Source organism: Plecotus auritus (genome assembly GCF_963455305.1).
Source record: "Plecotus auritus genome assembly, chromosome: 4".
Taxonomy (NCBI): domain Eukaryota; kingdom Metazoa; phylum Chordata; class Mammalia; order Chiroptera; family Vespertilionidae; genus Plecotus; species Plecotus auritus.
The window spans coordinates 5,630,551-6,157,331 of record NC_137775.1 but is presented as its reverse complement, the minus strand read 5'-3'; the positions used below and the strand labels follow the sequence as shown (position 1 = coordinate 6,157,331).

The window sequence follows — 526,781 nt, the reverse complement described above, 5'->3', positions numbered from 1 at the left end:
TGTTGCTGTTGCGCACAGCGCTTACCGTGTGGAACGCAGAGCGACGCCAGCGGCTGCGCAGTGGCCAGCCTGCGAGCGCCTGGGCGCCCTGGAGCCGTGCTCAGTGCAGTTCACATGGAGCAAGATGGATGCTGTGAACGGAAGACAGTTCACACCGAGCAGCCCTCTCATGGGCAGTTCCCTCCTCTCTCTCTTTCCGTCTCTTCCTTCCTCCCCCAGCGCTGAGGAGGAGCCGGCCATGAGGCTGCTGCTTTAGCTGCCTGAGGCGCAGTCAACATGCTCACAGGTGCAGTGAATATGCGAAGAGCTGAAGGAAGCAATTGTCTATGAAAGATAACCTCCTAACAGGCAGCTTCATCACAGCCGGGCCGGCCGCCCCCGCTCCGGAGTCACGCACATTCTCCTGCTCCCACCGCTCCCGGCCTGGGGTGCTGGGCTCTGTACAGACATCGTGCATGGGGAGGATGGGGCCCGGAGCGCAGCTGGGCCTGAGACTCACAGGTGCTTCATATGTGTCCTCAGATCCCCCAGATGTCACTGAGGGACAGAAGCTTGGCGGGGAGGGGTGGGGGGCAGGGTTCTGACAGAAGATCCTAAGTAAGACCTTACTGAACAATGACAAGGAGCGGCCACGTGGAACAGTTTTAAGAACGCAGGTGAGATCTTCCGTCACCATACTCTATGACCCCCTTTGCCCTATACAACCCCTCACCCCCTTCCTCTGGTAACCACTGTTGTCTGTGTCTGTGAGTTTTTGTTTGTTTTCTTGTTTGTTCATCTGATGCTTTCAGTTTTATATCCCACACTAGAGGCCCAGTGCACAAAATTCGTGCACAGGGGGCGGGGGGTGTCCCTCAGCCTGGCCTGCGCCCTCTCGCAATCCGGGACCCCTTGGGTAGGGTCCCTAGGCCTGGATGGCGATCAGGGCCTATGGGGGCTTTCCTTCCCCCAGCTGCCAGCAGCTGGCCCTGCCCCCGCCGCTGCCACTGCTTGCCATCTGTGTGGCACTTCCTCCCCACCCCCACCACCGGTCGCCTCCCTCTGTGGGTGACAGGAGTGGGGTGCGATCGCTTGGCTGGCTTGGGCCTCCCTCTGCGGGGCGGTCACTGCTGGCCCCGCACACCCACCACAGCATCGCTGGCCAGTGGCCTGGGCCTCCCTCTGTGGAGCGATCGATCATGGGGCTCCACGACCGATTGCCCAGCAGACGGAGACCCCACCCACCCCGGCCAGGGCTCCATGATCGATCGTCGCGCAGAGGGTGGCCTGGGTCCCTCTCTTTGGGGCGATCACAGAGTCCCACCCCCACCCCCCAATCAATCACCCTGCCAGCCGGTGGCCTGGGCCTCCCTCTGCGGGGCGATTGATCGTGGAGCCCCCACATTGATCACCCCACAGAGGGTAGCCTGGGCCTCCTTCTGCAGGGCAATCGTGGGGTGATGGCAGGGCACCCCGACCAATCGCGTCGCACCTGCCTTGGCTGGCCTGGCGCCAGTGCGTGTCATAGTGTGGTCGTCCAGAAGCTTGTCCGATGGTCGTTCTGCTGTTCAGTCATTCGGTCGATTTGCATAGTACGCTTTTATTATTATAGATATGAGTGAAATCACATGGTCCTTCACTTTTTCTGTCTCACTTATTTCGCTTAGCATGATATTCTGAAGGTCCACCCATGGTGTTGCACATGGTAGTATTTCATCTTTCCTTCAGGCTGAGTAGTATTCCATTAGTACCTATGTACCATGTCTTCTTTATCCAATCACCTCTCAGAAGACACTTCAGTTGTTTCCATGTCTTAGCCACCATGAACATTCGCAAATAAATGTTTTCAAACTTGGGGGGAAGATACCCAGAAGAAGGGTCACTGGGTCATGTGGTAACTCTATTCTTAATTTTTTGAGGAGCATCCATACTGTTTTCCATAGTGGCTGTACCAGTTTACCTTCCCACCGAACTGTGGGTGGTGGGCACACAATGCAATACACAATGTGTCATAGAATTGTACACATGAAGCCTACATAATCTTATTAACCATTCACCCCGATAAGTTTAATTTAAAAACAAAGAACACAGATGAGAATTGGTTTGGGATGAAGATGAGATCTTAGCAGTGGGACCCATACAGCAGTCTATCAGCCAGGTAAGCCATTTCATTGGGCCTGTCAGCACCCCTCAAAGGCCCTACGACAGTCCTATCCAGGGAAGCTTGGACAGACTGCTTCTCGACAATGTCCCTTCTCTGTAGGGTTAGACTACCAAGTGAGGAACGTTTTCTCTACCAGGGGTTACTGACCCAGAATCAGAAGGAAAGAGTCAAGGACATCATTAATAAAATACAACATGGCCCGGCCAGTGTGGCTCAGTAGTTGAACGTTGACCCACGAACCAGGAGGTCACTGTTCAATTCCTGTCTGGGCACATGCCCAAGTGGTGGGCTAGATCCCCAGTAGGGGGCATGCAGGAGGCAGCCGATGGATGATTCTCATCATTGATGTTTCTCTCTCTCTCACACTCTCTCTCTCCCCCTCTCTCCCTTTCCCTTCCTCTCTGAAATCAATAAAAACAAATTAAACACACACAACATGGTTCAATTCTTTCATGGGCCATATATGGAGAGCAAATCAAATGGAAGAAAAAATAAGAAGGAAATAAGGAGGCAGAGAGTTGGGGGCAAACATGAGGGAGTGGAAAATAAAGCAACTGACACTCTGCGTCTCCTCTATGTGTCTGTGTCTGTGTCTCTATCTGTGTGTCTGTGTCTCTCTCTCTCTCTCTCTCAGAAATGTGCCAAAACAACCACATGACTGGTGCAAAAGTCACATAGATACAGACAACAATAGTCTGAAAGACACAGACATTAAGATACACAGAGAAAATCTTCAACTTGAACTTCTGCCCTTTAAAGACTGAGGCAGAGGGACTATCATTTAAAAAAAAAAAAGAGAGAGAGAGAAAGGTTAAAGTCAGCTGTATATTTTTGGATGTAGCACAATTCATGATATCATCCCTTGGTACTTACTACATGTTCTGGCTGAAATGGAGCTAAGAACACCCTGTCCCTTCCACACGGGTCATTAATGGTCGGGGAGAAGCAATGGAACAGGAACGAGACTGCATGTACAGTTTATGGCCTATATTTTCCAGTCTTTCTTACAATTATCCTTTTTAACTTTCTGGAGAAGCAGAGAGTCTAATCCATGACTTATTTCCTTGGCCTTTAACCTCGTTGCTCACTTCACTAAGGCCCACCGATAGGGCTTTTTTTTCTGGATCCCTCCCCTCAAAAGGCTTCACAAAGAATCCGACACTCCCACCTCTAGTACCAGTACGCCCAGCCACAGTTGGTCCACATCCAAATACTGTATTGGATTAAGCATTAAGAACACAAAGACCTAGGATGATACTGTTATATTGCTTAACCCAGTGCTACCCAGTAAATACCGCCTGTCTGCTTCTTCATTCTAGCTTGTAGCTTTCATCCTCAGTGTCATCTCATGGTCCAGAATGGCTGCTGGCCCTCCAGCCATCATGTCCACTTGGAAAGGCTAAAAGGGACCTCTCACAGCTGAGTCGGCTCCTTTAGTCGCCTACCCGGGAGTCCTTACAACTTTATACATGTACTTTATAAATGTATGCACCTTAAGTTTCTTAAACAAATGGTTTTCTATGTCCTTTACATGTGTAACTATAAAATCATTTGTTTAATAAACTTAACTGCTTTTATAAATAACAAAATGATTGCATTTTCTTTTGGGGGAATTTTGCAATTTTATATACCAATTTAATTTTAAATAAATAAAATGGTTATAACTTGAGAGTTTATAAAATACATCTTGTTTTGACAATTAAGTAGACATTTAAAGATTATCTAGACAAAAGCATTTCCCAAGTTGTGCTTTACAGAATGACTCACTAAAAGAAAATGTCACTTAAAACAATAAAGGATATTTTCTTTGGTCAAGCACACTTGGAACATACTGGGTTAAAAACAATAAAATTGATTTATTTGCCTCAAGACTCCTCAGTGAGTGCTCTATGCAGGCATACTTAAACTCACCAAAAAGAGGTATAAGAAGGAGGATTTTCCAAGGTTATTTGCCAATGGGAGCCTTTTTGGTAAAATATTTTGAGGAACCAGCATACTAAGAAACACACTTTAGGAAAATGCCACCAGAAAGTTATACAAAGTCTCCAAATAATTGACAATTTAAAAAAAAATATGTGCATATATGTTATATATACAAATTTCAAGTGATATACTGCTCTATGTCTTGACTGTGTTTTATTGAAATCACTATTTCATCGTGACATCTACATATTATTACTCCAATCATACACAACAACAACAGTTCCAGAGCGCATTCCGAAGTCAAACATAAATAACTAATTGGGGGAGTGAGGGGTTCGATTCTCATAACACAGTCATTTGTGTACAGCTGAGTGACAATAATATGATTTTGTACTTTATTTAACAAATCATTTTTCTCTAGCCTAAATGACGTTATAAAACAGGGGTTCAGTGCTGACATGTGAGAAACAACAGTGACAATTCTATTTCTCGCTACATGAGGGAATAAACAACCTGAAACCTTCACACTTAAAAAAAAAAAAAAAGCTTTCAAATGCAGATGAACTATAACAAAAAAATCCTGTCGATGCATAGAGGGACATATGATACAGCCGAGGCACTTTTGACGGGCTAGAAATGCACTGCGAATTAAAAATCAGAAAGTTAAGGTCATCAGAGCAGGAGTTGCTCTAGCCAAACCACAAGGCTTGGGTTGCTATGACTCACAGACACAGACAATGAGACCCCTGAATGAAGCGACACTTTCAAACGACCACATTCTCAATGAAAGGACTACGTTCTCAATGAAAGGACAAATTGGGAAGGGAAAATACCCATCCACTGGCCCAGAGAAACATCAAGAGAGCTTTTAATTACTGACCTGAGCTTTGGCTGGAAAAACACTATCCTGAGAATTTGCAACAATGAACCTGCTCTCACTCCAGTTTTTGGCTTAAATTTACAGGTTCACATGGTCCAGAAACCTTCACGCCAAGAAATAAAGATAAAAATGTTTCCAAAATGCTAATATCCTTAAGGTGTCTGGCAGAAGCAAACTCAAAACTACTCTGATGGATGAATTCCAAACTCAGGCCACAGGGAAATTCACAAAGATAACCCTGTCAAAGACATGTGCATAACCTAGGATTTAAAGATACATGAGAAAATAAGCCACTATGGGTGAAAAGATCAACACACACACACACACACACACACACACACACACACACGAAAGAGCCAGCATAATTAATCCCCTGAGAACTTCAGATGATGGAACAATTAGTAGGGACTCTATGAATGGGTATATTTAAAATCATTACTCCTAAAAGGGGGGAGCAAAGACATAACAACAAGAAACTCTTTAAAAAACAACACCAAAACAGACATTTGAAAACTATTGAAATCAAGTTTCTGGAAATGAAAAATAATGTCATTCTAATTTAAAACTCAATGGTTAGATGAGTTAGCAGATTAGACACAGCTGAAGAAGGGAAATGGTGAAATGGAAGGTATTTCTTTGAAAATTACCAGAATGAATCTGAGAGATAAAGAAATGGAAAATATTTTCATTTGAGAAACAATGAGGATAAATGAGAATATTCAACAAATTGCTAAAAGAAGATTCAGAGAGCCCGGCCGGTGTGGCTCAGTGGTTGAGCTTTGACCCATGAACCAGAAGGGCACATGCCCGGGTTGCGGGCTCAGTCCCCAGTGTGGGGCATGCAGGAGGCAGCCCATCGTGATTCTATCTCATCACTGATGTTTCTATCTCTCTCTCCCTCTCCCTTTATCTCTGAAATCAATAAAAATAAAATAAAAGGTTCAGAGAAAGACAATGCAAAGGTGAAGAGGCACTATTTCCAAAACTAAAAAAAATGGGAATTCTATAACTCAGAAATAATTTCAAATAGCAAACACAATAAATAAAAGTAAATCTACATTTAACACATTGTAGAGAAAAACTGCAAAATACTAAAGACAAAATATCATATAAAGCATGGAGAAAACACTGATGCCTACAAAGAAACAGCAATTAAGTTGACAACAGACTTCTCACCTGCAATAATAGAATCCAGAAAACTGGCAAAAATTCTCAAAGTGTCAAAAGAAAAAATGTTTCTCTCTCTCTCTCTCTTTCTCTTTCTCTCTCTCTCTCTCCTTCTCTCTCTAAAAATCAATTAAAAAACATTTTTAAAAATAGAAATGATATAGATCTTCATAGAAGGATGCAGACAAAGGATAGAAAACAACAGTTCCCAACAATCAACACACATATACCTGAATCTTCAAATTAGAAAATATACATTATTTTCAAATACACACAAAAATACATTTGTTTAATCACGGTAATGTATAATTGTTATGGACTACATGTTTATGCCACCCTACCCCACCCCCAAATTCATATGTTGAAACCCTAACTCCCAATGTAATCGATTTGGAGGTAAGGCCTATGTAATCGATTTGGAGGTAAGGCCTTTGGGAGGTGATTGGATTTAAATGAGGTCATGAGGATGGGACCCCTGTGTTGGGATTAGTGTCCTTGTAAGAAGAGAAAGAGACCAGGGATTTTTCCCTCCCCGCATGTAGACATCCACTAAGAGGGCAGCCATAAACCAGGGAGAGCTGTCACTGGCTTTTGGATTTCTGGCCTCCAGAACAGAGAAACCAATGTTTGTTGTTTAAGCCACGAGGCTCTGGTATTTGTTGCAGCAGCCGAAGATGGCCAGGACAGTAATACACTAAGACATCACTGTGTTGGGATTTCAAGGGGCTCTTCTCACTCTAAAAAGCACTGGTCAGCCTTTTACCAGAAGCATCATTCTGGTCAGGAGACCCAGTGAGAGGCAAGCCATGAGCATGCTGGAGACACTACCGCAAAGGAATAAAGGACGCTTAAACGTTTAAGAAAGTGAGCACTTAAATCCAAACCAGTGGCCGGGAGCTTCCCCGGCTTTTTGTGAAAGGGGCTACGAAGAGCACTTACTTACACTTTAGAAAGAGCTCCCAGTCTATGCTCAAGGGTACGCTCAAGGACGATTGTCACTGAAGCAGCTCAAGTGAAAGGGAGGAGAATTTAAAGGGCACAGAAATGTCTCTCAGAAGCCAAGAGGACGTGTATGGTTGTTGATTCACCGTGTCCTTGGGAACCAGGCCTGTCTCTCCGCCTCTCGGGGCCACACGGCCTTTCATCCACTTCCAGCCTGCTGGCCTGCTCCATCCCCTCTCCCTGCAGACCAGCCTCCCGGGCATCAGCCTGCCAGGGGCCCAGGACAGCCACTCCAGACCGAAGTCCACGTGGCCTGCGCACTGGCAGCGGCCTCTCCCATGTTCGGACTCGCCAATTATAGGAAAAGAGCCAAGCCATCCCAGACCTAGGTCCCCGGACAGCATGGAGCCGGGAGCCTACTCCCCCTGCCCCATCACCCCAGGCCAGGAGCAGCGCGGTGCCCGTGGCACTTGGCCATCAGAGCAGAAGGGCCGTGGGCTGAGGCGCTGTAACAGAACCGCCCTGGACACGGAGCAGCGGTGGGTGGCTGTACCCCGTTTCCAACAAGAAAAGAAGACTGTCATTTGCAAGCGGAGACATTCAGGTTGATAAATAAGAACTTACCTGCTGGAGAAACTGTGACCTCGTGGATATTCATTCAACACGTGTTGATGAAACACGTCGCCGGGCGCGGCTGATGCCAAGGCACAGGCTCTGCCCGCGCAGAACGCGGGTGTCACGGAGCGGTTACTGGGTAAAGCTGTGTGCCTGGCTTGTCCAGCACATGAACAGGGCCCTCTGGAGCTCTCCATACACCTGGGCCCAGCGCTCGGCTCTTCCCGAAGGCCCCGTGGGAAGGACGCCCAGCCTTGCTCGCGGGCAACTCCACGCCTTGGCTTCGTTTCCTGTTACCTCTGGGCATGCCTGCGTCGCCTTAGGAAATCCCGTGCAGAAAGGCAGCTAGAAAGGAGTCAGCACGTGGGTTCTGATGTTTGTTTTAACCGAGTTCTGGTCCCTTCTGGTCTCGTGGAGAGTTCAGGTACCTCTCCCCGCGTGGAGGCCCAGGGTTGAGAAGCAGGCCAGCAGCAGCAGTCCGGGACGGCGGGTCCACCTGCTCGCAGACACGGTGCTGCCGCCTACACGCAGCCCTCCGAGGACACGCAAGCACATCAGTCCCAACGCCCTGCTGCATGGCCACAGGGGAACACAATTCTGTTCCCAGGGGGAGAAGGTGGGGGAGCGGGGAGATTGAAGTCCGCAAGGGGACGGAACCCAAGCACAGAGAGAGTGACCAGAATCCTGGACTCCTAATTCCCAGCCTCTTGTGGGAAACAGACACCTCCCCCACACACACACCCCACAACAGTGGGAGCGCTCAGGCGCCACCCCAGAATCACCTGTTTCCAATTAGGCCTGTTGGTGCGATGCGTTACTGATTAAGGACAGAGGGAAGAACAGAACCAGGAGAGAGCAGCGGAAATTAATTTCTTCTTCTCGCTGGGGCCTGGAGGGCGCTGGGCCCATCCTGCGGGGACCCCCGCGATGGCAGGCGCGCGCCTCTGGTCCCTGCTCCACCGCAAAGTCAGGCAGGCTGCCTGCCTGGGGGCATCTCTGGACAGCACTAGCCAGAACCTGGCTCGCTGGGGCCTTGGGTATCGGTCCGGAAACCCCTCCAAGTGGCTTTTTGGCATGGCCTGTCTTTGATTGGCTGAGAGGCGTTAAGGGAGCTCCGGGCGAAGGGAGCCAAAGGTTAATAGGAATTCACTGGGCCTTGGGGGAATCAGCCGGCTGGCGTGGAAACCGGATCCCACCAAGCCCCCGCTGGCCCCCTTCCAGAGAGGTCTGGTTACCAAGAGCAGCAGGAGGCAGCCTTCTGACTCGCTGCTCTACCAGCCAGGCCTGCCTGGGGCCCAGGGCAGCGATGAGCGACCCTGAGCAGGGGCCTGGCTGAAGTGCCACTGGCTCTGCCGTGAGCAGGGCCCGCCTCAGGCTGGCAGTTTGGACTATGACTTTGTTTCTACTGTTCTGTTCCTAGACCTTGGCATTAGGAGGGGTTTCCCCCAAAATAAATGGATCAAACTTTTTTTAAAAAATATATTTTTATTCATTTTAGAGAGAGAGGAAGGGAGAGGGATAGATAGAAGCATCGATGAGAGAGACACATTGATCATGCCGCCTGCACGCCCCACACTGGGGATCAAGCCTGCAACCCTGGCATGTGTCCCTGAGTGGGAATTGAACCAGGGACCCCTTAGTTCATGGGTCAATGATCAGCCACTGAGCCACACCAGCTGGGCTAAATGGATCAAACCTTTGCAGCATTACATCCAATGAAGTCCATGTCCAATCTCATTTCCCCGCTAGGAACACCTCATCTGTGTCCCGCCAACTGCCTTTCAATGCAGAAGAATTAGTCAAAATGCCTGAGACTCTTCCATAGCATGGCCCACCATACGCTGCACCTTTATTAGCTGTGGGGCCTTGGGAAAGTTACCTAATTTATGTAAGCCTCTTTCCCCATCTGTAATGTAAGAATGATAGCAACTACCCACCACGTGGCTGTAAAGAGTAAATGAGAAAACGACACCATGTGGTAACCACCCCGGAAATAATTATTTCAAACAAAAACTCATCAACAGATGCTTAAATTAGTGGCTCGGAGTATAAGAGACGGGATACGTACACAGTCTCGGAGAATCCCCCCAGGAGCTACTTATTAAATACAACGTCAGAAATAGTAACTTTGCAGAGAGGAAGCAGGCAGACACCCCTACTTCAGGGACCACAGGCTGTGGCAGCATCGGTAACGAGACGAAGCCACATCACATGCCGCCTCCTGATGGACCGACTGAGAAGAAAACAGCAGCACAACCACCTGCCAGGTTATCTGACCCGCGTCTAATCACGTGGAAACAAAGTCTAATGGAGAGATCATCTGCAAAATAACTGTCCTGGGTTCTTCCAAAATGTCAGTTATGTAGTGGGCAGAGCAATGTCCCTCACCACCCCCGAATACCTGGGACCTGTGATATGTTACCTTGCATGGCAAAAGGGTCTTTCTAGATGTGGAGATTAGCCTGGGTTGTCTGCCTGGGCCCAACCTGATCACATGAGACCCTAATGTAGAGACCTGCCCTTTCCAGTTGTGGTCAGAGATGTGATGAAGACAGAAGCACCGGAGAGATGCGACCATTGGAAGGGGACTCAGCCCCGCTGGCCATCGCTGGCTCTGAAGATGGAAGAGGGCCCCATGCCAAGGAATGCAGATGGCAAGGAGGGAGAACAGGAAAGCTGCTGGACAGCAGAACCCCATATGAGAGACCACTGCCCTAGAAGACCAGAAAAAGCCAAGTCCCAAGATAACAGCGGTGCAAGGTGAGAACCAGTGAGAGTTGCCCTGCAGACACCAATTCAAGGGTCCTCAAACTACGGCCCGCGGGCCACATGCGGCCCGCCGAGGACACTTATCCGGCCCGCCGGGTGCCGCTGCCTGTCCTGCTTAGTAGCCGACTCGTCCCGGGCCCGCAGTGCGCATAGGAATTTGTTCATAGTTTTTTTTTTTTAACTATAGTCCGGCCCTCCAACGGTCTGAGGGACAGTGAAATGGCCCCCTGTTTAAAAAGTTTGAGGACCCCTGCCTTAAATCTTAGTAAAGGCTCAGCAGTTGACAACTCCAGAGATCTCTAGAACTGGGGGGGGAAGGGGGGGAAGGAGACGTGGCCGAAGTCCAGAGGCCTGGATAACGTGAGAAGCAGTGAGAGCCCTGGATCCCTCCCCAGTCAGTACAAACCAGCAGCAGCGCCTCGCCTATGCTGGTGGCGCACGAGAGGCATGTTCTCTGGAGAAGCAAACAGAGTCTGAATTGGAGGTTGAGCAGCACAGCTGAGGACACAGGGACTAAGTGAGCATTTACCAGCTCAATGTTGCAAGCCGGGAAGGCCAGCCCTCTTCCCCGACTCAACCCCAGAAATCTGAAGCCAGACCTCTATTCTCCAGGCAACAGACGAGCATCTTTCTCCCTGAGGAGTCTGACCAGCCCAAGGGGAAAGATCTAGACTCTGATTCCAGGTTCCCTAACAAACAGCCTAGAATGAAGCTCAAAAGTGACAAGCGCCACCCTTACTTTTAATCATGATCAGACAAGCTCTAGGACAATAAGACGTGCAAGGAAAGTCTTCTATGCAGAAGATAGACACCAAAATAAACAGGAGGCAGAGCAAACCAAAGGCAGGGAGAGAAAACTTTTAAAAATATAACTATTCATATACCCAGAGAAATAAGAAAAAAATATTGCATCCAAGACATAAGAATAGGTTTCTTTTTTCTAAGGAGAGAGAGAAAAAATAAAATTATTCAAAATTAAAATTATGACAGCAAGCAATAGCTTCAAAAGGGGTAAGATACTTAGAAATGTAACTTTTATTTGTTATAGAATACTTAGGAGACAAAGATTTGTACACTGAAATCTACAAAACACTGATCAAAGATATTTAAAAAGACAAGGTAATGGAAAGACATCCCATGTTCATGGATTGAAAGATTTAAAAGTGCTCAGGTGTACACATAGTAAGATGTGCATCTACCCAAAATGATGTACGGATTCAATGCAATCTCCATCAAAACCCCAACAGTGTGTGTTCGTTTGTTGTTTCAGAAACAGAAACACCTATCCTAAAATTCACATGGAATCTCAAGGGGCCCAGAATAACCAAACAACCTTTAAAAAAGAACAAAGTTGGGGAATTCACACTTCCTAATTTCAAAACGTACGACACAGTCACAATAATTAAAACAGTACTCACAGAGCGCAGTGCCCTCGGCCATCCCGGATCTGTCTCCAGCTTCAACAGTGTTTGGACAGAACAGACCCAGGGACGCCCCTTCTTCCAGCCTCTGGCCACCCTCCTGCGTCTTATCCAGTCCCCACCTTCAGAACCACCTCAGCCGTCCTCTGAGACCAGCCAACACACCAGGTTGCTTTTTTCTACCGTAACTCCTTATTGCCGAGCAACCACGAGCTCCCAAATTCGTCAGCATTATTCCACTGAGGTGGAGGCGGCGGTCATCCGCCTGGCCAGCCTGCCCCTGCGGGCCTCCCACACCCACCTCTCTGGGCTTCTATTTCCACCGCCAAGATGTGGCTCTCGAGGGCAGGGCCCCTTCTTCCCCGAGTTGAGGGCGCCCCACGTCTCTTAAAGATGCAAAACCAGCGGGTGGCCGAGTTCTCTTCCAGGACACGCTGACGCCTCCCAAGATGAGTGGGCAAAACTCAGGGCGCCATGGAGACGGCCCTGGCCTTGGAGAGGAACCTGACCCAGGCCCTTGGGAGCTGCAGGCCCTCATCTCTGGGACTTCCTGGAGACCACTTCCGGGGTGAGGAGGTGAAACTCATCAAGGAGATGGGTGACACCTGACTCACCTCCGCAGGCTGCGGGCCCCCAGGCTGGGCTGGGCGAGGATCTCTTCGAAAGGCTCCCCCTCAAGCACGACCAGGAGCCTGTGGAGCCCAGAGGCCTTTGCGGGGCCCCTCTGCCTTCCCCTGGAGTCTGGCTTTTGCCTGAGCCTCTCCCCGAAACCACTGGCCATTCTTTTGACCACCCTGGAGCCCTCTCCCATGCATTGGACCAAATGAAAACAATAAAGATTTTTGCAGGAAAAAACACACAGTACTCATAGAGGCATAAGGACAAATACAGAGAACAATGGAATAGGAGAGAGCCCTGAAATAAACCCTCACTATAAAGTCACTTGATTTTTAATAAGGGTGCCAAGACCAGTCCATGGGGAAAAAACAGTTTTACCAACAAATGGGAACGTGTACTTGTAAATCTCTTACCAGTATTGGAGCTGTACTATGTATCATTCCTGATTTCTGTTTTGGGGCGTTTTGTTTTTATTTTTTTAATCCACACCCATGGGCATGCTTAGAAAGCGGAAGGGGAGAGAGAGAGAGAAACATCAATAAGCTGCCTTCCACATGTTCAGGGCCAACCTGGGTGTAGGCCAGGGGTGGGCAAACTTTTTGACTCGAGGGCCACAATGGGTTCTTAAACTGGACCGGAGGGCAGGAACAAAAGCATGGATGGAGTGTTTGTGTGAACTAATATAAATTCAAAGTAACCATCATTACATAAAAGGGTACGGTCTTTTTTTTTTTTATTTCAATAGTTTTATTCATTTCAAACATTTTAACAAGAAGAATGTAAACACTAATTATTATAATTTGAAACTTCAAAAAATGGAGGAATCATAGCACAATAACATACCTTATATTGAAGATGGCAAAGGCAAAATAAAATTGCCTAACAAAGGAAAGGTACAAAAGCCTTTCAAATTAAACTTAAATATAATAAAATAATTTAAAACTAAAACAAATAGAAAAGAACAAAACGTGTAAACAGTAAATTAAACATTTTCTTTAGTGCAACTTCCAAATTATGCCCGGGATGTAGATGTAGATGGCAATGTAGACTGGGTTGAAAGGTTTTTGGTCTGTAAAACATCAACTTCAGTGGGAACAGTGTTGTTGGTCTCCTTTTTAGCTAATGCTCTGATACTGTGCTCTCTAGGGGCGTGTCTCCCTACATCACCACGATAACATGTCTACGCATTCCCAGGGTGATGTCGGGGGACGCGTCCGCGGGCATTACAAGGAGCCTCTGGAAGATTGAGAGGTTGTTCCTTCTACTGAATGGGGATATAAATCCGCCCACTCAGAAGAAGGAGCTGCGGCCTTGTTTCCCGACGTTGCCATGTTAACACTGCTGCTGGTGAAGGACGGAGGGGAGAGCAAGAGAACCCTCCGCTCTTTCGGCTCCGCGGGCCGGATAGAACAGCCGAACGGGCCGGATCCGGCCCGCGGGCCGTAGTTTGCCCACGGCTGGTGTAGGCCCTGAACAGGAATCGAACCGGCAACCTTTCGGTGGACAGGATGACGCTCGACCAACTGAGCCACCTTGGCTGGTTTCTGTTTTAAGATAAATGAAAAGGGAGGGGTTTTGCCCTCCCCTTCCAGACAAGGGACTGAATATTTGCATTTTGCATCCCCCTTTCCAATGCTCAGCACTCCAAAAGTGTTTGTGATACACTCTGATTATTTCTGGAAATATGGACTGACTATAAACCATCTCAGGCAATACATTCAGATAAATATACTGCAGTCTCTTCGCTGTGAAAGATCAGTTATAATCGATTTGTTCAACAATTCCCATCCCATCACAATTAAAAAATAAAAAGATTTTACATGACTAATGAGCTAATCTGCTCCACTGGGTCATAATCTCTATTTTAAAGTGTCTATATTCACAAATGCAGGGCACACTGAATTTGGTGATGTAATTGTTACTGACTTTCTGGTAATTAATGGGAATTTTTCAAATTGTCTGAGTCTCTATTTAAATGATTTATATCATGGACCTTCAGAGTTGCTGTAACAATCTATCACGTAGTAATGAAGTAACTTAGGTGTGTTTGTTACCACCTTATAGGGAATATGGCAGGTTGGAGGTGATAAAACTTTTTTTTCTCTCCTGGCTTCCTTAGCGTTCTAGCATTCTGTGATTGGAATAAATAGGACACATCTTAACACATGAGACATTTGTAGTTCGAAGCCACTGATATTTTATTTGGGGCGCTGGCCAGTCCCTTGTGATTTATGACATTGTTTCATTACAAATTGCTGTTAGGACAACCATTGCTCACCCATGAGGTGTTGTGCGTTTACTCATACATTTTCAGGAATGAGACAGCGTGTGTGCCAGGAATGATAGAATACTGTTTACTTTTCCTTCCTCCAACTCCCTTTAAAATAAAATAAGAAGTGTTTTGGAAATGGGGGTTTGGGAGCAGCTTGAGAAAAAGGGAGTAGTCCAAGCAAGCAGGTGTGTGTCTTCGGTGTGTGCCAATGCAGAGAGATCCATGACTCCGCTTAACTTTGAATAAAGAGGAGGAGCAACATCTGTCTCATCTCTCTATCAATATGGCAGGACATCTACAGTGATAAAGCAGTCAATGGAGAAATCTAGGCTCCTCCGAACCTTATTCATATTTGTCATTCCCTAAGTCTACTGAGTTCGGTGGCTGGCACATGGTAGTTGCTCAATAAACGCAGAATTTTAGTTCCTCTTACGTAAGAGTTTAAGTTGTGAAATATACATTTGAAAAATGTCCAAGAAATCTTTATTTGTAGGATACATATGCAATAGGCAGGTCTTTTGCAATTACAAGATATTTGTAATATGCTTTAAGGTTTTGAGCATCATATTTTGCATTCTTGATCTTTTAATTATCTTTCACGTTTTTCAACATAGTAAATAGGCAAAATGATGATTTTTTAATTTTTTAATATCTTTTTTAATTAATTAAATAAATCTTAATTGTTCAGATTATTACAATTGTTCCTCTTTTTCCCCCCATAGCTCCCCTCCACCTGGTTCCCACCCCACCCTCTGCCCTTACACACCCCCCCCCGCACTGTCCTCATCCATAGGTGTATGATTTTTGTCCAGTCTCTTCCTGCACCCCCCGCACCCCTTTCCCCCCGAGAATTGTCAGTCCACTCCCTTTCTATGCCCCTGATTCTATTATATTCACCAGTTTATTCTGTTCATCAGATTTTTTTATTCACTTGATTTTTAGATTCACTTGTTGATAGATATGTATTTGATGTTCATAATTTTTGTCTTTACCTTTTTCTTCTTCTTCCTCTTCTTAAAGAATACCTTTCAGCATTTCATATAATACTGGTTTGGTGGTGATGAACTCCTTTAGCTTTTTCTTATCTGTGGAGCTCTTTATCTGCCCTTCAGTTCTGAATGATAGCTTTGCTGGGTAGAGTAATCTTGGTTGTAGGTTCTTGCTATTCATCACTTTGAATATTTCTTGCCACTCCTGTCTGGCCTGCATAGTTTCTGTTGAGAAATCAGCTGACAGTCATATGGGTGCTCCCTTGTAGGTAACTAACTGTTTTTCTCTTGCTGCTTTTAATATTCTCTCTTTGTCTTTTGCTCTTGGCATTTTAATTATGATGTGTCTTGGTGTGGTCCTCTTTGGATTCCTTTTGTTTGGGGTTCTCTGCGCTTCCTGGACTTATAAGTCTATTTATTTCATCAGATGGGGGAATTTTTGGTCATTATTTCTTCAAATAGGTTTTCAGTATCTTGCTCTCTCTCTTCTTCTGGCACCCCCATAATTCAGATGTTGGTACGCTTGAAGTTGTCCCAGAGGCTCCTTACTCTATCTTCATATTTTTGGATTCTTTTTTCTTTTTGCTTTTCCAGTTGAGTGTTTTTTGCTTCTTTGTATTTCAAATCTTTGACTTGATTCTTGCAATCCTCTAGTCTGCTGTTAGATCTCTGTATAATATTTTTTATTTCAGTCAGTGTATGCTTAATTTCTAGTTGGTCCTTTTTCATATCCTCAAGGGTCTCGCTAAATTTATCAGCCTTTTCTAGAAAATTCTTGAAAAACCTTATAACTGTGGTTTTGAACTCTATATCCAGTTGTTTGCTTTCCTCCATTTCTTTCATTTGTGACCTGTTTCTTTGTCTCCGCATTTTGGCTGCTTCCCTGAGTTGATAGAGTGGCTTTGTGTGCTAGGTGTCCTATAGGGCCCAGTGGCTCAGCCCCCCCAGTTACCTGAGGTGGCACTCTTGGTGCACCCCTTTGTGGGCTGTGTGCACAGTCTTGTTGTAGTTAAGCCTTGATTATTGTTGGTATCACTGGGAGGAATTGACCTCCAGGCCAATTGGCTGTGAGGATCAGCTGTGTCTATGCTGGGAGAACTTCTGTGCTGGAGACACCCTTATGAAACAAGATTTGCAAAAGCCTCTTTGCTCAGCTTGGATGGAGCGGAGTCTCAGGGCGGAGCAGACAGCCTTGGCTTCCTGTCAGCCCTGCCCTAATAGGCCCCTGTGTCTCAGTGTCCCGTGGTAATTACTGCAAGCACCTCTGAGAGAAAGCTGCCCTTGAGTTCCGCCCGCTGCCAAACAGTCCAGTTTCTCCCCGAATGAGTCTGGGTCCCCAGAGTCTTGCCCAGAACTGGAGTTCAGTGCAATCGGGAGCTTTTGTCTCCATCCAGCTTGAGAAAGCCAGCCGCGTACTCAGCCACCTGCTCTCTCCGCGCACATGCGCCTCAGTACCTCTGCCCTCCACAGTTCCTCTGAGTCTCAGTGTGCTTTTCTCTTTCCTGACAGTCCAGTTTCACCCCGTATGAGTCTGGGTCTCCAAAGTCTCTCCCGGAACTGGAGTTCAGCACAGTCGGGAGCTTTTGTCTCCCTCCCGCTTGAGAAAGCCAGCCACGCACTCAGCCACCAGTCCTCTCCACATGCACGTCTCAGTACCTCTGCCTCCTGCAGCTCCTCTGAGTCTCAGTGTGCTTTTCTCTTTCCTTCTAGTTGTATAATTTCCACTCAGCCAGCCTTCCTGTGGTTCTGGACGGTGTCTGTTTTGTCTTTTAGTTGTAGTTTTGATATTGTTGTGCGAGGCAGCAGTTTAGGTGTTTACCTATGCCGCCATCTTGGTTTCTCTCAATGATTTTTTTATGTGACTCATTTTGAGAGAACACAAAGGAAATAATCTTTATAAAACACAGACCTCCCGCCTCAGCCTACCTTACTGCTTGGGACTCTCCCCGCTGGTCCTGGGAGGTTTGCTCCTGGCAGTAAGCATGGCTGTTCAGCTCTAACTTTTGTCTCTAAGTCGTGCCTAATTCCTGTACATGAGGAATGGAAAACAAGTTTCCACATCGACTCACTCTGACATCTTGCCTGCAGTCCATCCCAGTGCACTTCATTTTATTTTCCAGTTATGGTGGACATTCAATATTACATTAGTTTCCGTTGCACAGCATCGTGGCTAGACATTTAAATAACTTACAGAGTGATCCCCCCAATGGGTCTAGTGCCCACCTGGCACCACCAATGCATTTTGTAATTATTGTATTGTTGTATTTGGGATTCTTACAAATAGGCTTACTCTTATAAAAATTGGGAAATGTAAATAAACATAAAAATAAAAATAAACATATTATTCTACCTCAGTGGTCGGCAAACTCATTAGTCAACAGACCCAAATATCAACAGTACAACAATTGAAATTTCTCTTGAGAGCCAAATTTTTTAAACTTAAACTTCTTCTAACGCCACTTCTTCAAAATAGACTCACCCAGGCCGTGGTCTTTTGTGGAAGAGCCACACTCAAGGGGCCAAAGAGCCACATGTGGCTCCCGAGCCGCAGTTTGCCAACCACGGTTCTATCAGTTTATGAAATTTAAAATCTTATTATAAACTAGAGGCCTGGGGCACGAATTCGTGCACCTGCGGGATCAGGCTGAAACCGGCTCTCTGACATCCCCCAAGTGGTCCCGGATTGCGAGAGGGTGCAGGCCAGGCCAGGGGACCCCCATCAGTGCACAATTGGGGCCAGGGAGGAATGCAGGAGGTTGGCCAGCCGGGGAGGGACCGCAGGAGGACTCCAAGGCATGTCCGGCCCGTCCCACTCAGTCCAAATCAGCCAGACCCCAGCAGCAAGCTAACCTACTGGTCAGAGTGTCTGCCCCCTGGAGTCAGTGCATGTCATAGCAAGTGGTTGAGTGGCCTTAGCATATCATTAGCATATTATACTTTGATTGGTTGAACAGATGACCAGACGACTGGACACTTAGCATATTAGGCTTTTATTATGTAAAATTGCCTTTTTCAATTTAATATATTATGAACACTTTCCCGTGTGTGTGTGTGTATAATGTTTATAAAGCATTTAAATATATCTTTATTAAATATGTAAGATATATAAATGGGTCATATATACCATAGAGATATACCATAATTTCCCTACTTCCATATTATGTATATTTTGTCATTTTTAATTTGTAGCTATTATACATAATGTTACATCTTAAATATTTCAAATTTCCTTAGAATAAAGTCTTAGAAATAGGATTGTTGAGATAAAAGATACGAACATTTTTAAAATATATATACATATTGCCAAACACTCTCCCAACAAATGTTCATCCTCTCAAACTGAGTGTAATACTGTTTTAAACTTGCCAATTTGATAGATTAAAAAAAAAAAAACGACTCGGTGTTCTTTTATATTTCTTTGATACTCATAAGTTTGAACATTTTTCATGTTAATTAGCCATTTGTCTTTCCTTCTTGTGCATTTTAAGTAAAATTTTATTTACTCACAACTTTGCAAAAACAGTTATTTCACAAAGCAAATCAAAATGCGTGGTTGTGCACAGTAAGTGTGTAACGCAGCCTCCGAAGAGTCCAGGCGGATGTGTGCTTTAGAGGGGATCGCTCCTGTGCGAGTTGAGATGGCACGTCACTGCACTGCGGGTCCAAAATATACCCAGCTCAGCCTTTAGGCAACTCACAGCCAACGGTGGAGGCGTGGGGAGAAGCCATGTACATAAACACAAGCGGACAGACTTTATATAGATGTCGATATCTATATTTATGTCACTATAGACATACATACTTATATGTGTGCATATTTATGTACAAATAGTTCATATATATAATTAACCACAGCTGTGGATGATTTTTATATGTAAACTTCAATATAATTATATATTTCCATAACCTCTAGTCATGTGAAAATTTGTTTTGAAATCCATTAAAAATTACAATTAATATGCCCCTATGAAAATTTTACTGGCCACCACGTTCTCATAAACCACAGATCAAACCTAAGACATAACTTACTGTGAGCGGAAGAGAAACGCTATGGGGTGGATTTAAAAGTCACCATTTCATACTCGCAATGATAAAGCAACAGGCATTCACTAGTATTTGTGGGAACTGAAATGCTAGAGCTTTCAGGGACGTTAGTAGGGGGGGATGAGTCCGACGGTGGGTCGACTTTGAGCGGTGTGGAGAGACGTAGCACTCTTCCGAGGAGAGGAGCGAGAAAGGCCTTATGTTGGAAGGGACAGTAGAGGGTGAGGGTTATGTGTAAGGGCTTGGGAGACCCTAGGTTCAAATCCTGACTCTGCCACACACAGGGCACGGCCTGGCGCACAGTACTAGGGCAGTGATCGCCCCGCAGAGTGCCTTTCAGGATCTAGGAGCACGTGTGCATAAAGCAACTCTCACAATGTCCCGCCTGCGGTAGGTGCTCAGTGGCTGTAGCTCTCGTTATGGTTGCAACGGGAATGCCTGGTGCCCCGGAGGCTGGACACAGAGGCGCCGTGTGGAACACGGCAGGGCGGTGTGGAGCAGCTGAGCGCGGTCCTGGCACAGGAGGGCCATGGGAGGTGGGGCCAAGGCTCGAGGTCACACAGAGCTTTAGCGTGGCCTGGTGGCAGTGAGTCCCTCCAAGTTCCATAGGGCCTGGCAGGATGACAACAAATCGAGAGACTCTCCTGCGGCTGTCATCACGCAGCAGCTGGGCAGTGTGCTACTGCGTATGGAGAAGCCCCTGGCACGCGCAGGGCTGTGACCTCGCAGGGGAAGCTGGACGCGAGGGCTCAGCTCCAGGGTGGTGGGGACCAGGACCTGGGTGCTGAGGCCCCGTCAGGGGTGGGGAAAGAGATGGAGCGTCTCTCAGCAAAAGCACGTTAGCCAGCTCTGTTTTCATAGTCCTCACCCCAAGCTCCTGTGAAAATGGAAGTAAGCATACAGCTCTTCTCGTCACTTCCTCCAGCCCCGGAGTCCGGATTACAGAAACCCGCTGCCTTCGCTGACCTTCACGGAGGTGCCGCTGACCTTGGGGCTGTGGCATCTGGGGCTGCTGCGGGTCCTAATAGCCGGGCCTCGCCTGCGTTTTCCTTGTTTTCCTCCAAACTTGCCTTTTTGCTGCTGCGCTGGGCCTGTCAGTCTCGGGACTAATGGGTTGTGATGGGGTGTCAGGGGCAGTCAACAGCGCCGGGGAAAGGGTGAGGGTGCGGGTGGGCGTCCCTGCTGGCAGGGCCACGAGCGGAAGCAGAGGGCCTTCGTTTGTGGAGAAATAGACAAGACACTGGGCTGGGTTTTGCTTTTAAGGTATCGATTTGTGTCCTTTGATGACTGTTCTCTCCCCCGCCTTACACGTGCCTGTCAGAGGCGCCTGTCCCCGTTGTTTAATGACAGCCGTGCGGTGCCGGGAAAGCTGGCGTTCGTGTTGCGGATTGTAGCTTTTTGTTGCAGGAAGAGAAAGCAAGCTGGGCAAACGTCAGCCGAAACGGGGGCATGAAGGAAGGAAAGGCTGTGAAATGGCTGGGCCACCTCAGGAAGTCGGCCTGTTTTAGGACACAGTCCTGTGGGCCCCAGTGCTGTGTGACCGGAGAGTGGCATTGCAGTGAGACTCGGTGGAGCCCTGTGACACCACCGGCGTCAGATGCACGAATCATATCTGCTTCGTAGGCTGTGTCCTCCAAGTCCTGTGTCAGGGCACGCGGGTGGGAAATGACGTGATCACCAATCGAGGGTGATGTTCCCTGTGGTCGCACAGCACTTCCCAAGCGAGGCTCTGTTGTCCTTGTTTATGTGAATTATGTTTACGCCAAAGTGGATCCCGAGTGGACATGTGACGGGTGGACTTGGCCCAGCACATGAGTCCCTGAGAAGTTCTGTGTGAGTCAGAGTCACCTGCTTTGTTCCCTTTGTAAACCCAGTTCTCCATGTCTCGTGTTTTCTTAAAGGAAAGTCCATCTGTATTGCTTTCTTTCTTTCTTTCTTTCTTTCTTTCTTTCTTTCTTTCTTTCTTTTTTTTTTTTAATGTATTTTTATTGATTTCAGAGAGGAAGGGAAAGGGAGAAAGAGATAAAAAAAAAAATCAATGATGAGAGAGGATCATTGATGGACTGCCTCCTGCACGCCCCCCACTGGGGATGGAGCCTACAACTTGGGCACGTGCCCTGACTGGGAATCGAACCGTGATCCCCTGATTCACAGGTAGACGCTCAACCACCGAGCCACACCAGCTGAGCTGCTCTTTCTTTTCAAAATTGAAAATGTTAGTTACAAGGAAAAATGTGGACAGAGAGCATCTAAAGTTGTAGCGAAATGAAAAGAAAGTTGGCTCATCCATATCCCTGCCCAGGTGGACTGCGTTTGCTTCCTTCACCAACTCCAGCCCCATCGTTACTTTCAACCTCAGCCTTTCTGGATGATGGGTTTTTAATAAGCAGAGAAAATTACACAGTTGAACCTTTAAAAAAATCATCTTCCAGGAAGATGAAGTAGACATACTTTTCCTATTCCTCCCTCTAATTACAACTAAAAATCCTAGACAACAGTATATACATAATTTTAGTAAGTATATATTTATGATTAACACATTTCTATAGCAAAAATATATTTATGTTTCTATTATTGATATCTAAATTTGCATTCATTATATTTGTATTGATCCATTTATTATTTTGTATATTATTTATGGTCATTGTATAGTGTATGGTGCTCCAGGCCTGTCCTGGATCCCCCGTGCTCAGAGTTCTGGTCTACCTTCACAACAGAGCATCCTGAGGGGCAATTCTGTGTCTTTGGCAGAAGAAAACCTTTCTGCTCAGGGTCCGAGCTGCAAACAGATCCCATTGCCCCAACTGCACATCCACATCTCTAGCTCAGCGTTTCGTGTATTCTGATGCAACATCTTCCCTGGTTGCAGGAGTCCATTTTAGGCATATCGTTGTGCAGTCCATAAAAGCTCAAAAAATATTGAGTGAACAAATATCTATTGGCACTGCAGGCCAAGCTGACCTGAAAGGACACACACACACACACACACACACACACACCCTGCAAACACATGAAAATGCTGAATAAACTTGTTTTCTAACACATAGCTGAACTCGAAAGCAAGGACAGGGAATCCCAAGATGTCAGAATTGAAGAACAATTCAAAAAGAAAGGGGTGAGTGGGAGCTGAAGTCAAACAGATGGCAAGGGCATTGTAAATAGCTATAGGCTGGCAGACTGGGGGCTCGTGTTTTAATGCCAACACGGGGACAGGAGACAAAACCTTGGGCCCATGCAAGGCAGGGGGAAGAAGCAAAGCTCCCGTAGGAAACTGGGAGCCATGGAGCTCTGCCTGGACTGTGACACTGAATTTGGACACTCAGCGCATGGGCTTGAACATTAAGCAAGGAAGACTGCCATCGGTTTGGGGCAACCGGTAGACAAAGTTACCTATAAGAGGTTGGAATCAGAATGCCTCCTGTACAAGTCTGCGCTACCCCAGCTCAGAAATTAATACAAACACGGGTACAGCGATTCCTCTTCCTGGTATTTATCCTAAAGAACGAGAAACAGGGTCCCAAAGAGATATTTGCATGCCCATATTCACAGAAGCATTATTCACAATAGCCAGAAGGTAGAAGCAACCCAAATGTTCAAAAATAGATAAGTGGGTAAACAAATGTGATATACAAGTACGAGAAATATTATTCAGCCTTACAAAGGCTGGAAAGTCTGACACATGTTCCAATAGGGATGACCCTGGAGCAGGGGTGGGCAACCTTTTTGACTCGAGGGCCTCAATGGGTTCTTACACTGGACTGGAGGGCCGGAACAAAAGCATGGATGGAGTGTTTGTGTGAACTAATATAAATTCAAAGGAAACATCATTACATAAAAGGGTACGGTCTTTTTTTTTTTATTTCAATAGTTTTATTCATTTCAAACATTTTAACAAGAAGAATGTAAACACTAATTATTATAATTTGAAACTTCAAAAAATGGAGGCATCATAGCACAATAACATACCTTATGTTGAAGATGGCAAAGGCAAAATAAAATTGCCTAACAAAGGAAAGGTACAAAAGCCTTTCAAATTAAACTTAAATATAATAAAATAATTTAAAACTAAAACAAATAGAAAAGAACAAAACGTGTAAACAGTAAATTAAACATTTTCTTTAGTGCAACTTCCAAATTATGCCCGGGACGTAGATGTAGATGGCAATATAGACTGGGTTGAAAGGTTTTTGGTCTTTAAAATATCAACTTCAGTGGGAACAGTGTTGTTGGTCTCCTTTGTAGCTAATACTCTGATACTGTGCTCTCCAGGGGCGTGTCTCCCTACATCACCACGATAACGTGTCTACGCATTCCCAGGGTGATGTCGGGGGACCGTCTGCGGGCATTACAAGGAGCCTCTGGAAGATTGAGAGGTTGTTCCTTCTACTGAATGGGCGGATATAAATCTGCCCACTCAGAAGAAGGAGCTGTGGCCGTGTTTCCCGACGTTGCCATGTTAACACTGCTGCTGGTGAAGGAGCGGAGGGGAGAGCAAGAGAACCCTCCGCTCTTTCGGCTCCGCGGGCCGGATAGAACAGCCAAACGGGCCGGATCCGGCCCGCGGGCCGTAGTTTGCCCACGGCTGCCCTAGAGGATATTATGCTAAGTGAAATAAGCCAGCCACAAAAAGACAAATACTGTGTGACTCCACTCATATGAGTCACCTTGAGTGCTCAGACTCATAGAGACAGAAAGTAGAGTGGGGTTACCAGAAGCTAAGAAGAGGGGGAAATGGGGAGTCATTGTTTAATGGACGTAGAGTTTCAGTTTTGCAAGATGAGAAAGTTCTGGGGATTGGTCATACAAGATTATGAATGGACTTAACACACCTGAACTATAGACTTGGTTATATTGGCAACTTTTATGTTATGGGTATCTTTCCACCATTAAAAATTGACAAAAAGAACTGGTACAGAACTGCTGAAACCTCTTAGGCCCCTCCAGCGCAATGGAAAACAGGACTATCTAATTGAGAGCACAGTCAGGAGCCCGTGTCACCCCAGGGAACAATCTGCCGAAGATGAGCTCACACGCAAAGATGACAAACACGGGAACCACAGCACCGTGGCATAGTGAGCAGAGGCAGCAAAGAGATACAGACAATGGAAGAATCTAAGGGCCGAAACCGGTTTGGCTCAGTGGATAGAGCGTCGGCCTGCGGACTGAAAGGTCCCAGGTTCGATTCCGGTCAAGGGCATGTACCTTGGTTGCGGGCATGTCCCCAGTAGGGGGTGTGCAGGAGGCAGCTGATCGATGTTTCTCTCTCATCGATGTTTCTAACTCTCTATCCCTCTCCCTTCCTCTCTGTAAAAAATCAATAAAATATATTTAAAAAAAAAAAAAAGAATCTAAGGGAATGTAAAGCAAATATTCCTGCCAGAGATATAAAAGATTATCTATAAACCATAATGAAAGAACAGCGTTGGGGAAGAGGAGAGGAAGAGGTAACATTAAAAAAAACAACAACATACAAGTAGGAATATTCTAGAAAAGAACAAATATTCTGTCATTATCATTTTCTAAAAGGAAATTATTACATGAATTAAACATCCTTCTGATTGATACTGTTACTGAACCCAGAGCAAGGAAGAAAAGTAACATGTTTATTTGGACCTGAACCTTTAACCAACCAACTGCATGATTGATGAGCCCTGAGGCAATACCCATTCTACAGCCCAACAAAATGACACAGGCACCCTCATGTTCATTCTCAAAGAGTCAGACTTTGGATCGGGCACCCTTCGAAGCCCCGAAGACACAGCCCTGAGTACAGGGTCTTTCCTCTTCTGGGCCTTGCAGTCTCACAGTTTGTTGGCTAGATGACAATAAAGAGGCATAAACATAATAATTTCAGACATTTTGACAAGTATACTGAGAACTTTCATACTGAACAATAGCATAGAGTGTAAGGGGGCTGTCAGCGGGCCCACCTTAGGTTGAGTGTTCAGAAAAGGCCTCCCTAAAAAGGAGGCGTTTAAGCTGAGCGTGGGTAAGAAGGCACCAACCACGCCGACATCTGAGGGAAGAGCCAGCCAAGGACGAGAAGAAGCAAGGACAAAGGCTCTGAGACAAGAGAGGAGAAACGCCCTTGAGTGATTGTTAACAGACATAGGAAGAAAGAAAGGCTAATGTGTTTCCCACCCAACACAGTGAATAAGATGCCATGGAATAGATCCCCCCAGTAACATGCACTGCCAGATCACTGCTGGTTCCTTTAAGTTCAAGACGTAACTGAGTTCTGGATACGGAGTGTTTGGGAGGTTCAAAGCCAGGCCCTGAGTCCCAGCCAGCACTATGCTGGAAGCAGTGACATAGAAATAGTCTCTCAGAAGTCCATGGGTGACTTCCACACTTCATGTTGCCCCTGTCTGAGTGAACAAATGAATTAAGGGCCTTCTCTATGCTATGGGACCTCTCCAGCTCCATCCACTTTCTAAGGCAAAGGCGGCAACGTTTTTCTGGAAAGGGCCAGAGGGTAAACAGCTTAGACTCTGAAGATCGCACCGTCTCTGTTGCAATAGCTCAACTCTGCCATCGTGGCGACAGTGGCCAAAGATAACACAAGAACGAATAAGATAACACCAGAACGAATAAGATAACATGAGAACGAATGAGTGTGGCTGTGGCCTAAAATCATAGTGTTTATAGAAACAGCCAGTAGTTTGCCAACCCCTGTTTTACAACAACGATCTCCAAAATGGATCGAATCCAAGATGAGCCTTGGGGTATGGAAGACAGTGTCAGGATTTTTGTTTATGTTTTTGATCACGGAAAAAAAAGAGAAATTAAATCATTTATTCATATTTAACACAGAGGTTGACATTGATGCTCTCATTCAATCCGATGACAGAGCGTAAGGGTTCACAGATGTATGGAAGGAACAGCGATGGACAAAGGGGTGTCCCCCAAGGCAGCAGTGGTGACAGTGGGTCCTCACTCGTCCCTTCCTTTTCAGGATGTTGCAATACATTACAGCTCAGTATCACACTCACATTACAGGCAAGTGGCTTAAAAGAGTGCAACAAAGAATCCTTAGATCGAAGACAATACCATTAAGAAAAGCACAAATAAGTCAGATGAAAATGGTAGAACCAACTCCTGGTGTGAACATTTGTTAGTCACACGAAAGACAAAAACGATGAGAAGTTCATCGTATCTGAAAAGCAGTCCACAAACTATTCCATTCTGAATTAGTTATCTGTTGCTGTGTAACAAATCATCCCGAAATGTAGCGCTATAAAACAATAATGCACAGTTAGCATCTCACACCGTCTCTGTTGGGTGCAGCTTATCTGGGCAAATCTGAGATTATGAATTAAAATAGAGTCTCACTCTGTATTTTCGGTCATCATTTGTCAGGGCATCTATCTCGTGGTTAGTAAGCGGTATCAAAATATACTCACCAGCTTGACTGCCTTAGGAGAAGTCTTGGAAGATGATGGGGTTTTGAGGGGAAGTAAAAGTGAAAACCACAGCGCATGGCAAGCCTTGAGCCTGTTCTTGAGAATGAACACAATATTTAAAATCAAGGACAAAATCCTCTTTTGAAAACCAGCAAAACGTGATCTATATAAAGATTAAAGCAATGAATACCTGAGAAAAGTACCTAGGGAAGATTTTAAAGGGGAAAAACGCTTATCCTTTTCTGAGAAAAATTAAGTGTCATATCTTAAAAGAAGGGGAATCTAGAGATTTTATAGAAGGGAGAGAGGGAGGGAAAGAGAGACATCATGAATATCTACCACCATTGGCTGCCAGCTACTTACTCCAAAATAGTTCACTTTCATCTCCCTTTGCTGCTCCCTTTCACTGGAACTTCCTTTTTACAGAAGCAAAGATCATGAAAACAAGCACGCCATGATCTTTTGCCAGCTGGGCCGTCCGCTGTGGGAGCTGAAGCCAACCCCTAGATCTAGACACCCAGAGCCCTGCTCTTTCCTAGCTGGACCCTGTGGGCTGGTGCAGAGTGTCCCAATCGAATTGTTCCCCAGGGGCCAGCCTACCACAGCCTGGACCTACCCACACTCATCGTATACGTGTTCATATTGTACATCGGGCCATAAGTCATGTAAATTCCATGTTAGCACCCAGATGTCCACATAATTGAAAGGTGACTTAGATACGTCATTATTATTAAGAACTGTGGTCTAAGCCCAGCCTGCTAGGCTCGGTGGGCGAGGGTAGACCTATGAACAAGGAGGTCATGGTTCAATTCCCAGGTGGGGCACATGCCCAGGTTACCAGCTCAATCCCCAGTGGGGGGCATGCAGGAGGCAGTCCATCAGTGATTCTCTCTCATCATTGATGTTTCTCTCTCTCCCTCTCCCTTCCTCTCTGAAGTCAATAAAAATCTATTTTTTAAAAAAATTTAAAGAATTATGGTCTAAGCCATAAGCAACATCTACCACTTATTAAGACCTTGGTTTTTGTTGTTGTTAATTTTTTTCCATTACAGCTTATATTCAATAATATTTTGTATTAGTTTCCCATGTACAGCTTAGTGGTTAGGCAATCATATACTTTACAAATTGTTCCCCCTGATATTTTCAGTAGCCACCTGGCACCAGGCGGAGAGTAAGCCCTTGTTTTGAGCCACATACTCTGCATCCATGATTCTCAGACTTTATGTCATTTTATCCACACAGCAATCCTAGGGGTAGATATGCCTAATATTCCCCATTTTACAGAAAAGGGAAAACCGAAACTTAAGTAATTTCCCACAGGCCCAATCAGTGGCAGATACAGAATTTGACTCCCCAGACCCCCCTCTCAAACTCTGTGCCAGGAGTTCTCACACTCTGAGGTGTATAAGAATCACACGAAATACTGCTTCCAAGGCAGATCCCTGGCCCCACCCCAAAGATTCTGACTCAGCAGACCTGCAGTGTGCCCTAGAAATCTCCTTTTTCATAAAACATCCCAGATGATGCTAATTTGAGTCGTTAGTAGCTTTCTGGGACACACACTGTACTGTGTTTTAAGACGTCTCTTAAATTGGTATCTACTCTAACCAAATAAATGGAACTATATCTCAGATTTTCAAGGTTAGATTATAGCCATCCTGTCCGATGTTATGAATAAGACAGACTATACACAACACATGCACACATTCAAAGTTACAAAACTGAAAAGCCGGAGGTTATGTTTGCATCACAGAACTATTCTTCAGTTTACAAAAACTTCTCTGCACTAAGTCCTCTTACAGCTGACACTTCCCACGCAAGGTGTCACTCAGCACTGCCCATAAATCAAACAAAACTGTTTGGCTGCTAAAACTGGGCCAGGGAGTGGGGGGACACTAATGGAAAAACCCTTAGGGAGTGAAGGTCATTTGAACTATTTTAGTTTTGTCTCCCATATACTTTTCTTTAAAAAAAAAAAAAAAAATATATATATATATATATATATATATATATATATATATATATATATATATATATTTTATTGATTTTTACAGAGAGGAAGGGAGAGGGATAGAGAGTTAGAAACATCGATGAGAGAGGAACATCGATCAGCTGCCTCCTGCACACCCCCCCACTGGGGATGTGCCTGCAACCAAGGTACATGCCCTTGACCGGAATCGAACCTGGGACCCTTCAGTCCGCAGGCTGACGCTCTATCCACTGAGCCAAACCAGTTAGGGCCCATAAACTTTTCTTAAAGACCTGGTGCTTGTGCCACTAACCAGCTCTTGAGGGAGAGTTGAGAACAAAGCGAATAAACAAGTACCAAACAATTAATAGAGAAAACACTCAGAAAGAACCCCTAGCATCACATTTGACAACATGATCTTTCCTGAGGCGTTCTTGCTGGTGATTTTATATTGCACTGTGTGGCACAGTCATACCTCCTACTGGGACAGTGGTCCTAGCTCCTGTGACAGGACTAGGTATGTCTTCTTGTCATGGTCGGAGTTGGAAAAAGCATCGAGACTTCCAGGGACGCTGCCATCTGGGTAAGGCTGTGAACAACTGGCCTCGCTCCTTGCACCACGATTCTATGCACAACATTTCAATCATCCACTTTTCAGAAACACATTTATTATGTAAGACAAGCGGCCCATTGCACAAAGAGATTCGTGCAATAGGCCTTTCTTCCCTTGGCTTCCAGCACCAGTTTTCCTACGGCATCCGGGACCCAGGCCTTCCCTCTGGCCAGAGTCTGCCGCCTTCGTCTTCGCTGCTTCGCTGCAGACTTGGAGTCTGCAGTCTTCGTCTTCGCTGTGGCCAGAGTGCCGCTCCTGTGGATTCCCCCCCACCCCCGCCCGCTCCCTCTCATAGCAGATGTCCTGCCCCGCCCGGCCACTCCACATCTGGAGCAGCTGGGCCGCCGCCATCTTTGTCCTTCTAATTTGCATATTCCCTCCTGATTGGCTGGTGGGCGTAGCGGCAGTACGGTCAATTTACATGTTTGTTTATTATTAGGTAAGAAAGATAGTATGTGAAAGAAAGCACTTCTCTTATTGTTAATTAAAATTGTTACTCTCGTAGTTCTCTTCCTACTGCAGAGCAGCAACGAGGAGGCCCAGGAAGGCCCGGCCTGAGAGTAGGGCGAGCAGTCCTGCAGAACAGATCACAGGCTTCGGGCAGCTTGTGTCCACCTCTCTCTGCAGACAAGGCCAGCTCTCAGCAGGGAAAGGGCAGGGAGGGGAGGAGCCTAGGGGCAGGCTGCTAACAGCCAGACCTCGGCTCCCAGCGGAAGGTGGACTGAATGAATGGAAAGGAACTCCAGTGATGAATCAATGCAGATTCTGGTTGGAAGTTAAGAAACTGAGCCTCACTCCTGGATAGAGCCAGCTTGACCACCAAGTGTGTGTCAAGCAAGACAGTCAGTTCAAGGAAATGGCTCAGGAATGAGGAGTGGACCTGGAGTGAAAGCAGGCACTCACCTCCAAGAGGGCCAAGGCAGCGCATGGAGAAAGCCCGCCATGACCTCCTCCAGGGGCCCAGAGACGGGCGCTGCCCGAGAACGGCCCACTGCTGCCCACCCACTGGACGTTCAGTTTCTCCAAGGCCCTGTCCACCAACTCACCTTCAGTGCCACCAACCGCCTCGTCCTGGGAACGGTCTCCACACGTGGACAGAGGTGGCTGGTCTGCCCTCCCCTCCCATATGGGCTATTACAGATCTGCCCTCATCTTTCATCCCAGACCGACAGGTCCGCAAAGATGGCCATTTAGATGTCTTGACTGATTAAGCCCACAGGTCGGAGCCCACATTCTCATCTCGGAACACCTGGCAAGCAACCTACCTGTAGAGGGAAACTGCCACAGAACCGTCTGAGCGCAGGAGGCTGAGGGGATGCGAATGCAGGTTGGGTCAAATGGGAGTTGGGACAAAAGGGGGAGGAGGCTTTCCTGAGGAACATCAGCCTGGGTTGGCAAATGATGAGGGAAAGCTTGGCCAGCGTAGCTCAGTGGTTGAGCATCGACCTATGAACCAGGAGGTCACGGTTTGATTCCTGGTCAGGGCACATGCCCGGGTTGTGGGTGCGATCCCCTGTGGGGAGCATGCAGGAGGCAGCTGATCAATGATTCTCTCTCATCGTTGATGTTTCTTTCTCTCTCTCCCTCTCCCTTCCTCTCTAAAATCAATTTTTTTAAAAAAAATTTTTTAAGATGAGGGACAGGTGTTTGGAGCAAGGTTCTGGAGGGAGAAAGGAGATGAGGGAGGCTGCCCCACTCCCAGGCTGCCGGGGGTTACACTTCCGCTGAGCAGCTCAGATAGCATGACCAGGTAACAGTGAGTATATTAAACTGTGTTGGAGAAAATATTTGGAAGTTCTACGCACATGTGCCAGTTTCACCTTTATTTCACTAGTGTTGTAGTGTTCATGACTACTGTAATTCCTCACTTAAAGTAAGAATGGCTAAGTGGGAGCGGGGCAGGGGACTAGGTGGAAAAGTTGAAGGTATTAAAAAGTACAAATTGGCAGTTATAAAAATAGTCACATGGATGTAAAGTACAGCATAGAAAATATATCCAGCCCTTAGCTGGTTTGGCTCAGTGGACAGAGCGTCAGCCTGCAAACTGAAGGGTCCCAGGTTCGATTCCAGTCAAGGTCACATGCCTGGGTTGTGGGCTTGATTCCCAGTAGGGGGCGTGCAGGAGGCAGCCATTCAATGATTCTCATCATTGATGTCTCTATCTCTCTCTCCCTCTCCCTTCCTCTCTGAAATCAATAAAAATATATTTTTTTTAAAAAAGAAAATATAGCCAATAATATTTTAACAACTGTATGGTTACAGACGGGTGATTTATCAGGGCGATCACTTAAATTATATAAAAATCTAATCACTTTGTTATACGCCTGAAACTAATATAATATTGTACATCAACTGTAATTGAAAAATTAAATTAATTTTTTTAACTTTTAAAATAAATGAATTGATTAAATTAAAAGAATAGGTAACACTTGCTGAACACTTTCCATGAACTGTGCTATGTATGATTCACATACATCATTTCATTTCGTTCTCGCATCAGTCTAGCAAGGCGGGCACTGCCATCTCTCTTTGGCAGCCAAGGAAGCTGAGACTGAGAAAAGGAAAGTAATTTGCTTTTAAATAAAAGAATGAGCGGCAGTCTGGAGCCATCCTGCAGAGCCGAGCAGGTCCAGGGTGCCAGTGGCCACCAGCGGGGGCAGCCCTGATATAAAGCATCGTGCAAATGGTACATATCAAAATGCCGCCCAAATCGCTGAGCTAAACTTACACCAGGCTCAGGGTAGCTATTCAAGAAAGCAGGTGTTTAAACATTTTAGAAAGCTTGCTGTTTAAGATGAGGAACACAAACGACCTGTGGGTGCTAGAGCAGTACAGCTCAGTGGGCAGGAAAACGGGGTTCGCCTCCCGATGATGCCCGATAGATGAAGGGCCGCCACCTTAGTGATAGCAGTCGGGGAGCAGCCCCGAGGCGATTAATAGCATCAGTCCGGCTGCCCTGGCTGGACAGGCGGGTGCGGGACAGAGGGGAGAAGTGGAGAAGCATTGGGGGAGTCGTCTACGAAAGAGCTTCAGAGAGATGTGGGCCACGCGGGCCCATCCCACCCCTGCCCACCACCCTCACCGATGGCTCAGAGTGTGATGATGCTTCCAGGTGATGTATTTATTTCTCACAACGAGCACGTGGCTATTCTCTTCTCGTTGTGCACCCCCTGCCTCTGGGTTCGGCCGTGCCGCGGCACTGGCAGCGTTAGAGAATAAATAAGGGCTGCAGCCTTGTGCGCAGGACAAGGCTACAGTGAAAGCAGGCGATTTTCCTTGTCTGCGGTATTGATGCTGTGCAGCAGAAAGCCAATAAGTGCGTGACCTTGTTCCACACAGAGCGCGTTCCTCTAACGGGCTTTTCCTCCCAGGCAGCAAGTCTGCACGGGGCGGGAGAACAGAATGAATTTTCCTTTGAAAAAAATGTATAAGAAGGTACTTGTTTTTTTCCAGCTTTTTTTTTTTTTTCCCTCTTGCCTTTTATTTTTTCCGACTCATAAAATGTACTTGTGGAAGCGTATTCCTTTTTGCACATAATGATATTAGCAAAGTCATTTTGCTGAACGGTCTGCCTCCCCGAGCCCCTGGCTTGGTTCAATCTGGTGCTGGAAATGGACCCCGACTCGAGATTCACACCAATTCAGATTCTTATCAGTTGCATTAGGTACCATATTTCTTGCCTGTATTCCTATCTGACCGCTTGACTCTATTGGACACATGGGTATATGTGGATGGACAGAAAGACAGATAATGAGATGCTACAGGTCAATAACTACTTTCAAGCCAATGCCATAATTAAGAAAGCCTGCATTTGATTTTCTTGCTCCTGCATCACTCTTGTTTGGGGTTGTGCCAAGTCAAGACTGATTTATGCCACTGCACACCATGAATAGAGCTTTTGAAGTAGAGAAGTGTAGCCACAAACGCTGTGTTTAATTTACTTGCATATTAATAGGTGCTTAGCTGGCGTGCAACTGCATCACACAGGAGCGAGCATCTCAGCTTGCTCTTCTGACTTGCAGACACCGACTATGTGCCAGTCACTGTGCTAGTGCAGGGCTTCAAAGATGGATAAAAAAGAAAAAGGAAGGGGGAAAAAGAACCCGTAACTGAAAGGGCCGTGCCACACAATGAGGGGTAATGAACACCATTTTTTTATATATATATTTTATTGACTTTTTTACAGAGAGGAAGGGAGAGGGATAGAGAGTCAGAAACATCGATGAGAGAGAGACATCGATCAGCTGCCTCCTGCACACCCCCCACCGGGGATGTGCCCACAACCAAGGTACATGCCCTTGACCGGAATCGAACCTGGGACCCTTCAGTCCGCAGGCCGACGCTCTATCCACTGAGCCACACCGGTCAGGGCGAACACCCTTTTTGAAAACTGTTGGAACGCCCTGTTATGCTTCACACCGAAAACCACCCTTCTCTCCCTCCACCCATGAATCAGTCAAGAACAAAAGGAAATGATTCTGAATATTTTTCCTTTCTTTCCAAGCACCTTGGGAAAAGCCAGGCATGGAGCCAAAAAAGGAGGGTGGTTTGACTCAGGAAAAACACCACCCTGTTTGGCTTTGATGAAAACAAGAAAGAAAGAAGTCACCGCATGGTGGGTAGGGGCTCGAGGGGTGGAGATGGGAAAGGCGTGTGTGTGTGTGGCGAAGCGCCGTGGGCAAGACAGCAGATCTAATCACACGCAGTCCGCACGTGGACGTCCCAGCCTCTGGGAGAAGGAACTCTTACATCGGCTGGGTTCCTAAGTTTTTCTTCTTCTATTCGGCAGAGGCTATCCAGCCTGACAATGCATACGATAGTCCTCGCAGCCTCCCCGTCCTCCAGAAAAAGAAGACGACTCTTCGCTAAGACAAGCCATTAATTCCAAATTAATTCCAAGCTAATAAAATGCTCTTATCTCCATCACGCAGGTGAGGTGTGGTGTGAATATCCATGAGGCTCCACGCATAGAAGCAGCCAGGGATTGTCACTGTGGTCCTCCCTTTCTAGGACCACAGGAACTGAGTCTGGGCTTGGGGAAACAAGAATGCTAAGCTTAAAAAAATAATAATGCTAAGATAAATTATCCCCTCATCTTCCCTCTCCCCTCCTCCCCATCTCCCTGCCTTTGTTTCCCGGGCGGGGCGAGGCTGATGGTACCCTGATAAACCCACAGTAGGAATAAGCTGCAGCTCTCGCCCTCTAGAGGGCGCTGTGTACTCCGGACTCGGGAGACCTCCCCAAGGTCACCTGCGCGGGTCTGCTCACATCATGTTTTAGAAAGTCTAAGCGTTGAACAGGCCTGGACAGGCCGGGGTGGGAGAGGGAGCTGGGAGAGGAGGCAGGCCTGGCGCCCACAGAGGCGCAGGGAGGAGAGGCCTCTCCCAGGGAGTGCTTCCGGTGGCTGAAGATGATTGTGCTGCCCTGAGTGATGGAAAACAACAGAACAGAAACCGAGGAAAACAAGCGAGCCGGAGAGGGACACCCTGAACCATTAAACACAGTCCTGCTCCAGGCGAATGCTGGGTAATGTAAGGCCACACAAGAGGTGCCAAATCCACCAGGAAACTTTTTTGCTAGACCCCAAATGGATGCGTTTTAAAACGAAATCCAGATTGAACTGCTTCCCAAGTCTCCCTTGATGGTTCCCAGATAATCTGACAGCATGTCCCTGTGGCATAGGTGCTGTCACAACCCACTTGCCGATGAGGAGACAAAGACACAGGTGAAAACTGACCCCAGGTAACCCCGCCAGCACCATCAGGGCTGGTATACACCCCTGATCCGGCCCCAGGGACCACCCACCTGACTGCTGTGTTCAATGACTCCTAAACACCCCACCCCTAAAAATAGGCCAGAAAGGGAGGGTGGGGGGCAATGGGGGAATAAGGACACATATGTAATACCTTAATCAATAAAGAAATTTTTAAAAAATAAAATAAAATAAATGAAAATAGGCTGGAAAGCCTGGCTGGTGTTGCTCAGTGGATTGAGCGACGTCCTATGTACCCAAGAGGCCCTGGGTTCGATTCCCGGTCAAGGCACATGCCCAGGTTGCAGGCTTGATCCCCAGTAGGAGGAAGCCCATCAATGTGTCTCTCATCGATGTTTCTCTCTCTCTCTCCCTCTCCCTTTCTCATTATCTAAGAATCAATAGGAACATATTTTAAAAAATAAAAATAGGAACAGTTGGAAAAACTGAGCCTTCTAAACCGAAATACTAGAGTCCAGCTTGTTTGAACTCCATCAACGCTGCCAGGTGGTAGAGTGAAGACATAAACAGGTGTCTGTCTATCCTTTCTTATTTAGCAAATGCCAAGGAGTAGGGAATATAGAAAGGGAGTTAGGCTTGTGTGAAAACCTAGTGAAACTTCCGTTAGAAAAATAAACTATGGAAGTTAAGGCTAGGAAATCAATCTCCTAAAATTGCACTAAGACCCAACATTCAGGATATTTTAGGGCTTTTTGAACCAATTCGAGCCCCTCCCGTTAGATTTATGTGCTCCCCACTTTACTTTAGCTCCTTCATTTCTGCCATCTTCACCTCAACAGTTCAATAACTATATCTCTCCTCTTTTGTTTTTCTTCTGTTTTAACACCAAAAAAATGTTATTCCTCCTTTCCAAAACTGAACCGCCTGCCTTGTCGAATACCTGGACTCGACAATTACCCCTCCTGTACTTTTGTCCCACTCTCTGCCTCTTCCCCTCTGCCCACAACCCCGTGCTACTCTCTCATCCTTATAAATACAACAAATGCAAGTATAAAAAATGCAAAACCTCCCTTTTCCCCAGGCGCCTCTTTCTAACAAGGTTTACAAAACTTGCTCGGCCCTGAGAGTCACCTGGGCCCTTGTTTATTATTCCCAGGCACTTTCCCCTAGATATGGGCTTGGCAGGCGTGAGACAAGGTGTGGGAATCAGTGTGATGGGGCAAGTTTGGGAAACACTCCCCTTCAATTCTCTCTTCTGTCTCTGCAGATGCTAAACACGCAGGCTGTGATCGCCCCTGCTTCCTCACCTCCCACGCACTCTCCAGCACACAGCAATGCTCTCACCCTAACGCTCTGCACTCCTCTGGGTATTTTGCAATGCAACAGCATAGCCAAGTTGAACTACAAGTCTCAGGATTTCCTAACCTGATGGGTCCAGGTGAGGGCTGGCCACTCAGAGAAATCTGCATGAGATTCCCAGGGCAGGCGTGAAACAGCAGGCTTATGTTCTGATGGAGGTTGATGGAGGGCCCAGGACCTGGTGGCTCCTGTGTTGGCACGGGGCGTACATGGACCCACAGCTCCTGCTCCTTAAACTTCTCTGAATCCTGGGCCAAGCACGTATGTAGCTCCATGGAAAAGGACCTGACCTGTGTCATCAAGGCTGGAGGTGGTGAGAGACAGGTGCAGGTTACGGTTGGTCCTTGTAGGTAAAGTTTGTCTTCACGGTTCCCGTTTGTCCTCAATTCCCCCGCTCAGATCCAATTGTTCTTCCCAATTTGTGGCCCCCACCAGACACAGAGGCAACAGCCTTCCATAGGTTTCTCCAAACAGTCCAGTTGTCCTGAGAATTCCCACATGCATGCCTCGCCCAGAGCTCCTGCTTCTCTGATGGTAGAACCCCATTTGAGGCAGACATTGGTGCTCGAAGTGGTTCCAGGGAATAGGACCTTAAAGATGGGTTGTTTGACTTGAGACTGATTTATGTAGAATTGATTCTCTGATCTGGTTAGACTGAAAGGCAGTAATGGCCCTATCACCATAGCTACGGGGATACCGGTAGCCTGTGACATGCAATGGCAAAATATTCACTGAAGTGTCTTCTGTAACACCTGCACTCGGGTGTCTAGAAAACAAGGCTTTGTGTGACCACCTAGTTGCTGCTACAATGGATTTGAGTGAAAATAACGAGTATAATGGCCCTGGCTGGTCTTGGTTGGGCATCATCCCGGGCACGGAAAGGTTGCTGGTTCGATTACCGGTTGGGGCACATGCCCAGATTGTGGGCTTGATCTCAGGTAGGAAGCATGCAGGAGGCACCCAATTAATGTTTCGTTTTCACATCAATGTTTTTCTCTCTCTCCCTCTCCCCTTCTCTCTCTCTAAATCAATTTAGAAAATCTTTAGAAAAAAGTATAATGTAGACTGCTTTTGAGAGTACCAAAAAATTGAGCAAAACAAAATGATGAGTTTGGGACTCTCATTCATTTCAGGTCTGAAGAAAGGACCACTACGTTCCTAGGACTGCCCTAAAGGAACATTGGTTTCCTGTGGTCAAGATTTCAGGGGCGGGGAGGAGAAGTGGGGGGCACATCCAGTCCTAAGGATTGCTGAATCACAAAGCAAATTAAATTCGCAACCTGGTCTTATGGTAAAACCAGGACATTATTATATATATTTTACCACAATAAAAAAATTTAAATAACAAAAAAAAAAAACACAACTTAATCAAATAGGTCTCTCTTCAAACTATGATTCTCAAAGTTTTTGAACTGGAGGAATCTTTTAACATTACAAGTTTCTCCCCTCACTATCCTGCCAACACACACATAGAAACACACATGATGGTGGTTGTATTTTTGGTGTCATTTGAAAGAGAAAATAAATAAGGAAAGGTAATATCAAAAAGAAAAGCAAACCAGGGCATTAACTGGGACCTGAAAACTTGACATAGTTTCTGCCAAACCCTTTTTGTCAGGGGAAGGGTTCCTCCTCGCCTGCGTTCTCTCCTAGTGCCTCCTGTGGCCCAGGATCGGCAGTGGTCTCCGCAGAGAGCGGGTTCTCCCGCGACCTCCCCGTACGCCTCTCACTGCTTCTAGACCCATGACCAGACAAGTCCTGGCAGACGTCAGGAGCTAAGGAACAAAGGTGACCTGGGGAAAGGCGCCAGACGTGCCAAGAAAACTGGGTGTTGGAGCAGATGGAAGGAGTATACCGGATGGAGCCAAAGGTGTTGATAGGGGTGTGCTGAGCAGGGATGCTGGATTCAATGTGTTAACTGGAGCAGTTGGAATTGGCTCTAACAGTTTGCATCTCCATTTCCTAAAACATAGACATAAAAGTAGCCTATACTGCCCTAGCCAGTTTGACTCAATGGATAGAGCGTTGGCCTGCGGACTAAAAGGTCCCAGGTTCGATTCCGGCCAAGGGCACATGCCCGGGTTGTGGGCATATCCCCAGTAGGGGGCGTGCAGGAGGCAACCGATCGATGATTCCCTCTCATCATTGATGTTTCTATCTTTCTCTCCCTCTCCCTTCCTCTCTGAGATCAATAAAGAAATATATTTAAAAAAAAAAAAAAGTAGCCTCTACTGAATGAAGTTGAAATGGCAGAACTTCCTTGAGAAACTTTAAAGGAAGATATCCAGCGGCTGAGGGGATCCGAATTATGGAATGGACTCATGGTACAAGGCCTGCTCTCCCCTCCCTAACTGTGCCTGCCCGGGGTCCAGCCTCGCCTAGTCAAGGCTGTCAGAAGCGAATTTCTGCGGGGAGCCCTGGCATCCTTGGAGAGGGGGAGCCCCGGCATCCTTGGAGAGGGGGAGCCCCGGCATCCTTGGAGAGGGGGAGCCCCGGCATCCTTGGAGAGGGGGAGCCCCGGCATCCTTGGAGAGGGGGAGCCCCGGCATCCTTGGAGAGGGGGAGCCCCGGCATCCTTGGAGAGGGGGAGCCCTGGCATCCTTGAAGAGCAGCGTGAGGCCTCTTCTCTTCAGGCCGGGAATGACCCTGCGAGTAGCTACCATCGAACTGGACTACCAAGTTCACTGGGGATAAGGGGTTCTGGGGGGGGGGGGGGCAGGGGCCTTAATTGCAGAGACAAGGGCAGCCAGGTGACCATCATGAGCAGCAGAGCTAAAGCAGTAATCACAATGCTTTGAACCAGGGTCCTCAAACTTTTTAAACAGGGGGCCAGTTTCCTGTCCCTCAGACCGTTGGAGGGCCGGACTATAGTTTAAAAAAAACACTATGAACAAATTCCTATGCGCACTGCGGGCCCGGGATGAGTCGGCTGCTAAGCAGGACAGGCAGCGGCACCCGGCGGGCCGGATACATGTCCTCGACGGGCCGCATGTGGCCCGCAGGCCGTAGTTTGAGGACCCCTGCATGAACCATCAAAATCTTTGGTGTTGACTCTTGGCCTTGGTATCCCTAGAACCGAAGTAGGTGTGTGACCTGCTGGATCTGGCGACAAGGAGTCTGGCTTGAATCATCACAATCGAAAGCATCTTCCCCTCAACCATTCCCTGGATTTGAGCTAGTTCGCCCACCCAGAGCCCCTTGAAGGAGGGTAGGCCGGTTCCCCTTGAGAAAGGTCCCAGCTACACAGCGAATAATTAACTGATACGTCTCCCGAAAGTCTGCGGTGACTGCTCATGGCCAAAATACTTGACTGTGGACTACCAAAGGCTTGACACCACGGACCACCTGCCCCTTGAAACGTCCAGTCTTTGGTCCAGAGCAGTTACTTCTGCTGCTTCTGCGGCAACTCGGACCCTCTTTCCCAGGTTCTTCTTTCTAACCCCTGAATGGACCCATCCATACATTTCTGTCCTGGTCCTTTTTCTCCTCTCATTTCCTAAAACTCTCGCTTCCTTGTCCTGTAGACAGAGATTCTAAACTCCCCTCCTCAGGCCCAACTTTTACGCTGTGCATTATCCCTGTGTTTCCGTTAGCTAAACATCAAATACCTGGATGTTCTATTGCCTCTTCAAAATCACCCTGTATCTGCTATGGACTGAATGTTTGTGTCCCCCCCAAAATTAATATGTTAAAGCCCTGACCTCCAGAACTGAGAAAGAAGTTTCTGTTATTTATAAGCCACCTAGTCCAAGATACTTTGTTATTGCAGTCCAACCTGACTAAGACAATACCGTATTTCTTTGTTCCTCTACCAGTAATGCCATAATCTTCCCAACCAATCAGATTTGGAATATCAGGCATCTTTGACTCTACCTCTCTCCTCTCTTCCCACATCTAATCTAAAGTACTAGCAATGTTATTTGCACAGTCTCCCCTGCCATTACTAAAAATGCAACTGGAGCTCAAATCCATGTTCTCTCTGGAGGACTGTCACAGCCTTGCAGTGGGCTATAAGCTCTACGAGAACGGAAATGCTGTCTCCTAGAATTGTCCTTTAGAAACAGCAATCACCTTCCCTAACCGTCCCCCTTAACTTCACAGGGAATACACAACTATGAAATTGTAGTTTTGTGCTCTCTGGGCCTGGTCAGATACTTAGGCAGGGCATTCTTTCCCCAATAATGACATCTACCAGCAGAAACAGAATGATATGCATTTATTCTCTCCTGTCCTGCTCACTGCTTTTGATTCTCACCTCCCCCACAACCCCCATGACATCTAAATCAGCCACTGCCCTCTCCCCATGCTTAGCACAGCATAAAGTAAAAGCTTGACAAATGCCTCTTGAAATGACTCCCCCGCCCCCAGAAACTACCTCTTATGTATCTTTCCCACGCTCAGTATCCTCCAGGTGGCCTACAATATCGATGGTGCTAACCACTGACCACAGCTCTCTCCGAGGGCAGCTGCCTTCCGTGGGGTTTACCAGTCCCTTCCCACAGCGCAGCCAAGGGACCAGGCGCTGCAAAACGGAATTTTGACAGCGAGAAGGAAGATGGTCAGCCCCACATCTGGCTTCGGGGCAGAGCCACCCCAGGTGTCCCTGAGCTCGAGAACACCGGAGTCCTTCCCGGCCCCTGGGTTCAGCCTTCCACGTTGCCCGTCACCCGGGGTCCGTATTGTTTTTAACCATCCTTGACTGGGTGGGAGGGGTCTGTTGGGGTTTCAGTTGTCCTAAGTGGCAGTGACAGCTGGTTCTTCCACGATGTGGATGTCTGAGAGGAGCAGGTTGGTAGCGAAGGTGTATTGTCCATTCCTTTTTCCCGGCACGCTGGAGAACACCCAGCAGAACACAGAAGCCTGGGGTTTTCGGATGCAATGGCCCGCCTCCACGGAAAGGCCTCTTGCGAAGGGGAGAAAGCGCCCCAGGCTGACAGTACTGGGCCACCCCGGGCAGCACAAGTCAAGACAGCGGGCTCTGAACCAAGGCTTTCCCCAGAAAGCCAAAGCCAGGACAATCCCCGGGGGGGACCCTGCAGCGTCAGTCATTTCCAGCCCCTTCTTGGTGGTCCATCGGAGGGCTCTGCATCGTGAATCGGTGGTCTCCATGACACGCGGGTCCCTAGGGCACACACCTCTGCACCCTAAACCCCCAGTCTTGCCATCAGCCCGGCAGGCCCCTTCCACTTCTCTGGTGCAGCCCTTGGTCTGCAGCGAGGCCGTAATTATCCAGCCTACATTCATTTAATTCACCGCCGAATCAGGCCAACTGAAAATTGTCAACCCGGAGACATTCTTTGCAGCTTCTCTGAAGGGTTTCTGAAGGGAATAGCAGCCTGTCACTTTTAGACAAGTCGCTTGATTTCGCTGGGCCTGGGTTTCCTCATGAATAAAGCGAGGGGGGTACATAAGGTTGGTGGCTTTAACCCTGACTGCGTTTTAGAATCATCTGGGGGCCTTGTAAACTAACCCCGGGGCCTGGGCCTCTCCTTCCCAGACCAATTAAGTTAGAATCTGGGGGGAGGGGCAGAGGCCAAAGCCCTAGTGTTTTTTAAAAGCTCCCCCAGGGATCATAAGGTGCAGGAGACATTGGGGAACAACCCCCAGAATGGACCACCCCTCGGATAACTTTAGCGCCAGCCTCAGGTTACTCTGCAGGGCCCCCACGTGGGGCCTGAGCCGAGGTTACCGTTGAGTGACTGGGTGTTGAGATCTCTGACAATGGAGCGAAGGAGGTGGGGCGGGGGGGCACGAGATTAACTCACCGGTGATGTCTTATTGTCCACAGTGAAAAGTGCAGTCAGAGGAAATGGCCTCCTCAGACCTCATGTGTCCGTGGCGAAGACAGGATCGGGGGTCTTCGGGATTTTGCCTGGGCCGTTCATCTGCCAAGCAATGGCCAGAAAAGACAGTCATCGACCTACTGTGTGAGGCAGCCGGCCTTTCACAAGGCGCCCCACACCCTCTCTGCAAAGACTGACGCGCCCAACCTTCATGCCCTGCAGGAAATCCCACCTCTCAGATCCGCTCCTTCCCTCCTTCCTCCCAGTCACCGGCCAACACGTCGTTGTGAAGCGCCCAGCCCACTAGCTCGCTCAGGCGTTCCCGGCCCCACGGATGTGTCCGGAACCGAAGCAGGCAGAGAGGAGAGCAGGGCGAGGCTGGTGATTGCTGCTCAGGGGAGCAGCAGGGGTCAAGGTCAAACAGTAAGAGGTTCAGGCTAGCCTCGTGGACGAGGTGAAATCTACACAGAAAGGTGAACGACGTCCTCTTTCTTCTCAGTCCTGCCCTGCACACTGGTCCCCCAGAGCTAGACATGGCCTTGGACGGTGATTGGCCGTTTCCTGGGTTAGTCACTTCCTCTATTAGAGTCTCGGGTTCTGCTCAGCAGTGAGCTCATAGTAGGCACTGAGGCAGGACTCGGACTGAAAGGACTGTTCTGTCCTACTGTCTGCTGTACAATGCCTTCCTCTCTCATGCACACACCCCCAGGTTTGTGGTCAAATGGGCTTCATTTCATAGTCACAGCATTTCGAATGGAAGTGGCCTTACAGATCATCCCAAACCCCTATCTTACAGGCGGGAGCCGGTGGCCTGCAGGTCTGAGACTCTCCCACGTGGGCAGGGCAGACCCCAGAGGTCGCGCTGCAGCCGAGTGAGCTGTCACTGCCACTTAGGAGCTCACGGGCTGCAGCACTGGCAGGGCCACCCTCACCCCTCGGTGCCTGCGGGTACAGGGGCTGCACGGTGTCCCCACAGCACCGGAGCTCCTGTCCAATCCCCTTCAAAGCCAGCCACCGGCCGAGTGCACCTTTGGAGCAGTTTTCCGTGTGGCGTTTCTCCGCGAGCAGCCTGCCTGCACCTTGCTTCTCTCTCCAGAGCGAGGCCGTAGCCATCGCTGGAAAAGAGCGCGGGTTCATAATGAAACGGAACACCACCACAGTCTTGTCCGCCTTCGCTGACCCACGTCCTCTCCGGTAAGCACAACGCCACACACTCCTTTCGTGATCGTTCAAGCTGCGAGGTAGACACCCAACAAAGCTAGAGCCAAAACAGTCCTTTCTGAGCGCGTTTCGAGCTTGAAAGATACTTCCACTTAAAAGCCACGTGGTGTTCCTGTGAACACCAAATCTGCTTCCTGCCTTGCGCCCTACCTTGTTTGGGAGGAAAAAAGATTTTTTTTTTTCATTTTCCAAATTAAAAAATACATCATATTGTTTTTCCAAAACAACGCCGGGTCTTCTCGGAGGCCGACAGGAGGAGCCACGCGGTGGTTTAGACAGCAATGACCTAAGGCTCGGTCGGCGCCAGAGCCGTTCTTGGAATGAGCACACCGCTGGGGATCAGGCACCACGTTTTTAATTCAGATAATAGGGGCGCTTGGCCGGGGCAGCTTCTGCCACGTCTGGGTGACCTGGCTCCGCAATCACGACCTCTGAGACCACAACCTCCTTCTTAAGATGAGTGAGGTCTTGGGGTCTGTCCTCGGCACCATCCCCGCGTGTAGCCCTAAAAAAGACAAGGTTTCTGTGTCTGCCGGCTGCCAGAGGCTTATAATAGAACATCAAATAATAGCTAGGCAGGGAAATAGGCCGGGGCCTGAAGTCTCATCCCCTGGAGGGAGAAACCGTGATATTGTCAAGTGGTGAGAAAAATAAAAAACCGACAATGTTACCAACAAGAAAGCTGACCGAACGGCAGACTCTGTTATACTTTGTTGTCCTTGGCGTTCCAAGATAATGCGCCCGGCAGTGACTGTGGTCTGAGCCTTAGGATGTGGCTTAAATACCAACGGGGAACTCGGGAGTCTTCTCCGTGTTGCATACAGTGCTCCGCGGCTCGCTGCTGCCTCGGCAGCCTTTGCTCCTGGGCCGCTCAGAGGCACAGGTAACCCAAGCCTTTGGGCGCCCCTGCCTTCCTGCCCACGAGGGAAGCGTGGCTCATGGCCGTGGTTCAACAGAAGCGATGCTACAAATAGGTTAGGGAAGCCACGCTGGCCTCGCCCCCTGCCCTGGTTAACCAGGAAATGGGAGCCCGGTAACGATGGGAAAGGGCGTTGAGTGAGAGCAGGGACCATGCATCCAGGCCTGCAGGCGGGCCGCAAGGCAACGCTGGGATTCAGAGATGTCACCCCACCACGGCCGCACTTTTCAAGCCCCCCCCCCCCCCCCCCCGGCAGAGGAGGGCCCTGCACCGTCTGATTAACTTCTCACAGCTATCACGCCTCAGAGGGTTACAGCCTTCACTTACAGGTGAGGAGGACTCTGAGGTTCAGAACAGCTATTTGTCAAGAGTCAAAAAGTTACGAAGGAGTTCCAGTTTCCCGCCGGCACCTAAAGAGCTTAGAGCCACCACTCTGTTCTAATCAGAAACGAAACATTTCATTCTTTGGTCGACTTCTCTCTCTTCCCGGATTAAAAAAATAAACATAAGCGTTAATAAGCACATTCCACGTTGTGCCCTGGCCAAGTTCATCAGTTCATTAGGCACGTTTTCTATCTTCCAGGTTACCGTGGCATCAGTTGCCTTTGACCCAACATGGGTCTCCCCTTTCCAAACTCCAGCTTCTGCGAACAAACTGCTCGCTGCCCTTTCCTCCTCCACCTGCCGCCCATCCCAAAGCCAGCGCCATGTTTCAGATCTTCGCCATCAGTGTACCCACTCCCAGATACCAGTTTCTGTAACGGTTACTTATTACTGCACAGCAAAGCACTCCTAAATGGAATGGCTTGGAACAGCCACGCTATATTCCTTCTTGTGCCTTTGTGGCTGGATGGAGGGGTCCTGCTGCTGGTCCCTCCTGGGCTTTGATCAGCTGGCACGTTGGGGGAGTCACCTGGGCCTTTATCACCAGAAGGTCTTCCATCCGGGCTTATTCTCAGCATGGTAGTCTCCGCGTTACCAGAGGGCAAAAGTGGAGGCTTTAGAGCCTGGCCGGCGTGATTGAGCGTCGATCTATGAACCAGGAGGTCATGGTTCGATTCCTGGTCAGGGGACAGGCCCTAGTTGTGGGCTCATTTCCCAGTAGGGGGCATGCCAGAGGCAGCTGATTAATGATTCTCTCTCATCATTGATGTTTTTATCTCTCTCTCTCTCTCTCTCTCTCTCCCCCTCTCCCTTCCTCTCTGAAATCAATAAAAATATATTTTAAAACGTGGAAGCTTTAGAGCCACTAGAAGCCACCCAATGTCACTTCAGTCATATTGTATTGGTCAAATCAAGTCACAAGACAACAAATGGAAAAAAATGTACTCACCCTCCTGATTAAAGGTGCAAAAGTACATAAATATAGGAAAGTGTAATTCATTGGGAGGGAGGCATTATGGTAATCACCTACCACAAAATATATATATATATTTATGTATGGAAAAATGTTTTTTTTTACATTTGAATTTGAAATCATGATATCTGCTTTACTAGTTTATTTCAATAAATGTAGTTGAGTCATAATACTTTATGATAGTCAGCTAGTGAATGGCCTGTAGTATATTTGGCAAAAGTAATGAATTCTTAGTGATTCAAGATTTGCCTTGAGCTCCCTGCTATAAAATGTTTCCTGTGAAGTAAAATGATATTGCTAAGGAATTTTTGTGGAAATTAGAGGGTTTATGGATTAGCAAAGTGAGAATTAATGAGGTTCCTCTGTCTTTACTGCAACCTAAGAACTGCAATACCTATAAAGAAATTAGTTCTAAGAGCGAAGGCCTTTTTAAAATCATTTTGGCAAAGATGACATCATATTGAAAGCGGAAAGCTGTAAAAGCCTAAATTTTGCCATTATGGAAATTATTTTTATTGCAACGCATAATTTTTATTAATTAAATTTTCACAGGGATAACCTGGCAATAAAATTATTTTTAATCTGAAAGTATGTCTATAATCTTACTGTGTAATACATTTTTTACAAAGGTTTAGGACAATGTAAGCTATAGTTTCTTTTTTTTTTTTTAAATATATTTTATTGATTTTTTACAGAGAGGAAGGAAGAAGGATAGAGAGTCAGAAACATCGATGAGAGAGAAACATCGATCAGCTGCCCCCTGCACACCCCCCACCGGGGACGTGCCCACAACCAAGTCACATGCCCTTGACCGGAATCAAACCCGGGACCCCTCAGTCCGCAGGCCGACGCTCCATCCACTGAGCCAAACCGGTCCTGGCTGTAAGCTATAGTTTCTGATCTTTAGTTCTCAGAGTCAGTTTTACTATTAAAAATTAAGAAAATTTTATGCCTGTATAAAATATAATTTCTTGGATATATGAGATAAAAATCTTATTTTTATTTATCTTCAAAAAATGTGTAAAATAACACATTTAGCTAATAACAAAGTTGTGCTGACAAATATTGAATAAGGTTGTTTTGGCTGGTAGACATGTAATTCTACATATAGAAGGAAGATTCACTCAAATTAGATGAGACAGGACCTCATGGCTTAATTTATAGTACAATGATGCCATCCTAATTATTCAATAGTCTTTATCAGGCTAAAAGTTTTGACCCCAAAGATGATGACTTCAAACACATTGATAGCACCAGCTTCAGAATAAATTACACATTCATACAAAATCAAAAAATCTATGTGCAGAACACTTAAATGTATTTAAAAACATTCTGCAATTCATCTTATAACTTCCTTCTCCAGCACCATTTCAAGTCTGATAACCACTCTGCCAAAAAGCTTAAAATTCACAATGATTATGTGCGGTACCTAGAGTAGTCAAATCCCTGGAGACAGAGCAGAACGGGCTATTCCAGGGGCGGAGGAAGGAGAGAGCAGGGAGTTCTTGGGATGGATGGTGGTGATCATTGCACAACACACATCTCAGAATGTGTGTAGGTATAAAAGAAAGAAACTAATATTATAGACCATAACCAACATCAACAGTGACACTGAGGTACAATAACCATATGGAAGGAAAAAAACACTTTTCCAAAATGGCAGCTACGACCGGTAATTCAGATGAAACTCTGCTTAAGCGAGACCATCACATTCAAGAGAAGCCATTGTTGAGAGACATGAGTGAAAGTGGGCACGTTTAGTCTGAAAAAAATAGCTTGTAGTTAACAGGTGACTGAATGGTTTAAATTTTTTCTTAATGTCAGGACTAGCTTACACATTTCCATGTCCAGGTGTCTTTATAGACCCAGGGAAACATTAGTAACCTCCACAAAACATCTCAAATAGTTGTGATTCCAGCCGCCCTTGTACACGCATTTCCCCAGCCCCTGCCATCACCTGGCTCGCTCCCAGTCATTTTTCCAGGTCAGGCACTCTGAGCCTCCCCGCCTCGCTATCCCCTGATTGCTGCTCTCGGAGGGTGCAAAACACTCATGTCTCCCTCTCAGCATTTATTTGATTAAGACCTACGGGTCTTTCCAACAAGCCTGGAAGCTGCTGGAAGGCTATAATTGTGTGTTGCTCTGTTGTAACCCAGACCTTATTATGGTGTTTGGCCCACAGTAGACAGATAATGCAGATGTGTTGAATGAATGAATGAATGAATAAATGAATGAATGAAATGAATGGTACACACTTTTCAAGCTTATGAAAAGGGCCACAGTTCAAGAGCCAGGCTCAGTCCCCCAAGATCATCTGATGGGAAGCATGACCAGCCACTGCGGAGGGGATCCAAACCAAGCCAGCCAGCAGCAAGGAGATGGGATGCAACATTGGCCAGCACCTTTAAGAAGATACTACACTTCCCAACTGGTGCGTTCCAGAAAGCGATTTCCATTCCATCTTGTGGTAACCCACATTCAGAACACAATTTCTGAAGGATCTGTGAAGAACCGTGAAGAGTAGCAGCTGACCCGTTTGTTCTGAAAAATGTCTGTCACAGAACTCACTTGCTGTGTGTATGTATGCACACATTTATCAACCAGATCAAAAATCCTTTTTTGAAAAATCGATTTCAACTTTTATGATCAATGTAAGAAAGAAAAAAAAAACACATTTGCAATACATATTAAGCAGTAGTTATTTGTGAGCCTCAATTGATGCCCCACCTTCACCTCCCCACCCTTCCCTGATACCCTCCTCAGGTACAATTCCCACGGTGGAGAGAAGCCTCCGGCGACCACTGTAGCCCTGGGAAGTGAAGCAAACGGTAGATGCAGCAGGTTCCGGAGAAAAGGGGGCCATGTGCAAGCTGTTCCTTCCACATGAAAACCATTGTGTACTCTCAACCAACGACGAAGGGGCACTGACTGTACTGCACGTGGGAAGATGTAGAGTCACTATTACAAATACTAAATCAATAAAGATACTGGATCTGCTCAGGTTCGTGGCTCCTAACCTGGGAGAAATGTGCCCTCCTGAAATCTAACATTTTGAAAATCCCGGGAAAGGTAGAACTCTACCAGAAAGAAACGGAAGAAGAAAAATAATAATCCCTATGAGCAAAGGGCAGCTCAGAGCCTAGAGAGCTTTCCCCCCTCCCAAGTGCATGTTATAGGAAATAAACGATATCTGCATTTAACAACAACAGCATTGCTACGCCAGGACCTAGACGACACAAATGGCTTCTCCTTCTTGGAAAAAGCATCTGCATCTCCTCTTCCCGGTTGGAGTCTAAGCCCTGGGAAAAGGGCTTACAGAATGCTGTGCCTTTGTATTGCCGGCACCCAGCAAAGTAGCCTTCAGGGATAAGGGATAACATGGTATTGGGGGATGAAGAATGAGCCAGGGGCATGAGGAAGACACTGCCAAACAGCTAGCTTATTTCATTTATGTGTTTGTTTTTTTTCCAACTAACAGGTTTAGTACCTACTATAAAATTAAGAAATGGATAAAGTTAGCATTTGATCATTTTACTTATTTATTATTTATTATCTCTCCCGATACTGTGGATTGATTGAGCTCCGTGAGCCGCTTCTGGCTTAAAGTCTTGCGTGCAATTAGTCAGCCAGCAGCTGAGGCTGGACTCATCAGAAGGTTCAAAAGAACGGGATGTCCAGGAAGGCGAACGCAGTTGGCTGGCACTTGATGTTATCTGTTGGCGGGAGCTCGTGGCTGGGAGCTCACAGCTGAGAGCAATTGAGTGTTTTCAGGTTGTACACTACAGGTGATCTTCTTAAAGAACCCAGCTGGAGCCCTGGCTGGGTGGCTCAATTGGTTGCAGGGGTCCTCAAACTTTTTAAACAGGGAGGGCCAGTTCACTGTCCCTCAGACCGTTGGAGGGCCGGACTATAGTTTAAAAAAAAAACAACTATGAACAAATTCCTATGCGCACTGCGGGCCCGGGATGAGTCGGCTGCTAAGCAGGACAGGCAGCGGCACCTGGCGGGCTGGATAAATGTCCTCGGCGGGCCACATGTGGCCCGCGGGCCGTAGTTTGAGGACGCCTGGTAGAGCCTCGTCCCACACCCCAAAAAAAGGTTGCGGGTTCATTCCCATCAGGGCACATACCTAGGTTGCTGGTTCGTTCCCAGGTCTGGCACAAATGGGAGGCAACGGATCCATGTTTCTCTCTCACATCAAAGTTTCTCTCTCTCTCTCTCTCTCTCTCTCTCTCTCTCTCTCTCTCTCTCTCTCTCTCTCTCTCTCTCTCTCTCCCATCAGTAAACATATCCTTGGGTGAGGATAAACTTTTGTTTAAAAAGAGTTCAGCTGGATCCTGAGTGTGTCCCAAGAGGGGGCATTCTAAGAGACCCAGGTATAGAAGCAGCAAGATCCTTGTAATTTGCCTGGAAAAGCACAGCATCGCTTCAGCTGCAGCCCACACTCAAGGCACCACTACAGAGAGTGTGAAAAAAAGGAGGCCTGGCTCCTGGGTGGGGGCACCTTTGGAGAAGGAAAAAAAGTCTAAATATCCCCAACATTACACAGTGTGCTTTACAGACAGCATTTCATTCACAAACGCCCCATAGGTAAGGGTAAGCATCTTCAAAAGGCTATGGAAAGAAAGGTTCCACCAGGTCCTTATCTGACTCCCCTCATGATAATGGACTTAGTTAAATATGTAACCATTTAAATGCTAGCGATTCCTCGGAAAGGCCCTGCAGACAAGGGTGTATGCGTTTTTACGTCAGAGTGGGTTGAAAAGGCCTTTGCGCCTTTCCCAGTGCTGTTGGTAGATAACCCTACCAGCCATAGAACTCTCAACCGTTTTTATCACCTTGTTGATAACTTTCCCTACCCACAGGGCAATAACTTTCCACTCCGACCCCAATCAACATGCTATCACTCTGTTAACTCCCCACCCTACCCTCTCACTCTCACAGGTATCACATTGTTTCTTATGGCACAGTTTTTTTGAAAGCTTCAGCTCATTTAAGTCTGTGATTTCTTTCAAAGCTCTAAGTTTAATTTTTGATTTAAAAAAAAAGCAAGTACACGTTTCGTTCTCGAGTGTTAAAAGCCTGAGCATTTAGTTTGAAGAACTGGAGTCACAGTGCACCTCATTGTGCCTGCTATGCAGCCCGGCTGTTTTGTATAATGCATGAGTGAGCCCCAACTAGAAATAGGAATGCATTTTCCCTAAGTATTTATTGCGTTGTTCTGAGCATACAGCTTTAAATTTGCCCGCTGTAGCTTGAAGCTTTACACAAACTGTTGGTTTGCTGACTGCCTCTCTGGCAATAACACACACCGAAAATAGATTGCTAAGGGATTTTTTTCCTCTCTCTCTCTCTCTCTCTCTCTCTCTCTCTCTCTCCTTTTCCTCCTTTTATTTTTAAACCAGTCGTGAACATTTTATTCATCTTGTGGCATTTTTAATCAACACGTATTTCCTTCCAGGACCTATGATCCTCTATTGATTCCCATTAAAATGCTTTTCTTTTCTGTGCCCCCTCTGCTGATCGAATTTCAGATCAGCCACGGGATATGCAACTAACCTTCCGGCACTGCTGAACCCAGCCGAGCGAGGGTGATCAAAAGGCCTGATGCATGCATTAAACATTCCCAGCCCGCCTGGCTGCGGCTCTAATGGAACAGATCTCTTCGCATGGCAATTTTTCCCCTTTTTTGTCTTTACCCCCACCTCCCAAAAATGTTTTTTGCCTTTGATCGCTAGAGGAGGGGAGAGAACATGAGAACAAAAGAGACCTATCTTTTTCCCCGGGGCTGACGTCAGTTTGATTTTACTGACAACTATTCGAAGCGTGTGCAGCAGTTGGAAGCGGCCCCTCGCCGCCCCCGCCCCCCACAACTTCTACTTTGGGGAGAAAACAAGACTTTCAGCGGCTCCCGAGACGCGCCCTGAAAATGGCCCGCTCGCGCCAAGCGCGATGCCCTCCCGCCCGCTTGGCAAAGGGCATCCGAGGCTTGTTTGTGCGGCGCGATCGTTACTGGGGCGGAAAACACGCGGCGGGGGAGGAGCGGGCGCTGGCGCGGGCCGGGCGGGGAAAGCCAAGAACGTTCCTTCCCGGCCGCGGGGACGGGACGCGGGCGGGGGAGGCGGACTCCGCTGGCGCGGGGCGCGCGGGGTCCGGACCCGGCGGCTGCGGGCGGGGCGGCGGCGCGACCGTGTGGGGCGCGCGGAGCCGGGGAGGGGGACCCGCCACACACACACACCCCCGGGCGCGCGTGCGCGGCCCCCACGCCCCGGGCTCGGCGGCTTCGGCGGCGCCGGCTCCCGGCTCAGCGAGCGTGGCGACGGGCGGCCCGTAAAACCCGGGCCGGAGCCGGGCGCGGACGGGGTCGGGGCGGCGCGAAGAGCTGGAGCGGCCCGCGGGCTCCGAGGGCGCGGCCCGCGCCGGGATCTCGCATGCGGCCTGCGGCGAGGTGTGCGGGTACCAGGCCCGTGTGAGATGCCCGTCGGGCCTCGAAAGAAGTGCGCCAGTGAGGGCGCAGCCTGTCCTGCCGCTGCCAGGAACCTGTAGATCTTGAACCGACCTCCACCATTTCTGGAAAAGTCATATTTTCCAGACTTTCGTGAAATAGTCAGGACTTCTAAATCTGGAGGGGATTGTGCCTCATTTCAGGGGAGAAGAGAGATGGGAAAAGTGGTCTGGCTCCGGGAAATGCGGGTGATGGGTTTGGACCTGTGCCTGGTGCCCCCCATCCCTCCCTCCCCCTGAGCACACACACCTGAGACACGTGTTCGGGACGCGGGTGGGTGCCCACTCTCCAAAAAGTACACATTCCGGCACATTCCGCCCGGATCCAAAGGTGAATTTAAAAATGGATCTGACCTCAGGATCCTGACTTCTATAAAGGGAAGCATGCATCAAATAAAAGTCAGCCACTCCCGGCCAGCCTGTTGTCTGCGTGGCGCGTGGCGCCTCCCACCTACCTGCATTTCAGCATTTGTCACACTGGACTGAAGTGAGGTGTTCCTTTCTTTCTCCTCTGGGGCTGGAGAGTCCTAGAGAGTGGCTACCAAGGCTGTCCTTTGAATCTGCCCCTGCGCTTCCCAGTACACCATAGGCGCTGAATAAATGTTTTCCTAGCGCATGGTGGAGGTAATAGTAAAGTGCTGTGAGGCACTTGGAAAGACAATTAATTTCGGCTGAGGAAAGGGATCAGAGCAGGCTTCCTGAGAGCCGGCATTTCAGCTGGATCCTGGAGGCAGCCCTAGATGACGGTAAAGGCCACTCCAGGTCAAGAGAACAACGTGAGCAAAGGAGGGAACGTGCAACAGGTGGGAACTGGTGGGCCTGAGATCGGGATACTTGGGGGCATAGAAAAGGTTGGTGGGAGGCAGAGGTGGAAGGTGGTGAATGTCTGGCCATAGAGGTAACAGCCAGGAAATGCTCAAAACCATTTTATTTAATGCAAATATATATATATATATAAAAGGTGAATAAGCAAAGTGTCCCCTCAGGAATTCACCCAGGAGACCAGGAGTTTGATCGCTTGCTATGACATGTGCTGACCACTAGGGGGTGGCACGGAACAAAGGAAGGCCCTGATCGGCCCTGATCACTGGCCAGGCCTAGGGACCCTACTCATGCACGAATTTTGTGCACCGGGCCTCTAGTATAAAATAAGCAAGGAATATGAAATGGATATACCAAAAAAGTCAAAAGAAAAAAATAAGGGGAGCCGTTTACCAGGGAATTTCAGAAAACTTATATGAAACTGAAAAGAAATGCCCAGGAAAACCCCTGGCTTGTGACTCTGGGAACATAAACATGTTAATAGCATTTGGTGGAGGAAAAGGAAAGAAAAGAGGGGACAGTGGAACTAATGTTTTAATTAAAGGCCTTTGACCATTACAGTGTTTCTCATCTGTGAAGAATGAATGAGTTATAAAAAAACAGGAAAAGATATTAGACTTCATTATCAAGAAAGAAATGGAACTCGAAACGAGAAAACAGTGATACACTGGAAACAAGATAAATGTTCATCATTAAGGGATTCAAACTAAACAGTCCCACAATTAATAAAATATTATGCAGCCATTAAAAATGAAGTATATTTATTGGAAAGATGTTCACATGCATTGTTATGTGAAGAAGCAAATTACAAGTCAACATGTCTGGAAGGACCTGTCTGGAAGGACCTGTCTGGAATGTTAGCAGTTCTCTCTAGATGTTTTGATTATTAGTCATTTTTTACTTTCTACTTCAAACCTGTGAGTATTGTCTGAATTTTAACCATGAGTAATTATTACCTCTTTCATTAGAAAATTAATAAACACATCCTCTATAATAATAAAAGCATAATATGCTAATTAGACCAGACAGCCGAACAACCTTCCGGATGTCATTCCAGACTTCCTTCTGGACGAAGTCATGGTGGTGGGGGCTGAGGCAGAGGCAGTTAGGGATGATCAAGCAGGCAGGCGAGCGGGGAGGGGTGATCAGTCAGGCAGGCAGAGTGGTTAGGGGTGATCAGGCAGGCGAGTGGTTAGGAGCCAGTGGTCCTGGATAGCGAGAGAGATCCCTGTGAGATCGGGCCTAAACCGGCAGTTGGACCTCCCCCGAGGGGTCCTGGATTGTGAGAGGGTGCAGGCCAAGCTGAGGGACACCCCCCCACTTCCCATGCACAAATTTCATGCACCAGGCCTCTAGTGTGTAATAAAAGACTAATATGAAAATCGACCAAACAGCCGAATGACCAGTCACTATGACACGCACTGACCACCAGGGGGCAGATGTTCAATGCAGGAGCTGCCCCCTGGTGGTCAGTGCGCTCCCACAGGGGGAGCACCGCTCAGCCAGAAGCCGGGCTCACGGTTGGCAAGTGCAGCAGCAATGGCAGGAGCCTCTCCCGCCTCCGCTGCAGGCGAGTGGTAAGGAACTAGGGGTCCTGGACTGCAAGAGGGCGCAGGCCAGGCTGAGGGTCCCTCCCCCAACCCCACCCACAGTGCACAATTTTCATGCACCAGGCCTCTAGTGTGGCCATAAAAACCGATGTAGGGGACATCGCAAAGCTTCTGTAGGCTAGAAGTCCAAAGTCAAGGTGTGGGCAGAGTTGGTTCCTTCTGAGGCTGTGCAGGAAGGGTCTGTTCCTTGGGCTTGTACATGGCCATCTTCTCTCACTGTCCTCACATCCTCTTTCCTCTCTCTGTGCATGTCTGTCCCTCTGTCCAAATTTCCCCTTTTCAAAAGGCCAAACAGCCGAATGACCAGGCACTATGATTTCAAAAAATACATGGTCTTCTAACCACAATGAGATACATAGTGGATGAGGATATGCCCTAATGACCTCATCTTAACTATCATACCTACAATGACATCATTTTCAAATAAGGCCACATTTTAGGGTCTTGGGGGTTAAGACTTCAATATTTGAATTTGGAGGGGCTTTAATTTGACCCATAACAGATTGGTAACAAATCCTTTGCAAGTCAGGTGGTTTCCAATACCTTGCTTTCAACGAAATTGATGGAAGAAAGAAATAGTGTTGTTGTCAGCTGATAGATCATTAAAACTAATATTTGACAATGGATTATCATGTGATTTGGGGCCCGAAAGTCGGGAGGAGTTCCAAAAATGGAAGGACATTTTTATAACAAGACTCTTTTCATTCCCATCTTCCTATTTATCAGAGCAAGGATTTTTCATCTCTAAAAAATGGAAAACAGAAATAGAATGGATGCTAAACACTTAGTCATTGTAGCCATAAGTAATATTTATCCACAATAATATAATGCTTGGAAAAGGGACAGCATCATCTATCGTATTAAGAAATGTAAGTGTCCAATAATACTTTCCTTTTTGTGTTAGTATTTATCAAAACAGTCTAATCATTCAGGTTGTTTCAATCAATTGTGCAACACTAGTAATGATAACTCGATCCAGAAAACACTTAAAGTCTAGGGTCACAGGAATTTGTAAGTGTATAAATTTCTATTTTTATACATATGCTTGATAAATAAAAGTATGACGGGATGCTCGGTAAAAGATGTTCACTCATAAATAACATATTAGCATAAATTCTGAAGGGGAAGTAGATGGAAATAAAATTTCAAAGAGAAAACAAAAAATATACAAATTTTGCTTGCTACGGATGAGCTTGTTTGTATATTTCTTAAATGGATGATGGTGAGTAACAAACTGTTACAGGATTTAGATGCCATTTGTATACATTTAAAATAGTGATGCAACAGTTTTAGTTTAAAATGTCAATATTTACAATATGCTAGCAATTATATTTTGCAATAAGATATTTAAACTTATGATAAAATTATAAATGTCAACTTTTAAGTGTGCAAAGAAAAGCACAGGTTTCTAAAGTATTTAGGGTCCTTGAGCAGAACCGTAAAGACTGATTCAGGATACGGTGCCAAAGTCTGTACTGCTCTTCAGGTGTCTGGATGTCTAAGGGGATATTCAGTGTTTGGGCAGCTCGCTGTCCACCCAAGGCAAACATCTGAGCTTGAGGCTTAGCCTAGTGTTGTCACTGTTTCCACCTGCAGAAGGCATCATGGGATTGGGTGCACACTGGCAATCTTGGATTCCTTTCTGAGATGCAGGGTGGCATAAAAAAATACATGGTCTTCTAACCACAGTGAGATACCACTTCTCACCCATTCGGATGTCTATTATCCAAAGAAAAGAAAAGGAATAAAGGAAAGAAAAGAAGTGTTGGCAAGGATGTGGAGAAACTGGAACCCTGTGCAATGCTGTCTGGAATGTAAAACGGTGCAACTACTGTGGAAAATGGAATGAAAATTTCTAAAAAAAATAAAAATAGAACTATGGATTATCATGTGATTTGGGGTCCAAAAGTCGGAAGGAGTTCCAAAAATGGAAGGACATTTTTATTACAAGACCCTTTTCATTCCCATCTTCCTATTTATCAGAGCAAGGATTTTTCATCTCTAAAAAATGGAAAACAGAAATAGAATGGATGCTAAACACTTAGTCATTGTAGCCATAAGTAATATTTATCCACAATAACATAAGATCCAACAATTCCACTTCTGGGTATATACCCCAAGTAATTAAAAAAAAAAAATGGGGATTCAGACATTTTTACAGAAATGTTCATAGAACAGCCAAATGGTGGCTATTATGCCCATCAACAGAACAAATAAACAAAATGTAGAATGTTCACGCAACGGAGTAGTATTCAATCTTAAAAAAGAAGGGGCCCTGGTCAAAGGGCTCAGCTGGTTGGAGCATGATCCCATACACCAAAAAGGTTGCAGGTTTGACTCCTGGTCCGGGCACATACCTAGGCTGCAGATTTGATTCCAAGTTGGGGAGCATATGGAAGATGTTTCTCTCTCATCTCTCCCTCTCCCCCTTCCTCTCCAAAAAATCAATAAACATATCCTCTGGTGAGGATTTTTTTAAGGAAATTCTGACACATGCTACAACATGGATGTACCTTGAAGACATTATGGTCAGTGAAATAAGCCAGACACAAAAAAGCCAAATACTGTATGGTTCTACTTATATGGGGTCCCTAGAGAAGTGAAATCCATAGAGACAGAAATCAGAAAGGGGGGTGCCAGGGGCTGGAGGGAGAGAGGAATGGGAGTTACTGTTTAACATTATTATTATGTTTAATGTTAATAGTATTCTTGTATTATGTTATTGTTTAATGGGTACAGAGCTTCAGTTTCGCAGATGGAAGATGTTCTAGAGATGGGTGGTGGTGATGGTTATACAACAATATGAATGTTATTAATGCTCCTGAACTGTACACTTAAAACGGCTAAAATGATACATTTTATGGTGTGTATATTTTACATTTTTTACATACATGGTCTTTGGACTCAGATATGCTAGTAAGTGACCTTGAACAGTTTGCTTAAATTCCCCGAGTCTCAGAAAGGAGCTAAAAATGCTTAACGTGGAGGCTTGTTGTGAGACTTGAACACAAGCAGATGGGTCGTGGGAGCTGGAGTGTACACCCAGATCCTCTCTTCAGGGCTGAGGTGTCACAGCCCAGCTGCTGCGCTGTTGACTGCTGGTGGCCCATGGCCAGCCCCAAGGGAGCTGCCTCGCCCAGCTTTGCCACCCCTCCCTCTCAGGAGACACCGACGGGTTGATGCCAGCTTACAAGGTCCAGCCTTTGCCTCGACTGGGAAAACTCGGAAGGGTCATCCCAACGCCATGGCCCACAGCAGGGTCAGTTCAGGAGACGCCCCTCTGCCCCCTCCAGTTGGCTTGTCTCCCGTCTGACAGCCAGAGAGCAAGTCTCCGGCATACGGCTGTCCGTCTCAGAGTGCCCCCAGGAGGCGCTCCCCAGCTCCCCGTTTCCCCGGGAGCTTCCCACTGTCCTCAGAATGAAGCCTGACATGCTTCCCATCTCCCCCAAGGCCCTCCAGGGCTCAGTCATTTGTCCGGCTAGGCTTCTGCCCCCTCCTCCTCCCGCATCCCATCCCAGCCACACTGGGCCTTGAGCAGACCACCCTCATCTCACCGTGGACACCAGTCCCCCCAGGTCACAGCTTCAGAGGGGCATCCCCTCCATGCACCCGGATCTCCCATGCCTTTACACCCTGCTTTGCTGTTCTTCACAGCACTTGTCATTGACATGATGTTAGACACTTGTCTACAAGCACTAGGACGTGGGCTCCCCGGAGGCAGGGCTGTCTGTCCCTGTGGCCTCTGGTATTCCCAGAAACTAGGATGCCTGGCACATCAGAGGCACTCAAGAAACGTTCGTGGAAGGAACTCACGATGGTGTACACCGAGCACATCACAGTGCGTGGCGGGTAAGTCAGCGGCTCAACAGGCGGCACCTATTATTATTTCATTGTATTTCCTATCTGTCCGGCTCAGACAGGGGGTGTCAGACAGGGTCCTTCTTTTGTACACCCTTTATAGTGCCGGGCACAAAATCACTCACTCAATGAATACTGTTTAATTGGATCTGACTTGTTCTAAAGCCAATGTGAGGGAGAACTGATTGTTTTTGTCCAAGCTGGCTGGCTGGTTCTACTTTATTCGAATGGCCAAGATTCTATCACATCGCGTCAGGTCTCTATTAAAATTAATTACGATCAGACTCCATTCATCACATCCCGGGGCGAGAAGACAGGCTTCCCGGGAGAGGCATCCTGGCCACTCTCGGCGACGGAGGGTGACTCTGAGGTCCTGTGTGACATTTCTTCACTCTGATCATCAAACAGTGTCAATATTATGCAACAATCTTTTAGAAACTACTAAAGGGGAGGTGACAGATGTGATCTCTGCCCCCAAATCACTTAAAATCCAAACTTGCTGAGCAGAAGAGAGAAGCGAGGCCGCGCTATTTTCCACCTGTTCCCTCCCCTGTTCTCATCGCCCTGGGCAACTTCCCCCTCTGCCCCGCTCCCCTCGAGGCTTGACAGGGACACCCCACCCGGCATCCCTCGGGATTTGACACCTCACGTTCTGGGCTGCATGATGACGGCGCATTTTATGAACTATATGGCACGTGCCATCACCTGCTTTGCCGTGTCCCGGGAGCAGCGAATACATATGTAGAATTTAAGAGCCACTTCCTGACCATGCAGTTATCATGTGTCTGCACAGGGAACGAGCCTTCAGAACGCTACGTGGAAATGGTGACCATTCTTCGCTCCCCTTCCCTTTGCAGATGCAAGAGACCTAAGGGAAGCGGCGTCCTCACAGCTGGGAGTCCACGCCCAGCGAGGGCAGCATGGCAACCGCTGTGTGCCAGGGTCCCCCCTGGGACCCCACATTCATTTAGTAACTTGATCCACACAGCTTCGAGGTAGGTGTTATTATTCTCCATTTACAGATGGGGAAAGAGAGAGATTAAGGCTTGGTCGTTGGGTCACCCCAATGGGAAGCAGTAAACAGAGATCTGAACTAAACGTTCTCTGATTCCAGAGTGTCTTCTAAGACTGGGCACCCCTGGGCTGGTTACTTACTTGCGTGCGCCCAAGCTGGGTTATCCTTCTTAATAGCCCCCATTCTACCCTGGATCTTATTAAAAACAAAAACAAAAGAACTACAAAAGGTCCTATCAGATTAAAAATATTATAAAGCTACAAAAATCAAAACAGAGCAGTGAGCCCTGGCCAGTGGTTCTCAGTGGTCAGAGCATAGGCCCAGGCAACAGAGGGTGGTGGGTTTGATTCCCTGTCAAGGGCACATACCTGGGTTGAGTTTGCCCTCCACCCCTAGTCCTGGTGCACTCAAGAGGCAAGCAGTGCCAAAAACCGGTTTGGCTCAGTGGATAGAGCGTCAGCCTGCGGACTGAAGAGTCCCAGGTTCGATTCCGGTCAAGGGCATGTAGCTTGGTTGCGGGCACATCCCCAGTGGGAGGTGTGCAGGAGGCAGCTGATCGATGTTTCTCTCTCATCGATGTTTCTGACTATCTATCACTCTTCCTTCCTCTCTGTAAAAAAATCAATAAAATATATTTAAAAAAAAAAAAAAAAGGCAAGCAGTCAATGTGTCTCTCTCACATCGATGTTCTCTCTCTCTCTCTCTCTCTCTCTCTCTCTCTCTCTCTCTCTCTCTCTCCCGCCCTGCCCCGCCCTCCCTTCCAGTCTCTGCAAAGCAATGGGAAAAATATCCTCCAGTGAGGAGTAACAAAACAAACAAACAAATAAACAAAAAAATAGAGCAGTGAGCAGTGAAACAATAGAGCTTAGAAATCAGTGTAGGTATATAATAAAGGAAGCATTTCCAATCATTTCGATAAATGGATTACTCTATAAATGGTACTGGGAAACCTGGTTGGTAAAGCAAGTAGGAGGAGCCCAATAAGTGAGTGCAAATTCTACATTGTGCTAGTAAATGAGATGGTACATGCTGTCCAGCTCCCACAGTGACTGCTGGGAAGAGATTCAGGGTAACTTTTTAGTTCTGGATTTTTAAGTCTCTGGTCTACATAGAACTCTGGTCTTAACTTCTCACAGTCTCTTACAATACTTTGGATTTACAAAGTGTTTTCACTACCCCGTGGTGCAGGGCCGGTTCTGTGTTCCCGCTCTCTATGTAAGGACACTGACGCTCAGGGAGGTTAAGTTCACAGCTGGCATGCTTTGTGAAACTTAAACACGGGCTTCCTGATTCCTTGTGTAACTCTTTCTGTTGGACTCTATATATAGCCTCTCCCCACGCCTGCCCTCGCATTCACACCCACACAATTCAAACAATGGGAAAGAAATAACATCACTACATTAACACAATAACTATGTTAATTTCTCTGTATCCCTGGCCAGCCTTTGTCCATAGCAAACTTACTTTACATAATTGCAATCATAGTTTAATTACAATTTAGTGGCCCATTTTCCACTTAGCACTGTAAGTCCCCAATGCTTTTTATACTTTTGTAGCAAATGAGTGATGTGCATCCTTACTGTCTTATCCTCTTCCTTAAAGTCATCCATGTAAATCTCCATCTCTAATCCAATTGCTTTTAAATGAATTTCTTTCACACGAGCAAGTGCATGCAATTGTGTTCCTCTTTTCAGGCAGCCGGTTACCTCCCCTCCCCCTCCAAGAAATCTCCTGTCTTTTCCCCAATCCATGGGTAACTTCTCGGGGGTGAACATGCAAGAGCTCTTCTGCAGACCTTTGCCCCCGTGTAAGCAGCAGAAGGGGGCGTCTGGGGCCCCTCAGAGCTTAGCACCATTGCATTCCTGTTGAGGATGCACTTCCCACTCTGCTTTTACCTGTGGCTTCCCAATTTAGCTTCCCCAGGACAGTCAGCACTAAAACCACGATTCACCCCCATGGTTTCCTCCCTGGCCAGGGAGAAATTGCAAACTGAACATTTTCATCACCTTTTTGTATGCAGTATGATTCATGGACAACAGACTCTGCTTAGATTATTGAATAAGTCATTGTTTTCAATCATCCACACCATGTTTAAAAAGAGAGATGTTTTCCATACTAACTGTTCCACTCTATTTCAGGAGATGAGAATGGCCTCATGGAAACATACCCGGACTTGACTGGCCTCTGTGTGGAAACAAGGATATAAAGAGAGACATGGACAAGATACATTTGTGGTCAGTGCCTGTCCGGAATGCTCCATAGGTCAAGGTCAGTCTACTTACCCTAAGGAGTTAGGAGGCCTTAAAAAGGCAGTATTCAAATGGGCTGTGTCAACGAACACCTCGTGGACGTCTGTGCACAGCTGCCAGAGGTCTGAAGGTGGTACACCGTCCCTGCCCTCAACATGGTGATTCTCTACACCAAGTTGTCTGGCAGGCAAACACTGGCAACATCTGCCAAAAGAGGGTGACATAATAAGAGGGTTGTCATATTTTTTTAGTTTTATTTTTCAATTACAGTTTACATTCAATGTTATTGTGTATTAGTTTCAGGTGTACAGCTTAGTGGTTAGACCAGGGGTGGGCAAACCTTTTGACTCGAGGGCCACAATGGGTTCTTAAACTGGACCGGAGGGCCGGAACAAAAGCATGGATGGAGTGTTTGTGTGAACTAATATAAATTCAAAGTAAAGGAGCGGAGGGGAGAGCAAGAGAACCGGATAGAACAGCTGGATCCGGCCTGCGGGCCGTAGTTTGCCCAAGGCTGGGTTAGACAATCATATACTTTACAAAGTGTTCCCCCCGATATTTCCAGTACCCACGTGGCACCACCCATAGTTATTACAGTATTATTGACTATACCCCCTATGCTGTACTGTACATCACTGTGACTATTCTGTGACTACCAATCTGTACTTCTTAATCCCTTCACCCTTTTCACCTAATTCCTCAAGCCCCCTCCCCTCTGGCAACAACCAGTCTGTTCTCTGAGTCTGTTTCAAATTTGTTTGTTCGTTTATTTTGTTGTTTAGAATCCATATATAAGTGAAGTGATATGGTAACTGTCTTTCTCTGACTGACTTATTTTACTTAGCATAATAGGGGGTTGTAATATTTTTGTGAAAGGTGGTGAAGTTCTTTTACTTAATTAAAAGAGAAAATAAAGCTACACAATGGCAATAATAATAACTGGGAAAGATGCTATTATGATTTGGTTTTGTTTTCAGACATCTATATATATAAAAGCCTAAGCAATCAGCCGACCAGCCAGTAGCTATGATGCACAATAACCACCAGGGGCAGATGCTCAAGGCAGGAGCTGCCGAGCTGCAGTGACTTGGCAGCTGCAGTTCTCGGGTGACGCACCCAGAACCAGAGAGGAGGGAGCCCGATTCCAGGGTGCGTCACCCGAGAACCACCCTCTCGCAATCTGGGACCCCTCAGGGGATGTCAGAGAGCAGGTTTCAGCACGATCCCCGCAGGCCAGGCTGAGGGACCCCACCGGTGCACGAATCCGTGCACCAGGCCTCTAGTCTAATTATAAAACATTTGTGCAAGGGAAGAGCAAGAATCAGGCTTTTTCCTAAGAACTTACTTTATCAACAATGCAGCTCTTTTCTTTCTCACCATTAAGGAGCCTTTCCTGGGCAAAGAAGCCCTCATTCCATGTTGGGAGCAAAGAAGGAAAATTTATGACTTAGTACATCCCATTTTGATTGTAACGTTTCATGACTCAGCGAAGATGGTTAGAAATGGCCGAGCATGTTTGCATGTTATGCTTTGGTGAGGCACGGGAATAGCCAATACTGAGAGTTACAGTAGCTGCGATTCAGTGGGGAAAGAGCAGCCTCGGCCTGAGAAAAATGTGGCACTATAGTAACAAGCCAAATCGCTGGCATTGTCAGTCGCTGTGGTTTCACTTTATTGATTGTCTCCCGTGAAACATGAGGCTCTTTATTTGGATCATTTGTATAGGTGTCGTATTGGGTTAATTGTAAAGCAATTGGATTTAATAATAATATAACGGTGTATCATGTACATTAATTCCTAGAATTGTGAGGTGTGAATTGCAGTTGATCATGAGATGCTATGAGATGAGCAAATCCCAGGCTAATCGTGCAAATTTAAGCTGCCCAGGGTGAGCTTTAACTTACATGTCAGTTTGGATTGTTATTGCAAACACTTTATAGGCCTGGATCATGATTGGTTATAAACGGGATGCCCTTGAACTTGAATGTTTTAAAAAGCATAGCTTTATGCTGAGTTAACAGCATGCCATTCATATCAGTACCAATGTAAACACAGAGGATGAAGGCTTTCTGTGGGCCATGCTTTCTTGCAGGTTTTCATAGTTGTTAAGTTTATTTCCCTCTTAGCGAGGCCAGTCTGGCTCTGTTAGCCCACTGAGTGAGGAACGCAAGAATGGTTCTCAAAATTGATAGAAATTCCCTAAAAAGCAAGGATGTGTACTAATGACCAAGTTCATTATTTCCTAACAACTGAATATATATATATATATATATATATATATATATGCATATTATATATTTGCATAATTATTTTTATATTTAAAATTGGTGGATATTTTTCACTTTTCCAGTTGAAGGATAATTCTTTCCAAGAAGAGAGGGAAATAGATTTTATGAGGAAATTTCATATGCATATGATAAAGAAAAACTAAATAAAAAATTCAAGACAAATATTAATAGGAAAATTAAGAGTCTGGGGGAAAGAAAAAAAAGGATGAGGCAGAGGAGGAAGAGAATGAGAAAAGGATAAGTTATAAAATGAGAAGATTGAGTAACATGGTAAAAATTGTCTGGCACAATATAGGCACTCAATAAATGTTCTGATCAATGACTGGTTAGCCAAGCTTAAAGACGAAGTTATAAAGTAATGCATCAAAATATACTGCTTAGACTGCTGTCTTTGGTACTTCTAAGTAAAAGCAACAAATATTCTTTTCTTTAGGCCAAACCTTGCTATGTGAATTCACTCTAATTGTTATCACCGGTTACTAGTATGTTTCCTCTGTCGATCATTTTAACTGGCACAATTGCTACAGCATATTCTCAACATCACTGAGCTTCATGGTCAACTTGGAGAGGTCACTGGGAGAATCCCTGACTTCCACAATTCATCCAGGTCCAGAATACAAAATCACCCACCTAAACCAAACGCTTCTCACCTCCCTTCTGCTCTGACGAGGCTGACTTTCTCACCAACTCAAAGAGAACGGGGGGGGGGGGGGGGGGGGGCGGGGGAGGGCAAGGAGGAACTAAATGAAAAACAAAACCAAATGCACTCAGTAAGCGTGTTTACCTAGAAGATATTAGCAATGGTTGTTGCTTCGCCCCAGGCCCATCTTTTATGAGCACACGCGCAGGGAAAAGAACATGCAGAGCACAGAGAGAGGGTAGCATCTGCAGCCAGAGAGGCCTCGGAGGAAACCGACCTGATGACACTTGGATCACAGACTGGCAGCCTCCAGAACTGTAAGAAAATAAATTTTGGTTGTTTAAGCCAAAACAAAACAAAACAAAGAGTGACTGTCAAGGCTGCTCAGAACTAAAAAAGATGAGGACCCAAAAATCTCCATTGTGTTTAGCCACATGAAGATCACCGGAGACCTTTGACAAAGCTGGTTGTTACCAGAATGAAGAGGAAGAAAGCCGGCTCGTGGACCACACACAGCCCTCCGGTGTCCCTGCGGGCCGTCACCCAAGGACAAGAATGGGGCAAGGTCCGGGTGCCCCATGCATGGCATCACCACCACTCAACCTTGCATTCAAGTCCCGATGACAGAGCTTGCTCAGCTCACTGACATTCCCCCATGTCTGCACAGTAGCATGTCCTGCCCCCCTTTCTCCACCCTCTGTAGAGGTTAAGAAAAACATTATAGCTCCCAACCATGATAAAACCATTATTTAACATCATTTTATGGGTACTTAGGAAAACAGGATTAACTACAGATGCCACAATTTTGTTATAAAACTAAACAAACTCAAAAAGTTTATCCACATTAAGTTAATTTAACTAAAAGAAAGTACCCAAAACCACATGCAATGTAAGAAAAAAATAAAACTTTCCACTGAATAATATATACACTGAGTGGCCAGATTATTATGATCTCTGAACACATAATAATCTGGCCACTCAGTGTATATCCTATATAATAAAAGGCTAATATGCAAATTGTCCCATCGACCAGGAGTTCGACCAGCAGGCAAGCCAACCAACCGCCCATGTCCCCTCCCCCTGGCCAGGCTGGCCGGACCCCACCCATGCACGAATTCATGCACTGGGCCTCTAAAATATATATATACTGAGTGGCCAGATTATTATGCATTCAGAGATTATAATAATCTGGCCACTCAGTATATATATATATACTTTTAAATTAGTTTTATAGGGGTTGGGAGGATAAAGAAAGAATCCTTGCTTATTTCTCCTAATTTCTAATTCAGATTGCTCTTACAAATATTGTGACTACATATTTCTAGCTTATTCATTTATAAAATAATCCAGTTTGTTTTGGCTTTTTACAGAATTCCTTGTCATATAAACCACTGTTTTGACCTGTCTCTCAGGCCTGGTCATTTCTTTCTCACCCATTTCTGCCACCTCATACTTCCGGTCTCTGCACCCGACTCCCAACTCATTTTGCATAAGCACCTGCCTGCCAGAATCCTATTCCTAAAATCCTGTTTTAATCATTTCTCTGCCCTTTCAGAAACTTACAATGCCCCCTCTAGTTTCCATCACGTGAAATATTAAGTTCCCTACTTAGAACACAGGACTTGCTACAATCTATTCCCGTTCAACTCATTCAGTTGTTGTAACTACTCCCCAAAGGACAACTTCCCCTTCCCTCAGGCTAGCATCAGAACCAGCACCCACACTTCTATCTGCCCCCTCCCCTTATGCTTTGATACCCACTCAGAAATGGCCTCCACAAGTCCCTTCACATGACCGCATGTCACCCACCTTTCAAGGCCCAGGAGGGAAAATCTGCATGTAGCAGTTGCTTTCTTCTGTAAGAAATTTGCCAATAAAAAAACAACTAATTTAACGGAAAGTGTACCAGGCCATGCTCCCTAAATGAATTACCATCTCAGGATAGCCTTTGAGGTAGGCGACATTTTGCAGATAGTGACACTAAGGATTAAGTTCATCAATGGAAAGCACCTTGCACAGTGCCTACCCATAAATAAAAAGGATGAGATCCATGTTGACTGTCCTTGTGCTAACTAGGACTCAGTGGTTCTCCCAGGTCACACAAAAGTATGTAAAAGAGTTGGGATTCGAACGCTGGCTTTTCGTTTGCCAGAAGCAGTAATGCTGTTTGCACTCTGCTACCTTGCCCAGCTTCCTCAACGACTGCCGTCAACATTGATTTCTCCCGTCTGAATTCCTTAGCAGCTGGCGTGTCTGTGCCACTCTGTTTTGCACTCGATGGCTACCTTACCTGGACTTTTACTTTTTCTTCAGGGTATGTCTCATCTCAGCTTGGCCAAGCGTAAAGACTAGTGGCGTGTTGATAAATGTTTAGCAACCAGCTCTCAAGGTGGACAGGGGTTGATTCATAATGTTTGTTGATTTCACTGGTATATACTCCTGCCATGGTCAATTTCAAAATGCCAAAGCAAAGTCAACTAACTCATAGAATTGTTACAATTTCAATAATCAGCTCTTTAGAGTTGATGCAGGCTGCCTGCGACACGCCCCTGGTACTAAGGATTAGACTTCATCCTGTATTCTCTCGTGAAGCATGTAGTGCCAAGGATAGTGCTAAGCAAATAGGATGCATGACCATGTATCTGGAGCTTCTGGTTCAAGGTTGCAAATGCGTATAAACATTTACTTAGCCGACTTCCTCAAACCCCATTGAAATCATGGTACACAAAAACTAACGCTTCCATAATACCTGTAGTGCTGAAACAAGAAAGGATGCCGACACTGACCAGGAACTTTGACAAATTTATGAAAGAGAAGAAAGCAGGTGGACGCCTGTTGATGGAGAAGCCAAAGGAAATCACAAACTGGAACACTGGTGAGGGCTGCCATGGAGATAGGAGCCACTCTTCCCAGGGAGACTCTAAGCTCAGCAGGTATGGAGAGCTTAAGTGGACAGTGGAGCAAATAATCAGGGAAATTCATTAAAGGCTAAGGAATATCTGAGCCAGTCTGTCCCCGCCCTCTTCTACAGATTTTGAACATCGTGTCCCTAGCTACAGGTCTCAGAACTGCTTTCTAAATCAAGTGCAATCTTTCTCTGAGCGGGGGGGACCCCCACTGTGGATATTTGGGGCTGGAGAAATAAAACAGAGCCTGTACAAATGCTGAACTTCCAGATGCACGCAGAAGGGGAAATGGGGCACCTTCAGTCGCCCCACCAAAGTCTACTCTGTTCACAACTGTAGGTACTCAGTATCTGTTCAGTGAATGAACAAACGAACCTTATAGCTTTGGGGCAAATAAATGACTCTTTAGGCAACGTGACAGCCTAAGCCAGTGGTCGGCAAACTCATTAGTCAACAGAGCCAAATATCAACAGGACGACGATTGAAATTTCTTTTGAGAGCCGAAAACCGACTTCTGCACATGGGCCACGAAGTTTCAATCGCACTGTGCGTGCGCGCCCGCACGTGGTATTTTGTGGAAGAGCCACGCTCAAGGGGCCAAAGAACCGCATGTGGCTCGTGAGCCGCAGTTTGCCGACCACTGGGCTAGGGATTTCTGGGAAAGTTTGGCTTTTCTGATCTGGGGGCCATCTCTTCCTCCTGGTTGCTTCCTTCTCTCTCTCCTACCGGGACAGTGGCTGTGAGGCTGGAAGAATAGCCAAATTGCCTCCATGGAGCAGGCAGAAGGATGAAAGCCACTGCTGAACGATGGAGGGGCGGGGAGACCCAGGGAGCTTGAGGAAAAGGCCATAGATGACAGTGTTTCTTCCCTGCTCTGCCTCCATCCAACATTTTCGTTATGTAAGAAGAACAAAACCACTACAGTAAGGTTTGGTTGCATCCCTAGGTGATACGTGACATGTCTGGGAACTTGAATGGAAGAAAAACACCTTTAAGAGATGGAAACCCCAAGCCTGAGATACATGTGTATGTGGAGTCTGAATTTATGCTGCCTGCTTGACTTAAAAATCCTAAGTTGAGATATTTAATTAAATAAAAAGTCAAGCTCAGACTCTAGTTCTAGTAGTAAAAACAAACACTCACCCCTTGGGAACACTTTTACATCTCTTAGGAAAAAATTACAGGGTCCATGAAGGAATAAACTATGGTGAGGTGAGTCAACAGATATAGCAGAAGGAAGAATCAGCATTCAGAGAACTGCATATCAAAGAGGACACAAAGGATATAAGCACAATCATAGAAACCATAATAAAAAAATATATAAAAACAATACAAGAAGCAAATTTGAAGAAGAATCAAATTGAATCTCTATCAATGGAAAACACAGGCACTGAAATTAAAAATGCAATGAACAGGGTAATGAATAAATAAGACAAAAGTGAAGAAAGAATATACAAACCAGAAGATAGATCAGAAGAAATTTCTCAGAATGCAGGACAGAGTAACTATGAAATTGTACTTAAGTGCTATGGGAAATAGATCAAGAAATTTCAAAATATACATCAAGTAGAATTCCAGACAGAACAAAGAATAGAAAATTGGGGAGGAGAAGATATTTAAGAAAATAACACCCGATTTTTCCATAACTACAGTAAAATCCAAGTCTTCAGGTTTTGGGGGCATGCAAATGCCCTAGCAGTAGTCAAAGGACAGTGGGATATAATTACATCTCTTCCAACTCAAGCTGGCCATGGGTACAATATCAGTAGGAAAATTTGCTCATGTTTTTTATTGTTAAGTTCATGGCAACTAAAAATATAATCCCTGCTCTTTTGCCTTTTCTCAAAGTGATGACAAAGATTGCTACCTGGATACCAAGACCACCAGCCATGACATCCTGGGCCAGTCCCGAAGACCTTTCATTGGCCCCAAGAATCCTGTGAGGACTACCAGTTCATATGGTCTCTACCACTCCAGCCAGAGGGGCAATTTGGAAATGTCATTCCCCCCCCCCCCATTTTCTCTCTCTCTCTCTTTTTTAATCCTCAGCTGAGGATGTGTTTTTATTGATTTTAGAGAGAGAGGAAGGAAGAGTAAGAGAAAGAGAGAGAGAGAAACATCAATGTGAGAGAAATATCGATTGGTTGACTCCTGTACATGACCCTACCAGGATCGAACCTGCAACCTAGGTATGTGCCCTGACCAGGAATGGAACCCAAAAACTTTTGGTGTACAGGACGATGCTTCAACCAACTGAGCCAGCTGATCAGAGCCCAATTCTCTTTTTTTAAATGGAGGTATAATTTACATATTCTAAAATGCACATATTTTAAATATGCAATTCTATTATTGTTGATGAACCTATACACCCATCCCAATTAAGGTACAATGTAAAGTCATTTTTAAAGGAAACATTATCTGGATGGACTCAATAGCAATAAAACGCAATAGCTTCTATTTCCAAATCTTACATTTGCAATCTTCGAAATAGCATCCAAGACTTGGCGATAATGAGAGACAGTGTAGGAAATAGTACATTTTACCCCATCTCTAAGAATAGTTCTATTTTCCATAGTAATTTAGATAAGAAACAGAAAATGCTATAAATCACTGCAAAGTGATTTGTACTTTAAAGTACATATCTTAACATTGGTGTGCTGAAAAGTGATTAATCACACTTTATTTTCCTCTCAAATTTTCCCATACTGCCACAGGAATAAGCTGATACACCTTATCTTCTGTCCTATCTGAAACATCTGAATTGACAGCCTAGGCCAACTTCCATCCTAGCCACGGGGCACATGGCTACAAATAGTTCTCTTCAAGTCAAAGGAAAATAACAAATACAAGAACACCCACTCTGAAGTTCCTTTATTTTGGCTTAAACCTCCCTGAACAGGCTCTTTTCAAGTCTTTGGAGCATTATTAAATGATCTGCTATTGATTTCCCGTGCTCAGCGCTGGTGAAATGGAGAGACTTGAAGACTAATGACTGAAGGCCACTCACTGTCTAAAGCGCAGGTACAAAGGCAGAAGGGGCACTTGGAGCTCATTCCTACAACCATCCTCGACACTGAAATTTCAACACCGGGAAATAGGACAGGAAAGGAAACAGGGCACAGAATTCAACTCACCTCTCTCACCTAAATGTAGTCCGCTGCTATTTCTGTTACCTATCTGGGGCCATTTTATAAACATTGGTATATTTTGCTATTCAGCATGAAGCTGTATGCTTACTTTCTACCTTTGAAATCCAAATGTCCAGATAATCACTTTTAGGAAAGCATTCTCTATTTTCAGCTTCATTCTCCATGGGCCATTTATTTGCAATCCGGAGCCTTGAGTAACTAGAGGTTACAGGAAGAATCTGCCCTACCAGTTTCTACCTTAAAAAGAAAAACTTTCAAGACAAACAAACCAATTTTTTAAATGGGTAAAAGAGAAAAACAAGTATTTCCCTAAGCGGATGGGGGTGGGAGAATGGTCTCATAAATTCAACCTCATAGATAATCAGGAAAATGCAAATTAAAAACAAGACACCATTTCACATCCCATCAGATTAGCAAAATTTTGTAGTCTGACAATATTTTTTAACAAGAATATTTTCTTATCATTAAACTCAATTTTGTTTCATACCCAAACTATCTACACTGTGGGGGGGGGGGATAAAACATATGCCCCTTTCACCTTAGAAGCATATATATTTTAAAAAGGGGTATAAAGAAAGGCATTGACTCTGTAAAAAGTAGTCATCACTCTATTCTTTCAGCTTATTCTAAATTTAGGGGGAAATCTATGGCTCAGAAAACCCCTGGTGACTAAGCCGGCTTCCAGCCTTGGCATGGCCAGCCGTCCCAATCCTGGCTGACTCTGCCAGGAGGCAGAATTACACATTTGCACATGGTTAAACAGTTTCGTCACTGAAGTAGATTTAAACTAGCTTTAAAAGAAGGAAAAGAAAATATTCGATGCATTCCACATGTTCCCCGAAGTATATTGTACCGTCAAGTCATGCTGCATTGTGCATTCCTCAGAACTCCAAAACACTACTTAAATGGTGCACATAAATCACTGCATCCCTGGTGAAATATAGCTGTCTCCTACAGGAGAAATAAGGGGTGACGCCTGGGGTGAGGACCCCTCCCTGCTCAGCAAGAATCCACGGCAATTTGAAGGGACCCACACTGTCTTGAGGCTGGAAAGTTTGCGGGGTTCTCTTCCTTTCTGCTACCCATCCACCACAATCTTTGGGTTAAAAGCTCTTGTTTCAAAAACTGGTGAATTCTGCCTTCTGACCACACGATCCATGTCAGCAGTTCCAGCGTGTGTGAACTGTAGGATCTCAAGGGTGGAAAGCATCATCAAAAAGGATCAGTGAAGAGAGCAACTCAGAGTGAAGCTGGAAGAGGTTGCAGAACCCAGAGATTAATAGATTTACATGGGGGGTGAATAAGCTCCTAGCAAAATGACTCTTTTTTTACCTAAGAATTCACCTTGGGACGCATGAAACTCACAGACGCGACTTGATTGACAACAAAGCTGTTGACACATCACAAACAGTGGGGTAGCCAGAACCTGGGCCTGCGTTCTAGACGCTTCCTCTGGAAAGGAGCCGGCCCCGAGGCGGAGGGGCGGGGCCTGGGAAGGGAAGGGGCGGGCCGCGAGGAGAGGGGCGGGGCCTGGGACGGGAAGGGGCGGGCCGCGAGGGATGGGCGGGGCCTGGGAAGGGCTGGGCCGGGCCGCGAGGGAAGGGGCGGGGCCTTGGAAGGGAAGGGGCGGGCCGCGAGGGAGGGCCGGGGCCTGGGAAGGGGCGGGGCCTAGGGAGGCGGGACCCCGCGCGGGCACCTCCGCGCTCCCGCCCGCCCGGGAGAGGCCGGGAGGAGTGAAACCGGTTCTGGGGGCCTTCAGAGGATTTGGCGGAGCAGGGCGGGGCGATACTCGGAACGGGCCTGTCGCAAACACCCGCATCTGCCCCGGCCGGTCCCAGGGCCTCCATACTGTGCACTGTCTGCATTGCCAACCTAGGACCTCTGAGGAACTAGGTAATTTCCCAGCCCCGCCTCCAACACACACATACACACACACACACACACACACACACACATACACACACACACACACACACACACACACCCAGAAACGCTCACACACATACCCAGACACGCTCACACACACATACACACACACATACCCAGACACACACACACACACACACACACACAGACACGCTCACACACACACACACACACACACACACACACACACACTCTCGCAGAGACACCTCAGTAGGAATTGCTAATAGTTGCCCCTTCTTCCTGAGGAAAGTACTCGGAGGGCGAGGAGAGGGGGCCGCTGGGAACGCCTGGAAGCTTGCACTTCCAGGGCAGGAGCGAGAAGGCCTCCCCTTTGGCTAGGCCAAACATCGCTCCTTCCTGTGGGGCCTGGCTTTCTCCATAACGAGAGGGGCCGCATTTAACGTGAACTATCGCTAAATTGCTTTCTATGGAATAACAGTGGATTCTTAATTTCAGAACTAAATTCATCACCTATTGTGGCAGGGCACCGTGCTAGGCACTTCCGCAGAGGGGAACCCGCTGCTCCTGGCACAGCGGAATGGCTTGCTGTGGATGTCTGCCCCGCAAGGAGTGGAAAAGGGCGCAGCAGGCCATGCTAGGCGGAGAGTCATGCAGACCAGCGGTTGCGCGGCGATTTCCACCCCGAGCTTCAGCGCTCTGTGCGTTAGCAGTGACCTCACCCCCGACCTAAGACAGCCGGCCCTCCACCCTCCACATCTGAGGGTGCCTCATCCGAGGATTCGACCTACCTCGGATTGAAAATGCTTTGGGGGAAAGACATGTTAGGCTGTTGCTGACATGTAGTTTGGCTGTGTCTGTACTCAACGTGTACAGGCTTTTTACTTATGGTCATGATTCCCTAAACAATACAGCATAGCAACTAGTTAATAGTATTTACCATTGTGTTAGGTATTCTTATAGGTAGTCTAGACATGAGTTAAAGTCCAGATTATGTGCAACTGCTACGCTTTTTATATAAGGGACTTGAGCGTCCTCGGATTTTGCTATCCAAGGGGCCTGCAGCCAACCCCCCCAAGGATACCGAGGGTCCACTGTATTTTTCCTACAAGCCATTTTCATTTCCTTTTCCTGTCCTTCTCCCTCTTCTTTCTGCCCCCTGCTCCAGCAAGTTATTCTAGACTCTGGAAAGCTGAAGAGGAGAGGATTAAAGCATTGTGAGCAGGGGAAATCCTACCAATCAGAAGAGGACAAGGGCAAGGCCCAGACTTCTCCTCCCGCCAAGGTAATAAATATGGTAGGAGAACCAGCTAGGTCGGGTCTGGACACGCTTTTCTGCTCGGCAGCTCACAGACTTTTTTTTTTTTTTTCTTCACTTTAACTTCAGTGATCTTTGGTGCCCCTGAAGGTAAATAACACACCTGAATCATAAAGCTGCAGATGCGTTGAGTTCAAAGTTTTATTTTCTACTTTTAAAGCCCTCCATAAATTACGGCCAAGGGAGTTTGGAACCCAGCCTCCTGCCCTGGCGTTCCTCTGGGATTATTAAGGTTGGCTAAGCAAGCTGCTCTTGAGAAACCAGGTGTAACAAGACCTGGGTGGAGGGATTCCGGGGTTGTTTGTGGAACTTTCTCCACCTCTGTGCCAGAGTCTCTCTGGGGCAACCCCGCAAGGTGGCTGCTTCCAGAGCTACTGGTGAGAACCTGCCTTTGTTATGCAAGTCGCAGAGCACCAAGTGTCCCAGCCTCCTATTCCCAGCTAGCACAGGAAGGAGGAAAGGGGTCAGTAGGAATTGTGGGCAGTAGGCTTAGGATACCTCTCCACTCTCTCCACCCCCTTAGCTCCACCCCATCACCTTCAGAAGCCCAGCTAGCTCATAATGAGACAGGTAAGGCTTCAGAGCTCTGCCACCAACTTCAACAGGGTCATTAGGATTAAAGTGATAGAGTCAAATTTAACTTTCTGCACAAATCTAAGTTGATCCAAAGAAAGCAATTAATTCTTTTTGTTCTCTGTTTCCCCTATCCTTATGTGGAATCATATTTTGTCCCAGCTCTCTTAATTTTTTTTTTTCATTTCCAAAAAAATAGTTGTTTCTTTTGAAGACTCTTAAAAATTTCAGTGTCAGGATGGTCAGCAATTCCTGGTTTATCTCTGAGCCTGTCTACTGAAAATCTGCTTCTGTAGCAACTACCAGGCTTTTGAATCCGGCTGCAAAGATGCCATTTGGTAGTTTTCCAGGTTCTGTTGTTTCCCCAGGGAGAATTCAGAGATCCTGGGACATGTATGGATGTTGAGACGGGAAGGGGACTTAGAGCAACAGAAGGAAGGTAGCTTACAGTGGCTTCACTTCAAAACCCTGGGATGGCCCCACAACCACACCAAAACCCTGTTCTGGAAGGACTGCCCACTCAAATCAGGTTCCCCACAGCAACAACAAAAGTGGGTGGGAGTGAGAACTGTGGCAGGCTCAGCCCCCGCTGGAATGAGCCTGTTGAGTTGATTAATGCCGGCCTTTTCATTAGAGTGGAACTTGGAAAAAACAGGCTGGATCCTGCAGGAAGAAAAAAAGAGAAAGTGAGCCACTTATAAAGGAAATCTTTCTCATCCTGCTTTGTGTGGTGAGCAAAACCTACTGGAAGTCAGACCCAAGAGATACACAAGCCCAAATTGATGAGGGTATCATGCTGTCAGCTCCATGGGGTTGGAAAGAGCTGAGAAATGACTCCATTCCATTTGACTCTCCTGGACATTCTGCAATGATCTTCATGGTGACATCAGCTGCCTCTCCGCCTGCTGTGATTTACTGGTGGGTGTTCTGCATAGGAAAGGATCCCTTTATACTTTCTTCCAATATAGCGGTCATTTTTATAACATTTTATCTCAGTGGTCCCCAAAGCATTTTATGGAGGAATCTAAATCCATTATTATGGGGGAAATGCAGACATTTAAGGGACTGAAATGAGAAAATCCTTTGGCTGAAATAATCTATCCTTTATTTCACAAAGTCACTCAGTATCATAGAACCTGTCTGGGTGGTAAATAGATTCAAAGTCCTGGGGGAAATGACCCAAAGATTATATTGTGTTTTTACTATCTTGTTATGCTCTCTGAGTGAATTTAGAAAGTCAATGATATTCGAAGCAGGGTAGTCTTTTACTTACAAATCAACATTGACATGTGTCCTTAAAACATAAAATTAAAAACCAACTCTTAATTCCTTACATTATGGAACAAAAAGGAATTTGTTCTTACCAGCAGACCAAAAGGGCCATTCATAGAGTAAGAGATAGATGAATTGGACTGAAGGGGAAGTATGGGGGATTAATCTAAGTTACTGATTGTTTCTTTTCTCAAAAATCTTCCTGGCAAAGATTAAATTGCACCAAATATCAATCAATTTTATGATAATAAGACTATCAAACTTGTTTCATTACAACTGTCTAAACATGGTTTTCCCATTTAGCAGCCTATCCATCCAGAGTTCTGATTATGCTATAACTTAGGAGAACCCTTGAATCAAAATATTAATATTTGTACAGTGATTACAGTAGTTGATGATTTGTACAGGGACTCTAAAATTAAATATAGTATGTCATTTATAGCCTCAGAAAAGACTACAAATGGAAAATTATTTTCTAACCTTTGTTTCTTTGCTGGAAAAACTTGTAAGATGACATATTTGAAGTAGTATTATAATAACAAAATACTTCTTTAAAGTGATCTATTTAAGCAAAATCTTTTACATTATATAGTGCAGTGCCTTTCAGATTTATTTATCCAAGGAATCTTTTCCAAACAAAATATTAAATAGAAGCCAAATAAATAAAACAGGTAAAAAGCAAGGTGCTAAGGAGACAGGGGAGGAATGGATTTCATTCTTTGAATCCTCACAAGGGCCACTAAAGTACCTTTGAGGAACATGGGGTTTTAGGAAGTGTGAAGACTTACTAAAAAGAAAATAAAAGGCACTATTTGAGATGACATTCCTTGCAACTGTATGTATATATGTGTTTGTGAAATATCATTCAATTAATATCTGCTTCCTATCTTGATCATTTTTGTTCTGAAGCTGTAACTTTTGTGGCATTTTATGATAGCACAGATGGATTCTGTGTCTATGAGTTTCAAATTCTACAGTTTTTTTTTTTATTCTAACAGTTCAGCAAAGGCCAGAGGGCATGTTAGGTCAAAATACGTGTGACCTCAATGAATTATTCAGATAAATATTTCTATATTGTAGAATAACAGCAACATCTCACGAAATGATTTTCAAATTATGATTAGGACCTTAGTGAATATGTCATCCAAAAACCAGATTTTTTTTTTTTTCAGTTGAGAACACAGAGGTCCTAGAAGTTGAGGAACTTCCCCAAGATTACAGGGGTGCATTCCAGAACACAATTCTCATGTCCCCAAGTCCCATGCTTTTTCCAGTACTTTATGTATCACATCGCATAAATTAACATGAAATTCTTACAACTTGAGAGTATCAAAATTAACTATTGACTGAAATCAGTTCAATATTTCTGCGTTTCTTTAGACTAACCCAGTCTGGTTCACATTTCAGTCATAGTCAAGACACACGGCTTGTGTTAGATCAGAGATCTTGGAAGCATCCTTAAGCAACACATGTCCCTGCAAAAGGATGGCCGGAGGTCATACAGGGAGACACAGAATACTAAGCACAAAGAGCCATCCTGCCTTCTTTGGGAAGCGGCGATCGCATCAGCATATCAGGAGACAACTTTGCGACTGTGAGGCTGAGATGGGAAAGCTGACGCTCAGTGTAGAGGGTCTGATCTCCATCCACCTCTGAGAACTCCTTTCTTTCACACCTAATTCTGTGAGCAGGTTAGCCCAGAGCATTCAGTCTGGGGCTGGGTGCAGAGGCCTGCCAGTTTGGCCTGTCTTCATATAAGTTATCAAAATAAGGGAAGTTCCTGTGATTTTTAACTGGGTTTCAGTGTATTTGTGCATATGCAACATGCATTTTCAAATTACATAATTGGACACTTTATAAGTCACATTTCTTTAAACATGTCATTCTCTGTTTCAGGCTAAGTTGGAGTTGTTTGTTTAAGGTCCTTTTGAGCTTTCAAGAGAAATAATAGAGAAGGCTTTGCTATGAACCAAATTAATACACTAGTTTCCATTTTGGGGTTTTTGGCAGCTTTGTTTGGGGGAATACAAGCTTCTTAATGTTAGCTGCTGCGTGCTTCATCTATATAATGATATTACATGCATTTCAATGTTTGTAAATGCATGTATTAGAGTGAGCAACCACAGCCGGCTTCAGTGAGGCACGCAGACAAAGAGTGAGTCTGCAGGTGAGGTTGCTCAGCCCAGTCCATCGACAGTGACCTGTAACAAGTCTCCAGTTGGGAGATTCATACTAAACAACTTACATGTTGTTTAGTGTAGTTTGGCAAATGGGAGATAATTGTCTTTGTAAAAGCATCAGGGGTACATGGGGCGATGCTAATGCTTGTCATCCACTTTATTACATTATCCAGGGTGGCTGTGATTTTTAAATTAAATGCTCTATATAGTATTTAAGGTTTCCTCAGAACAAAGCTAAAAGGAAAAACAGAAGTGCTTATTACTTATTACATAATACCTGCTCACCCTACCTCACAAGATTGGTATGAACAACAAATACGTTTGAAAATTGTAAGGGACGTGAAAAACTGTGAAGTATTATTCACATTTGCTGACATCGACACATGTTTGAAGTACATTTCAGCATTGAAAAGTTCAGGTGACTACCTTGACCCATTCCTATGAAAGTATGTGACACTGTTTTTTTCTTTAACAGCTTTATTAAAGTACTAGAGGCCCGATGCACGAAATTTGTGCAAGGGGCTCGGCCCTTGGAGCCACGGTGGCTTGCCTCGGCCCTCACAGCCCTGGCTTCATCCGGAAGGTTGTTCAGCTGTCCGGTCTAATTAACGGATTACACTTTTATTATTATAGACTAGAGGCCCCATACACGAAATTAGTGCATGGGGCGGGTGGGGTCCCCTCAGCCCGGCCTGCAGCCTCTCCAATCCGGGACCCCTCGGGGGATGTCCTACTACCAGTTTAGACCTGATCCCACAGGGATCCCTCTCGCAATCCGGGACCACTGGCTCCTAACCGCTCACCTGCCTGCGTGCCTGATTGCCCCTAACCACTCTGCCTGCCTGCCTCATCACCCCTAACCACTCACCTGCCTGCCTGATTGCCCCTGACCGCCTCTGCTTGCCTTCCTGATCGCCCCTAACCCCTCTGCCTGCCTGCCTGATTGCCCCTAACCACTCTGCCTGCCTGCCTGATCGTCCCTAACCACTCTGCCTGCCTGCCTGATCGTCCCTAACCACTCTGCCTGCCTGCCTGATTGCCCCTAACCACTCTGCCTGCCTGCCTCATCACCCCTAACCACTCACCTGCCTGCCTGATTGTCCCTGACCGCCTCTGCTTGCCTTCCTGATCGCCCCTAACCCCTCTGCCTGCCTGCCTGATTGCCCCTAACCACTCTGCCTGCCTGCCTGCTCACCCCTAACCACTCTGCCTGCCTGCCTGATCGTCCCTAACCACTCTGCCTGCCTGCCTGATCGTCCCTAACCACTCTGCATACCTGCCTGATCACCCCTAACCGCCTCTGCCTCGGCCCCTGCCGCTGAGGCTTCGTCTGGAAGGACATTTGGAATGACGTTCGGAAGGTCATTCGGCTGTCTGGTCTAATTAGCATATTATGCTTTTATTATTATAGATAATTTACATACCATAAAATCCACTCATTGTAAGTATACATCTTACTGATTTTTAGTAAACGTATACAGTTGTGCAGCCATCACTAGAATGCAGTTTTAGAACATTTTCATAACCCCCTAAAGTTCCCTCACACCCATTTTCAGTTAGTTAATCCCTTTTCTTGCCCCCAGCCCCAAGGAATCATTGATGTGCTTACTGTCTCTATAAAATTGCCTTTTAGGCTATTATGAATAATGCTGTTTTGAACATTCATATACATATCTTTGTTTGGATATATGTTTTCATTTCTCTTGAGTAGATTCCTAGGAGTGACTTGTTGGGTTTATGATAAGTTTATGTTTAACTTTTTAGGAGAATGCAAATCTGTCAGAGTGGCTATATCATTTTATATGTCCATCAGCAACATATGAGGATTCTTGTTTCTCCATATCCTGGCCAATACTAATCTAAAGGAAAAGAAGCCAGTCCCCCTGATTAAATGGTTAGATGTTGCATGTTTTAAAAAATTCTTGTGGCACACAGGTTGAAAATCACTGTTCTATACTGTTATTTAATTTTTAGTGTGAATATATTTTTTCTCCAAACTTGATTTTTAAAAAATTTTATTGAGGTATAATTGACATGTAACATGAGTTTCTGATGTACAGTGTAATAATTTTATGGTTGTATATATATTGCAAAACAATCACCACAATAATTCTAGTTAACATCTAGCACCACACATAGTTACATGTGTGTGTGATAGATGTTACGTTTTTTTGTATGTGTGATTAAAACTTTTAAGATCCACTCCCTTAGTAACTTTCAAATATGCACCAAAGTATTATTATCTATGCAATCAGGCCATGACTATTTATTTTATACCTGGAAGTTTGTATTTTTTGACCCTTTCACTCATTTCACCTACTCCCACCTCCATCCCCTGCCTCTGGCAACCACTAATATGTTATCTATATCCATGAACTCCTTTTTTTTCTTTTCCTTTTTAGATTTCACATGTGAGATCATAAAATATTTGTCTTCCTCTGTCTGACTTATTTTACTTAACATAATGCCCTTAAGGGCCATCCATATTGTCACAAATGGCAAGATTTCCTTCTTTTTATAGCTGAATAATATTCCATTGTGTGTGTGTGTATATATATATATATATATATATATATATATATACACACACACACACATATATATGCCACATCTTCTTTATGCATTTATCCATGGATGGACACTTGCTCTAAACTTGAATTTTAAACTCCCTCAAGGGGCAAGTCCTTTTAGTTTATTGATTTTTTTTTTTTTTTACATTACCAGGCCTAGCAAAGTACTCTGAAAATAATGCATCCTAAATAAATATATGTTGCATACTTGATAAAAATTTTACTGCTTTTATGTAAATATTTTCAGCACACCTGATATCATAATTTAGTAAGTCACATTGAATTTTGTACATAAGAGATTTCAGTTTTAAAACCATTTCAAAAGGGAGTGCTTCAGAGTATAAACTTGGACAAATAAATTTAATGATCAGAGAAAAGTGACTCTGAGAATAAATTAATATTTTATGGTAACTAATATGTTTAAATAAATTCAAATTTTTAGACTTTTTTTTTCTGCAAATGTCCCTGAGTGCCTTAACGAAATAGTAAAACCATAGTTAATCACAAATGAATAATGCTCTCAAGTGTATCCATGAGTAAGGAGAAAGCAAACGAATACTTCACCCATCATCAGGACTCTAGACTCAAAAGATTTCAAATTATAAATATAAATTTATATTATGTGGAAGCCTGAATGTAAAACAAAAACAACTTTCCCTATAACTAGTAAATAACAGGGGAAAAGAAAAAAACTTTTGAGCCTTGCCTGGAAGGGTGCCAAAGATATACACTTGAGAATATTTTAAGGTAATTAGCATTTTTGTCTCTGTGTCAGTAAAAATAGGCCTTTGGCTGCTACTAATTTTCTTTGGGTTAGTGAGACCATTGTATGAATGAAGGACTGTTAAAGGCCATTTATATTGTGCAAACAGAGGCACAAATTAGAGAGGGCATGTTAATAAGGAGAGGGGGCTTATGAGTGCTCAATTATGAGCCCAGAACCTGTTTCTATTTTAAGGGGATAGAAAACACATCAATCTTGCTTTTAGAATATTTTCAATTAAAATGAACAGCTCATGGCATACTAAGAACCAGCGAAGGCTGCGGCCATGTGGGTCTTGAATAATTCTTACATACCGTCTTAGAATCAACACTGATATACATATAATGGGCTGAAATATAATTTGAGATCCCAGAAGACCAAGGTCCCTGAGCTGCATAAGAAATTCTAAAGGAAAAGAAATATAAAACTGGACCATCTGTTTCACTTTCCAGCATGCAACCTTTAGACTATTTGGAGGAGGGTGCCGCTTTAAATCTGAATAGGGATGAAATACAGTATATATATTCGCAACATATCATGAACTTTCTCTCTCCTAAGCATAATCAATAGCAGTCTCAAGCCTAGTTCGCATGTTAAAAACAAAGCACAGTGTTAGCTGCACAGAGCATTCACTTCTCCCCACGCGGATACAATAGTGAGTAGATTCCTCTCCGGCCCCAGGCAGCGCCTCCTGGGTTGAGCAAAGGGAGGCATCCACTCTGCATAGGCGAGTGTTTGGGGAATCTCATTATCGTTTACATACACAACTCTCTGCATAAGCCTAGTTTGCCCCTCCTTTAGCCAGTACTTCCAATTGCCTAATGCCATGTTTTTTTTTTATATGTGCTTATGAAAACATTTCAAGATATCGTCCCCCAAGCTACCTTTCCCCCTATGTGAAATGGCTGTTATAGAATTATAGCTAACCAAGTTGCCAATGTTCACAGAATGTTCTTAAAGTGGAAAAGCACTAAATAAAACAGTGAAGGGTAGCAGGCATGAATGTGTTTGGTCTCAAGATAGAGAAACCAATACTTCCAATGCTATTCAATAAGCCCAGTGCTGAACTTCTCAAACCATGATTGTATTGGATTTTGACTTTTTTTTTTTTTTTTTCAGGTGGTGCTAGTCCCCGCTCTTGAAACCTTTGTAACTATTAAGGCTGAAGTGCCATTTAAAGAAAAAAGAAGGCAAAGAAATGAGCTATGAGACGCCATGGTGAGTCGTTTGTCAATGTATCCTTTCTTGAGTGTGTTGGGAAGCAGGCTTCAGGGTGCTGGGATCATAGGCTTTATTTTGAATTTGTCTGTTATAACCTGAAAGCTTTCTTCAAGGGAGATACATAGGGTTCGTGTCTATATACAAAGTCTGTTGCTATGGAAAGGTTTGTACTTAACCATATTACAGTGTTCTGTTAGGAGCAGGAAACCTGGGGTATCAGTTCATCTCTTTCCAAAAGCCACATGTTTTGTGGGATAAAAGAAATAAAAAAAACATGTACAGCACATATTTCTGCCATTAGAGAACAATTCTAAAGGCCTTTTTTACATTGTATGTATCAAGAAACTATTCTAGATTCTAAGATCCATAGTAGCTTCTTACTATAGAAGTTAGTTATAATGTAACTAGAATTCATGCATTGGGAGGGGGGTCCCCTCAGCCCAGCCTGCAACCTCTCCAATCCGGGACATCCCTCTCACAATCCAGGACTCCTGACTCCTAACCGCTCACCTGCCTGCCTGCCTGATCGCCCCTAACTGCCCCACCCCCGCCTGCCTGATCGCCCCTAACTGCCCCCCCTGCCAGCCTGATCACCCCTAACTGCCTCTGCCTGCTGGCCTGATCACCTGTAACTGGCCCCCCTGCCAGCCTGGTCACCCCTAACTGCCCCCCCCCCCCGATCACCCCTAACAGCCTCTGCCTGCCGGCCTGATCGCCCCTAACTGCCCCTCCTGCCAGCCTGGTCACCCCTAACTACCCCCGCTGCCGGCTTGTCGCCCCCAACTGCCCCCCCTGCTGGCCTGATCACCTCTAACTGACCCCCTGCCAGCCTGGTCACCCCAACTGCCCCATGCTGCCAGCCTGGTTGCCCCTCACTGTACCCCTTGCCGGCCTGGTCGCCCCACACAGCCTGCTGTTCGGTTGTCTGGTCGCCCTCACTGCCCCCCACTGCCGGCCTGACCACCCCTAACTGCCCCCCCTGCCAGCATGGTCACTCCCACCTGCCCCCCACTGCTGGCCTGATCACCTCTAACTGACCCCCTGCCAGCCTGGTCACCCCAACTGCCCCCCACTGCCGGCCTGATCACCCCTAACTGCCCCCCCCCCCCGCCAGCATGGTCACTCCCACCTGCCCCCCACTGCTGGCCTGGTTGCCCCTAACTGCCCACCCCCATGCCAGCCTGGTCACCCCATGCAACCTGCTGTTCGGTTGTTGCGTGAGGGCATCCCAACCAATTTGCATATTATTCTTTTATTAATATAGATAGATGTCAATTACTCGCAGTATATTATCTAAGCTCCTCTGGTATTTCCACCTCTAAATTCACTTCCATGTTGCATTTCTCATTCCCACCCAAATATCTGCTGTTGGCTCCACAAGAGAGCTTTCCTTTTAGCATGTGCTCTGTTCTTGGTGAGCAATTCTACACAGTAAGATTGTACTGTGAATGTTTGCTGTTGACACGTTCTCTGAAAAGGAAGGGTCGAGGCTGCCCAAATATTAAAACCTGGGCTGTTCTAGAAAAATTCAACAATTGCTCAAACAACCCAAAATTTGTAAGTTTTCCCATTTTTCCTTACATCAACATTGGCAAAGTATAGCTTGTCTCATTTTAAAACGGTAATATATCGTACGGTGCTAACACCTACCCTTGTAGGAAAACACGTGGGTTCTGAGTGCAGACTCACAAGTCCTGGGTGGGGGGTCTAGATTTGCCATTTGCAGCTTGTGCCGTCTTGGGCAGGCCTCTTACCCTCTCTGTGCCTGTTTGCCCATCTGTTAACATTGGAATAGGAGTCGTACCTATTTCAAAGGGTTGAACTGGGAATTCAATGAGACAGTTCTGGTACAGTACTTAGAATAGTGCCTGGCACCAAGCAGGGATGCAGTAAGTGTTGGTTCCTTACATTGTTGGTCTTCCTGCGGTTTTTAATCTTGCCTTTTTCCATGACTATGCAGCTACTTCTTCTAACTCATAAGAATTTTAAATGGTAGAATCTGGGGCAATGTGACTGGACGTTTGAAAAACAGGTGGGGTTGGATGACTTTCCTGTGTCCCACAAATAACCCCATTAAAAAAGAGCTTTGCCCTGGCTGGCTGGCTCAATTGGTTGGAGCATCATCCTGTGCACCAAAGGGTTGCAGATTCAATTCCTGGTCAGGGAACATACCTGGGTCGTGGGTTCAGTCCCCGTCGAAGTGCATTAGGGAAGGCAACCAATTAATCTCTCTCTCCCTCTCCCCCTCTCTCTAGAAAATCAATTTTTAAAAATGAGTTTTCCCGTACCTGTGAGGACAGCTTTGCCTTTCAATATAATAACTAGGATTCTCTCTTTGTCCATTGTCCTGCTGAAAACTCCTTTTTGGTTCTAGATAATATAAATGTAAAAAGCGTTTGTCTGGATGTATATGTGTTACCTATGTCAACATTTCTGTTTCCTTTATTAACAATCCTTGTATGTTATTAAATGTAGACAGAGGTTTAAAATAACTGATCGTTTATCCCAACATATGCAAAACTTTATCAGTATTGCAAGTATAAAAAATGGAGACATATAGAGAAAGACAAAGAGCTCATTTTGCACATAATCCAAACGGATGCCTGAGGTTTCAGCCCAGACCTGGAATTCATTGTCAGTACTTGGCATTGATCCACAGCCAGGGAAACCACTATTAGTAGGCCTGTTTTCTTTACTCAGAGCCTAATTTGGGACTGTCAAGTCAATTTGACTACAATTGAATGACATTTTTGTTCTTTAAATGTTTGTTTTTCACATTTCATTTATATACTCTCTCTAGTAAGGTCAAATTCCTCTGTAAGTATTATCTAATTTATTCTCATAACTTCTCTTTGAGATAGGGAGCATTTGTCTTTATTATTAGCATCTGGTGTAGGAAGATTCACATTTACTTTGTTGGGAATCACCAGGAATAAATCTCATGTAGACACTAATGGAAAATATAATAGGAGATAAATATAGGTATATCTGTAAATGAAGTTATTTTCCCACCTTTGAAATCTGTTGACTAAAAAGATAAAAAATGGAACAACTTATGATGATTGAATAGTAATAAAAAGCAGCATTTAATCTAAATCTCTCCCTCTCATGATTACAGCATGCTAAATATTACTCAATACGAGAGAGTCTGCTGATGAGCTATGTAAATGTTTTCCGATAAAATTAAATAGATTAGAATTGGAAAGAGAATGTTAATATTTCTAAGGCTTTTAAAGAGTCTCCTCTAAACATGTTTCCAAAAAACACGATTGAAGCCTCTGTCACCGCGTCACCAGTACGAGCATGGTGAGCACCATTGTTCCCATGCAGATAGAATGGGCAGAGGCAGCCATCATGTTCGAGAAGTTCCTGTCATCTGCGATCCTGTATTGTTAATTCTCTTCGTGTATTTTGCCTGCTGCTTTGTTTTGGTTGTCAAAGTTTGTTACTGAAACAAGACTAAGATCATCCTACTCTGACAGTCGCAGATTGAGTTGGCATGACGCACCATGAGGTGCGTCTAATTGCTGTTAATATTGGAAGGATGGATAATCCTATTAAGAAGAAGAACAGTTATCAAAAAATAAATAGGTGGAGGCAAGTCTAGATTACATGAAAGAAGGACAGCTTGATGAGGGGAAACCCATTAACCTGAAAGGAAACAGCTCTTTGCTTCCAATTTAGCAGTTGTGAGCAAGACTGCATTCATACTAAATTGAAATGGAAACAATTTTTCTGATTCATTTGTAAACTTAAATATTAGGTTTTCTTATATGTGGGAAAAGAGACCCTACTGTGATTCCTAATTGTGAGTAGAATATCAAAATGCCATGTTAGGTTTATGGGAAAACCTTTGTCTTGCTCCTGAGGTTTTATTAATGAGTCAAAAGAGGTGCCTCTCTATTAGGTGGAGAGCACAATACTCTACACCAGTGCCTCTCAAACTCGATGAGTATAGGCATCACTTGGCGATCTTGATAAACTGCAGCTTAAATTTGGTAGTTTTGGGGTGGAACCAACATGCTATACTGGAGAAGCCCCCAAGAGATGCCCATCCTGCTGGTTCAGCACAATTCTTGGAGAAGGCAGGCTTCAGGCAAATATTTTACAAAGAAATCTGTACAAATGCAGCGTGACTTGCTTTGCCATCATTCCAGGAAATTAAATGGCATTGGGATAACAATACCCAAACCACTTGCTTTGCAAATGGGAATGAAAAGAATGAACCAATTTAAAGTTTCAAGGACTCTTTTAAGGACAACTTGAATTATGGGTAAGGTTGAAGCTGTAATGGAACAGTCTGGAAAGGCAGAAGGTCTCTTGGTTCCCATTGGAGGTTGGTTCATAGTTTCCTTCAATCCCTCCCTTCCTTTGGTCATAGTTATTAGATGGCTATTAGAAAAAATGGAAATATTCTTTGTATACAATAGACTTTACTGCTTGAATTCATGTTGCCTTAGAAAGAGAGAGCATTATGCTTCTCCTCCTTCATGGGGGGGTAGGACACAATTCAGTCCATAGCAGTACATTAAAGGCTAATGAAGATATTAATAACTTTGGAATTATAATATAAGCACAAAAATGCAGACTTTTTCTTGTTTTTCAACTATAATTATATATATTTTTAATATTTGTTGTCTCTTAATCAGTGTTGTATATTACACTGATATCAAGTCAGGAAATAAGGTCCCTAATGATAGTTTCATCACATTGTTGAAGGTTGTTTATTCTAAAATTAATTTATTCTCCTATCCACAGTATAACTTTAAAAAATAATTATGATGAATTTACTGACTACTAACTCATATAACCCTACTCTAACAGAGACAAATTTACTTTTAGCATGTTAGGGGGAAAATCTACACCTTCTGATACACACAAGTGAACATGATGGACAAATATGATATGGAAAGATTCCCTTTTGCCCAGCTGGCATGTCTCAGTGGTTGAGCATTGATCTGAACCAGAACCAGAAGGCCACAGTTTGATTCCTGATCAGGGTACATGCCTGGGTTGCAGGCTTGATCCCCAGTGTTGGGCATGCAGGAGGCAGCCAATCAATTCTCTCTCATCATTAATGTTTCTATCGCTCTATCCCTCTACTGCAAATATCTACTGCAAATTTCTGGGAGTGATGAACAAAATTAAATTACAAACTCTCCAGATATCAGAAACAAAGCAAGAAACCAAAGCCAAAACAATAAGTACAAGCTAACGCTACAAGAACCTCTGGGGATGAGGATGGACTGGAAAAGGCAGAAGGACAGATGAGTCCTTAGACTCACTTAGCAGAGGAACTGAAGCCAGTCCCCTGCAGAAAGCCTAGCCCCTCAGAAGGAGAACTAGAAAAACTTCACTCATTGGCCTGTGGAAGGAGCAAGGATGTTTGCCGAGTCCTGGAAAGGGTACAGGCCAGGGAAGGGACATCATCCTAGAGAATCTGACACCAGCGTAGGCCATCTATTGAGATGTCTGAACTTATATTATTTGCTTAGAAAGCTAACCCTAAGTCCATTTTCTTGGAATGCACTCTCTAAGCCAGCAATTTTCAACTGGTGTGCCACAAGAATTTTTACAACATTCAGTACCTGACTTTTTAGTTGGGGGCACTGACCTCTTTTCGCTTAGATTGTCAAATAAAAAAATGACAACAGCCAACACAACTATAACTGTCCAGTGTGAATGAATCGAAATTCTATCTTTTGTTGGTCAGATCGGCAAAAAGTATATTCTTGATGTGGCTCAGAATTTTAGCAATTAGTTTATGTGTGTCATGAGATGAAAAGATTTAAAAATTGCTACTCTAAGCCAATAAATTAACATAAAAATAGGTCAAGAACCTTGAAACCCTAGGAATCTGATAGAATTAAATGCAAAAGCACTCTGTGAGATTACTTTCACAGCCTAGGGGTCAGAAGCTGTAACAGTCCACTAGGACTGCCATGACAAAATACCACAGCTGGGGTGGCTTAAGTAATGGAATTTGTCTTCTCACAGTTCTGGAGACTGAAAGTCCAAGATCAAGGTATTGACAGTTGTTTTCTCTTCTCTCCTTGATTTGCAGATGGCCTTCTTGATGCCTCTTCACATGGCCTTTTCTCTATGTGCATGCATCTTTGGTGTTTCTTCTACTTCTCATAAGGACACTAATCATATTGGATTAGGGCCCCACCCTTATATCCTCATTTACATTAGTTACTTTTTTATGTTTTTTTAAAAATGATTTCAGAGAGGAATGAAGAGAGAGAGAGAGAGAGAGAGAGAAACATCAATGATGAGAGAGAATCATTGATGAGCTGCCTCCTGCATGCCCCACACTGGAGATTGAGCCTACAATCTGGGCATGTGTCCTCACTGGGAATCAACCATTACCTCTTGGTTAATAGGTTGATGCTCAACCACTGAGCCATGCGGCTGGGCTGTTAGTTATTTCTTTAAAAACCCTATGTACAAATAAATTACATTAGGGGGTTAGAGCTTCAGCATATACATTTTGGAGGAGAGGGGACACAATTCAGTCCATCTCAAAAGGCTCTCTCTGAAAAACAACTGAACCCTCTGAAGATGAATTCACAACAACAGTAAGAAGATGTTATAAACTACCATAATGGAGAGGCATCAGAGGAAAAATTAAGAGAATTAGCACCAGAACAACTACAAAAAACCAAACAAAATAAAAAACTCTCTATAATAAATAAAGTGAATGAAGAGATTTTAAAGGATGGAAAAAATAATGAAACAATAACATACCATGGAAATAAAGAATAGGCAAATTTGAAAAGAAGCAAATGAAAGGTATAGAAATGAAAATGATGCTCACTAAAATCTCTCTGGATAGGTTAAATAGCATTTTAGACACATCCAAAGAGAAAATTAGCCAACAAGGAGATGTATATGAGGAAATCACCTAGAATGAAGAAAAGAGAGAAAGAGATGAAAGAGATGAAAGAGTGGTTCAGAGATGTAGAAGATAGAATAAGTAAAAACATCTTTAGAATGTATGACAAGGTGTTAATTTCCTTAATACCCAAATGTTTTTACATATCAATAAAAAGGTAAACAAGTGGATTTAAAAATAATAAACAGTTTGTTTGCACGGGTGGGTGAGGGAGAATCTGATAAGCATATACAAAGTCCAAGTTCAATTATAAGTGAAGAAATGAAACCTTCTAAAATGGAAAAGTGACTTTTCCTCTTTCATATTGCCATGCATGGAACTATTTGTGGGTGTGGGAACTGTGCAGTCTTGGGCTCCATCAGGAACAGTGTAAACTGAGACAACCCTTTTAGAGAACAGTTTGGCAGGGTGTATTAAGCTTTAACCTATAAATGTTACTTTTAAATTTAAATACATCCTTTGATCTTCCAATTCCATTTAGAAATTTATCCTATAGTGTTTTTACATGCATGAATAAGAATAATCATTGCCACATTATTTGTAAACTAGAGGCCTGGTGCATGAAATTTGTGCACAGGCCCGGTGCACGATATTCGTGCATGGGGAGGGGTCCCCTCAGCCCAACCTGCACCCTCTCCAATCCAGGACCCCTCGGGGGAGGTCCAACTTCCGGTTTAGGCCCAATCCCGGGGATCAGGCCTAAACCGGCAGTTGGATATCCCTCTCACAATCCTGGACCGCTGGCTCCTAATCACTCACTTGCCTGCCTGCCTAGTTGCCCCTAACTGCCCCCTATTGCTGGCCAGGTCACCCCAAGTGACCCCTCCCTGCTGGCCTGGTCACTTCTAACTGTACCCCCTGCCAGCCTGGTCTCCCCTTACTGCCACCCCCCACCGCCAATCTGGTTGCCCCTAACTGCCCCCCCCGCCAGCCTGGTTACCCCCAACTGCCCCCCCCACCGGCCTAGTTGCCCAAAACTGCCCCCCCTGCTAGCCTAATCGCCCAAAACTGCCCCCCCTGCTGGCCTGATTGCCCCTAACTGGCCCCCTCTGCCAGCCTGGTCACCCCCAACTGCCCCCCCTGCCAGCCTGGTTGCCCCCAACTGCTCCCCCTGCTGGCCTGGTTGCCCCCAACTGTCCCCCCTGCCTGCCTGGTCGCCCCACACAGCCTGTTGTTCAGTCATTTGGTCGTCCCTCACTAACTCCCCTGCTGGCCTGGCCACCCCACGCAGCCTGCTTGTTCAGTTGTTTGATCGTCCCTCACTAACCCCCCTGCTGGCCTGGTTGTAGGCAGCCATCTTGTGAGGGCGTGAGCATTAATTTGCATATTACCACTTTATTATATAGGATAGCCAACAACCAGCCGAAGGCCCATCCATTAGGATTGTGTTCTCCTACATGTTATGGCACATCTGTGCATGCATGTAGATGTTTGAATGAAGGAAATAGAGCTATATGTGCTGCCAGAAAGAACTCCAAGATAAGTAGCTTTTTGCAAAAAAACAAACACAAAACCAAGTTGGAGAACATGTGTAATCCATTTATCTAAAATAAACTAACATTTTATGTATATGCTTTGGAAAAACCTCTGGAAAGTAGGTGAGAAGTACTTTTGCTTTGTACATTCTTCTGGACCATTTACTTTCTTTTTTGTTTGTTTGTTTTGTTGTTGTTCTGCTTTATTTCTTTGTTTGTTGCCATGAGCACATATTATTCTTATAAAAACATGTAGCTAATTGTGAAAGCCATTTTTATCTATATTAAATATTTCATTGGGAACCACAACATATAGACTTTTTCAACAACAGGAACAAGGCAAGGCATATCATCAGTCCCTTCTCTTTTCTCCCTTCTGCAGCCCTGGTCTCTTTCAATAGTTCACTAAAGAGATAAGGTGCCCCTGAGGTCAGAGGAGATGCTCAGGGACATAGGCACACCAGGTCTGAGGGAAAGTGGGCTTGAAAGACAAAAATTAAATGTTATACAGCATGGTGACTATCCTATCTAATAAAAGGGTAATATGCAAATTGACTGTCACTCCAACACACAAGATGGCTGCCCCCATGTGGACACAAGATAGCCAGCAGGGGAGGGCAGTTGGGAGGGATCAGGCCAGCAGGGGAGGGCAGTTGGGGGCAATTAAGCCTGCAGGGGAGGGCAGTTAGGGGTGACCAGGCTGGCAGATGAGGGAAGTTGGGGGTGACCGGGCCTGCAGGGAAGGAAAGTTGGGGGGGACCCAGACCTGCAGGGGAGGGCAGTTAGGGGCAATCAGGTTGGCAGGGAGCAGTTAGGCATCAATCAGGCTGGCAGGGGAGTGGTTAGGGGGTGATCAGGCTGGCAGGCAGAAGCGGTTAGGGGCAATCAGGAAGGCAGGCAGGCAAGCATTTGGGAGCCAGCAGTCCTGGATTGTGAGAGGGATCCCAGATTGGAGAGGGTGCAGGCTGGGCAGAGAGACACCCCCCGCCCCACCCCGTCCATGAATTTCATATGCCAGGCCTCTAGTGGTTAATAATACTGCACTGCATATTTGAAAGTTGTTAAGAGATTAGATCTAAAAGGTCTCATCACAAGAGAAAATAATTTTTTGTAACTATGTGTGGTGATGGATGTTATCATGGTGATCATTTTGCAATGTATACAAATATTGAATCATTATGTTTATGTCTGAAATTAATATAATGCTATATGTCAATTACACTTCAGTTTAAGAATTTTTGAAGTGCTTTTGCAAAAAACCTGTGCTTATATGCAGCACTTTGTCATCTCGCATTCTGTCTCACTTAGCAGCTATTAATTCTGAGTAAGGGAAAGTGGAGGGGAATTAAAGACACAAATGAAGTGAATATTTTGAAAATCACTTTGTAGGAAATGTCCAATTCCACATGACTCTTCCAGTGCTAAATAGCAGCAACAGCCAGACACAAAAGTATTTTGCTTCACATCATTAGACATCAGTTATATGTTGAAAACATGTATTCATGCTATAGGAAGAGTGGCTTTTGCAGACCTCACAGTGCTTACAAATACATATTTCAGTGAGATTTTTCCGTGATTGGACTCAATGCATTGAAAAAACAAACAAGAAGAGAAACAGGTTGTTCCAATAGCTGTTTTACTTATTCCTCTAACTTTCCTATTTGATCGTTTTCTTGCAAACTCCTTTGTAGGTTAAAGTTTCTTTTAGTAGCAGTGCCTTGGTCGAAGCTGCTTTTCAATAAGAAGGAGGGATTAAACTGCCCTCTTCCTAATTGCTTTCTGAAGCCCTCCCTTCTTCCTAATCTCACTGTAGTTTCTTAAGAAATGAGGCACTTACATATCCCAAGGGGTTCAATGGAGATTTCTGCTGCAGAGGGTAAAGTAGGGGGTTTGCTGCATTAATCATTGAATAACATCAATCACACATCCAGTTGGGCAGTTAAATTTCTGTTGAACAAAGTACAGAAGTACCTGGGGAATGTCTCCCTCTTTGTAAGTGGTGTCATTAGACATCTGTCGTGAAGGCCTTGGGAAAATAGATTTGGGCCTGCAAACAAAGTCATTTTAACACTGACACAATGCTAGGCACATAATGAGTAATATTCTGTAAAAATTATTGAGTGAAAATATTTCCAAAATAAATTATTTCACCAATTCCCCAAACAAATTGTTAATTATCTTTTATCCAAACTTGTGTGCTCACTGCAGCAAGAATTGTATTCCTTAAGCATTATTTTGATTTTTCATACTCATTTTCAGAAACAGCAATAGGTTCAAACTTTTGCTCACATAAAATCTGTATTGCTGATCCATGTTGAAAGGTTTTCCAATAATTGGTTCCCTTCTCCCTAATTTCTCTTTTTAAAAATTATTATACATTCATATTGTCTTTGCTAGCCTAGAACACATGTGATCCTGCCTCAGAATTTGCTTTTTATATCCAAATGCTACTTCTGCCCCATACAGTGCTCCCTCCCTCTCCTTTACCATTCCAGATCAGTCCCCTCTGCTCTTACTGCCATTTGTCAATCCAGCCAGTGTGCAGAATGTAAGCACAGAGAGTGTATTTACAGTAATAACGTATGGAGTTTTATTCCTGTTTTGCACAACTCTGTGCCAATTCAATGAAGTCTTAATTACCTTTAGTGGAATATAAGTATATTGGAGGCAAAGGCCTTTACAACGTTCTCATGCTTACCAAAATGATTAACATTAACAGGATGCTTCATGACATAGTTTCAAGGGTATGATAACATCTCAGAAAAAGATCAAAGTGACTTCATTTAAAAAATATATATATATCGTATTGATGGGTCATATCAATATATTGTGTCATAATGAAAAAGTGTCAAATATTTGCAAATAAATATAAAATTATAATGAAATTCAAATAAAATTTCCAATATTATAGATGTATTTTTTTATTATTTTGCTGTAATATTAAGAAAAAAGATTTTAAAATTCTTTTTTTTTAAATTCTTTATTGTTGAGAGTATTAAAAGATTTTAAAATTCATCTCTCTCTCTCCTCCCTCCCTCCCTTTCACTCTCTCAAAAAATCAATTGAAAAAATATCATTGGGTGAGGATGAACAAAATATAAATAAGTAACTAACTAAATAAATAAAAATGAAAATGACCCATGTACATGAGGATAATTCAGTTTTTCCTAGAAATAGAATTTTGTATCAGGGGATAGAAGATGGCTTATTCAATAAAAGTTGAAATATTTGATTAACTATTTAGAAAAAGAATTTGGATCCCTACCATATAACAAAAGAAATACTAGATAGATTAACAATTTCAAAGTAACTCAAAGGAAAAAAAAACAACATATAAAAGTATTGGTGGGACTCCAACTAAAATAATTTTGATGGAGAAACCAAGATGGCGGCATAGGTAAACACCTAAACTGCTCCCTCGCACAACAATTTCAAAACTACAACTAAAAGACAAAACGAACACCATCCAGAACCACAGGAAGGCTGGCTGAGTGGAAATTATACAACTAGAAGGAAAGAGAAAAGCACACTGAGACTCAGAGCAGCTGCAGGAGGCAGAGATACTGAGACGTGTGCGCGGAGAGGTCTGGCAACTGAGTGCGCGGCTGGCTTTCTCAAGTGTGAGGGAGACAAAAGCTCCCGACTGCGCTGAACTCCAGTTCCAGGAGAGACTCTTGGGACCCACACTTATACGGGGTGAAAATGGACTGTCAGGAAAGAGAAAAGCACACTGAGACTCAGAGGAACTCCGGGAGGCAGAGGTACCGAGGCATGTGCGGAGAGGGCGGGCAACTGAATATGTGGCTGGCTTTCTCAAGAGGGAGGGAGACAAAAGCTCCTGACTGCACTGAACTCTAGTTCCGGACGAGACTCTGGGGACCCAGACTCATTCAGGGAGAAACTGGACTGTCTGGCAGTGGGCGGAACTCGAGGGCAGCTTTCTCTCAGAGGTGCTTGCAGCAATTACCACGGGACACTGAGACACAGGGGCCTATTAGGGAAGGGCTGACGGGAAACCAATGCTGTCTGCTCCGCCCTGAGACTCCGGCCCATCCCAGCTGAGCACAGAGGCTTTTGCAAGTCTTCTCCCATAAGGGTGTCTCCAGCACAGAAGTTCTCCCAGCATAGACACAGCTGATCCTCACAGCCAGTTGGCCTGGAGGTCAGTTCCTCCCAGTGATACCAACAACAATCAAGGCTTAACTACAACAAGACTCTGCACACAGCCCACAAAGGGGTGCACCAAGAGTGTCCACCTTAGGTAACTGGGGAGGCTGAGCCACTGGGCCCTATAGGACACCTAGCACACAAAGCCACTCTGTCAACTCAGGGAAGCAGCCAAATGCGGAGACAAAGAAACAGGTCACAAATGAAAGAAATGGAGGAAAGCAAACAACTGGATATAGAGTTCAAAATAACGGTTATAAGGTTTTTCAAGAATTTTCTAGAAAAGGCTGATAAATTTAGTGAGACCCTTGAGGATATGAAAAAGGACCAACCAGAAATTAAGCATACACTGACTGAAATAAAAAAATAATATACAGAGATCTAACAGCAGACTAGAGGATTGCAAAAATCAAGTCAAAGATTTGAAATACAAAGAAACAAAAAACACTCAATGGGAAAAGCAAAAAGCAAAAAGAATCCAAAAATATGAAGATAGAGTAAGGAGCCTCTGGGACAACTTCAAGCGTACCAACATCCGAATTATGGGGGTGCCAGAAGAAGAAAGAAAGCAAGATACTGAAAACCTATTTGAAGAAATAAGGACAGAAAACTTCCCCTACCTGGTGAAAGAAATAGACTTACAAGTCCAGGAAGCACAGAGAACCCCAAACAAAAGGAATCCAAAGAGGACCACACCAAGATACATCATAATTAAAATGCCAAGAGCAAAAGACAAAGAGAGAATATTAAAAGCAGCAAGAGAAAAACAGTTAGTTACCTACAAGGGAGCACCCATACGACTGTCAGCTGATTTCTCAACAGAAACTATGCAGGCCAGACGGGAGTGGCAAGAAATATTCAAAGTGATGAATAGCAAGAACCTACAACCAAGATTACTCTACCCAGCAAAGCTATCATTCAGAATTGAAGGGCAGATAAAGAGCTTCACAGATAAGAAAAAGCTAAAGGCGTTCATCACCTCCAAACCAGTATTATATGAAATGCTGAAAGGTATTCTTTAAGAAGAGGAAGAAGAAGAAAAAGGTAAAGATAAAAATTATGAACAACAAATACATATCTATCAACAAGTGAATCTAAAAATCAAGTGAATAAAAAATCTGATGAACAGAATAAACTGATGAATATAATAGAATCAGGGGCATAGAAAGGGAGTGGATTGACAATTCTCGGGGAGGGGGGGGAAAGGGTGTGGGAGGTGCGGGAAGTGACTGGACAAAAATCATACACCTATGGATGAGGACAGTGGGGGGGGGGTAAGGGCAGAGGGTGGGGTGGGAACCAGGTGGAGGGGAGCTATGGGGGAAAAAAGAGGAACAACTGTAATAATCTGAACAATAAAGATTTATTTAAAAAATAAATAAAATTAAAAATAAAATAAAAAATAAAAGTATTGGTGGATATTTAGGCAAATATTTCTATAATCTATAAGAAGAGAGGGATTTCTAAAAAAATACCAGAGACAGAAAATAAAGAGGAAGGAAAATCCTGATAAAGTTTAAAAATTCTGCATAAAATACCATAAACTAAAGAAAATATTTATAATATGTAAGGGAAAGAGTTACATATTTAATATGTAAAGAGTCTTTTAAAAGTCAATTAGGAAAAGAATGCCTTGATAGGCAAATGAGCAAGGAACTTTTAAAAAGCCACATAAAAAATAATAAGCACAAATGGCAAAATAAGAAAATATAAAATATTTAACCACCCTAGTAATCAAAAGACTACCTGACTGGCAAAGAATGGAAAGAATGATACCTAGTCTGGTAATAGATACGGGAAAATGGAGCATTTTTATACACTTCTGGTGGAAACGTAATGGAGTGAAATTTGGCAATACATCTCAAAAACTATTAAAAGGATATATTCCATGACTTATACATATCTTTAGAACATGTAGGAAAATATATGCATAAAAGAATGGTTATAACAGCTAATCATTATGGCAAAATATTTGGCAAACGTGTTATTCAGGAAAATGCCAAATACTAATAGCTTAAAGGAGTTAGAAATTTATTTTCCTACCATGTAATAAAGTCCTGAGATAAGCAATCCATAGCTAATATTGCAACTTCATGGTCAATAGTGACCCAGGTTCCTTCTATTTTGTGTCTGCAACCTCTTCAACATGAAGATTTTAGCTTGTGGTCTGAGATAGTTATTTATACTCTGGCCAGCAGGAAGATATGAAGAAGAAAGCATGGTTCTTCTTTTTAAAGATAGTTCCTGGAAGTTAAACATAACATTTCAGTTTGTCACATGGCCACACCTGACTACAAAAGGAACTGGGAAATAAGCCTTTATTCCAAACAGCACCTGCATAGCTAAAAATAAGGAGTCTTGTTACTAAGGAAAAGGAAAGAAGGAATATTAGGGGCAACCTGCAGTTTCTGCCACAGAACCAAAATGTTGACTCATGAATGATTCAGCAGCAAATAAATCATGGTACATTCAGATGATGAAATACTATACAATTGGTAAAATGTTGATAAGGATCTATAATCTTCTATATATACTAGTATAAAAGCCTAAGCGACCGTTAGGACCGAATGACCGGAACGACCGGTGGACCAGTTACTATGACGCGCACTGACCACCAGGGGGCAGACGCTCAACGCAGGAGCTGCCCCTTGGTGGTCAGTGCACTCCCACAGAGGGAGCTCCACTCAGCTGACTGAAGGGAGCCAGACATGCTAGCCTCTCCTGCCTCCGTGGCAGGCACAGCAGGGCCGGGATGAGTGGCCGCCTGCCGCTTCGCGCACTACTACATCCCTAGGGGGATGTCGGACTGCCAGTTTTGGCCTGAAACCGGCAGTCCAACATCCCCCAAGGGGTCCTGGATTGCATGAGGGCGCAGGCCAGGCTGAGGGACCCCACTAGTGCATGGATATGTGCACCAGACCTCTAGTTATTAACATAAAAGAAGATGCACAATCTACTGTTAAATGACAAAAGCAGTTCAGGGAATTATGTATAGTATGATTCTATCATGTCTTATTTATCTATCTAGTTGCCTTTTCATCTATCTATCTTAAAGTGCTTTTTAGTTTCTAAAATGATAGAATTTCTAAGTTATCTTGTTGGTTTTTAAATTTCTGACTATATTGCATTGGTATTTGTTGTGATGGGTAGTGGTTACCCTCTAGTAATGATCTGTTTTCTCTAATTCTTGGGGACAGGATTCTGTATATATCCATTGAATAAGCTTATTAATTGTGTTGTTCATTATTTGTAGGCTTTCTATTTCAGTTTCTGAGAGATATGTGTTAAAAATGCCCATCATTATTGGGGGTTATAATAATTCTATTAGTATATACAGTATATATCATTATTTGTTTTATATATTTTCCAACCTATATTTTTGGATACATGGCAGCTCAGGATTATTATATTTTCTTGGTAATTGTTCTTTTTATCATTAAATAATGGTCATTTTAACCCTATTACTATTGCCCTAAATTCTATTTCTTCTAATTAATATTGCCTTTCTATCTTTGTTTAGTCTTTGCCTAGAATATTTCCTACTGTAATTTTATTTCAGATTTGGGGGTTCATTGCCATTTATGCTTGCAAAAGGCATACAGATAGAATTTGTATTTCTATTCAGATAATCTCTATTTTTTAACAGGTAAATTTAATGTTTACATTTATTAGGATTGCTGATAGTTGGATTTATTTCTACCATTTTATTTTATGTTTTTTATTTACCATGTTTTTTTTCTGCTTCCTGTTGGATTGATTTTGCCCTCCCCGCACATACAGTGTTTTGGAAGATGTATATTCTCTTTCTTTCTTTTTTTTTTTTTAATTAAGGTATTATATGTGTACATATCTTACCATTGCCCCCCCCACCCCACTCCCATACATGCCCTCACCCCCCAATGTTTTGCATCCGTTGGTTACTCTTATATGCATGCATATTGTATATTCTCTTTCTTTGAGAGGTCATTCTTACGTTTTGAACATGCCACACAACTTAAGAAAGACTGAGGTAATCAGTAGCTCTGTTCTCTCTGCCCCTGCATTATCTAGTTTATTAGTTTCCCCTGTTTTTTTAAATCTCCCCAAATTATTTCCCCTGTTTTTTAAACCCTCCCTTTATTATTAGGGTTGTAGATTATCCCATACATAGCACCTCTCTTTCTCTCTGGAATTCAGAACCAATACAGAGAAAGAAGCGGGCAGAGAGTCAGGAATAAGAGATTGGAAATAAAAATATAATATTAGCTTTCTTTCATGTAGAGTTGATTGGAGACAGTAATTTTAGATCTGTGGCCAGATGGGCTTCCTGATACTTTGTTCATGAATTAGATGGACTTAGCCCCGATGCACAGTGAGGCAACAGCAGGTCTCCCTAATAAGGCTGGTTGCTCACCACCTGGACATAGACAGACCAGAACATTCCTTCCCTGGGGACAGGCAGAGCTGAAGGAGAGAGAATAGCAGGGGCTGAGAGAAGGTGAGAGTGTTTTATAGTATCCCCGCTTTCTCCTTTCTGTGGACATATGAGTGGGAACTAACTGTTCCTCTAACCACTATTACTATTATTGCTGTTTTGTTAATGTTGTTTTCTATAGTCCCTGCTAGAGGTGAATTTACCATGTACCTACGTTTTAGCTTCAGGGCCTTAACTTACTGGACCCTCCAAGGCTCTGAAACCAGGAGGGAAGCAGCAGCCCCGGAGAGTTAGAAGAATGGAGTCCTGCTAGCCTGGAGCTCGTACTTCTTTCTCCATGGTGGTCTTGGGGCTGTGGGGGAGGGGATGGGTATTGGGCATGGAGCCTCAGCGTCTTCCCCACAGACAAGAACCTGACTTGAGACACTGTTCCTCTCTCCACCTGAGAGCCACGTGACTTGGCACACTCCACGGCTGAGAACTGCCCTGGCAAGGTAGGGGTGGGAGGGATACGGGGTGTGGTGAAACCCAGCGACCTTGATCAGCTTGCTGTGACAGTGAGATCAAAGGGCTGGAGTTATCTGAAGACTCCCCCCAATGCCAATAACAAATGTGAAGCTAAAATAAACTTTTCTAAACTATGGCTGATTTTATTTTAAAAGAACAAAGTTTGACCAACCGTGTTAGAAGACTAATTTATCTTTTTACTTGTTCATATAGGATGATATTTAAAAGTCATTTTCACATCAGGAGGTGAGCAAAGAGTATGTGGGCAAAAAAATGTAGGCAATAAAATGTGTTCTAGAGGAGGTGAAATTATAATGAAAATACTTAAAAGAGTGTATTTATATTCCTGAATTCTATGAGGTTTTGTAGCATTTAGCTACAATTTAAAATTTTAACTTGTTGTGATTTCTATTCCTATTCGAAGGAAATGTAAACTTCTGTACCTCATTTTCTATTACTACTTTTCTTAGAACGGGGTTTCCCAAATTATTAGAACTTTATGTCCCACAAAACATAATCCACCCCATTTTGTTTGTTTGTTTGTTTTTTGTTTGGTTTTACAAAATTGTTTGCAAATTTCTTGGCTTACTTCTGCCCTTTTCTTCCACATCTGTTTGCAGGGTCCATTTTTCTTCTTAATCAAGTACATCTTTCAGTCGTTCTTCCAGTGAAGGTCTGTTAATGGTAAATTCTGGGGTCAGAGGTTAGCCCTCCCTCTTAAAGGAAACTTAGCTGGGTAAAAAATTCTATTGGGGATTTTTTTTTTCCCTTTCAGCAGTGAGAGTTGTTATTTCACTTCTGGAGTTTGTCTTGTTGCAGAGAAATGGACTTTTTCCTTTGAGGATGATTGGTCTGGTCTCCCTGTCTTTTCTCTCTGTCTTTTGTGCTCTGTAGTTTCACGCTCATCTACCTAGGTTTGAATTTGTTTTTATTTAACCTTCAAGGACCGAGGTGTACTACAAGCTGAAGACTGATGTCCTTTATCAGTTCTGGGAAAGTGTCCTTCTTTAGCATTCTATCTTTTAAATGGCTTTAAAGGAGTTCTGAGCAGATACAAAATAATACCTTAAAATATATATGTAAAGTATAAGGAATAACGGGAAAAACACAAAAAAGAAAACTAGTATAACACTTAAATACTCACCAATGAGTATAGGAAAAGAACAAGAAGGCCAGCACCATTACTTTTACTTTCCCCTGTACGCTCCCTGCCAATAAACCCACCTATTTCCTTTCCCTTCAGAGGCTACTGTTATCCTAACCTTACTATTTTATCATTCTTCAGTAGTTTCACAAAGTACATATATGGAAATGCATGTTTTAAATGTTGTATCAGTGAACCCAAGGCCAGCTCTTCTCTTCATGTGAAGTTCATACCCCAACTCCCATTCTTTAGGTGCTGGTTCTACCAGCCCAGCTTCCAGCTGTAGCTACCATAGCCTTGCCCTTTCCACCTTCTTGGCTGAATTATCTACTTTTGAAAACATGATATGTTTGTGTATTGTAATTTATTTTATTATATTTTACCCAAAATATCTATTTGTTTATTGCAGGATGTGAGAGGATTCCCCCATGTTGCTAGAACCAGATGTTATAGAAACAGTCTTGATTTACACCCAAATATAGATCTACACTTAAATAAATATTCTCCATAGAGTGGGATTACAGATTATTTTAATTTTCTATCAAAGCCTTACTTTAATTGTTTAGACTTTATACAATTAATGTATAATACTTTTATTATTGGAAAATATTATAAAATAATTTTAATTTTGAAAAGAAAGCTTAATGAAAACTGGGTTAGGGTATCACATTGCCATGTAGTTGAGAAATTATGTAATTCTCCATGGTCTGTATCAAGCAGAGGAAGAGGGCACATAAAGTTCCCAATTATTGCCAAAACCGGTTTGGCTCAGTGGATAGAGCGTCGGCCTGCGGACTCAAGGGTCCCAGGTTCGATTCCGGTCAGGGGCATGTACTGTGGTTGCGGGCACATCCCCAGTGGGGAGTGTGCAGGAGGCAGCTGATCGATGTTTCTCTCTCATCGATGTTTCTAGCTCTCTATCCCTCTCCCTTCCTCTCTGTAAAATATCAATAAAATATATTTAAAAAAAAAAAAAGTTCCCAATTATTTTATATTTCAGTTTAGAATGCTTCATAGTGAAACGTCACCAGTTTAGACTAAATTAGGAAAATGAATCTAAGTCTAAAGGATGGACATTTCTAATGCCTTTTTAAAATTTCTTCAGGTAAAAAAAATAAAATAAAATAAAATAAAATTTCTTCAGGTAAATGCAATAAGTGGAATAGCAAGTGGTGTCAATTAGGAAGGTCCTATCCCATATAATAAAAGGGTAATATGCAAATTGACCCTAAGGGCGGAACAACCAGAACGACTGCTCAACCAGTCACTATGAGGCGCACTGACCACTTCTCAGTCTTCCCACCGTCCCCCCCCCCCCCCCCCCCCCCCCCCGCCAGCAGGCTCCGATCACCCAACGGCGAACGGAGAACCAGGGGTGGGTGGCAGTGGGAGGGCGGAGCCGGCTGCCGGGGAAGATAGCCCTGATCACAGGCCAGGCCTAGGGACTGTATCCAAGAACGTGTGCCGGGCCTCTAGTGTTGTATAATAAACAGATTACATTAGTTTTATGCTTCTAAATAGAAAAATATTTCCTATTCCCATCTATACTCCTCAATCCTTGTATTTACTAGTTACTATTAAATTCAAATATACTTGAATTTGAGTTTGTTGGATTGGTAACTTTTAAAATGTCAATGGTCTCAATTACTAATGATATTTGTTTGTTTCTGGGTCTATCTGGGGGTATGCTGCATCTTGGGGTGTGAGAGCATATACATGTGTTTAAGGGAGACTATTGGGTGTGTGTGGAGGGGAGTGTGTGCCTCATGATTTTAATTCCCCTTTACTCTTTCAATGAATATGTTTACTTTTAGCCTTGTTCCAATTCAAATGATCATTAACTCTAAGAATTTTTTTAAAAATATATTTTATTGATATTTTACAGAGAGGAAGGGAGAGGGATAGAGAGTTAGAAACATCGATGAGAGAGAAACATCGATCAGCTGCCTCCTGCACACCTCCTACTGGAGATGTGCCCGCAACCAAGGTACATGCCCTTGACCGGAATCGAACCCGGGACCCTTCAGTCCGCAGGCCGACGCTCTATCCACTGAGCCAAACCGGTTTTGGCTGATCATTAACTCTAAATTATTGAGATTCAAATAATGTTTTTCTTTAATTGATTTGCCAGTATATATGTACTAAAAATTTTAAATTTGAGGGTTTTATAAAATCCTATTCTAAAGTAGAAGGAAAATAGAAAATATTCCCCACAAATATAGTATCAAAACATTACCCAGCATATTATCTGAACAGTTCCCTTATGACCGTGTTTCCTTCAGCAAGCCTTCACAGTACATTTTATTAACACAAATTCTGTATAGAACAAAAGACTGCCCATATAACAAAATGTGTAAGACAGTTTCTCACAATGAACTATAAACATCTTTTATAGATGTAACAGTTTTCCTAAGACCTTAGAAGAATTTAAAGTTTGTCTTATAGAAAAAAAGAAAGAAGGAAGAACAAAAGGAAGAAGGGGAGAGAATAAGGAAGGGAAGAAAAAAAACACACTAATAAAGCCTTGCCAAATACATTCCTGCCAATATATTTCTACCAATAATTTGGAATAGTATTTCCTATTCCAAATTATTGGTAGTCCTGAACTAGGAGAAGTAAGGACATGGTTCATACATTGTGGTTTGGGGGAGCATGAAAGGGTAGCCACAGTGGACCAGAACAGCCTGGCAGCATCTGACCCTGGAATGTGACCCATCCATTGATTGAGTTGGGCAGAAATTACCGAACCAAATTCAGTCGGGGAAGCAGGGAGAAGTGCAGCCTCACTTAGGATCAGGAGAGCATGGCCACTGGCCACAGGACATCCCTAAGATGTGGATTAGCTGGAGACCCCACCCCACCACCATTTAGAGTCAGACCTACCTGTGTCCAGTCCCAGAATCTCTTTACTGCTTGCATGTGTTTAAGCAGATCGCTTTACTTTATGTTCTTTCAGGATCCTCCTATCCATCCTATCCATACACCTACCTCCTAGGATCTCCGTGAAGATCAATTGCGATGAGGCATGTAGAGCCCTTTGCACCAGGTCCTGTCACTCATTCACTGTGGGCTGTCACTGTTTTTATAGTTACTCTAGCACTGGCACTTGTCTTGCAATAATATGGTTCTATCAGGTGATCTTCTGAAATCTCCACCCAAGTCCTGACATAAGAGGGTTTCGGGACTTTAGGGCTACTCAGGAAGTGTTCGAGGAATCCAGATATTTCAGTCACATTGGTACCGTGCTCTGGGGAAGGGGACATTGCCCATTATCACTGTGACTGGTTGCAGAGGTCATTCATTCAGTCATTCATTCAACAAATGTTGATGCAGGACCAGGTCCTACGTTAGGCCCTGGATATACAAAAATGTGGGGTCACTTCCTGGAGCATTCAGTCTAGGTGTGGAGACAAGAACGCTCACAAAGATTTATAATATATATAATATAATATAATATAATATAATATAATATAATATAATATAATAATATAATATAATATAATATAATATAATCCTATCTAATAAAATAGTAATATGCAAATTGACTGTCACTCTAAGACACAAGATGGCCGCCCCTATGTGGTCAAAGATGGCTGCCTCCATGTGGACACAAGATGGCCTGCAGGAGAGGGCAGTTGTGGGCAGTTAGGGGTGACCAGGCCAGCAGAGGAGAGCAGTTGGGGGGGACCCAGGCCTGCAGTGGAGAGCAGTTGGGGGGACCAGGCCTGCAGGGGAGGGCAGTTGGGGGGGACCCAGGACTCCAGGGGAGGGCAGTTGGGGAGGGACTAGGCCTGCAGGGGAGGACAGTTTGGGGGGACCAGGCCTGCAGGGGAAGGTAGTTGGGCGGGGGGACCAAGCCTGCAGGGAAGGGCAGTTGGGGGGGACCAGGCCTGCAGGGGAGGGCAGTTGTTGGTGATCAGACCAGCAGGGAGGGCGGTTAGGGGTGACCAGGCCTGCAGAGGAGGGCAGTTGGGGGAGACCAGGTTTGCAGGGGAGGACAGTTGGGGGGGGGGGACCAGACGTGCAGGGGAGGGCAGTTGGGGGGACCAGGCCTGCAGGGGAGGACAGTTGGGGGAGGATCAGGCCTGCAGGGGAGGGCAGTTGGGGGTGACCAGGCTGGCAAGGGAGGGCAGTTAGGGGCAATCAGGCTGGCCGGGGATCAGTTAGGCGTCCATCAGGCTGGCAGGGGAGTGGTTAGGGCAGCCGTGGGCAAACTACGGCCCGCGGGCCGAATCCGGCCCGTTCGGCTGTTCTATCCGGCCTGCGGAGCCGAAAGAGCGGAGGGTTCTCTTGCTCTCCCCTCCGCTCCTTCACCAGCAGCAGTGTTAACATGGCAACGTCGGGAAACACGGCCGCAGCTCCTTCTTCTGAGTGGGCGGATTTATATCTGCCCATTCAGTAGAAGGAACAACCTCTCAATCTTCCAGAGGCTCCTTGTAATGCCCGCGGACGCGTCCCCTGACATCACCCTGGGAATGCGTAGACACGTTATTGTGGTGATGTAGGGAGACACGCCCCTGGAGAGCACAGTATCAGAGCATTAGCTAAAAAGGAGACCAACAACACTGTTCCCACTGAAGTTGATGTTTTAAAGACCAAAAACCTTTCAACCCAGTCTACATTGCCATCTATATCTACGTCCCGGGCATAATTTGGAAGTTGCACTAAAGAAAATGTTTAATTTACTGTTTACATGTTTTGTTCTCTTCTATTTGTTTTAGTTTTAAATTATTTTATTATATTTAAGTTTAATTTGAAAGGCTTTTGTACCTTTCCTTTGATAGGCAATTTTATTTTGCCTTTGCCATCTTCAATATAAGGTATGTTATTGTGCTATGATTCCTCCATTTTTTGAAGTTTCAAATTATAATAATTAGTGTTTATATTCTTCTTGTTAAAATGTTTGAAATGAATAAAACTATTGAAATAAAAAAAAAAGACCGTACCCTTTTATGTAATGATGTTTACTTTGAATTTATATTAGTTCACACAAACACTCCATCCATGCTTTTGTTCCGGCCCTCCGGTCCAGTTTAAGAACCCATTGTGGCCCTCGAGTCAAAAAGTTTGCCCACCCCTGGGTTAGGGGGTGATCAGGCTGGCAGGCAGAAGCGGTTAGGGGCAATCAGGTAGAGGCAGGCAAGCAGTTGGGAGCCAGCAGTCCTGGATTGTGAGAGGGATGTCCAACCGCCCATTTAGGCCTGATCCTGGTGGGCCTAAACGGGCGGTCAGACATCCCTCAAAAAGTCCCAGATTGGAGAGGGGGCAGGCTGGGCTGAGGGACACCCCCTTCCCCGCTCCCCCCCCCCCCCCCCCCCCCCGTGCACCGGGCCTCTAGTATAATATATAATAATATAATATAATATAATATAATATAATATAATATAATTAATATAATATAGGCTAAAATAGTGCTGTCCAGTGCTGGCTGGGTAGCTCAGTTGGTTAGAGTGTGTTCCATTCACCAAGGTTGCTGGTTGAAACCTCGGTCAGGCCACATACAAAAATCAACCAATGAATGCATAAGTAAGTAGAACAACAAATCAGTGTGGGTTGTTTTTTTTTTAATTCTTTGTCCTCTCCTTTCCTCTCTAATACCAATAAGTAAGAAGTGAAATAAAATAGTGCTGTCCACAAGTTGGTTCATAGCTCAGGGTTGCCAGTTCCACTGGGATTGTGGGAACTGTGAGCAGGAGGGCTTTACAAAGGGAGTGCGGGTTGGGCTGAACTTGGAAAGCTTTAGATCAGGCGGTGGGAAAGAGCATAGAAAGTAGCCAGTGTGAAGGCACAGAGCTACGAGATGGGGCCGGGCAAAGACTTAGAAATGGGATTCATTCGGGACCACATCCCAGAGCAGGCAAGTAGTGAGCTGGGCAGAGCAGGAAGTGGTTGGGCAGTTAGGGAATGAAGTGTGCAAAGGCACAGAGAGAGCAGGCGAAAGTGTATCAGGGCACAGAGGACCCCATCTGGAGCAAGGCAGGGCGGCGCTGGGCTGTGTAGGTGGCCACAGGGAAGTGGGCCCTGAAGGAAAAGAAACAGGAGCACTCAGCATTGGGAGGTGATGGCAAGGAGGTAAACAGACTAGTGAAGGGGAAGGAGAGAGAGGAGAAGAAGCTTTGGGCTAGAATGGTCTCAGGGAAGTCAGAGGAAGAGAAAAATAATTTTGAAACTTAAAGAGCCATCAGAGTAGCCACCACCTGGTTCATTTGCCTCCTCTTATTGATAAGGAAGTTGAAGTTGTCACCAGTATCTGCTTCTTTCAGGTTAAAGATTCTGTCATATGTCCTTGAAGCTCCTCTTCCACTCACAACCCCGAGTCTTCATTCTTTCTTGACATTCAGAAGAACGTAGATGATCAAAATAGACCTCCCACTCAGCTTTCATAAGCAGGAATAGAATGAAAACCACAGAACACCATGCCTCAGATTGCAACATACGTATTTCCTAAAGATCAGAGTAGAGGAAAGACAAGAGGGTTCTCCTAGAAAGAAGAAGTTCATTAGAAACCCTGGATAAAACTTTTCCAGTGGCCAGGCGAGGTTAGAAATCAGAGTAAGGCAGGGATTATAAAATAAAACGGAGGCAGATGGATCAGCTGTCCAGGGAATTTATCCATGGAAGGACAGCAGGAAAGGTTATTCTAACGTTATAACCTGAACCTAACATTTTTATGACTTCCATGAAATGTCTCCCATTAGTAAGATGGTCTAGCCTAGTTAATGATAAATGTGTCAATGGGTAAATTATAATAAGCAACATTGTTTCTCCAGACCAGTAATGTTTCTTTATAGTAACAGTGTGTCTATCTCTAGAAGTCTTTGTTTTTCTTATCCTTCCATCATTTCCTCTTCTTCTTCTTCTTCCCCTCCAGTTGTCATTGCAGCCAAAGGGACTCACATGGCCTCATGAGCAGGGATGGGAGGAGGGCAGGGGGGTACAGGGGTTTCCAGAGGCCAGCAGTTCCCCTCCCTTCTCCCTTCCTTCCAGCCTTAGTATCAGTGTTCTTCTGTTATATAGAAGGTACATTATGACCTCCAAAGTAAACATGGTCCATGCCATCCACTGTCCTATCTGGGCCCAGGATCATGGGGTGAACCTGGGCTGGAACAGCACCCCCAGAATGCACATCCCTTGGGCCAGTGCCTTGCTTGATCTACCAAGGGTCCACTGTAACACAGCAATGACAAATCCTGGGATCTCAGATACCAGGAACTGGGTTGAGGATCCCAAGCCTGAACTATTAGAATGGAAAGAAAAAACTTTTCTTTTTCTTTAAAATATATTTTTATTGGAGAAACCAAGATGGCGGCATAGGTAAACACCTGAACTTGCCACCTTGCACAACAACTTCAAAACTACAACTAAAAGATAAAACAGACATCATCCAGAACCACAGGAAGGCTGGCTGAGTGGAAATCCTACAACTAGAAGGAAAGAGAAAAGCACACTGAGACTCAGAGGAGGTGCGGAAGGCAGAGGTACCGAGGCGCGCACGTGGAAAGGGCTGGCAACTGAGTACGCGGCTGGCTTTTTCAAGCCGGAGGGAGACACAAGCTCCCGACTTCTCTGAACTCTAGTTCCGGGCAAGACTCTGGGGACCCAGACTCATATGGGGAGAAACTGGACTGTCTGGCAGCGGGCAGAACTCGAGAGTGGCTTTCTCTCAGAGGTGCTTGCAGCAATTACCGAGGGACAATGAGACCCGGGGCCTCTTAGGGCAGGGCTGACGGGAAGCCATTGCTGTTTGCTCTGTCCTGAGACTCTGCCCCATCCAAGCTGTGCGCAGAGGCTTTTGCATATGAATGGCCTGATCCTCTGTAATCTAAACTTACCTATCAAACTGCAGCTGTGTCAGAGAGACCCAGAACATCCAAAAGAAGGCCCAAGGCCCCACAGCAGCTTGCATTGCTTCATAGCTGGGCCTCATCTGGGCACCTCCACACCCCAAACAAAGAAGAGGAATCTGCAGATCTCTCCGTAGCTCCTGCTGGGTGGCCTCAGGCAGAGGCTAAATTAGCACCTCCTTGGAGATCCAAGGGCCAGTGTACCCAGGGGTCAGAGTAGGACCATCCAGATTACAACTCCTCAGATCCATAAGGGACACACTTAGGGGGCAGACTCAGTGAGCACCAAAGCCCCACTGAAGCAAGTCTTGCCTCATAAGGGTGTCTCCAGAATAGTTCTCCCATCATAGACACAGCTGATCCTCACAGCCAATTGGCCTAGAGGTCAATTCCTCCCAGTGATACCAACAACAATCAAGGCTTAACTACAACAAGACTGTGCCCACAGCCCATAAAGGGGTGCACCAAGAGTGTCCACCTCAGGTAACTGGGGAGGCTGAGCCACTGGGCCCTATAGGACACCTAGCACACAAAGCCACTCTATCAACTCAGGGAAGCAGCCAAAATGCGGAGACAAAGAAACAGGTCACAAATGAAAGAAATGGAGGAAAGCAAACAACTGGATATAGAGTTCAAAATAACGGTTATAAGGTTTTTCAAGAATTTTCTAGAAAAGGCCAATAAATTTAGTGAGACCCTCGAGGATATGAAAAAGGACCAACCAGAAATTAAGCATACACTGACTGAAATAAAAGAAATAATATACAGAGATCCAACAGCAGACTAGAGGATCACAAGAATTAAGTGAAAGATTTGAAATACAAAGAAGCAAAAAACACCCAACTGGAACAGAAAAAAGAATACAAAAATATGAAGATAGTGTAAGGAGCCTCTGGGGCAACTTCAAGCGTACCAACATCCGAATTATGGGGGTGCCAGAAGAAGAGAGAGAGCAAGATACTGAAAACCTATTTGAAGAAATAATGACCCAAAACTTCCCCCACCTGGTGAAAGAAATAGACTTACAAGTCCAGGAAGCCCACAGAACCCCAAACAAAAGGAATCCAAAGAGGACCACACCAAGACACATCATAATTAAAATGCCAAGAGCAAAAGACAAAGAGAGAATATTAAAAGCAGCAAGAGAAAAACAGTTAGTTACCTACAAGGGAGCACCCAACGACTGTCAGCTGATTTCTCAACAGAAACTATGCAGGCCAGACGGGAGTGGCAAGAAATATTCAAAGTGATGAATAGCAAGAACCTACAACCAAGATTACTCTACCCAGCAAAGCTATCATTCAGAATTGAAGGGCAGATAAAGAGCTTCACAGATAAGAAAAAGCTAAAGGAGTTCATCACCTCCAAACCAGTATTATATGAAATGCTGAAAGGTATTCTTTAAGAAGAGGAAGAAGAAGAAAAAGGTAAAGATAAAAATTATGAACAACAAATACATATCTATCAACAAGTGAATCTAAAAATCAAGTGAATAAAAAATCTGATGAACAGAATAAACTGGTGAATATAATAGAATCAGGGGCATAGAAAGGGAGTGGACTGACAATTCTTAGGGGGAAAGGGGTGTGGGGGGGTGCAGGAAGAGACTGGACAAAAATCATACACCTATGGATGAGGACAGTGGTGGGGGGTAAGGGCATGGGGTGGGGTGGGATGGGAACCAGGTGGAGGGGAGCTATGGGAGGGGGGAAAAAGAGGAACAACTGTAATAATCTGAACAATAAAGATTTAAAAAAAAAATAAAATATATCTAGTATTTGTGTATGCTGAGAGGTGCATGTTAGATAAATATCTACTCCAGATGATCAATTGGCAAATATTTATCGAGCACCCATTTTCTTAATCAGACTTTGGGCCAGACACAGCTGGTAGCCAGGGCGTGGGGATCACAGCTGCTCTGGTGCACAGTTCAGGCAGAGCGCCGGCTCCCACTGTACCTGGGCAAGGCGTGTTGGCTTCGTTACTATCTGGACTTGGTTCATGAGAGAAAGAAACTTCTCTACATATTTTTTGCCTTGTTCTGTCTAAGAATTTCCCCCCTCTTTTTTTAAAATATATTTTTATTGATTTTAGAGAGGAAGGGAGAGGGAGAGAGAGAAACATCAGATGAAAGAGAATCATTGATCAGCTATCTTTGCATGCCCCATGCTGGGGAATCCAGCCGTGACCTCCCGGTTCATAGGTCAACCACTGACCTACACTGGCTGGCAAGAAAAATCTTTTCAATATTTAGGTAGGTGTTCCTTTTCATACTTTCCCCCCTTAAAATGTAGGGCTGTTTCCGAGGGGATAATGTGCAGGAAATGGAACTTGTCCCCAGCATCGCAGCTGCCAGCTCACTGCAGTCTCCCGGCTTCAACTCATCTCTGTGTACTCATCCTCACCTTCACTCCTCTGCTTCCGCCTCAAAGCAGGCCTTCAGGACCGGATCCGAAGTACTGTATTCACAATAGGGTGTAAATGACTGATAAAAGCTTATGGTATTACTTGTTAGAAGCATATTTGTATTTCAACAGGGCTCAAAGCCTTTAGAGAAAGGAATAAATCCTTAAATCTCTAATGGAGAACTTTTAATTAGGTAGCAGGAGAAATATTTGGGGTTGAGTGGAGTACACCTGGTTTTCCTGAAATCACAGGACAGACACCTATTTATAAATTAAAACACACACACACACACACACACCTCACCTGTCTAATCCCAGGCAGTATGTTAAATGCTTTACATATGCTCTCTCATTTAATTCTTATCCCCCCTCTCCTGCCCACTCATGCAGGATCGATATTTAGTATTGCACATACATCCTGCTACACAAACAAGTTAAGAAAATTGCCCAGATGTGCACTGCCTGGAAATGTGGATCTGGATGTGACTCCCAACCTCTGCCCATCAGGAAGCCTGGGAGGTAGGAGGTAGCCCCTGTCATGTGGTGGGAAGCAGCATGGGCCTGCCTTCTGGGTTGCTTCGCTAAGAAACGTATAGAGCTTAAAAATCCTTTCTCCTAAGTCATCTTTAAAAGCCCCTTAATCATCTCTGTTTCTCTTCGAGCTCCCCAGCGTGTGTATGCCATCCTCATAATGAGGTGCCCCAAATGGAACACAGTGGCCTGGTCTATTTTCATTTTTCAGCCTATGCAGGATATAAAAAATAAACAGCATATGGTGAAAAGTTAATGAGATTTTAAAAAATAAGTTCACTTAAAATAATCCACGGGCTTTCCTACATGTGTTCTTGGTCTGGTTTCAAAAACCACAGGAGCTTTGACTGTGCTTCAGAAAAGGGGAGTATTTGCATGGTTTCTGTTGGGGTCAGTGGGAAACCAATTGCATACAATCGGCTCTGACAGTCACGTCGTTTATAAACAAGGGCCACGCTAACCTAGTACAGAGCAGACGTGCTGTGGTGTGTCCTAGCATTGGAAGTGTTCAAAGCGACCCGGCAACTCTCCCCAGCTGCAAATCTCAGGCACACACAGTGCTCCTTAGCCAACAAGCGTAAGGAAGTGTTACCTAAAGAGGAAGATGGGAAAATCCAGCAGCTGCCCTCTGAACATAGATAGGAACTTGTTCCCATAATAGGTAGGACCCACCTTTTAAGAAAAAATTCCTACACCTTTGAAGCCAGTAAAAGAAGTTAAAAATGCAGTCTTTATCTGAAATGAGGAGCCATAAAAAGTTATTGTTGCTTAAGCTATGTGAGTTCTCTGCATTGAAAGAAACAATTTAAAAATTCACAGTAAATCATTTATTTGCAAGGTTGTGTTTAGCCACAAGGTTCTGTCCACAATTAAGTGCTAAAAGCCCCCTGCTGGGCCCAGGGCAGTTCTGAGCCTCAAGGAGGATGGAGGATGGAAGAGAAAGGAAGATGGGCTTTGTCCTTAGGCATGGCTGATCCAGGGAGTGAGCGAGTGAGCGAGTGAGTGGGGAAGGTCCTCAGTGACAGAGGGAATGGTACCATCACTTTCCTGTGCCAGGCACTGTGCTCACAGCTCTGCCGGGGTTACTTCATTTAACCCTCAGAAGCCCAGTGATGTAGGAAATGTGCAGGAGGAAACGCAGGCCCGAGAGGTTACGGAGCACTCAGAGAATTGTTGCAAGAATTAGGTGAGAAAACATACGCACGATATCAGTAAGGCTTAGATTTTGTTTCCTGCTAAAAAAAAGGGGGGGTGGGGGAGCCGGGCTAGCAAGGCTCAGTGGTTGAGCACCCTATGAACCAGGAGGTCACGGTTCGATTCCCAGTCACGGTCAGGGCACGTGCCCAGGTTATGGGCTTGATGCCCAGTGTGGGGATGTGCAGAAGGCAGCCTATCAATGATTCTCTCTCATCGTGGATGTTTCTATCTCTCTCTCCCTCTCCCTTCCTCTCTGAAGTCAATAAAAACATCTTTAAAAAAAGAGGGGGGAAATTCTTAGACAGAACAAGGCAAAAAATATATAGAGAATTTATTTCTCTCTCTCATGAACCAAGTCCAGATAGTGACTAAGCCAGCACTGCAGCTCCCCTTAAACACAGGGACACGCCCACCCCCAAGGATCCAGGAAATATAGGTGCTTTGTACAGGTGGTCATGTGCCCCTTAGAAATTAGGGCTTTTATTACTAAAGGTGAGGAGAACATATTTGGGGTAGCAGCTTGCTTCTCTACCACATGTGTGCGAAGTGCTGGGCACAGGATGAACACAATAAATGTCAGGTAATGATAGTCAGAAAACTCCAAGCGGCTTCCCTGTGGCTTGGTTTATCGCTTAAATGCAATGACTTGTGCCTGAGGTTTCCCCTTTTCCAGACTCCGTCCCGTCCTCCCGAGTAGGGAGCTGAGTGAGAAGCAGGGCGTGTGAGGCGCTCCACTCTGGGACATGGGCCCCGGGCGCTTCTCCTTCCTCCTGCACGGCCCAGCTGGCTGGCCCTTGGGGCTGCACCTGTGGAAAGGTGGCTGGCAGCCAAGTTGATGACACCACGGGGGACTCTGCCCTGGCCTGGGCGTCTCCCTGGGAGGCTTCCGCTTTCTTCCCAGGCAAATGATGGCTCTGCACGCGGCAAATGGGAAGGGGCGAGCCACACTGCCTAGTTTCAGGGGCAAGCAGACACACCGGGCAGAGGCGTCCTTCAGATCAGTGACAACAGGCACGCCACCCCTGGCGCTGTGCAAACAGGGAATGGGGGCTCGTGGTGAGCCAGGAGTTGGTTGTCCTGACTCAGTTGGGTTTCTTTGTTTCAAAGAGTTTTCCATGATGAACAAAAACAGATCCAGAGACAGAGAAACATCAATCAGAACGTCAAACCTCAGAGAAGGTAGGGGAGGGTGGGGGTAAGGGGGAGAGATTAACCAAAGGACTTGCATGCATATCTGAATCAATGGACACAGACAACAGGGGGGTGGGGGCATGAATGGGGGTGTGGGGGGTAATGGGGGAATAAGGACATATATGTATTACCTTAATCAATAAAGAAATTTAAAAAAGGAAGAGTTTTCCATGGAGCATCTCAGTCTCTCAAATCCCTGGCTAAGAGAAGGCTCTCAGCCACAATATGTGCCGTCTACGGATTTGAGTGGTTGCCCTCAGCTCTTTAAAACATCTCAGCAAGCTGTCTTCAGGTCTGAGGTTCTATTGTGAGCAGACTTGGCTTATCAGAGCAGCGTGGGTGGGAGGAGCGGTAGAGAAAACTGTGGCTGGGTGGATGGGTGGGCAGGATGCTAGAGAGAAAAGCTGGAGTTTCCTGCGGCTTCATACACTGATTTGGGCCAGAAAAGGTGAGGAGGAAAGGGAAGTGAGGAGAAGACCTTGGTCCTTCCATGTCCTCACCCCCATGTCTAATCTATGACCAAATCCTTTGATGTTATTTCCCTGCCATGTCTCCCATGGAGGCCACTGCAAGCATGCACTGTGCTTTGTGCGAATTAGAAAAAGACACCCCACCTACCAGCGGACTCAGCCCTGTGTCAGGACTCAGTGAGTGCTGAGTAAGGTGCTGGCCCCCACTCGTCTCCTGGGACAGGAGCCTTAAGTCTTGGCAGTCTCTTTGGAGTCAGTGTACTTACCTCCATCCCTGGGGTCCCCCTACCCCCAATCCCTGCCATCATCTCCCTGCTCTCACTTGGACTATGCTCCATCGTGGCAGGTAACAGGGAGAGCCATTTACAGAGAGCCTCAAAGTGGGACTTCGGTGTGGCTGCCCAGTTAGGTTATACATTTAGTCCTAGAGATACAATGGCTAGATGAATAGATGTTCCTCGTGTTATTTGTTTTTAAACTTGTGATCTAATAACAGGCCACACAGCCTGCAGGCCACTATGAATTAATTACAATAAATCGTATTCTGTGAAAAGCGCGCTTGCATTGTATTATTGAGGCAGAATACATTAGGTTTAAAAAATGTAAACATTAAAATACTTTTTATGACCCTCTTTTATTATTTCTTAATATCATAATATACTGGGAGCCGCAATAAATGAAGGCGGCCAGGCCTCCTTGGCCCGGGGCCTGAGCCCAGACTCCTGGGACCTGATCCCCATTCAACTCCTGCTGCTCTGGCTCCTCCTCTTCCCAGCAGCCCCGGTGACAACCCAGATCCCACTGTGGCAGCCCCCTGCCTAAACGCTGGCTGCTTTGCACTGCTCTTGGGATACAAGCCCCCGTTGACCCCACAGCCATTCCAGGCCATCGGCCCCACTCTGCTCCCCAGCCCCACGGGCCTCCGCTGTCTGGGATCCCCGTTCCCTGATTGGATTCTCCTCACTTTTCCATTTTTAACCCAACCCGCATTTCCTCAGGGAAGCCTGCCCTCAGGCCCAGGGAGGTCAGCTTCTCGTTCTCTCCCTCCTAGAACTGGGATCTTCCCTCAGAACAGGTTATCTCTGTGCAGTTAGGTCTCACATTTCTTTTTTTTTTTTTTTTTTTTTTTAATATATTTTATTGAGATTTCACAGAGAGGAAGGGAGAGGGATAGAGAGCTAGAAACATCGATGAGAGAGAAACATCGATCAGCTGCCTCCTGCACACCTCCCACTGAGGATGTGCCTGCAACCAAGGTACATGCCCTTACCGGAATCGAACCCGGGACCTTTCAGTCCGCAGGCCGACGCTCTTTCCACTGAGCCAAACCGGTTTCGGCAAGGTCTCACATTTCTTAGTGGACCTTCTGATTAATGTCTGGCAGGCTCAGTGGGTGCAGTAAGATAATTTTTATTTGTCACTGTTGTCGCCATAGAGCCTAGAAGGGGCCAGGATGAATGAATGGGAAGGTCACCTTCCCAGCTGCTCCTGTGGGCTGTGCTTTGGAGGGGAACCTTTTACACATGTGGTCCTTGAAACAGCAGGTCACCAGCACCACAGAGAGGAGTGTGGCTCCAGAGGAGACATTCCAGGGTCAGAGATGCCAGGGACAGCCCAACATATGTTAGTCCCCACAGTAACAGGTCACTCGTGGAAATGCCCTTTAAGTTAGAGGGAAAAGACGATGCTTACCAACTTGAGCATTTTGAGGAGAATGCATTGATAAGCAAATTTCTCAACGAAGCTGTCCTTTTGTGTAAGAAAAGCATATACTAAGTCCTTTGACCCTCATCAGAACAATTCAATGGCTGTCAATAATATACCGGTAAAGGTGCCCATGGGTTCTCTAGTCTAAATGAACTAGAGACAAAGCAATGGATTATAAGCGGGGTGAAATGAAAATCATGAATGGAAGCCAGTAATGCACATGGGTTACTCTTATTTGGAATGTATTGTGCTTGATATTTTGGAAGTTTTATGTAGTATGAAGCAATTTATCACATATGAAAAATACCCAGAAGACCCTCAAGTCACTGAAATCCTTCCAGAAAGTTGAGGTGACTGGCCCTCCAAGTGACTTCCCTTTGTATTCTTGTTATATAGGACCTCAAATATGTTTACTTTCCATATATCTATATTTTTGAGGAACTAGACTGGTTATCTATAAGGTCTCTGTATCCAAGCAGCAGGTTATCAGTGATAGAAGCCATATCCATAATTACATGACATAATTCTAGGAGAAAATATTGAAATGCACTAATAGGTACTCAGTCAGTGATTTTGATGATGGCAGAATGGGTGATGACAATACTGGAAATAAAATGAGAGATGCCATTGAACACACATTTGTCTAAAAGTTATAGAAAATTTCTAAACGAGGCTGTAATACAAACTTATTACACTCCATTCAAAATGTGGACAGTCTAGTAGTATAAGATAAAAAGTGCAGCCCTAACCGGTTTGACTCAGTGGATAGAGCGTCGGCCTGCGGACTCAAGGGTCCCAGGTTCGATTCCGGTCAAGGGCATGTACCTGGGTTGCGGGCGCATCCCCGGTGGGGGGCGTGCAGGAGGCAGCTGATCGGTTTCTCTCTCTCATCGATGTTTCTAACTCTCTATCCCTCTCTCTTCCTCTCTGTAAAAAATCAATAAAATATATATTAAAAAAAAAGATAAAAAGTGCAATTTCTAATATGTAATAAGGTATCCCTTCATTGATGTCACTGGAATTGCTATGTTTTTAGGGTCTTTGGAGAGAAATTGTAATAGTCTAATGTTGAATTGACTTAAGGTTCTGAAAGTCTAGTTCCAATGGTGTTAGGTTCCCAGTGTCAAGGTTGAGGAGATGAGGGCTCGGTGCCCCAATGGCAGCCAACAGGCCCATGGGAACGATGTTGGGTGGGAAGTCGGAGCTGCTTGCTCACTGTTCAAGCCCTCCATGATGTTTCAGGGAAGCCAGACTGTTTTAGGACCAACGTAATGTTTACCTTTTTTATTCTTAAAAAAGTAATTTTAGATAAAATTGTTGAATCTACAAAGTAGATTCTGGATAAATTTGTTGAATGCATCAGTGTAGTTTCCCCCCATCAAGGTTTATTATCCCCACTATAATATTCTTCTCAAGTACAATAGTGCTATTTATTGATCATCAGAGTCCCCAATTCATTCAAATTATTTGTCTCGATTTTAAAAAATCCTAATTGTTTTGCATCCTAAACGTATGGACCACTGTTAATGTATATAGTTGTTTTAAATCAAATGGTATATCCCGTATTTACTCAGTTATTCACCGCTAACGTCTAAATCGGGGAAGTGAAAAGGACAATTGTTTAGCGCTCTTTAAAGTCCCTGACCAGGATCAGTAGGGAAATCCCATTAGCTCCATTCATCGCATTTCTCATAAATCTAAAAGGAAAGCAAGTATCCAAAGCCTTCTTCTTTAGTAGTTCTTATTTGTAAAACCTTGACAGGGCTTAATTCTAAATTGCTTCCAAATTATGTAAAGAATACTGAGAAATATGATGGGTAGTGAATCGTGATAGTTTCAGTTACTGAATAAATAACCAGAACACTGAAAGGGGACTAATCTGAAAGCAAACAGTCTGATGGGCTCCGACGAGGCAAAAAGAACTGTGGCATTCTTAAACCACCATCTGGCTCAGTCCTCTGAGTGGGCAAGTCGGACAGTCTTTTATTCAGCACCCTGAAACGTATTCACAGGAGCTGTATTTGAATATTAATTTTTCATATTGTTAAAAACACACACACGCAACCAAGCTATTTTTGTAGCCAAAAAGGAATGTTTAACAAAATAATCCTCTGGCTAAGCACGAGGGCACGGGGCAACCTGTGGGTGGGAGTCCGTTGTGCGCGTGTGGCCGTTGGGCCGCGTCCAGGCTTCCACCTCTGCGGCTTCTTTGTGGCCAGAGCAACTTATTAAAGTTGTCATCACGGTTTGAGATTTAGGCAAGAGGTGTAAAAATAAGGAATTCATTAGGAAAAACGAACGCAGTGATTTCTACTACCTTTTCATCAGCAAAGAAAATAATGTAGAATTGCCATATAGGGTAATGGGCCTGGCAAGTGACAGTAGAATTTGCAGTTCACACTGCGTTTTTGGGGAAATGTGGATGGGTTTCTTCCCTTTCCGACAGACCCCTGACAATTGCCATTTTGTTGATCAAGTCTCGGATTTTTTAAATGAAACTCTCAGAGGCCTTAATTTTGTTTTCCGAGGTGTGTTTGAAAAGTGTCAGTTGAGTAGATAGAAGCCAAGCCCACTGCTTATCTCCAGCAAGATGCTTTTAAAAAGGTATTTTAGCACTCTCTGGGTGAAAAGACAAAACCAAGTCGTGCTGGCTTTGTGTAGTGCTTCTCCTACAGACTGCAGTGCCTTCTGTCTGCTTTAGGGTGTGGCATCTGCCATTGGGGAGGAGAAACTGGCATGTGTCGCCTTTTATAGCAGACTGATTGCATTGTGCTTGGGGCCTCTATTCCCCGGGCCTGTTGGTTCCAGTCTTCTAGATGACTTGCTGAAGCAAACAGAATTAAAAAAGATTTTGACTTACATACCCCCCCCCCCTTTTATTTTAAACTTTCATGACTTTTCATGAAATAATATTTTAAAGAAATGTGCCAGAGCTGAACTTGGTGACTCCATTTTCCGTTTTAGAATTAGTTATAAAGATATGCCAGAAATATGGCTACCCTTGTATGAACTGACTTTGATGTATTTTATCAGTTTGAAAAAAATATACCTTTTTGATTGTATGTATATATTTAGTTTGACTATAAATGTCTAAAAGCATAAATATGTAATTGATTTTAGAATATATGCATATACACACATAAACAAGAGACATATATTTATATTTGCATGTGAAAACTTAACAAATTCAACTTATGTGATATAATGCATATAATTAGTATGCACTGTATTTGAAGATATAAAGGGAGAAAATCCAGAAGAAAAATGTCAAAAAGGCACAGTAACAAAGATGTAGTATTCTCTTGGCAAAAACTGATGAATGATTTGGTATGAATTCATCTTACAGTTGTTATTCTCTCTTACACAGGATGATATAACCAGTTTTCCAATTGTTTGCATAGAATTGCAATTTGTTGTTTCTACACTCTATAATAACCCTTGGGTATGCACGTGACTCCCCTCCCCCCTACTCAGTCCCCCCGTTTTTCCCATCTATCCTTTTCTATTGACACTTGGTCAAGCAAACAAATATAACCACTGCGCTTGAAATAAACTGAAATAGTCTTTATGAAAAGCTGGAGAATGAAATTATTTTACAAAACTCCCTTCTACCAAAATCATATATATATTATTTCAGCTAGTGTGACCTCTTGAAAGCTCTGGTTTCCAATGCGTTCTATCCATGAAAACTTAGTCCACACTAGTTGCAAGGGAGCCATTGCTTAGGCTAAGGAGGCTTTTTGAAGATATTCAAGGTGTTACTTGGTAATAAATGAACAATAAACACACTTAAAATACCGTAAAGTGGTAAAACAATACAGTATTGTTTAAAGAACAAAGCACGAAACATTTCTACTCTAGGATTAGATATGATCGATTTATATTATTATTGATCTTATGTTTATTAAATGTAACATGTTTTAAATTACTTAGAAATGAACTCATCTCAAGAAGGTTAATTGTGAATAGTAACCTCTGAAATATGGTGAAAGGTGTCATACAGATTTATAAAGGTATGAGATGGGCCGAAGCAGTCACTATTTCTGGCACCGATAGTTAGTTACATTCCCATGTGCAAGTCGTTTGGGTCACAACACACTCTTCTTACTGGAGGAGGCTTTCCTTTCAGAGAGGACAGACGAGTGTAAGAAAGACGCTCCTTAGGAATACTATTTCCAGTTTCCACTGATAACCCTATATATATACATAAGGTGCCTTAAACGTAGTTACATTAACAACATCTTTGGGGCAGGTACTCAAGTTGTGCACAGGGTACAGTGCTCCTCAGCTGTGGCTAACCTTCACTTAAACTCCTAATTTTGCAGTTTGAAGAAGTTGTGGGAATTACGCTGATGGCCCGAAATCAAGGCAGCGAGGCAAGAGGCACCATTCTGAAAGGTTACATAACTCCTGGGAGAGGCAGTGCTTTCGCACAGATTGCTCAAATATTTTCTTTCTCCGCCGGCTTCTCATAACCTTTGAGGACAACAGACAACTTTGTTCCCCGGCCCTTCTCCCTCTTTTGTCTGCTCGTCAGACTCGTTTTCCACCTTTGTACCGTTCCCTTTAGACGGGAAAACAAACACGCGAACGCTCGGTTGGCAAGGAGACGGAGGCACGAGGGGAAAGTGCAGGCTCGGGCCGCCCCACGCCGCCGCTCCGGGCGCCCGCGAGTCCCCGGCCGGGCCGCGGGTGTCTGCGGGGCTGCGGCGGGCCGCCGAGTCCAGTCCGCGTTTTGCGAGTGCAGCGGGGGCTCAGAGCCGGGGATAATAGTGCTCGCTCGCTCGCTCTGCTCCTCGCACGCCGCGCTGGGCCGAGCGGCTCAGCCAGTCGCCTATTTACCCATATCCGGGCGAGAGAGGAAAAAAGTTTCATTTAAACCCGAACTCAAACTTTCACCATGAAATCCCACAGCGGGAGCGGGCCCAGACCGTAAGGCGTGACTCCCGGTCCGGCTCCGGCGGGGCCCGGGGAGGGGGAGGGGGCTCGCCGATCCCCGTCGGGGCGTGTGGATGCGCACAGGAGGGGCCGCGGACTAAAAAGTGGGGTTTATTGTCTCCCCCCGCCCCCCGCCCGGCTCGCCACGCCGCGGCGATCATGGCCGCGCGGGCAGCAGCGGCAGCGTCGCGGGCGAGCAGTGGCGAGCGGCGTGCGCCCCCCGGGCGGCGGCCGTCGCCCGGGGCCCGGGACCCGGAGGCGGGGGCGCGCGGCGCGGCGGCGGCCCCGGGACCCACGCTGGGGGGCGGCGACGGCGGCCTGAACAGTGTGCACCCCCACCCCCTGCGCCCCTGTCTCGAACTGAACATGGCCCTTAGCGCGAGCGCGGCCGCCAGCACTAACAGCGCCCAGAGCGGCGGGTCCGAGGCGGCTCTCGCGGAGGGTGGAAGCGCCGCCGCGCCGTCCTCCGCCTCCTCCTCCTCCTCTTCCTCCTCGGCGGGCCCGGGCTCGGCCATGGAGTCGGGGCTGCTCCCCAACCACAAACTGAAAGCCGTTGGCGAAGCCCCCGCCGCGCCCCACCAGCAGCACCACCACCATGCCCACCGCCACCACCATGCCCACCACCTCCACCGCCACCACGCACTACAGCAGCCGCTGAGCCCGTTCCAGCCGCCGCCGCCGCAGCAGCAGCCCATTGCCAACAACGGCCTCGGCGGCGCGGCTCAGCCCGGCCCCGACATGGAGCCGCCGCAACATGGAGGCGCCAAGGACAGTGCCGCGGGCGGCCAGGCCGACCCGGGCCCGCCTCTGCCGGGCCAGCCGGGCGACGAGGACGACGCGCCGCCCAAGATGGGGGAGCCGGCGGGCGGCCGCTACGAGCACCCGGGCCTGGGCACCCTGAGCGCGCCGCAGCCGCCAGGGGCCGTGCCCGGGGGCGGCCCGGAGTTCAGTCATTACTACGGTGGCGCTGGCCCTGCGAGCGGCGGCCGCGCCGGGCCCGGCTTTGATCAACATGGCGGACAACAAAGCACCGCGCTGGGGGTGATGCACGCCGCTCCGGCCGCCGCCGCCCCCGGCGGCATGGACCCCCTGCACAACTCCCACGAAGGGTACCCCAACAGCCAGTACAACCATTATCCGGGCTACGGCCGACCCGGCGCGGGCGGCGGCGGCAGCGGAGGAGGAGGAGGAGGAGGAGGAGGAGGAGGTGGTGGAGGAGGTGGAGGAGGAGGAGGAGGCAACGCAGGAGGAGGAGGAGGAGGAGGAGCGGGAGCGGGAGCTGTGGCGGCGGCGGCCGCGGCGGCGGCAGCAGCAGCAGGAGGCGGCGGCGGCGGCTATGGGGGCTCGTCCTCGGGGTACGGGGTGCTGAACTCCCCCCGGCAGCAGGGCGGCGGCATGATGATGGGCCCCGGCGGCGGCGGGGCCGCGAGCCTCAGCAAGGCGGCCGCCGGCGCGGCGGCGGGGGGCTTCCAGCGCTTCGCCGGGCAGAACCAGCACCCGTCGGGGGCCACCCCGACCCTCAACCAGCTGCTCACCTCGCCCAGCCCCATGATGAGGAGCTACGGCGGCGGCTACCCCGACTACAGCAGCCCCAGCGCGCCGCCGCCGCCGGCGCAGCCCCAGTCCCAGGCGGCGGGGGCGGGCGGCCAGCAGGCGGCCGCGGGCATGGGCTTGGGCAAGGACATGGGCGCCCAGTACGCCGCTGCCAGCCCGGCCTGGGCGGCCGCGCAACAAAGGAGCCACCCGGCGATGAGCCCGGGCACCCCCGGCCCCGGCATGGGCAGATCCCAGGTAACCCCCGCGCCGCCGGGCCTGCTTCCGCCGCGGGGCCTCGGCGCGCGCCCCAGCCCTAGTTTCTTTCTTTCCGCGTACTTTTCTGCGTCTCGGGCGGGGGAGGCGGGGGCCCGGCGCCCAAAGCCATTTTAAGTCGCGGCTGCCGCCCGGCGGGGCCGGGGCGCGCCGGGGCCGGGTGCGCGGCCCGGGGGCCTGGCGAGGGTCTGGCCGAGGCCGGCCCGGCGCGGACACCGCCGGCGCCGCGCTCCCCGCCGCCACCCCGCCCCAGGCCGAGCCGCGCGCCGAGCCGGGACTGCGCCGCCTGGCCGCCGGGTGGGCGCCGGGGACGGGCGTGCGGCTTTTGTAACGAAATCGGGACGGACTGGACGGGAATATCGACCCCGTCTCCTCGGTTAGCGCCAACAATGAGCTTTCCCGGGGGAAGGAATGAGGAACTTTGTCCCACCTCCGGCCGCACCACGTTCCCTCTTCGCTCCCAAGGTGAAGGGGAAAAGACGTGAGCTTTGTGGCAGCCGGGTGTGCTTTTCGCAGTTCTGCCCAGCCATTCGGAGGTACTCGATGCGGGCTTTGAGCTGGAACGTTTGGTAGCAAAAATAGCACCCAAGTGTACAACGGTGAGGAGGTAAAAGATTCTAAAATATATCGATTCATTCCTGAGAATCGCCAGGAAATCCATTATTTGGCTTACGGGCCGCTTGAAAGGAGTCACCTTCAACAGATAAGCTGTTTTAAAGGAACGCATTCGGGTGCATTGAACTTACTTTGATCGTGGATTAGGCATACATTTTATTTAGCAAGTCCAGGAAAATAGCCGACCAGTGAAAATTGATCCTTTTGGGTCGGGTTTATTTGGATTTTTCTTAATTTGCTGTCATCCAAGTCCTACAGCGTCATTAGGAAGTGTCCTGCTGGCTTGCTTTTTCTTGCTCGTAGGCTGAGCCTAAGGACTGACTCGATCTCCTTTGCAAGGTTTGGAATTTGAATTGTGGAGGTAAACTGGCTGTAATAGTCTCCAGACAGCTGCCTCTGAGTTGACATCTAATCTGCCATCTGATTGGCTCCCCTCTCACCATTGGGCATTTAGCACTGCTGATGTAAATAGAAGTGCTGAGCAGTACAGTCACAAAAATTCTTGCCACAAATAATAACCGAGCTCTGTTACAAGCAGATGTAAGGTTGAATGTTATTTAAAGCTTAAATTATTATGAATCACATTTTTAATAAGAGGATTAAATACATAAAATACTATGCTGGTGTCCAGCGTGGGGCATTTATAACCTTCAGATCTGTGACAGTCCTAACACAGACGTTGCGTGTATCACAGTCTTTAATTGTAGGGTGAAGATATGGCAGTTGAAGAATAATTAAACCAAGGATTTTACCAATTTTTGGATTTGTTAAGCTTTTATAAAAGTGCCCTTTACAGAGCAAACTATGAGAAATATTTGAGTTATGCCCACACATTTTAATGTAAAAATTGAAAGTTAGGCTATTAAAAATTTCAAGTTTCTGTTATACAATATCTTTTAGTGAAATTTAATTAGCATAGCAAGATTAAAGTTATATTTATAATAATTTGTGTTTGTAACAATTCTGCTTTGAGGTGTTTGTAGATGAGATGTTTTAGTTAGAATTGACATTTATAAAACATGAAGTGGGAACAACATAGGATATTTGCAGATAATTAGTTAAAAGGGAAAAGTGGACATTTTTGTGAAATACTAAAAGTCATTTTATATTCACTTATTTGGAGAATACAGAAGTGCTCCAAGAACCTTTCCTTTCTCCCTTGATTATTTTGTTAGGTTGGGTGATGTGAGCCTTATTTGAACTGCTTACACAATGAATTAGGGGAACTAGATTGCATGCAAGTTGTGTTAGGTGTGTTTCTTCCAAATAATTTTTCATTCATAGGCCTTTTAATGTTATGAAAGCCATTAAAATGTTAGTCTATTACAAAGCAATAACAGTGGTTGTAATATATATTTTCACTCAGCTCATTTATTTAGGAAGTTGTATTTTAATAATAATCATATCTTAGAGGAGAGACTTGTCTGAGTGATTGAAAGACTGAATTTAACTGATACTCATGTCCACTGCTTTCAAACCTATACTTAGTGGGGTTTTACTTTTAATGATAATATATTTTCCATTCTTGATAGAAAACTTGGCGACTTCAGTTTTTATTTTTGAATCGCACAGGTAAAAACAGAGAGAAACCTTGTGAAAATAAGCCCACGTAATTAACTTACAAAAGATTTGCTTCGTCAGTTTGCTTTTAAAGGGACAGTTTAAAATTCACATCTTTTGTAGACTAGAAATGAAAGGATGATAGAGGCAGATGCAAGTTCGTGTTACTTTAGAGTATTACCTCCTAATGGCACCAGTCATTTTAAGTATTTTGTTTTCTTGGAATGAGAGTGAATCCATTATGTCCTCAGTGTGACCCTTGGGAATAGCTTTTTTATTTTTGAGGGGGAAGACAAATGACAGGCATATGACCTAGATTCACAGATTTCTTTTAGGTACCTTACCGGATAACATGTGGAATGTGTCTTCTTTATATTTTTCTTTTTGGAATGGTAGTATCACTTAGTATTTGCTGTGGTAAATGACTAAGAAACAGTCATTTGTCCAAAACATTAAATTGCTACATAACTATAGGTCATAAAATGCTATTAAATCACATTAAATGATGAAATTTTCTTGTGGCTTTTAACACATTTAGTTTCGTTTTTGATTTTAGGAAACGGTTTATATTGGGTGGCAAATGTTTTTGTAATTAGGAACAAAACATGCATATATTGTAGGAGGAAGCACTTTTTAAAAAGTGAAATAAGCCATTTTATGATACAGTTTTGGGTTTTTGTGAGAGAAAGTATTCAGATAGAGCAGTTTCAGGAGGAATATTGAGACTTGCTCATATAACTGAGATTTTATAATGCCTACATTTATACTGAATTCCAGTAATGCTATTTTAACTTTAGTTTTATAGATTATAACACAATGTAATAAAAAACCTTATCATTAAAAGGAAAGTGATTAGCTGGCTTACAAAGCAGGAAGTTAAAGGCTGGTTCCTGATTACCTTAAAATTTGTATGATACGTTACAGCTAGCATAACCATCACTCCCCACTTCCCCTACCCCCAGTGAAATCTTACCCTATCTGATATTTTAAATCTTGTAAAAAAATTTTGTGGCCTAGATTTCTGTATTTGCCGGCTGGCTGCTCTATCATCAGAAGATGTGGAATTAGCATCTGGGGTTCATAGAAAAGGCCTATTATGTAAGAAACAAAGAAAATATAATGAAAATGTCTACAGTTTTCTGTTTTCCTAGGTTCTATGGGATGAAATTATGCATGGCTTAAAATTGTTTTCATTGGAGAGCCTGTTTTCTGTGTACTTACTTTTGACAGTTCTTTTTTTAATGGCAGCTGCTCTTTTAAGACAGCTATCACTTAAATTTACATTCATATTAACACAAAATCAATAAGTATATTCCAGGAGGAAGCAACATAGTCTTACCTTAGGTCTGTAATGAGGACCTTTAATACCTCTTTTTTCTTTGGTTTTGTTTTTTATCTATATTTAGGAATGAATTTTTGGCAAGGCTTTATATACTTGTTTCATTTTTCCCCGTGTCATATAGTATCAGGGGTGTGTATCTAGCCCTAAGCAGCACGTTCCTTCATTAGAAATGAGAATACTGTTTCTACTTTGGTATAAAAATAGCATTGATTCTGGTTTGAGAACTGCTCTTAAAAATGTAAGACAGTGTAGAGGAAGACTCTTAATATAAACTCATTTGGTAATTTATTAGGCACAGACATGTTTTAAAAGATAGGTGTAATAGAATGGGGCTGTGTTTTCAGTTCTGTTTCTTATTAATGGTCTTTATTACTTTATAATTTGGGGCAGGGTGTATCTAACAAAATGACTTTTGATCTAATGGGAACTTACTTATTTCTCTAGGATAAATACCAGCATGACAGGCAAACTGAAAAGATGATTATTTCATTTATTTAACCCTGCCCTCTCCTAGGAAGAAAGGGGTTTGATTTTACATTTGTTGGGGCCTCTGACATTTTGCTACTTATTTTGAAGACTGATTTGGAGATATCAATTTCAGATGTATTAGTATAGGAAACTGTGTTAGCTTTTTGCCCAGTGTCCTAAATATAGAGGCTCTTCTCACTATACTAGACTGACACCCGTTCTGTGTGCTTTGATCCATGTTTGTGGAAAAGGAACTAATATTTCACTTGTGTCGCTTTCATTTTGGACTGTGTGTAGATTTGTAAATTTGAGGCTTATATTTATGTTTGAAAGAACTGTCGTGTGTTACTTAAAGCAATGGATTTATGGAGGCGCAAAATGAATATTAAACTCATTCCATTAATTGTTTTTGCAGTATTTAGATTTTGAAAATGGCTGTTACAAAATGTTTATGACATTTTAAAATGCTGTTTATACTTAAGGGGCCACATCCATGTTCTAGGCCTTTTTGGAATTGGGTAGTTTTTGGTAGCTTGCCTTTTAAGAGGGCGTCCTTCCTGTATCAGCAGATTTGTGCAGGTTCTCTGTGGCTATGTAAAGTAGAACCGCACACTTGCTGTGCATGCCTGCTGGAGGCTGAGTAGTCCCAAGTCCTCGTTCCCTGTGGTGTGGAAAACTCATCCACCAAGGAAAAAAATATATATATATATATATTTATGTGACATAAATGTACAGCTGTTTATTCAGAGTTGCTTTTTCCAGTTCGGAGGCTATTTATATAAGTCTAAGTGGCCCTCTTTGATTTGAGTGATTGAATGAATTAATTTTGATCTAAAAACCTAGTATACTTTCGTGACTTTTTCTTTTAGAAATTTGATGAAAAAAAGATTTAGGTACCATTGCCTTGATATCATTAAATATTCACTTATATTGCTTTATGCTAACATTAGAATGAATGGAATCATTGAAATATGTACATGTATTAAGTAGTTTTAACACTTCACATCAATTGAGTAAATGAGTGAATTTATTTATCAAAGTAAAATATATGTTTCCACAGTAAGTTTTCAGTAAACATGTGCTATTTTCAAAATCTAACTAGGAGTAATTCTAAGAAAACTTATTTCCTTAGATTTACTTATTTGAATAAGAGCCAACAGGCTGTTTTCAAACCCACTTCTGAGTGGATCAGTGTCACGAATATTAGAAGGCTGCTGAGTTTGACAGATGAACTAATGATTCTCATTTGTTTCTTGAGATATTTATTGCTAGGAAAGAGCCTAACACCCTAAAATCTTCAACATACCTGGTTTACCAGGACGGCTAGATGGCAGCAGCATCTGCGCATCAGTCCCAGCGGGCCAGTCCTCTTGAATTGAACGGGGTTGGCCTCTGCTGACCATCTTCTGTACCATGTGCTTCTCCGTGTCTGCAGTGGGCCTTGAAAGATGAAACTTGAGAGCCACACCGAAGTCACTCCTTATTCTGTGACTCTGGAAGGGAAGCCATACATGATGAAATCAGAAGAAAAGCCTAGACCACATTAAAAAAAAGGGGGGGGATGCCCTGGCTGGTTTGGCTCAGTGGATAGAGTGTTGGCCTGTGGACTGAAGAGTCCCAGGTTCGATTCCAGTCAAAGGCATGTACCTTGGTTGCGGGCACATCCCCAGTAGGAGGTGTGCAGGAGGCAGCTGACCGATGTTTCTCTCTCATCGATGTTTCTAACTCTACCCCTCTCCCTTCCTCTCTGTAAAAAATCAATAAAATATATTTTAAAAAAGGGGCGATGCTACAAAATTATATTCATGTATTTTTTTATTGTAATATATACACAACAAAATTCACCGTTTTGATCATTTTTAGGTGTCCAATTCAGTGGCATTAAGTATATTTACATTGTTTTGCAGCCATCACTCCATCCATTTCCAGAACTTGTTCATCTTCCCAAATTAAAATAAAAAATATTTTTTCTTTTCTTCATGTCAAACTTTAAAACTATTAGTTATTGCCCGGCCAGCGTGGCTCAGTGGTTGAGCGTCGACCTATGAACCTGGGGGTCATGGTTCTATTCCTGGTCAGGGCATATGCCCAGGTTGCTGGCTCGATCCCCAGTGGGGGGCGTGCAGGAGGCAGCTGGTCAGTTATTCTCTCTCATCATCATTGATGTTTCTATCTCTCTCCCCCTTCCTCTCTGAATTCAATAAAAAAATATATATATATAAAAACATAACAAAAAAACCTGTTACTAATGCGGATTGTAAGTAAGCAAAATAATCTTATTTTTATAACTATTAATCTTGACACTTCATAGTTTATTAGTAAATTCTTCCTCAAATGCTCCTTAGGAATGTTAATGGTGGTTTTTGTTTGTTTGTTTTTAGTCTGTTACTTCCTCCTAATTCTAACATTGGGGTAATTGACCCAGATTTTGCCTTTTTGGAAATGTTTGTTGTGTAGGTTAGTATCTTCATTGTCAGTTATGTGTCATTAAAAGTTTGTTGATAGAAACCTGGGACTTTGTTAAATAATAGGGAATGGAAATGAACTGTTACCACGATCATTTTTCCCTTTACTTATTTCTCTCATCTTTTGCATTTTTAGCCTCTTTTTAAAATTATTGGTTTTATCCTTCTACTATTACTGAAAGTCATTTACAATGATAATTATTTTCTATTTGTGTTTTAAGTCCTGGGGCATCCCACCACCTCCAACCTAGAGCAAACAACCAATCCACGTGATGCTATGTCCATTGTCATGCTCCTCTGAGCCCCAGATTTGTGCTTCCCCCTCATGTTTCTCATTTCTAGTTCTCTGTGAAACTGCAGAAATTCTTGGTATGTGGAAAAATTCCTAAATTAAGAGGATCGGCCTTTTAATTATATTTTAGAAGCAGCTGCAAAGGATGCTTCTTAGAGTCTGAGTAATCTTTCTTGTGAATAGGCTTTTTTGTGTGTGGAAGGTATTGGAGTTGTATTTTAGCTGCTAGTGATGCTGACGTATAGTTGCATCTTTCTATGATCAGTTATGTACTTTAACACCGGGTTCCTCAGAGGGCACAGACAAAATCAACCGTGATTTAAGTGCTTGTATTGGGCAGCAACAATGACTTCTTAAGGTGTAAACATCTAGTATTTGTGTATGCTGAGAGGTGCATGTTAGATAAATATCTACTCCAGATGATCAATTGGCAAATATTTATCGAGCACCCATTTTCTTAATCAGACTTTGGGCCAGACACAGCTGGTAGCCAGGGCGTGGGGATCACAGCTGCTCTGGTGCACAGTTCAGGCAGAGCGCCGGCTCCCACTGTACCTGGGCAAGGCGTGTTGGCATCACTGGCTTAGAACTGGCTTATTTAAACAAAGTGCAAACAGCAACCATGCGGGTCAGCAGGCTGTTGGCCTGGTTTTTTTTGGGGCGGGGCAGAGGATTCTGGCAAAACAAATCATTGTAGATTGTTGTGATATAGCTGATATGAACGAGTGACTCTTCCATTTCTACCAATCAATTACTGGCTTTATGCCAGGGCAAAATATGGATCCACTACAGAGAGTAATAACCAAAAAAAGGACAATATAATCACTGTGAAATTTATATAGCATGGTCCCTTTTCTTTATCTGTTTTCTACATGACATGGGCCCTTGGAAAAACAGGTGAAACAGTCTGCTCAGATTTAGAAGATACTTAGATTGCTGGAGTGCTTTTGCTAACTGTTTGGACAATGTGTGCTGGCTGAGGGAGGAGTGAGCTCAGCCCCTGCTCCTGGGCCCCGAAATAAGCCTTTCCGAAGGCGAGGCGGTGAGGATTGGTGGAGGCCGCTCCAGGATTCTTAGCTTCTCCAGTTTCTTTCTCAGAAGAGCATCTTAGAAGCTAAAGTGCTAACTACTCCATAGCCTTATTTTGAAAAGATTGTTAAAATTATAAAATTTGTCTAGAATTTAGCATCCAATTTCTGATATTTTAAGAAGCGAATTTTAAACATTCAGTGACCATATATTTATACAGGGTGAGGCAAAAGTAAGTTTACAGTTGTGAGTACGCAAAACAAGTTTATTATTGTATTATTTTCCATATGAACAACTCTAAACCTACTTTTGCCCCACTTGTATATATCAAACTATAAACCCTTTTTAATATCCTTTAAATTTTGTGCTTCCAGTTTGTATTTTTTATAATAAATTCACTTTACCCACTGAATTATAAATGACCTTGGAAATAGAAATATAAAACATTGCTACTGTACTGCTGAGCAAGTATCTTTCTGAAGAAGCAGGCATATTGCTGAGGGAACTGGTATGTTTGTTGTATATTAATTTATTCTGTCATTATGAGGAGTGATGAGAGAATACGAATATATATTGCAGGGCCTCTGATGGAAAGGAAAGACGGTGGGCTTGGAGTGGGTCAGGTTTTGATTCATTTGTCGGCTTGAGCACCCATTTTCTCTGAGACAGGGCAGGGGCTCAGTTTCCTGTCCGGAGTGTTGCCCGCCGGGCAGGGTTAACATGGAGGTCATTGCTGGAAGTCCTGTGGCACCTGTCCTGGCACCTCTTCTTTCTCACCTTCCTTCCCATTGGAGCATGAGGGCTCCTGGGTGCTGTCCTCCACCTGGCCCTGCCCCACTCCAGGGTGTGGCGGAAGACAAGTCCCCGCCTCCATCAGTCAGGTGACCCCTAGTCCCTCCCAGCTGCAACGTTCTGGGTGGTTTTGAATTTAAAAAATAGTGCGTAATCAGCTATGCACCACTGAACAGCTTATTAAACTGCTCCAGCTCCCAGCCACGTTCAGTGACTAGAAACAGACCTGTGCAGTGCACAGACTGTGAATTCCACTGTCATTTCCCTCGCGAAATACAGTTTTGTACTGAACGGGACTCCGGTAAGCAGTGACATGCATTGTTTTGGTTTACCAATAGAGACCATGGTGATGTCATTGGAACAAACTGTTGCCTCATTTACTACTCCATCCTTAATATTAATTCGTAAATTCTGTTCTCTGGCCAAGAATCATTCCTTTCTTATACTTCTTAGACTTTCGCACTTTCATGATCTGCAAAAATGACTGGCTTTTCACGGGAAGTACTTCCTGCAAAGGAACCAAGTTTCAAAAACGTAAAACTAGGCTTTTTTGAGATTCTGGGTGGTGGACTTGAGCTCTCTCATTAGTTGCTTGTGTATCTGCTTCACTTCACTGAATATAAGACTCAGATTTGGTCCTTAGCAAGAGTATAATTTAATAGGGCTGCTCTCAAATAGTCAAACAGGGAATGTCAAATCTGCGAATGCCAGGGGCCTGCCTCAAATATGTAGAGAACAGCTTTTCTTTTTTCTTTTTTATGCTGAGATTTACACAAGTATCAGGGACCAAATTCAGTTCTCTTCTGAACAGATACTGCTGAGCACCACCTGGAGCTTAGATACACAGTAAATACCCCACCGACCCATAATTTCCCGTGAGTTACCGTGGACGCCTGGTGTTTAAGTGGAAATGGCAATGAATGGCTACACTATGGTTCTGCGGCTCGGTGCAGAAAGACTGTATCCCTCCAAGTGCATCATTTAAGAACTCTTGGAAGAGTAGTTAATGATGTGCCCAAACTGAAAATTTCCTGATAGTGCATGATATATTTCCATGTCAGTGTCAAGGAATCTGTTCTGTCAGTGTTTCCCTATTTTATGTGGAAGGCCAGTGCACTTGGAGATTGTTCTTAGGTGCTGTGACATTGATGAGAAAGTGGTCTTAATTTGGGTTTTGTTTTTCTGCTGAAAAATGGCTTAGAGTATCATTGGCGTGATGGAATTAACGTTCAGTTCACTTCACTTCACCGGATTGAACAGCTGTGTGTCAGGGCTTTGGGACTACAGCTTTGTGTCATCGTTGGGAGCGGGGGCATCAGACAGATGTTCGTGGAGATGGCACCGCTCTGGTGGAGGATGGCACCCTCGGTGACGAGGGCCTGGACCCTGAGGAATTGGTAACGCAGTGACTAAGGACAAGAGAACATGCTATACAATTCAGCATGAACAGTTTGAGTGGGAGTTTTGATTTTAGAGGGACACCTCCCAGAGACTAGGTTGGGGTGGGGGGGGGGAGGGGTGGGAGTCGGAAGTCTGTTTGCTAATCAGCTCTCATCAGCTCAGACCTGGTTGAGGCGCTGCCCACCAGGTGAAGAGGGGTGGTAGCTGCAGCTGGGCCGAGGCCCAAGCTTAAGGCTTGCAGGTTAGAACCTGTGTGACCTCGGGCAAGTGTGTAGTTCCCTAATTTCCAAAGGGATAGGAAGGAGTACTTGATTCATACAGTTGTGAGAAGTGGACTTTATAAAGTACTGATGGGACGTTTTCTTACAGCTACAAAGGGCTACTTTCTCACGAATCGGGAATTAAAATGGCTGGGTGAGGTTCTGTATTAGTTAATTGAACAGCCTATTAGTCTCTCTTCTCAGAAGAAGTATGTTAATACTTGAAGCTTATTTCTAATCTAGATGGTTCAGTTTTGTAATTGCCCGATATGTCTTTACCTTGTGAGTATTTAGGAAGAGTGAGTTATAGAGCAGCTGATCACATCTCTAAAATGTCTTCTGTAATTGTCCAATTTTTTCTAGTCATCTGTTTTTAACGGGTAAGGAACTATTCAGAAGATCAATAATTGGAACATTGAATTCACAGCTATGAACAAACATGGTGGCCTTGGTGTAGGGGCACAGCACCCGATAAAAAGCTATCCTGAGATATTCACACAGTGTTCAGCCTTTGTTGTTCATTGTTATCATAGAGGAATGTTCTCAGACTACTGAGTGGATATTAGTGATTAAAGTAAATAGGATAGTTTGTGGGATTTTTTATTTTACTTACTATTTCATTTAACTAGAAATATGGATTGAGCAACTCTGGCCTCATAAGCAATCTAAATTGTGAGCTGAAGGGGATTGGTGGTACAACTTTCCAGGTTTGAAGTGGATCTTTTGCTTCTAATTATTTTTTTCATACATTAAACAAGTAGTTTATTATTGAAAGTTAACAACTGTTAAAAGTTGTAGCTACGTTTGTTGTAATTTTGCTGGATTTAAAAAGCTCCCCTCCCGCCCTGTCAGTTGGAGTAGGGAAGGCAGGCAGAGCTGTGCTTTGTCACAGGCGTGGCCTCACCTGGTGTCCGTTACGTTACGTGGGCCAGAACTTGTCCTTCCTTCTGCATTGGGAGACGCTTGAGTGCTTTACAGCAGCTTTACAGGAATCTATAATTATTTAGTGAAAATAGGGCGCAAAAAGCAATTTTGTGTTTTGTCTTTTATTGTGCATTAAGTCCTGTAATTTCCCATATTGTCATACTGATAATGAGGTGAGAGATTAGAATGCAGGAAGAAGGTGAATTTTATTTAAGACTGCTATGTGTATTTGGATAACTTTAAGAGAATGTTGCTCTTTAGTCTAAATACCCTAACCTGGTCGAAGTAGTTTTTGGTTCATCGAAAAACTAATACAACAAAGTTGTAATCAGCCCTTAAGAATCTGAATAGGCAAGTCACAGACTGGGTGGACATATTTACAGTATGTATATTTTACAGAGAACTTGCATACAGAATATACAGGAACACCAACTAACCAAAAATAAGCAGAACCATCCAGTGTTTTAAGCGTGCCAAGGACTTAGATATTTCACAAAAGCAGATATAGGGATGGAGAAATAGCACATGAAAAGATGCACAGCGTCAGAGTAATGGTAATCAGTCCTCAGCGAGCGACCACTGCAGCCACAGTCCGGCTGGAATAGAAAGGACCGACAGCAAATGTAGGTAAGCACATGAGAAACTGGACCTCCTGTGTTGCTGGAGAACGGTTTGATAGTTTCTTCTGCAGTTAAACATATATCTATCCATTGATTCTGCAAACCCATTCATAGGAGTTTACGGAAGAGAAATAGGAACTTCATAAAAAGACTGACAAGAATCTTCTCAGCGTTATATTTATAACCCAAGCGTGGCAGTAACCCTAATGACCATCAATTAAAACATGGATAAACAAACAAACAAAACAAGGAAAAGAAGTTGTAATCAGATGTTAAGATATTTGAGCCAACTGGCTGTCAATATGTTGAAGTTGTATTCTCAGTGCATCTAGAAATTCCATATAAATGCATTTTAAGAGGCGGGAGGTGTACCAGCATGGCCAGACTGGTAAAGCGGAAATCTGGATTTGATTTGCATGTCTTTTAGGGACTGGCGAAGTTTCACACATGAAATAAACTGGGTAGTGTGTGGGACATCACATGATCAAAATATTTTCCCCCTTGCCGCTGCCAGAAGCTATCTATGGCTTTTCAACAGTCTTACTTGTTGGGCATCATGCCAAGAGGTTTAAGACAACCCCTTACGTGAGCTGCCCCATTCTTAACCTCTCTGACTGAAGTGCCGTGACCTTCACATATGTAGATTAGCCATGTGCTCTGTGAATTGAAACTTGCTGCCTCAGGAAGAAAGGGTTTTTCTTTTATTCCTCTGGGAATTTGACAGCCATTCATCCCTGACCTGGGCAGAGGTAATGCAAGGAAATTGGATTCACATGGCACGCGGACAGATAACACAGGGAGGCAGGCAAGCTTTCTGCCTTGTCGAGGACGAATATTCTGTGGGGTGGATAATGTGCTGATGTGAAGAAGCTGAAAAAAGCCAGAGAGGGAGAAATGCAGGAGTTTTGGAACAATGGCTTTTAAAGAGGAAATTGTTGTTATGGGCATTCCTAATTAGTTGTGACTCCTTTTCCTTTCCAACCTAAGTTTTTTAAATCGTTTTTGAATTTTTGTTTATTAACACTACTTGATAAGGAAATAATTTTAGTATTGTGGGCAGGCTGGGCTAAAGTAGATTTAGTTTAGAAGAGCCATTCACAAGCAAGTCATCAGAAAGTTGGAGGGATGAATGGTACCACCTGTCCCCGGGAGAGTCTCCCTGTGCCGTGTGAAACGAACTGATTTTTAAGAGAGAGCTTTACTCAGGTGTGCGCGCTCTTTCTTGGTTTCATCGTGATTAATAAAAGTAATTAACGAATAGTGGGTGTTCGGGTTTTTATTAGACAAAACCGGTTTTAAAGAATGTTTATCTTTGTTAGTAAACATACTTGAAATTAAAGTAAAATTCAGTGTAAATAACAGTCATGACACTTGGTTAGACTGAAATGACAGTATTCAGGAGGAAATTCTCATCATCAAGAAGAATGGGCCTGAGGTGGTTCTTTAACTGGTTTCTTAGCAAAAGGGGGGCATAGGTAGGGCAGGTGGAAATTGATGAGAGCGTTTGTGTGCCTTTCAGAGCTGGGCCTTGCTGTGCACCGCAGGACGTGTGAAATGTTAGGGGCAGAGCATCAGGTACGGGCTCTGCGGGGAGGGGTTGGAGGTACCCGGCTCTTTCACAGGGCACAAAAGAGGACCTCTGACGGGAATGTGCAGAATGGGAAGCAAAATTACCCCTTGACTTGGGGACACTTGTTTCTTTTCTACGTGAGGGCTGATAAAAACAGTGGGAAAAATATTGGATCATGATTATGGAGAACGTGTGGGCTTCCAGATTTCTGTTCACATGACAGACATAGGAGTAATAGTGTAGAGATGGCAGGACTGATATTTCACCAGCATCTTTATGTGCAATTGGGAGGATGGAGTGACAAGTTGGCCCCAAAATTAAGTTAATGCAAGGGTGGAGGTGGGGGTGTGGCCACAGCTGAGAAGACAGTGGTTCTGCATTTGGAGGAGGAGCAAGCACGCACAGGAATCAAGTGGAGTCGAGTCCCCGTGGAGAAGTGCTGAGGGAGCCTGCCGGGTGCAGAGGGGGCAGGAAAAGTGTCAAGGTGGAGGTGAGTCAGCCGCAGACTCTGAGTGATTGGCTTTAAAGGGTGGCCTATGTAAGATGTGGGACTGCCTGAGGTTGGCCTTCCATTCTAGTCAGATGTGATTGGCACAGTTCTTATAAACACGTTGCTTCCTTCCCATTCTTGGCCTCTCAAATAGAGAAATGCAGGTTCAGAGGAAGATTTTTAGAAGATCCTCAACTATTGTGATACTAGAGGCCCGGTGCACAAAATTCGTGCACTCGGGAGAGGGATCCTTCAGCCTGGCCTGTGCCCTCTCGCCGTCCTGGAGCCCTGTGATTGATCACCCTGCAGAGGGAGGCTCCGCCCACCACTGCTGGCCAGGTAGCTTGGGCCTCCCCCTTTGGGGTGATCGTGGGGCAATGGCGGGGCCCCCCGACCAATCGCATCACACCCGCCTTGGTGGTGGCAGTCAGTGCTGGGTCGCCGAGGGATCGAGAGGTCAGCAGTTCAGCCCGCTCGCCAGTCCCTGCCCACCGGAGCCCGCTGAGTGCACATCCTGGCGTTCGGTTGTCCGTTCAGTCGTTTTGGACGTTATGGACCCTGGCTCTTTCTATATTAGGGTAATAAAAGCAAGAACAGTGATAATAGCTCCTGTTATTGAACATCGACTATGTTTGCCAGGCACATTGCATGAATTTCTTTTAAGGGTGTATCATTATTTTTTAAAATTAATTCACTAATTGCATCTTTATTGAGGTAACATTGGTTAATAACATTAAATATATTTCAAGTAGACAACATGATGTGTTTGATATCTGTATACTCTGTTGTGTGCTCACCACCATCCGTTACCATATATGTTTGACCCTTTTATCCATTTTGCCCTCCCACGTTCCCTTCCCCTCTGGTAACCACCATTCTGATGTCTGCATCTATGAGTTTGTTTTGTTTCCTACCTTTTTGTTTTATATTCCACATATGAATGAAGTCCTATAGTGTTTGTCCTTTTCTGTATGACTTACTTAACTTAGCATAATACTCTCAAGACCATCTGTGTTGTTGCCAATGGCAATGTGGCATCTTTTTATGGCTGAGTAGTATTCCATTGCATGTATACCACATCTTTATCCATTCTTCCACCGATGGACACTGAGGCTGTGTCCATGTCTTGGCTGCTGTAAATAATGCTGCAATGACCATCTGGTCACATATGTCTTTTTGAGTTAGTGTTTTCATATTCTTCAAAATCTGTGCTCCCAGGGTATGAAGGTGGCTATTGGATTTTTCTGATAGTGTCACTGAACATTAATTTATATCTGCCTGCTAGGGGAAACTGTCCCACAGCCTGGGTCATCAGTTTGAGCTGAGTCATAAAGGGAGGCTGTGAAATAGTCTGTTGTTTAAAGAGGAGCATAGATTCTCTTCAGTCTGGGTTAGTTAAGTGTGGCTGAGACTGAAGGTAATGGGTTGGGGAGGTGGTGGACCAACATCTACAGCAGTGTCTATAGCACATAGTATGTACTTAATAAATAGCTTTGGATGAGAAAATGGACACTAGACAGTGTCTTAAGGTCACTGGTGTTAGAAGTCCAAGGAAGTATGACGAGAGAATAGGGAAGGGAAGGCAGGTGACAATTAGGGATCAGAAGATTGGAGAGAAGGGAGTGTACAGGGAGCTGGAAGAGCGAATTGAAACCGACAAAATAAAATTTAATGGTCATTGTGTGCCCGGAGTGAATGTGGTGGTGAAAGTTGTAAGACAGCCCCCCAAATTAGCATACCTTAAAATAATCAAGATATTAAATGCGTAGTTAAAAGAAGAAATGTAAGGCAGAAAAATCCTCCAGTTTGGCAAGGTCATCTCGGGATGTATTGTCATGGCTTTTTGTCTTTGCTGTTGCCATGGGGCCATTCTGGGGCCTGGTGCAGTGGTGTTGGAAGCCAGGAAAAGCACTCGAGCCCTGGACCCAGTCAGATGCTGCGTTTTGCTTTGTTTCTTTCTTACCTGAGGAATGTCTAGGCTGGCCAGGCTGAGGGGTATTGGGATAGTCCCAAGACCCTTTTAGACTTCCTCTTCCTAATTACGTCTAAAGGTAAGGTACAATACTGGGAGATTTCCCTTTTATGCCCCTAACTATCCCTCTGTTAAAATTTGTCAATAGAACCAAATCTAACAGCTCTAAAAAAAATCCACCTGGCTCATAACCTTGTCTTCGATAAGCGACGTAAGTCCAATTCCACTTACCCAGTCCTGCCGAGTGTGTGAGCAGCAGGCAAGATCAGCAGCCAAGGCCGGCTCTAGGTCTGGTTCCTGGGTTTTCGACGTGTGTTTTCTTTACCTCCTGCTCGCTCCTGAATTTGAGGCCGAGAATATTTCCCAGTGACTTTAGCTCCATCATGCTTTTTTTAGCTTGGAATTAAATGAAGGCTTTCCTCTCTCATTTCCTATTTAATAAAAATAAGCTGAATTGCTTTATTACTTATAATAACATATCACTACTAGAGTAATCATGGGTTTATAGTTTGTGCAGTGATGCTGACTACACCTAACCCATCCGAGCAAATGAACGAGCTCTGTTGTAAGAAGCGCAGGCGGAAAAACAAAACACGACTGGCAACCTGTTTTTTATAGACCGTTGCCCTGTGTCCCGAAAATTCTTTTCTCTGAGACTGGACCTTTAAGTGTGTTTGGTTCTTTAAACTTCTGAAGGGAGTGGGAGTCTGGTGTCTTAGCAGCCACGTTTTTATTTCACTCCTCATGATAAAAGGTATCATTTGCCTGGAAAGCTAACGGCTTCTACCTGTGTTTCTGCTTTCAGAGGATGTCTTAGTGAAGTATCATTCCTCTAGTGCTGTGGTTTTCAGCAGTGCACTCTGAACGCTCTGCAGCCGCTCTCAGAGCCCCAGGAAAATCGCTGGCACGATGCTCGTGAACTAACTCTGTTGGAGAAGCATAAAGCCGTTCCCCCCGTTCAGCATAGATGGTAGTGATTTGGTTTTCCAGGGTAACGTTCCTTTTTGTCATGTTGTATAAGTGCAGCGTGGAGAAGTTAGCCGAGCGGCTGTGGGGCAGCAGACGAGAAGTGGGGGCTCGGAGAAGCAGACGGTTCTGCCAAGCCACAGGGCGGAAACTAGCTGTGCTAGCCAGCACCCATGACCTTGAGGGGAGTCGGATGAGAAGCCAGCCAAGCCTTCCATGCCCTGTGTCTGTGAGCGCCGTGGACACCACGCTGTAGGAGAAACACCGAGCATAGTAAACGGGACATGTCGAGGGAAGCCTTCCGTCCCCCAGAAGCCCTGGGAGAGAGGAGTGGGAAGGCAGGGTTAGGGGAAGGTGGCAGACCCAAGCTCATGGCCAACAACGAATTGCCAGATACTGAGTTACTTCATGTATATCCTTGACTCATTCGAAAAAGAGCTATTCAGCACCTACCTTGTGACAGATAAAATGAATACGACGCAGCCCCTACTTCCACAAGGCTTACCTTTCAGTGAGATTTGATCCCAGAGACAGCAGAGCCGCCCGTCCCCATGGGGCAGTCAGTACCTTCACAGTAGGAATGGAAGGAATTGAACACTTTCACGTATTGGTTTTGTAGTAATGAGACTGAAGATGAACGTGTAACAAAACCAGCATGTGAAGGAACTACCACGGTTGTTGCTACAGGCGTACAAATAAATGCTCGGCCCGTACCTCTGTCCCAGGACGGTGGTCAGACAGAGCACTGTCACTGTCCATGGTTGACACGGCTGCCAGGGGCAGTGCTGCCGCCTTTGTGTCCTTCACGCTGAGCGAAGAGCTGCAAACGCCGTTCTCAGCTGACCCCGCCGGGAGAAGTCACATGGCATTGCAAGTCTTTGAAGGTGTTCAGCTGCTTTTCAGTCATCCTGCATGATTAGTAACAGACATGCTGGGGTTGAGATGTGTCCACAGCTGAAGGGAGGTACTCGCAGGCATAGGCAACGGGGATCTGGAGCGGAGGAGGGAGAATTGGGCCCAGAGTATAAATGTGGGTCCTCAGCATGAGGGGGCCTCATGGGTGTGCCTTTGGGGGCACTGACATTTAAGGAATGAAACAGGAGCCAGCTGGAGAGCCGGGAAAGGAGCCGGGAATGGGGGAGAGTGCCACAGGAGCCCAGAGGACCGAAGTCTCTGGGAGAGAGGCTGAGCTGTGGTGAGCACTGAAGACCTCCCACAGGAGGAGCGTCTTGGTTCTTGCCCACCGGTGATCTTCAGGAGAGCCGAGGACGGGCGAGCTGCAGTGGCTGAACGTGAAGAGCAAATTAGAAAGAGGCTTTGACACGGTTGGAAGAAGAGCGGGCTTTTTGTTTAAAATTTTTTTATTTAATTGAAAAGGGGAAGAGAACGTGTGCTGTGCTGAGTGCTCCCATAATGTCAGTAGACTGTTTTTCCTCCGCCAGGGGGTCAAGAGCCCTGGTTGGGGATGGGAGGCACCTTGCCCTTCCTTGTGTAGGAAATAAGGCGAGCCCCTCCGTTCCGGGGTCCTGACAGAGCACAAGCACACTGGGAGCCAGGCAGCAGCAAGTGTCTTTCCCCCTGCAGGAGGCTGTGCACAAGATGACTTGTTTATTCTCACACTGTGGCCCAGTGCCTGATGCAGGGTCAGCCGCAGGCGGGACACGGCTCCCTGCGGGCGGCACGTGGGGTCGGGGTGCTCGGTCCCCCGGGTGGTCTGAGGAACCGCCGGGCACAGGCTTCCACGGAGGCGTGGAGGAGGCCCCGGAGCCACAGGAGTCACGTTCCCTCCAAAGCCCGAGCTGCCCTTTCCGTCGTTACGGGCGAGTCCGGTGGGTGTGTGGGCCGAGGGCAGGCTATTTGCAGACGCACAGAAGGTGAGTTTGTGGCCAGCAGACCACCGTGTACCGGGCGCTCGGCCGCCTCTGGGAACTTGCCTGGCGTGAAGCAGGGAGCCCGCGGGGCCGAGGGAGGCGGCATGTCGTCCGAGAGGGTCTCAGAGCAGAGGTGATTGTGTTTAGGAATCGGCTTCGGTCCCTGCCATTTCGGCGCCGATCATCGTAGGCCAAGGCCGCGGTCAGCAGAGCGGAAGGCGTCCCCCGTCTCCCGCGGTCCCGCAGACACCTGCCGGAGCTGGCATTCGGATTGGCCACCGAGAACGTGGCAGTGCTCAAAGCTGCTTTACGTGCACAAGGTCTTCTCTGGTGTTAAAGTCGGTACCTAGCACAGGCCTGTGTTTGCTACCGTGTAGTTATAATGAAATCAGTCTTTTTTAAAAAAAACGTATTGATATTTTATAGAGAGGAAGGGAGAGGGAGAGGGAGAGGGAGCTAGAAACATCGATGAGAGAGAAACATCGATCAGCTGCCTCCTGCACACCTCCCACTGGGGATGTGCCCACAACTAAGGTACATGCCCTTGACCGGAATCGAACCCGGGACCCTTCAGTCCGCAGGCCGATGCTCTATCCACTGAGCCAAACCGGTCAGGGCTGAAATCATCCTTTAAATTCAGTTCGTATATACATCCCCTTTCAAGTATTACAGATTATGGGTTAGATTTCTTCATGGTACCTGCAATCTCAAAGGGAAGTCACTTTTTTTTCTATTGTACCTAATACTACGTATTGAGTAATTAGTAATAGAGCGCACTTTATTGAAGAGTTACTAGGTGTCAAGCACTGTGCTAGGAACCATGTATGATTATCTGTGACGTGGCACTGTGCTAGGAACCATGTATGGTTATCTGTGACGTGGCACTGTGCTAGGAACCATGTATGGTTATCTGTGACGTGGCACTGTGCTAGGAACCATGTATGATTATCTGTGACGTGGCACTGTGCTAGGAACCATGTATGGTTATCTGTGACGTGGCACTGTGCTAGAAACCATGTATGGTTATCTGTGACAAAGGCACTGGGCTAGGAACCATGTATGGTTATCTGTGACGTGGCACTGTGCTAGGAACCATGTATGATTATCTGTGACGTGGCACTGTGCTAGGAACCATGTATGGTTATCTGTGACGTGGCACTGTGCTAGGGACCATGTATGGTTATCTGTGACGTGGCACTGTGCTAGGAACCATGTATGGTTATCTGTGACGTGGCACTGTGCTAGGAACCATGTATGATTATCTGTGACGTGGCACTGTGCTAGGAACCATGTATGGTTATCTGTGACGTGGCACTGTGCTAGGGACCATGTATGGTTATCTGTGACGTGGCACTGTGCTAGGGACCATGTATGATTATCTGTGACGTGGCACTGTGCTAGGAACCATGTATGATTATCTGTGACAAAGGCACTGTGCTAGGGACCATGTATGGTTATCTGTGACGTGGCACTGTGCTAGGAACCATGTATGATTATCTGTGACGTGGCACTGTGCTAGGAACCATGTATGGTTATCTGTGATGTGGCACTGTGCTAGGAACCATGTATGGTTATCTGTGACGTGGCACTGGGCTAGGAACCATGTATGATTATCTGTGACAAAGGCACTGGGCTAGGAACCATGTATGATTATCTGTGACAAAGGCACTGTGCTAGGAACCATGTATGATTATCTGTGACGTGGCACTGTGCTAGGAACCATGTATGGTTATCTGTGACGTGGCACTGTGCTAGGGACCATGTATGGTTATCTGTGACGTGGCACTGTGCTAGGAACCATGTATGGTTATCTGTGACGTGGCACTGTGCTAGGAACCATGTATGATTATCTGTGACGTGGCACTGTGCTAGGAACCATGTATGGTTATCTGTGACGTGGCACTGTGCTAGGGACCATGTATGGTTATCTGTGACGTGGCACTGTGCTAGGGACCATGTATGATTATCTGTGACGTGGCACTGTGCTAGGAACCATGTATGATTATCTGTGACAAAGGCACTGTGCTAGGGACCATGTATGGTTATCTGTGACGTGGCACTGTGCTAGGAACCATGTATGATTATCTGTGACGTGGCACTGTGCTAGGAACCATGTATGGTTATCTGTGATGTGGCACTGTGCTAGGAACCATGTATGGTTATCTGTGACGTGGCACTGGGCTAGGAACCATGTATGATTATCTGTGACAAAGGCACTGGGCTAGGAACCATGTATGATTATCTGTGACAAAGGCACTGTGCTAGGAACCATGTATGATTATCTGTGACGTGGCACTGTGCTAGGAACCATGTATGGTTATCTGTGACAAAGGCACTGTGCTAGGAACCATGTATGATTATCTGTGACGTGGCACTGTGCTAGGAACCATGTATGGTTATCTGTGACAAAGGCACTGTGCTAGGAACCATGTATGATTATCTGTGACGTGGCACTGGGCTAGGAACCATGTATGATTATCTGTGACAAAGGCACTGGGCTAGGAACCATGTATGGTTATCTGTGACGTGGCACTGTGCTAGGAACCATGTATGGTTATCTGTGACGTGGCACTGTGCTAGGAACCATGTATGATTATCTGTGACGTGGCACTGTGCTAGGAACCATGTATGATTATCTGTGACGTGGCACTGTGCTAGGAACCATGTATGGTTATCTGTGACGTGGCACTGTGCTAGGAACCATGTATGGTTATCTGTGACGTGGCACTGTGCTAGGAACCATGTATGGTTATCTGTGACGTGGCACTGTGCTAGGAACCATGTATGATTATCTGTGACGTGGCACTGTGCTAGGAACCATGTATGATTATCTGTGACAAAGGCACTGGGCTAGGAACCATGTATGATTATCTGTGATGTGGCACTGTGCTAGGAACCATGTATGGTTATCTGTGACGTGGCACTGTGCTAGGAACCATGTATGGTTATCTGTGACAAAGGCACTGTGCTAGGAACCATGTATGGTTATCTGTGACAAAGGCACTGTGCTAGGAACCATGTATGATTATCTGTGACGTGGCACTGTGCTAGGAACCATGTATGATTATCTGTGACAAAGACACTGTGCTAGGAACCATGTATGGTTATCTGTGACAAAGGCACTGTGCTAGGAACCATGTATGATTAACTGTGACGTGGCACTGTGCTAGGAACCATGTATGATGATCTGTGACGTGGCACTGTGCTAGGAACCATGTATAATTATCTGTGACGTGGCACTGTGCTAGGAACCATGTATGGTTATCTGTGACGTGGCACTGTGCTAGGAACCATGTATGATTATCTGTGACGTGGCACCGTCTAGATCAGCCTGAAGCGCTTATCCAGGAGGCACCGTGGGCAGGAGGTGGACCCAGACCTTCTGACTGTGCTGCCTTCTCAGACGTGGCACTGTTTTCCTTCTCAGCAGTGGCTGGCCTGTGGAGTGAGACGAGTGGTCTGAATTTATATTGTGGGAGCTGTCATTATAATAGCACTTTTTTCTTGCATTCACATCATTTGATACTCTACGAGGATATTGGAAAAATTGATGAAGAAAAATATCCTTTTCCCACCCACCTAGGGTATATCATTTAGAGAGAGAGAGAGAAAGAGAGAGAGAGAGAGAGAGAGAGAGCGAGAGCCCCACATGGCAGGTGGTTCAACCCCAGGCCACACACAGGTGAGACCAGAGGAGTAATTTCCTTCGTCCCCGTGTCCTAGGAGACGTGGTGCTGAGGTGGCCACTGGGCCTCCCTCTTGCCCCGTGGCAAACATTGTCATCGTACATGTTCCGTCAGCCCCACCAGTTAGGAAGCAGATTTGGACTAAGCGTATTATTCCTTTGTTGATGAGAATGTGAAGGGGGTCTTCGTACTTGGTTTAGTTTTCATGAATGTTCCCTCTTCCTAAGGAGAAAACTCAGCATCAGGACACGGTGTGACTGAAAGGTCTCCCTCCAGCAGAAAGCCGTCTGGAATTGCTCTGTCCACTACGGTAGCCACTAGCCACATGCAGCTACTTAAATGAAAATTAATTAGAATTAAATCAAGTGAAGAGTCCGGTCCCGCAGTTGTCCTCGCCACGTTGTGAGTGCTTTTAAAAGCCCACGTGCAGCCCCGAAGAGAAGCTCCCATCACTGCAGCATGCTCTCAGCCCGCGCTGCTCTGGAGACCCCTTGTGTCTTGGAGATGGAAAACAATTGGACGTGATCACCGTGCACTGCGCCAGGAAGCACAGAACGTGGGCCACTGGACGCTTGGACGCTGCAAATAATGTGGGATCTTGAGTAATCATTATTTTGAAACTATCTTTGCTGTCAACAGTATAAATGTATTGTGGTGATCCAAAATGTAAAAGTAATAGGAGAAAACAGTAAAATAATATAAGAAACTAGAGGCCTGGTGCACGAAATTCTTCACCGGGAGGGGGGCCCCTCAGCCCGGCCTGCGCCCTCTCGCAGTCTGGGACCCCTCAGGCGGACATCCCTCTCGCAGTCCAGGACCCCTTGCTCCTTACCACCTGCCTGCTCGCTGCTCCTTACCGCTCAGCTCGCTGCTCCTTAGCACTGCCGCGGAGGCGGGAGAGCGCCACTACCACTGCGCTCGCCAGCCGTGAGCCCCGCTCCCTGTGGGAGCGCACTCACCACCAGGGGGCAGCTTCTGCACTGAGTATCTGCCCCCTGGTGGTCCGTGCGCATCATAGCGACCGGTCGTTCTGGTTGTTCCACCATGAAGGTCGCTTAGGCTTTTATTATATAGACTAGAGGCCTGATGCATGAGAATTCGTGCAAGAGTAGGCCTTCCTTCCCCTGGCTGCTGGCACTGGCTTCCCTCTGGCACCTGGGACCCGGGCTGCCAGCACCAGCTTCCCTCCAGCACCCGGGACCTGGGCTGCTTCCCTCCTCCGGCTGCCTGCAGGCACCCGGGACCCCGGCTAGCTTCCCTCCGGCTCCGGCTTCATCAGGAAGGAAGTCCGGAAGATGTCCGGTCTAATTAGCATATTACCCTTTTATATTATAGGTTATTTACTTCTGTTTGTGGGAGTGTCTGTCCAGGCCCCTGCCTCGTTTAGCACAGAGAGTAGGGGTCTGTGGTGTCCACGTTTTTAACAGGAGAGAAAACGTTGCTGCCATTGGGAGCACACTGGAAGTCTGGGTCCCTTGGTTTTATTTTACACCCATGAAGGACTGGAAGGCTGGTTCGCACCTTGGTCTTTCTGCAGCATTTGAAGGAAAGTGCTGATTTCCATCCGTGTCAGCCTGAACTTAAACCAGTGGCCTGGTAGTTGGAATAGGTTATGCATTTTGCTGTTGGAAAAAATCAAATTGCTTTCTCAAGGTTGACTAAAATGTTTTAACTCTTCATAGCAAATGAGGCGTGAAACAAATTGTCAAAAGGATGGAGACAAAATTATTGCAGTAACGAGTGTTTAACTGGCTGGTGACGTTCTGGCGGAGGTGTGAGCCGAGCAGATAACTGTGTGGAGCGGCACCTTTCTCCTCTCCCTCCCCACCCCCCGCTTGGCTTCACTGGAGGCCCAGGTCTGCGGCAGACACGGCTGCCCTCTGCATGGGTCAGATTATAGTTAGTGCTGCTAGGAGGAACAATTAATACCACAGCCCATGGATCGGAAAACAAACGTTCTGCTTGCTGTCATTTTACTTCACATCATCATTAGGTGAAGCAGAGATCCATTGTGAGTGTTCCTGTAAGCAGGATTACGTGTAAAGTGTGTCCGTGGGTCTTCTGCTCATTCACTTCGTACCCTTCTGTGCTGAATAATGCCCTTTTTAGGATTTTAGGATTTGGTTGTTTGAATAATAATGCTTGAACTGAACGATAATGAAGTGTTTCAATCATGGGCTTTTTACTTCTAAATTATCAAACGTGAGTTTAAGGAATGGCCAGAGGTTTCATAGGCGGCACTTGGTAGTTTTGGCTCCTCCTCCTTCACTTTCCACTTTGAAGCTTCTCTTCGGCTTTGTAGAATTTATTAAGAAATAGCAAGGAGAAGGTTATAGTTTTCTAGCCCACTGGGCCTTTTAATTTCAAACCCAGATCCTAAAAGTGGCTCAAATAGAGGTTCCCTACGGAGTGTGAGGGGAGAAGTTTTAAATAAATAGAAGGAGGGTGCATTGGCCTTGTTTTCCTGTGATTCAGTTTAAGTTATTTCTCACATTTAAGTATTTTGAGCATCTTATAAACCAAGGAATATATGAATGTATGTGTACATAGAAGTTCATGGTTATGTGCCACATGTGTATGTATGTATGTGTGTACATATCTGTAGTAATAAAACTGTAATATGCTAATTAGACCAGACAGCCGGACGACCTTCTGGACGAGGCCGGGGCTGCAAGGGCCGAGGCAAGCGGCTGCGAGGGCCGAGCCCCTTGCATGAACTTTGTGCATCGGGCCTCTAGTTTAAAATAACAAGAATGGAAAATAGAAAAAATCATAATCTTATCACAGTAATACAGCTGAATCTACTTTTGCATCTTTGCATCTACTACTTGTTTGTGATGGGTGTGTGAGTATGACCACTTTTTTCGTCCTTTTCTTACTTAGCGCTACAGTGATAGGTATATGCAAGGCATATACTAAATTGATTATACAGCTTCCTAGCAACCATGTTTCCTTTTTACTGGACTCACTTATTGGAACTGACTCCAGTATGCTGAGATGATTGAGTTTTTGGCGTGTGATTTTGTGCATTTATTAAGCCTCTCAATGAAGATTTAAGAGCCAGCATTTTATTTATGGACTGCAGTCCACTTTTATAAGCTTATGTAATAGAAATGCATGTATAGTTCCTGTGAGTTTTCACATATACAGAAGTGATGGGACTTGCAAAGGTTGCTGCTTTCCTTTATAAGAGGGAACCAAAATATTTTCCTTTACCTTCCTTTTGATTTCCTCTCATCTTTGAGCTCTCTGTCTGCCTATCTATCAGTCATCTTCATCCCTTTGTGTGCGTATCTGTCTCATACTTACCTGGACTTAGCTTTGCATTCGTTCTTGCATTTATTTATGATTCCCTGCCCCCAACCCTTCAAGTGAATTCCTTTGCTGTCACTGTGATGCTCTTCCTTGCTTTCATTTTGTCCTTTTCTTTTTTTGTGTTTTCTTTTCTTGATCCAGTTCTTCCTGTCCCTCAGCTGCTCACATTGAATGGATCAGTTTATAAGCTTCAGAGTCCATAACTTGCCTGGAGTGGGCACTCACACAAACTTTTTCCTGTGTATCGTTACATTTCATTAATGTGTATTAAATATTTGGCCCCTTTAGTCTAATATCCCTGGAATTTTCCCCTCCTAAAACTAAATTTAAAGAGTAGACAGTATTAGTACTTGCCAGTATTCATGAAGAGACATGTAGTTAGATCAAGAGTTTAACAAATGCAAGCATCTTGCTAAAGTTCTGTACTTTACTCACTGACCTCTGACTCTTTAACCAATAATTGCTTATTATAACTGTGTATTTGTTTGCTTATATCACTCAGCTGGAACAAACCTTCCTCAGCTTACCCAGTCTTTGTTAGATGCTTTTTCTGGGGTGTGAGCTTGGCTTATTGGATTTGAATCTTAAGGCAGATTTAGCATAAACCCTGGCCCCTCACCTCCTCTGGCTGGGCAGGGTGCGTAGTGGGGGAGGGAGCAGACGGACTGTCTAGTAAGGTAGGTATTCAGTGTGGGTCTGCAGCTCTGCCATTGGTTACTTGTGAAAGGGAGGTGATAGAAGTAGCGTTGGTTGTTTCAAGCAGTAAATGAGGTCGTGTATATGAAGCATGTAGAGTGTGTTTTCTCAGTGCTGGCTGTGATTGTCACCATTGCCATTACTGAGGTACCAGGCTTTCACTTTATCTGGGGCAGGTATTGCTTTGCCTATGGGAATACTCTCTGCTCTTAGAGCTCCACCCAGAAAAAAATTTCTTCTGCCCAAAGCCACCTTATGGAAGAAAAGAAGGTTATATACATTTGGCAACTTTGAAACCTTGTGATGTGATTAGAAAGCTCGTTGCTAATGTATATCATGGCAACGTCGCCCCCATTACATTCACTAAATCAGGTTCAGTGCTTGCCCCCGGATCTTAGCCATGCACCTTGCTGAGCGTCTGGGTCCTTCTCAGTCAAGGGGGGATTTCGTGGGGGCACACTGTGTAGGTCTTCCCGGAGTGGTGAACTCACACTGCCGCCTCAACACCCCCTTACAGCACTGAAGACACACGGGCGTCCGGGCGTCCAGGCGTCCAGGCGTCCAGGCGTCGTGGTTCCTCAGGTGGGGACGCTGCGCCTGGCGTGCCGCACGCTCTGGAAGAACAGGCCGTGTGGCTTTCGTGCTGTCATGGGAGCGGGCCTGCGGGCGTCCCCCCTCCATGTGTCCTTTCGTCTAAGCCACGATTCGCACCAACAGCCCACGTGAAAACACATCACACATTCTTCTGCATCACACTTCCAACCAAAGTTTAAATGTGGGTTATTTGATTTTACTCAAACAGCAACTTTGCAGATAGTTTAATAATTTCCAAAGTGCTGTTCTTCCTAGTCCGCATGATACTCTCGTTTGGTCAATGCTCCTGTTTTACCAGTATATATGCAGAAGCTGGAGCTGGAGCAGCGTGACTTGGATAAGCGTACAACTTGGGTTCCGACTGGGTGTTAGGCCCCAGATCTGAGCTTCTGTACGGCACACTGCCTCTGAGGTGTGAATGGTATTCTTCAGCTGACAGAGGTGTCAGGCATTTAGATCAGCGGCAGCAAACTGTTCCTGTAAAGGGCCCGGTAGTTCATGCTTTAGGTTTTATGGGCACGGTCTTTGTTTCAGCGGCTCACTCTGCTAAAGTGGCCGCAGACGGTCTGTGAATGAAGGGAGGCTGTGTGCCCACAACACCGTGGACACCTACATTTGACTTTCACATGATTTTACATGTTGTGAAATCATCTTCTTTTGACCCTCCCGCCCCCAAACGATTCTTTAAAAATATGAAGCGTTCTTAGCAGACTGGCTCTGCCCAGGCGGGTGGGGGTAGGTTAGGCCTGCGGGCTGTAAAGTGCCGGCCCCGGCTTAGACCACAATGTGGACAGGATACACTCCATTTCAGGTTCCCTCCAGAGCTTGCACCGCCCGCCCCTTAGCAGCCTGATTTACACAGCTCTGTTCTCGGGGAGCTCATCTCCAGGGGCAGCGCCGAGCCAGCTGGGCTGGGAGGATCTCGGGTCTGTGGGCTGAGACAGGTCCGGAGGGAGTCAGTGGATCGACCAAGGTTGGAAATCCCATAAGCAGTAGAGCTTGCACATGTTAAACCAGGCGACTTGGTTCTCTGTCCAGTGATCTATTTTACTTTTTGTTGGCTACTGTCATTTATTTTTTTTCTGTCATTTAATTGCATTTCTTTGTGTTCTGGGAACTCTTGTCAATTCCTTAATTTTTTTCTCCAGAGTTAGGAGTTTTATTCTGAAGATTTAAAAACAATTACAGTAGTGTAATACCTGTTCTCATATAATATTCAAACACTGGAAAAACATGTACATTGAATATTTAAATTCCCCTTTATCTCTGCCACTTTCCAGAAGTACTGGTATATACTCTTAAATGTATTTTTCTAACCTGTTTTTTTTTTCTTTAAAAATACAGTAAATGAACATAATCAGTTATGTAAACATCCATGTGTAAGATCATACTATCCATGGTCTTCGGCTGGCCTTTTTCCCTGCTGAACACATTTTCCTTCTTTTGGACACATTCCAGGGGTCCTGGCTTTTCCCCTCTGTGTGTGTGGGGAGAGGAGAGGTTCTCTTGTTGTTGTCTCAGCAGTCACTGACCAATGAAAAAGAAAGAATTGTTTCTCCTGTGGCCTGCTGAGTCACTTCGGAAAGTTGTCTCCTGAGGCAGGTGGTCAGGAGCATTTGCTGAAGGATGGGACAGGGTCTTCAGGCCCCAGCTCCACACCACTTCCTTGTCCGACACCCACAGTCTGTGTCAGTGTGTGCTGTAATGGCAAAGTTCTTGCGAGGAGCTTATAAAAATGAGCCGCTTCACCTCTGAGATGTGTTACCTTTGATGCTGTTAACCCTATTGTATCCCAGAGCAGAGGGAGACATTTTAAAGTAATTGAATTAGTAATTGAAATTTCAGTCATTGAGAGAAGATGAGCGCATTTCCTATCTGGAAGTTGGAAGGCATCAGCTGGACCCTCCCCAAGTTATTTTCATTGTATCTAGTTAGCTCAGGAATAAGAATGAGAACAGGAAGGACATGTAGAGGCATAATGCAGATCTTCAGCTGTTGAAGGTTCTCCTTTTTTAGGTGTGGTACTAAGTAGACATCCTACAAATGTAGGCTGTAACTTTGCAATTACAGTCTCTTGAAAGAAGGGACCCTTCATTGTGTTCTTGGCAGTCTGTCACGTGGTGGTCTTGTGAGTGTGGGCTCCAGCCGACACTGACTGTGAACCAGAACAACCCTGGTGCTTCTGTCAGTACTTACAATACTGTCATGGTCTTCATGACACAGATTTCCTTGGAATCATACCATTTTCTCCCTCATTCTATTTTATACCTACTTTTCTCAGTTTGAATTGAAATTAAAAAAAATATATTTTAAGTACACTGTCTCCATAGTTAAAGAACTCTTTTTATAGTCTCTATGCAAATATGAAACTAAACATATCTATATTGTTGGTTAATCAGGATTTATTTATAAGTCATACAGATTTATTTGTTGATCTGGTTTTAAAATAAAAATGATTATGCTGCTCTCTTCTCTTGTTTTTGCTTGATGAAAAGAAAGAAACTTTAAAAAAATTAGCAAACATTTAAAGGCACTAAGATCCATGATTATAAACAGTGTTAAGGATTTTTATTTCATTGGACTTTGGGGAGAAATATCTTAAATTTGTACATGTGAGTTTGTTTTATCTGTTTGACTGAAGTTAAACTCACATGGCTGAGAAATCTCTGAAACTCCTTTTTAGAGATTCATTGGATCTCCTTTGCTCAGTTGATACGCTACTATTCTTTAAAAAGTAAAACACCAGTAACCTCATCTAGGGAAGCATCGCATCTTATTTCTGGCCGCCGCTGCCTTGCTTCCTGTGCGTGGAGCTGGCGCCTGGGGGCTCAGTGTGTGCCGGCTCCAGCCACCCCGAGCCTAATCCGTGCCTGACCTCCTGACTGCTCCCAAGCGGCACGTGAGACCCACGGTGCGCCTTTCGGCCTTGGCTTCGTATGCTTTGGGAATGATGAGTCATTTAATACACAGGATGTTATAATGCGGGTATTGATATCTTACTGATCCAGAAACCAGTGTTTCTAAATGAAGCTGCCTTTCTTTTTGAAAAGAAAATTTACAGTTGTGAAATTTTAGCCCTATTTTAATTTTGAAATCTAGATGAAATGCAATCCCTGGAGTGCTCTTCCACTGTTGCGGTATAATCTCTTCATATGATACCTGATTTAGTTGGAAACAAATTAGTAACTAACTATGCATGCTTAAAGGAAGCAATTTAATAAGCAGGATTTTAGAGAAACCTAATCAGAATTGTAAAATGATGTTGCAAATCAATTGCATTATACAGAATTACTAGGTTAGATGTAGCTTTTAGATAAGTGTGGGTAAACCTGAGGCTTCTGCACTGCCATTGTCAAATGCGTTGACAAATTTGCCTTTCTCACTTAAAAGAAAAAGAGGGGAGGTGGGCTACCGTTTCCCTTAAGTGCATTGGTTCATTCAAAAATGATTTAAAAACAGCCTTTTCAAGTCTCTTGGGCTGAGGCCAAGCTGACAGTGGAGCTGGCCCCAGCTGTGACAGGGTCTCTCTGAGTTCTGCACGCTGGCCAAGGGCAGCTTTCAGGATGGGCAGTGTGTGCTGAGTGGTCAGGTAGCATGAAAAGGGCAGGAGATGCAGCCCTGCACCCGAGGGTTTAGGTCATCAGTGGAAACCCATGGGCTGATGGTCAAGGGACAGGATTTAGGAGTGAGGTGAGGACTGGCCGGTGACACAGGGTTGACTCATGGACCTTTGGCTGCCTTTGCGTGGGTGGTATAGGCAATGAGAAGTAAGCAACTCCTATTTTAAGTCATTTCTATTCCTTGTTAGTGCATATGCATGTACTATCGAATAGTTGCCTTTAGTTTAACCACCTGTTTTATGTTCCGTTTACACACATTTTATTATATTGGTATCATTACTTCTGTTTTTTTCAGTTAGAATTCAGATGGACTGTCATATTGATTTATTTATACTAGGTGTACCAGTTAATAATAGCGGATTTTGTAATCAAAGAAAACACAATAATTTCAAGAGAAACATCAAAAGTGCTTTTTATTCAAAGTAATGACCATCGCTAGCTACACATTTCCCCCATCTTTCAGGTAATTTGTGGATACCGTCCCAGTAGAACTTTTCTTGTTTTGAGGCAAACCATTCAAAGACCCAATTTTCCACTTCTTCGTACGTTTTGAAGTGCTGCTCAGAAAGTGCATGTGCCATCGATAGGAACAAGTGGTCATCTGAAGGAGCAAGGTCTGGTGAATACCACGGGTGGGTTAATACTTCCCAGGCAAGATCTTTTAACGTGTCTTTAACTGGTTTTGAAGTGTGTGATGGTGCATCATCATGAAGCAAAATTACTTTGCCGTGTCTTCTGGTACATTCTGGTCGTTTCACGATCAAAGCGTGGTTCAAATTGATTATTTGTTGTTGGTAGCCATCAGTATTAACGGTTTCACCTGGTTTTAGAAGCTCATAATACACCACACCTTCCTGATCCCACCAAATGCAGAGCATTGTCTTCTTTCTGAAGGGATTTGGCCTTGCAGTTGATGTTGATGGTTGACCTGGATCAACCCATGATTTTGTGCATTTGGAATTCTCAAAATAAATCCACTTTTCATCGCCAGTCACAATTCGATGCAAAAAAGACTTTCTTTCATGCAGTTGAAGCAACATTCTACTGAAGACTTTTCGGTTTTCCATTTGTCTTTCGTTCAGTTGATGTGGCACCCATTTTCCTTCCTTTAAAATCTTTCCCACTGCTTGTAAAAGATCGGAAATTGTTTGCTAGCAACGTTGAATCTTTCTGCAAGTTCTTTTTGAGTTTGACATGCATCTTCATCCAATAATGCTTGTAATTGTTGGTCTTCAAACTTTTTCGGTTGACCTGGACATCTTTGTCTTTCACATCAAAATCATCACTTTTTAAAGCATTTAAACCAGCATTCACAGGTATCTTGAGATGGAGCATGTTCATCATAAGCTTCCTGAAGTATTCAGCAGCACTTTTCTTCAAAATAAAATAATGAATTAAAACTTTCCGCAAATGCTCTTTTTTTTGGCACAAAATTTGACATTTTTAAGTGTAAAAATATCTATGATGTTAACACCCTCAGAAAATTTGACATATGAAGTCAATATAACAAAATAGCATACATATCAAATTGCATATATATCAACATATGTGTAACTCCATTTATTGAAAAAATCTGCATTATTAACTGGTTCACCTAGTATTATACTAGAGTCCCGGTGCACGAATTCGTGCACAGGTGGGATCCCTTGGCCTGGCTGGCGATTGGGGCTGATTGGCCGAGGGGAGGGACCATGGAAGGTTGGCTGGTCCCAGGAGGTTGGCTGTGGGAGCGCACTGGCCACCAGGGGGCAGCTCCTGTGTTGAGTGTCTCTCCCCTGGTGGTCGGTGCGCATCATAGTGACCAGTTGACCGGTCGTTCGGTCATTCGGTCACTTAGGCTTTTATATATATATTGTGCTGGGTTCTGGTATAAACATTGAGTACCCACCGGAAAACTATTCTGTCTTAAAGATGAGGAAATTGAGGCCTAGAGAAGTGGACTCACTTTTCATCACGGGTCCTCTGGTGGGGGACGAGGATGGGAGTCCTGCCTGGTCCATCTCTGTTACCGCATGAGGGCTGTTTCCCTGAATCTTTGCAACCAGTCTCTCTGTTCAACTTGGCCTCTGCGGTGGGGGAGACGAATAAACAGCAAAGTGCAACCAAACCTTCTAAATATTGTAATAGAGGGTTCTTCAAATGTCTCTGAGGCCACAGAAGAGACAGTTTTTATTCTGATGATTCAAGACAATCTTGACAGGGAAGGTGATTCTAGAGCAGGGGTGGGCAAACTTTTTGACTCGAGGGCCACAATGGGTTCTTAAACTGGACCTGAGGGCCGGAACAAAAGCATGGATGGAGTGTTTGTGTGAACTAATATACATTCAAAGTAAAGGAGCGGAGGGGAGAGCAAGAGAACCGGATAGAACAGCCGGATCCGGCCCGCGGGCCGTAGTTTGCCCACGGCTGTTCTCGAGCCAGGGTAGGAGGATGAGCAGGCGCTGGCTTGGAAATGGGAAAGCAAAGAGCCCCCAGTCACTTTGCGGGGTGTGTGTCCAGGCTGCCCATCAGGGAAAACACTGGCACACCAGCACCAATATTTTGAACAGCGGCAGGTCCCCCGTGGGAGAAGGTTCGGAGCAGCACTCTAACGTGCGTGCGAGTGGAGGACCTGTGTGAAAGCATATTAATTACTAAGCTGTGGATTAGTTTTCTTTTGCTGCATTGCAAATTAAGGGGCTTAAAACAACACACAGTTACTGTCTCAGAGTTTCTGTGGGTCAGGAGTCCAGGCACATCCTACCTGTGTCCTCTGCTCCTGCCAGAGGCTGTTGTCAGGGAGTCCGCTGGGCGGCAGTCTCTGGGGGCTCGACTGGGAATAGTTCCCCAGCTGGTGCCAAACCTCATTCCCTGTGGCTGTAGAATTCATAGCAGCTTGCTTCTTCAGTGTCCTCCCACTCACTCTTATATCCCGCCCCCACTCCCCCACTCACGCACCCCCCCACACACACAGGCCAGGGCGGGGGTGGGGGGGTGGGACTCCCTTCTGAAAAACGCCTGAATTTTCTTTTAAAGGACACACCTGATTGTGTCAGCCCCCTCCTGGATACTGTTTTGATTTTCTCAAAGTCAGCTGATTAGGGACCGTAATTACATCTGCAGAATTTCTTCACCTTTGCTCTGTTCACTGGTCAGATGGAAGCCACAGGTCTTGCCCATACTCAAGAGGAGGGGATTACACAAAGGCGTGGATGCCAGGGAGTGGGGCCCCGTGGAGGCCTCTGGGAACGCAGCCTCCCCCAGGTGGTATGTTAGGGAGCAGCCAGAGGGCAGCGGTTTCTCATAGCCTCTACCCAGGCTGCCGTGACAAAATACCACAGACCGGGCTTCAACAGCAGGGATTTATTTCCTACAGACCCGGAGCTCCGAGTTCCAGGACCCAGGCACCAGTAATGCAGGTTTCAGTCCGAGGCACCTTCTCTTGGCTTGCACCTTGGCTGTGTGTTGACATGACTAGTTTGGGTATGCGGGGTGGGAGGCGGGGAGAATACGAGAACACATAGCCTGGCCTCCCATCTTCTTACAGGGACACCCATGCTAACAAGTTAGGGCCCACCCTTCTAACCCCATTTGACCTTGAATACCAAGCTATGGACCCTCTCTCCAAATACAGCCACACGAGGACTCACCAGAAGAATTTTGCAGGAACACAATTCAGGTTAAAAGAGTCTTCCATTCACAGTCTGTTCATATCAAGAGAGAAGAATTGGAGTGGCTTGGAGGGAAATTTAACGGAAGTTGCTGTAGACTTCTCCAAAGAGCACCATTCAGACCTGAGAAAATCCTGACTCCATCATACTGAAGTGTGACTTTGGATGAGTTATCTATTCTTAGAGATAAGTTTCTTCAAGATGAGTTTCTAAAAATGGTGGTTTGCAGGATTTTTGTAGGATGGTGGTGTCATTTATAAAGCACCTTGCACACCATATGCACTGATTAAGTGGTGGCTGTTATTCTATTTGTGGCTTGATACTTCTGTACATCTTTATCTTTTGTTATCCACATTAAGTGATAAATTTCCCATGAATTCTTTCATTTCTTCCAACCAAACGTTATTACCCTCAGCTGGACTCTATAGGACTTGATTTTCCTCTGCCCTGTAGCACTGGCAGTTATTTATCCCTGAATTATTTAAATACATCTCCTATTTCCTCTGTTGTAGTACATATTTCTTAAAGTCAAGGGCCATCTTACACATCTACCTCCCTTTCATGGCCCTGCATCCCTTGCAACCCCGGCTTCATCCGGAACATTGTCCTGTCTAATTAGCATATTACGCTTTTATTATTATAGATTTCTTCACAACTCTTCAGAGTTCAGATATACCCTCCAAAAGACCAGGTTCCTACTCACCACCTTCCTTGAATAACCAGAAGCTTGCCTTTTAAATGCTAATTCTTAACAATTGCGATTATTTTATCAAGCTCTACTTTTTAAAAAAAAATATATTTTCATTGATTCCAGAGAGGAAAGGAGAGGGAGAGATAGAAACATCAATGGTGAGAGAGAATCATTGATTGGCTGCCTCCTGCATGCCCCCTACTGGGGATCGAGCCCTCAACCCAGGCATGTGCCCTTGACCGGAATCCAACCCAGGACCCTTCAGTCCGCAGGCTGAAGCTCTGTCTACTGAGCCTAACCGGCTAGGCCAGTGGTCGGCAAACTCATTAGTCAACAGAGCCAAATATCAACAATACAATGATTGAAATTTCTTTTGAGAGCCAAATTTTTTAAACTTAAACTTCTTCTAACGCCACTTCTTCAAAATAGACTCACCCAGGCCGTGGTATTTTGAGGAAGAGCCACACTCAAGGGACCAAAGAGCCCCATGTGGCTCGCAAGCCGCAGTTTGCCGACCGCGGGGCTAGGGCATCAAGCCCTGCTTTTACATGGTGTATTATAAAGACAATATTTCCCCCTTTTCCAAATAGAAAATTACCCCGAATATGCATTTTCACTTGCCCCCTCACGCCAGCCCCCATTCCTGTGCATGTAGCTCCCAGCATTTTCACCTCGGAGAATGACTGCCCTAACCTTTTCTGACATCCCGCAGAACCCTCATAGGTGGTAGTGATGCCAGCACTAAATGCTTCAGTGACCACTCCACCCCCTTTGCACGTATGTAAGAGAGTATCTGTCTCCCCTTTATTTGATTCTTTTGTAATGAAAGGTGTTAAATTGATCTACATTTGAATTTGTGAACCCTGTTTTCCGAAACAGTTACAGTGTGCGCAGCCTAAGAAGTGATCCTAGGCATGAATTATGCTTTCATAATGCCTTTCTTTCCAGAACTCGAAGCACTCTGTAGATATTAGCTTGTCGACACTAAGGGCTCCCTGTCCCTGGGAGCCAAGTGAAACCGAGACCATTGCTGTTTTTCTGCAGGGGAGGACCACGTGGCCAGGAGGTCAGGTGGGGCCTGCCCGCCAGAGCCCCCAGGCTGTGTGTGCTGCATAGACGTCCCTTTATGTTCACGAGCCATGAATTTGTCATGCTGGCCTGCAGTGTGGGAGTGGGTACAGTGTCCCAATTAGCTCTCTTACTAAGCTAGCAAACAAAACACCTTTGGTCACAAGATAATGGAGCGAATTTATGAGGTGATCTTTCTTTTTAAAGGAATTCTGTGGCTGTACATAGGAATCAAAATTTAGTGTACTCAAAGGAGGTAAATTACATCTGGTCTCCAGAGGAGGCCTCTTTTAAATCAAAGTGACCCATTTAGAAGCGGCCTTATTTGGAATTGGATTGCATTGAATAGGGATTGTTTTAAATGAGTCCCCCTCTACCCTGTGGAATTATTTTATGCCTTTGAAACGACTGGCTTTGTGTGGTCAGCCCTGCTTTATGGAATGCTGAGGACGTGGGCGATGGGACTGTGAGCTTCCAGGAGCAAGAAGTAGGGGCTCTTGCAGGGTGGGCCTTCTTTCTGAAAAAGCAAATTGATGGCAAAGGAAACGAGAGCCTTTGGCTTCCTGATGCTGATGTGGGCCCGGCTGAAAAGGCCCCGTTGAAAATGTGAGGATATGGGTAATGAGGCCTCACTTCTAAACGATACTTGGTGGTAACTTAGGAACGTTTCCTCCTTACTCTCTTGTTCAGGGTTCATCTTACCCCCCCCCCTTTTTTTTAAAAAAAACAAAACAGCAACAACACAGAAATTGCTTTTTAGCCTAATTTTTATTAATTTATGGTGATGACAAATTTTCAGGTGAAGACCCATCTATTAGACCAGACTATTAAATATTAAAATGTAAGCAATGAATTAAATATAGAAGTGAGGGTATGTAACAATAACAGATACTAAAATATTTTTGAAAGATGGAATGAATGTATGCTATGTGTGTGTTGGTATGCTTACAATGCCTGTATTTTGGTATCAGTCGTAAACTAAATGACTGATCTTTCTTTATCTCGGTATCAGTTCTCAAGACAATAGCTTAACATTGAACTCCAGTGGTGAATCCATGCTTTTACTTTCTAGTTATTATTTTAATAGAGTAAAAATAACTCATGCCCTGAACCCAAAATTTGTACAATAATTTAGCAGAAGAGCGTTGATACAGAGTGTAGTTAGCATGAAACAGTTTCAACTTTCAGGCTGAAGGGGATAATGTAACTTCTTGGTCCCCCCCTTCTCCCTGCACCCGTTTTTAAAATAGCAGTGCTTTACATACTGTCAGAATTCCATGTTGTGACACCCTACTCAGAAGTTATGACAGCAGGGTAATGACAGCCACTGCCTCCTAAGAATCAATCAGGCAATTAATTTTGTAAATGAAATGCTGATTATACAAAGCTTCACATGAGAGGCCCAGTGATTAAAATCAATTTAACAAATTGTTTCAGGTGGGACTTGATTAATCATTTGCCTTAAATGTTGAGGATCTATGACCAGCATACCTTATTGTTACTCTTACTACTATCTAGCTATATATAAAAATCCCTGTTCCTCTTACTACTCAACTACATAAAAAAATCTACAGGTAAGCTAAGCACCTGCCCTCTCACAGTACCTGGGATAGAAGCCATGTGCACGTGTACGCATGTACTTGCGCCCTCACTCGCTCTCTCTCTCACTCGTACTTCACTCTGGTTGTCTAACTAGATAGACCTAGCTAACAGTGAAAATGGAATGCGTTATTACACTTCTATATTATCCTAGTTTATGTATTCCTGTGTTCTACTTAAAACAAAAAATAAAAATCTGTCCAGACAGTTTAGGGCACAAGCAAGTGAAACAGGTGTTTTTTTCTATGAAGCACGGTTTAGTCTTTTCTTACGCTAGCTAACGTGTATTGTGTATCTTACAGAGTGGCACTGCTTTATAGACATTTCCGTTCTTGATTACAGGAATGGCTGTGCACATTGTGTGGGAAATGGTGTTTTAAGACGACCAGCAATGGTGATAGTAGAGCAGGGGAATAAAAGCCGCCTGTTTGGAGCATTCGAATGTGGACCCAGGAGAAGCTGCACTTGGAGTAGGAGACGCAGCTGGATGTCTTTCTCAGTCACAAACCAAGCCTTTATTACTGCCCGCTGCAGGCCAGACTCGGGGCCAGGCTTCATAGTTTATTACTTACAATGGACACATCTAGGATGGCATACAATATTACTTACGGGAGGATGGCTGGAGAGATAAGGGTGAGGGTGCATTTGCGTTTCTTTGATTGATTTATTTTATTAATGCAATAATAGCAGTAATTGTCCACTGTGTATGATAAGTTGGGGCGAGAAGGAGAATTAGGATGAGGAAGACACCATTCAAGCCCTTATGCAGCTCGCTGATGCGGGAGCCCAACATAAGCAGAGGTGCAGGTGGTTATGGTAAACGTTTACTGTCCATCCACTGAGAGGCACAGTGTATGTGGACGTTCTGAGAAGGCAGACCGTTGCTGGCAGTTTGTGGGGTTAGGAAGAATTGTTCCAGTTCAGAGGTAGCCAAAGGTATTTGGGTGCAAGGGCATTCCCAGAGAGGGCGATCAGATGCTTTAGTGCATCAGCACCGAGGTGTGCAAGAGAGCTGTCAGGTTCAGTGTGGGCTAAGACTGGACAGGTGGCAGGAGGTCACCTTAAAATTGAGCCTTGATTGTTTGAACGTTGAACATGTGGGTTTTGAAGTCTTTAGATACTTTCAAAACCCTCTTTCTAACTTTTGTTTTTTAAATCTTTATCGTTGAAAGCATTACATATGTCTGTCCTCCCCTCCCCCCCCCTTCAAGCCCGCCCCTGCCCCAGCCTCCCCCTAACTTTTGACCTTCAGGGCAGTGTATTGATAAGGTTTCTGGGAAAAGAATGAGGCAGAAAGGAGAAATATCTCTAAAGGTCCACGTTGTTTTGCTTCTTACCATGGCAGTTGGTAGTTTTGGCAGGGAGGAGGGATCATTCTAGAATGCCAGAACAGGAAGGGACTTTAAGAGTTCATCTCTTAATTCCTCACTTTACGTGTGAGGAAGTGTGAAGCTCAGAGGAGTGAAATTGCCCAGTAGAAATAATCTCTAACACTTAATTGATCACTTGCTGTCGAGCTAGGCCCTGTTCTGAGTGCTGTGTGCCTCCTGTGCTATTTAATATTTGATCCTGTAACGATGCTGTGAGGCCCGTGCTGTTACAGCCTCCCTGGTCAGAGGTGGACGCTGCAGCGCAGAGAATTTACGTGGGGTGCTCAAGATCACACAGGAGTGGGGAGCCATGTGCTGGCCGGCAGGTTTACCTCGGGAGTCTGCACTTGACCCCGTCTCCTGTACGGAGGCTTCTCGGTCCTGTGGTTGGGGGGAGGGTTGGGCTTCGCCTGCCGCAGCAAGCACTGAAACTGCTCGTGAGGTGGTGGTCGCTGACCGCTTTCTTCTCCGCCTGAAGCTCTGTTAACCACGGTTGTGGAATAATTTCAGTTTTTATTTGTACTGAGATTTAAAAATCCCGGATGTGTTTTCATTTGAGTAGTTGCTGTCCTTATTTTAAACCGGAGAGTCTGACAGCCAGCTGCCCCCTGCCTTCGCCCTGCCCTTGGGGTGCTTCCCGGAACAGGTCTGCTGAGCCCTGTGAGGGCAGAGGAGGGAGTGGGGCCACTCGCCAAAGTGGCAGTTGTAAAAGCCTTTTTTTTTTTTTTTGAAACTTACACAAATCAGGGAGAGTTCTGGATTAACAGATGGCCCATTTCACATCTTTAAGGGCTGGTTTGAGATCTTTTAAAAAGCCTGGGCCAGGAGACTCAGTACATTCTGGGGTTGAGGGGGATAACCGGAAAAGGTGATTAGAGAGAAAGGGTTTCCACCAGGGCAGGGTTTTAACTCTGAAAGTCTTTTTTGTTTGTTTGCTTGTTTTAAATTAAAATATTTTTGTGTGGAATGGAAGCTTCCTAAGAATATTTTAAAAATCTCCTTAGAAATATATATTCAGTGTGTTTTGCCAGCATCAGTGCTTTTAGGGACATTGCAGCCCCTCCCTCCCCCCTCCCTCCCTCCCCCTCCCCCCCTACCCAGTTACACCTTGTCACATGCCCTTGGGTTCTCCCTCTGTGCTCTCTCCTAGGTTCCCCCACTGCCCTCCCCGCACCGCCAGCCCCTTAGGTTTTAAGCCGGAGGACCCCCCCCCCCCCACTGCACAGGGTCTGGGTGGCTCTCAGTCAGAAGGAGCTGCAGACCCCCTTGCAAAAGGGATTATTTTGTCTTTGTCTTTCCTTTTTGTCTGTTTTTAGCTTTTATTTTGAAATAATTATAAAATTTATAGCAAAGCTGTAATAGTACAGAGCAATCCCATGTAACTTTTACTTTGATACATCAGTGTTCACCACTTTGCCATGTTGTTTATCCACCTTCCCACCCACCGATCCGTCTGCAGTGCGTTGTCTTAGAGCCACTGCGAGGAGGTTGCGTACATCCTGCTGCCTTGCTCGGGTGTGTTTCCTGGGAACGTGGTCCCGCCTCCGAACCCGAGTGTTACTGTGGGGTAGGGTGTTTCCCTTCGCTGCAGCCCATGTTCCCTCTGTGTCCACGGTCCCTGTAGCATCTGCATAGCCATCGCGGCTTGAACAGTCACATGACAGTAAGAGTCAATACATGCTGTTACCGAATGATGGCTCTGGTCAAGTGGATCCGTAATAGGGTTGTGAGTCTGAAGAGCGTTTTTCACGAGGGGCCCGGAGCCTGTATGTTGGCATGTCAGGCACTCTGTCCAGAGATAGGTAGGCAGTTGGTGACATTTGTAACATTTTTATAGACATTTTCTTTAACAACTTAAAAGTAGGTAATTTAAAAAAAAGTAATAGCTTTGAGGAGGGTGAAGGCAGTCATGGAGTTTGCTGGGAAATGGGTGACTTCTGTTCGTCTTTAGGTACCACTGTGATATGTCTTCGGGATGGTTTATTCTTGCAAATCACCAGCCAGCTTTAGAACGATTGTGTTTTTGAGGGAGTATTGTCTTCCCTGGAAAGATGGGAACACTGAGGCTGGAGCACGGAATAAGTTACCCACAGTTCTGGCCCGTGGGAAGCAGGACACATAGGAACCCTGCTCTCCCCGCTGCCACCTTATTCCCTTCCCTCCATGGTGCTAGAGAGCACATTGGTTTCCGCTTGTTCGCAAAGTCTGGCCTTGGTAGTGGCTGCCTGGAACCCACAGGTGAAGGGCCCCGAGCCTTCCTGGGCTGGGGAAGAGGAACGCCAGGACGGGTTAGCGGTGTCTGCCCGCTGCGCAGCGGGGAGCGGTGGAGGGTATGGAGCCTCCTGATTGTTCTGGGCTGTACCTCATGCAGTAACAGCAGTGAAGTGTGTCCCTGCTGAAGCCGTCACGTGCCGAGAACCTGACTGTCTGCCGTGTGTGACAGCTCTGCAGTGACACAGGTGTTCTTGCTGCACAGGTGACCTAGGAGATGCAGAGACGCTGGCGGGACTTGCCCTGCTAAAGTGGTGGGAGTGAAATTTGACATCTTCTCACAGAACTTCTTTTCTTGACTTGAATCTGTAACTATATGGGAAATATACCATATTATTTCTCTTAAGTAAGAGTCTGCTACTAGGTTTTCAGCACATGAATGGCACGATATTGTTTACTTAGAGATGTAAATTTTAGAAATTGTTAAAGCTGTGATAATAGCTTTACAGTTTTTTGGTGGCAAGAATAACATCCGAGGGAAGGTAGAAATGCATTCCATTACTATTTTGATATTGCTTTTAAACCATATATATATATATATATACACACATACACACACACACACACACACACACACACTTTGGTGTGTTCGTAAAGTTATTTCATTTGCCAAATTAAATTTCAAAGTATAGTTGTCAGACAGTAATTTACTCACTGAAAGGACATACAAGCTGCTGCACTTGGGAGATTAGGCAAGTAATAGTTTTTGCCACTTTATAAAAATCAGCCCAAACCTGGCGAACCAGAACAGCTTCATTTTCTGGACTTACTCTGTGGTACTTAGAAGAGGGCTACAAATGGGTTTAATTTTGTCTTCTCCATCTCACTGTTGCTATTCTGGGGTACAGGCTAGTTGGGGAGAGAGACACAGCAAGTGTCACAAACAAATACTCGCGTGGACTGTGATGAGTGCTGACGCAGAAGCACAGCCCTTTCCGAGGGGACCGGCCTCGCCGCGTTAGGGGGGCGGGCGGCTCTGAGGACGGGGTGTTAGCCCGAGTTCTGCAGGAGAGCAGAGCTCCTTCTACTTGCGGAGAAGGCCCGGTGGGGGAAGGACATGGTTTTCCTAGAGCACCCCCCCCCCCCCCCAGAGGCCAGTGTGGTGGGAGGGGAGGTTTCCTGTGGATGGCAGGTTTCCAATGAAGACTTTCCTCCAAGAATGCTGACTGGCTGGCTGTGGTGGGGAGAGGAGAATGAGTCAGGATGCATCTTGCGTTCTAACCTGCCCATCTAGATGCGGGGTGGTGTCTCTTACTGGAATCGGATCCCCTGGGCATCCAGGCAGGAGTGTTTGGTGACAGTTGGGTACAGAGCTCTGGGGCTCGGAGAAACCAACCATGGGAGACACATTTGGGGGACGCAGGCACGAGGTGGTATTGGAAGCTGTGGCTTATGTGAACTTGTGAAAAGTGAAACTTGGTGTGCAGTGTGCGATCCTTTATCTCTGGTACCTATTGGCCATCAAGAGGCCCATTGTCGTGAGTGCCCATGGCAGGCATGTGCTGTACTAAGAGCCAGTACGAAGACGGCAAGGCGCAGCACCCAGCCTTCATCACAGTGTGCTGGGAGCCCAGGCAATAAGGAGAGTCAATTACCGAGTGGTTTTGGCTCTGACTTCAGTTCGCTGATTTGTTAAGAGGGAAAAAAGATAGGAAACTCTTCCTGTGGGATAAACCCTGTGGCACCTCATCCAGCCCCCAGCCGCACAGGAGGTGGACACGACGGCACTCTGTTGAATGTGAGCCCAGTTTATGTAGCTCGTGAGGAGTACAGGCAGGATTCACACCCCAGTGTGTCTGGCTCTAACCCCCCTGCCTTTCTCTTACATATTTTGCCTTGAATTCTAAGTGTTTTCTTAAGCTTTGGGCTATTTATCCTAAATAATAAAAGCCTACTATGCAAATTTCCCCTCTGGGGTTTGTTCAACCGGGAGTTCGACTGCTCACTATGACGTGTGCTGACCACCAGGGGGCGGTGCAGAACATGGCGGGCATCGGCGACGTGGTGCCGGCAGAGGGTGGCAGTGGAGGTACTGCCGGCCCCGATGGGCCCTGACTAGAGTGGGACCGTGGCGGGATGGTGGAGCAGGTGAATGGGCAGTGCCAGGCCAAGGCGGGTGCGAGTGGGGGCCTGATCGCCCTGCCAGTTGCCTCACAGATGGTGACCAGTGACAGCAGTAGGGGGTGGGGCTGCCGCCTGGCTCCCAGACACTGAGGGAGCCAGATGGGGGATCAGTGGCCCTGCAGGCAGGCGGGATGGTGGAGCAGGTGAGGGGGCAGTGCCAGGCCACAGTAGGGTGCCAGCTGGGGTTGCAGGGCTGCAAGGCTGGGGGGGGGGGCGTGAGCTGGGGCCCGATCCCCGCAGGCCACCCCGAGGGACCCCGCCCATGCATGAATTCGTGCACCAGGCCTCTAGTTTTATACATTAGAAAAGATGGAGGAATTTGAAGTGTCAAGGGATTGTCGCCCAGAGACAGACGTGGATTTGTGATTGCATAACGAGCTGAGTCAGTGAGTCGGAGGAGCGCTGGTCAGCGGAAAGGATGTCAAGACAGGGAGTACAGTTAATATGTTAGATGGCAGGCTGGAGTGGTGACCATAAATAAGCAAAATGAGAATAAGCAGAGAGAAAGACCAACTTCTGCAACTTGAGTCAGCTAGCGAGCTGTATAGCAGGAGATGGGGAAGTGGGAATTAAGCAGCTGATGGGGTGGATCAGGAGTGTAGTGGGGCTGCATCACACTAGAAAATGTGGGATCTGGAAAAAGGGAAGCAAGTTGCTCCCCATAATACCTTTTGAGTTACGGGGCCTGAGAATTGACATGTTTTGCTCAGAAAAGGGAAATAGATATAGCTATCTTCAAATATTTGTAAAAGGACCAAAGTAAAACCAGTGGATGTAAATTACAAGGAACAGATTTCGGTTATATACAAGGAAATAATGCATAACATTCATGGTACAGACAGTTTCAGGGTATTCATACATACATCATGTATGGAGGGTCTTTTCCGTTCCAAGAAGCATGTTTCATTGCTGAACCCTTTATCAGGTGTTTTTAAGAATCGGGATGAAGTGAAAATGTATTAAAGTGCTTTAGAAATGCATGCCAGATGTTAGTCAATATTTGACAGTGCAGGGCAGGAGTCTTTGGATGGCTTTCTAGAAAGTCTCTGACACTGTATGATAAATTTGGGATGTACATATATCATGAATGCATTTTTTGAGTATCCCTAAGAATTAAGAATCACAGCTTCTGATTGTTACTTTTTATTGGTAGTTTGTGGCAGTTCCTTTATCCATTATACATGTAACAACATTGTAACAACATGTTAATTTTTTATGGCTAATCTTAATTCTGAAAAATAAAAATCACATGATATTTTAGAGTACCGATAAAATTTAAAGTGTAGTTAGGAAAAAATATTGTTTGTTCTACTGTTCAGTGATAATGTATATGTGAAAAATAAACACACTTTTAGATACTCACAAAAATAATGTTTCTCATCCCCTGCCCTCTTCCTTCAAATTTATTGCGTGGTTCTCCAAATACATATATGTTCTCTGTAACTTACGTAAGGCCAAGCCAAAAACACCGACCGTGGGCCCCACCTGGGTAGCTCAGTGGGTTGGAGCATCATCCGATGTGCTGAGGTTGCAGGCTCCATCTCCCGTCAGGGCACATACAAGAAGCAACCAATCAGTGTGTGTAAATAAGTGCAGCAACGGATCAGCGTTCCCTCCCCCTCCCCCTCCCCCCTCTCTCCCTCTCCTCCCCTCCCACCTCCCTTTCTCTTTCTCTCTAAAACAAACAAACAAATAAAAATATTGCCAAGGGTTCTCTTCCAAGTCAGTCTGTGGGTATTCTGGCCTCTCCCTCCCCTCCCCCACGTTGCGAATGGCATCTTGGTGCGAGGGCACCAATAATTTGGTAGTTCTTAGAGCCAACAATAAAACAGCCTTTTCTCTTTTTTTCTAATATATTAGACTTTCTCTTACTGACCTTCTCCTGCCATTGTAGAATGTGGCTAATAGTTCTGTAGTGACAAATGAGAGTATGCTGATAACCACATTTGTAATTCTGATGTTTTAGTTCAAGTCTCAATAAACAGGCACAGTTTTGTTATCGGTACAAGCAGAAAACAAAGCGGTTTTAGGTGCTGGGTTGCATTTTTCCTCCCTCCGCCTCATGGCTGTGCACGGACGCACGTTACAGGAGGGGGACCAGGCCGAGTCAGGAGGCGGGGCTCTGGTGCCAGCGCCGCCCAGGTCCGCACGCTGGGCGTGTCCCGGCTCCCAGCCTCCGAGAGCCATCTGGGGTGGGGAGCGTCTTTGGTAACTGGGTCTGTGGTAGGGCCGACAGTGGAAACTGAGAATCTTGGTGCTTCTTGTTGAGGAGGAATATGCACTCTTTATCAGAGGAGGCAAGAGTCACTGGTGCCCTGTTCCTATTTTTGACTTAAACTGATTCTAATGACATTAGAAGAGCTTGACTAGGACTGCTGGAGTTTGTATTGTCACTGACTCGACATGTGTCTTCTGCATGTGTGTGCCGAGTTGATGCAGACATTGGTTAGTGATGTTTACTTTTATATTTGAGAACGTTTTACCTTATGTGATCAGTCGTCATTCCTTGCGTGAATCGCCACAGCCATTTAAGCCCTTGGCGCTGTGTGCTGAGACATGGAAAATGCGAAGCATGGGTATTGCCATTGAGTCTGCTTGGGAGGTAGGAAATAATACATGAAAAGTGGAGAAATAGCGCCTGGATTAAATAACAATACCAGGCAACTCAGGTCTGCTGCAAGCAGCGTGGGGGCATTTCCGGGCAGGTCCATTGTGGCGTTCCTGGGTGGGCGAGGGGGAAGTTCTGTGGCTTGAACCCAGACTGACTGAGCGTGGTTTTAGGCGGAGAGGAGATCGGGGGCAGCCTTAGGAGGACCGGCAGCTCCTCTCTCCGTGTTGGTGGTGCACGTGGAGGGTGGCGCAGGCCTGGAGGAGGACAGAGGCGGGACAGCTGGGTCCCATCCGCCCCACCCCACAGAGGCCATAGCAGTGTTTGCAGCATGCCTGGGAAAAACCAGAGGCATTTCGGAGTTATATTTAGCATCACAGCAAAGTAAACATCGATTGCTTCACGATATGACAGCACTACATACAGGTCACTGTGGCTGCCTCTGATCATTATCAGTCTGGTTTTCACATGGCTGTAACTCATGCACATCACTCGCAAACATCCGCCGTGGTTTTCTGTGTACTTTTCCATGTCTTCGTGTATTCCCCTATGCTGACATGTTAGGGCTCGGGCACATGCTCTGTAGCCATTGAATACTGGGGAGTTTCAGTTTCCTTCTTGGAACCGTTAGAAAGTGGCTCAGAGACCCTTTATAGTCCTTACTAATTGAATTTTCACAATGATTGTTAGGTAGGTATTACTTCTCCCATTCATTGGGTGAGAAAACTGAGAAATAAGCAGTGTGTGCAGGGTAGTAGGTGGTGGGGTAAGGGTGTGGACACATCCACTCTGGATGCAAAGCCCATGCTTTTCCAAACCAAGACCACGCGGTCTGCCTTCAGAATTAGAATTCATGTAGCTGTGGACAGGTTTGGGTAAGTTGCATCCCTGCCCCACTCGAGAGACTATTAGGGTTGGAACAGATATAATTCTTCAAGCTTTTGTTTAAAGCTTATTGACCTGTTATCCTCCAGAAAGACTTTTACCTACTGGTTCAAATACTCATTTACTCGCATTGGGTTTCATGAATTTTGTCATTTTATAGGTATGAAATATTACTTCACAAGTTCTCTTTAATGCTAAGAGAGAACATTTTCCCAAATAACGACTCAGGGAAAGTTTCTTTCTCAGCTCTTGCTCAGTAGATACATGCGATTGTAGATCAGACCATGCGATGGACCTGCTTTCTGTGGGTTTTTGTAACGCCTTGTCTTCAGCGTATGCTCTAAGGCAGTGGTCGGCAAACTGCGGCTCGCGAGCCACATGCGGCTCTTTGGCCCCTTGAGTGTGGCTCTTCCACAAAATACCACGGCCTGGGCGAGTCTATTTTGAAGAAGTGGCATTAGAAGAAGTTTAAGTTTAAAAAAATTTGGCTCTCAAAAGAAATTTCAATTATTGTACTATTGATATTTGGCTCTGTTGACTAATGAGTTTGCCGACCACTGCTCTAAGGAGTCGGGCTGAAAAGATTGTGAAATAGTATACGCATAAAGAAACTACTAACAAACTATCTCCTTAACTCAATATTTTGGAGTAAATACAGTTATATAGATATCGTTATTATAAAAACATGTGTAGGCATACTCCAAAGGAGTGGTAATGAAGGAGTATTTAAGTATAAAAAGCATCAAGTTTAGCTAAAGTATACTAAAATGGAATTGTTTTTTTTAACTTGAATAATCTTTGAAAGGTTAGCTGGATTCTCAGGCTAGCCTCTGAAAACCTTTTAACCTAGAATACAGCCTAACTGTGCTACCTGATATGTCTAGAATCTATATTCCAGTCCGTACTTGGAAAGTCTACATTGTACTCCTTATCTAATAGACCCAGGGCTGGGGAACCTGAGGCTTTCGGAGGCTGGAGGCAGCAGTGGCAGCTTCCGAAGGGAGATCCAGGAAAGGGTGTGTGCGTGTGTGTGAGATCTATAATCAATAACTTGTACATACATGTGTGTGATGTATATAACCTATAACTCATGTGTGTGTGTGAGATGTGTAACTCATGCATACATGTGTGTGGGTGTGTGTTATATGTATAACTCATACAGGCATGTGTGATATGTATAACCTATAGTCATGTTAAGTGCTCTTTGAAAATGGGTGATTTGTATTGTAGCCTTCAAAGTACTTGTTTTTGTTTTTGTTTTTGTTTTTTACATAATTGAAGCTTGGGTTACTGCAGTTGTAGAATGATATCTGGAAAGGAAAACCATGTATGGAATAATATGTTGAGAAGTATTTGAGGACATTCTTGATGTGGGCGATCTCTCTGATACAATGTAAATTGTGAGAAATGAAAATGTTCTGGAATATATCAGCAGAAGGGCAGATGATAGAAATAGAAAACCGTTTTGGGCTAGATGTGAATATGAGGAGCGACTTGGCCTTTATGTTTTTTGGAAAAGTCTTAGGTTTGGTTTGGTCTTTGGTTTCTTTCGGAGATACTTGTAAAAGGCAAGGTTGAGACCCGGCAGTAGCACATCTTCCGTGTTAGAAATAGCAGGAGTACCAGCGGGATGGATTTGGATTGTGGGTGAACGTTTAATAATAGGCCAAAGAAGAGCAGGTTAAAATGCAGTAATTTGCACTGGATAAGTATCTGTTTTCACGTCTGAAGTCTCACTGAAAGGCAGCTGATGCATTTGGAGAGGTGCAGATAATCTGTGTATTTCATGCTTCCGATTTTGAGAAATCTCAGGGTGCAAATTAGTTGAATTTTAAGTAGGACTGTGAGAGTTTGTGGCAGTGATGGAACAGATCTTACAAAAACAGTTTTAGTCACTGATAAGATGAATTTGCTGCACTGTTATCTATAGCATTAAAATGTAGACATTCTAATCATTTTCCAATTAAAATTTCTGCTTTACCTATGCCAGTTTCGGTTGTGTACTGTTTAAAGCGAAGTAAACAGACCTTCCCTATGGCCTGGGCACTCCAGACTGAATGTGAAGACGGGGCTGCCGCAGGGCCCGTAGTGGGAATGTGGCCTTGAATCAGATGGATGGAGCCTCTGTAGGCCGTTCACTCACTGCAGATTCTGAAGCACCAGCTCAGCCTTGATTTTCACACTTCCATCTAAAGTTTTATTTTACCTTTTGCAACAAAGTGTGGAAAATAATTACATTTTGCTGTTTTAGGCATAAATTCTAACTAATTTAAATCATTCTGGCGAAACTTAATTCTTAGTCCTTCTGTTTTAGTTTTATTACAACATATCTATCAAAATATGTGTTTATGTTGAATTATGAAGTCAGCACACGTGTAACATCAGAGTATTGTTTGAGCAATTTCTGTCATTGTTATGTGCACAGTTTTTCTTGACGGGTAAAGGTAACACAGCTAGAACGCCATGAAACTGAGTTTTGAGAACTATTTGGCCTGCACATATTTCATTCAGGTTGATCAGTTCCTGGCAAGTTCCCGTGAGTCCCTCAGGACCGAGCGCAGGTGTTTCTTCTCGGAAGGCTTGGCGGTCTCCTTGCCCAGGGCCTCGCGTGCCCAGTCAGGACGTCCCTGCGTGCGCGGCTTTGTGATCTCCGTCCAGCCCCTCTCGTGTAGGGACTGCCTCGCTTCTCAGCCTCTGACACTCCTTTCTATGCCTCCAGTGTCTGGCACAGTGCAGTTCCTGAGTGGTGCATGGATTGTTCAAGTCATTAGAATGAACACCTGGGTAACCCTAAGAAGGATGAAGGGCAAACATGGATGCAGCCTTGGGTGGGGCGTCGGTGGGAGGCAGGCCTGGCAGCTTCCTCAACTTGGGTTTGGGGTGTGTGGTCCTGACTCCCCTTTCTTGCCTCCCATTCGTGCCTCAGTTCACAGTCTTTCAGTTTCTGCCCTCACCTCTGTGATGAGACTGCCCTTGCCACGGTCAGCAATGGCCTCCTAGTCAGCGGGACAACAAAAGCTTTAGCCCTCCCCTGGTGGACACCTGGGCCGCATTTGCCACGCCTGTTCTGTTGCTACACATGACTCCCTTCTCTTGCTCTCTAGAATTCTGACTATTCTTTTGGTCTCTCTGTCGGCTTCGGCCTCCCTCCCCCCTCTCCCTTAATTGGTGATATTTTCTAGAATTTTGACCTCCACCTATTTTTCTGTTTTCATATATTCTTCCTGGATAAAATTCTTGTTTCACATGATTCCTGTCAATTAATTCAGCTAGTATTTATTGAGCATTTACTATGTGCCAAGTGCACTGTCTGACTTCTGTCCTGGAGATGTAATAGTGAGTAAAACAAAAAGGTCGCTGCCCTCCAGGACCATATGTCCTCTGTATGCAGAGTTCCCGCGTTATTATCGCAGGCCAGGCCTGACCACCAGTGGAAACCATTGTGTGTCTTCCTTCTGGGTCTTTCTCCTGGGTTTCCAGTGGGAACCTCACATTTAATCTGGAATCCCGAAGGGCCCCACCTCCCGGGAGTGTTGGTCTGCTTCTGCCCCGCGTGCTGTCCCCGACGGTGTCTCAGCGTCTCTGAAGCCCCCTTGCTCCTGGCTTCCACCACGCAGTCTCCGAGGTGCGCTGTGCTCCGGGCCTGTCACTTGAATCTGGGCTTGTTTCTTCCGCTGCTGCTACCAGTTCAGGACCTCAGCTCACCTGCTGCTGTGGCCACCACCCTGGCTCCAGCCATGCCCAAGATCCGCCTTCTGAGAGGCAGATCTGACTGTAGCTCTGTTTATCCCCAAGTACAATCTAAAGCCTTTAAAATAACATATAAGGCTCACCTTGTATGTACTGGCTTCTGCCTGCTTCAGCTTCTCCGCAAATTCCTGCTTCATTTGGGTCTAAACTGCTTGTTCCTCACGCACACCAGGTAGCTCCTCTCCCCTGAGCCCCTGCTTCGTGCTGTGTCTCTGCTTTGTGGTATTCTACGCCCTGCCCCTCCCCACCGTGAACCTGGGTTTCCCCTGTTCTCCTGCTAATCCTCAAACCTTCCTGAGCGTTTCCATGAACTCAGTGTGAACATGGAGTCTGGCCCGCAGTAGGGAGCAGTATAGGGTTTGGGAAGGAAGGCGTGACCGGCCTGTTGGGTGAACGCTGCAGGCCCTGTGGCATTGTGGGGAGGGACTTCCCCACCCCTGCCTGGCTCCTTTGAGGCTCTGGGATCTGAAAGCCCAGGCTGAGGCTCTGGTTCTGGCTCTCCCGCATGGCCTTGGCCCCGAGGCCCTTGGCTGAGTCACCAAGACAAGAATAAATCGCAGAGTCTAGTTTTGAACTGGTTATGTTTGGTACGATGCTGACTTGCATAGGAAGGTGGCTTGTGACTCATAGTCCTGGTGCTGGTTCATGCACACTAGTGATCGCTGAACATTTTACCCTAGACATTCTGTATTATTTAAAATCCTTTCACTTTCTAATGAGCACTCAGATGCATTAATGTTTGATAAGGACTTGCAGACTCCGGTCTAAAATAGAGAGTTCTAAGAATACTTTGAAGTCAGAGAGTGTTCCTAACCACGCAGTAGGCCTTGCCTTTATTACCAGTAAGCTAAGAGGAGCTGGGTGAGACGGACTCCCACACGCATGGGTGAGACGTAGTCCCACACGCATGGGTGAGACGTAGTCCCACACGCGTGGGTGAGACGTAGTCCCACACGCGTGGGTGAGACGTAGTCCCACACGCGTGGGTGAGACGTAGTCCCACACGCGTGGGTGAGACGGACTCCCACACGCGTGGGTGAGACGTAGTCCCACACGCGTGGGTGAGACGTAGTCCCACACGCGTGGGTGAGACGGACTCCCACACGCAGAACAGGGTTTCAGATGCACACGTCTCCCTCTGCCCAGGATGCACAAGGTCTTCCCTTAGTTTACTTCAGGCTCCTCTTAGTAGTTAAAACCTTCCAAAAGGTAGAAACGTAGAACGTCTTGTGTCCATGGAGGTGTTTTCCTTCGTGCTTTTCTGGGCTTTCATTTGTCAGGTCATTGTTTTTAATATTTTTTGAAGGGTAGTTGTGATTTTAATGTATGTGTCATCATGACAAACTTTCTGCCTTTGTAACAAATAATGACTTAGTACAGTGGTCAGCAAACTGCGACTCGCGAGCCACATGCGGCTCGCGAGCCGCGGTTTGCCGCTCTGTTGACCAATGAGATTGCCGAGCACTGCCTCAGTAAGCTTACTTCTTCCCTTACTCTTTCACAGGGCAGCCCGATGGATCCCATGGTGATGAAGAGGCCTCAGTTGTATGGGATGGGCAGTAACCCTCATTCTCAGCCTCAGCAGAGCAGCCCTTACCCTGGAGGGTCCTACGGCCCCCCCGGCCCGCAGCGGTACCCTATCGGCATCCAGGGGCGGACCCCAGGGGCCATGGGAGGAATGCAGTATCCACAGCAGCAGGTTTGTGCCTCTCGTTCCTCCCCCACCCCTCCTCTCATTGGCGTAGGTCTGTCTTGTCTTTACTGTCCACCTAAGGTTGGTATTGGGAAAATTAGGGGGCATGTCACTGAGTTTCTGCTCTCTTCAATTTTCATAGTTTTTTTTTTTTTTTCAATAATCACAGGTACAACACCCCCCTCCCCCATTTCTTTTAAAGAAGGAAGAGTGAGCTTCTTAGAACACAGTTTGATAGAAGGCCAGTGTTGCCAGCTGTCTTTGAAAGATGTACCCTGTCATCATTTTGCAGCAAATTATATAGATCTTAGCCCTGAAGTGAACTTGGCTTTCCAACATTTCTGGTGTCAGACTGTCAGAGTTTGAGCTGTGACTAGACTTCCTAAGGCGAAGTTTTAAGTTATTTAAAGGTCTTTCTCATGAAGATAGCATCAACTTAAAAAATTTTTTTTTAGTCTCCCAAAAAGTTATTTTACTTTTATGTCTTTTGTACCTTTAGAAACAGGCTTCTGTATTTCATATAAGAGGATTTGATGTGTATCTGTTCTTTTAGATTTTCATGGGTTTTTTGTTTTTTACTTCAAACAAACAAAAAAGACTTTTCCCGTTCTCAGGACCCAGTATTTTTCTCTAGAATCAAACAGTTGGAGTTGCCTTAAGTGACCATGTGCCTGATAGCAGTAGTGACCCCCATCTCCTGGACGCTGGCCGTGAGCCCTGTATGTTGCCCGAGGAAGCAGGAATTCTGGGAAGGGTGAGTTAGACTTGGCAGGGGAGCTCGTCACTAGGAACACCAGAAAGGCTGATTATAAGCCCCCACTCGGTGCCGTTAGCCCCGGGGGGCTTCAGGCTGCAGCCTCCACAGAGGGGTTTCCGTGGCGCTGCCACAGCCCACTCCAGGGCTTCCTAGCCCTTCTCTCAGGGGGTGCTTCCTGACGTTTGACCAGAAACCTTTGTGGAAATAACACATTGGCTGGCACTTGTGTTCTCTCCAAAGTGGATTGGAGATTGTACATCCTGCTGCATGTGCCGCATTGAAAGTTCCGTCCAGGTGCCCCTGAGCCTTTTCTCTCAGAGGCAGAGTGTCTTTCCTCTCTGCCTCGGCTCCTCCACAAAGGGCCATGCCCTTCCTTCCTGCGGTTGTAGGGGGAGACAAGCAGCTCCGCCTTGGAGTCCCGCTCTGCTTCCTTGCACGCCTCTGTCGCCGCCTCTGTCACCTCGGAAGCTCTCACCCTGCTGGTTCAAGATGGGAGTCTAGCAGGCAGTTGCATACTTAATTGTACTCTCCGTTTCCAACATCACTCCTTTCTCCCAGCAATATCTTACTATCTAGAGTACACATCTTTAATTGAGGCTGCTAATTGTGAGAGGGAGATCATTTGTAAAGGACTGAAAAGTGAGGCGGGAGGAGAAGGCCAATCCAGCTGGCTGCTGGAGCCCCAATTCTGCCCTGGCGACTGGGCGCTGGCAGTTCCATGTGATGCCCTGGCCGCAGGGAGCGGAGAGGCCGAAAGCTAGTAAGAAGCAGCAGGACCTTCAACAAAAAATTCTAAAAAAAAAGCAGCAGCAGGACCGTGGAGGGGGCGATGCTGGTCCCTCCTGCTTCTGCACCTTTCTCCCCGCTGCTTTCCTGACGTGAAGCTGGAAAGTCCTTTGGAAAGGGCTGTTCCTGGCAAGCTGCTGGCTGCTCCTTTATCTCTTTCTCTGAATGAGTTCCAGGCTTCTTAGACGTGTTTGCCATTGGCTTAGTCTGTAGTACCAAAGTGGGAATCGAACAATTGGGGAAGGTGTGTGAAGAATAATTACCTAGGAACATGCTTAGCTCACATATTACAGGTACATAGAGTAGCCTCAGTGTTCTTAGATTTTTGTTTTATTTAATCCCTGTGGCTCTTATGTACTTGTGAAATCCAGTAACGATTGGGTTTATTGGAAGGGCCAATTTAATGAAGATTACCTACCAAGTATTTTAGCAAATGTTTAATTAAGATTTTAGGTTAGGTATTTTACTGCTAACCAATAGCAATGCCTGATTCTAAACACAGATCGTTCTGATGGTGAAAGGGAAGTAAGGTATCTGGTGGGAAACAATGCTTTGGCTGGAAAATGGCAAACTTTCCTATTGAGTTCATCAGGATGGAGGGCTCTAAAACCCTTTATTGCTTTTCATCTTTTCATTAGTTGTGATACATCCTTGAAATAACCTATCTTGTTTTGAAACCTAAAAGGCTAAATTAAACATAACTGAATGCCTTTTTGAATGTGTGTAACGTTTTGAAGGGGACACACAGCTTCTATCATACATAGTAAGTTCATGTGGTCAGTTAGGTGTAGGTTTTGAAATGGGGAAAAAGTGAAGGTTTTGGTAAAGGTTATTAGAACACATTATTTTGTTAGCGTTAGTTTGTGTTCGTTGGTGAGGAGTTTTCAGTGAATTGCTCTGTTTGGGTACTTACGAACTTGCCCCCAAAGTCCTGGCACAGTCATTGCCGCTGGTCTTATGTGTCTTCTCCTTGTATTGATGTAATTGGCTGAGCCTTGTTGTAGTCATGGTTGCTAGTGTTGTTCAGGAAACAAGCTGAAAGATAATGATGACGTGGAGTTTTTAGTGCGTGGGCATCGTCACCTAGCCATGACTTTGCTTTGGGTGGCCTCCAGAGCTTTCTGTGTTTGGTTTGTGAACCTCTAATGAGCTGAATCCCGTTCACTTAATATTGCTCATATATTTATGCAAAGGATCAAAATGCAGGAATTCAAGTTTGTAAATTGAGTGGCCCACTTACTTACCAGCTGAGTGGTAAGTTGTCTTTGGCTCAGGGGTCACAGTTTGATTCCTGGCTGGCATTCCACCTCTGTGACAGGAATTTTTAATGAGTATTCTGTTAGAAAGAACAGCCATGCTTCTAGGAGATTGAACATGGGTAGTATCACTGCTTGCTTTTCGTCTCTGAGGGTCAGGAGGAGCTGGCCACTCAGTGTGTGATTTTAGTATTAACCTGGCAAGTCTTGATTTGTATGGTGATAATTTTATTTTTGAAATAAACTCATGACTGGGTCTTTGAAGCATGACTTGATAATGGTACATCATTTTGGTGTTTATTAACTGGAACTAGATTTGTGGTCTTTCACTTGCTGATTCTCCCACATCATCAGGCAAATACATGACTAAACAGATTAGTTTTGCACGGTGCCCTGAAAACTTGCCTACTTGGGTTTTTATTGAGCTGCGAGGGGAAATGAATTTTCTGTGCCTCTGTGGGGAACGTCCTGCCTCCAGCTCCTGGAATTCAAACCTGGGATGGTTAACAGAAAGGAATCCACTGGCTGATTGTCTCTCAGACAGGCTGCACAGAGCATGTGTAACCTTTAAGGAGACATGTACTAGGTCCTGACTCTTTCGGAGGTATTCACTTCCTTAAAAAAACGTAGATAGCAGAATACCTTTTCCTGGATCAGGGACAGGAGTGAACAAATGTTTGTTTCATTTTCCTTGTCCTTTGTGATCGTAAACGTATACGTAGGCCTGTGTGGCTTGCTTGAAAAAGATTTTTCATAGAAACGAAATAGCGCCCAGGAGAAATAGGTACAGAAACAAAGGTGTATTTATTTGTGCCAGGCAGATTATGTCATCTGAGGTTTTTCTTGAGTTATCAGGGGTTATTGAGTCGACATTTTAACTGTCCTTACCTTGTTGCCGATGTTTGTATAATCTGATGCCTGTTGGCATTACAAAACCAGGGAAAGGAATGAGGGTAAGGTGAGAGATAAGTTCATGAGTGCTTTTATAATGGAAAATGATGACTTTTTTAGTTTTTAAAAACACACCTGTATTGTGAAGACCTTTACAACTGTAAGACCATGGAATATAATCATTATTTTGAGAGATAGTCTGGCAAAATGAAATAGAAATTACTTATTTTTGTTTTAAAATAAAATGGAATTAAAATGAGTTTCTTTAAAAAAAAACTTAAAAAATGAATAGGCATTTAAATTTGTGTCTTTAATTTATTTTCTGCACCCTTTGGATATGTCTGTTTTGCTATGTGTATTTTGTGTAAAATATTTATTTTAGAACATAAGCATTTTATTTGGTGCCATCTTAACAGCCAAAACACTTCTTCCAATGCAAATATTTATTTGGGCAGCAGATGTTTCTAAAGGAGACAAACATTACAATTGTTTGGCTAAAATAAATGCGTTTTTTTTTTTTTGAGGTTATTAAAGCCTAGCAGGTTATAGGATTCCCATCTGTGTTACTTTCATAATTAAAATTATATATATGTTTTGATATTGTTTGAACAATGTGTCTGAAAAGTAAGATGAATGGGGAGGGGAAGACTGGTTAGATGTAAAAATTCTGAAGTCTTTTGACATGAAATGTTTGTGTAGACCAGGGGTGGGCAAACTTTTTGACTCGAGGGCCACCATGGGTTCTTAAACTGGACCGGAGGGCCGGAACAAAAGCATGGATGGAGTGTTTGTGTGAACTAATATAAATTCAAAGTAAAGGAGCGGAGGGGAGAGCAAGAGAACCCTCCGCTCTTTCGGCTCCACGGGCCGGATAGAACAGCCAAACGGGCCGGATCTGGCCCGCGGGCCGTAGTTTGCCCACGGCTGGTGTAGACTCATTCTCTGAATCTCCAAAGTGAATTTAGTAGCCAGGGTCTAATTTTCGTTTTCTCTAACAAGAGCTTTGGACTTCCTGTTTTTAAGGAGCATGATTGAGTGTGATAGGATGAGCCAGGAAGGCTTGACAACATAACGAGAGGAATGGGCACCTCCTGTCCGTTTCACATTCAGATTTAATTTTTTGATAGTTTATATTAAAGATATCCACCGGTATGCACACGCACACAGCATAAAACAGCATATTTGTGACAGTGGTATTGTGGTGTAATGAAATTATCTGTGTATGTATATAGATAATATATTAAACATGTACTTTACCTGCGTAAGGATGTACAGGCACATAATAGATAAATAAAATGCAGGTAAACATGTTGGCCGGTAAAAGAGTGTGCTGTGAGATTTTGCTCACTGTTAACTCAGTGTTTTTACATACGCATGTTCCCTGCTGCGAGACTCAGAGCCGAGCTCTTTGCTTGTGCCCCTGAAATGTTTGGAGTCCTTTCAGCAGACGCAGATTTTTATGAATAATGGCCTTTTGTTAGCCGCATCTTGTCTTGATTTCCTCAGTTGTTCTTCATCAGTGAACATGAAGGTATTTACAGTTTACCAACAAAGTACATTCACACCTCACATTTCTGCTTCCAAGTACATAGCAGATGCTACTGTCTTCGATGCCAAAGTCCCTGTAGATGGAGTTTTGTACCAGGAGAATATTTGTGAAAAGATTTGTAGATATGGTAATTTTTATTTGCTCCTTAAAATTTAAATTTCTGGAATACTTAACTGGTTTTATTTACTTTTTATATTGTAGTTGGATTTAAACATTTTGAAGCATTCAATGTGACTTCTTTTGTAGAGTGGTAGGTAATAAAGGAGATCACATTTCAAGTTAAATTTATAAAGTCTAAAATCTTTATCCTTTTCCCTAAAAATTAGAAAAAGACCAGGTTTTATACTTGAAATCAGCTTACTGAGAAAATGTGAGATGATTTTTCTTTTAGTTTGAAAAGCTACTTTTATATCAGGAAGTTTACATATATTTTTAATCCTCACCCAAGGAAATTTTTCCCATTGATTTCTATAGTTGGAAAGGAGGGAGAAGGGGCAGAGAGAGAGAAACATTGATATGAGAGAGACACATCAATCGGTTGCCTCCCGTATGCACACTGACCAGGGTGGGGTACCTGCAACTGAGGTCCGTGCCCTTAATCCGGGAATTGCACCCGAGACCCTTCGATCCATAGGCCGATGCTCTAACCATCGAGCCAAACAAGCCAGAGCTACTTTTTATCTGAACATTTACATTGTTGTAGGTATTCTAGATTATATTCAGTGTATAGTGCTTATTCTCTGCTGGTAGCTTATACTAGTGCTCTTTTTTTATTTACTTATGAATTCTATGTATTTTACATATATAGACTTGCAATCTAAAATGTCTGCTAAGCTTTTCTGTTATTTTTATTTTTGAGATGTAAATCCCAAGTATGTTTTAGTATGAAATGATTTACTTGAGTATATTTTAAGTAAAATTGGTTTATTTGCTTTCACCAAAGAAAAAAGTATATTTATGTTAACATTTAAACAATTAAAGTAAAGCTAACAGTTTATATCAATAAAAAAACCATCCATATTCCTTTAATGCTCCTTTAACAAAACCCCCAAAGTCCCAGAAGTTAAATTGAAAGTTCAAGTGACAAAATGGTGTATCTTAGGTCAGTGGTTGTCAAGCTTTGCTGAATGTTATGGCGCTTTAAAAACTCCAGGATGGATAGTCATTAACAAGGCATCTGCATGTAAATGCCTCCCTCTGTCTTCCTGTGAGCCCACAGGTGACTGCCCTGTGCATCTGGGTTAACAACCAGGGGTCAGATAGGCCAATAAGTAAGGACGAGAGCAGCTTCCTAACCAGCAGGTTCCTAACCAGCCTTCACTGGCTGGCAGCTCCTGCTGGGCCCGCCCCAGTGGGCCAGAAACTCACCTCTGCCCTAAAGGGATGAAATGTGCCCAGAACCAGGAGTTGGGACACTTTAGTCCTTGCCAATGAATGCTTAATCTGTGTGCGAGAGTGGAAAAATCTGGATCTCCCTGGGCTCATCTGCAGCTGAGGGAAATTGACTACAAGGTCTCCTCGCTTGGATTTTCCCCTTTAAAATAATAGGAAGTTAATGTTTCTTCATTTCAGTTTTAACTTTTTGTTTTGTTAATCCTCACCCAAGGATATTTCTTTCATTGACTTTTTTTCAGAGAGACTGGGAGGGAGGGGGAGTGGAACGAGAGAGAGGAAGAGAGATATGAGAGACACACATTGATTGGGGAGAGAGACGGGGCGGGGCGGGGGAGATAGAGAGAAAAATTGATTGGTTGCCCTGCACTCAGGGCATCGAATCTGCAACCCAGGCACTCACCCCTGGCCGGGAATGGAACCGGCGACCCTTTGGGGCACTGGCCACGGAGCCCCGCCAGCCAGGGCTCCAGCTCAGCTTTGGATTTTGGTCTTCCAGGCCGCAGGGACTTGGTTTTGCCCTGCGGTGGTCCATCTAGAACAGTGCCTGGCACTTCACAGACGTTTTCAAACAAGTGAAGGAAGAACTGGCAGACTCGCAGATGGCCAGTGACCTCGGCGCCCACGCAGAAAGGCCCGCGTTTTAGTGGCGGACCTGCCACCTGTGCTGGCTGAGGGGGCCTCCTCCACTGCTGTCACAGTGTCCGGTTGAACTCAGGTGGCGCTGGCTCCTCCTCTGATCTGCTAGGAGCTGCTGACAGCCACTTGGCCGTACTCCTAACCCTGCGTTTAGATTCCTAAGGAATTTCTGGTGAGAGACTGGGCTTGCATAGTTCACCTGTGTAGGGCTGTGTGTAGGGTTAGGGGCCTGTGATCCTTCTCTGATACTAACCCCATTGAATAGCTGGGGACAGCTGCCACTTTACTTCATGGCTGGTCCTCTGAATGCTCTCCTATTGGGTGTAATACCCTAAGCAGGGAGGTGAGCAACGTTTCTAGACCATAGCTGGATCAGATTTGGTGTGAGGGTGATACGAATTCAGATCTTCGTCCTAATCCTGGTCCTTTGACGGTGCTCACTGAGGTTAGGAAAATGGTTAGGACGCCAGTTATAGAAAACAGATGTTTTTCCGGTAGGAATTCACTGCTTTAGGAGAGAATGCCTTCCCGGTGGAACAGAGCTCTGCCGTGGGTGGGGGGAGGGGCTGTGAAATGGGCCCATGGCCTCTGTGGTGTGGACATGTATTATATCCACACTTACACTGGAGTTGTGTAAAGGCTGGTGGTTATTTGTGGAAAATCAGCCTCAAACATGACATTTTAGTTCTCTGTGAGTGAAGTTGGTAAGTTTAACCCACTCTTCTCAGCAGAGACTTTTCACTGCTTTATGGGGCACAAGCACCTCTGGAGCTTAGCTGTCAGCAGGGGTGGTATAGAGCAGGCTCACGCGGGGCACTGCCTTCCTGTACTGTGCGCTTGTTTCCGAGTGGAGGGTCATGGAAGTGCACCTAGGGGGAGAGAAATGAGCTTTAGATTGAGTGAGAAGGAATTATTCCTACGTGTTTAGTCCAGTTGAAGTTATATGGTAGATCAGTCATTTTTACTTTTAAGGAACCACAGGAATTCGGTGCCTCGGCTCAGATGTTGCCTCCTGCTCCTCCTCGTCGTCGTCATTGTCACCATCTTCCAGGGCCATTTTCTTATTTGTGAACTGTGAGAGGTCAGCAGGCGATGATAATAACAGTTGTGGTGCCAGGTACTATACCAGGCACTTTTACATGAATGTTCTCGATCCTTGCCACACTTCGGTTTGAAACAGATCCTCATTTTATGAATAATAATAATTGCTTATTGAGGGCTTATTCTGTGTCAGGCACTCTCTTCCTTTACAGGGACTGACTGGTCCTCACGCTGGCTCTGAAGTAGGTGTTAGGATCCTTAATTTGTAGACGAGGGAACTGAGGCCAGGGAGGTGAATCAGGTCAATCAGAGCGAAGATTTCAGGTCCATGGCTCGCGCCATCACTAAGCTCAGGATTCTGGTAGAACTGGAATGCTTCTCATCACTGAGACTGGAATTCACTTGAGTTTTTGAAGAATAAGACGGATTGTAATTAAGGTGGCCTCCTTTTGACATGGCACATTAGCTTCATGGGAAGTCCTTGGTGACCTTTACCAAGTTGAAAATTGAGTGTTACTTACTATGCCTGTCGCACTTAGGATCAGAGCAGTTGTTTTTACCGAGGTGAATTCATATAAGAGAATTAACCATTTCCAAGTATGCAACTCAGTGACATGTAGTACATCCACAGCATTGTGCAGCCACCTCCTCTATCTCGTCCTGAAACATTTCACCGCCCCCATGAGAGCCCATCCCCAGGAAGCACTCACTTCCTATTTCCTCCTTCCCAGCCCCTGGCAACCATTCATCTGCTTTTTTCTCTCTGTATGGATTTATCTATTTTGGATATTTCATATAACTGGAAGCATATAATATATGACCTTTTGTGTCTGTCTTCTTTCAGTTAACATAGTGTTTTTAAGCATGTACCAGTGGGCCCACTTTCCTTTTTTTGGCTAATTATTCCATTACTAGAGGCCCGGTGCATGAAATTTGTGCACGGGGGTGTGGGTCCCTCAGCCCAGCCTGCACCCTCTCCAATCTGGGACCCCTTGAGGGATGTCCGACTGCTCGTTTAGGCCCGATCCAAAACGGGCAGTCAGAAATTCCTCTCACAATCCAGGACTGCTGGCTCCCAACTGCTCGCCTTCCTGCCTTCCTGATTGCCCCTAACCGCTTCTGCCTGCCAGCCTGATCACCCCCTAACCACTCCCCTGCCAGCCTGATCGATGCCTAACTGCTCCCCTGCCAGCCCGATTGCCCCTAACTGCCCTTCCCTGCTGGCCTGATCACCTCTAACTGCCCTCCCCTGCCAGCCCGGTTGCCCCCAACTTCCCTCCTCTGCTGACCTGGTCACCCCTAACTGCCCTCCCCCTGCTGGCCATCTTGTGTGTTGGAGTGACAGTCAATTTGCATATTACTCTTTTATTAGATAGGATATGGATAGATCACGTTTTGTGTGTCCATTCATCTGTTGATGGACATTGGGGTTGTTTCCACTTTTTAGCTAATGTGGATGGTACTGTTATCAACATTTGTATACAGTTTGTTCAAATGCCTGTATTCAGTTCTTTTGGGTATATACCAGGAGTGGAATTGCTAAGTCACATGTAATTCTGTGTTTCACTCTTTAAGGAACTGCCAAACTGTTTTCCACAGCTGATGTACATTTGATACTAGAATCATAGGATTTTAACTCTGGTCTGGTATTACTGAGATTCTGCTCAGTGCCAGGACGTCCTGCTAAACCCATTACATGTGTCATCTCGTGTAATTCCCACCACATCACTGCCAGTGGGAAGACAGAGTAGTTAGGGAGCTTGCCAAGGTCCCCCAAGCAGGAGTAGAGAATTGTGTTCTTCCTTCAGGTGAGTGTTAAGGACCACCCAGCCCAGCGTTTCTCAGGGTGCCTCTTGGCCCGCTGTTGGGCAGGATCCTTAACTAACACTGAATCACAGAGCAAGGATTCCAACACAGCACATCCCTCCACCCTCTTGTCACCTTCTGAAGCACGGGCCTCAGCCTGAGAGCCTCGGGCAGGCATGTGTCCCAGTTACCTGTAATCATGCTTATTGCGTCAGAGAAGTTGCTCCCGTGTTCTCTTCGGTATGGCAGGTAATACTGATTTCCTATGTGTAGTAGTAAATACGAAGTTTTCTTTTCACATAACATTACCTGAAAGTGATGCACTTTAAAGAAAACCATACTGTAAGCTGAGTTTCCTCACTTCTAGTCTAACTCGGCACACATACCTTGAATGTCTGCCATGCGCTCTCCACTGCGCTAGTCACTGGGGATACGGAGATGACAATAACCAGGTCTTTGTTGCCAGGATGCTCTGCAAATAGACAAGGTGAGTGTATGCAGTGAGTCCAGGTATTGATGTTCACCCTGGTGCTAAGGCAACGCCGAGGGACCTTTTCCTAGGTGGGGCAGGAAGGGGAAAGTGAGGGAGGTGTTAGACTATATGGTGAATGCAGGCAGATTCTGATTATAGCTGCTCCCTACTGAATTTTAAAAATTGGTATTTTAGGTTTATATAAGTACCATTTATCTATTTTGGATATTTCATATAACTGGAAGCATATAATATATGACCTTTTGTGTCTGTCTTCTTTCACTTAACATAGTGTTTTTAAGCATGTACCAGTGGGCCCACTTTCCTTTTTTTGGCTGACTATTCCATTACTAGAGGCCTGGTGCACGAAATTTGTGCACGGAGGTGTGCGTTCCTCAGCCCAGCCTGCACCCTCTCTAATCTGGGACCCCTTGAGGGATGTCCGACTGCTCATTTTGATTTGATTTGTTGTTGTTTTGGATTATTGACTTGAGAGAATGTTATTGAGATCCTAATGGTTTATCACTGTAGGAAGCTCCAGGTGCACTCATGGAATTGCATGGGCGACAGTGTGCTGTTGATGTGCAGGGCGCACTCTGGGGGCAGCCACGGGTGGAATAGTGACCTTAGACCTGGTCTTGGAGCAGGAGAGTCCTGGGTCCGAGAGAAGAAAGTGGGGTGCTTTTCAGTTCAAGTAGACTTTAAAGGTTTTTTGGGGGTGAATTTTACAGAAGTGTTCCCATTTGAAGTTTGCACAAGCATAGAATCTAACTTTTCTTTTTCTTCCTGCTTCTCCCAATTTTCCTTTCATCTTTGCCCATTGTAGTGCTTTGATGGTCAGTTCAGAAAGCAGCAGGGCTCCTGCTTGAAGACTGGCTGATCTTACTTGATTCTTAAGAGGAGAAACTGTCTCTCCATAGCTGGGCTTCCAGAGTGGGAAAAAGTTACTAGTCCAGGGCGGGCAGAGATGGTGTGTGTGTAAACGTTGTTTTAATGAGTAGACCTTTTAAACATGGCCTATGATTTCTGTTAATCTTATTTCCTTCCACCTCAGAGATTATGCAAAGCTGTGCTCATACAATTATACCACCTCCATGGCAGTTACATTTACACCTAAAGCATGAATATTTGCCTTTGTAGTCTGCATGGCTCATGCATTTTGCTTTTGGAAATAGGAACCTGCCAGAAATCTAAAGTGATGTTCAGGAAATATAATCAACACTCTGGACTTGATTCCTGTGTGTTTAGGTGAATGACGATATGGGAATGTGTATAAAGAAGTTAAATTTTGAATAAAAATTTAAACTTTATTTTCTCCTTAAATGAGCTTACTAGTTGTCTTTTATGTTTTTCTCTGACCTCTGCTTTTATAAATAGTAATATAAAATGCTGCACCTCTTACCACTTTTTCTGATTATTGGCAGTTTTATCTGTTATCATTGCCCCTGACAACATATTTCAGGGCATCTTTTCTTGTTATATAAAGTTGCATACATTTGCTACACATCTTTGAAAATTCAAAACAAAAAGGTAATAGAGTTCTTGCTTCTGTTAATCAGATCTCCTAAATTCACTGTAGGTAAGATTTTCTCTTCCTTCATGGTTTTCCTCCTTCCATTATTTCATTTTTGAAGCATTTTTGTTAGTATTCATTACATTGTTCTTACATTAATGGCTAATGTAAGACTGGCATTATATGATTATTACAAATTAGTTATCTGGAGCCACACATGAATCAAGTCAAATGATTTCTCTTAAAGGTGAAGAGGTGAAGGCTGACTTATCCTATATAATAAAAGGGTAATATGCAAATTGACCCTAACGGTGGAATGACCGGTTGCTATGATGTGCACTGACCACCAGGGGGCAGACGCTCAATGCGGAGCTGCCCTCGGTGGTCACTGCACTCCCATAGAAGGAGCTCCATTCAGCCACAAGCCAGGCTGACAGCTGTGAGCACAGAGGCAGTGGTGGAGCCTCTCCTGCCTCCTCGGCAGCGCTAAGGATGTCCGACTGCGGCTTAGGCCCGCTCCCGAGGGCAGGTGGACATCCCCCGAGGGCTCCCGGGCTGCCAGAGGGATGTCTGACTGCCAGCTTAGGCCCCATCCCCCAGGGAGCACCGGGCCTCTAGTTCTAATTCTAATGAGAAAGGAAGCTTGCAAATTCTAGTGAACTTGCTGTTTGGAAAACTGAATGTGAATTTATGTTTTCATTGCGTTGTCAAGTATGAATGCTTAAACCCCCCTACAGGCAATGTATGATTGTAACATCCAGCAAAGTAACCAGAGGGTCATGTTTAAAAGGACACCCGTGTCTCTGTTAACAAACTTTCCCTGTCATTGCTGTTCCACTTGCTTAGTTCGGTTCTGGTGCTTGGACCCCCTGGTCCGTCTGGCCCAACAGTATCTTTTTATGAGTTTTTATCTTATTTATTCTGAAGGGTCCTCCTTTTTTTATTTTTTATTTTTTTCCCAATGATTTTACTTTTGGTATTTATTTTCATTGTTTATGTAATTAAATTTATTACATGTAGAGTTTGGTATTTATTTTCATTGTTTATGTAATTAAATTTATTACATGTAGATTTTGATTTATGGGTAGAAAGTTCTTTCTCATACCAGTACTTAAGGAATTTTCCTTTTTTTTTTCATTTAGTACCTTTACAGTTTCTTTTTTTAATTAATTTCTTTATTGATTAAGGTGTCACATATTTGTCCTCATTCCCCCATTCCTATCCCAAACCCCTCCCCACGCATGCCCCCACCCCCCTGTTGTCCATGACCACTGGTTAGGCTTATATGCATGCATACAAGTCCTTTGGTTGATCTCTCCCCCTTACCCACACCCTCCCCTACCTTCCCTCTGAGGTTTGACAGTCTCTATGCTTCCCTGTCCCCGGGTCTGTTTTTGTTCATCAGTTTATGATGTTCATTATTTCCCCTAGATGAGTGAGATCATGTGATACTAGAAATACACTTATAAGAACCGAAAATGAGACAAGCAATAATGGTTATGCTGAGAGGCAAATGAATCAGTCTGTAGTGAGTTTCTTTCTGGGTCAACACTTTTGAGTCCCAATTTCAATGTCAAACAGTTCCTTATGTGTACATGTCAGCAATGATATTTCAGTTCTGAATGGTGGACAAAAGGTGGTAATGCAGGTCCGACCCTCTCTGGTTTGGTCCTGGGCAACCTGCCTTGACGCACAGCTGCTGACTGCTAGTATGGCAAGGCGTCGTCAGCATCTTCCATCTCTGGACTGTTTCTCTTCTGTCTTCATGGCTGGAGCAGTCCTGTCAATTCCTCTCTGTTTCAGGAATCCACATGGTCTTGGAGTTGTTTTCTGAAAATATACAAAACATATTCTCCACCAAAAGTTAATAAAGGAATCTTTTCTATAAATTTGACTTGGGATCCCCTTTCATTTTTTGCCCAGTTGATTTTCCTTTGGCTTGTTTTGACACCATGTGTGTTTTTCATGGGTGTCTTGTGCTGCCGAGCGGTGAACCTTTGGAGGTAGAGGTCCCAGGGTCCGCGGGTCTGCAGCTGGGGTAGCAGGATTTTGGCTGGAGTGGCTGCTGGGTCGCGGGGCAGTTCCAAGGCCTGTCTGGTTGGTGGTGTTGATGAGTTCCTAAAAAAGGCCGTTCTCCCCTTCAAGATGGCGTGGGCTCCGTGCTGGAGTCGCGCCGTCCTGGGAGTGCCCGCAGCAGTGGTAGTCTCTCCTTGTCAAGGAGAGCCTGTCTGCCAGCCCCTGCTGCTCCTGCGAGATGTAACTTTCCCTCACTCACTCACACACACACCACACACATCCACACACTCTCCTTTCATACCCTCACTCACTCACTTCCTCTCCCTCGCCTCCGTCCTGCCAGCCGCCATCTTTCTCAAAGTCCTTTTTTATTTAAAAAAAATATATATTTTATTGATTTTTTAAAGAGAGGAAGGGAGAGGGATAGAGAGTTAAAAACGTCGATGAGAGAGAAACATCGATCAGCTGCCTCCCACACACCTCCTACTGGGGATGTGCCCACAACCAAGGTACGTGCCCTTGACTGGAATCAAACCCAGGACCCTTCAGTCCGCGGACTGACGCTCTATCCACTGAGCCAAACCGGTTTCGGCGGGTCCTCCTCCTTTCTCTCTAAGACTGTGTGCTGTGAGGTAGTGTCTGACACGTGGTGGTGTGGACCCTTGGCTGCAGGGAGGGCCTGCAGTGGGGCCTCACCCAGCACACAGGCCTTGCCCTCCCGAGGCTCGCAGGCCGCTGTAGGAGATACATGCTTTGAAAGGTTACAGAAAGCTTCCTCAACGCTGTGTGTGCACAGTTTAAAAAATAGTATGACAAGGCTTCTTGTGGAAATTACAAAGTCCCACAACCTTTCCTCGCCCGTGAGCTCTGTCTCCTGGAGGCATCCGTTCTCATCTCTGACGGGTTTACTCTGGTGCTCACATCCATATTTCTAAGTGACATGATTATGTGGCTCATTTTCGTTTTTCAGATTTGGGCTATCTCCCCCAGTATGTGGAAGGTAACCCTTTTATTCTGCCCAGCCCCACAGTTCCCTTTCCCTCTCATGTCCTGTTAGATCAGACATTAAGGTTAAGCCAACATCCAGTGTTCACATTAGTAGGACGGTGTGGAATAACTGTAGTTGAGACGTGAACTGTGACTATATCTCTTTAATGTAGAACTTTATGTTATTCTAGAGTTGATAATTGCCTCATTGTTTTACTTTGGAAAAAAAAAGATTACCGGTTCATCCTCGTCCTCTGATACGACCGGACAGTTCCTCTCAATGGTGAAACCCTTCCCTTCCCAGACTCCGGTGAACCCGTCATGTTCGCAATGCCCGTCATCCTCTCAGCAGCCTTTCTGTGCCCGGTAAAATGCCCACCTTTGAAAGCTCTGCCTCCACAATTTGGAATTTGGAACTCAAACTCGCTCGTGCTCAGATGCATTCCGGTGATTTTGGTGCTTCATGAGACCCACCAGGGCAGGTTTGGACTGGAATGAAGCATGTGCCATGTTGCTTGTTCCCACATTTCTGTGGCTTTCAGCAGCAGCGGTGTCCCTCCGTGGGCAGAATTGGAACTCCATGCCTCGTTCTCCCCTCCGTGCTGTTCCTCTTGTGACCTGCTGCGCACGCGGTAAAACTTGCCTCACCCTTCCATTGTCCCTGGGACCACTTCTGTGTTTCTGGGTTTCGTCATTTGTGGGGCCCGTTCTCCAGTAACTTCTTAGGAAGGGTGAGGAAAAGTTCCCTGCGTGCCAGAAAGGTGCCATGTTTACCATCACACTTGTGTGATTGTTTGACTGAGTATAGAAATTGAGAAATAATTTTTCCCCCCAGAAGCTTTTGTCCCATTGCTCTCTAAGCTCAAGTGATTCTGTTGAGAAGTCCGGTATCTCATCCTTCATATGTCACCCAGTTTTCCTTTCTGGTGACTTAGAGGCTTTTGATTTCTCTGACTTCTAAAATGTTGATGAGCCTTGGAGTTGATATTTTTCTCTTCATTTTGCTGGTCTCATTCAGTGTGGAATTCAATTCTGGAAATTTTTTGGAGGGGAGGGGTATCATTTTTGGATAATGTCCTCACCTAGATTTTCTTTGTTCTTACTCTCTTGAATTCTTATTAGTTGGATGTTAGAAATCTCTTTGGTAGGTAGTTTGTTTTCCAGCCGTTCTGGTGAATTTTTGCTTTCTGTTTTCATAGTATTGCTTTTCACAAACCTGTTTTTATTTGCTAAATTCTCTTTGTTTATGCCATCGTGTTCTTACTGCACCATCTTACTACTTCATGGCGACAGCAGTTCATCTCCTTGGACAGCATCTTAGCGTCTTTGTTTGCGAAGGCGGCTCTGTGGTCCTTGGCCCGTGCTTCCTTCGAGTCCTCTCTCCTCGCCCTCTGCCTCCTGTTGGAGGCCAGCTTGACATGTCTGGTGGCCACTGGTTTCCGTGGACGTAACAGCGAGGTGCGTGTGAGCACAAAGCAGAGAACTGTGCACTTGGGTACAGGTGGGTCTGGGTGATGGGGAGGGAATCAGGCCATTTTGTTTGAGGACCCTCAAAAGTTGTTTTTTACACTCAGCCCTCCTCCCCAGTTAACTCGTCCAGAAGGAAACGGGGTCATCTGGAGGCTGAATGTGAGTGTCTGTATATTTATTTCTACTTCCACGTAATCCTGTCTTTTCCTTGGATTTCTGTCTGCTGCCAGCCTCGCCCCAGGGAAATCCTTTTGACTTCTGACAGGCTTGGGGTGAGGGTTAGGAAGGGGCTCTGAACCACTCCTACGGATATTTCACCCACCCCCTGCCACCCTCTCATTCCTGAGTCTTTGGGGTGCTGAGCTTTAATTATCTGGCTTCTGATCCTCTCACTTAGAGAACAAATTAAAACTTTAATTATCACTTGTCTGTCAGCTATTTTCCTTCCAAAATTTTTGGACTTTTTATCTACTACCATCTCATCTTATGTTTTCTTTGTCCTTGTGGGTTTATACTTTAAAAATAATTTCATTACTATTTTTAAAATGCTCTTTATTATTATTTTATTGTGGTTCTATGTGGGAGTAGAAATAAACCTGGGCATTTCATCTGAAATGTAGACTGGAAATCACCAAGACATCTTTCATAAAGCAGAATTTCTAACCCACCTGTGGCTGCTTACACGGTTTTCTGTGTGTTTCCCTGGTAATACACGCGGCTTCCGTGGCGCAGGGCGTTTGTGGACTAAGAATAAACCTCGGGTACATGGAGTGCCCTCAGGTAGGCAGGGAGCGGCCTGAGGAGGCTGAGGCGGGCTGGCCTTTGTTTAGATGAGCCAGGCACAGGCCCCTGGAACTCAGGAAGTGAGCGCAGGGCAAGTGATCGCCCAGCTGAGTTTAGGGTGGGGAAGGGGAGGATGGTCCAAAGGGAGGCGGCCAGTGAGGTTCCCTTGCCATCCAGAGGAGGGTCAGCGCCCAGTGAGGGACCTGAGAGGAGAGCCTAGTCCAGGGGAAGATACGGAGGAAGAACTGTGGGAGGTGATTGCAGGTGAGAGCAGACATCGCAGTGACACTGGGTCAGAGGTGACCCCGCTGTTTTAAACTGTAAGGCTACGCTGAATGGGAATCCGTTCTGAGGAAAGTACTAATACAAATCTCCGAGCGGATAATCCTTTTCTGGTTGCCTGTTGCTTTTTAGGGTAATAAAAGGGCAAGTTAAGTAAAATAGTTTAAGCTTATATGTAGTCAGAAAAGAAACTTCTGACTGCCCAGACCAGAGGCACACACCACCCCCCCCCCCCCCCCCCCCCCGCACCTGGGAACCACCCTGAAAGCCTGTGAATGGGGGAGAGCTGGGCCGCGGCCCCGCCCACCTGCCTCCACTGCCTCACGTCACAGCTGTTTCAGAAGTGACAGCTTCGAGGAGCGGACGCAGAGCCTCCGGTGCTCCAGAGATGAAAGGCTGTTCAGTTCAGGCAGACACTGTGCTGATGTCTGTGTTTACATGTAATTTCTAATAACAAGGGATGAAACTGAAAGAACTTTCTCATTAATACTTATTTACCCAGAAAATTACACTCACCACAGGAGCATGGTCCTCGAGCACTTAGCATTCACTTGTGATCTTGCTGTATTTGAGTTTTGTCCGAGGGAAGGAGCAGCCTCCTGGTGTCTGTGTGTGTGGCCCGGTGCCAAGACCAGTGTGAAACAAGAACAGCAGCAGCAAACGGAGTCATTGTAACAAAAGTCAAGTTGGTAGCCATATGTGTCAGAAATAAAAGGAGTCCAGTTTGTTTGGCCAGTGTTTAGTGTTCGCATGGCTGTTTATGTAACGATACATATGGTCTTTTAAAGGGATCTGTATTCTTTCGCAATTAGATATCTGCCCACTTTCGTTGGCTTTCACAAATGTTATCTTTTTATGTCTCCATCACTGTGAAGACACCGATTGGTAATTAGGATCCGTCAGGAAAAAACCTTCTATGGAGATCACCATCCTGGCTGAGCTATTCATCCCTGAACATTTTGGTGCCCTGGTGCTGGCCTCATCCTCAGGCCCCTTCAGTTAAAAATACCGGGTGTGTGGTCTTGCCAGCTGGCCAGAGGCCAGGCTTTTTATAGCCTCATCTGGCCTGGGAATGGAGCTTAGCTCCAGGGGAGGCAGGACCGGCCCCCTGGGCAGGGTCTCCGCTGGCTGGGGAGGCCCCGCTGCCTGTGTCTTAGCTCTGTTATCCTAAATAAAACACAAGTGTAATCTGACGCCAAACCCTCTCTGATATCTTTTGGTAAGATGTTCGTTAAATGAAGCAAGGAGGCAACTTGAAGTCAATTTTCCCATTATTTTTGAAGCCTGTTAGGCCATCTGCTAGGGAGAAACTTTACTAAGTACATACACTTTAATTAATGGAGCACCAGTTCCTAGAGGAACATGTTTATTAAATGCCAGAACTTGCGGACATTTAGTCTCAGTTTTTGGTCTTCTGTGTCCGGTGGCATTTTTCTTAAATTATGTCCAGAGTTTCTCTGGCATTATGCATGCTACTTGTTATTCTAAAATGTTGCTTAGTATCTTCTGAAGGTTTCATTTATTTCCATAATTCTTCCCCCTCCTCTCCTAACAGTACCTAGAAAACCATTCTTACCCCTTTTCTCTCTGTAGTCTTTCTTGGATGCTGTTTGATACACTAAAACCATAGGGTTCAAGCAATTAAACCGTGGGCACATTGCTTTGTTTGGTTATTAAACACTGGCAAGGGATTTGGTGACATGAGGAATGAATGGTGTTACAGAATTTTCATTCAAAGTAATTTTCAGGCCATACCCTTTTGTCTCAAGGTGTGTGACCCAGTGTTTAGACTTAAAAATATTAAATAGCGGGAATGTTACCTAATTCATAGAAGCTTCTGCATTTCTGTAGGTTAGAAGAGCCAACATTTAAACACCTCTTTTTGTAAACTCTTATGTCTTTATGTATTTTTCTGTCCTGAAAAGCAGATAATCAAATTAATTTTCTCCCTCCTCTTTTGCCACTTGATGGGTGGAGAAAAAGACAAATATTTGCGTGAGTTTTGGGAAGGGGAAGGTTCTTTGTCTTGTTTTTTAAAGCTCTTAAGGAGTGTAGTTGGTAAGCCAATTGTCACTTGTGAGGACCCCGAGGACGGGAAAGCGTGTCATGAGCTCTGACACTGATGATCGAAGGACAGTTACTCACTTTCTGGCCGATTAAACATGCGCGAGAGCACCTCTCTGACTCAGGGTTTGCGGAGACATCACTGCTGTCTTTTTTGTAACACTCCTGTGGATGTCCTGCACAGTGGTACCTGTCAGAACTGGAAGGATCCTTTCACAGGTGCTTTTGAACAGGCAGCACTAGACACGTAGTAGCACCTGGCTACTCAGCACAGGGCTGCCTCCCACTAGGAGGGATGTTGTGCTGACCTGTGTTCTAAGCCGAGGGGCACAGAACTGGACCAGTATTAGTACACACTGCATGCTCTGTGCACAATCACCGCTCCTGTTGTGAATCGTCACTTCTTCTGAAAAGAGAGAAGGTGGCACCCAGTGGTGGGCAGTCGGAGGCTGCTGGACAGTTTAGGGTTAGATTGCAGACCTTTTTTACTGCCCAGTATGAACTTCTATATTTTGATTATAGCAGACCTGGTGACTTCGGATTAAATCAGTGTTTACTCGGGACTAAATTCTCACAAGAAACCGCATAAATATTTTTCTTTTACAGGAACTGTTTCTAAAATGTAAGTGGCTTTTGTAAATTCATTTTGTGAATTTCTAATTTTGTAGGATGGGGAATGCATAAAAACAACCCTATTTTTACTGTCCTTTGTATTCATATCTTCAAGGGGGTTAGTAGGGCAAATGAATAAGGACCATTTACGGATCTCATTGTTGAACATGGTATTGTTTTTTTAAATAAGTGAAGTCCGCATAGCTTTGAATGGATCTGCTTTATTTCTAGGGAAATGATGAACTTCACATTTTGAGAGGGAATGGCAGAGTAATTTACTTTTTTTTATTTTTGTTTTTTCCCCCATGATTGCAAAGTACTATTGTAAAAGATGTAAAATTTTTTTGAAATGCTTAATGCAGAAAGTAAAAGACTAAAAGTCCTCTGAAATCTCATTCAGCGATAACATCTGGTATATGTACTTCTAAATAAAGTTTTAAAATGCTGTAACATTACACATATTCTTTTCAACTTGCTTTTTTTGCTTACCATGTCTTAGCCATTTTCTACATGTTTCCATTATCCATATTAGATAATGATGCATAGTATTGCTTTGTGTGCATATATTGTCATTTATTTAATCAAATGTCTGATTCAGACCCATTTGGGTTGGTTCCAATATTTAACTGTGACAAATAATGTTGCAAAGAATGTTCTCTTACACTTTTATCTTTGTGAAGGTATTTCTTCAAGATAAATTCCTAGAAGTAAAATGGAGGGTCAAAGAGTCAGGGTCCCTTTTCCGGGAATAGAAGGAAAACAATAAGATCCCAAAAGGTCAACTTGGGCTGGTCTTGTGCTTTTTAAAAAGTATTTAAAAAATGGGCTCTAGGTAAACTACAGTTTGAGTAGGGAAATCTCTCAGGATTAATTTTGGTTTGGAAATGGAATTTTTTGTCATTTAACTTTCTATGATTTGTAGTTAAAACGTGAAATAAGTCTTACAATTTTTAAATTTTGCTTGCATTTTATAATAGGTGATTAATAACATGAGGAAGTCTATTTGGTTTGAACATTATTTCTTCCTATTTTATGATCTGTACTGTATACTATAATGTTAGGAAACTTCTTTGAGCTTATTCTTTGTCTTTAGTTCTTTTTTATTTTGTAGTCAAAATCATGTCCAAATTAAAGTCTAGAAGTAGATAAATGACCATTGGTCAGAAATTTCTTAAACACTGTTCTGTGCAGAGTGCTACATGAAGTGTGAGGAAGTTTCTGCCCTCAGCAGCTGGGGTCTGATTGGAGTTTCAAGACATACATGCCTCGAAGGGTGAAAAGCAATGGGAGGCAGCGTAGGGTGAATCTAACTGCACTAACCCCTCACACTGAACCTCAGGTAGAGCCATTGTTAATAGCCAGAGTGACTGCTCATTGTAATTAGTATTGATTGTATCCTGAACTTTCACCAGCGTTATCCTTTGAAGGAGCATGGCAGATAAGGAGTTTTCCGCAGTTGTTGCAACTGTTCTTCTTTTATTTTATATTTCTGTTAATCCTCACCTGAGGATAAGTTTTCCATTGATTTTTAGAGAGAGTGGAAAGGAGGGGAGGGGAGGGAGCGACAGACACACAGACAGACAGACACACATAGATTGGTCGCCTCCCACATGCGCCTCAACCGGCGCCTGGATGGAACCTGCAACCCAGGTATGTGCCTGGGGTTGAGACAAGATTCTTTTTGCTTATGGTTCAGTTTTTGTACATTGTTTATTTCTTCCTTCCCCCATCTAATTGGGGAGCAGAGGAAGAGAGGTTTACCAAATACACTCAGGCTTGAACCCCCAAACCTCCTTTATGCCCCGGGAATTGAACCAAAGACTCTCCATACACTGGGTGACACTCTCACCACTGGGCCACCAGCAGGCCTCTTCTGTCTCACAGTTGGGAGCTCAGTAGGCGTGTTTGAAAGCCACTGACCTGGTTGAAGATGCTGGACTTACCCCTTTGAAGCCAAATGGAATTAAAAAATTAAAAAGGAAAATGGCTTAATTTTTTTCTGACTAAATGATAGGTGGTTTTTGTTAATTGTCCAGGTAATGTAAAATGTGTAAAGACATAAAAATTTCTCCATAAGCCTTCTACCCAGAGAGAGCAACTGGCTAACAAGGTGTTCCAGGAATGTCTAGAACTTGGCATAGTAGGTTGTACCGGTTAATAATGGCGGATTTTGTAATCAAAGAAAACACGATAATTTCAAGAGAAACATCAAAAGTGCTTTATTCAAAGTAATGTCCATCGCTAGCTACACATTTCCCTCATTTTTCAGGAAATTTGTGGATACCGTCCCAATAGAACTTTTCTTGTTTTGAGGCAAACCATTCAGAGACCCAATTTTCCACTTCTTCGTACGTTTTGAAGTGCTGCTCAGAAAGTGCGTGTGCCATCGATCGGAACAAGTGGTAATCTGAAGGAGCAAGGTCTGGTGAATGCGGCGGGTGGGTTAATACTTCCCAGGCAAGATCTTTTAACGTGTCTTTAACTGGTTTTGAAGTGTGTGATGGTGTGTCATTGTGAAGCAAAATTACTTTGCCGTGTCTTCTGGCACATTCTGGTCATTTCACAATCAAAGCGTGCTTCAAATTGATTATTTGTTGTTGGTAGAATCAGTATTAATTCACCTGGTTTTAGAAGCTCATAACACACCACACCTTCCTGATCCCACCAAACGCAGAGCATTGTCTTCTTTCTGAAGGGATTTGGCCTTGCAGTCGATGTTGATGGTTGACCTGGATCAACCCATGATTTTGTGCATTTGGGATTCTCAAAATAAATCCACTTTTCATCGCCAGTCACAATTCGATGCAGAAAATACTTTCTTTCATGCTGTTGAAGCAACATTCTACTGAAGACTTTTCGGTTTTCCATTTGTCTTTCGTTCAGTTGACGTGGCACCCATTTTCCTTCCTTTAAAATCTTTCCCATTGCTTTTAAACGATCGGAAATTGTTTGCCGAGCAACGTTGAATCTTTCTGCAAGTTGTTTTTGAGTTTGACACACATCTTCATCCAATAATGCTTGTAATTGTTGGTCTTCAAACTTCGGTTGACCTGGACGTTCTTTGTCTTTCACATCGAAATCATCACTTTTAAAGCATTTAAACCAGTGTTCACAAGTATCTTGATATGGAGCATGTTCACCATAAGCTTCCCGAAATATACGATAATTTTTTCTTCAAAAATAAAGTACTGAATTAAAACTTCCTGCAAATGCTCTTTTTTTTGGCACGAAATTTGACATATGAAGTTTTGAAGCTTGCTGTCAATACAACAAAATAGCATACGTATCAGATCGCATATATATCACCATATGTGTAACTCCATCTATTGAAAAAAATCCGCATTATTAACCAGTACACCTAGTATTTGCTCCAGCAATATCTGCTAACAGCACGGGACGCTCTTGTGTATGAGCTCTGCGTGGCCACGTTTTTGATCACACGTGGGAGTGGACGCTCCGGCCCTCTGATGCTCCGCTGCACATGGGATGGCTGGTTCCCTGCGCACTCTGTGCCAGAGCCCAGCAGGAGGGGCGCCCCCAGGCCTTCACGGGCCTGCAACGGGGGTGCCACCCTCTGTTCTCCAGAGCCATCCAGTCAGCAAGGGTTCAGCTTGTTCCTTGTTATTTTACAGCTTTTATTTTCTCGTTTGCTTTGGACCTTCCCATAGTTAATGATGTATTTAAGAAATAACGAAGAGTGTCTTTTTTTGAAGAGGAATGGTTTTTGGAAGGGACTTCCTTCTCTCTTTCTGACAATGAATTAGATTCCTTCTGAAGGCTCTGCAGCTAGGTTATTGCAGGGTTTGCCTCCCCTAAGCTGGAACTGTCCAACTGTTCTGCTGTTTCAGACCTGGCCTCGCTTTCCCCTCCAAGCTCTGGAGGTAATTTATAGCTGTAGGGTGTCAGGAGTGGGTTTGAATTGGGCCTGCACAACGTAACGTGGAATTTTGCAGAGATTGTTAAAATTACTACTTCACCATTCAAATGACTAAGTACAGTAAACTTCGGACTCCGTTAATTTATTTGCGTATTTATTGACTGAGTGCTTCATGCGGAACACTAAAATAGTGAAAAAGCCCAGCACATGTGCAGCGCTGGTTTGGCGTTTTAAAAAATCACAGGCTTGCGTACCGCCAGCTAAATGGTCTTTAGCAAAATTGGCAGTGAATGGATCCCTAGGGGCTCCGAATCAGTTCTTCTTTGTAGAGGTGTTGCTATCTCTTAGTGTCCAGTTGGCCTAGCAGAGGGACACTTCTTTAGTTGTGTAAATTCTTGTTTTTACAGATTTTCTTCCTAATTGGGGAAGTTACATTTCTACTCTTTTACCTCCGGCATAAGCATGTAGGGACTTTGAATCAGAATATTTTGTTCAATTTGCAGTAGCCTTCATAAATTTAGTTGTTCTGTGTTTAAATGGCTTTTAGCTTAAAAAAAATTTAAAAGGCAGTGATTGGATTTCATTAATACAATGTTTTCATAAAAATAGTCCCCTAAGACTATGACTCTTTTTCCAACCAGAAGGATGTAATTTTCATCCCTGTGAACCAAAAACTTTACCGTTAGCAGATGTTTTCCAACACTTGACCACAAGGAAGCTTGTCTCGACTAACTCAGGATTATACATAAGATTAAACTATGATTTAATTACAACAATTGACTCTCTGGCTCTATTAATAGCTAATGACTTATACTTTCCTGGCCTGTGAGCTATGCTTTACTGTGTTTTAGTGCTTTTAGGTATAATCATTAGTGTTCCCAGAGACAAGATTCTTTCTTTTCACTTATGGTTCAGTTTTTATACTTCTTCCTCCCCCATTTAACTGGGGGAGCAGAGGAAGAGAGGTTTACCAAATACACTCAGGCTTGAAACCCACACCTCCTCTGTGCCTTCCTGCGCGCACTGTGGAATGCATTAGAACCCTGTTAATGCGGATAGAAGGGTGATGCCCAGAAACTTAGGATGTTACTGTGAGGAATGTACTGTATGTGCATCGTTTCCGCTTAGGCAGTCTGTTTAACTGCTGGCCTTACCAGGACTGTGGTATAGGGCGGTACTTTATAATCTCAGAGTCTAAGGACTGGATTAGTGTTAGAACGTGAGGATTCCAGGCTTAGCTCTGTGCTTTAAGTCTTCGTTACCGCCTTGTGGCTGTAGTCCTTAAGTCCGCCTGTATTGAATGTGTGGTGAGACTAGATGGAAGTCTGTGTGGAAGCGATTTGAAATACTTGGCTCCATTCTGTAAGACAGTCTTGTCCTTCTTACATTCAGAGTCCTAGGACTGTCCTAAGGATGGACTTCATTTCCAGCCTGGGCATGAGAATGGGTCCTAATGGTACATCCCTAGGTTGGTCACTTTAGGGCCCGGGCTTCCGTTCTGGAAAGCCTTGGTCTGCCTTTGAGCCAGCATGTGGGTGGGGTAGGAGCCTGCTGGAAGCGGCGTCCTTTCCTGAGGCAGGGGTGGGGATGTCACTCCCCTTGCTCCTGATTTGCCAGCACAGTTGCCCTGCCTCCCGGCCTAGATGCTCCCTCCTGTGTGCTCCTCCTGTGTGCTCCCTCCTGTGTGTTCCCTCCTGTATGTTCCCTCCTGTGTGCTCCCTCCTGTGTGTTCCCTCCTGTGTGCTCCTCCTGTGTGCTCCATCCTGTGTGCTCCCTCCTGTATGCTCCATCCTGTGTGCTCCCTCCTGTGTGTTCCCTCCTGTGTGCTCCCTCCTGTGTGTTCCCTCCTGTGTGCTCCCTCCCGGTCTAGATGCTCCCTCCTGTGTGCTCCCTCCTGTGTGCTCCCTCCCGGCCTAGATGCTCCCTCCTGTGTGCTCCTCCTGTGTGCTCCCTCCCGGCCTAGATGTTCCCTCCTGTGTGCTCCTCCTGTGTGCTCCTCCTGTGTGTTCCCTCCTGTGTGCTCCTCCTGTGTGCTCCCTCCTGTGTGTTCCCTCCTGTGTGCTCCCTCCTGGCCTAGGTGCTCCCTCCTGTGTGCTCCCTCCTGTGTGCTCCCTCCTGTGTGCTCCCTCTCTGTGTGCTCCTCCTGTGTGCTCCCTCCTGTGTGCTCTCTCCCGGCCTAGATGCTCCCTCCTGTGTGCTCCCTCCCGGCCTAGATGGTCCCTTCTGTGTGCTCCCTCCCGGCCTAGATGGTCCCTCCTGTGTGCTCCCTCCTGTATGCTCCCTCCTGTGTGCTCCCTCCCGGCCTAGATGCTCCCTCCTGTGTGCTCCCTCCCGGCCTAGATGGTCCCTCCTGTGTGCTCCCTCCCGATGCTCCCTCCTGTGTGCTCCCTCCCGGCCTAGATGCTCCCTCCTGTGTGCTCCCTCCTGTGTGCTCCCTCCTGTGTGCTCCCTCCTGTGTGCTCCCTCCCAGCCTAGATGCTCCCATCTGTGTGCTCCCTCCCGAGCTCCCTCCTGGCCTAGATGCTCCCTCCTGTGTGCTCCCTCCTGTGTGCTCCCTCCTGTGTGCTCCCTCCTGGCCTAGATGCTCCCTCCTGTGTGCTCCCTCCTGTGTGCTCCTCCTGTGTGCTCCCTCCTGTGTGCTCCCTCCCGGTGCTCTCAAGCTCAGCCTTCACCTCCCACAGGTGGTCCCGCACCCGTGAGAAGACCTGATAGTGTTACCTGCCCCTTTAAGGTTAAATGAGATGGTATTTGTAAAGAATTTACCAGTTGAGCTCACTGAAAACTATGTGTTACTATTATTATTGTCATTTTTTGGTAAAAACGTTATGAGTGTTTTCACAAAACCTATGGTTCTTTAGTGAGTTGTGAATGGGGACAGTAACCCTTTTCTCTTACAAATCAAAGCTAGCTCATTTCTCCTCCCCCTTTTTTGGCTAACGAGTGAACACAGTTGCCATGATGAGCTGAAATGCACCTGAAAACTGTTCTTGTCTTTGGGCTGGGTTGATGATTGATGTTTATTTGGGGAATTTTTATGGAATTCAGAAAATTAAGGATTTTTACCAGCCTTACTTGAGGCAATTTAGAGGCGAGGCCCCTTTGGGGGGTGGTAGGCGGGGTTGAGATTGTCTGGTTCCTTCCTTCAGGCTTGTTAAACAGCCCCTTCAGATCCAAGGCAGGCATTCGGGGCAGTCCCCCCACCTGCCAGCATTGTCTCAGGATGGAGGAAATGCTCTGTTCTATTCTAGAATGGTCTGTTCTGGACTGTTCTATTCCTTGGGCTTTAGGTCTTATTGATGTAAATGATTGAGGACCCCCAACCCCCAACCCCCCCATGATAGTTCTGGTGGAATTGTCTCAGACTCTGGAAATCAGCCAGGGAGCCATGATCTGGTTGTGTTTGAGAGAGTTGGGCACAGATGAAACAGTGAAAGGTTTGGGAAGGTTTTGTTAAATTGAGAGTTCATATCTTTTGCAAAAATGTTACAGCACATTAACTGCCATAATTACCATAAATAATTAAAACAAAAATATGATCAGAATAATTGAACAGAATGTGTTAGGTGGTGACTTCAGCTGCTGTTTCTTTCCTTGCTTTGTCCTGTTAACTTCTAGTGAACGCTACCGTTTTTGTCCACTTGGGCCTTCTGATAGGCTTTTGTGATAAACTAGCTCAGGGTGGCTGCTTCTCTTATGGACTGGAATATGTATGTGTTAAAGGCAGAATCCAGGTTGTAATTACGCCACCAGTGTCGGCTGTCAGCGTAATTTAACACCCAGGGATGAATGAACCTAGATCAGAGAGATTGGGAATAATGCCCAATTTTGGAAGAAGAAGCTTGTAATAATACCAAAATTATGAAGAATTAGTCCTCTGGCTGGGTGGGTCAGTTGGTTGGAGCTTTGACCCGTGCACCAAAAGGGTTACTGGTTCGATTCCTGGTCAGGCCACATGACTGACCGAGTTGCAGGTTCAATCCCTAGTTGTACTGGAGGCAACTGATCAGTGTTTCTCACATCTCTTCCTCTCTCTCTCTTGCCCCCCTCCCCCCCTCCCTCTCCCTCCCTCCCTCCCTCTCTCTCTCTTCCTTTCTAAAATCAGTCTACATGTCCTTGGGTGAGGATTAAGAAAAAAAAAGAGCGATACGTTTTTAGGGGATATGGGTGATACTTTAAAAGCAATTTAGTGAGCAAATTTATCTTTGATTTTTAAAAGCTGGGAATTTAACCAGAATTTACACTGAGAATGAACTCTAGCCACAAAAATATTATTGTATGGAGTGCATACAAGTTTACATTCTGTAGGACTGTCTGTTGTGGAGCGTGCTGGTTAAAACAGAAGCATGTGATTGTTACACAAAATGGAGCAGACCCGTCTCTTCACTTTCGTGTGTTTCACATGTTGTCCCGGTTTAACTGGTATTTATTCCACCAATGAATAGTCATTTTATTAAGCAACATGTTTACTTTTATTTTTAATTTCATGTTTTGACAAAATGTTACTTATTTTAGACAGTATTTCTTATGAAGTTATAAAATATATTAATAATCAAGCCAAGCAGTAAATAGCTCTATGAAAACTGGTTAAAACAATGAGATCATTAAAACAGTCCATCATTTTGATGGGAGCCCTAAATCTGGGATGTGTGTGTGTGCTGTTTACATTCCCACATTAGAGATGGGAATATATAATCTATTGGTTTATGTAGGAGAAATTAACTCTGGAATATAGGAACCAGCTGGTTACTCTTAAGCATGGGATCCTCAGAGATGCTTATAGCACTTTTATGAAAAAGACAGTTGTTGAAACTATGCTTCTGTATATGTAGAAGCCTAAACGACTGGCCGACCGTTCGACCAGCTGACTGGTAGCTATGATGCGCACTGACCACCAGGGGGTAGACGCTCAACGCAGGACTGGAAACCACAGGCATGAAAACATGGAACAGACTGATGAATCTCAGAGGGAAGGGGGAAGGGGGAGAGCGGGAAGAGATTAACCAAAGACCTTGTATGCATACTAGAGGCCTGGTGCACAGATCGGCACCAGTGGGCCCCTCAGCCTGGCCTGCGCCCTCTCGCAATCCGGGACCCCTCGGGGGATGTTGGAGAGCTGGTTTTGGCCCAATCCCCGCAGGCCAGGCCGAGGGACCTCATCTGCTGGAAGGATCCCGCTCACTCCGCAGATTCCCTTCGAGCCATGGCCAGGGAGGGACCACAGCCAGGGAGGGACCGTGCGAGGTTGGCTCCAGGGTGTGTCCTGCCCATCTCGCCTAGTCCCGCCCCACTGGCCACCTTCTAATTAATTTCACTGTGCATGAACCTGTGCGCTGGGGCACTAGTGTGAAAATAACGACCATAGTGGCTTGTTCTCTAGTATCAGGTTTATAAGGAAAACTTGTGCTTTTGTTACCTGTTATTGTCATGCGTTGTAATGATGACTGTTCATGTAAAATGGTTGTAGATAGTCATAAGATAGTGGCTCCTGGAGTCCTTCTGGGCCTCGGTTTCTTTATAGCGTTTTATGGGGATTAACTGTGTTTTTAGGTGTTGAGCTCTTAGAACAGGTCCCGGCACAGGTGAACACTCGGTGTGTGTTGCCTGATGTTCACCCACATGAACTTACTCACATGCCACACAGAAAGACGTGTGTAAGCTTAAACAACGGCATTCACTATGTGAACGCATAGACCCATCTCTGCGTGTGTATCTGATGGTTATAACACACTGAATGATGACATAATGTGGTCACACTCCCCCACTGTGTACACATGCTGGTTTTAGCATGTTATGTACATGGACTCGTTAGACTTCGTAACAGTTCTGTGAGGGACATGCTGCTGTGTGTGGTTTCACAGGTGACACAGGCACAGAGATGAGTAGCCCTCCCCGCTGCTGGTGGTGAAGCTGGAACGGAGTCCAGGCAGCGCGGCGTCCGCCTCAACCGCGAGCCTGAGCCGTGTGTCTCCCTCGCCTCCTAGGCACACTGGGTCTTGTTCTGACGAGGCGCTCATGTTGGCTGCCTCCTACAGCTGCGTGTGCGTGATGCATGTGTCATAGATATCATTGCCCATTTATTGCATCGTGTGTGTTCTTATGAAAATCATGTCAGCTTTGAAAAATGCTTAGGTCTGAGAACCCCCATTGCTTAAAAACACATTGGTTTACTTAATTGTAAAATGTGTCAATCATTTTGTTGAAACTAAAGCATAAATGTAAGGGGAAGAAACTTGGGGGAAAGCTGGAAAAACGTCCATGTGGTATCTGAACTAAGGTTAGGGTGGGCCTCTGACGTCACCGATGCCCTCCAGGTGGGAAGGCCCTGAAAGCCTGCGGTGAAGTGAAGGGATGGTGACCTGTGGTGACCTAACGGAACGCATTCCTGCCCCGGGCTGCTGGAAGTGTCGCAACAACTAGGACATCAGCTCAGCAAGATTTGTATGGTTCGCTAAGTGCTTTTAAGTCACTACTTTCCCCGGAACCCTAGAGTCCTGCGAAAGAGTGCCGGGAGTGTTACCATTTCCCAGGGAGGAAGTCGAGGCTTGGGTTAAGTGACGTCCCAGAGTTCAAGGTTTTCAAGTGTCAAAAGCTGAACCTAGGTTTTCTGAGGACAAAACCATCTCTCGCTGTTACCCACTATTTCAGGAGAGCGGGAACCCTCCTCCCCTCCCCACGTAGAGGCTGCATGTCGCCCTGTGGAGCTTAAATGCCAGGCATAAGCTGCTTGAAATTAAAGGACAGGTGGCCCAGTGGGTAGAAGCAGGGGCCCTGGGGTGGCCTTGGCCTGGCCCCAGACTGCTGGTGTGCGGGTTTCGCCAGGCCCTCCTGCTCGGGGCCCTGTTGTTGGTTTGCCTGTGTGCGCTGTCCATGTGAAGGAGGTCTTTTTCTTGAAATTTCTGCTGGAACTGGAGATTCCAGGTGGAGCTAGAGCTGGGAGAGGGGCTCGAAAGCCAGCACAAAGGCTCTGGTCACCGGTTCTGGACCTGCTTCCATCCCCAGGAGTCCCGTTGTGGTTTGGCTCGAAGAGAAAGAGGCAGAGCCCTCGTTCCTTGACCGGAGGCAGAGGCAGTTTTGCATTTAAAATCTAAATGGACCAGTGACTCATGCATGCCTTTCTGGTATCCTTTATCATGTGCGGGAGCAGCACAGGTGCCGATGCCATCGGACTGCCACCTGGTGCCCGGGTTTGGGCCATGAAGGGGGCTTGAGAGCAGGGAGGCGGGCTTCCTTCAGAGTTACTGCTCATGGTTGGGAGACATACATAATGTTTAGATTTTAATGTGTTTTTTCTTAAACATCCCAGTGTTTACTGGCATGCTGAGTACCAGTGTGGAAAGGAAACTGTTCAATATTTACTGTATAATGTATACACCAGCATTGCAGAGGAAGCCATGTGTACGGCAGCTTCTCCGTGTTTAACTGACACTGAAGCTTTTCTAGATTAAAGACCGTCGGTTGCCGAGCATGTGGCTTTTTGCATGTGCGGTTATTTCCTCCTCACGGCGCCGCCCGTCCAGCCTGGTCTCAGTGTGCCTGGAACTCACCATCTGCTCCCTGCAGCACGGGGAGGGCACGGAAGACCAAGGTGGAAAGCTGTCGCTTCTAATATTCTCATTCAAACTTTCACACTCTTCTTGTCCAGTTACATAATCGCATGCAGCGGGAGTTGTTTCAGCCATTGGGTCTTACCCTAATTTTTAAAGGCTGGGGAAGGACACAGGGAAATACTCTAATTTTAAGAGTTGGGGCACAGTACTGTTGTAAATTTGAGAATCTGATAAACCATGAAATAATTGAGAGTTTAACCTCCCAGCTCAGTAAGTTAGTGGCTAAGTCCATTACATAAGTGAGATGAATCTGAAAAACACCACCTATACATGTGGATACATTTTCTTATGTAGAATTTGCTCTTACAAAATTTTAATGTTATATTCTCAAATTTCATTTTCTGAAGTTTGTCTAGCATAGATTTAATGATTGAATAGTTCTTTACAATCTTACTGGATGTTCAGAATTTATTATAGATAATATCGGAAGGATTTTGGATTGCTTACATAATTTATTTTTTAATGTCTTTTCTTTTTAATCTTAAAAATTGATCTATTTTGGTTTTGATTAGAATGAGTGGCCACAATAGGATTTGGAAATGAAACATGACAGAAACCTGTTAGTGTGAACTGCCAGTAATTCTAATGGTCAGGAATAAGAAGACCATTAAAAAGTGGGATTTATGCCAGTGAAAAGGTAGTAAGATAAAATGATAGTATCCCTGCAGTCCAGAGCCGTAAATTTGATCTTCCTGCAAGTTAATTATCTGGCATCCACACCAAGCTGAAGACAGTAGTTTTACCCTTTCATTTACTTGGGGTTGATTGTAAGAGAAGAAAAGAATTTCACCTATTTGGGGTTGGCAAAAGGGTGGTTCTGACTTCCATTTAATGGAGTCTTCAGTAATTCCCACAAAAGTTATTTAGTTAAAATGTCATTAATTGATTTTTGAGGAACAGCATCCTGTACTTTTCATAATTAAACGGAGAACTTAAAACAGAAAGCTCCTCCCTCCCTCCCTCCCTCCCTCCCTCCCTCCCTCCCTTCCTAACTTCCATTTTCTAGCCTATGACAATCAGTATCTTTAGAAAAAATATTTGGTCCATTCATACCCTCCCTCTTCCTTTTGTGCCAGGGTATTTGCCTTTCATGCAACTAACATTTTATTAGTTCTTTAAAATAACAAAGACTTGTTTTGGAAAAAGATACATATCTTTAGGCCCTTGGAGAACAGTTGGAAAGCCAGAGAGCACGTGTGTCAATGATGTTTTGTGGTGTGGTGACTAGTAGAATAGAGCTATAGACGGGAGCAGTGGGCATTGCAGGTGAGGGGTACTGAGGCTACGAAAGGTAGAGTGGGACGTGTCGGTAACACCTGAACTGGGTTTTAGTGAGGGAATAACAGGAGTGTGTTGTTATGTGTGTGTCTCATATTCTAGTGGAAACAGCATATCCAATGCTTTATAACCTAAACTTGTATGTTGATGAAGAGGATTCTGATTCTTACAGGGCTGAAGGTGTTGGAGAATGTGATAGAAGTTTGGATTGGTCATAAGGGCAGAGCCCTCCTGAATGGGATTGGCGCCCTAATAAAAAAGCACCCTTGCCCCTCTATCACGTGAGCGCAGGGCGAGAAAACTGTGAACCAGGAGGCGGGCTCCCACCAGTTTCCAGGTCTGCTGGTGTCGTCCAGTCCAGAACTGTTTATGGCATTTCTGTTGCCGCCTGAAGGGACGACAATGTAGATAGCTTTAAATCCAGACAGAAGGGAAACCAGGTAGGGCCTGGAGGTTGACTGTATTGGGGTAAGGGAGGTGCAGGATGGGAGAGGAAGAGGGTCCAGATTTCCCGATTTGAACTGGAAGAGATTTTAGGTCCATTAACCAAGAGTCTGGATATAGGAGAGGCACGTTTTGAGAAGGACCCTGAGTTTGATTTCGGATATGTTGGGTATACTTGAGGACAGTAGAGAGAGTATTTTGTATTTTTTTTTCTTTAAGAATTTTAAACCTACTTCATTCTCATAAATTTTCTTGTGAAATATAGAATAACTAGAGGTCCAGTGCACGAATTCATGCACAGGTGGGGTCCCTCGGGATGACCTATGGAGATCGGGCCCCAGCTCACACCCCCAGCCTTGCAGCCCTGCAGCCCCACCTGGCACCCCACCTTGGCCTGGCGCCGTCCCCTCACCTGCTCCCCATCCCACCTGCTGGGCCATTGATTGGGCCCAGGCCCCTCAGTGCCTCGGCCCGGGCGGCGGCCCTGCCCCCTGCTGCTGCTGCCGGTTGCCACCTGTGGGGCGATCAGGCCCCTGCTCACATCTGCCTTGGCCTGGCGCCGTCCGCTCACCTGCTCCACTATCCCGCCACGGTCCTGCTCTCGTTGGGGCCCATCGGGGCCGACAGCACCTCCATTGCCCCCCACTGCCAGTGCCGTGTGGCCGAAGCCTGCCATGTTCCACGCCGTCCCCTGGTGGTCAGCATGTCATAGTGAGCGATTGAGCCCGAGGGTACAATTTTTATATTAGGCTTTTATTGTATAGGATTGTCTTTTACAGATGGAAGTAGAACCTAGGTTTATGAATACCCCAGTTCTGTATTCTAATTATATAGTGTAATTGCCAAACAGGTTTTCAATTATTGAATGGGTAAGTGAATTATTCTGATCTCCATGTTGCTGCACACAGCTCCTGGGCACTTTGGTTGAGCCCTGGGTTCTTCTTCCTAAAAGGATGCATGGGGCGTGCAGAGGTGAGAGGAGATTCTGTAACTCTTAGTTCCTTTCTGGCTCGAACATTTGGTATTTCTAGACTTCCAGTGCCATCATCTTGACATCGTCCTTTGAAGTAAAATAGTGTTCAACTCTTAACAGATGATTTGTTTTCTTTCCTTTTTGTCTTCAAGTAGAGAAGGGAAAAGTTATGTCTGTAGAACACAGTAGGCTAGAAATGGCTTGTGAAAACTAGTTCTATATTTTCTTAAAATTAATCTTCTCCCTCCTAGCAAAGCCTCATGTACTTAAAATAATGAATGGGCTGCAGGGTATACTGGGAATTGTAGTTTTCCACTTCTTTGTGTTGTGAAGATTAATAATCTCGCAGCCCTCTGAGGGAGATAGGGAGAGGACCCTCTCTGACACCTTACCTCCGCTTTTGGAAGTGTGCTTTGAGCAGAGAGCATACCCTCACTGCCCCCCTTGGGCTTTAGCTTGACTCTAAGTAATGGTAATATGTAAAGTGTGGCTTTCAAAAACTGTAATTCTTTTCTGCTAGTGTCCTTAATCTTTTCTGTTAGCCTAGTTTTACAGAAGTTTCTGTTTGTGTCAAGGTTATAGCTGTGAATGGTTTATAATGTCAATGTTTTTACAAGATCTGCCCTCGGAAGCCGGAGTCACTGCCCCCTTCCCCCAGGGCAGCCTCTCTGGCCTCCTTCCTCGCTGGTCCTCCAGGTGCCTCTGTGTGTGACTTGCGTTGCTGGTTTAGGCTTGACTGTTGGTTTCCCTGGAAGATGATGATTTCATTCTCTTTCTCGGCCTGTCCTCCTCCCCAGCATGAACCCTTCATACCTGCTCGGCCTCCCACTATACATTTGTTGTGATTTTTGATTTGTTGTGTTTACATTATTGAGGCTGGGGAAATTCTCTTTAGACATGAGCCATGTACTGAACTGCTGTTTTCTTTTCCCATGCAGCTCGTTGTTTTTCTTGAAGTTACTAATTGCTTTTTCTGTAATATTGGACATGTACTTATTACTCACTGCATTTTAGATTTACCAGTTACAATTTTTGTTGTTGTTGTTAATCTTCACCTGAGGACATTTCTTCCATTGCTTTCCAGAGAGGGTGGAAGGGGGGTAGGGAGGGAAGATGAGAGGGTGGGAGGGAGAGAAAGAAACAGATGTGAGAGAGACACATCTGTTGGTTGCCTCCTGCACACACTGAACAGGGCCAGGGATTGAACTCTCACCCAGGTACGTGCCCTTGACCGGGAATCAAACCTGCAACCCCCGGGTGCCAGGCTGATACTCTTAGCCATTGAGCACACTGGCCAGGGCTAATGTTTTGTTGTAAGTCGTTTAGATCCAACAGAGTATTATAAATTTCACCCTCTAGAGCAGGGGCGGGGAACTTGTTTTCTGCCAAGGGCCATGTGGATATTTATAACATCATTTGTGGGCCATACAAAATTATCAACTTAAAATTTAGCCTAAATTTAGCCTGCTATCTTTGGTCAAACATTTAATTAAACTCACCCCTAATGCCTTCAAAATTTTTAAAAAATCAAATTTTGGGGTAGCATTGGTTAATAACATTATGTAAATTTTAGGGCCTTCAGAATTTCAGAGCAGCTGCTGTCATTCAGTTGTTGCTGTCCTGAGGTCTGAAGCCATTCCTCCTGCTCCCCATCCTTTGCCTGTGACCGCTCCAGGCGCTCTCCACACTCCGTAATGTCTGCAGGACCTTCTTTCCCCAGCGCCTTCAGCTTCGTCCAGGTCCCCGTCTACCCAACCCCCGTGGAAAACCTCTTGCATTCAGTCTTTGATGTCCCAGCCCCTCAGCTTTGCTCTCTCTTTTTCTAGAACTCTCATCTGATGCTGCACTTACTGGACTTCTGACTTTATCTTTTCTGTTTTCTCTGTCATTTTCTTCCCATTTTGGGAAGAGTTCTTCATTCTGTTACATTTGTAATTTCCAAGCCTCTTTCAAGTCCACTCAGATCCCTCCTTCCCTTCTCCCCATGCCCTCTGTTCTTTCTTCTCCTTCCTCTGTTTTCCTTTTCTTCATTCTTCTTTCTTTATTTTAACAGAATTCTGTTTATGTTTCAGGGTGGATTATTTTCTTTTACCTCTTTGAGATATTAATGATTTGCATCATTTCACTGTTTTCTAATGTGTCTTTTTCTGCTTTTTTTGGTCTCTGTTTTCATGTTGAAGGCTATCCTCCGAGCAGCAAATAATCCTATATAATAAAAGCCTAATATGCAAATCTCCGAACATCGGAATGACCAGTCGCTATGACATGCACTGAACACCAGAGGGCAGATGCTCAACACAGAAGCTGCTCTCAGCCTGCAGGCTCTAGCCAGCCAAGGCGGGTGCCAGCGGGGGGCCCCCCCAATCGCCCCACCGGTTGCCCTGCAGAGGGAAGTGACTGGCAGCGGCAGGAGGGTGGGGCCGGCAAGTGGGCAGCACCAGGCCAGCCAAGGCATGTGCCAGCGGGGGGGCCCCACGATCGTCCCGCCAGTCGCCCCACAGATCGGCCCTGATCACCTGCCAGGCCTAGGGACCCTACCGGTGCACGAATTTCGTGCACTGGGCCTCTAGTCTTCTATAAAAAGACAGATGAAGGAAACCCCGATGCAGTGCGTTGCTGTGCTAGTGGTGACCCAGCATTCGCTTTCTTGTGGGGCATTGCTGCTGCGTTTCCAGCTCGTGACCGGCCCTGCAGTCACTGGCCCTTCATAGGCACGCAGGTTACGGGTCACTTTACCATGTAGCCCTGTGTGAGAACACTGGTAGGTGGTGAGTGGCTGCCTATGTCAATATGGAGCTGGAGCCGTGAATGAATATCTGATTTATTACTAGGATCAGCTTTCCACAGGGTCTTCACTGTTTGATGGGCTGTTTGGATACATTGTAACTTAAAAACAGGTACTCAATCACTCTTCTTTTTCCCTGGGGGAAATGGTGTTTCTTTAGTCTTTATCACAGAAGCACCCGGTGCTTCTGCTTCTATTGAATCACTTAACACTAGGAAAATAAGCTGATGAAGAAATGACTTTAGAAAACAAATGTTGAAAGGCTTTAAGACAAAACAAAACGGATCTTCATATGGAAACTATTAAGAACTGTAAATGGTGTCTCTTTAGAACTAGTCTTTAAAGACAGTTTTTATCAGCTTTTAAATGTGGTATTTTCTGATTTATTATTGTAAAATGGAAACATCTTGAAGAGGAATTCAGCAAAATTATTATGAAAGGTGAAAGTGTAGTGATTATTGAGATATCTCGTTTTACTTTGGGTATCTAATTTTAAGTGGTTGAGGGAAGAGATTGATGGTTTAGAAAACATTTCTGATTTAAAAATGAATTTCATCTTTCTCCTTGAATGTGTTAAATTATATCTGTTACCAGATATAATTTACCTTGAAACTTTTGACTTCATTTTAAGGGATATACTGTGTATGTACTGCATATTTATTTTTTTTTCAAAAGGAATGTAAAGATTTGGAAATCTGCACTCAAATTTCTACCAGAAATGGTCAAATTCTCAATTTTAACAAGGTTAGCTAGCCCTGGCTGGGTGGCTCAGTTGGTTGGAGTATCGTCTCGTACACCCAAAGGTTGCGGGTTTGATTCCCAACCAGGGCACATGCCTAGGTTGCAGGTTCCATCCCTGGTTGGGATATGTACAGGAGGCAACCAGTTGATGTTTGTCTCTCTCTCAAGGACAAACAAATTAAATCAGATTAGCCATCTTTCCTAATGAAAATTCATGCAAAGACAAACTAAAAAATATTTTTTGTGTCTCATGGGCTGTCTTTTTTGTTTGTTTGTTTTGTTATATTCATTTATCTTCCCTTGCCTCAGCTTCTGAATGAATATAAAAAGTGAATAGTATTTACTTATTTGAAATTTGTACTTACATTTTTGGGTGAAAAATCACTATCATTTAAAGATACACATTGAGTACAACTGTCATAAATATTAATGACATTTTATACTCAAATTAGTAAATTTCAGAGCTGTTAGTCTGCAGAAATTTGATTTATCTGACAGTAGAGAATTAAGGCAGGAAAGTGTCAGTGGCAATATTGACTCCTCTAAGGGGTCGGGACATATAGACTCAATTTTTTGCTGTTTTTTTCTCACTAATGTAGTAGGCTTGCAGGCATGCACGAAGCCACCATTACAGATGTCAGGTAATATGTGAAGAGATAGATTTGTCTAGAGTGAGCTATAAAGTGAATTTCTTTATATCAAATTTTATGTGCCCATTGAGATTTCTTTTTAAAAAACATGTTCCTGTGGGGGAAAATTGGTTCTGAGAACTAGTAGTAAAATCATAGTTAAGAACTTCAGACATCTGTTGAAAATGCTTATTTAAATATCTTCTCCAATAATGTTTTAATATTCCTAGTAACAAGATGGAGTGGCTGATAATTACAGATATGACTGACTTCCTTGGCGAATGTTCCCCCAGCGGGGGCAGTGGGTGTGGACGGGGAGGCCACCTAGTCAGGCTGTTCTGCCATTTGGGGTCATCTTCCTGCTGGTCTGGGGTCAGACCCTGCTTCTCCTGTCACTCCTTCCTGCCCTCGTCACACCCTGGATTGCAGTGTCTGAAGAAGTTGGAAAGCCAGTGGCTGCCATGCCCACTCCTGGCCTTGCCTTGTTCATGGAAATGATGGTCCTGTGTTCCGTTGGGTGACAGTGGGGCAGGCTGCAGAGCTCCTATTTCGCTGGGGATTTCGGTAGATCTTTCCCCTCTGTCTCCTAGCTGGATACAGTCATAGTGTGGTAGCAGCCCCTGTTCTGAGCCCCGTCCTTGTTTGTGTTCCGAGGTGGGACTCCGGCATTCTGGTAGCTTTTTATAGATAGACCCTGCCTGGTCATGAACGAAATGCATCGAGCCTTGTGCCGGAGGCCAGAGATGCCTGGAAATGCCCCACCCCAGGACTGAGGCTGTGTTCTCCGTTTAACAAATTACCTGGGTTAAATTTCACTCGTGGTCTTTCACATATCAATAGTTTTAAAAGTTCTGTGGTTTAGTGGCAGAGTATTGAAGAGCTTGCTTTGAATTAAGTCCTGTCAAAGGCTGAATCATGGGGTAACTTAGAACTTCCGGTGGAAAATGTGGATTCTGGGTTTTGCTGGGGAAACAGTACTTTTAAGCAGTACTTACAATGGTGGCATATATCCCCATAAACAGGGAAAAGAGCTGCTAAGTATATTGTGTTTGAACATTATATGTCTAATATTTTCAAAAATTGTCACATTGTTTTCTAGACCTAATCTGAGATAGAATATTTTATTAAACCTATCAAGACTATCTTGCAACATTATTTAATGATTCTCTATTCAAAGTTTGCCTAATAACAGCTAACACACAGCCATCATAGAGTCTGAACCTATTTTATGTTTGTGATTTTCAGTCTAGTCTTGTGATATCTAGAACCTTTGGATTTCCTAGCATTATGCCTGAAAGACCATTAATGGCGATCTCCTTAATCTTTAAGCTTTGTAACTAGAACCTGATATTTTTTCTCCCCTGTCATTACCTGGAAGGAGAAGGACTGTCCATTGATGAAGACCCACAGATAGGTCTGAAACTCAGACCACTTTCATAGTTTCCTCTTTGCTGTGCAGCCTGGCTTCCTTTGTGCACACCATGTAGCTCCATCCGCGGTGCAGGAAACTAACTTAGGGCAGCACGACTCAGTCATCGCGTGCATTTACCAGCACCTGGCTGGCACCGTGCCTGGCATGCAGGTGCTGAATAAATGTTAGTGAAGGCAGTGAGGATGTTGAAGGAACCCCCCCGAGTGGTCTGGACAAAATAAGAAACTGTCCGCGATAGAATGGAAATCAGGTCCCTTGGGCAGCCCCCTTGCACATTATGTGGGGTGCAGTGGAGAAAGCCTGGCTCAGATGGGACGCTAAGACTTCTTAGGGTGGTTAAGTGGTTCAAGGTCACGTGATTAAGTGATAGAGCCAAGACAGAATCCTGATCTAACGCCAACACTATTCTTAATTACTGTTTTACCCTACTTTTGTGATTTTTTTAAAGTGTCATGGAAGGACGTACTCTGGTCTGAGAATATCTTTTTCTTCTTACATGCTCTTACCTGCTCGTAGTAAGTGGGACACTGATCGCAGGGACAGCCAGCATTTTCTGTCACTCATGGCTGTGACGAGACCTGAGCTGGGAGCGTCACCGCGCAGTGCAGCCAGCGTCTCCTGAGGTAATGCCGGTACCTGCCAGGCCGCGGGGGGCTGGCTCTTTGTGAGTTCCTGGGACAGTCACGGCTTTTCCCTCCTCGAGGGGCCACGGTGCTCTTTTCCTGATGGCTGCTTGGTGTCTGAAAGGCTTATGTACACTTGAAAACTTAGTTCTTTCTTTCAGTTTTAAATTTAGATATAGTAACTGAATGCATGCGTATATAGTACCATACGAAGACATGTAATACTGAAGTCCTGTATGGGGGGGGGAGTACAGTCTGTGGAATAACATGAACCTGATTTAAGCAATAGCTGCTTCTCAAGGTGAGTGATCTTGAGCAAGCTACTTAAATAGTCTGTGTAATTTCCTCCTTATTAAAAGAGGGTCGTGATTACTGAGTGAGATTTCATGTGTAAGAGCAGGTAGCCTAGGATGCGGTACTAAGAATTAATAAGTGTCCCCACATTTCATTCTTTCTTGGAATCATGGCTGATCTGATTAACCCGCCATTTCCTGGTATGTCTTGTTTTATGGCTTGATAAGCATTCATTGGGAATTTCCATTCAGCAGGACCGAGCCTTCTAGGTATTTAGGAACAAACGAGTCCACATAAGGCCCCCTCCCAGCTGCCACTGCCATGCTGTTGGCTGTTCTGAGCCCGCTGGTGTGATTATCCTTCACATTCTCCTGTTTTTTGGCTCTTGGTTTTTCCACGAGCTGTTTCTTGCCTGGAACTCCCACCCATCTACCCATTCTTACTGTGTGATGGACGGCTCCGAGTCTGCTCTGCTGAGCCAAGCCTTCCTTGGTCCTTCCTTCCCACTCCACCCATCTTTCCCCAACTCTAGGCTGAGCTCCAGTGGCAGTGACCCCTTATATGCGGACTCTTATTTTATTCCTTCCCCACCACCCCAGCTTCATTGAGGAATAGTTGACAAGTACTATTGTGTACATTTAAAGTGTTCTCTCTGGTGGTTTGATACACATATACATTATGGAAAGAGTACCAAGATCAAGATAACGAATACATCCTTTGCCTGACATAGTTAACTTTTTTTGTGTGGAGAGAAGGTGTACAATCTACTCTCAGCAACTGTGAGTACGCAATACAGTGTTATTAACTACAGCCACTAGGGCTCAGAACTTCCTCTTAAACTGAAAGGTTGTACCTTTTGTACATCTCACCAACCCCTGGCAACCACCATTCCATTCTGTTTCTATGGAATTGGCTTTTTGCTTTCTTTTTAGAGTCCACATGTAAGTCAGATCTTGCATTTAAATCTTTAATCCATTTCAAGTTATTTTTTGTATATGGTATAAGATGTGGGTCACTTTCACTCTTTTGCATGTGGCTGTTGTGTTATTGCCCTTGTCAAAAGTTTGTTGACCCTATATGCATGAGTTTGTTTTGGGGCTCTCTGTTCTGTTTATGTGCCTGTTTTAATGCCAGAACCTTGCTGCTTGGATTACTGTGGCTTTGTAATATAGTTTGAAATCAGGAAGTGTGATGCCTCCAGTTTTCCTCTTTCTCAAGATTGCTTTGGCTATTTGGGGTCTTCTGTGGTTCCATACACATTTTAAGATAGTTTTTTTCTGTTTCTATGACAATGCCATTGGAATGTTCTTCCCCTGTTGGACTCTAAGCACATTAGAAGCCAGGGAGCGTGGCTTTTCATGTCTTTGTCCCTGACACGTGTGCAGTGCCTGACAAAAGGAGGCCCCCAGGGGACACGTGTTGAATAAATGGAGCTGGGGCACAAATTCTGGGGTTCATTTAGAACAACCTGAAGATTAATGATGGGAAAATTCTGAGGTAGGTTAGGCCACTTATATAGAGTTCTCTGTCACTACAGTTGTGTGATGGTTCAGCTCAAGTTGCTGACATATTTTGTAACTTGTAACTAGTTTTCTTTTTGTTCTTGTGAGGAAATTACCATACTTTGAGAAGAGGTTAACTAATTCTAATCTGTTATCTTAAACTTAAAAATTTAGCCATGAATATTTTTGTGAATCAGTATAAAAATTGAGACCAGTTTTGAAAGGGAGAGCCAGTAGTTTCCAGTGGAGATGTAGAACTGTCCACGGGAAACCGCGATCCACCTGCTGTGCTGTCAGCTGTGTCCTTACAGTTTGCAGGTTAGAGCTGCAATAAATGGTGTGGATCATTGAGCAAATGCGGTGGAATCGTGTACAGTGCGCCACTGTAATGCTTTAGGCACGTGGAGGGCTTTTCTTCACTTAGATGTTTGCCTGAGTGTGTCCGGAGGGGTGAGCCTGGTCTGCAGTCCCCGTGTCTGTACAGCCCCTCGTGGATAGTCCTGGGCATTTGGTTAGCTTTAGCTGTCACGTTGGGCCTGGTCCCTGGACCTCCGTCTCCAGCCCCGGCCCGTCTGCCAGCTCCAGGCTTGCCCGTTCACCTGTCTGCTAAGGAGTTTCTCTAGCCGCCTCAGAAGCAGCTACTTCTCCGTCTGATTTGCCCATTTCTCGTAACAAAGCCATGGTATCCCCAGTCCCGTGGGGCAGTGCCAAAGACTCATACTTGATTTTGCCCTTGTTTCCCGAGTTGGTTAAGGCCTCACGTTTATGTCGTCTTCATGCATTCGAGTAGGGGCACTGGCCTCAGGTATTCCGGATTTCCCGTGACACTTACTTACTTATGAGGTGCGTGCTCGGACATGACTGAGCTGGGCAGCCGTGGCCTCCTGTCTGGAAGGTGAGGATGACGCTCTCTCCCTCATCAGGTTGTTGAGAGGGTGAAACAGCGAGGCTCAGGCCTTGCCTCTGGGTCTAGTGACCAGCGTACAGCAGCCTTCAGCTTGGGATTCCATCTCCACCGCCTGTCACTTGCTGGGAAGGGACTTCTTAGAGACCTCTAACACCCGGCTCAGTGCCATGTCCCCGAGCACGGGACTGCCCATCCCCTCACCCCCTGCACACCAACCCTCCTCTTACCTGTGCCCACGCTTGTCATGGTGCCATTAGTTCTGGTTTGGGAGTTCTGATCTCTTAGCCAATGTTGTCTCTGTCTGTTGAACGTCTGGCGACTCCTCAGAGCTCAACTTCACTCTCCTTCGTGGAGCTCGTCTCTGTTCTGGAATGTGGCTCTCGTGGAGCTCGTCATGGTCACAGCCTGGTGACTGTTGACAGTGATTGGAGTACCATCCTTTGCTCCTAGGTTTGTACAAGCTGCAGCCACACCTTGACCTCGTCACTGTGTGCAAAGTAGAATAGCCTCCTTGTAGTAACCGATGAGTTAAATGTTTGAATTTAATTGACATAGGACATCTCCTTTCACCTAAAACGCACAGTGTACTTTGAAAGCGCATCTTCCAGTGGCCTGTTTGAGCAGATGGATCAAGCGCAGTGACTAGGTAAATATTTGAGACTAACAACCACTTCGTTACCGTTTCCTCGTCCCTCATTAAATTGGCAGCGAGTGCCATTGCCTGCAGTACGTTATGTAGCAGAAACCCCTCATGTAGAAGGAAGGACTGCTTTCGGTTCTTAGGGAGTGATAGGAGTATGTACTGGATGGTCAGGTTTCCCACTTTGCAAATTGTTAATTGAGTGCCACAGCTTTCTTCTGTCCACGTCCATCTTTCAGTCTAGTTAGCGACATCTTTATTTCGTTCCCTAGGAAAGTATAGAACTGTTTGCCATTTATTCAAAAATTTTTTTTTTTAAATATATTTTATTGATATTTTACAGAGAGGAAGGGAGAGGGATAGAGAGTTAGAAACATCGATGAGAGAGAAACATCCATCAGCTGCCTCCTGCACACCCCCCACCGGGGATGTGCCCGCAACCAAGGCACATGCCCCTGATCGGAATCGAGCCTGGGACCCTTGAGTCCGCAGGCCGACGCTCTATCCACTGAGCCAAACCGGTTAGGGCCCATTTATTCAAAATTAATTGCACTCATGGTACTCAATGAGAAAATGCTTTTGTTGTTCTTATTTCACATGAGGCTGTGTTTTAATGTGAGAATAATGGAACCTTAAAACTGTTACAGTCTTTCTCCCACTGACTTCTCCTCCCAAAGTTAAGATGCCAGACTCTGCCCAAATTTAAACAGTACCATGCTTTTGCCAGTGAGTGATCGTTTAAAATGCGTTCTTTAGGAAGACAAAGTCACAAAGAAAGCTGTAGTTATTGAGACTGTTTTCTTTTTCTTAGTAGAAGGAAGGCTAACTGCCCTGTTCTGTTGTTGAATGTCGTGGAGATTTACTGCAGCTCTCTTGGTGACTATAAGGGTGCTACATCTTGGCTAACAAAGGTGGTAAATGTGATGGAAACCTTCTATGTTGTACATTTCTGTGAATAACATGTTTATGTAACATGCTAAATACTTCTGTTGAAAAAATTGCTTTCCTGAAAGGAGTTTGAAAATTCCTTTCTAGATTTTTACTGTTACTGAAGTTCACTGTTAAATATTCCGAATTCTCTGCATATTTTAAAATCATACTTTACAAAATTAATCTGCACACGGCTCTCCTCTTTGGAAGTCAGGTCTCTGAAAAGACTGGGCGTCGTGTCTCTCGGTAACACCGTTGCTTTCCTCACTGTGCCTGGCAGCCACCAGGAAGTTAGCTGGACAGTTAGCCAGGCCCCGCATTTCCATCCGGTAGCCCTGATGTGCCCACGCAGGCGAAGCGCGTGCACAGGCCGGTGCGTGCGCATTTCCGTTTATGAGCTGATAGGGGTGGCGGTTTGACCGCACCATGCCCTTGCCCTGTGGACCTCACGTTGAGTCGGGCGAGCCTTACGGTCTCAGGCCTGGCCTGCCACCTCTAGGTGTCCTATGTAGCCTCTGCTGTTCCACGTTGGTCCAGTGACTGCCCTGGACTGCAGCCTCGTCAGCTTGAGACAGATTTCTGATCACCAGCTGGGCATCTCCACCCGGACATGTCCCTGGAAACTCAGTTCTGAGTATCCCATTGGCTTGTCTCTCCCCCCGTCCATCCTTTGCCCCATAAAATCATGGCACTGCTCTGCCACTTAAGTCATCCATGTGGAAGCCATCCTTGTTCCTCCCTCATCCAGCTGAGCACCCATTCCAGCAGATCATGTCACGCCTTCCGTTCTCACTCTTCATGACTCCCAAATGGTGCAGGACCAGTTATAGCTTAGTCATTCCTTCACACGCAGCGTGCAGAGTAAACTTGTGAGGGTAAACTGTGAGTCTAATAGGCTACTCTCCTGCATGCAGTTCATTGGTGGATCCTGTTAAAGTAAAATCCAAACTTGTTATCCTGACGGCGTGGCCCTCTGAATGGACCCCTGTCTCCTCTCCAGCCTTGGCTCCTGCCAGCCCTCCCTCTGGCTGTGCGTCGGTTTATCAAAACGCTTGCCGTGTGAGAACACGCCAGGCAGAGTTCCTCCATCCATGGTCACACTGTCTGTCCCGTCTGAAACCCCCCATTCCGCTCTGCCCTCCCTTTTTGCTTCAGATGTTACTTCCTGTGTGAAATCTTCCTTGCCCCCTGGCCCCATCTGCATTTGGTCACCGCGCACTTTGATGAATGCTCTCTCTGTATTAACATTCTTAGTTGACATTGAACGTACCCACTTCCGAACTGGTGATCCTCACTTGGTACGCTGGAACGGGCTGCCTCTGAAATCTCGTTCCGCATGGCCTGTGGGCCTGCTCACGTAACCGTGTTCACGCTTGACTTTTGGTTGGTGACCTCAGATGTTCTGAGGACTTGGTTCCTGTCTTGCGCTTGTGCTGTAGACTGGATGGGGTGACTGTCCCTGGTCATGTGTATCCGGGCACTTGTGCATCGTGCTGCCTTCAGTTTTTGCCCTGCTGTGCTGCACACGTTGAAGTTCTACTGTAGTTTCCCCGCTTATCTTCCCCACCGTTCCAGAGCTGCTTGTAGCAGCCAGAATTCTTAGTTGTAAACATGAAAACCAAGTCTGGCCACTCCAAGCAGAGGTGGAAGGAGAGACAGGCTGTTGAGAAGCTCACAGAAGGGCCAGGAAGGCTGAAGAATGGGGCCAGCAAGCAGGGCAGGCCCAAGGGAGACCACCTGTGAGGAGGGTGCCAACACCAGGCCACGAGGACAGAGAAGGCATCTATTGCCACTTGGTATGCGATGCCACAGCTTGTCCTCCATCAGTACCCTGCTGGGATCCGCCAACACGCACGTGGGACACTCACCTGACGACTGGCACTGCCAGGCAGTATTCCTCCTGTCCTTGTTTCTCTGTGTTACTGATTGGGTCCAAGGCCATGTGTGTACGTTCGAGTGGTTGATCCTGGGTCACCTGGCAATACCCTCCTTGCTAGTGAGTGTCTGGCACTTTTGACATCTCTTTAGGAGGCAGAGTTGGCCTCTGTAATTCTGACACTAATTACAACATGTATGTGTTTTTCCCACACCACCAAGCAATTCTCTGGAGGGTGTCCTACAGTCTAAGTCCAGTCTTCCAACTATCTCCCTGGACGTAGGCTCAGATCGCAAAGTCCTACAGGGTAGCCGCTCTCCCCCACTTCAGAGGCCATCCCAGGCCAGGCTGTCACTTGTGCTTCTGACCAATGGCTGTAGATCCAGTTTCCAGCGCCCCTTCCTTTGGTTCAGTTAATTTGCTGGAGCAGCTCAGAGAACTGAGAAGCACTTCACTTAACAAGTCACCCGTTTGTTACACAAGAATAGAACTCAGGGACAACCTGTGGGGGAGAGGCATGTGGTGGGGTATGGGGGAGGGGTGGGGAGCTTGGGTGCCCTCTGAGCCTGTCTCTCTCCCCGAATCTCCATGTTCACAACCTGCAATCTGTGAACCCTGTCCTTTTGGGTTTTTAAGGAGGCTTCATACATAGGCTCGACTGATAAAATAATCGGCCACTGATTCAATCTGCTGCCCCTCTGCCCTCCTGAGGTTGGGGTGGGGATGTGGGTGGGACTGAAAGTTCCAACCCTCTAATCACACAGTTGGTTCTCCTGGCTCCCAGCCTCCATCCTTCCAGGAGTTCTGGAAGTTCCTCATTCACATGACTAAAGACACCTTGATGGCTCTCAGGACTTAGGAATTCCCTGGGTTTAGGAGCTATGGGACTCCCCCCCCCCCCCCACCCCCACACACACCTTATTATAAATCACCATATCACAGCCTCCCTTCAGACTCATAGGGTGAGGAATTACTCACATCCTGAGGGAGTGCATGGCCTGGCAGCCAGAGGGCGGACGGACGGGTGTTCAACAGGTGTTCGCAGGCTGCTGGGCCGCTCACTGCACGCGCTTAGGAAGTTCTTACGGGTGAGATGAGTGTTATTGTCCTGCGATTATTTACACAGAGGTTGACCATGTAGGCTGTTTACACAACAGCTTCTCAGTCAGTGAGGTGGAAGGAGCATTGTAACACCATTTATATGGGGCGGGGGGGGGGGGGGGCGGTTAAGGAAGCTGATGGGCAAGGAGGGCGTGCAGCGGATCAGGACAGAGCTGGAGCTTGGCCCAGCACCTCGGACTCCAGCGTCCACGCAGCGTGTCCCCGTGGTGCCAGTGTGCAAGCACCGTGCCCTGGTGCCGCGAGGGCCCGGAAAGGTGCTTTCACCATGGGCACACTCCCACTCCCACGGAACCTAGTTCAAGGGCAGAGCTGCACACCAGCGATCTGGTTCTGCGAGCGCTAATTTGGCATTTTGTATTCTTCTTCTGTCTACTCGGGTGGTTTAATGCTGTAACATCTCTCTGGTTGACTGAAGCCATATGTCATTCAGATGGAACCTGTACCGGGGCATTGGCCTGACACTCACTCAGCTGTGGAGTACAGCAAGAAAAATTAGGAAAATGCCACGTGTTCATTAGACCAGTGGAATGTGCAAGCACTCTGTGGCTGTGCCGGCCTCTGCACTCGGCACACGGGAGCACAGTAGACCAGGCCTGCGAGCTTTCCCCTCTGGACATGGAGAAGCCAGACACGAGCCCTTTAAGAGAGTCTATCAGTGGGAGATCCGTTTTGGGAATTATCTGCCTCCAAACAAGCCGTATAAGAGGTGCTCTAGTTGATTATTTTTCTTATCAGATTAAACACAAACTCTTAAGAGCATTAGGTAGTTTTTCTGTTCTAAGGACAGGTTTTGTATTTTACAAGGTATATCAACTCTTGCAGTTAAAATATAAACATGATGTACATATGTAGGTATGTATATCCATGTAGAGGTGTGTGTTAAACAGTGTTTCCTCTCTTCAGACTAGTGGTACATCTTGTGGGAACATAGAGTCAGCTCTTCATGATGGGAGGAAAAGAAATAAAACAGCAGCGGTATAAAAATCTCAGACTCGGCAGCAGCAGGTAGCAAACTCATGTGGAGACACCGCCCATTACGTGGGAGTCTGGGATCTCTGCTGGCGCCGGGCCTTGTGGGAGTTAGTTCTGGGAGCCCAGTACCCCCTTGCTGCTGTATTTGAGCTGCGAACTCCGAGGTGTGTGTGTGTGGGGGGGGGGGGGTGGTGGTGGTGGTGTTAAGAGTGCAGGTAAATGTTACCGAGAGGAGGGGAGAACCCGAGGACGAGGCTGCGAGTTAGAGAGTTGGAACAGATGAAGTGATGGTGTAGAGGTACATTTTCTGGGGGAGACATCCGAAAGTGTGGAATGACCCAGGTGTCCTCGGTCCAGTGACGGTGTGGGAGGCAGGGGCTCACTGCAGAGCATTGGCAGGGTGTCTGGAAGTGGGTAAGTGGTCCAAGTGTCAAAGGCAATGCTTTGTGTAGATTAGTAACTTACAATTAAAGTGTATTGTGTGAGGTTTGCGTACTAGTAAAAGCATTGATGACTTTCGGTGGATGGCAGTTACTGAGTTTGTGTTATTTTAGAAAATACTGGTTAATTCTGCATAGTGCAAAGCTTCACGTTGACAAAAGGGTGTGCAGTCCTTTTCTCAGCTTTCTAATGCAGAGAGAGGAGGCAAAGCGAAGGTTAGACGGGTGTCTGTGCCGGTCTATGGCTTGATCGAGGTCCGCAGGATTTCACGTTAGTCACCTGTGTGTACAGCTCAGAGTGTGCAGACCTGGGCCTGCAGGACTTCCCGTGGCTCTGCCTGCTGGCTTGTGCCACCTCCAGCCCCCCACTTCCCCCACCTTCTTTCTGGGGCTGTGAGGTCTGGAACAGCCTGTCTGCGGGCCGCTCTTCTGACCTCAGCAGGCGTCCTGTTACTTAGCACCAGGGCAAACCTCAAGTGGCCTGTCTGGACCCCGAGTGAGGTCTGGGATGTGGTATTTGAAATTTTGGACGTACCAGGTTGGAAATTCATGATATGCCAGAAAAAACTTGAAGCCATTGGATAACTTTTAGTTGTTCTATTTTTAAAAAATATGCTTTTTATTGATTTCACAGAGGGAGAAGGAGAGAGAGACAGAAACATCAGTGATGAGAGAGAATCCTTGATCGGCTGCCTCCCGCACGCTCCACACTGGGGGATCGAATCTGCAACCTGAGCGTGTGCCCTCAGCAGGAATGGAACCGCGCCCTCCTGGTTCATAGGTTGATGCTCAGCCACTGAGCCACACCAGCCAGGCTGGTTGGTTTATTACTTTTTAAAACAAGTGTGTATGCATAATACACACGTGCACACACAGTGTCACCTATAAACACACTCAGCTTCTTTCCCTTCATGTCTGCACATACGGTGTATAGGTGCAGTTTTGTATCTCTCACCGTTCAGGGAGACTAAGGACTGCATGGGGTCTTGGACCTCAGCATGTGACTTCTTCCTTCACCCGTTATTGGAGCTAGTCTAAGTGGTACGCGCTGGGGTGTGCTTGACATTTGTTCCTGTTGATTAAAGGGAAGCAGGGATAGCAATAATTCCAAACGGTAGGTACTGCGTAAAAATTACCGTATGGAGGCAACCAATCAATGTCTCTCACGTTAATGTCCCTCCCTCCCTCCCTCCCTCCCTCCCTCCCTCCCTCCCTCCCATTCTGTAAAAATCAATGGGGAAAAATACCCTTGGGTGAGGATTAACAAAAAATAAAAAATAAATAAAAACCTATTACCGCATGGTTTTGGAACGCACTGTTTGATTTCAGGGGGGAGAAAGCTGTTGGGTTACTATGAATAGTAATAATAGGGAGGCATCCTGACGGTGTGGGGTACGGGGGAAAGGTCTATAATTCTTCCACAGACAATTCACAGTTGATATTTGAGAATTATCTATAATGCATTAACTTGGGTGGTAACTTACATATTTGCCTTTTAAAATAAAATGTACTAATTTATACAGAGTCAACCATTCATACAGCCAATATTTTTTTAAGCATCTGCTCTGTGTGTAGCATGGCCTTGGGGATTAGTCAAGAGTCTGCTCGCTCCTTCCCTCACATTGTACGGAACCGCTCACCCCTCATTCCCTCTCTGTGTTCCTGTCTCCCCAGCCTGGGTTTCTGTTGCTCAGCACCAAGTCCCCCTGCCAGTGGACGCCAGTCCCCCCTCCAGGCCACGGTCCAGAGTTTTGGGCCTGAACAGCATTTCCTAGTGTCCTGGGGTCTCCCCCACCTCTTCCCAGGGACTTGGCTGCTGCCTTCTGCTCTTCTCCTCTGTTCCTACTCAGAACCTCCCTGTTTATGCTGAGTTGTAAACATGTGTTATCTCTGTCTTCTGCTTGTAAGCTGCTTATGTACAGGATTTGTCTTTTTCATATTTGTATATTCCACGGGGCCTTGGATGATTCTGTTGACATTTTATTGCTCAATAAAATGTTGAATCAATACATGTGATACGATGGAAAATGCAGAGAACTTTGAAATCCACTTGGGAAGACAAAGCGTACATACAGATACCAACTATTATAAGGGAGCCTTGCCACGCGTTCTCTTTCAATTCTGGGGCCATTTGAGTCAGAAGACGGCGGTCTAGCACTGATTCTGTCACTAGTTGGCCACACTCCAGACATGTTAAGGCTCTTCCCTGTGAAAGGAGACTCGTCCTGCTACTCGGCATGGGATTGTCAGGGAGTTAGTTACACGAGATCATCTGAACGAAAGTAGTGTGGGAAGTTGTAGAGTGCTGTGTAAGGTGGAGTGTTGCTGTTGTCATCAGTGTTATTTTGGGGGGTGGCTGATATCAGTGGACATTTTTTGTAATGAGGTCTGTCCGGTAGTTACTGTATAAATCACTTGGGAGAGGAGTCAGATGGCAAGCCCGGTGCTGTAGGCTGTGGCATCGGGGCTTCATGTTGTGGTCCCTGGTAGCGAACAGAGATTCTGATAGAAGAGCACAAGGGCAGCCCGAGGCAGGGCCCTGAACTCAGGAGCATAATTCCGTGTTTTCTAAGGATGCCAGCTGCATCAACACAGCTGCCTCAGTTTCTTCGGTGCCGGTGCCGGCTGGGTGGGGCGTTTGTGGGACACGCAGGCTCCCTGTCCTTACAGCACCTTACCCAGTGCCTCTTGCCTACTGTGGTCTCTCTCATACGCATTCAACTTCCCCATTATACAGGGCGAAGCATGTATCCACACTCTAACAGCTGACAGCTCAATGGATGGGTCTTTCTTTTCAGCCAGACTAAGCTTTGAATAAAGGAAGTTTGAAAATGCAGTTTGAAGTACAAACACTGCCTTTATAATTATTCAAAGTGTGTATACTAGTACATTTCTTTTGGACATGGTGTCCCCCGCCCCTCCCATGTATACACACTTTAACACCTGATAACTCACTTAATTTTTACTCCTTTTCAGGTTTAACTAATTTGAAATAATGAAGCCAGACTAAGCGTTGAACAAGGAAAATTTATTCACTACACTTTTTATGGGGATACACAAAAGAGAGAGTTTATGGTACAAAACAAGCAACAGTTGATGAATTGAGGGCACACAAACACCAAATGAAATGATTCTTGATTTTGCGGTTCCACTGCTTCGAGTTTTCTAGCAGCGCCTGACCCAGAACGGTCATCAGTTTGAAAATGGGCGTTGACAAAAAAAATTACTCATTTCTGTAGATGCTTTTAGATTTTGAAAAGGAACTGTATGTTAATAGACACTGCCTTTATAATCATTCAGAGTGCATATACATTTTTTTGGTACACCTTACATGTTAACTATCTTTGTTCTTAGCATCGTTGCAAATTTCAGGCAGAAGTAATAACTGTTTTCCAAGTATTTCTCCCAGAGATATTATTTGCCTGAATATTCATATAAACCTTGCAAAGCACTCACTCTTGGGGAACCTCAGAATTACCCCAGGGGCATGGTGTCAGGGTTCTCGGTTAGCGTCCTCAGATATGGTGCCTTCTCCCTGTGATGTGTCACTTTTCTTCTTTGGGATCTGTGCAGAAAACCCAAAGAAGTCATGATCATTCCTCTTCACTCTTTTTTGGCTTGTTTTTCAAATTATTATTTTATTATTGAATTTATTGGGGTGGCATTGGTTAATGAAATTCTATGGGTTTCAGGTGTACGATTCTATAACACATCATCTGTATATTTATTATGTGTTCACCACCCCAAGTCAAGTCTCTCTCCATCACCATTTCTACCCCCTAGCTCTTTTACCTCCCCACCCCACTTCCACACCAGGTCATTCCTAAGACTCCGTGCAGTGTCCCTTCCTCCGGGAGCTGTCCCCCGTCCTCCCTCGATACCCCTACACTCCCCAAGCCGCCCACGGCTGCTCCGCAGGGCCAGGCCTGCAGACCCCACCGCTCAGCAGTGAGTGAGTGAATGGACGAATGAGTCAGTGTGTGTGACCCCCCCACTGGCCTGCCTGGAAGCGCACCCACACGGGCCTGGCACGCACGTCCCAGCGTGGCTCCGTGACCCTGGACAAGGCCCTCCCTGTCCCACTAGCCGGACCGGACTCGGGGAGCCGGGGCCCTGACCTGGGCCTTGCCTGTCAGCGGGCAGAGGGCTGCAGGGCTTCGGGGTGGCCCCTGCTCTTCTGGATGTGGGGTCAGAGCCGGGGCTGGGACCAGGCACCCTGTTGGACAGCCCCAGTGTGGGAGGTGCTCGGATGGAGACGTGCAGAGATGGGAAGCAGGCGACACTGGTCATGGTGGGTGGACCTGTACCCTGGCCTCATGGGGGTGGGGGGTGTGGGTGAGGGCAACGCCTTCTGCTTCCCACAGCACCCACCTGCGCACGCCAGGGCTGGGCGGCTGTGAGCAGAGCCCAGGGCTGCAGGCCCCTGTGGGCACTTCAGGAGGTGACTGGGGGCGTCACCCACTCCCCACAGGCTGCAGGGCCCCAGGAGCTGCTCACTGGCGTAGGCAGGAGGGCCAGCGCTGGGCTGGGTGGGCTTCCCCTGTTGGGGCTCAGGACCTCTTCACTCTTTTTATGTTAAAATTTACCCCCATCTCATTTTCCTACTTTGTCTGCTCTGGAACTCCTTCCCAGACTTTTCATCTCTTTCTCCAGCTGTGAGGTCGGCGTGCACCATCTCTGGCCCGTGCTCCTTGCTCCCCTTAGCACGCACTCGTTCTGAGTCCCAGCTCAGGACCGTGACCGAGCTGACCAGCTTCGCTCTGCCCTCTCTCGCTGCGGCTCCTGTTGCCTTGCAGGAGCTGCTGTCTCCTCTCCGCGGGGCAGGGAGCTCAGGAGGTTCCTCCCTGCTCTGTGGGCTTTGCCTCTCAGGTGGCAGTTGTGTGCTGGTGGCCTGCCCAGTGGTGGCTCTTCTGGCCGTGCCAGTGTGTATCAGTGGCACCTGTAGGTCAGGGCTGGAGTCGGGGAACCAATATCCATGGACACGAATTTATTCTGGTACAGTATCATTCAAAACAGTCTTCTCTGAGATTCTCTGAAAAAAAAAGTCAAGCTCATACGTAGTGTTTTAAAACTGTTCATTGTGATTCACTTATTAGTGGGGCCACGAAAGCAATGCATTAGGTTACAGGCAGGCATTTTTAAAAAGGGAAAGAATTAGAGCATAAAATATGAAAGCATCACATGTGGTAAGGGTGTCATGTGCTCAGGGATGAGCTATAAAACATAATTCGTCTTTTGATTTGGAGTCAAAACATCTGGAAGCCTTGCCCCGATTAACCTTCAGGATTTTTAAGTTCCTTTGATTCTCTTCTCTACCCTCTTTTCCTTCTAAGGGAAATTTAAGGAATTGGTATTTTATTTTTATTTTTTTGTAGTTGAGATAAAGTAGAATTAGAATATGGTCTGATTGCAGGAAAGCCGACTAATTTCCCAGCGGCAGGGCAGGTTTCCTGGGTTCCCATCAGCTGCTGTCGGGCGTGGCCACCTGAGGCTCCTCTGTGGAGGGGCAGTTCCTAGAGGGGGATTAGAACTTGTTGGGATGGGGTGCCCACACCCGAACAGTTGGTTTGTCCCGGACATGCGGGTGGTCAGAGGCTGCTAAGGAGATGGCTGTGATTTTTGGGTTGATTAGGCTCCCACCAGCGTGGGGAGTGGAGGACAGTGGAAGGAGGTTTCCGGAACCAGATGACCAGCTGGTGTTGCTAACCCTTTTCTCTGGCAGGTTGACGTAGCTGTGGGTTTGAAGTGATTGTTGAGTGTAGCATCTCTGGTTAGAAAGGTGACCATTCTTCACCAGTTCCTCCTACAATTCCTCATACCTTGTCTTGAGCCGGTCCACCAGTCTTCCAAGCCACATTTTTGAAGGAAAACTGAATATGTCAAAGGAAACCATGCCCTTCTCCCCAAAATATATTGGGGGTTTGTGAGAGTGAAAATCATTTTGGCATGCTGTCTGAAACCTGGCTTTTTCATTTTAATGGTGTGTAAGAGATTGTTTTCTTTATAGTTAAAGTAAAATAAAAATATGGTCTGATTAGAAATCTTTTGACCCAATTATCCTTATTTGTCATTGGACTGGAGGACTGTACCTTAGAACAATTACTTTAAACCCCTTCACATTCTAGCAAAACCATTAAATGACTTCCGTATTTCCCCAAAGTCTACTGACTTACCTGCCCAGGTGCTTCGAATAGACAATCTGAGATTAATCTGTGGTGAAGTATAGTTTTGGGGGGAGTAACTCCGATCTTAGGCTTTTCTCATGAGTAGGTTAGAACGCCCAGGTTTGCTGAGTTGTTACTATAGAAGAGACATAGGAAGAAGTGAGCATTTGGTGAACATTCCACGTTAAGTAAACCTTCCTCTGCCTGCCCTCAGGTGTCTTTCTGTTAATAATTTTCAAAGTCAACATCCTGTATTTTTTCCTGACCAATCTTTTGGGGATACTTGGCACATGTTCCATCTGATGAAATAAGAAAAAAATTGCAGATCTTCTTTCTCAAGGGGAATAATTAAATCATTTTCTCTTTTTTATACAAGCGTTTGCTTTAAGATATATTTATATTTCAAGGACTTTGATATTTTTTTCAAAGCATCATTTCCTCATACTGCCTCAGCCTCCTAATGGAACTCCTCTTTAGGCTGGCTGTTACCCAATAGCACAAGTTTACCCTGTAGGTTAAGTTTATGTGCTAAACGACTCAAAAGGAAGAGACTCTCTGCCTGCTTTCACGTTGAGTGTCTGCGTTGGTAGAGATTTCGCATCCTAATGCTTTCCAAATTAATCTGAACCACCTAGGTTTTAAAATTTCGGTTTTTAAAACTTCAAAACCATTGTGTACCTCTTTCCTTTGTAGCCTTGTCTTCTTGACTCTCCGGTCTCCCTGTTCAACACCTTCCCACTCCGGCGGCTTCTCCTATGCTCCCGGGCCCAGCCCTTGTCTGTTGTGACACCACTGTCTTCGAGGACAGAGCAAGGTCTCCACAGCTTCCTCCCTCTCCCTGTCCCAGTCCAGTGTCCACTTACAGTCTCTCCTCCATGCTTCACTGACACGTGACTCGCATTCAGGGGCTGAGTGTCACAGGAGAGTGGAGTGAGCTCAGGGTGGGGGCAGGCGCACAGAGAACTGAGTTCTGTTTGTGACCAGCTGGGTGAAATGGTGCAGGTTTCCTAACCCTTGATCTTAGGAAGGAGAGGGTTGATCCAGTGACCTGAAATCTCTGCCAGTTCTAATAGTGCCTGGAAAAGTAATTCACAATAAAGTGTGATTAGGGTTAGCCTGCTGAGGATGGGGGAGTGGGTGTGGATTTTCCGACTCAAACAATAGCTTATTGGTCCAAACACGTGTTGGATATAGTTTTGAGCATCTTCTTCATCGCTCCCCCCCCCCCCCCCCCCAACCTCAGACTGATGCAGGGAATAAGATGCAAGGAGTCAGTTTTCAGCCACTTAGGGGAGAAATCTGAGAGGTTAGAGCAGAAACATCTTCTAATGCAAAGGGACTCCTTTCTTCTCCAGCCTCCTTGTTGGTTATGCGTACATTCCAAAGTCGGCAAAAACACACAAAGGCCGGTTCTGCTCACTTGAAGCCTTTTGTGTCCCTGGCTAGCTCAGGGCCAAGCCTCAGCTGCCTCCCTGCCTCCCAGCCAGTGGCCCCCAGGCCTCCCTGGGTTCTCAGTCTCTGAGGGGCGTAGGCAGGCTGAGGTCTTGGCGTGGTCTGTGAAGAAGTCTGACCCTTCTGTATTATTGTTGCTGGTATTTTTCTCCAGGCACACGTTCACCATATACATGTTTCTCCCTTAAAAATATCTTAGGAAACACTCAGACTGTATATTTTAGAGAATATGTTTAACACAATCTAGTTTTTGAAATTCCCATATTAGAGGGGCTTGGTGGTTTTTTTACTCACATTTTCATCAACTAAGGCAGCACACTCTTTCCTTCCCTCCCTTTCTTCCTTCCTGCAGGAGAGAAAGAGAAACGTAGAAAGGCTGTAGAAACACTAGCCCTTTAACCCGCAGAGGGCGAGCTGTAGACTGTTGGTGGTAATACAATTATATGGTTACCTTAAAAAACACAAGAAAGAACTCTAAAGCTGTATTAAAAAATCGCACACGCGAAGGAGGACTTTATATGCTTGGCATAAAATCCCCACGGTGGAAAGAGCCGGCTGTGCACGTCCCACTCCTCCTGTTCCCCCCGTCAAGTTCCTCTCCCGTGAAGACACCAGTTGCTTGTCTCCGTTGCTGCTTTAAAATTCTAGTCTTTCTCGGTAAATCCCCGTTTTCTCCATGGTTACCTCAGACAGAACGGTCTTCCAATCTCGCATTCACTGCACATGTTCCGCCATGCGGTTACAAAGCTGACATTGCAGCCTCAGAAAGGCTATCTCTTTAAAATTCTCTGAAATCCCCTTTGGCACATCCATTTTGGCAGCTGGGTTTAGAGAGGAAAGTGGTAGGGCCCTTGGCTCGCTCCTTGTGCTTTATAAAAATAGACGTCTCCGGCCAGAGGGCGCGGGCCGAGCGCTCCTTCGCTCCATCAGCATCAGCGGCGCTCCTGTAGTGGATGGCATCGCTGCCCTGCGTGCGGGCCACGTGGGTGGCTTTTTAAAACACGAAAATACTGCACCCGGACATTTATTTTGAAGTCTTACTGGAAAACCCTGCTGCTCTAGCCCAGGTGTGAGGTACTGTGGTGCCGTTTTGATTTTGATTTTGTGCTCTCTGTAAAAATGGAAACAACTCCAAGATTATATTCACCGGCTCACACTTACCTGTGGCCGTTTGGGCAGTGCTGTAACAAACATGGGAACTTCAGATTGTTTTCCAGTGAGGCACAGGCATCACTAAGTCAGAGGCACCGCGGCCTCTCTTCCTGGGAAAGCACTTCCGGGTGGAGGTCAGGGCACCCCGCGAGGCAGCACGGCCTTTTCCTTTTCGCAAGTGGCTTTTTTCTGGAAACGGTGGCTTCTGGTAGCAGAGCGGACCTGTTTATGGCGCTGATGCTGCGGAGCCTCGATTTCTCTGTGCACAATGACCTCCGCGGGGAGGAGCTGGGCGCAGCCGTGTGGGGGCGTTTCCTAGTTGGGGGCTCCGGTCTCAGAGCCGCTCCATGCGTTTGGTTTGGAAAAGTCTGACTTCGCATTCCGCTTTCAGTGTAGATGCTGGTAGCCTAGATGTCAGCTTTGGCATTAGAAACGAGCATGGCTCCCTTTACTGTTGAATTGGTTCCTGCTGACGTTACATGCAGACAAGGCATGGAGACTCATGGCTGCACTTCTCTCCCCTGTGGTGATTTATGCAAGATTTTAGCCACTTGTTTTTATGTGCTGGTCCTCTTTTCTTCCAGCGTAGGTTGTATGGATTGCCAGTCTTTTGCTGTTAGGCATCCCTCCCCCTCACCAAATTTATGGACATTGGAAGAAGGTTCCTTTTTCAGTGAACATTTTTAGAATGAGATTATTGTCCTGTGCGTCACACACATACTTTCTCTCTGAAGCTGCATGATGGCTCAGTTTTATCAGAAAGCACACTGTGCGCTTTATAGACCTGTGACAGCGAATGTCCTCGATGGATCCTTGGGAAGAAAGTGTTTTAAAGTGCGTAAGGAGGGCACGTGAGCATAAAACTACAATTACACCCTTGTGTGTTTATTTTGTGTGTAGTGAGACTTTAGCTCAACACCGGCTGCAAGTGAGAGGCAGCGTTTCCTGCCGTGAAGGCTGCATCCTGTGGCCCCTCGCGCAGAGCCCCTCACGCAGAGCCCCTGGCTGCCCTGGAGGGAAAGGTAGGCAGTGTAGTTCGGGGCAGAGGCAGGACGAAGTGGGAATGAAGGTTTCTGGTAAAAGTGCCCTCCCTTTGTGTGTGGCCACGCTTGTGCCTGTGGAGTCATTCATGCTGTTGTAGTTTCTGTTCCACAGTCAAGACCAGAGAAAGCAGTTTAGGTAAGCCAATGACAACAATGGAGGACAGAGCGGGATAGATGGCCGTTGACAAGGAACCTTTGATCTGCTGGAATAAGAGCTTTGGTTTGCAGTGGTTGGCCATGCATTTGCTAATCAAATCCGTGTATTCGCATCAGGGGCACTCCTGAAGCTCCAAGTTACGTGAAAGCTAAAGGATGTACCGCTTTACGAAGTGGATAACAACATTCCAGAACCTGTTACCCTCCAGAGGTAGCGTGAATTAGCAATATAAATTAATTTAAGAAGGGTTTACATAAATCCATGGACACTAGGATGATGGTGATTATGAAGTGGAAATAAAGGCTGTTTAGGACGCAGCTCGGAGATTTGGAAATTGAGGTCCTGAGAGGCTCTGCCTTTGGTCTCCACAGCCATGCACAATACTCACTCCTCAGAACACGGGTCTGCCTAGGACTCCCTTAGGCTGTGATTTGCTAAATATAGAGCAGTTGGACTTAGAATAAGCAGTGAATAGATGTCATTGTGATGTTTCTCTTCTTCTAGGCTATTTCATTAGCAATTAATTATTGTGAAGACATCTGAGAGAAATTATATGTATATTATTGTCACTGTTATTTACTTTATACACTCTAATATTGTGTGTACCTGTTAAAGGAAGTTTTAGAAAACCAATTTGTCATGTAAAAGGACTTATTACTGATGACAGATTAGAGCATTTAAAGTATTTTTTATTTCAGAGAGGAAAGGAGAAGGGGGGAGAGAGAAACATTAATGATGAGAGAGAATCATCAATTGGGTGCCTCCTGCACGCCCCTTACTGAGGATCGAGTTGGCAACCCAGTCATGTGCCCTTGACCGGGAATTGAATGGTGAGCTCCTGGTGCATAGGTTGACGCCTGACCACTGAGCAACACCGGCCGGGAGACAAATGAGAACTTTTTAACTTCATTTCACCAATCAGAAAGTAAATTTTTTTTCTGATACGAATTAAAAATTATTTTAAGCTAAAGGAGGAGGTTTAAGTAGCTCAGATACATTGGTTATTTTTCAGTCTATAAAACAGCAGCAGTGTCTGTGGCCCGGAAGTCATCTGATAGGAACAAGGGTGGGGCCACAAATGAAGTGGCCCCAGAGCAGCTGTGTGGTCCGTCATCAAGTCTGTCCTGGGGCTGAAGACACTGACCCTTGAGTGCTTTGTGACGCTCTCCCTCCCGTTGTCTTTTGGTTGTTGTTATCCAAGGGAAGCTGACTTAATTGGAAGGAATTTGGCTGTAGTGTACAACGCATACAATAAGTGTTCAATATACACTTGTTGATTGTTTCTCATTTTTCAAGCGTGAAGGAGTAATTTCAGGAAATTGTGTACTGTTTTTCTCCCTTAGTCAAGCCTAAGGATAAGATTTTCCTTTTTGAAATAAGAAAATAGGAGGGGGAAAAAGCAACTAAATTGTTTAGAAGTCTCAGTTGGGAGCTTAGCTTGAGGGACTGTAGATTGTGGAGCAGTTGTAGGATCTTGACCTTGTAAACTTTATTTATTACCTTCTAGCACATTATTTTTGACTGGACATGTTGACATAATAAAATTTCCTCATGCAATTGGTTCAGCCACACATTGGCTTAACATCTGAATTCCTGGCTGTGGGGAATTTTCAGTCTGTCTCTTATGCATGAAAAATAGCGTTTGATCTTTCTGTGCAGTTGGAGGCCAGCAGATTTTGCCACAGTAATGACTAAAATGTAGCTGTTGTGATCCTAGGATTTTTCCTGTGCTTTTTTGCCTTTTCATTTTGTAGAATTTACCTGGAGGGGCTCAGATGAAAAACAAAATTAAGGAGGTTTCTGCTGTTAAAGATAAATTGGTATAATAAACTTTTTGATAACTCTTAGAAACACAGCAATAAGTAACCCAAAATAAATTGCATTTTGTTCTAGATTAATGAAAAACACTGAGTTGGTTTAAGAAGTGATAGATATCACAGTGATGTTATTCTTCTTCTAGGCCAGTGGTTCTCAACCTTCCTAATGCCCGACCCTTTAATACAGTTCCTCACGTTGTGGTGACCCACAACCATAAAATTATTTTCGTTGCTATTTCATAACTGTAATTTTGCTACTGTTAATGAATCGTAATGTAAATATCTGTGCTTTCCGATGGTCTTAGGCTCTACAGCAGTGGTCGCGACCCACAGGTGAGAACCGCTAGCAGGGTCGCCTAAGACCATCGGAAAGCACAGATATTTACATTACGATTCATAACAGTAGCAACATTACAGTTATGAAGTAGCAACGAAAATAATTTTATGGTTGGGGGTCACCACAACGTGAGGAACTGTATTAAAGGGTCGTGGCATTAGAAAGGTTGAGAACCACTGTTCTAGGCTATTAATTCTTTACTCACATACCACACATTACACAGACCTTCAGCCAGCGGGCCCATGCTCTGACCACTCAACCAAACCGGCCAGGGCCTTCACTTTTTAAGGATTTCACAGATTCTTTAATGTGCTAATTACTATGTTGTGTTTTATTTTTGTAGCACATGTGTTTCTGAAACGTTTTTGACTCTGGAACTCATTTCTGACTGAAATTGGTTAGCGTTCCTTGTAGGAGCCGTGGAGCAATGCAGCCAGGAATTCAGATGCTAAGCCTGTGGGTGACTGGACCAACAGCACGAGTCCTTCCTGAGGGGTCTGCTGGGCGGCAGGCATTAGGGGGCCAGGTGAAGTCTTTGGCTTGTCCATCCCAGGGAAAGGCCCGGGGCAGCGTAGGCGCAGGGGTGGCAGTTGGGGCTGAGCCCCGGGAGCACAGTGCCCGCCGGGCTGTGTACCTGAGACTGGACCCGGCAGTTCTCTGGAGCCGCCTCCCCCGCCTGTGTGCGCTGAGCTGCCTGCGTCCTGCCTCCTGGCTGGTGACACTGGAACGTGGGATCTGGTGGAGGTGAACTCTTCATTTTAATTATGGAAGTACGGAAACAAATACGGTAGATACTGTGTAGCTACCAAGGTTATAGTTGTTGTTAACACTTTCGTCTATTTGCTTCATCTCTCTTTTTTCAAAGGGAAGAAAATGCAAGGCTGAAGGTCCACCCCATCTTTCCCCACTCCCCTCCCTAGAGAGTGTCACATATTTCCTTTCCAATGCATGCGACTGTGCTTTATTACCTTCCTGAACAACATATACTGCTGTTGCGTGTTAAAAATGTGTACAAATGGTATCACATCGCATTAACCTTCCGTGGCTTTCTTTTCAAGTTCTGCATTATCAGTTTTAGATTTGAGCTGATTCGATATGTGGGCCTTACTACTTTGCTTTTTTAAACACTGTATAGAATCCCATTGTGTGACTCGAGGAAACACTACTTTTCCCTTTACCTACTGCCTTAGAATTGGATTGTGTCCTCTTTCTGGCTCTCAGAAGCAGTGTTACGTCGAGTATCCTTTCTGGGACACTTGAGTGTTCCATCGGCATGTATGTATTTACATGGAAGTTGCTGGGCCATAAGGCAGCGCACCCGTAAACTCAGCGGGGAAACTGCTGTGTAAAACCTTTTAGAAATAAAAAAGGGAAAATAAACCTTGGTCATTTCTTCAATTTTCAAGTATGAGAATGAAGATTTATTACACAGATTCTTTAATGTGCTAATTAATATGTTCAGGGTAAGGTGAAATGAAAAATGGAGCCTGCAATTCTGCACATTTAACATCATACAGAGGCGTGAGAGTTCATACTCAAATCCTTTGTTAACGTAGTTTCCTAAAGTAAGTATTAAAGTAAATGAATCATTTTTTGCTATGCTTTCCCTCTCCAACAATGTTTGAAAGCACTCAGATTTCTTTAAAAATTAGAATCATTTCTTTTTGCTGTGTGTGTTCCACTTTAAGATCCTGCTTATTTAGAAATGAGTGAAATAAATTCTTGTTTTTCTGATTTTTAAATAACAAACAGAAACGCGGTCATCTCATGAGTTTTCTGAAGATTTCCATTTAGTTTAGTGCAGAGCTTTTCTTTTTACTGGAACCATGCTGAGGGTCCAGGCATTTGCAGTAATCGCTTGGAGGGTTAGCGGTTAATGGCCGAGGGCCGGGTGCTGCTTTAGTGTGAAGCTCATTGTTTTTGGCTGTTGGGTGAAGCTGGTTATACATGTATCAAAGACTTGGATGGTACAAGTGGTTTCACTCTTATAATGAGTTTCTTCATCACTTTAACATTTTTATAATAACTTGATTTAGTAACCTTTTGGAAGACATTCATTCATTCATTCAACAAACATTTACTGATGGCAGGCCCTCTTCAAGGAAGCATGCCAGGAGTGTGGGAGCTTATATTCTAGTGATGAGGACCAAGTAAATACATGGATGCAAAAATAAGGCGTTGACTAACTACCTGCTAGTAAGTAAATTCAGTCATCGCCCCCGTGATAAAATAAATCCACAACGGCATGCACATGATGGGGTGGGGCTGTGCTCAGCTAGGCTGGTCCGGGAAGGGGACTGCTGAGCCAGAAAGGCTTTGTACCCTCAGCGCTCAGCACATGGTTCCTGGTCTCCGTCACTTGCACTCAACTGTCTGGTAATCTTGTTTGCCCTGGATATGGTGCTGAGAGCTAAGAGGTAAACAGAAAGACTCTCAGTAGCCAAAATCGACTTCACCAAACAGTAAAAGCCCATGTGCTTTCCTCATGGACTGATCCCGCATAGTTTTTACGATGTAGTGGGTTTCTCCATCCTCAGCAGATTCCATTGGGATCAAGTTCAGGGTCACGAGCAGTGGCTGAGTGCTTTGACGGCCAGTGAGGAGACAGCACAGTGAGACCAGAGTTGTGCTCTGGGGCTGTGCAGACAGCCGGCAGCAGCAGGCTCAGCCTGTCGATTCACGGTTCATAATGATTATTTGGTTGAAGATGTCAGAGACCCATCCAATAGATCTTTGAAAGCCCTGTATCTAAAGTGATTAAAACAGAAATACTGCCCTGGCCAATGTGGCTCAGCTGGTCATCCTGTGCACCGAAAGATCGCCTGTTCGATTCCTGGTCAGGGCATGTGCCCAGGTTGTGGGTTTGATCCCCAGTCTCTCTCTCTCTCTCTCCCCCTCTCCCTCTCCCCTTTTCACTCTCTAAAAATCAATAAAGACATATTTAAAAAAATAAAAACAATATTGATCATTAAAGAATTAGACTTTAGTTCTAGACAACTGAAGTATTATATTTAGAAATTGCTCTTTAAAGGTAAGACTTAGGAAATAATACTTTACAGCTAACACTACAACTTTTAATTTAATAAATAATTGTAGCATCTGTGTAGAATTCCAAGTCGGATTATTATATTGCTGGTTATAATAGCAATATGAATTAATAGAGAAGGCAGCCCCATTTTACAGGTGGATATGTAGGGCAAATATCATTATAATTGACCATATTCCCACACCTGAGGCACAGTAGGACTTGGATTTAGATTTTATATATTTCTAACCCAGAGAGTCTTTAACTGAACTAGAGTTTGTAACAGCTGTGGGCAAACTACGGCCCACGGGCCGGATCCGGCTGTTCTATCCGGTTCTCTTGCTCTCCCCTCCGCTCCTTTACTTTGAATTTATATTAGTTCACACAAACACTCCATCCATGCTTTTGTTCCGGCCCTCAGGTCCAGTTTAAGAACCCATGGTGGCCCTTGAGTCAAAAAGTTTGCCCACCCCTGGTTTGTAATCTCTGTTCTGTTCAGTGGCTCTCACGTGAGGGCAGTGGGCTAGCTGATGGGCATCAGCCCCAGGTCTAGCTGCTAGCCCACTTGCGCTGTGTTACAGGTCACTTCATTCTGGGCTCCCAGTGGGTGAGCGGCCAGTCAGGTTAGTGCCAAATGAATTAGCCCGTGATTCTAGAACAGGGGTGGGCAAACTTTTTGACTCGAGGGCCACAATGGGTTCTTAAACTGGACCGGAGGGCCGGAACAAAAGCATGGATGGAGTGTTTGTGTGAACTAATATAAATTCAAAGTAAAGGAGCGGAGGGGAGAGCAAGAGAACCGGATAAAACAGCCGGATCCGGCCCGCGGGCCGTAGTTTGCCCAAGGCTGATCTAGAAGGAGAGCAACTAGGTTTAATTGGAAATCTCCCAGCAGATGTGCTTGCTGGCTTCCCTCTGAAGCCAGCCTATTCTGCAGATTGTTGGAGTGGCTCCACTGAAGATTTGCTTATACTCTCCCCCACCCTACCTGCCTCCCTTGCACCCCAGTCTGCCCCAAAGCCCTTCAGAGCTGAAGTGGGTGGAGATTCCCTACGTTGTGACTGCTCTGGTGCTAGTAGACTCCTTCCTGTAACATCCTGTTGTTGTTTCGTTTAGGAAATAGAGCCCCCACCCCAAACAGCACTTCCATATTGTGTGTGAGGTTCCTGTAAACCGGAAAGCAACATATTAAAGTGCAATTCAGAGGGGAGTTTGCTGGCTGTGTTGACTGAGCTTTGCAGTCATTTTAACACCGGCAAACGTGTTACCCTAACTGCTTCAAATCAAACTGCAAAGACGCTTGTGTGAAACACAGTATTAGATATCAAATCAGACATATGGGTGTTGAACGCAAGGATATGTGTTGTGGGTAGTATATGGTATTCCAGCATGTGGAGTTGTATTTTATGGAAATTCTTTGGCTTGGCTTATGGCAGGGACATACATTCATTATGAGATATCAAACTGTAAAATAAATAAAAGTAAAGAATTCAACTGTGCTGTTTTATGGTTTTTCAGTACAAACTTGCCTGCTCTACTGACGTGGCTCTGTGTGACGGGGACACTTGTGACCGTGGTGGCCGGATGGTTTGTCATCATTGCTGATAGGTCTTGGAAATACCTTGATTGGTTCAAAAGAAGTGTGAACTTTAACTTTTTACATTTTTTTCTTTTACTTCATTGTACGTGTTATGAATTACAGCGCTAATTGGCCTTAGAGGCAAAGTATTTAATATTTTTCTCGTTTTACCATTGCCTGTTTTCATCATTCAGTAGTCTATAGTGCATTTGTTTCTTAAGTGTGTATCTGGAGCTGATCACTGAATTCTTAGTGTGTAGGCTTCTGGGGCTCACGTTCTTGGAGTTCTCAGATGGACCATATTGTGGGGTTAACAGAGTGACTTCTCCGTTCTCGTCTCCAGTGTACTGCTTTTGGCCATCCTAATATCTTGTTTTTCTTTTCCTGTCCTGCTCTCTTTCCCAGTTAGAAAGTCAGTAGATTTCGCATTAAAAAAAAAAAAAAAGAAAGAAAGAAAGAAAAAAAAATCAACTGTGTACTTATGAGAAAGAAACGACTTTTTTTTATTTTATTAATAGTTTCCAGGACTTTTAGGCTTATGTAAATTAGAGATGGAGAAGACTCATTTAAGGCCATATTTTTGTTTATACCTCTTATTTTGTTCAGTGCAGTACACTGCTTTACATCATTACCTGTTTCATCAACTAGGGAAATACTATCCTTGTATTAGATTGAATACTTCCCTTCAGTAACTCATATTGATGGTTATGTTATTGGACATTCATAATATTAATCTAAAAGGGTTTCATTTGTTGTAAAGCAGTATAGGTTTTTATGTGTGTGTTTTTTAGCAAAATAGTCAATGGAATTGCTAATGTAACTGTACTGTATGTGCTAAAAACGTAATTGGGACGTTTTGGCCTTAGTTGAAAGAAGCGTGCGCCCTATACCTGCACCCAAACCACAAGATTCTGCAAAATGGGAGTTAATGAACTTGCACTGTTGGCGTTCATTTTCTTCGTGTGTGTGCATGAGAATGGATCAACATAATGCTTAGATATTTTTTAATGTCAGTATTAGGAGCCCGCCCTCCCCTCCACACACACACTGCATTTTTATGAAGTTACTAATATTTGCTATCTGATAAAAATATTATTTTTTAAAGCAAAGTCAAATTATCTTTTGCTTTCATTGATAGTATGTGAATAGAAGGCAGGGTGTCAATTTATGTAAGGGAAAGAATATTAAAAATATTGAATTCAATTGCTTAGCAAAGAACCCATTTCATGTTGCTGAATTGAAACCATATTTGATTTCATTGAATTGCACCTTCTCACTTTCTCGCTTCCTTTGCCTGACTCTTTGACAGATGCCGCCTCAGTATGGACAGCAAGGTGTGAGTGGTTACTGCCAGCAGGGCCAGCAGCCATATTACAACCAGCAGCCGCAGCCTCCGCACCTGCCTCCGCAGGCGCAGTACCTGCCGTCCCAGTCCCAGCAGAGGTACCAGCCGCAGCAGGTGAGCTCAGCCAGCCGCCCTTCTCCAGCCTCGCTCTGGCTGCGAGGCCTGGCCCCACTTACCAGATTCCCTTCTTGGTGGGAAAAGGTGGTTTTGAGAAAATGCAAAACTAGAACCTAATCTAAACTGTTTGTTTATGGATGGGTGTTTGAAATGGAAAGGGAGGAAGAATGTTTAATAGCGTCTTACATTACTGGATAGTGACAGCAGAAAATGTCAGACTTTTCATGTTCTTTGTCATTTGTGTTTTGAATCTTTCAAGAAAGTGGTCTGTCACTTTGAGGCTGATGTTGGTACATTCATGGTATTTTTATCGTGAACTTGTTTTGTTTTGTTTTTGTTTTAATGGCAAGCACCACTCTATGGAAACATCGATTACTTTGGCAGTGTTACTCTTCTGTAACCAGCTTATAAACAGACAGCCACTTCAATTACAATATATTACAAAACTAAAGGGACTCATGTACTCTAAGTATATGAAGCAGCTTCTACTTTAAATTAGCCTCATTAAATACTCTTGTAGGTTATGGGCTATACATTTCAGCTTGTATGATTTTAGGGAAATAGTTGATGTGCATTTGGTAAATATATGCGTTTGGTAAAATTGTTCACTTTCATCTTGTTTTAGAGACTGTCATTAGGGACTATTAAAGCATCGTGAGCTAGGGACTCTTACTTTGAATCCAAGTAAAACTTTCGTACACTTCCATCATAAGCATCTTGATGTAACTTTCCATTTTATTTTATTTTTTTCCTCTTTCTCTTTTGTGGGATAGGGCTGGTGAAGAGATGGGAAGACAGTGACATTGACTTTTCAGTTTTTAAAATGCTTTTTACACATCTTGAGATTGGTTGAGGCTAAGCAAAATATATAGATATATGAAGTTTAATTTTAATCAGTTCAGTTGAATTCTTAAACATTATCTTGGGTTCATTGGAGTCTCCCACGTCACTTTTATTTAAGACTTCTGAAAGGAGTTTATGACTTTAAACAAAATACATTAAACATGTTAAATCCTGTCTTTTGCATACATGTTTTCAAAATTTTGTTACCATGTAAAGGGATTTATTGAGGGAGGAATGTACCTTATTTCCAAGTTATTTGTTCTGATCTTCTATTAAACTGGGAAATTAAAAACCTTTCTCATATCTTTTTCAGTAAAAGCATGGTGTCTGGGTTTGTGAGATGTAAAATTACAGGTTTTTCAGGGGTTTTCAGAACTGATTGAACTTCTCTGTAGATGTAGAATGTTGTCATGTCATCAGAATTTAGGAAGGACTCAGTAGAGAGATGACATTACTCATTTTCCTTCAGTGTGCTGAAATGAACCTCTGATTGTAAAACCAATGTGATTAAGGATTCTGAGTGCCTGTCATTTCCTTAAGACCAAGCTCAAAACTTCCTTCCTTTATGAAGCAGCCACTGATGACTTCTGCCACATGGCAATTAGTTATTTAATATCCTTCACATTTAAATATTTAAAGCATACTACAGGTAAAATCTTACTTTAATGAATAGTATTTTAATGGGCTTAGTTTAGGTTTGTTTTATGCTTTGATTGATACATTATCATCGTATAGGAAATACTACATAACCATGACTTTTTAACATAAATATTGTGTTTATTCTGAGAAAAACCACATATTCCTCAGAGTACGTTGGAAATGTTTTATTTTCATGCTCCCTAACTGTTGAGTGTCTAGTATTTTTCCAGTTTCATTACACTCATGACGGGACAAAGCAGTGGAAGGCAGACACGTTTCGGTGGCCGAGCCAGAGGGTCTGGTTGGCAGGGACGGTTTGTGTTTTAGGGAGTTCGATGTTCTTTCTACGTCCAGACTGACTTAGAACGTTTCTCTGGGAAGTGAGGTCTTGTATTTTAGATATAGTTAGCATCTCCGAAAACAGAAGAATTCCCCCAAATATATCTAAAAACAAAAATAGCCAATAAAATATTTTCAAAATCAAGCTGAATTTTAATAAGAATTTGTAATACTGAATTCACATACATTTAAAAACCAAAGTAGTTTAAATATGTTTAATGTAAGAAGCCAGTTTTTCACAACAGACATAATATTCCTTTCTGCAGACTCAGTTTTGTTTCCAAGCAGAGCATACATAGATTTTATATTAGGGAGTCAGTCAGCAAATAATGCTTCATGTGTCTCGTCAATGTGATTGACACAGAAGGTAATTTTAGAGTTCCATTAAGATACCGCACTCATTTTGTGTCTTTAACAATTTTTAATATATAATGTTTTGAATAATCAATACATTCATTTGCTTTAAAAATTAAAAAGTACAAAGAAAGGTCTCCCACCACAGTTCTTCTTGCCTAATTCACCACCACGCCCTCCTTTGCCAGATAACCACTGTATTAGTTTATTGTATTTCTTCCCAGAGTTTCTTTATACAAAGCAGCAAAATACAGTATTTTAATTTTTACACACATGATGGCATACTATAACATACTATTTGTACTCTCTATTTTTTTGTAACTCCATTCCCCATTCACTTAAATATGTTTTCTGTAGATCTCTGCAAAAAAGTACATAAGGTAGTCCTTTATTCTTTTTTATATAGCTTTATTTATGAACCTACCCTAATCTAGTTTACCAGTTCTCTTTTTGTGGGCATTTAGATTATTTTTAGTTATTTGCAACTTAAACAATATTGCCATGATACACTTTGAATATGTGCCATTTCATAAATGTGCAAGCATATCTGCAGGGTAAGTTCCTGGAAGTGACACTACAGTTACAATTTTGGGAAAATATTGCCAGATTGTTCCTCCTAGGGGCTGTACCAGTCTATACTCCCACCATCCATGTGTGAGAGTACTTGTTTCCTGGCACATGTGCCAAAGGCATGGTTTTATGAGGCTTCTGGATTTTTGCCAATCTGATCATGTAGTTTTGATTTGCATTTGTCTTGTGATTGATGGCTGCACATCTTATATATTTAAAAGTAGTTGTGTTTCCTTTTTTTTAAGACTTTAAACTCATTTCTTTTATCTTAAATTTTTCTATTTAGTTGTTGGTCTTTAAAAAAATTGATTTATGAAAACTCATTATATATTAGGGAGACCAGACCTTTGTGATTTGAGTTAGTAACCACTATCCCTCATCTTGTCATTTGTCTTTTGACATATTATGGGATTTTTTTTAGGGTGGTCCTGCAGAGGGGCTTATATGTTTATACTCCAGGATATGTATACACATCCGATGGGTTAGGATAGAGATTTATTATAAGGAATTGTCTCACATAAATATGGAGACTGGCAAGTCCAGACTCTGCTGTGTGGGCCAGCGCTGGAGACCCAAGAGAGCCGCTGTTTCGTGTGGTCCAAAGGCTGATGGCTGGAGACCCAGAGGAGGGCTCACGTGAAGATGAGGTCTGAAGGCAATTGGCTGGTGATGCCCTGTGGCTTCCAGAAGCCGGTGTTTCTGTTCTAGTCACACCTTCAGTTGATTGGATGAGGTACCGCCTCATTATGGAGAGCAATCTATTTATTGAACGTCACTGATTTACATGCTAATTTCATCCAGAAACACTCCAAGTTGACACATAAAATTAACAGAGTTCTCTTTTCCCAATTGATTGGAGATGCCACTTTTCTTAGTTACTGAATCAGGGGTCCTCAAACTTTTTAAACAGGGGGCCAGTTCCCTGTCCCTCAGACCGTTGGAGGGCCTGACTATAGTTTTAAAAAAAAACTATGAACCAATTCCTATGCGCACTGAGGGCCCGGGACGCATCGGCTGCTAAGCAGGACAGGCAGCGGCACCCGGCGGGCCGGATACATGTCCTCGGTGGGCCGCTTGTGGCCCGCGGGCCGTAGTTTGAGGACCCCTGCTTCCTTAGGTACAGTGTGTGGGGTTCTATTCTCGACTTTTATTTGATTGGTCCTTCTATTAATGCCCCAACACTATACAGTTTTTATTATTTTTTTCATTGCTGGTAGGGTTAGTATATCTTCATTAGTTTTCTTTTTCAGAGTTTTCTTGGCTATTTGTGTGTGTTTGTTTTTTCATATAAACTTTTCATTTTCTACCATGCTTTTTCCTGAGAATGTTGTCTTTTTAGTTGTTATTATAATACGGTCTCTTTTTTTTTCATTGTATCTTTTTCTGTGAAACGGATGATCCTAGACCACTGAGTTTGGGGGGTTTTGTCACACTTCGTTATGGCGGACACGGTTGGAGCCCTTCCTAGGTGATGCTGTGAGCGCATTACATCAGGATAAGCGCCGTGTTCCGTTGTCCCACAATAGTGACGTTAAGGTTGGTCATAGATCCGGGTGCTGATGGCCTCTGGGGCCACTTTAAATGGAATTTTCTTCATGAGGTTTTGCAGACCACACCATTAAGTGTTAATTTTGACCAGAAACCCTGGTGATGGTTAGACTGGGGTTGCTCATTCTCAAAGGGGCCATTTTTTAGTTCCTCGTACTTTTGAGTATTAAGTTCAAGTCAGATATTTCTCTCTTCTCATATTTCACTCCCCTTTGGCAAGCCCTATACTACCTCTCCTTTCCCTGTTTCCCGTGTAGTTACCAAATGGAAAGTTAAAATCTGAGCAAAGGTCAGCTTCTATTGCTCTTACCTTCTATGTTCGTGGTTTACTTTCTGTATGTATCTGGTTTGACTCACATTTATGCCAAGTCCCTGATGCATCTGAAAAGGCATTGTATCCATATTTTAGATCTTTCCATGAGTAGACATTTAGAACATGTAATCTGCCATGCTGTTGGAACTGGGACTCTCTTAATATTTTCTAGTTGTTAATTTGACATCCCTTACACAATTTAAAACTATACACATGTAATATAATAGATAATATAGAACGTACAGGCAGTACATTCCCATTATATAATGAAACTTTTCTAATGTCTCCTTTATTCTTTCTAAATAAAATTCACAGGCCTTATGTATACAAAATTCATAGATAGTATAGATTACCTGGACAGAATTTCAAACAAGTCAGAAAAATGCACTAACTATATATGGAAAAGAGAAAGAAAGTAGCAGATGATAAAATATTGAATATTTAATTAGATAAATGCTTAGGCATGACTATATTAAGAGAGTTGTGAAAAAGATGCTTGTGTGTATTTGTGGGGTCACTGTGAACTTGACCGCTATACAGTGTGACCGATCCAGGAGCATTAGCAACTCATGTCATAAGCAGGTTATTAGTGGTGAGCAACTCTTGGTCAAAACAAAGTCTAATCTTCCCTCAATATACGTGGTAATTTTATTCCTGGAAAATTCAATGTGTAGGAAAATTATTTTAAGAGTCCTTTGGAATTGGGTTCTAGGCTCAGACAAGTAATTAACGTTTTGTATTGTTTTGTTTTTAAATCTAAATGAATGTTGGGATTTTGAAGGTAGTGTGGGACACGACTGTCTGTTGGGTCAGAGTCTCATACATTGTAGGACGATCCGTCATCCCCACGCTACACCCACTGAGTCCTTGTGTTTCCTCATCCTTGGGACAACCAACTGCCTCCTTGAAAGCTGCTAATATATATATTATACTAGTGACCCGGTGCACGAAATTCATGCACATTAAAAGGGGATTAATTAGAGGAAATAATTTAATATTGCTATTTGCCCTTTCTCTATAATAGAAGTGTCAGAGATGAAAGAAAATTAATAAAATGTATATGAAAACCTTCCTCCTGTCAGAGTCTGGGGTGCACCACAGGACCCAGAGTCAAGTCCCCGCCCACCCTCATGCACCTCAAAATCGCGTGAGACCCAGACCCAGCCAGCCCCCCCACACTGGGCTAAGTCCAGACCCGGCCAGTCCCACCCTTGTCAAGCCCTGCTGGGCAGGGGCTGTAGCCTCAGGTCCCCTGACCCAGTGCCAGGATGGGGGCGTGGCCTGAGGTCCCCCATCAAGCCCCACCAGGCGGGGGGGTGCAGCCTCAGGTCTCCCGTCAAGCCCCACTGGGCAGGGGCATGGCCTGAGTTCCCCCGATCCAGCACTGGGGGTGCACCTTGAGGTCCCCCGTCAAGCCCCACTGGGTGGGGGGCATGGCCTGAGGTCCCCTGTCAAGCCCAGCCAGGCAGGGGGGCACAGCCTCAGGTCCCCTGGCCCGGTGCTGGGGTGGGGGGCGCGGCCTGAGGTCCCCTGTCAAGCCCCACCTGGTGGGGGGGCGCAGCCTGAGGTCCCCCGGCCTGGCGCTGGGGCAGGGGGAGCAGCCTGAGGTCCCCTAGTCCAGCACCAGGACAGGAAGCGCACCTTGAGGTCCCCTGTCAAGCCCCGCCGGGTGGGGGGGGTGGCCTGAGGTTCCCTGTCAAGCCCCATGGGGGCAGGGAGGGGGTAGCCTCAGGTCCCTGCTGATTGCCTGTTAAGACTCCTTATGAGAACTTGGCCTCAGCAGTGGGTGCAGCCATCTTTGTGACGGAGTGATGGTCAATTAGCATATTCCCTCTTTATTCGATAGGATGCTTCCTAACTTTTTTGAAATAAAATTTATATATGAGTGACCTAGATACAAAGTTTTAAACATCAGTATAATGCCCTAAATGTAATGGGAAGAATAAAAAAGTAGTTTTTCATAAAACGTTGTTTTTCCTAAGTCAGTGCTCAGACATGTCTACACTTGAAGACTTGTGCAACAGTCAGAGGTTTGCCATCTATGGCGTGTGATAACCATGACCTCTCCACTGATACCAACAAGAGTGATACAGATATGGTGTTGCGTGAACAGCTCAAAATTATGAGCAGGATTTGAATCTGCTCATAATTTATTACCACCCAGCAGTAAATATAGAAAATGAAAATACACAACTTTTAAAAGAACGTGTTTACAGAGTTGTTCCAAGAATCAAGTAGCCTGGAGGGAGTTCCCTGGTGTGGGACCCCGACGGATGGTCTGTGCTCATTCCCTTTCCCCTGACTGGTCCTCTGCTGGCCAGCCTTCAGGACTGTGACGCTGACAGCCTTGCAGAGCCCTCGCTCTGTTCTCATAGCTTGAAACTACACTTTTCACAGCCAGAAAAATCTTCTTTTCCTTAGAGAAGATTTGTAGGAGGTAACTTTATTCAAGTGAGTCCCAATTCATTTTAAGAGAAAAGATATGTCAGGATAGATTTTTAAAAACCCTAGTGTAAAGTGGCTGGAGTGTATAAGACTTGGGCTTTTTGGGTATAGTTTTTCTTCCAGCTGATAGAATGATCTCAGATTTTGAGAGAAATATTGGGTATTATGAATGCATATTTCTCAAGATATAACTTTATCTTTTTATTATTCTTTTAACTTTAGGTTTATTGAAAAAATTGCAGAAGATAGGATGAGTAGGAAAAGCAAAATGTAAACCATTTATTGAACTTTTTGTGCTGGGGAATGTCCTATATGCTGGGAACCCAGTGATTAATAAGACACTGTGTCCAACCTGCAGGGGCTCCGGTCCAGTAGAAGGGCCGACATGCACAGATAATGACAGTACAGTGGGACAGGGGGGTTTCAGGCTATGGCCCGGTGCTGGTAAACGGGCCCTAGAGGAGGGCTTGAGGAATGGGCAAGCTTGCTGGGTAGAGAAGAAGAAATGATCATGGGGTTGGACCAGTCTATTGTTCTTGAAAGTAGAGGTAATGCCCAACCTTGAATGATACTTAACTAGACTCTGAGGTTGGTTAAAGAGTCAGCGTCATTTCGAAGAAACATGTTAATTATGTTTGGAATTGGTGACTTGTATTATTTTTTCTTAATGATTAAAAATGAAATAAAAGGTTATTGTTTAATACTTTTTAAAATGGAAAATAGTACTTGCTTGGCAGGCCACATGGCACAGTGGATCAGTCTCTCAATAGTTGAACCAAGTGAGATTCTGAGTCAACTTACATGTGAGTGTTTAAATATGTTCTAAACTAGAGGCCCGGTGCACGGATTCGTGCACATTGAAAGGAAATTAATTAGAAGGTGGCCTGCGGGGCGGAACTGGTGAGACGGGCTGTACACGCCCTGGAGCCAACCTCCTGCGGTCCCTCCCCGGCCAGCCACACCTGGGGCAGTGCCGGGGCTTGAACGGCATCTGCAGAGTGAGCAGGGTCCCTCCGGCAGGTATGATCCCCCGGCCTGGCCTGCGGGGATCGGGCCGAAACTGGCTGTCCAACATCCCCCGAGGGGTCCTGGAGTGCAAAAGGGCACTCTGCAAAGTTACTGTTGCTCGGTGGCTTCTGCGTTGAGCGTCTGCCCTCTGGTGATCAGTGTGCATCATAGTTGTCGGTCAGTCACTTAGCCTTTTATATATATAGGTACTGCTTTATTTAGACATCTTCGTGATCTGCTATTTCAAAAGAAGATGCAGCAAATGGAAAGCATTTGGCACATGGGCATCATTTGAAAAGGAGATAGCTTTGGAGCATGAGGGTAAAATACTTTAAGCTTAATAACTTGTCACTCAAGTAAGTCACTAAAGTAGTTCAGAGATTAGATTAAGCACATTGGCAGTGACCCATTGTGGTATAAATACTTCTTTATTGCTGTTGTTATTTAATTTCTCTAATCTATATTTCCTATTATTTATATGGCAAAATGTTAACTTATAAGCTGCTTCTTATTCTGTAGCTTTTGTGAAAAATTATCCATAAAAGGCCTGTGTGAAATCATGGAAATGTTCATATCCTTTGCTTTATAAGATTTGTAATGGGAGCAAAGACAGGGGCACTTATTGTTTGTTGTCATTAATTGCTTAGCATTTAGTTACTAACATTGGAGTCTATGAATTAACTTGATAATAAAAGCTTTGGAATATAGGTTGACAAAAATTGTTCTTGTTTTAAAGGTAATTGATTACCGGGGAAGCCTTAGATCACGGTTGAATTTTGAATCTCCTCCTTTCTTCTTGCTATCCCGATTGCAGTGGTCTTCCTTAGCTTGGAGCCATTGCTGGGGTGGCGGGGGAGCGGGGTGTTCCTTTTAAGTTTAAAGAGTTTGTGAGCAGCTAAGGAGGGAACTTTTACTTTCAGGTCTGAGCAAGGCCACCCTAGACTTGAGGAGCCATGTGACTGCTTCTGGGACTTGGGTTGGAGCCCTCCTGGCTGCTGGGAGGTGGTGCCAGGGCCTGGCTGCCGCATCAGCAGCGGGATGGCTCCCGGCCAGGCTGGCAGAGGTTAGGAGGGCGAAATGAGAAAGTGGCGGCTTTCCTCGCTCCGCTGCGTTTTTTCTCCCTTGGGAGACAGAGCGGGATAGTAAAAGCTCAGCACTAATTTTGAATATAGAGATAATTTGCTGCCTTAACAATTTCAGTTCATATAGAATGGTCAGTTTTATGCTTTGGGGGGTGTGCATTTTGTTTCTTGTTATTCCTGAAAGCTTCTTAAACGAGTAAATAAGAGAAACTATTGAACAATGAAGAAAACCATTTTGAGAATGTTAGAGCGTCATTTGACATGAATGTTCTGTTGTTTCTAATTGCTGTAGAAGTCAGGGTGATCCTAGTCAGTTGCAGCTATGGCTGCTTGGGCCTTTGCTGTTATTTTATAGAAGTGGAGAAAAGAAAGAGAAAAACCCTCAAACTTGAGACAGATCTCTTGCAGTAATAAAGCATTTTTTGGCTCTTTAGTAGAAAAATTTCAAGTTATTGTTTTTATGTTTTATATTCTAACTAGAGGCCTGGTGCACGAAATTCGTACACGGGGGGGGGGGGGGGAGGCGGGTGGTCCCCTCAGCCCAGCCTGCACCCTTTCCAATCCAGGACCCCTCGGGGGATGTCCAACTGCCGGTTTAGGCCCGAGTTGGACATCCCTCTTACAATCTGGGACAGCTGGCTCCTAACTGTTCACCTGCCTGATTGCCCCTAACTGCCCCCACCCTCCCGCCAGCCTGATCACCCCTAACTGCCCCTCCCTGCCGGCCTGCTCCCCCTTCCAGCCTGGTCACCCCTAACTGCCGCGCCCCCCCCCCCCGCCCCCCCCCCCCCCCCGCCGGCCTGGTCACCCCATGCAGCCTGCTGTTCATTCATTTGGTCATCCCTCACTAACCCCCCTGCTGGCCTGGTTGCCCCACGCAGCCAGCTGTTCAGTCGTTTGGTCGTCCCTCACCAACCCCCCTGCGGGGATCCCCTGCGGGATTGGGCCTAAACCTGCAGTCAGACATCCCTCTCGCAATCTGGGACTGCTGGCTCCTAACTGCTGGCCTGCCTGCCTGCTTGGTCGCCCCTAACCACCTTGCTTGCCTGCCTCATTGCCCTTAACCACTCGCCTGCCTGCCTAATCGCTCCTAACCACTCTGCCTGCCTGATCACCCCTAATTGCTCACCTGCCTTCCTGATCGTCCCTAACTGCCTCTGCCTGCCTGCCTGATCGCCCCTAACCACTCACCTGCCTGCCTGATTGTCCCTAACCACTCTGCCTGCCTGCCTGATCACCCCTAACTGCCTCTGCCTTGGCCCCTGCCTCTGCAGCTTCATCCTGAATGACGTCCAGAAGATCGTTCGGCTGTCCGGTCTAATTAGCATAATACACTTTCATTATTATAGATAATCTGGTAGTTAGAAATACAGGCTTTGTCAAACTTATCAATTATTTTGGCCAAGAACATTTCATTGGTGGCTTGTTCATGAAGAGGTATACAGTGTCTTGACTTTTCTCTCTTTCATGGCACTAGTGATCATTGCTATAGTCTTTTCCCTCTTAATTTCCAGGATATTTTTTACTGCATTCTTTTGCCGTAAGACTGCCAGTAACGAACAACAAAATGTGTTTTGTAGCACATTGCTACCAGGCAATGTAGCTGTTAACATGATAAATATTCTTGGACGTGAGCCCAAGTTTTGTTCAGTTTTATGTGTTTATCCTCATACATTTACTTTGTATTGCTGTGTCTAGTTCTAAGTGTGAGCTCTGAGAAGTCACTCAGTCAGTCATTCACCGGGTTCTTATTGAGTACTCCGCATGGAATCCACGAGGAAGTAAGAATCTTATTCAGGAGACACACACAAACAAATAGTTAAAACACAGCATCGGAAATTCTTTCAGAGGGCTGAGCTGAAGTCGGCAGGAGATGGTTTTGTGTGATGGTGGAGTTCATTTCTCCCGGGATCTTGGGGACAGCCAGATGCTTTGCTGATGCAGAGGGAAGGACATCCACTTGGGACCGAGACTGAGACAGAGAGCCACACATGCAGACACGTGGCCCTATGGGAGCCCCTGAGCAGTCAGTGGGTGAAGCCAGGGACATGCAGTGCTCCACAAGAGGCCAGGTGAAGCTGGAAGGGATTTGATGAGCTGCTCTGTACCAGCCCAAGGACTGAACTTCATCGTGCAGGCACCGAGGAGGAGGCCTCGGCCACGCAGTGCACCATGCCGTCCGTGGTTTAGCATGTCTGCTGTGCGAACATGTGGGCCAGCGAGTGTGGCACAAAGTGGCCAGTGAAGGTGCTGGCAGTTGGAAAGGGGGAGGAGATGGGCTTGGCAGTGATTGGGGTTTGGTGAATCATCAGATGGGTGTGATGGTGCAGGAGATCAGGTGTAAGGAGGACAGTCAGGAGAGTCATTTCTGGACTTGAGTGCGTGGGGCTCTGCCTACAGTAGAGCGGTTCAAAGTGTGGTGGAAGTCCATGGACTCGAAGGAGAGATTTGGAAGTCATCACCCTCTGGGGTCAGCGTGGAGTCCTGCGCTAAAGTCTGAGGGACCCAGCTTCTGAGGCGCAGACAGACAGAGGAGGCGGCCGTGGAGCCTCACGCGAACGTCATCTGTGATTATGTTGGGACACTTCTTGCTAACGGTGCACAGAATAACGAGGATAAAGCGCAGATGCTCATCACCGGCCATGCCCTGGCGGAGGAGGCTGAGAGGCGGGGAGGCTGAGTGTGGCTCCAGAAGGAGCTTGCGGGCCACTGGCCGCAGGCGCTGCTGCCTCTGTAATGGCTCACGTGAAACAGACGCTGCATGCTATTTTCACTTCTCCTAAAAGGGAAAATTCTCTTCTGGTTTTTTTCTGTTAGCAAAACAGGTGCCAATGTAGATCTTTTCTAAAAGAGAAGTGGCATGAAGCGAACTCGGGAAAAGTTACCCAGTGTGATATTCTGTTAGAGGCACGGCTTTGCGTGCGCGTGGCAGGTGGCCTCAGTCATGGTGTGTGTGTGCAAACCAGTGCACAGGCGAGTGTGCTGTGTAAACTTGTAAGAAGCAAGGCTGGAGTGATGCTCTAACACTGGGCAGCTGTGCTTGTGGACTGTGATGCTGACATGGCTCTCTCTTGCTGTTAAATTAATTACTCTCTTTACTCTTCCTGAACTGAAAATGAGTACGTACCAGAAAGCGAAAATGCACGGAGGGGGAAAGCTCAGGTTTGTTAGGAGAGATAACTCATGTCTTTGTTAAAGCAGCCAAGCACAGACTTCCTGGTCCCCGTGTAAGTCACATGGAGATGGTGATTGCCTTTGTTCAAAACTGGGGACCTTTCTGGATGTTCTCTCAGTGAAATTAATGCTAATGTTCAAACATCAAATTGAGGCGGAACAAGTTTCATTTTCAGCGATTCTCACTGTCTCTCCCCCCCCCCCAACTGTATTTAATAATGGAAAGCCTCTTGTGGTTAGGAGACTTTGGTGGAATCTACTTAGTTTGAACTTTTAAAGCCGTAAAATTCTCTGATAGCTCAGTCTGTTAAGTGTTGCTTATTTTACAGCGGACAGCTTCTAAATTGAAATGTGTATTCACTATAGTTGTAATGGTTTTTTTTTCAACTTTAAAAATAATCAGTTCATTCAGCTAGAAAAGAAAATATAAAGAAATTTCGAAGGCTGATAACAGCTCGGGGCTTGCAGGCCTCCGCGTCTGAAAGCCCGAGTGTGTGTGTTGGAGGAGCGAGCGCCTGCCCATGTGTTTGCCCATTGGGAGGCTGTCCTGCACCTTTGTGGGGTTTGGTAACAGGGTGAAGGCCCCTGGATGGAGGCCTTGTGCCCTGCCTGATTGGAAATCCTCCCCGTTAATCTAAGGCCCCCGCAGCGCACCCCGCTGGAAGCCCGTGTGACAAGTGGAAGTCTGGGACCTGCGAGAAACTTGGTGTTGGGGGGAGGGGGCCAGGAGCGGGGGATAATCCTTCAGCCTTGGCTTTTGTCCCCACAGCCTACGTGTTCCCCTCTGCTGGCGGCCGGATGGAAGCGCTGCCCCTTTAAGTGCCCTTGGATTGCATGTGCTCACCTGTCTTTCCTAGGTTAAAAACCTGGACAACTTGGATTTAATGCCCTTACAGAGTGTACTGCTGACAGGGCATTATGCACTACCGTTAGAGGTTAGCTATCTTGATTAATTAAGTGTGTGGATTTATTTAAAGGGAAGAAGGGCTGCTTGGCCTCCCCTCCACAGAGCCTGTTTAAAGGCAGGTTGCACCAACACTTGGCTGGTTAAATCTGGTTTGTGCAGCCTGTGTACTTCGTAGTATCAGCTATTGGTCCAAAGTTTCTTGGCTTAAGAAGCCGTGTAATTTAAAGTGCGTTACTGTATGGGAAAGGGGTGGGGCAGCAAAAGCTTTTTATAGGGTTTCACCCAATAAACCTCAATTTTTAAAATAAAGATTCATTTTTGAAGTATTATTTTGAGGATTTAACAGGAGAACTAGAACGTCCTATTTCTTTAATTCTAACACATTTAAACTGACAGGGGAAGGGAGAGAACTTCATTTTTAAGCGATATTTTCTCCTTTCCCCCCTCTTCAATCAGAAACTGGTTCTTCGACTTTGAGTGCCAATTAAGACCTGCTGTAATAAGTGCTTCGCATTCCGTCCTGCTGCTGGGCTGCAGGTGCCAGTGGTGTAGAGTGCTTGGTGGCTGAGCAGGCCCGGTTAAGCAGCGAGAGGCCTGGTGCGTAGTAAGTTCGGTGCGGCGTGGCATTTGGTTTATATAATATCACTCCAGCACAGTGCTGAGGCCACGCGGAATACAGCCTGGAAAAGCGTTCCACAGGACGCCAGAAAGGCCATGTTAATGATAAGTTTCTGGTACCTCAGCAGGTTTTGGGGGCGTGTTTTGTCCCCCACTGCTGTTTTATTCTTTATTGCGGTTCTCTGGAGACTGTGCCATGAGAACACAGGAATCGTAAGCGCTGTGTTTATTGGTTTTTGTAGAATCCCCAGGATACTGTGAGCTTAATAATTATGTTGTTTTGTGGGTTATTGAGAGGGCATATTAAAAGCCAGTTGATAATAAAGTTTTCATTAATTATTTTAACATTTTCAAGGTAATATTAAAGGCAGTTCAACTAAAATCAGAGTCAAACATTACCATCAAAATCAGAATTACACAGTAAAATAGCTTTTGGTTTGCTTTGTTTTAGAAGGAAGTTGGTTATAGCTGTTCTTCAACTTTTACTGACTGGTCATCTTTCTGCAAAACTCAAATACGGTCTTTGGTTCATATGGTCTCATAATAAATTTAGTTCTGAATGATATGTATATGTTTGTGCTCCTGACAGTTCACTGCCTTTTTTGTTTTTACTTTTGATACAGAGAATTAAGAAATGAAAGCTGTAACATTTTATGCCTGCTTAAAGGTAGCATGATCTGTGATGAACCTTTGCTTCATTTTGGTTACGGAGGAAGCTTATAACGCATTGCGGTATTTATGAAGTGCTTTCTGTTTGTGTTTGTGTAGGACATGTCTCAGGAGGGCTATGGAACTCGGTCTCAACCTCCTCTGGCTCCTGGGAAACCTAACCATGAAGACTTGAACCTGATTCAACAAGAACGGCCATCAAGCTTACCAGTAAGACATCAATGTGCTGATCTGGAAATGTCAGGGGTTAAAGATTTTTAGAAAAGCTGTGGTTTTTGTTTGTTCTACTTTATATTAAGGCTTAGAAGAGAAGTTTCTAGATTTCAGATATATTTGCGATTTTTTAAGGGCTTTATTCTTAGGAGCTATGTAGGCCTAAGAATAAATCTGGATAGGTCTATTTCATCGTTCGCGTCTCTGAGTCCAGTTGGAAGGTTTCATTGGCTGCTGGGTCTTGTGGCAGAAAAGTGTGTGTGTGGAATGGCTGCACTTGGTACAGCCTGTGGCTCTCTGGGCGTGGTACAGACCTGAGGGAGGTTTTATAAGAGCTCAATATTAAGGAGTTCCCACTAGGCAAAGGGTATAAATGATGAGATAAAGCATCTGGTGGTGGTTTGAATTTCTTCAGGGACTTTATATAATGAGAAATCACCCAGTCTTTTTCACCCAGAAGAAAGTATTTTAGTTTAAAATTGGAAAAAGCAGCATATAAGTATTTCACCAGCAAATACTGTATGGTGGCCGACATACAGATCGACTAGAGTAGAGGCTGTGTTATAGGGTATAATGCTGATGCTCATAAATAGTTCATCTGTGCTTAATTTGCTTTTTCAATAAAGAGCCTAATTTAAATGAGGTTTTCCTTATAAACTAAAATAATACATCTGTGCAAAATTTTATATTTTCTTGTTAAAATGTTTTGGTTTGAAGAATTATTGTTATTGCTTAATCTGTATTAAGAAATTTTATTTCAGGTGGGAGTTCAGGCTAACCACGATATTAAATATGTTTACATTAAGTACGATTTATTATATTTCTTCTGAACATTGAGAGCAGCATTGGTAATGAATGTAACACATGGCATTTGGCAGGCATACCATACCCACTTTCCATGTACACGTAGCCCTAGGGGAGAAGGTAAGTGATGGTGTCAGGATGTCCAGGATCTTTAAATCTGATGCACATGTTTTTGAAACCCCAATTTTACAGCTTTTACTTCTATGGTGGGTGGCATTTATTGTGGCATGTTTTTAGTCACCGTGGAGTATTTATTGTATAGTTACTTGGTTTTTGAAGGAATGAAGAAGATGATGGATTCTGTGTTTTATCCTGTAAGCTTTTTTCTTTAGCAGATAAACCACAGGTTTGGAGAGCATGTAGTATGTGTGTGTGCGTGTGTGCTCATGTGTGCGTGCGCACGCACTGTGGATAAATGGAGCATTTGCTGAGTATTTGGAAATTGGCTCCTGGTTTTAGGAATTTGACTCCTGGGAAACAGACGGACAGTGAATTCCACTTTTCTTCCTCCCACCAGTTTTCAAGTCTTTTCAGAGAAGCTGACTTTGTCGGTTTGTCATTGGTTGGTGATATACACGGATACGCAGGTTAGAGACTTGGTTGTATATTGACACAGGTGTTCTGTTAGCTATAAGAATAGTGTCAGTGTTCTGCTTTCTTCATATCCCCGGAACTGTGGCATCACCCATGGGCTGTGCTCCTCCTCCGGCCCGGATGGGAATGGGAGTTGACATTCAGCTAACTCACTGCAGACCCAGGGAGGGATGAAGTGTGGGAGCCCCAGAGAACTGCTGAGGAAGCCGGCTCGGGGTGGTGCTTTCTGAGTTGATTACTGTTGGTAAAGCAGCTAAAAGTATTTCAGGAAGTAAGGCAATATGTTCATCAGTAGTTCACATTTTTCTGAATTACTCTATTGTATACATGCCATACAATGGCTTGTTTTCTTTCTTAAGTGTTAAGTGTTGCCCTAGTTGGTATTTCCTTTCTTCTTTTTGTAACTCACAGATAAATAAGATGCTGCTTGACTCAATAACATTTCAGTGATCTTTTCTAGAGAGCAAAGTTTTCGCGTTTTATGGTGAGTTTATGGAAGTACCATACTGGTCACTGAATGAAGGACAAACTATATAGATCAGTCGGTGTACCTAGTCCCTTGTCCCGTGAAGATGAAAACTGGCTTTATTTAAATGAATTTTAGCATGACACACATTTTTCCAACAGACTCTGTTTATGTAGAAAGTTTCTAAATGAAGTTTACAAATATGTTTTTATTTATGTGGATACATTTATGTACACAATGAAGGTAATTACAGTTTGGGGAAAAGATTTGTTGGTTTCAGTACGGATCTAATATCACATATTTTTAGTGTTACATTTATTAAGTATTTTAGTTCTCCAACTTGGCTAAGTAGATACTATCGGTACTGTGAAACTATACTTGTTATCTATCTGAATTTCCTATGGAGTCTTTTGTAGATTTATGCTATGTTTTTTCTTTTCAAATGTCAGTGAAATATATTTTGTCTTTTTACTTAAGGTAAAAGGTAATCCATCATATCTGTAATTTCTAGCTTTGTAATTTGGAACTAAGGAAATCGTGGTCTTACCTGTACATTTTTTAAATGTGGCACAGTGATTCTGATGTACAGTTAGTAAGTCTTGTCCTTACAAATGTGACTGCAAGGAACCTTTTTGCTTACATTGAGGCGGATTTTGTAACATTTGTCTGCGTTGTGATGTCTTCTTCAGCATGTGTTTGTTCCACAGTTAACGTCCCATTACACCAAGTCAGGGCCTCTCCAGCAGCCTTTTGCCAGATCTGTAATTCGATGCCTTAGTGAGCTGTCCTCTCACCATTGTTCCAACTGGTATTTGTCTGTATTTGCACATGGTTCAGTTCTTGGTGATCTTCAGTAGCTAATGCAGGGTTTCCCAGCTGACTTAGGTCTTCAGATCATCCACATAAAGCAAATGACTGATAAATTAATACTTGTCCTTTTGTTGCCCTGGGGCCATGACCAGTAATATTTGCTTTTCACTTAATGCACTCAGACCTAATCTCAGAACAAATCTTCCGTAATAATGTCCACTTATTTCTGTACCTCTTAATCATACAGCTTTTTCCCTGTTGAGATACATTAGCTTACATACCTTTTGTATTACCATTATTGACAATCTTAGCATATAACGTGATGTTGAATTAGTTTGAGCCTGGCCCGAGTGACTCAGTTGGTTGGGCATTGTCCGGTGCACTGAAGGGTTGCCTGTTAGATTCCTGGGCACATATACCCACATCAGGGCACATATACCCAGGTTTCAGGTTCTGCCCCCGGTCAGGGCAGGTATGGAGGTCAACCGATCAATGATTCTCTCTCTCTATTGTCCCTCCCTCCCTCCCTCCCTCCCTCCCTCCCTCCCTCCCTCCCTTCCTTCCTTCCTTCCTTCCTCCCTCCCTCTCTCCCTCCCTCCCTCCATTCCTTCCTCCCTTCCTCCCTCCTCCCTCCCCTCTCTCTGTCTTCTTCCCACCCTCTCTTTCCCTTCCTCTCTCTAAGCATGCCCTTGATTAAGTATAAAAAAATTAGTTTGAAGAACTGTTTCCTTGTAATATTATCACTTAGAAAATTAGAGCATATTGTATGGTTTTTTCCTACCTCTAATACTGATATGAAATGAAGCCAGAATTTTTACATGAAATAAACAGTGGAAAGTCTAAAAAATGCTATAAATCTAACTCTTTTATTTTATAAACATTGAGTATATCTCAATATACATTCTAAGATAACCCCCAAAATGTGATGCAGTGGACTTTTTGTCGAGTCTTTTGTTATATTTCATCTTTTGTGGCATTCACTATTTATCTTTTTATTGTAGTTATTTTTATAGCTGTTAGACTAGGGTCTTTTTTTGAATATTTATGTTTCATGCAGTAGGTATTTTCCTAATAGTAGATGTGAAAACTTACAAGTACACTAGAGGCCCGGTGCACGAATTCGTGCCCTGGTGGGGTACCTTGAGGTGGCCTGCGGAGATCGGGCTGAAACCCATAGCCCAACGATGCCTGCAGCTCCTACCTGCGATGCCTGCAGCTCCTACCTGCCGCTCCCACTCATCCTGGCCCCACTGCACCTGCCGTGGGCTTGCGCCCAGTCAGTCCCAATTGGGAGGGGCTTGAGCTGCAGCACTGCTCACCAGCCATGAGCCCTGCGTCTGGCGTCCTCCCAAGGGGAGTGGCCTGTGGGATCAGGCTGAAACCGGCTCTCCGACATCCCCCGAGGGGTCCCGGATTGTGAGAGGGTGCAGGCCAGTCCGAGGGACCCCACCAGTGCACAATCGGGGCCGGGGAGGGATGACGGGAGGGCTCCAGGGCGTGTCAGGCCCCATCTCACCCAGTCACTATCAGCTGGACCCCAATAGCAAGCTAACCTACCAGTCAGAGCATCTGCCCCCTGGTGGTCAATGCACATCATAGCGAGCGGTTGAGCGGCCTTCGCATATCATTAGTACTTTACCCTTTGATTGGTTGAACAGTCGACCGGTCACTGGACGACTGGACACTTAGCACATTAGGCTTTTATTATATAGGATTCTTAAACAGTTTCAGCATTTTCTTTTAATTGCTTACGGGATCTTTTCCCAGGTGCTGCACTGACAGCAGGCAAGCCTGTGTGTGTCTGTGTCACGGGCACACAGTGCTCGTCAGCCTGTGTGACGCTGTGTTGCAGGTGGTCTTATTCTTACAGACATTTTCTTTCATCATAAAATTGCAGCTGAGTTTTACCTTGGACTTCAAGCTTTAAGGAGAAGTGGGCACTTTTGGATAATGACACTAAAAGGAGTTTAACATCTCCTTAGTAATGTATGTTTTTTAATTAAAAAAGAAATGGACAGAAGCAGTAATAATAATTTCAGTAAATATAGTACAGATAGATATGTTGTTAATAAAATATTTATAAATGTGCACAAAGAAGTAAAAAAACCAAAAAGCTCTGATTTTTCCTTCCTTGTCTGAGCAAATAGGCTTTCTCCTCCAGGGCCCGGAGTTGTTAAATATTCCTCAGTTGAGAAATAACTATTGGTTTCATTCTTCAGAAGAGGCCTGCACCAGTTGCATTTCAGATGGGCCCATTATTCTGTTTACCTAAGACACCAATATGATCAGTCATGTCCTCACAGCCTTTGAAAAGGCCCACCAGGACATTAAAAAGCTCTTTGTGACCCTTTCTTCCTTAAATAGGAAATAGTTAAAGAGGTGGCATGAAAAGAATTTGCTCTTTCCCGGTTTAGTTAAAAAACCCTAACTGTCCTGTGGAATTGTGCTTATGGCAGTTTTGTTGAGTTTGCACTTAGAAGGAAATATTGAGGGGGAGATAAAAACATATGTTTTTTGTCCCTCTGTTTAAAGGAATTAGGTAGTAAATGATGGTTGTTCTTTGAAACAGTGGGTGTTAAACAGGATATTGGAAGCCTAAAAGAGAATTATTGGAAAATGTTATTACAAAGCATATTCTTTGGGGGTTAAGTATTAGCACCAGAGCATCAAGAATCTGCCTTAACAGAAAAAGAACACTCTATGTATGTTTGTTTTTTAGTCTTTGATGACATTTATGTTGAGTAGGGGTGAAAGGTCACGTACCATGTAGAATATTGATGATATGTTAATAGGGACATTTTAAGCATTAGATTTGACAATGCAGTTCCTGTGAACAGTTGAAAATTACTGGAAAAAGCTAGGTGAAATGTTCTTTAATGGGCTTTTGCTTTTACTGTGTTATCAGTTCAACTAGAAATACAAATTGTGACGATAATTTTAATCTGTTAGTTGGTAGAGTCTTTCAAAAGTTAAAATCTACCAGGTAAGAATTAGATACGTGGCTGCGGAATGAACTCTTTCCAGACTTTTAAAATTTGTACGTTTAACTTGATTTCAATGTTGTCACTCAGAGGTTAAGAAAGTACCCGCCTTTGCTGATTAGTCCTTCTCATATCAGTCTGAACGTTTAAAAAATTAGAAGCTAATAAAAGAGAAATCTAATCTGTTGTCACCTTATCTCAGTGTTCAAGCATTGGTAATGTCTGTGTGCAGCTGAAGGCGTGAGCTAGTGTTATCCGTGTTCTCTGATGTTACTAGAATATGTTGAGGTTGGTTATGGAACCGTGAGCCCCCTGGGAGGGGGAGAGAGCAGGGGTTGTCTGAAGGATGGTGCCTGGTCCGGGAGAGTGTTTGCAGCCACAGCACCCCTGGCATAGTCTGAAAATGGAAGGTACAACCACATTTTGATATCCTGGAGGAGTTTTCAACAGAACACACACTACTTCTATTTTTTACCTAGGATTTACCAAGTCCTTCAATGTAATATTGGTCACCGGCCTACTCAGTATGGAGACATCAGTTCTTTTCGGTTTAAGATGGGAACAAACACATAACTAGGAAAAGGGATAGTGACCGATAAATGTCTAGTTTCCGACATGGATTGTTTCTTTAAGATGTGATGTTTTATAATTCTGTCCCCCAGAACATTGTTGTGATTCTCGTAGTCATGTTGAAAAAGAGGATAAAACTTGAACAAGATAAGAAATAGTAGGAAGTGAGAAGGTATGCTTCTCCCTCTTTCCAAAAAAATCCTCCACTTAGATATTTGTTCTGTAAATGAATATTCACTAACACCTCACCAGTTGGATTTCTTCCAGGTAAAAGCAGGACAAATAAATGGAAAGTTTGAATAAATTAATATTTAAAAAGAACTATAGTTTGCTTTTAAATAACTCAAATGTTTGTGTACAAAGTGTTTCTAAATTGAGATCTTCAGTCCTGTTGAAATAAATGGGTAATTCTTAATTCATTATAGCTGAGATATTTGCTTAGTGGCAATGTGTTATTTTTAAAAATTCATTAAGTTTTAAAAAACACACCTGTAACTAAGCATATACCCTGCAAACTTTTTCACATAAATTCTGAAGATTTGCATTTAAATACGGCAGAAAAGAATTTCAACCCATTTTGTGGGACTGTCAGTTCCAAAAACAATTAATGAAGGAGTTCTATAAAAATAGGCAGTAGCAGAACTGAAAGTCGGAGAGCTGAACCCTAGCTGATCTGTAGGATATTGGTTTTGACAGCAGAAGGATGACTGATCTGTAGGTTGGTAAGTAAGGCTCCTTCGGCAGGGATGAGGGGGCCCATACTCCTGGCTAATAGAAAAGCAGGCCTACCGAGTTTCCCAGAACAAGTGAGGACAGCAAGTTTTGACCCAGCTCGCTGCTCTGACCGACCTGGAGCCCTGGGGCCTTCTCCGTGGCCCACAGGCCGGGCTGCACGCAGCCTCCAGGTCTGCTAGCGCAGAATCACTGCGGACATAAGCCCCTCTGAACGCGGGGAGAGCAGTCGTGTTGGCTTTTTTAAATATAAACCACAAATAGCAGTGTGTGTGTGAGGAATTCTCACGTCTGGGTGTGGGGCTTGGCTAGGAGAATTTGTCAGCAGCCTGGCTCCTTTATGCTTTAACTTTAGTATTTTTATGCAAGAATGAAAAACAACCGATGTTCAGGGATAGCTTTTCTCATTCTGACCCGCTGTTTCTGTTTCTACAAACAGCAGTTCTTGGCATGTTGAGCCAGGCAGCCTCCCGCCCCTTCCCGAGTGTGAGTGTCCCTCCTCTGCACTGGTACCTGCGGGGCAGAGGGCTTCCTCCAGCTGCCGGCGTGGCGGGTAAAAGGCCTTGAGTGCACTCACGTTATGGTGCCCAAGTTAGGTGGGAAATAGATGTTAATGTACGGTGGCCACTTCGTAGGAAACGGAAGGCACACGTCTGTTTGGTATAATGAGAGATATATAACCAGCAGGAGCTCATAGGAGCATCTGTAGACTGGTTAATGGCGTTTATTTTTCTTTCAACTAGAAGTAACTATTTTTAATATTAACTGCCACTTTAGAAGCTCGGAGGCCATTGAAAGCAAACTGGTAGGCTAAAAATGTCATGATCTGTGGAATAGTTAGTGCTTCAGAACATGCACAGTCTGCCCCGTGGAGAGCCTGGGGGTTCTGGGGGTGTCCCCAAGTAGGGGCCATTGGAGTTCAATCTCGAGCTGACACAGGTTTCATCAGAGAGGAGGAGAGGGAAAAGGAAACATTTAGGCAGCAATATCACATCTGGGAATGCATACTAAGAAGACAGATTTTTAAATAAATGCATACAAATATTTAAAGCAGATTTATTCTGAGGTTATAACCTGTAAACAATCCACATGCTCAATCACTGAAGAGTAATTAAGAGAAATTTGTTCTGCTGATTCAATAGTCTGACCACTTTTGACCTATAAATGGCAATTTCACATCATGTTACCCAATGGACTTTCAACCTCATGAAAGTTATTCCAATGAAAATAGGAGAAATCTGAAGACTATGCAGAAATAGAGAAAAGAATTCATGAAATAATGGCAGGTGAAATATAAAGAACAAAAATTCCATGTGGAATGTAAATCCAGGCATGTAAAATAGGTTTCCATATTGACAAAGACTAAAAAGGAAACAGAAATGAGAGTAGTTATAATAGAAAAGCAGAAGCAACAAGCATGTTAAATACTCATTCATGTTATTTTATTTATATATGTGTGTGTATATAAATATGTATGTAAACATGTACACATATGTATGTATACACTTAAAGTGTGATGAACCTTAGTGTAGGTTACCTAAAATATTCAATTTCATCTAAGTCTGAAAGAAACATGTTAAGCTGGAACTCCAGAGGGAAAAGGAAATTCACTGATTTGATTCTTAAATGGCAATGTCAAATAGCAGCTAACTGGGAGGGTGTGGTTCACGTGCTCCACCCGTGACGTGGCTCTAGGAGGAACGGCCCCAGAACACACCTTTATCCCTGCTGTGGTCACCGTATCTGAATCCGAGAAGTGATGTGCTTAGTTACACCTGAAATAGCTTTGCAAATCTTCCCTTGGAGATTTGGGGGATACTTAATTTTTTGTTCTTGAGTCTTTGGCAAGAATTCCAGTTGTGTCACCTCTTCTGGACCTGGTTCCTGACTGATTGCTAAATAGCAAGGCTCTAGGTGAAAGCGTCAGCTTGATGTGGTATCTTATCCAGTAGAGCCCTGCTGGTGCACAAGGTCAAAATTGTATTGTAACAGGCTCCTGGTGTGACACAGCCTGGTACGCCTGGGGCATCTGAGGGCATCTGTTCGAGTTGTATCAGTCAGGATAGGTATTCTATAGTAAAAAAGAGCCCTTCAATCTCAGGGGCTTTTTTGCTTCTGTTACATGGACAACATAGTTTGGCAGAAGGGCAGTAACTCAAGGAATCAGACTCGCAGATCAGCCACTGTCTTAAACATTGACAGTCACTGTCCTGGAGGGAAACCAGAACTCCCCGAAGGGTCTTTCACTCATCTGAAAGCCATTCGTTACTCACAGGTCACTTGCAGAATTAGTCACAAAGTCCTGCCAATCATAAGAGTGTGGGAAGTGCAGTCCTACTGTGTGCTGGGAAGTCAGGGATCTGGAAATGCTGGACCAACATCGTTAATGACTACAAGACTCTTCTTCCTGCATCGTTTATTTTTAACAGAGTCCTGAGATACTGAGGTGTGATGCTAGCAGTGCCTTCAAATACCGTCTCTCAAAAACAAAAAAACTGTCGCTTTAGGAGAGGAAATAAATGTATGTAGAGAAGGCTCTTACCTGAGAGCACCATTTCCTATTCTTCCCTCACAGTGTGGGATTTAGAGGCGTCTCTATGGTTCTCATCTTTTTCTTTTGCCTTCTCTAAATTGTTGTAAAATAGCTGAATGGTCTTGTTTTCTTTTGTTTGGGTCAAGAAATTTTAGCTGAAAATTGTTACTGTGTGAAAGAAGATTATTGACTCAACAAGCCTTCAATTTTCCATGAATAACACTCCCACCCCCTGGCTTCAGGAACATGCCGTGCATGCATTCTATTTTAAAATACAGACTGTAATTTAAAACAGGCAGTTCGATGTCCCACTGAACTTTGTTTAAGCCTGGCATAAAAGGGGGAAAAGCTTTAAGCCACAAGAAAGTGACTATGCTTTCTCAACCATTCTTTTTCATAATGCAGTCTATTTAAAAAATGCTTCCAGGTGTATTGTTGTCTCTTTCCACAGGACCTGAATTTTATCCCGCGTTAGATTGGGATGTGTGTCTTTTCACTGTATTTCATTGTCGGGCCATCGCTTGAATTCTTCAGTGGTCAGGGTAGGGTCCATTTGCAGTGGAGTCCGTGGCACGCATTTGTGCGTATGGTCCACATTCATGCGGGAGAACATGAACTCTAAAGTTCAATACACAAATCTTAGCATTTACTGATGGATAGCTGTTTTTCTAGATTTAAATAGTGTCTGATTATTAAACTGGAATGACATAAATATTTAATGGTAAGACTATTTACTATTATATCATTATAAACATGATTAGATGGAAGTAGTTTATGGCACTTGCCTTTTTTTTTCCCTCCTCACAAAAATGAAAATGACCAGCTTATAAAGATTGTATGCAAGGAACGATGACTTTGTTTTGATAAAATCATACATTTTGACGTGAGAGCTGTTCTAACGCTGACGCTGAATGCTAAACAGGCTACATCTCAGCCAAGGTTCTGGTCTCGAGCCATTCATGTGATTTCTCAGGACCTTCCACGTCCTTCTCTGAAAGATGAATGTTAGAGTTAACAATCTCAGAGCATGTTGAAACTCCTAAGTGTTATGTTAAGGGCCTTTGTTAGTATGTAAGAAAAAAGTGCTGATAAGAATGAACCTCTGCCTTCAGGAGGAGGTTGAATGAGAGGGGTGCAGCCAGCCCGGAATCTTTGGTGATGGCTCATGTAGCCCTTGGTGGTTTCCCATTCTCCGTGCCATTTGCCTGTGAACACCTGTGGGGATTGGGGTTGCCTGTTTGAGTACACAGCCTTACCTGCAGGCCATGGGAAGCCCGGGCCCTTCCTATGGACTCTCTCTAACACCTCAGAGATTACCGAGCCGCCTCCCACCCCCCATGTATTTAAGATGTGTTTGAGCGTAGGGAAGTCTAGAAAGGAGGAGAAAGGTTCACATGAAAAGTTGAGAAGCACACTTGACCCCTGAGCAACGTGGGGATTAGGGGCACCTGCACCGTCAGAAGCCCATGTATAATTTTGATTCCCCCCAAAACTTAATTAGTAGCTTACTGTTGACTGGGAGCCTTATCGGTAACATGAACAGTTGATGGACACAGATTTTGTATGTTATATCCTACACTGTATTATTACAGTGAAGTAAGCTAGGGAAAAGGAAATGTTAAGACAAGCATATGGAAGAGACCATACATTTATAGTCCTATTTTTTGAAAAAAATGTCACGGATATGTGTTCCTGCACGGAACAACAACCCATGTTGTTCAAGGGTCAGCTGAACATGTATCAGGTGTCTTTACGACCCCCTGGTAAAGTGGGAGGTAGAAAGACAGACGAATAAGGAAGCAGCAGGACAGGAAATCTTGTCTTTTATGCCTTTCCCGTTGCACCAGGGGAGACAGCTTTCTCGTCCAAGGGCCATGCACAGGCAGTTCCCATTTCTTGCTGTGGAAGGGATGCTCCAGGTTTGCTTTGCACCCCATAAAGCAATGGTAACCCTATGCTTTTTAAACGGAGATTCACACGAGTGGAGATTCTAGCCACCCAGGGACATGAAAACTGCCATTTGCTGTAATGAACCGAAGCCAGTTTCATGGATATTGTCCCCTGTGTTTCTACATTTTGTGCGTCTTGTCTTTGTCTTTGAAGCTGACGGGCTTGATTTGGGTGGCGTGGTATGCCACAAGTCTTGCTTGTTATTTCACTCCTCTTTCTGCCAGAGCCCCCCATGGAGTGCACTGAGGCAGAGGCATAAGCGAGACTAACCCACACGTAGCCCTCTCTCTCAGCAGTCCAGAACCAGTGAGCCTGGTGACCTCCGAGTGACGGGCAGCACAGCAGGGTCCGGGCCCCACCTGTAACTTTGACCCCGGTACTCATACTCTGTCTTTCTAAAAGATGTTCTGGTGTAAGTAGGGATCTTAGTCTTATTTCCCATGGTATGGGCGGTTGAGTGCAGTGAACCAGTTAGCACCCTCGGATAACCCTACGTGTATGTGCTTGGTCTTTTGTAATTACCTGTATCGAGAAAATTTGACTCTAAAACAATAACACTTATTTTATATATAATAGCTATTGGAACCATCTTAAAAAGTCTGGTTTCATAGACATGAAAGTTTGAATTAATTAACACTGGAAACCACTAGAAAAGGAAGAATAAATATGCCCGGAGTAAAGGTCTTCGAGAACATAGTAGGTGTGAGGTGCATGACTTTACAGACAGCACTTGCACCATCGGTTCTGCCTGCTCAGTGCCAGATCCCAGCCCGTTCATCTGTGTGTGATGCCTGAGACTTTTATGTCACCACCATGAGGGAGTTGTGCCATGTTTTTGATTTGTGCAAGGCCTTCATTTTCAAATGCCTTCCTATCAACCCAGAGGCAGGGGACAACCTTCAAGGCTCTTACGTCACAGTTGAGGGTGAGTCACACTAATGAAAGGTGATGACAGTGCGAATGCAGAGGAGAACATTGTTGAAATGAAGGAAGGGATGAATGATAGATGCTTTTAAGGTTTTTAAGCTGAACGACCTGGAGGTGTGGTGCTGTTGGTGACCAACACCGGGAAATTGGTTTGGGGGGTTGGTTTAGGGAGGAAAGAATACCCAGAGATTTTATGAGATTAAAAAGCAAGTCCTGAATAACTGTGCTTGAGTTCTGAAACTCCTAAAAGAAAGCAGTTCATTTTTGCTCCTAAAGCCTTCTTTTTTGTAGAGTTCTTGATATAAGATTTAAAACATTGTCATAAGTAGGAATTGATGTTGAGAAAATGATCTCATTGCCTATGACTGTACATTTCATTGAAATTCTTGGAGATGAGTTGAAGACTGTTGTAGCAGAGTTTGTATAAACGCAGCGGATCGTACGGAGTGTTTCTAACTCTAACTAGGAGTAAGACAAATGCAGTCTAAGGAAACATGACACTGTCTGTAGTTCCACTGGGAGTCATGTCCGGTCTCATTCTGTTTGCTTTTAGGATAGTGCCTCTTACTGTGTTCCTTGGGTAGGGCCGGTTACTGCATACTGCTTTGTTCGGTTTACTCTCGAATGATTCAGACTTTGTTCTCATACCAGTTCATTTTGGAGGGACATTCCTTAGTTAAATTTACCTCATTATAATTTCTCCTTTTCTGAAACTTATTTTGAATTTATGTGTTTTTGAGTCTATTATACAAATTGAATGTCTTTACTTCTTATTTCTTTTTTGAAGGTATGTGACTGTGGGAGGGGGTGGAAAATAGGGTTTTAATATGCTATTTTTGAAAGACTTCTCTCTGTCTCTCTCTGTCTCTCTGTCTCTCTCTCTCTCTCTCTCTCTCTCTCTCTCTCTCTCTCTCTCTCTCTCTCTCTCTCTCTCAATGGTTTACCCCTTTGAGCACCATGATTTCCTAAGATACTTTTGAATCCCAGCAGAGAGCATGGGGTCTCAGGGAGATTACCATGAACTCTACAGGCTCAGTCTCTGTTTTTTAAAATCAGGCCTCTCCCCATGTTCCCCCGGTTTTTAAAGCACGGTCATCTCACTGCTTCCACAAAGAGCAAAGGTTTAATATTAATGAGTTCTTAATATGTGTGTATTTTTACACATTTAATGTGATTCATATGGTTAAACTCTAATTCCCAGATGTGGAAATAGAGACTTAAAAATGGTAGCAAACTTGCCTCAGAATTCAATAGACATGGAGTTAGGGTCCACCCATAGCTCATTTACTGGAGCAGCTGCCTGGCCGCACCTGCTCCCGACTCCTCAGTGTCCTGTAAATTTCAGTTGTCAGTCTAAGACTTTCTCTCCTTTTCAATTAAACCTTTTGCCAGTTTTGATTAAAATCATGAGTGTCCTTGAATAAATACAAATGTGTTCAATTTCCCCAAGTGTTTTGCTGTTCATAGTTACTGCATTTATGTGTTCCTTAGCTAGCTAGCGTGCCTAAATGTGGACATTCTCAATGAAGGCGCAAGATTTCACTTCACACAGAAAAATTCAATTACATTCAACAGTCATTTATTGATCACTTCCTTATTTTTAAAAATTTGTATTAGATGTCAGAATAAAATAATAACATTTGATTTATTTCACTAACTTGTTAGTGTTTGTTCTTTCCTGTAGTACATTTCAGCAGTAAGAAGTCAAACAGGAAAACATACCTGCATTGAGGATGCCTGATACTTAAAATACTTTAACGTATTTCTTATTTAATCTTCAGATAATCATCTATGGAACCTGCAGAATTCATACTTCCAGCATGTGTAATTCCACAGAAATGTTTTGTCCTTTCGCGGAAGTCTTGAGTATCTGAAAGCATCGGAACAGCGATGGCTGTATCTGAACCGTGCTAGCCTCCCCCACAGGGCGTTCGGGCGGCCCTGCGTCGGGTCCTGTCGGTGCCGGTGGTCCTGGGGGAGGGAACGCTGCGCCCGGTGCTTTTTGGACACTTGTCCTGCTAAAGGAGTGAAGATGCTGGCTTTCTTCAGTGACTTCATTATTTTTGCTACTTTTCTCCTGACTGAGTTTTCATTTCCTATTTTTATGGGGATGAAAACGAGGTGTGAAAGTTCTAGCATCTTTGATATAATTCTGGCCCCTTGTTGGGGGTGTCAGATTTGGAAACTGTGTCTGAATATGCACATTGTGGCTGATGAGGCACATTCCACATGTACTGTCAGCTTTACTGCCTGTGTACGTCATCTTGACCCATTTGCGTGATGAGATTTAACATATAAAACCTCTCACCTACGTAAGTGCTCAGTAATGTCACTTTCTTACCCTTTGTTTGCCCTCCTTTGAAACTGCCTTTAGCTGTCAGGGCCTGTTAGGGTTGCTAGTCCACCCAACTTCCCTGAGAGTCCGCCTTCCCTCCCTGGGGATGAGGAGAACCGGAACAGAGAGCCGCCCGTCACGGGGTTGTGGCAGCTGACTCTGGGCTACAACTTTATCTCATTGACTCATCTCCTGGTGCTCCGTTGTTGAACCCCAGCACTACTGTGGACCCCTTTGGACTGGAATATGTTGGTGGGAATACCACTGGGATTCTTCTGCATTCATTTTGATTTTGCATTCTTCTTTTTTTTTTACCACATAACAGAAAAACATGAATATAAGAAAACTACATTAACACTTTATAATTAAAAACAGTTTCCCCAATATTATGCTGCAATTTTTTTAAAAAATATATTTTATTGATTTTTTTTTTTTTTTACAGAGAGGAAGGGAGAGGGATAGAGAGTTAGAAACATCGGTGAGAGAGAAACATCGATCAGCTGCCTCTTGCACACTCCCCACTGGGGATGTGCCCGCAACCAAGGTACATGCCCTTGACCGGAATCGAACCGGGGACCCCTCAGTCCGCAGGCCGACGCTCTATCCACTGAGCCAAACCAGTCAGGGCTGCAGTTTTTCATTTAAGTGCTGCAGATGAAATTATTGGGGGAGAATGGGGGTTGGGATGAAGAGGCAAAAATCCTCTGGGTTTCATCTCATGGCTGACTGGTTATGAAAAATTACAGATGTATAGTTTAGACAATTAAATACATTGACCGTTCAAAAATGTAATGTCAGTCACTAATATTATACTCATCAGCACTCCCAACGTTATTGCCAGAGGTGGATAGTAATTGACTGCAGTGGTTCGAGTTTACTTCTCCTGTGCTTTTTCCAACTTGGGGTGTTATCGATGCGTAGTAAAGCCACGTGAAAGAGAGAAAAGAAAAAGAAGGCCTAAGCCCGCGGTCGGCAAACTGCGGCTCACGAGCCACATGCAGCTCTTTGGCCCCTTGAGTGTGGCTCTTCCACAAAATACCATGGCCTGGGCGAGTCTATTTTGAAGGAGTGGCATTAGAAGAAGTTTAAGTTTAAAAAATTTGACTCTCAAAAGAAATTTCAATCGTTGTACTGTTGATTTGATATTTGGCTCTGTTGACTAATGAGTTTGCTGACCACTGGCCTAAACAAAGACATGGATAGAAGTCTGCCTGTAGTCAAATCTGCTTTTAGATAAACCGCTTAGATTTTTCAAAGAGTTTTCAGATTTCTGAGACAGATAAGCATGTGAACCATGTGGTTGTCTAGGAAGAACCAGCTGTGACTGATGACATCTTTAGTGGGAGGTGAAGGGGCTACTGAATCAGGAAAAATAAGATCTACTTTTAAGTCCGTATTCAAGAGGGAGGAAATGGGGGATGGGAGTGAGCAGGGGGCAAGCCTAAATAATTATGTTAACACAGGAAACACACCTTTTGAGTTCTACCTCTTCCCTTCCCAGTGGCAGGTGATATTAAATAAATATGCTGTGGTTAAGTCAGGTGGTGTTTTGGAGGGAAATATCTTGGAAGTGTCTTATCCTGGTGTCTCATGTTGCTCTTTTAGACAGCTGTATTTATTGATGTTTAACTGTACATCCCAAATAGGGAACTTGGACAAATGGTTATTTAACAAGTCAATTATATTTACCGAGCAGTGGCCAGTGAAATAGTACCTGGGCAAATTATACAGGGATTACAACTGTAACTAGATTAAGACATTTTGCCTTTCTCAATATTTTATGGACTGTTCTGTGTATTATACTCACTATCACCAGTTTTACTTTTGAATTTACCTACAAACCTAGTTTCTTATGAAAAAAATTATATAAAGTTTAATGTAATGAATGCATTCTTTTAGCTTCCCTGACTAATATTTTTTTTATGCTGTGGCATTCTAATATAAGCATAATCAAGATATTATATAACAGTGATCAATATTTGAGAATATAGATTTCTTCATCTATGAAAGTGTTTAAAAACAGCTTGGATGCGCCGAAACCGGTTTGGCTCAGTGGATAGAGCGTCGGCCTGTGGACTGAAGGGTCCCGGGTTCGATTCCGGTCAAGAGCATGTACCTTGGTTGCGGGCACATCCCCAGTGGGAGGTGTGCAGGAGGCAGCTGATCGATGTTTCTCTCTCATCGATGTTTCTAGCTCTCTATCCCTCTCCCTTCCTCTCTGTAAAATATCAATAAAATATATTTTTAAAAAAAACAACAAAAAAAAACAGCTTGGATGAGATATTCTTTCAATATGTGTCCCTATGAATTACAAATAAATTTGTTTATTTTCAAATATGCCAATGACCACGTTGACTGGAAGAGTCCTGTTGTGACAGACTGTTTTCATTTCCTGTGATGTTTTTATTAGAGTTTATAACCCATGTGCTTCTAAAAAGGATTTGAGTTGACCTCCAGTAAAACATTTGTGTAAACTGAGATGACTCAAAGTAGAATACAATTTTTAAAAAAATGTTTTAAGAAGGGAGAAGCAAATAAACCATGATAATAGAGTACCATGAATAACTTAAATTCGAGGCTGCATTCCTGATTACCAAGGTAGAGGGGATATTGAGGTTATGCAATTATCAGCGTAAATCAAAAAACAGACGTTCTTAAGGAAAGAAAAAAAACATAATTTCCTAAGGAAAGAATATCACTTTTCTTCTGTTATTTTATAAAAGCAAATGTAAAATATTCCTGTGAAAATAATGAGTAATGATGCCAAAATACGGGTTTTCCAGGTTTTACGATGTTAAAGAAGTTGTTTCAGGTTGTGTGGGATGGTGAAGGGCATAGATTAGGCATCCTGTCGAATGAATGAGTGAATGGCTGTTCAGTCTCTGACCTGCTTAACTGTCAAAATTATAAACCCAACAATTCTCTCCAAAGGAGTCGCTTATTGAGCATGCTTTCATTTCATAGTAAGTCCTAAAAGTAATCATTTTGTAAGCATAATACATGTTGCAGGATGAAAAGACATTTAGTACGTAAATAGTTCAGTTATAAAGAGTGTATCTTTTATAAACATCTTTTTTTTTTGTTTAGAGGGGTGTAGGTGACAAATTTGTCTCATACTTTGGCATTTTTCTGTTGTATGTTTTTATGGGAGAAGATTGCTAATATTTGGGTTGTAAAATTTGGGCTCCAGATTAATTGGTGAGATAGGCTGACGACCTAAATTTTACAGTGCAAACTTTCTACTAATGACTTAACAATTATAACCGTGTCGGTGTATATCTCGTGGCAAAATGATGTGCTTCTTTTTCTTGTTCCTCTTGACTTGAGTACCTTATAAAATTGGAGGAGAAGGATGCATCTATAATCCGCCCAGCTGCTTTCAGAGTTTTAGTGGGGAGAGCGCCAAAGCTGGTGACTCCCCCTTCCCCACTGAAAGCCCCCAGCCCCCGGATTGGCCATCTAGAAATATAAGACGGACTGTATTTTGGTTGCTGTGCCTTGTACTTTGGAGAGAATGGCGAGCAGCAGGCCAGAGACCTAGTAGAGGCAGGAGTTTGACACCAGCTCTGATTTGAATCCACAACTGTCTCTTTCTTGGCCAATCACTGACCTTTGCAGGGACGGGGACAGATTGTCGTCTTCACATCTGGTGAAAAGGGGCTGCTGTGTTTTGCTTCTGTTATTGTAAGGGAATTGGACTTTTTAAAGGCCCAAACCATAAGAGACAACGCGACAAGCAAGAACTTAGCATGTTTATTATTCTCCTAAAACACTAACATTGTGGTAAAACTACCTGTGTTCATTTGTCCGCCAGTCTAGCCCTTTACAGCTTCTTTAATAGAAGCAAGTCCTGGTGGTTGGGCAGTTCCTCGGTGCAGAGACCCTCGGAGAGACCGTGCTTCGTGCCTCTAAGGAACGTCCCTTGCTCGGGATCTGTGGCTCCATCCAGGGCCCGCGCTTTTACACCGTTCGGCTGCGAAATCATGAAACAGTACTGTCTCCGTCAGCTTTATTGGGTTATGGGTTTGTTTGTTTTTGAAGACCACCCCCCCCCCCCCCATAAATTGGCAGATTGTTTTTCGGTATTTCCCTCCGGAGGGCTTACAGAAAAATGTCGAGTGTTTGGGCTTATGGTAGTTAGAACCCAGCTCCAGTCGGGGTGGCTGCTCGCTCTGGGTGCTGAGCGCACAGGTTCGTTCTGCTCCCCAAGCGGGCTGCTTGTGCGCGGAGCGGGCTGTGGCCCATGCCAGTTTCAGCGATGTCGGAGCAGCAGTTGCAGAGGTGGCTTTGCAAGTCCCTGGAACGGCCATGCACATCTTCAGTTACTCCTAATCCGCACGAGCAGGGGGACGGCGGAGCTATTTTTACTTTCTCCTGGGAGCCAGAAGAAGGAGGGCGGACTCGGCACCGTGTAGTTTTAAAAAACAACAACAGAAAATCAGATGCCGTGGAGATTCTCTCTCGCTTACTTTTTGTTTTACTTTTGCTGTCTCCCAGGGTGTTTGCCGAGTGTACGTCTTCCCCCAGGAATATGAGACTCTGTGGTACAGTCCGCCTCATAACCTTCCTGGATATTTTTATAATTTATCATCAGCTGACACCGCCTGGGTAGAATATTCTTACCACTCCCTCTGGCTGCTGGAAGTCTGAAATTACATCTTTGTCTTTGAAGTCAGGCATACTGTTAGCGTTGCTATGGCGACAGGGTGGGTAATGGAGTCCACAGACAGGAGATTGGTATTTAGCGTTTAAACGCTGCTGTACACAAGGCCTTGATTTTAGAGTGGTTACTGAACTGTCCCCTTTTAGTAAATGTTTAAAAATTACATTTTTACATGGTTTTACTAGATTAATAGTCATGGTTTATTTCATTTTAACTGCAAGGATAAAAGCATTATTCCATTAAATGGGTAGCTTTTTTTCTCTTTTGGCTTATGCATTATTAACACAGGCTTTCCTGTTTTGCTTGTAACATTTTATAGGCTTTTTCAAACATGCAGTCAGATTTGCTCTGTTGCTCCTTTATTTTTGGGACTTAAACCATTATCAGCTTGATCTTACACAATTTCAGAGGAGACAAAGTTCCAAGAAACTAAGCTTTTAAAGTACTAAGATATGAGAGTATGTGTGTGTGAACGGAATTGAATTTCAGCAGTAACTTTATTTAAAATTTAAGTGTCTGTTTAGTCCCTCTCTTACAGGGTGCCCTCACCTGCCATATGAAAGGAAAGACCTCACTGTTGTTGGGAACTATGGATTAATTTTAAAAGGTTTTAGTTGATGTAACTTTTGAAGTGATAGTCTGTCACCTTATTAAATCGGTTTGGTCTGAGACCAGTTACTTGTATATATACATATGATTTGTTGAATCTTAAAAGTTCATATAATATATACATATCCCTCCCTACCTGATATATGAATTGCTTCTAAAATATTATTTGGAATGTCTTGTAATATGGAAATCTCCACTTCATAAAGTATTTTATTTCTAATCATTTAAATTGTTAGGAAATTCTGTCTTCTCTTAGCATGAAATGTTTTCTTGGATTGTGTCCTACTTTTTCCTTCTTAAATCATACCAGATAAATCTAAGTCCCCCTTCTGTAACACGGCTGTTCAGATACTTGAAGGTCGTTTTCCGTTTACCTGGTTTTTACTTAGCTGTCTAACTAGTTCCCCTGGTGGTAGGGTCTTGGAAATGAAGCGGTGCCATTGAGGGGCCCAGTGTCCAGGGAGTGGGACTGTTGGTGGTCGGCAGGGCTGCTGGAGACATCAGGCAGTGGGGCAGGGCTGCCTCCACCCCCCCCCCCCCGCCCATGTTTCTCTGTTCCTCTGTGCCCCTGACTGCCCTCTCCTTCACTGTGTCCCCAGCTGTCCAGGACCCGGGGGGTATGGGTACTAGGGAAGCTGAAACTGGCATAGTCCTTCCTGGGGGTCGGGGGCTGGCATTGGGAGGAGAGCAGGGCACCTGCTTCTAGTACAGGGGCTTTGCCCCCTCGCTCACCACTGCCTGGGGAGGGGAGGGGAGGGGAGGGGAGGGGAGGGGAGGGGAGGGGAGGGGAGGGGAGGGGAGGAAACGGTGAGCGAGTGGGCCACTCAGAAGAAATACATTTTCTTTGTGAACGGGCCCACGCAGTCATGCAGGTGGGTACCCGGTTTCTGCTCGGCTCGTAAGCCATCTGCCTCCCCCCACCCGCCCTCTGTCTGCAGAAGCCAGGGCTCCCGTTCGAGAGAGATGCCTGGCGGGCACACCGCCTACAAAGGAGCTACCTGACAGTATGTTTTGTAGATCAGGAAAACTTTACTTCCGACCAGGGCTGGTCCAGAACGGCGCGTGGGAAATAACCCTCCGGCGTGGTCCCCGGAGCCAGTGTTCCTCTCCTCCGTCACGCAGCACGCCCCGATGATGGCGACCCGTTACGCTTCTCTCATTGACCAGCAGTTTTGGCTTGAATTTGGGGTGAGGGCTGGGTAAGTTCTCATTCCAGTGAACCTCCTAATGTGATTTTCACTAAGTGAATTTTGCATCTCCCCCCAAAAGGAAAAATAAATACGAGTGGATTTTGGTTGCTGGATGCTGCCCTGTTTGCAGCATTTGTAGCTGAAAGTGTGTGCGGGGACCTGGGATGTTCTAGACCCCGTCCAGCAGAGCCTTCCGCGGTAGGAAAAAAATTCCCCGTATCTGTGTGGTCCAGTATGTTAGCCACTCGCCATATGCTGCTATGTAGCACTCGAAACCTGGCTACTGTGAGCAACTGAACTTTAAATTTTAATTAAACTTGCTTAACCATATGTGGCTAATAGCTACCATATTGGACAGTGCAGTTCTAGATTGCGGGCTCTGTGCGGGCATGTTTTTACTGCAAAGTGGACTTTGGTGAAAATAGCAATGTGCTTACATTATGACTTTCACATTTTTTATATATAAATCCTTGGTTTGCAGCGCATTCTGAACTAGCATTTAAACAGAACTCATTCACACATGTTACAGGGATTGAAGGTACAAATATATTTTAGATGTAGAGTTCATCTGATGTGGAGCTTTGGCTAATTGAACATGCAGTGAGCGAATGCTGTGCACTTCAGTGCTGCTTTAGAAGCTAAAAGGCTGAAGTCCTTACATGTCTTTCTACTTCCTGGTTATATGAGCTCCTAATTACCTGTGTTACTGGAAATAGAGCAGAGTCAGTTACCTTCAGGATGTCTTCAGATGCCCCCACTTCTCTCCCACCTACACGCCAATATCAAGGTCAGTCTCAGCTGTGGGGACTCGGGGCCCTGGGCACAGCCTGCAGGTCAGGCAGCCGTGTGACCCCGGGGAGCGGAGTGTGGCCCCGGGGAGCAGAGTGTGCTGTGTGGAGTTCAGGATCCTGCTCCCCATCACTGTGCAGGTGTAACCTGCTGCGTTAGGACATGGAGTGTGAAATGTGACACCGTCGCATCTTCCTCATAACTTAGGTGTCATATCTGAGCAATAGCTTAGGGTTAAGCCTATGGTGTTATAAATGATTTCCCTTGAATGCATACAGGTGGTATCTACTGATATTTGTGACTTTCTTCTGTTTAATTGTAAAGGGTATCAAGAGGCGCTTTCTCCCACGAGTTTCAAATTATTTCATATTTAGAGCATGAGAGTAGGTGGCAATTTTGGGCAACTTAGGAGTTTTCAGACTCTTGACTTTTTTGTTGTCAGTCTTCGCCCAAGGATTTTTTTCCTCTGATTTTTAGAGAAGGGAAGGAGGAAGGAAAGAGAGAGAGAGATCAAAGTGAGAGAGAAACATTGACTGGTTGCCTCCTGCATGTACCCTGCCAGGCTGGGGATCAAACCTGCAGCCCAGGCACATGCACCTGATGGGAATTGAGCCCAGGACCCTTGGATATGTGGCTGACACTCTAACCACTGAGCAGCACCGGCCGGGCAGACTCTTGGCTTTCTAAGGCTGATTTCCTCATTGGCCAGGTGGTGATGGAGATGCTTCTGCAGAGAGCCCGGTGTCAAATCCTTATCGCTGCCCATTCCAAGTTCTCCGAACAGCTGGATTTCTGAGTTTGGTTATGGAATTGGCTTGTGGCACTGCCTTCCTTTTATGTTTAAGAGCAGGGACTTCGTTAGCTTTTTATTTTTATTTATTTATTTTTTTAGTTTTCCGTTTAGAATTTTCACAAGAACTATATTTTGCATTCAGATAATGTTGTGTAGTTTGAATAGTACGTTTCAGGATTTCCAATTCCCTTGTCACCGCCTTCAAAACTCAACTTGTGTTCCTTGTCTGCGTTCATTTCACCAGACCCTGCATTTTCCCAGTCATGGCAGTCAGTGTTCCCTGACACCGAAAGGTTAAATGCTGACTTACTTTCCTCACATCCCACCCCTTGGAGCATCATTTTATTTTTAAAATGTTACTCCTTCCCTCCTTTAAAGAGGAAAACCACTAGGAATGAGTAATAATGTTTCAATATTAGTTTGATTCTGTGGCATACTGTACACTTCAGCATCCAAAGTAGATGGATGGGTTATTATTGCTGTGGTTCTTACTCATTCAGTCTATAAACCTAATTTGTTTTATTTATGATGGGAGAAGGGGAATTTATGAATTCATTTTACTAAGCAATTCTTGAGTCTTTGTAATACATTCCTGGTTTGAGGAAAAATAAAGGAATACAGAGTTTGTGAGATTACGAAGCACTTTTCAGCACATACATTTTGTTGTGCTATACATTGACCCTCCTGTTGTGGGACATTTAAATGTTCTCTAATGTCTTCATTAGCCAAAGGACAGATATGCATAACCCATAGACACAGATGACAGTGTGTTGATGGCCAGAGGGAAAGGGGGCGAGGGGATAGGGGGTGGATGGGTGGAGGCAGGCAAAGGGGGCAGTAATGGGGACATCTGGAATAGTGTTAATAAAAATAAAGGAAAATAAAGAAAAATAATTAATTAAAACATACATGTTCTTCAATATCTTCAGTATTTGCTTTGAATAATCATTATTTTTCATTACAGTCCAGATTTCTCTTTCTTTTTTGGAAAAGTCAGTAAGCTGGTAATTTCTCTTTAAAAAGCTCTAATAAATCCAAGGAGTGATTGTAGTCCAGTTACTGAAGCAAAGCGCAGAAGATGTTGAGGGCAGGAGCGATAGGGCGGTGGTTTACGAAGGAAGCAAAGTGCTTGTGAAGGTAAGGACAAATAAAGAAGCCCCTCTCTTTTCTTCCACCTTGGTTGTGATCTGGAATTTTAAGTTAAGTAAAACCATTAACTGCGTACATGTGCCTCACACTAAATACAAAATCCCAGTGACTTCGTTATACTTCTGTTAGCAAGATCATGGGAAGGTTATTAAATGAACCTGTGGGACTTGGCATAGGGAAGATGCTAGGCAAAATGGAACTCCTTTCTCTATTAGTAGGAATATTTGTCTTCTTTAATGGTTGGGTATAATTTTCTGCTTTTAAGTCTATTTTGTAAAAGGTGAAGGCAAGAAAATGACCTTTATTTCACTCTGTTGAAAAGGTCTTGCCTAATTTGAGTTGTTTGTTGTTGCAGAGGTTCTTACAGCCTATATAAAGGTTGGATGTTATATCTTATTATCAAGTATTTTCGATAAAATCTTAGCAGTTTACTAAAATTTTAAGAGAAGTCTTTAGAATAAAAAGTGCAACAGTTATAGAATTGAGTTGTTGACTACATTGTCTGAGTTAGTTCTTCTTTTCAAATATAGCATCAGTTTTAAAAATATGGATCCTTCCTCATCTCCCGCAATAAAAAATGAACAATATTTAAAGCTTTAGATTTTGCTACTGTTTTCTTTAATTTAGTGGGTGAAGTCTGTGAGAGCACTGTTGAAAGTGGGAAGTGATTAACAGACACATGTGAGGCCCTTGGCCAGAAAGGTTTTGTTTCTGCCCAGCAAGCACTGAGGTCTGAGCTTAGAATGGGGGTGGCTGTATGGTGTGTGTGTGGCGGGGGGGGGAGTGATTAATGCTTTCTGCTGAGATAGCTCTTTGCTGATCTGAAAGTCCATTTAAAGAGAGTTGGGTCACTTAGGGTTCTTATGAAGAGCATTTTGTGTTCTCAAATCAGGATGGAAACAGCCTTCTCTTTGAATGAGTTGAGTTGAAATGACTTTCTTGTCCTGCATACCACCCCTTCTTTTTGTGAATATTTTTTATTGATTTTTAGAGAAAAGGACGGGAAAGGGGGGGAGAGAGAAAAACATTGATGGCAGATCTAAGCATCCATTGGCTGCTTCCTGCATACCTCCTATGGGGGATCGAGCCCACAGGCCAGGCATGCGCTCTGACCAGGAATCAAACCAGCAACCCGGTTTTCTGTGCAACTGACGATTCCCAACCTACGGAGCCACACCAGCCAGCCTGTCTCTTCTGGAATCCGTTCCGGCTGGTGAGAAGTCTTCGCGCCATGCCTGTTTCTCGGGTTTGCCCTGTGGCTGCCCATTTTCCTGGTTAAAGTTTCATTCACAATTGTTTTTGAAGATCGTCCACTTCTTGACTTAACTGACAGTACTGTGTTCATTCTAAACTACTGTGTGACTTTTTAAAAAAGCAGTATTCCGCTTTCCTTTACAATTCCTAAATTTCTTTGCTTAAAATTAAAACAAGCCCTGGCCTAGTGGCTCGGTTGGCTAGAGTATCATTCCCTACACCAAAGGCTTGTGGGTTTGATTCCTGGTCAGGGCACATACCTAGGTTGCGGGTTCGATCCCCGGTCGGGGCATGTCTCGGAGGTGATTAATCAGTGTTTCACTCTCACATCGATGTTTCTCTCTTTCCCCCTTCCTCTCTCTAAAATCAACAAAAACATATTCTCGAGTGAAGAATAAATTAAAAATAAAGTAAAACAAAACAAATTTCTGTTTTCTGATGGGGATTGGGCTGTGTCCATGTGTGATGTGGCATCTGTTTGTATAATAGATGTTCTTGACTCATATTACTTTCTCATGTGCATTGGTACATATGATGGATTTACTGTTTTAAAAATAATTCAAGTAAACTAAATTATAGTAAACTAAAATTATATTTTCATTTGGTAATTACAGTAGCTTAACCAACAAGAAATAATGTGCATAAACTTTGTTTTATTGGCCAAGTTTCCCTTTAAAAGCACTATTTTTGTTTAGGAGCAGATGTGTCTGTTGGTTGTTGAGTTTGGTGTGCATACTTCGAGTCATTTCCATAGTGCAGCTATTTGCTACAGCCTTAAACATTAAAGCACCAGTGTTACGGACGGTCTTTGCATCCATTTTCTGTATGTTTAAAGGGCAGTTGTCAAATGGGGGAGAACCCCAAATTACTCTGTGAAAAAAGAAGAGCCTGGGAAACCAGAACAAGATTTGCGTTCAGCAAAGTTACAGGGTTGGAGAATTACAGGCACACCGCGTTTTCCTGTGATTTTTAAGGCTTGGGTTTGTGGAGGTGGTTTTGTTCAGGGAAGCAGCAGAATTATTCTCCGCACGTTTTATGAACCGGGGCAGCGCGACATCTGGAGAGCGAGCTCACTGCGTCCCCGTGCAGGTCAGGGTGCCATTCTGAAACCCATTGCAAAGCGGGCACACGTTCACTCTGTGAAGAGGAACAAAGCGTTGCAAAATGGAACATTGATTTCTAAATTTGAAGTTGTACGTGTTCTCACAGAAAAGGAAAGAAATCGCCCTGCTGGAAGACAAAGACAGAACAACCTCCCAAGAGGCTCAGCTCCACACAGGCATCTCTTGCTCACAAACCAAGATGCCAGAGCCCAGCGCGCTCACATGTGCGGCATGCAATGCGCACGCTCTGTGGGACTGCCTAATGGGAACCAAAGACCAGAGTAGTTTTCCATGTGATCATCTGTCTCTCACCGTCAGCCTGCAGGCCACGCTGCACTGTTAAAGCATGATGGTGGTCTGCACAACCCAAGGTGTGCGTTTTGGAGAGTGGACGAAGGAGCTCAGCAGGAAGGACACTTGGGAGGTGCTGAAATGCAGACTTGGTCTCGCTCTTTGGCTCGTCCACGTGATGCTGAGGTGACTTCCTGTGCACAGCACTGGCCCAGCCCTGCAGCTGCTTGCTGGCTGGGGTCCATTGGCACGTGTGGCACCCCCGAGCCGTGTCCTCATCTGGATTGCCCTGGGGCCACCCGGGCACGGAGCTGTCCCACGAGCACGTGCGCCTTGCCCTTCACCTGCTCTTGGCCCATATCTCAGGGTCACCACTTGAGTGACCTCTTGCTAGAAGCCTGGAGACCAGCCGTGTTACTGGGAAAGCTTGACGTTAGGCAGAAGGGCGAGACCACGTGCGCACAGCTCGGCCTCCTGCTGAATGTGAACTCTGCGCAGTGTTTGCTGATGTTCTTGAACCTGAAGTAGACAGGCACGAGGCGAGGAGCAGCTGCCTCACTCCACCTGACGGGGGCTTTGTTCACTGAGGAATACGTTTTAAAAAGAAAACTCATGCCGAAACCGGTTTGGCTCGGTGGATAGAGCGTCGGCCTGCGGACTGAGGGGTCCCGGGTTCGATTCCGGTCAAAGGCATGTATCTTGGTTGCGGGCACATCCCCAGTAGGAGGTGTGCAGGAGGCAGCTGATCGATGTTTCTCTCTCATCGATGTTTCTAGCTCTCTATCCCTCTCCCTTCCTCTCTGTAAAATATCAATAAAATATATTTAAAAAAAAAAAAATAAAAAAAAATAAAAAGAAAACTCATGTTGTTCAGTGTACTCTAAAGTAAATAACTAACAAGTGGAAGGAGCATCTTGCAATTCTTCCTTCCAAATAAAAAATCACTCCACTATACCACCCACCCTGTATTTGCTAAAACGAATAAGTGTACTGATTTATTTCATGGAAAAGTTTTATATGTTCATGCATAGTCTTTAAAAAAATAGTTTAACAGGGTAAATGGCAATTCAGCAGTAAGTTCCAATTTCCCATTTTTTCCTTTATTGTCTTTAAGCAGATATTTCTAAGATTTCAAAATAAAACCATGGTAAACTACACCTCAGTGTTTCTTAATTAAGTTTTTACATTTAGTTTTAGAAGGTCATTTTTCAGAAATCTGTGCCATTGTCAATTTCTTTAGAAGTATTGTATAGTTGACATAACTTGATACATTCTGTTTTGGTGGGTTTAAAAATTTGTTGCACTTACATTTTGTGGTGTATTCTTGCATCAAATAAAGAATGTAGAGTTAGATTAGGAAATAAAGAAACCTTCTCAGTGATACATTTTCTCTTTAAAAATAGCTTTACTAGTTATTCTTATCACATTGGTAATATTTATATATTTATTATAAAGATGAGATTACTATTTTCTGTATTTTAGTTTTTTTTCTTAAGTATATATTCATGGATAATTCATTTATTTTATAAAAACAAGGTCATATCATCTATGTACTGTTTATAATCTACTTAGAAAACGTAACACAATTTCCTATCAAACGTAGTTGTATACCACCCCTTTAAAGGAATGCATAGCATGCATATGGAATAAGCTAATTTAAGAAAATATGAAACCTAAATATACTGCATAATTAAGCAATGCATTTTTGAGATTTCTTGTTATATTGATCTTGAGTGTTCAAAATGATACTCAGATATTAAAAAGTAACTGACTGCCATTTAACTAAAAACGATCAACTGCTCCTTTAAATCAAAACTTTGGAAGAGTTTGTTTTACAAACAAAATAAGACTCCGCAAAACCAAACACACTTATCTTCTCGGTGTATTTATTTGAGATTCTCCTTGTTTACAGAAATTGTGTCTTGTTTATCTCAAAAATAGACAATTTCAATGTGCTTACGCGGTAGATGTGAGAGGGATACCAGCTGATCGATCTAGGCTTTCTGTTCCTCTTCCTGTAGAAGATGCACACGCTGGCAGGTGCGGAGGGAAGGTGCTTTAATAACACTTGGATGAGAGATTCCCGCACAGCACTCTTGTGCTTCGGTTTCAGAATCTCTTCTGTCGTTCTTGGAAGGGTCACAAAGATACTGCGTTTTGGCTTGCTGTTGTGGGGAGTATTGACCCTAGTGACACCCCTTAAGCGCCCCCCAAAAGCCCAGCCTTGTCATGGAGTCAGCTGCATGCCTTATTAACTCATCTCCTGACCTTTGGCTCTTCAAGGCTGTGAGCTGTCAAGGCCGGGTGACATCAGTAGTGTGTGACTTGAATGGAGATGCTGCCTATGCTGAGTCAGCTTTTTGCTTTCCCTTCCACATGAGAAAAGCAGGCGCTAAGTCTCACTTTGAGAATGTATTGCTATCTGCTGCTGACACTTCAGAGATCACTCTGCTTATCTGACTAATAGCCAAACGGAGGCTAATAGTCTGTTTTGGCCATTGAAGCTTAACATCCTACTAATTTCTTCCCCTGATCACCCATTCCCCGCCCCCCTAAAAAATCTCTTTATGCTTATGTGCTAAGTCTAAGGACAGGCTAATGTGATATGTGGGGGGAAATAGTGGAGGCTGGAGAGATTTGTGATTTTAAATTCATTTATGTTGGCAAAATCTTATGTGTATACTCAGGCCATGCAATGTTGTGTGCATGTGTTTGTATGTCTGTAAAAATTGTTAGTTTGGAGTTGTTACTGATTTTGCAAGAGAGAAGACACATTTTAAAAATATCTTTTAAAAAGCAAAAACACAGCAGCTCAATCTCAACTGTGTGGATCCTTTTACTTGAAAAGATTTATTTTTCATAAAAATTTTAGGAAAAGTTAGTAAGGCTGTATTTATATATGTGATCTGTGAAGGTTTTGTTTTGTATATTTGAGGAGAATCCTTCTTTGGTTTTGTTTTATTTGAGCTTTTAGGAAATGAAGACTCTATAAACAGTCTAAGAATCAATGTAGATAAGGTGCTAAGTAAATTGTAATAGCACCAGAGGACATAATGCCTTAATCTCAAAGCTACGTGGTTTTGTGTTGTGAAAGGTTAGCTTTTCAGTTGGAAGACTTAATTACTTTTCAAATGAATATTTCATAACAGTTATTTCTTCATTGAATATACATCTGCATACGCATTCTATTCCCCCTGTGGTGGACACCGGTTAGCAGCAGTTTGAAATTCAGTTACGCTCCCCCTCCCCCCTTTTTTTCATAGAGCAGCTGTGAAGAAGAGTTTAATTTTATTTTTAAACTATTTTTTAAAGGTTCAAAGTAATAATACAGCTGGGCACTGCCTTCCCCGCCATGCCTTTGCCGATTCTTGTGTTGAAGGTGGCTGCACAGTTTATTTTCTGAATTGTATCTGGCTGGCCTGTGAAGAATGGAGCGGTGCTCTCTGCTTCCCGGAGGCTCTCTGCTCATGAGGGCGAGGCTGGCTTTACTGAAGCAGCTCTCTTCCTGGCTTGGCCTGCCCTGCTTTATCTCACAGCGTGCAAAGTCTGTCATTTAAGAAAAATCACTCTTGATAATTCCGAAGCTATTTTGCCTAGTTTTGCAGGGGTTAGTGAAATAAATGAAATTTGCACATTAAAGATGTATTAATAGTTGCAGGAAGCTTAGAATAAAATTACGAAGTTTAAAAATAAAACCTTAGAGGTTTAAATTTAGGGAAGAAGCTATTGTAATACAAATATAGACTACATTTAATAGCCTCTTTTCCCAACTCTTATATCAAATACAGTTTCAAAATTTTGGAACCTAATGTGGAAATATAGTTTGCTAATTATCTCTTGGGGGAGTTTGTGAAAAAAAAATTTTTTTAGCTTGATTATCCAAATGTCATATTTAAATGTACATTTGGAGATTATTGCGTATCATGCAAAAATGTGATAATCTTTACTTAATTCTCAAATTTTAGATCAGACTTATTTAATTCTGTCTTTAAGACGTAGGCAGTGTACTAGTATACTTTCTGTTTTCATTACTGGGATGTCTTCCTTGTGTATTTACATGCGCCCCCCTCCCCAATTTTTATTTAATGGGATCCACACCGAAGGAGGGGGTGATTGGTAGAGAGCATGCAGGGGACACAGGAACATGGTGACATGGCCAGGGACACAGCTTCTGTCTTGGGGATAGGGGCGAAAAGAAAAGGCTGGGGCTGGAGCTGGGATGGGAGAGGAAACGGGGAGACAATTCGGCTGCATCCTCCTCGCCCCCAGGCAGCACCTCTAGTCCTGGATCCCCGCTCCGCAGGTACCCTGGCCTCCTGAAGTTCCCTCTCTCTGTCTGCTTTGCTTTGGTTTGTTTACTGTTGATACAGGACTAGCAGAACTGGGTGATCTCTCTGATTGCCTCCGCACAGGGACCACAACTTCTCATAGTATCTCTAAGATATGTAGGATATGGTGCCCATTTTCTTTCCAGTAAATGGGACAGGTATCCATTTGTATAAGCTGTTAATTTATCATTCAACAGGATAGATCCACAGCCAAACAAATTTTAGTTAACCATTTTTGCTTACTTTGAAATTTACATTAAGACTTTAGAGTGGGCAAATACGATATATTGCTATTTACAATATACCAAGATTTAAGAAGGCATACTTTAAAATCTTGTTAATCTTTTTATTTTGAAAGTGTAAATGTTTAGAAGGAGTGGTTTTATTTTGGGGAAAAGTTATTAAAATACAAACACAGATAACTTTTAATAGCTTTTTTCCTAGCTCTTTTAATAACTTAATAAATTTCCATTGTGTCTGTCTTTGCTCTTTGTTTATGCTGATAATGTCCTACTTTTTAATTGCTTTGATTAGAGATTGTGACTCAACATCATTAGTGGATCTGTAAATCTAGTCTTTTGAGAGACATTAAGGGGTCATGTAGTATTACTGTTTTTCAAAATACTCCTCATATTTGAAGATTCGAAGAAGTGTTTAAGTACAAATTAGTTTTATGCATGCACATGTACATGGACACACAGACATGCATACTCAGACATGTGCTCTCTAGATAAAAGCTTCATAGTATTAAGATACAAATCACCACAGGAAGTGTCATTAAATAGGAGTGAAAGTCGTGAAGATAAATCAGCTGTCACCTGCCAGGTTAATGATTAATTAGGAGATGGATTTTTTTCTTCCTAATACTTCACTCTTTTGAGTGATTTTCACTGCTCTCTAAATGATGAGTAGGAAAGAGAAAAAAAGGAGGAGGAAGGAGAGAATGTGTTTATTTGCCCATTTGGTACATAAAATTTGTTCCATTGCTTTACAAATATAGTAATATTAATTTACCTTATGTATTTTATTTGAAATAATAAATCTCAGTCTGCTCTTATGAATTAAAGCATATGTCAGATTCATTATTGTTATCAGAGTGAAAATTTAAGTTTCAGATTTTTCTGCATGTATTTAATACTGTTTGATCAGTGAGTTGAAATTATCCTTTCATATAACATTGACTTGTAATTATATGAAAAACAAATATATACATACATAAAAGGCTAATATGCAAATTGTCTCCTCAAGAGTTCAACCAGGACACCAGGAGTTTGATCGCTCTCTATGACGTGCGCTGACCACCAAGGGTGGCACAGAATGTAGGAAGGCCCCGGGCAGCAGCCAGTGGCCAGGGAAGGAAGGCCGGGGACTGGCAGCCAGAAGGCCCCGATCAGCCCTGATCGCCGGCCAGACCTAGGTTCCCTTCCGTGCACAAATTTCGTGCACTGGGCCTCTAGTACTATATAAACCTCCTTTTGGGGGCTTGTGATTATTTTGAAAGTAGTGGCAATAAGATTCACAAAGAACTTTTATTCATCCAATAGGGCACTCAGTTTCAGAATTTAGTTTTCCTTCAGCTAAGTAAATCTTTGCAGTAGATGTATGCAAAGTTCAAATTTGTGTAGGTTTTGGGCACTGAGTTTGTTTCCTGCTCATTATATCTTGGGAAAGCGCTGTCCTTGTTCCTCCTTAGGTCACCAGAGGCCTTTCCCAGTGCCTGCCTGCCTGCTGGGTGGGAGTGTCGGGGGACTGGGGTGCCTGAGCCAGCACTTTCGCATGCTGTTAGCCAGGCGGCCCTAAACACCTGATCTTGATCTTGCCCATCATCCAAAATGATCATTTTAAACTATTGTTTGGTAATGCTTCTTGGTGACCAGTATTTTACTGACAATTGTAAGTTGATACAAATATTTGAACATTTTACTTATTTTACCCTCATTTTACAAAAATGATGAGAAATCTGAAAAATAAAATAGGAAGATGTGAGACATTTGGAGACAGTGAATGTAGAAGTTGTTTTGTCTTAATTGATTATTCATTGCCCCTTAGCAAAAAAGAAAATCCTCATTGAAGATTGTCCCAGAAGGCAAATGTCAATCAAGCACTCCTTCCCCAACACTCTCACCCTCATGGTCATCACTCTGTCTGGTGTGGACCCCCTCGAGCACCCATTGCACTGAGCTGTTGCTCTTTGGTTTTGGACTTGGTTTTGAAACACCCTCTGTGACCGCAGGACCACTGTAACCTCAGAATTCTCATCACCTCAGTGGCTGTGGGAATCGAGTCTGTTGGGTGAGTGTGAATCTCAGCACCTCCACTTCTGGCTCTGTGACCTGAGCAGTTTATGTCACTTTTCTTTTCACCTGTTCCTTTTGCTGACAATAGGGAATAAAGATTTCTTCTTCATAGGGTTACTTCAGATCATGCACCTACAGCAACCACTGTAAACAGCAGCACATTTTTGTTGCTAATGGTTATTCTGGCCTTACGTTCTGTGCTGGCTGCTCCGAGTGAAGGAACGGGAGCACCTGTGAGTACAGCTTTTACTGCTTGGAAGTGGAGTCCCGACAGGTGGGGGGTGCTGACACTCAGCCTGACGCTCAGCCTGAAACGGGGGGACTTTCGCTCCAGAGGGAAGCACTAATGTAAAGGGTAGTTAGCTTCCGGTAACATTGGTTCTGTTTATGTGTTGAAGTTTTTCATAGGCTGAGAAATTTAATTTCAACTTAGGTATATTTCTGGAAAATGCGTTCCAGGTTCTAAACAAGGTGACTTAGAGAAGAACCTGACTATGCAAGTTATTTGCAAATTATTTCAAGAATGGACACTGAGTAAAAGCATGTCTTGCTATTAATATCTCAGTTTATTTTATTTGTGTTTGTGTGTGCCAACAAAATTGTCCATATAATACTCAGTACGAATGCAAATCTATTCAGAATAAGTTTGTTGGTTGAGGTTAAAACTGTATCCTGTTCCAGCCCACAGGTAGGGGAGATCAGCTTCGTACAGGAATGTGAATTTGTATTGTAGGTGTTCCCTCTGAGCTGGTATATGCTTTAAGACAGTTAGCTGGAGAAAGGAGTCGAGTCGGAATTAATTTATTGAAGCTGCTAAACTCACACAGAAGGTATGGTGAGTCAGAATTTTCTGCATTTATTGAAAAGAGATGTCAAAAAATTTTAACATCTCATAATCCTATCTAATAAAAGAGTAATATGCAAATTGACCATCACTCCATCACAAAGATGGCTGCACCCACAGCTGAGGCCAAGTTCCTGTAAGGAGCCTTAATGAGCAATCAGCAGGGACCTGAGGCTAAGCCAGGAGTGGGCAAACTTTTTGACTCGAGGGCCACAATGGGTTCTTAAACTGGACCAGAGGGCCGGAACAAAAGCATGGATGGAGTATTTGTGTGAACTAATATAAATTCAAAGTAAAGGAGCGGAGGGGAGAGCAAGAGAACCCTCTGCTCTTTCGGCTCCGCGGGCCGGATAGAACAGCCTAGCGGGCCGGATCCGGCCCGCGGGCCGTAGTTTGCCCACGGCTGGGCTAAGCCCTCCCCAGCCCCCATGGGGCTTGACAGGGGACCTCAGGCCTCGCCCCCCACCCAGCAGGGCTTGACAGGGGACCTCTGGCTGTGTCCCCTGCCCTGGCGTCAGGCTGGGGGACCTCAGGCCACGCCTCCCACCTTGGCACCAGGCCGGGGGACCTCAGGCCACTACCCCACCCTGCAAGGCTTGACAGGGGACCTCAGGTCGCGCCCCTCCACCCAGCAGGGCTTGACAGGGGACTCAGGCTGTGTCCCCTGTGTCCCCTGCCCTGGCGTCAGGCTGGGGGACCTCAGGCCACACCTCCCACCTTGGCACCAGGACCGGGACCTCAGGCCATGCCCCCCACTCGGCGGGGCTTGACAGGGACCTCAGCCTCGCCCCCTACCCCGGCACCAGGCTGGGGGACCTCAGGTCGTGACCTCCACCCCGGCGCTAGGCCAGGGAACCTGAGGCAATGCCCCCCACCCTTCGGGGCTTGACGGGGGACCTCAAGGTGCGCTTCCTGTCCTGGTTCTGGGCTAGGGGACCTCAGGCCATGCCCCCCACCAGGTGGGGCTTGACAGGGGACTTCAGGCAGCGACCTCACCCCGGCACCAGGCCGGGGGACCTGAGGCTGCGCCCCCCTGCCTGGTGGGGCTTGACAGGGGACCTCAGGCCGTGCTCCCCACCCAGCGGGGCTGGACGGGGACCTCAAGGTGCACCCCCAGTGCTGGGTCGGGGGAACTCAGGCTGTGCCCCCCGCCCAGTGGGGCTTGACAGGGGATCTCAGGCCATGTCCTCCCACCTGGCAGGGCTTGATGGGGGACCTCAAGGCATGCCCCCCACCCCACCCTGGTCTGGGCTGGGGGACCTCAGGCCATGCTCCCCATCCTGGTGCCAGGCCAGGGGACCTGAGACTACACCCCCTGCCTGGCGGGGCTTGACAAGGGTGGGACTGACCAGGTCTGGATCTAGCCCAATGGGGGAGGGGGCGGCCGGGTCTGGGTTTCACTTGATTTTGAGGCGCATGTGGGTGGGCGGGGACTTGACTCTGGGTCCCGAGGTGCGCCCCAGACTCTGACAGGAGGAAGGTTTTCATATACATTTTACTAATTTTCTTTCATCTCTGACACTTCTATTATAGAGAAAGGGCAAATAGCAATATTAAATTATTTCTTCTAATTAATCTCCTTTTAATGTGCACGAATTTTGTGCACCAGGCCACTAGTAATACAATAATTATATATAGTAGTTCCCCATGAGCCAAGTTAATTAACCTTAATCAGCCTTATTTCAATGGCACTAGTTTTACACTATCAATCTATAGCTATAGATGTGTGACTTAATATAAGTGAACTTTATGTGACCAGGAACTTAGGTTCTGGAACATTTATTAAAATAGAATTTAAAAGTATACTTCACTACTACATCCTGGCTTTCTAAAGAAAATGCACTGTCTCATAATTTAGAAGGCACAATAACGTCAATTTATTTTCTTCTGTTTGGCTTATTTTTCATTCTGAAATAATGCCTTTTGCACTGACTGGTAGCAGTCAGACCTGGGTTACAGCATTTCAGACTTTGTAAAGAAAATGGATTGTATCAGTTATGGAATTCTGGAATGTAGACATTATGTAGAACATTGTATTTAACTACTAAGAATAAAAGCTTTGAATTTTTAGAACATTGCTTTTGATTTTTATATTTTAAACTAGTTTTACATTTTATTCTATAACACCTGAAATATGCTTTAACTATTTTAACCAAGATTGCTTAGTAATTCTTGCTGTGATGCTTTAAATTTTAGAATATTAGCAACAGTTTGTTCTAGACTATTTTAACCCTATTTCATTAACACTGGCAAGGTTATGAGTATTGACAGTGTTGAAGCAAGGTCCTCCGAGCTTCTAGAAGAGCCATCTTGATTGTCCAGCACCCTCGCATTGCTCCCTCTCCGTGTTCCCACTCAGTGTTCTCTGCGTGATGAAACATTTGGGTGCCTTTTGCTTCAGCTGCCTCTGTGGATTTTGCTTTCATCCCTGTGTGTTGTGCAACGTGTTTACGTCTTGCTTAAGCCGAATTACAACACTGATGTTTGTGACCCGAGCGAGCGGCCGTCATATGCTGGACCTGGTCTCTCTCAGCCTTGCTCTGACCAACCTCCCAGGCACTCCTGGATCTCCAGCGGAGAAACGGAATTTTGCCCGTTTGTATTTGGCCCGTTTGAAAACGTAGATCTCTCCTTTTTTTCTGGGTCCTGATTTTTCTCTCTGCTGCTGGTTTCCTTAGCTGGTGGAGCTCTCATCACACGTAGAAACGATTTTCTGCTGTGTCCTCACTCATCTCAGGCATTCTGAAATTCACCTTGGATGAAGTTTTCGGAAATTTGTTTCTAATTAACAGTAACTATCAGAGAATAAGAACTGAAAAATTGGTGGGATTTGGGGCTTTGGATTCAAGTAGACTTGAATTCAAACATTTCAGTTTCTGCTTTTACTTGCTTTGTGGTTTTGGAAAAATTATGATTTCTTTGAAATGATGATATTAGTAGTAAAATGAGCCTCTTATCCTTATTGATAGACAATTACATGAGCTTATTAATGCCTTACTACAGCCATTAGCCTCAAGTTTTCCTTATCTTTAAAATGGGAATAATAACATGTAGCATTATGTAACAGAGTTGCTGAGAAAATTGTGGGTATCTGTATCCAGGGGAAATTTCTGAATGAAATAAATCAAACAGTAAAGAGTAGATGAGCTTGGGAATGTGCTAGCTTTTATTGCTATGTAATAAATTACCACTTACTCAGAGGCTTAAAACAGCACTCATTTTATTTCATAGTTTCCATGGGCCAGGCATCAGGGCATAGCATAGCTGAGTACTATGGCCGATAATGGGGTGTCAGTCAGGGCTGGGGTCTCACTGAGGCTCGGGGTCTTCCTCCAGGTTCATGTAATAAATTACCACTTTGTTGGTTGTTGGCAGAGTTCACTTCCCTGCGGCTGTAGAACTCAGGACAGCTTGCTCCTCCAATCCAGTTGAGAGTCATCTGACCCCAGTTAAAGAGCTCTCCTGATTAGGTCAGGCTCACCCAGGACAATCTCCCTTTGGATTCACTCAAAATCAACCAATTAGGGGCCTTAGTTTCATTGGCCGAGTCCCTGACTATTGCCATGTAATGTAACTGAGCTGTGGGTTCGGATCCCAACACACTCTCAGGCCCTGTCTGCTCTCAGGGCGAGAGGGCTCTAACGGAACAGCAGGAGCCAGGAATCTTGGGCCTCTTAGAATTCTGCCTTCCTCAGAGCAGGGAGGATTAGGAAGGACTTACAGTCCTTGCTTCATACAGCTCTGAACTTGAAAATGGTAAAGTAAAGCAATTCTTTATGTTTACTTGACAGGAGATTTCCTCCAGATTTCCTAAATGAAGATAGTGAGGTCGAAATTCTAGAAGAAACATTAGCTAATATCTATGTAGTCAGCAACAGCAGTGACATATTTTACTCCGATTATGTATAGAAAAGCAGAGGAAATATTAAGCTATATATTTGTGGTTATGATGAAAAAGTGGGCTGGGTTCTATATCTTTTTGTTTTTTTTCCCCCAGCCCCCAAACATCTCTACTGTTCTGGTTACTTTTTTATATGACCTGAACAGAGGTTCTTTCTATATCTCAAAAGTGTTGTTTCTGCAACATTTTAAAAAATATATATATTTTATTGACATTTCACAGAGAGGAAGGGAGAGGGACAGAGAGCTAGAAACATCGATGAGAGAGAGAAACATCTATCAGCCACTTCCTGCACACCTCCCACCGGGGATGTGCCCGCAACCAAGGCACACGCCCCTGACCGGAATCGAACCTGGGACCCTTCAGTCCGCAGGCCAATGCTCTATCCCAGGGGTGGGCAAACTTTTTGACTCGAGGGCCACAATGGGAGCTTAAACTGGACTGGAGGGCCGGAACAAAAGCATGGATGGAGTGTTTGTGTGAACTAATATAAATTCAAAGTAAAGGAGCGGAGGGGAGAGCAAGAGAACCGGATAGAACAGCCGGATCCGGCCCGCGGGCCGTAGTTTGCCCAAGGCTGCTCTATCCACTGAGCCAAACCGGTTTCGGCTGTTTCTGCAACATTTTGCTGTGCTAATTTAGATGTAATTTTTCCAAAGGGCACCAGACTTAAGAGAGTTATTTTACTCATTTAGGGGTTGACACTGACCAGGATTTTCAGAGAACAAAAACCAGATTATATGGGGAGGAGTGAAGTAAAAACTGTAATGTAGTTTTGAAATTTGAATTTTGACTGTGGATGTATTTCAATGATTATGTGCATTTTACTTTTTAATCTAAAGATGTGCAACCTAAAGTTCAGTTTGAGTACAGTTGGGAATTTTGAAACATGTAAGCCCTTCGGGGAGTTTAGCTGCATAAACCTTGTAATAGCAGAGCCAGAGGCGTCCTGGCACCATGACTCATGCCTCTCAGTTTCTCGAAAGGGAGGCATTACTGACGCTTCTCTTTACAATAGAGTGCATTTTAAAACCCACTGAATTATGGCTATCAAATCGTTTCATAGTAAATAATCTTGTTGGGTTAATGTACTTGAAAGGCTAATTGTTTGGAGGTAGAGACAAAAGTGTTGCAATTTCGCCTAAGATTGGAGAGGATAAAGGTTAAATTGTTTGTTGCAAACGTAACAACACAGAACAAAAAAAAAAACCCCGCAATACTTGTCCTTCACACAGGACACATTATGTCAATGAAAGTCAGATAATTAAAAAGCCAAGTGGAAGCACATATGAAAATCTCCCATATTTTAGCTTCTCTTTTGTTAGATGTTGGCAGATTTGTTTTCACTCAGTGGGTAGCAACACCTGAAAGAATAGAATTTATTGGCTTTAATTTGTTGTTGTAGCTGTTGCTTTTGGGCTTCAGTCTCCCGTCCACTTGTATTATACAGCTTCACGTAGAGTATATATACCAACCTTCCTCTCTCCCTGCCGGCCTCCCTGCTACCATTGTCAGAGCTTTCATTACCCACTATAGGTTTTATTTCTCCACCATTTGATGGGCATTTGGGTTGTTTCACTTTTTAGTCTTCATGAATAGTTAGGTCTGCCTAGAACAGTCATGTGCACATCTTTCTGTAGACATCATGTTCATTTCTTATGAGTATGTACTGACTAGTGGAATTTTGCTAAAACATGTGGCTAACAAGTTAAGAAACTGCCCCACTGGTTTCCAAGATGGCCGTACCATTTTACATTCCTACAGCAGCGTACCTCTCCACATCCCCACCATCTATCTTCTGTCTCTTCATCAGAGCCACCCTGTGGAAGTGACTGAGGTTTAATACGCGTTTCCCTAATAACTGACGGTGCTGAGCATGGTTTCATGTGCACATTGACCATTTCTGTACCTTCTTTGGTGAAATAATCTGTTCAAATCTTTTGCTCATTTTTAAATTGGATCATTTTGTCTTCTGAGTTTGAAGAATTCCTTATATATCCTGGATACAACTTTATCAGATAACTAGTGGCCCAGTGCACGGATTCGTGCAGATTGAAAGGAAATTAATTAGAAGAAATATTTTAATATCGCTATTTGCCCTTTCTCTATAATAAAAGTGTCAACCAAATTCACGATCAACAGGGACAGATCGAAACATACACATGCAATTGGCGCCAGTGAGAGCTTTATATGTATCACACATGTGCGAGTCAACTTAGCCTTTTATAGATATAGAATAAACTTGCTTAATTAGACCTGCTTTCTGATTTAGCTAAGCTTTTTCCAGCCCAGTGAAGCACCCCAACTTCTCTTTCAGGTAATTGTCAGCAACACAGCAGTAAATACCAACATGAAGCAGATTATTATTGTAGATCATGCAAGGAGAATAAAGGGTAAAATATTTAACTGCAGCAGTATTTGACTATATTCTGTGCAGTGAGAAAACCTAAAGTCATTTTCAAGTTCCACCATTTCTTTCTTCTTTTCAGTCAGGTCGTTTCTAAATGTTCTAAATCTCCATTTTTTGGCTAATGAAAAGAAAATAGGATTCCACTGAGTCTCCTATCTACCTACTCCAGGACTTCTGTGAGGATCAAATGAGATGAGGCACGGGAAAACACTTCACAGACATTTGGTTAAAGTGTAAAATGTTTGCACCTGGCTATAAAGCAAGTTGTGTTCCTGGGCTGAAGAAACTCCAAGGAGGCTAGTTGCTAGGGAGAGGAAGCCAGGCATTCCTACGTGATGTCATTACCCGGCACCCAAAGTGGCAGTTTCCAGGCTGGGCTGGGCTGTGGGCCGCATTTTGCACCATGGGGTCTCGGCAGCATTGACTGAGATTTGGTGGGGTGTTGCTCCGGGGTGGTGGTGGGGCCTGTGTCCCACTTGGGGGAAACCGAGTGTTGCTTTATCGGCACCAGGTCCACGGTGCTGTTTCTTTGTAAATGGCCAGTGCACCTCAACAGCAGCTCCTGCATTGAGTGTCTGCCCTCTGGTGGTCAGTGCCTGTCATAGCGACCAGTCACATGGTTGGGACACTTAGCATATTAGCCTTTTATATATATGGACAGATGGTCAGGACACTTAGCATATTAGCCATATATATATAGAGAGAGAGAGAGAGAGAGAAAGAGAGAGGAGAGAGGGGAGAGGGGAGAGAGAGAGAGAGAGAGAGAGAGATATGATTGGCAGACTTTTCCTCACAGTTTGCAACTTACCTTTTCATTTTTCTTAAAGGTATTTTTTTGAAGCCAGAAAAAAAAGCCTTTAATTTCGCCAAGGTCCAGTTTATCATTTTTCATTATCACTTGTGGGTTTTTTTGTGTGTGTGTGTGTAATATATAGTTGCTCCAGTTTTGGAATATTTTTTACTGACTATAGCATTCAGTTTGACAGCATTTTTCTTTTATTACTGTGAAGATATTGCTCCACTACCTTCTGGTCTCACTGCTTCTTATTTTGTTCTTTGTGTAATGTGTTTTTTCCTGCCTCTTCTTCAGACTTTCTTTCTCTATTACTGGTTTTAGGCATTTTGGTTATGATATGACTATAGACATATGTATGGTTGTATGGCTGCAATTTTCTTTGTGTGTCTTTTACGTGTAGTTTGTTGTGAATTTACAGTTCATTAGAGTTGAAAAATTTGCAGCCAGCTTTCCAGCAGCATTAAGTACATATATATTGGACTTCCTAGTTCTTCCTTTTTTCTGTGTTTGTTTTTTTGCTTCTTTAAAATATATTTTTATTTCAGAAAGGAAGGGAGAGAGAGGTAGAAACATCAATGATGAAAGAGATTCATTGATTGGCTGCCTCCTGCACACCTCACATGGGATCAAGCCCACAACCCGGGCATGTGCCCCTGACCAGGAATCCAACCGTGACCTCCTGGTTCATAGGTAGATGCTCAACCACGGAGCCATGCCGGTGGGGCCCTCTGTGTTTTTCCTTTCTGTATTACGTGTTCAATCTCAGGTTTAGGAGTGTTGTGCATTGTTTCAATCTGCCATTAAATACACCCAGTGTATTTTTCATATCAGACATTATAGTTTTCATCTCTAGAAATTCAATTTGGGTTATTTCACATAATTTCCATATCTCTACCTAAAATGTGCACTTTTCCTCTCTCTACCCTTTTGAAAGTTGGAATATAGTTATAACGGAATATTTCTGAATATTTTTACCTACCAGTTCAAAAATGTTTGTCCTTTTTTCTGTGCATTGCAGTTTATTGATTTTTCTCTTTGTTTTGGTCATATTTTCACGCTGCTGTGATTGGGTGCCAGCCATTGGGAACTTGACCTGGTTGTCCAGTGCTGGCCGGGTATGTGTTTGTAGGTACATGTCCATGTGTATGAACATCTTTGAGCTTTGGTGTGGGACCCAGTCACATTACTTGGAAACAGCTTGATTGTTTTGGGCCTTAATTTTAAGCTTTGGTCGGTGGGAGCAGAGCAGCACTTAGCACTAATTTGTCCCCCTTTTGAGGCAAATTCCTTTCAAGTGTTTTAGCAGCTTCCATCTCTGACTGGTTAGGAACAGGAACCCTGTTAGCCCTGAGGATTATGCTTTCCAATTCTTTGGGTGGTTCTTTCCACATCCTCAGGTTGTTTACCCCCAGGGGCTGAGTCCTGGAGGGGTGACTGCTAATATCCGGATACCTCTCTCGCTGTGTAGTTTTCTACTTTGCTTTCCTCTTCCCTGAAAACATCAGCCTCTTGGCCTCCTTGGGCTCCCAGCTCCTCCTGAACTTGGGAAAGAGCTGCAGACTGCCTGCTGTCCCTCCCTGCCCTGCGGCCTGCAAACTCACTGCTGGGCAGCCACAGGGGGCCTGTTCTTCCGTCTCCCCGCACCACGGCCCCGCGGCCTGTTGGCCAGTGTCATGAGAATGGTTACATTACATCCTTTGTCCATTTTTTAAAGGGGGAGAGTAAATGCAACCTCTGTGACAGAAATGAACAGGGGCACAACCCAATTTGAAGACAGGGAAATGGGTTTCTTTCTGCCTGCGTTGAGATGGTTCCTTCCGTAAGTTTCGTTAATGCCTCTGAGTTTTACTGTATAAGCATGTGCTCGACATCACCTTAGTGTAGGTTTGAATACAGAAGGATGGAAGTCCCAGGGTGGCCCAGGAAGAGATGTCACCGTGGGAGACGGCATTTTCACTGCCGTTTGATAGGGGATCCTCTCTAACGTCCTGCTTAGTTCCATGGTCGGAGTAGCTTCATTAACACAATTCAGAATGTCCTTTGTAGAACCATAAATTTCACCTTCGAGCGGTGTGTATTCAAAAGCGATACATTACTTTTTCTAGCTACACGTTTTTCCAGGCTTCCTTATACCAGCAAAATCAAACTGTTACTTCGGTCCAAATTTTCTGCATTTTCTATCCAGGTGCCAGTTGACTCAAGTGTGTACATGGCAGTACATTTACATTTTCCAGTTAGAAGCAATGAACCCATTTTAATGCTACTGCACTGCTTAAAGAAGGAAGAAGGTATAAATGTCCTCAGGACGTCCCTTTCAGCTGGTTACCCTGGGAACGCTCCCTGATTCTGATTGAAGACTTCCATTTCTCTAGTTTGTAGTTTTGTCATTACTCTTTCCCTATTTATCTGGTTACAGAACCATTTGAAAATTCTCAGCTGACTGCAGTCTTCACTTTGCAAGGCCAGTTATGTATTGTATCGTGTTCTTTCTAGTCGAATGCCTGTCTACATCACTGTTGACGTGCCTCGCTGGAAACGTACCCTACTGGGTCAGCTCCAGTGAACGCCGTTGCCCTTGGAATAGGCTGTTAGGCAGACTGGCTCAGCTGTGAACCCCACCTCCCGCCCCGGGAGAATGACCACGGGCAGGTGTGGGGGCTGGAGGCAGGATGGGCTGCTCGTTCGCTTTGCTGCTAAGGTGCTGGAGATCGCTACTTGCTCCACCTGAGTTTGAGCCTGGCTAGTAGAGAGTAGCATGAAATACAAACAGGAATTATTTTTGGTCAGTTGGTTCTTCCCTTTGAACCAATTGAAGTGTGGCCTTTCTTTTCTAGCACCCAAGTTAAAAGACCCTGAAGATAAAGTATCTGAAAAGGTTTACACCTCCAAACTTCATTTTATTAAAATAATCATCTTCTTATCTCCCACAGCTGCTGAGGGTCAGGCACTCGGGAAGGGTGACATTCTGGCCAGGCTGCAGGCAGAGCGGCTGGCGTTAGGATGAGGATGGAGAGCAGCTGGGGCCAGGCTGGTCCCCTGTGCACTGTCAGGGCAGAGCCGGGGCCGGGAGCCACGTGCAGGGCTGTGCTCATTCCCTTTTTAACTTACGGGGGGGGGGGGGGTAATTCAAATTTCTACTTAAATCTCTTCTCAGAATCTAATGTTCAGGTCCTTATTTGTGTCCCAAGGTGCTCTTCTGCCTGCTCTTTTAGGGCACCTGGGCTCACTGGGTACATGAGAAATGCCCCAAAACAGTTCATGCCAGATTGGGATCTGGATTTTTACTTGACCTGTTTGGTGTCTCCTGGCTCTTTAAGAGTTTTGGGGGGATGTGTGGTAATGCCGATGTTCCTGGAAAACGACAGCAAAGTGAGGAAAAGCTGCTTCGGGAGGAAGCTGCAGGGCGGAGGCTGTGGGAGGTGCCACGCCAGGTGGAGGCCGTTGTGGGTGAGATCCAATATAGATCTAACTGGAGAGCGGCAGAAAGGTTGCACAGGCAAAGGGAGTGTATTTTAGGAAGGTGTTTTGCGAGTGAAGACTTTCGTTTCCAAATAAATACAGTGGGCTATTATTAACCACTGCTTTCGTCTTATTTTAAGTTCTTCTGGAAAGAAAGCTTCCATATATTCTAAACATTTTGGGATTCTTTCAAGCTGTGCTTAAGAGCAGCCCATAACTTACATCCTACTGACAGGAGTCCTTGAAGGAAAGGAGTGAGACTGTGGTGTCACGGTGCTGTGAATATTACGCAAATGATTTGAAATCGATAATACTTTGTGGATTGTCCCTTCCTAAAAGCAACGTAATATTACCTCATGTTGATAAACTTAATTGGCAAAATCTTCTTATTCAGTGTTTGTGTAATAAGTGTAAAGGAAGGCTTTAAATTCAGAGAAAATGTTCATGTTTGAAAAAGACAATATATGAATCTGGAAGGAGTAAAAATAAATCTTTAAACTCAAATTGCAAGGCTGTCTGTTCATATTTAATTGACATATATTTAAACATTGGTTGTAATGGATCATTTGCCATTTAACTGACATTAACCACCTCAGCTAACTCATGTTTTATATTACATTGGCTGTTTATTTTTTGTTAATTTACTTTAGTATTCAGCTTCCTATTCATTAAAGGTTTTTCTTTTTATAGATATGAGCAACTACCGTGTCTTGAATCTCTTTTTATTATTAAAACTTTTATATACATATTGGGCTTAATTAAATATACTTTTTATAGCCTGAAAACATGAACCATATTGATAATAAAACTTAAACATCTGCACATTGTTGCAAAACTTAATTCTGCAAGAGAACTAGACCGAAGTGTCATGACACTGCCCAGCCACCCTTGGAAATGAAAGTTTGCCTTGGGTCAGGTGGCCCACGGCATAGGGTAAGTTTCAGTTTTAGTGTTCTTACCTCCTCTATGTTCCTGTCAATTTTATCCATTTCTGCCCAGTTCTCTCTGTCTGGAAGGCCTTCTTCCTTTGACCTGTCAAGACTCCCGCTGGTGGGGACGCGATCTCGGGAGGCTCACGTGCCCTCCTTTCAGGGTGAACTCCTCGTCTCCCTTCCCGAGGCTTCGGGCTGGTTTCAGTAGCCACCTGACCCGCCTCTCATCCCCTAACGACGTACGTCACTGACACCTGTAGGCATGGCCTTGCATAGCTAATCTTTCTCGTGGGCTCATGACTAATTCTTGTTAAATACTGAGTTTTATTTCAGTTCTGATTTTTGTCTATTAAAAGGATTTTTAAGTTTCCGGAGTTTGGCTGACTAATTATTTTTATGCATTATTCAAAGTATAAACCCCTTGCAGACAACCACCATCAACCAAAGAGCCAGGAGGGTGATGAGGCTGTTAGGTTTGAATTTGGCTTTGGCACTCACTTGGGCAAATTGTCTAATTTCTTGGTGCTTCAGTTTCCTTGCCTGACAAATGGGCAATAGATACTTAAGGTTAAGATTAACATGCAATGCACTTAGAGCATTGCTTGCCATACAGTAATGCCTCAGTAAATGCTAGCCGTCGATATTACTGTTATTATTAAGGATCCTTAGATCCTTTTACAAAGACTGTAGTCGACTTTTTTAGGGCGGTGTTGCCATTTTTAAGGAAACAACTCTCAGCATAACAGTAGTAAAAGTGATTAAACATGATTGAAACACAAACTGGCTACTTATTATAAGTAATCTACAGAAACATGAAGGGCGGATACTTACCCTTCTGCCATTCCAGATAGACAATTACAGCTAATATTGTAATGTATTTCCTTCTTGTGCACTCCAAGAAAATCTGAAACATGGAAAACTAGGATTTGTAGAACACAGTTTGGGGCTGAAGGCAGAGGGATTATTGCCCAAGGATTTAGCTGTAGATTGATTAGTTGGAAATTGGGGCCTTGAAGAGGGAGAAGGAAGCTTACGGGAATAGAATAAAAATCTAACCGATGATATGTTAAATGACGTCAGGTGTTGGGCCAGTGACTTACTTTGCACATGCCCATCTGTGATGCACTCCAGAGGAGAACACGTGTTGCATTAAGTGAGGGGCTCACGGTTTGGCTACCTTCGTCCATTCACACTGGGCACCTGTGTGGGCACACCGTGTGTTCCCTGCTCTGCTTATGCCGGCTCAATGGCGAACTCCCTGAGGGGAGGGAAGAGTGGCAGGAGCCCCTGGCACCTTCATGGCTGTCTCCTGGCCGCTCATTGCCTCGCTGAAGTGGGGCCAGCACATCCTCTTGTTCCCACCAGACAGTGACTGGTGCACTAGCAAGCAGTCAGGGACTACTGCAGGGACTCCCCGACCCCCAGTTCTGGTGGGTTCACTGCGCACACGCACACACGCACACGTGTGTGTGCGTGTGTGTGTGCGTGTGCGCGTGCGCACGTGCAATTCCTTTGCAAGCTTATTGGCTTTTCAATTACTGCATCCAACATAACTGATTCCTCTTGGGTTCAGTAGAATGCCAAAGCATGTTCCAGTCATTTTTAACACACTTTAGCATGTGGAACCATGTGATAGAGTGGGAGATTGACGTTTTACTGCTTTACTCCTAAAGCGGTTGGTTTATCCCTGGTGGGCTAGTTCCAAAGCCATAACCCCCAAACACCACCTCTGTTAGAGAACAACAACCAATAAGAATGTCAGACATGTACTAGGTGTACCGGTTAATAATGGCGGATTTTGTAATCAAAGAAAACATGATAATTTCAAGAGAAACATCAAAAGTGCTTTATTCAAAGTAATGTCCATCGCTAGCTACACATTTCCCCAATTTTTCAGGTAATTTGTGGATACCGTCCCAATAGAACTTTTCTTGTTTTGAGGCAAACCATTCAGAGACCCAATTTTCCACTTCTTCGTACGTTTTGAAGTGCTGCTCAGAAAGTGCGTGTGCCATCGATCGGAACAAGTGGTCATCTGAAGGAGCAAGGTCTGGTGAATACCTCGGGTGGGTTAATACTTCCCAGGCAAGATCTTTTAACGTGTCTTTAACTGGTTTTGAAGTGTGTGATGGTGTGTCATCGTAAAGCAAAATTACTTTGCCGTGTCTTCTGGCACATTCTGGTCATTTCACGATCAAAGTGTGGTTCAAATTGATTATTTGTTGTCAGTAGCGATCAGTATTAATGGTTTCACCTGGGTTTAGAAGCTCATAATACACCACACCTTCCTGATCCCACCGAATGCAGAGCATTGTCTTCTTTCCGAAGCAATTTGGCCTTGCAGTCGATGTTGATGGTTGACCTGGATCAACCCATGATTCTGTGCATTTGGGATTCTCAAAATAAATCCACTTTTCATCGCCAGTCACAATTTGATGCAAAAAAGAAGCTAGTACATAAACTCTCAAGTTTTACTCATAGTAAATTGTCATTTATTAAGGACTCTGAGTTCACACCTTTGGTTGTGTATTTTTGTTGTTAATTGTTCTATTGATTTTAGAGAGAGAGGAAGAGACAGAGAAGGAGAAACATTGATGTGAGAAAGAAACATCAGTTGTTGCCTCATGTACCCACCTCAGTGCCTCCTAGATTTGTGCCCTCACCAGGAATCAAACCCGAACAAAAGGGTGTGTGGACGACGCTCCAAGCAACTGAGCCATCTGGCCTGGGCCACGCATTTGTTTTTGTTGTGGTTGTGGTTGTTTTTTGTTAATCCTCACCCGAGGATATTTTTCCATTGGTTTTTAAAGAGAGTGAAATGGAGGATGAGGGGGCAGCATCGATGTGAGAGAGAGACATCGATTGGTTGCCTCCCACAGGAGCCCAGGATCGAGTCTGCAACCAAGGCAGGTGCCCATGACTGGAATTGAACCTGAGACCCTTCAGTTCATGGGCTGACACTCTGTCCACTAAGCCAAACCGGCTAGGGCACATTTGGTTTTTAATCCCAGGTGGCCCACTTGATCGATGTGTGACTATGGCCCATTCACTTAACATCTCTAACCTGTTTCCTCACCTGCCATTCACTGACTAGAGAGCACACAGCAAAACACTCAGTCAAGGGCGGCGGAGCTGATCGCTGTGGAAGTCGTAATATTTGCCATTACATCCCATGTGATGGGAAGCCTTTCCACTGTGGCCATGTGGGGGAGTGGTAAGAAATGGTGATCTAATGTTTAATTACAGACACCTAAGCTTGTAGTTTATCCCTCTGGCACAGTTCTTGCCAATTAATTTGATTTATAACTTTACAAACAGTACTATAAAATTATGCAAACAGTCTTTATTTAACTCTGATTCAGTGGGCACTTGAAGAGCACATGTGTCTTACTGTTCTGGCCGCGGGAATGTGAATAGGCTGAGCCTCGGTCCTTGGAGATCTCGGCCTGGTGACTTCCAGAGGCAGTGCCCTGGGCAGGAGCCAGGCAGAGGTCCTGGCTCTTGGTTATATTTTAGGTATTCGGTTTATTGCACTTACTAACTGACATATCATAAATGGCTTTTCTTGGTAAAGGTGATTAATAATTGTGACTAATAAGGATAACAGCAACTAACATCGATGCAGGGTTCACTCGAGCCAGGCACTTCTGCAGGCATTTTACATGCAGTGACTCCTGACGTTTCCACACGTTCCGGTGAGGACTGTTACTCGCCCCGCTGTATCGGCAGGCTCTGAGAGCACGCCTGGCCCCGGCTTCATGGCTGGCGCAAATGGCAGGGGTGGGATTTGAACCCTGGCAGTGTGGCCCCGCAGAAGCTACTATGCTGGCCTCTATCATGTGAGATTCATAAGAAAACGGATCCGTTTATGTATTCGTCTAGGATTGTCCATGGTACTGCACTGCACCCAGTTAGAATTAGAGAAATGTTTTATTTCTGTATATTTCTTATATCTGTCTTGCATGTTAAAAATTTAAAGGCTATTTTCATGACTACATTGTCAGGATACTGACTTTTAATTTACTCTAATCAGGAATAATTGGAATTTAATGTTTCCATGAATATAAACAGGAATTGTTCTAAAGGTCCCCATTCCCCGCCCCCTCCCCAACATTCTTGGTACTTCATAGGTTTCATTGGGATTGAATGCAGTATTTGTAAACTGCTGTTTATTTTGCACCTTAATTTGCTTCTCAAGTGTCACATGTTTGTTCAAGTATTGATTTTGAAATTCTTAATATTGAAAACTGTCCAAAGATACTTAATAAAGTTGTATTTTTAAGTTTAATTTTCTGTGTACAATAGAAATGCTTCATGCATAGTGTGTAGAGATGTAAATGGCACTAAGCTTACATTTTCGCTTTTGGGTTTCGGATTTTCCACTGTAAAAAGTTAGAGTAATTATGGACACAGACACAGCGTGTCTGTGTGTTTGGTGACCTTTAATTGGGAAGGCCATTGGGTGCAATACAATGGCAGTTCCTGTTGCTCCTTCCTAAGTTTGCAGGTTTGATGGGAAAACCCCATCCTATATAATAATCGTATATAATGAAAGGGTAATATGCAAATGGACCCAACGGCGGAAGGACTGGTCTCTATGACGCGCACTGACCACCAGGGGGCATATGCTCATTGCAGGAGCTGTCCCCTGGGGGTCCGTGTGCTCCCTCGGGGAGCACCGCTCAGCCACAAGCCGGACTGACAGCTAGTGAGCGCAACGGTGGTGGTGGGTGGTGGGAGCCCCTCCCACCTCCACAGCAGCGCTAAGGATGCCCGACTGAAGGCTCCCGGACTGCTAAAGGGCAGTCTCTCCCCACCCTCTTCCCACCCCCTCTCCCCCAGTGCGCAGATGTCATGCACTGGGCCTCTAGTATGAAAAGAAAGTGTTACATATTAACTTCTTATCATGTTGCAAATGCCACTTCTGATTTGTTCATAATCATAAAAAATCATAATGAAAATGAAAAGCCAATTACTTCCACATTATTTTCATAACCTTCATAGAAAATGGGTGGTTTAGCCCTGGCCGGGTGGCTCAGTTATTTGGAGCGTCATCCTGTACCCCCAAATGTTGCAGGTTCAATGCCTGGTGGGGTGTGCATGGGAGGCGGCCAATCAGTGTTTGCTCTTGCATTGATTTCTCTCTCTCTCTCTCTCTCTCTCTCTCTCAAAATCAGTAATAATAATAAAATGTCCTCAGGTGGGAAATTAAAAATATATTTTTTAAAAAGATGGTTTATTTTCAGGGATTCTCCAGCTTTGTTCTAAATGTGTTTTTGGGTTGTGCTGCGCCTCTCTGAGCTCCGTTTGCTCTCCTGATGGGTAAAGGAGCGCAGTGAGCGGGACAGAAGGTGGCACCAGGCCTGGCTCCGGGGGCGGGCGGTGCTCAGCACGGCCTCCCAGTGCGCGATGAAGCTGCAGCTGCTGCGGGGGCTCCCGACCAGGCGGGGCCTGTTCTGCGCAGAGGCCAGCGGGCCATGGAGAGCTGGCCTCGCTGTGGAGGAGTCCCGTTAGGCTTAGGGGGCCCCAAAGTGATGCTGTGGCACAGGGTAGCAGCCAGGTACTGCGCGGACTGTGAGCCCCCAGCCACAGAAAGGACGGTGGCGGTGTCCCTGTGGTGGCCAAGTTTATGTTTTGGATTAAAAAAAAATGGGATTGAGAACATAGTACTCAGGAATTAAAGGGCGGATCTTACAATAAGTCTTCAAGTGCCTCCTGTAGAGGGTGGTATCTTTATCGTTCAGGTTTAACCATTTTGGGCAATGTGGTGTATGAGATCTCCTCTAATTCCCTCCAGTGGTGGGAATTCTTACTGTAACGTACGGTAGGGAAATCTCTTTAGAGCCTCAGGTTTCTATCAGAAGCATTCTGTTAGACGTGCAGTGTGGTAATTCGGGCACACCAACATTTATTTCCAAGTTTGTGAGATGTTTGTGATACTTCACTTTACGTTAGTTTGCAGATGGACATGATGCTTGGATATAAAATATTTTAGACCTTTAAGGCCCTCCCCCAAGAAGTACCAGAGCAGATGGCCGTGCCCTATTCTCTTCGGGGTTTCAGGTGCACCTGTTGACTAATGAGGTAGGAAGCCACAGCCTCTCCCAGGATGGGCTGAGATGATTTATTAAATCTGGCACCCAGTGTGTTAGAAGAATTCACTTTGGCCTTGGGAAGGAGGAACTCCTGATTTCTAGCTCCCCTACATGTTTTTAAAAAAACATACTTTTATTGATTTCAGAGAGTAAAGAAAAGAGAGAGAGAGAGAGAGAGAGAGAGAGAGAGAGAGATCAATGATGAGAAGGAATCATTGATTGGCTGCCTCCTGCACGCCCCATACTTGGGATCGAGCCCACACCCAGGGCATGTGCTCTGACTGGGAATCAAACCATGACCTCCTGGTTCATAGGTCGGCAACGCTCAACCACTGAGCCACTGCTGCCAGCTCCCCTAAATCTTTAAGCTCTTCCAAATTAGGACTGAATCCCTTAACCCTTTGGCAAACTCAAATGCTGTGTGAATATTAGGAATACGTCGTTTCCACAAAAATGTTCCTTAATTTTGTCCAGAAGCTTGGATGGCCAGCAGTGGTCTAAACCACCATCTGGATGCTGTTATGTTCGCTGCGAGTGGTACAAACCCACGAGTTTGCGATCTAGGGGATGAAGACGGTAGCTCCACAGTAGACATACGAGGAAACGTCAGAGGTGTTGACTGCTCTGCGTGGAATTAGATATGACCACATGACAGTGAGGGAGCAGGTGGCTAATTCACGCTGCATGGTAAGGAAGGACCTCTCAGAGGAAATAAACCTTTAAGCTAAAAATCCACAGGACAAGGAGCCAGCTATGCAAAATCCAAGGTGACAGCATTCCAGAAAGAGGGAATAGTTAAGGAAAAGGCCCTGATACTGGAATGATTTGTATTGGAGCACCTGTACGTGCAAACTCTCACACACAAACCCACAGTTAATCATGCCTCATAGAAAGGGTCTCCTTCTGTAACTTGGTAGTTCCACTTCTGAGGCTCTCTCGACCTAGGGAAATAACCCAAAATGTTGGTGGCAGGAAGAGATGTGCATAAAGACAAGTTTCTTCTCTTATTTAGACAAGTGAAACACGGACACAACCTAAAGGACTCGTAGGAGGGGCTTAGCGTACTGACTTTTCACATGGCCCTCAGCTGGAAATTTCATATCACTTAAGGTAATGGGTATAACAACTTTCAGGAATTGGAAAAATGTTTGCTTAATGTTAAGTTTATAGTAATTTCCCCAGTTTCCTAAATTTTCTGGATTTGTACTTATATTACTTTCATAATGAAAAAAAAATCCCAAACTTGTTTATTCTATTTTTAAATTTTTTAAAATTAATATTGAGGATTGTTGCCAGAAAAGAGTCAATGACATTAGGGACCCTAAAATTTGGTTTTAAAAAACATACACATTAATGATTTCAGTACATTTTGGAAGTGTTTCATTTGAAATGAACCATTTAACTTCAGTTAAAGATTTGTTTTAGAATTAAATTCTAGAGAGGAGTTCCAGAATTTGGAGTATAAAATAAAAAGAAAGTAGCCGAAACCGGTTTGGCTCAGTGGATAGAGCATCGGCCTGCGGACTGAAGGGTCCCGGGTTCGATTCCGGTCAAGGTCATGTACCTTGGTTGCGGGCACATCCCCAGTGGGAGGTGTGCAGGAGGCAGCTGATCGATGTTTCTCTCTCATCGATGTTTCTAGCTCTCTATCCCTCTCCCTTCCTCTCTGTAAAGTGTCAATGAAATATATAAAAAAAATAAAAAAATAAAAAGAAAGTAGAGTTATAAATAGTGGCTAATAACATTTTAAAAAGAGAATCCCAAAGAAGTATTTCTGAAACATCAATATATTAGAAGTTCCAAGAGAACTTTTGCAAAAATAGTTAAGAAGGACCTAAGAAATTTTTTTAAAGTTTAAATTACATAGAGAGTTTATCAAGACATTTTAATTTGGAAAATAAGTGTTACTAACAGGAGATGAATGATTTACATGTACGTTCCCTTTCTTTATCCCTTTCTCTCTTCTTTCCTTTTCCCCCTCACTTTCTCCTTTTCCTTCATTAACAAAAAATTGTGGTAAAATATACATAAGACTTACTATTTTACCCATTTCATTTTAAAATATTTCATTGTTGCCGAAACTGGTTTGGCTCAGTGGATAGAGCGTCAGCCTGCGGACTGAAGGGTCCCAGGTTCGATTCCAGTCAAGGCCATGTACCTTGGTTGCGGGCATATCCCGAGTAGGGGGTGTGCAGGAGGCAGCTGATCGATGTTTCTCTCTCATCGATGTTTCTAACTCTCTATCTCTCTCCCTTCCTCTCTGTAAAAAAAATCAATAAAATATATTTAAAAAAATAAAATAAAATATTTCATTGTTGTTGTTTTTAAAGAGAAGAACCAGGGGAGGGAGAAGAGAGAGAGAGATCGGTTGCCTCCCTCATGCGCCCTGACCTGGAAGCAAACCCACCCCCTTTTGGTGTATGGGAGGTATGGGAGGACACTCCAGCCAACTGCACAGCTGGCCAGGGCTGTTTCTACCATCTTACATTGTAATGTTCACATTGTACTGCAACCATCACCACCATCCAGAACGCTTCGTCTTCCAAACTGGAAACTTCTCCTTCAGGACTAACCGTCCCCTCTCCCTCCCTCAGCCCCTGGCACGCACCATTCTACTTTTCGTCCCCACGAATCTGACTGCTCTGGGACCTCCTGCCATCTTCTCTCTCTTTTGAACCTGGATGCTATTAAGCACTATTTAAACGCATCCTCTCATCCCACCTTCAGTATTTACCTACCCAGTTCAAAGGCTCTGGGATGGCAGGCCATTATGAAGAGTGGAACTTGTTCTAACTTACAGCCAATTAGCATCAACAAGTCCAGCCCTGCACAGGTGACTACAATAAGGGTAATAAGCGGAGTTTAAAAGGCAAAGAAACAGAAGTGCGGTGCTTGAAGAATAAGAGGCTGTGGGCTGGAGTAGGCTGTGGTGAGCAGGTGCTGGCCTGTCACCCTGGTGGGTGATGTGTAGGCATAGGAAGTCACATTTGACTCATTTTGTCCAGGTTATTTGCCTGCTTGCTTTTACTTCATTTGGCTGCTGCTGCTGCTGTTGTTTGTAGCAGGGCTAGGCTTAGTCCCTCCCTCCCTCCCGTGATTTTTGTAACAAACCCGTGGCTGGCCCTGGGCTGTGGTGCAGTGGGGGGAATGGGGCATAGAGGGCCTGCTCAGGAATCTCGGAGAGCAGTGTGGTCCATTCAGGCGAGTGGGGAACCTGTGCTCAAACCTGGATCTGTACCCTGATCTTTAAACTTACCTCGGGGAACATTTCCTGAGCGGGGTGCCCAGCGGCTGAGGTAGTGACTTTTGGCAGGACTTGAGGCAGCTGTGGCCCTTCTGAGCGGGGTGGGAGACCGAGAGGTCTTGCCCAGCATTCCTGACTCAGCCGTGTTGATGCCATGTCTCTGTGTCCGGGAACCTCTCCAGGGTGACAGCACTTGTCCTTCCTGGGTCATTCTTCCAGCGACTTGCCCGAGGCCTCCCAGTGTGCGCACGGCTGCTGGGAGCGGACACCGCGCGGTTGGACTCCGGCCCCCCGTTCCTCCTGGCTGCTCCCAGCACTGCCTCCGCAGGAAGGTGTCTGGGCTCCCTTTTCTGTTTAGAAGATAGTTTAGATACAGACTATCTCGAAGCAGGTCAGTAATTCCCTGAAGACCCGAACAATGGAATAGGGTTGATTGGCTTGTAGACTTATTTGTGAGTTGCAGCCACGCCTCTTCCCTTGCCTTGGAGTCGGCCTCCCCCAGGGTCACTGAGCTAGGAGGCGGTGGTGTTCACAGAAGTGGGAATCCATGCCAGATTTTGTGGGAACACCCAATAGGTAGGCATTGTTCTGTGCCATCTTGGGAGCATCCATGGATTACGGTGTCCAAGGGGAGTCCTAGGACCAGTCCCCGTAAGAACGAAGGAGGACCGTACTGTAGTTCTGTTTTGACTAAAGTGGAGGGTACATCAGGGGGAGTAAGATGCAGGTGAAGGATGGGTCGGGTAGGTAGTGGGTGCCAGGGCGTGTTAGAGCCGTGAGTGTCCAGGCTTTTAGGTGGTCGGAACGCTTATAAAAGCTGATCAGATGACCAGGAATGCGTGGCTAGAGCGGGGAGGCCAGTGATCGTTGAGAAATTGGTCCTAAACTAGGTGATAGCATGGAATATGGAAAGGGGGTCTCTCTTAGGTGAAAGGATTAGAGACACTCACTTCTAGAGTATGTTCTGTCTGTGTAGCTTCACCCAGCAAGTATTCACTGTATGTCACTACTTCACGTAGGGAAGCTTTATCTGTGTCAGCACAAAATTCTCATCAACTCCATGGTTAATAACGAAGTAAAATGCTCTGTCACTCCAGACATTTAATTGATGTTTACTTGCTAATGATACTAATATTAGTTAACATACTTTTCTAAGTGCTTGACATGCATTAATTTGTTTAATCGCCCCCCCCCCCCCCCCAGCCCTGAGATATAGTTGCTTCTTTCTATTATACCTGTTTGCACAGGTGGGAAATGAGGCGCAGCGAGGTTAAGTAACTCCTAGCTCAGTCCTGGTGGTGCCAGGATTTGGTTACAGGCCATCTGCCCGCATAGCCCGTGTTTTAATCCGCCTCTTGAGCAAAGAATATGATGTAATGTAGCCAACTGTTTACCATATTGCTACAAAGGATTGTGCGAGGCCATCTTGGTAATTTATGAAGTGGTCTTTTAGTAATACTTACGCTTCTCCTGTAAGGGGTGTCACAGAGCCCTGGGACAAGGGAATCTCGAAGTGAAGTGGAGTGAACTGTTTGGACCTAAAGTGACCACACTTACGCTGAGAATAACTGGCTTTAACTCAGATTTTCCATTTTCTCCCCCCCCCCATTTCTTTTTTTTTTATTTATTGTTTGAAGTATTACAAATAGTAGTACATGTGTCTCCTTTTTTTACCCCCCATGGACCTCCCCCCTGGCCTCCCCTACCCCCCAGTACATGCCTTTACCTGGCCCCCACCCCAGTGTCTTGTATCCATTGGTTATGCTTATATGCTTCGGTTGATCTCTTACAGCGCACCCCCCCCCCCAACCTCCCCTGCCTTCCCGCTGTAGTTTGACAATCTGTTCAATGTTTCTTTGCCTCTGTATCTATTTTCCCCCCCATTTCTTTCCTTTAAAAAATCTTGCCTCTGCAGACTAGAAATAAACATATAATAACAAAAAATGTTGACCTGCATTGCCACCATGTGCCCACCATCCAGATATCATTGCTGACATATACACATAAGGAACTGTTTGACATTGAAACGGGGATTCAGAACTGTTGGACATTGAAATTGGGACCCCCCATTTCTTTGAGTGCCATTGACTAGGGCAGAGCTGTTCTTTGCTACGATCTACATAGATTATAGACTGCTGTCTAATTTTGTAAACATTTATGTGTTTCAGCCTCATTGCCTGTAAAAATAACTGTATTTGAATGCAGCAGAGCTTCCTATAAATTTAAGCAAAGCAACTTGTATAAAATTATCTAAATTGAGGTTATGCATTTGTGAAAGTGAAAAATCTTTCCTCAGAGTAACTAACCCTTTACTAAGGAAGTAGGGAGGACCTCTTGTTTTTTAGCCATGAAATTGCTACTTCCCTCTTCTTGGTTCGTCAGGAAACTTGTAGATGCTGATCAGTAATAACCACCGTCCTGGAAAATTTAATGAAGATCCAAAAGCCAGAACACCTCTCAGACTTTCTCTTTCTTTTTCATGAAGTGGTGTTTTTTGTTTTGTTTTTAATTTTGCTTTGGGGGAGAGGTATGGAATTGGCAAGAATGAAGAGGTAACCATCTCCATTTGTCCTGGTTTTCTGTGTGCTTTGCTTTTAGTGCAGGTGGCTTAGCGTGGTCAAGGATTTTTGTATTCTTTTTTTTAAAAAAAATATATTTTATTGTTTTTTACAGAGCGGAAGGGAGAGGGATAGAAAGTTAGAAATATCAATGAGAGAGAAACATCGATCAGCTGCCTCCTGCACACTCCCCACTGGGTATGTGCCCCTAACCAAGGTACATGCCCTTGACCGGAATCAAACCCGGGACCCTTGAGTCCACAGGCCGATGCTCTATCCGCTGAGCCAAACCGGTTAGGGCGATTTTTGTATTCTTATTGAGCATGTATATATTGTTATTTAAGGACTTGGAAAATGAACATAATTATAAGATAATTAGATAGATATTTGAGGATCTTGCAATTCCTTTGAGCTCTAAAGAATTGTAGAAACAGTATTGTAGGTCTATCATAAATAACCTTCCGTGTGAATTCTATACCTTAGTTCAGTAGCTAGGGGCCAAGAACAAATTATGCATTGGTTGTGATTTGATAAGTTAAGATGAACTAAGTGGAAAAATGAAAAAGAAAGCTTAACAGGTGTGAAGTGTTGCATTATGTTATGTTACGGGAACTTTTATGATGGAGTACTAGAATAAAACGGAAATGTCATATAAATTCTTTTTGAAGTTTTTAAGGACAGCATTATCTGTCATCAGGAAGTTGTTTTTTATGAACTATGGTCCATGAACAACCATATCACAATAGACATTGTGGGACATCGTTTAATTATAGATGTGTTTTATTTACTTTTGTGAGATATTAATATGGATGTTATCAGAGGACTTGTCTTTAATTACAAGTGAATTTAAATGCATAAGTAGTACCATAAAATTTATCATCGTTGTCTTTCTCTGCTACTCTGTCTTGGTTGATACCTGTGTTGCATGTTTCAAAAGGTATAGTTAATTCTCAGAATTGATAAAAATAGATCCAGGAAGCACAGTACATTCCAAGTTTAAATAAATATATGCCTAGACTTCACTGTAGAACATCAAAGACAAAGGGAAAGTCTTGAAAGCAGCCAGAGAAAAAAGGGAGTGTTACCTGTAAACTAATAGAGTGATAGCTGCCCTAGCCAGTTTGCTCAGTGGTTAGAGCGTTGGCCTGTGGATGGAAGGGTCATCGTGATTCTTTTCCCGTCAAGGGCAGGTGCCTGGGTTGTAGGCTGGATCCCCAGCCCTCGTCAAGGTGTGGCTCTCTCACATCGATGTTTCTCTCTGTCTCTCCCCCTCCCTTCCATTCTTTCTAAAAAAAAAAAAAAAAAAAATCAATGGAAAAAATAGCCTTGGGTGAGGATTAACAACAAGAAGACAGAAAATTTCTATTGTTCTGTGGAATTCAGAACTTTATATCCATGAAGTGAATTTAGAAAAATTATTGTAGTTACTATTCAAGAATCACGATAAGATAAACAAGTGAACTAGTTTGTCACTCTAAAACTTGTACAGTTCCTCTGAAGGAACTTCTGTGAGGTGTAATTGAAGAGAAAGAAAAATGATCCCAGCAGGAATGTCTGAGACACAAGATGGAAGAGTAAACAGAGAGAAGGCACAAATGTAGGTAACGCCGACAAACATGACAGAAAGTACTAACTGAGTCTGCTTTGTGAAATGAAAAGTGAAACAACTGCCGTTCGTTACTAAGAGTAAATTAAAAAGTGGGAGATGGCAATGAAATCGGCACTGTCTAGAAAAGGAGATTTTATGTAGTAGAAACGCATGGTGAAGTTTCAAAGGGAAATCACTGAATGAATAAAAAGAGTGAAAAAATTACAAAACAGTAAAGAAAGGGGGAAAGACAACAGCAAAAGGTCGTACTGATCAGATAGTAATCTTACAAAACCCAAATAAACTGTTCTCAACCAGTGCATCTCAGAGCCTTTAAAATACCATTAGACCTATTCCTGATTATGAAAAACCTGTAAACAGTGCAATCAAGTTTCAATCTTACGTGGCTTAAATTCTCTCCATTTGTCTACAGTGTTGATCAATGCAGAAAACCTTTATATCCAAGCTCCTTCCAAGTTACTGGGAGTAAAGTTTCCGAGGCTTTGCTTTTCTCTCCGGGACTTGTGAGTCCTGAAGGATTACTGACATTCACGGTGGTTAGGCGCTTCTCTTACCAAGTGGTACGGGTAGCTTACAGATGATGGTGATTTTCAGTAATAATTGTCACTGCAGATGCTACTTATGTTCTCCTGTTTGTTCCATATCTTTCTGTCCCCTGCTTTGAAATTACAATAATTGCTCTTATTTATTGAGTGCTACTTTAGTCTGAGCATTTTGCTGTTTTCTTTTGCTTATTTATTATTCATAGTGCTCACAAAACCTCTGCAATCAAAGGTATTACTTGGGCTATTTCACACATTAAGAACGAGGTGTTGCCCTATTCTGGGCTCCACAGCTGGCCAGTGGTGAGGCAGAATCCAACCCATGTTTGCTTCACTTTAAAGTCCCATCCTCTTTCTAGACAGGTTCCCTCTCAGCTCGTTAGACATTCTTAACAAATGAATACCAGTGGCACTTTCTTTGTTTATCTGTGGGTTGTATGTCTTTCTGAGAGGCAGTTCTTTGTTAAAGTGAGCAGAAGGGAAAGATGGGGAGAGATGTTCAGAGCAGCGGTCGCCAACCTTTCGGACCTCACGGACCACCAGTGGCCCACAGACCACCGGTTGGTGACCACTGGTTTAGAGTACCCTCGTGTGCTTACGATCAAGCCAGATTCCCAGGTCGTGTATTTTATGGCAGAATAGCCCAGCTGAGAACTAGCTCCAGAGATGGCGAAGCCCAGGCCAGCAGGACAGGTAGCAGTTACACTCCCTGCAGCAGAGAAATGTGACCCCCAGGGTATCTTGCAGTCACCATCACCTGTGTTCAGACCTGAGGCATTTGTGAGCTGCACTTTCACTTCCATAAGTAGAAAGAAGAGAACCTTCAGGCTGCACCATCAGTGCCCATGCGGGGTGCTGCTGATGGGGTCCCCATCCAGGGGACACAAACATTAGCATGTATAGCGCTGGGTGCTTCATTTGAAGGGTGATGTTCATTAGGGTCCTGGTTCTCAAAGATCTAGAGTGTGGGGGTGAGGGAGGCATCGGGAATGTGGAGGTTCCCATAGCCCAGGCTCACTAATGTGAGGTCACTGTAGGGTAGGCGTCCCACAGGTGCCCGAGGCTCTTGGTTGCCCTTGGAGCCCGGCTCCCGCGCAGAATGAACTTCTTTCTGTGCCCAAATGTTTCTCGTCGCTGCTTCATACAGATGCAAAGGTTTAATTTTGTAAAAGCTCCCAGTATCCATAGGTTTGGTGAATCACATAGGCATAAAAAATGTAAAATATTTCATTAATATATTGTTTATATTGATTACTTGTTGAAAGATATGTACACATTGAATCAAGCAAAATAAAATTAAAGTTAACTTCTTTTTAAAACTCAATTTTTACAATGACCTATGTGGATCATAGTTGTGGTTTATATTTCTTCTGGATAGTGAAGATCTAGAACATTTTCCAACCAAATTTCTGCACCTCTGGCAGTGGTTCTCTGCCTTAGCAGAAAATGAGCATGACCTGGCCTGGGAGCTTTAAAAACTCATGCCCAAGTCACACTCCAGGCCAGTTACAGCAGAATCCCTGGAAACGAGGTCCAGACATCAGTGAAGTACATGTGTGATTATTTTAAAGGTTCCTATAAATCCATGAACCCCCCCCCCCCCATTTTTAGTGCTCTCAGTTAAATTTATAAATCAGCCTTGCTTTACTTCTCATACTTGACCTGTTTCCTTGTTACATACAGTTAACCTTATTTCTTCTGTCCGTGCATTCTGTAGAGTGAGAATTAACATAGTAAAGTATTTGAAAGAGTTGAAGTTTCGGTTCTAAGAAGTGAAAACTGAGAGAGACGCTGGGTTTCATATTATTCTACATAGAGTAGGTTCCAGGGGAAAGGGTGCCGGCTGGACTGGACCATAAAGGAGCTGATAATTAGTTTAGAGCTGGCCTGTAAGAAGTGGGTCCCGAAGCACATTTTTTAAAATCCTCACCAGAAGACATGCTTTACTGATTTGAGAGTGAGAAAGAGAAAGGGAACATCCACCGGTTGCCTCACGCACGTGCCCCAACCTGGGATCAGACCCGCAGCCTAGGTATGTGCCCTGACCGGGAATCAAACCCGCAACCTTTTGGCGTACGGCCGACAATCCAGCCAGCTGAGCTACACTGGCCAGGGCCCGAAGTAAAATTTTTAAGAAGTAAAAGTTTTGAAGAAAGTGGAGGTTTCCGTTGGTGGGTGGAGATGTGTGTGAGCATCATCGAGGCGGGGGCTGTCCTTGTCATCAGCTGGTGAGAACCTCTGGATTCCCAGAGGGAGTGGGTCCAGGTTGAAGAAATCATGGACTCCTGCATCTTCAGAGCCTCTTTGCGATATCCATTCTCACTGCCACGAGACATCTCACAAATGGGAGCATGTCCCAGCCTGGTCCAGGCAAGGCTGGTAGAAATGATGCTTTCACTTCTATCTCTCAGAAGACATTTGGTTAATTTATGTGCTTGAACAATTGGCTGCTATTTTTGCATTATTAGAAACATTTTAGCGTTAATCTTCATAGATCCCCCTTTAATGTTTTTTACTTTATTCCCACATCAGTAATCACTGATACCCTTTATGCACTGATGTCTTTAATGTTTAAAAAGTCCACCTCGGTATCAATTTAACTCATTATCCAATCCCAAATAGCCTCCCCTCCCCCCATTTAGACCTATCTGATGTGGCTGCCAAGCCCTTGACCTAGGACTAGTCCAAATTGAGATGAGCAGCATCTATAAAATACACATCAGACTTTGAAGACATAACATTCAAAAAGTAAAGTACCTCATAAATTTTTATATGAGTACATGTGAAATGATAACATTTTGGATATATTGGGTCAGATAAAAATATTATTAATTTCACCTTTTTCTTTGACTTTCCTTAACGTAGCTTCTAAAACATTTTAAATTCCATATTTGGTTGCATTCTGTTTCTGTTGGGTAGCGTTGCTCTCTCATCTACATCCGATATAACCCCTTTCCCACACACCCCAAATGAGTTGCCCTTGCTTGTGGATTTGTTAGTGATTGATTTTCTTATGCCCCCGTGCAGCGTCAAAGCCAGTGCTAACCCAGCAACAATTCTGATTTTTTAAAGGCACCTTTGTTGCTTACATCGAATTTTGCAAAGGGCAGATTGGGGAAATAATTCACATATATTGAGCTACTCAAAGCTAATAATTGCAACCAGTAAAACATGTATTGGGGGCCACAGGAAGATGTTCTTTGCTTGGTTTGGCTGTAATTTCTATAAAAATGATTATTGGATTTTTATAAAATACGTTTTTACTTTCTACCTTGTTCCAAAAGGGATTTAAAACAGCCAATTTTATGATGTAAGTACAGTTGACCATGAACAAATGTGGGGGCTAGGGGCACTGGAATTCCCCCCCCCCCCCCACACACACAGTAAAAATTCTGCATATAACTCTTCACCTATTTTGTTCCTAAGTATTCATGGGAGGTTGATTCCAGGACCCCCTTAAATACCAAAACCCACTGATGCTCAAGCCCCATATGTAAAGTGGCTTAGATCAATGCCTACAGTTGTCCCTCCGCATCCATGGACGCCCATCTGCAGACCTAGCACTGATGTTATTAAGGAAAACCCATGTATCAGTGCAGCCAGGCTGGTCAAACCTGTGCTGTTCAAGGGCCAAGTGGAGTCCGTTAGCACCTCTGTAGGAAGCTGTCCGTAGAAAGATGGAATCTGCTCTTTTAGAAAAGGAGCAGTGCTAAAATTCCAGGGAAATAAAAATTCATGTTCCTGATGGCTCATCTCTTTTTTGGTCGCTCTCCTGAGACCAGACCTCATCATCTGGAAACGGAGCTCTGGCAGTCTGACGGGACGGTCCTGGGCAGAGAATCTCCCATGTAGGGTGCCTGGCCTTCGCAGGTGATGCTCTGAAGTTAGGAGTAAGCAGTGGATTCCTCTTCATGGTGCCAATGTCCAGAGCCTAAACATCTTTTAACAGAGAACTTCACCTTTTTAACGTTCAAAAACATGTCATGAATTTTAAAACAACTGCTCCCTTTTTATGATGATAAAAGCACTTCCTAGAGATACTTATCTGAAAACAGCTGTTTAATGATTGCCTATCTGCACATGAGGAAGAGGGCCTTCGGGTCTCAACCTTACTTCCGGTTTACTAATACGAAGATTGGGGATGCCGGAGTATGAGAATGTCTGATTTCCAGCATTTCTCTTTTTAAAAGTTTCTGCTTCATTTACTACATACCATGTGTAGCATACTTTCTAGGGTTTTAAAAGTGTGGGAATGTACATAAATACACAATTGATGGACCTTGCCTTCAGAGATCTAAGAGGAAAATAGACACATATATGGTGACATATAAAATAATAAAATTCTTTTGAGTCCTATCTAGTAGTGTACAAAGTACAGTGCATTCTTTCAAGGGGATAAAAAAATATTTCTGTAGGAAGCATGGGAATTTCAAAAGGGCAAAATTGGAGGGAAGGTGAAGGGCTCAATGTGAATAAAGACCTGGAAAGAAAAGTACATGGTGGGGTCACCAAAGGGGTAAGTGCAGGGAGATGAACTGGCTTGGCAGATTAGAACTAGATTCCCCAGGGTCCCTCATCCCAAGCTAAGGAGTCTGGACCCAGTGGTCTGATATTACGCAGGATTTTGTCTCTTAACGATAGGGATACCTTCCGAGAAATGTGTCTTAGGTGATTTCATCCATGTGCAAACACCATAGAGGTACTTACACCAACTAAATGGTATAGCCCATGGCTCCTTTGCTACAAATGTGTACATTTTATTGTACTGAAGACTGTATGCAACTGAACACAATGGTATTTATGTATCTAAACATAGAAAAGGTACATTAAAAATCTATAATAATAAAAGCATAATATGCTGATTAGACCGCACATCCTTCTGGATGAAGCCGGGGCTGTGAGGGAAGCCCGGGTCCCGGTATCAGAGGGAAGCCAGTGCCGGCAGCCTGGGGAAAGAAGGCCTACCTACTCTTGCACGAATTTCGTGCATCGGGCCTCTAGTATGGTATAAAAGATAAAGTGGAGGGTGGTGGGAAGGACTGGAGAGGGAGAGTACAAGTCAAGAGGAGAGAGGGAAGGAAGAGAAGGGAAGAAAAAGGGAGAGATCTAAAAAGACCCAAAGATAGGAAGCTTGAGAGGAGAAATAATGAAAGGAAGAGAGGGAGGAGAGGAAGGGAGTTAGAGCAGAGAGCGAGGAACTGGTCTGGGAGGAAAGAGATAAAGAGAATGGTGGGGAGGGGAGGTAGTCTGTGTGCTGGAGCCAGTACAGGGGGAGGGAGGGCAGGCTCCTGGGCTCCCCTCTGGCTCCCCTTGCCCCCCTTGCCCCTCTGACTGCTTCAGGCCCCAGCCCAGTGTAGAGCAGGTGGACAGTATCCTGAGTCTCCTCATCTGTTTACACCACTCAGAGCCAGCAGTAAATCAACAGTATAGTCAGAGCCAGCCTTTTCTTTCAACATCGCATACTTTTTGCTTACAAATCATATGACTGTATTCAAATCTGTGTTTGCTAAACACTGGGCTCTGTCAAAGATAATGGGTGGGAAAGAGTGTGGTGTCAAGAAAACCAGTCTCACAGCATTCTAGGTTTTAAAAGGAGAGTGAAGGCCCTCAATTAAGGCAGTGGTTGCAGGAATAGCTGCTAGGATGGATTTGAAAAACTGGATGTAGGCAATGATTGGATGATTATCAAAGCCAACGTTAGTAAGTGCTGTTTAATTCTCATAACAACCATCTGCAGTCATTATTATACTCACTTTGTGCACGAAGAAGCTGAAGCCCAGAGATGCCAAGAAACCTGCCTTCAGTGCTTGGAGAATTGACCTCCGTCTCCAGTAGTCTTGTCCGAGTCCAAGCTCTCAGTTTCTCTTTCTTCTGGATATGGAGGAAAAAGCAGTTCTGAGGTGCCAACATTTCTAGCCCAGTGGCTGTTGCTTCCATCAGAGGACAGAGGAACTTGGCCTTCAGATCTTTACCACTCAGGAAGGTTCTGTTTCAGGCTCAGTGCTCATCTCATTTTGCTTTCTTTTCCATAATGAGCTCGGTCATCCACTCCCATGAACTCAACTATCATCTAATTGCCCATGACGCCATGTTCTTTAGTCTTTAGTAGAGGTACCCTGACCTGTCCTTCCCTCGGCTGTGTCCTCCTGGGTGTACCACAAGTGTGTCAAAGTAAACAGTTCCAAACCAGACTCACAGTGGCCAGTTAAAGTCATAACCATGCATTATTCAGTCCACCAAGTTGAAAACCGGGATATCACCATGACTACTCTCACATACAGCCATTATCTTATTAGAACTAGAACATCTGAAAATTTCATTAGGTCCCATAAGCAAGCATACATATATGCTAGAATACATACATATACACATGACAATTAACACAATTTGGAGGGGTAAAAAGCAGCCCCCCCCCCCCCCCCAAAAAAAAAGGCCAGAAAATAACTGTGAGAAGGGTCAGGAGGAGAAAGTAATTTCAGAAGAGAGGGAATGGTCCCCAATTTATGATGGTTTCACTTACAATTTTCTGACTTTATGATGTATGAAAGCCGTATGCATTTAGTGGAAACCATACTTGGGATTTTGATTGTTTCTGATGTACCCTGTGATACTCTGTCCTGAGCCTGGGCAGTGGCAGTGGGCAGCAGCTCCAGTCAGCCATCCAGCATGAGGGTGACTAACCAGAATCTACAGTGTTCCCTGTTGTAAGTGTTTGGGGATGTGTTTTGAGTACATTTAAGGTAGGCTAGGAACTCCATCGTTGCTCGAGGAGCGCCTGTATAACAAGAAATTTGCTCTTAAGGAAACGTGAATTATGTATGGCTTAAAACACTGAAAAAATTGAAAATCATTTAGCAAAGTACATTTATAAGAAAATAAATAATATTCAGAAAATAATTGAGATGAATATAAATTTTGAACATTTCTTCGCTGATGAAGAATTGACCTAAAACGGATTTGAATAGTTCTCTTTATTCTTGCTTTTTAACCTTTTATATATCATTTTATATATGTTACTCTTTTACACCCTGATAGAAATTCAGCACTTCATAAGGGATATAATTTAAATAATAAAAGATAAATGGGCTAATCTTTGTATTGGGACAATGTTGTATAACCACTTAATTACAAATTGGGGCCTAAGAATAGGTCTAAATTTGATCTAAAATAAATAAGCATCTTTTTTATTAACCCAAACTTTAAAATTTAAATAATGGTTTGTAATGTTTCATTTATAGAAGTACATGCCATTGTGCATGTTTTTCTGTTATTGATTTTGTTGGTACTATAATAGGTCACGTTGAATGAGAAATAGTATCATCTGAAACCTGATTTTAGCCATTTCTCTACTGAAATTGAGATTCAGAATATTACCTAGTGATTTAAAAGTCTATTTATTTAACAATTTCCCCAAAATTATAACGTTTTCCCTCCAAGACATGCTAAGGAAGACCTGCTGGGGTAGGCCTCTCCTTCCCTGCCCTGGCCCATCTTTGTTCATCTGCGGCGTGGGCTCCAGCTCGCTCTCCTTCTTTCCTGGTTGGCCTGCCCGCCAGCTTCGGAGCTAATCATTCATCATCCTAATAGTTCCTCTACTTTCCTATGTTTCCCGGAGACCGGCTTTGAAGAGTACTGAATAGTTGAAGGGGAGATGACCCCTTTCTGTCCTCCAGCTTTAAAATTACCGGTTTCATTTTTCCATGCACTGAAACCCATTCTGCATTGGTTTCTTTACTTTTCAAAACCAAGATCTTATGTTTAACAATTTAGAATCCTGTGACTTGATTTGGCACTCAATTTGGAAGAAACAGACAAATGTTTAGGAAGAAAGTATGGAAAAGAAACGGAGGAATGGTGAACCAAGTTCAGAAATTCTCTGGGTGCCTACAAGCCGGGAGCTGCAGGGCTGCGTGGGGCGAGGTTGTGCAACAAAGCTCTGGGAGGCGCTCCCAGCAGGCAGTGCTCCCGCCCGCCCGCCGCCCCAGGTTTCCCGGCAGCAGCCTTCGCCCCGCCCTCCCCGCCCCCCACGGAGGCTGCGCGCGTGGAAGCGGGGAGGAGGGGGGGTCTTCCAGCCTGATGAGCAGGCCTGCTCCTTCCTCCCGCCGCGCACCCAGGCCTCCGTGGCCATTTTCCCTGGGCCGGGAGGCGCCAGGCCATTCTCCGCTCTCCCGGGGGTGGGGCGCTGGCCGGCTACTGCGGGGCCTTCTGCAAGCGAGGGGGTACCGAGTGCCCCGTCAGACGTGGTTTTGTCAAGTTTCTGCTGACACAGCTTAACATTCAAACGAAACACCCAGCTGGATTGACGAAGGCAAAGAGCGTTTCCCTCTGCCACTTCCAGCCACAGTTCCACCGAAATGGCTTTATTTGCCCCCTCCCCTTGTCTTCCCTTCGGCTTGCCAAAATCTGGGTCTTTTTTCTTCCCTCCTTTAGGTGCGTCTCTCTTTTCACCCCTTTTCCTCCGCCACCCCAAAAGAAACACCACCACCCTACTTCTGAGGCTTGGTGCGCTGCAACTTATTTTATAGAATTAAAAGGAGTGCTTGATGGTTGAAAAGCACGAGAAGAACCGGGGATGAAGGACTTGAAGTCTGAGCCCAGCCCAGGCCGCCAAACCCTGGGCGGGTCGGAACCCGTGGGTGAGGGGCGGGGCCCTAGCCCCCAAAGGGGCTGTACAGGTGGCCGAGGGTGAAGGGTGGGGAGCGCGGCTGGAGCACAAGCCTGTTGACAATAACAGGGCGGGGGCGGCGGTGAGGGGCGGGGTCAGAGTTCGGACCAGGCGTCAATCGCAGGGCGGGGCCTGCGTCCGTGGGCGAGGGGCGGGGTTCGCGGGCAGGGTGGGTGGAGCCTGAAGCCCGGCCCTGCAGGAACTCAGCTGGGCGGCGGGCGAGGGGCGGGGTCAGGGCTCATCCCTGGCTTCAATCACAGAGCGAGGCCCTGCGTCCTCGGTCGAGGGGCGGGGCTGGCGGGCAGGGTGGGTGGAGCCTGAAGCCCTTCAGGAGCTCGGTTGGGCTGGCGGGTGAGGGGCGGGGCTGCGGCCTCATTGGCTGATTTCTGGCGAGTTGCCAGGAGCAGGATTGACCTGGGCTGGCTCTGCTCAGACAGGTTTCCATTTGTGTAATAACTGCTTTTTGCAGCCAAGTACATGATCATCAACCTTCTTTGGCGGGAAAACCAATTCACAGCATTTTTTAAAAGGCAGAGAAAAGTCGAAGCTTGTAAAATTTCTTCTCCCTCTGCCTGTGCTCTCCTGTTTTTAATTAAATGCTAAAGAGTCTTTGGGGAATATTGCATTTCTGCTTTTCAGCCTTTCTCTGTCATGACGACTTGGGGATCATTGGGTGTTCTCCTTGGTCTCCTGTAGGTGTTTTAAGTAGAATGTTGCAATCTAGACACCGTTGACATTTTCAAGTAAGGTAAATGACACAAACTATAGTAGATTAATTAAGACATGCATTTAATCCAACTGGTAGTAATCAACTATGGCCACTTAGTTTTTAAACTTCAATTGTTCCACTCTATGGACTATATAATTTCTAGGTCTGTTCATTTGCTCTGTTGTTGCTACTGCTTATGTAAATGCTTACTATTTGGTACAAGAGTTCTCTCACTCAAATCAACTAAATTTTGGAATTCTGGAAATTTAATAGAGGATCTTATATGAAAATGTAGTTTTGATTTAGTTTATCAATATTGATTTAGAGGCAGAATCTAAGAAATTAGTGTTTTGAAGAATACGAGAAATGGCCTTAAATACGTTCTGAATATTAACATTCTTCACTTAAATGTGTATTAATGTTTTCTCTGCAGGTGACTATGCATAATATTTTCACCTATGACAGGTATACAAATGAGATTTTATAAAAATGATAGATTATAGGAGGGACATTGTTAACCTTGATTGTTATTGCTTGCTTATGGTACTTGCCAGTTCCATTTTAAATTAAGTCCTTATTTCTTTGAGGGTTTTGTTAAAAGGGGTGAGTCACATACCAGGATACACCATTGAAGTTCCCTGCCCTCCTCACAGCATAGTGGGTATGAAGCGGTGTTAGGGAACCCTCATTGGTGGCCTTCGGTGGGCCAAACGTAGCAGCTCTTTTTAGGTTTTGAGCTGAAGTCCTGTGTAACAGTGATTAAGGCCATTCAGGTCAGTGAGTGTGCTGTTTTTTTTAACCCCCTGGCTTTGTAAATATTGAATTGATGGAAAGGCTGATTTTTCTGTGTATTTCAGAAATGATACATAGGCAGTAATAGGAAAAGAAAACTGAACAAAGTCTTTCGCAAACTAATGGAATTTGAAAACAGTATAAAATGAATTGAATAAATAAGAATTTCACCCGCATCCTCACATCTTCTGTGGTTACAGGGATACCCTGAACCCCAGTGGTGAAAATGCATCTGAAATTATAAGTATGTATATCCAGCTTTACTTGGGAGTCGCCATTCTGATGTTGTTCAGAAAGTCTGGGATTTAAAATCCTAACCCAGGATAGGATTTGGATATTCATTTATGCCCACTTTTTCCAAGAGCAGTTGCTATTTGCTCTAGGCATTTGTCTGGTTTATAGCAAATTCTGAAGTTACACCTTGTGTACCAAATATCCTAGTGAGCACAAAGGGAATCTTGATGTAAATAATAGATTTAACAGATTTCAAGCAAATGTCTGATTTGACTAATTTTGCATTTAGATTGTTGATAGGGCTAAGATCCAACCATACACATACATGCATATACTGTACACACGTTAACAGGTGTTAGTGATCTCAGAGGTTATTTTTACTTTCGACTTTTACCCAGTTCCCCATTTTTTTAAATAGTGAGTTTGTATTAAATATAATTGGCACCCCACCTCCCTTGTAAAAATAAAATATAGCATTGAGCTCACATTTCTTAGGAGTAGACTTACCTGCCTGTGCAGAGTCACTGAACTGGAGAGTTTCTTTCTGGAGGAAAAATTGTTTCACAGTGTTTACTTTAGTAGTGGATCCTTGGTGGAACCCTGGTTCTGTGGCCCTTCTACCACGAACACGGGGACATGCAGTTTAACAGTTTCAGCAATTGAGGTGAGGTACCTTTTGTCCCAGACACCGTTTGAATTCCTGTAAATAAAACGATCTGAGTCAGGATCTTCCGGTGCTTATGCTTTTGAATATTAGCCGTTGGGATTTCCCACATCTAGACCAGGTTTTCTCATTGACATTTTGGGCCTCATTGTAAAGAGGCTGCCCGGGGCAACCCCCACCCTGACCCCCAGTTGTGATGACCACAAAGGTCCCCTGGATTTAGGGAGGGTGCTGTGCCCCAAATGGTTTCTGGTTGGGAACCACTGGTCTAGATAAAAATTTGGCCACTACAAATCCTTGGCTAGAGTTGTTTATAAATTCTTGGTGGGAAAAAAAAAAGACATAAATGAATGTTACTGCCAAGTAGCTAGTTTCTTTTTTAAGCTTGGCTATACATTGTTTATTTCAGAAACTTCATTTTTGTTTAAAAAGCTGTAAGGAATTTATAGGAACAAAACTGAGTCTTACTAGTATAAAAATGTTGACAGAGCCTACTAAGAGTTGATGTTTACAGGCAAAAATTAAGCTTTTCAAAAATTAAGGCTGTATTTCAAGCTTTTTGCTACTTTGTAAAGAAGAAATACTTTTATAGTACACAAGCTCAGTAACTCGGTTTTCGCATACATCTCCTAGAGTTACTGAGACTGACTTACCAAACAGATGTAAAGGTGTGAGCCTTTAAAAGTGTGTTAAGATTTGAATTTTAGCCCGGCAGGCGTGGTTCATTGGTTGAACATTGACCTATGCACCAGGAGGTCACAGTGTGATTCCTGGTCAGGGCGCATGCCCGGGTTGTGGGGTTGGTTCCCCAGTGTGGGGCGTGCAGGTGGCAGCCAGTGATTCTCTCTCATCATTGAAGCTTCTGTCTCTCTCTCCCTTCCTCTGTGAAATCAATAAAAATACGTTTTTAAAAAGATGTGAATTTTAAAAATTGAACTTCAAAATTTCTGAGCTATAAGGAAAGGTACTATTACGAAGAGGTGAGTGCCATGCTTCAGAGCTGAAGGTTGTATAATACAGTCTTGTCTTAACTTGTGCATACTACTTTAACTTTAATGCTGCTGTAGTTTTGATTTGAAGCTTGTGTAATATTTTCATGTCTCAATCTGCACATACTACTTTAATTCAAGTTTTGGCTGTAGTTTGGTTTTAAGTTGACTTGCTGGTTTTCGTTTCATGTTCAAGTTCAAATTTGTATGCAATTGTATTAAATAACAAAGATTTTTTTTATTAGACACATAATTCATTTTCAGCTTCAAAAAACAACCTACAGTTGGTTTTTTCTGACCAAAATTTTCAACTCCCATCCCCGTAGAAAAATGTAGCAATTCACAAATCAGGAAATCTCTAGAAGTTTATCAACTGAAAATTTCAACTCTACGATCTAGAACACTTTAACAAAACAAAACAAAAGTTATACTGTGCAATGACCATCAAAGGCATTCTGATGATGAGAAACTATGGAAAAGTATTTTAATTCTAGTTTGTATATTTGGAAAAGCTAACATTTTCTGGGTATTGTGTTATGTGCAAAACACCATAATATGTAAAGAATTGTGCTCTAATAGAACGTTAGAACATCTCTATTGGAACATTTCCATCACCCCAAAAAGTTTCCCTTGCGCCTTTGGAGCAACCCCTCCCTCCGCACCCATCCCCCGGCAACCACTGATCTGTTTCCCTTCCCGTCTTTCCAGTGTGTCACAGGAAGGAATCCTACAGAGGTAGCCTTTGAGCCTGCTCCTTTCACTTAGCAGAATGCATTTGAGATTCATCCGTGTTGCTGCTTTTCATCAGTAGTTAATTCCTGTTTTCGTAGGCGAGTAGTTTTCTGTTGTATCAATGTGGTCTGGAGTTTTGTTTATCCATTTACCACTTGGTAGGCATTGGTATTGTCTGCAGTTTACGTTTTGACAGTGACGAATAAAGCCTCTGTGAACCTTCTCAGACAGGTTTTCACGTGAATGTGTTTCCATTCCTCTTGGGAAACCCCTGGAGGTGGGCTTCCTGGACCCGTGGGGAGGCTCGCTCTACCTTCGCAGAAACTGCCGAACCTTACCAAGTGGCTGCGGTATTTTGTTGCAAGAGATTACTTTCAAAAACCGCTTCTCGTATTTGAATCCCGTGCTTTTAGCCCGATTATTCGTATTCTGTTTTGCCATACGATAGGTGCGCTGATGTGATGGAGGCGGAAGATTCCTTCTCGGTAATTGATTCTTTGGGAGAGCACTGTGATCATGCATCACTAGTATGTTAGAAAGTGACCTTACTCTTCCATGTCAAGACGTGCCCTCGATGTGCAGTCGTTTTCTTAATAATAAGGCCGTTACAGGTGAGTGTCACGGACCAGGGCGGAGCCTCCTTGTCCTCCGGGCCTGTCTCAGCCAGAGCAGCGCAGCTTCCGGTTTCTGACTGTTGCTTCCAGCCTGGCCTTAGCTTCATGTGTCTCAGACACCCAGTTCCTAAGAGAGCAGATGAGTGCAGTTACCCTCCTGACCATTTTCTGTACTGCAGTGCCCATCGTGAATGGCTAATACTTCTTGACTGTTCAAGACTGGAGATTCTTTAGAGACAAGGCTTTTATGGCCCTTTATTCTAGGGGATTGATATCAAACAATTTTGACATTCAAATAAACTCAGTAGCAAAGCTTTTTCACACAACGAATACCTACTTTTGAAGGCTTCCTCTTTTTGGTAGTTTTTTTTAAGAAGATATGCTTATTTTGGAGAGAGGAAGGGGCCGAGTGGAGTAGTGGTATGCTGACAGTTAGTTGCCTTGAAAACATCAACTCTTTTTTCTTACTTTGCCTCTTCCAGAACTTCCTGTACTGGCCCCAGTTTCCTTCGCATGCTTACGCTCTCGGTTTAAAATTTTCGTTATTGTTGCCCTTGGCAGATAAGGCTAATCTCAGACAGTTTACGTGGGGCGAGAGCAAGGCGGGTGACGAGGTCGGTGTGGCCAGTTCAGCAAGGTTCTTTGGACGGATAGCACCTGAGCGAACTCTGAGAAGGGTTGAAATGCGGCTGTTCCCCCAGACTTCCTCGGTCTGCAGTTACTACTTTACCTCATTAAATAGGTAGATTCTTCTAAATAAGTCTTACCTCAAACCAGAACCAGTTTTAAGGTAAAACGTAAAGGTCTGTGGTTAAATTTAAGTATCACTAACCTTACATTCTTTCTCTCTTCTATTGAGTTGTCTTTCTGTTCCAGTTTGGTAACGAGATAGTGCTAAACAGTTTAATTTAAACTTAGGATAAAAGTCTGGTCGTCACCGCTATTCCAGTGTTTTTAAAACCCATCTATTTTGGTAGGAGTTTTGTCATTTTTCTTACATGCAGGCCCTGGTGACAGAGTTGGGGGCCCTGGGCATGTGACAGGGGAGAGGGCAGCAAAAAGAAACCAACGGCACGAAATCAAATGAGTAATGAGCAAACAGCCTTTTTAGGGCAGTGAGAGAAGTTGAGTTTGTTGATCTAAAAATGTTTGTTTTCAAGACACCTTTTCATTCTTCGCCAGTCCGTTTCCGTCATCTTTCGTGCACCTCCTTCCCTTAGACTCGGTGTAGCCTTGACGCAGCCTTGGCGTGGGCTGCACAGCCTGTGTAAGCAGCTCTTCGGCATAACGGTCTCATGACAGCTGTCAACGTGCTCTTCTGAGCTGAGCGTATGGTGGGGGGACTGGGAGAGCGGTGAGTATGGTCATCTTCTATTCCCTTTCTGGAGCTAGCCAGTTATTTGTAAAACACAAACTTTCCTCTTTATGAAATGTAATTAAAAAACAGAGTTTGTATTATTGCTTTATATTGTTAGAGCGCTTGAATTAATCAAACTATGGTAGAGTACATTTGTAAATATAGTATAGTAAATTTGAAAAACTTTTTGTATCAATTTACATATGAATGAGTAGATACTTGGGTAAAAAGGGAAGTATTCCTTAAAATTACATTGAATTATGACAAAATTCACAAAGTATACAACACAATGGAAGATGAATTAATATTATACTAATTTTTATAAAGTTTAGATAAACTACCACCTACTTAGTGTTCAAAAGTAAACTTTTGAACTGCTTGGACAACCGTAACTTTTTTCATTTTCCTTCATCAACCTCTTGAACTTATAAGCAGAGAAAATCTTAAGAAATAGATGTTCACTTGAAATATATAAATAAAGCAATGCCATTGAATAGTGTTTTACTATAATATACTTTCTGCTTTAATAAAATAGGAATATCTAAAGGTAATTATGAAAGCATTGCTTTTGTTGAAAGTATGCTGTTTTCAAAAGTTTTGTTTATAAATTTACATTTTGTATATACACTTGTATTAGAAAAAACAGATGAAACATTGAATTGACACATATTGGTCCATATTTTTCATGGTTCCATAGCCTATATTTCTTGGGGAACACTGCAAGTATAGGAATGAGTAACTTGCATATGGGTGATTTCTTTAGGAATAGCGTTCTGAATGTCCCCACGTAGGTAACTGATGAGCTTACACTTGGGCGCCCATTCCACTTTGTCTCAGGGAGCTCATGTACGGAGTAGGCGTGGTACTGTGCCAGTTAAGCTTCTAAGTGCCAGTATACGTCTGTGGTACTTAAACCGGCTGGTCTCCTTCACAGCAAAGACCTGCAGCATGGGTAGGAGATTCTTACCATCTGCTGTCATAGTCAGCCAGCCTAAACGCAAGGCTCAAATTTTACTGAAATTGCTTTAGAAAAATGTACTTTGGAAGGATTGTGAAATGTATGTGTTCTTTAAAATATTTATTGTAGTCATTTCTTGGTACAATACAGTTATTAAAATCATTATATTTGATTTAGAAATAGGGAGAAAAGATCTATGTGAGCAACATACTTCCTTCATTGCCATCAATTTAAAAACACCTAATCCTTTTAAAGGAATTAAAATTTATGCTAGAGAGCCAAATGCATCGAATGCACACATATCATTATTAAACACAGTAAAGCTGGGTTTTGTTTTTTAATAACACATATGTAAGGCAAGTGTGTGTCTCATCAGCCAGATGGTACCTAAGACTTTAACTTAATGGTCACATTAGGTAGAGCATGTTTTATATCCTGCTACATCTACTATACCTGTGACAATGATCTATGTGAAATTTGGGTTAATAAACGTACATTAGTTTATTGCTTGTGTTACAGTCCTCAACCCTTCATACACATTTCCTCATGAAACAGTTATTTATTGAGCTCCCACTCCGTGTCACGCACTCTTCTGTGTAAGAAACATACAGCCGTGAACGGGAGTCCCTGCTTTGTGCAGTTGACATTTTCGTGAAGGGGCACAGCAAATTTCAGGCGGTAATACAGGGAGGGAGCGGGAACCGGGCCCTGTGCGGAGGCACCTGCCAGCTGTGAGCCACGTGGAGGGACCCGTCCCAGGGGAATATGGCCGCAGAGTGTTCTGGGAGAGGGGACAGCAAGGGCAAAGGTTCCTTTGAGGAACCAAAGGAAGCCGGTGCAGCCGAACCTGTGCCTGGAGTGGAGGTACTGGCACTGGGATCCGGGAGGCAGGCAGGAGCCGCACTGTGAGCCTCTTGTGGACCACGGTAAAGAACTGAGATGGACTGGCATGGTCTTGGGAAGTTTCGAGTAGTGCGTGGAGGTGGAGGAAGGACTTGGCTGTGTGAATGTGTCGTGGCGTTTGTCTGGAACTGTGCCAGGAGATACATGCCACCTAGAGTTGCTTTATTGAAAAGCATCCAGTGTATTAGTTAGCTGTTGCTATGCAACAAGCCAACCCATAACTTAGTGCTCAGAACAACCGCCACTTATGTAGCTCACAATCCTACCGTTTGACAGTTTGGCCTGGGACTGGGTAGTTTTTCCGGTTTCTGCTGGGCTGTTCTCCCTTCAGTCAGCTAAGTGACTCGGCCTCTTGGACTCGACTGGCTCTTGGCTAGGGTGATGCGGTAACAGAACCATATTTCTCTGATCCTCCAACTAACTAGCCTGGGGCTGGTTCACCTGGTGGCTGTTTGCGTTTCAAGAGGATGATTAGAAGTAGCATGGCCTCTTGACTCGGACTGGGAAGTAGTACAGTATGATTTCTGTTGCTGCGCTCTACTGATCCAGCAAAGCACGTGTCCCTCCCAGATTAAAAGAGCGGGGAAACGGCCTCCATCCTTTGGTGGCAAGGCCTATAAAAGCACATTGCATTGTGGGGGCTATTTTTGCACTCTGCTCTCAGGTCTCTTTTCTCTGAGCCATACCATGAGGTCATGACTGCTTGTGACTCTTAAGTGAGGGTATCCTCACTCAGTTAAGAACATAGGTAGAAAGAAGAGTGTACCCACAGTGTTGACAACCTTTGTTTTAAATTTAACAGCCTCAGATATGAAGACACAGCTAACATCCTAGTGTAGGAGATAATGTGAGCATTAAACTTACAGTGAAAAGGATAATTATAACATACCCATTCTTTGTCTTGAAATCAAATACATGGTATTAAGCTTATGCTTTTTTGAGTGCATAGATGAAATTTATCGTTGTAATTGACATTTACTGGTTTCCTATATCGGGACAGTTTTTAGTTCATTTTGAAAACATTGAGAGAATGGTGGTTCTGCTCAGTGACGTTTATCAGTAGAAGGCATCTCTGTGTTCTGTTGCCAGCTAATCGAATGCTGAGTAGGTTGAGCCAGCTGTGTCCTTGAGCTGTCATGTGGCCTGAGCATGCTAATAAGGAGAATTTATAAGTAAGAGAAGCGTGCTGGCAAGGCTTTTCATGTTTTGTTTAAGCATTCTTTTTTTAATGGATTGCAAAAAATAAGAAAATGGTATTAGTAGTAAGAGATAATATTAATAAAGAAAAAGCAGAACAGTTTTCTAGCTTGCTAAAATTAAACTTTGAAACCCACTGTGAGTTGTGTATGTGTGTGTGTGAGAGAGAGAGAGAGAGAGGGAGAGGGAAGCAAGCACAGGCCCTAGGGGAGGGGTTTGTCCTGCATTTTAAATTGTCATAAATCCTGGGACATGTTTTGAGCAATTTATTTATGAATTCTCCTTAATGTAGGCAAAAGTATGCTTAATGGAATAGGTTCTAGTTGGTATATTGATCTTTTTAACCCAACCAAAGCAGACACAGCGAACTTTGTAAGTAAAATAGTATTTTAATCTAGGCGAGGGTTTTTTTCCCAAGAGCATCTTAATTTTTTGCAATTTGGACAAATACCGTGACTGTATATTCATTCAGGTTCTTATTATCATCATTCTCCTCTCCTCACTCCCATTCCCTTTGAATTGAATACCTTTTTCCATTCCTACCTGGAATTGGAAGCAAAATTTATATCACTTCGATGTTTAATTATGGTGGAGAGATGGTATCTCTGGTCACTGGAAAAAGTAATGGATTATTTCGTATCACAGTTATTCAATGGGAAAATTAAAACTGAGTCACCTCCACCCCTTGTTATTTCAAAATAATTACAGATGGATCAAATATTTCAATGTAAAAAAAAAATAAATGTATTAAAAGAAAGCACGAATGAATGTTTCAAAAATCCCGAAGTGAGGAAGACATTTGCCAGCATGGCACATATTCTGGAAGGCGGAGGGAACAAATGGATAGATTTGAAGCATTTCCCTGTGTTATAAAGTATTTTCTGAAAACTTGAGTTTTTCATGATTATGTAGTGGTCTAGCATATGAATATACCATACTTTATTTAACCATTCCCTGTTTTTGTACATTTTTTCTGATTGTCTGTTATTGCAAATAACGATGTAGTACAAATACTTAAAATAGAAATAGTTGATGACAAATCACAAAGATTGAATTCTCTAGCAAACAGATTGCTGAGTAAATGTTGTGAATATGTTTGAGGCTATTGATGGATAATGGGAAGTTATTTTCTGGGTGGACTGGTCTTATTGACTGAGCCATCGTAAGTGTTGGGGGATCTGGTTGTACTCACAGGCATTGTCTATATTTTTAATCTTTACCAACTTGAAATATAACATGTTTACCTACTTTTCTCTGCCTACTATTGATGTTGAACAGTTTTTTAATATTATTGGCTAATTGTTTTTATTTGAACAAGAAGCACATGCACTTGGCGAGAAAAAGTAAGACACAATATAATGAAAATAAGTTTTTCTCCTTTGAGACAATTGCTGTTGTGTTTCTTGCATATTTTTCCAGAAATAGGCTAAGTATATCAAGCATATCCCCACCCCCACTTCTCTTTTTAAACACAGATGTTAGCTGATGATGCACACTATTCTGATTCTTTTCATTTAATGCAATATCGTGGACATCTTTCCTTATCTGCACACGTAGGTTTACCTCCTAACAGCAGCGTCGTGTTCTACTGCTCGGCTGTGTGATTATTTATTAAACACTTCCTTTTGATTGATGGTTGCTTTCATCTATTTACTATTATAAACAAAGCTCTGGTAAACAGTTTTGTAAGTCCTTTATTTTTGCAAAAATCAAATATCAGCGGAATTGGGTTAACAATCACATGCACATGCATGTTGATGGGTTTTGCCAAATTGCACTTCATTCTGGACATTCTCACCCTCAGTGCAAGGCTATGTTTTCAGTGATTTCCCACACCCTTTTCAACATTGTAATTATCAAACTTGTTCATCTTTGGTAATCTGTTGTGAGAAAAATAGGATAATGTAGGGAGCTGTGAGTTGCATTCCTTTAAATATGGATAAGAGTCTTTATATATGATTACAAATCACCGTCACTTTCTTTCTTTTTGTGACAGTGTAGCCCTGATTTTAGAAACATTTTTGATTAAAAGGGGACATAGTTTTAGCATTGTTTTATTTTAAAGAAAATGCTGCTGGGCATTGGTATTCTCCACTTTAGAGGTGAAGGTCCAAAGGACTTTGAAAACAATTCAGTAAAATCAAAAGTACAACCAGTTTTACTTCCAAATTCACGACTCCACATTTTCCCGATTTTCTTAATGGGTGATTGGAAAGTACAGTGGTTTCCTAGATTTGGTTGAGGTAGGGCCTGTTAGGGTGATTGCTAGAGAGAGGAACCAAGTGAAGGTGGTGTGCTTGAGTGGATTGAAAGACCTGTAAGTGGCTCCGCTGCTGCTAAGCTGTGCGGGTGGAACTTGCACAGTGTTTTTAGAATTCTCTGCAAATGAAACCCTTTTCCGGAGCTCGTGTTCTAAAGTGTTGATTGTGGCATCATCTGAAATAAGCACAATGTGATGGAAAGGGCCTCATTTTGGACTGAGTGAGCCTCTGCGTTGTTAGCCCCACACTTTGTACCTTGGAACCCTTGATACGCTCTCGCGGGCTGTGAGGTGTGCGCCCCATCATTCAGAGTTGTCTTTGCATTTGTTACAGCATCTGTGAGGAGCAGAGCCTTGCTATTATGTCCTAATTTCACATTTGATAAAACCTGTGACCTTTTTCTTAATGACTATAATGCTACCTGTTTTAAATCTCCCCAAACTGAAGTTTAAAAAGAAAAACGAAGCCATTGATAATTTCCTCTGGTCATTTCTAAATTTGACTTTATTTTTTAAAATGAATGTTTAAATACACTTCACCCAGGTATTAATACCTTAGTGCAACGCATCACTGTTCCTGCTTCCAGCACTAAGCACAATGCTTGCATGTAGTCAATAGCCAGTGTTAGTTCAGGACTCAGGTAAACGCGCACTCCCAGCATTCTGCCCTCGCAACACAGGGAGACCCTCCATTGAGAATGTGCTCATTTTCCCCGGTTGGACATTCTTGTTTTAATTTAAATTCTTGTTTTAACTTGAAACTGTGACTATAGCCAAATTAAATTTGATGATGATGGTTGACTACTAACTAAAATCCCAATCAGATAAACAAAAATATACTTCTAGTTTATATATAAAGAATCATAGGTGTTTGGGTTTGTTAAATTTAAAATGCTTACCTTCATTTTTTTAAAGATTCCAATTTATGACAAAAGGAACAAAAAAGCTTAACAGATCTCTGCTGCTGGTTAGTGTAATGACTACCTGAGAATTCTGCAGGAAGGTTGAAATACTGCCTTCCTCCCACTAGAGGGGGAGTCCGCCCAACGCAGGTACAAATGTTTCCCTCCGACAGGAGACCCTTGGTAGGACACTGGTCTTTCTTTTTAAATCGAGGTTAAGCTCATGTTTTTAAAATCGGCTGTTTTTCTGTAGATATTAAAATTAAAACCTTACAGAAACAGACACGATAAATCACTAAAGTGCATATGTATTTGAACGATAGTGCTTTTGAACAAAACATCATTTTTAGAAGCTGCTCAAATTCAATTGGCTAATACGTGGAATTTCAGAACAGCTGTTTGAGACCTGCTGGAGGCAGACTCTGTTGTAGGAAGAGGCTGACCTCTGAGGCTCACCTCCAGCCCCAGGACCTGTCTTGTGTCTGGCTACGGCCATAGCCACACGGGGCCTTCCGAAACGCCACTGCAAAGCTGCGTTTGCTCTCAGCTCAAGCTGCCAGATTATTAAAGCCATATATTTAAATAGGTTTTTATTTGCTCCTTTGCCTTTTTATAATATGTTAAGCAACTGCAGACCTCACTCTGGGGATGATTTTGCAGATTTAAACTTCTGTTATATTTTTAAATAATTGTATGTATATTAAAATGTCACATCAGGGTTGAAGGTACCCAACACCGATGCACGCATGTCTGATCTGTGAGCTCAGGAGTGGGCAGAAGTAGGTTCACAGTTGCTTGTATGGAAAAGGACATGCAGGTTATGATTGTGATCATACGAGAATAACACTGTTTCACGTCTCACAACTGTAAACTGTAAACCACCTTTCGCCCACCCATGTGTAACTCACGAGTAGATATCATAGTGTTTACAGTAGTGAAGATTGGTTGTTTGTGCTTTCCCTTTAACTAAAGTCTTCAGTGTGGACTAGAGGTTTTAATGTAAACATACTTGAGGTTAATAACCTACTGTTGTGAAAGGCAGGACTTAGGAAATTCAGACATACGTTGACTGCAAGTAACTTTTTTCCTCTTAAACTGGAAATCTATAAGATGATCTTGTTTCTACATTAACCATTAGCTCTGGAAATGGAAGTGTAAACAGAAATGCTGTCGGTGAATCTTACAGTGATTCTGTGCTGTCGTTGACCCAGCATTCAGTCTTTAGCCTGAAATCCCATTGGGTATCAGCAGCGCATGGTCTCATCAGAGTGAGGCTGCTCGTCTTCCTAGTAGCCGGTCCTGGGTCTCCCTCGCCTCCTGGGCCAGGCCAGTCTCCGGCAGGTGCCCGGTGCCAGGTGAGCCTCAGTTTCAGCAAAGCAGTTGGAGGATACAGTTTGTTTCTTTCTTCCTTTTTGGACCCCTTCACTTTCATGCTGGCTGACCGTCTTCCTGAACTCATCCTCCTTTCTGTATTTCCTCCCCAAGGGAAGAATTCAATTTTATTATAGCAAGATAACATAGGATAGGCCTGTGTGTCTTCTACTGAATTTGTAAGGCTCTCCTACAGATGCCTAATTTAAAAAGGAGCAGTGAAGCCAGCTAGTCTGCTGTTTTTGTCCCGCCCCCACTGCTTCCCCCAGACACTTAAAAATTCCCATTCTGTCGCCTCCTTTCCTTGCTCTTTTCCATCTTAGAGGTACTTTGTGGTAGTCAGTTAAAAGCTTTATACATCAGACTGAATAATTGGTTAAGAAACAGTAATTATCAATATATGTCTTGTTCCACGCAGCTTTTAAAATCCATGGTAATGAGCTCTGTCTTCTAATGCATAAGCAGGCAGTTCGGAGGTTTTGCCATCATTTCACAACGTGTTGCTTAGCCTCTGTCTGCCTTTTCTGGGTATTGCTTTCGAGAACTCCTGCTCTGCAACATTCCAGTGATTGAGGACAACCCACTCTGGCGAGAGCAGGACAAGAAATTACTAGCACGATGAAATTGCTTTATGAAGCATAACTTTTCCCTCACTGTCCGTAAAAGATCAAAAAATATGTGCGACATCTTGTGATTTCGGTGAGAAGGATGATTCTCCTAACTCCCTAGATCTTTTTGAGGAACTTACACCACCACTTTCAACACGATGGCAAATACATTCATTTGAAGGGAACGTGCCCGGTCATGGACCTGGAGCCTGGGCAGTGACCTGGATTCATCTCCAACTCCTGGAGAGGCGACAGGTCTCTCCGTCTTGGCACTGGGCGTGAACCGAATGCCAGCTTCTCAGGACGCTTAGCCCAGGCCCTGCCTGTGCTCTGGGTCCCCTAGGCTCAAGGAGGCTTTGACGGTGCCTCGATTACTGCCTTCCTTATGATTTCAGGTTGAAGTCTTGACCTCGGAGGATACCGCCTTTGGACTGAAGGTGTGTAGTCTGATGGACTCTGTGGTGTAGGTTTCATCACCTCCCCTAGGTGGGTTGGGAGGCTCAATAGAGAGGACTTGGTGGTGTGTGTGTGTGTGTGTGTGTGTGTGTGTGTGTGTGTTTCTAATCAGATAGGGAGTTTCTAAAATCTTTTGAAGTTTAAGATTTCCCTTCTGTTGTGATGAAGATTAGAGTATGGTAGTATTTTCTTTACCTTCTTTCTTTGTTGTGGAGACTATGAGAAATAGTACAGGAAACCATGATTTTAATGTGGTAGTATTTTCTTTTTACTTTGAAGTAGCCATGGAACAGGATTTACTGAAACCACCAACACCGCCATTACCCCAGTTTGGAGGTATTGAAATGACAGCTGCCGAATGTTATCAGGGTGCTGTTTTTGCATCATAACTCTAGCTTCATTCATCCATTAATTCATTATCCCTGCTTCAAATGTTTATTGAATCCCTGTGTTCCAGTCACAACTAAATTAAACCCCAGCTCCTACCCTTAAGTTGCCCACAATCAGTTGGTAGGTATAGGCCTATAAACATAAATTATCCTCCAGTGTGCTATCTCCACGCTAGAAATATACAAAGGATTGTGGGAGTGCGGTGGAGCTGAGTGGGAAGGTATTCTAGGAGGTTGATCCCTGGGTGGACCTTGAGGGCTTGTGCAAGAGGGAAGGACAGGAAAACTTAGGAGCTATTTTTAGATCGAAGGACAACATGAAGAAACCAGAGGGAACTAAGAGTAGTTAAATTCTGCCTGTGTGACAAAGATCTGAAGGCAGAGAGGTGGAAGATTTGAATTTTATCCTATAGAAAATGCAAAACCGTTAAAAGATTTTAAGGCAAGAAGTGGTTAGGTTTGCAACTTAGATGATTGTGGCCATTTGGTGGAGGATGGACTGCCAGAAAGCAGGTGAAGGGCAGCTCAGTAGATCGGGGAAAGACGGTGCGGGCCTGGGCTCCCAGGGACCAGGAAGGAAGTCAGCCTGGCCTCAGGACCTGCTGATCCCAGGGAGGGGCTGGTGTGGAAGGCAGGGGCGTGAGGGTGAGACTAGGAACAGGTGATGCGGCGTGCTGAGCTGGAGCGCACAGGTAGCCGGCGCAGATCTTCTAGAATTAATCTTGCAGGCCTGTAGATTTTATCAGATTTACTGGCTTTCCGTACCTGTCTGCTCCTAATAAACTAAGTTTGTCCGAGGCACTCACTAGGCAGTCTGACTTCATTTTCATATAAAGGGATAGAAGAAGCGAGGTAGGTGCCAGAAGTTACTTGGGAAGTCAGAAGTTTAGGAGAATAGTTGGTAGATTTAAAAATATACCTGTTCTGTACATCTACACAGTGGAATATTACACTGCTGTGAGAAAGAAGGAACTCTTACCATTTGCAACGGCGTGGATGGACCTGGAGACCATCGTGCTAAGCGAAATAAGCCAGTCGGAGAAAGATAACTATCACATGATCTCACTCTTTGTGGAATATAATGAACAACATAAACTGACGAACAAAAATAGAGCCAGAGGGGGGAAATAATAATTTAGAATATAATAGAGGTAATCCTGTTATTTGCAGATTTCTAATATTTCTACAACTTTTGTTATATCATACTATGTTAGTACAGTTTTGGTGATATTATTATACTTAAAATCCCTTTTTCTTGAAATGTTAATGTTTATTGCATGTAATCCTATCCAATAAAAGAGTAATATGCAAATTGACCATCACTCCAACACACAAGATGGCCGCCCCCATATAATCATAGATGGCTGCCCCCATGTGGATACAAGGTGGCTGCCATAAGATGGCCGGCAGGGAAGGGCAGTTGTGGGCGATCAGGCCAGCAGGGGAGGGCAGTTGTGAGGGACCAGGCCTGAAAGGGAGGGCAGTTAGGTATGACCAGGCTGACAAGGGAGGGCCATTAGGGGTTACCAGGCCAGAGGGTAGGGCAGTTAGGGGTGAGCAGGCCTGCAGGGGAGGGCAGTTAGGGGTGACCAGGCCTGCAGGGGAGGGCAGTTAGGGGTGACCAGGCCTGCAGGGGAGGGCAGTTAGGGGCAAACAGGCTGGGAGGGGAGCAGTTAGGCATCAATCAGGCTGGCAGGGGAGTGGTTAGGGGGTGATCAGGCTGGCAGGCAGAAGCAGTTAGGGGCAATCAGGAATGCAGGCAGGTGAGCAGTTGGGAGCCAGCAGTCCAGGATTGTGAGAGGGATGTCCAACTGCCCGTTTAGGCCCGATCCCACTAAACGGGCAGTCGGACATCCCTCGAGGGGTCCCAGATTGGAGAGGGTGCAGGCTGGGCTGTGGGACACCCCGCCTCCCTCCCCCCACCCCCACACCCCGTGCACGAATTTCGTGCACCAGGCCTCTCGTATTATTATATTTAAGATTGTTAAAAAAATAAAATAAAAATATACCTGTTCTATACAGTGTATTTCCTGGGGTAAACTCTTAGAGCTTACTTGTTTGGAAGTAATATAATTTGGTTACCAAAATACTTTTTAAAGACTTTGCCTTTTGAAAGGTGAGTGGATAGAAATGTATGTTATATATAACCAGTTCATTGGTTTTCCAGTGCTAAGTGGGTATTAGCATTCCACAAATCCAAAAATATTTTGATATACTATTTTGGCTGCTATGTTCTTTGGAAGAACAAAATCGTGAATGTTAATGCACCTTTTAATGAGTTTTAATAGAAACTATTACAGGAAATGTATGTGGGGAGGTCATTAAAAACAAATGATTAGGACTATTGAGGGTAAGCATACAATATTGTTCTGAAAAGAATGGCAAGAAGAAAAACGATGAAAGTAGGTCAGAGGGCCCACAGGTGACTAGAGTCCCCGCTCTTGGGCACCTTTCAAGCTTCTGCTCTTCCTAGCGGTGACCAGGCCCTGGTAGGGAGGAGAGTGCCAACGAGTCCCCTCCACCCCCACCCCGCCTTTTCAACCAAACCCAACCCTAGTGAGACCCTTTCTCCCAAATGCTACGGCAGGACCCTCTAGTGTGTCTCTTCCCTCCTGCACTTTCCCTTTCTGTCTCTTCCTGAAACAGTACTTTCCTAAAGTCTTAAACTTTTATCCCTCAAAGAGATCTTCAGATTCTCTGGTCTAGCCTTCCTCCTTATTGGAGCTGAGGGAGGTGAGGCCAAAGGACTCTTGGTTCCCAAGGTCATAGCTCATTATCAGGGACTTGACTTAAAGACTTTAGTAGTCTCATTATATTTCCTCTTAATATTTAAATAAAAATATGTAATATTTCCTCTTAATGTTTAATACTACTTTTTATTCTCTTTTGACAATAATTTCTAGTATTTAGTTTAGGCACCTAAAATTTGTTGTTACTTTAGAGAAAAGTCTATGCTTAAAATATCTAAAAATAATATTTTAAAGTAAATACTAAATGCATTTACTCTTATGTGTTACTTTTTATCCATATCTCAGTTGAATAGAAATATCTTAGAGAAAAATAACATCACAATTCAGACTGGTCTTCGAACCCCCAGCTAACACAGTCTCATAATTATACTGAGCCCTTGGACACGCCCCCAGCCTTCCCTCCAACGCCATCCCATCCTCTATTGCACTTCAAGTTCACCCTACTCTCCAGACTCAGCTCATGCCCTTCCTCTTCTGTGATGTCTCCCCTCGGCCTTGCAGACTTCTGAGTTCGCATCCTCTGAGCTCGTGCAGCACCCACTGCCTTTGCAGCTTATTAGGGATTTCTCTTCTGCCAACTTGTCTTCTTTTGTGTATAGGAAACGTCACGGTGTGGCCTGGCCCAGCTCCGTTATGTGGCATTTCCCCCAGCAAGAGAGTAAGCTTAGAGACTCCATCTTCTTCATCTTTTTACGTCCATATTGATTTGACTTGGTTCACAGTATTAGAAGTATTGCTGATTATTTAGAGTTCTAGAAATAGTATAACCATTGTGGTTGATAAGAGGAAAACAAAACAAAATAAGCCTGTGATATTACCGTATTAGTACTGCGTTTATTCTGTTCTGGGACTTTCTCACTGATCGCCCTGGTATCTGGGTTGATGTATTAGCTTGACATTGTATGGTGTAGCTCTGCACAACCCAACTGAAGGAAGATACTTGTTGTTACTGCTTGTTTAAGGTGTTGAGTGGTTCTGGTTGCCAACAACAACCAGTTGGTTCCAGTGTATCTCACTGTCAACTTAAATATCTTTGTTAATCAAATTCAGCAGTTATAGTCATGGATGTCACTCTGTCATTGCACTACCAGTGGCCACCATGTAGGTACAGTGCATATATAGAACATTTCTGTTTTCAGAGGAATTTCTGTTGGCCAGAACTGGTCTGGAAAATAAAGATTCCAAGTGTTCATGTGACACAAGGCATTTTAATATAACACAGTTCACAGGTAGAACAGCCTTTTTATCAATTGATAGAAAAACCTGAGGATTAGAGTAGATAAGTACCATTCTAGTAAAGGAATATAAAGCAGAAGATACGTTTTGTTCAGTGAAACAAAACGTGAAATAAAATTGGCATGTCCCACGCCATTTTGAGAGTAGAAAGGTTTTCTACAGGCTCATAGAGTGAGGGATCTTTCTGGTGGTGGTGACTTGTAATGAGTCATTTCATTGATTGCCTGGGGTTACGCTGGGGCTATCAGTATAGTGTTTCAGATTTAGAATGTTTAACCTGGCATAGTAAGATCCTAGCTGTTAACATGTTCTTCCTTTTATTAGTGTGACCACATGAAAGCATATATTAATCTTCTTTTGAAAAACACATTTTTTTTTTTTCTTGTAAAGCTGCGTGGCCTCTGGTTCTTCTCAACTCTTTCCATCTTAGCCGAGTGTGTGTTCTGGTGACTTGACTTGGCTAATCTCTAGGCCCGTGTGAATGTAACTGAGGTGAAAGTATATTTAAGGTAACAGTGTCATTGAAATTAAGCTGGCAGACATTTCCTTTTTGAAGTTTATAATCTTAACTCATTACTTTTTATAATATGAAGGATTTATGTTTGCATTTAAATTTTTTTATTTAGTGAAAATCTATTAGAAATCCTTAGAGAAGTAGAGGACCAAGTTTATTCTTTACTATTTCAGCCATTGAGTCTCAATTAAATAGATAGAGTATATGTATATTAATAAAGCAGAAGAATTTTCTACTTCTCTATGAAGGGAAAATTCAGGAGGGGAAAATAAAACCCAGTTCTCAAGCCGTGATTGGGCATCCATGTTGAGTTGTTCCCTTCTTTTGTTAGAGAATTTCCCAGCCTCTCCTTCTGCCATCTGCTGGTGATTCAGACACTTACACATTGGATTTTAAAACAAAATCTGCTTTATTTTTATTTAGGAAACATTTGGGAGAAATGATCACTTGTAATATTTTGATGAATTTTGTTTAATTATATTTTAAAGGCGATTTTAGCTTCCTTTTCAACTCCGTCATTAGAGAATGCATGAATATAAAATTTAGAGAAGGCAGAGACTGAGCCGGCCCAAGCAGATGCCATGAAGAGAGAGCGACAGCCTCACTGATGGCTGATGGGCGGGAGGGCTGGCGTGCTGTGGGGAAGGTTCTCCAGCCTTCCTGGGGCCGTCTCTGCGGACTGTTTGGATCACTATGAAACACAGTTTTGTGCTGCTCTTACAATTCAGGCTGCTTGACTGGGGTGACCAGACCTATATGTTACTGTAAGTCCTAACACAAGGTTGGAAAATTGATTTCTTGTTATCATTAACATTCTTTTCAGCCCTAAAATGCTACAGGTTTGCCTGAATTCATTAGGGCAAACCTTCAACTCTATCCTTATTTATTCTTCCTCTGATTCCTGCCTGCTAGAGTTTACTGGTCAAAGCTATTCTCATCGTCTTGGGAAAAATAAAAATATTTTTTGTCCACAAACACATTTTTCCATGAAATAAAGCCAAGCAAAATTTTTCAAAAGAGAGACAAAGTGTGGGAAATTTTTTTCCTGCCATCTTTAATCTCCCTAATTTCCTTTCGAGCTGCCTTGACTAATTCTGGAGCCTCAGTTTCATGGGTCAGTTATTTTTTTCATCATTTCCTCAAAGAGGAAAAGTAATCCAGAATGTCAATCTCAGCTTTTGTCTTCACGATGAATAAGGCTGAGGGAGGTCATGTGACTGGTTATGTCTCTGCCCCCCAGACCCATGCCCTTTACACAGAACTTAGTGGTGCTTGTTAGCCCCCCAGAACCGGAACCACAGATGAGATTGAGTCTCACAGAATTGGGGTTCTTACAGCCCATTGGTCTAACGTGGGCTGTTTCATGTGGTTCGATTTAGCGTATTAGGGCTCTCCCATATCATTTTAGGTCTACATTCCATAATGAAAAGGTTTTGCTCTAAAAGTTGTTAATCCCATTTGGAAATGAGTATGTGTGCGGTTTGAAGTATTAGGCGATCACAGGAGTTTGTGAAGGTTTAATTGGCATGAAAGTACCCAATCAGCCACACACATACCCTGGTGAAAGTGATCTTTCCAGAACATTGTATGAAAACGCAGAACTAACTATTTTGTTATGACCAAGTGGTTCTTCATGTGATGGGAGCTCAGTTTCTTCTAGACCAGTGGTCGGCAAACTCATTAGTCACCAGAGCCAAATATCAACAGTACAACGATTGAAATTTCTTTTGAGAGCCAAATTTTTTAAACTTAAACTATATAGGTAGGTACATTGTTACTCACTTAATTAGGGTACTCCTAAGCTGGCCTTTGCTAAGAACGTCCTCAATCTGATTGAGGTACGTTCACTGAGGTCGACCCCTTCCAACTCTCCCATCCACACTCGTATACTTGTTTCGTCTGTCTCCTTTCGATCATCCTCTCTGTATGTCCAAACCATCTCCACATACCTTTCTCAATCCCCGACACTACATCTTCTTTCACTCCACAACGTTCCCTAAAATTAACTTAATAAATTTACTTAAAGTTTTAAGTCTGAGTTAAACTGTAGGTACGTTGAATGACACTTGATATCATACTTAATAACGATATTATTTATTGGTAAAATTAAATTCCTTACAATTTACCTTACAATATCCATAAAATTAAATCATGACAATGACTGACTAACACTAATGTGAACAATGGCCTTGCATCTCCTTGGGAAGTTTGGGTAAGTCAGGTTTGTATGTTGTTGTTTTTAATTTTAGGCACGATTCCAGGTTCTCATCAATAAGACGACTTCTCAGTTTACTCTTGATAAGGTTCCTGCTTGAACATGATTGTTCGCATAAATATGTAGACCCGAATGAGGAAAGAACAGCAAACGCTAGTTTTTTCAGTTGATTATATGAGTCAGGAATGCTATTCCAGGTGTTAAAAATCAATATCTTTTTTCTCCAGGTCTTTCAAAGCAGACCACTTGTGCTGTGAACTAAGTTCACATTTGTTTTTCTCCAATATTTCTATATCAGCACAAAGATGTTCAAATTTCGAGCACCACGATTCTTTGTTTTTTAAATCCAGCAATTGCATGTCAAAGTTGCCAATGTGAATATTAAAGGGAGAAAAATTTAATTCTGTTACAGTAGCATTAAGAGGTTTTTTAACAAAGGCTAACGTCGCTTTGCTGTTTCTGAATTCCTAAAACCTGTTGAGAAAAGCTTCCCTCATATTTAAAAGTGTTGTTTTGAAATAGCAAATGTCAATATCAGAATTATTTTCTTGGCGATGTTTCAACAGGCTTGGAAAGTGAATCAAAGTTTCTCTTTCAAAATCTTGAGCAAAAAGAGATAATTTGTTTTCGAATGAAATAACTTCTTCTAACATCGAAAAAATCGTGTTTCCTTCCCCCTGTAGTTTACGATTAAGCTGATTTAGATGAGACGTAACGTCTACCATGAAATAAAATTTTTGGATCCACTGATTGTTTGTTAGTTCTGGATAGTGAACACCCTTCTCAAGGAGAAATGCTTTAATTTCTGTTAATAAGGAAGCGAAACGTTTCAAAACGTTTCCTCTTGATAACCAACGTACCTTCTTATGCAGCAGAAGATCTGCGTACTCACTCTCCATTTCAACTAAAAATTCTTTAAATTGGCGATGATTAAGAGCTTTAGCTCTAATGGAGTTGATAATGTTAATCACCAATTCCATAACTTTGCAAATTTCTTCTGGAAATGTCTGCGCACAAAGCGCTTCTTGATGAGTGATGCAATGGTAAGTAAGTATCTCGTGATTAATTTTTTCTTTCAAAATAGCAACAAACCCGTTTCTTACGCCGGTCATACTTTTCTCCCCGTCTGTTGAAATTGAGACAATTTTATCGAGTGGAATATGATGTTTTTCAATGCACTCAATTACAGCATTTGCTATATCCTCTCCACGTGTTTGACCTTTGAGTGGCAATAATCCTAAAAGTTCTTCTTTAGGACCTGTAGATGAAATAAATGGTACAAAAAGTGAAACTTTTGCTGTATCATTTATGTCACAAGACTCGTCAACTGCTATTGATAAAGCTGAAACCAATTTAAGATCTTCGACTTGCTGGTCGGTTATATTCGAAGACATTTTGACTGTTCTATCTTTCACTGTTTTAGCAGACAATGGTAACTCTTTAATTTTTTTAGAATATCTGCTTTGTTCTTAAAATCCTGAAATAGCTCTTCGGATGCATTTATAAAACAACTTTTTATGTATTCACCGTCCGTATATGGTTTTCCTCTCTTAGCAATCTCTTGACTAACCACAAAACTTGCAATATTAACATGTTGGAAGATTGCCTCCAGTAATTAAATACAGAACTTGATTTTTCTTGACTCTTCTGAAGTTCCTCAACTGCTTTCTTCCTTGCATCACCGACAGGATATTTAGTACTAAGTGACACGTGTTTAGCTGTAAAGTGTCTCTCCAAATTTGATTTCTTGTTATGCGCCAATTTTTCCTGACAAATAAGACAGTTCGGAAGGCCATTTAAGTTTTGAATAAACAACAAAGTCTCGGTCCATTCAACTTTAAATTCACGGTTTTCGTCTTCCGTTTTTCTTGGCTTCTTCTTGGTAGCGATGTCAAACAGGGCACCTAAAGAAAAAGTTGCATTTTATAATAATAAAGCCACCAACACAAAATAATTACAGTTCTTAAATTGATGACAAAAATACCTGTAGGATTTGCAGCTGGTTGGAAAAATACAGGTAACTTTATGCTTCGAGTAGGTACTTTTGTCACCCGGCGATCTGCAGACGCGACTAGCACTAACCACTGCGCATGGGACTGCTGATGGCGGGCTCACTCACCTCGTGCACGAATCGCGCGCGTCCGTGTCTCCCGTCGCCCGACCCACCGGCACCCCCACTTCTTCTCACGCCACTTCTTCAAAATAGACTCGCCAGGCCGAAAACCGGCTTCTGCGCATGGGCCACGAAGTTTCCATCGCACTGTACGTGCGCGCCCGCACGTGGTATTTTGTGGAAGAGCCACACTCAAGGGGCCAAAGAGCCGCATGTGGCTCGCGAGCGGCGGTTTGCCGACCACTGTTCCAGACCAACGCTTGGTCAGGTGATGGGTTTACCGATTGGTTGCATGGTGTTGGTACGTTGGTGCGGAAATGTCTACCCTAATTCTGTGGACCAGTGAGTGGAGAGGAGCTTAGTGCAGTACCACTCCTGCCTGCTTTTCTCAGAGTTACATTGCTTTCCTTGTTAAAAAGGTTAGGAATTAAACACAGGGAAGAAAGGTTAGGAATTAAACACAGGGGGAAAAGGTTAGGAATTAAACACAGGGCTCAGGTGCTGTGGATCTCAGAAGTGCTCTTTTTAAGGGAGGGGAGAGCGTTGCTAAAAGAAAGCTTCCTTGTATATTCTGGAGTTTGATTGACTCCATGTTTTTTTTTTTTTTTCTGGGGACATTATTTTGGCCCTGTGTTTTTGAGGACTTAATTTTCCAGTGATAATAAAAATGCATGAATTCTCCTTATTCCCTCCCTCAAACACCTGTTCATTCGGGGTGTGCACAAAAATTAGTGGCTTGCCTATAAAATGCCTCGAATAGAGTTAGTGTGACCATGTTAATAAACATCAAGCAGCTACGACTTGTTGGGAAAGAGCAGTGAAATTATTCCCGGGAAGATGGGGTGCTTCTGGTTGCGTGTGGTGTAGGTTGTCTCCGGCGCCAGATTTTAAAGCCAGTTTTGTTTCTTCAGATGGTGGAAGCCCTCCTCCCCCTCCTCCTGCCTTAAATCTGGCTGCTGCCCAAGCCGTGTCAATTTCTGAAAGTCAGTTGAGAATGTCAGAGTGACTGGTGTTGAAAGAGCCAATATGTTGCAAGATGCTTAAAGCCAAGTAGAACATTTATGTGAATTAAAAGGATAAATCAGAAGATGATTTTTAAAAATCAGATTTGAAAAGAAAAACCTGTTGAATTAATACTTGCAGACCAGATGTATCACTGATAAATACTTGTAACAGATATTCCCCAATAAGCCATAAAATTACCATTTTACAACTGAAGTAATGTATCCTGTGGGTACATTTGCAGAGATATGCCAAGAAAAATGCATGCAGAGTTCTTGAAGTAATAATGCAAATAAAACATTCATATTATAATTTTAGAATAACAGGATTTGGAAGGAAGAAAAAGTCTGGGAGACTATATTGTGTCTGAATTCTGCGTTTGCTCGGGTCTTTTTACAGTTGGCTTTTGATATTATAGAATTGCCTGCGTGTCTGTGTGTATTGAAGGACTGGATTGAATTGTCTGCCAGAGTTGTGGTTGAAAATTTCACAAATTGTAAATAATAAATGTAACAACTATGATACTTTGTTTACTGTGCTGCCATAATGGCCTATTTTCATACTTTTCTGAATTCTCTTGGTGTCATGGCTACTACTGAATCGCTGAGCAGGGTTCTGTCATGTAATTTATTCATCTGTGCACAGCCAGCACGTCTGGGCCACGTTCGGCGATTGTGGTCCCTAGGGACCAGGTCACCGGGACTTGCCGCTGTGATTTGCTGCCACTTTGCCCAGCGAGGCTGCTCTGCTCTGGGACAGGACCTCTGGCTGAGAGGGAGGCCGACTCCAGGCCAGAGCACGCGTGGGGTGGAGATTTCCTTTGGTCTTACAGGGACAGTGAGAAGGAGCGATGGGCGTGAGGAAGGGAAAGAAGCACAGGGAAATAGGACCCATGCTCTGCGCTGGAGACAATAAGTTAAATCTATGGAAAATGGCATTTTCTTCCAGGTGCACATGGCCGCTTAAAGCACTTACTGGGCTGCTTCCCGAGAAGCCATGTATGTGTTTGTAAGACATTCCTCTTAGCCTCCTCCGCTCTTCCCCGCATTAAAGGTTCACGTTAGAATGACTTTTGTATCTCATTAAGAGGTAAGGAAGGTGAAGAACGGTATTAAAATGAATACATACAGATTACTTAAAATAAGAATTGGATTTAGGCCTACATATATTATATATTAAATATCATGGTAAAACCAATAAACTTACAAAAAGTATTCTAAAAATAATTTCAAACAAATTTCCTGATCATTTCTCAGAATTAAAAAATTATTGTGTCTGAAGTTTGCAATTTCTTCTAAGTGTCTCACATTATATTCCTATGTTTGTCTCATTCACTTTTAATCCCCTTGTAAATGTCCTTTCTTCAACTATCTTACTGCATTAACCTATACATAATATTGCCATCATTTAAAAAAGTATTATATGCTACTGCAGTATAACAACAGATACTCAGTTAAAAATATTTCCTGTGATAAATGACTGATTTGGAAAGAAGCTGGGAAATGCTGATTTTCAAGATACAGAAGGTATGTTCATCATGTAGACAGTGGAAGGGCTTTAGTTTTGATAGTAAATGAGTAACCTTTGTAAAAAAAGAATATTCTGTTTCACCTTGTCCAGCAGATGTGGTTCAGTGGTTGGGCACTGACCCCATGAAATAGAACATGTAATGACATGAGAGTCATGAAATGACTTGGTTTTCCAAACAGGAGTGGGGTTTTTTATTATGTGCTATGTAATAGTATGTGCCAACATCCAGAAACACAGATACTAATAAACACACGGATGTGCGGGTTGTAAACAGTTCCCCCTCGCGCACACGTGTGTATACATTCTTTTCTCTTACACGTGACGAATGGGTGAGTTGACCTCCCTGAAGGATAAGTTTGAAAAGGAAGGAAATGGAGCTCTGCCAGGCGTGTTGGCTGGAGTCAGGGACAAGAGCAAGGCCTGTCTGAGCTGCCACTCGGTTCTCATTCTGTGAGTTTGCAGGGCTGGTGATTAGAGTGGCTTTCGCCCAATTATGCTGTGATTATTCCGCTGCACTGTAATTGACTGGGGAGATATGCTAATACCTGTCATTTGGGATGATAAAAGATGAGCGGGGGACGCAATGCATTATTTAGCTGGCTGTGTGATAGATGAGGGATGCGCAGAGTGCTTTAATTGCTGAGAAGAGAGGTTAAGCTGAACGAACGGATGAATTAGAAATGAGTTTTTTTATGGCTTGTGGAAAAGTGAAATAAAGGAAAATGTGCCTTAAACTAAAGCAGCAGATAGAAATGAACACAACGAAATGATACCCAGGTAGCTTGCTTTATCAATTTAAATATTAATGAAAAATGTAGCTTAGAGATCAGTAAATAATAATCTGAAAGAAAATATAGAATAGATTCTCCTGTTAAGCAAGAAAGAATGTTAAAGGAATTGTTTTTATTGGAGATGACAGTATTTATGATTTGTAATCTCTTAAATTCATACTATATTTTAGGTTACACTGAAACGTAAACTAACAATTTTGAATTTCATGCTTTGTATCTTTTGTGTGTTAATTTAGAAGCATCTAGATTTTGTGTCTGTGTATCTGTCAATAAATGCAGGCAGAGGAAGGCAAGGAAGCGAATGAATATTTATAATACGAGGAGAATGTAATAATATAATTAGTAAGAGAGTGTACAGATAATTCTTGAGTGACAGGATCTAAGGCAGTCAGTGGCACAGGCCTCATATGCCACACACTTAGTTATTGGTATTTTTATGGGAAAAAATCAAGTAAAGAGTGGCATTTTCCTTTTCATATTGTTTCCTTGTCACAGCCATAACCTTCTAAGCATATTTCACAAAAGTACTTAAAAATACTCCATTGTAATCGGCATGGCTATTTATATAATTGGATGTTAGTGTCTTAGTTTTGTGCATTTTCTAGGTAATTATTTTGAAAATGTAATTTTCAAATACAAATTTGCAGAAATGGGCTGTAACCCACCGAAGTGGAGGCCTAGCCCACGTTGCCAGCTTTCAGGCACATCCTACTTACAGGTAATGATGTCGGAAAGGGTGCTGTCCCCCCCTGTGCTGTTTATCTTGTACATGCAGCAGTGGGAATACGGGGCAATAGCAGTTGTATTTTTTCTAAAATGAAGAAAATGACCCTCACACGTTGTTGAATCATCTCCAGGCAGTCCAGCTTCTCAGAGCCAGCCTGTGCTCGTCCAGTATGGCGGAATTTATCAGGGAATAGCTTTCAACCGGTTATTGAGTGGTAATGGATCTGTCTAGAACAAAGCATGCCTAGTGGCGTGGCTGTCAGCTGCAAACAGATGCCACACTGCTGCCCAAGTTAGTTTTGTTGGAGCTGATCGCGTCCCCCAATGTAATTGGCGTCACTTTTGCACGTTCCTGCTGAAACAAAGTGAAGTTCCCTTGTGGGTGCTTTACATCAGTATCCTTCTTGGGATTCCTGTCCCTCTTGTAGCTACCTAATTCTCTCCGACAGGTATAGCGTGCAGGGGCTGTGGTATAGTAAAAGGCGAAGTAGAGTTATAAGGGAAAAGACGCAACACGCCTCCAAGAACTTAAAATTAAATGGACAAAGGCAGCCCAAAATATTGCACGAATTTAAGAGATTACAAGTAATAAAGTGAGACAAACGCAGCAACTTGGAAGCAAACAGCAGCTCCCAGGAACGCTCTTACAAGCTTTAGGTACGTGTTTTAGCAGGTCCGCTGACTCCAGGAGGAGAGGTGGCGGCAGCACTTGGGGGACGTGGTGTCTTGATGTTTTTCTTGTCAATAGCATAACAAGAGTAGTACACAAACCTATTGAACTTGGTACATCTTTTAAAATAATACTGGTAGTTCATTACGTTTCCTTCTCCCCAAGCAGTTATTCAGTCTTGTGGCTTTGGGCCTGCATTTGGCTATAAATACCATCACTTGAATGTGATGATGAATTTTTCTCGAGGGTCTTTGGTTTGGAAGATTTTGCTTTGTTTAATCTGGGGAGAGGAAAATCATGCTTGTGGGAGTGTCTGGGAACTGTGTGATGTCACCATTCTTCTTCCCCTTGGAAATGCTGTGTCTTAAAACGGAGTTTGTAACATGAGGCTGCATAAAACTTCCTTAAATTTCCTTAGCATCTTTTGATAACCCTACTACCCAATTGAAGGTTTTTTTGAGAAATGGTGATGAGTTTCTTAAATAATGTGGTTATATTATAATAATACTTTATTTTTTTAGTGAGAGAGAGAGAAAAAAAACCATCAGTTTGTTGTTCCGCTTATTCATGCGTTCATTGGTTGATTCTTGTATGAGCCTGGTGGGGATCAAACCCGCAACCTGGGCATATCAGGACAACGTTCTAACTAACGGTCAGGGTTAGAAAATCTTAAATGTGATTATAGAATTATTGCCATAGGGGGCATGAGAAATTATGTAGCCCATTTCCCTTACATCGTGCAGGTGGGAAGGGAGGCTAATGAGGGACCCTGCGTCTCCTCGCTCCTCGAGGAACCTGAGGCTTTTTCTTCTGTCCGTGTGGAGGGTGGTTCTTAGTGGCAAGTGTGTGGAAAACAGTTGTGCGCATTGAGATGAACGTAGGTCACTAGTGCAGGTGTGTGGTCAAGCGTACGTTTCTATGCAGGCCGCTCTCCGGCCGTCTTTACAGTGACCTCAGCCATTCCTCACTCTGCGGCAGGGTCCTAGCAGTTCTTCTGTAGCAGAGGCGGTCCTGCAAGCCTCTGTTCGCATCTGTGCATCCCTGGATTCCATATTTTATTACGTTTATAACTGGCGGAAGGCGTGACATCAGCGTGCTTAGGAGGAAACACAGCCACCTGTTGGGAAGCATGCACCTCAGCTGGGAGAGCAGAGAAGTGGGGGGCTTTCCAGGGAGCAGCCGCCTCAGTCCGCCTGAGCAGGTGTGGGGGCAGCAGGGGTGGGAGGTGACGGAGGGCTTCAGTGGTCCATCCCCCAGAACCGCCAGCGGAGGTCAGAGTCTGCTGCGTGGACTTGGAGACCATGTACACTGCTTTCCCAGCGCTGTCTCCTCTAGAAGTAACGGTAATTACTTTTCCTTCTGCATCAAGCCCAGTCCTCGGCCGTGTGCCACTGGAAGAGATAGGGTCATTAATCAGTTCACCGGAGTCGCATTAGTTCACCTGTCTTACTTTATGATTTGGGTTTTCCTCTGGCCAGCTAGTACTGTTTTTGTTTGTGTCTTTGTCATGTTAATTCACCTGTAGAAGTTGCACAAAGTATCCTTGGGGAAGAGTTGGTTTTTGTTTTGTTTTGTTTTTCTTTAAAAAGAAAACAAATGTAAATGATTACCTTAAATGTCAAGCCTTTAGTGCTCATTACAATATCTCCTGGCAATCTTTCGTCTTCCTTAAATTTAATTATAATACTTTTTTCCCCTTTGATTCTTCAACTCATGTTGAATAAAGCTATTTTATTTTACTTTATTTTTTCCTTTTTGTTGAATTTATTGGGGTGACATTGTTTAACAAAATTATAGGTGTCAGGTGCACAATTCCGTAAGACATCATCTGTGCACTGTATTGTGCGTTCACCACCCCAAGTTAGATCTTCCATCACTACTTATTCGCCATACCTAATTATAATACTCTTGATAAAGTAGGAAACTAACTTAGAAAAAAAAGGGACCATTCAGAAATTCTTACAGATACCCTGAGGTTAGGAAAGGAGAGGGAAGTTGCTAATGTATTAGTTTTCCTGCTGCTGAGAAACAACTTCCCATAAACTTAGCAGCTTAACACCTCACCCAGTCATTATCTCACCGTTTCCGTGGCTCCGCAGTCTAGTCTCTGGGTCCTCTGGAGCTTGAGATCCAGGTATTGTTGGGGCCGTTTTCTCACCTGAGGTTCGGGTCCTCTCCCAAGCTCAGTGGTTGTTGGCAGAATTCACCTTTCAGTGGCTAGTCTGAGGTCTCCAGTTTCCTGCTGGACATCAGCCAGGGGCCATGCCCTCTACCTGGCCCTCTCCACAGCACGGTGCTGGCAGACTCCCTTCACCTCTCTCCCACCTCTTACAGGATCACCTCATTAGATCAGGCCTACCCTCTCCTTTAGTCATTCAAAATCAGCTGCGTAGGGACCGTACTTACATCTTCTAACTCTGTCCTGTCCTCTAAGGGTAACGTAGTCACAGGTGTTCTTTGTCATAGGCATTGTCTTACACTCAAGGGGAGGCAATGTGCGGAGTGTGCACCAGGGCGGGGAACCTTGGGGCTATCCTAGAATTCTGCCCACCACAGCCTCGGATTCACATTTGCTGTCAGATTCTAGGGATGGATAGGGCTTTTTCTCCATGTGCTGAAAGTGTCCTTGTTTTGTGTTGTTTTTAAATATAGTCTGGAAAAAGGAAACTGGGGTATTATAGAACATATTTGACCGACAGCATTGAAGATAACTGAGAAGCGCCTCTGACAGTGCTGTCTGTCCTAACAGCAGTGCTGGTGCTCGTCCTGTGAGCCCCCGAGGCTTTGCCCTAGAGCAGAGCAGCCATTTCTGACACTAGGCTCCTCCTGGGCAGCTGATGCGCTTGGTGGCTGGAGAAGGCTCTGCCTGTCTGTTCCAGGCTCGTCACAAGGTTGGATGGTCGTAGTGTCTTCTTCCGCTCCATGAGTCTGGTTGAGATCTTGGGAATTTTCACAGGCATGAAGGCCCTGGCCATCCTGGCTCGTTTTCATAGACTGGAAATGCTAAGAAAAAAATTCCTCTAACAATATACATAAGAATCATCATCTTGACATTCATATTTGACTAATCACTTTTAGAGTATATAAAGAGAAACTTAGCTTATGAAAGTCCGTTTTTTTTTATTTTTAAGGAATAATTTTACAAGTTGTGTGGATCAGTCTCAGATAGATATAGTGTATTTTAAAAATCCATACTACCTTTTGTCTTTTTAAAAATCAGTTTTACTTATCCTCTTAAAGTTATGGACCCACGTAAAGATATTTTGAGTTTATCTTTGCCAACACCAATTCCTTCAGAATTACATTAGAGAAAAATAATGCATTTGAAATAGGATTTGTAGCTACTTGATTTGAGTCCTTTAGCGGAGGAATTCCACTGAGCCAAAAATTTATAAACAGGCAGATGTGAAGCAAATCTAATGATGTTTTCATTTTACCCAGAATTTGAAAATGTGACACATACTTTAATTGAAAAAAAGTAATAAATATTTACTTTCTTAATTCTAGAATCAAATAAAAGTTTAGAAACATTAATTTTATAGGGATGATGATCCCATCAGTATACTCCATAACTGGGATGGGATGGCTTTCTAATTACAGAGGAATTACTGATGTTGGCATGAAAATTACTAATTAATTTTGTTTCTTTTGCAGGATTTTTGAGTTTTAATGGAGTGATTTTGTTCACACTTAGGAGGGATAATGTAGCTACAAGAAGAACTACTCCACATTTAAGAAAAGCAGTGGCATGTGGGCAGGACAAACACCTTCCATGCAAGCTCTGGTGGTGAAGGCGTTCTTCCTTCTTACCCCATGGCTTTCTCCACTCGAGCACGCCTTGCTCCCCATGCGGTTAGGAAGGCAGAAAATGCTCAGATGCTTGCCTGAGTGATTTCTTACTGAAGTGTTACTAGCCGCTGTCTCTTGACTACTTTTTCCTAATTCCAATGCTAGGCTGTTTACTTCCTGCCCCTCCGAAAGCCACCCTTGTTGATGGCATGGTGTTTAGTAGAAGCAGCCTTGTGACCAGGGTGCCAAGCGCTGTTGTACACCCTTCCCCGTGCAGATTCTGAGAACGCCGGGATGGGTGAGACCTGCTCCGGTGCAGCTGGAGAACTGGGGCATGTAGCACATGACGCGTGCAAAATGGTTACTGTGACACACGACGCTCTGAGGGTTTGGAAAGCACAGTGATCTGGGCGATTCGGCTTTGAGGAGCTTTCGAGGCAGCCTCACAGACAGGCAGGCGTGAAGGGACAGATTTGCCTGGGGCTGTGACTTTTGTAGGAAAGAGTTTGGAGGGCCCTGAACCCCTTGCCTATGTCCCTTCATGTTCCAACATGAGGAATTATAACCAACCACACCACAGCTTGGAAATGGGTGTGTGTTTTTAAATAAAACAAAATAAAAGCCCTGGCCGGTGTGGCTTAATTGGTTGGAGCATCATCTGGTATGCCAAAGAGAGGTGGATTCCGTTCCGGGTCTGGGCACATGCCCAGGTTGTGGGTTCAATCCCCATCAGGATGAGTGTGGGAGGCAGCCAATCAGTGTTTCTCTTTCTCCCTTCCTCTCTCTAAAATAAATTCTTTAAAAATGTGTCAATAGTATCTCTCTTTTTTTTTAATAGTATCTCTTGGCATAAGAAAGACTGGATCTGAGAAGATATTGATTAGTTGTATATCTTTAGCTTTTTAGAATAAATAAATGAGAAAATGTGGTGCTTGGAAAATAGTAAATGGTTGTACAAATGAAAGTTTTACACTAACATTTATAGCAGCTTGTTACATAATAAATTTACATGGTGTCAGGAATAAAAGAAACTGGTGAAATAACTCCATTAGCTGAAAAATGGTTTACATAAAATAATCAGGCAAACCAACTTGTTGCTTTTTAAAGAGATACTTTAAGAGTTACACATTTGTTTTTTGCTTTTCTGCCTGACATAGTGAATTTGTTTGTAACTATTCAGTAGTATACTGTAACATGAGATTTGTTGAAGATAGAATTTGAATTATTTAATGGAAATTAGACAATTGGTAAGTGGAGATGTTTATTCTCGTATGTTACAAAATGTTTTCTAGGATTAAAGTGTTGGCAGGTTCTAAGACTATTTCAACATCTATTACTTTCAATGGGCTGGCCCTATAATGATTAGCAAGATATCACTGACCCTTAATTTCCTCCATCCCCCCACTCTGCTTCCTGGCTGGACCTGGTGGCCTTGAAGTCCCCTTCCTATCTGAGAGAGAGAGGGAGAGAGACCTTTTTTAAGTATTAGTGATTTGTTTTTTTCCTATGTGTTCCCAAATACACAAAATGAATTATAGTAATTTAAATGAGATATAATGCATCTGGTTTTAGGGAGAAGAGTGGAGGGGAAGTTTATTTCTGTGCTGGTTGCTTAATCAACATCACGTTGCCACTTCACCATCCGCGTCTGACCTCTCCGAGTGAATTAGGTCTTGTGGGCAGCGCATCAAGAGGACGGGTATTGTTCCTGGCAGGGCAATTGAATTTCTAATTACCAGATTCTTGACTTAATTGCAATTACCTGGACACCCAGGCAGGGTGAACTTTTGGAAAAGAAGGTAATTAGTGAAACAGGAACTTTGCTGCCAACTCCTTGTCTGGATACTAACACTGATCACAACCCTGATAAGCACATCTATAAAGACAAGCCATCAGTTGATAAAAATAGTCTTAAAGTAAGTTCTGTACAAGTGTGATGCTAAAGCAGAGGATTTCAGTTTTACTTTGTGATCGTGTCTTTTCTGCATGTGTATATCTAGTGCAAAGAATTATTTACCAAGTGTTCTATCTATACGAGTACATGCATTACATACTTTCATTAATAAATGTAAAATCCTGTGTTCTGTAGTTATTGAAAGGAAAAATCTTTTTCCAATATTCAGTAGTTTTAACAGGAATTTTTTTAACAATGCTTTTTCTTCAAAACAAATTCATACACAACAAAAGAGTTTCATTCTGCTTACAAATACAGATTTAAACTTATTTTAAAAGCATTTTAGTATCTTTAAGGCAAATTTTGAAATATTTATTTTTCCATTTCTGCCATTTTCTTATCACATTTAATAGCCCCACATGCTGCCTAAGCGCAGAGTCACAATCCGGAGACGGTGATAAGCACCTACATGGCTTATTTTACACATTTTTATTCCGACCTTACCCTGCCACGTTGCTCTTCTTGGCTTCTCTGCTTCTGTTCTTCCCTTCCGGCTCCACCAACCCCTTGTCCGCCTGTGGTTAGTTAACTCATAGGTGATCTCTTACCGCTTCTTCCCATGGAGCTTGTCCTTCATTCTCTGCCAAAGCCGTCTCGGCTGCAGAGCGGAACGCGCCCGCCGGGGGTGCCTGCGGGCCACGGAGGTGGCCTCTGCCTCCTGCACGCTTCCCTCAGGCTGTCCTCCCCGGGGACAGTTGTACTCATTTCCCCAGTCTGGGTCCTTCTGATTCTTCAATTGTGGTAAAAACATCTTCCGTGTGCGCATCTTTTTGCATACATTTATCATGTTTTTATTTTTACAGCAGTAAATGAAGAGCACAGATTCTAGAGCCTGGCTGCATTTGAGTTAACATTGTTAGCTGTTTGAATAATGAGAATAGATAAAAGTCAAATTTTAAGTGGGGATAACAGCAGCAAATGCCTCACAACGTTTTAAAATGGAATGAAGTGGTCACAGGAAGCACTTGGGATAGTACCTCGTGTATGTACCGTGTGTGTATCAACCTGCCGGCAGCTGTGGCGGGTGGCATCCCGTGTCATAGAGAATGACACAGGTCCCCAGGGCTAAGGCACCAGCTAACATCACACAGCGGTGGTGGGTGGGCATCGGGCTCTGCTATTTTAACTCCTGGCTATTGGGACTGTTTCCTTCCATCTCTCCGAGGGTTTCCAGATTCAGAAACAAACAGAACAACCCCCAGATCATTTCGTTAAATTGGAATTTCAAAGCAACAGTGAATAAAAGTTTAGTATAAGTATGTTCCAAATATGCATGGCGCACACTTAATGCTAACAAATTGTTTTTTTGTCTGAAGTACACATTTAACAGGGGTCCTATATTTTGTCTGGTAACCCTAATCTACCCATTCAGAGCATCTACTCTGTGCAGGTGCAGAAATTGAAAAGATAGCAGATATGATCCTCTCTGCACCTTTTTTACAACATAAAAATCTTTCTTGTTTTCAGACAGTCCAGTTACAGACAGTTACACGAGGTTCAGGCTCCGGTCTTGCCAAACCAGCACCATGCTGTAGGTGGGGCCTTGTCCAGCAGCTGATGCACACCGTGCAGGGGCCAGTGGGCCAGCCAGCACGAGGGAGCCAGACAGCCCCCGTGTGTGCTGCCAGCTTTTGGAGATACCCAGTGTCTAACGAAGGGCCCTGTCCCAGCGCTGAGCACACCTGGGTGCTCCTGGTTCTTTTGCTGTTGTGCTTTCCCCATTTCTGTTTCCCTCCGCTCATTGCTGTGAGTTCTTGGAGACGTGAGTTGGGGTTTAGAGTTTTCTCTCTCTAGTATATTCATGAATAGCCTGTGAAGGGGGTACCTGAGAAACTGCTAAGTATCTGATCAGGACTCTCATCTTGTTCCTTCCATGATGTATGTCCGTTTGTTTGTTTGTTTATACAAGCATCTGCTAATCTGATAATGCCTTAAAATGTATTTTAAAGAAATGTTCCATTTCAGAATGAGGATGGTCCAGTTGGACTGGTCCATCCTCATTCTGGGGTTTGAAGAGTATTTCATATGGTAGCTCTTCCTGTTTTGACATTGTTGGGTTTTAGCAGATCACACTTGATCAAACTCTGTGTTTTGTGTACTCACAACTGTAAACCTACTTTTGTGCCATCCTGTATTTATAAACATTGAGAATCAAAGCTCATTGCTCTAGAAAGCTTTGTTTTGTTCATCTGTAACACTAAAGGGCAGGTTTTTCTAACTATGTAGAAACATCCTTAGGGTTTCTTCTGTGTTTGAGTATATTGTTGCTCACAGTGAAGATTTTTACTTTTCCAGATCTTCTCAGTCATGAATACTTGTAACCGAATCCTAAGTTAGTGGCAGGTTCGATCCCCGGTCTGGGCACATATAAGAAGCAACCAATCGGTGTTTCTCACATCAGTGTTTCTCTCTCTCCTCTTCTTCTCCCGTTCCCTCTCTCAAATCATTCAAACATGTCCTTGGTGCCCTAGCCGATTTGGCTCGGTGGGTAGAGCATCGGCCTGCACATCGAAGAGTCCCGGGTTCGATTCCAGCTAAGGGCATGTACCTAGCTTGCAGGGCCCTGGTCAGAGCTCGTGCCAGAGGCAACCAACCAGCCCCCCGATGTGCTTCTCTCACACTGGTGTTTCTCTGTCTTTCCCTCTCTCAGAAAAGCAGCGGGAAAAATATCCTCAGGTGAGGATTAAAAAAACAACAAAACTTGTCCTTGGGAGGGTTCTTTTAAAAATGCACAGTGCTTGGCTGATTCATAGAAATGACTGCCCAGTGCTTCCGTAGCTGCTGTTGTCCTGGCGAGTGTCATGCCCGCATCCTGACACCCTCTTCCAGCTGGTCTGAGTGAAATCCCTCCAGAGATGGCACCATCTCATCTCTCCCGTTAAGTCCCTGCCTTCTGAGGGTAGTCCCCATCTTTCACTGACCTCGCCGTTCTCTCCTCCCTCTCCCTTTCCTCCTCTTTCGTTTTGTGCTTTCACTCTCCTTCCCCTTCTTTTCCTTTTAGCGTCTTCTCCCTTTTCCTTCCTTTTCCCTACAAATAACCGCTACACGTCTTTCATTCTTTTATTGAGGACTGAATTCAGTTCTAAAAAAATTACTCCAGCTTCAAGTCCCAATAGCAGGCTTGCACCAACTTCAACCTGCAGTCCACTGAAGTCATTTGTGTAAACCAGTGGTCGGCAAACTGTGGCTCTGTTGACTAATGAGTTTGCCAACCACTGTCATATACTACCCTTTACCTCTTTGCACACAATATGCCACAATTGCCTAATCCTCACAGCTTCCAACTACACGGTAACATTTAGTCTAGTCCAGTGGTCGGCAAACTCATTAGTCAACAGAGCGGCAAACCGCGGCTCGCAAGCTGCAGTTTGCCGACCACTGGTGTAAACTAACAAAGATCTCATTTGCAAGAAGTTCTAGTGAAGTATGTGAAAGGAATGTTGTAGTGTTGAAGTAAACAGATTAGTAAAGCAGCATGTTATATTTGGGGAAATTTACTTCTCTGAGTCCCTATCCAATCCATTGTAACCAATGCTGGTCAAAGTCATAAAGAATGTAAGTTAGAGGAAGTTCAAATTAATGGAAAATCTGTGAGACAAATTTAAAACACTCTCAAATGCAGTACTAATAACGGTAATAAAGTAAAATTGTCCTTTTTTTTTTTTAACTAGAACTAGTTTGGCTGTGGGTGTTACTGGTTCTGTACTATAATTGGGATGTAGTCTTCTTCGTTTATGCCTGTCAGTTTTAGTGTAAATGATGCCGATACTGTGGTTTATACGTCCTTTTACCATCTGTAATTGGTGAAGTGTGCCTTATGGTACAGCCATTTTCAAATACACCAGGCACTGCTGTGTTGACCCTTGACTTGATGGGCATGTTGGTCTTTGACCCAGAACTGGGAAATGAACTCGCAGGGAAATGACTAGAGAATTGGAATAACTGTGGTAGTGGGGCCAGGGGTCAGATCATTACCTATCCATAGGCGCTTCCGTTTAAATTGGACTGCAGTTCTTCGGAAAGCAGGTCGTCTATCCGGGGAGAACACGGGCAAAGAGCTTAGCACATGCTGGTGCGACCTGTCAGGATGACGGGCTGTGAGGATCCCCGAGAGGCTGGTTTGCGTTCCCTTACTTGTGTTTTTTTTCCTCCTGTGTCGTGACCAGTGACTATGGGGCCATTTCCCAGAAGTTGATGTTTCTCAATGTAAAGGTAGTGGAAGTACAACATAAATACGGCAAAGTGCACAAATTATAGTGTGCAGCTTAATACATTTCCTCGAGTGAACACCCTCGTATAATCAGTACCAAATTCAAAAGCTCTTGGTCCCCTTTGACATGATTATTCCATCCGTCCCTCCACCCCACCGAGGGCAACCACTGTCCTGAGTAAAAGTCAGTGGGAGTTCAAAGGGCACTAATGATAAGCCACTTTCTAGTCTTGCTACAGAAAACAGTCTTATCTCCACTTAATGGTTAAAAGCTTTGTGCGAAGAGAGCACAAGCCTTATTCAAGGGGTTAATGTCAACGTCGTTTCTACTCTTCCACATTGCTGCTAAAAGAACTTCTAGAATTGCTGTATATCACAGAAAAGGATTCTTTCCGTGGCACTGGAAATGAACTACTCAAGAGTTTTACCTTTTAGGAATGACAGAAAAGAAGGGAAGTTATAGTTCAACTCTTTGCAGTTTTGTTTCTACTATTCCTCCTGACATAATTACTGTTTTGCTTATCCTACTACTTTCTGAGAACTGTATAAATTCTCAGAATTTTAAATTGTCTTCTGACAAATAATATATATTTGTTTTATTTCATTATGTCTGAATATCTAAATGGAGTTGTTTTTAATTTTAATGATGTTATTAGGCCAAAACACCATCTTGCTTGGTGATGTTGTTAAGGTATTGAATAGGTAGTGCATACCTGGATTCAGGGCTGCCTCCTATTCCAAAGAGTGACTCAGATTTCGTTCTCTTGTTAGCACTGGTGATTTTTGCCACTTTCTGTTCCAGGAGGGTCTGGAAGCTAATTACAGTGGGGAAGATTTTCATTTTCCATCAACAAACTCAGAATTTGTTGCTTGCAGATGGACTTGGATTGTTGATGATTTTCATTCTCAAAAAATGATAACCCTTCTAGAAACACTGATAGAGTTCCTTTTATTTTTGTCTTGTCCTTTGGCGTGGGAGTAGAGATAGTAACAAGAAGGAGGGAAACATCGAGGTAGAGTCGTGGGCATGGCATGGACTCACTCTGAAACCTACTTCCTTACGTATCAAATGCAGTTAACTGGTCATTCGTACCTAATTAATGAGACAGTTGTCGGGATTGGATAAAGAGAGACAATAATAATGATAATAATAGCTATCACTTTGGTTCTCTCACTATTTGCCAAGCACTGTCCCAAGCACTTTCTTTCATATCATTATAAATGTAACAACACTTCTACCTGTTTATCAGTGAAAAAGTTGAGGCACCGAGAGGAATGTGAACAGGCTGAGTGGCTAGTAATCAGCAGAAATAAAAATGCGCCAATGTCAGACCACAAAGCCCAGGCTCCTCACCACCAGTGCTTTCCCTCCTCGCCAGGTAGGTCATGGCCGTCTGCGTTCCAGGAGGGTCCCCTGCAGCTGTGGTTGGCGCTCACCTCCGGAGGGAACAAGAGGGGTGGTGTCAGCCTGAGAAAGGGGTGCAGTTTTCTCCCACAGAAGCACATGGCTCTGGGGCTGCCCCTGCCCTCAAGGCCACTTTTCCCTGCTTCTCACCAAGGTGCTTCCTGCCCAACACGCATGCAGAGTTCCCATACTGTTGGGCTTAGCAGGGACAGCTGCGATCTCTGTTATGGGCCATATCTGTCTAAAGCGTTGTCAGCCTTTCTTGCTTGATTTCTCACAAGTGGTCATGGGTCTAGTCATTCATTCATTCATCCAGAAACTATTTAAACACATCCTGTGCATATTATGCCCTGCTTGTATTTTCTTGTCTTCCGTTGCTTTCTCCCATTTTCTTTCTGCCTCTCCTCATCCTCTTGTTCAGCCTGTCTTTGTGTCCTACTGTGTGCAATTGTGTTTTGTTCAGCCTGTCTTTGTGTCCTACTGTGTGCAATTGTGTTTTGTTCAGCCTGTCTTTGTGTCCTACTGTGTGCAATTGTGTTTTGTTCAGCCTGTCTTTGTGTCCTACTATGTGTAATTGTGTTTTGTTCAGCCTGTCTTTGTGTCCTACTGTGTGCAATTGTGTTTTGCACGTGATCCTAAGTATAGCTGATTCCACTGTTCTCAGGAATTTAAATTCAGTTCACGTGCTGTACCCCATAGGTTGAAGACCTAAAACAGTCGCAGATAACTCAAAACTCTATGAAACAAGCTATCTCATAGATCACATTGCACTGGGATCAACCATCGGGGGCCGAGAACTGTGCTAGCTCACAGATGGTGTATGTCATGGAGGGCGACTTCCCACCACAGTCAGTCTTCACAGTTTGTTCTCTTCTCTTTCACTCCTGTGAATCCTGTGGGCAGTCAGCAGACAGAATGAAAAAAATGGGATGCTCTATCAGCCTCAGTGATAAAATGCATTGACCGTATTGCTGTTGGGATCCCCCCCAGATGGGGTTGCCAGGTAAGAGGACGTGGATGCTCTCCGTGGCTGTTGGAGTTAGATGTCCCCTCGTGCGCCACTTTGTAAGTCTCTTGGTTCATGGCCTGCGTGTGACAGCTGCTGTGACTCACCCTCAGGAGATGGAGTGAACACACTTGTACATCCAAGAAGCGGGAGAACTAGAAAGAGCATGTGTGACACACGGCAGGTTAGAGGTTAGAGAGGAAGAGATTTGTTTTAAGTCACCACAGGTCTGCTACCTTGTGTCCTGCTGTTGCCCACACTGGACATCTCTGCCACATGGTGCTTCTTCCTTTTATCACTTACGAAGTCATGCTCTGCTTTGCTAATGGAACCGGGTATTTTGAGATGGTCATGTACCTAGATACGTAGTGTGGAACAGGAACTACTGGGAAGTGCTCTAAGTAGATAGAAGTGTGCACTCACACTTACATATACACATAAACAAACTCACACATACACTGACACACTCACATGCACACCCTCACACACTGCCCATTGAACACTCGGGTGAGGCTGGCAGTACCAGTGCTGATGTTAATGAACATGCCTGGAAAAGTGCGTTCTCAGGCCATCTGTGTCCATAGAACCTGCATATCTTCAATACAAATAATTTAGCCTCGCTGGGCCTCAGTTTTGCACTCTGAAAACACAGGGCAGGAGGAAATGCTTACCATGGCTTTGCTGTAGTTGTGAAAATTCTGTACCGTTCCTACCCATTCTCTGTGTGTTTCTTCCAAGACAGTCAGACTTCACTCTCCCACTTTTTTGTTTGTTTTTTATAATTGTTTTGTTTAGATATAAGTGACTTACTACATTAGTTTCAGATGCACAACATAATGATTGGACATTTGAATATATTGTGAAATGATCAGTATAATATCTATTTAGCATCCATCAGCACAGATCATTACATAAACTCAGAGTAGATCTTATATCTACTCAAATATACAGTGAAGTGTTAACTGTAGTCACAATGCTGCACATTACTTCCCCGTGGCATTTACTTTTTTGCACGCCCCTTGTTCTAATATGTACCTCCTAGTACTAATATGTATCTCCGAGTACGTTTCTACCTGAAATACTAGGTGTGGGCCCCAGTAACATCTGCCAAACAACTCTAAAAATTGGGGAGGGGTCATTTGGTTAATACTAGCATGGGTTAGCTGTTGAAGTCTAATGACAGCTCAGTGTATTTTTTTACATGCTATTCGTGTCTGACGGGTATCAGATTCAGGAACTTGGTTTCTACTGTTTATTATTATTGAGAGAATATTCAGTAGTAAGTTCCTGGGGACTTTTTATGACCTAACATTGTCAACCATGGGCTACCTTTTTATAAAGCTCCTAATCAAGATCTGTAATAGGATGTTTGCCACCCACTGCAAATGTCACACCACAGTTTCTCGTATAAGCTAGTTACTGCAGTTACGTAGCTGTTTCAGAAACGTTCTCTAGAGAAACCCGCCTTTCCCACCGATGTAAGTGAGGCCTGTGTCGGTTTCTTACCTCTGGTGGGTATTTCATCTCCCTTTCGTTCCACATTTATTCATGCTTCTTGTACCCGTGATGTTGTTATTCAAGGGCAATCCTGTTTGAATGCTGAGAACATAGACCAATTGCCAGTGTCTAAAGCAAACGTGGAGAATTTTCTCTGAAGAACTCAACATTAGCTTGACACCAGTACCCACGAGCGGCGGGTAGGGAATGAGAGGCTGTGAGCCAGTGCAAGGACTTCTGTACACACACCTTTTTTGTAACACACCAGCACTTCCCAGCCCCCTTCTCTACCGACTAAGTAGCTACACAGTCGGCGTCCCAGCGTCTTAGCCTATGAGAATAGCATTGTTCTCTTGGGATGTTCCATTGTTTCTTAAAGGGGATGATGTGGGACACTTAGTATATTTTTTAAAATTTACAATTACATTAAAAATGCATAAATTATAAAACTGAAACTCATCTGGAAACAAAACGTACATTTTCTTGATAGAGAATGTCTAGGCCATTTGGTGCCTTGTTTACATTCCTTATATAGTATGCTTTTAAAGATACGCTGTTTTCTGTACTTAAGAAAAAAGAAAACGTGGCAGTGTTAGAACTTAGTTCTTAATAGTGGCATTATTCAGGATATTTATTTTCTGTTTTGTTTTCTGATGTGTCTCCTTTTTGTTTAAAGAATACTGAGTTCTATTACTTTAAAATACTCATTTTGTTTTTCTTTCTCATTTTTTTAAAGAAAATAGATGACATCATGAAATACGTTTTTCTTTTTGCTGAAGAAAAGTACATTTTTGTTTTGAGTTAGTAGCAAATAAAACCAAATGTATTATAATTTGATGTAATTGTAAATTTTTTGTATTATATATTTTCCCCTCTTAATTAATATCTGAATTTGAATAACTGGATGTTTGGTATTCTCTACTCTCTTAGAATACGAGGATGTAAAATTGAGAAAGAATTGAGATTTGCATCTTATTTTTTACATATTATAAAACTGAATCTTCTTTTCTACTAAGAGGCATTGATAGGAGCTCAGATATGTAGGTCTGCCTTATGCAAAAGGGGATGTCCATGTACAAAGACCCAGCAACACATTCCAGTTGTTTAATTGATAAAAGCCAACATCTCTTCCTATCGTTAACAGACTTTGCGTCTTTCTTTGCTACTAGCCAAAAGTCTTCAGTGAAATACGTTAACACAAATGTCATTCACAGTTGCAGTAGTGACCACACCGCTGTGCTTTCCTCAGTTTATAGCATGTCCGCATCGGTGTAGGCGCGCAGCTCCATTTCCTGCAGAGAGAAGTCTGCAGGCCGGGACCACGGTGACGACACAGAGGTTCTGTCGGTCCCTGCTGGGGTGCCACGGCCAGGAGCCAAGGGACCCGTTCCCGGAGATGCCCGGCTAAGCTCTGCTCTTTGCCGTGCTTCTGTCCTTTATATATTTATGTGCTTGCTTACTTATTTCTCACTTCTCGAGTATTTTTCTTTGCCAGCTCAAGAACCATTTTATTTATGAGTATGTGCATGTTCAAGGAGGAACTCTCACACTTAAATGAACCTGTAAGGAGCCCATAGAAAAGCAAGTGCCTGCAGCGCTAATAATGAGAACTGACAAGGCCGTCCTGCTGGGTTTATTTATGACCTTCTGCCTTTGTTAGCTCCTGTAGAAATTCCTTCCTAACCACAACAATATTGTTGGAGTTTGGCACTGTACAGAGACATCCTGCCGAGCCCCGAGGCCCACAAACTGGCACTCATTCAGCCCATAACAGATTGCTTTGCTTGTTGTAGTTTTACATTTTCCTTCACTCTCGTTTAATTCACAAGTGGTTTTCACCAATCTGTATATACATGCTTTTAAAATATATATTGCTTTTATTCCTAGAGCCAGAATTCATTTTTCCTTAATATAGTGTCTTACCTACTGTTAAGCAGCATTAGAAAATTCAGGAACGGACAGTATACAGAAAGGCAAGGAGAGACAGGTGTATTCTATAGAGAGAGAGGTGTATTCTGTGAGGACAAAGCATGGCCAGTCACACCACATTGTGCCAGCTGATGGACTGTTACGTGCTCCTAAATGATCTCGGGGTTCCTGGTTGCAGGAGTTAAAGGAAGCACAGTGGGATGAATTTGCCCGAGGATATCGGTCTATAATACCGTGGTTTATCTCAACTCCATTTCGATACTTTAAGTCCTATTTACTCTAGCTGGTTTGCTTTCTTCTACAATATCCAGTGAAACAGGAAACTTAGAAGTGTCAATTCACAAAGAGAATTATGTTAAAAACTAGAGGCCTGATGCACGAAATTCGTGCAAGGGTAGGCCCCCACAGCCCCGGCTGCCTCACGGTCCTGGCTGCCTCAGCCCTCTCGGCCCCGCCCCCCGCCCACTGGTCGTTCCGGAAGGTCGTTCTGGAAGGTCATTCCGCCGTCCAGTCTAATGAGCATATTAGCTCTTTGTTATATAGGATAGTAATTTTCTTGGGAAGTAAGAGAAAATGGACAGTGCTGAACATGTAACTCTTAAACCAGACCCTTGGCAGCAGTACTCCAGGTGGAAGGGTGCAGAGCAGAGGTGCCTCCCGAAGCCTCGAGCAGCGGTGGGCAGAGTCGCCTCGTAATTGTCCTGTGGTTTCAGTGGGGCAACGGCAGAGTAACCACGTGTATTCGATTCTGTTTCCAGCGTTGATAGGCACGGGGCTTCTGTTTCTTCTGAGAATCTGGGTTCGAGATGCCAGCTTCTGTGGGAATAAGCTCTGTAGGACCTTTGAACTAGAAGTACCTGTGTCTGTACTTGTTGAGTGTTCATCGGTTTGAGAGGGTTGGGTTGTTGGGCTGGGGCCTGCTACATCCGAAGGCCCTACTATTAAAATCAATATTTATATTTTTGCTTTGTCCTACTTACATCAAATCTGATTCTTTAAAGTTTTCTCAGCCATTTTACTCAAAGTATGTACAGACTTGCTAATGGAGACATTGAGGAAAATTTTATTAAAAATCTGAACCTGAGAAAAAATGAAGACTATTCATATGAGCATAATTTATTGTTTGTGCGCTTTGTCTTGTCATGTCATTACCATATGCTTTTGCATTATTTTAACATCATTTCTGAAAATACTGATATGATTTCACACTACTACTATTCAGCTGTTTCCGATCTTTTGAATGGGCTTATTTTAAAGTTCATTGCTTGTTTGCCTTAGAGTGGGAATAAATTAATACTGTTTATTAAGTTGTACTATGTGTTAAAGACTTAAAAATCTCCAGGAGTCCCCTTGGTTTTATTTCCCTTACCAAAAAGTTTCACCATTTATTAAAATAACTGCTCAAGTATAAAAAAAAAAAAAAAAAAGAAGGAAAAAATCCTCCCAGATCCAGTCACCTAAAATAACCACTGTTAAAATTTTATTGAGCATTAGTTGATACATCTTATCCATTAAAAACTACATGCATGTATTTTACATGTACACGTAAGTATATATGTTTATGTAATTGTATAGTATTTCACATAAATTTGATCATGGTGTTGGTTTGCTATACCTGATTGTCACTCAACAATCATTTCAGTAAAAATTACGTTATTTTTAGTAATTACATATTTATAAATACTAAATAGACATTTATGTGGTTTCTCATTTTTTTGCCATTTTAACATCTAGAGTTGTTTTAAATTTGCCTGCATACATTGTGACAGTAAATATCAGAATCATGAGGGCTAATGTTTATTACCCTTGTTTTGTTCTCTCGGCTCCTTGAGACGGAGATCGTTGTGCAGGTGAAGAACTGGCGGCATTGGGATGTTACTTCACTTGCCTCCTCGCTGGCAGGAGCTGGTGGAGCAGGTTTGAACCGAGGCTCCACAAGCTGGCTGCTGAAGGCCGTGCCCTCTTTGGCCGGCAGGGGCACAGGGGTCACTGCATTCACAGAGGGGCGGTGCTGGCAGCCAGCTGTGCTCTCTGCCCGGACACAGCTCTCTGGAAGATACTTGGTGCAGAATGGACGGATGCGTCCAGGCCCCTGCTGTTTGCTCAGCTACCTTTAGGAGTCACACATTTTTCTAGAAGTCATTTGCAAATTTTATAACACATACTAAAATGCATTTCACATTGTAAACAGTGTTAGAAAGACCAAACTATATGTCTGACATGTGTATATGTTTATATATGTTTGGATGCGTTTATATACATAGCAGCTGTTTGCTGAACACTTATTATATGCTTATACTTATTCATAAATACTTTGAATCCTCACCATGGTATAAGTAATATTTTCCCCATCTTTGGATAGTGAATTTGAGGCTTAGTAAGGTTAAGGAACTTACCCCAGATTGGGGGAAGAAATGATGGAGCCACGACTTGATTTTCAGCTGCTCTTACTCCAGAATTCATGCTTTTATCTGCTATGTTGTTGTAAACCGACATTACCGTAAATATTTAATGAGCACTTATCTGGTGCCAGGCATCATGCTTAGTGCTGTATGTGCAGCAACTCATTTAGTTCTCCCAACAACACTGTGAGGTCCCGTAATGCACACAGATGAGAAGTAGCGGCAGCTACGGCTCCTCTGCCCAGGCCTTGGAGCCAGTGAAGGGGCTCGGTGGGAATCAGCTGTGAGATTCCAGAGCCCAGATTCTTAGCAGCCGCCCCAGCCCACCCCCCAGTGCAGAAAAGAACACTCTGATGGGCTAATACCAGCGTTACAAAGAAAACTAACCTGGGACGAATGCTCTTTAAAAGCAGCTTCCTGACTGGGAAGGAGCTACACAGCACTTCACAGGGATTTCAGACCAGCGTTTAAGTCCAATTTTATTTAGAAACTTAGATTCACTGCGATAAGGCAGAATTAGACAAGGGGATGGGCTTACAAGTCAACCTGCTTAGGTCCCTCCCCGGCTCAAACGTATCAGAAGGCAAAAGAAATGTGAGTGTTAGCCTTCCACCTTGTGAAGTCCTACATCTTAACTTGCTTATGCTGTCTTCTTTATGTGCACTAAAACGATCATCAGAGAACTCTTCATTCTTCTCCTGGGCCCGAACGTGCTCCGGCACCGGGATAGTTACTCACAAGTGTGAGCGCACACTCGCGTGGCGCCCAGATGGCTCTGCTGAGAGGTGCGTGGCTGAGTGTGAAGCAGGCTGGACTTCGAGACCGGACTCCAGCCCTTACTGAGATCATCATCATCGCTATTGAAAGTTTCTGTCTGAAACCGGAGAGGTGAATGACCACCTCGTTTTGAGAAGTAGAGCTTGAAGTAATGTGTTATATGCTCTGAGGGAAAATGAGTAAAATCGTGCTCGAGTGTGAGCACTGGAGGTGTTAGGTGAGTGACCAGCTGCCCCTCTACAAAGACGAAAACAACTCACTTGGGACCCTCTTATCTAAGTTGTCTGTGAATCATAACTGGAAATAAGAACAGTGCATCTTTTTAAGGTTTGATGTTGGGGGGAGTATTAAATGTGTTGAATTTCATTTAAAAATATAAAATAAAAAGTATTTCATCTGTAATCATGTAAAAACTCTATTCCCTACTTTTCTCTAAAGAATTCGAAGTTTTAAAAACGATTTCTGTGAAAATACTAAAATTTTCAGCTTTTTGTATATTGAACCCATAATATTTCTCCCTATTTTTAACATGATCATTTTAAACTACTAAAGAAATGAAATAACCCTGTCTTTGGGTTTGGGGGCAGTATTATAAAGGGAGATATGTGTTTAAGGAAGGAAATGAGATTTGAATTGATGGGGCCTTAATATTTCTTTCATTGCTATTCTTTTCTATTTCAAACTTATTCTTTAAAATGAGCAATTGCAAGTCTGTGTCTAATATATAACTTCGCACCAGGAAATAATACCATCTTTATTTTAAAAGTGATGTTCTTCACAATTTCCTTACCATTCGCTTTATTCATTACATTGATTCATTGACAGAGTAAGCCCCCATGTTATGACCGAGTCAAGTTTTGATTGTCTTGCCCACCTCAGGTCAGCGATGGCACCAAGCTCCCACCCCCTCTCACCTCCAGCTCTTTCCACTACAGCATAGAAGTTAGTCTCCGTGGTAACATTTTGTTATTTGTGCTTCTTAAATAGTGAGTCAGTCGTTTTGGGTGTTCTTCTTAGCCATTCTACTGTTAGCCACTTTCCAGTGCTAGAATGTTAGTTGTAATGTCACTGATAAAGTGCTGTTGAAAATCTGTGCTCATAAACAGAGTGCAGGCAGTCCTTGACTTATTGAAGAGCTTATGAAGGATTGATCTAGCCAAGTCGCCAGAAAAATGGGGGAAACAACCCTGCCTTTCGCGCACAGACTCCCCTTCTCTTTGGGTTGCTTCCTGTCCGGAGTTTCATTTTTAAACCCGATTCCAACAGGGCCTGCAAGCCTTTGTCAGTATGCACCGGAATTAGTAAAACAGGGAGGACAGATTCCCCTTCCTCTCCTCCACTCAGCCACTCCCTCCCGAAACCTCTGCTTTCCTGCCCTGTGTCCCCCCTTACACGCTGTTTGGGCTCCCTGTCCCCCAGCCTCTCCCTCGTGGTTAATAGTGAAAATAGCTCGCACTTACGGAAATCTTGCTGCGCTGGTCCCTTTACTTAGAATTTCTCATTTCACTCGCACAACAGCTCTTCTCAGCAGGCACTAGTGTTTCCCGGTTCATAGATGAGGAAGGAGAAACACGGAAAGGTTAAGTATGTCTCCCACGGCCCGTTAATAAGTGGCAAAGCTGGCGACTGAATGTCAGTCGTCTTCCCCCAGCGTTTGCACTGTGGCAGATGCGACCGATTCATTAAACTCAACATGAGACGTTCTGTGGCACGTGAACGTGACCTGGGGCTCATTCTGGCGGTCTGAGTCCGGGAAGACCTCGCCCAGGTGTCAAAGCTGGCCCTGGAGGGAAGCAGGGCTTTGAGGAGTGAGCAGGGCAGAGGTTCTCTTCAGGTGAGACCAGGTGGCTCCCGTTGGAGGTGCCCTGGTGGCTTGTTGGATGTCAGGCAGGTCATGAAGACCATGAACTTATCCTCCCTGCTCTCTCGTATTTCTCAACCCCCTTCTGATCCACAGCGGGACCCACTCTCTTGTCTCATTTGAACTTTGCTTACTGCCGCTGCTCTAGACTTTTTGAATTTACACAACCATGTGGATATGATGCTGTCTTTTGCCTTCTTTCCTCAATGAATTGCATATTGCTGCATTGGTTTTTTTGTTTGTTTTCTTTCAATATTGTTTATGAGATTCATATCGATACTTTCAGTTCTAGCTCATTCACTTTCACTGCTGTATAGTATCCCATTTTCTGAATACATCTGTAGATATTTTATAGTGCTGGAAAATTAGATTCCCTCCAATGTTTTGCTATTACAGTACTGAAACGGTGCTTCTGTGCTTTATCTCTCCTTATGTACATGTGTCCAAGGGTAACCTAGGAGTGGACCTTCTGGGTCATGCGTGAATGCATCTCAGCTTTATAAGATGCTTACAGATTATTGCTCGAAGTGGCCATACTAAATTTTTCCACCAGCTGTGTACATATGAAGTACGTATCTTCTTCTCTCCAATATTTTATAATCATGAAATCTCAGTTGGAAGTACCACTGTCATTTAGTGTTGATAAGAGTATCTACTAATCATCTTATAAAGGAACTTAAATTGCACACAAAAATGCATGTAAGAGAAATAATTGTCTTGATTGTATAAACGTGAATGGAGACAGGACAGCTTTTCCTTGAAGAAGAATTCTAAATAAAGTAGGAGAAATGGAGTAGGAAAATCAACATTTGAACAACAGTAATGCTGCGGGCAAGACCTACAGATAAAACTAAAATTCAAGGACAAACAGGATACATACATGGCTTTGTATATTTCCCCCAAATATTTACTAATTACTGGTGGTTTTAATGGATGGTTTTCATTCACAAGCTCTTTGATAATCCCCCTCCAGGAGGTGGAGCTTAATTCCCTCCCTTGGGTGTGAGCGGGACTTGGTGAGTCCTTTCTCATGAATGGAGCAGGGACAGGGAAGAAGAGTAGCTTGGTGACTGCTTTCTCATGAATGGAGCAGGGACAGGGAAGAAGAGTAGCTTGGTGAGTCCTTTCTCATGAATGGAGCAGGGGCAGGGACAAAGAGTAGCTTGGAGAGTCCTTTCTCATGAATGGAGTAGGAGCAGGGATGAAGAGTAGCTTGGTGACTGCTTTCTCATGAATGGAGTAGGAGCAGGGACAGGGAAGAAGAGTAGCTTGGTGACTGCTTTCTCATGAATGGAGTAGGAGCAGGGACAGGGAAGAAGAGTAGCTTGGTGACTGCTTTCTCATGAATGGAGTAGGAGCAGGGACAGGGAAGAAGAGTAGCTTGGTGACTGATTTCTCATGAATGGAGTAGGAGCAGGGACAGGGAAGAAGAGTAGCTTGGTGACTGCTTTCTCATGAATGGAGCAGGGGCAGGGACCAAGAGTAGCCTGGCAGTGGAGAGACCTGACAGGCACACCTTAACTAAGTGACCAAAGTCAACATCACCTGATAAATCATGTTGATGTCATACCCTGATGTGCTGCTTTGTAAGGAAACTTCACTCCTGGGCTGTTTTCCCCAAAATCTGTAAGCCTAGCCCAGTGGTCGGCAAACTCATTAGTCAACAGAGCCAAATACCAACAGTACAACGATTGAAATTTCTTTTGAGAGCCAAATTTTTAAAACTTAAACTTCTTCTAACGCCACTTCTTCAAAATAGACTCGCCCAGGCTGTGGTATTTTGTGGAAGAGCCACACTCAAGGGGCCAAAGAGCCGCATGTGGCTCGCGAGCCGCAGTTTGCCGACCACTGGCCTAGCCTAATCCTGAGAAAACACTAAACAAACACAGATTGAAGGACATTCAACAAAATACCTGACAAGTACTTGGAGGGAGGCTTGGAAATAGGTGAGAAATGGTTGCAGATTAGAGGAGACGAAGGAGGCATGGTGAATAAATGTCATGTGCTGTCCTGGAACAGAAAAAAGACATGGCTGGAAACTGGTAAAATAGGAATTATCTGCAGTTGCAGTCATAGATTGTGCCGAAGTCAGTTTCATAGTTCTGATTGGTGTGCCATGGTTGGTTTGAAAATGTTCCCATGTAGAAACAGTGCTGTTTTTGCCACTTGGTGTAAGTTTAAAGTCATTTCAAAATGAAAAGTTTTTAAAAATCCAGTGAAGGCTGTAGAACAAGTATGTTTGTTTATACAGTTTATGTGACTGGGGAAAATGTCAAATAACTAAGTTTCTGTCTACAAATAAAACTTCCCTTTATTCCATGTAGACTCAGTACGGTCTGAGTTGTGTGCTTTTCTGTTTTCTTCTTTATTTTTTAGCTTGCTAATTTATTGGCAATTCCAATAGGTCTTACCGTTTTTAAAGGATTTCATTGCTATGTACTGAAGAAATAAATGTCTCCTGAGGGTTCATGCCTTTTTATTTTTAAGTTTTATTTGCAGAATTGCTATGTGCTAAGCATTGTATTTCTAAGGTAAACAGTCGTGCTTTTACCGTGAGGGATGCAGAAGGTGGTGCTCACTGCTTTTCTGTTAAAGGATTTATGATGCACTTTCAGCAATAAAAACTGGTATCAGTAGACAGACTCGAAATCTCGCTTATTTACACACCTTGTTAGTTTGTCAGTTTGCTTTCACGGCGCCTGGGTTATTCATACATATCATTCCTTCCCTGGCGTTGATATTTGCCAAGCACCTCCTCATGAACCCTCCCTCCTTCGGCTCGTTCGCTGGTTTCCCCTTTGTAACTGATGTCTTGGGAGTCATCACCAGGGGTTTGGGAGTAGAATAGATGGTTCAAGAGTATAATCTGTATACTGTATACTCATAATTAGTTTTTAGTTTCACTTTACCTCTCTTAAAGTGAATATGTGACTCATTAATTGTCCTTGTGTTAGCCCTGGCTTTGGATATGAGATTGTCGTTTGTGGAGCTTGTGGTCAGGAGGGGGCTTGGCTGAAGGCGGTGAGTGACGTCAGTTGAACATTTAGGCCGGTAGGAACCATGGCCCGGAGCTAACCAGAGGCTGTAGTCTCCTCAGTAAGAAGGGTACCTCCTGTCCTGGTACTGAGGGGGTGCTAACGCCATGGCGGCACAGTCGTTGCCTAACACCGTCCTGACCCTGCTCATCGTCATGGCCATTGTGAGCAGAGGGTGTGTTATTTCCAGGTGAACCATTGTGCTGTTTTAAGGGTAAGGTACATATCCTTCCTCGTTTTATTCATTGATTCTCCAATATAACGGAAATGAGCAGGAGGAAGACGATGAGACTCATGAAGTGATTGCGGCCTAAAAGCACTACTACTCAACCTGGCCTACAGTTATTCAGGCCCTTTTTGTTGTCGTCGTCGTTCGCTTATTTGTTAAATTTCATATAATGCTTAAAATACATAGCTTTAAAAATATTCCGTGTTCATACACACTTGAAAACATATTTGTTTTTGTCTTTTAAATGTTTGACATTTCTTCTTTGGCAGCCCACTGCATTGTCTCCTTCTCGGTACTATTATTAAAGCTTGCCTTTCAGACTTCTGGTGGCTCCCTGGTCCCGAAAGTGAAAGCCCTCTTCCTGACCTCAGCATGTGAGGTCCTTCGGGCTGCCCTCAGGAGGCCTCAGCGCTTCCTCCAGCCTCCTCACTCCCCAGGTGGCGAGCCCGCCATCGGTCCTCCTGCCTCTGCCCCCGGTCCTCTGCCCACCCCTTGTCCGAAGGGCACCTCTTCGCTCCTGCTCTGGGCCTGTCAGAGGGCAGCGCTGGGCCGGTGGGGGCTGGCGAAGACGCATGCTCCGTGCTCCACAGCACTCCCCGACTCACTCCCATCGTAGAATCCCTGCTGTTTATTTGTCTGTCTGGCTGTGTGTCTCTTCATGGAGACTCGATGAGAGAAGGACATGGGAGTGTACACGATCACATGCTGTATAAATGTAGTCTCTGTGTAAAACTGCCCTCTGCCTTTTTCCCCACCTCCTCCTCCTCCTACCCAAGCACCATCCCACGGCTCCACCTGCAAACCTTAGCTAGGCGCGCCTGCCTGAGGTGCCTCTCGGTGCAAAGCCCCCCCCCCGCCCCGCCCCATATAGCTGTCATTTCACCAGTGGTCTGTGATTTGTACTAATAAGTGTATTCTTTAAAATGCCATTGCTCCTGGGATAGTAAAGGCAGCAGCTGCTCACACATGAGTCTTCTGTAGTGTTTCAGCTCTGACTTGGGTCTTGACTTGTGGTCAGGAGGGGGCTTGGCTGAAGGCGGTGAGTGACGTCAGTTGAACATTTTGGCCGGTAGGAACCATGGCCCGGAGCTAACCAGAGGCTGTAGTCTCCTCAGTAAGAAGGGTACCTACTGTCCTGGTACTGAGGGGGTGCTAACGCCGTGGCAGCACAGTCGTTGCCTAACACCGTCCTGACCCTGCTCATCGTCATGGCCATTGTGAGCAGAGGGTGTGTTATTTCCAGGTGAACCTTAACCCCACATTCCATACAACCAAAAGAAAACTATAAATACATGTTCTTACCAAATTATGTAAGTTCAAGACTGCCGGACTGTGTGAAAGGGTCTGTGTGTGGTTCTTCCGAGCCTACGTAACAGCAGGACGGCTAATAGCGGGAGAGCAGAGAATCCCCGGGCAGAGTTCAAAACAGAATAATTTAGGGTCCCCCCGAGGCCCGTGCAGTGGAAAAACATTCCCTGCACGATGCATATTTCATACTCACATTGTTTACCAGTGCTAAGTTTAGAACGGCAGCACATTTCCTATAGGGAGATTTAACCCAAGGACCTTTGAGGCTCGCTTTTAATTTTAGGTGCTGATTTTTAAAAATCAAAGGAAGTATAACCATTATAATATTTTTGCTTATGAGAGTAAGCTTCACTCTGAATTCTTCTTCTGTGAAGTGTCACTTTAGCTGGTTATCCTATAAATGTCCTCCTAAAATGAGTTCCCGGAATGGACTGTTTGCTTGAGAAAGAATGGGAGTGAATCAGGTGGGGGCATTTCCCCAAAAAGTGGTCCATGACTACCTCTCGTAAAGTGAATATGTGACTCATTAATTGTCCTTGTGTTAGCCCTGGCTTTGGAGATGAGATTGTCGTTTGTGGAGCTTATGAATATTTTTATGGCGCTTATGACTGCTTTTATTTATTTTGTTTTATTGTTTGCTTATTTATCACTGTTTTTAAATTAACATCCAGCGTATTTTTCCAGGTGACCTCATCCATCTCCAGGCTGTGCCGCTCATGTTGTCAGATGGGACAGAGTTAAATATCGGTTATTGGCACATGTTAAATGGAAAGTAGGGTATATGAAGCATCTTGGAAAGAAGATGTTTGAAGCCTAAAAATTGGTGTTTCAAAAGATTTTCCTCATAAATTCTGTTTTTCTGTGCCTTTGCAATTTTTTAGTTCATTGAGACAGGAAGTCAAAGCTTTTAAGTCATTTGCTGTTTAGACCAATGAAAGCATCAGGGACTTTGGGGGGGGGTGTTGAAATACACTGTTTATCACACATAGGTGTGTGCTGAAAAGAAGCCTCTAAACATGGAAATTAAACAGTCATCGTGAATTTTTTTTCCTTTTGTGTATATATGTCAGTCAAATTGTTGGCTCAATTCTAATATCGATTTCAGGGTGTATTTGTGTCTCGTGTGCAAACGAGAGCTCTAATATAAGGTTGGGGGCATGAAGTGATTTCCTAGTGTGTTTCTAGAGAATTGAGTATCTAATGAGACTGGGTGCTTGGCCTCCGGGATGGTCATTGGAAAGAGAGGGCTGAGGATTCATTGCTAAATTTTAACAGCGAAGTCAGTAGTTTTCAGTAGAGCATTTGTGGTAAATATTAAGAAATATTTACACGTGCTGGCTTACTGGTGTAGTGTGTGCAGCTGTAGCGACTATAAAGCTTGTCATTCAGTGACGTTCAGCAACGACAGTCAAGTCTGTCCCTTTAGCACCACACCTCCCGCAGAGTCACTGCCTTTCAGAAAGGTAGGGTCTAGTTGGAGAGAGAAAAATAAAACTGCGCGCCTGAATTTCATACTTAGTATTCTAAGAAGGAGAAGGGATGCTATTTCTGCTTCTGAAAATGAATGAGAGACTTTTCTAAAGACCATTGGGCTGCCATTTTAACCTGTGCCTCAGCCCCAGGGGAAGTCACAAGAGAAATCATTAACTGTACCCTATTAAAACCCTTAAACGAGAGACCTGCGTGGTCTCATGGATTGAAATAGCGCCTGTTTCTAATGCAGTGTTTATGCTCCTGGTCCCCGGGGCCCTCTGAGCGGTGCCCACATGTGTGCAGCTTGGCAGTCCTCCCTCCGTGACGATGCCACAGCGCAGAGTATTTTGAAGTGGATGTGCTTTTTTGAAAGCCCACTTATTTAATTAAGCAAGGGAGTAGAATTTTCTAACTTATTCCCAGTTCTTTAGGGTAGTCAGACATTCCCAGCAGTGACTGACTTTATACTTGGATAAACTAACTTATTAGATAAATCAAATAACATCAAAACCAAAGATGTCTTTTGAGGTAGTAAGTGATAATGTATTAATGTTAATTTTTAGGGAGGAGCGTATACAATCTGTACTTAATACTGTACGTCTCTTTTACTTACATGTAGATCTTTAAAAATTCTGTGCCCATGTACATTCCTGTGCCCCTGCCGTCCCCCACCCTGTCCCACCGCATTGAACCAGGGACATACCTGTTTGTGCTCTTTGTTAATTCCTAAGTGTTTCCCTTGTCAGAATCTGGTAGGATTGCTATTGCTCCCGGTGGCATTCCATTCTAAGCACAGTGAAATCTCTTGTACTTGGCACTTGGGTTAGAATGAAAATTTTACATGGGCAGGGTGGAGGGATGATGGTTACGGAGGAAAGTCTTTGCAGAAAACTTTCATTTAAATTAAATTTTAAAGTAAAACAGCCTTTTTTAAGGCACGGATTTTCTAAAAAAAATAAATGAACCATTAGTAGTAGGAGTTATATTATTTTTGGTGTGCTGGAAGGCATTTTGTATTCCGAGTGATTTCAGATATTGAAAACCCAATTTTGCCGAACCAAATTGTCATGGTAAAATACTGAATTTACTGTGCATGAGCCCAGGAAGTGTTTGCCTTCCCCATCACTCGCCTTCCCCATCACTCGTCATGAAGAGGAAGGGTGTAAGGAATGCTGGGGGTAGGGGCTCCAGCCCCCGGAAGAGTCCTCCCTGCAATTACTTGACCTGCCAGCTCCCCCGCAGGATAAATGGGAGCAGTGTAGCTTGAAGGTGCCTCGGTCAGATGCGGTGCAGTGCGGTCTCTGTTCTTCTGTTCTGTGCCGGCGTCGCAGATCTGCTAGTACTTACAAAAGAAGAATGGAGTCGGTGCCCTGCTGACTCAATTGTCCTCCAGAGGAGTGTTAGTTACACAGCTTCTTTGTTAACGAGGCTGGAAGTTTAAACCACTGTTGAACTTCTTTTATTAACGTGTTGTAAGATAGCTATACATACATATGGATACCCTAATGTCTGCAGGGCAGGAACATTTCTCCATAATTTACATATAAAAGTTACGCGTGTGTGTAACAGTAATACAGAATTATATCTCTTTACTGCTCCTCTGTGCGCTGAGCCTAGTCAGCTCTGAAATTCTGATGGCACGTGAGCCCTGAGAAAGCCACAGCTTTTATGTTCCTCTCGGAATTGCCTTGACGGCCTGGTGAACAGCGGAGATGCCTTTCGTGCCTTTGCTGCCTGAGCGGCACGCTCTGAGCACCCACCCGAGTCGCTTTCTCAACCAGAACGTGGAATTTCAAGGGAGGACAAGAAGGAATTTCTAGGTCGTGCAGAGAATTTTAAAAATTTCAAAGTAACAATTTTTTTTTATGAAGAAAGATTTGCATAAAATTACTTAACTTCAGTATTTTTTAATTGAATCTAATGATTTTTTTAAAGTTAAGTCTTTTCTATGTTTAATTCCATATGTAGTATACTAGAAGAGAATGGTTTTATATCTAGTTATTGACCAATTCTTTTCCTCTAAAAGAACACAAAAAGCATATTTCCTCTCAAATGATTTTGTCTGATTGAGCCTTTGTTACTTATCGGTGCGCATTGGATATTGGAGAGCGCATCTCTAAGTGGAGCCCACCACTCCCTTCCGGGGCTCCCTGGCTAGTGATACCTTCAGAGAGCGAGATTCTCTCTGGCCCCCACCGGCGCTTTCCAGGGAGACGTGGGCGTGGGGTCAGTCCCATCTGGGGGAAGCTCTGCACCCCCGTCACTGCACACTGGGCCGGAATCACCCTCCTCCCTGAGGAGGGGGCCACGCAGGGAGGCTGTGCTGGAATCCGCGCGCTCTAACGGGCCCACATGCTCTTGCTGCGGGGCCGGACGGAGGACCCTCCCGCTTGCAGGCCATGCTCTGTGTCAGCTGCTCTCCCCGTGGCCTGAGAGCAGCCACCGGCACAGGGATGGCCGTGGCCGTGCGCCACTGAAACGTTATGGACACCGACATTTGAATTCCAGATACTTGTCATATATCACAAAATAGCACTCTTTCGATTTTTTCTTTTGAGTCATTTGAAAATGTTTGTCCAGCTGACAGCTTAAAGCAAAGCTTGTAGGATGGTTTTATGGAGTACAACTTTACTCACTTCTTAGGATAGATCAGATCTTATGGGTTCAACTTACGAGAGTAAAGTTTTCTAATAACAAGTGGCCATGCTCTGAGTTTTGGGTGTTATCTAGGAAAACTCATTGCTGAGGGGTGTGGCTAGGGTTTCCAAGTGGTTTTGACCAGGTGGTGGTCCGAACGGGTTCCTCTATAAATCCATGCTGTGTCTTCCTTTCGCAGGACCTGTCAGGCTCCATTGACGACCTCCCCACGGGAACGGAAGCAGCCCTGAGCTCCGCAGTCAGTGCATCGGGCTCCACGAGCAGCCAAGGGGATCAGAGCAACCCGGCCCAGTCGCCTTTCTCTCCACACGCATCCCCCCATCTCTCCAGCATCCCCGGGGGCCCGTCGCCTTCCCCGGTGGGCTCGCCTGTAGGAAGCAACCAGTCACGATCAGGCCCAATTTCTCCTGCAAGTATTCCAGGTATTCCCTTTCGAAATAATCGTGCTTTTACTCTGAAGGAAAGACAGCTACTGTTCATCAAGAGCAGTGCACACCCCATCCCGTTTGGGGGTTTTGTTTTGTTTTGTTGCTATTGAAAAATCTAGTGATGGGACCACGTATTAGGAGCATAACTTTGTGAATTATCACCAAAGCGTTCGAGAGTCCCAGTTCCTGAAGGTATTCAACGAATGAATATAAACACCCACTTAATAAAATCACCAATAACGCTGATATCTTCAGTTTGCACATTTGCCTAAACTATGCCAGGAAATTACTTATTTTCTCTTAGCATATGTTTAGTAATGATTCTGTTAAATAAAATCTCTGTTGATAAGTGCCACTAAGGGTGAGATTATTGATGAGTATTGGCCTTAGTTTTTAGGGTTCTCTTTACTTATACTGTGGCAATTATTTTCTAAAATAGATTTAGTGTTTATCAGTGTCATAATTTGCCAGCATACACCCAAGGCCTTGTTACTGATACAAACATTACCTTCTAATCCTATCTAATAATCCTATCTAATAAAAGAGTAATATGCAAATTGACCATCACTCCAACACATAAGATGGCTGCCCCCATGTGGACACAAGATGGCCAGCAGGGGAGGGCAGTTGGGAGGGACCAGGCCTACAAGGGAGGGCAGTTGGGGGCGATCAAGCCTGCAGGGGAGGGCAGTTAGGGGTGACCAGGCCGGCAGAGGAGGGAAGTTGGGGGCAACCAGGCCTGCAGGGGAGAGCAGTTGGGGACGACCAGGCCTGCAGGGAAGAGCAGTTGGGGGGGAACCAGGCCTGCAGGGGAAGGCAGTTAGAAGTGACCAGGCCTGCAGGGGAGGACAGTTAGGGGTCACCAGGCCTGCAGGGGAGGGCAGTTAGGGGCAATCAGGCTGGCAGGAGAGCAGTTAGGCATCAATCAGGCTGTCAGGGGAGTGGTTAGGGGGTGATCAGGCTGGCAGGCAGAAGCAGTTAGGGGCAATCAGGAAGGCAGGCAGGCGAGCAGTTGGAAGCCAGCAGTTCTGGATTGTGAGAGGGATCCCAGATTGGAGAGGGTGGAGGCTGGGCTGAGGGACACCTCCCCCATGCACGAATTTCGTGCACCGGGCCTCTTTTGACCTAAGACGTTTGTGTTCCAGTGAACTAACTCTTGATTCAGCTGTTTCAGTGGTCATACTAGTTTTTTATCTTCTGCTTCCTGTATTGTGTGCTCAGGATTATTTATTTGTTTATTTGTTTGTCATTTGCCTCGTCCTCATCCTTCTTTCTTCGATTGAACTTCATTCATTCAGACCCACCAAGCAGTAAGCTTTCCTTTATCAGCAAAGTAGATGCCATTTTTTTCTGTGTAAATTTTGGTGACATGATGTAGATGGCTGCCAGAAAGCACTTTTTACTAACTTACCAGAATTGATATTGGACTGCTGATAAATTCTCTGATAGTTCATTATCTTGAAAGTATGGATGGTAGTTTTTACCCCTTTTTACCATTGTATACCTTTTTTATGAATTACTTTTTTTAATCTTCACCCGATAATATATTTTACTGAATTTAGAGAGAGGGTAAGGGGGGGAGAGAGAGAGAGAGAGAGAGAGATCAATGTGAGAGAGAAACATCGATCGGCTGCTTCCTATACATGCTCCCACCAGGTATCAAACCTGCGTCTAGGTATGTGCCCTGACCAGAATGGGACGGGCAACCTTGTGATGTACAGGATGACGCTCCAACCAGTGGAGCCACCCAGCCCGGGCTACACCTTTTTTTTTTAAATCTTTATTATGGGATGTTTTATGTGTGTATGAACGTACATATGCACACATGTAACATCCTAATTATGAAACATAACTACTGGATGGATGCTCGTGAGCCCACTCTGCAGTTTTAGAGTTGGGGTATTTATTGTCAGTGGTGGCGCATCTGCCCGTGTGTTCCTGCACTGTCCCCAGCCCTGCGCATCTCCCTGCCTTCAGTGCTCTCTCTGTATTTTTAATCATTCTCTTCGGTTTGGGGTATTTTCAAGAATTTCATTACAAACTTCTGTAGAGTATATACTGTTAGTTTTATTTAGTTTTGAGCTTTATAGAATTGTACTGTATTTAGAATGACTATATAACTTATCATCCAAGCTGAGAGAGACACTTTGGAGCAGGTAAGGGTGCTATTGATAATTGCAGGAAGACAACGAGCATAAACCAGGGAGATTCCGGGCAAGTCAGGACATACGGTCACCCATGCTGCACATGTCGTCGGCAATGGCAGTTTGACTACGTTATGTTTCTAAGAATCATCATATTTTGGAAATAGGTATAATTTCAATACATTTTGATGGAGGCAGTTTGATGTCACCTTTCTTTCAAAAATATTTGTCCTCATGATAATTGAAACCTGGGCTTGCCTGCTTTTAACTTTTGTAAAGCTGTGGTTGCTCTCTATTTCAGAATTCCTGAGGCAGATTTTGGTATTGAGATGGTTTTTGAGGAATCACCTACCTAAACATTGGAAAGTTCTATGTAAAATTTACTGTTTTTGTCAAAAGAGGAACTCACTCCTCCTTTTTGAATTGGGTCAAAGGACTTTTCCTAACCCTAAATGAAGACATTTCTGAGGTATAAAGACATTACAGCTTTTCATTTAAAATCGCTGACATGGGTAGTTCACTGTCCGATAGTTTTTATCTATGGGTTTATTCCAGACGGGGTCTTTGAAACTTTAAAATTTCCCGTTTGGATTTTGATGCACTACAGAACACGTACCCCAACAGGAGAGCTCACTGGGACACGTGCTGCCACATGTTGTAGAGGAGGTGGCTCAGCGGGGGAGTTGGTCGGAGTCCGCTGCTCGGTGGTGTCGTGTGCAGGGTGCAGGCTGGTGGGTGGGCTGCGCTTCATCGCAGACGAGGCTGCTGCTCATCGCTGCAGGGCAGGACCTACCGAGCTCGTTCTCGCTAACTTCTTGGAAAAGCAGGTTTTCAATGGAGAGCATCCAGCCTCCTTGGATATGTTTAAAGTGCATAGTTTGTATTTTAAACTTGTGTCGGGAAGCCAGCTGCCCAGAGCCTACATTGTCATTTGTTTCCAAGTCTGTACCAATGAAATAAAAATGTCAGGGAGGCCCTGGCTGGTTTGGCTTAGTGGATAGAGCGTCAGCCTGGGGACTGAAGGGTCCCAGGTTTGATTCTGGTCAGGGTACATGCCCAGGTTTTGGGCTCAATCCCCGGTGGAGGGTCGGGGGCGGGGGGGAGGGCGGTGCAGGAGGCAGCCAATCGATGCCTCTCTCATCACTGATGTTTCTATCTCTCTCTCCCTCTTCCTTCCTCTCTGAAATCAATCCTATCTAATAAAAGAGTAATATGCAAATTCACCATCACTCCAGCACACAAGATGGCTGCCCCCATGTGGACACACGATGGCCACCACAAGATGGCCAGCAGGGGAGGGCAGTTGGGAAGGACCCAGGCCTGCAGGGGAGGGCAGTTGGGGGCGATCAAGCCTGCAGGGGAAGGCAGTTAGGGGTGACCAGGCCTGCAGGGGAGAGCAGTTGGGGAAGTTAGGGGTGACCAGGCCTGCAGGGGAGAGCAGTTGGGGAGGACCAGGCCTGCAGGGGAGGGCAGTTAGAGGTGAGCAGGCCTGCAGGGGAGGGAAGTTAGGGGTGACCAGGCCGGCAGGGGAGGGCAGTTAGGGGCAATCAGGCTGGCAGGGAGCAGTTAGGCATCCATCAGGCTGGCAGGGGAGTGATTAGGGGTGATCAGGCTGGCAGGCAGAAGCGGTTAGGGGCAATCAGGAAGGCAGGCAGGAGAGCAGTTGGGAGCCAGCAGTCCTGGATTGTGAGAGGGATGTCCGACTGCCCGTTTAAGCCCAATCCCTCAAGGGGTCCCAGATTGGAGAGGGTGCAGGCTGGGCTGAGAGGGACACACCCTCATGCACAAATTTCGTGCACTGGGCCTCTGGTAAAAATACATTTAAAAACAAAAAAGGTCAGAGAGCAATCGCCTGGTTTCCCACCAGGGCAAGATGTGCAAACTGCTGCTTTGGGAACATCTGTTTGGAATTTCCCTTAATTTTTCTGTACGTAGCCTTTTGCTTTCTTTTCTCCCCCGTCCTTCCTCCTCTCATTCCCAGAACTAACTTGTGTTTCTGACCTCACTTCTCTCCATTACCTCCCACCTTATCTTGCCGCTGCCTCTCCATGTGTCACAGATTGGCTCTCTCAATCATTGTCTCCATCCAGTCATTGTTAAAATGTGCAGCTGCTGTGTAGCTGATAGCTGGGGCGAGGAGAAGCCAAAATGTTGCAGGGGTTCTTCCTCGTGTCGCTTTCCCAGGGTTTGCTGAAAAAGAGCGATCATTTTCCTCCCTCTCTGCCCTGGTAAATGAGATTGACAGCTAATGAGAAGTATCACAGGCTAGATAAACAAAGCCCAGGACAGCGTCCCAAATGGCTGAATCTGTTTCTTGCCTGTTAAACCCTCCCTCCACCCACTGCAAATGTGCCCTCCTGTCACGCTGCCTCACCACACTGAGTGTCATGGGAACACCGCTGTGACACACTGGCACAGCGCGCCTGGCACGTCCCTCGCTCAGCGGGGCCTTCCTTCCTGCCTTCTTTGCAGAGCAGGATGGAGATTGTCTGTGGTGAGCGGCCACATGGATGTCTCCCTTTGTTTGCACACTGCTGGGCTCCAGCACTGCCGCTCTCTGTAGTCAGAGAGCAGGGACACAGCCCTGGGTGTTTCATGTAAACAAGCATCTGAGGACACATTCCCCCCAGGCCGTTATCCGTTTTCCTCTTTTCACTTACTGTTTTCATTTCTCCCTCCTTTATACCGATGTGTTTACATTTAGAGAAAGAAATGAAATGACTCTCTCTCTAATTGGTAATGTGCACGTAGATACAAACATTTAAATCAAATCGCACTGTGCTGGTGCTGCTTCCCAGGCTGCATCCTCCGGGGCTGGTCTTTGGTTGAGGAGGATAAACCGGTGGGGCGTGACTGTCTCGTGGGTCTCCTGGGGCCTGATGGTCCTCACACCGCGGCAGCTGAGGCAGCACCGCGTGGCAAGATTTAGCGCATGTTCCTTTCCCTGGTCTCGCTGCCAGAGCCAGCCACTCCCATTTACTAACAAAGCAAAAATGTAAACAAGCCGAAATGGTTTTTATTTTTGTTTTATTGGCCAAAGGCTTGTGTCAGCATTTCCTCATGTTCTGTAAGCAGCCACCGTGTTGAAATATTAAAAAGGGTGAACATAAGGGGGGGGGGGGGGGCGGACGTTAACTGTTCAGAGCCCGATAAGCATTTCTGTCTGTGAAACCTTTCAGTGTTTAAACTGCCGAGGACAGGGCATCACAGTCCGCCAGATCCAGGGATTCTAATGAGTCCCTGAACAGGTTCCCTCTTTATTTTAGCGTGTGTGCCAAGTCCAGGCCTCGGTGGTGCTGTCCTCTCCCTGAGCGCAGGACTGCTGCCTATACAGTAATAGGTTCGGACCAAAGGTACAGAGTCAGGTGTTCGCAGTAGCGTCACGACGGAAGACGTTGCTTTCCCGGCCATTCTTTTTCTCGCACAGCCCTGGGCGTTTATGATGAGAAGACTCAGCAATGACAACATCTCCTCCCCTCCACAGACAAAAGTAAAGTCCAGCGAAGAAAACTCCCCCTTTTTAAGTTTTATGTGCTCTGCTGTTTGAGGCCTTGCCTCCCCTCTCCCCCTCCCCAGACTGGCCGAGGGTCAGGAGCTGAGAGACTAGGGGAGAGAAGTTCAGGGGCTGATCATGTTCTGTTCATCCTCCTTCTCCAGGAGCCCTCCTCCCCTCCCTGTCCCGGCAGCTGCAGCGTGCGCACCCCGCACATCTGCCTCCCCACCGGCGCAGCATCTGGGGCTCCGGGCCCCTCGTTATGCAGACTCGTCCCTGGCGAGTTACTTGGGTTGTTGTCCTGAAAGGAGCACAGGTTCTGAGCGCTTTGCCAGAGGTGGTCCTCGCCCTCAGGAGGCATCGGTCCTCCATGCTGAGCCGGATTCTCTGACGCCTCGTCAGCTCAGTCCTGGGTGAGCACGCCTCCAGCGTACCAACCAGCCCCCAGGAAGTCCCGCCCTCAGGGAGATCTAGGACCCCAAAGAGCGGGTCCAAAAAGGCGGCACCCATTAGATGCAATACGGGCAGCAGCTCTTTGGGCAACTTCGGGGCGCACTGAGAACGCCCTGCGTGGTGCTCACCAGCCCCTCCCGCTCAGCAGCTGAGAGCTGAGTTGTTTCGGTGGGAGCTGCTGTAACTGCACATACAAACAACAAGAAATTCTGGTCAGAAAAAGGATTTTCATGCGAATTTGACATTCAGACAAGCAGATTCTGGAAGGATGTTATAATGGGAAAGAGAAAAATGAATTGCAGCTCGGAGCTAGTCATAGGTTGGAGAGAGCAGGAAGGAGTTTAGAGAGGAAATGATGGTTCCTGGTCTAATTTGTCAAGATTAGTGCCTATGAAATGAACACTGGAGGGTGCAAACCAGGGTTTCTCTCCTTTTCATCTCTCCTCCTGGATATTTTGAACTCTTAGGGATCGAGCCTGACCCATCCTACATAACTAAATCTTCCACTTTTAATTTGTCGTTGCTTAATCAAATTCAAGGTAAAATTACGAGGTTATTTCTCTGTGTAAGTGCTTCTGACCCAGTTTCCGGCCGTGATAACATTAGTAGGATCTAAAGTGGCTTTGCACATAATGATACCTTTTTTTATCAGAAAGCCTGCAGTCACCCTCCCTGATAATCTTACTTCAAAACATTCGTCAAGGGCTCTTTTTTGGCTTCTCTCGAAGTAGAAATCCTGCAACAGCTTGTTGTAAGGAAGATGCATGCTGCTTATTGGCAAGCTGAGCAGGAAAAAAACCCTCAAACACAAAATGCCATTGATACATCCGTGTTTTTAATCTGAGGCAGCCCAGAAAACATCAATTCAGCAGTTCTACCAACCAGAGCACTTCAGCCAGTATTTTTCTTCCCTTACAAAGTAAAATATTTGTGTGTTACAGAAAACAGGAATTGCAGATCTTTTCCAATGGTGCCTAGCAGCACTTAAGAAAGCAACGGTATATTTGGTCTTTCAGGGAGGTGCTCTGCAGCTCTGTATGGCTTTGTTACCAGTTATTAGCGCCCCCCCCCCCCAAAATTCAGGCCAGGATCCTGGTTGTAGAAACTCAGTCCTGGGGCCGTGAATGTGCTGTGGTTTCTGCGGGCAGGTTCCTTGCGTTTGAAGCAGCTGCCCAGGATTCTGCGCTACTATTCCCTTTGCAGGTGCCTCCTGGCCCAAGCCAGGTTTTTCTCATCACTGGGGGATGAGCATTTCTTTCGTCGGTTCTTCAAATGAAGCGTTTTCTGCTTCTCCTTCCCCCACGTTCAGAAATCAGAGCTCATTGGGATTTTCTCCTAATGCCCATTCCCGGTGGTTTTGCTACTCTCTTAGTTAAAACTGAGTTATGCAGATCAGTTTACACCCTCTCATTTCATCCCCTTTGTTCGGTCTTTTGCCCATGGACATACAGGGTCTGTGTCACCAGGGCTACATTCCGTGCCTTATAAGACGAGCAGTGGTGACTGGTGTGTTTCTTGGTCACCCCAGCAGACCACGCCCCCTTCCCCTTTATTCTTCTGTGCTGTTCACTGAAGAAGCATTTCAGATGCCCTGCTTACTGATTGTCTTCATTTCTTGAGCTGAGTAGACTGCTGCTGCTCTGAACTTGTGGTTAACTGAATAGCGTGGCTCTCATCTCAGCCGTGGGATGCCACTGTTGCAATGCTGTGGCATTGACCTGCTGTATGTATGTCTCCTCGAAGGAGGAGTCGGGATGGAGGGGTACAAAAGCTTGTTGAACAGATTTCAGCATAGAAGTAAAAGTTTCCAAAATCACTGGGAAAATGGTGATAAAATAAATAGTACTTACAGTCAAGATGTCCCCACTGTTGATGTCAGGAACTTGCGATCTGTGTTACGGTATTTCCTAAAGGGAGTAAGCAGCAGCAGTGAAAAGAACCAAATCCTTACAGAGAGTGTTGTTACTGCCCTGTGTTCTGATAACCCCGGAGCCAGGATTATGATGATGTGTTGATTGATTATAGCCGTTAAGTCTCTTACTAATCAGTTTCATCACTTATTCTCAATTCACACACTTGCATCTTTGATTTCTCTTCCATAACAGGGTGATATGGGTTGTCATTGACTAATGAAGAGCAGAATTGGTTTCGGCATGAGACAAACGGAATGCCGACACGAATCCTAAAATGCATTAATCTTTAATAATCCACATATGCATGTTTATAAATTATATAACCGGCGATTGTTAATGTTGATATTCTCCCTTCCAAACAGAAAGTGACATAGGAGTTTGTACTTGCAAACTATATTAAATGCATATAGCTGCATGCCAAGAGTGTGACCTTGCCAAGGATGCCAAATGTATTAATTCATTGGATTAATACACTTGGCATTTTTCGAAAAGCAGCACGCTGCCCATTTGCTGTCGGATCAGTGAGGTGATTTCCTGAGGAAGGCCAGCCAGCTCAATTGCCCACTTCGTTCCTGAATTGAGTGTTCTCTTTCACTGCTTCAGCAGGGTACTGAATGCATATGCTGCTGCGTGCATGTTCTGGGAACGGGGAAACACACTACACATAAATGACAGAGGATGCTGTCCTCGGGGAGCCTACCTTCTCATGAGAAAGGCAGGAAATGAGCATGTAATTTATTGTCAGGTTTTATTTGGGGGTGGGGAGGGAGAATCAGGTTGCTTCTTTAGTTAGCAGTGATTAGGGAAGGTGTCTCTTAAAAATGGATATTTGTAATCTTTTTTGTTAATCCTCACCCAAGGATTTTTTCCCCCCATTGATTTTTAGAGAGAGTGGAAGGGAGGGGAGAGACAGAGAGAGAGAAACATCGATGTGAGAGAGACATACTAATTGGTTGCCTCCCGCACATGCCCCGACTGGGGCCCGGGATCAAGCCTTCAACCGAGGTACGTGTGCCCTTGACCGGGTTCGAACTCATGGCCCTTAAGTCCACGGTCCGACACTCTAACCACTGAGCAAACAAACCGGCGAGGGCATGCCCTAACCGGTTTGGCTCAGTGGATAGAGCGTCCGCCTGCGGACTGAAAGGTCCCAGGTTCAATTCCAGTCAAGGGCACGTACCTTGGTTGCGGGCACATCCCCAGTAGGAGGTGTGCAGGAGGCAGCTGATCAATGATTCTCTCTCATCGATGTTTCTAACTCTCTATCCCTCTCCCTTCCTCCCTGTAAAAGGAAAAATCAATAAAATATATTTTTTTTAAAAACGGCGAGGGCAGGAATTGATATTTGAACGAGGGTCTCAGTGAATGAAGGCGGAAGCATGCCATGTGAAAGTCTGGCAGAGCAAAGAGCAAGCACCAAGGCCTGAATGAGTGATGTGGTCGCCACGTGGGCAGGGGGCACCCAGGTTGTCACTGGGGCTTGAGTGTGGAGGGAGGGGGAGATGGGGCACATCGCCATGCAGTTAGATGAGAGGGCGGCCAGAGCCAGCTGCTTTAGGCCTTCATGGGTTATGATTAGGAGTCAGTGTTTATTTTACATGTGATGGGGCGCCACTGGGAGGTAGAAGTCAGGGAATGGTATGGTCCAGTTTAGGCTTTAAAAGGACATTCTGGCTGCTGAGTGGAGCTTATACTCAGGAGCCAGAGAGGAAGCAAGGAGAGTGGCTAGGAGGCTCCTTCAATCCCTAGGGGCGGGAGGGCTGGACGTGGCTGGATGTGTGGGTATGGTTGGTCTGCACAGTGGAAGACAAAGGAAGGAGCAAGTCTGGGAAGGGGGTATACAGAATTTGGTTTTGAGCATGTTACATTGAGATGCCTGCCGTGCATGTGAAGGTAGGTTTTGGATAGGCAGCGGGGTCTGGACTCGGGATATGTAGGCTGGAGAAGCAGGTCTGTGAGTCATTAGAGTTCCCGATGGGATCACCTAGGGCACCCAGCCTGTTTGACAATCACCTGGAGGGCTTGGGACAGCCCAGGTGGCTCGGCCCCAAACCTAGTTTCTGGTTCAGTAGGTTTGAAGTAGAGCTGGAGAATTTGCATTTCCAGCAAGTTCCTGGAAGCTGGAAAGAGGCCAGTGGTCTGGGAACTCCTGACCTGGGTCAGGCTTCTCAACGCTGGCTGCACAGGATGTCCTGGGGAAAGACTAGAGCTGGGCCGACCACCTGGTCTGACCGGGACACTGCTCCGTCCTCTTCACAGCTCTCCAGGGGTTAACATTATAGCCAAGGTCGGAAGCAGGAGAATTCTGAGGGCTGCGCCCTCGGACCCCGGGGACACAGAGACCATGAACAGCCAGTGGCGTGTGGGGTTCTAGAAGCTACACAAAGAAGGGGGTTCTAGGTGTGGAGAGACTGTGTGTCCAGTACTGCCTCACACTGCCCTCCTGCCCTGAGGCGGGTTTGAAAGGAAGTTAGTATCCCGTTATAATCATGTGTGATAGTTCATAGAAGAGTTTAGGGACAAATAGCTTTTTTTCTTTTCTTTTTTTTACTTTCTATAAATAGGTTGTGGTTCAATTGAAATCATAATGTCACAGGAGAAAACTTCTGTGATAAAATAACTTTCACAGTCTCAGGCCTAACTCGGTTAGTAATAGAATCCCCTATTTTCACCATTATTCCTTTCAGTTCATTTCACACAAAATTTATGAGTCATATTAAATGAGAGATCTGAACCTCGTGTGTAGTTTTCCTATGTTGTATCATTGCTTTCATTAGAAGTGGACAAGGGCATGTGTTCAGTATTCCGTTTCAACACTGCTGCCCATCGCCCTGTGTCAGATCTTCACTCCTACATCCAATCCCCGCTGCCTGAAACATCTGCCCGCCCCTTCCCAGCCTGGCAAACTCCCACTTCGTTCTCAAGACCAAACTCCGCTGTCTTTCCCACGATCCCTCCGTGTCCCAGAGAACCCTGCTGTCCCCCGTGGCTTGGTACCCAGCCGGGGAGACTCTGGGGGCAAAGAGCATGCTCCCTTTTTATGCCCGGTGCCAAGAACAGTGCCTGGCAGGTAATGGTGCTCAGTAAACGTTGGCCAAATTAAAGAGCTCACGGTTCCCTTGGAATAAACCAGAATTCAAGAAAAGAAAGTTCTAACATTTATTACTTCTATAACCTTTCCTCCTGTGGGCTCTGCCATCATGTTTCACAATTTATGGGCTCACTCTATTTCCCTCCCCCTCGAATGAGATTTCACTGTGAGAGATTACGTTACTTCCTTTCCCCTTCCTTAAAGCCAGGACCTGAAATCGTGGTCCTGAGATCTGCCAGTCTAATGCCGTGGTCGGCAAACTGTGGCTCACGAGCCACATGCGGCTCTTGCGCACGTACAGTGTGATTGAAACTTCGTGGCCCATGCGCAGAAGTTGGTTTTCTTCTCTCAAAAGAAATTTCAATCATTGTACTGTTGATATTTGGCTCTGTTGTCTAATGAGTTTGCCGACCACTGGTCTAATGTATGTATTCCCACCCTGATTCCCATCCTTCACACTCAGAAACTGCCACATAAATGTCACAAAATTCTGTAATTGTTTACTATCCAAAATTTTTATGACCTCATTATTTTTAAAAATGTCTATTATTAATAAATAATTCTATCTTCAAAGAAAATGGTCACTTGAGAACAGATTGACTGGAGAGTGTTGTCATCACCCAGCTGACATTCCCATTTTCCAAGGAGCCGGTATCAGCATTGGCTGGATGAAGGGGTAGGGAAATCTTAGCCAGGACTGGACTCTGGGTTAGAGCAGCACATGAATGACTAGTGGCCTGGTGCATGGATTCGTGCACATTGAAAGGAAATTTATTAGAAGAAATATTTTAATATCGCTATTCGCCTTTTCTCTATAATAGACGTGTCAGAGATGGAAAAAAATAGTAAAATATATATGAAAATAATATATAAATTGATTAATAAACAACAACATGATATAACAACAAAGACATGCTATAAAACAACAAAAACATGATATGAAAACAACATTGATAAAAACAATACTGATAAATTGATTAAACTTATTCTAATATCTCCCTGTATACCACATTAAGAGTAAAAACGCTGCCCTAGCTGGTTTGGCTCAGTGGATAGAGCATTGGCCTGTGGATTGAAGGGTCCCAGGTTCGATTCCAGTCAAGGGCACATGCTCAGGTTGCAGGCTCAATCCCCAGTAGGGGGCATGCAGGAGGCAACGGATCAATGATTCTCATCAGTGATCTTTCTATCTCTCTTCCTCTCCCTTTCTCTCTGAAATCAGTAAAAATATTTTTTTAAAAAAAGAGTAAAAACACTTTCAGAGTGATTCACTAATTTCCCTTGTGATGAAGTATTTACAACTTTAACTTTAACGTCACACGCTCTTTGAACTGGAGAAAAAGCAACATGTAACTGACCATGTCCGAAAACAGGTTCAGGTAGGAATATTTCTACTCTGTCTATAGAGTTTGTCCTTGTGGTTTATTAATAGTCATCGCAAATCCTGGCATCATGGGAAACTGTCTTCGAATTAATTTAAATGGGAGGCCATTGTCAGATGGGGACAAATCAATTCTTGGAATCAGAACAGCCTCTCCTTCCGCAGATCCTATTATACTTCAGCTTCGAGAAACATACGCGTGCAGTTGGTGCCAGCGAGAACTTTATATGTATTGCACATGCACGAGTCAACGTTTATTTTTAAATTGCCAGTGCACGTCATATGTACCAGTCAGATGGTCGGACAGACAGACAGTCGGTCACTTAGCCTTTTATATATATAGACTAGAGGTCCAGTGCATGAAAATTCATGCGCTGGAGGGGGGATCCCTCAGCCTGGCCTGCCCCCTCTCACAGTCCGGGAGCCCTCAGAGGCGGGAGGCGACCCGGCGATCAGGGGAAGGTGATGCCCCATCACACCTCTGCTGCTGCCACTGCCGGCAGCACAAGCCTTGGCCAGCCCTGGTTACCTGAGCCTCGGGCAGCCCTGGGCGGCTGGGCAGCTGCCATTCAAGGCTTGCCTGTGCCTCGGGCTGGCCCTGGGCGGCTGGGGGGCTGAGGGGACTGGGGGACTCCGGAGGCAGGTGCGCACAGTGGCCAGGCCCGCCTGGAGGCAGCCCCAGCCTTGCTGCGCATCTGCCACCCTGGTGGGGCTGAGGGGACTGGGCGCTGTCATCTTTGAGGGCGGGGCAGCAATTAGCATATTTCCTCCTTATTGGCTGTGGGTGCCGCCATCTTTGCGATGGCGTGAGGGTCTATTAGCATATTCCCTCTTTATTAGATAGGATAGGCTCCAGCTATTTGACAGTGACCAGTAGAAGGTAAAGCACCTGTTCATGAGAAAGACTATTGGCCCGGTGCACGAAATTTGTGCACATTAAAAGAGGATTAATTAGAGGAAATAATTTAATATTGCTATTTGCCCTTTCTCTATAATAAAAGTGTCAGAGATGAAAGAAAATTAGTAAAATGTATATGAAAACCTTCCTCCTGTCAGAGTCTGGGGCTCACCACAGGACCCAGAGTCAAGTCCCCGCCCACCCACATGCACCTCAAAATCGCATGAGACCCAGACCCGGCCGCCCCCACCCCCATTGGGCTAGATCCAGAACTGGCCAGTCCCACCCTTGTCAAGCCCTGCTGGGCAGGGGACGTAGCCTCAGGTCCTCTGGCCCGGTGCCAGGACGAGGGGGGGGGGGGCGTGGCCTGAGGTCTCCCAGCCCAGACTGGGCTGGGGGGCGTGCCTTGAGGTCCCCCATCAAGCCCCGCCAAGTGGGGGACATGGCCTGAGATCCTCTGTCAAGCCCCGCTGGGTGGGGTCATGGCCTGAGGTCCCCCGTCAAGCCCCACCAGCAGGGGGGTGCAGCCTCAGGTCCCCCGTCAAGCCCTGCTGGGTGGGGGGCACGGCCTGAGTTCCCCCGACCCAGCACTGGGGGTGCACCTTGCGGTCCCCTGTCAAGCCCCGCTGGGTGGGGGCATGGCCTGATGTCCCCTGTCAAGCCCAGCCATGCAGGGGGGCGCAGCCTCAGGTCCCCTGGCTCGGTGCTGGGGGCGTGGCCGAGGTCACCCGTCAAACCCCACCTGGTGGGGGGGCACGGCCTGAGGTACCCCAGCCTGGCGCTGGGGCGGGGGGTGCAGCCTGAGGTCCCCTAGCCCAGCACCAGGACGGGAAGCACACCTTGAGGTCCCCCATCAAGACCCGCTGGGCGGGGGGCATAGTCTCAGGTCCCCTGGCCTGGCCCTGGGGCGGGGGGCATGGCCTGAGGTCCCCCAGCCTGACTCCAGGGCCGGGGGTGCAGCCTGAGATTCCCTGTCAAGCCCCACGGGAGCGGGGGAGGGTGTAGCCTCAGGTCCCTGCTGATTGCTCGTTAAGGCTCCTTATGGGAACTTGGCTTCAGCTGTGGGTGCAGCCATCTTTGTGACGGAGTGATGGTCAATTAGCATATTCTCTCTTTATTAGATAGGATACTTGCTGAACATTTACCTAACATCTGAAATAAAAGAATCGATGAAGAATACACGAGGCTGTGCACCCACACCTGCACCTTGCACTCTTAGAGCCCCCACTCAGGCTCTGTGGGGCCGAGCTCAGCCCCTGCCCCTCCACAGTCTGCGCCAAGAGTGTCGCTTTGCCATAGCCAGGCCCTGTCCCTGGCTGGTTTTTCCCGAAGGGGCACACCCCTGCGAGCATCGCTGCTGCCTCCCGCCTTGGCCACCCAAGTGCCTTTAAATAAAAAATGATAAAGCAGTGTAAGAGTGGGCTGTGCCCTGAGACCTGGACGCTCCGTGTGAAGCCTCGGGTGTCTGCCTCAATGCTGTAGCTTTCTGACTCCTACTTTTTAAAAGTTGTTTTATGCCAAGAACTTAGAAGTCTACAGTTTTATCACACACACAAAAAAGTGCTCAATATTTTGTGTAATTATAAATGAGTAAATTTTAAACCATTTAAAAATAGCATATTCTTTTAGCACCTAAATTGGCGATTCCATATTTAAACAGGAAATATAAAGAAACCATGTTGCCTGTCATGCCTTAGGCAAATTTGTTTGTCCCAAATTTACATATACTGTCCTCAGTTTCCTCAAACCGCATTGTTTAATTCCCAAGCCGGGTATCTCTTCCTCCCTCCTCCCGCATCCAGGAGCAGCATCAGCTGCCCGTGGACCGGCCGTGTGTGCCACCTCCAGTCGGAGAGCGAGGTCCCTGGTCCTACAGCCACGTGGCACTGCTCTGTGGGTTTCTGTGGTAGATGCGAAATGACTCCGGGCGAGTGCGCATCAGTGTGGCATTTCAAAGCCGGTCACACTTACAGTGAAGAGTTGTCATGACATATTGGGACCCAGAATGAAAACCCTATGACAAGAGAGGAGGGAAACGAGTGAAACTTTTATTAAAGGAACGAACACGCCTGGGCTTAAAGAGGCCTGTCTGCATCAGGGGGGCGGAGCAGCGGTGAAGGGCAAGCAGGGAGCAGGCGGTGCCACATCTGATCTTTCTCCTGGGGGCCAGGTGGACAGATCGGCAACCCTGTCCGCAGCGTTTCCCCTCGCCCCTTTGTACCGTAAGAGCTGCTAATCGGATCCATGCTGCTGTGACTGTGGTTAGTTATTAACAGAATAAAAGCAGATTTCTTCAAAAGAACGGGTGGGGAAACGACTATACAAAATTGCAAGGTTGTTAGAATCTTAAATGCACAGCAGTCGGCTTTTCCCCTTATTCTGAATTATACGATGAATACAGTCTTTCATCTGTCACTATGCCCATGTGTTCAGAAGGCAGCCAAATATTAAGCTCCTCAAACAAAAAAGGAATCTTAGAAAGAGGAAAAATATTGAGGAGGAATAAGAATAGGTTAGAGAGGGATAAAATTAGGTTTTGTTTTTATTAATTTGTCCTTGTGAGGGAAATGTACACTGCCTGCTCTCTGTGGAGTGCCCTCCCCCGGCCCTCGCCTGGGAGCCGGGATCAGTGCGGGTTCGCTGGAAGCTGTGCGAGGCCGCGGCTGCTGCCTGCGGAGGGGAGCGGGCCTGCCGAGACTCCCTGTGGGCGGGTGAGCTGTTCTACCCGACACGTGCACTTCCGCCACCCACAGGCCATGTCTGTGCCCCCAAAGGCCTCCGTGGCTCACCTGAGCTTTCAAGCTGTTGGGGATGGAGTGGATTTATTCACTGTGGCAGAGCGGCCGGGGGAGGTTTATGTGTCAGGTTTATGTGTCATTATTCTTAATCAATACCATTTGATGTTTATTTGACTCCAGCATCTGAAGTGATGGAGCTGGGGAGGGGGCGGCGGCCAGGTGAAGCCACGTGGTTCAGGCCGTCCACGCCTGCAGGGCAGGAGGGAAGGCAGATCCGAGGCTTCCTTTCCTCCCTCCCAGGAGGCGGTCCACGCCGCGAACAGTCTTTCCCAGTGGAGAACGCCATGTGTAAATGTTGTTGGACTCTGGTTTATCCTGAATCAAAGCTTGTGGTGACCTCCGTAGTGAATGTAAAACTGGGTTCCTGTGTCCCTGACTCAGCTGTTGTGCCTGAGTGAGAGCCTTTTCAGTTTCCTGCCGCGAGTTCTCGGTAGAAAAGGGTCTGCCCCAGTGGTCGGCAAACTCATTAGTCAACAGAGCCAAATACCAACAGGACAACGATTGACATTTCTTTGGAGAGCCTAATTTTTTAAACTTAAACTTCTTCTAACGCCACTTCTTCAAAATAGACTAGCCCAGGCCGTGGTATTTTGTGGAAGAGCCACACTCAAGGGGCCAAAGAGCCGCATGTGGCTCGCGAGCCGCGGTTTGCCGACCACTGGTCTACCCCAAAGGCCTCGAATGAGTTTCAGGCAATCCGACTATTACACTGACTTCCATATGAAACATTAGGTAGCTTTCGTTTATTTAATTAATAAAAGAGGGCAATTGGGAAAATGCTGGCTTGAATCCATTGGGCTAAATGAAATAATGATGTATTATAACTAGTTGGTCTTGGTAATAAAAACAAAAACGAAGTACTTGTAAGTACAGGCCCCATGAAGGCGTGGTTCTTACATGGAGGGACCACATTCGCTTCTGTTTCTCCTCATCCACTGCGGCCTTCGCAGCTTCTCTGTCCTGTACTCGAGCTGGGAGGTTAACAAAGAGACTCCAAGTCCGGACTGCAGCCGGGGGAGGAGTTGAAAAGGTTAATCTGCAGGTGCAGGTGCAGGTGCAGGTGTGTGACTGTTTAGAGGGAAAATAGGTGCCTCCTGGATAGGTTCTGCCTCGTGCAGGGCATCGTGGGAATTTCCTCATTCTCGTGGTGGCTAGGCGGCATACGCGTCGGACACGCCTCTGCAGCACCGATTTATCAGTGTTGTTAAGATCCAATGGCACATCCATACATCGCTTATCTTAGGTTAGGGTTTAGGAAAAGTTAATGCTTTTCTGAATGAATGCTTGGGTTGTAGGACATGGGAGGGTTTGTCTTCCGAGGCCCAGGGTAACTGTAGGGTTGAGAGCCAGGTGGCTGTGGCTCTGTGTTCCCACTGGGGGGCACAGCAGGGAGAGCGATGCTTTCTGTTTTGTGCTGCTCTGATGTGAGGTAGGGTGGTTCACAATAAAGAATTGTATTGACAGCCTGGTTACAGCTGCCTCTCCCACCTCCTGTATCCCCTCCAGCGCTTTCTGGTAAGAGTGAGGTCCAATTTGAGACACACCAAACAATAGTAAGTACTGTAGGCCACATCCAAGCACTTGAGGTAAACTGCTGACTAACCATGAAGCTGAAACCTGAGCAGATTCTGTGTTTGATTGATTTTTTTTTTTTTTAGGGAGTTTGTGGGGGAGACACACACACACACACACACACACACACACGCACACACACACACACACACACACACACACTGATGTGAAAGAGAAACATCAATTGGTTGCCTCTCATATGTGCCCTGACCAGGGATGGGCGAGTGTGTCAGGTTTATGTGTCATTATTCTTAATCAATACCATTTGATGTTTATTTGACTTCTTGAGCAAGTATCCCTGAATGTTTCTTTACTGACATTATCATTTAGAATAGGAGACAGCAACTACAACCTTTGGGCCCAATCCAGCTTGCCACCTATTTTTGTAAATAAAGTTTTATTCGTGCTGTTTTGTTTACATGTTGTATATGACTGCTTTTGCACCACAGCAGCTGAGTCGAATAGTCGCAACAGAGAACATATGGCCCGCGAAGCTTAAAATATTTACTATCTGACAATTTACAGAAAGAGTTGGCCTATTCCAGGTCTAAAATAATAAGGTAAAACTACCTATTTACTGATAACTTACAATGGTTTAATTAGCTGTTAGTCCGGGCAGGGTTTCATAGATTTGTACCTGTTAGTACTCGCTGCCCCACCATCTTGCTCTATGAAGTGTACCAAACTAGAATATATTCATGTCTCAGTTCATCCACTGTCAATTAGACATTACTGGATGTATGCTAATTCACCAAAAATATACATAATAGCCTGTTTACACCCAATTCTGTAATATACTAAAATCCCAATGTTTTTTACTAAAGATATTTAGTTTGATTATCTTGATTCAGTTCTTAAAAGCTATTTTTAGTTAGAAAATTTTTCCTCAATACCTATCGTAGTGCAAAAATTAAAAAGAAAACATCAGAAAACAAAACCCAACAGTACATTAAGAAAATAAGGCACTACGGCTAAGTGAGATTTATTCCAGGAATGCAAGGTTGGTTCAATATAAACAACTCCATTAATATTTTATACTACATAAATAGTCTTAAGGGAAAATATTATTACCTTTAATAAAATTCAATACCCAGTTACGATTAAAACACTCAAGGAAGCAGCAGGGAAGTGATTCTTGCTCACCATAGTAAAATATATATGCCTTAGTTGTAAAGGGCATGGACAATTATTAGATTTCCACTATGATACAAAGAAGGCTAGATGATCACCGCCTCCCCTCCTGTGCAGCACTGTTCTAGAGATGTTGGCTAGTGTAGCTAGACTCAAAGGCGTACAAATGGGCACCAAAGAGATAAAACTGTCTTTATTTACAGATGTATAATAGTAAACCCAGGAAACGACAGAGAATGAATGATAAATTTAATCGAAACTGTAAAAATTGTGTGCGGTGGCAGCAGGACATAAAATTAACATACAAAAAACAATAGCATTCATTCCTCTATATAAGCAATAAACACTTAAAAGACATACTAGTAGAGGAAATCCCATTTATAATGGCAAGAAAGATCAAATGCTTAGGAATAAACTTAACATAAAATGTGCAAAACTTTTGTGCACTCGGAAGAAACCAGAGAAGACTTGAACAGTCGGCCTGCGGACTGAAGGGTCCCGGGTTCGATTCCAGCCACGGGCATGTGCCCTGGGCTTGATCCTCAGGAAGGGGGCATGCAGGGGGCGGCCGATCTATGATTCTCTCTCTCATCATGTTTCTATCTCTTTCTCTCTCTTTCCCTGCCTCTCTGAAATCAATAAAGATATATTAAAAAAAAAAGAAAGGTTGGAAATCACCTAAGTGCCGCCGTCCATAGTAGAGTGGTTGGACAAACTGGAACACTCACACAAAGGCGTGTGTCGACCTACATGAAAGTGAAGGGAGTGTTAGAAACTGATAGGAAATGTTTCCTAGGACGTGCTGTGCTGCTAAGTGAGAAAGCAAAGCCCAGAGATAGCTAAGATAGGCTGTCTTCATGGAGGGAAGAAGATAATGTAAGGGGAGATGCAGGTACCTTCTCATTTATACAAAAAATATAGGGAGGGAAGGTAACCCCAACACTAGGGAGAATGGTGATCTGTAGAGGGCAGGTGGCAAAGAGGTGGGAAGAAGGAGAAATGGGAACAGCAGATAGCAGGGATGAGGGGTAAGTAACTCTTCTGCATACATCTCTTTGTAGAATGCTGACTTTTAGCCCCCTAGAAGTATTTCTCATATCCCCAAAATATCAAAACAAAGCCAGTTCGGATGTACAGGGAACTCAGAATGGAATACAAGCCCGAATAAGTGGCTCTGTGTTTTTACAAGGATATAGGTTAATAATTCTGAAATTACTTTGTATGTATATTAAAATTTAACAAATAAACTTATTTTGATAATGAGAACTGGGATTTTTACCATTGGAGAAAGGAGTTCTAAACAAGGAAAAAGACAAGGCTAAAATGTATTCTTTTTTGGGGGGTTGGAATTAGAGCAATTTGAATAAGCTCATGGTTTCATACACACATTACACAATTAAATACTGAATTTCAGAGGTGTGTATGTGCAGGTTAGTGTGCATACAAAGATTTCCTGTCTGTTCACTGAGAGGGTCTAGAAGCAATAACACCCCAGAAAAATGAGCAGACCTAGTGCCCAGGTCTTGGTCTCTGAAACCATTGCCATACAGAGAACCATGCCTCTCCCCTTCCCTTCCTCCTAGGGAGAGTGGCTGATTCCAGGGTTGGGCAGGGAAGATAGAAAATGAGCCTGGAGCCGCTAGTGACTCCATGAAGTAAAGATTCGAAGGAGCGTCCAGTGGCCAGAGCTGGAACAATTTGAGCAACAAAGTAATGTCAACGTTGGATTTGAATCCATAGAATAAAATAAATAACCTTGAGTTCATTAGTTTTTTGAACTAATGGTATGTGACATTACCATGAATTTATCCTCTTAAAACAATACCCATTTATTCTCCCATAGTTTCATGGCCAGGAGTTTAGGCACAGCTTAGCTGGGCCCTCGATGGCCCGTGTTCCACCTGGAGGCTCAGCGAGGGAGGATCTGCCTCCAGTCTCTCAGGTTATTGGAGGAATTCACTGCCCATGCTTGTGAGGCCCTCGGGTTCTGCAGGCTGCCTGTCCTTGCCGTGTGGCTCAGTTCACTTCATGGAAGCCTGCTCTTCAAAGCCATCCGGAGCGTGCCAGCTCAGCACAGGCCTAGGTCCTCCTGTGAAGTCAGGCCTACCCGGATCCTCTCCCTGTTGACTATTTCACAGTCATCCGATTCAGGACTTGACCCCTGCAGAATCCCGTTAGCTGCCATGCGACGTTTTGGGGGTGGTATTTTATCACTTTTGGTATCTCTTTGCTTACCAGTAGAAGCCAAGTCACAGGCTCTGCCCTCTGTCAGGAGTGTGGCTCCCTGGCGGTCGTTCGGTAGTGTGCCTGCCACAGTGAGTTCATATGGACGGAGCAGTCTAGTAAACACACACACAGATGGGGAAGAGGAGAGTTCTTCCTCGAAGCAGACGCCTGTTAGTAAATGGGGAAGGAAAGGGTCGTCATTGGCAAACACTGTGGTGATGAACGTGCAGACAAGACTCTCCAATGCATGCAAAAGTTAGTGGGTGCAAGTTTGAGGGGACACAGGGTTTGCATCACCCCTGAGATACTCACCATCTGCAAAGGGCAAAATGGTCACTTTACATCAGAGGAACTTGGTAGGCACCAACTTTACCAAGTAATCAGGTAAACATCACCAGAAATGACATGTGAGAATGTCTTGAACCCCTGGACAGAATGCAGTGAGGATGTGAGATGAGAATAACTGATCAGTGCTCTTCAAAAATGTCAAGGTCATGAAAAGAAAGACTGGTCTTTAATGACTGTAGGAGACTAAAAAACAACTAAGAGCAGTGAGATCCTGGAGAGGAAAAAAGACAGTAAGTGGGAAATGGGTGAAATTCAAATAGGTCTTTAGTTAACGATATCGCACCATGTTAAGTTCCTCGTGGTAATCATTTGATGGCTATAACGATGAGAACACTAGGGGAGTTAAGGGATATAAGAGAACTCTTTGTCCTAGTTTTATAACTTCTCTCTAAGTCTAAAATGAATTAAAAATAAAAGGTTTTTTTAATAAAAATTCATAGCATAGACTTGTGTTGAGAGTCAAAAGTAAAATGTGAAAGTCAGCAAAAAGTACAAATTCAGGTGACTTACTGATGTTTCATTCTTAGATTGAGCAAAATCTTGCACACTATTGTATATGCATGGTCATTGGAGAATGGGAAAAACTGTTTTTATTAAAAAACCATAGGCCCTAGCCGGTTTGGCTCAGTGGATAGAATGAAGGGTACTGGGTTCGAGTTCAATCAATGGCACATACCTCCATTGCTGACTGGATCCTAAACCTGGTCAGGGTGTGTAGGAGGCAACCAGTCAATGTGTCTCTCTCACATCGGTGTTTCTCTCTCTCTGCCTCTCCCCTTCCCTTCCACTCTCTCTGAAAATCAATGCCAAAAAATGTCCTCAGGTGACATTTATAAAATAAAATAAAATAAAATAATAAGTCATAGTATGGCCTGGCTGGTATGGCTCAGTGGTTGAGTGTCGACCTATGAACCAGGAGGTCACCATTCAATTCCCACTTAGGGCACATGCCCAGGTTGCAGGTTCAATCCCCAGTGTGGGGTGTGCAGGAAGCAGCCAATCAATTCTCATCATTGATGTTTCTCTCTCTCACCCTCTCCTTTCTTCTTTGAAATCAATAAAAAATATATTTTTTAAAAATCATACAATGGACCTCTACTGAGAATCGAAAGTAAATGGTCACTGGAGAATAAATAGCTAAGTGTAAAGTGGTGAAATTACTCCAACTCACAGCATGGGTTTGCAGTTGTAATTGTCTTCCCATTGTGCTTCATCTCTGCAGACATAGACGAGGGGAGACATGGACTTTCTCTAAAGCTGTTTTAATGTGAAAGCCTACTTATAAGTGAGTTTGTTCACGGTGCATGGCAGTATTCTCTTTTAAAATAATTACCCAACTTTTATTTTACTTATGCCAAAAACATGTCATAAAAATCCATGGTTCTGAAGGTGTTTTCTTAATTCGGTTGGTGCAAAGGGTTCGGAATTGTCTTCCTCACGTGGAAATTGGACACAAATGCGTCTTCAGCATCTTGCTTCTCAAAGGGCTCTGACTCAGCATCTGCTCTGCCTGGCCTGTGCCTGGGCTTAAGGAGAATGAAGTCATTTCCTAGTAACTGTGATACTGTGATGGAAAGATGGGGGAAAGGCAAATGGGGAATTGAAAACGCTTTGGGCAAACCGGTCTTTACCATGAAAAGTTCTTTTCTGTTCCTTTAAAGGATGGATTTAGTACATAAATTATCTCAAGGCTTTAAACAGCTATGTCTTAGCACCAGCCAACCAATAGCACTGCGTGGGTGTGGCGGGATTTTATGAATTCATGAGCTGGGTTTCACACAGCCTTTTTTCTTTTTAGCTGAATTGCCTGTAAGAGCAGTGCCCTGGGCGTGCATGTAGGTGGTGGTGTCCTCTCCTGACGCAGAATTGCAGTTTGTTTTCACTGTCCTGAGGCTGTGCATCCAGCCGTGCAGAAACAGTCCTTGTGATGTAAGCGCTGGTGTCCTCGGGGAGCCGATTCCCCGGTGATGTTTTTGAAGCCAGGATTTGGCTGCAGAGTGCTTTAAATTTCTTAACTGGACTCCGGGTTGAGGCCTTGGGGTATTTCATAGGAAGGACGTGACCCACAACAACTGCTATGTACCTGTAGCCAAGTTGGTGACAGTGTTTACCCTTGAAGTTGTTTCGTCCAGAATGTGAAGTGTTTACATTTGATTAGTTGGTAGTGATGCTAATTGACTACACCTGCTGTCCAGGTCCGAACTGCTTGTCTGGTCTGTCATCCTTCTAGTAGTGGCTCTGATTTAGGAGGAGCGCCTCCTAGTGGTGTCCCAGCAGCGTTTCTCGGTGACTGGAAATTCAAGTCTTGGTTTTCACTTTATCTGAGGACGAGAGGGGCAGCTGACCCCAGGAAGGCTCAGAAATGCATTCATAAGTTTTACATTCTTTTCTAAAAGTGAGATGCCTAAATTCCAAAACAATATGAGAATTTTTATGGTTATATTCTAACAACTATTTCTAGCCTGTCTGTATGGAAAATCATCTCCCCGCCTCTCTGGCTGTCACAGATGTGACCGTTTCTAGAGCTAGTGAAGAGTGACGTCCTCAGACTCAGAACTCGCTCTTGCTGGTCTGGACTCGCTGCCTGGCCAAGCGGATGCTGTAGTGCCGACACGGAAGTTTGTCGTTCAGGCTCTGCTCCTGTCATTGGTGGTGATCACAGTATGTTAATTTCCTTCTCTGCTCAACTGAGATTCTTTTCAGCTCTGTCCAAAGTGGAGGAGGCGGTCCTGTGGTGTCAAAGCCACTACTTGTTTGATCTAATAGGCTCACGTCTCCAGACCAGGGAGATAGATATGTATATTTCTGTCTTTCCAGTTTATTTTAGCAAAGGGAGGGGCTAGAAGATAAAGTAGCGTGCCTTGAGGTCTGTGCTAAGTTGAACTGCCTTTTTTATTCTATATTTTTATTTTAGAAATACGTCTAAACCTCTGAGCCAGAAAGTGAGTTGAGATCCTCAAGTACCTGTGATGATTCTTAAATTTCAAAACCTGTCTCTGCCTTCACATGATTCATTGTCTCTCCTTAATTAATAAATAAGACGCATCTTTTCCTTTGATTCAGATTAAGGGCATTAAATAACCAAGATTTGTTATGCTAATGGAGGGATTAAGGGAGTAAAAGGCATTCCTCTGTCTAGGAGCTTGCCTTATAATTTGAGAAGACAAACTGAACACACGTTAGGTACATGGAAACCAAATAGATGTGTTTGCTTTATTAGCAATAAAGATCAAGAGAGATGCAGATGGTATTTTCTTCTTTCATGATAACACGCTGTATTTTGTAGTCCTATTATTATGTTTTTTAATGGAGATCTCCTAAGTTTATGTTAAATCTCTGATTAATTACAAAGGGTTTTTAGACATCGGTTACTATTACAACATTGATATTAACAATGAGGAACTGGGGGCCACTGTCACGCCTGCCCACTGAGAGACCAGCTTAATCTCAGGAGCATGCGTTCCATTCACCAGTCTTGGATTTTGTGAAATGCAGTGAAGAAGTGTGTGCCAGGAGATTTCAGCTACTCATGGATTTGTCTCTGAGTTTGGGAACTCATCCAGTAAAAATTGAACTTTTTGGAGGTCATTTACTAAAATGTTTATGCATCTTTCCTCTTTGTTTTACACACACACACACACAAAGGGTGAAATATTATGCTTTTTGAGCTCTTTTTCTATGTGGGGGGCTGAGCCTTTTGTGATAATAAAGATTAAATAAGTGTGTAACTGTGCCTTGGTAGTGCACAATTGCAGCATTAATGCAAAGGATTCCTCATCCCTCTTCCCCTCCTGTTTTTCAGGCAGCCAGATGCCCCCCCAGCCACCTGGGAGCCAGTCAGAATCGAGTTCCCATCCTGCCCTGAGCCAGTCACCAATGCCACAGGAAAGAGGTGAGTCTTCCGTTTATGTTGGCCATACTTCTCATTTTGAGTATATGGGGCTTCTATAAATTTGCTTACCCATTCATATCCTTATAAATAATTTTAAATGATATTGTTTCCTCATCAGACGAACGAAACAAATAAGAACCTTACATGTAACAACAAATATGGGGGGAAAGGATGCTTTCTTGCAAATTGGGTGAAATTTTACCAAAGTACTGTTCAAGATTCAAAGCATATATATGTCTGCATAGCAGCCTGAAGCAGTTTATACATAACTCTAATCAGATATTTGACTTAGCTGTGTAAAAATGACCATTAACAATTCAATTTGGATAGTGGTTCTAATGAGTAAAATGTTAGTGTGAGGGTGTTTACCTGATTTGATCAGTATTTGTTCCATGACATTTAATACTAAAAATTTAATCACACAGTAAGACCTAGTGTTATAAAATTACCGGATCTTAGAACTGGAGCATCTTGAAAGATCAGGGAGTCCGTCACCTCCATGTACAGATGAAGAAAGCGGGGCCTTAGAGGTTCTTCCCTATGACTTCCTCTTTCTCAGAGGCCGGTTGGGGCCAGAGCCAGAGGAAAGGACTTCCCTGCAGCCCTTGAGCATTCAGGTTGTCTTACATGCAAACCCGTTGGCCATTTGCATGTTCTGATGTTGACCTCCAGCTATCACTGCCTCTGGCCTTCATTTGTTAACGTCTGTGTCTTTTCTTCCCTCCGGTAGCCAAGTGACTATTTTTTATATATATTTTATTTATTTTTTACGGAGAGGAAGGGAGAGGGACAGAGAGCTAGAAACATCAATGAGAGAGAAACATCGATGAGCTGCCTCCTGCACACCCCCTACTGGGGATGTGCCCGCAACCAAGGTACATGCCCTTGGCTGGAATCGAACCCAGGACCCTTCCGTCCGCAGGCCAACGCTCTATCCACTGAGCCAAACCAGTTAGGGCCTCAGTGACTGCCTTTTGTTGGTGGTGCAGTGATCGTAAGCCATGTTAATGGAGAGGGGTTCATCGGGTGCTGGCCAGATTGCTGTGCTGCTGGGAGTCAGGCTCCCCCCCTCCCCCCAACAGGAGGTGCCACCCTCCTGCAGTCCCCTCCCCCTCATACTTGCCCACAAGACAAGTCGGTAGCTTGGTAGCCAATATTTAAAGGTTCCTGACCCCTCATGTTTATAATTATTTCTATATGAGTTATATATGATTTGCTACCGGTTAGAATTACAGGGTTCAGTTACTTTACATGTTAAAAATTCAGTAGCATGTCGCTTAGAACGTAATGCCAGTGAGAAGATGGCTTAGCCTTACCTACACATCATCTGTGTTGAAATGACCATTTAGTAGGAATACAATGAAATTTTCATTTTCTAATACCTTTACATATTTAACATTTTTATCATCATTTAATGTATAGTTAATACTTTCCTTTACTTACCAAGTTACTACAGTATGTTTTAATGATGGACTTGTTGTGGATGGTTTCCAAACTTTAGGGTGCACAGCATTAGCATTGCCTGGAGAGCACATCGAAATAGGTTGCTAGGCCACACCTCAGACGCCTGTTTCTGTGGGTCTGAGGCGGGACACTTAACATCTGCATTTCTGAAGAGTTCCAGGTGTTGCCAATGCTGCGATCCGAGGACCCTACTTTGAGAACCACTGCTTCCTAACGACACTACAATGAGTTTCACAAGTGTGCGATGTGTGCATTTGTTGCTCTGAACTTCCCACTGTGGCCTCCTATAAATCATTCTCGTAGCTCATGCTCTCTGTGTTGCTGGTTTGTGTGACTTCCTTGTGGCGCTGGCCGTCCAGGAGACATTACAGAAGGTCACAGGAAGCGCTGGAAGGCCAAGCAAGGGGACCTCCCCAAGCTCCTTTCCTTGGTTGTGGGCTGCAGCTGCTTTGTGCTCCTGGGTCGGGAGGGAGAGAAAAGGACTAGAGAAATTATCGCACTGAAGTTGCTCAGGCCAGACCCGAGCTGAGACGAAGATATTTGTTATTTCACTTAATCCTTACTGAAACATCATTCCCACTGGGAGAATCCTCCTTCTTTTGCAAACATTAAAGGATAAGAGGTACCTTATTTGAAAGCACTACAATTCTAACCTTTATCTCTACCAGCTAAAAAGGGGAAACCTCTCCAAGATCCTCCAACAATGTCTTCCCCAGCCTCTTCCAAATGACGTGTTTAAGAAATTTGAAAATGTACAAAAATGTCAAGGACAAAACCACAATGAGGAACCAGTTAAATTAAGCTTTTAACTCGAATATGTTAGCAAGGCAAAATTTAGGATTTTCCTCGGCTGTCAGTGTATGGAAACTACTGGGTTGATATGTCTGTTACTGTTTTCCCTCTGATTCTTTTTATTTTGTGTAAGGTGGTTTTGGTAACTGATAATCCTATATAATAAAAGCCTAATATGCTAAGTATCCGGTTGTTTGTTCAACCAATCAAAGCATAATATGCTAATGATATGCTAAGGCTGCTCAACTGCTTGCTATGGTGTGCACTGACCACCAGGGGGCATACACTTTGACTGGTAGGTTAGCTTGCTGCTGGAGTCCGGCCAATCAGGACTGAGCGAGACGGACTGGACACGCCCTAGAGCCCTCCCACATCCCTCCCCAGCCCCGATTGTGCACCCAGTGGGGTCCCTCGGCCTGGCCTGTGCCTTCTCGCAATCTGGGACCCCTCGGAGGACATTGGAGAGCCGGCTTCGGCCCAATCCCTCATGCCTGGCCGAGGGACCCCACTGGTGCACAAATTATGCACCGGGCCTCTAGTGAATACATAACAATGTGGGTAGTTAGAATGACCATTTCCTTCAATTAGCAAATATCCTATACAATAAAAGCGTAGTATGCAAATTGTCCCCTCGACCGGGAGTTCGTCCGGGGCGGGGCCAGCCGGGGGAAGGGAGAGAGTACCCAGCCGGCAGCCACTAGGGACCCTACCAGTGCATGAATTTCGTGCACTGGGCCTCTAGTAAATTTTGTAATTTGCTAAATCTGACTTTATTTTCATGAACATGTTCACCAAACTTTCTCTGGAAGATTGTGTTGGAGACATTATATGCCTCTTGCTGGTTGGACAGCCCTCATTGAAGGGGAAACTTGACATTTCTGAATGACTGTTGGATGATGCTTTCCCATGTAGGAGTTAAATTTCCTTAAAACTGGGTAGTAAGCTATACATCCAAAACTAATGCAGAACGCTATTGAATGTAGGCTGTAATTAGGGGGGCCGGGGGGGGGGGGCGGGGGCTGCCAAACAGGATTATAGCATTTCCATATGTATTTTAAATAAATTTTTTTTCACAGTGGAAAAAAATACTGGGCAGCAAGAATTTTTTAAAATGGCTTTGATATTTGTTAAAATCCAGGAAGAAATGTTAGCTCCTAATGACATTTGATCAGATGTTTTAATGGTAAGTGGCAGTCATGTTAATGCTTTGATACAATAAAAAAACATTTTTCTTGCTTGTTTTTACCATCATGTGTACCAACAGTATGTATAGTACAAAGTAGATCTAGGAAAACACTTGCTAGACAATTCCCCATTCATTTACACCTTTACAATTATATATCATGCACCCCACCCCCATTTAGGAAAATGATGAAAGAAGCAGCGAGGGAAAAGTATATTGGTGAGTAGTTAGCATCTTACGTAAAAAAAATGTATTCTTCTCAGAAACCGTAAGAACATACCTTCTGTACTGCTGAGGGCTAAAACAACCAAATTGAACAGGTCCTTTTATACTCATCTTATTTAAATAATAAGATTAAGAGTAAGATTCCACATTTATACACATTTTTTAATCGCAAAGAATCTAGAAACTCACTTGTCCAGAGACACCTGCTCAGAGCAAGAGATGCTGCCTGTGTTGAGGGGCGGGGGGGGGGAGGTGCCGTTTCCTGGTTCTCCCCAAAGTCCTCCTGGGGGACAGCAGTGCTGACCTATGACCCCGGAGCCTAGGTCCCTCCAGGTTCCAGGTGCTGAATGCCAGCTCTGCTGTTATTTCTTCTTGTCTTTATCCCCAGTCAGGAAGAACAGTTATTTAAAAACTGTGTACCCTGTTAGGAGAGGCTCACACACCTGAGTCAGCCCTAAGATCTGAACCACACTGGCCACTGCAGGGCCATACCCCAGAGGCAGCGCGTGCAGAGCAGTGCGCTGGCCATACCCCGGAGCAGGGGCTCATGGCCGCCAGGCCCCACCCCTACCCCTGTCTCCAGTTCAGTGTCCTCTCCTGGCGATTCTGGACATCAGCCACACATCCATTCCCCACCTTATATAGAAGTGAAAGTAACTGAGTTTCTATAGTTCTGTATTTTCCACCTATGAACATGTTTGTGCAAGTAAATGTGGATATGTGGCCCTCATGGGTTCCACAGAGAAGGGAAGCACTTGAGGTATTTATTGGCCTCTGATTCTTCTGTAACATTGTCTTCTCTATACTGTCATCTGCTTCTCAACATAAGCTTGATTTCATTATCTCCTATTTGAACTTTATATAGTGTTGGAACTGCTTCCTAACTTAACAAAGAAAATTAGCTCAAATTTTTTGGTGGAAAAGGGCAAGACTTCAGTTTAGAATTCTCTAACACATTTTCCATAGTTTCTATTTTAAACCAAATTGTCTCTCTAGACCTCATAGAATGACAAAGACTTGCTATTTAAAGCACCTCACCAAAAAAATAAAAATAAACTAGTATAATTTACACGACCTAAGCACTGCATAACTCCAATGCACTGAAATAAATGTTACAAAAAAAGTTGTAGCTAACAAGTTTAGCTTAGTTTTGTCCTTATTTCTTAATCTTTAACATATATTTCCTAAAAATTGAAAAGACCAATAGGAAACGGCTTGTGACTGTCGTTCTGTTTTCCAAGAGGGCTCGGAGGGAATGTGGAACAGTCATCGGAGTAGATAAATAAGAATCATTATTATTAACATCAAAATGATCCCATTTTTAACCCCTGCAAAATGCTAAGCTTAATGAAACCAATAAATGCCCTTCTAGTTTATTGGATTAGCAATTAGGTGAAACCGTTTCAAGAAGGCTTATTTATTTGGACAGATGTAGAGAGGTCAGAATTAATTTTTTTAAAACCTTTTAATTGAATTCCCTTTTAATTTTCTCAGTGGCACCTAGTTAAATATGCATGTTAATGCTGGTTTTCCGAAGGTCTGAACTAGACCTGGGTTCTCAAAACCAACAAGGGTTATTTAACCCTTTTCATCTGGGCGCCAGCAGGGACTTCCCCTGTAATCCCATAGTGTGTGAATAATTAGAAGGCAGTAATGAGGATTTAATTAGTCCTCGAGATATGTGGGAAGCAGAGCCACTAAGAACTTTCCCTTCTGGACACGATTGCAAACAGAAGGATGGCGGCTGCAGGGCCGTGACGAGCTAGGAACGTTTCTGTGGCCGGAGGCAGTTCTCGGGCATCCTTCTGAGACCGTGGATATGTACAGAAGGGATCCTGGGAGAAACCTTCCAGAATTATTGAAGAGCACCTCACCCGGCCTCCATTCCCTCCACCTACACGACAGCCTCTCTCTGCTGTGAAACACGTTGCAGTGACAGTGCGGGCTTGCTGCGCCTGCGCGAGGACTGGCTTGTCCTGTGTGGGTGGGGTCAACCCCGACAGGCCGAGACCCCCGTGTTTCCTCTGCTGCTGCAGGACAAGGAGAACATAAGCACGTGTGGCCGTTTCATACATCTCAAGTATTTGAACCAGACTTAGTCCTTGGCAGCTGTATGTCAGAGAATGACAACATTCTCATGTTTGGAATATGTTCTTCACAGTGATATGTATCAGTAGCTTCATTTTTGTAAATACACATAGAGACATTATCCGGGGGAGATGTATAGCAGATGGGGTGGGGTCAGGCACTTAGATGTTCTTTTTTAACTTTTTTCAATCACAGTTTACATTCAGTATTATTCTGTATTAGTTTCAGGTGTACGGCATGGTGGTTAAACAGTCATACTTTACAAAGTGAGCCCCTTGGTATCTGTCAGTACTCTCCTGGCACCACACACAGTTAATACAATATCACTGACTACTAGAGGCCCGATGCACGAAATTCGAGCAAAAGTAGGCCTTCGCAGCCGCGGTGGCTGCCTCGATCCCCACGGCTACAGTCCCAGCTTCGTCTGGAAGGATGTCCGGTCTAATTAGCATATTACACTTTTATTATTATAGATACCTGCTATGCTGTACTTTACATCCCAGTGAATATGTTATAACTACCAATTTGTACTTCTTAATCCCTTCACCCTTTTCACCAGCCCCCCAGTCCCCTTCCCTCTGGCCCCCAGGCTGTTCCCTGAGTCTGAGTCTGCTTTCGATGTTTCTTGGTGTGCCACTGTGACAGTATGACGTGTCAAACTTACATGTGTTACGTAGATTGATCAACTAGAATATGTCTTCATTATTATGTTGTTTCTTCTATTAATCCCAAATGTTAACTGCCTTGGGATAATTTTATCCCTACTACTTTAGGGCTGTTATTTTAGGTTGTTTTTCTCAAAGTCTGAATAGAATTCCTTGTCAGATTTCTAGGCATTCTGTTTGCTTAGGGCAAATCTTTCTGTTACTTTTTAATGCCAAGGGCAAAGAAAAGCATTCTCTGAAAATAAATCCAGGGTCTTACTGTAGATGAGACCGCGCTCTGCAGGGCCAGGCGAGCTTGTGTGCCTCCCATCCCGGGGTCCGCAGAGGAGCCTGTGGGTGATACGCGTTCAACAAAGGCTGCGCTGGACAGCGGAACCAGGTCAGCCTTCACGCCATTCAGAAGTTTCAAATCTTTTTAGAGCATAGAACAGCCAGAGTCAACTACTCATTCTTCAATGAAGAAGCCTTACCATATTAATAAGACTTCTTTCGATTTTACCATCGTAGGTCATTTGCTGCTGTGGGTACAGTGTTTGTAAAAATTTGGATTCTGCACCCAGACTCAAGGTCCCGCTTCTGCCTCACATTCTTCCCCCACATACTCCTCAGCCCCAGGTGCCGTGTAGGTCTGCACTGGGGTCCTCACGCCTGGAGCCTGGCGCTAAATGAACAGGCCGCCTCCAAGCACCCCGGCCGCCCCCAAAGGAACGATGCTCTTCATAACCCAGGAATAGTGAGATGCAAATAAGTAAAACTTTTAAATGTTTTCAATGCACCTAGCTCAGGTTTCATAGTGATTTTTATACCAAAAATTGGTTTTGAACTTTTAGAAATTATTGTTGAATATCTGAATTGACCTGACTCCTGATTAAGTTAATAGAGAAACGAAGGAGACCACCAAGAGAATTGTCGAGTCACAATTAGGATTTAAGATTGCTTTCTGTTTTTACGTCTGCAGGAACTTTTTTGTTTCTCTTTCTGTTGGGTTGGAGCTGTTTTGTTTCTCTCTGTTGGGGTCTCTCTGTTTTAAGTGTGACGGTGAATCAGCAGGTGCTGGCATATCTCACAGGCAGCCTGGTTGTTAGGAAATGTTCTCCATCCACCTTTCTAATTACCCTGTAAATAGAGGTGCTCGTGTTTACCTCGTGAGCGTACTACATAAAATGTGCTGCCTTTCAGCACAAGGGCATTGTCAGAAGAGACATCACTTTCCCGTGTATCGCGTGTAAGGATAGCAGCTCGGTGTGTTAAGGCATTAATGAATCTGCCCCCACCCCCAGATGCAATTAATTTAGCCTCTGCTCTTAATTGAGGATCCCTTTTTTAATAATCCATGACAGATGAAAATGAACTCAAATGGGAGGTTATATACAAGAGAGAATATCTAGAAAGCTGTTTCTAATTTCTTCAGCCAGAACTCTGAGCTGGATTGTGGACCAAGCCAAACCGAGTCAGTAATGAGAGAAATGACAGCGGAGGGCTTAATTTCCTAAGTCTGCTATCAAGAGATACGGTCACAAAAAACCTGGGAAAACAAGTAGCACATACAAAAAAAGGTTTATATTCATTGAGGAATCATCCGTGTAAATTTTAAATATTTTAAAAGCATAGTTTTGTTAATTTTGTCATAAGCAGTATTTTTTGATTTGCCAATTTAAGCTTGTTTTTACTAGTTAACACTCACCTGTAAAGGGTTTATGCTTCAGTGGGAGTTTGAGAACACGTGGGTCTTAGGTAATTCCACGTGCAATTGCTACTGCGCTCTCCTGTGCCTCCGGGTCTGGGTCTGGGAATGCCCATTGTCTGCCAGCTGCCCAAGCCCGAAAGCTCAGGGCATCCACCCCAGCCATCACGGTCTGCGGGCGCTGCCCCTGCGATGCTCTGCACACATCTCCTTCCGTGGTGCCCACTGTCACAGCCCTGGCCGGGCCACCGCGGTGCCCTCACCAACCTCCCAGGACCCTGCCTGTTTCGGCTTCGTTCCCTTCCTGCCCACTTTCCGTGCATCCACGTGTCTTTCCAGAAGACTGTGTCCTTCCTTCCGTGGAGGCCTTGGGGAGCTTCTCTTTGCCGTCCGAGAAAGGCTGCGCCGCGAGCCGGTCAGGAGGCCTTTCCTCGGCCCGCCCGGCCTCCCTCTCTGGTCCTCCGTGTCATGCGCCACTGGCTCATGCCTCCCGCCTGGCTGGACCCTTCGAGGATCTTTGTATAAATTCTTCTCTCCCACCCTTTGCCACTCACTGCTCAGCCCTGTCCCTGTACCGACATGGGTCCCCTGCCTGTGTTTGCTCGTCCTGAATGTTCTTAAGAGCCTGGCACGTGCTAGGTGCTTGAGTCTGCGTTTGCTGAGGGAGCAAATGGATGCGGCACCCCCTGTCAGGCCTGGCGCTGCCCTGTGCGCCGGGCCCCCACCCTGCAGCCTGGTGCCCGTTGGGCTCCAAGGATGGATTAAGAGCTGAGCTCTCTCCCCAACAGGAGCTCTGAGAGGCTCGCTCGGTTTCAGCTCCAGCACCTCAGAGAGCACATGCTTTTCCTCATTTTCATCTTCAAGGAGTTTGGAACCAAAAAATCTGCGTTTACGAGGGGTGGGCAAACTTTGTGACTCGAGGGCCACCATGGGTTCTTAAACTGGACCGGAGGGCCGGAACAAAAGCATGGATGGAGTGTTTGTGTGAGCTAATATAAATTCAAAGTAAAGGAGCGGAGGGGAGAGCAAGAGAACCCTCCGCTCTTTTGGCTCCGCGGGCCGGATAGAACAGCCGAACGGGCCGGATCCGGCCCGCGGGCCGTAGTTTGCCCACGGCTGGGTTAGACACAGGCTTTACCACTACCTAGTTTTGTGACAACTAATTAAATCTCTGCTTCCTCAGATTAACTGAGCATCAGAGTGTCCCCTGGACTTGTCGCATGGATCAAATGCCGTCCTGTATCTGAGAGTTATAAATTGCCCAGCACTGTGCGAATATTAGTAGTAAGCGTCAGCACCAGGCCCAAGTGACTCTGGTGAAATGTGGGCGGAACGCCTTAAAAAGGCTCATGGAGACATCCATACGATAGTCTGCCCTCCGCACCGAAGTGGACGTTTGCGGCTGAAACCCAGAAGATGGCGGAAGGCGGGCCAGGTGTTTGCCCCATCTACCATCTGGGTAACCCGTCTGCTCTCCCCCGACTCCCTTTCCCGATGATGGACGGGGTCAGCGGCTGAGAGGTTTGGTAGGGTCGGTGGGCGGAACTTAGATACTGTCTTCTGTGCCTCTGACCAGGACTCGGGTGGCAGGGAAGGAGGGGACCATTCTGCCAGCTCACCTGAGGGCACAGCCGGGCGAACACGGGGCCTGGGTCCCAGCCTTGAACGCGCCCTTAGTTTCTCTCCTCGACCAGCTCGTGTTGCGGGGAGAAGCAGGCAGCAGAGGCCCTGGAGATCTTCAGATGTAGCAAGAATAGCTTTCTAAATCTCCTCTCTGCAATGGGAAGCTGACCCCGACGTGTGGCAAGAAACCGCGGTCTGTCTGTAGTCGGAGCCCTCTGTTCGGGGGGCACCACGCGCAACCACCCTTCACACGTGCGGGAAAGCACCTTTTATGGACCGGCTAAGAAGCAAGGCAGTTACTCTGGGAGTGAGTTTTCAGCAGATGCCAGCACGAGCACCAATGGTCCGAGTGCCAACAGGAAAGCGTGCCTTGCTTTTGGTGGCTTGTGGGCCCTTGGGTGCTTCGCTGTGTCCTCCAGGGCAGGACTGTCTGCCCGCTGCCCGCACCTCGGATGAGGAAACCCCACGGGCATGACAGGTCCTGTGCCCGCTCGCTCCCCGGCCTTAGCCTTAGCCGGGCACACTCGCGCTTCCCTCGCTCTCTGCTCTTTCTCGGTAGGTGAACTATGCTTTGGCTGCACGTTTTTCCAGCAGGAGTTGACATTGGTATGTACCTAACCGGGAATCAAACCTGGTCCATAGGTCGACGCTCAACCACTGAGCCACACCAGCCGGGCTGTTTTTGAGACCTTTTGGAGCATTTGCCTAAAGTCACACAGCTCACTGGGTCCATATGTCTGTCTGCATGTCTTTTTCCTGCTTGGTCCTGAACTAGTTTGCAAGCCAGGCTGGGACCCAGGCCTCTGTTCCCGCGGGCACTGTCAGAGGCGTGAGGCTCCGAGGAGCCAGGGTGGTTATGTCACCCTGGCCTGGTCGGGGCTGTCTGGGAAGGGTGCATCTAACTGAAAATACAGAACGAGATTTCTGGAAGCTCTTGAGAGAGGTGTCATTGCTAAAGCATGCAGAGCAAAAATTAGCTTTCCAATTTCAGTTTCTATGGACGGAGGTAGATCCCATACCCCATGTCACCTCGTCCCCAAGGTGTGGAATGATGCTGTGGCACATTCCAGTGGAATTCGCTTTGAACACCCCACCCCTTTCGGAGCCTTTCACGTCTTGATTTTCTGCGGAATGCCAGCGATAGTTCACGTGGACCGTGACGGGTATATTTTAAGGACGGAAATAAAGGGATGGCTTTGCCCAAGTAGAATCTCAGAGCTCATCTGAACAGAACGGAAGCCTGTGGTCAGTGTCTCAGAGGCGGCAACAACGTCAGCGCGGACAGTGTGATCAGAGGTTCGTGGCTGAGGCAACATCTCAGGCTAATGAAAGGACCTGTGTTTCTAACTTGAAGAGGAAGAACGCAGTCCTTCTCTGGAAGGAAGAAAGCCCACACAGGCCGGACGGAATTGAAACACGTTTTCTATTAAACAGGACTCTATATGAAACTCCTGAGAATTTTATCATAAGGCTTAGATAAATATTTCATGTAACGTCTTAAGATGCAATCATTTTTAGTAATTTTAGTGCTCTGATTTCTGTTTGTTTTCAGATTTGAAAAAGCAAACATTTTCTGTGCTGATTTATATTTGGAAGCTGCCAATTGAGCTCAATTTCATAAGGCTCATCTTTATAAATAAATGAAATAGGATAATAAAGAACAGCTCTCCGTACTTTTGTGTCTATCTCCTTCTACAGAAGCAACGGCAAGAGATCTTCTTTTCCTGCGATGCTTGCCACGCAGGCCTCTGAGAGTGCCCTGTCCCAGCTGACCCCTGATTGGAGCCGCCTGGGCTCCAGACATCGCCTGCCCCTCCTGCTGCTCAGTGGCCTCTCTGGAAGCTCTGCTCTGGTTCCCCTCCGGACGAGGCCCAGCCTGCCCCTCTCGGCCCCGTCCAGCGCACTGGAGCCTTCGCCCCACGCCCGGGAACTCTCACCAACCCCACTCGGGGTTCTCAGAGCTGTTTCTCAAACAGCCCTTTGTTAGTTTGCTGGTTTGACGTTGGCTGCTTCGTAGAGGCATGTCTTGATTTGTGGTGCACTCTGTCTAAATGTGTATTTCAGCCTGGCTGGCGTGGCTCAGTGGTTGCGCATTGACCTATGAACCAGGAGGTCGCAGTTGGATTCCCGGTCAGGGCACATGCGCGGGTTGGGCAGCCTGGCGGCCTGAGCTGGCCGTGAGAGCACTCCCAGAAGGCGATGACTTACAGGGTAGTGAGGGGGAGGAGGAGAAAGCATGGCAATGGGGTTAGAGTGAGACAGTGATCCCAGCCCCCAGGCCAGGGGTTTGCGCTCTGTTCCCAGGCTCAGCGGGGAACCCTGGAGGGTTCTGTGCAGGGAGGACATGCGCTCGTTCCTTTCTGGGTGCCTGAGAGATCGTGTGGCAGCTTTGTGCAAAGTGAGCCAAAGGAACAACGAGGGTGAGGCAGCGTGAGGAGCGTTGGACCACGGCCGCTGCGGGAAAGAAGAGGGAGCTGGGCTGGCTTGTGGACGCGGGAATGGGGCAGAGGCGATAGGTTTCAGATGTGGAGGCTGGGGGTGTGCGGATGGATGGATCGCACAGGAAATCAGGGAGGGAGGAGGCATGGTGTCAGGGGTTCCGGCGTGAGCATGTGGGTGGTTGGTGGTGCTGTCCATGCAGACAGGGAGACCTCGGGCCGAACGGTGTGCATAGCAAGTCCTGTTCAGTTCTGGAATAGCGGATACTGGTACATGCCACCCATGTACTAGTTGTGTCCAATTCGCCCACAGCGATAGCGTGAGTCGGGGACTCACAGGTCTGCTCTCTGCGTAGGAGTGGTTGTTGCTCTAACAGTGGTCGGCAAACTCATTAGTCAACAGAGCCAAATATCAACAGTACAACGATTGCAATTTCTTTGGAGAGCCACACTTTTTAAACTTAAACTTCTTCTAACGCCACTTCTTCAAAATAGACTCGCCCAGGCCATGGTATTTTGTGGAAGAGCCACACTCAAGGGGCCAAAGAGCTGCATGTGGCTCGCGAGCCACAGTTTGCCGACCACGGGGCTAGGAGACAGGGAGAAGGACAGTTACACGCAGGAGGAGGCGCTGTTGGCCGGGGCATGAGGAGGGCTGGGATGTTTGAGTGACAGCGTCCCACAGATGCGGAGGTGAGCAAAGCTCCCTCGAGGTGGCGTGTGCAGCATGTCCATCCCGGCGAGAAGGAGGGTCCCCCTCTTACAGTTGCTTTCTGTGGGGACCTCTTCTGTAAGACAGGCTAAGGCAGTGGTTGGCAAACTGCGGCTCTGTTGACTAATGAGTTTGCCGACCACCGACCTAGACTCTCGATTCCAATAATTACAGGCTGTTGTTGTTCCTTGTGATTAAGCCCCTATCCCAGTGGTCGGCAAACTCATGAGTCAACAGAGCGGCAAACCGCGACTGTGGCTCGCGAGCCGCAGTTTGCCGACCACTGGGCTGAGGGAACTTGCCTTTCCTCCCTCTTCTTTCCCTAGTTCAAGTTCGCAGTCCGCGGAACTCTGAGAGTTCAGTGTGGGGCCAGGGTAGCCCCCCGCAGCTCTCCAAAGCCCCCACACTGGGTCTGAGACGGACCTCGATGTTACCTTCTCCCACCCCCTCCACACAGTTCCATGGCCGTGTTTGTCACCTGCATTTATGTATTTCCTTTCATTTCCTCCTTAGGGTTCATGGCAGGCACACAGAGAAACCCCCAGATGTCTCAGTATGGACCTCAGCAGACAGGCCCGTCCATGTCGCCTCACCCCTCTCCTGGGGGCCAGATGCACCCTGGGATCAGCAGCTTTCAGCAGAGCAACTCGAGTGGGACGTACGGCCCACAGATGAGCCAGTATGGACCACAAGGTAAGAAAGGAAAGGGGGAAGGAAGGAAAAGAGTGTTTCCAGATGCCTGGCAGTGGGTGCAGCAGTTTTGTTCATGTATTAGTTCTTCAAGATCTGAGGACTGTAAACATCTTTTAAGATCCCGTTATGTGTTACCTGACAGATTTGTGAGGTTCATGCGAACTCACAGCCCTTTAGTTGCCCATAATGATGGGAATAATAATTATAGAAACTCCTCATTAAGCGTCCGTCCATCAGACACTGTGGTAAGTGCTTTCGCACATGTTACTAATAAAGGCGTAAACTCTTATTTCTCTAATACAGTTCTAAATGCTTGTTGGGAAAAAGACACAAGCCTTGTCCTCTAAGTGTCTTATTTAAAACTCAGGTTTCATTATGTTGAATTCCGATCTGCCCCCTCCTCCTCTGCGTAATTATCCTCACGATAACGTGCTCACGGTTCAGAAGGGTGTCGTCCCATTAAATCTCCTCCAGTTTGTCTCCAAATTACTAGATCGGGTAAATAGTTCTAACTTCCCAACCATCCACCGGTCTTTCTTTCAGAAGACGGGAGAAAGCCTGAAAGGGACACGTCTTTCAAAGGGGAAACTGAGGCAAGAGTAGAAAAATAAGTGGAATCACGCCCCACATTGCACTGTGCGTTCTCTGCCTTCCTGGCAGCGGGTGTCTACTTGTCGTAGACACGCAGAATCCTTTCATCAGGTTTAAAACCTGGTACATACATGTGCATTTTCCCCCGAAGTCACTTTTGACAAGGCATTTGAATTTAGCGCCTTTTTTATATTTTGTTTATTTGAATTAGCCATTAAAGGATAATTTAGAGAGAATGAGATAATCTGGCACCATTCCCGGAGTTTCCTCACTTCTGAGAATACAGGACCAGGAGCGTCCCAGTGAAGATGATGAGTTCCCAGCAGGGCACTGGCGTGAAATGCGTCCCCTCCACACGCAGTCGGGTGTGCCGTGGGGAAGCTCCTGATTTCCCAGAGGTCGTGGCCGGGCTGCGGGCTGCGGGCTGCGGGCTGCGGGCTGCGGGCTGCGGGCTGCGGGTCCCGGCGCCTCCACAGCCTCACCTGCTTCCTCGGGAGCTTTCCTGGCTGGTGGCCAGCACTTGCAGTTTGAAGATGAGTTGTCTTGTTTTTAAAGCGCTCCTTCTGAAGGGATGTCCGCGCCTTCAGTGCCTCCGGTGTAGCGCTTTGTTCTGTTGCGCTTGGTTCTGTTACGAGCCAACTGTTTCTGGAAGGAAGACTGTATTAGCAGCCCCCACACCACGATCTTCACGGCCCTTCCTGCCTCTGTCCGTGTCTGCGGGCGGAGGGGTGCAGGCGTGTCGTGAATGGTTTCCATGTTTGAGCTGCAGGGCACCCTGGGAACTTCCATCCAGTTGACAGGACCGTGAGCTGCTCCGCTGCGGTGGCCGGTCACCAGCAGTTTCCTGGGCTGTCGTGAAGAGAGGAGACTTGTGGAAGCTGGAAAGCAGCTCCTGAGCTGTGAGAGGCGCAGAAAACGTGGGCTTCTGCTCAGAATGTAACCGGAGACCAGGTCAGAGCCGCGGTCTCAGCTGGCGCAGCCGCTGCAGGCCTGGCTCCACCAGGAAGACTCGGGCTTCCTGCGACCTTCAGGGCTGGGCCCTCTGCTCCTAACTCAGCCGCAGCCTCCCTTCCGCTGTTCTCCCAGAGGAAGGGGGATGTCTGACGAGTCTTGTGAACGACCAAGAAAGCACTTACACTGTAAGGGAGGATGGTTTCCGTAGAAAAAGGGATTTCTCTTGGGAGTAAAGCCCTCGGGTTTCTGGGATTGTTGAACACTGCGATTCTCAATGTAAGAGCACTGAGCCCGTGAGGGGCCCATCCGAGCTGCTGTGTCCCGGGACAGCTGCTCACTGGGAACTTTTGATTCTTGGGGGAAATGGGATTATGTTCCCTTGGAAGTTGCTTCTGATTCTAACGTTCGGTGAGTCTGAATTTCACGTCAACTCCGGAGCGGCTGACACGGATGCAGCCCAGTGGACCCGCCGCAAGGTTATAGGGCTAAGAGGCTGCTGACTCGAGGTTTTCCTAAGCATACGGACTGAGTTTAGGTCGTACTGGTATTAGAAACCGTTTAAAGTAAGGATGATGTCCTACCTGGTTTGGCTCAGTGGATAGAGCGTCAGCCTGTGGACTGAAGGATCCTGGGTTTGATTCCAGTCAAGGGCACATGCCCGGGTTTGCAGGCTCAATCCCCAGTGGGGGACATGCTGGAGGCAGCCGATCATTGATTCTCTCTTATCATTGATGTTTCTCTCCCTCTCTCTCTCCCTCTCACTTTCTCTCTGAAATCGATAAAAATCTATTTAAAAACAAAAATAAATAACATAAGGATGGTAATTTCCACACGCAGCACTTTCTAACTTTGAAAGAAAGTGTCCGTACTTCTGTGCTCTGCGTGTGCACCTTTCCCAGGCCACATCTCCGGCACGTTCCACTGTGAGGGTGGTCCCTCCTGGTTCCGTAACTGGTTCCAGGTGCCGGTGCTTAACCCAGGGTCCTGGAGCTGCTCCATCAGGACCGCTCGCCTTTCCTCGCCCACCGTCCTCTCCCCGCAAACCCCAGCTCGGGACATGACACTCGTAGCACGGGTCGTTCCGTCAGTACGGTTCTTACCGGGGCGTTTCTCTCTCGTTGATCCTCTTAAACAGGGTCCCAAACAAAGTGGTTTTTTCTTCCCTTTAGCCACTCAGATTATCAGGAGACTTCCAGCTTGCGTCTCTGTGGTGCGCGTTTTAGATCTCTGGGAAGAGTCACTGTGCAGTGACCCCAGAGGTCGTCGGTGTCACCTTCCGCTTCTGTTCCAACTCGATGGCTTTCCTCTGGTTTAGTTCAGTTTTTAAGAGATCGCAGGGGGAAATACTTCAGTCTCTTTTTGCTAATTATTTCATTGTCAGGAGCAGCTTCTCCAATTTGCTATTAATGATAACCAAATTGTGTTAAGTGCTCCCATGGCCTGGGTCCTGTGCTAAGTGTCCTTCGTATGTTAACTCCTCCAGTCCTCACATGCTGTTATTGCTCCACTTGACAGATGAAGAAACCGAGGTAACAACAGGTAAACAACTTCACCAGGATGCGCAGTGGTCATGCCCACACGCAAATTCAGGCAAGCTCGCCATTGTCTTAATTACCGGGAAGCCCATGTTGTTATCTCCATTTTGCAAATGAGCAGGTTAAGTCCTTTACCCACAGCTGACACGTGGCAGGGCCGGGCCTCGGAGCGACGAAGACTAGGCCACTCACCCAGTCACGGGTGGGTCGTTTCCCATGCCGTGGCGGTGCGCTCCTCACTACTCACGCCGTCAGTGAGCCACGAGGGAAACAGAAGGCAAATGACTTGCCTTCAGGGAGCATGGACGCCGTTTTGGAAAAAGATCAACAATACTAGAGACTTAAGAAAAAATTCCTACGAAGTTAAGAGACATTTTTAGAAATGTCTATGAATACTATAAAACCTAAATTATTAAATATACAAATGGGATGATCTAAATGTGTCAAAATGTTTGCCATATGTTTTATGAACTAGTAAACCTTCAAGTAAGCACATTTAATAACGACCCTTAGAGTGCTCGCAAGTAAAGAGAGCCATGGGGCCTTGCTTTAATAAATAGAAAGGAATTATGTAATTGACATGCTAATGGTTAACACATGAACTTGTATGGGAGGAAGAGAGCTGAGAGCAGTTTCACAAGGACTGACACTTGTTTTGTGCTCGGGGACAGTGTCTGCCACACTGCCCGTCCACCGCATGTTTGTCACCATTTGTACAATAGGCAGGTCTCTTCTGAGTTTCGCTGTAAGAAGTATTGCCTCGGGCAGCTAGCAGACCCCCAGGTGTCGCTCCTTTGTCCCTAGTGTCTGGGCGCCACATACACAGGTTTACACGACGCAGCCCTGATTTTATGCCTTAATTTGTATAATGTGTTTTAGGAAGCACAGAACGTACAAGTAGGTGAGTTTAACGAGCCTTTTATTTCTAAATTACATTGTGAAAGATGTTTTCCAGACAGGTTAAAGTTTTTTTCTCTAAAACAAATGAGGTGCTGTCTGAAATTGTCCTGTCCTTGTTAGAATACATTTCTCATAAATTCAGCAAAGGCAAACTTTAAATGATACCTCATTGAAATGAATGCAGTTCCAAAAGAGAGAATTTCACATTAATAATCGTGTGCTGTTCCGGTTCAAGAGGAACAATTTGTAAATGTTACTAGTCATCGGCTCCCTGGCTATGGGAGAGGTGAGGACCGCCCTGTTGTCGATCTCAGTCCCAAGCTGGTCATTCAGAACCTCGGCCTTATCACTGAATTACCTAAATCCAGCCTCGCCTGCAGCGTGCCGCCTGCCACCTGGCTCAGCCCAGGTGCTGCAGGTGCACGAGCTTGTGTCCCAAAGCAGCTGAGGCCACTCCCTCTTCCGCTTGCTCCTTTCTCTCTTGAAATGGGTTGTAATGCACTGGATGTGTTTATGGCTTTCTATTCCCTAAGCCCTACTTTATGGTTACATTGACAGTGCTAGGCAAAAGTATTCATCCCATATTCTGACCTGCTTTGTTGTTAAAGAAATATTCTGAATCTACACTAATAAAAGAGAAATATGCAAATTGACCATACCTCCATGATGCCCACCAGCCAATCAGGAGTGGATATGCAAATTAATCCAACAAAGATGGCAGGTTAATTTGCATACACAGGCGTGGGGCAGGACACTTGCTATGATGGGGAGGGTGGGGGGCGGAAGGAGCTACAGGAGCGGCACTCCAGCCGGAGCAAAGACTGAAGACTCCGGCTGGAGCGAAGGTGGAAGTTGGCGGCCAGAGCGAAGGCCTGAGTCCCGGGTGCCGGAGGAAAACCGATGCCCGCAGCCAGGGGAAGGAAGGCCTATTCTTGCACGAATCTTCATGCAACGGGCCTCTAGTATCCTACTAATATGAGAAAAAACAAATTGAAGTACATACCTTTATAGCAAAAGGTAGTTAATACAGTCTTCTGTCAATGCTCAAATTTAGTCTTCAAGTTACAAGATTTAAGGATGAATTTTTCTTAACAGACTGATAGTCATAACTTTATCAAAACCTGGGAATTAGGAAAGAAATGAAAATGTAAAGTTTAAATAAACTGAAGATTAAAAAGAGAAAGGAAAAATTAAAAACAAAGCAACTTGAATTTGAACTAGTGTGAAGCTAACTGTTGTAAATAATTAAATTAACGTTGCGAATTAAAATCAGTAGCATTTGAAAGTTCCAACCTTCACCCACTCCCCTGGCTGATCCTTGTGACATCGTCATCAGTGGCCTTTTAACTCTGTCCGGGCCTTGGTCACGACAGTCCTGGCCAGCGGTGAGAGACACAGGAGTGGACTGCAGCTTTGCCTTACCGTCTGCCATCTTTTCACGTTTGTTTGAAAAGAAATGACCTGTGGAATCACACTTCACTGTGAGTGGCACCAAATGTCCTTCTGAAGGGGCCTTGGCCACCAGGTGAAGCCGGTCAGCGCTGTGCCTCCAGGGGGCGCCATCCCCACACAGTCCCTGTGGGCCAGCGCAGGGAGAGGCAGGCGCTCACGCAGCTTTTGCCAGTGGACTCAGACGCCTGCGTTTCTTACCGAAGAGATTCTTCTGTTGGTGGGTTACGATAATACCTTTTTACATTAGTTATGTCATGCTTTTTCTCATACTTACCTGTTGGAGAAATAAATTGGAATTCTGCCTCATGAAAGTAAAATTTGGCATATGGCACAATATATAGCAAAAAGATCATTTCACTGATTAAAAAGTTACCTTATTAATATCGGAACAGTTTGTGTCTATTCAGCGACATTCTGTCTACTCATCGTTGGTGTCCAACGATAATTATTCACAGAATCATGGTTTTCCCCACAGCAACCACATGAGTGGATAATGGTGTATTTCACCCTTTTCATAGATGAGGAAGCTGAGCCTTGGACTCACAGGTAGCTCTCTGAAGGTCACATGTGCAGCAGAAGGTTACAGTGTTCCCCTCCATCTGACTGGGCACATGGGCCCCGGGGCCTGAGTCTGAAGACCCGCTCCCGCTGGGGAGAGGCAGTGGACATGCACACGGCCGCTGCCCCCGGGGGCTCTCGGTGGCCCCTCGGCGACCCTTCCTCACACTGACTGCTCCTGCTCCATTTCTCTTCTCTGGGCCCAGCACCGTCGCACACTGTCTAGACTGGCTTCTTCGCCTCCCTGGTTTCCCCCAGGATGTAAGCACCTTCCTCTGTTCAAGGCCCCAGCCATGAGCACATAGCTGGCGGAAGGCCCTGAGAGCTGCTTCCTGAGCCAGTGAAGACAGGGTGTGCCCGACAGGGCCCCTTCCTGACCCACCTCGGTGCTCAGTGGGTGCCATGGGTGGACTGAATGCTTAGCATTGTCTCCGGGAAGTGAAACTAAGGATCATCTTTTCTATTTCTCCCTGCCGCTGTATTTTCTGCATTGAGCTTGTATGACTATATAATTAAGTTTTTAAAGGAGTTAACGTTTATGACATACAGAAAAAAACTAAAGGAGAAATGCTGAAGCCATTCTATAAGGCACTTCTAGGTCTTTCCTCTTTCACAAGCTTTGTTAATATTACTACTCGTACATTTTGAAGACTTTTTTAAAATTCATGTTGACGTAGGGAGAATACAGTGCCTTACATGTCAGTTCAAAAACAAATGATCTCTATTTCCACAAACAGTGGGCTTAGATGCCCTGGTTTGGGGGGAGTCAGCCTTCACGTCGCACCTGCATCTGTGGTCTTCTTAACCACTCAGTCACTTCCCCCTCAAGCACTGCCTCGGGCAGCGCTGTGTGGTCAGCCTTTGGAGAAAGGTCGGGTTGGAAGCAGGTTTGGGTGTTGTTAATCCTCAGTCGAGGATATTTCTCCATTGATTTTTAGAGAGAGTGGAAGGGAGGGGAAGAAACAGAGAAACAACGGTGTGAGAGAGCCACATCGATTGGTTGCCTCCCGCATGTGAGCCAACTGGGCCGGGATCAAGCCTGCAACCAAGGTATGTGCCCTTAACTGGAATCAAACCCAGGACCCTTCAGTCCACAGGCCGATGCTCTATCCACTGAGCCAAACCAGCTAGGGCTGGAAGGAGGTTTTTGAAATATGACATTTGTTTTTATACAGAAAAGATCTTACTTAAATGTGGTAACCTGTGAAGAATGCTCAATATCATTTGTCATTAGTGAAATGAAAATTAAAGCCACAATGATATCCACTACACACGTATTGGAATGGCTAATGGTTTTTTAATTGGCAATATCAAGGACATAGAGCAATTAGAAATGTCAGACATTTTTTTGGCAGGGTTTCTTATAAGTTTAAACATGCACTTACTACTCGACCCAGCACTCTCATTCTTAGGGTTTACTTTTTTCAAGAGAAATGAAACATATGTCCACACAAAGACCCGTATGCAAATGTTAGAGGATTTATTCATAATTGCCCAAAACTGGAAACAACCCAAGTGGCCACAGAATGGGATCCTGCTCGGCAACAAAAGGGAACAAACCACTGATGTGCAACAATGTGGGTGAATTTCAAAGAGGGCTCTCCGCGAGAGGAGCTGGGCACAAAGGGCTGCAAGCGCACGACTCTATTTATGTGACATCGGAGAAGGCAGAGCTGCGGGGACGCCTCGGATCCGTGTCGCCGGGGCTGCGAGTGAGATTGGCCACAAATGGCATCTTTCCGTCATGATAGAAATACCCCTTGTCTTGACTATGCTAATGGTTATAGGACTGCCTGTGGCTGTTAGTGTATGTACTTTCTAACTCAGTAACGCCGACTTAAAGTAATAGTATTATGTAGGCCCTCGTCGGGTAGCTCGGTTGGTTAGAACATTGTCCTCAGACACCAAGGCACCAAGGTTTCGGGTTCAATCCCCAGTCAGGGCACATATAAGAAGCAATCAATGAATGCATGGGTAAGTGGAACAATAAATCGATGTTTCTCTCTCTCTCAAAAGAGTAATATGCAGTAGATGGATGTAAAGAGTGATGAACATCTTTGACTGAACAGCCAGAGAAGTGCTTGGTTCTCTAATTGACAAATACATTTATTGTGATATGTAGCTAATTGTCTGTTGTGTGACTTGTGCGTCATTTTCACCCTCCTGGGCCTAGGGAATAATCCGGAGCCTGTAGTTAATGTTCATGGCGGTTGCTGAGGGATTGAAACTGAGAAGCAGAGTTCCCTAGGAGAGTGGGAGCATTTAATAGTTAACCAAAGCAGGAAGCTCGGCCTGCGGGTGGCAACCAGCAAAGCTAACTATGCTGGGACAGGTGGAGACCTCTCCGTGACCCTCCTGAGGTAGCAGTGGTGGCTGGAAGGGAGTCCAGCTCCTGCTTCCTCTGTCGGCTGCTCGAGCCTCACCCCCGGTGGGCTGGAGGCTGAATTCGCTTGGTGACCAATTTCCCGAAGCCGCTGTGCCAAGATGAACCCACTTGAAAACCGTGGGCTCTCGGTCTTGGCTGCGAGGCCGTCCAGCTGAGGTGGGTGGCCCCGCATCTGCTGCCGCATTGTGCTGCCTGCCGCCTCCATCTGCTTTCTGTCAGAGCCAGTGCCAGCGAATCACTAATCTATTAGAGAACAGGAACCAGCGCGCGCTCCTCCTGGCGTGGCCTCTCCGTGCCGCTTGGCTCACACGTTGGGTTTTTGTTTATTTGGGGAGGGGGTGCACTATCAAGTAGGCAAAGAGTCGGGGGCATGAATCATTTTCCACTCCTTCCCACACATTTTTAAAAGATGATCGGGAAAATCCTATTAATGGTTATGGATAACAATTGGTGGTGGTGAGAGTTCCTACCATTCAGAGGTGGCTGCCCAGCAACTGGACCGGTCACTTTCTGCCTGTGCCCCATTACCAGCATGACTTACAGACAGCCAGACTGATGTCCAAAAGACGGAGTAACTTGTCCAAGTTATGCCGCTAGGAAGCATCAGAACCGACATCTGAACCCGGATTCTAGAGCCCGTGCTGTGGTCCCTGCTGCCCCGAGCCGTCGAAGCCTTAGACCCGTTTTCCTGTGGGCACGCAGCACAGCCACAGCCTCCGGGAGAAGAAAGGGGACTCCGCCTCTCTCCCACCAGGTAGAGGCCTCTGTGACTAGGACATGGGAACGGACATGGGACTTGCCATGTGCCACAGTCAGTGGCTTTCTGAGTACATGTGTGTACGTGTTGCAGGCACGGTGGCTGTGCCCTTATGGGTGACCACCGGGTCCAGAGCACTTCCTGCTGAGACCAAGTGCAGCTGCTGAATTGAGCAAAGCCCTGAAACGCAGCTCCTCTCCATGCAGACATGACCGGGGAGATGGGAAGCAAGCTGCAGGTGACAGCATTTGGCCACTGCTCCTGTGTTCATCAGGTGCAGCCCCGCTGCCCGCTGAACCCGGGGCAAGCCCGAGTGGCGCACCTGTCAGGCCCAGCTGTGAGCGAGGTCAGCAGAATCGGAGCCTCCTTCCCTGATGAAACCGCCATGGGCCTCGTCTGCCATACCATGGCGAAACATCTGTTTTCTGAAACGAGGAAAGTGTCATTTCTTTTCCTTCGAAAGCAAAGAGGACATATGTTTTCACTGCATAAAGTTTCTTAGCAAATAAGTCACCAAATGTGCGCTGGGGGAGGGTGGAAACGAGCTAGAGAAATAGCATGAAAATGTGAATTAATTTCATTTGCGTTCAAACTGTGAATGAGTTTCCTTGTTTTTAACAAAGTGAGAGCCAGAAAGGAGCCCTGGATATCACTGACGTCGTCACATCCTGTGGGAGCCGGGCGTGTGAGGTCAGGAGGGGAGGAGAAGCCTCGTCTGCTCGCGGGAAAGTTCTGGCTGCTGGGCTGCGGGGGACGAGGCTGGCCGCCCGGAGCCCGCCCGCGGCTCTGCGTCCCTCCCACCAGGGTGATGAGCAGACGGTGCCCTTTCCCCCGAGGTGGTGACGGGAAACGGACCTTCGGCGTGGTCCTGGGGGGTGGGCGATTCAGCAGCAACTTAAGAGCTTTTTGTAAAGATTGTGGAAATGGATGCGCAGTGAATGTTTTTTACTTTTCCTTGAGACAGCGTAAGCTGGATTATTTCTGTAAAGGCAGAGTAGAGTTTCCTCGTGAGGAGCTGGCCAGGGGAGGCTGGCTCGTGCCCCTGGTGGCCCCTGCGGGGTGAACGTCAGCCTGTCCTGTTCCTGCTGGCCCCTTTCACTGTCCGGCCGCCGCCATTGCCAGCGCCTCACTGCTCCTCGTCCGCCGTTCCTCAGCCTTCCAGAGCATGGTCAGGGTCAAGGAGGCACTTGAGCAGGTCCCTTTCTGTGCTGCGGGGCGCTTTGCTAGCCTGTCCCAGGATTGGTCTGCAGCAGCCGTCAGCAGAGTATGGCCCACTTTGGCCCGCTGCCTGTATTTGTGAATAAAGTTTTATTGGGACACAGGCAGGCCCAGGTGTGTATGCATCGCCTGTGGCAGCTTAGTTGTGACAGAGACAGCCTGGCCCACGAAGCCTGTCCAGCCCTTTACAGCGAGAGTGCCGGCCGTGGTCTGCGTGGACAGTGACCTTCGCGCCATCTGCCATGATTCATGCACGCAGCGGACAACCACATAAAGTGGTTGCAGAGAGCAAGCACTGGGCACAGCGAGCAGCCAGCGGCGTTGGGAAGTCTGAATTTCTTGCAGATTTTCAGGGGGATGGAGCTTCCTAGTGTGGACCTGAGAACACCTGGTTCATGGTGATGAAGATACTGTTACATCAGTGTAGCTTTTCCTTCCGCATCTGAGCAGCCGCACCGTGCGTGCCTGGGCTCTGAGCTGCACCCACAGGCTGCCTGGTGCCAGCCGGGCTCCTGCACCCACCAGCCACGAGGCCCCTGACAAGCTGGAACGCCCTGCGCCTCAGGCGCCCCATCTCTCTGGAGTGCGGCGTGTAGTAATAGGAACCTCTCCTGCTTGAAGGGAGGAGTGAGTTAAGGCAAAGAACTTGGGGCTGAGTTTGCACATAGTAAACATCAGGTATCTGCTCTTACTGTTCCTGATCAGATCCAGCTTCTGCCGCAACACCTCGAGAAGCGCCTCATCTCCAGTGTGACGCCGGGCCTGGCAGCGGGACAAGGCCTGCGCAGGTGGCCTCTCCCGGCGCCACCTCCTCCCAGTGACGCGGCTGCGGGTGTCCGCTCTCTGGCCTGTTGTCCGTGGCCTCTGCCGTCCGTGCCCTCTCCCCTCCTCGGCCGTATTAAACCCCTGCCACAGGTCATAGAGCCCCAACAACTCCTCAAGCAGTCGGTGTTAGAGAGGCGTGTCTTTGTTCTTCAGAGAAGGGAGTGAAACAATGAAAACAGCGAACCTGAGGCCGGACGGTCAGCAATGCAGAGCCTTACGCACTCAGCTCGCCCCATCCCAGGGCCTCCCACGCGGGCTCCTGATGCAGGCCGCCGCCAACTAACCCATCCCACGGCCTCCCACACGGGCTCCTGAAGCAGGCCGCCGCCAACTAACCCATCCCAGGGCCTCCCTCACAGGCTCCTGATGCAGGCCGCCGCCAACTAACCCATCCCACGGCCTCCCACACGGGCTCCTGAAGCAGGCCGCCGCCAACTAACCCATCCCAGGGCCTCCCTCACAGGCTCCTGAAGCAGGCCGCCGCCAACTAACCCATCCCACGGCCTCCCACACGGGCTCCTGAAGCAGGCCGCCGCCAACTAACCCATCCCACGGCCTCCCACACGGGCTCCTGAAGCAGGCCGCCGCCAACTAACCCATCCCACAGCCTCCCACGCGGGCTCCTGAAGCAGGCCGCTGCCAACTAACCCATCCCACAGCCTCCCACACGAGCTCCTGATGGAGGCCGCCGCCAACTAACCCATCCCACAGCCTCCCACACGGGCTCCTGAAGCAGGCCGCCGCCAGCTAACCCATCCCACGGCCTCCCACATGAGCTCCTGATGCAGGCCGCCACCAACAGGCCTTCACTCAAGGAGACATCACTAGCCCCACTGCCTTGGAGCGCCCCATGTCCCTGAGCACACTCCTCTTAGCTCTCTGCTTCTCACTGTGCACTGACTTTTTGTTTTGCTTTTGTGTGTTATTTTTCCTTTCCCTTGCTACTCCACCTCACACGCGCGCGCGCACACACACACACACACACACACACACTCTTTGATTGTGAGCTGCCTGAGTGCAGGCACTGAGTTGTATTTAACTCTGTATCCTTGTGCCTAGAACACATATGTTGTATGGATGAGGCAATACTTCCAGGAAGTAGTGGAACACTAGTTCTTGATTCTACACTCGTCTTTCCACGTGTGTTTTATTTCAACAGTCATTTATTGGAAGGCAGCGTATTTTATTGGTTAATTGCACGGGTTCCAGAGTCAGTTTGCTTGGACTTGAATCCTAAGCTACTAGCTGTTGGTTTTCCTCAGTTATCAATGGAATCGTGGTCGTGTCTGTATTCCACATGGTTACCAGAGAAATGAAGGAAGTCGTTGACACAAAGCCTTGGCCGTGTCTCATTCGCAGTGTGGTTCAGCAGCTGGTATTGCTGGGGTGGCAGTAGGTGTGCCTTTAATTGAGTTGGGTTTAATGTATGTCTGTTCAGTCAACAAAAAAGGTATAGAGGAGAGAGGAAACAAACCATTGACATGGAGTCCAGGCCCTGGCAGCTGCGTTCTCCCCCGGGAGCCTGTGCCCAGTGTGAGCGGGGTGGGGTGGGGGTGGTCGCAGCTCCTCATCGCAGGCCCTGCTGCTCCCAAGTGCCACCACCTCACTGTGTGGAGCGTCATGCCACTGATTGAAACTATATTTCGTAAGACCTGGCACCAAGCACAAACCAGCCACTTTACCTGGTGCTCAAGCCAAAAAAAAAAAAAAAAAATGTTCCCTGCACCCAAGGAAAGCCATGCTGGACTCATGGCGAGGTTCCGCGTGCCACCCCCTGGGGTGCTTTGGAGCCTGGGCTTGGCCATCTGTGCTCCCCTCTTCCACGCCGTCCTGAACCCTCCATCAGAACTGCCGGCAGCGGGGCTGGAGCGATGGCCTGGGTTGAAGTGCAGGAATGGGAGGTGTGGGGGATGGAGCAGCCTTGGCGCCAGCATCCCTGGCCTGTTCATGGACCAAGTTAATGATTAGCCTGGATTTGTCCTCCATGTCTCGCTGTCCTGGGTGGCTCCTGCCTCTGGAATGTGCAGAAAGAGCGTGTTTGAGGCTGCCCGCCTCGCAGCGCCCACAGGGAAGGGTTAATACGAATGACGAATGTTCTGTGTTGATCAGTGCTGGACGGAAAGTTTCCAGTGAATGTTTCACAAGTCCAGGTAGTAACTGAAAGGCCCTAATTTGTGTTTGTTTGCTTTTCGTTTAGGTAACTACTCCAGACCCCCTACGTATAGTGGGGTGCCCAGTGCAAGCTACAGCGGCCCGGGGCCTGGTGTGGGCATCAATGCCAACAACCAGATGCATGGGCCAGGGCCAGGCCAGCCGTGTGGTGCTATGCCCCTGGGACGAATGCCATCAGCCGGGATGCAGAACAGACCGTTTCCTGGAAACATGAGCAGCATGACCCCCAGCTCTCCTGGCATGGCTCAGCAGGGCGGGCCAGGAATGGGGCCACCGATGCCGACCGTGAACCGTAAGGCACAGGAGGCAGCCGCCGCAGTGATGCAGGCCGCTGCCAACTCAGCACAAAGCAGGTATGCCGTCGGGGCGGCGTTCTGGTGTGCGCGTGAGCGGGGCTGGGCACGCACGGGCCCCGGGTCACACGGGCGCAGAGCAGTAGCTAGTCGTTTTACTTGGCCGGAAGGCTCAGAAAAGTAAAAGACAGTCCAGTTCTCTGAGGCACCGCAGAAGGAATCTGAGTGGTGGGCCAGCCGGCTGTGGGGCGTTATTTGAAATGGCTGTGAATGGTCACTGAGCAGCCCCAGAGCCCGGGCCGAGGCGTGCCTGGGGTTCTCCAGCATAGCCAGGTTTGCGCAGGAAACCTCAAGCCTGTAAACTAGTTAAAATCTAAAACGTTGAAAAAGAGCGTCCCCCGTTTGTCCCCCCACCATAAAATGTTTATGACAAAGAAACTTTGTACACATATGTGTATTGTGTGCGTTTGTCTAAGTGTGTATGTGTGAGATTCATCCTTCATATTCTTATGTTTTATTTTTTGGGGCATACCCATCTCTCCAAGCCAAAATGAGGTAACGCAAAGATAGTATTTCAGAAAGTTTAATTGGATCCAGGAGGATTTTATCCTCAATTACTTGATTTCAGTCCTGATTTTAAAATTAATTATTGAAGTAAATACTTGACCTGTATAAAAGTAACATTGAATTTAAAAATTCAGAGGCCAAAGTGAATGTTTTCAGAGAAGCACCTGTGTATATGTTTTATGTTTAACTTATACTAAAATTCATTTAAAACAAAGTAAATTGAGCCCAGCTGTCGTGGCTCAGTGGTTGAGCATCGACCTATGAACCATGAGGTCATGGTTCGATTCCTGGTCAGGGCACATGCCTGGGTTGCAGGCTGGATCCCCAGTAGGAGGCGTGCATGAGGCAGCTGATCAGTGATTCTCTCTTAATCATTGATGTTTCTGTCTCTCCCTCTCCCTTCCTCACTGAAATCAATAAAAATATATTTTAATTAATTTTGAAAAAGCAAATTGAAAGATTCATATGAAAATAGGGTTCCTTGAAGAAAAGATAGAAGGTTCTGATTTTTTTTTCCCAAGGAAGATAAAAGCGTGCACACGTGTGTGTGTGTGTGTGTGTGTGTGTGTGTGTAAATGTGTTCCTTTGTTACTTTTCCTCTGAAGCTGCTATTTGGGAATGTTAAGGACCCCTCCAATCTTACTGTTTCCTCCAAATAATAAAAAATTTCCCTTGAGGGATCAAAATGAAAACCAATCCTTTTCTCTCCCCTCTCTCCTCCCATCTCGCCCTCTCTGTCATCCACATTACAGTTAGAACCTCCTGTGCGCCAGCAGTATACCTCTAGCCCAAACCTGTGCAGATTCAGGGAAGGTTTTAATGAACCTGTCTGTGAGGACTGGTTTGACTGGTATTTAAGTAGAAAGCACTTGATTGGATTTGATGCGAAGCCTTGGCCAGTGATCTGGGAAGAAGATGACCATAGAGATGCTGATTAGAAACTCTGCTCCCCTTCCGAGTCAGTTCATCTGTCACTTTGCAGAAAGGCAGGAATCACTGTCATCCATGCATTTTCCTTCTATTTGCAATCGGGAGACCATTCCACCACCCGCCTGCAGGCGCCGCCCAAGTGAGCTCTCTGGCAGTTCAAATGGACTGTATTTTTGACCAGAGTCAAAGCTGTACTTCAGAACTGAACTGAGATGAGATCTGAAAATCTTACTCTGTTCTCCCCTTCGTCCTGCCCACCACCCCCCACCACCTTTTAAGGAAAGTACCCCGTTCCACGGCAGGCAGCTGCATGGTACAGAGTATTACACCACATCTGTGACCCTCCACACCTGTGTGTGGAGGTGACAGGTGGACAGGGGTGTTCATACTGTCGACAGAACAAATCCAAAGAAGTTGTTCTTCTGTTCTGCTTTAGGCCACCATACATTAGGTCGCCTGCTTATCCCAGCCAGTCTGGGGCTGGCGGACGCCCCCTGTTTTCTTCCCAGCACCCCACCTATGGCAACTCTCAGGCTCCCATGATGCACCAGCCTGACCAGTACGGGTAGGTAGCAACAGACCCTGACTCGCTGGGGCCCTGGGCGATTTTAAACTGTTAATGAACGTGCCATCTGGCTGCAGAAGTAACACCCCAAACAAGTGAAAGACCTCGACGGAAACCCATCTCAGAGGGGTTGTCTTTTTGTTCCTTTCTGTTTGTTTTGTTCTGTTTTCACTACCAGCGCTCTGCTGGTTTGGTAGCAGCCTGCATGCCGTCCCTGATCTGTCTGCATGGCTATCGGCATGGCTTCTTCCCTCATGCCTGAGACGAATCCACATTTTCTGGGCGGAAAAGTACTGAGATGGCCTGCTCTGCTGTCATTCCCCCACTGTTGTCGTGTGTTGTCAGGTACTTGTGTTGTGTTCTCATGACGGTGTTACTGTCACTCCTGCCACCCTCCGACCTGCTCCTGCACACCCTCAGTTCCAGGCGCAGTGGCCACCTTTGGCCAGAGATTCCCTGGGAAAATACAACCAGATAATCCGACAGAATTTTCTCTCTGAGCACGGTGTTGCCGTATTACCTATTACAACACAGGAATTACAGACAGCAACAAAAAGGGTCTTTCCTACTAGAAAACTAGTATCAGGCTACACTGTCTTAGCCTAGGGAATGCTTTTAAAGTGTGTTATTCCTGAGTGACTTACAAAGCGATATTTTTGTATAGTAATGTAACTTATCCTATGTAGATTGAATCATGTGCACTAGATAGTTTCTGTAGAAACATACCACATTTTTGGTTAAAATAGGAAACTTTCAACTAGCTTTGTTTAAGGACTAAACTCATGCAAATGTGCTTTCACTAGTTACGAATGCGCGATGGAGAGCTTTTCTATAGTCTTTATATTCAGGATACATTTATTTCGACAGCGAGAGCAAATGGTAAGTTTGCAATTGAGAGTTCTAAATCCTGTCAACATGGTCCTCAATGTGGACCAACAAATAGAGAATCCTATAAACATGATCCTAAAAATGCAGTAACAGATAGAGGACTGGGTGAACACACATTTTGGGGACATTGTCTTTTCCTCTTTTCCTTCCTGGTGGCACCTTCAAGGTCACTGCTTGAGCCCGTGGGAAGGTGGCCATGGGGAGAGAAGAGCATTTACATCAGCTGCTAATCCATAGGATCTGTCCTTCCCACCTCGGGAGTGCTCTCTGGCCCCACGCAGCTCGCTCGCCTGTGCCTTGCCAAGCCACATTAAGCAGCTGTGTGAAATGAATTTAAATGGCATGCATCAGAGTGCAGGCCCCTCCGCTGGGGCAGAAAATCGATGTTCGCTAAGCGGCACGTGGAGCTGGGGTCTGCGCTCCAGCCAGCAGCGTCGGGGAGCGAGCGCCCTGGAACACGGCCCCTCCTCCTTCATTAAAACCGGGAGAAGGGGCATGGCGGTTTCTGCGGGGTCTGCTGGAGGCTGGGCAGAGGCGTGGCCCCGCGGCCCCGCAGCCCCGCAGCCCCGCAGCCCCGCAGCCCCGCCCCGTTCGCTCTGCATTTTGTGCTTCATGCCTACGGTGTTCTTTCCACCGAAGAAAGACACCGTGTTTTATTTCTGTGTTAAGTCACCCTTCCTTTGCACTCTGCAATACACAGAACCTGCTGGCTGTTCTTCGGTACGCAGGGCTGGGCTGGGAGGAACCGTGTGGGGCGCCTTTGAGAGCCGTGGCTCAGGAGTTGGTTTTCACACGCTCTGGCGTTCCCTGGCAGCTGGTGCAGCAAACTCCTGTTGGGGCTGTGTCTCTGTTTCCCCCCGGACAGCGGTCAGGTTAGGGCCAGGTGGGCAGTTTGAAGAGCCAGTTCCTACGTGTCAGTCTCTCTCTGGGAGAGGAAGGAGGGTTCCCAGTTCCTATGGCGACTCTTCCTCAAGTCAGGAGGGAGGCTGAGACAGGGCTGGATGACGCAGGCGGGCAGTGAGAGTGGCAGTGAGGAGAGGGGGGCTCCTGCAAGGTGAGGGTGTGGCAGGTGCGCGGGGCTTTCCCAGCTGGCGCAGTGGGGCCCTGTAGGACACTCGGGGCGCTGTTAGGGAGCCGGTTGACTGGTTCCTTCTTTAAAAGGCAGTGCCAGGTAGGACACGTGCCACATGGACTAAGTCGAGGATTCTGTAGATGAGTTATTATTTTTTCCCTTTTGAGCAAAGAAATCCCTCGTTTTGATTATACTAGTAAGGGTTCGCAGTAGGACGTGGTGAATCGCAGCGTTCAGGCACTAAAGAAGCTGGTAATAGTATCCAGTGTTTGAAATGAACCATTTGTATCCGTTCAGGACTCTTCCCCGCCCCCACACACTGATAGACTTTTTACTCCGAAAATGTGTTTTTAAAGCTTTTCTAGTTAATGTAATAGTCTCTTGAAGTAACGAGAAACAGCGCTGCCCAGCCTGGCCCCAGCGTTGACCTTGCTTTGAAAGTTAGCTGTGTCCGGCTGCCTTTGACCGGGTCCCGCCCTCCTCTCAGGCCTGGTGACTGGAGGACAGGAAGAATTTCTTCTTTCCAGCTTTCGGGCCTTTTCTGCAACATTTTCACCCGATTTTAAATAGTGTTTTTGCTTAAACTAAGTAACTTTGTGGTGCAGGGCCAATTTCGTTCAGGAAATCTGTAAGAATCTTAGGAGGTGTTTTAAGTCAGAAATGACTGTATTTATAAATTCCCGACACGATAGCCCTGGACATTCTTTTTAGAGGGTTTCACAAAACGTTGCTGTGGCAGAAGACAGGAGCTGGGGATGCCAGGCCCACACTCTGTTTCCCGCCAACAGCCTGTGCGTTAAAGGCGTGGGAAGTCTGTGCACCTTGTTAGCCCAGCCCCCGAGTATCGCTCAGGGCAGCTCACGGCCGGGCTGCGAGCCCCTCGGTTCCAGGCCCACCTGCTCCCATCCACGAGGTGCGCCCTGCGAGGCGTCCTTGTCGGTGGGTCCCTCGCTGTCCTTGCACCCGGAGGGGCGGCCCGTACGCACAGCGGGCACTCCTGTCCCCGGGAAGGAATCGCCCCCGCGGTCAGTCATCCCCGCGGTCAGTCATTGGGATCTTTTTTAATGGCATGATGATCTCGAGACAAACGTTTAAGTAAAGATCTTAAAGGCCGTTGGAAAGGAGCCCTTTCTCTTTCCGTGGGGACGTCAATGGCAGCTCATCTTCTTCCACGAGGGACAGTGGACGCCATTTTTTTGAGACCGAGAAACTGTGCCATAAGCCTGTTGCCAGAGGTCAGTGGGAAAGTGTGTGCCAGAACCCGCCGAGGCTGTGTCACCGAGGCAGGGAGCGGCAGGTTTGGGACCCACTCGGCCCCGTCGCTTTCTTTTTTCCTTTTTTCTTTTTTTTTTTTTTTTAAATATATTTTATTGGTTTTTTACAGAGAGGAAGGGAGAGGGATAGAGAGTTAGAAACATCGATGAGAGAGAAACATCGATCAGCTGCCTCCTGCACACCTCCCACTGGGGATGTGCCCGCAACCAAGGTACATGCCCTTGACCGGAATCGAACCTGGGACCCTTGAGTCCGCAGGCCAATGCTCTATCCACTGAGCCAAACCGGTTAGGGCAAGCCCCGTCGCTTTCGTTCACACCCCGACCTCGAGGCCGCCAGCGGGGCGGCCACAGGGAGGCGCCGATGCCAGTCTCGGAAGCATCTTCTAACGGGAGGCCGTGCTCCTCTTGTGTGGTTGTCAGTAAACAGGTTATAGTAACAACAACGGGCTTACCCAGCCAAGTCCCCTGTGGGATGGAGGGGATGTCTTCGTGTCAGTTACAGAATTCAGGCGCCAGAGGCTTCTGCATTCTCCTCGCACCCTGAGCTTCTGCTCCGTGGCTCTGTTTGTTCTGGTTGCTGAGAGCGATCAGTCCCTACTTCAGGGACAACCACACGTTCCCTGCGTGGAGGCGAAGGAAGTCCTGGATCTTGGAATCAGACAGCAGGTGCCGCTGTGGCAGAGCTGAGAGCAGTGGGACCTGTGAGCCGCCTGCATGAAGGAGTTAATGAAAAGGGGGAGATGTTTCCGGTGCCACGGGCTCCTGGGAACCCCAGGGGGGCATATGCAGTTTCCTCCATGCCTGGCGGCGTTAGGTCAGCAGGTGCAGGGGCAAGAATGGAGACAACCAGCAGGAAAGCTTCAGACACAGAGAGGCTGTGGGCACCGCCACCTAACAGAGCTCTGTGGGCACTGCCATCTTACAGAGCCCCGTGGGCACCGCCACCTTACAGAGCCCCGTGGGCACCGCCACCTTACAGAGCCCCGTGGGCACCGCCACCTTACAGAGCCCCGTGGGCACCGCCATCTTACAGAGCCCCGTGGGCACCGCCATCTTACAGAGCCCCGTGGGCACCGCCCCTTACAGAGCCCCGTGGGCACTGCCATCTTACAGAGCCCTGTGGGCACCACCCTTACAGAAGCCTGTGGGCACCGCCATCTTACAGAGCCCTGTGGGCACCGCCTTCTTACAGAGCCCTGTGGGCACCGCCTTCTTACAGAGGCCTGTGGGCACCGCCATCTTACAGAGCCCTGTGGGCACCGCCTTCTTACAGAGGCCTGTGGGCACCGCCATCTTACAGAGCCCTGTGGGCACCGCCACCTTACAGAGCCCTGTGGGCACCGCCACCTTACAGAGCCCTGTGGGCACCGCCACCTTACAGAGCCCTGTGGGCACCGCCACCTTACAGAGCCCTGTGGGCACCGCCACCTTACAGAGCCCTGTGGGCACCGCCACCTTACAGAGCCCTGTGGGCACCGCCACCTTACAGAGGCCTGTGGGCACCGCCACCTTACAGAGGCCTGTGGGCACCGCCACCTTACAGAGGCCTGTGGGCACCGCCATCTTACAGAGGCCTGTGGGCACCGCCTTCTTACAGAGGCCTGTGGGCACTGCCATCTTACAGAGCCCTGTGGGCACTGCCCCCCTTACAGAAGCCTGTGGGCACCGCCATCTTGCAGAGGCCTGTGGGCACCGCCTTCTTGCAGAGCCCTGTGGGCACCGCCACCTTACAGAGCCCTGTGGGCACCGCCATCTTACAGAGCCCTGTGGGCACCGCCATCTTACAGAGGCCTGTGGGCACCGCCTTCTTACAGAGGCCTGTGGGCACCGCCTTCTTACAGAGGCCTGTGGGCACCGCCATCTTACAGAGCCCTGTGGGCACCGCCATCTTACAGAGGCTGTGGGCACCGCCATCTTACACAGCCCTGTGGGCACCGCCACCTTTCAGAGCCCTGTGGGCACCGCCATCTTACAGAGGCCTGTGGGCACTGCCATCTTACAGAGCCCTGTGGGCACCGCCATCTTACAGAGCCCTGTGGGCACCGCCATCTTACAGAGCCTGTGGCAAAAGGGCCAGGAGACGTTGTGCTCAGAAGGACCGCCCCTCATTCGCTGGAGACCGATCTGGAGAACAGGCTGGCCGTGGTACACCGCCCGTGCCCTGGCGGTCTTTGTCATGGAGCTGCTGAATAGCATTCCCTTCGCCCATTGCCAAAGGGGAACTGACATGTGCAGAGGCATTACCAACGGGCCGGGGTTACTAATTCACAGCTGGAAAACCACTAATGGCTGTGGCTTTGGTGCTGGCATCCCACCCATCAGCGTTCCATCAGGGAACAGGCTGTCTGGGGAGGAGGTCACGTTCACAGCCAGTCGTTCTCACTTTAGAGAAAGACTCGAAGTGCCTGGAGGGCATTCCCGCAAGGCAGCGAAGAGGAACAGAAGGACCCCACTTTCCAGGCTGGTGTTTCCACCCGTCTCCCGGCCTTGCCTCTGGGAGCTCAGAGGGGCCGTGCCCGAGCCAGACGTGTGGTCTCCGATCCTGTCAGCAGTCCGTGACGCCCCGCGATCCAGCCTCCGTGCACGCCGCCACCCAGGGGACACGGTGGTGCCCTCTAGTCATTCATCACCCAGTCCTGTCACCTCCCGATCTCACGTAGCCCTTTCCTGTCCCAGACCTGGGTCCCGGCACCGTCCCCTCCTACCTAGACTGTCAGAGCCACACAACCCATCAGCCCTAAATCCCTTCTTCCCGCCCGGCGTCCTCCCATCCACAGTCAGAGAGCAAACAATGTCTTTGAAATGCACATTCCTTCTTGCCCTTTCTCCTGCTCACAAACTTCTTGTCTCTTAGGGTGCAGACCAAACCTTACAGAATCCCGGCCTTGTGTGACGTGGCCCTCCTGTCCTCCCCACCTATGGGCTCCCCGCGGACCCCTGGGTGGACCCCTCAGGTCTCGCATGCCTTCCTCAGGGAGCTCCCCGGGTAGCTCAGTGTGCTTGGTTGTTGTTTGGGCGACCACTGTGCCCCTTGCCCTCCCTCCCACCGCTGCCCTAAACTACCATCTTGAACAAATGATGGGAACTGTCAACTCGATAGGAGGTGTTTCTGAAGGATCTGGCTATTTCCAGCATGTCTCCCTGAGGGGAGGGTGTGATCGTGTTTTAAATAGCACGTGGCTGTGTATTTTCACAGGACGCTACAGTCAGGACTCAGGGGCATCCTGTTCTTGGTCTTTGGTTGGTGCGAGGAAGCACGGTGCCTTCGGGATGGATTCCTCGCACAGCGCTGGTGGCGGAGGTGACGAGATGGCTTTGCCACCAGAGCCGCGTGTGCCCTTGTTCACAGAGTGCTGGTGGGCTAGCGCACCGAGAGGGCCGCCGGGGCAGCTGCTTCTCTGCCGACTGTGTTGTTTTGGAGACGTAGGGAGTGGTTTTCCCTTTTCAGATATTCAACTGAAAATAACCTCGACTGAAGGTGTCCCAGCACCACTTAGAAAGAGTCATGTGTGGGTGCCGGAAAGTCTGTTTCGCCAGTGGAGCGGGCACAGGTGAACATGGTTTGTGTTGATAGAAGAGGTAAGGTAGGACCTGCTGTGACGTGCGTGGACAGTCGCTGTCTCCAAGAACACGCGGCTGGAGTGAATTTTCCACGTTGCAACTCCCTGGGCTGGGAGCCCTTAGGTTTGAGTGAAGGAGGACCCCAAAGTCAGTGTGTGCCTGGCTCATTCCTTGCCTGCCCCAGAACTCAAACTGCATCGCTAGGGACAGTCACATGGACAGCAACGATGTCGGCAGTCACGCCCCTTCTCACTGAGCAGGCGCTGCTCTCTGTTCATTTGAAACAAACCTCGAGTCTTGTTTTCCATGGATATGCTAGAACGCTTCGGAGTGAAACCTCTCTCCGCGTGTCTTTGCCTCTGGGTTTAAAGAAAGTGGCTTCACTCCTGTGGTGTTTGTTTCCAAAGCACTTCTCTCTGTCCCTGCTCTTCTCCAAGGAGCTGTATCAGAATCTGGTCATTTCCAGGAGAGCTCTCACTTCCCCGTGTCACCACTGGAGAGTGCTGGTGATGCTGAGACGATGTGGCCTGCACACTTCCTTGAAAGCACCACAGTCATGTGCAGCCTACTTAGTTTACATTTGATTCTAATCGACTTAAAAACAAGATGTTTAGCCTAGCTGGTGTGGCTCAGTGGATAGAGCATCGGCCTGTGGACTGAAGGGTCCCAGGTTCGATTCCAGTCAAGGGCACATGCCTGGCTTGCAGGCTCCATCCCCAGAAGGGGGCATGCAGGAGGCAGCCGATTAACGATCCTCATCATTGATGTTTCTATCTCTCTCCCTCTCCCTTCCTCTCTGAAATCAATAAAAATATATATTTAAAAAACAAACAAGATATTTAGATGGGTTTCACTTAACGTTTCCAGCTTCCTGATTCAAGCTCTAGTGGGAAGCAGTGTTCGCCTTCCAAGTGGACCGCTGGCAACGTCTCTTTAAAACGTGTTTGCCTCTGGCTTTTCCCCAAACCAGGCCTTTGTTGGCAGGTGAACGTGTGATGTTTGAGAACTCTCCAAAGTGACTGAGGGACAACCTACGAAAGATGACTCGTGCGTGTGGGCTGAGGAGCAGGACGAGGGGCGCTTCCAGGAAGTGCAGCCCACGGCCTGGTCACCTGGTTTTGTCCTTGGACGACAGCTCTTCAACCCTAGCATCTCATCCCACCCGGAAGCCGATGTAAACGCAGTGTGGCTCTTCTGCAGGTCTGCGTGTTCAAATGACAACCCCCCACACCACACGTGGACGTGGACAGGTAGAGGAGGGTGCCTGGCTGTATGGACACCTGGCCGCCGTGAGCGCAGGCCCGCGGTCAGCACCTGTGGTTTGTGAGCACCGCCCAGCAGTCCTTCCCACAGCGCGCAGCCCAGTACCTGCCTTCGGGCACAATCACCACAAAACGTTATTTCTCACCGTTAACAAATCCCCTCCCGGCATTTTGGGCGTTCGCTGCGGGTTAGGATCTGTGGCGTCAGGCAGCAGCAATTGGGACAAAACCTGTCTGTTCCCATCGGCCCTGGAAGCAGCCCAGCCCAGTGGTTCCTGAGCCCAGAGTCCAGGGTGAGGTTTGACAGGGAGACGAGGGAAACACTCTGCTGGTGTTTTTGCTGGTTGGGTGTGTTTTACCTGCTCCTGTTTCCTTTGCAAAGAGAAAGCGTCTGGTGAGTGCCTTCTTCACCCTCATTCTGTGTGGACACTTGGACGTTGCCGAGGACTGAAGGGGTGGTGAGCGCTGTCCCTGGAGGGGGACCGATTTCGAGGTTGCCGGGGTCCTAGTGATGGTGGCCAGCCCCACCACTTAAGAAAGCTTGTTGTCGTGGCCACAGGGATTCTACGTGAGCCCCTCCGCAGTGAGTTGGAGAGCTCGGCCTAGTTACCGAGGCCGCCACCTCGTCTCCTGCACAAAACACGTCTCAGTTTCCCAAGCTCGACGGGATGCATTGCGAGCTCTTGTTTAGTGGTAAGCCCATCCTGCTTGCTCAGAATTACCAAGAGTCCTGGCGGTAATTTCCAAAACCACAGTGAGGAGGATTTCATCTGCAGGACGGAAGACTGGCTCTCCCCGCAGCGAGACAGGTGGCCACGTGCCCTGCGTTCCTGGGGAGACGCACTTCCCTCTGCGGCTTCTCTGCCCGGACACACCCCTTCCCGGAAGCAGCGTCCACGGGGCTGATTATTTACCTCCGCCACCTCCCACTGTGGCCACCGCGCCGCAGGGTGCCCTAGGAGGCCCAGAGAAGAGCGCCATCCTGATGTAGCTTTCTCCAACCACAGTGAAGTCCGCTGGACAAAAGAAAGTTCTCCAGGAGGCCGCCGTGTGGCACTGCACTTGTCTCGTAAGTGTCAGCAGTGCCAGAGGCCTTGGGGACCACCCGCCTAGCAGCAGGCATGGGCAGTTCTACCACTTACTAGCTGTTGTGTTTAGGCAAGTTTTTTAACGTCTCTGATCCGTTCTGTGTATGTGAGCACAATTCCACCCACCTTCCTCCAGGAATTTAAAAAATTAAATGTGCAAAGTGCCTCAAAAACATGGCATGCATATTGGTATGTGCTTCACAAAGTACTCATGCTAAAATCATTGTCGGTCCCTCCGTGGTTGCGTGTAGAAACTGAGGCCCAGAGCACCAGCGCGGTTTGTCCCCAGATCCTAGGATCAGCGGAAGCCGTCCCAGTGAGTCACACCCCGTGCTGTTTGCCAGACTCTCAAAAGCCGCCGGCCGGGTGCATCGAGGACATTGCAACCAGCAACCGGCATCCAGCACAGACATTTACATCTTTCATTTTTTTTTATTTTAAAGGTATTTTTTTAAACCTCTGTAATATCTACGTTCATCATCTTGTAATGATTGAAAAAGGGCAGTGCAGACTGAAAATAGTTACACTAAGAGAATAGTACATTGTTTTTCATTAATGACTTATGTTCACCTTTAAAGGATGTCTTTAAAATATTTTTATTATTATACATTATGAGCCAATAAACGATGGTTTACTGGAGGTGGAGGGGGTAGAAATCATAATTCACTTGGGATAGACAGGCAAAGTGGATTTTTCCTTTCCTGTTAGCTTTACTTCTGAGAGTAAATATTAATGGCCAAATTTTTTAAAGGTACCGTATAAGGAAAAGCTTGACTACAATGTGGAGTCTTTTAAAGATTTTGCCACAGGGAGAACTGTGGCAATTCCTGGGGAATGTAAACACCACAGAGGAGAAACCAAGATGGCGGCATAGGTAAACACCTAAACTGCTGCCTCGCACAACAATTTCAAAACTACAACTAAAAGACAAAACGGACATCATCCAGAACCACAGGAAGGCTGGCTGAGTGGAAATTCTACAACTAGAAGGAAAGAGGAAAGCACACTGAGACTTACAGGAGCTGCGAAAGGCAGAGGTACAGAGGCGCGCCCGCGCGGAGAGGGCTGGCAACTGAGTACGCAGCTGGCTTTCTCAAGCAGGAGGGAGACAAAAGTTCCCGACTGCTCTGAACTCCAGTTCCAGGCGAGACTCTGGGGACCCAGACTCATTTGGGGAGAAAATGGACTGTCTGGCAGCGGGCGAAACTTGAGGACGGCTTTCTCTCAGAGGAGCTTGCAGCGATTACCGTGGGACACTGAGACCCAGGGGCCTCTTAGGGCAGGGCTGACAGGAAGCCATTGCTGTTTGCTCTGTCCTGAGACTTCGCCCCATCCAAGCTGAGCACAGAGGCTTTTGCAAGTCTTGTCTCATAAGGGTGTCTCCAGCACAGAAGTTCTCCCAGCGTAGACACAGCTGATCCTCATAGCCAATTGGCCTGGAGGTCAATTCCTCCCAGTGATACCAACAACAATCAAGGCTTCACTACAGCAAGATTGTGCACACAATCTGATTGCTCAACAGAAACTATGCAGGCCAGACAGGACTGGCAAGAAATATTCAAAGTGATGAATAGTCCCCCTCAGGTAACTGGGGAGGCTGAGCCACTGGGCCCTATAGGACACCTAGCACACAAAGTCACTCTATCAACTCAGGGAAGCAGCCAAAATGTGGAGACAAAGAAACAGATCACAAATGAAAGAAATGGAGGAAAGCAAATGATTGGATATAGAGTTCAAAACCACAGTTATAAGGTTTTTCAAGAATTTTCTAGAAAAGGCCGATAAATTTAGCGAGACCCTCGAGGATATGAAAAAGGACCAATTAGAAATTAAGCATACACTGACTGAAATAAAAATAATATACAGAGATCCAACAGCAGACTAGAGAATCCCAAGAATCAAGTCAAAGATTTTAAATATAAAGAAGCAAAACACACTCAACCGGAAAAGCAAAAAGAAAAAAGAATCCAAAAATATGAAGATAGTGTAAGGAGCCTCTGGGACAACTTCAAGCATACCAAGATCTGAATTATGGGGGTGCCAGAAGAAGAGAGAGAGCAAGATATTGAAAAGCTATTTGAAGAAATAATGACAGAAAACTTCTGCTACCTGGTGAAAGAAATAAACTTACAAGTCCAGGAAGCGCAGAGAACCCCAAACAAGAGGAATCCAAAGAGGACCACACCAAGACACATCATAATTAAAATGCCAAGAGCAAAAGACAAAGAATATTAAAAGCAGCAAGAGAAAAACAGTTACCTACAAGGGAACACCCATACGACTGTCAGCTGATTTCTCAACAGAAACTATGCAGGCCAGATGGGAGTGGCAAGAAATATTCAAAGTGATGAATAGCAAGAACCTACAACCAAGATTACTCTACCCAGCAAAGCTATCATTCAGAATTGAAGGTCAGATAGCTTCACAGATAAGAAAAAGCTAAAGGAGTTCATCACCGCCAAACCAGTATTATATGAAATGCTGAAAGGTATTCTTTAAGAAGAGGAAGAAGAAGAAAAAGGTAAAGATAAAAATTATGAACAACAAATACATATCTATCAACAAGTGAACCTAAAAATCAAGTGAATAAAAAATCTGATGAACAGAATAAACTGGTGAATTTAATAGAATTAGGGGCATAGAAAAGGAGTGGACTGACAATTCTCGGGGGGAAAGGGGTGTGGGGGTGCGGGAAGAGACTGGATAAAAATCGTACACCTATGGATGAGAACAGTGCGGGGGGGGGGGGCATGGTGGGGAGCTATGGGGGGAAAAAAGAGGAACAATTGTAATAATCTAAACAATAAAGATTTATTTAAAAAAAATAAATACCACAAACCAGAGAAGAAAAAGAAGATTTTGCCACATTGCCATCATCTTCTTTGCCGTAATTTTCCTGGGAAAATTAAACCATCTTGCTGCTAAAACCCTCCTCTCCCTCACTCCCCCGCCCCCCATTTCCTGCAGTTAGAGAAGTGACATTCGCCTCCTTTGATCAAACAGTACCCCTTTGCACTTTGCAGAAGTGAAGAGGTGTGTCTCTCAGAGTGTAGACGCGAAACTAAGTCACCAAAAGATAAGCTCATGTATCCGCGTGCTGCGGGCAGGGTGGCCTCAGGACCGGAGCCTGGGAGGGACACGGACCGGCCTCCTGCTGCTGGAACCCCGGGGGACGAGGGAGTCAGCCGTTCACTGTGGGCTCTGACACAGGAGCCTGGTGTGTGGCTAACAGCCCCGGATTTCAGAATGTCAAATGAGAGGGTAGAAGGGATTTTGGAAATGCTCGCTCTCATAGTAGATCAGAAAATTTAGGTCAAGGGATTTCTTTTTAAATAACCCTCCCACCCTGCTCATCTGTTTTGCATTTCTTGACTTCTGGTTTTGGATGGGAGGATATTAAGTAATGTTCATAAAGAGTCAGCTCTTTGAAAATGGTAGTTAATTTTGCTTGCTTTTGTAATTCCTGTTATTATTTCAAGTTCCCCCTTTCTTGCTTCTGTAATCCCTATATAAATCTTGACAAGCTTAAAAATGTAGAATTTATTTGTGAAGTTAATATGATTTGGAATTTTAGGTAGTGCATTAAATAACTACTTAGCAATAGAGTTCAGCCTCTCTCCAGAAAATACACGATTGTAAGCAAACATGAGACATACCAGCCCCGCCCCTGGCATAGGTGCACCCTGAGAAATGGCCACAGGGCAAGCGCCGCCCGTGGGTGCTCAGAGTACAGATGCGTGTGCTTTCTCTTCTCACAGGCAAGGCAGCTTCCCGGGCATGAACCAGAGCGGGCTCATGGCTTCCAGCTCTCCCTACAGCCAGCCCATGAACAACAGCTCGGGGCTGATGAACACGCAGGCGCCGCCCTACAGCATGACGCCCAACATGGTGAACAGCTCCACAGGTAACCTTGGCGCCGGCCCAGGCCGCCCTGCCCCTCTCCTATGCCCGCCCGCGGGCGGCGCCTCGCCGGCTCCAGCCTCCACCTTTCGGTGAAGTGGGGAAAACACTGCTTTCTGCTTCTTGGAAACCTGCGCAGTCTGCTTAACAGTTCTAAGATTTGAGGATTACATGTCATGTACATGATGTGGACAGAGTTCGGTGTCATTGCAGAGTACTTGCTAAGCACATACACCAAGTTCTTTGGGGGAGGGCCATTCTGGGAGTATCGGCGGCCCACGCAGTGTCCGTGCTCTCACTTGACGGTGGCGGAGGCGAAGGTGAACGTCCTGCTTCAGAGGAATGACTGAGGGCAGAGTGGGGTCCCCTTTTTCCTCTAGGGAAGCTCACCTTTAAATGTCCGCATGGCAGAGTGCTCTTTGCAGATCAATGAGAAATTAGGTACTTTGTTAAAGAACTGTTCCAGTATTTTCAGTGTGTTTACATTTTCCAACCCACTGTATGACCTCAACTGCTTTCTTAGCACATCCCATCTGATGAGTGCGGGAAGCGGATTGCGAAATGGCTAGGATGCCCACACCTGGGCGCATATCCCTGTTCTCGGACTCCTCCGGCCCTGAGCCGCCTGCTCACCCAGCGAGCCGAGTGCTGGTCTCCACGGAGGGTTGCGTTCTCCCACCCGGGGAGCGGGAGCCGCCCTGTGGGTGGGAGCCTCCGGAGTGATTGAGGCTGCAGTGGCGGTCGGCCCGGGTGCCCCCCGGTGTGTCAGGAGAGCGCTGTGGAGCCCGAGGTGGTGTCCCCCATGACCGCTCAGGCCTCTGCCTGCGCTGCCTTCCCGCCGCTCCGCTCTCTGCCGGCGCCCTGAGCTGTTGCTTCTCTGGCAGGTGAACACAGCGCTGGGCTCACGTGCTGCCCATCCTGCCGGAGCCAGTCCCGGCGTCCAGGGCCGGATTGGTACAGCCTTCCCCTGATTGCTCCCCTTTGAACGGGTTCGGAATAGGACACAGTAGGAACTGCGGGTGAACGTGGAAGTTTTTACATAAACAGAACAGGCCTTCCTGCGGGGAGGGGGGCCAGGCCGTCCTTCACCCCTGAGGCGGTGCTGTCCCATCTGCGGTGACCAGGGCGCAGCTCTGAGCAGCCTGTTAGCCAGAAGCGTCCCCACCGTCCCAGGTAATAGGGACTCTGGGTTGTGGCATTATGGGTTTTGTCTGGCTTGCTGAAATACAATTACCTCAGAGCATTGAATCTACACAATAAATTCTCACCTACTATTAGCAATACTCATTTTTCCCTTTTCCTTTGGACTCCAGGGCCACAAAAATAACCAACAACAAACAGATGGCACCGTGGCCTGCCCGAGAAGATTTATGTATTCCTAAGGAATAACCAATTTCACGGAGATTCACAGAGAGGGGTTTTTACACTATTCAGATAATTCAGTTATTTGTTATTTCATACAAAGGTAATCTGTTCCGTGAAAGGCCATTTATCCTCACAGGCTTTCGTACGGACTAGTAGTATATATACTTTTTATTGCATTGTGCATTTTGAAATATTGAATTTTTAATAATTTAAACATTCATCAAAATTTTTTACACATTTATGTGATTTTATTTCAGCTTTATTAAGTCAAATGCTACCTGATAGAAAGTAATAATGCCGCACATCCGAGGAATAGTGACGATTCAGCGTTTGCTGGCATGTGGCGAGGGCCCACGCATGTCTGCGGGACTGTGGGCTGGCTCCGGGGGAGTGGACGGCAGGCCCAGGGCAGTGAGCTCCTGCGGAGCGTTAGGTCTGAAGGTGCTCGCTCAGCTTTTCTAGAGACGGGCCAGGCCTGGCCGGGCAGGGGCAGTGGGATGGGCAGGGGCAGTGGGATGGGCAGGGGCAGTGGGCATGGGCGATGGGCTGATTTCCTGGGAGAGGGATGCTGGCTCACAGGCTGGGTTTGCTCAGGTTGATGGTCCCGTGGGCTGGCTCGGGTGGGAGAGGGCGGTGGTGGACATGGTGGGTCCTGCCTCTCACCTGCTCGGCCCACGTGGAGGTGCATCAGCATCGGGCGTCCTCAGGGGGTGCCCAGGCCATGCTGAGCTAGATAAAGGAGTGCGCTTTCCTCACACACTCTGTGTGTGTTGTGTCAACAGTGTTCTTTATATAGTTGCTACATATAAAAATAGTCACGAGTATTACAGGTGTATGCACATAGATAGGCCCTTTTGTGTTTTCAGAAACAAGGAACGAAACATTTTGCGGAGTGTGCTGTGTTGTTTACCGCGAAAAGGAAGAAGTGGGTGCATTTCTGGCCCTACTTTGCCATCCTCTGGGATGGTGGCAGCCTTGGAAGGAGGCTGAGGAAGGAAGTGGGAGAGTAGGAAGGAACGTTCAAGTCACTTTTGCTCACATGACGTGTTCCCTGTTCCTTTGAATGTATTAAGTCGGGGGGAAACGGCTGCCGTGGGACCTTGCCCGCCCTGACTCTACGAGTCATTCTGGCTCTTTCGCTGGCGAAGCCGGAGGGGCGTGCATGTGGCGTCTACAGACTCTGCATCCGCACCGGGTCCTCTGTGGCCCTTTGGGGGAGGGGGGCGCAGGGCCTGATTTAACACGTGCCTATGGTGGTGGTCTCTCCTCGGAAGGGGGGAGAAATGGTGCCCTGGAGTCCCTTTGCCCTGGGAGAGTGGGGCTTTGTGCACGATTCCTGAGAATTCTGCTAAGCAGTCAAAATAAGCATTTCAACAAAAGGATGGAGAAAGCCACTGTAAAGAAAGGCCTGGAAGGATAAAATTTACAGTGTAAGGCAGAGCACTAAACAAAACTATTACTACAAGTCCTTCTGTGTCTCAAAATAATAAAGCAATGCAATCTTTGACAGTTTTCATATTTGTGCAACTCAAATGCCCATTTTAAAATATATAATATTTTTTCTATTTTAAATGAAGAAGTTTGGAGAATTTCAAATCAATATATATGCTTATATTCATCTAAGACTGATTTTTAAATCAGTGTAAGTCATTAATTGTCATAATACATATTGACCTAGTTCCTTACACTGCCACATTGCTTCTGTGTACATGCACACATTTAATGCATGAAGAAGGATAGTATTACTTTTTATTTTTTAAAAAGTATTTCACATAATGTGTTACAAATGCTGACAAGACTGTTAAGCCATTGGAGAAGCAGGGCCTCGCCGAAGCCGCGTGTCCGTGACTTGGCCGCTTCCTCGGGAATTGCGTGCTGTCGTCCCTTTGAGCCCACTCTGTGAATAGCTGGCAAGGAGGGTGGACTTGCATAAATAAGCCCTCTTCCCACACTCGCCCTGCTTTCCCCCTTCCATTTCTCTAAAAAGGGTCTTCCTCGATGTACAGCTTTACCAACTCCTATCTTGCTGGACCCCAGAGGTAAAGCCACCCGGAGCAGCAAGGCGGACTTCTCCGTGTAATATCTCTCAGCTGCTGTTTTGAGGTTTCACACATTCACAAAAATAACCGCATTTTTAGCTGATCCCAATAGATTCTTCTCTGCAGCTGCATCACTTGAAAAAGCTTTTTGTTCCAGTTCTTAAAGTCTAAGTATTGAAAGTAATTGGGAAAAAAAAAAAGAAAAACATCCCAATTATGATTTGTGTGTGTGATGATGACTTCAGGGCTGACAGGGCTGCACATGGGCTTGGGAAAGCCAGCAGTGGAAGCGGCATTGGCGTGCACCATGGAGCGCGCCCATGGGAGCTGGCCGGCTCGTGGCAGGGTGGGCCTTTTTGGCAGGACCTCTGGTCCCAACCTGCAGTGATGCTAACGATATCAGCAAATGAGCTCCACAGAGCTTGCCAGCTGATTCGCCAGAGCCCTGCTCTCCTCCCCCTGCTGTAATTAGAACTAATTATTTTCTAAAACACAGTAATACACGAGTGTGTGCGGCACTCGTTTTGCAGTGGGCAGTCTGTGGAGCTTTGCCGTAGCTTCCTTTCTCTTTGTGCTGTTTGGCACATGGTGCTCCGCGCGCACTCTTCGCTGGAGCCAGCCCCGTTCGCAAGATGTAAAGTGGGTCCTGTCCAGAAAACCTCAGGACTAACTCGCTTCGAAACAGGAATGTTTCCTGGTCTTAGCTCGCTCATAAGGCTCACAATGCTCTCCCTCTTCCTTCTCCGCCTCCCTCTCCTCGCCGACGCCTCGCACGTGTGTGGTGTCGCACCTGCAGCCGTGCTGTGCAGGTGGTCTCACAGTGGGTCCCGCAGGAGCTCAGCTCTCACTCCCCGGTACCTACACTCACTCCCACCGTGGCCTCGCTCTTCCTTCAAAAAGAAATTCAAACTCTGTTTTTCACTTGAAAGTGTCTATTCGTATTTGCAATGAATGTGTATAAATCAGTTGTTCTTTGGTAGCCCTTTCATTCTAAAGCGTAGATGAATTTGATTGAATTTCTGAGCCAAGAAAGAGAAAATGAGTTTTGCCTGGGGTCATCAGGTTGACCCTGGAGTGGTGTGGGTGTCTGCCCTGGGTGTCTGAGCTCTGCCCAGGACTGACATGTGTGCAGTGCACCAGACCGGAAGGAAACCAGCCCATGCAAAATAATTAGATTCTTTCCTTCAGAACTTACTACTTTTGATCATTGTCTTTGAAGTCATCTGCTACAATTGTCTTCCATTATTATAGCCTAGGCCCCATGCAATAGATAAATAAGCTTTTCGAATGAAACACTATAATATGTCAAATGATTTTGCAGACTTACAGATTCTGTGAATTTAGGAAATAAAGGAAGCACTAAATCCTCTAGTCACCAGGTAAAAAAATATACACTACCAGGTGTTGCTTTCAACACCTGATGAGCAATTTAAAGACTGGGCTTATTAAATAATATTGCTATAAGTTGACTTTCAGTGGTTTGGATCTTGAGTAAATGATTGCTTCTTTTTTAAAATAAAGGATTGCCGGAATGTCATGCTATTTAGACTTCAGAAATTACAGTTTGCTCTGAGTTACGATTTCCTTTTCCTTTCCTTCCTTCAAGCGACAGTCCGGTGCCCCGTGCATCCCTCAGTAACTTGTGTTAGCGGGCGCTCCACCTGAGGATTCACATGTATAATCCTAAACTCTTTCTCCTGTTTTCGATTAGCATCTATGGGTCTTGCAGATATGATGTCTCCTGGTGAATCCAAGCTGCCCCTGCCTCTCAAAGCCGACGGGAAGGAAGAAGGCACTCCGCAGCCCGAGAGCAAGGCGAAGGTACTTCCTCTCTGCACGGTGGGCTGCCTGCTAACGCTGCACGTCCTGGCGTCGCTGGTGCTGGCCCACGCTGCTTCCCGTCTGGTCTCTGCATGCCTTCACTTGTGCACATGTCTGTAGCCTTTCTTCCCCCACCCCGTCATGGCGTGGATCTGAAAGTTACTAGTTCTACGGCATTAACTCACGGCTGCGGGAGGGGGTGGCGGGACAGGACCCCTAAGAGAAGTGCTCTGGGGTGGGGAGAAGGAAGGGATCTTGCCTGGTTTTGATTCTTGCAGCCATTTTCTCTGCCTTCAGTTTATAGCTTCCTGTTTTGGCCGCCTCAGCAACAGCAACATATTTAATATTTTGCTTTCCTGCCTTATTTGATAAATAAGGTGAACAGCTTTTTTTTTTTCCTTTCTTGCTTTCATAAGGTGTAACCCATGCTTAACATTCCATGTGAGCTTGAAGTGAGCATGGTGGCTTAGTGGCCGTATCCAGCATCAGCAAACTCACCGAATTGTACTAATTAAGAATGTTGTTTTAATACCGTCTATGTGTGTGTTTTTGTGTGTCCGTTTGTACGTCTTTATCTAATATGAAAGTTCGTCTGTTAAACTGGATGTACTTTTTGTTATTTTAAATAAAGTTTGCCCTACCTTTGTCTTTTTTTTTTTTTTTTTATTCCTCTACCACAGGATAGCTACAGCTCTCAGGGTATTTCTCAGCCCCCCACCCCCGGCAACCTGCCAGTCCCCTCCCCAATGTCCCCCAGCTCTGCTAGCATCTCCTCATTTCATGGAGATGAGAGCGATAGCATTAGCAGCCCGGGCTGGCCCAAGACTCCATCAAGCCCTGTAAGTGGCTCTGGTTTTTTGTTTTTTTTTTTTTTTCGGGGTTTTTGGATAATTAAGTAATTCTACTTTAATGCTTGCTTATTTACTTGTTTTATAAGACTTTTTCTTCAATAATTTATCCATAAAAGGGGTTTCTTTATAATTGCATTAGTAACAAAATGAGCAAAGTTGATGTGCATCATAGAATTTGATCTCTGTCGATGAAACCGCTGCTGTGGACAAGCGCCTACGAGCACGAGGTTGTGTTACAGGTCCAAACTCCTCCCCGTGGTGACCGTTCAAATACTGAGTCCATGCGCACTTGGCGCAGTTAAAATGAGTCCCTCCTTGTTTACGTGGGAACTGTGAGCAGTCATGGAGTAAATGACAAGCTGCCTTCGGCAAGTTTGTTGTATCTGAAACATCTTCTTTCAAAACTGCCTGCCTGAGAATAGGAGCATTACGCTCGGGCGTGGCTTAGACGTCAGCCCTGTTCCCGCCCCCTCGGCATCAGCAGAGAAGTGGTGGGAGTGCTCGTGCACGGGACCCTTGGACCGCCTCTTAGATGACCGATGTGCCTACACTAGAGTCGGTGAGATGAAAACTTACATCCTGCACAAGACTGCTGATGATCCTGAAACTGAGTGTTGGTTCCCATGTGACACATAAGAAACAAAAGTGATAACGTGTATATTTAAGGGGATTTTTTGGCCTTTATGTTCTTGTGCCCATTGAGTCTTCTTTTCCTCCTGAAGAAATTAATTCTGTGCCATTAAAAAAAGAAGAATGGCACTGTAGTAACCTTTATTTTACATTCATATAAGGACTCAAAAGATCTTTTTTAAAAAACCTTAACATGCAGTTACTCGCCAGGAAGGCTTAATTAACACGCTAATTTTTGTAAGAGGGTGGATTGGAGAGCACAGCTCAGTACAGCGAGTGGGAGAGGCTCACTGGGACCTGGCAGCCCCGTCAGCACCCAGAAGGAGGCCGCTACTCATTGTCCACTCGCTGGCTCACGCGGATGGGCTGGAGGTTGGAAGAGGTGGTTGCGGCCGATGCTTGTAGAATTCATACGGAGCTCCGGTCTAACCAGCGTTTTCCTTTGCAGAGGAAGAAGGGGTAGATGTTCGCTGCCACCTTCTCTGTAGACAACAAGATGAATGAGAAATGGTGCGGGGGGCTGTGCAGGACTGATGGGCGGGAGGGTGCCGCTCCTTCATGCCGATGTCTGCGTTACTGGCTTTGAGTCTCAGAAGGCAGCCAATATGGAGGGTGTTTCCCCATCATCGACCCTGGGTTTTGTTTGTTTGTTTTAATCATAAGAAAAGTATTTTGGGATCAGTAACACTCTCAACAGGTAGAATTCAAATTAAAACTTTCCCAAAACATTTGCATGTTAGTTCAGAGGGGAAAATTGTAGAGACTGAAAATCTTTAAGACCTTAAGATAATAACTAAGACCAATAATTGATTAAAAACAAAGACTACTGATAGACTATGTTTAAAAATCCCACCTTGTTGATTTCTGAACTATAAAGAAGGGTTGAGGTACTTATTGTATTTTTAACTTAGAAGTTGCATACACCCACTTTCTACATAAATACAAGGAAAAAAGCAAACTGTAATGTTAACCTAATTTTCCAATTATAATGCATCGCACTTAAAATTGCATGTCACTTTCCTCTTTTTTCTGAATATTTCATGTACATTATCTCTTCCTGGGCCATCACCATCTTGAGAATTTACAAGCCGCTCCCGGCTCCAGGGCTCAGTGAGGACGGAGAGGGTGCAGTTCGGGGGAGGGGACTGTTAGATGATCACTGTGGGTGAGAAAGCCCCTTTCCTGAGTGAGATGTTAATTCAAGAAAGACCGGAGGAGCTTGGAATGAAGGACTCAGACTGTGCTGTCACGTCACTGCTGACGTGTGCAGTTTAGGAACATTCTGCGCTGAGAGCGACGTGGTTTGTGCCTCGCGTTGCTCTCACCAGTGTCCCTGACCAAGTCCGTCCAGTAGCAGGCCCTGCGCGGACTGAACAGGAAAGACGCTCTGTGCTTTGGCAGTGTGGGCCCAGCACTGTTGTCACAAAACATTCACAGTGAAAGTAAACGTTTGCACATCCACGTACTACCAGGCATATGGTAAAGACTGCGAAATGTGAATCTGCCCGAAGACGAGGGAAAAAGTACTTCGAGACTTCATTAAGTTCTAGGCGAGGAGAACGTGGGCGGCACTACAGCAACGTCCTGCTGTGGTTTTCCGCGATCCCCACGCCGTGTGCTGGCCCCGTGGGCTGGGACAGGTTCCCACCACTGAAGCCACGTGAGGCGGGAAGGCCAGCCCCTCCGCAGAGCTCAGTGGCCGTGGGCAGGTCCTAGTGACGCTTCTCCAAAAGCCACGCCACAGCCAGCGTCTGAGCAGACGAGGTCTGCGGGCCTCGGGATGAAGTCTGCTCTTTCCTGAGGCTTTTGTTTCCCTCCGTGTCCTTCTCTGTCCGGACACCCAGTTCTCACTTTGGAAGCAGACCCCAAGGCTGGGAGAGGGGATGCTGAGTGTGGGCACGGTCCGTCTCAGCTTCAGTCTTACTAGATGGTGTCCAATTCCCGGAGCACCTTGCTCACAAAACCCGCTTTTCAGGGTGTTTTAATCCGCTGTTGATTCTTACTTGGATGCCGCCAGACTTTTTGGGCTTTCTTATCATGTGCGTCTTCACTCCCGTGTGCCAAGTGCCCTCGGTGTGCAGGCACAGTTGGTGCCTCCAGGTCAGCAGACCCTGCCTGTGGCCCTTCACGTCCCGTCGGGAGAGTAGAGGCAGGCAGATGCTCCCTGCAGAGGGTGGGCTTTCACTCACTGAGTCACAGGCGCAGCCGAGGGCGGACCACGCCTGCAGTGAGGGGCAGCCACCGGGTTGTCCTGGCACGTGAGCCCAGCCTGACCACTAGTTGTGTTTTAATCCTCACCGGACGGTATTTTTCTGTTGCGTTTAAGAGGGGGAAAGACGGATAGAAACATCGATGTGATTGGCTGCCTCCTGCACGCGCCCTAACCAGGGCCCGGGCCGGGGAGGGGCCTGCAACAAGGTACGTGCCCTTGACTGGAATCAAAGCCAGGACCCTTCATTCAGTTCACAGGCCGACACGCTCTCCACTGAGCCACTCTGGCCCGGGCTAGCTTTTCACTCAGATGCATTATGGCACCATGAAAATGCTTTTCTGAAGCTTTAAAAACTATGAAAAATAAAATGACTATTAAGAATTATGATCTTCAGTACATTTTTCTAATTTTAAGAGAACAAATTGAGATATGCCGACACGAAACTTAAGTTTATTTAACAAAGCAATGTAAGAAAGTTAAACATGCATCGTCAAGCTACTTTGAGGCCTGTTTCCGGTCAGGATGACTCACTCCTTTCCCTGCCCAGGTCCTCAGTGGCTTCTCCCGGGGCAGGGGACAGGCCAGACGGCAGTTCAGTCTTAGATTCGGGGTGTACAGAGCTGCTCGAGTGATTCCACATCGAAGAGATGGCTCTTATTTCTCTTACCCTGAATCGAGTCCGATAAAGTGCAAGAGGGAGGTTGGTTCTATGTTAATTGATTTTAGGTGAGAATACTTCTCCTCGTGTCCTTATTTCAAATTACCTTTTATTTTAAAACACTGGGTCCGTGTTTTTAGAGTATTTCCCGAAAAGGGAAAGACTTCGACACTAGGATTTAGAACCCTCCGATACCTGCCCCGTTGATGACAGAGCTCCTGGGGCGCCATAGTGTGAGAAAGCAGCTTCAAACGTCAGAGCGCGTTGTTCCTCGTCAAACACTCCTTGGCTGTAAGAGCAGGAAATACAGTTTAAAGACGCAGTGTCTATCGCGTGTGCTCCATAGCGTGGTGTGTACAAGGGCTTGCAGACATACTAGGGACGTGTGCATACACTTTCCAGCACTTCTCTAAGGTGGTTTTAAGTGGCTGGCCCTTTAGCTTCAGCGTCGATGTAAATTCTAAAAGATCACTATGTTTTTTCCTGCCACTCCACATTTTTTATTTACATCAACTCTCTCACCCGCTTCTGCATATTTGATGTAAAGATTTTGTGCCTCAATAATTCTAAAGCTGGAGGCTTAAAATTTCAGTGAAAACAGCTTGTTAAAGGGTTTCCTTCCCCAACATCCTTGCTCAGGTCCTCCTTTTATTGGGGACCACGTTGCTAAACAAGGTCACATCAAACCTCAATGGCAGTCATGTTATTCAACCCCCCAAATTTCAGAACGTGTGTGAAATTATGTTAGGCTAAGTTTCATGCAGAAGAGTTAAGAAAATCTCCATCTAAACAATGACTATGTTGCAAATGACAACCTAGTAAACAGGAATAAATGAAGTCAGTTACTGTTCCAAGGAGATCTTCATAGGGAAGTTAGCAGTGATTTTGTACAGCAACCCTCAGAGTTGCAAACACTACAAGTACATGAATATTGTTACAAATATAGACACAAAGGGAATAATGTTACAAATGGAGACACGAAGGGAATGATGTTACAAATACGGAGACATGAAGGGAACTGTTGGGCTGTTGAGGACTGAAAGTGTCCCTTCCCCAGGTCACGGGTCAGATGGTGGCCTCTGGTCTGCAGAAACGGCAGCTTTCGACATTCCCGTATCAAGTATAGTTAGAAAAATAATAGACCGAGAATTAGAGCATCGGCCTGAACCATGTGGGCGTTAAGCACATGTGTGTAAAAGTAAGCAGGTATTTACCTATAGATACGCCGGGAGTAGGAAACAGCACGTGTCGGTGATTAAGGCCTGGTTACCTAAGGAATTAGCCGCCCTTCACCACGGCAGAGAAGTTCAAGCACCTTCAGTGGGGAAGCTGGTCACCGGGAGGCGTGCGGGGCCTCAGCCAGGAGCCTGTAGAGCTCCCGGGCTGGGGCCCGCACCCTGGTCCCTGTGACCTGTGACCTACCTTTTATTTCCCACGAGTTCCATGTGTTTGCTCTTCCTCCATATGATGTAGAGTTTTAATGAGGACACACATTAGCCATCCGTATTTTGACAAGGAAAATGGAGCTCGTGTAGTTTTGGGGGCTCTCTGAATACATGTGAAATTTAAATTCACTGTGATCGTTCAGTGAGTTAACACCCTCTTATTTTTAAAAATGACGATGGTGTCATTGGAATCTTGCCTTCTGGGATTCAACGCTTATATCAGTAAAGTAAAAGAGCTTTAAGTATATAATGGTGGGGGTGGGTTCGGGCCTTTATTTAAAATCAAAGTAAATTCTTCATTAAGAAATGTATAGTTTGTGCCTGAACTAGTAGCCTTCATTCCTAGTTGTTGTGTGATAGCAGTAGTTTTGAAAATTTATTCTCTTTTTGTACCTGGTACCTCATTACTTTTTCTCACCTTCTTCCCTGTCCCTCTGCCCACCTTTTCCCCCTCCAAATGCTCCTTCTGGCCCCAGAAGTCCAGCTCATCCACCACCACTGGGGAGAAGATCACAAAGGTGTATGAGCTGGGGAGCGAGCCAGAGAGGAAGCTGTGGGTCGACCGCTATCTGACCTTCATGGAGGAGAGGGGCTCCCCTGTCTCCAGCCTGCCCGCCGTGGGCAAGAAGCCGCTGGACCTGTTCCGGCTCTATGTCTGCGTCAAAGAGATCGGAGGTTTGGCCCAGGTGAATTGAATGAATGAATGAATGAATGAATGAGTGAAGAGGGAGGCATTCTGGATAAGCTCTCACAGCAACCTTCTTTGACTATAGGGACGGGTTGTTTTCTCGCGGAGAAAAAGCTAAGCCTGTGAGAGAGTCGCCTTCACGGGGACCCATGTAGGGGTCCAGAGCATCTGGACTGGGGACCCTGGCTTCGCAGCCCGCTCGCAGCGTGACCCCCACAGGCATTTATATGGACCTCGGTCCCTCTCTGTAAAGTGAGACTTTTGGGCTAGATTTTTCTTTAGGGTCCCTGACAGCCGCAGAGTTCTGTGGGATCTGCCAGGATTTCCTAGTAAATATTCCAGAAATGTCTTGTGAATGACCAAATTAATTGTCTGGATCAGGTATAAATCAGATTCACTGTTTCCTCTGTCCGGAGCAATTTATTAAGGAAACGAAGCCATAAAACCCCGTCCCTGTCACTGGCCCCCGCGCTGGGTCTGGAGGGAGCAGGTGGTTCCGGGGGCAGAGTTTCAGGAGGCGCTTGTTTGCAGGGTGTGCAGGTGCCTGCCTAGGGCTGACCCCTTCAGGGGCTCCCTGCCTGCTGGGTGCAGGCCTCACCCTCGAGGTTGCCTTTGTCCTAAATCTGTCAGGGCAGAGCTCACCAGTCCCAAAGGAGGTTTGAGGAAACTAACAAAATGAAGGGCCGTGGTGGTGTGGCCCTGGACTCCGAGGAGGGGTGCTCCCCCACCACCGGGGTTCGCAGGCCCAGCTATGCATTTGAGTCACCTGGGCAGCTTTTCAAACCTGTCAACACCTGGCTCCCACCCAGATCAATGGGAGCGCCTGTGGGCCCCGGTGGTCTAATACACAGGTGGCCCAAGTCACAAACTATCCAAGGGCCAGTCATCTAACCCACAAGTCTCACCTGGTCCCAGTGCTGCACACTGGGGGGTGCAGGAGAGGCCTTGGTTCTCCGTGGGGTGTCCCATCCCACTCACAGGGCCCTGAGGACTACAACCGCAACAGCTTGGTGCACCGCCCTGCGTGATCACGCGGTAAATCACACCACCACGTTGGCCAGGGGAGAGTCAAGATGCACATGTCCCCTCTGCACTGCGACCCTGGCCTCTCCCCTCTGCGCCCGGACCTCCCACACGGATTTTTTAGTCCCCAGGATACTAAGCAATTGGGGTCACCATCACAGAAGTGTAGTTTGTCTGGACTCACGCTGACTAGCTGTGTGCGTTAGGGTGGGGTCTGCCAGCAAGACTGGCCTGGCTAATGAGGGTGCTTGGACGGCGCTGTGACTCTGGTGAGCACTTGGCATTGCCGCTCACGCCCAGCTTCCTCTCTGCCTGGTGACCACCCGGTGTGCTCGGAGCAGCTGCAGCCACACAGCTCAGCTCAGCGCCTCGCTTCTCAGGGAGCCCAGGCAGCCCTCTGCCGAGTGTCTGCAGCAGTGCACGGCCTGCCTGTTGCCGGCTGGTGTTAAGCACCGGGAGTAGCATTAGGCACTTCCGTGAGCGTGTGCGGTTTATCGTGCACCGTTTAGTACTAAGTAAATGGATATAAAGAGCTTTGTGAGAAAGTTTGAATCCGAAAATTTAACATTGTATTAAAAACCACTTGCGCCCTTAACCCTTACCCAAGCTGTTGAATCCAGGGCGCACGGGAAGGCACAGTAATCCCTAGTATTTGCAGGTCTTCGTGTTTCATTCTTGTGTTTAAACCTCCCATAACTCTGTTCCCCAGTGGGAATCAGAAGGTTGAAATAAAGCCTAAAACCGGTACAGAACACTGCGGGGTTTTTTATTTTCCTCTTCTGTTTTCTCAACCGTCTTCTCCTGCCTGAGAGGAAGGGAGCCCTGGAGGCCCACCTGCTCCCGCCCTTCACGAGCCCCAGCTGCCCGCCCCGAGGCCGGCTGCCGAGACACAGAGCTGCCAGGTCCACGGCTTGTGCCGGGCATTTAAGTTGGGGTGACCCGGTCAGGTCCTTGTTGACCTTTGCACCCAGTGTTGCCTTTGCGCAGCCCCACAGGACAGCCTCGTGTGAGGGTGGACGCGCCGGGTTCAGAGCCCATCTTTCTGGGCGCTTGTCGGAAGGGAACACTTTTTCTTACCGAGGCCGAAACACTTAACTTACAAAATACTTCTGTTGCTCCTTTCAAATTGGTTTAGATACCTTTTTTTTTTTTTTAATTTTTCGTTAGAGGTGGGACAGGGCCGAGTGTGAGCGAGAGTGCGTTTGCTCACATCCATCCCTGGCTGCCCGCTGGCTCTGAGGAGGGCGAGGCGTCGGAGGTGCCCCAGGCAGCAGAGTCTGGACAAGCAATGCTTCTCATGTCCCATCAGCAGGTCCCTTAATGGCTTCATAACTGTAAATGCTGCCTTCGCACGACTGAGTGGGAGTAACGAGCATTAGTTAAAGGCAAATGGAAAAAAGTAAACCAATACGTTAATCGCTTTTTTTTTTTTTTTTTTTTTTTTTTTTTGTCTCCTGGCTTTAAACAAGCCACTTTACTGCAAACCAGTGACCCTGCCGTTTGGGTTTTGTGGTGTTTTTTTTTTTTGCTAGGTTAATAAAAACAAGAAGTGGCGTGAGCTGGCAACCAACCTAAACGTTGGCACTTCGAGCAGTGCAGCGAGCTCCCTGAAAAAGCAGTACATCCAGTACCTGTTCGCCTTCGAGTGCAAGATCGAGCGCGGGGAGGAGCCCCCGCCGGAAGTCTTCAGCGCCGCCGAGACCAAGAAGCAGCCCAAGCTGCAGCCGCCATCTCCCGGTGAGTGCGGGCATCGCAGGGCTGCGGGCCTCGGTGCTGTGGGCGCCCCGGTGGCCGAGTTCGGGGAACAGACGGGAACTGGGCTGGTGTCCTTGCTGCTCAGCACTTTGAAGGCCCGCTCCTTAGCTTTACCTTGTAGTCAAATAGACTGGGACTCGGAGCTGTATGCCTTTATTCCTGACACGGGTGTTGTCAAATAGCCCACCTCACTGTCACACCGCCGCCCCGGGGGGCCGTGCTGGCAGTCTGCGCCCCGGAAAGGCCCCCTGCAGTTTGACAGGCAGCTCGACCGCTCAGCCTCAGGCCTGCCTGTTGGCCAAATGGGATCTGGACGTTGTGTTTCGTGCCACGGGGCAGCCCAGTTAGCTTCGACCGCGGTCAGGAGTGTTAGGATCGATGGCTGGTCACCTGAATTCTCACACGAAAACCCGCGTGGGTTCCTGGCTGGCTGCTGTCTCCTCTCACCTGCTGGCGACCCCGCGTTCCTTCAGCTCTGCCAGCCCTCGTTCCGCCTGCTGGGCAGCTTGCTGGACTCTGAAGCCATCGTAGCCGATAAACACAGTGCGAGGGCCGAGGAGAAACCTGGGTCACCCTGTTCTGGGTGCCGCCTCTCAAGTTCAGCTCCACTGTCCCCGCTTCCGGTTCCGCCACATCGGCCTGGTGGTCGTTCCTGCCGTCGGCCCCGCACACGCGGCTGAGCGTCCCCAATTCCTGTCGCACCGCTCGCTCCGGGCCGAGATCCCACGCGGGTGGCCCTGTTTCCTGGGCACTTGCGGTGTGCGGGCGCTGTTCTCCACGCTGTCATTCAGTCTCATGGACCCAGGACACAGAGAGGGTCTTAAATCCGTAAGAAAACGAAGGCACATGAAGTCTAAGTAACCGACCCAGAGTCACAGCGACAGTGCGTGGGAAGGGCCCCGCACGCCCTGCCGTATGCGAAACACCTTTGTCGTGGGGCGTGTTGACATAGAAGATGGCATCTGAGCCGCAGAAAGGAGTGGTTTCTCTTAGCTTAGCTGCTCCTGGTGGCAGTGCTGACACCTGTGGGCGCTAGGCCAGGGGCCTCGCGTAAATACTTGTGTTGAGCACACCTGGTTTAGCTCTGTCGTTGCTAAGGCCGGCAGACAGCTCCTCTCGGACCCCATCCTTGAGGATCCGAAGCCTTTGCCAGTGACGTGGTGCCTGAAAAACGGGAACCTGATTTAAAAACCTCCCCACATTATATTCACAGTAAAACAAGCTGCCGGGAACAGCTGACACTGTGTTTCCAGCATAAAAACCCAGTGGGGTACGGGAACCAAAGAGGCAATGTCTGCAAAGACCTGAAGGTGCATTTCGTTCGCCGGGAAAGCCCGGCCGTGAATGGTCTGCACTTGGTGTGGAGAATGGCCCTCGCAGGCGCGGCGGCTGCCGTGCGGGCGTCCCGCTGGCCAGGTCCCTCCCAAAGTGCCGCCTTGCCTCTTCCTCTTTTTAAACCGCAGTTTTTATGGCAGCGCTGCCGTTTCACCTGCACAAAAGAGCTTGGGTTGCAGATGTGCTTCTGCTAATCCATCCTTCTCGGCGGCCAGCTGGAGCTGTGAGGCAGGCAGCGGCGGGGAACGCTTCCTCCAGGCAGTCGGCGGGGCCTGGGGGCAGGCGCGGGGTATGCAGGGCTCACCCGTCGTCTCAGGTGTTCCGTGCGCTGCTCAGCAAGACAGACAGACAGGCGCGGGGACAGGTCCCTGAGGTGGTGACTCACATCAGTCCGTGGCCAGAGCCAGGCGCTTCCCAGCACCCATGGGTCTGTCCTCTCGGATTCTGGGACGGTCACCGAGGAACTCGTCTCTGAAACACGGTTACCGTCAACGAAGGAAAAAAGTTATTGTCAACCATTTGCCACATCAGGGTCTCGCATACGACAACATTTCCAGAAACTAAATTTCAGCCAAAATGTGTGTCTTTGAGGTCAGTTTTTCCCATGGGCACATAACTGTAGATGATTCCTTACCTGCACATATAGGAAAACTAAAAGATTCCTACGAAACATTCTAGAATCTAGATTATTTGTTTAAATCGGGTGGGGAACCTTTTTGCTATCAAGGGCCATTTGGATATATATATCATTCGCAGGCCATACAAAATTATCAACTTAAAAATTAGCCTGCTATATTTGGTCAAACATTTAATTAACTCACCCCTAGCGCCTTGGCAGGGCCAGGTCAAACGACTTCTCGGACCCGCGGGCTAGCGTCCCCCACCCCTGGTTTCAATGCTCACTAAACCAGCTTAAGTCCTAGATCGCTGGCTGTATCGTAAGAGCGCTCTAAGTCAGCGGTCGCCAACCAGTGGTCCGTGAGGTCCAAAAGGTTGGCGCCCGCTGCTCTGTCCTTCTGTATTCCTTTTGATTTGATGTGGCTGGTACGGGTCTGACCTTCAGTGCTGTCAGCCCTTCAGGTGTCACCCCCAGGCCTCTGGGGCCATCGGGATCTCCACTGTGGACAGGCCTGTGGTTCCCAGAGAGATCGGGTCACCCCCACCCCAGTCTTGCAGCCACTGGGGCGAGTCAGCTGAGAAGGCCCCAAGTGAACCGGGACAAGGCCCGGTACAGGGCCATCTCTCCGGCCCAGCGGGGCTCTCGTTATAATAAAACTATAAAAGCTGTGGACTTCTAATGAGCAGCCACAGCAGCTTCCTACCCAGCTGGCCAGGGCGGCCTGGAAACCAGTGGGGGAGGGAGGGGCAGGGCCTGCCTGGGGGAGCAGGGGAGGGCGGGGCACCGAAGCCCCACATTCAATTAGTGAGTCTGTAACCAAAAACCCATCCGTCTTTGCTGGCAGGTGGCTGACTGCGTTTCTATTATTAGCTGACAGGTGATGTCACAAAACCTGTCATGGATCCAACTAGGGAATCCTCAGTGGAAAATAAATGAGAATGGGGCTCGGGTTATAAACAAAAGTGCCCTCTGGGTGACCTCTAGTCACTGCAGGCCTGGGACAGATCAGCTCTTCTTGCTTCTCCCCACCCTACTTCCAGAAACCCCAGCCAGGAGGAGGGCACCAGGTTCGTGCTGTGTAAATTATCTTCCCAGCCAGGAGTCTGGCTGTACAGTCTGAAGTGTGTGAATGTACTTAACCTTCAATAACCTTTCCATTGTTTACTTTCGAGTATACATTTGTAGCTTCTGGCAGAAGGTAGGGACATCCTAGAGAGCGTGCCAGCCTCTGCTATTAATGGAGCTTCAAGAGGTTGCATTCATTTTTTTTTTTTTTCCCTGAAAGCAAAGGAAGAAACTCTGGCAAGAGGGAAGAATTTTCCCTTTTTTATGAGCTGTAAATGTGAATGCTTGTAAATAAGGGTCATTCTGAAATCACCGCCTGTGAGCCGTGTTTCCAGGGAAGCGTGCAGGCTGCCGAGCAGCCGGTCCTCCATGGAAAAGCCAGGCATTGCTCCCGCTGGCTCCGGTCTGTAGGTTACCCTCATGTGTTTGTCAAGACTGCTTTTTCCTTTCGGTACATTTTTAAATATGCATTTCTAGCGTCTCACCAAAATTAGGTTTATGAGCATGAGTTAGTTTTTTTAAGATGTTTACATCTAAAAAGATACTCACATTAAAAGTAAGTCTTCCCGTGTCTCTGAGAACTTCCCAGAGTCACACTAGTCCTGGGCACCCAGGGAAGACATTGCACAGAATACAACCTGTTGGCTGTCACCAATACTCACCCCCGACCAGGTGGGACCTGGACAGACCTGATCTCACTGGGGATGGCCCTGCTCACAGCTGGGGATGGCTGTATTCACACCTAGGGAAGGCCATGCTCACAGCTGGGCATGGCTCTGCTCACAGCTGGGCATGGCTGTATTCACACCTAGGGAAGGCCATGCTCACAGTTGGGCATGGCCCTGCTCACACCTAGGGAAGGTCCTGCTCACACCTGGGCATGGCCCTGCTCAAACCTAGAGAAGGCCCTGCTCACACTTGGGCATGGCCGTGCTCACACCTAGGGAAGGCCCTGCTCACACCTGGGCATAGCTGTGCTCACACTTGGGCATGGCCCTGCTCACACCTAGGGAAGGCCCTGCTCACACCTGGGCATGGCCCTGCTCACACCTAGGGAAGGCCCTGCTCACACCTGGGCATGGCCCTGCTCACACCTAGGGAAGGCCCTGCTCACACCTAGGGAAGGCCCTGCTCACACCTAGGGAAGGTCCTGCTCACACCTGGGCATGGCCCTGCTCACACCTAGGGAAGGCCCTGCTCACACCTGGGCATGGCCCTGCTCACACCTAGGGAAGGTCCTGCTCACACCTGGGCATGGCCCTGCTCACACCTGGGGCTGGCTGAGTAGAAGTGATAGACTCGTCACCTTTAGAGCACACTCGCTAGTGACCAGTTTAACTCTGTTTTCTCTAAAGTATAACGAGGATGGTGGTCACTCATGAGCCTTGGGCACTGCAGAGGAAAGGAACTCTAGATGTAGCATGTACCAGCAGCCAGGAACCCGCCGTGTGTTACAGCTCTGAAAGCGTTTGCTGTAGCTGCACAAGGCAGAGATGTTTGTCTTTTCTTGTCAGTTTGGTGCACGGGTGGAACTCAGGGATGGAAAAGAGGCTGCAATAGAGTAAGCCCATTATTTATTCAATAAGCGATTAGTAACTGAAACCAATATCTATTGAACACCTAACATTCTAAGGACTGGGGTCAATGATAAAGCAGGAACTCTTAAAATACTGTTTTTCCTTTAAGGTGAGGTTAATATTTTCAAGATTCCTTAAATTTTTGAAAGGTCTGCTCAGTTCTAAGCTGTTACTAAGATGTAATTACAGTTAAAGCCAATCCTTATAAACTCTGATAATGACATTAATGAATTCCAACCCAGTATTGTGTTGTGTAGTCACAAATCTGATTTCGTAGCTCCAGAAATCACTGCTAATGACAGAGCATAGATACTTACAGACATTTAGAAGGCATCAAAATATGATAAAGGCCCATTGTTATCTTGTGTCATTACTTTTCAACTTAAACATTCTTTAGTTAAAAAATAAGACCAGAACTAATTTTTCTAATTTTTTTTAAAACAGCACAATAGTCCATCAAATTGATATGCCAAAATTTTCATCCCATTATTCCTTATTCTCAGACATTTAAATTATAAACAACACTGAAATGAACATTTTTCTGCCTAAAACTTCCTTTACATTAGATTGTTTTCTTGGGATTATTACCCAGGAAAGTTATTACCTGGTCAAAATATAACTTTTATGGCTCACAGATGAAGTATGTTTCCAGAGTTAAACTTTTACTGATTTTCACTACAAATAATGTGTAAGAAAAAAAATTATAATGGTGTATGGTCAAGAATGTTAACTAGATTTACTGTGGTGATCATTTTGCAATAGTTACAAATATCAAATTATTACATTGTACTCCTAGAAATATTAGAATATTCCATTATATAACCTCTATAAAAAATAGAAGAGTGACTAATTTTACTCCATCGTGACCAGCAATGGGTATTGTTACTATTTCTAATAAGGTGTTGCCTTGTTGTCTTTTTTTTTTTTTTTTTTTTTTTTTTTTTTTTTATAACTAGCAAGGATGATCTTACTTTGATAACCTTGTTTTTTCCCCATTTTCTCTTGGCACTTACTACTATCAGCTAATTCAGGATCCTTGCAAGGTCCACAGACCCCCCAGTCAACTGGCAGTAATTCGATGGCAGAGGTTCCAGGTGACCTGAAGCCACCGACTCCGGCCTCCACCCCTCATGGACAGATGACCCCAATGCCAGGTGGAAGGTATGTTAAAGAACTGTGAGCGTGCAGAATCAGACTTGCCTATCTTAATTTTCTGCAGCAAACCTCCTAGAGCCGTGGTCGGCAAACTGCGGCTCGCGAGCCACATGCGGCTCTTTGGCCCCTTGAGTGTGGCTCTTCCACAAAATACCACGGCCTGGGCGAGTCTATTTTGAAGAAGTGGCGTTAGAAGAAGTTTAAGTTTAAAAAATGTGGCTCTCCAAAGAAATTTCAATCGTTGTCCTGTTGGTATTTGGCTCTGTGACTAATGAGTTTGCCGACCACTCATTCGAGGGTGGTGTTCCCTGGTGAGTTGTTCAGTGTTGGCTGCTACTAGTTCTGTCCGTCATTTATTTGGGTAGTTCTTACGTTTACTGATCTCAAGAGTAGCTTGTTTTCTGATAAGTGTTTGGAGGTAACGCTTCCTGCTCTGATACCAAGCTTTCATTTCTCCCGTCCGCTCAGAAGCAGTACAGTCAGTGTGCACGACCCATTCTCAGACGCAGGCGACTCATCGTTCCCAAAACGGAACTCCATGACTCCGAGCGCCCCGTACCAGCAGGGCATGAGCATGCCCGACGTGATGGGCAGGGTGCCCTACGAGCCCAACAAGGACCCCTTTGGCGGAATGAGAAAAGGTAGGTGCAGAGGCCCTCGGCGTGGCGTGGTCCCGGAGCCTTCCCTCTGCCGTCCCACCGCCATTCCCCCATGCATTCAGCCCCAGCTCCCATCTACGGAGTCTCTGGCCTTGGAGAAACTACTCGGCATCTCTGTGCTTCGTTTCCTCATCTGGAAATTGGCATAATACTAGGCCCCGCCTAAAGGTGCCATGAGTATAAGTGGGATTAATCACATAAAGGCCACAGGAATGACTGGCACGGGAAGCACGTGTGCTCGGAATGCTACCAAGCGTCGGCGCGGCGGTGGTCACGGGGCTGGGTGCTAGGGGCATGGTGCAGACCAGGACTAGCTCCTTGTGGACAAGTACGTTAAACCACAAGCCATATCTTACACGGTGTAACCTTTCCGATTTATCTGTTTCATAAAGCAAGACAGTCTATACTTTTTCCTTTCAAGCTTCAGAGCTGCTTATTCCAAGTAAATATTTTGCAGAACTTGCAATAAATCCATAAACTCGGAAATTCAAAGGCTTTGTGAACGCTGGAGGTAGCTATTTTTCTTAGTGGTGTGCCATGTTAGAAAGAACATTTTGTTAGTGCTGTTGGTGGTGGTTTCACATTTTAGACTCTGAAAATATGACAATAATAACATGGAAAATAATCAGTAGGGTTTGGACTCTGGCTTCAGACGTTACCGTGAACTTCCTACCTACATGCTGTTAGACCGCGAGGTTGTGTCTTGTTTCCTGTGCCACATCTCTTACTGCGGAGGGTGGGACGGGAGCGGACTGCCTCGCCTGGCACTGGGCAGCCATCGATCTTGTTTTCATCGATCCTGTAAGCGATCCCGCTGCTCGGGAGGAAGTTCCACCTCGCGTTTCCCCTGTACTTCAGCTCACGTGCTCCGCTGGTGCATTTAGTGCCCAATGGAAGCAGATACACAGAAGAGCCCTGGGAGACGGGCTTTCTCGCAGCCCTGCCCCTGCCACAGTGACGTTTTGCATTCCTCCGTATCCTGCCAGGGAGCTGGGTGGCACGCTGATGTTTTATTTCACTGCTGACATGAACCCGGCTCTTTGTCCTGGCTGCTTCCGTGGGGAGGCCCAAAGCCCAGCCAGCGTGGCAGGTGCTGGCTACAGCTGTGCCGTTTTAATGCTCAGCATGAAGATGTGGGAGTGCGCGGTGCTCACTCTCATGCTAAGGATGATTATCAGTCGTTTTAATATTTGCCAGTCAGATTGGGAGGGGGGAAAGGCCTGGTTATTGTTTTAACTTGGATTTCTTTAATTATTGGTGAAGCCACACATCTTTATATATATATTTATCAGCCTTTACTTTTCTTGTTCTGTGAATATCCATTTATGTGTTATTTTTTCATTTGTTTTTTTTTCTTATTGGTTTTTAAGAACTCTTTGTATATTGGGAAATTAAGCTATTAACTTTAATCATCCCCCTTAATTTCTGTCTGTCTCTGTTTTTAAATCTATAAAATGGGAAATGACATCAAAACTGGTTCCACTGAGGGTTGATGGAGATCAAATAAGATAAAGAATGTGAAAGCCACGGCAGAGCATACCTGCCGCCAGTTGTCGGCTTCCTTGTCTGCGCCTCTCTGCCCGCCTCCCAGATCCATCAGCTCACAGAACGTCCATCAGCTTTTGCCTCCTGTAGCATAGACTAACCTTCTAGGACGAAGAAGGTGGTGGGACTGCATATCAATTAAGATTTGCATTAAAATGTGTAATTTGCCTACAGGCTAGTTTCTGAGCTTGACCCAGTTTCCTTCAGGCGCTGAGCTGATGCTCATTTGCATATCTGACCTAATTGTCACTCTACCCCTGATAGAAATGGTGTCTCTCATCCATTCGGGAGCTATTCTTAACTCCCTAGTGACTTTCTCTATCCTGATTTTGGAGTGGGCGGTGGGCGGTGTCGGTGTCGAGGTTCTCACGTCCCATCAGGGACGGGCACCAGCTCTGCCAGTATCTCCGCTCTCTCTCACCAGACCCATTTCATAGACAAGGAAGTCAACGCGGAAGTGTGCTCGCTTACCCAGTCCGTTTTCAGTGTTACAAGTCACCACACGCTTAGCAGCTTAGAGCAGCATAGACTGAGGTCGGTTCCTTCGTGCTCAGCCCAGCTCTCGCAGGCGTCCCACGTCAGGCGGGCGAGGTCTCCCGGGGCTCAGCTCCTCGGCTCGTGCAGGCGGCTGGCAGCACTCGGTTCCTTGCAGCTGGGAATGGGGTGTCCCGTCGGCCATCGCCTGAGGGTCTGGGCAGCTCCCAGAGGCTGCTGCCCGCTCGTATACGTGGCCCTCTCCCCCGCAAGGCGGGTGCTTCTTCAGGACCAGCAGGGGGCACCTCTGACTCAGTCTGTCTCCAGCCTTTAGAGGCAATTTAAAGGGCCCACCTGACATCTCTCCTCCCGTTATCCCATCATATTCAGGGGTCCTGCCCACACTCGGAGGGCCGTGTGGGGCAAGTACATGGGGTGGGGATCTGGGGTCCATCTTAGGGTTCCGCCTCACAGGGCCCATGTTGACTGTAGATCTTACGCTCTTTCGTTCATATTGTTGGTCATATAAGGATAAGATCTATCCACCGTATTAACAATAACGAATGGCTAGACAGGGCCTTTGGCTTTGGGAATGCTGACTGCAGTCTGTTCTTCCCCACGCCCCAGTGCCTGGAGGCGGCGAGCCCTTCATGTCGCAAGGCCCGATGCCCACGAGCAGTATGCAGGACATGTACAACCAGAGTCCCTCCGGGGCCATGTCCAGCCTGGGCATGGGGCAGCGGCAGCAGTTCCCCTACGGAGCCACCTATGACCGGAGGTGAGTGCCTTTCAGGCAAAGATGAAACCGTTCACCGGAAACGGTGCTCCCAGCACACACTCCTGAGCCCTGGCAGCTGGTCACACAGTGTCCATGTTCCTGTGGGTCCAGGCACAGCTCTGGGGTGCGCGCGCGCGCGCGCGCGCGTGTGTGTGTGTGTGTGTGTGTGTGTGTGTGTGTGTGTGTGTTGGCTGATGATCAGAAGGGCAACAGTTGTCCTGGGACATATATTCCTTTTGTTGTTGTTAATCCTTGCCAGAGGATATTTTTTCCATTGATTTTTAGAGAAAGGGGAAGGGAGGGAGGGACAGAGGGAAGGAGGGAGGGAGGAGGAAAGAGAGGAGAGAGAAACATTGATCATATTGATCAGTTGCTTCCCGCATTTGCCCCAACTGGGGCTGGGGATCGAACTTGAAACCCAGGTACGTGCCTTTGGCCAGGAATCGAACCTGGGACCCCTTGGTGCACAGGCCAAGGCTCTAACCATTGAGTAACACTGGTCAGGGCATGGGACATATATTCTTAAAGGAACCAAAGCAAATACAGGAAGAAGGCTGTGTAGCCTAGGCTTACTAATAGAAGTCATTTTGGTTCTACCGCATTAGAGAGAGGGGCTTACCTCATTGCTGAGTTTTCTCTTCTACAAAGTTACTTGCTCAGCTTAAATTTTATCTATGTCCATTATATTTTTTTCTCTTAACTATAAGCTTCCTTCTAGATATCAATGTTGTTAGCAAAAATTCCCGTGTCTGTTTTACATGTGATAGTCTAAAAGTTCATTTATTTTCTGTCTTATTCACTGACCAGTTTAGGAACATATTCAGTTTAATTATTATATTTCTTACAAGATCCATATACTAACTAAACCAGTTAATTTTTTTTTATTTAAAATTTATTGGGGTTTTTTTTTAACATGCTATTTTTATGGTATTTATAATTTCTCAGTATTGGCTGAAAAAATAAATGTATTGCTCATTCCCATTTTAAGATTTAATAGTAATACATTTAAATAATTCCTGATATTCTTTTCTATAGCCTTTTATAATTGTAGACTTTGAAATTTTGAGCACTAACATCCATACAGTTATTAGCTAACTCAATATCATTTGCATTAATTGTGATGTATACCTTTAAAAATGAACATTTCTTCTTCGCAATGAGAAGGGGAGAAGTAGAACTGGTTTCCATTATTGTAGGTCCATGTCCCAGTCCTCTGCTTGGACTCTTGGACTCTGTGCTGCTGCTTCCCCTCGTGTATACCCACAGCACAACCCTGTATGGCACCCCCAGGGCATCAATGGGTGGACGGGGCCTCGACTCAAAGGCAGAGGGTGCCCCCGCCAGCTGGGACTCCTCACACCTGCTGCCCAGGAGATGGGCAGCGGTCCCAGGAGGGGTGTTCCCATACGTTTGCCAAGAGTTCATCTGCAGCTGCTCGGACTGACTGCCTCTGCTGGAAGGTGCGAGTGAGGGAAGAAAAGCTGCTGAGTATAGAGTTTCAGGAAATAGACTGTTCCTTTCTCCCATGGCCTGAGGTCCTTTGTAAAGGAAGTTTTCTTTGAATGCCTCATTCCAGGCATGAACCCTACGGGCAGCAGTACCCGGGCCAAGGCCCACCCTCAGGACAGCCGCCGTACGGAGGACACCAGCCAGGCCTGTACCCGCAGCAGCCGGTGAGTGGTGAGTGGGCGTGCCCTGGTGCCTTCTGGTTCGGACGCAGACTCCTGTCACTGCGGAGAGTTCTAGCAAGTATAACCAAATGATTAGCATTTGTCGAACAATCACGATGTCATTTGTTTGTGCTAGAACATAGTCTCAGATTTGGAAGCCAGCAAGTTAAAAACAGCCCTTGATATAGGGTATCCCAAAACAAGTATAATGTGTTTTAAGAAGTGAAGGACAGGCACCCATGTAAATAGTAACAAGCCCAGCTTAAGTATATTTTAAACGTCTGTGTGTACTTAAACATCAAACGCCATTTTAGACCAGAAATATGTGAATATATTTTAAAGAGGACATATAGGAAAAAACAACTAAAATATTACCTACAAAGTGGAAGTTGGTTGGCTTTTTAAAGAGCAGATATTAACTGACTACACTTGACAGTTGGATTGGTTTTGCTGGTCCTCGCAGCCCTGCAGCCCAGAGGCTGAGCTGTGAGGGACCAGCTCGCCAGCGCTGTGGGTGCAGAGGACGGCCGTCAGGCCAGGCTTTCAGCACAGGAAGGCAACTTCCACACACTCCAGGGCCTAAGATCGTGTGTAAAATAGGGGGCTAAACATGTATTTAATTTTACCGGCGCGTGCATCTACAGTGGGCTGTGTTATTAAACCAACTGATCATAACGGTTTTCAAAGAGGTGAAAGTTCAGTTCCCATGTCAGCATCTCACTCACTCCATCAGGAGACACCACCCGACCAGGAGCTGAGGAACGGGCTGCGCCAGGCCTGTCCTCAGGCTGGGCAAGTCTGACCTGGACAAGCTGGAAGTTGGGGTGCGGGCCAAGGAATGTCGGGTGTCAGGGTGCACAGGTCCAGTCTGAGGAGCCAGATCCTCTGGGGAGGCTTTTCTGTAGAGTTAGGCCTAAGGAATTGTTGAGCCCAGGGCGCTCTTAGGGTGGCCCTCGGAATATCCTTCTACCCGCTGGGCCCCTCAGCGTCACCCCAGGCCCCTGTTCCCACACACCAAGCAATGACATAAATGGGAAGTCCGTGGGTGCTGGCATAGTGGTGGGTGTGCAACACTGAAATGAGACATAGATCGTTAGTCCTTAGTTACATGAGCTTCCCGGGCCCACTTCGGAGTGACCGTCCACCAGGTGATGACTCTGGCATAAGGGGAGTGTGTGGTGATTTCGGAAAAGGACGTGAGTGCGACTTGCCTTTGTGTGAATTTCAGAACTACAAGCGCCACATGGACGGCATGTACGGTCCTCCCGCCAAGCGCCACGAGGGGGACGTGTACAACGTGCAGTACGGCAGCCCGCAGCCCGAGATGTACAACCAGTACGGCAGCTCCTACTCCGGGCCCGAGCGCAGGCCCCTGCAGGGCCAGTACGCGTACCCCTACGGCAGAGAGAGGGTGCAGGGCCCGGGGCAGATGCCGCCGCACGGCATCCCCCCGCAAATGATGGGCGGCCCCCTGCAGCCGGCCTCCGGGGAAGGGCCGCAGCAGAGCCTGTGGGCGGCTCGGAATGATATGCCTTACCCCTACCAGGGCAGGCAGGGCCCCGGCGGCCCCGCCCAGGCCCCCCCCTACCCAGGCATGAGCCGCACGGATGACATGATGGTCCCTGACCAGAGGATAAATCACGAGAGCCAGTGGCCTTCTCACGTCAGCCAGCGTCAGCCTTACATGTCCTCCTCGGCCTCCATGCAGCCCATCACGCGCCCGCCTCAGTCGTCCTACCAGACGCCGCCGTCACTGCCAAACCACATCTCCCGAGCGCCCAGCCCTGCCTCCTTCCCGCGCGCCCTGGAGAGCCGCATGTCCCCCAGCAAGTCCCCCTTCCTCCCCTCTATGAAGATGCAGAAGGTCATGCCCACCGTCCCCGCACCCCAGGTCACGGGGCCACCCCCCCAGCCGCCCCCGATCAGAAGGGAGATCACCTTCCCTCCTGGCTCCGTGGAAGCGTCCCAGCCGGTCTTGAAACAGAGGCGGAAGATTACCTCGAAGGACATCGGTAAGCACCCCAGGCTCTGCTCCCGAGGGAAGTCCCGTGGGGCCAGAATTCAAATTTTAGTTCAGATGTTCTTCCTGTTGATCTCAAAGGAGTGGAACGCCTATGGGTACAGACGGTCATGTTTCAGAGAGGAGCAGTAGTTGGTGGTAATTCACTGATCTGAACTGAAGCAGCCCCAGGGGAAAGCCTAGATTACAGCGTGTTTTCCACGGCAGTGGGGCTGTGAGAGGTGGCTCGGTGAGCAACAGGGGATTCCCAGTGGCTGTGGACTAGCTTCGGGCCGAAAGATCTGACCTAAACCCAGCACTTTCTCCCTGCGCTGCGTGCTTAGAACAGCCGTGGCCTGAAGGCAGAGGTGGGCGGTGGGTTTCCCTGGGAGAGCGGAAGCCTGAAGGTGATTTGTAGGAAGGTGGGGATTGCCATCTGTGGGTCCGGTATCGGGAGGGCGCTGGACACGGCCAGGGGCTGCTTCAGTTATCACTGATGGGCTCGTTGGTCCTGCTGGGGGCCTTCTGAACAGGAAGGAGACAGCCACTGTCTGGGAGTACAAGTCTCTCTGCATTTGTTTTTAAGCACTTTCAGTACAGCGAAGGGAATTAAAGATCTTGATTATACTAAAAGATTCTTTTCAAAAGTCTCAAAATCACTTGACATGAATTCAATATTCAGTGATTAGAAAAATGTTAAGGATGGTTCCACTCATTGGACTGGAAGGACCTGTAGAGCCAGGGGTGCGGGAGGTGAGCAAGAGATACAGACACAGAGCACCATTTTATATATGGAAACAGAGGTAAAAATAAGCACACGTATTTGTGTGTTTGTGTGCACACATTTAAATAAATATTTAAATTTATATGAAATTTCTTAGTACATGTTATACCAATATTTGTCTGTAGTCTAGAGAAATTTATGTTCCTCATTTTAAAAAGGAAGCTTGCTTTTTCTATGATAAAATTAATATGTCCCGACGTGAGGCTGCTGTGGCACCTGGCGTGGCTGTGGCTGTGGCTGTGGCAAGTTCTGGCTGGGCAGGTCCACCCACACCACGTGCCCTCACGGTTCCTGAGAGGCCCCCCTGAAACCGACAGAGGAGGCCTCTTTTCCTAGCCAGCCATGGCGGAGCCTGCGTGTGTCTGACCACGTGGCTCTGTCTTCTCAGTGACAGGCGTGGGGAGGACAAAAGTGCGGCTCTCAGTTTCCCATCCCCCGGCTCAGGCTCAGCCCCTGAAAAATCTGGACCACCAAAGCGCTGGTGTTGTCCACAGCGTGTCCTGAGGGCCAGAGCGAAGAGACAGGACGGCACGGGGAAGCCAGGACTTTGGTTGGGATCTCAGTTTGGTTACATTCTGCGTACTTGCCAGCCTTCCAAAGACCCCATGTTGAGACAGTTGTGAACGGAGCAGGCAGCAATGACAAGTAGCATTGTTTGGTTTGACTCAGTTATTGAAACTGATGCATCTGTTAGGGGGTAAAAGGAAAAGCGGGGCTGTGCTGAAACAGCCTTCTGAAGGGGCATGTGGGCTCCTGTTTAACCAGCAAAGCAAATGGCCTTAAAGACCGAAGTTTCTTAGTACCGCCATCACCTCGCTTCAAATCTGAAAGTGCTCGTGTCGGACAATCCCTCAGAAGTCATTTAAAGCCAGTCCTTACCACCATTTCTTTTCTCTGATTCTTTGTTATTTCCTGCTCTTTCCTGCGTGGCGTTAATATTGATCACATCCTGTTCTTTCCCGCTCTTAGTTACCCCGGAGGCGTGGCGTGTGATGATGTCTCTGAAGTCAGGTCTCTTGGCTGAAAGTACTTGGGCTTTGGACACCATAAATATCCTCCTGTATGATGACAGCACCGTCGCTACGTTCAATCTCTCCCAGGTGAGCCAGCACCAGCGGAGCCGAGGACCGAAGCAGAGCACGGAAACCAAGGGGTGCTCGATGCTTCCCCAGCGCTGGCGCTCGGCGTCTGGCCCTCTTTGTCGCCGACATCGGCCAGTGTGTGGCTGCCCGAGAACTCAGTGCAGAATGCCAATTCACTTCAGTCTGTCTGTGACTTTACCCATACCTGTGTCTCCTAAGAACACCGTGACCATGTGCGTGCGTGTGTGCATGGGCTGCATGATAGCAGTAAATTAAGTTGCTGTTTAGAATGAATCTTAGCAGCCCAATGTGAATTAACTCAGATCCACATAGAGTTATGTCCGTTGTCGGTGATGGGAATGCAGTGGGTTGCAATGGAGTGTCGCTCTTCTTTCCAAAGGGACTCACCTTTCTCTTAACTGAAAAATTTTTTAAAATGGAAAATTAAAGAGAAATTTTGTATTTAGAAGATATACAGTACACAGTTGACACTTGAACAACGCAGGGGTTACAGATACCCCCACACAATCAAAAAACTGCATATAACTTTGACTCCCCAGATACATACGTTGGTCCTTAGTTTCCATGGGGGTTGGATTCCAGGATGAGGGTTGGATTCCAGGACACTCCCCCCACCCCCCCCCATGAATATCCATATCCAAGTCCGCGGACGCCCAAGTCCCCATATAAAACAGTGTAGATGAACGCATACAGCCAGCCCTCCACGTCCACAGACTATACAAGTAGAGAAGACAGCTTAATGAGTCCCCATGTGCCCATCATTCAGCTGAAATAGGCATGAACTCCTGGCCACGCCCCTCCAGGTTGGTGACACCCTCCTTTAAAGGCCCAGGACTCGGAGCTGACAGCCCTCCTCTGCGCAGCGCTAGGTTTAGAGGAGATTCCAGCCTAACAGCTCGCAGAGCGAGGGAGCTGAGGGTTAGCAGAAACGCCCAAGGGTCCCTTCGCTGCGGACTTTTAAAGAAATCTTCAGACACAAACATGAGAAAGGGGTATTTTCCCTACTGTGTGTGAACAACTCTCTGCTTCTGGTGAAAAAGCCCAAACGTAATTCCTTGCTTCTATTGAAATAGGACCAGAACCTCCCTCTCTCTCCTCATGTAAGTGCACATTGTAGCCCTGAAAGGCAGTTTCTCAGGTGACAGGAAGGGTATGAATAAGGTCATAAACGTTACATGAAGTTCATTTCAACTGAAAATAAGTATTAAAACGTGTGTCCTTTGCTAGAGTGATTCACTGTGTCCTGTGGGAGGTGAGCTCCTGTGGGGCCCACCTTTCGGGCAGGTCCGCTTTAGCCGCTTCCCTGCCCTTGCCCGGGAAGGAGGTCTGGCTCCAAGAAGGGGGTGGGGGGTACCCCACACCTGCGCTGGGGAAATCCTGCCTGTGCCCTGGAGGCGGTGCCTTCTGGTTGCTCCCCGAGTCTCCTTACGTAATAATCACGCTACACCAGAAGCTGACAGCAGCTAGGAAAGTGGTGCCTTGCACACATTTTCCCTGAAGAACCCTTTCTTACTTACTGATGCTCTATTGTCCCCAAGCATGCCAGTGGGACTCAGGGAGGGGAGCTGAGCGGGTGCTAATTGGGGAGGATCTTGCTTTTCTTGGTACTGCCTTATGAGCTACTACGTTACTAAAAATATCTCTCGAAAAGAATAAATCAGCATGACCTATGGCACCTGAGACAAAAATAACCATCCAGTTTGATGATGATAACAGTAAAAACCCAGGCAGGCAGGGTCTCCCAAAATAACAGGAGAGCAGGCTCACTTCCCCGCTCTTGTAGTAATGGACGCGTTGTGTTTGAGTGCGGGGGAGGGTAATCTTAGGAAAACGAAGAAAACAGGTAAGTTTTCATGTCGATAGTGCAGGAGAGTAAGCAGGACATAAGAAACATGGCAAATAACATGGTTTAGTTAATAATAGGACTTCAGCAGACAGTAGTAACCGTAAGTAGTTTGGGCCTAGCCAGACACGCAGTGAATCCTGGGAGAGTCCTCCCAGACCATGGCTAGCTAGCAGGGCTTACCTGGGTCGCAGGCCTAGCCGATGTCATGACATTGAGCCTGTTCTTGGTCTCTCTCCCCTCCTCTGCAGTTGTCCGGATTTCTGGAACTTTTAGTCGAGTACTTTAGGAAATGCCTGATTGACATTTTTGGAATTCTTATGGAATACGAAGTGGGAGACCCCAGCCAAAAAGCACTTGACCACAACGCAGTGAAGAAAGATGAGGGCCAGGCCTGGGCCGACGAGTGTGGGAGAGAGGAGGAAGCTGCGGAATGCATGGAGGAGGACGAGGACGAGGAGGAGGAGGAGGCCGAGGAAGAAGACGGTGCAAAGGCCGAGGCGGAGGAGAAGGGCAGCGCGGCCTTGAGCCCCTCCGACGCCGTGGCCGAGCCAAAGGAGAAGCCCAGGCAAGCCAGCAAGTTCGACAAGCTGCCCATCAAGATCGTCAAAAAGAACAACCTGTTCGTGGTCGACCGCTCCGACAGGCTGGGCCGCGTGCAGGAGTTCAGCAGCGGGCTCCTGCACTGGCAGCTGGGCGGCGGGGACACCACGGAGCACATCCAGACGCACTTCGAGAGCAAGATGGAGATCCCTCCGCGCAGGCGGCCGCCTCCCGCTCCGAGCGCCGCGGGCGCCAAGAAGGAGCTGGAGGGGAAGGGGGAGCTGGAGGAGCAGCCCGAGAAGAGCATCATTGCGACCATCGACGACGTCCTGTCCGCGCGGCCAGGGGCGCTGCCGGAGGACGCAAACCCCGGAGCCCAGCCGGACAGCGGCAAGTTCCCCTTCGGCATCCACCAGGCCCGGAGCCACCGCAACATCAAGCTGCTGGAGGACGAGCCGCGCAGCCGCGACGAGACGCCGCTCTGCACCGTGGCGCACTGGCAGGACTCCCTGGCCAAGCGCTGCATCTGCGTGTCCAACATCGTCCGCAGCCTGTCCTTCGTGCCTGGCAACGACGCCGAGATGTCCAAACACCCGGGCCTGGTGCTGATCCTGGGGAAGCTCATCCTCCTGCACCACGAGCACCCGGAGCGGAAGCGGGCGCCGCAGACCTACGAGAAGGAGGAGGACGAGGACAAGGGGGTGGCCTGCAGCAAAGACGAGTGGTGGTGGGACTGCCTCGAGGTCTTACGGGATAACACGCTGGTCACGTTGGCCAACATTTCCGGGCAGCTGGACTTGTCTGCGTACACGGAGAGCATCTGCTTGCCCATCCTGGACGGCTTGCTGCACTGGATGGTGTGCCCCTCCGCGGAGGCGCAAGACCCCTTCCCCACGGTGGGCCCCAACTCCGTGCTGTCGCCGCAGAGACTCGTGCTGGAGACCCTCTGTAAACTCAGCATCCAGGACAATAACGTGGACCTGATCCTGGCCACGCCTCCGTTCAGTCGGCAGGAGAAGTTCTACGCTACGTTAGTTAGGTACGTGGGGGATCGCAAAAACCCGGTCTGTCGAGAAATGTCCATGGCGCTCTTATCGAACCTGGCCCAAGGGGACACGCTGGCCGCGAGGGCCATCGCTGTGCAGAAGGGGAGCATCGGGAACTTGATAAGCTTCCTGGAGGATGGGGTGACCATGGCCCAGTACCAGCAGAGCCAGCACAGCCTCATGCACATGCAGCCGCCGCCGCTGGAGCCGCCCAGCGTGGACATGATGTGCCGCGCGGCCAAGGCGCTGCTGGCCATGGCCCGCGTGGACGAGAACCGCTCCGAGTTCCTGCTGCACGAGGGCCGGCTGCTGGACATCTCCATCTCGGCCGTGCTGAACTCGCTGGTGGCGTCCGTCATCTGTGACGTTCTGTTTCAGATCGGGCAGTTATGACCCCGGTGAGGAGGCCGCACGTGTGAGTGACGACTGAGGCTCCGTACACCCGGCTGTTTTCTGTTCTGTTTCTCCAGCGTAGGAAGAAGGAAAAGAAAACGTGTGCTCCTCTGCCCCGTTCATATTTACCAATTGGGAATTAAAGAGAGAATTAATTCGAACAGTTATGAAATTAATATTTGCTGTCTGTGTGTATAAGTACATCTGTTGGGTTCTATAATTTTTTTTTAACCAAAGTTGCTGTCCAGTGCATTCAGAGGTCACTTTTTGTTTTTCACAGATTTTCTTTTTGATGTTCTTTCTTTTCCATGTTGTATTGCATTTTTTTGGGAAGCAAATTGACTTTAAAGAGAAAAGTTGTGGCAAAAGATGCTAAGATGGGAAATTTTCACCACACTGAGGCAAAACGGTGAAAACCCATCCCTGTCCCAGGCGTGTTATCCTTCAGATAATGAAATAAAGCTGTCCCATCGCCCAAAGCTCTGTGCAATAGAAACTGCTAGAAGGGTAGGTCTCGGGGCTCAAGGAGGTGTGTCAGTCAGTAGTCAGACTAGGAACGATACTGGTTTCTCCACAGGAAAATGGTTACCTTAGGCTAGGAGCAATACTAATGGGTTTTTTAAGTTAAGGTTGAAAATACGTACCTGACAACGATCAACGGAAATTGCTTCCTCACCACTACGTCATGTCTGCTGTCTGTCTTTGACCTTCCACATGACAGTTCTTCACAATTCCTTTAATCATTTTTTAAATATTTTTTTTACCGCCTATGGGCTGTGATGTATATAGAAGTTGTACATTAAACATACCCTCATTTTTTTTCTTTTTTTTTCTTTTTTTTTTTTTAGTACAAAGTTTTTAGTTTCTTTTTCATGATGTGGTAACTACAAAGTGATGGTAGATTTTAAATAATTTTTATTTTTATTTTATATATTTTTTCATTAGGGCCATATCTCCAAAAAAAAAGAAAAAATACAAAAACAAAAAAAAAGAGGGTAATGTACAAGTTTCTGTATGTATAAAGTCATGCTCTATTTCGGGAGAGCAGCTGATCACCATTTGCTTCATGAATCAAGGTGTGGAAATGGTTGCGTACGGATTGATTTAGAAAATGGTCACCAGTACAGACAAAAAAGAGAAAAATACAAATAAAAGGAAGAAATACAACTTCAAAGATTTTTCAGTGACGAGAATCCACATTTGTATTTCAAGATAATGTAGTTTAAAAAAAAAAAAGAAAAAAATCTTGATGTAAATTCCTCCTTTTCCTCTGGCTTAATGAATATCATTTATTCAGTATAAAATCTTTATATGTTCCACATGTTAAGAATAAATGTACATTAAATCTTGTTAAGCACTGTGATGGGTGTTCTTGAATACTGTTCTAGTTTCCTTGAAGTGGTTTCCTGGTTACGCAGTCATTTATAAGACAGAGGGGAATACAGCCGTGTACTAACCAAGTCACTCGTCACCAAACCGTGAGGTCGGAAGGGACCCTTAGGGGTTACCGACTAGAGTGGGGAGCAACAGTTTGACTTTCTCAAATTATTTAGCTGATTAGCCTTTGTTTGAAGCAATCAACTCTAACGCCATGGAGGTCTGAGACTTTTCAGTGCACATGGGCGGTGGCTGCTGGCCCGTGAGGCGAGGCCTCGAGAGCTCTCCGGCCTGAGTGAGACTCTGCCTTTTACTAACCCGTCTTAATTTTAACCAGAGTTCAACCTATTCCGTGTTTCTTCTGTGTGCCTCAGAGTTATTTTGCATTTAGTTTACTCCACCGTGTATAATATTTATATTGTGCAATGTTAAAAAGAATATGTTCTATTGTATGTGGTGTACATAGTGCAAAGTGATTATTTCTATTTCAGGGCATATTAATATTCTCATATTCCTTCCTACCTGGTGCACAGTAGCTTTTTAATACTAGTCGTTTCTAATTTAAACGTTTCCTTCCTGGGTCATTGACTGTTATTGTGTCGCCATCACTCTGAAACTGCTGCAGAATGAAGCTGTCAGTGGGCACCCTCTTAAGTCTACCTCTTCACACACCCTCCCGGCACCGCATACCAAACTCCGAGTCCTCTGCCAGGCCTCTGGTCCGGGCGCCGTCACTCATGGTCACCCTGGGAAGAGTTAGGCAAGAGTTCACAGTTCTAATCCGAGTGAGACGTGACTCTCGAGTGTCACAAGGAAAATTTTTCTGCAAGCAGTCTCATCCATCAGCGCCCACATCACTTAGTCTTCTTACATAGCAAGCAGCCAAACGTGTGGTGAATTAAAAACCCATTCATAATCTACTTGAAATACATCTGCTTGCTAAGAACAGATTTTAGAGCTCCAAGCTTCAAATACAGAGATTTGTAAGAGGGGATTCAATATTCTTAGAACTTCTCTCTTATAGAGTATGAATAAAAGGTGTATACAAACTTCCAAGTCTAGTATCCCAATTCATTTGTCCATCAAAAGAGTAAAATCATTACAGAAGACTGTTGTTGTCATGGCTGAGTTGTACTCAGTACCTAGAGTCCGACCATTGAGCGACACGTGTCTGCATACTGACATGACCGTGACCTCTAGAGTAATCCAGGAAGACTAGCATCCTTCCTACTTTCTCGCCCCAGAGTCAAGCCGACCAGCCCCTGGAGGACTCAGCCCGCCTGAGATCATCTTGCCTACAAACTGAGTTACTCTCTGTCCTAAAAACTAGTTGTTGTTCTTTTCCTATGAGGCTTTTCAGAAATTCACAGGATGCCCATACTTCAAATGTGTACAAAAAGATGAAAATAAAGGTGCAAAGAAAGTTTAGTATTTTGGAATGGTGCCATAAAGTTGAGTCTGTTGGTATTGGAGTGAATTTTTTTAATGTCACATAAAAGCTATTATTGGGTGGCATGTTCTCAAAAACTATTCAAATGTTTTGTTTGAGGTTGAGAATGACATAGAATCAGTTTTTATTGGTGAATGTGGCCTATTCAAAAACTAGTTAAGCTGTTTTTTAAAAGTTAGAACAGTGATTTTTTTAAAGGTGGGGGATGAGCAGCTTGAAGACACAATGTAAGCTACTAACTGCCTCTTTCATGAAAAGGTGACCGTTGCCCTGAAATCAATCCATTTAAAAACAGTTGGAAATCTTCCATGTCCTATCAAACCCCAGGTTCCCGTTCCCGTATGTTCACCTTAAAGGAAGCAGGGAAGTATTATAAGTGAGCCAGACAGCGCATTTCTTCTCACTGACTTTTCTGTGTGGAAAGCTGAGGCCCTTCCTTGCCCCCGCCCCCCCACCCCCATCCCCCCGGAACGTCATAGACGAACTTTTTAAATCGCCAAATAGACACATGTGGTCTGCAGCCCACTGGCATGTCCCAGTATTAATGCAGCAGAGATGTACTGAGCACATACTATGTGCCAAGCTGTGTTCTAGGCGCTGAGGCATCGTTAATGAACAAAGACCCCATTATAATTACGTTCTCGTCTTTCCTGTCAATTATAGAAATAAACGAATCTTCCCGATAGAGTGTTCGTGCGTTGAGAACACCTAGTATAATTAATTTGTTGACTAAGAAAGAAGGTGAACCTGGATGTGGGGAGAAGAGGGTTAGGGTCAGGGTTAGGCTGAGAAGTCAAGGGCATCTAGGGAGACCCCGGGCTGTGGCGAGACTGTGTGCTCAGCCGTGTGGACGGACAGTCTCCGAGGTCCCGTCCACCCTGACAGGTGGACTCTGGGGCTTCGGGTCCCTTCCTGCTCGTCTTCAAGTGAGGGGCTGTGTGTTCTAAGTGGAGGGGAAGACAGAGACAGGACCCTGGATCCCAGCTTACATGATAAGCCCTTGGAAATCCAGGAATTGACTGAAACTGCACGGAGACCTTAGTCAATAACATGACAGGCCCATCTCCAGTCACGGGGCTTCATGCTCTGCCCCTGACTTCCAGTCCTGCGTCTGGTGGTGACCAAGTCCTGCAGTCCTTTCAAATGCCAGTCAACCTAGCAGGTTAACTTCGGGATTTAAATACAGGAAACCCCGAGGGGAAGTTGGGGGAAGGCCATCAACTGTGTCCAAAATTACAAGACTCGGTTTTTCTTTGTCCTGAATGTGGTTTTAGGGAGTTGGAAGTTTGACCCCAGCTTTTTCCAAAGTAAATTCTAAGAAGCATAGGAGATCTCACAAAGCAATCGCCTTACGTGCTCTCTTGGCCATCGATAACCCATTTGGTAGCATTGAAGACTGAGGAATCCTGCAGAAAAGAAGCCCGTGTTTCAAGCATTTCCTGACTTAGTAACCGGGGAACCCTTTTATTTTGAAACCCTATAAACCTACTGCGAGCTTTGAAGTACCTGCCCTGGCCGCAGATCTTGCCTGACTTCTAAACCACGCTCCCTGCGTACGTATCCACAGTGTATTCTTACGCCTTAAACTGAAACAGAGACAGCCTCGCTGAAGTTCTGGAACCCTCTGTCCGTGTCCGCATAGCCTTCAGCAAGTTTCTGAATTTCTCTGAACCTCAGCTTCCTCACCTGTAATATGGGGGTAATGCCTGCCTTAGGGTTGGTGAGGATTAAATATGATCTATAATAATAAAAGTGTAATATGCTAATTAGACCGGACGTCCTTCCAGACATCCTTCCTTCTGGACAAAGCCGCAGCGGGCCGGGCCGGGGCCAAGGCCCCTGCACAAATTTTGTGCATCGGGCCTCTAGTAATTATATAAAGGCCTTGTAACCTCAGTGATCGCTCTTCATTAATCCTAAACATACATGTGCACATACAATCTTCCTTTGCTGTGCGTCCTAACATGTATTTCATGCAATGTTTAAATCTGGCCTAAGAATATCTGACCATTTCATAACCAGTCACACATCTCACGTGACCGTTGGTTTGGTTTTCTATTAAAAGCCGTGAAGGCTCAGTCTATGGGTCGCCTGGCTTCGTGCCATGGGCACAATTTCTGCAGAATTTCTCGATTGAACGTCAGGTTTGGACGCTGGGCACCCACAGCTGGTGGAAGGGCTCCCCTTTAATTTTGTGCGCCTGGGGGAGCCCCTCTCAAATAGAGTCATGCAATAAACTTGCCCTGCCCTGCCCTCCTAAGGAAAAAAGTGGCCAGCAACATGTTTCCAGGGTCAAACACGCCGATCAGTGTTTTGTCTAGTCCTTTCCATCTGACGCGCACAGCAGAGCTTCCCAGAGAACAGGGCTGGTCCCCACCTTGGCTGGCGATGGGCCACAGCCCTGGGGGCGGTGGAGGTGGCTTCTGGCTGCTTATTTCCGGGGAAGCTTAAGTTCAGGTGAATAATGAAACAAGCTCTCCTTTCCGCATAGACTGGTGTTTAGCTGGCCCAGAATCTCTATGTTCTACAAACACTACATTTTTCCAAAGGCTTAAGGAACCTAAACGTGGACCCCGCTCTTAAAGATGCCCTTGTTCAAAGAAAGCAGTCCTCCCGGCAGAACCGGCCGCATTCCCACGCTGTTTCCGGGGAAGCGGTGATCACGTGTGGATGTGGTTTGCACTTGGAGTGGGCACGACCCCCAGGCCTGTGTTTTCTTAGGGTTCCGTGAACGCGTCCGGCTTGGGGGCTCTTAGAATGTTCTGCCTAAGCAATGGCCCCTTGGGTGTCCCTGCTAGACAACATTTAAGGTTCTACTTTTCTTCTTTTCTGTTTCACTTTTCAGTCACCCCGGGTGACTCGAAAGACACCTGAGGTGTGAGAAGTGACAAGGGACATATGGGGAGGACATAGTTGCTTATGTTGGGAGCATAGCTTTAAAAATGATGGTCAAATACAAGAAATTATTTGTTCCCTGGGGAGAAAAAGGGACATATCTTCTACACGTTTCAGATGAACACACGTCCAGCATGATTTTTTTTAATATATTTAATTTTATTGATTTCAGAGAGGAAGGGAGAGGGAGAGAGAGAAACATCCATGAGGAGAAAGAATCATGGACCGGCTGCCTCCTGCACGCCCCCTACTGGAGGGGACCGAGCCTGCAACCTGGGCATGTACCCTTGACGGAGACCCTTCAGTCCACAAGCTGACGCTCTAACCACTGAGCACACCGGCCAGGGCAGCATGATTTTTAATGCCCCTCAGCACAGCACTGGTTTTGCTGTTCATGTCTTTTGCACCAAGTGGTGTGAGCGTATGGCCAGTGCTTGTCTTGGCCGCAGGACCTGACGGGAGAGGAGGACTGATGGCGAGGAGCCGCCGTGATTTACCAGATGGAGCTCCTCACTGGCAGGCCCCTCCCCCATTTAGCATTTGATGTCTGCACGGCTGGTAGTGGAGACGGGAATGCAGCTGGAAAAACAAACAGGTTTTGTTCATCAGTGGGATTTCACCTTGGTGGGCCTTGTTTCCAAAACTTAAATGGGGGCCTAGTTTGGGGCTCGGAGTGCTGAGCCATGGAACCGGGGCACCCTGGCGTCTCCCGCCCACCGGTCCATCTCCAGGGGCCGCTGTGACAGGTGAGAGCGCAAGTGCGGGTGCGCCGCTTCAGTCCCAGGCCGTCAGAGAGGCGGATTCCCGACTCAGCGGCAGACAAGTGGCCACATCCACTCCCCAGGCCTCCTTCCCTCCAGTTCTGAGAGCTCCTCCCTCCCCCCACCCCCCCACAGCCAGCAAGGGCCCCAGGGTGGGCATGACCCAGGCCTGCACCTGCCCCAGGGGAGCAGGCCCAGCAGGGTGCTGCCTCAGACCCCACCCAGACCTCCAGGGTCCTTTGGGTACCACAGCCCAGTGGAACAACCCCGGCTCTCCTCCACGCCCGTCATTCCTGTCAGCATTATAACATCCTGGGTACAGCCTGCGCCCGCCGTCTAGAATAAAATAGGCGTGTACCAAACCTCAGCACTCTCTCAATCCGAAAACAAATACTGAGCCCTCACGTGCCTAATGGGGTCAGCGTGATGCCAGGGTGGAGGGGGCAACCCGGGAAGGCTTCCTGTAAGAGACGGCCTGGGTTGGAATGGGGCTGAGAAAGGCGTTCTTCCCCGGGAGAGGGCTTATCACATGCGGGAGAGTGAAAAGATCCAGGTGTTCTGAATCTAAAATAAATCCAAACAGCTCAATTACGGGTGTGGAAGTGGTTGGCCCGGGGAGAAGGGCGGTGGGCAGTCAGCAAGGACCAGACCGACCGCAGAGCCCGGCGCCCCTTCCGAGGAAGCTGGCCTCCGTGGGCTGCTGGAAGGTCCAACGTGGCAACAGTGTGATCAGCGGTTTAGCAAGACCCGGGCACCCAAGCAATGGAACTGGACGTTTAAACCATCGGGGTGGCAGTGTTCACGCTAAGAGGGCCTGGCGCTGGGTAGAGCAGGCCTTTGGCTAAAGCAGTGGTTGGCAAACTCATTAGTCACCAGAGCCAAATATCAACAGTACAACGATTGAAATTTCTTTTGAGAGCCGAAAACCGACTTCTGCGCATGGGCCACGAAGTACGTGCGCGCCCGCACGTGGTATTTTGTGGAAGAGCCACACTCAAGGAGCCAAAGAGCCGCATGTGGCTCGCGAGCCGCAGTTTGCCGACCACTGTGCTAAAGGATTAGCCCTTTGGCGCAGACCCGGCGGCATTAGGAAGGAGGAATCTAGTGCTGGGGTGGACGTGGGACAGGACAGGGAGCGTCGGGTCCTGGCATGAGAATGATGTCACCAGCCGCTGGGCAGGCAGACCAGGGACCCAGCTACAAGCCTCAGGTAGGCAGTCCGCTTGGCCCGAAGACGCCCAGGACCTGCGGACGTGAGGCTGCTGGCGAGGGGATGCAGGCAGCTGCCCACTGACCTTCAGACGGGAGATCATCTCCAACCGTCCAGGCGCACCCACAGAAAGCAACAGGCCTTAACGCAGCGGAGGAAGAGGGTGTGCGGGAGGTGTGCCTGGGCCGGTGGCCGAGGTGCTATGATGCTGGTCCTGAGGGTGGGGGCGGGGCTGTGAGCCAGGAGTGTGGGCAGCAGCCGGGCTGCAAAGGGCCGGGAAACACTGCCCCCTAGAGCCGTCAGCGGGGAGCACAGCCCCGCCAGCCCCGGTTTTAGCCCTGGAGGCCCTGGGTCTGGTCAGCCTACAGAACTAAGATGATGTGTCTGTATGGCTTTTAAGCCACCGAGTTTGTGGTAATGTGTTACCGGTGTTAGTGGTGCTAGGGAACGCCCCAGGGGAGCTGGGGTCCAGACCGGCACGAAGGGGGGCTGGAGTGAAGACTTAGGTGTCATCTGCATGGAGAGGGACCGCGGGGTCCCCTGAACAGAGGGCCCTCCGTCCAGCCCCGGGAGTGAGCAGGGTCTGTCTGTCCGGGGAGGAACCTTCCCTGGTGCCACCATGGCGGCTCTGCTCGGAGAAGGCGACATGCAGACGGGCACCGGGGGGCTCAGCCCTGTGAGTGACACTCGTTGATAATGGGGCTCGGGGACAGGTGCCACCTTCGAGCGGGAAGTAAAGAGGGTCCCATCGCATCCATGACTCGAGACTTCATTAACCCAGGAAGACCAGCAATGAGCGGTCCCCTCCCGGCAGGATAGCGGGGAACGGGCCTCGGGCCGCCGCGGGGCAGCTGGCACTCCCCCAGGGCTCCGAGCCCCCCCACCCCCCGGGCCTCGGGTGCTCCCGGACACCCTGGAGGAGCTGCGGTCCCGCCAGGGCCCGCGGTGGCCAAGCACAAACCAGCGTGCGTTCCCTGGAGCCCAGACGAGCTGCGAGCAGGACCCGGGTGGCTCACTGAACGAGCAGAAGGAACCAGGCTCAGAAAACGGCCGGGGACCGCGGTAGGCGGCACCCCAGAACCCAGGCCACGCCGACCAGGCCGGCCCGGCCCTCCCTGCCGGAGCCTCGGACATGGGCCCGCGGACGGCCGTCCTCAGGGCAGAGCCCTCTGTGCCCACCCCCCCCCGCCCCCGTGCTTCTCGGTCGTCCTGAAGGCTGTGCTGTCACCGCCACAGGGGCCGCTGGCGGGGGTGCCACAGGCAGTGGCCCGGGCACGCTCTCTGTGCTGGTGTGCAGGTGGCTCGGACCAACAGGGCTTCTGAGGGCACCGGTGCCCATTGGGAGGGGGTGGGGTGGTTCTGGGTGCTCTCGTGTGGGGTTCAGGACTCCGGGTGCAGGTGTGGGCCACAGAGAGAAAGGGCTCCCCAGTGGGAGAGAGCCAGCCGTTTGGGAGACTCGGGGAGGGCCCCCCTGTGGCAGCGAGTGCGATGCCATCTGAGGGACGCACGGGACCAGGGTGTTGCAGTGCCCACCTGGGAGACGGTGCCCGCAGGGAGACAGTGCCCGCGAGGGAGGCGGTGCCTGTGAGGGAGGTAATGCCCGCAGGGAGATGGTGCCCGCAGGGAGGCGGTGCCCACAGGGAAGAGGTGCCCGCAGGGAGGCGGTGCCCACAGGGAAGAGGTGCCCGAAGGGAGGAGGTGCCCACAGGGAAGAGGTGCCCACAGGGAGGTGGTGCCCACAGGGAAGAGGTGCCCACAGGGAGGCGGTGCCCGCAGGGAGGCGGTGCCTGTGAGGGAGGTGGTGCCCGCAGGGAGGCGGTGCCCGCAGGGAGGCAGTGCCCACAGGGAAGAGGTGCCCGAAGGGAGGCGGTGCCCACAGGGAGGCGGTGCCTGTGAGGGAGGTGGTGCCCGCAGGGAGGCGGTGCCCGCAGGGAGGCAGTGCCCACAGGGAAGAGGTGCCCACAGGGAGGCGGTACCCACAGGGAAGAGGTGCCCGCATGGAGGCGGTGCCCACAGGGAGACGGTGCCCGCAGGAAGATGGTGCCCGCAGGGAGGAGGTGCCCACAGGGAGGCGGTGCCTGTGAGGGAGGAGGTGCCCACAGGGAGGAGGTGCCCGCAGGGAGGCGGTGCCTGTGAGGGAGGCGGTGCCCGCAGGAAGATGGTGCCCACAGGGAGGAGGTGCCCGCAGGGAGGAGGTGCCCGCGGCGAGATGGTGCCCACAGGGAGGTGGTGCCTATGAGGGAGGAGGTGCCCGCAGGGAGGAGGTGCCCGTGGGGAGGAGGTGCCCATGGGGAGGTGGTGCCCGTGGGGAGGAGGTGCCCGCGGGGAGGAGGTGCCCGCGGGGAGGAGGTGCCCGCGGGGAGGAGGTGCCTATGAGGGAGGAGGTGCCCGCAGGGAGGAGGTGCCTGTGAGGGAGGAGGTGCCCGCAGGGAGGAGGTGCCCGCAGCGAGATGGTGCCTGCAGGGAGGAGGTGCCCACAGGGAGGAGGTGCCCGCAGGGAGGAGGTGCCCGCAGTGAGATGGTGCCTGCAGGGAGGCGGTGCCCGCAGGGAGGAGGTGCCCACAGGGAGGAGGTGCCCGCGGGGAGGAGGTGCCCTCAGGGAGGAGGTGCCCGCAGGGAGGAGGTGCCCGCGGGGAGGAGGTGCCTGTGAGGGAGGAGGTGCCCGCGGGGAGGAGGTGCCCGCAGCGAGATGGTGCCTGCAGGGAGGAGGTGCCCGCAGGGAGGAGGTGCCCACAGGGAGGAGGTGCCCGCAGGGAGGAGGTGCCCGCGGGGAGGAGGTGCCCGTGGGGAGGTGGTGCCCGCAGGGAGAGTAGTTGAGAGTGGAGCGAGCGTTGGGAGTCACCAGAGCGCGTCGCCTCTGTGTCCCTGGCAGCTCTGGGGTCTGGCTCCCTGCCCCCACCTCCCTCGGGGAGCCCGTCCTCCTGCCTCCCCTCCCACCGCCTGGCCCTGGCCGGGCAGGCCCGAGGGGGAGAGGAGGGCTGCAGCGCTTGGTGTGCCTCTCAGGGAGGAGACCGGTGGAAGCAGCTAGAACTTTCCAGAACGGCTCGGAGAAGACGTCAGTGGCCGCGGGCAAGGACAGAGGAGGGGCTGCTGAGGGCCAAGGGCTGAGACGGGCCGGGCTGGGACGAGGAAGAGCAGGCGGCAGTGCCAGGCCTGGGTGAGGAGTGACAGCCCTCCTGCGGGCGCCCTGGGCGGGGGACACTGCTCAGGAGCTGGGGCCCTGCAGGTGGGGGCGGCGGGGGGCCTGCGCTCTCCTGGCCTGAGCCCCGGGCTCCCAGCCGCCATTCAGGCCTTTGTCCTGTGCCCAGCGCGCCCAGCAGGGAGCAGCCCTCGGAGGGGCTGGGCTGCAGTGGGGGGCGGGGATCCTTCTGGAGTGAGGTGCCAAGACTCCTGCATCCCAGCCCTGCCCGGTGGCTCAGTGGTTAGAACGTCAGCCTGCACCAAGGGTCACGGGTTCGATTCTGATCAAGGGCACGTACCTGGGTTGCCGGTTGGATCCCTGGCCCTGGTGGGGGTGCATGCGGGAGGCAACCAATCAATGTGTCTCTCACATTTCTCTCTCTCCCCGTCCCTCCCTTCCTCTCTCTCTAAAAAATCAATGGAAAAATGTTCTCAGGTGAGAATTAACAAAACAAGCAAAGCAGGCTCCTGCATTCCCCTCCACAGAATCGGGACTGATGAAATCTGAAACCAAAGCCAAAAGGGGCCTGTTTTAGAGGCGAGGGCGAGGGCGAGGGCTCAGGGGGGCAGAGCCGCACGGAGGACATGCGGCATTTGTCAGTCCAACGCAGAGCAACCTTCAAAAGCCCCGGGAGGCAGCCCGTGGCCTCGCCGCTGTGCCTGCTGCTGGCCGGCCCGCCGGCCCCAGGCCGCACAGGCGCCCTTCTGGGACCAATTAGCCTTCGGCGGGGACCCAGGGCTGCCGGGCCTTTCCTAGGGGCTGGCTGGTAGATGCTTCGCACGGGCACCGCTGGAGGGGCACGAGCCAGCGAAGCAGTGGCTCCCTCCCGGCGACAGGCCGGCTGCTCCCTCCGCCTGGCCCGGCAGCTCTGTGCACGTGCTGCCTGCAAGCCGGCTGCCTGAGGCCGTCCCCCCAGGGCCTGTCCTCACAGGTGCACCAGGAGTGGGCCCAGGGGGCTCCCCAGCTCAGTGGCCCTGGAAGCCCCAGGCCCACTCCCCACATTCACTGGCGGCCTCTGTGTGTCTGCCCTCAGCCAAGGGCACCGGCCCTGGGGGGTTGTTTATCTGTGTGTAGCAGGAGATGCCACTTCGGGCAGATCCAGCTCAGACGCCACCCGGCATCCGTCTCGAACCTTTAACTCCCGCGTCAAAGCTGCGGGACCTGGTGCAGTGCCCTTCCCTCCCTCACGCAGGTCTCCCTGGACATGGGGGGGTGGGGGGGGGCAGGTTACTGAGTCTTCATCCAGCAACGTGCTGTGTATTTAACTCTCTGACTCGCCTTCAACAACCATCCCTTCAGCCCTTCATTCCTGCCTCCCTGGGTCTGCTGGCCATTTGTCTGGTCTCCATGGCAACGGCACCTCTGATGGTTCCTAAGAGGTCATGGCCTCTGCCTCTTGCCATCCCCCTGCCTGCATATACCCGCCACACACCCAGCTCTCTTCCCCCAATCACACCCGGGGTCCGGTCTCACCTCCTCAGACTCACCCCCACCCAGTCCCCGCCTTCTCTGTCCAGGAGGAAGTATCTCAAGGGCGGTTTGCTTGAACCTCTGCTCTTCTGTGCTGGACCCCGTCTCTCCACAGTGGGGTTGGAGCTGGTGGGGTGCTGAGATGCTGGGGGGGGCGGGGGGGTGGCTGAGGGCCTGGGGGACGAGGCTGCTCCAGGCACCGTCTGGAAGGACCTGGGCCGAGGTGCTGGCTGGGCAGGATGGACGCCCCACGCAGCCGCGCGTTAGGTGTGTCCAGCAAGCAGTTGCTGTGCGCCCACCGTGGGCCGGGCCCGGAGCGCGTTGTTGGAGCAGAGCGGCCCTTTCCTCACGCAGCCCTTGGGCTGGTCGGAATAGACAAGACATCCAGTTAGATTTGAATTTCAGAGAAACAATCTTTTTTTTTTTTTTTTTTTTTTTAGTGTGAGTATCAATATTTGTTGTTTATCTGAAATTCAAATTTAACTGGGCATCTTGTATTTTATCTGACAACCTAAGTAGAGAGAAAGAAAGCAAATAAACAAATATGGAAATAATATAATTCGCGACCTGGTGGATGCTGGGAAGATAAAGCCATTGTCCCGTGAGAGTGTCCGGGGGTTAACTGGTGGGTAGAGACGGACTCCTCACGGGAAGGGGCTCCATGTGCAAAGCTGAGGGGCGGGGAGTGCTCCAGGCAGAGCAGAGCATGTGCAGAGGCCCTGGGGTGGGAAAGAGTCCACGGATCCGGTCCCACGGGCCCCCAGGCAGGTGGTGCAGCCTGAGCTGACGACCTGATCGACCGGCCACAACGAGCAGCTGCTCAACACACTGTGGTTACTGTGTGTTATTATTAATTATTGTTATTAATCTTAAGTATTCGTAGTTACTTAATTTTAATTACTTGTTATTAATAATTAATAATAATGTCAGGTCTGATGTGAATTCTAGACATTGTGTAGAACACTCTCTCAGTCGCTGAACTGCCCTATTTCTCTTAGTTTTCTACAAAGAGGCCATTTCAGTGCAGGTGGGATGAATGCCATGCCTAACACACTGGCCTGCACATTTAAAAGTTCTCTTTGCAAAATTAAGAAGCAGAACAGTGTCTGAAATTCAGATTTTCCATCAAAGACATCACCGGGGCCCCTCTGCCCAGCCTGAGTGGCCCCAGGGAAGCTGTGAAACACAGGTGCCCTCGCCGGGACCTGGGCCCCCGCCTGCTTTGCCCTCCTCCCCCCCCCCGCCCCCCGCCCCGGGCGCGGCACCTGCTATGGGAGTGGGGCCTGCCCTGGCCTTCACGGGGGCCTTCGCAGGGGCCTTTGCGGGACCCGGGCTGCTCATCTGTCAAACGGAATCATAGTCACTCCTGCTGCAGCGAGGGCCCCGTGAAATGATGTCGTGTGAGGCCTGAGGGCCGTGGGACGGAAGCGAGGTCCCCCGTTGTCGCCTCCTTCGCCTGGAGGTGAGCAGAGGGAGTCGGAGTTGAGCCCGTGCCCAGGATGCTGCGGCGGGAATCCTGCCTTCAGCCCGAGGAGGGGAGGGGCGGGGAGGGGCGGGGAGGGGTGGGGAGGGGTGGGGAGGGCAGCTAGCAAACTGCTCGTAAGCAGGGAAGAAGGTGGGTGCAGGGACATGTCAGAGGGGCTTGGCCTGGAAGGCTGCCTGCCATGGACATGATGAAGGGCCTGCCCTCCCCCTCCCCCCGTGGGACCCGGCCTGGAAGCACCCGCCTTTCCTTCCGCGTCGCCAGCAGACCTGCTCTTAGCAGGACGTGGCGCTCGGGCCCGGCCTGGCCTCAAGTCCTTACTCCACGCCCATTAGCCACCCGCTCGGTTTCCTCTCTGCCACACAGGGATGGGCAGTGCCACCTACGTCATGGGATGGTGGTGTGGGTCCACTGAGATGGCACATGGCTAACATGCGTGGCACAGTGCCTGGAACATGGAAACATTCAGCAGCAGCCAAGGCCAAGGCCAACACCACCGTAGGGCACCCACGTTCCTGGGGGAGGGGGACTGTGCCTCCTGTCACTACGCCTGTGTGTGTGTGTGTGCGTGCGTGTGTGTGTGTGTGCGCGTGTGTGTGTGTGTGTGTGTGCGTGTGTGTGTGTGTGCGTGTGTGTGTGTGTGTGCGTGTGTGTGTGCCACGAGCCACACCACAGCAATGTCAGGGCCCAAAGTCCCCAGGTCCCCGGATCCTTTCCTCCCCAGTTGCTGCTGCCTGACCGTCATGTCAGCAGCTGACCCCTCAGGGGGCTCTGACCCTGTTTGTGGTTCTGTGCTCAGTCCTGTGAGTCTCCCTGCGGGCTGGGGGCCAGGCCTCCACGGGGGGTGAGGCTGGGGCTGGGACCCGGGGAACTTCTACTTGCAGTTCGGGCTGCAGCCCCGTCACGGGGAAGCGGGCCGCACCGGTGAGAGGGTAGCCTTAGACCCCGCCGCTCCGCCAGAGGACACGGCATTTCCACGAACAGCGTGTCTGCGCCCGTATTTGCCGTCGCCACCTGTAACGTGAATCTCCCAGAGACGTGCGAGAGCAGCACACATAATGAAAAATCAGCGCGGAACTTGATTTAAAGTGGCTTTTCATTAATGTAACAAATGAAGTCTACCCAAACTCGAAAGTATATTCCTTTGGGCCTAATTAAAACACTGAACCAAATACATGCATATATTAAATGAAGACGCTCGGCAGCCAGAATTAGCTGCAAAATCTCACTCCGGCCGAGGAGTGTGTTATTACCAACACCCCACCCTCTGCCCTGAGACCGCAGTGACGCTGGGGCGGAGTGCCTGCCGGGGCGCAGCGGCTCTGCTGGAAACACGGCCCTCCCCTCCACATGGCGGCCCCAGGTGAGCCCCGGGGGCTCTACCCCAGCTGCCCCGGGTCAGAGGAAATTTCCAGGGCAGCCGGAAGGTGTAGAGATCTCCGACCAGGTGGCTCAACTTCTGTGAGCTCCTCCGGAGGCGTGACCAGAGCTCAGGAAGGGGTGGGCTCCCCACCACCCCAGTGGGCACCAGGGACAGGTACGGCGGGTTAGCCAGATGGCACATGGAGAGGACCAGAGTATGTCCACAAGGTGGCCGGAGTCGGGATGAAGGAGCGGTCGGTGGGAAATGCAGCCTGGTCAAGGGCAGGAGTTCATGTGGCATCTTCCCTGACCGTCCTGCCAGCCCTATGATGGCAGTAAACGGAGGGGTGCACTGGAGACCCAGCGCGGGGCCCCTGGTGGGACCCCAGGCATCTGCTCTCCAAAGGCCTGGCTCAGGCTGGGGGTGGGAGGATCTTGGGCAACGTCAGAAGATACCTCGGAGGTGGGGCCACCTGGCCAGAGCGTCCTGTCCTGCATCCACGTGTCCCCTCAGCCACCTGGGCCTTGTTGCCAGCACTTCTTAACACTGCCTTCTACGCCTGGCAGGGAAGTCCCTCCGACCAGGAGGCCCGGGGGCAGGGGAGCCCAGGTGGGGCCTGGAGAAGCGTGTGCGTCACACACGTGCTGCGTCCGTGCGTGGGCACAGCTGCTGAGAGGTGGACCCTCCAAACAGTGCCTGTGTCGGTGCTGACGGCACCTGGACTGTGACGGGAAGCCACTCAACCCCTCTCCCCTTCCCTGCGGATGGAGAGACCTATCGTATGAACACCAGGACGGACACGGGACAGGACTCGGGGCCACACGTGAAGTACCATTCCTCCCGCGGTGAGTACTTCATCACAGTCAGCATGATTCTTGTTGAGTGATGATGAATGCGGGGCGTGGACACAAGCCATCTCTGGTCAGTATCCTCACGCCTGCGTGAGTCCGGGTCCCAGCCCTGCCCCTGTGTGAGTGTTTGGGGAGGGGCCGCTGGCCACGTGTAGATTTGGGGTCACCAGGGGTCAGCCATCCAGTCACACTGGGCTAGCTGCCCAGGATTCCCCCTTTTAAACCAGACTCTGGCCTCAGTGACGGCACTTGTTCCGCTGACTCCTGCCCTCTAGGCGGCGCTCTGGTGCGCTTCGAAAGGGCGCCCCCTGCAAGGGGCACGCCTACCTCCCCTGGTGGCCTGCAGCCCTCAGGGTGCCCTGGGGTGCTCGGCCTGCACGGAGCTGGGCAGAGACAGCAGAGGTCCCGGTGGGGATGGGGTGCTGGCCCGGGAGGGGCGCACTAAGGTGTGAGAATCCGCATCAGCTGCGCCACTAGCTGGAAGTGGATGGTGACGATGAGAAACTCGGATTTGCAAAGTGAAATGTCGCGGATTCTGAGTCGAGCCCACCCCTAGCCTTTGGTATTTTCCTCTCTCATGCTTGTCAGTGTGAGATTCCCGTGTTTCAAAGACAGAGCTTTAAAGGGCCATAAAGCTCCAAAGATTTCAAATAGCTCTTTTAAAAGCACTTTGATGGTTTAAATGCAGACACACGAATTACATATCTCTTAAATTACACAGGGTTTTAAATCTAAGGGGTGATGTCTTTGGCAAGGAGGACTGGGCTTTGTCTTGTGTGGGGAGTGTTTTAAAAAGCCTGTGTAACCTATTCCGGTTGGTGGTGGGAAGTGAGGAAGAAGGGGCCTTGGTGACGGATGGACTTCCTGGCCTGGCCCAGGGCAGCTCTCGAGCAGAGAAGCGATCCTCCCAGGCCAGGCCGGCAGCACGGCCACGTCTGGCTCCTGAGGGCCTCAGGGGCGCTCCTTCGGGAGGACGGCCCCCGCCTCTTCCGGCATCTCCACCCAGATCAATGGCAGGAGAGTGAGTGAATGACACAGAGAACAGATGGATGTAGCAATGGCAGCGCCACTCTTGCCAGACCTGCAGCTCGCCCACAGCCTACGCTGATAGACAGTTTCAGTTTCCCCAGGTCAAGCCTTCAAGACACCCAGGAGGGCAGGGAGCTTGGGATGTGAAAGCTCAGGCTCGGGGTCGGGGCTCACAGGCTTGGCTTCCTGCGCTGTTGCTTATTTTCTGGGTGACCTCTTTAACTTCCTTTAACTTTCAGTGCTCTCACCTGTAGAACGGGGTCATGTGGCCACTCAGGCACTAGGTGGTGAGGATTAAGCTAGATACATGTCAAACAGCTAGCAAAGGGCCTGGTGCACAGGTGCCTTTAAAATGCTGATTGTGGTGATTGTGGTGATGATGGTGATGGTGGTGATGATGGTTATAGTGACAGAGGTGATGATGGTGCTGGTGCTGGTGCTGGTGATTGTGGTGATGATGGTGGTGATGATGGTAATAGTGATGGAGGTGATGATGGTGCTGGTGATTGTGATTGTGGTGATGATGGTGATGGTGGTGATGATGGTAATGGTGATGATGGTGCTGGTGATGGTGATTGTGGTGATGATGGTGATGGTGGTGATGATGGTAATAGTGATGGAGGTGATGATGGTGCTGGTGATGGTGGTGATGGTGGGGATGATGATATAGTGATGGAGGTGGTGATGGTGATGGTGGTGATGATGATAGTAGTGATGGTGGTGATGGGAATGATAGTGATGATGTTGGTAGTGATGGTGATGGTAGTAGTGATGGAAGTGATGGTGGTGATAGTGCTGCTGATGGTAGTGATAGCATATACTGGGGATGCTGGTGGTGCTGGTGATGGTGGTAATGATGGTGATGATAACGGTCACCCCCTCAAGCTCTTTCAGCAGTTGGGTTTCAGTGTTATCACGAACTTTAGTGGTGATTGTGCCCACACCATAATCTGTGCCATGAGTTTTGGTGCACAACACATCTCATCTCATAGTCCTAACTGTTGGTGAACCCCAAGGGCAGGCATCCTGTCCCTCTCCCGGGGTCAGCTCTAGGGCAGAAACCAACCCACCCCCGCAGCTATGGCCACTGGTAGTCTTGCCGGGCGGTGGGCTCACACCCCTCCCCAACCCCCGAGTGCCTCCTCCTCCCGGCTGAGGGTCACCTGTGATGAGTGGGTGTGCGAGGCAGCAGGCTCTCCTGTTCTGCTGGGCACAGGGCACTTGGCGGGAGAGTTGCCTCAGCCACCAAGGAGGCTTTGGACGGCCTTGGCCGTGGGCATGTGCAAAGCTAGAAGCAAGGATGAGAGTTATCTCAACGGGTTCGTAGAACTAAAAACTAGGGGGTGAGATTTCCCTAGCAGAGGGGGGTTTGGGGAAGACAGATCGTAGGGGTATGGTTCTTCCAGAGGCAGAAAATATTGCTGAGCCGGCCCTGTGGACGGGCCATGTCCACTCAGCCAGCTCCCCCTCCCCCCAGGGCTTCCCTGGAGCCCTTTGCACAGACAGAAAGTCCCCGAGCTCCCCTCCCCGTCCCCAGGAGTCCTCGGCCTCCCTCACGCAGCCCTGACTCGACAGGGGCCAGTCCTATTTATTTAATGTGTGCACTTCCCCATTTTACTCTTCCGTGGTTTACCCTTCCCGCCCCAGTGAGCCTGTGAGACTTAGCTGACTTGCTTCCTCCGCTGTCTCCCAAAGCCCTGAGGAGCCACAGAGGGCCCCATGTCTGGCGTCCCCCACGTGCCCAGCCCAGTGGGTGTTGGCTCCTGTCCACCGGATAGACCAATGGCCAGTGGCGAGGGGAGGGCCCCTGTCGCTTTCTCGAGGCAGACTCCGGCCTCGTCCTTCCTGACTCCGGTGGCCCAATGCCATGTGCTTGGGGCCATGGTTACGTCCGGTGGGGGGGGAGGGCCTGGGCAGTGCCAGACATGCGCCTCAGGCGTCAAATCCATCCCAGGGGTCCTGGGGGGCCTCCCCTCTCGCCCTAGAAAACCGTGATTGTAAGCAATCAATAGTGTTCGATTTTTGGAAACAAATTCCTCATCCGGTCAGTTTTCATTCCAAACCCTGAAATGCTTCAGACCTGCAAGCCCTCCACATCGGGGCGTCTGGCTAAAGTGCTAACTCTTGATTTCGCTGCGTGATTCATCGTGGGCTTGGGGGCCGCTGGGCGTGGGGTCGGGGCTGGAAAATCCCAGCACAGCGCCACCATCGCCCTAATCTCGCTCTATTACGGAAATGGATGGCGAGGTGGGGATTGCCGCGCCATAAATCACCTGGTGTTCCGGGTAATCTAATGCATTTTTCAAGTGTTGTTCTCGCCGGTTGGCATGCACGGAACTGCTCGGCTGGCACAAAGTTTGCCATCAATCTTCCTCTCTCCCCTCCCCGCCCCCCAGCCCCGGCCCCACCACCTCCTCCGAACCCTCCTAATATTTTATACATAAACCAGTTTGGATTCATGGGGCATTCCAGCTAGTAAATGCTCTGAAGATTCATCTTTGAGGACCAGCAGCCCAGCCTTGTCGCGTCCCAGCTCCTCAGGATGGAAAGGGGTTTTATCTGGTGTGCTGGGCTGCGGGAGGGGATGCTGGCGGGTGGCTGGGTCCATTATTACCACGTGTGCGGCTCTCCAGGGGGGAGAGACCAGGCCGACAGGAGCCTCAGGGGAGGGAGCTCAGAAAATGGCCCTCTCCGCCCCCCTCTCATTCCAAGGCCCCCCCCCCCCCAGCAGTGCGCCCGCCCCCTAGACTCCCCGACATCCAGGGACCGAGGATGGGCCCCCGACTGCACCCTGCACCAGGGGAAGGGGGATCAGGACCAAATAGGCTCCAACAGCTGTCGGGAGGGGCCAGCCCCACCAAAGGGAATGAACAGCGGCAGCTCCATTTGCTGCAAAGCGCAGGCTCCTAACAGATGCTCCGGCGAATGTGCTGAGCAAACACCTCGCGGTCATCACTATGCCGGCTGTTTATTGCCTCGTAAACTTGGAAGCCAGTGATATTGTCTCCTAAATCAAGGGCTGTGTGGACAGCGGGGCGCTGCAGGGGAGAGGACACCGGGCCGCGTAAATGAACACGAGCAGGACTGAGGGTGCTTAGTCACTGTCGGGGGACGAGGGGGCCATTCCAGAGGCGCCTCCTCACAGTGTGTCCCGTCAGGGTGCTGGGCCCTGCGCTGGGAGGCATGGGGCATTGTCCGCCCTGGGGAGGGAGGAGGCGGGGTCTGGGGTCGCCCTCTAGGACGGTGGGTCCGCCAGGGTGGTCTGGGCCCACCTCGCCAGGTCCCCAGCACCTTGCCTCAGGTCCTTACGGGGTCACTGCTGGAGGGAGAGGGCGGAGGGGAGGCAGCGGACACCAGGTTTCAAAGGTGAGCATGGCCCATCTGGAAGGCACTGCTCCCGTGGGGGATGGGAACAGACACCTGTCACGGGCTTATGAAGCCCCAGCCCCACTGCGGGACCTTCCTGGGGACGTGCATGAAGGGCCGGGCAGGAGGCCCTTGCAGGAGCCAGGCTGCTCCCCAGCTCCCGGGGTGCACTGAACAGTGGACCCCAAAAGATCTGTCCATGTCCTAATGTCTGGAGCCTGGGAATGCGACCTTCTTTGGAAAAGGGCCTTTGCAGATGTAAGGGAGGACCTTGAAATGAGGAGATCGCCCTCAATGAGCTGGCTGAGCCCGGCATCCAGTGACAAGTGTCCTTGTCAGTGACCGGCAGAGGGAGACTGAGACAGAGACACAGCGGGGAGGCGGCGATGGGGCCGCACGGAGGGCAGAGGCAGAGGTGGGCCGGCACGGAGGGGTGCAGCCACCACCGGAGATCGGAGAGAGGCACGGGCAGGTTGCTCGCCCTGACCCCCATCTCAATTTTGGACTTCTGGCCTCCAAACCAGGAGAAAGTCCATTTCTGGGTTTAGGCCCCCAAGGTCCTGGTCATTCGTGGCGGCAGCCCCGACCTTGGGCTCAGTCGCCCCAACAATCCTGGGGACAACTGTTCCGGCCAGAAGTGCCCAAACCAGGGGGACACCCAGCCTGGCAGAGGCTGCCAACTCCGGCCCCTGCGTCCCTTCTCGGCCTCAGAAGGTGCCCCGTCTGTTCAGTGCGCAGGTGGCTCTGACACCTGCATTTGTTAACCCGTTCGGGCGCCCCAGGGTTCCCGCCAGGGGCAGGAAAAGGGTCCGTTCGAGCAGCAGTCGCCGCTGGAGGTGACTGAGGTCACAGTCGGCTTGGAGATGGGTCCCGAACCCGCGGTGCCCTGTGTGCACTGTGTCTGGGTAGCATGTGTGGCCCTGGTGGTTCCGCCGTGGGCCCAGCCACTTCCAGCCAGTTACATGCTTATTCTCAGCTCCCTGCCCGGGGGCTGTCTGACTTGGCCTCTTGTGTGCCTGCCCCGGACCCATCCCTTCCCCTCGGTGTGCCTGGGCCAGGCTAAGCCACAATTCCGTCATTTTGAAAGTCGGAGGTGGATTCCCCGATAAATGGAGGGAGATGCCGTGAGCAGACCGCTGGTGTTCTCGCCATGCCTCGTCTGACCTTGACCAGTTTGAGTGTGGTTTAAGGTTAGACTCTCTGCCTGGAAGGGCCAGAAACCCCAAACCATTCACACCCAGAGACCGTCTTTCCTCTCTCGGTGGGCTCCAGGGACAGGTGTGGGCTCCGGGACGGGTTGCTAACCTACGTTGAGAAATAGGCTCAGCCGTGCCAAACTGCCGATGTTCAGATGCTTTTGACCTACCATAGTGGCAGTTTCATACGGTTCAACGTGAGCCTCACCCCGGGGACCCGTAATGTGCAGATCCCTCTGCCCACAGCTGGCCCCTGCAGCCCCACGCGGGGGAAGCCACGCTCTAAGCAAAGGGGTCAGGGCTAGATGGGGAGAAACAGGAAGGCAGCCGGCAGCTGGCAGCTGGCACCGCCCGCACTCTCAGCTGGGCCGGGCCGTTCCTTTGTTGAACAAACACCATTGCACTGAACACCAACATCACACAAGGTCACTCTGTGGCCAGATGGAGAGAGACGAAAACAAGGCCACTCGTAATCGTGGTTGAACACAGACAAAAAACAAGCACCGTGTTTAAATCACAAAGTGACCCAACGTCCCTCCCTCCTTCTCAGTATGAATGGCAGCCGCTTCTTTCCAATTACAGCCTTAGCCTCGGCCACTCCTCCACCGCCCACATAAATTAGTGATGCCCAGTCATATGCCGTTTCAGTGTTCTCACATCCAACATCAGGCCCAAATCCTATAACAGGTCCCCCCATCACACCCTCACTGAGACACCCCAAGTTTCCCCATTGTGTTCAGTCTTGCCTGTGATTACAAGTACCAAAAGCCCAACTCTGTTCAAATACCCATGTGTTCCTGGTATCTTTGGCTGGTGGACAATGTTAATGGCATCAGGTTCTGCCAACCCAAACTGGCCGTCAATGCATTGAGGACAGGCCCACTGCTACTACCATCTCCACCTCCACCATAATCGCTCCCACCATTTCCATGACAACCATCCCCACCATAATCACTCCCACCATTTCCATGACAACCACCCCACCATAATCACTCCCACCATTTCCATGACAGCCACCACCACCATAATCACTCCCACCATTTCCATGACAACCATCCCCACCATAATCACTCCCACCATTTCCATGACAACCACCCCACCATAATCACTCCCACCATTTCCATGACAGCCACCACCACCATAATCACTCCCACCATTTCCATGACAACCATCCCCACCATAATCACTCCCACTATTTCTATAACAGCCACCTCCACCATAATCGCTCCCACCATTTCCATAACAACCACCACCACCATAATCACACCCACCATTTCCATGACAACCATCCCCACCATAATCACTCCCACTATTTCTATAACAGCCACCTCCACCATAATCGCTCCCACCATTTCCATGACAACCACCCCACCATAATTACACCCACCATTTCTATGACAACCACCCCCACCAAAATAACACCCACCCTTTCTATGACAACCACCACCACCATAATCACACCCACCATTTCCATGACAACCACCCCACCATAATCACCACCACCATAATTACACCCACCATTTCTATAACAGTCACCCCCACCAAAATCACTCCCACCATTAGTACCACAGTCACCATCACCCCAGTGCTCACTACCACCACCCTGCGGAGTGATTTATATAAATCTTATTTTTTTTACCCTTTTGCACCTTTGTGGGGTAAGTCCAGTTATCTCCATTTTCCCAAATAAGGCCATATGACTCAGAGAGGTTAAGTAACTAGCTCGAGATCACTCAGCTAGAAAATGGCAGAGCAGGGGTTTGCAATGCCAGTTGGCCAGGGGCACTCCACTGCTCCCCCGGCAGCGTGCTCCGGAGCTCGGCCCAGACGTCCCCGCCGCCCCGCTTCCCTGGGGGCTGGATGTGAGCTTCCAGCAGCTGCCTCTGTGACTCTCCCAGCAACCCTGGCTCACCCGACTTGCAAATGGTTGTGTTTCTTTAAAGTGGCTGTGCACATGTGTGCCCTGCCTCTGATGTGGGGAGTTCATAATTTAGCTTCTACGGGAAGCTCTTACTTCGTTCACATGCAAGTTCTCGAGTCTGCCTCCCGGCTGCTCCATGTGCCAAATGCAGCGCGCACACATTCCTTCCAGAGCCAACCACAGAAGCCGAGATTTATGGGCCTCAATCTATTGCTGCAACCAGCAGGTCGCTTACTCCCAGACCCCTTATTTCACGACCATATTTTTCTCCATAAATGGCACCTCTTTTAGATGCTACATAAAGAGGCCCAATTCCGAGCTTTAAATTGGCATTATTGGAGCTATCGGAGGACATACAAAGTGTCTGAACTATGGGTGGGAAATGCCCTTGTTACATGCTTGACTAAGTCCAAAACAGCTTAACGGATTTTCTTCAGTTAAAAAAAAATGCACTTCTGGCCTGAGGAGGCAAATGGGATCCCGTCCGTCCGCGAGCGCAGTGCCAGGAGCGCGAACGGCTGGGAAAGCAGAGCTTTGTGGGAAGTGCAGCCCAGCCGACTGGCAGCGCCTCCTCGGCTCGGCTCCGGTGCAGCCGCCGGGTCCTCCCGAGAACCGCCAGGAGGGTTTCAGGGAATCCACACTCGGAGATTTCTTCTTCAGAGCTGTGTGCGTGTGTGTGTGTGCGTGTGTGTGTGTGTGCGTGTGTGTGTGTGTGCGTGCGTGTGCGTGTGTGTGTACGTGAGTGTGTACTGTACATGTGTACGTGTGTGTACGTGTGTGTGCGTGTGTGTGTACGTGTGTGTGCATGTGTGTGTGCGTGTGTGTGTGTGCATGTGTGTGTGTACGTGTGTGTGTGTACGTGTGTGTGTGTGCGTGTGTGTGTGTGTGTGTGTGTGTGTGTGTGTTAAACACCCGCCCAGGACAAAGGTCAGGAACTGTAATTAGGCTCATCATAAACTTCTTTTAAAATATTCTTTAATTGATGTCAGAGAGGAAGGGAGAGGGAGAGGGAGAGACAGAAACATCCATGATGAGAGAGAATCATGGATCGGCTGCCTCCTGCACGCCCCACACTGAGGATGGAGCTCGCAACCGGGGCCTGTGCCCTGACTGGGGAATCGAACCCTGACCTCCTGGTCCATAGAGTGACGCTCACCACTGAGCCACGCCGGCCGGGCTGACCATAAAGTGTTCGGAAGGATTTTTGAGGTGGTGAGTGTGAATGGGGACTTTCTCGGTTCGGGAAAGCAGAGCTTGGCATGACTCACAGGGACTGCGGCGACCTGGGCGCTGCAGAGACCACCCCGTCTTCCCGGTCAGGCCTCCTGCGGCCACACGGCTCCCGGGCATCCTCAGAAACATGTCACTGCGGGGCGTCTGCATCCGGGTCTGCCTGCTGCTGTGCTAGCCTGGACCCCCTCCCCGGAGTGGCCCCCCCCCAGGCCCCAACCCCCTCCAGCCCACAGACAGGAGGGCTCACGTCTCCACCTCCCGGCACCACACCATTGTCCTTCTTGAGGAAAACCTTTAAACCAGGTTCGAGGGTTCTCTCACCGTGTGAGCACCCAATGCTTTTCTCTTTCCTCAGAGCAGGTCTTGAATGAGAGAGAAAAACTTTAAAGGCTCCAGAGAACAGTCCTCCCGTTGTCTTTGTCCAGAGACAGTCTCCCTGCCCAGCAACAAGAGAAACACAAAACAGATGAAAACCAGCCAACAGGCCGTCTCCCCGAGGCCCAGGGCGCCCGCGGGGGTGGGGGGGGGGGGCTCCATGCCCTCCAGGAGGCGCCTTCTGTTGCTTTGGTTTCCATGTTCCGGGAAGACAGGGGTGACCCCGCCAGACACAAAGGCATGAAAAGCCCCCCCAACCCCATCTCGCCACCCCCGGCTCACCCTTCTGCCTGGGATCCGTGTCGCCCCTGCTGTGGGTCTGAGCCCCGCAGATTCTCAGCCGGGGTCTACGTGCCACTAAAATCTCAGGTCCTAGGTGCAGAGAGCCGATGGGCCTAACCCGCCCTCTGCCATGCCCCCGTGCCCACCTGCACCCCGTGCCCACCTGCACCCCGCGTGCCCCGCCCCAGCCTCCCCCCAACACACACCAAGCCCCCCACCCCATTCCCTGCTGGCCCTTGTCTATAGTTGGACTTGTGGGGCCCAGGGCATCTGCTTCCCAGGCCCCAACCACGGTGGGGGGGTGGGGTTTGTGGGGGGTTGGGGTGTGAAGGGAAAGGCAGGGCAAAGCAGATCAGCGCTTCTGCAGCCCCATCAGAAATGCACTGATTTCCGTTACAGCCATGAGGCCCACCCAATTAAAAATCATCACCAATGCGTCCCAAGTCTTTATTCTTGCCAAGCGCGCTGACTGCCGCTTGTACAGAGCAATGCTGCTTGTCAAACGCGGCCTCGTCTTCACAGCTGACACACCCCAGTCCCCGAAGGTCTAGAGGGCTTTGTAGGTGATATGGACCCACCGCTGTGGGGGCTGAGGCGGGGCCACTTTCCTACCTGGGGGGCGTTGTCACTGAGCCTGTTTCAGGTTTCTCTCTCAGGCCCAGCAGCTGCCGACAAGGAGGAGAGAGGATGGATAACTCTGTACGTAATCCCTGCCGGGAAAGCATTCATGAACCTTTACGGAAGACCGGTGGCCACTGGAAATTACCGAGCAAACCATAAACACATCTCTTCCCATTACAGAAACATAAAGGATGACAGGACACACGCCTGCCCAAGGAGGACTGAGTACATGCACCTCTGAGGGACCAATTCGATGGTGGAGGAATGGAGAAGGAATGGAGAAGGCAGGCAGGTATGGGACACACCTGTGCTCCGGTCCTGACTCTGCTACTTCCTAGCTGTGTGACCTTAGGCAAATACTTAACCTCTCTGTAGGCCAGTTGAATCATCCCTAAAATCTGGCTGGTAATATCTTCCTTCAGCGAATGAATGGCATTATCACATTATTACATATAAGACCTCGGTAAAACCTTGGCGAATGCTAAGGGATCAATGAACATTTTAATTATGCTTCGTGGTTTTCTGCAACTTTTGAGAATCTTCCTAATGTCTATCTGCACAAGTCCGGAAGTATCTCTAGGGTCTACGTTTAGCTTTTCCTTTCCAGTTGAGGGCCGCAAAGAAAGAACGCTCACGGCCAAATGCCACTTTTCTTCCCAGAGATACTTTTTATAACATTGCCAAGCTTCTCAAGGTTGTCTTTTAACCCAAAGGTCTGTACAGCCTCTACTGAAACAGCCGTGCACCGGGGCTGGGGAGTCAGCCTCCTCTCCCTCCAGCCAGGTTGTGGCGTGTCCTTTAGTGTGGTCTTTATGGTGCTGTGGCTCGCTGACGCGAGGCAGTGTGGTGCGGTGGTTAGGAGGTGGGCTGGGACTGGCCGACCTGCTGTGAATCTTGAACACGAACTCATTTTGTGACCCGTTTTCTCCAGGTCTCAGGTACTTGTCTGTTCAATGGGGATGATAAGAATTGTACCTTCTTCTTGGGAGTGTTGGCCCAGGACGCTGAGTTTTAGGATCCTGGCATTAAATTAATCATGATTTTGTAAGTCAGCACTCCTCCAAAATAACTTTTTCTAAAAAGTAACCAGATTCTTTCTAACTCAGAGCTGAGATCTCATTGCGCTGCCTCCGCGCCAGGACGTGGCGAGTCAGTCTCTTTCACCCGTGGCTTTAATGTGCATGTCCCTCGTGGTGAACTGTGTGAGGACTTTACATGTGATTATCTGCCCTCCATATATCCTCTTTGGCATTACCTGACAATCAGGCAAACTGTTCAAATTTCTAATTTTTAATTCTATTTCTTTTTTATTGAGTTTGAGCATTTAAAATATATATTCTGGGTAAAAAACCTTCACATATAGGTATTTTATAAATATTTTCTCCCAGCCGAAACCGGTTTGGCTCAGTGGATAGAGCGTCGGCCTGTGGACTGAAAGGTCCCGGGTTCGATTCCGGTCAAGGGCATGTACCTTGGTTGCGGGCACATCCCCAGTGGGAGGTGTGCAGGAGGCAGCTGATCGATGTTTCTCTCTCATTGATGTTTCTAGCTCTCTATCCATCTCCCTTCCTCTCTGTGAAATATCAATAAAATATATTTAAAAAAAAATATTTTCTCCCAGTCTATGGTGTTTAATTCTCTTAACTTTCAAAAAGCAGACATTTTTAATCTTTTTTTAAAATCTGGATGAAGTTCAATGTATCACATTTTTGTTGTTGTATGGGTCATGCCTGGTGTTGTAGCTAAAAAACTCTGGCTAAACCAAGTCACACATTTTATGTTTTCTTCTAGAAGTTTTAGAGCTGTATGCTCTCCATGGAGGTCCATGGTGCATTTGGAGCTAGTTTTTGTATACGGTGTGAGGTGTGGATGGAGGTTCATTCCTCGGCCCATGGCTGTCCGGTTGTCCCAGCGTCCTTTATCGGAAAGGTTATCCTCTCTCACGTTGAATTGCCGTTGCACCCTTTGTTGACAATCAGTCCTGGCGAGGGTCTTGATTTTCACTGTGTAATCCTGAACTGAAACTCTCTGCTCCCAGGATTCCCAGACAGGGCCCCATCTCTGCCCCCAGCACTGCTCCCTGTTGAATCCGCACCACAGCAGCCCGCCCTGCGCTTCCCCCTGCCCTAGCGGAGCTGGCCTACAGATAAATGCAGTTCTCCCAGAGGCTGAGGGGTACTACAAAGTGGTACCCCCTTAGCCGTGGGGGATACATTCTAAGACCCCCAGTGGATGCCTGAAACCACACATTGTATTGAACCTGGTATATACTGTTTCTTCATATATGTATATATGTACACATACATATATACACTAGTAGCCCTTTGCACAAATCCGTGCACCAGTAGCTCTGCAGGGCCTGGCCACTCCACGTCCACTGCCCAGAGGCTCTCTGCAGCCCAGAGGCCCAACCATGGCCAGGCGCGGAACGCTTGCCTCATTGCTGCAGCGACGGAGCAAGCATTCCGCCAGGCCGCTCACACTGCCCACTCTCAGCGGCTGCCCCCCCCCCCCCCCCGGGACTGGGGGACTCTGGCGGGGCTGAGAGGGCTGGGCGCCACCATCTTGTGGCTATGGGCACTGCCATCTTCGTGATGGAGTGACGGTTAATTTGCATATTACCCTTTTATTAGATAAGATACTATATATCTATAAATTTATAAATGTGTTCAATTTATAAATTATGCACAGTAAGAGAGTAACAACAATAACTAAAAATAACACAGAACAATTATGACAATACACTATAATAAACGTTATGTGGATGTAGTCTCTCAGGGATCTGATAGGTGACTAACTGGTGGGGAGTGTTTACAGTGTGAATACGCTGGACAAAGGGATGTCCCGACCCAACGATGCGAAATCTCATCATGCTGCTCAGAACAGCGCCAACGTAAAACTGTTGAATTGCTCATTTCTGGCATCTTCCACGTAGTATTTCCAGACTGCGCTTGACTGTGGGCGACTGAAACTGCAGAAGCCGAAACCGTGGCTATGGGGGCGACTGTGCAGCTCACTCCACACTGGACCACAGCTCTGGATGCCCAGGAGGCTCTGAAGCCCTGGCCACGCGGGAGGACCCGGAGCCACCCTGCCTCCCGCCGTCCACCTGGCACCCTCACCTCTGCATTCCTACCGGGCTGGCGAAGCCTCCCGAGTAAGATTGACTGGAAGACCCCATGGCCTTTTGGAAACCAAGGCTACCTCCCCACAGCCCACCTCGGCCGCCTCTCCGGCAGCTGCCTGGGGAGCAACATGGGAAGAATCCCGCGTGTTCCCCCAGCGGCGAGGAATCGGGTGGAGCCATAACCAGCGCGCCACTTGGCAGAGCAGCTGTCACATGGTCTGCTTGATGAGATGACTCAGTGCCTCGGCAGCGCAGCCTCATTTCAGTTATTTAACTTCTCCGGACCTCTGATGAGCGGCTGCCAAACACCAGCCCAGCTGGGGGGGCGCGCGCCAGGCCAGCCCACCAGGCGCTGCAGGCTGGCTCATGGGCCCTGCTGCTCCCCCGGCCACAGAGCCGGGCACCTTTGTCTGGCTCTTTAAGCGATGTCCCCTCAGATCAGGGGTCCTCAAACTTTTTAAACAGGGGGCCAGTTCACTGTCCCTCAGACCGTGGGAGGGCCGGACTATAGTTTTAAAAAAAAACTATGCACAAATTCCTATGCGCACTGCGGGTCTGGGACGCGTCGGCTGCTAAGCAGGACAGGCAGCGGCACCCGGGCGGCCGGATCAATGTCCTCGGCGGGCCACATGTGGCCCGCGGGCCGTCGTTTGAGGACGCCTGCTAGATAATGGAATGGGTGCTGACCTGAAGAAACACTGCTACCATGCGTCCTTTTTCCAAGAAAGCTGGCCTTGGCCTGGCAGAAGCACAGACCGCTCCTCAAGCTCCCCCTCTCCCTTACGGCTGAATGGCATGTGCTTTGTATCCAGACTAAATATACGTGCAGATACTCCTTCCAAAGTGTTGCACACTCGCAAAAATATCATTTTAAAAACGGGGGTTCCTGGTAGGAAAACTCCTTGGAGAAACCCGTCTGTAATGCTCCCTCTCTGTAAGGGCACGCGGCACCTTATTGTTTGAAAGCCTGAGGAATCGGACGTGTCGCCTGCAGATTTCCCAAATTTACGCTCAGAGCGCTGGGCTTTTCACCCGACACCTATTATCACCGGGAACGCGGTTGGGAAATGATGTTCCAAAAAGTCCCATGAGATATTCCGACAAAAGCAGTGTCTGTTGCTCTGTCCTATTCAGCGAACGTCCCAGATCCGTGAGGTTGAGAGGATGAGGAATTTGGGGTTCTTCGGGCTCCTGCCTGTCTCCCTGGCACCCAGTTTGGATGTGGGAGGAAGTGATGGCGCTTCCCGCCACCCTGGGGGTGGCAACCCCACAGAGCTCTACCACTAACCAGTCGGTGAAGACGGCTTGGTCACCTCCGGACCAGAAGAGTCCAGCCCCCGATGGGCATGTACTGGCTACGATGACAGTACGTTTCGAGCGCGTAGGCGTTTTCTGTCGCCTTATACCAGTATCCAGAGATGCCTCTTCTCCAAATGTCACGGCTGAATTCAAAACGTGTTCCCCAACTCACTCCCTCTGTCTGCAACACTGTCCTTCTCCAAACTCCTGTTTGGGGCTAGGGGTCAGCCATGGAAACTTCCAATCTGCCTCTTATGAGGTGTCAGCCACGAAAACGTGGGAGCGCTCCAGCGAAAGTGGTTTTCGTCCCCAGCTTAGTGCCTCTGCGCCACGATGCGGAATTAGAGGCGGCGCTGGCTGTCCCCACGGCGTGGCCCCACGGAAACCGAGTCAGCAGCTCAGCGCCACCCCCCCCCCACCATCTCCCCAAGGACGCACGGTGTTGTCATCCGGGTGCACACACTCGTTCTGGTTCTTTATGCCGTGTTATTCTGCCAGTTGCTTCACCGTTTATGCTGACTTTATGTTCGGTGTGCCTGTTGTGACAGCAAACCCTGACTGCTGTGGCTGTTTTCTGAAAATGGCCTTTACCGACCCAGAATGCAGACCCAGGATAAAGTCACGCTCGCCCCGGGCGGTTTGTGGGCGCGGGCAGCTGCGCATCAGTCCTGCCCCCGGAGCGGAGCGGCGGCTCAGAGGGGTGAGCACCGCGGTGTGGTCCTTAGATGTGCGTCTCTGGGTCTCGCTGAAAATGCGCGCTTCTTCCCCTTTTTGGAGTATTTCTTTGAACATTAATAAGCTCCCTCTCCTCCCCCATCTTTTGTTGGCATACTATAAAAAATGCAAATGATCCAGAAACCAGTTGATTTTAGAAGGGTGCAGCGGCTTTGCTGTACTCACAGGACAGGGTGAGCACGTTAGGGTGGGCGTCTGCACAGGCACGGGTGGGGAGGCAGACTAGGCGCATCCGATCTGCAGACAGGAGCCCTCATGCAGCCCTGGAGGCAGCAGACCACTCCACAGCGCGTTCTGCATCCAAACAGCCAGGGCTGCTAAGGGCCAGGAGGTGACGGCGGGATTACGTCCGGGAACAGGAAACGCGGCGGAGAGGCCCAGGCGCTGGCCTTGGCCTTTTTTTTTTTTTAGGAAGTTTCAAAAAAATTTTTTAAATAAGTCTTTATTGTTCAGATTACAGTTGTTCCTCTTTTTTCTCCCCATAGCTCCCCTCCACCTGGTTCCCTTACCCCACCCCCCGCCACTGTCCTCATCCATAGGTGTACGATTTTTGTCCAGTCTCTTTCCGCACCTCCCACACCCCTTTCCCCCTGAGAATTGTCAGTCCACTCCCTTTCTATGCCCCTGATTCTATTATATTCACCAGTTTATTCTGGTCCTCAGATTTTTTATTCACTCAATTTTTAGATTCACTTGATAGATATGTATTTGTTGTCACTTTGTTGTTCATAATTTTTATCTTTACCTTTTTCTTCTTCTTCCTCTTCTTAAAGAATACCATTCAGCATTTCATATAATACTGGTTTGGCGGTGACGAACTCCTTTAGCTTGTTCTTATCTGTGAAGCTATCTGACCTTCAATTCTAAATGGTAGCTTTGCTGGGTAGAGTAATCTTGGTTATAGGTTCTTGCTATTCATCACTTTGAATATTTCTTGCCACTCCCGTCTGGCCTGCATAGTTTCTGTTGAGAAATCAGCTGACAGTCGTATAGGTACTCCCTTGTAGGTAACTAACTGTTTTTCTCTTGCTGCTTTTAATATTCTCTCTTTGTCTTTTGCTCTTGGCATTTTAATTATGATGTGTCTTGGTGTGGTCCTCTTTGGATTCCTCTTGTTTGGGGTTCTCTGTGCTTCCTGGACTTGTAAGTCTATTTCTTTCACCAGGTCGGGGAAGTTTTCTGTCATTATTTCTTCAAATAGGTTTTCAATATCTTGCTCTCTCTCTTCTTCTGGCACCCCCATCATTCGGATGTTGGTATGCTTGAAGTTGCCCCAGAGGCGCCTTACACTATCTTCATATTTTTGGATTCTTTTTTCTTTTTGCTTTTCCAGTTGGCTGTCTTTTGCTTCTTCGTATTTCAAATCTTTGACTTGATTCTTGGGATTCTCTAGTCTGCTGTTGGATCTCTGTATATTATTTTTTATTTCAGTCAGTGTATGCTTAATTTCTAATTGGTCCTTTTTCATATTCTTGAGGGTCTCACTAAATTTCTCCGAGGTTTCTAGAAGATTCTTGAGTAACCTTATAACCATGGTTTTGAACTCTATATCCCATAGTTTGCTTTCCTCCATTTCTTTCATTTGTGACCTGTTTCTTTGTCTCCACATTTTGGCTGCTTCCCTGAGTTGATAGAGTGGCTCTGTGTGGTAGGTGTCCTATAGGGCCCAGTGGCTCAGCCTCCCCAGTTACCTGAGGTGGACACTCTTGGTGCACCCCTTTGTGGACTGTGTGCACAGTCTTGTTGTAGTTAATCCTTGATTGTTGTTGGTATCACTGGGCAGAATTAACCTCCAGACCAATTATCTGTGAGGCCCAGTTGTGTCTACGATGGGAGAACTGCTGTGTTGGAGACACCCTTATGGGGCAGGACTTGCTTCAGTGGGGCTTTGGTGCTCACTGAGTCTGCCCCCTGAGTGTGTCCCTTATGGAACTGAAGAGTTGTAATCTGGTGTGGTCTCACTTTGACCACTGGGTGCACTGGCTCTTGGATCTCCAAGGAGGTGCAAAGTCAACCCCTGCCTGAGGCCACCCAGCAGGAGCTACAGAGAGATCTGAAGCTTCCTCCTCTTAGTTTGGGTTTTGGAGGTGCCCAGATGAGGCGCAGCTGTGAAGCAATGCAGGCTGCTGACAAGCCTTAGGCCTTCTTTTGGAAGCTCTGGGGTTCTTTGACCCAGTTGCAGTTTGTTAGGTTAGGTTGCAAAAGGCCAGGCCATTCATATGCAAATGCCTCTGCACACAGCTTGGGTGGGGTTGTAAATTGGGTGGGACGTGGTCTCAGGGAATCATGGGGCCCTGCCCTGGATACGTGCCTGGGTCTCTGTGTCCCGAGGCCCCATGCAAGAAAAATGAACGCTGTGACCACCTCTGAGAGAAAGCTGCTCTCATGTTCTAGCCTGATGCCAGACAGTCCAGTTTCTCCCCGTATGAGTCTGGGTCCCCAGACTCTCGCCCGGAACTGGAATTCAGAGCAGTTGGGAGTTTGTATCTCCCTCCCGATTGAAAAAGACCACAGCGTACCCAGTTGCCAGCCCATTTCCGCGCACGCCTCTGTACCTTCGCTCTTCCGCACCTCTGCACCTCTGCACCTCCTACCAGTCTAGATGTGCTTTTCTCTTTCCTTCTTGTTGTAGAATTTCCACTCAGCCAGCCTTCCCGTGGTTCTGGATGATATCCATTTTTTTCTTTTAGTTGTAGTTTTGATGTGGTTGTGCGAGACAGCAAGTTCAGGTGTTTACCTATGCCGCCATCTTGGTTCCTCTCTGGCCTTGGCCTTCTTACGGAGGGAAAACTCCCAGGAGAAACCCGCTCATGTCACCCTTCTGTAAGGTCACACAGCACCTTAGCCTGCTAAGCCTGAGGAATCCGACACATTCTCCTGCAGATCCCCCAGTTTACTCTAAGAGCACTTTTTCCACCTGACACCTCTTCCCACTGGGGATCCACGCGAAGGCTCTGATGTCATAAACTCGGAGGACTTCCGGCTGCTGGCCCTGCTGGTGGAACTTGGTTAGATTTGGAGCTCGTAACCGCCAAGTACCAGAGCCCTTCATTTCTGGTGGCTCTCACAATGCCAGACAGGACGGCTGCAGGAGACCCTGCCAGCTTTCCCAGCTTCCGCTGTCCTCACCCACGTGGCTCACGGCCTGCGACCCGGCGGGCAGGAGCAGCTGGACTCGGTGAGGCAGACGGAAGGAGCTTCGTGTCACCCTCACCAGGCACATGGCGCCCCATCGAAGAGACTCTCGGCAAGTCCACGGTGGCCCCAGGACAGCACGTGTGACTCCGTTGTGACCAATGAGACATGGGCATGTTGGTTGATGGGGCTTCTGGGAAATACTTCCAGCTAAAAAGCAAAGCCAATTAAGGAAAAAGTCTTTCTATTGCTTTCTTCCTGCCTCGAATGCTTCTGTGGGCTGATGGCTGGTGGCCTGGCAGGGAGGTGACCCTGTGACCAGGCGGTGGCAGGCCTGGGATGGCAGCCACAGGCCGAGGATGGGGCAGAGGCGCTAGGAAGCTGTCCATCGCTGCCAGGGCCATGCTGGCCGCAGTGTTTACCGTGGGCACTGCCGCTCCGTTCCGAGGGCTCCACGCCAAGGGCTCCACTCCGTGGGCTCCGCTCCGTCTGTACACGCTGGTTTTGGACGGTGGCTGCCGCGCACTCTGTCTTCAGATTTCTTATGGAGGCATTTCTTATGGAGGCATCATGGCCGCCAGCTCTGGAGAGCCTCTCGCAAGCTTTGTCGCTGGTTGTGGGCTGGAATCGGCGTGAGGACAGAGCAAGGGCGGCTGCTTAGAAAGGCACGGCCTCCCCAGGAGGGGCCCAGCCTGCCCTCCACGGTCCCACAGGGTCCCTCCTGGGCGTCTCAAAGGCCTTTCTGCAAATGCCACACCAAACTCCCTGCTCCCTCCCTGCCCACAGCCAGCCCCTCAGTTCTGTCTCTAAACATCCCACACCCACCGCTTCTGGGGCCACTGTTCCTGGCCCTCACCCCACCCCCCACTGTCCCCTCCGCCCCCTGCGCCCGCTCTCCCCTCCACAGCCCAGAGACTGGCATCAGTGCCTTGGGCCCTTCCTACAGCCTCCCCTGCAGGTGGAATAAAATCTAGATCTTTCCCTCAGCCGTGGACGTGAATTCTCACAGCCTCCCTGCCAGCTCAGCCACCAGACTACAGGTAAGTACAGCCTACAGCCATCAGTCACCCGGCCCCGCAGGACAGGCTAGGTTCACAGGGGACACAGCCGTCCTCCAAGGGTAGGGCTGTTCTGAGGCTGCATAGCGTCCCTCCCCCAGGGACAGGCTGCGGGTGGGGAGGAAGACAAGCCCCTCGTGTCTCTCTGGAAGCTCAGAATCCGTGGACCGAGAGTTCCTCCAGGAGCCGAGTGGGGCCAGAAGGCAGGCCTTGCCCGCTGGAAGGCCCAGAGGCCTGACATAAAAAGGGCCAGGTGGCCCTAGCCCAGCCGTGGGCAAACTACGGCCCGCGGGCCGGATCCGGCCCGTTCGGCTGTTCTATCCGGCCCGCGGAGCCGAAAGAGGGGAGGGCTCTCTTGCTCTCCCCTCCGCTCCTTCACCAGCAGCAGTGTTAACATGGCAACGTTGGGAAACACGGCCGCAGCTCCTTCTTCTGAGTGGGCGGATTTATATCCCCCATTCAGTAGAAGGAACAACCTCTCCATCTTCCAGAGGCTCCTTGGAATGCCCGCGGACGCGTCCCCCGACATCACCCTGGGAATGCGTAGACACGTGATCGTGGTGATGTAGGGAGACACGCCCCTGGAGAGCACAGTATCAGAGCATTAGCTAAAAAGGAGACCAACAACACTGTTCCCACTGAAGTTGATGTTTTAAAGACCAAAAACCTTTCAACCCAGTCTACATTGCCATCTACATCTACGTCCCGGGCATAATTTGGAAGTTGCACTAAAGAAAATGTTTAATTTACTGTTTACACATTTTGTTCTTTTCTATTTGTTTTAGTTTTAAATTATTTTATTATATTTAAGTTTAATTTGAAAGGCTTTTGTACCTTTCCTTTGTTAGGCAATTTTATTTTGCCTTTGCCATCTTCAATATAAGGTATGTTATTGTGCTATGATTCCTCCATTTTTTGAAGTTTCAAATTATAATAATTAGTGTTTACATTCTTCTTGTTAAAATGTTTGAAATGAATAAAACTATTGAAATAAAAAAAAAAAGACCGTACCCTTTTATGTAATGATGTTTACTTTGAATTTATATTAGTTCACACAAACACTCCATCCATGCTTTTGTTCCGGCCCTCCGGTCCAGTTTAAGAACCCATTGTGGCCCTCGAGTCAAAAAGTTTGCCCACCCCTGGCCTAGCCGGTTTGGCTCAGTGGATAGAGTGTTGGCCTGCGAACTGAAGGGTCCCGGGTTCGATTCTGGTCAAGGGCACAGGCCTGGGTTGTGGGCTCAATCCCCAGTAGGGGGCGAGCAGGAGGCATTGATGTTTCTATCTCTCTCTCCCCCTCCCTTCCTCTCTGAAATCAATAAAGGTATATTTTAAAAAAGGTTCCAGGCCCTTTTGGCCACGGGGCAGGCCTCTAGGGAGAGGGCATGACCCACACCTCGGGTCCTGAAGCAAAGAAGCCTCCATGTGGCGACGGTTCTAGCTCCGTCTGACCCACAGCCTGCCTGGGGAACTTGGGCAGCAAACAGAGGACGCTCAGAGTGTCAAGTACATGGACTCCTGTGCGCATCCGTTCATTCCTGCTCCGACTTGCTTTTAGAAAAGAATTTGCAGTAGGATGTAAGACATAAAACATATATATATATATATATATATATATATATATATATATATCCCCAAGGAGAGTGGTTTTAAAAATAATCAAGACAAGATCAAAATTAGAATGCAAATGGGCTTGGGGTGGGGTGGGGTGGGGTGGGGGCGGCTGCCTCGGGACCATCGCTGAGCTGCAGTGTGGTTCTCAGAGCCTTCCTTGCCGAATGAAAGGAGACATGGTGGCAGCTCAGACCTGCAGGCGGCTCCTGGCCTCCCGCTCCCGCCAGTGTCTTTCCAGGTCAGAGTCCTGCTTTGAGCCTGCTCTCGGGGTCCCCGCCTGCCTCCCTTCCTGGCCTCGTTTTCCGGGCCGGCCCTGGGTTTATTTTCAGCTGCTTCTCTTTCCGAAGCTGCAGGGGCCACACCAAACAGGCCAGGCTCCCTCACTCCTCCCACCCTGGGGACAGCTGGTCCCAGCCCCGCCTGGCTGTCCACCTGCCCCCCCCCCCCCCCGTAGGCAGGAGTGGGCGGCGGGCTTGGCAGTGGTGTGCGGGGGGGGGGGGGGGGGGCGGGGGGCAGAGCGCTGGCTTCCCTCCGAGCTGGGGGACCGCTCTGACCTCCCTCGTCACTCCTGGCTCGTTTATAATCAGCTTTTCCATTATCTTGCAGCCAGGCCCTCCCAGAATCACATTAATTGCCTATAACTACAGCTGGTGGTTCATTTATTCTAATTTGGAAGATCCAAGTGGTTTAACCCGTTTTCATTTTAAAAGCTTCAGGGCTTTTGTAAACTTTGGAGGTGCTAAAGTCAAAGTGGCCAGACACATGCTCACACAAGCCCAGGCACTCACACGGTGGCACACACATGGCACATACATGGCACATGCAGGGAACACGTGGGGAGCACCATTCCGGTCAGGGGTGGGCAGGTGGTAACAAGGTCAGCTCTGGTTGAGGGGAGGGGAAGCCTGGCCGTCCTCCTCCGCTGCTGGCTGTGTGGCTTCAGGGAAGTCACCTGCACCCGTGTGCCTCCGGGTCCGCTCCCCCGGGCTGCCCTGCCCTGAGTAACGCAGTGCACGTGTGAAAGGGCCCGAGGCACAGGTGGTGCCTGGCAAAGGGAGAGGCTATTATTGTAACTGGGGAAACTGAGGCACAAGGCTTGAGGACCTCAGTGGAAGCCCTGACTCCCATTTGGAAAATGAGACGGTTGGATTGGGAAATGTCAGGTTGCTTTGAGCTCTAACTCGGGCATGCAGGGGGCCCTGAATCGCTGTGAGACAAAAGACTCAAACATGAGTCACATCTTCCCCTAAAACCCTAGAAAGTGATCAGAATCGGCACACGATGAAACAAAATAAAGCAGCCCTGGCCAGGGTGCTCGGTGGTCAGAGCACTGGCCCACCCCCTGCAGGCTCTCGGGTTCAATTCCTGGTCATGGCTCGCACGTACCTCGGTGGCAGGCTGGATCCCCACCCTGGTCAGGGCGCCTGCAGGAGGCACCCAATCCAGTGTCTCTCTCACATATCTGTCTTATCTCTCTCTCTCTCTCCTCCCACCCCCTTCATCCCTCCTTTCCACTCTCTCTAAAAAGCAATGGGAAAAAATATATAAATTAAATAAGTAAACCAAAATAGGGCACGCGGGCTACCGAATTCTTCCCCCGCGACCCCACCTGCCCCCTGGTCCTCTGACTTCAGCAGACGTGTCTTTCAACCTCCTGTCCTTTGTCCCTTTCCTGTCCCAGCTGACCTGGGAGTGACCAGTCAAGGCTGTGACCTCTTGGGTGGAGCGGCAGGCCCCCCGAGGCTGGGAGGCTCGTGGGCTCACAGGGAGGGTGTTGAAGCAGGGGCCCTCGACCTTGGCACGTGGCATTTGGGGTGGCTCAGTCCTTATTTCTGGAGGCTGTCCTGGGCATGGGGGGGGGGGCGGGGGCGTTCACCAGCACTTCTGGCTTCTAGCCACAAGGTGCCAGTAGCAGTACCCCAGTCATGACCATCAGATGTCTCCAGACATCCCCGTGTCCCCTGGGGGCAGAGCCACACACACACACACACACACACACACACACACACACACACACACACACACCGTTCCCACCTCCGGGGAGCTGGGGGGGGTGGGGGGACAGGGAAGGGACGTTCTCCCAGCCTCTTCCAGACACCGGAGGCCTGGGGCTGAGTGACAGGCGTGGGCAGCACCAGCCTGGGGACAGGTCCCCCCAGGCTCCTGCTCCTCCCAGGAGTGGGGCCAGCGGGGCCTGGGGACCCTGCTTACTGGAGCCCCCCTGCCGCGGGGTCCCTGTCTGAGCCGCTGTGGGCTGGCCGCTCTCTGGGGAGTGGTCTAGGGGCTCTGGTGAGCGGGGAGGTCCGGGGAGCCTGTGATCCCCATTTCAGAAACACAGTGCCCAGTTGCCCCTGCCCCACCCACAGCCGAGAAAGAGGTGGCGGAGGCACACCGCATGTCCTCAGACTGACGGGGCCGGCCTGCGGTGACCTTCTCACTCATTCGCTTACTTACCCTCTCTCATGTTTGTACCTGGAACATGTAGTTACCGGTAACAAGGGGGAGAGAGTCGCTCAAGTAAGTAAATAAAAAGGCAACACGTGGGAAAAGGCCCGTCAAAAAAGCATGTCTGCACCGGAGGGAGGACACGTCCCTGTCTGAGCGCCTAGACCCGGGGAGCCTGTGGGGAAGGAATTCAGAGACGTGCTGCGCCCCCAGGAGTGGTGGGTGCGGGGGGGGGGGGCTTGCTCAGGGGCACACACCCCGCAGACCTTCCGGAACCATCTTTCCACCTCAGGGCCTGGTGCCGGGTTGGGGGGGGGGGGGGGTCACGTGGCTGTGGGCACGCCTCCAGGGTGCGTGGGTGGGGCTCTGAGAGGCGCCGGGTGGGTGCCCAGGAGCCCGATGGGCTGGGGCTGGGGCTGGGGCTGGGCAGGAGGAGGACAGAAAGGGGCGCTGGAGCTCCTCCCCAGTGGCCACAGGACTCGTTCCCGCCCACCTCGCGGGCGAGCCGGCCCCGCGGGGGCAGCACGAGCTGGGCTGGGCGCCCGCCCCAACTACCAGGGCCTGCGCCATGGTAACCACGTCCTGGACACGGTGGGGTGGGAGCCGAGCCCCACGCCGCACGGGCACTGCGCTCGCCCCGCACAGACGGCACCCGCAGCGGCCGCGGGGCCCGGGCTCGGCCGCCCTCTGCCGGGCGCAGCGTGAAGTGCAGCCTCCTGGCGGCCCGCGGTCCATCCGGCCTGGAGAACAGAAGCGTGGGGAGGCGCGAGGGGGAGATGGGGGCGCGTGGACCGGTCCTGGAAGGGAAGGGCCTCGTGGTGCATCCAGGAGAGCGGGAGTGGCTGCCCTCCGCGCCCCACCGGGTCCCGAGATGGGGACGTTTGCCAAGCACCTACTGTGTGCTGAGTGCGTGGGGGCGGGAGGCCAGGAGCAAGGCCTGGACCGCAGCCTCCGGGAGCGCACATCTGAGAGGGACGGCCAGCCACGCGAGCAATGCCACCCGCCGCCGTGGGGTGGGGGCCGCAGCACAGGGCCTTCGGGGCAAGGTGACGGTGGGCAGCGGCTCTGGGTCACCAGGGGTGTGGAGCGGACCAGGCTATGCTTCGGTTTCGGGGGGGGCGGGGGCCGCTTCCGACCACAGAGACTGCTCTCCCCCAGAGGTTTGTTTATTCTGGAGGCCGGACGTCCAACTCCAGGTGTCCGCAGGGGGCGCCCTCCGGGGGCCCCAGGGGGGATCCCATCCCAAGTCCTCCTCTTAGCCTCTGGGGTTCCTGGAAGTTCCCGGCGTCCTTGGCTCATAAACCTTCCTCTTCTGTCCTGCCTCATCCTAGCATATCCCATCCCATTCCACGCTTTCCTTCCTATTGGAGCTGCTGAACGTGGAGACCACTGAGTGGTACCGTGTCCACTCTCACAGGCGAAGACCGCAGAAAACAGAGGCACCCTTTGGTCCTTTCCTCCTCCCTGGGCCTTAGACCCAGGAGCCTTGGTCCTGACCCTGGGTAGCTGGT

The 526,781-nt window shown here is 46.3% G+C and overlaps 1 protein-coding gene across 8 annotated transcripts; it reads left to right on the top strand.

Annotated features, from left to right (window-relative positions):
• Window positions 1–72,824: 72,824 nt before the first annotated feature.
• ARID1B (AT-rich interaction domain 1B) lies at window positions 72,825–488,612 on the top strand. Of its 8 annotated transcripts, none has more exons than XM_080666163.1 (23): window positions 72,825–73,054; window positions 74,218–74,330; window positions 82,841–82,939; window positions 175,708–175,902; window positions 243,320–243,469; window positions 258,081–258,191; window positions 384,811–385,054; window positions 410,311–410,400; window positions 423,788–423,967; window positions 437,341–437,668; window positions 439,542–439,670; window positions 452,577–452,722; window positions 457,834–457,943; window positions 458,624–458,782; window positions 464,216–464,425; window positions 466,983–467,187; window positions 472,824–472,962; window positions 473,425–473,597; window positions 476,262–476,412; window positions 477,989–478,085; window positions 479,311–480,094; window positions 481,835–481,965; window positions 484,063–488,612. In XM_080666163.1, the coding sequence occupies exons 3-23, from the start codon at window positions 82,937–82,939 to the stop codon at window positions 485,791–485,793; spliced, it is 5,466 nt and encodes a 1,821-aa protein (XP_080522289.1). In that variant the 5' UTR covers window positions 72,825–73,054; window positions 74,218–74,330; window positions 82,841–82,936; the 3' UTR covers window positions 485,794–488,612. The 8 variants fall into 8 exon arrangements, with proteins under 8 accessions (XP_080522289.1, XP_080522290.1, XP_080522284.1 ...); XM_080666164.1 differs by having other exon boundaries at window positions 73,015–73,054; window positions 74,214–74,330; XM_080666158.1 differs by lacking the exons at window positions 72,825–73,054; window positions 74,218–74,330; window positions 82,841–82,939 and adding an exon at window positions 122,120–123,621 and having other exon boundaries at window positions 473,428–473,597.
• Window positions 488,613–526,781: the final 38,169 nt, after the last annotated feature.

Bases quoted from the DNA above. Each gene is read 5' to 3' on its own strand.
- ARID1B (XM_080666157.1), top strand. From the start codon at position 122,197: ATGGCCCTTAGCGCGAGCGCGGCCGCCAGCACTAACAGCGCCCAGAGC. The intron at 123,622-175,707 runs GTAACCCCCGCG...ACTCTTTCACAG, and splicing joins CCGGCATGGGCAGATCCCAG to GGCAGCCCGATGGATCCCAT. The intron at 457,944-458,623 runs GTACTTCCTCTC...CCTCTACCACAG, and splicing joins AGCCCGAGAGCAAGGCGAAG to GATAGCTACAGCTCTCAGGG.